The sequence below is a fragment of the Hemitrygon akajei genome, chromosome 11 (assembly GCF_048418815.1).
Source record: "Hemitrygon akajei chromosome 11, sHemAka1.3, whole genome shotgun sequence".
NCBI lineage: Eukaryota > Metazoa > Chordata > Chondrichthyes > Myliobatiformes > Dasyatidae > Hemitrygon > Hemitrygon akajei.
Window position 1 is genome coordinate 20211836 of NC_133134.1, and position 459592 is coordinate 20671427.

Genomic DNA, 459592 nt, shown 5'->3' on the forward strand with positions numbered 1-459592 from the left:
CATTTTTCTCTGTGATAGATCTTCCATTATGCCGAAATGTTCTGATTCTTAGGGCAGTTTGCAGCTTTTGTGTTCTGAAGGGGAAAAACCTGTTTTTGTTAATTGCAGTGAGCAGATATGGTCCGGGAATGAGAGAACTGCCACCACTTTCATTAGAATGTGATAACAGATCTTGAATCCAAAATCTGTGCTGCCCAGTGGAATCTTCTTCAAATCAGCAATTATTTGAGAAGTTATAAACTACTTATCCAGTTATTTTGGTTCAAACAAGCCTTACTTTAATTCATCACTGAATTGCTGAACAAATTCAGCAATCTGCAGCTCCACTGTGAAATGAAATGTCACCTTCTAGGTCAGATATTCTGAAGAATTGAACTTGATAACATTACGCTTTTCAACAATTTAATTTACAATGTACAATGTCAGGTATTGGCTTGTTTACGTGTATGAGCTTATAAGATCCTCAATAGCATCAGCATGAGCAGCCTTGTATTAAATATTCTTCTCTGAAAATGCAGCTGTTCACTGATTCTATTGTGTTTCTTTGTATTCATTGTGAATACCCACAAGAAAATGAATCTCAGGGTAGTAAATGGTGACACATATGCATTTTGATAATACATTTACTTTGAACTTTGAACTAAGGTAATCTAATTGTCCACTCAATTCAAGCTGTAAAGCTTACAGTTAAGGCTCTAACAAATTTATATACATGCACTGTGGAGAGCAACGGGGAGGGTGGTGGGGGGGGGGGGGTGACACTACACGAGATTGGAAAAAGCTGCAGAGAGTTGCAAACTCAGCAGGGTCCATCATGAGCACGAGCAACTCCAACATTGAGGACATCTTCAGAAGGTGATACCTCAAAAAGGCAGCATCCATCATCCAGGACATGCGCATTCAGAGTGTGGTCTTACGTAGCCCCTGTGGACTTGATTTCTCGCCTGTTTTGCCAACTGGAACATCGCAGGAGATTGAGACATTGAGGCAGTAGGTGCAACTGTTGGACACCTCTGCACTTGAGTGATTTCTCTCTCCCTACCTCTCTCTCTTTGACAATCTGCTGGCTCTCAAGTCAGGTGAGCTTGAGTAATTGTCGCTTCAGACTGTAACATCAAAACAGCGATCTGTTGGTCTCCCCAGTCACTGTGGAAGGTGGTGACACCTCTGTCCCTTGTTAGTGTGAGAGAGAGTGAGTGAGAGAGAGAGAGAGAGAGAGAGAGAGAGAGAGAGAGAGAGAGAGAGAGAGAGAGAGAGAGAGAGAGAGAGAGAGAGGGGGGGGGGGGGGGAGGGGAGAGAGAGAGAGCCTGTGGAACATCAAAGTAGGTTTTGATGGACCTTGAACATGGTCTCTTTGGGGGCTTTGCTATTGCTTGCTTAGTGGGTGGTGGGCGCCATTGCTTCCTGCTGGGACAAATAGGGGGAGGGTTGATACTTTGCTGCTGCTTGTGTGTGGGAATGGGTAGGGGAGCTTTCGGGTTCTAATTTTTTCTATCATTCACTCTTTGGGATTTTCTTCTGTTTCGTGGATGTGTAAGAAGAGTAAGAATTTCAGATTGTATATTTTATACAATCTCTGATATTAAATGGAATCACTGAACCATTGTCTGCAACTGTAAAACAAATTTCACAACATATATCCGTGACAAGAAACCCAATTCTGATTATATTTTCAGAAGGTTTGTTGTTTTTGCATCCTATATATTACTTGCTATACCTAATCATCTGTGAATGCCCTCCCTTACTTTTGATTGCATTCCATATGTAAACTTTAATGTAAGTTTCATTGGTACTGAACCCACTAACATATCTTGACATCAACTTTGTCCTTTTCTAAGTGGTTGTTCCTGCTACAATAAGTCATTTGATTTTCCGATTGTATTTGATATCACATCCTAATGGTGTACCTGGCCGTCTATTGAAAACTTACTCTAACCAGTTGGCTAGAGTGTTCAAGGACATCCTCAGCTCCTCGCTCCTGTGGTCTGTGGTTTCCATATGCTTCGAAAGGGCAGCAATCATACTAGTGTCCAAGAAGAACAAGGCTATTGCCGGGCAGCACTCACATCTACCATAATAAGTGCTTCATGAGGTTGTATATGGTTTTAATTAATTCCTGCCTGTAGAAGGACTTGGATCCATTGCTATTTGCCTACTCCCACAACAGGTTTACAGCAGACATAATCTCACTGCCTCTTCACTCTTCTTTGAAGCATGTAGACAACAGCAAAATCTATTTAGTCTGTTGTTTCTCAATTATAGTATGGCGTTCAACGCCTTGCCCTCAGCATTAAACACTAATCTTCATAACCTGGCCTCTGCATCTTTCTCTGCAACTGGATCTTCAGCTTTCTTATCGGGAGACAACAGTCAGTGCAGATTGGCAATAACATCTCCTCCTTGCTGACAATCAACACAGATGCACCTCAAGGAGGTATGCTTAGCCCACTGCTCTGATCTCTCCACACTCATGATTCTGTGGCTAAACACGGCTGAAATTCAATATATAAACTTGCCGATGACACCACTGTTGTTGGAAGAATCTCAGATGATGACAATGAGGTGTACAGGAGTAAGATAGATCAGCTGGCTGAGTGGTGTCATAGCAACAACCTTGCCCTCAACATCAGCAAAAAGGAACTGATTTGGAGATTTCAAGAAGGAAAAGTTGGAAGGACACACGTCAGTCCGTATTGAAGAGTCAGAAGTGGAAAGAGTGAGCAGCTTCAAGTTCCTTGGTGTCAGTATCTCAGAGGACATCCTGGTAAGATGGTAGAGTGCTCAGTTGCAGCATCTATTTATTTCATAATATATGTGAAATATATATATATATATATGTGTGTGTGTTTTGCAGCAGAAAAATATATGTGAAATGCCTTGCAATTAATTATGTATTAATGAATATAATTCATAATTTTTCTAAACAATATTAGTAGCATGTCTTTACTTTGAAACAATTTAGAGCTGCAACGACCAGTGTTAATAAACTACCAGCCCGCAGAGCATTGGCAGCATCTCGGCTTGAAAGTTTATGAAACATGAAAGATTTTCTTTGTTATACTGTATTTCATTATACCCTTCAATTAATAAATAAAATCAAAAGTATGTGATTTTTCAATTTTCAATCTAAGTATTCATATTACAAAAGTGTTGCACAATTTTCAGGCCATGCACAGATTTCCTGCTCAGAGTAATTGTTGGTCTGCACAGCTGTATAAAAATTAGAGGGAAATTTGATTGCAACATGACATGGAGGTTCCAATCCACAGAATTACGAGAAGCTACAGAGGGCTGTAGGACTCAGCCAGCCCATCAGAGGAACAACCCTCCACACTGTTGAGGTTATTTTCAAGAGGCAGTGCTTCTAGAAGGACCCTCACCAACTGTCTCATGCCTTTTTATTGTTTTACCATCAGGGAGGAGGTACAGGAGCCTGAAGTTCCACAACAAGAAACTTAGATACAGCTTCTTCCCCTCTGCCATCAGATTTCTGAACAGTCCATGAACCCATAAACACTTGTCACTTGTTTCTTTTTTTTGTATTATTTATTTTTTAAATAATTTATAGTAATTTTATGTCTTTGCACCATGCTGCTGCAAAACACAAATTTCATTTCATACAAGTCAGCGATAATATACCTGATTCTGATTATTTCAATTCTGGTATATAATTATAGTATTGTCTGTTACAGTGGCTATTAAAGATGGTATAATTCATATGCATTAGCTTAAGTCCTGAAACCCTCCACTAACATGAACAGCCTCGCTATCTATTCTGTCCAAATGTCTATCAGTTTATATATTTTTATCAAATCTTCCTTCTACCTTCTCTTCTCTAAAGAAAGTACTCCTAGTCTCAGAAAACCATCCTTGCATCATGCAAAGTACCATTCTGCTAAACCTCCTAATGAACTCTTTCCACCACCTCCACATTCTGTAATTATAAGATGACCAGGATTGAACATAATACTCCAGCTGGGGCTTTATGAAGATTCAGCACAACTTCCCTGCTTTTTAATCTCCATGCCTTTATTTTTAAAGCACAGAATTCTGAGTGTCATATTAACTGCATTATCAATTTGCAATGGCTTGTGCACCCATATTCCCAAGTCCTTCGGCTCCTGAATCTCTCTACTCGATGTTGCCTCACTTCACTTATCCTATTAACTTCATTTCTTGACTTTACATTTCTTCACATTAATCTTAAAGGTAAAGATTAGCTTTATTTGTCTTTGAAATGTATGGTGAAATGTGTTGCTTTATTTCCATCAAATCAAATCAGCGAGGATTGCGCTGGGCAGCCTGCAAGTATTGTCACCATCCTGGCGTCAACATAGAATGCTCACAACTCACTAACCCCAACCCACACGTCTTTGGAAAGTGGGAGAACACCTGAGGAAACCAGGGCAGCTAAAGGAAGCCCATGCAACCATGGGGCAAACACACAATCTCCTACATCTAGCCACCTATATAGTGATAACTAGATCTACTCGTGTCACTGGATCCGGACTTCCAAGGTCGAGAAAGTGCAACTGTTCCAGTGAAATAGCTTTTCCACTTTAATAACTCTCCTGCCCAGCCTTCACTGTCATCACCGGATACAACAGACAACCCTCACGCTGGCGCATTCTTTTGATTGACTGCAAATGAATAAAATTAGTGCAGACACCTGGTGCAGATAATGGACTACATTCATATAATGTTTTTGATGATTGCATCCTCTGAATCTTCACTTTCATTGTAATCTCCAAGATGATTGTTGATACCTTTATAATTCTTCATAGCTCCTAACTTGTTAAAATAGTGAAATCACTTCATTTTCATTTCCGGCCATTTCTGGCATCTCCAAGCCTGAACGCTTGAAATCGCAGTGAGCAAAGCAATTCAAAATGGTTTAAACTGCTTATTTCTTGCCAACTATCATTTATCAGATTACGATATTGCTTTGCACTGTTGAAAACTGTGTCATAATTATGTGGTCTTTGTCAGTTAGTCTTTTATCAATTATGGTATTGTCTGCACTGTTGAAGCTATATGTTAACTATAACTATATGTAACCTATGTGGTTTTGTGTAGGTCTTGTAGCTTTAGGTTTGTCTGATGGGTTTGTAGTTCCTTTCCGGGGAATGCACTAAGACGGAAGCGCAATATCGATATGCAGCAGCCTCTCCGGACTCTGGATTGGGAATTAACAAACATTATGTGGTTTTTCTTGTGTGGTCTGTTTTGTGCTTTTTCGTGATATCATTCCGGAGAACGTTGTCTCATTTTTTAACTGCATTGTATTTGTGGTTTATAAATGACAATAAACTGAAACTGAATCTGAATCTGAAAAATCACTGCTTTTTCAATGCAAACACACATAAACAATGCTATTTAAAAACTGTTTGCTCTAAACATGGTGTAGTGTCAAACAGCCACACAAGTTCATGCAACTGATTCCAGTTAGAAACTGTTCAGTAAAAGTCTCCTGTCCCAATTAAGCAGCATAGTGTCCCAAATAAACAAAGGGAATCCTGGGTACTTTTTTGATTAGCTTTTGTTCTTTAAGAGTTGTTCCAAACAAGCTGCTGTTCTGATTAACTGATTGAGCAAATAACCAAACTCAAAGTTCGTAAGTACAGTTATTATCAAAGTAGGTATACAGAATACAACTCTAATCCACCCACAGATAGCCATGAAACAAAGAAACACCATGGAACCAGTTAAAGAAAATCTCAAACACCAAAACACGCAAGAAAAAAAAGAACAAATTGTGCAAACAGCAGAAAGCGAGAGAGCAACACATAGAATATCAGAAGTCAAAACAGTAGTATTCAACTTAGTTCAGTTCAGCAATGCACGATTAGCCAGTGCAAATCACAGGGCACCCTTTGCATTGACTGCCCAAAACTGCTCAAAAATAGCAAAAATAAAGAGTAACCAGAATTCCAGGAACATGTGCAACATATACAGATATATGGCCTGTTAGGGTTGCATGGGAGACCGGCAGTTGCCCAAGCTGCAAGTCTCCCTCTGCACGCCACCAATGTTGTCCAAGGGAAGGGCAAGGGTCGATACAGCTTGGCTTGACCGGTGTCATCTCAGAGCAATGTGTGGTTCAGCGCCTTGGTCAAGGACACAACACAGTGTCTTAGCTGAGGCTCGAACTAGCAACCTTCATATCACTAGACCAACACCTTAACCACTTGGCCATGCGCCAACACATATATACTTCATCTACCATACATCTCCCCATTCTACCTGCAGCAATTTGTCTAAATATTCTTTGCAGTTCAGCATACAGCCATGTTTTGTGTCACCAGCAGATGTAGTAATTGTGGGTTACACTCCTATATCAGAAAGGCAATGGCCTTTACAATCTCTGGGTGTACCACCATTCATCTTGCAGCAGTCCAAGAAATAACCATTCATTATGAGCACTTAGATTCTGATTACTGTGCTGCCTTTCAATCTATGTTTACTTCAGTGTCCCTTTATGACATCAGCTTTATTTTTGCTAACATGCTTGTTATTATAGAACACCCTGAGATGTCTTGACAGGATAAACACAGGAGAATTTAGAACAGGAGTCAATGTTTAGAAGAAACAGATTGTCCATTGTAGAGCTGAGGTGATTTTTGTTTTCTCTCAGAAGACTGTTAGTCTTTGGGAACTCTCTTCTTGAAAATGAAGAGCCTTGAAGTGCTGAAGGCTGAATAGACAGGTTCTGGATGCGCAGAGGGCTGAAAGGTTATTGCATTTAGAAAGTGAAGTTGAGGTTACAATCAAGTCAGCCATGAACTTAATAAAATGTGAAGCATGCTCAAGGGACCAAAAATCCTACTCTTGCTCCTAATTCCTACATTGTTATGTTTGTAAACTGCTTCAGAATACAAACCCTTTTCATTTTGCTGCTACTCCTTTGCTAGCTTTTCAATCGGTACACTTGTCTGTTTTCATTTTGACTGGTTTAAATGAACTCAGTATTTCCACGATTAGATCTGAGCCCATAATCAGGGTACAAGTTGTGTATAAAAGATCAGACGACAATATTTACCAGACGAGGCGCAAAATTCTTCTGAAACAGCCTTGGTTACACCTGATCTCTCAATCACAATCAGTAAAAATTATGGATTATTTACCTGCTACCAGATTGGTGATTGTGGAAAATTGTATTCAAATTAACTGCCACATTCCTTCATTCTGAAGGAAGGTTCAAAGAGGATTCACAAAAATGATTCCAGGATTGAATGGCTTGTCATATGAAGAACATTTGCTGGCTCTGGAACTATATTCACTAGAATTCAGAATAACGAGAGGTGACCTCACTGAAACATATGAAAGATGGACAGAGCGGATGTGGAGAGGATGTTTCCTACAGTGGTGTACTCTATGACCAAAGAACAGAATAGAGGGACATCTCTTTAAAACAGAGATGAGGAGGAATTTCTTTAGCCAGAGAGTGGATAATCTGTGGCATTCTTTGTCACAGGCAGCTGTGGAGGTCAAATCTTTGTGTATATTTAAGGCAGAAGTTTATAGACTCTTGTTTGGTCAGGGCATGAAGGAATACGGAGAGAAAGCAGGAAATTGGGGCTGAGTGGGAAACTGGATCAGCATGATGAAATAGCAGAACAGGCTTGATGGGCCAAATGGACTAATTCTGCTCCTATATCTTATGGTCTTATATTATAAACACTGATCATAGTTTAGTAAGTGCTTGGTGGATTCAGAGAGGATATAAAAAATTTGGGATACTTTGGATTTGCAAAAGATGGGAGAGAATTCAAGTTTTGACCTATGGTATATTCATGTTCCCTAATTCTGATTTAAGACAAACTTCAAATGCTGGAATCTGGAAATAATTGATGAGCTCTCGGGCATATACTATCAGGGCATAGCTGCCCTGACTAGTACTGAAAAATACAGAGGTTACTGCTTGATGGCGTATCAGCCACAGTACTCAGCAATAGTGTCACTAAGTCAGAACCCTTCCTACAATACTGTATGGAGCTGAATCTTGGATCGCCTACAGGAGGCACCTGAAAGCCATGAACAATACCACCAAAGACCTTTATGAAAAATTTTGAGGATCTGCTGGAAGGACAGACACGCTAACACTCTCCAATGTCAGTACATCCTTTCTTAGATAAAGGGACCAAAACTGCTCACAATACATCAAGTGAGGCCTCACCAGTGCCTTATTAAAGGCTCACCATTACATCTTTGTTTTATACTCTAGTCCTCTCAAAATGAATGCTAACATTGTATTTGCCTTCCTCACCACTGACTCAACCTGCAAGTTAACCTTTAGGGAACTCTGCACAAGGACTCCCAACTCTCTTTGCACCTCAGATTCTTTAAATTTTCTCATTTAGAAAATAGTCTGTGCTTTTATTCCTTCCACCAAAGTGCAAGGCCATAAACTTCCCGACATTTTATTCCATCTGCCACTTCTTTGTTCATTTTCCTCTCTATCGTCATTTTCCAACTGTCCAATGTGCACCCTTCCCTCTCTTTCACTCTTTATATTTCTAAAAACATTTCTGTATCCTCTTTATTGGCTAGCTTACCTTATATTTCATCTTTTCCCTTTAATGGCTTTTTAGCTGCCTTCTGTTGGTTTTTCAAAGCTTTCCAATCCACTAACTTCCCACTAATTTTTGCTCTATTGTATGTCCTCTCTTTTGCTTTTCTGTTGACCTTGACTTCCCTTGCCAGCCATGTTTGTGTCATCCTCACTTTAAAAAACTTCTTTCTGATGTATCTATCTTACACCTTCCAAACTGTTGGCAGAAACTCCAGCCGTCATTACAGCTGGTGTCCCCTTCCAATCAACTTTGGCCAGCTCCTCTCTCGTGCCTCTATAGCTGCCTTTACTCCACTGTAATACTGCTACATCTGACTTTAGCCTCCTCCTGCTCAAAATGCATGGTGAATTCAGAATCAGGTTTATCATCACTGCCATGAGCCGTGGAATTTGTTAACTCAGCAGCAACAGTTCAATACAGTACTTAATATTGAAGAAGAAAACATAATAATTAATTAATTACAGTATACGTATAATGCATAGATTAAAATTGTGTAAAAACAGCAGTTATATTAAAAAAGTGAGGTAGTGTTCACAGGATCAATGTCCATTCAGAAATCAGAAGGCAGAGAGGAAGAAGCTGTTCCTGAATCATTGAGTGTGTGCCTTTAGGCTTCTGTACCTCCTACCTGATGATAACAGTGAGAAAAGGGCATCCCACTTTCACTCTGCCTCCTCCTCCAGCTGCCTATCACCTCTCTCATGGTTCCGCCTCCTTCTACTACCCATAGTGCCTTCCCCTTACATTCCTTCTTCACCTCTCCGGCCTATCCCCTCCCTGCTTCCCCTCCCCCACCCCTTGATCTTTCCTCTGATTGGTTTTTCACCTGGCACCTACCAGCCTTCTCCTTCCCACCCTCCCCCCACCTTCTTTATAGGGCCCCTGCCCCCTCCCTCTTCAGTCCTGACAAAGGGTCTTGGCCCGAAACGTTGACTGCTCGTTTCCACGGATGCTGCCCGACCTGCTGAGTTCATCCAGCGTGTTGTACGTACTGCAGTGTACTTCGTGTTTATGTCATACAGTACCTGCTAATCTTTAACTGTGCTACAAGATCATATACCTTATCTTGTATACTGCATCCATTCAAAAATAAAACATTCTGACCCATATACATCACCCCTTTTGATTTTGCTCCCCTGGTACACTGCAACTCATCCCACTACCTGCAATTTTGCCCTACCATCTGCTCATCCTTCCTGACGCATACCTTCCTTAGAAGAGATCCCAGTTATCCATAAATCTGAAAGTCTCCCCCTGCACCAGTTGCTCAGCCACCCATTCATCCCAAATCATCCTATACTTACCCTCCCTGGCACATGGCACAGGTGGCAATCCAGAGATTACTACCACGGAGGTCCTGCTATTCATCGGTCTACCTAGTTCCCTAAAATCTCTCTTCAGGACCTCCTCACCTTGTCTATTTATGTCATTCTGTGCCAATATGAACCAAGATTTCGGGCTGTTCACCCTTCTCCTTTAGAATGCTATGGACCTGATCCGAGAATTCTCTGAACCTGACATCTGGGAAGCAACATGCATCCAGATGTCTCTATCGCTTCCACTGAATCTTGTGACTAATCCTCTAACTATGGAATCCCCTATCACTACTGCAGTTCTCTTCTCCCTAATTCCCTTCTGAACCACAGCGCCAGACTCAGTATCAGAGACCTGGTTGCTGAGGCTTTCCCCCAGCAGGTTATTGCCCCCAACCTCACACACACGCACACTCTCACACACTCACACTCACACACTCACACTCACACACTCACACACTCACACACTCACACACTCACACACAGACACACATACAACAAAGGATACTGAGTGGAATAACCACAGGAGTACTGCACAGGCTGCTCGTATCCTTTCCCTATCCTGACAGTCATCCAGGTGCCTGCCTCCTGGTACTTCAGGGGTGACTACCTCCCTGTAGCTCAGTTTCCCACATGAGTTGAAGGTCATCGAGCTGCAGCTCCAGTTCCTTAGCACATCTCTGAGGAGTTGCAGCTCGGTGCACCTGGTGCAGATGTGGTTATCCATGTAGCTGGAGGTCTCCCAGAACTCCCACATCATTGCTCCTGGAGCCAGACTCACTGCACTAACTATGTGCTAACAGATGAAGAATGAAGGTGGAGAAACTCAGCAAATACGTATCTCGCCCAGGCCGGCTCTCACTGAAGCCTGATGAGCCAAAGCCTCCCCACTCTAACACCGGTCCATTCACACAATGGCCGCTCTGCTTATTTTTGTTTGCCCTTGCTAATGAATTGCTATTTGATTGGTCTACCAGAGAATGCCGAAAGCCAATGAATGCTCCTCTTAAAATCTCACTCACAAACCTGTGGGTTGCCATCTCTCGTGCTCCCGATTTGATTGGGATGCCGGAAGATCTACCAATTTACATTCAGTTTACTTTCTCAGAGTGTAAAGTTGGAGTTGAGATAGTATAAGAGAGTCATTTTCAATTTTGGAAATAATTTGAAAATATTTAATGGCAATTGAATGAACAAGTATGATTGAGTAAAGGAGACAAGATTTATAGTCATTGCATCTACTTTATTGATTAGACTGACAAAAACTCTAATTGCTGGATGTGTTTTAATAAGCAAATGGCTTTTGGCTACAGTTATTAAAGTAAATAAGGCACAGTTTGTAATGCCAAGCATTAGAATGCAAAAAAAAGATGATTTTTTTTGCTTTGCAAGCTATTCTTTCAACCCATCGGGAGTTCAAAGTGAAATTATGGTCAACAAATCATAGAAGAAAAATTGTTACTGCTAAAGGGTAGGAAATAATTGAATTAAATCAATGGATTGTTAAGGATAGCTTCATTTATGGAAAAGATGAAAATTCAGTGTGACTTTACAATTGTTTGTAGAATGAGGAATAGGTTTAATCCAAACTCATTATTGCCAATGACCAAATGGTTGAAACAATAGCAAATGTGGAAAAATAAACACAAGTCATCAGGAACAATTTCTGCACAAAAGCACAACCTAAAAGTAACCTGCTTTTCCACATCAGCAGCTTGAATGAAAAACTGGTTGCTCATACTTGGTAAAATATACCCAAGCATATTACAATCTACACCTTGATGGAACTGATTTGCCGCACTGGTTTCAAAGTTCAAAGTTAATTTATTATCAAAGTACATCTGTATGTGTCACCATATGCCACCCTGAGATTCATTTTCTTGTAGACATTCACAGGAGAACAAAGAAATACATAGAATCGTTGAAAAACTGTGTACAAAGACTGACAGACAACCAATGAGTAAAGGAAGGCAAACTGTGTAAATGCAAAAAAGATACAAAAAAATAAATAAGAAGCTGAATACATAGATGGATAAATTGACAGATAAATAGAAAGGTAAATAGATAGAAAGATAAAGAAATAAATAATACTGAAGCCGCGAGTTGTAAAGTCCTTTAAATAAAGCTTGTGGTCATCATTTCAGTGTTGAGGTGAGTGAAGTTATCCACATTGGTTCAGGAGCCTGATGGTGTGGGAATTTTCAGGAGACAATGAGAAGCCACAGTAAGCAAAACTTGACTTTTACTTTCTTTCCTTTTTCTGTGAACTTTCCTGTGAACTTTCTTCAATATCATTAAAGCCTCAGTACCCCCCATTATCTCTGCACCATTCCACAACTCTCAAGGTTTCGTGTATAGTACTCCCAAAAAGGGGAGACAAATGAAACATAAACTCTAATGTTCATGCATGGGTCACTTTATGGTGAATAACTACAGTGTGTACTGCCCCTCCGCAGGCATTCTGGCAAGCATGAGCAATCAATCACATGCTGAAGATTGAATGCAAGCCCTCACAAATCAATGGCAGATTCAGTTCTCATAGAGAATACCTTGCACACAGATTCTCAGAATTTTCAACTAAACACATTTAAATGTTTTAAAGTAATGTCCCTTTTTTTCTCAACATGAAATAATATTCATATTAAATAAATTATTTTAACTCTTTTTAAAGAATATTTGAACAATTCTTTATAATCAATTTGAACAGATTTCAACCTTGTCACACACACACCAAGACTAGAGAAATAACTTTAATACATGAACTTGCCAGGACTCTCAGAACAGCTCAGAGTGTTGCTTTAGAATCTTGGGGCTAAAGTCTCTCCATTCTAAAGTAACCACTTGATCTTTATGTAGCATGAATACCACAACAAGGCAGTGGAAAGGGTAAGAGAGACAACTCCAAAGCTTAGAGCCTCAGTAACTAAAGTCACATATCCAATGGAGGTGCAGTAATAACTGTTATTCCCAAGGGACAACATTTGGAACAGCAGAGATTTCTGAGGAGGTGGAGCTAAGCAAAGATACACAGGTAGAAATAAATGATCATCGTGATGATTTAAATAGAACTTCATCTGCCACCCACCTGTCTGTAGTGTGCTCATAGAGCACCACAGCATAGTAACAGGCCCTTCAGCCCATCCTGTCCATGCCAGCTATTAATCTCCATCATCCCATTGACTCTGCACATGGACCAAAGCTCTCCACACCCCTCCCAACTTCTCTTAAATGTTGAAATCAACATTTTAAAAAACTCTTCTGATTTAACGTGGCACTACTCAGGATGAGCAGCAACTTATTGGCAGTTTTTAAAGCAAGAAATACAACTAAATACTTCTTAAGTAACACATTTTCCATGTGGAAAAAAAACAAAATTATGGTAAATGATCATTGCAAACAATGATGACATGAACGAAGGCCAGGCTGAGTCGAGGGTCAAGGAACGTGGATGCAAAGCCAAGTCAGAGTGAGATAGAAGCACGTTCGAGACCGATTTGCTGCATGTGGAGCGGAAGAGTTTCAAAGAGTGAGGGTTGTCTGATCTGAGTGCTGGGAAAAAGGTCGGGTACAGGCCAAAGTGTGGCGACTGAGTCCAGGCCCAGAGCATATCGATGCAATAGGTCCCAGGTCCTGGACTGAGGAACAACCCAATATTTGAATGACTTAAACACCAGGTCAGATGGATTGAAAAGTCAGAGTGTTGGGACTGGCGGGAACTGTTCACTGCTCCCTGACGTATATTCTACTCTTTGCTGCACAGAGGCTGAGGCTGTGGGCCTGCTCCAGCTGCTCCAGCTTCGTGTCTGAGGACTCACTTTTGTCCTAAATGCTATTTGCTTAGTTTTATTGTTTGCATGATTTGTTTTTCTCTTCTCTCTTTGCACATTGAGTGTTTCTTGGTCTCTTTTTTAATGGGTTTCTTGTGTTGTGGCAGCCTGTAAGGAGATGAATCTCAAGGTTGTATAATGTACACATACTTTGATAATAAATGTACTTTGAAAGCAAACCCAAAGCCACCAATTCCATTGGCTGCTCGTTTCACACTTGCATCACCTTCTGAGTGAAAAGTGTCCAGTTTGATACTATAGCAAACTTCAGAATCCGTTCCCAATTCCAAAGTGCACTTCAATCATGTTCATAACAGAGTTTCAACCCCAAACTTGGTAAATCACTAATCCTCATTTCTTTATTCATCAATAAACTTTGTTTTACTACAATCCTATCTTTCCAAAACTCCTCCATTTCCAAACCATATGATTGCATTCCTCTTAGTTCCATATTCCATGTCTTTACCAGCAATGTCTTTGTTCTCATTATTAAATGTTTCCTTGGAAATCAATTTAAGATAAAGTTTTGGCAGTTGCTTTATTGTTTGAAGCAATTCTGTAATGTTAGTCAAAGTCAACAATCTTTTAGAATCCAATAATGATCAATATGCTTCCTGAAGTATTTTAATCCAGTCAAAGTTCTTTAGAAGGTCTCCTCCTTATCACTTGCATGTTCTTTGACATTTCTTTACTATGTTAATGCTGCTGTCTATTTTCTCCAGAGTACTTTGAGACACTCACAAAGCTAACATGGACACCCCTTCATAACATGATAGGGCATCGCTTTATCAATTTGGACCTTCATTAACAAGTACAACTGATTAGGGAACATTGTTCTCCCCACCAGAGAGAACATTAATGAAATCCCTTCGATGAGATGACAGTTTCATTTTAAAGCTGGAACCTAGCTGAATAACAAGACTATTGATCTAACATTCACGAGAAACCAGAGGCTTGAGAGTCAACACAGATAGGGATATGATTGTGGAAAAGATCTGGTGGCTCTATCTAGAACTGGTGTGAAAATCCTTCAGGAGATCCAAAAGACAGAATCTTTCCTGCATGGAGAATCCAAGAAAAATGCAGGAAGAAACTGTTGTATAACCTGACAAAGGTTTTTGACTATGAGGCAATATGGAAATTCCTTTTCAAATCTTCTAGATCTCAGAAATTCATTACCACTCAATCCCATTTTACCATAAAACATAGGAGCAGAATCAGGCCATTTGGCCCATCAAGTCTGCTCTACCATTTCATCATGGCTGATCCATTTCCCTCTCAACCCCATTCTCCTGCCTTCTTCCCAGAACCTTTCACACCCTGACTGTTCTTGATAATCAAGAGTCTATCAACGTTTTCCTTAAATATACCCAATGACCCGGCTTCCACGGGGACGTGGCAATGAACTCCACAGATTCACCACCCTCTGGCTAAAGAAATTCCTCCTCCTCTCTGCTCTACATGGACATTCCTCTAATCTGAGGCTGTACCCTCTGGTCCTAGACACCCCACCAAAGGTAACGTCCTCTCCACATCCACTCTATCTAGGACTTTCAACGTTCGATAGGTTTTTATGAGATTCTCCCCTCATTCTTCTAAATTCTAGCAAGAGTCACTCCTCATTCAATAAGCTTTTCAATCCCAGAATCATTCTCGTGAACCCTCTCTAATGTCAGCACTTCCTTTCTTAAATAAGTGATTCAAAGCCGCTAATAATATTCCAAGTGAGGTCTCAACTGTGCCTTACAAAGCCTCAGCATTAAATCCTTGTTTTATATTCTAGTCATTTTGAAATGAATGCATCAGCATGCAACAGTAATCCTAACCCACAGGCCAATCCCAGTACAGACTGAGGTCAAGCTAAAAAGTGTCCCACCAAAGCAAAGTCAATCTACAGAACAAACAAGAAACTGTTGAATGTTTAATCAGACTCCCAGCAGAAACACAATCAGATTCCTAGCAGAATTACAATCATCCAGCTTCAGTCTCTGGCATGTTAATCAGATTCCCGGCAAAAACACAATCGGATTCCTAACAGACACTGGTTAAAATGCCATCCCCTTTTCTCAGTTCCTCTGTCTCCATTGCATCTGCTCTCAGGATGAGGCTCTTCATTCCAGAACAAAGGAGATGTCCTCCCCCTTCAAAGAAAGGGGCTTTCCTTCCTCCACCATCAACGCTGTCCTCAAACACATCTCTTCTATCTTACTCACATCTGCCTTTACTCCATCCTCCCGCCACGCTACCAGGGATAGGGTTCCTCTTGTCCTCATCTACCACCCCACCAGCCTTTGCATCCAGCACATAATTCTCTGTAACTTCCACCATCTCCAACGGGATCCCACCACTAAGCATAGCTTTCCCTACCCCTACTTTCTGTGTTCCCCAAGATTCGCTCCCTCCGCGACTCCTTTATCCACTCATCCCTCCCCACTGATCTCCCTCCTGGCACTTATCCTTGCAAGTGGAACAAGTGCTACACCTCCCCCTACACCTCCTCCCTCACTACCATTCAGGGCCCCAAATAGCCCTTCCAGGTGAGGCGACACTTCACCTGTGAGTCTGTTGGGGTCAGCTATTGTAACCGGTGCTCCCAGCATGGTCTCTTGTATATCAGTGAGACCCGACGTAGATTAGGAGACGGCTTCGCCAGGCGCCTTCACTCCATCCGCCAGAAAAAGCGGGATTTCACAGTAGCCACCCATTTTAATTCCACTTCCCATTCCCATTCCACTTGTCCATCCATGGCCTCCTCTACTGTCACAAAGAGGCCACACTCAGGTTGGAGGAGCAACACTTTATATTCTGTCTGGGTAGCCTCCAACCTGATGGCATGAACATTGATTTCTCAAACTTACAGTAATGGCATTCGCCCCTTCTCTATGCCCCATTCCCTTTTCCCTCTCTTACCTTATCTCCTTACATGCCCATTGCATCCCTCTGCTACTCCTCTCCCTTTTCTTTCTTCCATGGTCTTCTGTCCTCTCCTATTAAAGTCCCTCTTCCCTAGCCCAGTATCTCTTTCACCAATCAATTTCCCAGCTCTTTACCTCACCCCTCCCTCCCAGTTTCACCTATCATCTTGTGTTTCCTCCTTCCCTCCCCCCACCTTCTAATTCTGTCTCCTCATCTTTTTCCTCCAGTCCTGCTGAAGGGTCTCGGCCTGAAACGTTGACTGTACTTTTTTTCTATGGAAGCTGCCTGGCCTGCTGAGTTCCTCCACCATTTTGGGTGTGTTGCTTGGATTTCCAGCATCTGCAGATTTTCTCTTGTCCACAATCATCCAGCTTCAGACTCTGGCACATTAATCAGATTCCCAGCTGAACCACAACTATCCAGCTTCAGACTTTGGCATGAGTGTGTGCACATTCAGAGACTAAACCTCAATAACTCTTTTCTGAAACATACAACAGAATAGATAGGTCTTCCACTCAGACAAAGGCCGTTCACCAACCTGCCCTGGTGCACTGCACTATCCCCACTCAATCAAGATTCACAGTGAGACTCCAGAAAAGTGAAAGGTTTCCCTATCTCTGAAAGCACTTTTCTGCGAAGACAGAATTTAATGACAACGTCTCCATCATTAAGGACCCCCACCACCGAGGACATGACCTTTTGCTACTGCTACAGTTGTGAAGGAGGTACAGAAGCCTGAAGGCACACACTCAGCGATTCAGGGACAGCTTCTTCCCCTCTGCCATCAGAGTTCGAATTGGACATTGAACCCATGAACACTGCCTCACTACTTTTTTTATTTCTGTTTTTTTGCATTAATTATTTTAACTTAACCATTTATTAGACATACATATACTTAATGTAACTCGGTTTTTTCTCTATATTTATTTATCATGTATTTCATTGCACTGCTGCCATAAAGTTAACAGGTTTCACGGTGTGTGCTGGTAATACCAAATCTGATTCTGATTCTGATTATCTACAGTCCAGCAGTAATCTCTGTTCTCCTTTGCAGTGTCCACTATATATTGCCAGATCTCCATGTTTCAGAGATGTGGACAACTTACAGTAGATACTACAAAGCACTTGAGACATACCACCACTTCTGTCTCCACAAAATCCTCCAGATCTATTGGCAGACTTTGTGAACCAATGCCAACTCCTCTTGAGTGCAACGCAGGGGCTTTGATCATGCCAAGCTCTCTTTGCAGACCACATAGACCATCTGCCTGACACCAGGCACCTAACAAATACACTGGGCTCTGTCATGACCAAATGTATCCAAAATGGGTGGAGAAGATACTGCTAGAATGTTCTCATAACCTCCTTGAGAAAGTGTAACATTTGACTGGCTCATGAAAATCCCCAGACAGAGGCTGCCCAACGTGAAGAACCCACTGAGCGACTAGAGCCTCACTGACGAGAGGGCGTGCACGAACAACAGAAAGTGGTCTGAACCACCCACCCACTTGCCACATCACACTCCCCCTGCTGCACCAAACATCTGTGAGTCCTGCACTGGACCCATCAGCCACCTCGCAGCTGACAGAATGGGAGTGACAGCAAGTCACCTTTGACCACAATGGCCTGCCTAAGGAGAAGAGAGCAGACGCAATGGTCCCACATTAAATGGAGGTATAAGGATAAGGACAGGGTTACTAGTGAATCTGGAGATATCCACATTTCTCCTCAAAGACGCCAGAGAACTTACTACTATGATTTAGAGTAGATAGAACATAGAACAGTACAGCACTGTACATGCTAATCAGCACATATTAGTGAGCTGATCTTTTAACCTACTTCAAGATCAATCTAACCCTTCTCTTACCCATAACCTTCTATTTTTCTTTGTCTATGTGCCTACCTAAGAGTCTCTTAAATGTTCCTAACCGCCAGCCCTGATAGTGCATTCCATTCACTCGCCACTCACTGTGTAAAAAACCTATCTCTGACATCCCCCTATGCTTTACTTCAATCACCTTCACATTATGCATTCTCGCATTGCTGCCCTGTGAGAAAGGTGCTGGCTATCCATGCTTACTATGCCTCTCAACAGGATACGTTCAAGATCACTGGTCAGTACACTCAATTCACAGTGCACAGTTGTCTGTCCGCATGAATATTAATATTCCATCAGGATTCCATATACAGCGCCCATAAAATATAATCAAACCCTCCCCTTTGGAAGTTTTCATGTCTTATTGTTTACAACATTGAACCACAGTGGATTGAACTTGGCTTTTTCTGACACTGATCAACAGAAAAATACTCTTTGGTGTTAAAGTGTAAACAGATTTCTACAAAGTGATCTTAATTAATTACAAATCTAACACACAAAATAATCGATCGCATGTATTCACCTCCTTCGAGTCAGTATTTAGTTGATGCACCTTTGGCAGCAATTACAGCCTTGAGTCTGTGTGGATAGGTCTCTATCAGCTTCGCACATCTGGCCACTGCAATTTTCCCCCATTCTTTACAAAACTGCTCAAGCTCTGTCAGATTGCATGTAGATTGTGACTGAACCTGAGCCCTTTTCAAGTCCAGCCACAAATTCTCAATTGGATTGAGGTCTGGCCTCTGACTTGCCGCTCCAGAATATTAACTTTGTTGTTTTTAAGACATTCCTGTGTGTATTTGGGTTATTCTTGGGGTCATTGTCTTGCTGGAAAACAAATTTTCTCCCAAGCCACAGTTCTCTTGCAGACTGCATCAGGTTTTCCTCCAGGATTTCCCTGTATTTTGCTGCATTCATTTTACCCTCTACCTTCACAAGCCTTCCAGGGTCTGCTGCAGTGAAGCATCCCCACAGCATGATGCAGCCACCACCCTGCTTCATGGTAGAGATGGTGTGTTCTTGATGATGTGCGGTGTTTGGCTTACGCCAAACATAGCAATTAGTCTGATGGCCAAAAATCTCAATTTTGGTTTCATCAGACCATAGAAGCTTCTTCCAGCTGACTTCAGAGTCTCCCACATGCCTCCAGCAAACTCCAGCTGAGATTTCATGTGAATTTTTTTTCAACAGTGGCTTTCTCTTTGCCACTCTCCCATAAAGCTGCAACCGGTGAAGCACCCAGACAGCAGTTGTTGTATGTGCAGTCTCTCCCATCTCAGCCACTGAAGCTTGTAACTCCTCCAGAGTTGTCATAGGTCTCTTGGTGGCCTCCCTCACTAGTCCCCTTCTTGCTTGGTCACTCAGTTTTTGAGGACGGTCTGCTCTAAGCAGATTTACAGCTGTGCCATATTCTTTCCATTTCTTCATGATTGACTTAACTGTACTCCAAGAATATTCATGACTTGGAAATGTTCTTGCATCCATCTCCCGATGCGCTTTTCAAAAACGTTTTTGTGGAGTTGCTTGGAGTGTTTTTTTTTCTTCATAGTGTAATTTTTGCCGGGATACTGACTCACCCATAGTTGGACCTTCCAGATAAAGGTGTATTTTTTACCACAAACAATTGAAACACCTTGACTGCACACGATGATCTCCATTTATCTAATTATGTGACTTGTAAAATTAATTGGTTGCACCAGTGATGATTTGGCATGATTAAAGGGGGTGAATTCTTATGCAATTAATTATTTTATGTTTAATATTTGTGATTAATTTAGACCACTTTGTAGAGATCTGTTTTCACTTTGACACAAGAGTCTTTTCTGTTGATCCGTCAAAAAAAGGCAAATTAAATCCACTGTGTTTCAATGTTGTAAAACAATAAAACATGAAAACTTACAAGGGGGAGGAGGTGAATATTTTTATAGGCATGGTAGTAACCAAAGTTGCCTTGCACTTAAAGCAGACAAGCACTCTTTTCACAGTCTGTTGCACACTTCCTGGCTTAAGAAGAGGGACGCCTCACGTCTTAATAAGCTGGTAAGGAAGGCGGGCTCTGTCGTGGGCAAAGTACTGGAGAGTTTAACATCGGTAGCTGAGCGAAGGGCGCTGAGTAGGCTACGGTCAATTATGGAAAACTCTGAACATCCTCTACATAGCACCATCCAGAGACAGAGAAGCAGTTTCAGCGACAGGTTACTATCGATGCAATGCTCCTCAGACAGGATGAAGAGATCAATACTCCCCAATGCCATTAGGCTTTACAATTCAACCGCCAGGACTTAAGAACTTTTTAAAAGCTATTATTAATGCTTTTTGAGATAGTGATTTAGATGCATATCATTTTTTTTTACTGAGTTAAGTATTGTATGTAATTAGTTTTGCTACAACAAGTGTATGGGACATTGGAAAAAAAGTTGAATTTCCCCATGGGGATGAATAAAGTATCTACCTATCTATCTATCTATCTATCTATCTAATACTTCCCCATTCCCTCAGACAACATAGATTTGGTTCCAGATCTCCAGTGCTGATTTCACAGCACTAAATGTGTCACCTGAGTGGAATTAAATCCAAGGAGGTTGTCTGAAATTGTGCACAGAAACTCACAAGTGCATTAAACATTTCATGAAACTGCTGACACAATTGTCTCTGAATCTATAGCAGGGAAATGAGAAATATTGTTCCTTGGATTCTCCATTGCCCACTTTTGACTATCTTTTTGGCAATAACAAATTTTCTTCTTCCTTTCACTATTTCAAACAGACAACGCACAGAAATTGCAAATCTAAGATTAAGGAAGCATATTTACTTTGTGTCCATTACACATGCTGTGATCAATAGCAGGGATTTCTCCTCTGAAGTACTGTCATTGTGTAAAGTCTCCTTCCTGGAAGATTATTTTTAACTTAATAATTTTCTTAGAACCTGATATCACCACTGAGCTCGGGATTTCGTGACTGTCTCCAATTACCTCTGAGGAGGTTTGGTTAACTAAGTAGATCGCTAAGCCACTTCTCAGCATCAAAAAAGACGGTGAGCTTTGGAGTCACAGACAGGCCAGAGCAATTAGAACTAACCTAGAATTTATTCCGGAAAGACATTAATGAATGATTTATTTTCAAAAATCACAAAAATAATTACTGCAAATTACAAGGTATCACCTAAATTTAAATTTCATCCTGTTGTAGTGGGATTTGAACCCTGGTCATTTTTTTAACCCAGTCCTCAGGATTACTCATCAATTAATTGAGCCAAAGTGTTAATTGCCTACTCTTCCCACTGGAAATCTCTTTATCTACAACCAGCATATGAGACAAAGGCTCAGGGGGTGGGTGGAGGCAGGAAGGCTTCTCTTGCTGGGGGTTCCTCAGATTGAGAAAACGGCTGGAAATCCACGTCAATGGTTTAATAATCTGATAGTGAAGGAGAGAAAACTGTTTTGTCTAATTATCCAGTTTTCACACTTATTTTCCAATCAGCAACAGGCTAAAACATCAAACCAACAGGAAGAGACATCTAATAACATAAACATTAAAAAGCTAAATGATCTTAGCAAACTGTGGATGTAAAGTAAATTCATTTTGGAATATAAAGACAGAAGTAGGTGGAATCAATGGTGCTAATAGCTCATCTATGACTGTTTAAAACCTGTGGGTGGGTATATACTAATTCAGCACTGAACTCCTAAATCCTCAACACAACCATCACAGAGTAGTGATGGACTTGTATTGGAAAGAGACAGGTTTTGGGCTGATGTTAGTGAATTGTTCACACAAAAGACAGCAATATTGTCTTTACAGGAGCATATAAAATAGCTGATTTAACATTAGCCTCTTGTACATTTCCCTGATTTTCACTTCCTTGGTAAAACAAGCAGAAATAATCCAGGAGGAAGGAAGATTTTACAATTCTATAGCAACCTACATCTCCCTCAGGGCTTCAGATGCAACCAGGTTCTGTCAGTTTTGTACTATAGAAAATGTGGCAGCCACTATGTGCATTGCAAGCACCCATAGTTGGCAGAGTGAAAATAGGCATTTTTGTTATTCTTATTTGATATTGAGCATTAAACTAGAGTTGTTTGTTATTGCCACTGTGAAAATGGGGACACCTCTTTCTCCGGTATTAGGGAGAGAGAGAACCTGTGGTATGTCGAATGCCGGGTGAACAATGTAGTCTTTGGGGTATCTACACGATTGTGTCTTTACTCACGCTTGAGTGCTCAGTGGCAGGTCTGATTTTTTTTGCCAGTGGGGGTAGGGGGGATTGTTGCTGCTACCACTTACGCACGGGAGGGGGGATCTGTGGTGGGGGGGACTTTGGTTTTCTAACATTTGACTGTCGTTCATTCTTTGGGGCACTCCTCTACTTTCATGGATGGTTGCAAAGAAAAAGCATTTCAGGATGTATATCATATACATTTCCCTGACATTAAATTGTACCTTTGAACCTTTCAAACAGTATCCTTTCTCCCACAATGTCTGTTCTGAGCACAATACTGAATTAAACCAGATCTCCCCTGCTTATATATGATGCATACCTCCCATTCCCTGCATATTCATAGAACATTACAGCACAGTACAGGCCCTTCAGCCCACAATGTTGTGCCAACCTTTTAACCTACTCTAAGATCAGTTCATATGTCTGTCTAACAGCCTCCTCAATGCCTCTGTTGTATGGCACTTCCCCTGACAGCCTGTCCCAAGCACCTACCACTCTCTGAGTTAAATAACATGCCCCATACACCTCCTTCCCTTGGAAGCATAGCTGTTAGCGATGCTATTTCAGTTTGTGGCATTAGAGTTCAGAGTTCAGTTCCAGGGCCGTCTGTAAGACATCTCTGTACACCCTCCCCGTGGAATGTTCCCATTTTGTCCCTGAGCTCTGGTTTCCTCTGACAATCCAAAGATATACCGGGTAGGCTAACTGGTCATTGTAAATTGCCCCATGATTAGGTTAGGGTTAATCAGGGCTGCTGGGGTGGTGAGGCTCTATGGACCAGAGGAGCCTATTCCACACTGTATCGCTAAATTAATTATTTAATCTTTCACCTTAAACGCATGTTCTCTAACAAATGATATTGCCTGGACTTGGGCAGATACTTTAGCCCACGAAATGCACACCAACTATCATGCACATACTTACACTAAATCCCAGTTTGTTTTCTTCACATTCTCAACCAATTCCTGCCAGATTTTACCACTCACTCACACACTCACAGGAATGTGCCTAGCAGACAGAATGTAGGAGGGACCAATGTACCTCGAGGAAACCCAAGGGAGAATGTGCAGACTTCAAACTAATAGTGCCTGAGCTCAGGATTGAACCTGGCTCACCATGATCGCATCACCACGCTGCCAAGCCAATCATTCTTTGTGCAGGAGAATTAGTCTGAAACCAGTATATTTAGTCCTCCAAAAGGACCACAAACTTTTTGTAGGGTTTGGAGACTTGCAATAACACGGAGAGCTATGTTGGCTGGATTAAAGGATTTGAATTTTGGCTCTTGGTAGGGTCACCCATGCGAAGCAGGTCAAAGGGTAGAGACCAGACTAAGAGTGGTGTACTGATCTGCCAGGTTTGGGGGTTCAGCTCAGGGCTAATGATCCTGACTGGTCAAAAATAAATTGTTACAGACACAGCAATGAAGATTCTTTCTATGTGGCCAAGGTCAGACAGAGATGAAGGACTTTAATTGTTGCCCTAAATGCCAGCGGCGTAATGGACAATTAATTAATGAATAATTAATCAGAATATTTAGTAGTTCGTCCCACTTTAGAAACAATAGTGCATAAGTCAGGCTAACATTTCTATCCAGTTTAGAGTGAATATCTAGTCATTATTGTTTTGCTTACCAAAGGTTTGGATGAACTCGTGAATCAGTTGGCTAGTTCAGAGATTTTGTGATTTAATTAGCTTGGTCACATGCAGAAATTTAGTCCAAATATGCCTACTAATGTGGATCAAAGATAAGGTCCAAGGTTTTGCTATTAAGATAATTGCTCACTACTCGTTAAAATGTATCATTAGTTGTGCAGACCACAGCTTGTTCCAATTCATTATGCCTCTGGATGTTTCCATATATGTTGAACCTTTACTAAATGGATATTTTCTTATAGGTAATAGATTTCACTCTTTTCTATATGGACATCATAAATTAACAGATGACATAACTTCCTCTGGTTTAAGCTTGATTAATGGCATCCATAACAATTTGTAAGAAAAATGCTGAATTTCATTAACAGGCAGGATTGCAGTCAAGGATTGTCTGTGATGTCAGCTATGGGCATCAAGCCAATGAACACTTTTCTATCCTTGAACTAAACGTGATTGCTTTCTGACAATGTCCAAGATCCTTACAATGTTCAGCCATAAGACCCAAAGAGATAATAGGAACAGAATTAGGCCATTTAGCCCATCTAGTCTGCACCGCCATTTGATCAGGCCTGATTGATTATCCTTCTCAACCCCATTCTCCTGCCTTCTTGCCATAATCTATGCACCATTACCAGTAAAGAACCTATCAACCTCTGCTTTAAATATACCCAAAGACTTGGCCTCCAAGACCATCTGTGGCAATCGAGTCCACAGATTCTCACCATCTAGCTCAAGAACTTCCTCCTCATCTTTATTCTGAAGGGATATTCTTCTATTCTGAGGATGTGCCCATTGGTCCTATGTTCCTCCAATATTGGAAGCATCCTCTCTATGTTTATTCTAACTAGGCTTTTTAATATCAATAGGTATCAATGAAATCCCTCTCATTCTTCTGAAGTCCAATGAGTACAGGCCTAGAGCCATCAAATACTCCTCATATGTTAACCTTCTCCTAAACCTCTTCTGGATCCTCTCCAAACTTGGAACATCTTTTCTTAGATAAGAGGCCAAAATTGCTCACAGTACTCAAAATATAATCTGACAAATGCCTTATGATGTCTCAGTGTTACATCTTTGCTTTTATATTCTAGTTCTCTTGAAATGAATACTAAAAACACATTTGCCTTCCTTACTATCGACTCATCCTGCAAGTTAACTTTGAGAAAGCTTGCACTCGGACTTTGCACTGCTGATATCTGAATTTTCTCCCTGTTTAGAAAATGGTCTATGCCTTTATTCCTTCTACCAAAGTGCACGACCTTACACTTCCCTACTCTATATTCCATCCACCACTTCTTTGCCCGTTCTCATGATCTTTCCAAGTCCTTCTGCAGACTTCCTTCTTCCTCAACACTATCGGCCCTTTCATCAACAAGAGAAAATTTACAGATGCTTGAAATTCAAGCAACACACACAAGATGCTTGGAAGAGCTCATCAAGGCCAAGCAGCATCTATGGACAAAAGTGAACAGTTGATGTTTTGGGCTGAGAGCTTTCGTCGGGACTGGAGAACAAAGACGAGAAGTCTGAGTAAAAAGGTGGGGGAGGGGTGCAAGAAATATAAGGCAGTAGGTAATAGGTGAAACTGGGAGAGGGGGAGGGGGAAGTAAAGAGCTGGGAAGTCGATTGGTGAAAGAAATAAAGGGTTGGAGAAGGGGATAGGAGAGGACAGAAAGCCATGGAAGAAAAGGAAGGGGGAGGAGCACCAGAGGGAGGTGATGGGCAGGAAAGGAGATAAAATGAGAGAGGGAAATGAGAATGAGGAATGGTGAAGGAGAGGCGGGACATATTACCAGAAGTATGAGAAATAGGTGTTCACGCCTTCAGGTTGGAGGCTACCCAGTTGGAATATAAGGTGTTGCATCTCCACCCTGAGTGTGGCCTCATCACAGCAGTAGAGGAGGCCATGGATTGACATGCCAGAATAGGAATGGGAAGTGGAATTAAAATGGGTGGCCACTGGGAGATTCCGCTTTTTCTGGTGGATGGAGCGTAGGTGCTCGGTGTAGCAGTTTCCCAATCTGTATCGGGCCTCACCAATATACAGGAGGCCACACCAGGAGCACCAGAGACAATAGATGACCCCAACTGACTCTCTGGGAAGGACTGTTTGGGGCCCTGAATGGTAGCGAGGGAGGAGGTGTAGGGGCAGGTGTAGCACTTGTTCTGCTGGCAAGGATAAGTGCCAGGAGGGAGATCGGTGGGCAGAGATGAACAGACAAGGGAGTCATGTAGGGAGCGATCCCTGTGGAAAGCAGGGAAAAATATGCTTAGTGTGCTTAGTGGGAGATGGAGGAAGCTGGAGATGGTGGTGTGTTCCCCTTCCTGGAGATGGTGGTGTGTTCCCCTTCCTGGAGATGGTGGTGTATTGCCCCTTCCTGGAGATGGTGGTGTGTTCCCCTTCCTGGAGATGCTGGTGTGTTGCTGTTATATCAGCAAAGATCAGCAAAGCTGGCCACAAACCCAGCAATTCCATCATCCAGATATTTAACACATAACGTGAAAAGTAGCAGACCCAACACTAACCCCTGTGGACCAGTAGTCAACCAGGAAGGTCTCTCTTTATTCCCACCCTTTGGTTTCTTCCAGCCGGCCAACCTTCTATCCATGCTAGCATCTTTCCTACAATACCATGGACTCCAATCCTGTTGAGTTGCCTCATACCTTCCTGACTGGGAGACCTCAGTCAGTCCGGATCGGGAGCAGCATCTCCAACACCATCACACTGAGCACGGGGGCTCCCCAGGGCTGTGTGCTCAGTCCACTGCTGTTCACTCTGCTGACCCACGACTGTGCTGCAACACACAGCTCGAACCACATCATCAAGTTCGCCGATGACACGACCGTGGTGGGTCTCATCAGCAAGAACGACGAGTCAGCTTACAGAGAGGAGGTGCAGCGGCTAACGGACTGGTGCAGAGCCAACAACCTGTCTCTTAATGTGAACAAAACAAATGAGATGGTTGTTGACTTCAAGAGGGCACAGAGCGACCACTTCTCGCTGAACATCGACGGCTCCTCAGTAGAGATCGTAACGAGCACCAAGTTTCTTGGTGTTCACCTGACGGAGAATCTCACCTGGTCCCTCAACACCAGCTCCATAGCAAAGAAAGCCCAGCAGTGTCTCTACTTTCTGCAAAGGCTGAGAAAAGTCCATCTCCCACCCCCCCCATCCTCATCACATTCTACAGGGGCTGTATTGAGAGCATCCTGAGCAGCTGCATCACTGCCTGGTTCAGAAATTGCACCATCTCGGATTGCAAGACCCTGCAGCGGATAGTGAGGTCAGCTGAGAAGATCATCCTGCCATCATAGACATTTACACTACACGCTGCATCCACAAAGGAAACAGCATTATGAAGGACCCCATGCACCCCTCATACAATCTCTTCTCCCTCCTGCCTTCTGGGAAAAGGCTCCGAAGCATTCGGGCTCTCACGGCCAGACTATGTAACAATTTCTTCCCCCAAGCTATCAGACTCCTCAATGCCCGAAGCCTGAACTGACACCTTGCCCTACCATCCTGTTTATTATTTATTGTAATGCCTGCCCTGTTTTTGTGCACTTTATGCAGTCCAGTGTAGGTCTGTAGCCTAGTGTAGCTTTCTCTGTGTTGTTTTTTTTTTACATAGTTCAGTCTAGTTTTTGTACTGTATCATGTAACACGATGGTCCTGAAAAACATTGTCTCATTTTTATTGTGTACTGTACCAGCAGTTATGGTCAAAATGACAATAAAAGTGACTTGATTTGATGTGTAGCCTTCTGAAGATCCAAGTAAATAATATCCACAAACTTTCATTTGTCTACCCTGCCTGTTATTTCCTCAAAGAATTCCAACAATAAATTATTGGACAAAATCCCCCTTTAAAGAAGACACGGTGACCATGGCTTATCATGTGCCTCCAATTACGCCAAAACCTTATCTTTAATAATAGACTCTAACCTTGCCAGTACTGAAATCGGGCTAACTGGCCTATAATTTCCTATTTTTTGCCTCCCTTCCTTCTTAAAAAGTGGCGATGACATTTGCAATTTTCCAGTCCTGCAGAGCCATTCCAGAATCTAGTGATTCTTGAGTTATCATTATTAATGCCTCCACAATCTCATCAGCTATCTCTTTCAGAACCTTGAGGTGTAGTCCATCTGGTCCAGGTGATATATCTACTTCTGACCTTTCAGCTTCCCAAATATCTTCTCTTTAGTAAGAGTGACAATATTCACTTAAATCCCCAGACATACTCAAGTTTCTGGCATGCCACAGAGAAGACTGACACAAAATACTTATTCAATCCATCTGTCGTTTCTTTGTCTCCCATTTCTATCTCTCCAGCATCTTTTTCCAGTACTCTGATGTCCACTCTTGACTTTCCTTTACTCTTTATATATCTGAAAAACAATTTATTAACTTGTTTTATATTATTGTCGAGCTTACCTTCATATTATTTCCTTATTGTTTTTTAGTGCCTTCTTTTGTTTTTTATGGTGTCTTTGACATCCCTTTTCAGCCACTATCATCTCATACTCACTTTAAAATGCTTCTTCTTTATTGGGAAGAAGCAATCCTATATCTTCTGAATTACTCTCAGAACTCCAGCCATTGCTGCACATCCCTTTCAAGTGTGCCCTTTCAATCTACTTTGGTCAGCAACTCTCTCAACCTCAGGAGTTACTGTAACTAAAGCGTAATACTGATAGATCCAATTATAGATTCTCCCTCTCAAACTGCAGGTTGAATTCTATCATATTATGATCACTGCTTCCTAAGGGTTCCCTTCCTTAAGCTCCCTAATCAAATCTGGTTCCTTGCCCAAAACACAATCTAGAATTGCCTTTTACCCCCAGTGGGCTCACCACAATCTGCTCTAAAAAGGCATCTCATTGGCATTCTACAAATTCTTTCTCTTGGGATCCAGCATTGAGTATATTGACTTCCTTTTTTGCTGAAGACTTAGGAATTAAAATTCCACAATCTTGCTCTATGTTTTTTGAGTACCAGATGAATAGGAAAAGGTCTTGAGTGATCGTTGGAATATAATTGATAGATTTGGGCAATAGCAAGATCAGTTTATTTCCCTAGTGCCACCTAATGTTCCTCTTTACTTATCTGGATGCTCCACTCAATTCTTGGTGCATGTCCCATCTGCTCTACATTATATTCCCCAGGTAAACAGATCTGACAGCAATAAGACCAAATTGTGTGAGATGATTAGGTCAGCTTCATTCCCAATAGATCAAAGAAATGGGGGTTATCAACAATGTTAAGTCTGAATGGAGAGTGAAATGAAACACCATATCACAATATACAAGTGCAAAGAATAACATAAATTTATTACTGGAATGAATCATGGTTTAATACACTAATATTACAAAGATGATTGATTCTGATGAAGGGTCTTGGATTGAAGTATCAACTGTTTATTCCTCTCCATAAATGCCACCTGACTGGCTGAGTTCCTCCAGCATTTTGTATCTGTTACTCTGGATTTCCAGCATCTGCAGAATCTCTTGTGTTTATGTTGATGATTGATTCTTGTTGTGGAAAGAAGCACTAATGCTGCATTCATTTGTCAATAGTGAATCATAACTTCAGATGGGACATAAAACAGCTTATAATGTACTGGTCATCTATTTCCCATCCAGCCCAATTTTCTTTTCATTAAATCTAATTAAACTGGTAATTATTTGGAGTGTGCAATGGGCCACTTAGATTATCACTTCTGTATGGTAAGTTTTCCAAAACAAATGAATTAAATCTGAACTGCCTTTTAAAATAATTTGTTTTTTTTAATGGTTTCAGCTGCTAAAGCTCTTATGTTTAACAGGTAGCATTTCATGTCATCTCAAAGTTAGCAAAAGGCGTTTGCAGGCTGAACTAGATATCATCATCATGTGCTGCGTTGTATGATATGGGTGATCATGGTCTTCCATCAGTCTTTAATCTGTCCATTGCCTGTATGGAAGACCCTCCGCCTTCTCCACCCCACACTGCTGTTTGTATTCTTTTCTCTATCCACGACCATGATACGTTTTGGCAAATTTTTCTGCAGAAGTGGTTTGCCATTGCCTCCTCAGCTTTTTTTTCCCCAGTCTTGCCGAAGGGTTTTGGACCAAAATATTGACTATACTTTTAGATTGATGCTGCCTGGCCTGCTGAGTTCCTCTAGCATTTTGTGTGCGTTGCTCAGATTCTCATCATCTGCAGATTTTCTCTATTTTTTCATTGCTTTCTCCTGGGCAGTGTCTTTACAAGATGAATGTCCCCTCCCCAAACCCCAACCATTATCAAAACTCTTCAGAGATTTTCTGCCTGGTGTCAGTGGTCACATAACCAGGACTTGTATTATGTACCAGTGGCTTATCCGACCATCCACCACCTGCTTCCTGTTTGGGGACTAAGCAGAGGCTACACCTTGTCCAATGGTGACATCAGACTCCACAAAACTTAATAAATTGAGGGGAATTGAGTTGTAGAATTTCAATTCTAAGTGGATTTCCAATTCTATCACCTTGTAATTCCTCAACAAAAGAGGTATGGAGGACTATGGTGGAGGTACAGGTCGATTGGACTAGGCAGTATAATAGTTTGGCCTGGACTAGATGGAACTAGATAAGCATTAGCCTATTTTCCACTGCTAATTCTCTAAACAAGGCTTGCCCAACAAATTTAATCCCATCTATATATTATTCTGCTCCTTTCTAACTTATAATTTCACCCCCAAATGTTAGTGTGCTCGACCTTCTGAACATCTTTCCAAGTTCTTCATGGATTTGTTATTCGTTATGATCTATCGATGATGCCTTTTATACTCCCTCCATGGCTAGAAAGATTTTGTCCAGTCTAACCTATTAAAATCCTTCATGTTGTTAAAAAAAAATCACCTCAACCTTCCATAGTTTCAGAGGAATAACTACAATGTGTTTTGATGCCTTATCTTCTCAGTCTGATGTCAGTCTCATAAACCTTCTTTTAAACACTTCATTCTTGTGTTTAAAGAAAGAGACCAGAATTATGCAGAGTGCCATCACATGTGATCTAACTACAATACAATTTAATATAACAAGATATCTGCATTTTAATCCTATTCCTCCAGAAATTGTCTCCAGTGATTGATTTTCATTTTAATTGCTTGATTTCCCAGTGTTGCTGTGTTTAGTATGTTCACAATTGTATTTCTAGATGCCTTTGTTCCTTTAATCTATCAGACTTGTATTATCAAAGCAGTGTATAGTTTAGTTATTGCCCCAGAATACACTGTCTCATATCCATATTGGAATATATTCACCTATTATATCTCCAGTTCTATTGTTGTACGCCACAATAATTTCTGCATCAATCCCTGTGAAATATCATTACGCTCCTTGAAATGGATTGAGAAATAAACCTTAGGTTCCAGACTCAGTAACTGTTTTGCTGTCCACTCTCCCACCCAAGTCTTAATTACACATGGCCTTCAGTTCGAACTTCCTAGATAAATCCTGAAAATTCATCGACATATTATCTACCACAATTTTCTCATTTAGACTTTCTGGTGTTTCTTCAAAGAATTCAATTAGATTGGCAAAGAGTTATTTTTCCTTTAAAAACTCATGTGCATTAGCCCATGCCAATGCTTTGCCCATTTTACATTCAGTAAATGAGTACAATATTTATAATCTCAATGTTCTTGCTTTACAGCCTAAAATTGCTATACTTACATTTTTAACTTTGTGAGTCAGTTCTGGTGAAGGGTCTTGGCCCAAAACGTCAATTACTTATTTTCCTTCACAGATGCTACCTGACCTGCTGAGATCTTCTAGCATTTTGTTTGTTTGTGATTGTCGGTTTCCCACAGATGAATTTGAATTAATGTCTTTTTTAATATAAACAACTAATTAAGAGAGTTAGCAAATGTGCAGGCTGAGATTATATGCTTTGCAAGTTGTTTCCAAGGATATGTGAAACATATTATTTTCCTTGAATAAAAAGGGAATGCCTACTCAGTACACCTTCTCGTTAATGTAAATATCTAATCAGCAAATCACGTGGCAGCAAAGTGATGCATAAAAGCATGCAGACATGATCAAGAGGCTCAGTTGTTCAGATGAAACATCAGAATGTGATCTAAGTGACTTCACTGTAGAGTGATTATTGATGCCAGATGGGGTGATTGAGTATCTCAGACACTGCTGGTACACGCCAGAACACGCTCGCAACACAAATCAGACAATACACCAAAGGCGAGTAAACAATTGCAACTTTATAGTTATTTCTTAGTGATGAGTTAGTGGAACAGATAACCTAAAGGTACCAAATCAGTAAGCTTATCAGTTTGTGCACATAATATTTTAATACGTTGGAGCTCACGCCTCCGGTTCCATCCACAACGACCTTCCGAGCCTTTAGCCACCAGCTGAACCGCTGACATCCAGTATCCGCTGCCCTGGAACTGCTGTCTACTCCTCACATGTCCGTCCTCCTCGCTCGCCTCCCCGAAAAAAAACGTGAACTCCCGCTCAGCTCACCCAGACAAGGTAGCATAACAATTCTCCATTGGTTAGTTCCCCCCCCACTTATCTGCAGTTATAACCCAAACATTCCAGATAGAGAACCCCATTACAGCATTAAGTAACATTACAAAGAAGCCATTTCATTATAACAATACAGAGAAGCCATTTTGTTAGCCTGAACAGTTAACACCACAGTTAATGGTACTGAGTGCCCTACAAAGGCAACGTCCATCATTAAGGATCCCATCACCCAGGACATGCCCTCATCTCATTGTTACCATCGGGAAGGAGGTACACAAGCCTGAAGGCACACACTCAATGATTCAGGAACAGCCTCTTCCTCTCTGCCATCCGATTTCTGAAAGGATATTGAACCCAAGAACACTACCCACTACTTTTTAATTTCTAATTTTTGAATTCTATTTTATCAATATATTTACAGTAATTCACAGTTTTTTCTCTGTAGTTAGGTATTGCATTGTGCAAAGTTAACAAATTTCACCGCATATGCTGGTGATATTAAACCTGATTCTGATTATAATTTTGTTAATCCACTCGACATTGGTTAAACAGCCTTGGCTATAATAATCTTAAGTAATCTACTTCTAAATTTAAAAAAGTAAATAAAACATCTAAGTCACCCATGGCAACGTATCTTGTTGGTGCAGCAGGCCCTCAATACCACATTGAATTGGCTGGGAGGATTTCTAGTCTCAGGTCTCCTCAGTGAGAGATGAATCCAGAGGCAAGTATGTACCTACAGCCTTAGGTGACCAAGGTTAAAGGAAAACATCTGCTGGAGCCAATCCCCAATATACTATATTTTCCCACAACTTCAGTTTGTGCCAAACCTGCCAGTTTTGCTTAGGGCCCATAGATCAACATTTTCGCACAGTGGATGGATCATATATGGAACATGCTGCCAAAGGCGAGTACAACTCAACTTCATCATCATTATGTGCTAGGTCGTATGACATAGGAGATCATAGTCTTATCCATGACCATGGATTGTTCCTGGCAAATTTTTCTACTGGAGTGGTTTGCCATTGCCTTCTTCTGGGCAGTGTCTCTACAAGACGGGTGACCCCAGCCATTATCAATACTCTGCAGAGATTGTCTGTCAACAAGCATTCTCAGCTTAAATGCTGGAATTGTACCACACATCATTCAACAAGACAAATAAAATTAATTTGCAATACCCTAGTTTGAGAAAAGGCACTAGAAGCTTTGGATATTTAAAAGGAGAGGGTGGTGGATCTGAGGGACCCCCTGAAAGAGTAGTTTGGACTGAAATTGTGTCATCTTCATTCAAGACCAGTGGACTTGCTAGTGGTCCAGCAAAACTTTAAAAAATCTGAAACTATTTCCAAGAAGGCCTCTGCCAAATTTTGACACCTACAACTTACTTATCTCTTCATTTTACATGCAATCTGCAAAAATATTGAATTCTAAACATTACTTACTGGTTCTGTTGAAGTGCTGAACTGTTTTGGTACATTATTGAATTCTACTTGTTATTCAGTATATTAGTACGTAAATGAATATTCATTACCAGCGCTGATTTGCATCCATAGGATATGAAGAGCACAAACTTCCTAATGAAGTGGAAATTGCTCTGTTTAACATAACAGTGACAAAAGACTAATTTTGGTATCAAATCAACATAATCTTTCATTGAAGTATTCTGCAAATGCAAGAAGCTGAAAATAATTGGCACCGTTCAGCCTATAGCCTCTTGTCAAGACTGGGAAATGTTGCACAAATAGACACAAGAGATACAAATGCTGAATAATGACATAAAATGCTGAAGGAACTGAGGAGGGTAATGTTCAAAGTTCAAAATAAATTTATTATCTAAGTATATGCTGTATATGTCGCCATATACAACTCTGTGATTCATTTTCTTGTGGGCATTCTTAATAAATCCAGTAACCATAACGGAATCGGTGAAAGACCACACCCAACAGGGCAGACAACCAATGTGCAAAAGACAACAAACTATGCAAATACAAAGCAAAAATGAGATAATAATAATAAATAAATAGGCAATAAATATTGAGAACATAATACAATAAGTCCTAGAAAGTGAGTCCATAGGATATGGGAACAGTTCAGTGTTGGGGTGAGTGAAATTATCCCACTGGTTCAAGAGCCTGATGGCTGAGGCGTAATAACTGTTCCTGAACCTGGTGGTGTGAAGCTCCTGGACCTTCTTCGCTATGGCAGTAGCAAGAAGGGAACGTGTCCTGGGTGGAGGGGGTCCTTAATGATGGACGCTGTTTTCCTGTGACAGCACAATATGTAGATGTGCTCAGTGGTGGGGAGGGCTTTACCTGTGACGGACTGAGTGGAATCCACTACTTTTTATAGTATTTTCCATTCAAGGGCATGAGTGTTTCCATACCAAGCTGTGATGGAGCCAGTTAATATACTTTTCACCACACATCTATAGAAGCCTGTCAAAGTTTTAAATGCCATGCTGAATCTTCGCAAACTCTTAAGAAAGTAGAAGCGCTGCTGTGCTTTCTTCATAATTGTACTTACATGCTGGGCACAGGGCAGATAATCTAAAATGATTATACTGGGGAATTTAAAATTGCTGACTTTCTCCACCTCTGATCTCCCCCCCCCCCCCCCACCCCATGAGGACTGACTCATGGACCTCTGGTTTCCTTCTGCTGAAGACAATAATCAACTCCTTGGCCTTGCTACTTTGAGTAATAGGTAGTTGTTGTGGTACCGCTCAGCCAGATTTTCAATCTTCCTTCTATATGTGGATTCATCACCACCTTTTATTCGAGCAATGTCAGTAGTGTTGTTGCAGCTCTGGAAGATGTGCAGAGCTGTAGGATAAATTAGTCTGAAATGAACAAAAGCAAGAGGCCACCAGAAAGGCTGGAGGCTAGGACTGATGTTGCAAATCTCCCTTTTAAAGTGATCCAACAAAACCACTGAGCTTCCTGCTAACAGGAACAGTGCAAACTCACAAGCACAGCATTGGTACAATCTTCTTTTTTGTTCCTCTGTCTGAGGTTGGAAAATAGCTGATACTTCAGACCAACAACGAATTTGTTCTATTAACTGAAAGGAAAGTTTATCATCTTTTGATCTCACCATTTACTGTGAAATTAAAACGAAAAATGACCACAACATTCAGTGAGTCAAGCACCATCCATGGAGAGAGAGAGAAGGGAGAAAGAGAGACAGGGGAGAGAGAAAGAGAATGCGTGCGTGAGAGAGAGAGGAGAGCGAGGGAGAGAGAGAACAAGAAAGCAAAAAAGAAGGATAGAGAGAAGGAGAGAGCGAGGAAGAGAGATAGGGAGAGGAGAAAGAGAGAGGGGATAACATTTCAGGTTGATGATCCTTCTGCATAACTGGGAATGTTTAGATAATAGGTCTTTATAAGCAGGGAAGGGATGGAGAGATTGAAGGGAATGTTTGTGAAAAGGTCTCCACCTTTGTTGAAAACAAGGACACAAATAGGCATCATCTACGAGATGGTACAGAAGGCTTGTTGACGGCAGCTAATCTGTCCAAGGCAGGAGTAAATAGAAGGAAGCCGGAAGAAAGACCAATTTAACCAAGGTGGGAGTAAGTTCAAGGGACTGGTCAAGGAGAAGAGAAATTACAGTATTCACACATTTTCTATTTTTCTCACTGAATCAGGTTTCAGAATCAGAATCAGACTGACACAATGCTTTACCTTGGTGACTGAGAGTAGTTTTCTCCAGAGAGAGCAAAATAAACCAAGAATGATGACATAACGCCAAATAAACTGTCGCATGGCTAGGTTCATTCTAAAGCAATAGCTTTCACAGTTAATTCCAAAGTTTAGATTCTGTGAGTGACACAACTCGAGGAAAAATGACAGAAACATTTTGTTCTTTTCTGTAACAGAAGGAGGAAATCTGTCCCATCATGTTTATGCCAGCTCTCAACACATTCTTATTAATCCCATTTCCACACCTATTTTCCCTTAATTTATTCTCTCACACATGAGTTGGTCAGCAGATAGACCATGTGGAGGAAATGTGAGATGGTAAATGGTTTCAAAGCAACAATATACAAAATGCTGTACTGTTGAAGAGATTCAGCCTGAAGCACTATTGTTTGTTCCTTTCCATCGATGTTAGCCGACCTGCTGAGTTCCTCCAGTACATTGTGTTTTGTACTCTGGATTTCCAGCATCTGCAGAATCTCTTGTGTTTGCAAAGCAAGTTCGGCATCTCTGATGAGGGAATAATATCGTGCTGTAATTTTAATTGAGCCTGCCTTGATGTAGTCTCATTTTGATAAGCATTTATTTCAAAATGTCACGTTCATTTGAAGGATATTTAACACAAAAAGGCATACAATACTTCACACTATAAATCATAATCTACATACTACTTAGATACTTCATGAATGTTTTATGTAAAACTGGACAAAATTGAAAATGGACAAGTGATAATATCCAAATTTACTGTCCAAATCTTTGATTATTCCAACAGATGCCCAGTTGTCCTTAACTCATTCCCAATGAAGTCATGATGAAGAGTCTCAGCCTGAATCATCAATTGTTTATGTCCCTCCATAGATGTTGCCTGATCTGCTGAGTTCCTCCAGCACTTTGCATGTTCTAGTTGTGCTGTCTCATCCTGCTCTCTGTAAACCAGGCATCCTGAACCCTGCTTTCCAAGTCAAAAGTTCAAAGTTCAAAGTAAATTTATTATCAAAGTACATAAGCGTCACCATACAGTATGTAACCCAAAAATTAGCAATGCACACAGAATGCTGGGGGATCTCAGCAGGTCAGGTAGCATTCATGGAAAAGAGCAAACAGTCAATATTTCAGGCCAAGACCCTTCTCCTGTTTGTGAAAACCCCAAGTTTCATTTTCTTGTGGGCATACTCAATCCTGGCTTGCATCAAGCCCAAACACTCCTTGATTTTAAAGGTCCCCAAATGAGTTCAAACCCCTCCCATTGTTTGTCCCTCCCCATCTCTGTAATTTGCTCCAGAACCATGGTTCCTTGAGCTGCAATGTTCCTCTGATTTGTTTTAGCATGCCTGTTTTAAATCACAGTTCTGCTGTTGACTCTGCCTCCCTGGTTTATGCCCCCCCCCCCCCGTCCCCAGTGGAAGGAAACGGCTTTCAAGAATAAAGATCAAGTTACCGATCTGTTCAGCTCTAGAATTCTCTCTGCCTCCTTTCCACTTTTATGACATGCTGCTTTGAACAATGTTAGCAAACCTAAAGAAACTCTGAAGGGACTTAGCATCATTTCTTTGTTAGTTTGAGAACCCTCCTGTGACTTGGCTATATTCACAACATTAAAGCAAAACATCAATGAAAATCGCTGTTGCCATGTTCCATGCCTACTTCTAGGCTTTGACTATTGATCTGTGTAGTTTAGTCAAGTCTTGGCTCAAGAAATGTTTTCAAGCTGAGATACATACCAGTGATTGAAAGATAATCTTCAATAGCTTAGCAGAATTGTGAAAAATGTCTCAATTCAGGAAACACTGAGGTATACTGCAGCAGAACTCACAAGGTTATATCACAAATTACTTTTCAATTACCGGTAATATAATATTAATCATCTGCTTTATAAAATTCAATAAATTGGGCAAAGGTTCACAGCATTATGGGTTGTTTGAGGAACCCATAGCCAAAATATGGTCTTTCGCTATGTAGAAAGTACATTTTAAAGACATCATCAAGAGCTATTCCCACTGGACTTTCTTGATTATAAATTCCAAATGAAAGTTAGAAAACCTGATCAAGAATAATGGGACTTTTACCACAATACTCTACAATAATTCTTATTTAGAGTTCAGTTTTGATTGCATTGCAACATTATTATTTTTGAAGTAGGTGATTCATATTTAAATAAGTGAAATTTATACTGAATTTTTGGTAATAAAAGCATTGCTTTTAATATATGTAAAGAAGAGCATTTTCTTCAGGAACTGTAGTTGGTATATATCAGGTTGTGCGTGTTTACCATAAATATAATGAAATGGAGCACATATATTTTCCCCAAATTGTCAGAGTATTGGGCCTGAGCATGTGAATCAGTCAGAAAATACTCTTCTTCCTCCCATTTACCTTCTCTATCTAACATCTCCCAACTTCTCATTTTATCCTTCCTCTTCACCTGGCTTCACCTACCAGCTTGTACTCCTTCCCCTACCCCCATCTACATATTCTGGCTTCTTCCCCCTTCCTTTCCAGTCCCGATGAAGGGTTTCAGCCCAAAGCATTAACTATTCATACCTCTCCATAGATGCTGCCTGACCTGCTAAGTTCCTCCATCATTTTGTGTGTGTTACTCTGGATTTTGCTGTTTCTTTGTTGTAATACCTGCAGTCTAGATCAAGAGGTCTGCATCAGACTTGCAAAAGCTGGGCATCCTCTGGCAGGCTGTGGACATGTGTGTGGGGAGAACGTGGCATCCGGCTGAAGATGGCAGTCTCCAGAGCAGTCATCCTGACTTCTCCGCTGGATGGCTGCGAAACATGGACCCCATACTGCAGGTACATCAAGATGCTTGGCCAGTTCCACCTGCAATGCCTTCGCAATATCATGGGCATCTCGTGGCAAGGCAGAGCCCCCACCGCAGAACCGCTACGAAGGGCCAAGAGCTCTGACACAAAGACACTGATCATGAAGGCTCAACTTTGATGGGTTGGACATGTGGTCGGGATGGAAGACAACCGCCTTCCAAAGATGGTATTCTTTTCCAAGCTGGCACACGGAACCAGAAAGCAGGGAGGCCCCACAAAGCCCTATAAAGACTACGTGAAAGTGTCCTTGATGGCATGCAATTTCCCTGTGACCGGCTAGGCGGCCTTGGCCAAAGGCCACAATGCCTGGCGCTTGGCAGTCTACAAAGACACCAGCACATTCGAAGAGCAGCGACTGAAGGACCTCGACCAAAGGCGCCAGGAACGTAGGGAGAGACAACCCGCCCCTTCAATGGCCAAAACGTGCCCAAACTGCGGGCGCATCCATGCTTCCCAGTTCGGGCTTCGTCTTTAGTTGCTTTAGCTCTAAGCTTTGGAATACTCTCTATGAGCTCCTGTACCTTTGCCTGTTGTTTTAAAACATTCCATAAAGCCTATCTCTCTAAGCAAGCTTTATCTCACTTCTTCAACTAGTTTTGATCATATTTTCCAATGTGCATAGGCATAAAACTTCAAGTTCTTCAAGTTATTTTCATTGTCATTTTGACCATAAACTGCTGGTACAGAACACAATAAAAATGAAACAATTTTCCTCCAGGACCCTGGTGCTACATGAAACACAAAACTACACTAGACTATGTGAGACAGCACAAGGCTACACTAGACCATGTAAAACAACATAAAAACTGCACTAGACTACAGACCTACACAGGACTACATAAAGCGCACAAAACAGTGCAGGGCAGTACAATAATTAATAAACAAGACAATAGGCACAGTAGAGGACAAATTACAATGTCAGTCTAGACTCTGAGTATTGAGGATTCTGATGGCTTGGGGGAAGACACTGTTGCACAGTCCGGTCATGACAGCTCAAATGCTTTGGTACCTTTTGCCAGATAGCAGGAGGGAGAAGAGTTTGTGTGAGGGGTGCGTGGGGTCCTTCACAATTCTGTTAGTTTTGCGGGTGCAGCATGGGGTGTAAATGTCTATAATGGCGGGAAGAGAGACCCCGATAATCTTCTCAGCTGACCTCACTATCCGCTACAGGGTCTTGCGATCCGAGACGGTGCAATTCCCGAACCAGGCAATGACGCAGCTGCTCAGGATGCTCTCGATACATCCTCTGTAGCATGTGTCTACAAACAAACAAAGTTTGATATGACTCCTGAAGGATATTTTACAATGCAATAGGTGCTGTGTAAGTGAAGTTGTTGCTGAGAAGAGGATCACTGGTTCAATGATTCTACCCGTAGCAGGCATTGATCTTGAAAAAAAACCATCTGGCTCATGAGCGTATGCTTGCATGGTTTCATGTTCTTTTCTTGTTATCCTAACAGAGCTGCCAATTGTTTTCACTAGACCTACAAAGATCGCATAATTTAATTGGATGCCTTCAGGCTCCAATTGTTCCTGGCTTCCTTCAGCTCCAAATTAGAATGAACAGATGAGAATCAGGGCAAACATTCATCAATCAAATTCACTCCATTGTGAGCTTTGTAAACAACAAACTTTAAATGGCTTCTTTTTATCAGCAAAGTGCAAGAATGAATGTGAGTTGTGCAAAATGGGGCAAGGAATGTTCAAGGGAGATTTTGACTGCACAAGAGCATGACAGGTTTAGACAGGGTAAATAAAGAGAAGCAATCAGCAGATGGTTTAAAGGCTGGGTAAGGCAGGTTTAAAGTAATATGCCTAGGATACACAGGGGATTTAAAGAAAACTTTTCATGCATAGTGAGTAGCATCAGGAATCACTGCCTGTTAGGCTGCTCGAAATGGAAAGAATTGGTAAGACGATGATAAGAAAAATAACATGCAGGACAAAAAAAACATAAGATACGGGAGCAGAATTAGGCCATTCAGTCCATCGAGCCTGCTCTGTGATTTCAATGAGATCTTCCCTCTTTCTTCTGAATTCCAGTGAGTACAGGCCCAGAGCCATTAAAATGCTCCTGATATGATCATCCTGGAATCATTTTCACGAAACTCCTTTGAACACTCTTTCATGTTAGTTCATCCTTTCATAGAAAGGGGCTCAAAACTGCTCACAATACTCCAAATGAGGCCCAACATCACATTCTCGCTTTTATATTCTAGTCCTCTTAAAATGGTTGCTAACATTGTTGTCTTGATCTTTCTAGATCTTTCTGTCTCCATCTCTGGAGACGGCTTATCTACTGATATCTACTATAAGCCTACAAGACTCTCACAGCTACCTGGACTATTCCTCTTCCCATCCTGTCTCTTGCAAAAATGCTATCCCCTTCTCACAATTCCTCCGTCTCTGCCGCATCTGCTCTCAGGATGAGGTTTTTCGTTCCAGGACGAAGGAGATGTCTTCCTTTTTTAAACAAAGGGGCTTCCCTTCTTCCACCATCAACTCTGCTCTCAAACACATCTCTCCCACTTCCCACACATCTGCCCTCACCCCATCCACCCGCCACCCCACTCGGGATAGGGTTCCCCTTGTCCTCACCTACCACCCCACCAGCCTCCAGGTCCAACGTATAATTCTCCGTAACTTCCGCCACCTCCAACAGGATCCCACTACCAAGCACATCTTTCCCTCCCCCACCTCTTTCTGCTTTCTGCAGGGATCGCTCCCTATGCGACTCCCTTGTCCACTCGTTCCCCCTCATCCCTTCCCACCGATCTCGCTCCACTTGTAAGCAGAACAAGTGCTGCACCTGCCCTTACACTTCCTCCCTCACCACCATTCAGGGCCCCAGACAGTCTTTCCAGGTGAGGCGACACTTCACCTGTGGGTCGGCTGGTGTGGTATACTGCGTCCAATGCTCCTGGTGTGGCCTTTTATATATTGGTGAGACCCGACGCAGACTGGGAGACCATTTCGCTGAACACCTATGTTCTGTCCGCCAGAGAAAGCAGGATCTCCCAGTGGCCGCACATTTTAATTCCACGTCCCATTCCCATTCTGATATGTTTATCCATGGCCTCCTCTATTGTCAAAATGAATCCAAACTCAGGTTGGAGGAACAACACCTTATATACTGGCTGGGTAGCCTCCAACCTGATGGCATGAACATTGACTTCTCTAACTTCCGTTAATGCCCAACCTCCCCTTCTTACCCCATCCCTGACATATTTAGTTGTTTGTTTTTTTCATTCTCTCTCTGGCCATCACTCTGCCCGTTCTCCATCTCCCTCTGGTGCTCCCCTCCCCCCCACTTTCTTTCTCCCTAGGCCTCCCGTCCCATGATCCTTTGCCTTCTCCAGTTCTGTATCACTTCCGCCAATCACCTTTCCAGCTCTTAGCTTCATCCCACCCCCTTCGGTCTTCTATCATTTCGCATTTCCCCCTCCCCCCACTATTTTCAAATCTCTTAGTATCTTTCCCTTCAGTTAGTCCTGACGAAGGGTCTCGGCCCAAAACGTCGACAGCGTTTCTCCCTATAGATGCTGCCTGGCCTGCTGTGTTCCACCAGCATTTTGTGTGTGTTGTTTGCTAACATTGTGTTTGCTTTCCTCACCACTGACTCAACTTGCAAATTAACCTTTAAGGAATGCTAGACAAGGACTGCCATGTCCCTTTGCACCTCAGATTTTTGAACTTCCTCTCTATTCAGAGAATTGTCTGTATTTTTTATTTCTTCTACCAAAGTGCATGACCATACACTTCCTGACATCGTATTCCACTGGACACATCTTTGCAGGGGAATGGAATTTCATGGATTGGTCTACGAAGGCAGGCATCAGTTGGATGGGCTAAATGGCCTCCTTCTGTGCCAGAACAACTCAATCATGTTTTGAATTTAAGTTCCTAGCAACAGTTGATGAAGACATGCGGCAAGTTGCGGGTGACAAAATGGGCTTCAAGTCCAGAATTTGTAAAACCCTAGTGTTAACATAAATGAGCTCTTGTATACATAAAAGCTATCTGGGGTGGTTCTTACAGTTTGGGATACTGTATCCGGAAATACGAAACATACAATTTTTAGATTCATTTTTAGATTCAATTAGCTGGAAGTGGCTGGCAGTATTACAAGTTGTCCACTAAAGATGGAGACATTTACATTTATACAAGGCCTTTCAGAATCAGAATCAGATTTATTATCACTAACCTAAATGATGTGACATTTGATGTTCTGCAGCAGGATTACAGTGCAAAAGGCATAAAACTACTAAATAAAGTAAGAGCTCCTTCAAAAAACAGCAACTGGAACTTTAATATCCATCTTACTAGCAAAAGGTCTGAACATTCTTTGCATCCAGAAGTCTCTGGAATGGGACACTAACACATAATCCTCTGACTCTGCAAGTTCTACCAACTGAGCGATTATTGACAGCTTGATAGAGAGCCCACTACTGGAAGTGGTGGGAATATTGGCATTGGTCTGTCTTCCACGTGTCACCATTAGCTCAATGTTCATGAACACATAAAGTATTAGAAACATAATGTACAATCTTCTTTCAGGAAGTTCTCCGTGCCGGAAGGACACCAGGAATTTATTGCTGTGATTTACAATGTTCTACGGGAGAAACTACTTCAGATCATGGAGAAGCGTTATCTAAAGCAGCTTTCGGAGTCGTTTTCATTTACTGAGGGCACAGTTATTTTTTTATATATTTGCCTCGTTAGAATCCATGAATCCATGATGGAAAACAAACTTCCAAAAGATTTTGTTTAAAAAAGTCAGAGTTGAACTGGTTAGTGAGGACAACAGACAGGTTAAAACTTACAATGAGGTTTTGTAATTCAAAGCTGCTTGTAAAGGTCACTTTGAAGGGTGGGTTTCATGTTTCTTTTCATCAAAGTTAGCACCACCTGGTTTTTCTGTTTGACACTGGGATCTGGGTTATGCCACACTCCCTCATCATGAAGCCATAATTATCTGATATTTTGCCCACCAATCAGATTGTCACTGAGATGGACTTTGCATGGTAGGCAGCAATTCTTGGCAATCCTTTGCTCTTTAGGTTTGCTGAACTGGTTCTGCTACTTTCTAATGAAACGGATTTGTAATCATTTCTTTTTCTTTCTTCACCTGTCAACTCTTTAATTTCATTAGGGCTGCATTTGGTAGCAATGTTATTCCAAAGGGGAACCAACGTGATTGGGTAATTCCTCCAACAGTTAAGGATAATAAACCCCTAGCCAGAAGTGAATGAAGTGAAGCACAAAATTCATGTTTGACTATCTTCTACTCTGGCCTTTTCTGGCAAAAGAATATCTAGCTTTGATTGGGATGTCGTAATTTTTATTCTAGCTTGCTCCCCCAGCTGTTTAAATAGATACTTAGTCATGTAATTGACTGTTTGATGTGAGACAAATACTTCGCCCAGTATCCAGCTCATTGACCAACACAATGTTGCCAACCATTGAGCTTCTGATTAGGAGTTCCGATGAATTGCCCAACCCATTAAATGAATGGGTTGTTATGGTTCTTCAAACCTTCTGCTGCAAGTGCGGCTGAATAAAAACAGTTAGAGATTGGGGAATCTGCATTAGATATTTCAGGTATACTCCCTTCTCTTTCAGCTGCTGACAAGACTTGCTGTTCACTTCCAGTTCTGCAACTAAAATAGCACTTGCTCTCAATTCAGTGATGGTGCATTAATGTTACAAACACATTTACAACTGCAGCCAATAAGGAAATATTTAAGGTCTTATTCGCAATTAATATAACAAGTTCAATGAGAGATGCAAACAATTCAACCCAGTGTCATTGAACATCAGCCAATGCAGTGGCCACTTTATTAGATACCTCATACCTAATAAGTGAGTGTACTTTTGTGGTCTTCAACTGCTGTAGCCCATCCACTTCCAGGTTCCTTGTGTTGTGCATTCAGAGACGCTCTTCTGCACACCACTGTTGTAACACGTGGTTATTTGAGTTACAGTCACCTTCCTGTCAAGCTTGAAGCAGTCTGGCCATCCTCCTCTGACCTCTCCCATTAACAAGGCACTTTCAGCCACCGAGCTGCTGCTCACTGGATGCCCTTTTGTTTTTCATATCACTGTCTGTAAACTCTAGACTGGAGACTGATGAAAATCCCAGGAGGTCAACAGTTTCTGAGATTCTCAAACCACTCCATCTAGCACTAGCAATCATTCCACAATCAAAGTCACTCGGATCATATTTCTTCCCCATTCCCTAACATGATTGGCTGATTAGATATTTGCATTAATGACCAGGTGTACAGGTGTACCTAATAAAATAGCAACTGAGTGTATGTCTATCAGTGATAAAACAGCACCTCAGACCTTTACATAGGGAACAATAACTCAGTTGGAGAGTTACTAGTGCTATGATTTTTATTGCTGAGTGTGGCAAGCTTTTCCACAAGGTGCCATTCTTCTTTTAAAGGGAAAAGGCTAAACTTTAGGAGAGAACTGGAGCAAGGATGAGAGCAGTGTAGAGGGGATAGTTCAAGAATGCTGTAGTCAGTGGTCAGCAGGTGCACTTTGAGCCCGCAGTCAGATCTATTTATGTGTATGCGTCTGCATTAACTCCAACAAAGCATCTTAACTTTGAGCAAAAGAAGAATGGCACCTTCTGAAATAAAATTGCTTGTATTTTTAGAGAATCTTTCACCACATCCTGAGTAGTTTGTAGAAATCAAAACACCTTTGAAATATAGTCACTGTGGTAATGTGCAAAACATTTATAAAAATCACAAAGAGTAAGGGTCCCAGAACAGATCCCTGAGGCACACCACTGGTCACCGACCTCCATGCAGAATATGACCCATCTACAACCACTCTTTGCCTTCTGTGGGCAAGCCAGTTCTGGATCCACAAAGCAACGTCCCCTTGGATCCCATGCCTCCTTACTTTCTCAATAAGCCTTGCATGGGGTACCTTGTCAAATGCCTTGCTGAAATCCATATACACTACATCTACTGCTCTTCCTTCATCTATATTTGTGTAATTGTTCAGAGAATTTTCCAGAAATTGTGGATTGCTGCTTCTGTTTATTTCTAGAAGTTTCTTAATTTTTCTGAGCATATGTCACGCCACTTGAATCTGCATATTTTATAGGTTAATTGTTATCACTGAAATGTTGTTATTATTTAAGTCAGAGTTAGTTTTGTAGAAGACGACCATGATTTCTCTCTTCTCTGCTCTTCTTTCTTTCTTTGTTCTTTGTTCTTGTAGCATTTATTAAAGTGGCCACAAGCAACAGGTTTTGTGCCTCATTTGTGACTTCTGAACCTCCAGATTGCAAAAACACCAGGATCCAGCGGGCAATTGATTATGTCCTTTTCTGATCATTCCATGAACCCATGAATACTATCCCTACTTTTTCCTTTCATTATTTATTTATTTGTAATTGATAGTAAAATTTTTATGTCTTTCACTGTACTGCTGCCACAAAGCAGCACATTTCATGGCATATGTTAGTGATACTCAACTTGATTCTCATTCACTCTGCACTCCAATCCATTACTAGTCAAAAGCATCACCCTCACCTGAGCAATTTCAAGGCCATGGTGATTTTTAATAACAATGATACACCGTGCCAGCACACCCTCAGCATAATGTTATTTTTCCCTATTGTCATTATTTTTCAAAGCTGCCAATCTTTTACAAGTTGAATAGCTTAAAACCTCTGAACCATCAACAAAAAATAGATGACATTATAATGCTCTTAACGGAAGGACTTTGCACCCTTTACCTTGCCCGTTGACTCCAAACCCTTGACTGTCTATTTGCATCTGAAGTTGTTGAACAAGGTAGATGGTCTGGGAATGGGAAATTGTCACAATATTTTTAATGAAATTGGAAAAAGATTGAAGGCCTGTGGGTATTTTATGATACCAAGTAGTCTGCATACAATTAAAATTACAGAGAATATCTCAGTTTCAGCATCTTGTGAGCAGGCTCTAGCTTTACTCCTTATGCCTCATATTTGGGAAAGAGTTTTCTATCCTTGAAACGTCTTCCATCGCTACAGATCTCCATGCATTCCTCCATTTCCAACTCTTTATATTATATTCTCTTTGATCCACCTTTGTTATCTGAACCTCATTTCACTCGACACCAATATTTGGAATTACTTCTCTATAAACTTCCACTGTTCCCCGTTAGGACACTGAGTAAAACAATGTATTTCCTTCACAGTTTTGGTCACTTCTCCTCATCTGTCCAGCATTTCCCTCTGGTGTCTTTCTCCTTCTCTTTCTCCCATGGCCTACTGTCCTTTCCTATCAGATTCCTTTTTCTTCAGCCTTTTACCTCTTCAACCTATCACCTCCCATCTTCCTGCTTCATCTCATTTTGCCCACCCACCCACCGACTCCCTCACTTGGTTTCACGTATCACCGGTCAGTTTGAACTCCTTCCCTTGCCCCACATTCTTATTCAGGTTTCTTCCTCCTTCCTGTCTAGTCCTGATGATGGGTCTTCGGCCAAAATGTCGAAAGTTTATTCATTTCCATAAATGTTGCCTGACCTGTTGAGTTCCTCCAGCACTTTGTGTGTGTTCCTCAAGATTTCCAGCACCTGCAAAAATCTCTTGTGTTTATGGTCACTTGACCTAACATCTTCCTTTAAGGGTTGGCACATTACTTTTCATTGTTATAGTTCCCAAGTTTCATCCTCCATTATTAAAATTTATATTGCGTCTTACAATCCTGTAAGGGGAGTCGTAGCTCAGTGGTTAGTTACTGAGCTAGCACCCAGGAGTCTGGACTCCTTATCAAACCTCGCAATGACAACCAGAACATTTAAAAAAAAACAATAGATTCTGCAGATGCTGGAAATCTGGATGAATACACAAAAAATGCTGGAGGAACTCAACAGCATCTATGGAAAGGAATAAACAGTCGGTGATTCAGGCTGAGTTCTGATGATGGGTCTCAGCCTGAAACAGTCATTTTTTTCCTTGTTATGGATGCTGCCTGACCTGTTGTGTTCCTCCAGTATGCTGTGTGCTGAAAATTTAAATTCATTGAATATGGAATGAGATATTAGTTAGTAAAGTCATCTATGACAGTGGTCCCCAACCACTGGACCACAAAGCATGCGCTACCGGGCCGTGAGAAAACAATATGATTTGGCAGTGCTGTTGACTCATATCGCTTCATACCGGCAAATCATACTGTTTCCTCGTAGCCCGGTGGTTGGAGACCACTGATCTATGAGATTAACAGATTGTTTCAAAAGTCCTTATATCCAGTAAAGAAAATTTGCCATCTTTACTCCATTTTCCTCAATTGTGAAATGGCCCAGCAAGTCATTCAGTTCACTGAGCAATAAAGGTTGAACAATAAATGCTGGCCTCACTAAGAATGGCTATATCCAATATGGGTATATAAAAATAGTCATTCTTCTCCAACCAGTACATAATGCATTATTGTTTCATATAATATTTAAAATTATTTAAATTTCAAATCCCATTCTATTCAGTACTCGCAAGGACTCTGTTGTGACCTTTCATTCCCAGGAGATGATGCCCCCGTGAGACAACATTGGATAAAGTCCAGGAGAACCAGGCTTTGCGATGTAGAATTTGCATTTGATTCATGTTTTAGATTTTTTAAAAAGCTCTCTCAAAGATATATATACAGATTTTATTTTTTTTGGTTGTCTACCTTAGAAGATATGAATGCTTATTTTGTATCCTCAATTAATATCAATAATGGAGAGAATCAAAGCAATAATTCATATAGCAAATATTCAAATCTCATGTCTCAGCTAGAATCATTGAACATATTTGGCTCTGTCTATGCTGCGAATACGATTGTTTTCAGTTTAGCTCCTCTTTCTGTGTTTTATGCTTTATCCTTTTTTTAGGTGTTGGCACATTTCGTTGGCACAGGTTGCTAGTGCTCAGATGCACTGTGCTGCAGAATAGGATTATTCCAGCTGGCCTCACTGTGTGCTCCTGAACACGCTTCTGCCATCGCTCAGGGAGAGGGAGAGAGAGAGTGAAAGGGACAGAGGGAACGCGAGAAAGGTACAAATCAGGAGCAGTCTTCAATTAGCTCTTGGTTTGACGTCATATTAAGCAATATAAACCTTCACGTTCCCCCGGGCAGACTGAGCACATCCAAAGACATAGCAAAAAGTCACTCACTTGAACCTTGCAGTTTAACAGCTCCGGGAGATCTGACATCTGCCTCACCAGTTTGTCCTCTGACGTTCCGTTTGTAGATGACTGAAGTTGGATGGTGGAGGGTGTAACTTACAGGCTTTGGAAAGCAACAAAGTGAACATTCTGGCAAACATCACAAACACTAGCCGTGGAGTCTGTCGCCCTTCTTCAAGAAAGAAGTGTTCAGCTGCAGGAGATCAGTAACATAGTTGGAAAAAAAATAGAATCACTCAACGAGAAATAATCCAGTCATTATATCTGTCGTGAGAGTTTTCAGCCATCCTCTTGGTAGCAGTGTATATTCCACCTCAGACCCGAGTCAAACAGGCTTTAGACTAGGATTCTTAACCTGGGATCCACGGGTCCCGCTCTTAATGGTAGAAGTCCATGGCATAAAAATTTGACAAACCCTGCATGTGACATAATCAACAGGCATGAAACAGCACGCCCTGATGCCCTCACCATCATTTTGGGGGATTTTAACCTGACCAGTTTGAAAAAAGTCCCTAAATAATTATCACCACCTTGTCTCTTATGGAACCCAAGGAGGTAACACACAGGACCACAGTTATACTACCTTCAAGAACGCTTGCCATGCCATCCCATGCCCACACTCTGGGAAGTCTGATCACCTGGCTGTACTTCTACTCCCTGAGTATAGGCAGAGACTGAAGACCACAGCACCAGTAGAGAGGACCAAGAAGGAAGGTATGGACAGGGAGGGTAGAGGAGTGCTTACGGGACAGTTTTGAGTTAGTGGACTAGATTGTACTTAGGGATTCATCTTTGATTCTGAATGAGAATGCCACGGTTGTCACTGACTTCAACAAAACCTATATAGATGAGTCTGTGCCTACAAGAACATACCATATGTACCCAATACCTGAATAAACCAGGAGATTCATAGTCTGCTGAGGGCTAGATCTGTGGCATTTGAGTCACCCAGGGCTAATCAAGGTCAGGTACAACTTACAGAGGGCTCAAGAGCAAAAGAACACCTCTGATCGTGGTTAGAGGCAGAATTGGATGCACGTCAACCCTGCAGAGTTTGCACACCTCTCCTTCCTATATCCTAACCTCTTGAAAGGCAGCGATGCTTCACTCCCCCGATGAGCTCAATGGTGGAGGGTGGAAGTGTCATGCACACTTTGAAAGGGAGAATAAAACCGGAGCTTTGGGGATCCCTGCACCTTCAGGTGACCCTGTGATGTCTGTTTCGGAGGCCGACGTCAAAATATTTTTCAAGAGGGTGAACACTCGAAAGACAACAGGCTTCGATGGTGTACCTGGTAGTGCTCTGAAAACCTGTGCCGGCCTACTGGCAGGCGTGCTCAAAGACATTTTCAATCCCTCACTGCTACGGTCAGAAAGGGAAACAATCATGACAGTGCCCAAGAAGAGCAGGGTGAGATACCTTAATAATTATCAGCCAGCAGCATTCACATCAATGGTGATGAAGTGCTTTAAGAGGTTAGTCATGGCTAGAATCAGCTTCTGCCTCAGTAAGGACTTGGATCACTGCAACTTGCCTATCGCCACAATAGGTCTACAGCAGATGCAATCTCATTGGCTCTTCATGCAGTCTTGGATAACCTGGATGATACTAATACTTAAATCAGGCTTCTGTTCATTGAGTGCAGCTCAGAATTTAACACAATCATACCTACATTTCTGATGAAAAAGCTCTGAAGCCTGGGTCTCTGTACGTCCCTCTACAACTGGATCCTCAACTTCCTCACTAGAAGACTGTCTATTATATTAGATTCAACTTTATTGTCATTGTGCCGAGTACAGATACAAAGCCAATGAAATGCAGTTAGCATCTAACGAGAAATGCAAAGAATAGTGTTATTTACAAAATAACTGTGATTAAAAAGTAAGTGCTACAGCACACAATATAAAAGTACTGAAACAGTACAATATGGGTGCAATACTGCTTAGCGCTGTGACGTGAGGTTCAGCAGGGTCACAGCCCCAGGGAAGAAGCTCTTCCTGAGCCTGCTGGTGTGGGAGCAGAGGCTCCTGTAGTGCCTACCGGATGGGAGGAGAGTCAAAAGTCCATGGTTAGGGTGAGATGCATCCTTGATAATGCTTTTCACCCTGCCCAGTCCACATTTATGGTAGATGTTCTCAATGGTGGGCAATTGGGTGCCGATAATCCGCTGGGCAGTTTTCACCACCCGCTGGAGTGCTTTGCGGTCGGATACGGGACAATTGCCATACCACACTGAGATGCAGTTGGTGAGTATGCTCTCAATGGTACAGTGGTAAAAGTCCGTCAGTATCCTGGGACAGAGGTGAGCTTCCTTGATGTTCCACAGGAAATAAAGGCGCTGTTGCGTCTTTTTGATCAGGATGGAGGAGTTCAGGGACCAGGTGAGATCCTCGGAAATGTGGACACCAAGGAATTTGAAGCTTGATACACGCTCCACTACAGCTCCATTGATGTAGATGGGGACATGAGTGTGGCTCCTATCATGCCTGAAGTCCACAATGATATCCTTGGTCTTCTGGGTGTTAAGGGCCAGGTTGTTGTCGGCACACCATGCGGCCAGGTGCTGGACCTTGTCCCTGTAGACCGTCTCATCATCCCCTCTGATCAGGCCAACCACCATGGTGTCATCTGCAAACTTGATTATGGAGTTAGAACCATATACAGGAACGCAGTCATAGGTGAAAAGGGATTGGAAGTAACATCTCCACCTCACCAATACTCAACATTGGCACACCTCAAGGATGTATGCTTACCCCTCAGTTCTAGTCTCTCTACACCCATGACTGTGGCTAACCACAGCTCAAATGGCATCTGTAATTTTGCTGCTGACACCACTATTGTTGGCAGGATTTCAGATGGTGACAATGGGACATACAGGATCAAGATAGATCAGCTGGTTGAGTGGTGTTGCCGCAACAACCTGCCCCCAACATCAGGAAGACCAACGAAATGATTGCGGGCTTCAGAAAGAGTAAGACAAGGGCACATTCACCAGTCCTTTTCGAGGGATCGGTAGTGGAAAGGGTGAACAATGCCAAGTTACAGGGCGTCAACATCTCTGAGGATCTATCCGGAGCCCAACATATTGATGCAGCTAACAATGAAGGCATGATAGCTGCTATATTTCATTAGGAGTTTGAGGAGATTTGGTATGTCACCAAAGACACTCACAAATTTCTACAGATGTACCATGGAGAGCATTCTAACTGGCTGCATCACTGTCTGATGTGGAAGGAGGGGGCACCACACAGGATCAAAATGAGTTGCAGCAAATTAAAAACTCAGTCAGTGGCATCAGGGTACTAGCTTCCTCAGCACCCAGGACATCTTCAAGAAGTGATGCCTCAAAAAGGCAGCATCTATCATTAAGGGCCCCATCGCCCTCTTCTCAATGCTACCATCAGGGAGGAGGTACAAGAGCTTGAAGGCACAGATTAAAAGACACAGGGATAGCTTTGTCCACTTTGCCCATTCGATTTCTGAATAAATATTGAACCAATGAAAACTACCTCCTTATTTTTTTTCTCTTCTTGCATTTTTTTTTCTCTTCTTGCAAATTTATATATATTTACTGGAATTTACGGTCTTTTATTTGGTGTTGCAATGTACTGCTGCTGCATTGCAATAAATTTCATGACATATGCCAGTAGTATTAAACCTGATTCTGATTTATGTTTGCTGTCACTTGGGATTTATTTTCTCTGTGCTCAGTGAAAAGCCACTGCACAGTGTATTCTTCTCCAGTGGATTGGGCAAATACAGTAACGTTGTGGTTGGATTGCTGCTTTGCACGCCTAGTTAGCAGCTTGGAGAACTAATAGCCATGTTGGAAGACACTGCCTCTTGGACAACTGTGGGAAAAGGAGAGAGCACAACTAGAAAGGGAAGTCAAGGGAAGTACAAGTCTGATTGTCTGCATCAAAGGATTAGTGACATCAAATGGAAGTGGTGACATTCCAAAGGCAAAGTAAATTTATTAGCCAAGTATATACAGTATGTCACTATATACTATTTGAGATTAAATTTTTGCAGGCATTTACAGGAAAATAATGAAATACAATAGAATTTATGAAAAGTTATACATAAACAAGGACTAACAATTGACAGATGAGCAAAAGAAGACAAACTATGCAAATACAGTCAGCCCTCCTTATCTGCGGATTCCGCATGCACGAATTCAACCAATCACGGATCGGGAAAACACAGAAGTTCTCTCTCCAGCACTCGTTGTTTGAGCATGGACAGACTATGTTTTCTTGTCATTATTCCCTAAACAATAAAGTATAACAACTATTTACATAGCATTTACATTGTATTAAGTATTATAAGTAATCTAGAAATGACTTAAAAGCACAGGCAGTCCCCAGGTTATGAGTGAGTTCCATTCCTGAGTCGGTCTTTAAGTCGGATTTGAAGTCGGAACAGGTACATCCGGTATTATTTAGTGTTAGTCAAATGTTTTTCTTAGTATATAGTACATATTTTACCTTTCTATGCATATAAAACACTTAAGAAACAGACGTATTTCAATAATTAAACCACTGCGTTGCTTAGTAATAATTGTAGCTTTCATCGGCGCAGGGCCTTTCTCATGCTCCATTAAAATTGTTCCGATCGTTGATCGACAGTAGCCTAACGCTTTTCCAATGACCGATGGCGTTTCACCTCTTTCCGATCGCTTTATTATTTCCACCTTATTTTCAATCGGGATCGTGATTATTTTTGTGAACAGAAACACTGTGGATTCAGAGCTGCACCACCGGGTCTTAATGTCCACCGCACTGAGACATGTTAAATAAAGTCCGGGGTTCTGCTGGGTCCTAAAGACCACCGCACTGAGACAGGTTAAATAAAGTCCAGGGTTCTGCTGGGTCCTAAAGACCACCGCACTGAGACAGGTTAAATAAAGTCCGGGGTTCTGCTGGGTCCTAAAGACCACCGCACTGAGACAGGTTAAATAAAGTCCGGGGTTCTGCTGGGTCCTAAAGACCACCGCACTGAGACATGTTAAATAAAGTCCGGGGTTCTGCTGGGTCCTAAAGACCACCGCACTGAGACATGTTAAATAAAGTCCGGGGTTCTGCTGGGTCCTAAAGACCACCGCACTGAGACATGTTAAATAAAGTCCAGGGTTCTGCTGGGTCCTAAAGACCACTGCACTGAGACATGTTAAATAAAGTCCAGGGTTCTGCTGGGTCCTAAAGACCACCGTACTGAGACAGGTTAAATAAGGGACTTGAGCGTCCGCATTTTTTGGTATCCGTGAGGGGTCTCGGAACCAATCCCCCACAGATAAGGAGGGCTGACTGTAATAGAAATACTGAGAACATGAGTTGCTGGCTTCTTGGAAGTGAGTCTGTAGGTTGTGAAATCTGTTCAGAGTTCAGGTGAGTGAAGTTATCTATGTCGTTCAGGATGTCAATCAACATAGGATCTCAAAATATTATGCATTAATGGGAGATTGGGGACTACTTTCGTGTGTATGTACAGAGGAAATCCAGGAAATACTTATAGTATATTGTAGAAGCCCATGTGTTGGCACGTGGCCAGGTGGTTAAGGCGTTGGTCTAGTGATCTGAAGGTCGCTAGTTTGAGCCTCAGCTGAGGCAGCACGTTGTGTCCTTGAGCAGGGCATTTAACCACACATTGCTCTGCGACGACACCGGTGCCCTTGCCCTTCCCTTGGACAACATCGATGGCATGGAAAGGTGAGACTTGCAGCATGGGCAACTGCCAGTCTCTCATACAACCCTGCCAGGCCTGCGCCCTGAAAACTTTCCGAGGCCCAAATCCATGGTCTCTCGAGACTAACGGGTGCCTATAGAAGGCCACGAGTGAGCATGTAGAATTTCATACAAAAGTGGTTAGCTTTCAAAGAGTGAAAATGTCCAGTTGAATGGCCTCCAAACCTGAACAAAAATAGGGTGATAATAACTTGGGTTCAGTCCTTCAATTCGAGGGTTTTTAAATACTCAGCAGATGAAGCACCTTTTGTGAAAGGAGAAACACAGGCAAGATGTCAGATCAACACTATTCACCAAGTCAGTGGAAAAGAGAATCACACAAGTTTTAAGTTGCAGGGAGAGTGTAGGGGATGGCTAGGGTGACTAAAAGCATTGTGTGTTTTCTGGGAAATTCATACACTTCCTGTACTCGATATCTATAGCTTCACAAACAAGAGTAAATCCGAGCAACACACACAAAATGCTGAAGGAACTCAGCAGACCAGGTAGCATCTGTGGAAAAAAGTACAGTCAATGTTTCGGGCCGAAACCCTTCGGCAGGACTGGAGAAAAAAAGCTGAGGAGTAGATTTAAAAGGTGGGGTGAGGGTGGAGAGAAACGCCCAGTGATAGGTGAAATTTGGAGAGGGAGGAATGAAGCAAAGAGTTAGGAAGTTGATTGGTGAAAGAGACAGAAGGCCATGGAAGAAAGAAGAAGGTGGGGGGGGGGGGGTAGTTGGAGGAGCACCAGGGGGAGGCGATGAGGTGGGCAAGGAGATAACATGAGAGAGGGAGAATGGGATGGGAAATAGTGGGGGGTGGGGAGATTGGAGGCATTACTGGAAGTTTGAGAAATCAATTTTCATGCCATCATGTTGAAGGCTACCCAAACAGGTTGTTCCTCCAACCAAGTGTGGTCTTAACCCTCCACTGTCAGAAGGATAATGGCAGAAAAAGGGTATAAATATAGACAGTAGTTCAGGCTTATTAGGAATGGGTTAAGGAACATCAAGAAGCATGAATGAAACACAGGGTGAACAAGAATCCATTCCTCTGGCTGAAGTTTCTGCAATTTGTTCATCGGGATCACTATTAAGTCTTATAAGTTTATAGGAATTGTAGCAGTGATTTGGAAATGCTTTATGTTTTATAAGTGATTTGTGTTTTATAAGTGTTTGGAAATGTTTAAGATATAAATCCACTGTGAGCTTTAAATTTGTTTTAAGAGTTTATTTGGATTTAAACATAAATCACTGAAGATAAGTGAACTGTGTTTTAAACTATTCTTTTAGCTGGAAGTATCCTCTCTTTGGTAGGGAGGAGAGATTGGTGGTTAAATTTGCTATGGAGAATAAAAAAGGAAGTGAACTAGACTTTGAAGATTGAGTGGCTACAGTAATAGTCTCCCTTTAATGAGAGTATTTGTAGATTATATCCAATAGGGCTTAAAGTCTCTGTTTGAGTTTGGATCTTCACAGTCAGCAAACCCAATGCCCTCACGATGAGTTGAGCTTGAAGGGGCTGGTTCCACACTCTTTGACTCTGTGTTTCTTAGTCTCTAAGACTGAAACTTTAAAATAATTCATTGGATCTGAAATTATGATTTGGGAGTTTTCAATTTTTAACTTCATCTCCTTTTGTCCAGAGTTCTTTTTCTGCTTCTTCCTCCTCTTCATAGGTAGTCTCACAGGATTAGGGATTACTTGTGTGCACTCTGGTTTTGTGGGTTTGACGTGGCTGGTTTGAGAGTGGTAGATTCCTCCACTGATGAGGCAGTAGGAGGCACTTCTCCCACTGTTTGCACAAGGTCTGTGTGCTCCTGATGCACAGCCTTGACGTTCTGAAACCAACCATTTGAGTAAGGCTTCTGGAGAAGCTCACTGAATAGACCTCCTGTGAGCTCATTACTTGTCACATACCCATGGTGAAGTGCCTATTGTTGACAGTAGCAAGATTTTGAAACCACTTATCACCAGGCTCAAAGACAGCTTCACTAGTCCAATAAGATGGATTTCTGATGTCAAATGACCCAGGACATGTTCTCTTCTCATTGATACCATCGAGCCTGAAGACGTGCACTCAACATTTTAGGAACAGCTTCTTCCCCTCTGCCATCAGATTTCTAAACAAGTAATGAATCCATGAATACTACCTCACAAGTTTTTGCTCTCTTTTTGCACTACTTAATTATTTTATAATAAATTTAGAGGGCCGTCCATTTAAAACAGAGATGCAGAGAAAGTTCTTTAGCCAGAGGGTGGTGAATTTGTGGAATTTGTTACCACATGCAGCTGTGGAGGCCAGGTCGTTTGGGTGTATTTAAGGCAGAAATAGATAGATTCTTGATTGGACTCGGCATCAAAGGTTACAGGGAGAAGGCCGGGAACTGGAATTGAGGAGGAGGAAAAAAGAATCAGCCATGATTGATTGGCAGAGCAGACTCGATGGGCCAAATGGCCTAATTCTGCTCCTGATTAGCTCCAATCTCTGCTAATTTGCAGATAATACTACATTGATTGGCCTTATCTCAAATAATAATGAGGCAGTTTACAGAGAAGAAGTCATCACTGACACAGTGGTGTCAAGAAAACAACCTCAAGGTCGCAAAAACAAAGGAGCTGGTTGCAGACTACAGGAGGAATGGAGATGGGCTAACCCCTAGTAACAGCAGTGGATCTGGGGTGGAGAGGGAGAACACCTTTAAGTTCCTCAGCATACACATCACCAAGAATCTCACGTGGTCTGTAAATACCGGCTGTGTGGTGAAAAAAGCACAACAGCACCTCTTTCACCTCAGACAGTTGAAGAAGTCTGGCACGAGTCCCAAAATCCTAAGGACTTTCTACAGGGGCACAATTGAGAGCATCCTGACTGGCTGCATCACTGCCTGCTATGGGAACTGTACTTCCCTCAATCGCAGGACTCTGCAGAGAGTGGTGCGGACAGCCCAGTGCATCTGTAGATGTGAACTTCCCACTGTTCAGGATATTTACAGTGACAGGTGCATCAAAAGAGCCCCAACCACAAACTGTTTCAGCTGCTACCATCTGGGAAACGGTACCGCAGCATTAAAGCCAGGACCAACAGGCTCCGGGACAGCTTCTTCCACCAGGCCATCAGACTGATTAATTCATGCTGAAGCAATTCTATTTCTATGTTATATTGACAGTCCTGTTGCACATACTATTTATTACAAATTAATATAAATTGCACATTCAGACAGAGACATAATGTAAAGATCTTTACTCGTGTATATGAAGGATGTAAGAAATATTGTGATTTTTAATTTATAGTACAATTTATGCATTACACTATACTGTTCCCTCAAAACAACAACTTGTATGACATGCGGTACGTCAGTGATTCTGATTCCTGTTCAGTTTACCTTGTTGTGGCTTTACACCTTACTGTCTACCTGCACTGTCCCTTCTCTGCAGCTGGGGCACTTTATTCTGCATTTGTCATTGGTTTACCACAAATATTAATCTGATCTGTACAAACATTATTCAGGCTTTTCACTGTACCTCTGGTGATGTGACAATAATACACCAGTTCCAATTGCAATTCCAATAATGTTTTTCCACAACGCCACTTTTGGGAATCATGCTTGTAGGCACTTGACTAGAAAGGGCAACTTCGAGAAAAGCTTCACTAATTAAAGAGTTGTAATAGAAGCAATTTTATGTGATAGCTGGTCTCCCTCATAAGAGGTTCAGTGTTTAAATCTATCATGTGTAAAATCCATACAGTATCATAAAAGATTACAACCTCCTTCAGGAGCCAAGCACCTGCTGCTGCGAATTTCAGTGCTGCGTTTCCCTGTAATTCTCCAATCCCAGAAACCCGAGACCCACAGCCCATGTTCACCTCCACTGTGAATAATCCTGAAGATTTCTCCTCCTATGAAGCCTGCAAACCTTGACTCACCCTGCTCCTCAGTGAATGGAGTTCAGAACATGCTCCCATGGTGTTTAGGCTCAAGTCACCCTTTGATCACAGAGCTGCCGAGTCTCATTATGATACAGACCAGTAGATAGAAATACATAGACAACTTGATAACTTTAACTAGTGGCTTGTGACCTGCAGAATGTACTCATCTGCAAAGCTCCCTGCTGACGTAATGATATCATCTCACCCTCAACAATTTTTCCCTCAGCTCCTCCCATTTTCTCCAGACTCGAGGGGTAGCCATGGGAACCGGCATGGGCCCCAGCTATGCCTGACTTTGCATTGGCTACATCGAACAGTCCATCTTCCAAGCCTTCCCCAGTAATGCTTCCCAACTCTTCCTCTGCTACATTGACAACTGCATTGGTGCTGCTTCAAGCCTCCACGCTGAGCTTGTCAATTTCATCAACTTTGCCTCCAACTTCCACCCTGCCCTTAAATTGACTTGGTCCATTTCTGACACCTCCCTCCCTTTCTTGATCTCTCAGTCTCCATATCTGGAGATAAACTATTGGCTGACATCTTTTCTAAACCTACTGATCCCTATGATTCCGCCATCTCCAATGGGATCCCACTACCAAACACATTTTTCCCTCCCCCTTTCTGTTTTTCACAGGGATCACTCCCTACGCGACTCCCATGTCCACTCGTCCCTCCCATCCCTTCCCACCGATCTCCCTCCTGGCACTTATCCTTGTAAACGGAACAAGTGCTACACCTGCCCTTACACTTCCTCCCTCACCACCATTCAGGGCCCCAGAAAGTCTTTCCAGGTGAGGCGACACTTCACCTTTGAGTCGGCTGGTGTGGTATACTGCGTCCGGTGCTCCCGGTGTGGCCTTTTATATATCGGTGAGACCCAACGCAGACTGGGAGACCGTTTCACTGAACACCTACGCTCGGTCCGCCAGAAAAAGCAGGATCTCCCAGTGGCCACACATTTTAATTCCACGTCCCATTCCCATTCTGATATGTTTATCCATGGCCTCCTCTATTGTCAAAATGAATCCAAACTCAGGTTGGAGGAACAACACCTTATATACCGGCTGGGTAGCCTCCAACCTGATGGCATGATCATTGACTTCTCTAAACTTCCGTTAATGCCCCTCCTCCCCTTCTTACCCCATCCCTGACACATTTAGTTGTTTGCCTGTTCTCCATCTCCCTCTGGTGCTTCCCCCCGCTTTCTTTCTCCTGAGGCTTCCCGTCCCATGATCCTTTCCCTTCTCCAGCTCTGTATCACTTTCGCCAATCACCTTTCCAGCTCTTAGCTTCATCCCACCCCCTCCGGTCTTCTCCTATCATTTTGCATTTCCCCCTCCCCCCATTACTTTCAAATCTCTTACTATCTTTCCTTTTGGTTAGTCCTGACGAAGGGTCTCAGCCCGAAACATCGACAGCACTTCTCCATATAGATGCTGCCTGGCCTGCTGTGTTCCACCAGCATTTTGTGTGTGTTGTTGTTTGAATTTCCAGCATCTGCAGATTTCCTCGTGATTCCTATGACTATACCTTGTCTCCTGGAAAATGCGATTCCCTTTTCTCGGTTCCTTCATCTCCACTGCATCTGTTCCAGGACGAGGCTTTCCTTTCCAGGACATTAGAGATGTCCCCCTTCTTCAAAGAATGGGGTTAACCTTCTTCCACCATTGATGCTGCCCTCAGCACGTCTCCTTCAGTTCCCACACTCACCCATCTTCCCACCACCCTAACAGTGATGGAGTTCCTCTCGTCCCTACCTACCACTCCATGAACCTCCGCGTCCAACACATCATTTTCTGCCACCTCTGAAAGGATGCTACCTCCATATCTTCCCCCCCCCCCACTTTCTGCAATGATTGCTCACTCAATGATTCCCTTGTCCCTCTCTACTAATCTCCCTGCCGTCACTTATCGTTGCAAGCGGACAAAGTGCTACAGTGCTACACCCTGTCACCTCCGTCCAGGGCCCCAAACTGTCCCTCAAAGTGATGCAACACTTAACTTGCGAATCTTCTGAGGTCACCTATTGTGTCAGGTGCTCCTGAAACAGCCTACTCTACGCTGGTGAGGCCTGTTGTAAATTGGGGGACTGCTTCGTTGAGCACCTCCGCTCCATCCACCAAAAAGCAGAACTTACCTGTGGCCAAACATTTTAATTTCAATTCCCATTTCCATTCCCATTCTGACATGTCAATCCATGGTACCTTTTTGTGCCAAGACAAGACTACCCTCAGAGTGAAGGAGCAACACCCTATGGGTAGCTTCCAACCTGATGGCAAGAACATCATTTTCAACTTTCCAAAATAAAAATTCCACTCCTCCCCTCTTTTATTCCCCACTCTGGCCTCTTACCTCTTCTCACCTACCTATCATCTCCCTCTGGGTCCTCTCCTCCTTTCCTTTCTCCTATGGTCCACTCTCCTCTCATATCAGATTCCTTCCTCTCCAGCCCTTTGTCTTTCCTGCCCACCTGGCTTCACCTATCTCCTTCCAGCTATCTTCCTTCCCTTCTCCCACCTATTTTTCTGGCATCTTCCCCCTTTCCTTTTCAGTCTTGAAGAAGGGTCTCGGCCTGATACGTCGACTGTTTATTCATCTCCATAGATGTGTGTGTGTGTGTGTGTGTGTGTGTGTGTGTGTGTGTGTGTGTGTGTGTGTGTGTGTGTGTGTGTGTGTGTGTGTGTGTGTGTGTGTGTGTGTGTGTGTGTGTGTGTGTGTAAGGTACTTTTAAATTGCAGTCACTATTTTTGTAGAAAACTCAGCTCAATCTGGAGTACAGTAAAGATCCCATAAAATCCAGTCAGACTATATCCAAATAATCAACTATTTTCACAGCGACTCCCTTTCTCTCCCCTGTGATGTCTCTTAACTTACTGTGGATCTTCTGTTTTTGATTTGGATTTCTAGCATCTGCAAATTTTTTTTGTACCATTACTTTTGCAGAGGTGTTGGATGAGGATTAACACTGGTCAAAAGACTGGAGACTTCTCCTCTGCACTTCTTTGTCACTTACTTCCAGATTGTCTCTCACATCCGCCAATGAGAGCAGAACTTTATTTGAACAGGTCATTTCAAAATCAGCATCTCTGACCGAGTGAAATGCAGCTCTGCACTAATTCCTAAATAGTGCTAACTTTCTCTCCGTGTCACTTTCAATAGCCCGGTAGTATAAACGGGAGCCTCATTCCATGAGAAGGCTGGGACCCTTCGTCATTCAGAACCAAGCGACTGTCAGACTAGGACTGACCTAGAGCCATGCTGCAGCTTGTGAAGATCAAGGGGGGACTTCAGTTTCTCTCAGTTCCCACAAGAATGCAGATAACCTCTGAACTCCTTTTGGGCTAATCAGTGTGACCTCCAGCCTGTTCAGTTCTAGAACGGCCTTTGTGACCATTAACACATGGCTGGATTTCTAATTACTTGTTAACAGGGCCTGATTCAGAGTCCCGATGGAGCAGCAAGTCTTTGGGAGGATAGCTCTGACAAAATTATTTTCGGAAAAGGGGAGTTAAGTTTCCATTATTTTCAGAAGTCATCCCTGCTTCCCAAAGAATGGCCTGAAAACCTACATCTGCAACTATTCTTCGGATCTTACACTCCTTAACCGCAGCTACACAGAATCTCACTAATTGATTTAAGCTACTCAACGAAACTGCCTTAGCATGAATTGAGACATTACACCACTGTGTCTCCTCGTTCTATGAGAAGCCAATAACAGATAATGGAACCATTATAGTTTGGGGTCAGTTACTATACAGAGAGACTGGAAGCGTGGTGTTGCAAATGTAGTTCTATGGTCTTTAGCCATTTTATTCCTTAAGAGAGATAATTATTGGAATTTACATTTTTGTCAACAGGAAGGAAATGCCTGTTGAACAACTGTAAACCTTTCCATCTAATGGCAACTTAACAGCATTGGCCAGTCCTGGAATATAAGAATTAAGTCACTGTTGGATAATTGTGACCAAATGTTTAACCACTAACCCCAACTTACTTCTTCCTCACATGAAAAATTAAGATTTTCCTTCGAACAATCCGTATTAGAAAGTTGAGAATATAATCATGGGTTCTAGTGAGAATATGTATTTGTAACTGGATGTATTTGTGTTTGTATTTGAATATGTATTTGTTACTGGATTGCGTGACTGATGAGGAATGGAAGTCTTGACCCACGCTGCGGAAATATCCTCAAAAAGTCATTGTCCCATCGTTTCCCGGGCTCCAGAGTGATCCAGAGCACTGAGATTACACCAACTGAGCAGCTTTCTGTGGGAGAAATGGACTTGCTTAAAGAGCCCAAAACTGACCCCTCCCCCACCCAAGTGGACTGAGCTAGACTTGACGTGTTGGCTTGTGCCACAATACCTGAGATGTGTAAATGCAGCGGAAAGCAAGTTATTCAACACGTTTTCAAGGACAGCCCACACACAATGTTTACCATCCTGCTAAGGCTAACTTGTCGGTTTTGTGATGCATCCATGAAAAAGATTTCTGACTTTGGTAAATAGATATGAGAGGGAAAGACACATGATTAATCTGTTAAACTGCGATGAGTGCCTCTAATCCCCCTAAAATCAACGATAATTATTGAAGTTATCCCAATGCAAAATTAACATCAGCAAAGGGAAAGAAACTGTAGGTTTGAGGTCAATAGATTTTGAGTCTATTAGTCACAGAGTTTTCTCAACAAAGTTAATGATTTCCATGTATGCGTATGTGAATTTTTTTTAATGTGGTTTCCAGAACAATTGTAGGAGACACTTAACTGGAAAATGTAGCTACTTTCCTTACAGGTAGCCAATGAGATTCATGTTTATCACTTCCTATAAAGAAAGCAATTATACTGCACCTCTTGCAATCTCTCATCATTCCAGGGCACTTTACAGCTAATTGGATAGTTTTTAAGTGTATTAACTTTTATAAGAAAGGAAGAAGTCAATTTCTACACAACAATCTGTCAAAGACAGTTGCAAGATCTTGAAATCTAGGGTTTCTTACCGTGCGATGCATAAGGTTACATGGAAATCTCAGTGATCATCCAGTATAAGATCTACACATAGGTCAAGCCTACAGTTTACTAACACTAAAATTATATGGTTGAGTAATAAACTGCTAAGATTTATTAATTGTGTATAAACTATTTGAGCTTTCAGTGCAGGAACTGATAAAGGGCATTGTTTTCATGGAAAAGTGAATTTGAAATAACCACAGTATTAAAGAAAGTTAAGTGACTATAGTTTTAATTTTGATATAAAGTGGCAGAAATAGTCTTCCTTAGAAAAATGGTACTTTTACTTATTTACATTTTTACATCAGATTTTCTGGCACAATTGACAACCTATTTACATCAAATGCTGTAGCAGTAAACACTTTGAACATTCAAAATCCATTCCAATTGTAATTTCTACACATCTACAATGGAAAAGAACAAAAAAAACACATATTACAGTTTTAAAGACAACCTTGGCAAATATTACAGTTAGAGTTCATAGAAAGATCAAAACAAATGTAAATACAGACTTCGATAGCAGATATGTTTGAAATCTACACTGCCACAAAGTAATAATTAGTATTTTCTCATCTAATGAAGGAATAGGCAGGAATCAAATTACTTTAGTACCAATAATCAAACAGAATATCATTGTGAATGTTTAGCAAGGCAAAATGTGTGTCCAATGCTTTCACGTCCAAGTTACACATAAATGTTAATTGGATAAGCATGACATATAGTTTATGACTGAGGACAACATGCACACAGCCAAAGAACATTTCAGACCTAAACTTTTGGTTACTAAGTTGAATTCACTCTGTTTAGCAAAATATACATCTTAAAATTATTTAAGCTCAGTCCTTGCCAAATATCTTATTGAATTACTTTGTGTAACTTCCTTTCTAGTGCAATCTAAAATATGTCACTTGCATGAATGTGACCCACATCAAATTTCAAGGTAACATAAAATCTCTTCACTTCAAGACAAAAAATTAGGGGGCACAATTAGAGCAGAAAACAGTTACAAACTGAAAAAAGGACACAGACATTAAAACAATAATATGTTTTGGACTATGTTGAGTTACAGCTTAATTTCCTTGACTAAGAAAACCAATTTTGCAAACCAGGGACTGAATTAGTGCCAGCCACTATTGTACCTGAATTAAACATGCTGTGTGTGGCAATGGGATTTCCACAATATCATGTTACTTCTCGAACCTTAGAAATCATTCTATGCTAAAGCAGGTAATAACCAATGGGAAATAATAATAAAAGCAATTAATATTTTTCTGCTAAATATATATTGAAATCTACTGCTGTAACTTATCTATAAAGTGGAAGATCCAGCGTGAATGGGCGTGGATAGGGATGAGAAACTACTAATTGGATTGTGCAGTAGAAATGTACGATATTTCGTTACACTCTTAACTGCGCTAATTACCATGGGGTGGGCTTTATTTGATTGGTTATGTAAATGACGGTTTATAATTTTAGTAACCATTTTTCACATTCATTGCTATAATACAGTTATAGAAAGATCAAGCTTGTTGCAATTTACAGCTGAAATATCACTTACGCTTTTATATAAAAAGTGTTCAGGTAATGGCAAAATAATCAAGCTTTTGAAAGGTCTTTCCTTATTTTTGCATGAGAACCAATTTACACATATTGTGGTACAAAGCCAAACTTTTCTTGAGTAATCTGGCAACTGTTCAAGATATTCTTAAGTAATGTCAGCTGTTTCTCTACGTGAGATTATTCTATTACAAAAGAATATCATTAAAAAGCAGAGATTTAAAAAAAAATACAGCAGTTTCAAAAGGAAAACGAATGACTCAGTCACTAGTTTAAGAGACTGAGACTTGGATAATTCCTATCATGAAATTATATTCATTGAGGAAAAAATAAAAACTACTTTAATACGTTATTATATGTGAGGCAGGTTTCATGGTAATGTCAAATGCTTAGTGATATAATATGAGACTATTCCTTCTGTAACAAGTTTAAAGTGTCATAATTCCTGAACAATTGGTAGTATTCTTTTCATGCACAAGACATTATCAAATGATTCTCTATATATGCCTATAGCCTGCATGTTAAAAAGATTGGCGTGCTGCATTTTCTAGTAATGGTTCAGTTTACCAGGAAGGTTGCTAATATGGAATGGAGGAATTTTCATGGAGCTTACTAATTTGTTTTGCAACATAAATTGCATTATTGTTGGAAATTATATTGTGTGATGAGTGGGAAGCAGTATTATATTAAAAAGCATGATAGCATTGTTAAAATTGTATTCTCTCTCCTTTTTAACACCTTTCTCACAAGTCTGGTGTCAGAGAAAAGAAACCAGGAATGTACTAGAATTAAATTTAAATCTTTAATAGAGCTTTAAAATCCTCATATCACTGATCGTATTATCTTTCAGTGTAAACACATGAACTGCTTTCCAGGGAAGACACTATTCACTGAGTAATGACTCTCTCAGCAGTAATCACTCAATGTGGCCACTCAGCGGTTTCACTAAACGGGAGTGATTAAGATTAACGATCATTAAAACCAGATTGCAAGAAACTGCTAAAACCTCTGTTAGCAATCACTGAGATTACTGCATTCCTAAAAAATCACAGAACATCATTTAATTTTTTTCTAATTTTTTTTCTGTGCTAAGTTTAAGAAATCTTAATGTGATTTCCAGTGAATTAAGTTAAGACATCCATATTCAAGTAGCATTTCCTGGGTTTGCTGGCAGATTGGAAATTAATTACCTGGCATCCTGTGGTAAAATAACGTTTCTATTGCAGTCAAATCTAATCAATTGGCTGTCGTGTTCCTGTATTTACCACTAGTAATTAATAATACTTCCCTAATACATTTTATTTTGATAAAACATTTGTCTGACATGTTCCTTTGAGATAATTAACATAGAGACCTCAGAGTAAAACTTGGTACTTTGGAGTGAAATGGGGAAGGGATAACTTTCTGAAATACTATTTATGCTGAAAACATCTTTTTTATGTTACGTTATTCACATGATATTGTGAAAAACATCATAAAACAACATACAGGTACCTTTAAGCCTTAAATGGATATATTCAATGGCCGAATGATATCTTTCCCTAATTTAAGCATATCACTGGTACTCAAAGTCATAAATTCCAGCCCTTTCAGCATACAAAATGCCCATAGTGTGCTGGTAGTTATGGAAGTCTTTATTCAAAGCCGTGGGCATATTTCACTTATCAAGCAGCAAAGTTCAGCACTGTTAAAAATCTAGAGTTAACTGAAGATACTTACATATACTATTTTTAATAATTATATGCTCTTTTCTATAATGGTGACATTCTAATGTTTGTTGCCCTTAGGGGCATATTTTATACCCCCATTGCCATATTAAAAATAATCAGTTCAAGTTTACATGATAAATATACAATACAATGGGAATATACTGCAAAGAGATGGACTATCAGATTTGCTCACAATTCATGTCTATCAAATCTGGGGAAGAGTTAAAGAATTCATTTGAAGTGAATCCCCAAGCTAACAGCACATAAATTACATTTTGCAGCTACCCGAATTTATTAAAATCTATAATGCAAAATCCCTGAACGTTCATGCCATGCATTTTATTAGCAAATTTCTGTTGCTCCTCAGCAGTTAATCTTTTCACTGCTGGTCCATAACTTCTTCAAGTGAACAGACTTGAGTAAGCAACAAAGGCTGGAACAAATTACTAGGTGGAACAATAGAAAACAAGTCTCAAAATATTACGATTGTAGCACTGTTACACAATGTGATGACTGCTATAGTGTTGTAGGAATATTATGCTTAACATTGGAATCCTCATAGTACTCTATTCAATTGATGCTCATAAAGGGCTTTCCCCGAGAATACATTCACACAGTTGAGAAGGTTGGCCGTACAAGATGAGCTATGCACTCTGGATTTTGATTATTTTCTAAGGAAAAAAAATTATGACTCTACCAGAGGACCCATTTGTTCTCAGAATCTCTAAAGTATGCCATTAGCTGCTTTAGCTCAGGGTTTCACTTTGGGAAACAGTTGAATTGAAACATTTCAGCAGTTACAGAACTGGATTACATATAATAGCATAGTTGCCAACTCCCTACATTTACACAGTAATATTGAGCTTGTCGTCTATTTCTTGCTTACTTTACATAACCAGTGTTGTCCTAAGATTCAATGGCCTGCCTAGTGTGGTCTGTAACAGATTAATGCACCGTAAAAGGGAGACAATAATTCCACTAGGTCATTTTATGGAGTCTTCATTTGCAGCAAAGCTAACCAGTTGGTATGATCATCAACATGTATCTCTTTTCTGTTGCTCCTTTGCCATCAGATAGTAGGAAAGGCCAGTCAGCCCTATCTATCAGAAAATAGGAGAAAGAAGACAATGTTAGCAACGACTATCTGGCAAAGCTGCCCCTTAATGTCTCCTAAGTTCCTATTTCAAAATGTTGGCAACTATGTACATCATTAGCTACAGCAAATGAATAGCTTAAACGAAGAATTAGACAAACAAACGAGGAGTCAAACATCTGATTCAATACTAGGCATTTTTTTGTAGACACGTCTATTGCTGGAAGAATTCAAAACCCTGGGAGTACAGTAAATACTATTTCTGCTTGATACATAAGGCATAATATGTTCTGAAATGTACATATCATTAGGAACTCGTCCATCTCGGGAGCAGTAAGATGCTGTCGACTTAATAGATGATCTAAAGTGATTATCGTAGCATGCCTTTGATGCAGCGGACTGTTTATATATGTCGGAAGAACTTCGCCCATGGACCAGATGCTGATCTTCACGGAAGGAGTGCCAGAATGGATTCTCGGAGACATGGTCAGGATACAACGACTTACTCCGCTTGCTCTCTTCCAGGTGGTGGTCAAAAACGGAAACCTTGGTGCTAAAGAGTTTCTCGGGTTTAATACTGAATACGTGCGCATAAGGGTCATCCTGAAATCTGTCCTTTTCTTTCAGGCTCACACTCCGGGCAGGTCTTCCGAGATCCACTTCCTTCGGCTTTTCAAGGATATTGTCGAAGGAGTGCTGCCTGCTGATTCGGAGTCTGTTAACTCTCTGCATGTCGGAGACGTCGGAAGGGGCCCAGTGATGGGCAAAGGATTCTTCGGGGCACATGGGGCTTACTGGCTCTTGTAACATGTGATCTTCACTAATGTCATACAAGTTTGCCGTGTGTACACAGGCATCGCATCTGTTATAGGGAGACCTGACCGAATAGTGTGTGGTGTAATTAGGCAGCTTGGAAAGGCAGCTTCGGCAGTGTGCAGTGGGCTGCTTGTACCTATCACTGTACTCTACCGGGGAAATATTTTTCTCCTTCAAGCTGTAATGCTTATTGTACAGACTGTATTTGTTCTCAGCATTTTCCTCATCATGCTGAGGAGTCCTATTTAGGTGCAGAACTGCTTCCTGTTTCCTGTAGTTCTCATTCTGATCGTGATACACTGGGGGGTAGTCCAAGTCTTCAGGAATTGGCACGTTTTCCCGGTAATGATGGTGATCAGAGTGATAATTGGACTCTCTGTCAGAATCAATGGTGTACACTTTCTCCCGATGGTGCTGATGCCCTTCTTTAGCCTTAAGATAAGAGAGCTCAATCTCGCTGCAATCTCGGGGGTACTTGGCCATCATGGATTTCTTTTTGAAGGGTTCCTTATACTTATGATGCTTTTGGTTGTTATCAGGGTCCTTGTGGGAAGTAGTACGGCTAGAACAGTCCGACATATCGGAATGGCCAATTTCTTCTGGTAGGTACCTTTGATTTTTAACAGGTTGCTTGGGCTCCACGTTGACATTTTCCACCGCCGATCCCTGGTTCTGCCGCAAGGTTTCCACGGACTTTTTCCACAACTGCCTAGGCCTGGAGTTAAGTTTTGGAGTTTCTGAGCTTACTGTAACCTCCACGGTGTTGGGATTTGCTTCGTTTAGAGTCAATGGGTGCTGCCCTTGGAGGATATAATTGTTTCGGTTGTCTTTCTGTCGGCTTACATTGAGCGCTAACATTTCACTGGTGTTGTCGTTGAAGCCTATCTCCTTGGGTTGATAGGGCCTGTTGTCAGAGTACAAGAAATTCCCCTTTTGGTCAACCACGTCAAGGAGCAATGACCCTCTCTGAATGAAATTGGAAGTTCTTTTAGGAGAGTTTGCTCTTGAAGCATTAAGGTTTGATATATTGGCCATTGGCTTTGCTGTGTTAAACAGCCTCAGAATGTTTGTTTGAGGGCTGTTTAAATCCAAGTTTGGAGACTTCTTCTTTTCCTCATTGGGCACACCATGTATACAGCTCCAGATTCCCTGTAAAACAAAATGGAGCAAAGAATTAGCATAGCCAGTGTGAATGCATCAAGTTAAATGTTCTCAGATTTTCTCAGACAAACAAGACTAGAGCCAAATAAGTTAATAACCATTTTTAAGGTGTTGATAACTATACTTACACTATTGTACAATATTTTGTACATACAATGTGTACACAATTATGCTTCACTCAATTACATACACTGAAACCAGAATTAAAATGTAGTTGAATAATATTATTCGGATGTGAACTATTTATCATTTAAAATGGTGATTGAGTGGGCTAACTTTGCAATCTCACTTGGAAAAAAGGAATAACTCTGAAAGCGGACTGGTTTTCCACTAGAGGGAGCAGGGGAATTACAGAGAATTCATGATGTAGAAAACAGAAAAGTTGCATCTGGTGCTGCTATATAATCATGGCTGATTTATTATCCCTCTCAACCCCATTCTCCTGCCTTCTCCCCATTACCTTTGACGTCTTTACTAATCAAGGACTTATCAACCTCTGCTTTAAATATACCCGGTGATTTGACCTCTCCAAACCGTCTGTGGCAATGAATTCCACAGATTCATTACTTTCTGCCTTAAGAAATGCCTCCTCACCTCTGTTCCAAATGGACTATTCTTTATTCTCAGGCTGTGCCCTCTGATGCTAGATTCCTCCACTACAGGAAACATCCTCCCCACATCCACTCTTCCTAGGCCTTTCAGTATTCGCTAGCTTTCAATCAGTCCCCCCTCTGTCTATCACCCTTGAAACAGGTTTGCATAGCTTGCATGCCACACTGCAAGGAAATGACTGATACTGGCCCATATGCTTTGTGATTCAACCCATTGCCTTTTCTTTTAGTTGTTCTACTGTAAGTGGTGAGAAAGCATCTGCTTACATTCTCTGAAGATTTATTGCAGGCCATTCCCATGTTACAGAGGGGATGTGTTTCTAGAAAAGTGCCTTTAATGGAAACCCATTTTTTCCATTGAATCCTGTGTTATAAGCAGCTACATATCCCTAAGGGATGCTTTTCACTCACATTAGGAAATTTTTATCACCAATGACAAAAAATGACAACCACTGTTATTTTACAACTGAGACCAACGTTCAGGAGATGTACAAAGCTTGTAAAGACAACTGAGCTTGCCAATTTTCACTTTTTGTCACTCAGTACTCTGGGCAATAGATTCGGGCATAAGTTATAGCTGAACCCCTGCCCTGCCACGCGCTCTCCAATCAGAGGACACATAAACAGAGTGCAGCACTGCCATGCTCTTCGCCGGCGAGGCAATTTCTCCGACATGCATGGCTCCGGTTTAGGGAAGGCAGGGATTTGAGGATCAGCATTCAATGGAGAAAGGTGGTGTAAGACCATAAGACCATCAGACCATAAGCCTTAGGAACAGAGTTTGGCCATTTGGACAATTGTGTCAGCTCTTCCATTTCATCATGGCTGATCCATTTTCCCTCTCAGCCCCAATCTCCTGCCTTTCCCCCATGTCCCTCCATGCCCTGACCAATCAAGAATCTATCAATCTCTGTCTTAAATATAATAAAGACTTGGTCTCCACAGCTGCCTGTGGCCATGAATTCCACAGATTCACGACTCTCTAACTAAAGAAATTCCTCCTCATCTCCATTCTAGAAGGACGCCCATCTATTCAAAGGCTCTCTCCCACCATAGGAAACATCCTCTCCACATCCACTGTATCAAGTCCTTTCATCATTTGACAGGTTTCAATGAGGTCAGCCCTCATTCTCCTGAATTCCAGTGAATACAGGCCCAGAGTCATCAAGCGTTCTTCATATGACAAGCCGTTTTTGAGAACCTCCTTTGAAACCTCCCTTGTTTCAGCACATCCTTTCTGGAATAAGTGACACAAAACTGCTCGCAATACTCTAAGTGAGACCTCACCAGTGCTTTATAAAGTCTCAAATTTATATCCTTTTGTATTACAGTCTTCTTCAAGTGAATGCAAGCATCGAATTTGCCTTCCTCACCACAAAGTCAACCTGCAAATTAAACTTAAGGGAATCCTGCACAAGGACTCCCTAAAACCTTTGTGCCTCAATTTATTTTTGTATTTTCACTCTATTTATAAAATAGTCAACCCTTTCATTTCTTCTACCAAAGTGCGTGACCATACTCTTCATGACACTGTATTCCATATGGCATTAATTAACGAATTCTCCTAATCTAAGTCCTTCGGTATCCTCTCTACTTCCTCAAACCTATCTGCCTCTCTACATATCTTCATATTGTCTGCAAACTTTGCAACAAAGCCATCAATTCCATCATCTAAGTCATTGACATCTAATGTATAAAACTGGTCCCAAAACAGACCCCCCTAGAACACCACTTGTCACCGCCAGCCAACCAGAAAATCAAGTCAAGTCAAGTCACTTTTATTGTCATTTCGACCATAACTGATGGTACAGTGCATAGTGAAAATGAAACAATGTTTTTTCAGGACCATGATGTTATATGACACAGTACAAAAACTAGACTGAACTACGTAACAAAACAACATAGAGAAAAAAACACTACACTAGACTACAGACCTACCCAGGATGCTCCCTTTATTCCCAGTTTCCTTCCTGCCAATCAGCCACTACTTCATCCATACTAAAAACTTTCCTGTAATACCATGGGCTCATAGCTTATTAAGCAGCCTCATGTATGGCATCTTGTCAAAGGCCTTCTGAAAATCCAAGTACACAACATCAACTGAATTTCCTCTGTCTATCCTGCTTGTTATTTCTTCAAAGAATTCCAACTGATTTCACAAGCAAGAATTTCCCTAGAGGAAACTATGGTGATTACAGCCTACTTTATCGTATGCCTTCCAGCACCTTGAGACCTCATCCTTAAGAATCAACTCCAACATCTTCCCAGCCACTGAGGTCAGACTAACAGCACTATAATTTTCTTTCCTCTGCCTCTCTCCCTTCTTGAAGAGTGGAATGACATTTGCAATCTTCCAGTCTTCCAGAACCATTCCAGAATCTTGTGATTCTCGAAAGATCATTACTGTTGCCTCCACAATCTCTTCAACCACTTCTTTCAGAACCCTGGGGTGTACACCATCTGGGCCTGGTGACTTATCTACCTTCAGACCTTTTAGTTTCCCATGAACCTTCTCTCTAGTAATGGTAACTTCACACACTTCATGACTCTTTACACTTGGAACTTCTACCACACTGCTAATGTCTTCTACAGTGAAGATTGATACAAAATAATTATTCCATTCTTACGCCATTTTCTTGTCCCCATTACTACCTCTCCAACATTGTTTTCCAGTGGTCTGATATCCATCTTTACCTTCTTAATGAGTTGTTTAGTTGCCTTCTATTGGTATTTAAAAGTTTCCCAATCCTCTAACTTCCCACTAATTTCTGCTCTATTACATGCCCTCTCTTTGGCTTTTATGTTGGCTTTGACTTCTCTTGTTAGCCATGGTTGTATCATCCTTCTTCTTTGAGATATATTTAACTTGTGTCTTCTGAATTGCTTCCAGAAATTTCAGCCATTGCTGCTCTGCCAGTGTTCTTTTCCAATCAATTCTGGCCAACTCCTCTCTAATGCCTCTGTAATTTACTTTACTCTACTGAAATACTGATACATCTGACTTCAGCTTCTCCATCTCAAATTTCAGGGTGACGTTGATCATATTAAGATCACTTTACCTTAAGGGTTCTTTTACCTTAAGCTCTCTAATCAATTCCAGTTCATTGCACAACACTCAATCCAGAATAGCTAATCCCCTAGTGGACTCAACCATGAGCCGCTCTAAAAAGCCATCTCGTAGGCATTCTAGAAATTCGCCATCTTGGAATCCCGCACCAACTTGATTTTCCCAATCTATCTGCATATTGAAATCCCCTATGAATAACGTTACTTGTAACATTGCCCTGTTTTCATGCATTTTCCATATTCCATTGTAACTTGCAGATCGCGTCCTTACTACTGTTTGAGAGTCTCTATACAATTCCCATCAGAGTCTTTTTACCCTTGCAGTTCCTTCGCTCTATCTACAATGATTCAACACCTTCATACCTATGTCATCTCTTTCTAATTATTTAATTTCAGTTTTTACTAACAATGCCACGTCATTTCCTCTGCCTTCCTGCTTATTTTTTCGATACAATGTGAATCCTTGGACATTAAGCTCCCAGCTATAATCTTCTTTCAGCCATGATTCATTGATGCCTCCAACATCATGGAGTGTAGAGCGAGCTCAGGGGAGGAATGGGTTAAACTGCAGTGACTTTCTGGAAGTGGAGTAAATGTTGGAGGATTACATTATAGTGCTACCTATGGCCTCTGTGGTTCCCTGCAGTGCATCAGAGAAAATCTCAATTAGTAAATTCCATAAGGGTGTTGTTCAATTATCCGAACACCCATCACATATCTGAGGCACCAAGGGTTGCAAACTCTGCCAGCTCCATCATAAGCTCTAGCCTCCCCAGGGTCAAGAACATCTTTGAAAGGTGATGCCTTAAAATGGCGGTATCCATCATTAAGGACCCCCATCACCCACGTTATATTCTTTTCTTATTACCACAATCAGAGAGGAGGTACAGGAGCCTGAAGGCATGCACTCAACACTTTAACTTCATTCCCTCTGCCATCAGATTTCAAAGCAAACAACGATCCGATCCATGAACATTACACTACTTATTTATTTTTTATACATATTTTTAATACATAGTTCTTATTGTAATGTCCAGTATCTTGCATTGCACTGTACTGCTGCCACAAAACAAAATTCATGACATATTTCATGATAATTCAATAATATTAAACCTGATTCTGATTCACCTACTGCATATTCCCAAACACATCTCCCTCATAAAGGAAAATGCCACTGCAAGACCCTTCATGAATAACACTTGGCCATCAAAGATGCAAAAACATATGATGCCTTCAGCAACAGTTAAGTTTATCAAGTGTAGAGAATCAAAGAGCATGAAATGAGGAAGATTTTGTACCTTTCCATGCTGTTAGCATATGATTATAATCAGCTTGATGCCCTGAAACAGCGGCATCCTCATTAACGTCCCCCATCACCCAGGTTATGCCTTGTTCTCATTGTTACCATCAGGAAGATGATACAGAGGGCTAAAGTCATCCACTCAATGACTCAGGAACCCTTTACCATCCGATTTCTGAATGGACAATTAATCCAAGACTACTACCTCAGAGTTCTTTATATTTTTTATATTATATAGTATAGTTTATAGTTACTGTTCTATAGATTTGCTAAGTATGCCCACAAAAAAAAATCTTAGGTTTGTATGTGTGACATGCATATACCCTGATAATAAATTTTACTTTGAACTTTGAATAGCGTACTATATATAATATATACTTACTGTATTTCACATTTTTTTCTCTATTATTATGTACTGCTGCCACGAAGTCTCAGGACATGCTGGTGATATTAAAACTGATTCTGATTCGGATGCAGCAGGTCAGCTTGATTTGACTAAGACTGTCTCGGCAAACCGTCAAACAGGTATTGTGAGAAGTAACGACATCATGACAGTACGGGAGAGGTGATGTCATGGTATGGGTATTAGGACAGATGATATCATTGTACAGATATAGGGAGAAAGCACTAGCTAAAGAAAAAAAAAAATTGTGCATTCTGAGGGATATGAAGGCCTAGTCAGCCACTTAACTCCTGGTGCTAAATCCTATTGATTTATATCAATACTGATTCTTGCCAGCATTTAAAATCTGACAGCACATCAATAAATGGTATAGGATGGCAAAAGAGCCAACTTCATTTGATTCTGAAATGGTAGTGCCCAGGTATTACTGACAGGCAGTCAGATCACACAATGTACAGATGACAGCACAAGCACAGAGGAACTGTGCAGCCATCCAGAACTCTCTATGATGCTAGATCTGAGGTCATTCCCGAGTAGGGGTTATCTCAATCCATTATTTCTCAGCTACAACTCAGAATAGGCCTTTCCAGCCCTTCGAATCGTGCCACCCAGCAACCGCCAATTCAACCCCAGCCTAATTATTGGATAATGTACAATTCATTTAATTTTCAGTCATTTGTTTGTTTTTTGCTGCCGTTTGGAGTTGTCGCGATAAATGTAGAGCTAATATGCTTCAAACAACTGATGAACAATGATATTCATATTGCATATAAACAGATGTGTAATCACTATAATTTTGCAAGTGATAATCAACTTGGCATGAATTATAGAAATTACATCTGTAGTAAAATCCCTAGAGAGCTAGCACACTTGGTAGGTTTCTAGATCTAGATTTAGATTTTGAGATACAGCATGGTAACAGGCCTCTTTGGCCCAACGAGCCCGATCGCCCAGTTACACCCATGTGACCAATGTGACGGACCCATCCGTTGTTGTAATGTGGGAGGAAACCAGAGCACCTGGAGGAAGCTCACATGGAGAATATACAAACTGTTTACAGGCAGTGGCAGGAATTGAACCCGTGACGCTGGCACTGTAACCCATCGCTTCTATGCCACCCCTTTCATTCCACTTTGGTTTTCCATTACCGTATATATTCTTGCCTTTAATAACTAGTAGAACATATGCAATCACTATTGTCTAAATTTAACAAGTTCCCGCACTGCATGATAAGTCAGCACAAAGAATGCCAACTAGCTAACTTTATAATTCCAACATTAATCAGATCCATACAGATGTAGGAAGCAGTGTAATACTAAATGAAGATCTCACTATATGGTGGAGCATCGATTAGCCATACCTGTATGAGCCCGTTTGATAATTATTCTTGATAATGTGACGGTGAAATAGCACTTATTGACATTGATTTAACAGATGGAATTTAAGTTATGAAGAGCGAAGAGCAATTGTCACAGGTTAACTTCTTGAGAAAAATAGGTGAATTTGGGTTTAAAACTAATATAAAATATGCAAGATTATGAAAGAACAAAACTGACTATCTTGTTGACCAAGGCAAAAATGAATGTTGCAAAATTAAGACCATGGGAATAAGGTGGAGAGTTCAAGTAAACCTCTGCACCGGAGTCCCAGATCTCACTGTTATTATAGAATTTATAAAAGATGATAAAGTAAGCTGATAAAGTATATTAATGATGTTCTTCTATCCCTAGAAATTCATGAGTTCAAATGGAATGGTTTATTCCATCATCGTAAAGAATCTTGGGATATATCAAAGGTAGAGTAATTAATTGCAAATTGTTGTCTAGATAGAATATTGTGTGCATACATGAAGAGCAGTGTTAATGATGCTGTAGCAGCATTCTGCCATAAAGAGTTTAGCCCATAATGATATTTTTGTATGCAACCTTAAGCTTGAGATATCCTGAGATTATGGAAGTGCAATATACAGTCAGAGGCCACTTTATACACCTGCTCGTTAATGCAAATATATAAACAGCCAATCATGTGGTAGCAACTCAATGCAGAGATGGTTCAGTGTTTGTTCAAACCAAACAACAGAATGTGGAAGAAATGTGATCTAAGTGATATGACTGTGAAATAATTGTTGGTGCCAGATGGGGTGGTTTGAGTATCTCAGAAACTGCAGATTTCCTGGGATTTTCACTCACATCAGTCTCTAGAGTTTAGAGAAGTGCGCGATAAATGAGAAAGAAAAATCCAGTGAACAGCAGTTCTGTGGGCGAAAATAGCTTAATGAGAGAGGTCAGAGGAGAATGGCCAGACTGGTTCAAGCTGCCAGGAAGGCAACAGTAACTCAAATAACCACCCATTACAACAGTGGTGTGCAGAAGAGCAACTTTGAACACGCTACACATCAAAGCTTGAAGTAGGTGGGCTATAGCAGCAGAAGATGACAAACATAGCCTGAGTGGCTACTTCATTGGGTGCTGAAGGTATCTAATAACATGGCCACTGAGTGTAAATCTAAGTATTTCTTATTTTTATGAACAGAGCAACTTAAATAAGTTTTGGAAGATTGGTAAAATTTTGATGTGTATACATATATATATATCTATCTCACAATCTCATCCATCTTCCTTTTGATGAATGTTAATGAAATGCAACTTCCCTGGAGAGGATTCAGCATAAAACCACACATAAATATCTGATATAATGGCTAGTTCACTTTTTGTAATAACTTTGCTGTCTCGTATGTCAGGGTAAATGCACACTGGACAAATAATTGGTTGATTAAACTTAAGTGCAATGAGATCAATGGAGACTTGCGATACTGTACCAGTAATGCAGCATCCTTCACCATTATACTTTGCCAAAAGCAATAAAGATAATTGTCTCCCCACTTAAAAGAATTATTGACTCTGTCACTGGTATTGTGAAGGATTGAGTTCCATCTTTGCTTACGATGCTGGATTCAATTTTTCAACTAGCTAACTCCATGGTACATGCAAAAAGGTAAAAATAAAATCACAAAATGAAAATAAAGTATTATTCCAAATTACACATTTTTTGTTGTTTTTCTTCTTGCCCTGGCCATTATAACTCTGCCTAAGCATTTACATCACACTGAGACTCAACAAAGCTTATTGAAGCACCTCTATACAAATATCACATCTCCTACACATGGAATATTAAAGATTTAAAAGCTGCACAATGGTTAACCTTTAATTCTTGTATTCCTCTACAGCAATAGTCATATGTAGCATTGAGGATGTATAACTATTGCCTTTTTAAAGGATTGTATCCTGTGAGAAACTGCTTTCTTGTGTAGTTGTAACGATATACATTGTGGAATATTCCAGTCACAGCATGCCACTGTGACAAAAGCTGCACATTTTTCTCATTTGACAGCCTATCTTCACTGCTTGGATGAATTTCCATCCATTTTCTCATACCTTAAAGAGATATTGAAACACATTCCTTTGGAACACTCATGTTTTTTTCTAAGAATTACATCTTACATATACTACTGTTTTAATTTCTTGGTACAACTATTCTTGTCGAATATGCATTGCAATTGTAGGGTCTTGTCCTGCAATGAAAAAATACAAAGTGCTAGGCCATTTTATCCCAAAGGGCTGACAGTGAATGCGGCAAAAACTATCTTGCAGATAAGAATATTGAGATACGGAACAGTGCAGTGCATCACAGTCTCCAGCATCAGACTTGCAACCTTTTTATTAACATGAGTGTGGTCCTTTTATTCAAACCCCCATGTCACAAATGTTCACCAAGGTGTTTACATTTTTAAACAGCCAGTGTGCTACAGCACTCCTGGCGTGATGCCAGAAACTGATAGGCACCTCATTGATTAGGAGGACGGAAAATCTATAAATATGACCAAATCCAAATCACTAAAAGGCAGGGTATGGAAGAGGTATCAGCTTGGAATAAGAAGGTAGATATTTTTATAGACTCAAGAGATTCCGCAGAGTAACACACATAAAATGCTGAGTGAACTCAGCAGGTCAGGCAGCTTCTAAGAAAAGAAATAGAGTTGACATTTCTCATCTGGGCCTTTCATCAAGACTCGAGGATGCTATGAAAATATTTTTGTAGCATGTGTCATTAATTATGAAGGGTTTTGATCTTCAAAATCTGTAAGCAAATGTTGCATGAAGATTGCCAGATCTCTATCCAGTTTTCCCAAACCCCTAGAATGGTCATGTTGTGATTAGTACAAGCCGTGTTCATCAGCAGGATATTTATGAGCAAACTAATATTCAGCACCATAGATTCAGTGAAACTAAATGTTAATCATCACTCACATGTATCATTAAAATTGGTTTTGTTTGTGGCACCGGTACAGTGCAATACATAAAATTACTATAGTACTGTGCCCTAGCTATATATAATACACATATGTGCCCATGACTTTTGCAGAGTACCATATGTCCCTCCCAAGCTCTGTGATTCCCTCCAGACCTATTATCCTTCTTCTGAACTCCTTTAACTCTAATCTCTATCCCAATTTTTTTCTTCCCTTAGCTGACGGTGCAGTGCTTTTTAATTCCCTCAACGCTAAACTCTGCAACTCTTCTCTAAACCTCTGTATCTCCAAAAGTTTCTGCTCTTCCAAGAGACTTATTTCCTGTTCGCAGTTTTACTAAGTGGCTAAATCATATGCTGTTTGTTAATGTTCCTTTCAAACATCAGAACAAATGAGAGGCAGAAGCAGGAGAAAGTTCTATGACCCCTCAAGTCATTCAGTAGATGAGAGCATTGGCTCAGTATCATGCCTTTGCTTGAAAAACCCTTGAATCCTTGATTGTTCAAAAATTTGTCTATCTCATCCCTAAAAACATTCAATTATGCAGCTCCTGAAAATTCCAGAGGTTTATGATTTCCTGAGAGAGAAAGTTTTTCTTTATCCCTTAAATGGATGACCCATTGTACAAAATAACATGTCTGGTTCCGGACTCGCTCACAGGTGGAGACATCTACAACCTTTGGGTGCTAGGATGCACTGAAAAATTTAATAGAAGTAGCCATTAATGTCATGACAGGGTGGAGACACAACTCAACCAACGAAGGTATAAGGTGCTCCCTCCCTCTGCTAGCCTGCAGGTCACCCTTGAGTGAGGTGTAGCACCTGCTTAGTTCCACAATCAGGGTCAGGTGAAGCCACAGGAACAGGCATGAGCGGCGGAGTGCCTATCTCAAATCCTGATTATGCAGCCACTGATGCCAGGCAGCCAATCTCTGAAGAGTATTGATATTGACTGGAGTCACCAATCTTGGAAAGGCACTGCCCAGAAGAAGGCAATGGCAAACTACTTCTGCAGAAATATTTGCCAAGAACAGTAATGGTCAAAGACCATATTCACCCACCTCCAACAACATGGCACTTAATAATGATGTGCCATTAGTATTTGAAGTAATGCAATCATTTGATCAGAGAGAACAAATCTGTTGGATCAAAATGGTTGAAAAGTAAGCCACTCATATCAAGAGATGCAGAAAATGACTGTCTTACAAATGTTTTAATTAGTTTATCATTAGGAGGCAAAACTGTTGGTGTATTCAGGATTTTATGCATTTGCTTCCTAATTTTCAAAAATTTTGATTATTTTTAAACAATTAAAATAATTTGTGCAGATCAAGTGAATTAGCTGATTATGTCAGAGATCACTTTTCCCAGTGGTTCCTTTTTAATAGAGTAACCAGAGTATTAATGTTCAAAGCTAATTATTTTTAGGGATATCACATTAAAATTTATCTTGTTTGCTTATTTAATTTCATTTGAGCTTGGAATCAAAGCTAGAGAACTTGTGCCTCGAATATCAGAAAGAAAATTAAACGGAGTCATGAATTAACAGCTCACTGATTCAAAAAATTGTCTTTAAAATGCAGAAAATCTCCTGTGCACCCTCTCTAAAGCTTCCACATCCAGCCTCATTATAGGATGAATGTGGAGGCTTTAGAGAGGGTGCAGAGGAGATTTACCAGGATGCTGCCTGGACTAGAGAGCACGTCTTATGAAGACAGATTGAGTGTGCTGGAGCTTTTCTCTTACGAGCAAAGGAAGAGATGACCTACAGAACTGTGAGGCTGGTCCGAGACTCCCCCACTATAGGAAACATCCTAATTTTCCTTAGTGTTTTATTTATCCTAAAACAATGTACCCTACCAGTACTGGTATTTGGTACCCAACATAGCACAAAATTGCAATGTGAAAGCTTTCAACCTATTAATGTGTTAGACTGTGGCAATGGGTTCATATCTCTGAATCCAAAAGTTAATACAGTTCATGAGAGGGGAATAAAGAAGATGCGAAGTTGGGCTGCCTATTCTCGCATGTATATGAAAGTTATCTCCAGAGAAAACAGTCTGGAATCACAAACAAGAGAAAATCTGCAGATGCCAGAAATCCAAGAAGCATGCACAAATGCTGGAGGAACTCAGCAGGCCAGGCAGCATCTATGGAAAAGAGTACAGCTGACATTTCAGGCCGAAACCCTTTGGCAAGACGGTGGGTTATTCCTACTTTGTGGGAATGCCCTTTGAGGAAATGAACATTCTATTATTAGACAACACACACAAAATGCTGGAGGAACTCAGCAGGCCAGGCAGCATCTATGGAAAAGAGTACAGCTGACATTTCAGGCCGAAACCCTTTGGCAAGACGGTGGGTTATTCCTACTTTGTGGGAATGCCCTTTAGAAACTGAACATTCCATTATCAGTTCATCTCTGTGAACTTAGAGTGAGAGTAATTAAAACTCACCTTATATCTACCTAAGAACTAAGTACCTCTTTCTTAGAAGCAGCATTATACAATTTTAAGAACATTTTTTTCTCTCTATTTATGCCACAGGCACCATGCCTAATCATTTCTGAAGAGTCAATTAAGTATCAATACCTTTCCAAACTGCAGCCAGAAGACTAGAAGACTTTAATTTCCTCCCAAGTCCTTTCTTTTTGTTATCCTGGACTTTCATAATCATATTCCAATGAGCTGGTTTACCAAAACAACTAAACACTGCTTCTGTGCTGATTCACAGTGACTTGCAGTCTTCAATCAGGGCAACAAGGTCAACTCAGTCCTCAAATAGAGGTAAAAAAAAATATTTGCCATCATGTGGAGTAGGGGACCACAGAAAGTGGTAATGTTGCAAGAAGTAGAGTCCAGATACCATGTTTGATCTCCTGCAGAGCCCCAGGAATGCTGATATACTGTGCAGGACAGCAATTAATCTTTGAGCGTCTCATGTATGTCACCCTTCCCACCTCAGGTAAATTCAAAGTTCAAAATAGATTTCTTATCAAAGTGCGTATAAAATGTCATCATATACAACCCTGAGATTCATTTACTTACAGGCATTCACAGTAGAACAAATAAATATAATAGAACCAATGAAAAACTGCATGCAAACAAAGATTGACGAACAACCAATGTGCAAAAGAAGAAAATATGTGTAAGTACAAACAAATAATAATAATAATAATAATTAAATGGTAAATAAATAATACTGAGAAGGTCAGTTGTAGAGTCCTTGAAAGTGAGTCCATGACGATGGATGCTGTTTTGTTGTGGCAAATTGTGGAACCAATTCAGTGCGAAGGTGAGTGAAGTTATCCATGCTGGTCAGGAGCCTGATGGTTGTAGGATAATAACTGTTCCTGAACCTGCTGGTGTGGGACCTAAGGCTCTGAACCTCCTTCCTATGGGAGCAGCAAGAAAAGAGCATGGCCAAGATGGTTGGGGTCCTTGATGATGGATGTTGTTTTGTCGTGGAAGGAAAACCAATTCTGTAGGAACCCCATCACTATCAGTGATAACACCACTGCCCTAGTCTTATAGATTTTCTTCAACTCACTTCAAAATCCAACAGAAGTACCAAACGTAAAATGAAATATATCCAAAGCTCGATTTTGATGGGTCCATTCCTGGACTTTTTTTCCCCATGTCTCTATCTTCAATATATGGTGTATCTCAGGGATATCCATCCCCAATACAATGCCTGCATACCATGACAACGAAACATACATCTGAGATACACACCACAATACGTTTTGATAAAATTATGATAGGGCAACCCTACCTACTAAAGCAGAGGTACCCAACCTTTTTCATGCCATGGAGTCTTACCATTAACCGAGGGGTCCGTGGACCTCAAATTGGGAGCCCATGCACTAAATTAACAAGGTGAACATTTTTGAATAAACTAACATCCATATAAACATGATAAAGCTGCTATCTAGTCCAAAGAGACTTTTTGCCATTACTTCTTCATCACTGTACATTTAGTTCTATTGAAAATGTACATGGAGAAATATCTCCCGTGCTTCTACTGTAGATCTCCTTAGCATTGTCTGATTTCCATTCGGTAATGCAGTTACTTCACTGGAGTGTCATCGGTGATGTGGTTTGAGGTTTACAACATGTCCACCAGCCAGGCTGCGGTTTCCTATTTCAATTCCATAGACTTGAAATAGGGATCAGAAGTTTAAAAAAAATCTTGACGAATGCCTATCAGGAACACTGAGTATAAGGTGCAAATGTTTTGTTGTGACCAAAAATAGATTTGTTTATTTATTTATTTAGCAATACACTGTGAAGTAGTCCCTTCTGCCCCTTTGAAGCCATGCCACCCCAACAACCCTAGAACATCAATTAACCCTATCCCAATCAGGAGACAATTTACAATGACCAATTAATCTATCCTATACATAAGACCATAAAACATAGGAGCAGAACTAGGCAATTTGTCCCATCGAGTCTGCTCCACCATTCAATCATGGCCGATCCCTTTTTCCCCTCCTCAGCCTCACTCCTCGGCCTTCTCCACATAACCTTTGATGCCATGTCCATTCAAGAACATATCAATCTCTGCCTTAAATACACCCAATGACCTGGCCTCCACAGCTGCCTGTGGTAACAAGTTCTTTGGACTGTGGGAGGAAACCGGAACATGTGGGAATACACACACATTCCATATGGGGGAGGTAAAGAGACTCCTTACAAAATGGCACGGAATTGAACTAAGAACTCCGGAATACCCCAGGCTGTTATAGTGTTGCACTGCTACACTACCATGGTGCCCTGGGTTTTAGGAAGACCTTTACCATGCACTGCAGGGGTAAAGCGTGCCACAATTTTCGGCCAAAACCATCCTCCAAGATACCATGGGCACCAAATGTTGTTATATCTAACATCTGCTTCACCACTGGACAGAAATGGACAGGGGTGACAGCTTTCAACAAATCAGGTATACAAAAGCCTTTCAATGGGCATAACCTTCATTTCACAAAGTTTGCTTAACTAATGTTTTTACGACAAAGAAAATGAAGGAGGAACTCAGCTTGTCGAACAGCATCTGTATAGGGAATGGGCAGTTGAAGCTTTGGAACAAAGCCCTTCATCTAGAATGCAACAGCATCAGTGTCAGGGCCTTGACCTCCGATGATAACTGTCCATTTCCCTCAACAGATGCTACCTGGCCTGTTGAGTTCCTCCAGTGGTTTACCTGTTGCCTCAGATTCCAGCATCTGTGGAGAGAAATGCACAGATGCTGGAATCTGAGGCAACATTTAATCCACTTAAAGAGCCTCTTGTGTCTCCTTCAGTTTTTTTAAAGTTTCTTTGTTTTATTATATATTCATTTTACTAATTGATCGGCAAGGTAAACATGCAATTTTAACCAAATTTATTTTTAATTACTACTTTAATTTTTGTATACATTTATTCAATTTCAACAGTTTTTAAATGACCTTCAGAAGTTCAAAGTAAACTTATTATCAAAGTACATATATGTCATCATGTCCAACCCTGAGATTCATTTTCTTGCAGGCATACTCAATAAATCCATAGAAAAATAACCATAAAATCATCAATGAAAGACTAAACCAAAGACTAAATAGCCAGCTCAGTAGCCAGGAGGACAATCTTGGGACAAAGCCTTGATGTTCACTGCCTCAGGCCTAGTTAGTTACCAGTCATGCACCTGCTCTATTTTGCAAAAGTCCTGCAGAGCACTGGCCTGCAAGAAAGCCCACTGTATGTTGGAGCTTCTGACAAGTGTGGATACAGATGGGTTAGATGGAGCACAGTCGGGTCTAATTGTGGTTTGACTCAAATTTCATTACCAGTCTGATGCACTAGATGCAAAATATAACTGAGACACTGGCTTTTTTACTCTACCTCTGAAACTCATTCTATTGGAGTTAGTGGAAACATTTTATAGATAGAGTAGAAAGTGCAGCGGTGTGACTACTATGTACAATTTGTGATGATAACTAGGCATGAATTTCTAACTATTTCTAACCAAAAGCCCCACCCCAGACATTTTCTCTTCCCCTCCCACTGGGCAGTAGATACAAAAGCCTGAAAGCACATACCACCAGGCTCAAGGACAGCTTCTACCCTTTTGTTATAAGACTATAGAATGGTTACCTAGTATAATAAGATGGACCCTTGACCTCACAATCTATCTTGTGATGACCTTGCGCCTAATTGTCAGCCGGCACTGTACTTTCTCTGTAACTATGACACTATATTCTGCATTCTGTTACTATTTTACTTTGTACAACCTTTGCACTATACCAATGATTTGATCCGTATGAACAGTCTGCAAGACAAGCTTTTCGCTGCACCTTGGTACATGTGACAATACTATAGCAATTTACCAATGTTCTGATATGTGTTAATCCTACCCAGTTGCAGTTACATTTCAATTCTTGTACAAATCCTTCTTTTAGTGGCTTAGACAAAAGGCAAAGACAAAAGCACTGATGGAGAGGAATACGCAGTCGATGTTTTGAGCCGATGAAGGGTCTCAGCCCGAAACATCAATTTTTTATTCTTCTCTACAGGTGTTGCCTGATCGATGCGTTCCTCCAGCATTTTGTGTGGTGGCTCTATATTTGAAGTGACTAAAACCTCTTTTGATCACTTCTCATCACCTATCCATCACTTCCTTCATTTCTCTCACAGTCCACTCTCCTCTTTTATCAGATTCCTTCTACAGCCAGCCATCACCTCCCTGCTTCTCACTCATCCCCTTTCCCCACCCCACCAACCTTCCCCCTCACCTGGCATCAACCAGCACCTTCCAGCTTGTACTCCTTCCCCTCCCCCACCTTATTCTGGCTTCTTCCCGCTTCCCTTCCAGTCCTGAAGAAGGATCTCGGGCTGAAACACTGACTCTTTATTCCTCTCCATAGATGCTGCCCGACTTGCAGAGTTCCTGCACTATTTTGTGCGTCTGGCTCTAGGTTTCCAGCATCTGCAGAATCTCTAGAGCTGTGCAAAGACAGTGAGTTGTGATCTGAAACACAAAGGGTGATGGACGCAACTCAATAAAGAACGTTCAGGTGGGAGCTGGACCTCCACCTAAGAAGGGGATAGCTGCTGGGCTACAAGGAAATACAGTAGCAAAGTGGTCAAAGAAGTGGGCAGGTCCATTGCAGGCAGTGGAGAGGGAACTGTAGAAAAGGTGTGGACTATTTTTATATTCAATTAAGGGACATGGACTTCACAGGCTGCTCTTGAGAAGGTGGCCAAAGCTGCCTTCTTGAATTGCTGTAGCCCCTGACAGGTGGGTTTTACTCAAAATGCTATTTAGGAGAGAGTTCCGGGATTCTGACCCAGTAATGGTAAAGGAACGGAAATATTTCCAAGTCAGGATGCTTTGTGGCTTGGAGGGTAATGTTCAGGTCTTGATGTTCCCGTGTTTGTTCTGTCTTTGTCTTTCTAACTGGGAGAGGTTGGAGTTTGGAAGATGATATCTTAGCAAGTCTTGGTGAGCTACTGCAGCACAGCCAGGGGGAAGTTGTTGGAGCAACTGAATGGTTGTGGATAAGGTGCCTATTAAGCCGCCCTTGTGGTGTTGAGCTTCTCAAGTGTTTTTGAAGTTTTTGAAGCACCCATGCAGCCAAGTGGAGAGATTCCATCTCTTTGCTGATTTGACCCTTGGAGATAGTGGATGGGTTTTGGGGAGTTGGGAAGTGAGCTACTCACTGCAGGATTTCTAGTCTCTGACCTGCTCCCAGAAGCCACGTTGTGTATATGCTACTCCAGTTCAGTTTGTGTTCAACTATAACCCCCAGGCTATCAATGGTGGGGTGTCGGTGATGGTAATGCCACCTAATGTCAGGGGACGTTGGATGGAATTTTTCTTGTTGAGCATTGTCATTGCTTGTTACCTGATTGGTGTAGATGTTACCTGCCACCCATCAGCCCTTACACATTGGTTGTGGACTGCTTCATTATGTGAGGAGCGGTTGGTGTTGAACATTTCTAATCATTAGTGAACGCCCCTACTTCTGACCTTACAATTGAAAGAATGTCACCAATGAAGCAGCTGAAGATAGTTGGGCCTAGGATACTACCCTGAGGAACTCTTGTGGCTGAAGTAATTGTCCTCACCCAGCACAACCACAATCCTCCATTATGCAAGGTAAGATACCACATACTTAGATGATTACTTCAGCAAGTTGGGGCATAATGTTCTGAATAGTCAACTTCTGTACTATCTGATTGGAAGTGAGAGAAATTATTTGATCTGGGGCTCTCCTTTTATCCTAGTGGTAGATGAACTATATTGGACTGATTGCAAGAATGTGGCAAGCATGTATCTGGCCGATTGATCACGCGGAGAATTGCTTGGGACCCCTGTACACAGAAGGCTCTCTCTTTATGCATGGGCTTTCGAGTGTGCATGTTTTCATCTCAGTGGGCTCAGTTCCTCACTCCCGCACTGTAAGTTGCCCTGCATATACCAAGGCTAACGTTAAAACGCTTAATCCTACTTCTTCATTGTTATTCCTGCATTGCGCAACCTACATCTTTGTTGTTATTCCTGCATTGTACATAAGTAACAGTAGATGACACAGGTTGATGCACTGGGAAGAATTTAACTTCCAACCATGATATTAGAAGAAAACAGTACAGAGTGTATAATGGGTGGCAGGTGAAATATCACACCATTTACATCATTGCTCTAAGTTAAAATTACTCCCACTCAGTGTAAGAATCGATGTTCTTGTTTGAATAACACTATATTGCAAGTTACTTTTTTTCTAATCTGACAACAGAATGCTTCAGCATTTGATGGTAACTTTTACAATGAGGTGCAATTATTGTATTGCCTTTAACATTATTAGATGAAGTGTTACTTATCTTAAAAGTGAACATATTTTATACTTAAGATCTAAAAATACAAAGGAGCAAAAAAAAGCAATTTAAAGAGTTCAGGCAACAGTCAAAAGTGGACGAGGCCACAATTGTTCTCACTCACCCTGCTGATTGAGAAGAGGAGTCCTGGTTTTCCAGTACAGGTTCCCATGAAGCAGTGTCTCAGGCTCCAGTAAAACCAATGCTCCCACACAAAGGTGATCAGGCTCAATGCCATGGCCGCTGCCAGCATGTAAAACACACCCGCCATATTGTCAACATCCAACTGGCTGCTCATTACTTCGTTCTTCTCATTGTGGCAGATGCCAGTCAGCCACAAACTCTCCAGCTCTTCCATTTCACCTGCAAGGGAAGCGAAGAAGGGTCCAGAGTCAATACAAGTATAATCATCTGTCAAATGGAGTAGACTTCAAAACTAACAAGCTGGCTTCATTTACCACTGTCCAACCCCCACACAATTTCGAGACCAGGGGTTGGTCATTAAAGAGTGAGTTGAAGAGAAATATATTTTCTCAGAGAATTCTCTACCCAAAGAACTAATGGAGATCAGACATTGAGTGTTCAAAGACAAGACTGATAGATCTATGGATACTTCAGGACTTGGGGTATTCCTGTGACTGAGGCTATATACTGCCTTGGTGAATTCTGCGTCACAATGATAGTAAGAACCAAAATCGAAGGATCAAAAGGCAACATCACTATAAATGTTTGGCCGGTATAGACTATTAGTGATGTTGACTCCTAGGAATCTGAAGCTCTCAACCATCTTCACCTTGGCACCATTGATGTTAGCAGAAGTGTGTGCACCATCCCACATCCTGAGGTCAATGACCAGCTCTGTTCTGACATTGATGGAAAGGTTGTTGTCATGACACCATGTCACTAAGCTCTCTATCTCCTTCCGGTGCTCTGACTCAATGTTATTTGAGATGTGGCCCACTACAGTGTACCATCTGCAAACCTGTAAAATGCGGCTACAATAGTAAGGCTGTGAACTCTCATTAGACTATCCTGTTGTGATCAGACAAGAAAGTGGATGAGCCATTGTGATATGACTGACTGATGAAGCATGCCCAAAGAACTTGCTACTTTTATTTAAGTTTCTATGTTTTTAATTCAGCACCAATCACACATTTTAGAATGAAAATCTATAAAATTCACCACATAGCCTGACTGCAAAGACTTCACAGAGCTGATTAATGCAAATAGAAAATTTATCTCCCATTCTAATTTGAAAACAGACAAATGAGGATTGAAGTGCAAGTCAACAGTGCTTTTCCCTTCTCAATCACCCTAACCTTCTGCACTACACTTCAGGCCACTGAACACAAGGCCAACCATGGAAGTGTACTGTAATCTACCTCTGAATTTCAGTTTTTAAAATTTTCTTGGTCTTGAATTGCAGTAGAATAGAGCATCATTTTAGTAGACAAAACTATGAATGAATTTGTACCATGAGTTCATTCCAGATGTGAAAGTACCTATAAAAATGGAAACTTGGAAGATGGAAAGCAATCTCTGGTAGCCTTTCATCAGCACTTTACACTCAGTGGTCACTTTATTAGGTACACCTGTTCATTAATGCAAATATCTAACCAGCCAATCACGTGGCAGCATCTCAATGCATAAAAGCATGCGGACGTGGTCAGGAGGTTTTGTTGTTGTTCAGGGCAAACATCAGGATGGGGAAGAAACGTGACCTAAGTGACTTTGACTGTGGAATACTTGCTGGTGCTAGATGGGGTGGTTTGAGTGTCTCAGAGACTACTGAACTGCTTGTACTTTCACACACAACAGTCTCTAGAGTTCACGGAGAATGGTGCAAATAGCAAAGAATATCCAATGAGCAGCAGTTCTGTGGGCAAAAATGCCCTTTTAATGAGAGAGATCAGAGGAGAATAGCCAGACTGTGTGCACAAGAACATCTCCAAACACACACATGTTGAAGTGGATCGGCTACAGCAGCAGGAAAACACACTGGGCTCCATGCCTGTACCTAATAAAGTGGTCACTGATTGTATGTTGTAATCTATTTACAGTAGTAAAAGATTCATAGCCAGAATAGATTAATGCTATTAAATATTAGCCAGTGACAACTGAAAAAATTCTCCGCATTACTATCTTTAAAAAGGCATTGAACTGTTTAAAAAAACAGGGTTAATGCCTGCATTAAAATAACACAAAGGAGCATGTGAACACTTATAACTAACACAGATACACTGTTACTTCAAGGCCAACAGCTTTTATGAGGCAAATGGAACCATTAAATTAACTAGAATATAGAGACCACCATTATAAGATGTTGCTTTGAGTTAATGCTGCTTTTCAAAGCAAGTACACAAATGGGTGTGAGATTTTACAATGAATTTTAATTCCATTTTTCAGAGAGTTGCTGGTAAAAAAACACAACTAACTGGATTATATGTCTTTAATATGGTTGTGATATAAAATCAAAAAGGACCTACTTAGATTTATAGAAAACTCAGTTGCTTCCAATTACCCACACTGTTTGCTCACCTGTCAGGGCATATGTGGGAATTGCAGAGATCATTCAGCCCCTTGAATCCCTTCCTCCATTTATTCAAATCAAGTCTCATCAGTAGCAGAGACCAATCACCAACAGTTGTGGTCTTTGTTCTCCTGCTTATGCTCCACAAAGGTTTATCAGGCTCAATCTTGACATTTTCAAATGCTTCAGAGTTGGGGCAAACTATATTTATTGTCAGTTTTAAAGTCCTTCTGAGGTCTGCTGGATTTTTCTTTTAAGGAAGTTCACAATATGAGCTGCTTGTAAGGAGTTTGCACGTAACTCCCCATGACTGCATGGATTTCTTCCATGTGCTCCGGTTCCCACTCACATTCCAAGGGTTATGGGTTAATGAGTTGTGGACATGCTATGTCGGCAACACCTACTGACAGAATCCTCGCTGATTTGCTTTGACGCAGAACGATGCATCTCACGGTAGGTTTGGATCTTTTGATGTACGTGTGAAATATAAAACCAATCTTTAATCTTTGCAAAGTATTATTGAGAAATGAAAAATGGAAAGTGACAGCCTTGAGCACTGCCGAATTTCTAGGCCAGTCAAAAAGCACATTAAAAAAAACTTAATGAGGTCAATAAATGGAACACCTGCTGCAAGATCTGTACCTTGTGGAAAGACAATATTAACCACCATGAATCTTAATATTTGTCATGGTTAAATCCTCCCAAAATACTTCTTCTTACATGTTCTTGGAATTTTGTTTACATCAGGAACACTGCAATGTAATTTGAGCTGAACGTATTTATTAATGTTAATCACAGAATTAACCTCACAAAACACTCAAACAGTCCAGAAACGTCAGTCACTACTCTTCGCCACTGGAGTCTGGATATGGGTGGGAACATGGAAAGGTCTAGGAATGTCAAGGTATGCCGCCAAAGTTGATCATAAGACGTAGGCTCCTGCCTGCGAAATCTCCTGTGCTGAAGTTAGCTCAATAGGCCATTGAGGGTAGTCAGCAAGCAGAAACGGAATGCCCCACAAAGTTTCAACGTAAATTTATTATCAAAGTACACATATGTCACCATATACAACCCTGAGATTCATTTTCTTGTGGGCATTCAAATAAATACAAAGAAATATAACAGAATCGATGAAAACTGCATACAACAAGATAGATGAACAAGCAATGTGCAAAAGACAACAAACCATGCAAAAACAAAAAAAAACAAATAAGCAATAAATATCGAGAACATAAGATGAAGGGTCCTTGAAAGTGACTCCATAAGTTGTGGTTACAGCTTAGTGTTGGGCAGAGTAGTGGGAATACTAGTTACTAGCCGAATATTTGATTTTGTGGGGATTCCTCTAAAGGCTTTGATATAAACTCACCTGGAGAGTGCCAGTGTTCAAAGTCGGACATACAACATGGCATGGCATTTCACTATAGTCCCATTAACATAACAAGGCAAAATCAACATACCCAGAAGTCAAGGCAAAGAATTTGAAGAATTAATTTGAGAGGAACTAACCCTTCAACAGAAGTCGTCTAGAAATTCTAATGCACTTGAATGCCTGATGGTCAAGGTCGTAAATTACCATAACCATTTCTCCCGAAACATCGACTGTACTCTTTTCCAGAGATGCTGCCTGGCCTGCTGAGTTCCTCCAGCATTTTGTTGCATTTTGTGCGTGTTGCTCGGATCCAGCATCTGCAGATTTTCTTTTGTTTGCCATTTGTCGAATGTCAGCTATTGAGTGGGTGCCGCATATTTTCACGAACAAAAATGGACCAAAAACAGATTCTTAAGGTGGTAAGGGGTGGCACTGTAGAGTTGTAGGCTAGGTCAGCATTGAAAGCAAATGACCTGGGGCAGGGGTGAGCGAGGGAAGTCCGGTACGGGAGTGAGACATATAAGATGGGTAGAGACTGAGGCCCTAGTCATGCAGACTGGGATTCCTGATCCTCAGCAACTCATAGATATTAGAGGCAATATTGACTCACAAAACCCACATCAGATGGGTTCCAGTCCAGCATAACACGGTGAAAATCTGATTGCCACAGGAATGAATGACATCTAACAATGGTTGTTCCGAGAGCAACCTTGTCAAATCTCTTCCACAACACATCCAAAGATGATTGGATGGGGAGTTGTGTCAAGTTCTACATCTACTAGCCTGGAAATTCTGAAGAGTAGCTTTATTATTTTCAACGTGTTTTCTGCAAATGTTCTCCTCTTCCTGAGACGATCACGTTTGTGGCCATTTCTGGGTTGAATCATTCCACACCAGAAAATTAAGTTGTAAATCCCCCCCCCCATCTGAAAGCAACCCCAACAACATCTAGATAAAATAGATGCCAGTAACACACTGCCAGGGGAAGTTGGTGGAAGCAGATATGATAGCAATATTTTCAAAAGCACTTAGACAGGCATATGGATACGGAGGAAATGGAGAGAAATGGGTCATTTGCAGGCAGATGGGATTAATTTAGTTTGGCACAATGGTCAGCACATGCATTGTATCTTGAAGTGTCTACTCTTTGTACTGTTCTGTGTTTATTTGTGAATCATTCTGTAGTTAGAAATGACACTGCAATATTTACTTGACTTAAATCCAGATGTGCTGCATCAGCACAAGAACTTGTCAAGAACTTTATTTTCCACTTTGAAGGAAATCTCTGTGCTGACTGGGTCTGAACTACAGACAGGCATTACTGCTGTAAGGATCCATCTTCTGATACTGTTACAGCGAACTACCCACAGCTCTTGAATATCTGTCTTCCTTGCAATACGCCTAGAAGATTTATTTTAAAAGAGTATTTGTAGAAATAGAAGAAACGAAAAAGATGGTTTATATCCAATTGCCTAAATGCTAATCTGGTATCTGAGAACACCACTTTCATAGAATCACTGAAATGTACTATAATGAAGGAGGTTGGCCCATCATATCCAAACCAACCAATAAACAACCACCTAGACTAACCCAATTTCTGTAACCTTTTAATATTTTGTCTTGTATCATGTCATATTTCATTATGACAGAGTGTCCATCCAGCCTATTGTCCTAACTCTCAGAGCAACCCAATCAAACCCACTCATTTCCCTATGAGTAGGGATCAGTAAACGCCATCAGTAAATTTGAGAGAATGTGTACACACCACACAGCGCCAGAGGTCAGGATTAAACCACACCACAGGTTGTGGACAATCTACCTCCACCATCTTTTCAGACAGATAGTTCTAAACTCCACTCTACTTTAGGTAGAAATACTCCAACAACTTCTACATTGGTTGTTAGATATCTGCCAAGGGAAACAAATTCTTAATACTTACTCTGTCTAGTCTTCTTGTACATTTTTCTATACACTCAGTCTACTATGTCCAAAGGGAGCAACCCAAGCATTGTAATACCTCCTCATCCCTGAACGGCTCCTGCCTTCACTAAACCAGACGTGTTTTACTTTTGGACAACCGGTCTGGCTTAGGATGAGGAGTGTACTTCCGGAGCTCCCGTTGACAGCCTAAAACGTTGAGATTATTACCTGTGCAGATTCTGAGCACAGGCAGGACTTCAAGCAATAGAACTTTCAAAGTAAAAGTAGTGGATGCGTCACGGGTGAAGCCCTCCCCACCACTGAGTACATCTACATTGGACACTGTCGCAGGAAAGCAGCATCCATCATCGGGGACCCCCACCTCCTAAGTCATGATCTCTTCTCACTGCTGCCATCAGGAAGAAGGAACAGGGGACTCAGGACTCACACCACCGGGTTCAGGAACAGTTATTACCCGTCAGCCATCAGGTTTCTGAACCAGCGGGGATAAGTTCACTCAACTTCACTTGTCCCATCTCAGTTCCCTCAACCAATGGGCTCACCTTCAAGGACCCGTCATCTCCTGTTCTCGATATTCATTAATTATCTATTATTATTATTGTTCCCTCTTCTTTCTTTTTTTTTGTAGTTGCACACTGGCTGTCAGCCCTGTTGGTGCGGTCTTTCATTGATTATATCTGGATTTATTGAGTATGCCCGCAAGAAACTAAATCTCAGGGTTGTATATGGTGACATACATGTACTTTGATAATAAATTTACTTTGGCTGTTACCATGTCAACATGAGATGAGAATCTGGCTTCGTCGCACACACGTTTTTGGAAGCTATTGGACCCAAAATGCCTCCAGTGTGACATCCACTGTGCACACACGAATTAGTGTTTGGAGTCATACCACCTTCCACCTTAAAGATCTGCCTGCCTAAAGGATGCAGTACGGCCCAACTACAATGTCAAGCAACAGTGAAACGACATTCACACTCTCATACTCAAACCTAACATTCTCGCTAATGTCTCGGAGTCACACAGCATTGAAAGTACATTCAGCAGCAAAGACCACAACTCTCCAACACTACCGCTAATTCACATACGCACCACAAAATAGAGTGCAAGTTAAAGAGATCACCCAGTCCTAGCCAGTTAGTTGATGCTTGGTTTTCACTAGCTATCTGAGATCCTATGGCTGTTTGTGATTTCAAGAAATCCTGAAAGGTAAAGTGAACAGGTGGAGCACTCTATTTTTGATAAAAAGAATCTGCCAAGGACGTTCAATAATAACTTCTCCTTTTTGAACTTCAGTGAGATGTCTGTGCTATAGTAATAATGCCTAGGCTGAAACATGCCACAACCACAGCTTCCGAGCAGTATGGGGCGTGTGTGCCAGTGGCTGTGAAGGTCACTGTGATGATGAACTATTATGCTTCAGGATACTTTCAGCTTAGAACTGTTAATATTTTTAACTATCCCCTGGGTGCACTTCCAAAGAGAGTCAATCACATCTCATTATTCTTTGCCAAAGTGCAGAATACAGAGTGAATGTGCAGCTTCTTGAGAATTGTGGTCTTCCGTGTTAGTAGACAGAGAATGCAATCATTGTCACAGGTTTTATTAATTAATTATTTATTGAGACACAGCACAGAATTTGCCCTTCCAGCCTTTCGAGTGAGCTACCCAGCAAAGCTTGATTTAACCCTAGCCTAATCACTGGACAATTTACAATGATAAATTAACCTACCAACTGATGCATCTTTGGACTGTAGAAAGAAACCGAGCACCCGCAGGAAAACCATGCGGTCACGGGGAGAATGTACAAACTCCTTATAGATGGTGCTGGAATTGGTGGCATGGTAGTGTAGTGGTTGGCGCAATGCTTTACAGTACCAGTGACCCTCTGTTGCCTGTAAGGAGTTTGTACATTCTCCCCATGACTGCGCGGGTTTCCTCCGAGTGCCCTGGTTTCCTCCCACAGTCCAAAGATGTACTGTTTGGTAGGTGAAGTGGTCACTGTAAGTTATCCTGTGATTAGGCGAGGATTAAATTGTGGATTGCTGGGTGGAATTGCATGAAGGGCCAGTAGGATTGATTCTGTGCTATAACTCAATCAATCAGTAAATAAATAAATAGATAAATAAACAAGCAAACAAACCAGAGCATGCGGTGGAAACCCACATGGTCACAGGGAGAACATACAAACTCCTTACAGTATTCCATGTATTAGAAGCACGTGTTAAAACTGAAATTTAGAAATAAACAAGCTGGATGAACTCAGCAGGTCGGGCAGCATCCGTTGAAACTAGCAGTCAACGTTTCGGGCTGAGACCCTTCGTCAGGACTGAAGAAGGAGGGGGCAGGGGCCCCATAAAGAAGGTGGGGGGAGGGTGGAACGTGCCAGGTGAAAAACCAATCAGAAATTGATCTTTCCTCTGATTGGTTTTTCACCTGACACATTCCACCTCTGATTGTCCAGTTAACAGATCTCTGCGACCAGTATCATGGAACTCCCTTCTGTTGCAGCTCACTATGCCAAGCACAGTTCAACAATCACAACTAACTTCAAAATATAACTACTGGGAAACAAAGGATATTTGGTGGAGATATAGAACTTCATATCCACAGCAACATTTAGAAAAAAGGCGCTACATTACCACATAAAATGTAGTAGAGCAAACCACTGATGCGCTGGAATAAGGATTCTGTTCTGTGGAGAAGTCCTGCCATATACAACTAGATAGAAGACATCATGATTTGTTGGACACTGCACAATCTCCCTATCACACTTCTCTGCAAACCAAATATTGAGCAAAAACAGAACATAGGATTGCAAGAGTCTGCAGAAGGTTGTAGGCTCAGCAGGTCCCACCATCAAGGCCATCTTCAAGAAGTAGTGCCTCAGGAAGGGAGCATCCATCATTAAAACCCCTCACCATTTGGGATAAGCCCTCTTCTCGCTGCTACCATTAGGAAGGTGCAAGTGCTTGAACATAGAGAAGGGGCAGGAGGGAGAAGAAAAGATAAGGAGCCAATCTATATTGCAACAATCTGCTCTCAATATCCAAGATCAACTCATCTGACCACAGTACCAATAGGTAAAACCCTTATACTTCATTGACTACCTTACTTTCACCTTGTTGTAGACCAACCTGAAACAATGCAAAATTACAACTAACATAAAATAAATAATCCTGGTGCTCTTGTGCTTCCCCTAGTGTTATCTGTCCCTGTGTTCTCTGAAATGCTGGCACAGTGACTACGAGTTTGTTGTTGAAGTTCGGTTCAGTGCAAGAGTTTACACGTGGCCTTGAATTTCACCTTGACCAGTTCTGGGTCGAAAGGCTGCGTTTTCTCAGTCCGAGTGCCCACAATCAAGCCTGCAGGCTTAAAGCTAAAACTATAGTTCAAGACAAGTGACACTGGTGTGTCTGTGAATGTGGTCATTGACAAAGACTCCCCTGGGGCAACACCTCAGCAATCCAGATAAGTATGTTGGAGGGAAGAGAGTTGGGGAGCACCTTTGAACAGCGGCATACACGGGCTTAACAGCAGCAGCCTGTGTTTACACGACATCAAGCTGAGCTTGTGTGACAGAAATCTGAACGGCCAATGCACTGGGTGGTATCTGGTTGTACTGCAACAGAAGCTGAGATATTGCCTGTAACAGACTTCATTATGGTTCGGCCAAGCGTTGTTCACTGTTTTAACTGTAGAATGGGTGGGCTTCAAGTTCTGCCCTGTGCAAAGTTAGTGCAGTCTCCTCCGTCCTCCTTGGTATTCAGTGCTAACTTTCTGAAATGCTTCTCAATCCACTTTCCTGCAATTACCTATAAAATACTGAAATAACTAAGGGATGTTTTACTGGATGCATAAAACTTCTTTTATTGATCTAATTAGAAACTGCTGGTAATGGTTTACCTTCCTAACGAATTGCCATCCACCCTTGGTGCCGAGATCAATACACATATGTAAAACCAAAATTTGTGATGAGGGCCGTAATGGACAGCAAAATATAAAAATATTGCACTTTGGGCTCCTGTCAATAAATTAGGCATTGCAATTGACTATTTTTTAAAATCTTTAATGCATTTCCTTCATATGTGGCTGTTATGATTTAGTTCTTTCCCTTAAACCCCTTGAGAGGTAGATGATGAGTCCTCTCGGGAACTGCTGCAGTCCTTGCAGCAAGGTTTGAGCTGGTCTTTCTAGCCCATTTCAGAACGCTGTACAAGCAAAGGAACTGGGAAGGACAGCAGAATTTCCTCCCACAGGATTTTAATGAATCCAGATTGGTCTTAAAAATTACTGGTCGACATTAATGAAAACACCTTTTTAATCCAGATTTTTAAAAAATTAATTACATTTAAATTCCCCAGCTGCTAAATGGAATTTGAACTCATGTCTCCTTAAGATAAGCCTCAAGACTACCAGCTATCAAATTACTACTTTATCACCATCCCTGTGCTACCATTGCAAAAAAGAACAGCTCACCAGCCTGAAGCAGCAGCCAGGCAAATTGTCCCAATCTGAAATAATGTTGGAAATGCTCTGCAGTCAGGCAGCATCAGTGGAGATAGAATCCTGATGAAATATCTTTGACCTGAACCACTGGCAACACTTCTCTCCAAAGACATTGCCTAACCTGCAGGGTACTTAAAAATGTTATAATTTAGATTTTCAGTATCTGAATTTTAGCTAATTTTGTCTAAAGCAAAATTCAAGTCAGGTTCCGCAAATACACAGCAATCTATTCACCTGATTTGGTGGTAGGGCTTTATAAAGCTTTGATCAGGCTGCACTTTGGAGTATTAGGAGCAGTTCTGGGCCCCTTTGAACGGATCTGCTGGCATTGGAGGGGGTCAAGAGGAGGGTCACAAGAATAATCACAGGAATGAAAGGGTTAATGTACAAGTCTGGGCCTGTACTTGCTGGAGTTTAGAAGGAGAGGGAATTTCATTGAAACCCATCAAATATTGAAGTCCTCAACAGAGTGTACGTGGAGAGGATATTTTCTATAGTAAAGGAGTCTAGGACCAGATGGCACAGTCTCAGAATACAAGGATATCATTCTCGAACAGACTTGAAGAAGAATAGCTTTGACCAGAGTTCAAAGTTCCAAGCAAATTTATTATCAAAGCACATGTATGTCCATAAGACCATAAGATATAGGAGTAGAAGTAGGTTATTCAACCCATCGAGTCTGCTCTGCCATTCAATCATGGGCTGATCCAATTCTTCCAGTCATCCCCACTCCCCTGCTTTCACCCCATACCCTTTGATGCCCTGGCTAATCAAGAACCTATCTATCTCTGCCTTACATACATCCAATGACTTGACCTCCACAGCCGCTCGTGGCAACAAATTTCACAGATTTACCACCCTCTGACTAAAGTAATTTCTCCACATCTCAGTTCTGAAAGGACGTCCTTCAATCCTGAAGCCGTGCCCTCTTGTCCTAGAATCCCCTACCATGGGAAATAAGTTTGCCATATCTAATCTGTTCAGACCTTTTAACATTCAGAATGTTTCTATGAGATCCCCCCCTTGTTCACCTGAACTCCAGGGAATACAGCCCAAGAGCTGTCAGACATTCCTCATACAGTAACCCTTTCATTCCTGGAATCATTCTCATGAATCTTCTCTGAACCCGCTCCAATGTCAGTATATTCTTTCTAAAATATGGAGCCCGAAACTGCACACAATACTCCGTGTGGTCTCACAAGTGCCTGATAGAGCCTCCTCTTATATTTTATACCTCTAGAAATGAATGCCAACATTGCATTCGCCTTCTTCACAACCGACTCAACCTGGAGGTTAACTTTGCACAAGGGCTCCCAAGTCCTTTTGCATCTCTGCATTTTGAATTCTCTCCCTATCTAAATAATAGTCTGCCTGTTTATTTCTTCCATCAAAATGCATGACCGTACACTTTCCAACATGGTATTTCATTTGCCACTTCTTTGCCCATTCCCCTAAACTATCTAAGTCTCTCTGCAGGCTCTCTGTTTTCTCAATACTACCCACTCCTCCACCTATCTTTGTATCATCGGCAAATTTAGCCACAAATCCATTAATACCGTAGTCCAAATCATTGACATACATTGTAAAAACCAACGGTCCCAACACTGATCCCTGTGAAACTCCACTGGTAACTGGCAGCCAGCCAGAATAGGATCCCTATATTCCCACTCTCTGTTTTCCGCTGACCAGCCAATATTCCACCCACGCTAGTAACTTCCCTGTAATTCCCCAGGCTCTTATCTTGCTAAGCAGCCTCGTGTCTGGCACCTTGTCAAAGGCCTTCTGAAAATCCAAGTACACCACGTCTACTGCATCTCTTTTGCCTACGCTGCTTGTAATTTCCTCAAAAAATCGCAGTAGGTTTGTCAGGCAGGATTTTCATTTCAGGAAACCATGCTGGCTTTGGCCTATCTTGTCATGTGCCTCCAGGTATTCCATAATCTCATCCCTCACAATCGATTCCAACAACTTCCCAATCACTGATGACAGGCTAACAGGTCTATAGTTTCCTTTCTGCTGCCTTCCACCCTTCTTAAATAGTGGAGTAACATTTGCAATTTTCCATTCATCCGGTTCAATGCCAGAATCTATCGATTCTTGAAAGATCATTGGTAACATCTCTGCAATCTCTCCAGCTACTTCCTTCAGAAGCCAAGAGTGCATTCCATCAGGTCTAGGAGGATTTATCTCAGACCATTAAGCTTCCTGAGCACCTTCTCAGTCGTAATTTTCACTGCACAAACTTCACTTCCTTAACACTCTTGAATGTCCGGTATACTGCAGCCATCTTCCACTGTGAAGATTGATGCAAAGTATGCATTCAGTTCCTGTGCCATCTCTGCATCTCTCATTACAATATCTCCAGCGTCATTTTGTATTGGTCCTATATCTACCCTCAAACCTCTTTTACCCTTTCTATACTTACAAAAGCTTTTAGTATCTTCTTTGATATTAGTTGCCAGCTTCCTCTCATAATTCATCTTTTCTTCCTAAATGATCTTCTTAGTCTCCTTTTGAAAGTTTTAAAAGTTCCCTAATCCTTTATCTTCACACTAGCTCTGGCTTCCTTGTATATGCCCTCTCTTTTGCTTTTACTTTGGCTCTGACTCCACTTGTAAGCCATGGTAGTGTCTTTCTTCCGTTTGAAAATTTCTTCTTATTTGGGATATATCTGCCTTGCACTTCCCTCATTTTTTGCAGAAACTCCAACCATTGCTGCCCTGCTCTCCTTCCTGCAAATGCTCCTTTCCAGTCAACTTCGGCCAGCTCCCCTCTCATGCCATTGTAATTTCCTTTATTCTACTGAAATACCGACACATTGGATTTTATTTTTCCCCTCTCAAATTTCAATGTTAACTCAATCATATTGTGATCACTGTTCCCTAAGGGTTCCTTAACCTCAAGCTCTCTTATCACCTCCGGATCATTGCAGAACACCCTATCCAGCACAGCCGATCCCCTAGTGGGCTCAACAACAAGTTGTTCTAAAAAGCCATCCCTCACACAGGCAACCCTGAGATTCATTATCTTGCGGGCATACTCAATAAACCCATAGTAGAACAAAAACCATAATAGAATCAGTGAAAGACCGCACCAACTTGGGCGGTCAACCAGTGTGCAAAAGACAACAAACTGTGCAAATACAAAAAGAAAAAAACCAATAATAAATAAATAAGCAATCAATATCGAGAACATGAGATGAAGAGTCGTTGAAAGTGAGTCCATAGGTTGTGGTAATATTTCAGTGAATGATCTGTGTAATCTGTGGAATTCATTACCACGAATGGCTGTTGAGGTCAGGTCATTGAGAATACTTAAAGGGGAGATTGGTTGGTTCTTGATTACTTAGGGTGTCAAAGGTTACGGGGAGAAGGCAGGAGAATAGGGTTGAGAGGGAAAATAAATCAGCCATGATTGAATGTTGGAGCAGACTTGATGTCCAAATTCTGCTCCTTTGTCTTAAGGTCTAACAATGCTGTAGTTGCCTGGCAGTCAGGCAGCATCAGTGGAGATAGAATTCTGATGAAATATCATTGACTTCAATCACTGGCGATGCTGCTCTCCACTGATGTTGCCCAGCCTGTCGAGTACTTACAAACAAAAATGTTTTCACTTGGATTTTCAAAAGCTTTCATTTGTCTCAGGCAAAACATAGATCAGATTCTGCAAATACAATCCATTCACCTGCTTGGTGAAAAGGACGAGGCATGACAATAAACTTGGATTAATCATGCAAACCACTGTAGGAAACTCTACAGCCTGTACTGAAATGTGCACTTGTACAATCTTATAGACTTTCCTAGACACAAAGAGAAACCGGTAAGCTTAGGATGGATTCGTAGATCATTTTTAACTAAAATTTATTTATTTAGTTAAAGATACAGTGCAGAACAGGCCATTCTGGCCTAATGAGTTCCCCCACCTAGCAACCCACCTATTTAACACTAGCCTAATTACAGGACAATTTACAACGAGCAATTAACTACTACCTAGTACATCTTTGGTCTGTGGGAGGAAACTGAAGCACCTGGAGGAAACCCTTGCATACAAACATCTTATAGATGGCACTGGAATTAACCTGCAAGCTCTGAAACCCCAAGCTGCAGTAGTGTCATGCTAACTGCTACACTACAATAGCAATTAAGTTAAGAAGAAGCTTGCACGAAGGCTAGCATAGACTATATGGGCCAAACGGCCAGTTTCTGTGCTGCAATGCAATGCAACACTTTGATAGTCTGTACATCTGCTATGTGAATCAACACAACAGGGTCTTAAGAATCTGTCTCCCTTCACATGAATAAAACCTTCTAGCTCAGTTTCACAGTTTGACATTGTCTCAACCTTTTCCTGTGTTATGGAATCCATTCATTTAAAAACAAAATCCACGCAGAGGAATTTGAGCTTAGCTTCAAGTGCACAGCAGGACAAAAATAATAGCAGGGATCTTTAGGAAGTTCTTAATCTTACATGTCCCTTCAATAAGCAAAACTATATTAAATGCGTTTGAATACATATTATATCCATATATCCGCATTAATGAGTTGCAATGTTAAATACCAGACACTCATTAAATTGTAACTGGATTTGTACAGTGGTTTGATCGGTAAGTGTGTGAACGAATTGTTGATAACAACACTCCATTTATGAAGAAACAAACATCCAGACACTCCACAACATGAATGGCCATAAAGAGAGGAAGGAAAAGAAAATAGTGAGAGAGAAAGAGAGCGTGAGGAAGGAGTGTCTATTATTACTCTCTGAACTAGCAACTTTTGTGACAACTATATTCTGAGGCGGATGCACTGCAGAGCAATACTGCCGCAGTTATGAGGCGGATAAGGCTGTGGTGTTGAAGAGTTCTTAGTGTGGCTTAGAATAAAAGAACTACCGGGTGAAACACTTTTAGTCACAAGTGCTAAATGACTAGAAGAATATTGGTTGTCAGTGGGACTTGCTTCCCAATATACAGTTCTATTGATTTTAAAATAATTAATGTATGGGAGCCCTTCCACTCATTGACTGACTCTCTGTCACATGTGGTCAAAGAACCGTAAGTGAATTACCTTATATTTGATGTACAAGAAGTATTTTATAAGTATTAACAACATCACTTGGACAAAATTTAATTATGGAGCACATCTAGGGTTTTACTATGTGGTGTGGGCAAGGTGCACTATTTAATCGACTAAAGAACTGCACTGTCCTTGTTGGACAAATGTCTGTCTCTTTCTCTGGTACCATCATAATAACTCTGCTCTCAATTAACAGCTATTCTGTAGAAGGCAAAAATGTGTCAAGATGCTCAATGTGCAAACAAAGAGTTAACTGAAATTAACGTGTCAACTGCACCAGCTGAAAGAGCCCTCTCAGCTTTTGTACGGGATGTACCGTATATACAGTGTATGTTTATATTGGCAAAGAAGCTGTAACTTCCTCAGTCGCTTGCATTAACCATGCATAAATAGGAGCAGCTGCCTTCGAAACTCACATCAATTAACTTTACTTTATCTGCCTGTTTAATACATGTGCTGGAAGATAAATTTCTACTGAAGTCTCTTCAGAATGCCCTCATCTGAGTCAGTTCCAAACTTTTTTTTAAAACCGATCTCTACTATTACATAAAAGTCTATCAGCAAAGGTGGATCACATCCCAGTGGGAACACAGTTCTCAGTGCCTGGTTTTCAGACCTAATTAATGTTAATTGCAGAGAGATTGTCAGACCTCTGGAGGCAGTGAACATTCATAAAGCCATGAACTTCAGACCAAGCAAATAAGCACAGCCCCAAGAGGAACAAGGGGTGAAGCAGAGATGGGATGTGCGTGGACAACTTTTATTTTTAATTTTTCTGATATGACGTCAATTATAAGGCCAGCATTCTTAATTAGTCTGAATTTATTTGTTTACTAGTCAGTCAACCATAATTCTGTGAATATGGAGCCTCATACAGTGTCAGCCAGGCCATGTAAGGATAGCAGAATTCCTCCCCAAAGCCCAGTAGTAAACCAAATGTTTTGTTTTAAAACAATCCTCTAGTTCCAAGACTATCTATTATAAGACTAGTCTTTTTTAAAAGTTCTACAATTCTGCAAAGTGGAAGGGGTCGAATTCCATTTCTTATGGTTCAACAGCGACTTTGTTTTATATTATTTTCCAATATATTTACCTCTTGGAGTGAACCTCCAACTACTGTTTAACATATGAAAAATGCCACGTTTGGTTGCCTGAAGAAACAACAACCAGCATTCAGCCAAATACAATTGACAGATCCTCTATATAACTCCTGAAAATGACTGCTGTTGCCATAAATTTAATTTCCTCCTCAGTTCTGAAAAGATGGTCAGTGATAATAATTGCACCAACCTGGTTTTAGTTTGCAGGCTGCTTTTACATAGGGAGTGGCAGGCCATCTAGCCCAACAGGATCTTATTATCAGATCATGGCTACTCTGTATTTCATTTCTGTGGGACTACTTGGAGAGTTCTACCTTTTGATACCCTGAGCAAGGATATATTTTCAACTTAGTCCATGCAGACCTAAAATTTAGATTTGGAATTCATAAGGAATCATCCAAAATAGTCCACCACTGTTTGAATAGTTCCATTTAATATCAGAATAAGTGTACAGTATAAAACATGAAATTCTTTCTCTTCACAGACGTCCATGAAACAAGAAACTCTATAGAATGCATATTAGAACACACAATCAGAGATACAACTGTTCAATAGTTCCTCTGCAATCTGCACCACTTTCTCAAGCAATTCTCAGACTGAGAAAGAATTGCTTTGATATTGAGCATTTTTCATTCTTCCCATGTTACGTACCCGTGACACGTGACAGTGGTACCCTTGTCACGTGACTGGGGTTGAAGTTATACTGGACATGAGGTAATGGTGGAGTGATGTCATTTTCCCGCCAGTAGAGGTCATGTGACAGGTTTTTTCTACAGGGTATAAAAGGGAGACCCACCCTGTCAGGTGGGGCAGTTCGTGGCTGGATTTGCCAAGATGACTTCATGTCACTGCGTGATTTAAAGGGATGACGCAGTTTAGTTAAAAATGAAGTTCTATATAATGCCTAAAGTTTAAAAGGTCAGAGCCAACGGTTTCTTTGCTGATGGAGAGTGAAGAGAAGTTTGGAAAATGGAGATCAAGAAAAATCGATTTTCGATGGATTGACTTCGACCTTGTGTGATCCTCATTCGGAAGGATTTCGTTGACTATTCTCGCTGTTGACCCCTGGGATGACCAGAAAGGGTTTGAGAATAGTGTGGAAGAGAGGTCAGTCACTTTAAGTTGTTATATTTAATAAAATTCGACGTGGGAGTTCGACGCTGGGAATCGAAGGACATCGACGTGGAAGAGAATTTAAATCGCTTTAAAAAGTCTCTCCTTTTAAAAGTACCGTGAGCTTTTGAACTGTCGGCATATCGTTCTTTGAACTGTTTTCAATCGGCAATTCGCTTTGGAGAACTGTTTTTTTCAATACTACTTTAAAGACTGTTTGAGACTGCAAAGCTATTAAGAACTGTCTGACCAGCTGCCAGCAGCTGAGCTCGGACCATTGTTTGGGTTTGTTTACATTTGAAGGGGGTTTGTTATCAGTGTTTAATAAACGTGTTATTCGTTATGAAACCCCTTGCCTAACTCATCTATATTATTGTTGCCCGAATACGTAACACCCACAACAAGGGCACACTTTACAACCAATGAAATAATTCAATCGTGTGGTCACTGTTCTATGGATTGTGGTGGCTAATCTCCACGCAGCATTCTCCCACCAGACAGTTAGGTTGTTGAGTGTTAGTTAAGTGATTTCAGTTGAGCGATAAATGTGTTGTTAAGGCTCTGAAGGGATTCCTAGTCCCTACAGCTAGTTGCAAGGCAACTTGACTGCGGTTACTTTCTTTAAAACTCTGGAAATAACATTCTTGAATAATGACAGTGCTTAAAAAGACAGGAAGGAAATGGGTGCATGGAAAATCTCTTGGCAAACCATATCACCAGATTGCTTAAAAAAAACACAGATCTTGGAAGAATAATTCATTGTTCAGAAAGCATAATGTCCCTTCATATCGTGGCTTGACAGGGAAAAATGCTTCACCAACACAGAAAATAACATTGTCCTATAATGTAAGCATTATCCAAATGCATCCTTGGTACCAACATCCCACAAGGTTCAGCCTAACTAACTCAATTATGGGACATCAAATTAAAATACAGGTCATGATGAAAGATCAGAAATCAACCTTAAAATAAATTTTATCCTTGTGTAAAAGGTATCAAGGAAAATAACATTATGACTTCCACAAAACTCCACAGTTAATTGTATAAACTCAAAAGCAGTTCCAATTCTATATGCAATAGTGTGGCATGAGCCTCGAAATCAATTTCAGACTTTCACTGAATTCCTAATAGCTGGGAAACTAAAATTTTTTTAAAAAACAGCAAATGCCAGAAACAACCATCAGATAAGGCAATCTCCATGTAGACAAATATAGGCTAGTATTCCAACTCCTTATTCTTCCAGCTCAAAGTGTCAGAGGGGATGGGCAAAGCAGATGGCTGAAATCACAAACATATGTAGGAATCCACATCTAAAATGAATAATAAAACAAATGGGAAAACACTCCATTATATGTGATAATTTCTATGTTCATTTTTGAAATGATCCTACCCGAAAATGTTATATTGTTGTGCTAAGTTTGGGACAGATTTTAGTGTCAACACTTTGCACTGCTATGTCTTATGTCCGCATTTATAATCAAATATGCCTGCGTAAGGTCTTCTACTTTGGTTTAACATCTGAAGTACTCCAGAGAAATTCTTTCTCACTGGAGCTTCATGCTGTGGAGGAATAGTTTCACCAAAAGAATTAAATAGGCATGCATACTCAACAGATTCATATGAGTTCACGGGTAACTTGAAGCACACGTACCGTCACCAACAAATTGGAGGAGAGCTAAGTCAATCTGACGCTTCCAAGGTGAGCTTTTCTGCAAAGCTATCCCATAGCCAGTGGTTGAGAAGACATATCCACTGCCAATTGTTACAAGCTTGCATCCTTCATCTCTTCCAGCCATGTAATTCAGCACTGCTGCATCATATATGAACGCATCCAACTTTCTGAAATAAAAGAAGTGAAATGACTGAAAAGAGCACCATCATGTTTGCAGAAAGGAGGCATTCACTCTAGGTGTAAAGCAAGACACAACTGCTGCATACTCAAGTCGTGCTTAATAAAAAAAGAATCCCCCAACTTGCATTCCACTAATACTTATTAGTGACTGATATCCTAAAGTTGCAACAGAGACTTTAACACCATTCCTGACCATTGCTGACAATATTGGGTAACTTCTGTGGGATGAAATTTCTTGGAACAACTGTTGGAAGGATCGTGCCCCAAGAACACCATACTTCCAATCTATTATCACTCCAAGTTGAGACTTATCATAACAGCTGCAATGGTGTTGCTCCTAATATTACTTCTGAACATTGTGAATTTGTTTAGAGTAATGACATCAATTCAGTTTTACCCTCAGTGTAGGCAGAATGAAAAGGTGGTGGCTAATGGCTCATTATACTGTAACAAGAAGTGCTGTGTGCCTCACATGGTATGATCCAAATTTGAATTGCTACTATGAGGTGCCCTTACAGCCTCTGGCAACTTCAGAAGATTGACCCCATAGCAACTCATCCTGCAATCTCAATAATTGCTAGAGCAAAGTTAGCAAAGTTAACATGTATATTAGCTTCAAACTGTTCAAAGAACAGATCAAGTTATTCCATTCATAATCAGTGTTCACGTTCCATCCTTGATTTCTCCCTCTCTTCTAACCTTTATCAACATATAGCTTCTGTACTCTTTCGTCTTATCCCTAGAGAAGATGCCAAAAAGTAACAAAGAATACAAACAGTAATGGATCTCTTTTAGGAAGCAAATTCCACAATCTAGCCAGTCTCCTAAGTTTCCTGTTGAATCTATCAGTGTCCAAGTCCCTTACATTTGGTATTTGCTATGATCAATACCAGAAAAATCCTTTGAACACCCATCCTTTTAAAGTTTTGCACAATCTTGAAACCCTCCAGCAAGTTCTTCTAATCACTTTCAAAGGTTATGATACTGAATGATGAATACAGTCACCCCATTCCACCATCTTAATACCAAACCATGAAATTTCCATTTATCTATGTCTATGCAAGTTTATTAACAATATTATCCATTATCAAATCCAATACCACCTTACTTAAAAAAAAGAACTGCCTATTTGAAAAAGCTTGGCTTAAATTCTCTTAGATCAGTGGTCATTGAAAGCAGGAGTCAGATATGGAGAAAAGGAGTTCAACATGCATTTGCTAAAAATGCAACAGACTGGAGATGAACTAATATGCAAAAACTGCAATATACACTCAGTGGTGACTTTATTACTACACCTGCATACCTGCTCATTAGTGCAAATATCTATCAGCCAATTATGTGGCAGAAAAAGTTATGCATAAAAGCTTGCAAATATGGTCAAGAGGTTCAGTTGTTGTTCAGACCAAACAGCAGAGTGGGAAAGAAATGCTATCTAAGTGACTTTGACCATTGAATGATTGTTGGTGCCAGATGGGGTGGTTTGAGTATCTCAGAAACTTCTGATTTGCTGGGATTTTCTTGCACAACAATCACTAGAATTTACAGAGAGTGATGCAAGAAACAAAAAAATCATCCAGTGAGTGGCAGTCCTGTGGGCAAAAGTGCCTTATTAGTGGATGAGGTCAGAAGAGAATGGCCAGACTGTTTCAAGCTACAGGAAGAGGACAGTAACTTAAATAACAAGGCCACACAACAGTGGTGTGCAGAAGATTGCCTCTGAGTGCACAACACTTCAAACCTTGGAATGGATGGTCTACAGCAGAAGACCATGAACATGCGTTCAGTGGCCATTGTATTAGGTGCAGGAGGTACCTAATCAAGTGGCCACTGAGTGTATACTGTCAACCAAAAGTGACTTCACTTTTGTACCTCACAGCTCTTCAGTCTGCGTTGAACAGAAATTTTGATTAACTCTGCTGCTCAAATTGCTGATAAGTTTCGCCTCTTAGCCACAAATATGCAATCAAAATAATAAGTGAAAATTAGGACAGAATATTTCAAATTAAACTGGACAGTGGATTACCTCAGTATGCTTTGAACCAATTCTTTAATACCTTTTAAAATTCCTTCAGGTGGAAGACCACATTTTTATAATACCCATGGTCAATCCAATGGGAGATTGACTGATACAATTTTACATTTACTAAATAGATTTAAGAACATTTCTTCGGGCAGCATTGCAAGGGAATCAATTAACCATTCGTAATAGTTTCCTAGTGGGTCAAATAGAGTACCATCTCCACAGAATCAATAAAGCAAATATTACGTATAAATTTTCGTATCTTCTGACTTTCACTGCTTAGCTCCCACACGGCAAACTTGTCAAGACGTTCTTCACTAGAATGATCCTTTGAATGGCAATGTTTCCCGTGTTAAGCTCCATACTAGTTTCAGGGATACAAATAAAGTTTTGAACGCATTATGGCTTGAAAAATTTGTACCTTGTCTTCTTGAACAGAATATTTCATATAATCTCAAAATTCTGTGTTATTAATGTGTTAATTGCTTACACTTTACAAAATATCCATGAACTTGGTAATAATTTAACTGTAAGGGGAATAGCAAGTAATTATTTAATAATTCTCAGAGTAACTAAATTTGCTGACTGTGTTTCCTACTTTGGATGTGGCAGTGTGTTTATGTTGAGTCTATATTTTGTGCCATTAATTTGCAAAAAGCAAGCAAAGGTGCAAAAAATCTTTCTAACTGATAAAAATAATTTCTAGAGTTTATTTTGATCTTTAGTGGAGAATACAGGATATTATTTGTTTAACTCTCACTGAAATTCCTAATAGGATTTTTTTTAGATCAAACTAAATGAAAATACACTTTTATTTAAGGTGTTATTTCCAGGATATTTTGTGAGGGAAAATCATTGGAGGAATTTTGATAAGCAGTGAAAAATCTGTTTGAGTCATCTTCTACAAAAAAAATGGGAGAGAGTCTGCTTTTTTGCAGTAATTAATGGTCTGTCAACAAATCACGCACTTATAAATTGCATGTTTTTATCACCCATTCCACTTGATTTCATTACTGCTCCATTAATTCAGTGGATCATTAATTTCAGAGATAAGCAAGCATTTGCCGACACTGTTTGTAAACAGGAATCTCAACCCCTTTAAAGATATCTTCATTCTGTCACCATATAGTCCCTTGTCTCTGCTTGTACATTTTGCCTTGCTGTTGTCATCTCATACCTCAGCATTATTTTCATTATTATTTCTATAAGATGGTTAAAGCTGAGGAAATAGGTTTAGAGTGGGTAACTCCATGAATGTAAAGTGTCAAATCTCTCCTTTCTGTAATTGATTCCTTTCTGTTCCATTTTGTCTTCTGAGCTTATTCCTGGGAGGACATACTACTAACCTTGTTTACATCAGCCTTGCTTAACAAAACTGAACACCCTCCTTTACACAATAACACAACGTGATGCCATTTTCTAATGTGCTACTTTTGAATTGTTAGGAGCTGTGTTTCATGTAACAGATTCACACTTACAGATAGAAATTTCAGTGTAAAACAAAGAACTGATGAATTTGTTCCTTAAAATAAATGTCAATTATAGACAATGAGCAGAAATTAATTTGCAGTTGCAAGTGCTAAACTCACTTTTCAATCATTTGATTTTATGCAAATTTTGGAGTCAGAGTACAACTTGCAAATGAGTGAGCAAGGACAATTTGGTCTCTCAAACATTCTTCATAAAATTAGATACAAAGAAATGTTTCCTAAATATGGATCAGCCATAAAGTGGCTTCTGACAACCTAAGCATCTATATATTACATTAATCCGATGAGAATAAGGGGAAAAATGAACCATATTGTAAAATAAACACGTTTAGAGTAGAATACACTGTTAGAAATTCGAGCAATGTGCTTGCTATTTCAATGTCACATATAATGTGATGTAAAATCCTTTCCAAAATATAACCAAGACCAGTGAGATGATTTTTGTTCAGACCGTCCTTTTCTCCTGGTGCATCAATGTATAAAGCGCAGTCCATTTTAGAACATAGAACATCGAACATTACAACACAGTACAGACCCTTCGGCCATCGATGCTCTTTGACTTTTTAACCTACTCTGGTCAGTAAGACCAAAGAACAGATTGGGGAGTTCAGAAAGGATAAGATGAGGGAACACACACCAATCCTTATAGAGGGAGCAGAAGTGGAGAGAGTGAGCAATTTCAAGCTCCTGGGTGTTAATATCTCTGAGGACCTGACATGGTCCCAGCGTATTGATGCAGCTATAAAGAAGGAAAGATGGTGTCTATATTTGAATGTCACCTAAAACTCACAGTGGAGAGCATTCTGAATGGCTGTATCACCAACTGGTATGAGAGAGGGGGCTACAAGATTGAATTGAGCTGCAGAGAGTGGCAAAATTAGTTAGCTCCATCATGGGTACTAGCATCCGTTGTATTCAAAAGATCTTCAAGGAGCGATGGCTCAAAAAGGTGGCGTCCATAATTAAGGAACCCTACCACCCAGCACATCCCCTCTTCTCACTGTTGTCATCGGGAAGGAGGTATAGAAGTCTGAAGGCACACAGTCAGTGACTCAGGAACAATTTCTTTCCCTTCTATATAATATATATATATATATATAAACTTACTCTAATTCACAGCCTTTCCTATATTATCATGTATTGTGTTGTATTGCTGCCGCAAAGTTAACAAATATCACAACACATGCTGTGATATTAAACCTGATTCTGATTAATCTAATCCTTCTACTTAGCCCTCTGTTTTTGCACAGATTTTTAAGAGTTAACAAATCTGTCATCTACTATGTTCTTTTGTTTTTCAAAATATCATTATCGAGTAGGTGAAAGACCAGTCAACTTTACTTCTCGTTGTCTACAAAGTTGTAAATTGAGTTTGACTGGAAATTTTAACACCATTTCACAGATACTACCTGTCCTGAAAGGTTCTAAGATTTTCTATTTTTATCTCAGATTTCCAACATGTGTTTTCTCTTTGGATTTTCTGTCAGTTTTGGAGTTTCGATTTGGAGTTCGTAGATTATCAAATTGTTTCTTATCCAACTTAGAAGGATGGTGTCATAATTGAGCTTTAAGTTAACCAGATCATTCCCCATGCACTTAATATAAATACAGTTAATTGCAGTTTACTGGGATACCAGTACATTTGGCCCAATTAGCCGAAGTTTCTTGGAAATAGTTCAAAAGGTATAAAAAAGAACAACCATTTAACTGAGTAACAAAGTATGCATTTAAATGAAATACAGAATGAATTAGAACACTACCAATTCTACTGGTGGTTGTACATCGTATCTGACGATGACAGGAAACCTGTGCGGGAGAGTTTTTAAAGTGGAAAACCTATTGCAATGGGGCAGTTCCACTGTCTGAACCTCAGAAGTCCGGGTCCAATGGAACGAGTAGACATCACAGCTGGGGCCTTCATTGGTTGCTATGGCTGACCATGACTTCTTTTGTGCCTCTTTGATGTACTTCGCTCTCCACATAGTGTTGCAGAACCGCCCTCCCGGCCATTGGACCTCACGGTAGATCTTCTCTGCCCAGTCTGCTGGACCTTACTTCTCATGCTAGGATAGGCATGCTCTTATCTCACCAGAGTAGGAGACCCACCAGCTACACTCACCTGGTTTAGCCCATTTGTTGAAGCAGTGTACCGGGATGTGGCTGCTATCCCATACAAAGAGCTACTTGGAGCCACAGATGAAAGCTGAGGATCCGGTGGGAACCAAAAGTAACATTCAAGATGACAGTCAATACCTTCAAATTCTTCATAGTTCCGAACTTGTTGAAGTAGTGAAATTGTTTCCTTTTCACTCCAGGCCATTTCCAAGTCTGAATGCTTGAAACCGCAGTGAGCAAAACAGTTCTGAATTGTCTTACTGCTTATTGCCTGCCATCAGTGTTAAAACTCACTGCTTTTTGAACACAATCACATGCAACTGACGCCATTTAAAAACTGTTTGCCGTAAGCTTAGTGTAGTGTCTAACGGCCACACAACATGCACACAACTGAAAATGTTCAGCAATAATCTCCTGCCCCAATAGCAGCATTTTGTCCCAAATAAACAAAGTGAACCCCGGCTCAATTTGTTTTTGCTCTTTAAAAAAAAAGCAGCTGCCCCAATTAACTGATAGCCCATATAACCAGAATTCACTATTTTTAATAAATGAAATTCTGATTCATGACAACTTTAGTAATTCAGCTCTGTTGACTGACTATACTCAGCGGGAGTTTGACTTAAAGCCCTTTTGCGGCGTTGTGGTCAATGTTTACCAATCAATGCTTAGAACAGTGAATGTTACTTCCTTTTTCTCCATTACTGTTAAGGTACAGGGTCACGCTTGGAGTCAGTATGTTGAAACTCTATGACATTTTCAGCAGAATACAAAAAGCCTTTTGTTTATCAACAGGGAATAGCTCAGGGACCTTGACATTGAAAACTATTTGAAGAAAATCTAAAATCAAGGCACCTGAAGCAGAATACAAACTACTTGGATTTTATTACAGACATAATCTGCAGAGAACACAATCACAAAGCAAGAATGGGCTTGAAGAAAGGGCAGTGACCGCATTTGAAACTTGCAAAAATGCCAAATCACAAAATTAGAATGAATTGAAATGCTCTATTAGCCTGGATATTTAGTCTGGACACGTCATTCATACACTATGTCCACATAATCTTCTCCATCCCAACTCAAAAAGATCTTTTGATGTCTCCTGAAGTATTAACACTTAGATTTTATTCATTAATGCCAGAAACATGGAAGCCCCAAAGCCAAACCCAACTAGCAATTTCTTTGCTAACTTCCCTCCAGTAAACGTTGCACTAGATTTACACTGAGGAATCAGCTCTCACATCCTGAATAAGATTTGACCTGACACAGGATCTCTAATCTAACTGATTTCAATAGAGGTTGTAAGGCCGCTCAGAAGAAAGGAAAGATGAAGGCAGAGCAACACATACAAAATGGTGGAGGAACTCAACAGGCCAGGAAAAGAGTAAAGAGTCGATGTTTCGGGTTCATCAGCACTGGAAAAGATTTTTTACTGTTTACTCTTTTTTTTCCTGTAATTTCTCTGACATTATGGAATAATTACAGCCAATATAAAAAAAAACTTTTACGAACTTTGCCAGCTATGTGAACTGGGAGAGGGTGTGGATTAGTGGTGTGAGAGTGAAGGTGAAGGATGGCCTGTTCTCACAGTCTGTGGTGGAATAGGGATGGGTACGAGCGCTTACTTTGGTTTCTCATGTCTCCACCAATCCAGGTTCTGCATAACTCATAAACTACTGAACACCAATGCCAACCTTCCATGTGTGGCAAAGGTGTGATTGGAGGTGTGTAGAGCACAGTGGGGAAGTATAAGCAGAAAGCAAAATCTCCAAGTATTATTGGTCCTGCCTGTCCATCAGTCCGAGGTTCTGGGCGGATAGAAAAATATCGCCAAGAGTGGTCTCTGATCCACTCCGACCAACAATCCTCGACATCAAGGACTGCGGTTGTCAGTCCTGATAACAAGGAACGGTGACTCCGATAAGGGAAGGAGTGGGGGGGGGGGGGGGGTAGGAAGAGTTTGATTTTTCTGGTGTTGAGTCTGTCTTGGTGTGTGTTGGCTGCATGTTGTTCTGCTGAACATTGTGCACGTACCATGTTGGCACCTGAAGTGTGGTGGCACTTGTGGACTGCCCCAAGCACATCCTCAGACTGTTGGTTATTAACACAAGCAATACATTTCACTTTATGTTTCAATGTAAATGTAACTAATAAATCTAACCTAATCTAATATTCCTGGAAGTGTTAACACTTTTCTTACAATGCATATAGTGCGACTGCAATCATCCTTAAATTTAAAATCTTTCTCTGTAGCATGAGGAATCTGCATATTCTCAGGAAACCTCTATGCTCCTCTTTGTGGCCTGCTCAGTTTTAAGGTAGTCCTCCTTGGTACAGGTATATGGAAGAATTTGAGGTGGTGGGTTATATGGGAGGCAGGGTTTGAGGGTCGGCACAACATTGTGGGCCGAAGGGCCTGTAATGTGCTGTACTATTCTATGTTCTATGTACAGAGGGTTGGTTTGCTTATCTGCATCTGAAACATGTTGGTGCAGCCAGACTGACACACCGGGCAACGGTTTCAGGATAATCTGATTAAATATCTCTTTATGTGGCTCAAACTACATCTGGGGAAGCACCTGTGAAGCATAGTGTCACTATGTTTAAGGTCCATTTTATATATATATATATATAGAAGTGGAATACACAGCCCTGTCACCAAGCATTGTCCACAATGTACATTATGGCCATCACCACAGATCCCTGTCTGACTGTTTTTAAAGGATTTCACCACACTTGCTGAATTCTGATGAACTTACATTTCAGGATCAGGAACTTATTTCTAAAGTCATTCTGTTACATCAAGCCTATCCATTCTACTGTGCAAAACTGTAATGCATCATTTGATGACACTGTAACTTTTATTCCATTAAGATTATTACTATTTAAAAGTAACTTAAAATCTCAACATCTATTAAGTTTGATAAATTAGATGTCAGTTTATTCAAACCTGCAACTAATGTAATCACCAAATTCTACTGCCAACTTCTAATTAATTTTTCGTCCAATGTAGGCCAGCTATCAAAGGAATGAGAATGGGTTTCAAAAGCTGGAGAAGAAAGTGCCTCTCTTGCTGCATTTAATAATTAACAACTAATATTATACATTTTCTATCATGGAACTTGCTCATAACTTTCCCCATTGAATAGATAATAATCCTAATGATTTAGTTATTAGCCAACGTCGTAAGCAAGGGGACATTAATGTTAATGCTTGTAAAGGGTATTAAGAGATGTGGGTCCTTGGCAATCAATGGAGTTACATTACAGATGGCCCTCATTCTACCTCATTGATAGATAGATTTGAGTGACTCCTGTTTCAATTTTCATCATTCCAGAACGCAAAACTTTAATTACTTTTGGATGTAAATCTGAATTTTAATAAAAAAACATGCCAGAATAAATTCAGTCTCCGATGTACACTAAACTTGCATTGCAATAGGTAAGAATAATTGAGATAGGACTTCAGAAGCAAGGTTTAAGTCAGATACATATCACATCACATATCCGGAATATGCAGTAATGGATCAATTTCCACTTCGATATACTCAGTGTCCACTTCATTGGGTGCATCTGTACACCTGTTCACCTGTAAACCTGATATCTAATCAGCCAATCATGTGGCTGGAACTCAATGTATAAAAGCATGCAGACATGGTCAAGAGGTTCAGCTATTGTTCAGACCAAACATCAGAATGGGGAAGAAATGTGATCGAAGTGACGTTGACTGCAGAATGATCATTGCTGTCAGACGGGGCGATGTGCCTATCTCAGAAACTGCTGATTTCCTGGGATTTTCACACATAACTCTCTCTAGAATTTACAGGGAGTGGTGTGAAAGCCAAAAACATACATCCAGTGAGCAGTTTTTCCGTGGATGAAATGAGAATGGCCAGACTGGTTCTTGCTGGCAGGAAGGCAGCAGTAACTCAAACATCCATGCGTTACTACAGTGGTGTGAAGCAGAACATTTCTGAATGTAGAAACCTTGAAGCTGATGGGCTACAGCAGCAGAAGACCACAAACATGCACGCAGTGGCCACTTTATTAGGTACAGGAGGTACTGAATGAAGTGGCCACCAAGTGTATGCTTCAATTTGAGTCTGATTTAGATCAATTAATTCCTGAAATTTTGAAATGGCTCGTAGCTAGCAATTGCAATTATTTCAAGAAGGTTTCTCCTTATTGCTTCCTATGCTTAGGTTGGTGAAAAGGTGAAGATCTTTTGGTGAAACGACACAGTGCTCTCTTCAACCCTTGAGAAATTGAATGAGACAGAAATGAACAAAAGAAAGAATATTCCCACAGGCGACAGGTAACAGAGAGGCTGAGTAAAAATAAAATCATTGATGTGTCATCAAGGAGAGATGAGAAGATGAGTCTAAGGAAAGGACATAAATTCAGGAGAGGCAGACAACAACTATAATGTAGCTGGAGTCAGTGACTAGAGAAGAAAATTAAAACAAGCAAATGGAACTTGAGCAAAAAGATAAATCTGAAGACAACAGAGACAAGTCAGACGACAGACTGAATCAATATTTGGGCACAAAGTGATTCTAGAAACAAATAACGGTGGGATTGGAGCTATGGTATGAGACAGAGAGAAATAGCAAAACAATAGAAATTAAAATAGGTCTCTAAGTTCAAAGTAAAATTTATTATTAAACTACATAAATGCCACCATATACTACTCTGCAATTCATTTTCTTGCAGACATTTACAGTAGCACAATGAAATTCAATAGAATCAATGAAAAACTACACACAAAGACTGGCAAGCAACCGATGTGCAAAAGAAGACAAACTGTGCAAATTCAAAATAAACAAATAATAATAATAATTTAAATAAATAAGTACTGAGAACATGAGTTGCAGAGTCTTTGAAAGTGAGTCCATAGGTTGTGTTCAGTGATCAGTTCAGTGTTGAGGTGAGTGAAGTTATCCACGCTGGTTCAGGAGCCTGGTGGTTGAAGGGTAACATCTGTTTCTGAACATGAATCAAAAGAGTACATACGCGATGCTGAAAGAACTCAGCAGGTCAGGCAGCATCTGTGAGAAAAGAGTAGCCAACGTTTCGGGCCGAGACCCTTCATCAGGAATGGGGGCGGAAGAGAGGGCCGAAGCCCAGTAATAGAGATAGGGGAGGGGGAAGGGCTAGAGGCGCCAGGTGGAGAACCAATCAGAGGAAGGATAAAAGAGGGAGGGGATAAGCATGAAAGAGATAAAGGAGCAGAAAGTTGAAAGGGGAGAGGGGCAGAGAGGGACCTAGGATAGGGGGAGGGGGAGGGAATTACCGGAAATTGGAGAATTCAATGTTCATACCACCAGGCTGGAGGCTACCCAGACAGTATGTGAGGTGTTGCTCCTCCAACCTGAGCTTGGCCTCATCATGGCAGGAAAGGAGGCCATGTATGGACATATCTAGATGGGAATGAGAGGCAGAGTTGAAGTGGGTGGCAACCGGGAGATCCTGTCTATTGTGACGTACGGAGCGGAGGTGCTCGACAAAGTGGTCCCCCAATCTGCGTCGGGTCTCGCCGATGTAGAGGAGGCCGCACCGGGAGCACCGGATGCAATTGACGACTCCAGCAGACTCGCAGGTGAAGTGTTGCCTCACCTGGAAGGACTGTCTGGGGCCTGGAATGGTGGTAAGGGGGGAGGTGTGGGGACAGGTGTAGCATTTGCACTTACAGGGATAAGTGCCGGGTGGGAGTTCTGTGGGGAGGGATGTGTGGACCAGTTAGTCGCGGAAGGAACGATCCCTGCGAAAAGCTGAGAGGGGTAGGGAGGGAAAGATGTGCTGGGTGGTGGGGTCCTGTTGAAGATGGCGGAAGTTGCGGAAATCAAAAGAGATTGCTGTAGACAAGATGTGAGCAAAGAGACAGAGAAACAAACAAGCACACGGAAAATGCTGGAGGAACTCAGCAGGTCAGGCAGCAGCTATGGAGATGAGACTCAGATCTGCAAAGACTAACAAAAGGGAGAGAGGCGATATAAAAAATACATAGCTGATGGCGAAAGACAGGCAGAAACAAGCAGAGAGGGAAGAGGGCAACAAAACCCTGTGAGATAGGTAGACACCTGGTGCAAAGTCGGAGCTGCACCTTAGTCAATCGCAAACATGCATTGTTTGTTTAGCATGTTGTCAGAGCTGTCTGGTCCTAAGCTCAACACGGCAATGCCACAGCCTGTTTGGTAACTGTAGAAGACTGAGCAATTTCTTCACTTGTGTGGAGTTTTCATGCTCTTCTGGTGACCGTCAGGGTTTCCCCAAGGTGCTCGAATTTCCCACAGGCACATAAGTTAATGGGTTAATTGACCACCAATTGCCCCCTGTGTGGGTGGATAATGGCTGAATCAGCAGGGGTGTTAGTGGGCAAGGAAGAGAGAATAGGGTGTAGGGAAATACGTGGGGGTCTGGGATCACTTTAAGAACAAGCAGAGAGAGAACTAGCCCCTATGTCTTAAGAGACCCTCAATTGTTGCTGATTTCCACTACTATGTGAAAAATGTTCATAAAGAACAAATAAGATTCTATGATGACTGACACAATAGATAAATGATAGTTAATTAATTAATGATATTGAATAGGGTCATTTGGTTTGAGCTAAATCTCAAGACTGTTGATGGATGCTGTCTAGAGAAAGCAGTATTATTTAACTGATTACACAATCAAGCTCTCCCATCAAGCATAGGCAGGGCAATTGTGTGCATATAGCCTGCAGTTTTTATGAAAATTAGCAGTTGGAGAATCAAATGATGGTCTCTGATTTCCCAACTTAAAGAACATGCTGGGAGAACATGTGCTTGAAAATGCACTCACTGAAAAAGTCTTCCTAAGTATTTGACTGTTTACGCTTCTTGTTTACTCTCTCACTAATTTCAGCTCACAGGCTTCTGAAGACTTTTGCTAGATATTGTTTAAAACTTAATTATCAAGACCGTAAGACATAAGAGCAGAATTAGGCCATTCAATCGTGGCTGATCCTTTTTTTCTATCTCTTCCTCATCTCCAGTTCCTGGTCTTCTCCTTTGATGCTATGTCTAATCAAGAACCTGTCAGTCTCTGCCTTAAATACACCTAACGACCTGGCCTCCACAGCTGTATGTGGCAACAAATTCCACAAATTCACCACCCTTTGGCTAAAGAAATTTCTCTGCATCTGTTTTGAAAGGGTGCCCCTCTATCCTGAGGCTATGCCCTCTTGTCCCAGACTCTCCTACCATGAGAAACATCCTTTCCACATCTACTCTGTCTAGGTCTTTCAATATTCAAAAGGTTTCAATGAGATCCCCCCCTCATCCTTCTGAATTCCAGTGAGTACAGACCCAGAGCATTCAAACGTTCTTCGTATGATAACCCTTTCATTCCTGGAATCATCCTTGTGAACCTCCTCTGGACCCTCTCCAACATCAGTACATCATTTCTAAGATGAGGGGCCCAAAACTGTTCACAATACTCAAGGTGAGGCCTCACCAGTGCCTTATAAAGTCACAGCATCACATCCTTGTTCTTGTATTCCAGACCTCTTGAAATGAATGCTAACATGGCATTTGTCTTCCTCACCACCGACTCAATCTGCAAATTAACCTTCAGGGTGTTCTGCACAAGGACTCCCAAGTCCCTCTGCATCTCAGATTTCCTAGATTTTCTCCCCGTTTAGAAAATAGTCCACACATTTATTTCTACTACCAAAATGCATGGCCATGCATTTTCCAACATTGCATCTCACTTGCCATTTTCTTGCCCATTCTCCTAATCTGTCTAAGTCCTTCTGCATCTTACCTATTTCCTCAACACTACCTGCTCCTCCACCAATCTTCGTATCATCTGCAAACTTGGCAACAAAGCCATCAATTCCATCATCTAAATCATTTATATACAGCATAAAAAGAAGTGGTCCCAACAGCGACCCCTGCCGAACACCACTAGTCACTGGCAGCCAACTAGAAAAGGATCCTTCTATTCCCACTCACTGCCTCCTACTAACCAGCCAATGCTCTAACCATGTTAGTAACTTTCCTGTAATACCATGGGTTCTTAACTTGGTAAGCAGCCTCATGTGTGGCACCTTGTCAAAGGCTTTCTGAAAGTCCAAATATACAACATCCACTACATCTCCTTTATCTATACTACTTGTAATCTCCTCAAAGAATTCCAACAGGTTCCTCAGACAGAATTTTCCCTGAAGGAAACCATGCTGACTTTGTATTATCTTGTCCTGTATCACCAAGTACTCCATCACCTCCTTAACAACTGGCTCTAACATCTCCCCAACCACTGAGGTCAGGCTAACTGGTCTATAATTTCCTTTCTGCTGCCTTCCTCCCTTCTTAATGAGCGGAGTAACATTTTCCCTTATTCCACTGAAATACTGCTACGTCAGACTTTACTTTCTCCCTATCAGATTTCAAGTTGAACTCAATCATATTGTGATCACTGGTTCCTAAGGATTCTTTTACCTTAAGCTCCCTAATCACCTCCGGTTCATTACATAGCACCCAATCCAGTATAGCTGATCCCCTAATAGGCTCAACAACAAACTGCTCTAAAAAGCCATCTCTTAGGCATTCAACAAACTCACTCTCTTGAGAGCCATTACCAACCTGATTTTCCCAATCTGATTTACTTAATGGTTTAATCTGATTTAAGTTACCATGGACCACAAAATTTTTGGTCATTGAGAGGATGTTACAACCAAGATCAATCCTATCTCACATCCACACGTCATCTACAACAAGCAATAACAGGGCGAGGAGAGCACACACAAATCTACATTGAGGAATCAGCAATGGAAAGGGTGAATAGTTTCAAGTTCCTGGACATTAGTACGTCAGAGGATCTGTCCTGGGCCCAGTATATTGATGCAATCACAGCAGAAGCTCTACAGAAGTCTTAGACATCCTAGCTGGAGTATACACACCAGACTGGATGCCTAAGGCTTTTGCACAGTACTGTAGTAATTTTATGTATTGCACTGTATTGTCGCTGCTGCAAAAAAAAACAAATTTCATGCCGTATGTGAGTGATGATAAACCTGATTCTGATATGGGTCTCTGTTGTGGACTGAGAGTGGGAAGGAGGCAGAGAGAAGGAAACCATGGATGGGAAAAGGGGAAGGGTGAGGGGAGGGAGGAGGAAGCACCAGAGAAACGTTCTGTAATGATCACTTTACCCATTGTTTTGGGAATCAAACAGCCTTGCCTGGTGTCTCAAGACTGGGTGTGTTTGCACTCGCACCACCCCGTGCCCCTGGCACTCCTTCTCTACCACCTGTCCCAAACCCCTCTTGTGGCGTTCCACCATTATCATTCTCAACATCCTTTGCTCCTGCTAGATTTTCAAACTCGGTCTTCGCTCCACATTGATAAATTCAGAACTATGAAAAAGTCTTAGGCACCCTAGCTGCATAGATGTGCCCAAGTTCAAGAGTTTCGCACAGTACTGTATTTCTTTAGGAAATTGTTGGGATTTGGTATGTCACCGAAGCCGCTTGCAAATTTCTACAGATGTATAGTGGAGGTCATTCGAACTGGTTGCATCACCAACTGGTATGGAGGCACCAGTGCACAGGATTGTAAGAGGCTTCAAAGAATTGTAGACTCAACCAGCTCCAACACGAGCGCAACTCTCTCCAGCATCCAGGCCATCTTCCAAAGGCCATGCTTGGAGCAGACAGCTTCCATCATGCGGAACACTCCTACCAGCAGGAAGAGATCCAGCAGCTGAAGATACACACTCAAGATTTTAGTGTCAGTTTATTCCCCTCTGCTAATAGATTTCTGAATGGTCCACACACCAAAAAGCACAACCTAGCTGTTTCTCTCTTGCACTATTAACCTATTTATTTTGTTGTAAATTACAGCAATTCGTTATGCCTCCACTGCAGTGCTGCTGCAAAGTATCGAATTTCATGACTTCCCTCAGTGAGAATAAACCTGATTTTCATTCTGATCCTGAACAGTAGCTGAATGAACAAAAAAATGGTGATCTTTCCAAACTTAGTGGAATAAACCTACTGACTGATAACTGTTCGGGTGAAAATCAACACCCTGTTCATAGGTTAGCTGGTAATAGTAATTTTTATTAACCCTATTTTACAAATGGATTTTTAGATATTCCATTTTAATTTAATGTTAATTAAAGAGACAGAATATACTCTACGGTCAGTTTAAGCTCTTTACTCAGGCCAATACATCAAGTAGCTATGCAGCTAGACTGATATCAAGCAGTAATTTTAGGGCCCAACTGGTCTCCAAAGAACGAGATGGGATGATCTTTCTCCACAGCGCTCTGCAGGTCCCCATGAACAGTGTAAGTACTTAAAGTTATTAAAGATTTCAGTCCTTGCCACTTAATTAATAATCTATGATGTAATGCACTTGAATACTGGCCAGGAAGATGAAACCATAGTTTTGTTCTGTAAAGAGCAAATACACAAAATGAAGGCTATTTCTCTTTCCCCTTTACATTGGAATTCATAGTGAAGATTTAACAGCTCCAAAGTATTAAAAATGCGTCTAACAGAGAAAATAAGTGTATATAACTGTGGGTGCTGCATTTGATCAGCTGGACAATACCACATCCTGATAGATGACTTAAGTGACCATTGTGATTTATGTGCTGCAACATTTCGCTGCACTCTGGGGCCAAATTGGAGCCCACAGCATGGAACAGCACTGCAGGCTATCTCAAGAATAACAGCAGCTGCTACCAGTCCATGCTCGCTCATTGTAAAATGCCACATTAGCTAGTCATCCCTTGCTCTTCCACGTGCAAGGCCACTATCATGTAGTGCAGAATAAATCTAAACATAATTTTTTATGATAAGGAAGATTTAAATGGAATGGGTTTAAGATGTGATAATATATAATGGACAATGGCCTATATCCCTTCCCTGTACCTCTGCTCTAAGCTTCCAGGATAAATTCATCCTATAAGGCTTGGGATATGTTAACCTTTTCCTTGTGGTGGGGGGGGGGGGGTTACGCAGAAAAAAGTATCAAAGGGCAGGTGCCAACGTGACAGTACTTACGAATGCATTCACCATTTTCACTTTGAACAGGGGTTCCCAACCTGGGTTCCACGGACACCTTGGTTAATGGTAGGGGTCCATGGCATAATAAAAGTTGAGAACCCCTGATATTGAGGCTTCTACAACAATGAGTGTGCCTGAGGATAAACCAGGAGATTTCTTGAAGGCTGGAACTGTGAAGTTTAGGACAAGTAATCCAATGTCATACAAGAAGTTAGTGAACATTTTCCACCAGTGAGAAATGGCACGAGGTCTCCTGACTTCTCCTTCCTGAAGTCAATAATTGGTTTTATTGCTGGTGAGTGAAAGGCTGGTAATGTGGCACACCACAACTAGGTGTTCTACCTCACTCCTGTGCACAGACCTTTCTCCTAGAGAAAGTGAATCAAAGACTAGAAGGTATAGGTTTAGGGTGAAGGGGAATGATGGAATAGGAATCTGAGGGGCAACTTCTTCAAAGCGTAGTGAGCATGTGGAATGAGCTGCCAGAGGGAATGGTAGAGGTGGGTCCAATTACAACTTTTAAACGACAGTGGACTGGTACATCATCGGAAAAGTTTAGAGGGATATAGGGTCAAAGCTGGCAAATGGGACGAGGCTGGACTGACATCAGAGTCAGCCTGGATGAGTTGGACTGAGTGGCCTGTGTCTGTGCTGTATTACTCCATGTTGAGGCAGAATTTACTGGAGTACATTCCAGTTTCCTATCTCAGGAATTCATGACTGTGACTGGTGAAGTGGGTTGTGTGGATTGTGAGAGGGGAAAGTGAAAAGGAGGAAGTGGTTAGACACAGTATTCTGACAATTATACTGTAGTACAGATTTGATGAACCAGTGAATTTATTCCTGCCTGTCGCTAGTCAATTTTCCTTTGACAAACTTCTATAGATGAGAAGTGGAGAGTATATTGACTGGCTGCATCACAGCCTGGTATGGGAGCGCAAATGCCTTTGAATGGAAAGTCCTACAAAATGTAGTGCATTCTGCCCAGCACATCACAGGCAAAGTCCTCCCAATTGTTGAGCACATCTACATGAAATGCTGTTGTAGGAAAGCAGCATCTATCATCAGAGATCTCCACCACCCAGGCCATGCTCTGTTGACTCTGCTCCCATCAGGTAAAAGGTACAAGAGCCTCAGGACTCACACCACCAGGTTCAGGAAGTTACTACCTGACAACCATCAGGCTCTTGAATAAAAGGGGATAACTACACTCACTTAGCCCATCATTGAGATGTTTCCCACAACCAATGATCTCACTTTAAGAACTCTTTATCTCATGTTCTCGTTATTTATTGCTATCTACTTATATTTGCATTTGCATAGTTTGTTGTCTTCTGCACTCGGGTTGATCTTTCATTGATCCTGTTATAGTTACTGTTTTATAGATTTGCTGAGTATGCCCACAGGAAAATGAATCTCAGGATTGTATGTGGTGACATCTATGTACTTTGATAATAAAATTTACTTTGAATTTTAATGAAACTCCATTTGTCAGATTTTTTTTCCTGCTTAGCAATCTATATCTCTCTGTATGCCTCATTCATAACTTTTATTTACCCTGTGTGCCAACAGCAGAATTAGAAACCTTATCTTTGGTACCTTGATCCAAATCACCTACGGTATATAAATTGCAAGATGTTAAGCTCCCATCCTCAATCCCTGGAGCATGTCACTCATTAAGTCTTGCCAACCAGAGAAAGACGTATTTATGCCTACTTTCTGTGTTCTGTTAGCCAGCCAATCTTCTCTCCACACCAAAATGTTGCCTCCTACACTGTAAACTGTTATTTTCTACAATAACCTTTGCTGAGGAATCTTCTCAATTGCCTTCTGGAAATTTAAGTATGATACATCCCCTAGTTCCTTTCATCCAGAGCATAAGGAAGGGATAAAGAACATCACAGCACTGAAATCGAGTTTATTTTAATCATCGTCTTTTTTGTTGATGGGGGGAGAAATGAAATGTATGGAGGAAGAAAATTTTCATGAACCCTATCGAGAGATAATTGAAGAATGCAACTTCAGTGACTTGAGTTTTGTTTTAATGACTGGCGTTGCCTATATGGAGTCTGCATGTTCTCCCTGTGACTGCATGGGATTCCTGCCATGTCCCAAGGACATGCAGTAGCTTAAGTGGTTCATGTGAATAACCCCCAACAGAAACAGGAGACGGCAGGTAGGATGTGTGCTAAATTATAAGTGCCAGAAAAGTAAGTGGGGGAATGGAACTGGTGAGAATGAGCTGAGTATTTGCATAGACTTGGTGGGTGAACAGCTTGTATATACTAAGAAAACATATGAAAAGTATAAGGAACCTAGAAAATGCAAAATGAATCAGTGATGCACAAGCCAGCCCTGTACAAACTGCCAGAATTAAATTCTATCAAGTGCAAAGACCTAGCACTGTGTGCCACCTAATGACAGAGATCTTGCTTCACCCTTTGAGAGCTGCATCGTTCACAGGCCATGACTGTGCAGCGGAGTTTTGTGTGAGCGGCTGTAAAACGAGTGATGTGCTGTGTTTGACGCCACTCTGCATGTCTTGCATCTTCCATGCACGAGTGCGTCAAGCACGCTGCAGACATGGCTCTAAATACTTACATAACCCAACCGGCAAACAATGTCAACAATAACATTTGGCAATCAGGACTTTTAAAATATTATATGAGACAATCCAAATAAAACATTTTACTATTTTAGACATCAGCAAATAAGGTGAAACGGGGTTACTGCAGGAAAGTGGCTCTGAGGTAAATAATCTTTTTGAACGGTGGAGCAGGCACAAAAGGCTGAACCCGATTTCCTATGGCTTTAGAGAGATTCATTCATCACATGTACATCGAGATGTCCAGTGAAATGTTTGCATTAACAGCCAGCACAGCCTAGGAATGTGCTGGGGGCAGCCCATGAGTATCACCACAGATTCCGGAGCCAGCATAGCATGCCCACGGTGTTTGGCAGACCAACAAAGAACACAACAAGTAACCAGAAAGAACAGCAATCTTTAAGCCACACGCTGCACACCACATTCAAAGAATAGATCGCTGTCACAGAGGCTGCATTGAAAGACAAGGCAGGAATATAATTTTCCCCATCAAAAGCAAATGGTAGATGCCTGCAAGGATTCCTAATCACCACAAATGCTATATCACCTTGTTATGGAAATATTCCGGCTAAGGAGGTCTGTGGTCGCCAGTTGTTAACTGGCTCCAGTAGTCAAACAACTGTTGGAAGGGGTCGAGGAATAAAATCAGAGATCTGCTGTCCTTAGAATTACATAATGCTGCTTGGTTGTCAGCTAGTCAATGGCTCTGTAAAATATATGGCTTCTGCTCCTGGGAAAGGATAAGAAAGCAGATTTTGTGTGTGATTCAGAGCCTCATAGTTTATGCAACCACCTGCCAGGCTTTGCAGGGGCTCAGTCAACTATGAAGTTCCACACTTCAACCAGCATCACAGCTTGACTGTTCTCACACACAAGCCCAAAATCAAGTACCAATTAATTGGGAATAATGGCTGGGATTTTCCAGTGAAATGCCAGCACTTACTGATGTAACTGTCAGGGCGTGCTGCATTTCTGCACAAGTGAAAATAAATACACAAATCCCAAATTTTCTCATGGAGTATGGAGCATAGAACATTACAGTGCAGTACAGGCCATTCGGCCCGCAATGTTGGGTATCAAACCCTTCCCTGTCACACAGCCCTTCACTTCCCTTCATTTATTGCCTATCGAAGAATCTATTAAATGTCCCAAATATATCTGCCTCTACCATCCCCGAGAGCATGGCCCATATACCCACCACGCTCTGTGGAAAAAACAACTACCTTTGAAATCCCCCTATACTTCCTTTATAAACCTCAGCCAAGAGAGACCATAAGACCATAAGACATAGGAGCAGAAGTAGGCCATTCGGCCTATCAAGTCTGCTCCACCATTCAATCATGGGCTGATCCAATTCTTCCAGTCGTCCTCACTCCCCTGCCTTCTCCCCATACCCTTTAATGTCCTGGCTAATCAAGAACTTAGCTATATACACCCAAAGACTTGTCCCCCACAGTCACTCGTGGCAACAAATTCCACAGATTTACCACACTCCAACTGAAGTAATTTCTCCCCATCTCTGTTCTAAACGGACGGCCTCCAATCCTGAAGTCCTGTCCTCTTGTCCTAGACTCCCCCACCATGGGAAATAACTTTGCCATATCTAATCTGTTCAGGCCAGGTGCAAGTACAGCTATGAAAGAGAGAGGTAAGCAATGCAGCTTAATTTAATCAATTAACTTTAAGTATGTTTTCTTTTCAAAGATAACCAAGACATTTGAAAATATTCAAACTTTTGATAGTTTTGATAGTTAATTCATCTTGGGGCATTTATGTAGGTGGGGCTTCCTATTTATGAGCCAAAGTGTCCGTGTACCATAGAGGCCCGCCATTTGGGATGAAACTGACTGCAGGGACTGCTGAACCCACTCTAGGTAAGTACAGACCAACAGGTAGGAAAGTGGCATGCAGAAGTGTCTGCCAGCTCCCAAGAAATTCTGGGTGGACATAAAGAATCTTCCAAGTTAAATATTACATCCTGAAGAAGGACCTCAGCCCGAAATATCAACTGCTTACTTATTTCCATAGATGCCGCCTGACCTGCAGAGTTCCTCCAGCGTTTTGTGCGTGTTGCTTTGGATTTCCAGCATCTGCAGACTTACTTGTCTCTGTTGCTCTGATGATTCTAAGACCTAATTTACCTCCTGTTGAGAAGTGGTTCAAAACCCAAAAGCACCAAAGCCTGGAGCTAAAAACTGAACATGCTGGTAATATTTAGCAAGTCAGAGAGGTTCTAATAAAAGGTCACCAATCTAAAGCTCTGCTTCTTTCACCACTCACTGGTATTTGGTAGGATTCCACCAGTAAATTAATCCTCTCAATACTTCAGTGACTTTCAGTATTAGCAAGAGATTCAAGTTTGTTTCCATCATACTTTCCAACAGATTTTACAGAAAGTACAAGTCGCAGGCAATCTCCTGAGCCATGGGCAATAAAGGTCTGAGGTATGGGATTGAGTTTATTTTATGAATAAGTGCCTCTTCCTGCCTTTCATATGTCAGTAATTCCAGTGTCAGCACTTATAAAATATGGTGTGCACTCCAACAAGAAATATACACAATTCAAATCTTCCTCGGAAATTTCATATAATCAGCATCTTTTTTAAGCGATGTGCACTTTTCTTTGTCATTCATCTGTTTTTGAAGACAGCAATGTCATTAGCTGCCTCATTACAGACAATCAATCATCAGTGAAAGACCACCTACACTTGAAGGATGAGATTAAGCCCCAATCCCAGATGAGCAATTCCTAGTCCCATCAATGTGGCTTGCATCCTGTGGGAATGTGTAAAGACTACCCTAACTCACATAATGAGTCCCAGCACAGGGTGGAAGTGTCATACCTTGTCCAAACTGATATTGAATGAATATTGAACAATCACTGTAGAATGACACAGCACAGAATTTCTGCTCTTGTTTATGCCCTGGCTACTTTTGAAGGAATAACTCTTTAACCACACTTCGCAGACTTTTCCCCACAACCCTACAAATTTTTGCTTTCCAAGAAGATCTCTTTTGGAACATAGTACGTAATCTGTTTAAGCTATCATTTCAGCATTGCATTATGAATCATAACAACTTTCATATGAAAACTTTCTTCTCATTTCCTCGTTTTTTCTTTGCTGATATACCCCGATTACTGATCTCTATACCTATGAAAGCATTTCATTTTTATTTCTTGATCACTCCCCTTCTCCATCATTCTGAAGACTTTTGTTAACACTGCAGCCTTAAACGTCTCATTTCTAGGCGATCGATTCTCTTGTTTTTTCTTGCAATTATATCCTCACCACACTGGCAAGCATTCACCACGACTCAAAGGGTTATAGTTTCAAATCTTTTCCAGAGACACTGTCAGGGTGTTAGAAGAGTTGTCTTTTGGATGAGATGTTCAACCAAGCCCTCAGATAGAGCTAACACATTCAACTACATCATTATGAAGGACGATGGGGAAAGTTCAACCTGGTGTCCCAATCAGTGTTTCTTCCTCAATTGATATCACTAAAAACAGATGATCTGTTTCATAATATATGTCAATAATCTGGGTGACAGAATTGATGGATTTATGGGCAAGCTTGTGGATGATACAATATTAGGTGGAGGAGCAGATAGCTTTGAGGAACTAAGGAGTCTGCAGGAAGAACTTACACAGAATGGGAAAATGGCCTGAGATTGCTGGAGATTAGAGGAATGAGGGGAGATCTCATTGAAATCTGTCAAATATTGAAAGACCTAGACAGAGTGGATGTGAGGAGGAGGTTTTTTATAGTGGGTGAGCCGAGGACCAGAGGGCATAGCCGCAGACTAGAGGGACGTAGAATTAGAACAGAGATGAAGAGGAATTTTTTTAGCCAAAGGGTGGTGAATCTGTGGAATTCATTACCAAGTCATTGAGAATATTTAAAGCAGAGGTTTATAAGTTCTTGATTAGTCAAGTCACCAAAAATTATGGGGAGAAGGCAGAAGATGATAGTTGAGAGGGATAATAAATCAGCCATGATGGAATGGCAGCTCAGATGATGGGCTGAATGGGTTAATTCGGCTCCTATGTCCTATGGTCTTAAACTCAAGAGATTCTGTAAATGCTGAAAATCCAGAGCTAAGCACACAAAATACTGCAGGAACTCAGCAGGTCAGGCATCATCTATGGAGGGGAATAAATGTTGACTGTTCAGTCACAAATCCTTTAATATTTTGTATCTGATGATCTGGTTAATATGGATGGGTCTTTAAAGGGCCATAACATCTGCAAAGCTAAGAACCAAGAGCTGAGAAGTGAGATTAATCAAGGTCTGTTACTGGGCAGGGTGGACCAATGTGCAAAATGACTCCCTTCTATACTGTAAAACTCAATGATTGTGGGCATGATATGTTGGCACTGGAAGTGCGGGGTCACTTGTACGCTACTGCAGGCTCATCCGTGAGCGTGTAGGTTGTTAACACAAATGACTCATTTCACTACATGTGACAAATAAAGCTGAACTTGTCTTATCTCTTATCTGATCATCAGAATCAGGTTTATTTTCATGTGTCATGAAATTTGTTAACTTAGCAGCAGCAGTTCAATGCAACACATAATATAGAAGAAAAATAAATAAATTACAGCATATGTATATTGAATAGATTAAGAATCATGCAAAAACAGAAATAATTTATATATATTTAAAAAGTGAGATAGCGTTCATAGGTTCCATGTCCATTTAGGAATCAGATGACAGAGGGGAAGAAGCTGTTCTTGAATTGCTGAGTCTGTGCCTTCAGGCTTCTGTATCTACTACCTGATGGTAACAGTGAGAATTACGGTAATATTGCTGTCTGGGAACTTACTGTGTGCAAATTGGTAGATATGTCAACTATCTTAAACTTCAGAAAGTACTCCATTAGCTATAACGATCTGTGGTATAGCCTTGAAGATCTTATGCAAATGTACACCTATTCCTTTTAATACTTCTTGAAAATCTGCACTGTGTTGCCTCCAAAGCCCAGGCATTCTTCCCAAAGCATGAAGCTCAAACTTTTTCCACCTGAGGCCATGCCATTGAACTATAAAGGTTTTACATAACTTCCTGGAGAGATGACATGGATAAACCAAACCTGACCAGTGATTGCTCCTTTGAAGAAAAAGCTTTAAACTATAGTGTGATAAATTAATAAACATCATCGAATACTTACCCAGTCTTCAGGCTAACCAGGGCATCTTGCACTCCTTTTTGGTTGTACTTGGACATATAAGCATGCATATCTGGATAGTTATTTCGTATGTTTCTCTCTGTGCTCCCGTTCGGAACTGTCCCAAATCGAAATGGCGGTGAATGGTCATAAGGCCGCTGAAACTATAAGAAATAGAAAATTCACGGTGAATGGCTTTGTATCACTGTGTAAAAGCCAAAGTGAGCAGCCTTTTACATTCTGAACAGTTTCCAGTATTAAAAACAAAGAGACCCAGAAATTAAAGTGCTTCTGTTGAAGGTTAAGTACTTACATGTGAAGCATTAAAATCTTTTCATATCCCATCGAATCAGCTCTTAAGAATTGGGCATGTCATGTTAGGTGCGCCAAAGGGCCCAAGAGTTGTCTAATTTAATTGAGGAAAGTAACCAGATGATGCAGGGCATAATATCTCAGAAGACAAAAGTGTCTTCCTGCCAGCGATGTGCTTTGAGAGAATTTAATCTATGAATTAAAAGTGGCTTCATTTTACAAGGTTGTTCCAGCTGGGGTTATGGAGTAAAATTTGATCTGTTGTCACTTATCATTAGACCGATTCGTACGGCACAGGCTGGCTTCAAGAAAATTGCCGCTGGAATCAAAGGCGGAAAGCAACAGAGTGCACACTCTTCATCAGTTCAGTCCATTAAATAATGTTCTTCAAATGAATACTCCATTTGGTGTCTGCCTGCTCTTCTTGTCTTCAGGGTACATCAATGCTTGATGACGAATGTGCATCATCATACTGTGATACTTAAACACGCTGTGACTGGTTATCACTGCATTTTTAAGCATTGGCTTCATCACTGTGGATTTCAAACCATAATACATAGGGGCAGAATTAGGCCATTCGGTCCATCGAGTCTGTTCAGCCATTCCATCACAACTAATTGAATAGTTTTTGCCCCGTGTCTCAGTTCAGTCAAGAAGTAGTGCAACGGGTCATTAATCAAATTATCTGTAATTCTAAATCCATTCAAAATAACATGTTGTGTATTAGGGATGTGGCAAAGGCTTTCAATAGTATATTCTTTGGCTTTTTCATTGTCATAATTGGCTATTTTCTGTCATTGTGCTTTGACAAAATATTTTATTCCAGCCAACAGAGATTTAGATACCAGGGAATGTTTTCCATCGCCTTTTAAGTTGCCCCACCCTGTCTCTATAACTTCATTCTGTCCTCCAATCTATTGTGATATCTGCGATTATTTCCCTAAGCTCCATGGCCCATTCTTCTGTTTCTTTTTTCTCCATTAAGATGCTCACTAAAACCATTTTGACCAAGCCTTCCACCCACTTAATCTGAAATCTTTGGTGGCTCTGTTAGTTTTCTGTTTGATGATACCCCTAAAAATGACTCAGGCTGGATTGCTACATCAAAGGTGCTTTGCAAACGAATGCTGTATCCATCAGAGAAATATGTTACTGCATGGATCAAGGGCACAACTGCCTGACACCTCCCACACCACTCCCCCTCATACGCATACATTTGAGGTGCTACGAGAATGAAGGGAGGTCCCTGCCCCTCCCTGCTGGATGAAATCCTGCCAGTTTATTTAACACTAACCCTCAATGGTGCAACATTCATGACAACAAATGTTTATGATCTGAGTCAGATTATATAGTAATTTGCAGCACACATTTAATATTTAAACATTCCAATTTTCAGGGACCTATTGTTGCCTTCTTATGAAAAACAGTGGAAAGCCTTTTAGTGGCTGAAGTATTTTTTTAATAAAAGTGTTGCAGCTGAAACGCTGCTTGCCTGACCACAGCTATTCATCATTGTCAGTACAGGAAATTATGGGCTTTGCAGCATCAGGGTCTCCATTCTATGCAGTGCAATAGATAAACTCGGTCTGTTTATAACAGCACTTAAAGTGGGTCAAGCTCAGTCAAAATTGTGCTGCCGATTAATTTACAAAGACGGCAAGAGGAAGTGTTGTTGTCTGACAGACTGGTGCAAGTATTCTTCAAGGACTGGACTAAGAAGGATTTTCATGTGCTTTTTTATATATAGCCCATGACTGAACCTTAAAGTGGGGCATCAGGTATTTTGTCCTCATTAGGGAAGTACATAAAGGATAAAGAAGGAGAGAACTTCAGCATAGTTTGAACACCGATAACAGGCAAGAGTTTTTTTTTAGCAGAAAGGAGTTTTGACCATTTATTCCACATTAAAATCAATAGCCTGTCCCAAATTCCATTATCACCTCCATATTTCATTTCCAATGCTTTCACTTTGGCAAAATATTTTCATTTGGGATTGTGGACTTTCAATGGACGTGTTTTGATAATCATAAACACAATAGATTCTGAAAACGCTGGAAATCCAGAGTAACACACACAAAATGCTGGAAGATTTCAGCAGGTTAGACAGCATCTGTGAAAAGGAAGAAATAGTCAACATTTCTAGCTGAGTTAAAGCCATCATTAAGGATCCCCACCACCCAAGACCTCACTACTTTTTTATTTCTGTTTCTTTTACATTACTTTTTTAAAACATAACTATTCAAGAGTCATATATAAACTTCATGTAACTCTTTTTTTTGTTCTCTTTATTTATTGATCATATATTTCATTGTACTGCTGCCATAAAGTTAACAAATTTTACGATCTATGCTGGTGGTAGTGAACCTGATTCTGATTCTGCTCAGATCCTGAAGATCATTCTCCGCCCAAAATGTCAACTATTTATTCCTTTCCACAGATGTTGCCTGACCTGCTGAGATCCTCCAGCATTTGTTATGTTTTTTTGATGACTGTAGCACCAAAAATGATTTTGCACACACAGCACCATCCTCTATTTGCAGCCATTGTTTTTCTTTATGAAGCCCTTCTTGTATTCTGTTGCCCAGAAGCATTTTGATGCTGTTCCTGAAATTCGACCTGGACCAGAGATTCTGCTTTTGCTGAAGGAGTGACTAAGTGTTTGGGGAATGGAAAAGGAGGTCAGAGGGCAGGGAGAGGGCAAACCTTGAACCTGCCCTACAATTCAGTGCCTCAAATCTGAGGGAAGCCTCAGGCTGCTCCAGGAAATTTTTCAAGTTGAGAGTATGTGCGAGTTCTATGAGTCCTTTGAAACAATCCCAAACATAAATGGAGAGAAAATTCAAAACTCTGAGATGCAAAGGGACTTGGGAATCCTCATGCAGGAATCCCAAAAGGTTAATTTGTAGTTTAAGTCAGTGGTGAGGAAGGCAAATACAACATTAGCATTTATTTCAAGAGGACTAGAATATAAAAGCAATGTTGAAGCTTTATGAAGGACTGGTGAGGCCTCACTTGGAGTATTGTGAGCAGTTTCAGGCACCTTATCTTAGAAACGATGTGCTGACATTGGAGCGGTTTCAAAGGAGGTTCATGAAAATGATTCCAGGATTAGAAAGGCTTATCATATGAGGAGCATTTGATAGCTCTGGGCCTATACTCACTGGAACTCAGAAGAATGAGGGGTGACCTTATTGAAACCTATTGAATGTTGAAAGGTCTTGCTACAGTGACTGTGTGGAGAGGATGTTTCCTCTGGTGGGGGAGTCTAAGAACAGAGGACACAGCCTCAGAATAGACTGGTGTCCTTTCAGAATGGAGATGAGGATGAATTTCTTTAGCCAGAGAGTGGCGATTCTGTGGAATTCTTTGGCACAGGCATCTGCAGAGGCCAAGTCACTGAGTACATTTAAAACAGAAGTTGATAAATTCTTGATTGGTCAGAACAGGCAAAGGTATTGGGAGAAGGCAGGAGATTAGGGCTAAGAGGGAAAATGGATTACCTATGATGAAATGGTGGATGATAATCAGTGGACTGAATGGCATAATTCTGCTCCTATATCTTATGGTCTTATACCTCAAACAACTGTACATAATCCTAGAGGCAACTAATTGTTGCTTAAAATTCTTAAGCAACCATCATGAGTTTCCTTTGCAAAGTCACATAATACACAATTTTAAGTTTTCATACTATCACTTTCTGCTTCAACGTTCAGGTTATATTTTGCCTGCCAGATTTTGTTGATATACAAGCTGTTCAAATACATTGAAGAGAATGTATTGCCAGTCAATGGTTTTAACGTTCTCTTCAGCATAATGATTCAGGATAATGGATATGAAACAGCATTTGGAAATCAGAGGCTTTACTATATTTGATAAACCTTTCATCAGTACTCCTCCAAGAGGACCACACCATTGTCATAGGGTTCGAAGGCTTTGACTGTAGTCAGGGCTTGTGCTTAGGCTCTTGGTAGGGTCACCGATGCCAAACAGGTCAAAGGGTAGAGGCCAGACTAAGAGTGGCGCACCAGTCCAACAAGTTTGGGGTTTCAGCTCAGGGCTAACAACCCTGATTGACAAAAAGAGACTGTTATGAAAAAGGCATTGAAGAAGCTTCTATATCTGTGTGCAACTGGATGGACAGAGATGAAGGATCTTCATCACTGCCCTAAACACCAGCTGCCTAATTGGCAGTAAGTAAGTTCATTAGTACTGGCAAAATACACAATTTTCAGTGTTCCAACACCCTAAGACAAGAGGTTGCCTTATCTTTAATCAAATGAGGAAAATATTGGTCCTGATGAAAGGTTTCAACTCAAAATATCAACAATATTAGTGCCACACACATGCTCAGGCTGCTAAGTTCCATCAGCAGATTGAAAGTTGCTTCAGATTCTAGTATTTACAGTTTCTTTCCAAAGAAAAAAATTGCATCTTTAACAACCTTAGAAATATTACAATCCAATTTACAGTCAATTAGGTTATTCTGAATCACAGCTACCACAAGTTTAATGTACTTTTGTATGAATGATCTGTCTGGATGACATGAAAATAAATGCTTTTCACTGCATTTCAGTACATGCGACAATATTACAAACCAACCCAATGACCAAACCATTTCACTGTCATTGTGCTTTCGGAGAAATTACCTTTTTGTCACTAAGCCCAGTCACTTGGTCAACAAACTCTTCCTGAATCATGAAGGCAGCCAAGTTAGCAGTGTAACTTGCGAGGAATATTACAGCAAAGAAGGCCCATACGGAGACAATTATTTTACTCGTAGTTCCCCTTGGATTCTCGACCGGCACAGAGTTGTTGAAAACTAGGCCCCAAAGAAGCCATATTGCTTTGCCTATTGTAAAGGAGGGGCCATGTGGAGCTACAAATAAAGAACAACATATAAGAACATGTGCTAAGCAAGAACAGAAATTTTCAAATTATTCTGTCCAAACCTTTAACAGCTTTCAGCAGAGTATCGGAATAACATTGGTTCCAATACATTTCCTCAGATGGTATTGAAGAATCCTATGTCCTTACCTTTAGAAGAATGACTGTACAAGGATGTACAGTCACTAAGAGATATTACATTGGATTCTCCACAGGGAGTTCATTTCCTTCACTAATCTTGTAAATCCTCTCTTTCAAACTGGTTATTATTTTGAATAAAAGAATGTTCAAACCAAGATATCACTGCAATCCGTAATTGTTTTTTTGATGTATATAACCAGAATTTTAAGACAACCTTACTTGGTTTGTGTCAGTGATTGTTCTCTGTGAAAAACATTTCATGTTTTTTTCCTCAGCGTTAAACTAGATGAATTTCGAAATGCCTCAATGCACTACATTTACCTCAAAAAGAAAGATATGAGCCAAAGAAATGACGATATATTTAGTTTAATCAAAAATGCTATGTAAATGAAAGCCGAGCAGCAGGGAAATGAAGATAAAAGCAAATGCCCGTGCTGGAAACAACAGCAGAAAATGCACTCAGGAGGTCAGCCAGCATCTGTGGAAAGAGAAAGAATTAATGGCTTAAGTCCGGGACTTTATCAGACTGAAGAGACGGAAGGTAAAATGTTATAAAAATTGAGGGAAACAGCAGAAGGATAACAGGAAAGAAAAGCAGAAAAGATTGGATTAATCCCAGTAGCATAGAGATTAGTGCAACACTATTACAGCTTGGGGTGTCAGAGTTCAGAGTTCATTTCTGACACCATCTGTAAGGAGTTTGTACATTCTCCCTGTGACAGCATGGATTTCCTCCGGGTGCTTCAATTTCCTCCCAGAGTCCAAAAACCTAACAGTTAGTAGGTTAATTGGTCATTGTAAATAGTTCTGTGAATAGGCTAGTGTTAAACAGGCGGGGAGTTGCTGGATTCCATGGCTCGTTGGGCCGGAAGGGCCTGTTCTGCGCTATATCTCCAAAGAAAGAAATAAAATCCCTCGAATTATCTTCCTTTTCCACAGAGGAGTCTAAATTCTCAATCAATTGCAGGAGCAGCTTCACTGAATAAACTGGGATGATTCAAAGAGGCAATTCACCACTTCCTTCTGAGGAGCAAATAGCATTAAACAAAAAAAAATGCAGAAATTAATTAAGAAGTCTTTACCATAACAAACAAAGCCTTAAACTGGAATGTAGCTTTGGCAACTTCTGTAGGTAACCGTAGCAGGCAAGAGGAACTCTGGTTTCACTCTAACCTCTACGAAGGATTAGGAAGTTTTGTTTTCTCCAAAAGCTTTTTACCTCTTGGAAGAAATACGCACTGTCATGGCAATAATCCATTAACGGCTTCCACAATCAATTCTCAGCACACTTGTCTCTGGTATCATCTCTACACCCTTCCCTCGACTTAAACTCTCTTCAATCTTTTATTACTACCCACTCTTGAAAGTAGCGCAAAGAGAGAAAAAGCATAGAAGTTGTATCGAATCTGAATCAAGTTTATTATTATGGCTGACATGTTGTGAAATTTGTACAGTGCTGTACAGTGCAAGACGATAAGTCACAATAAAAAAAATAACTACTGCAAAGGAAAAAGTCCTTTGGTTACAAAACATTTTGGGAATCCCTATGGTGTGGAATGTGCGGTATGAGAAAAGATATGAGAAGATTCACTTTATTTGTCACATGTACATCAAAATATCCAGTGAAATGAGCGCTTTGCATCAAATCAAACCAACTCCGCAGGGATCGTGTTGGGCATCCCACAAGTGTCACCACACTTCTGATGCCAACATATCATTCCCAAAATTCACTTACCCCAAACGTACGTCTTTGGAATGTGGGAGGAAACCGGAGCACCCAGAGAAAACCCACACAGTCATGGGGGGATTGTGCAAACTCCTTACGGACAGTGACAGGAACCTTACAGGTAGTGCTGTAAAGCGCTGTGCTAACCGCCGCGCCAGCCACATATGAATGTAGGACTGCCTTTTTCTGAAGTGCACATTGGCATGGTTGGTCTTACATACTGACAATTAAATCTATTAATAATTGATAACCACATGAAGTTCATACAAAGCAAGATCAAGGATGTGCTTTGAGCTTCTGAGGCAATAATGTTTCTATTTTTTAAAAGAACTGATTAAAGAATTGAAATTTTCAGCTGGAAGGAAGATTCGTGTGGATATTATGTGCAAGGGGCGAGAATCCCAATAATTCACAAGGAAATTGCTATCTATAAACAATAAAAGATTTTGTTTATATCCAGATTTTCAGTAAGATGATCTAATAGTTTAGATGATGTGTCATTCCACCTTATTAAAGAAATATATCTTTTCTAATTCAGTATCTGTAAAGCCTTATAGGGTGTGTCTTTCTGGAGCACAGCTAGTGTCTTAACAAGAAGCCTTTTGCTGAAGTATACACATTTTATAATGAAACCAGATGGCAGCTTGAGGAATGAGGCAACATGGGGCCAATATGACTTTGGTATATTGTAACAAATGAGTCAGAGTAATGCTTGACAGCCCTGAAAAAAAGACACATCGTTTGAGATTTGGAAGTCACAGCCTGTTCTATATTTTCAATAAAATTTTCAGCAGACCTGACTAAATAAATAAGCTTCTGGGTCCCATCGCCTCACTCAAAGGTTTTTCTTCACTTTCATCAGGAAAAAGGTTTTGTCCATTTACACCACAGAAATATTGCAATGTACCTTACAGTTAATCACATATGCTTGAAGGGTAGTTGCTACTGTATTGTTAGAGAGACAGCAGCCAGTCGCAAATTCTCATAAACAGCATTGCGTACCTGAGACACTGTCGAAGGAAAGCAGTGTCCATCCTCCGAGATCCCCACCACCCATTCCATGCTCTTTTCTTGCTGCCATCAGGTAGAAGGTACAGGAACCTCAGGACTCACCACCAGGTTCAAGAACAACCATCAGGCTCTTGAACACTCACTTGCCCATCTATTGATATGCTCCCACAAATGACCTCACTTCCAGGACTCTATCTTGTGTTCTTGTTATTTATTGCTATTTTTTTTTATTTGCATTTGCACAGTCTGTTGTCTTCTGTACTCTGGTTGATCTTTAATTGATCCCATTATAGTTACTATTCTATAGATTTGCTGAGTATGCCCACAGGAAAATGAATCTCAGGGTATATATATATATATATATAATGGATATGAGATAATTACCAAAGCCCCAATTACAATTCCTCTATTCTTTTATAAAATACTGTCAAAGGATGTGACATCCAATGGTGACACAGTTTAACATTTCTTCGAATAGACAGGCACTTCCAACCCTTGGCACCTCCTTGGTCCCGGCACTGATTAGGTCAGATTAGCTTTATTTGTCATATATGTATCAAAACATACAGTGAAATGCATTGACTACTTCAGATCAAATCAGCGAGGACTGCGCTGGACAACCGACAAGTGTCGCCACACTTCCAGCGCCAACAACGCCATGACCTTCACCGTACGTCTTGGGAATGTGGGAGGAAAGCACAGCACCTGGACAAAACCCACGTGGTCTCAGGGTTCTATACGGGGTCATATAGGTACTTTAATAATAAATTTACTTTGAACCTTGAGCTTTGAGAACATTCAACCTTCTTACAACTCGTGGCAGGTAACACATCTACTGTGCCACTGTGTGTTCCAGTAGCGTAGCACTGGAGCAAAGTTTGAATGCTTATTCGGAGTTGAGAAGTCTACCAACTGCAACTAAGCCATGGTTGGTACCATTAATAAGCTGCTTGAGGTCATTTGGTTCATATTACAGATCTTTTATTAGCCTAGCACAGGGATGAGTGATTTCAGTTACAAGAACATACTAGGAGGTCTGAGACTGGTTAACCTTGGAGCGGAGAAGGTTGAGAGGAGGCTTGTTACAGTTTTATTACAGTGACTGCCATCGTCTGCCAACACCACCCAAAAACTTATACATCAGCACTGAACATGCAACATACTCTGATATACAGTGAGACAAGGGAATGGCTACAGTTGTTCCAATTTTGCTCAGAGGAAAACTACAAGCAGGACTAAACACTTACCTCTTCCTTTTGCTAAATTTCTGTTGTACCCGACAGGGCTGAAGTACTCAAAAGCAAACACTGCTATGGCAGACACGATAAGGAGTGTTACGAACATCATGACCCACACAGCTGCACTGAAGGGTTCTAGAAGGAAGGAAAGAAGGCATTATTTAATACATTATCTCATTATCCATAAAGAGATGTTGGAAGGAGAGAATTATACAGAAAATTGCAATGTCAGCATCCCATTGAAAACATATTGTCTTGTCAGTTGGGGAATCAGGAGCAAACTAGAGGAAAGGATCAGCAACCACTGTCCTCATTGGCTACATACAGTGTCAACACCAAAGCCAGTGAGAGTGGGAATGATTGGCTAACTCCACTGTCAATCAAACTCCATGATCAGACTGCTGTAAATGACTGCCACTGATTTCATACACAACATTTTTGTTTATTCTTTTTACTGAGATACAGCACAGAACAGGCCTGCTCGGCCCTTCAAGCCGTGGCAACAAGCGACCCGCAATTTAATCCTAGCCTAATCACAGGACAATTTACAGTGAGCAATTAACCTATCAATCGGTATGGCTTTGGAATGTGGGATACCCGGAGGAATCCAACACTTATAGACAGTGGTGGGATTATACAACCATACTCCACTCAATGTATCTTACTAAAGCAAATACCCTGCGTTTATTAGGAATCGTTACCATTGTTTCTGGACTTGGTTTCCTGAGTGAATCTACAGTGCTATACAATTCAATGTTTGCTTTAAACCCGACACCCTGATACTTCCAAGTTATTACTAACAAAGTGTTGTAAATAAATAAAGATTAAAGATTAGCTTTATTTGTCACAAGTACATCAAATCATAAAGTGATATGATTTAAAATTATGAGAGGCATAAGACCATAAGACAAAGGAGCAGAAGTCAGCCATTCGGCCCATCGAGTCTGCTCCGCCATTTCATCATGAGCTGATCCAATCTCCCCTTTAGTCCCATTCTTCCACCTTCTCACCATAACTTTTGATGCCCTGATTACTCAGATACCCAACAATCTCTGCCTTAAATACACCCAATGACCCGGCCTCCACTGCTGCCCGTGGCAACAAATTCCATAGATTCACCACCCTCTGGCTAAAAAAATTTTTTGCATCTCTGTTCTGAATGGGCGCCCTGCAATCCTCAAGTCATCTCCTCTCGTACTAGACTCCCCCACCATGGGAAACAACTTTGCCACATCCACTCTGTCCATGCCTTTCAACATTTGAAATGTTTCTATGAGGGCCCCCCTCATTCTTCTAAACTCCAAGGAGACCAGTCCAAGAGAGGTCAAACGTTCCTCATATGTTAACCCTCTCATTCCCGGAATCATTCTAGTGAATCTTCTCTGAATCCTCTCCAATGTCAGCACATTCTTCCTAAATAAGGAGCCCAAAACTGCACACAGGATAGATAGAGTTGACGTGGATGGGGTTTTTCCACTGAGAGTAGGGGAAATTCAAACAAGAGAACATGAGTTGAGAGTTAGGGGGCAAAAGTTTAGGGGTAACACGAGGGGGAATTGCTTTACTCAGAGTGTGGTAGCTGTGTGGAATGAGCTTCCAGTAGAAGTAGTAGAGGCAGGTTCGATTTTGTCATTTAAAGTAAAATTGGATAGGTATATGGACAGGAAAGGAATGGAAGGTTATGGGCTAAGTTCAGGTAGGTGGGACTAGGTAAGAGTAAGCGTTCAGCACGGACTAGAAGTGCCAAGATGGCCTGTTTCCGTGCTGTAATTGTTATATGTTATATGATATGTGTCATTTGCATCAAATTAAGTCAGCGAGGATTGTGCCCTGCAAGTGTCACCACACTTCTGGTGCCAACACAGAATACCCATAAATAAATAAATAGACACATAGGTACTAGAATAGAGTGGTGGGGTGGAGATACGTCTCCACCAAAAAACTTGTCAAGTGCCCCTTCCCTCCGCTAGCTGGCAGGTCAGCCTCCGGCAAGGTATAGCACTTGCTTAGCCCCCCTCTCCCCACCCCCAGTCAGGGTCATGTGAAGCCATGGGAGCAGGTGGTAGATGGTCATATGCGCAGCTGGGCAAATCACCAATCCTGGCTCTGCGACCACAGGCAGACAATCTCTGAAGAGGATTGATAACGGCTGGGGTCAGCCGTCTTGTAAAGACACAGAAGAAGGCAATGGCAAACCGCTTCTGTAGAAAGATTTCCCAAGGACAGTCATGGCCTTGGAAAAAAAACCCCAATTGCCCACGTAATATGAGATGGCACGTAATAATTGAACATTAGATCCTGGGAAGAAGAGCAAGAAACCCTCCACCTTTTATGTCTCTGTATTTGCAGTGCCTCCAGCCTCCAATCTAACCATTAGCAACCGAACAATAACTTTCAGTAAAATGTTCTCCAGTTAATTTTGAAAAGATCTGTGTATTTGCTGAATCATGTTCAGCAGATGCGTCAGAGGCCGAAGGGCACATTCCTTTGCTGTGCTCTACATCTGTGTTCTACGTTCAATGCCATACTGAAAGCTTGAGGTTCGTGGTGCATGTGCTGATGCCCGTTTTTGATGACTCCATCACAATGTATATTGTACTGATACTGTTATAGACAATAGACAATAGGTGCAGAAGTAGACCATTCAGCCCTTCGAGCCTGCACCGTCATTCTGAGATCATGGCTGATCATCTACCATCAATACCCGGTTCCTGCCTTGTCCCCATATCCCTTGATTCCCCTATCCATAAGATACCTATCTAGCTCCTTCTTGAAAGCATCCAGAGAATTGGCCTCCACTGCCTTCCGAGGCAGTGCATTCCAGACCCCCACAACTCTCTGGGAGAAGAAGTTTTTCCTTAACTCTGTCCTAAATGACCTACCCCTTATTCTCAAACCATGCCCTCTGGTACTGGACTCTCCCAGCATCTGGAACATATCTCCTGCCTCTATCTTGTCCAATCCCTTAATAATCTTATATGTTGCAATCAGATCCCCTCTCAGTCTCCTTAATTCCAGCGTGTACAAGCCCAGTCTCTCTAACCTCTCTGCGTAAGACAGTCCGGACATCCCAAGAGTTAACCTCGTGAATCTACGCTGCACTTCCTCTACAGCCAGGATGTCCTTCCTTAACCCTGGAGACCAAAACTGTACACAATACTCCAGCTGTGGTCTTACCAGGCCCCTGTACAAATGCAAAAGGATTTCCTTGCTCTTGTACTCCTTGTTCACCTGTTTATATAACGAACCAATGTAACAAGTTCCATTTCCCTTTGTGTAAAAATGATTATAACTAATCATTGCCCATCACATAAGAACTCATTTAACAATTAAAAAAAAATTTGCTCTTACTTGAACGACATTTTGTGCCCCGGATTGTGAATTTGGGATTAAAGGCTCTAATTTTGTCAGCCACACTCCCCCGGGTGGAACATTTATACTCCAATCAAATAAAGTCTCAACTTTGGCTGGTGGGTGGGAAACTTCCTTCTGAATCAGCAGATTGAGAGTTCAAGTCCCCTTCAGAGATACGAGCACAGAACTCCAGAAAGAACACCTCTGTTCTGTAATGAAAGAGTACTGTACTCTCTAGGGTTTCAAGATAGACTTTTAGCTGGAGTAGAAATAAGGGACGGATTTCTCTCCTGACTAATATACTGTATTTCTAACTTTTTTAAATTTAGACTTCCATTGCTTTGCAAACCTTTTTTATCCCCCCCCCAAACTATACCTGAGGGATTGAAAAACCACCTTAAAGCCAAATGGTTTCATAAATGTAAAACCTGCCCCAGATTTCAAAGTGCATTAATCAGCTCTCAGGTTCCATGTAATGGAGAAGGTTCAAAGCTGAGAAAGTGCTTTGCCAACAAACCACCCGCTCATGACTTTTAAAACACACAATCCTACATGCTCTGGACAATGGAAATAATGTGATATCAGAGGTGGGGTTGACCACATACTCCCAACGTGGATCTGTCATAAGACAACCTTCATTAAATTTATGACTTTTAACACACAGACCACATTCATTAATTCCCCATTGCCAATGTTCAGTCTGTTTGCCCACATCCTCCCCCAAACCTGTTATATATATTAGTCACAGCAGAATCAAAGGAATGATGCTGAAAAATAAGCAATAAAATCATTTTAAAGGTAGTTGGTAGCTGTTGTAGGAAGAAAAGTCCCAAGAGGATGCTAAAAATCTTTATTGTGTTTTATAGTACGGAGCATCTTTCTAATTAAATCAGCATTTTGCTTTAATCATGAAGGCTTTTGGAGTGCTGGGATAATTGCTTTCCCGCTTCTTCTCTCTGATCTATTTACATCCATCACCTATTTCTTCATGACAGATCAGCTGCAACTAAGAAGCCTCATCCTCTCACAACAATCGCCACACCATTTGTGTCTTTCACCCTCTAGGTCTTCACATTCTCCTCTCCATCTCTCCCCCTTCTCTGCAACTAAGAGAACATTTGGTTACACTTCCTTGCTCTGATGGAAGATCATTTATCTGAAATGTTAACTCTTTCTCTCTCCCTGCACCTGTTGAGCATTTACATTCTCTGCTTTTAGTTGCTGGTGACAGAATTCGATATACAGCACAGAAACAAGGCTTACAAGTCCCACAGCAGCATTGCTGTTCCACATAAACAATACTATCACAACAGTTAAGGATGGATGTTCATCCTTTGGAGTGAAACCATAAGATATGTAGAACTACCTAGTAATAGTAATGTAAGCCGAAAGCATTGAGGTCAGAGGTCAGGCTGTTATGCCATGACGGAAGACATCTTATTACAAGCTCAACACAACCTTCCAAGAACAAACTGAATGTGATAGGGAAAATATCAAAGTTTAAAGAAAATTTATTATCAAAGTACGTAACATCATCATATACTACCCTGAGATTCTTTTTTTTTGCAGAAATATAACAGCATCTACATACAAAGACCGACAAACAACCAACGTACACAGGAAGGCAAGTTGGCAGTTAAAAAAATAATAAATAAACAAATAAGACTGAGGCCATGAGTTGTAGGGTCCTTGAAACGGAGTTCACAAGTTGTGGAATAAGTTCAGCGTTGAGGTGAGTGGAGTTAAATAAAGGTGAAATTTAACAGAAAGTATAAGTACGCTACAACATGGTACCATGTAGTAGCTTGATTAAATTTTACATAAATGCTGTTTGGTTGGAACAATGAGAAACACTCGCTGGAAGGGGTCCAGTAACCAAATATTGAAATAGTGTTTGGTTAACATAAGTTTTGGTGTCTTCCAATAACTGATTTGCCACTGACCTGTGGGAGAGTGGAGCAGATAAAGCCACCTTGGCAAATGGACAAGTAGTTCAACGAGTGGAAGCAACTGAAGTGGGAATTGTCTTTCTGTATCCAATTGACAATGAAAAATAATGGCGTATAAGAATGAAAGGATGTAGCTAGTTGGTCACCAAGTCAGAGGGCTTTAATGAACGATCATGTCAGCCAGTTAGATGTTGGGGGAATTTCTCAAAGCCATTAAGTACTGCAACGATTCTGATTGAACTTCATCAGGTGAATGGGGGGGACATTTGGCACATACTTGAATAAACTAAAGCCGCAGGCTGCAAACTGTGACTTCAGAGATCTGAGGAGTTCTTTGATCTCTGACTGGATTGCAAGTGAAATTGGAGATGCAGGACTGAGTGAGTTGTTGCTGAGGCTCATACAGCTGACGAGAGTGTATCAACAGCTCAGACATGACGAACACCAGATATGATGAACTGGATCGCAGGCAACAGAGTTCCGTTTGTGCAGTCAAACGGAAGTACAGAAAGAAAGAGTGGCAGTCTAAGGTATGCAAGTATTGTGGCAAACAGCATGAATGCCAGATTGAGAAATGTCCTGCCTTTGGGGAGGAATGCTGCAAAGAACAATGTACATTGAGAAGTACTGCAACGATTCTGATCCTGAGGTAGACAAATTGAACTTTATACAAGACATCAGGAGAATGAGAGAGAATGATGAAATCAAAGTCAGAATTCAGTCCAAAGTGCTCACCCCCGCTGAACTGGTCATTTCTGCTCCTAATAGCAGGGTATGTCTTATAGCCCTGATAGTAACACATTACTCTATCTGCTCACATTAGAGATAGAGACAGAGACAGAGATAAAGACAGAGAATATCTGTGATAGGTGAAGTCAAATTGCCATGTAAAATCCATCCCTATATATAGGGATATATACATAGAAGATATATAGAAGATGGGATGAGGTTCTCCATGCAGATTTGTTACTATGGAAACAGAAGGAAAAAGTATACAGTTCCAGGTGAAGAGTGGTGTAACATGTGGACATTATTCCAATGGAAACTTGCAGAGACAAAGCAAGCTCTCAGAATGTACAACTATATGACTGCAATAGCACTGGGAAAAAGTAAGATATGCAGAGAATGGAAAGAAGTGCAATGTCAAATTTGTTCCAACGAGTAAATAGAGCAGATAACTGTACAGACAGATAACTTGATGAGATAACAGCTCGTGGCACATGCAAGCTCTATACTCCTCAGGAAGCAGCTGCTGAATAAACTTGCAGCTGTTTTTGAAAGGACTACAAAGCTGGAAGGACGGCCCCATCATGACCTAGATGACAGTGAGCAGTTGATAAGATATGCTCCTGTAACTCTCAAGGAGAAACTGAAAACTGAACTTCAAAAGTTATTGGAGGCAGCGTTGAACACAACAGTAGCTACTTCAACCCCATTGCATATCTGCAAAGGTCAGACAAGCTGTGGACCTGGCTGGATCACATGATCTGCACAAGGTACTGAAGAGGAACTATTATTGAATTAAATTAATGGAAGATATGCTGCCAAACTTGAGCAGAGCTTGCAGAATGCCAAGACTTGCTTTTGGCATGTAGAGCCTGACAATGGGAGAATTTTCAACCTTCAGTACACCTTTAGGAAAATATTATTGGCTGAGTATGCCTATTGTGATTAGTTCTGCACCTGAATTGTTTTGTCAAAAGCTGGAACATATAATTGACCCACTGCCATAAAGCCTATGCCAATGGGCAACCTGCCATTGGACAAGGACAGACCACAACAAATGCAGAGATGAGAGAAAGGTAAGAGTTTTAATGAACAGGTGCAGTGAATGGATGTTGTAGTGTAACTTGGAAAAATATATTGAAGTGAGTATCAATGAGGGGTCCTAACTAGATCCAGTAAAGCTGAATTCAGCAAAGGAAGTGTCATGCCTGACAGATGTGGCTGGGATCCAATGCTTCCTTCAATTTAGCAACAACTTGAGCAAATTTCTGCCCCATCAATTTGTGAACTACCTGAGACAACTGAAACGAGATGATGAAGATACCAGAGAACTGTCATAACTTAAGTGGTCGCTAAGGAAGCTGTCGTCACAGAATCAGGCATCATCTGAATGAGACTTGGATGAAATACGTGTGAAGTCAATGATGAGCCAACAGTAGCGACACAAAAACTTCCTTGTAGAACAAGAACATCTCAGATCAATCATCCCATAATGAATAATAATAGTAACAACTAGATCTAGGATAACACACACCAATTCCTTAAAGAACTTACCAAGTCTGGCAGCATTTATGGAGAGGAATGAAAAGCCTACATTTCAGGTCAAGTCCCTTCAACAGGATCTATGATCTAGGAGAGCTGGTTGCCCACCACGCTATCTTGTGGACTTTGTAGCAGATAAATTTACGTCATTGCAATACACAAGTGTTGAAGTTCCATGTTGAAGATCCAGCAACATATATTAAGATCTTGCTTAAAGCACATTGACACTATTGCATATACTCAGTGGCCACTCTGTTAGGTACACCTGTACACCTGCTCATTAATGCAAATATCCAATCAGCCAATCATGTGGCAGCAACTCAATGCGTAAAAGCACGCAGGCATGGCCAGGAGGTTCAGTTGTTTTTCAGACCAAACATCAGAATGGGAAGAAATGTGATCTACTGTAAGTGATTTTGACCGTGGAATGATTGTTGGTGCTAGATGAGGTGGTTTGAGTATTACAGAAACTGCTCATGCACAACAATCTCTAGATTTTACGGAGAATGGTGTGAGAAATAATAAAACATCCAGTGAGCAGCAGTTCTATGGGTGAAAACACCTTGATATTGAGAGGTCAGAGGTATATGGCCAAAATGGTTCAAGCTGACAGGAAGGTGAGAGTAACTCAAACAACAACATGTTACGACAGTGGAATACATGTCACACCTTGAAGTGGTTGGGCTACAACAGCAGAAGACCACAAACATACACTCAGTGGCCACTTTATTAGGTAACTCCTGTACCTAATAAAGTAGCCATGGTGTGAATATTAAGATGTTGTTTAAATTACGTTGATGGTATTGGATATACATTTTCATGGGTATAATGTACATACACGGCATGTTTTACATGTTGAAATCTGAAAATTCTGAACAAATATTAAAGGAAGGATGATGAATCAGCATACAGGAGGGAGACTGAAAATCTAGCAGAGGGTGCCACAACAACAACCTCTCACTCAATGTCAGCAAGACCAAGGAGCTGATTTTTGACTTCAGGAGGAGCAAACCAGAGTCCTCATTGGGGGGGGGGAGGGGGGGAATCAGAGGTGGGGTAGGGCCTGCAACTATGAATTTCTCTGAGTTATCACTTCAGAGTACCAGTCCTGGGCTCACTTCCTTAGGAGTTTGCAAGGATTCAGCATGGCTTCTAAAACTTTGACAAACTTCTACGGATGGGTGGTGGAAAGGATATTGACAGGTTGGATCACAGCCTGGTATGGAAGCACCAATGCCCTTGAACAGACAATCATACCAAAAGTAGTGGATACAGCCCAGTCCATCAGGGGGAAGGCCCTCCCCACCACCGAGCACATCTACTCAGAGCTTTTCTTGCAGGAAAGTAGCATCCATCATCAGAGACGCGCAGCTCCCAGGTCGTGCTCTTTTGGTGTCACTGCCATCAGGAAGAAGATACAGGAGCCACGGGACTCAAACCACCAGCTCCAGGAACAGTTATAACCCACCCAACCACTAGGCTTTTGAACTAAAGGTGATAATGTCAGTTAACTTTACTTACCATCACTGAAATGTTCTCACAGCCTGTAAACTCACTTTCAAGGACTCCTTATTTCATGTTATCAATATCTATTTATTTCTTTTTGTACTTGCACCTTTTGTTGTCTTTGTTGTGGGCTCTCATTGATTCTATTATGGTTATTATTCTACTGTTGATTTATTGAGTATACCCACAAGAAAATGAATCTCAAGTTTGTATATGGTGGCCTACTGTATACGTATTTTGATAATAAAATTACTTTGAACTTTCAAAAGATGGATGAAGAAATGAACAAAACAGGTGAACTTTTTGAAATGTCTTACCTAAAAATGCAGAGGGTGAAACAGTGCCATTGCTCCGAGACACCATCACACTGATTCCTGTTTCTACAAAGGGCACTGAGAAGTCCACAACTTCCGATCTTTCTTCGTTAATAGTCAGCGAGCCAACAGCCATCTCTGCTCGATGATACATCACCTGGAGGGAGTGCAGACAGCAACAAAGAGAAGGATGGAATGTGTTAAAACACACCACGTACAGTTCTCATTTGCTTCATGTGGGCCCCTCATCTAAGGAAGGATGTGCTGACATTGGAGGGAGTCCAGAAAAGGTTTACAAGAATTATCCTGGGAAAAAAAGGGTTAAAATATGAGGAACTTTTGATGGTTCTAGGCCTGTACTCGCTGGAGTTCAGCGGAATGAGTGGGGATCTCATGGAAACCTATTGAATATTGAAAAGCCTACAGACAGTGGACATAGAGAAGAAATTTCTGGTAGTGGGAAAGTCTAGGACTAGACGGCACAGTCTCACAATAGGAGGCCATTCCATTTCGAACTGAGATAACCAGAGGGAGGTGAATCTGGGGAATCTGTGGAGGCTAAGTCATTGGATATATTTAAAGCAGAGGTTGATAGGTTCTTGATTCATAAAGGTGCCAAATGTTATGAGGAGAAGGCAGGGGAATGGAGTTGAGAGGGATAATAAATCACCATGATAGAATGACAGAGCAGACTCGAATGGCCTAATTCTGCCCCTATGTCTTATAGTCATACGGTCTTCGAGGGGTCAGCTTTGGGACAGGGATGGCTTTATCTGCTGAAAGATTCTGAACCCTATTGTTATGCAACTACTTGCAATAGACAATAGACAGTAGGTGCAGGAGTAGGCCATTCGGCCCTTCTAGCCAGCACCGCCATTCACTGTGATCATGGCTGATCAGACACAATCAGTACCCCGTTCCTGCCCTCTCCCCATATCCCTTGAACCCGCTATCTATAAGAGCTCTATCTAACTCTCTCTTGAATGCATCCAGAGACTTGGCCTCCACTGCCTTCTGGGGCAGAGCATTCCACATATCCACCACTCTCTGGGTGAAAAAGTTTTTCCGCATCTCTGTTCTAAATGGCCTACACCTTATTCTTAAACTGTGGCCTCTAGTTCTGGACTCACCCATCAGCGGGAACATGCTTCCTGCCTCCAGTGTGTCCAATCCCTTAATAATCTTATATGTTTCAATCAGATCCCCTCTCATCCTTTTAAATTCCAGTGTATACAAGCCCAGTCGCTCCAATCTTTCAACATATGACAGTCCCTGTTTATTACCACTGTTTATTACCTAAGACGACTTACATCACCAACCATTCCATTCCATACACCATTGATCTTTTTCCCATGCTTCCCATTTGACACCAGGTACAGGTCATATGTGAATTTCACAGTCTTTGCAAGTTTCTTCAGAATATCAATGCAAAACCCTTTGCAGCATTTCTTCACGTAGAGCCCCTTGTCAGTGGAATTGCTGTAAAAGGAAGAAAACAAAGAGTTAATAACAATAGATGAATTTCTGTTATAGGAACATGGAAACTGTCCTTACTGTCTAAAACATTTCAACAATTACATTTCAGGTTAATTATCTTGACCTTGAAATGTATGAATACGTAAATGCAAGATGAATCCTTCTCCCTACTTAGTGAAGGGTCATTCAGTTCTTTAAAAGAAACAGGTAACTTGCAAATGAAAGTTCTTTAATATATATGAGCTAAGCTTCCACATGATAAAATTAATGCCAGACTTCTAATTGTAACTTCTCGTGTTAATTAAAGCTCTCATCATAGTTGCGAAGTTAAGATGAACATGATCATTTATAAATGTGATGTTCACATGGTACCACTGGCTGTAAATGTTCACTTAGATCATTTGTACCTAATCTACGTTTTTCATCTGCTGAAAGATTCCTGAAATGTAGCCTTCACTAAAAGGTTTGCTTTCTGTCAGTGAGAATGTCACATCCTTCCCAAGATTCACTGTGTTGATGTTTGCATCAATGTTGATTTCAGCTCCTACCGTAACCTTGGTTTCAGTTTCAACTCTTCAACATGGTCCATCTCATACTCTTCCTTTTCATAACTATTATTCTTCCTATTTGGGGAATTTGGTTTTGGTGATCTATTGCAAGGCAAACATATAAACAGACCAAGCTACATTGTTCTTAATGAAGCCATTCACTAAGTTAAGTTTAGGCTTAAGTTTCTAAATAAGCCTCGTTATGTTGGGATAAGTGGACAAGAAACAAAAGCTGGCTCCAGGTTTGATATAAACAGGGATAGTATCAAACAATTTTCTCCTTAGGTCTACTAACTCCATCAATTACTTTGGCTGCATTTCCTCATAACCAACTTCCTGGAGGGACTTTACTCCATTGCCTCAGCTTTGCTGTCTGCATCATGGCTGATCTGCTGATGCCATCTTTCATTATTTTGCTATGCATCTGCTTGTCTCGGGATTCTCCGCTGTCATAAAAGGCCCACAATCATGGCCATTCCGTTTTCCAGATTTCTACTCTTAATACCTCTTCCTTTCACCAAGAACTTTCCACCCCAGTGGCCTCCATGTAGAAGAGATCAGCCTCTGCCATTCCCAACACCTCCAGTCTATCATCAAACAGATCCTCCTCACCCTTGACCTTTCAGCATTCCGGCAGGGCCTTTCATTACACGCTCTGATCAACTCCACAATGAGCCCCCACTGTCTCCTTCCCTGTCTGTGTAGTTACAAAGGATAGAACGGTACACTTTCATCTTCCAAGCCTCCAAATCCTCTCTAGCTGAAACAGCAATATGTCTGCACACATTTCAATGTCTATATTGTATCTATACAGAGGGTGTGGGCATGGTTGACATTTCCATCATTTGTTGTCCTGTATTGTCCCTGAACTGAAGAGGCAGTTTGAAGATAACTACATTGATGGATTGGGGCCACATAAAAGAAAAAAATGCAGAACTCCTTCCCTGGTGGACATTAGTAAACTAGGTGATTTTTACATATTCAGCAACAATGCCAGACTAGCCAGTTCACAAAAAAACATCTGTTTACTTTGTAAGAATAACTCCGCTTCCATTTGCCCGTCACTTGATTCCACAATCTATCTTCGTCCCGCTTATCCAGCTGCCTGATGGTTACAACCACCCAGACTCAGCATTGAAATCACAAGCCCATATGATATACGAACAGAATTAGGCCATTCAGCCCATTGAGTCTTCTCTGCCATTCCATCATGGCTGATTTGTTACCCTTCTCAACCCCATTCTCCTGTTTTCTCCCCATAACCTTTGACATCCTGACTAATCAAGAACCTATCAAACTCTGTTTTAAATATACTCAATGATTTGGCCTCCACAGCCATCTGTGGCAATTAATTCCACAGATTCTCTACCCTCTGGCTAAAAAAATCACTCTTCATCTTTGTTCTAAATGGATGTCCCTCTACCCTGAGGCTGTGCTCTTTGATCCTAAACTCCCAACTATTGGAAATATCCTCCCACATCCATTCCATCTAGGCCTTCCGATTTTCAACATTTCAGACTGGAACCTTTGTCTCATTTTGATTCATACTTTCTGCACATTACACTGTTGGCGTTTAGGGCAGCAATGAAGATCCTCCGTCTCTGGTGGTGCCCATCCTATCAGTAGCTTCGTCTCGATTCTCGCTACTGTCTGTCTTGCAAGTCCCAGATGGAGACTCAGGTATTCAGATTAGAAGGATTCTTCATTACAGTTCTCATAACAAGTTTGTTTTAGCATTAGGGTTGTTTGCCCTGTGCTGAACCCCGAGCCTGGAGGTCTGGGGGTTCATTTTGATTCTAATGTTCCCATCTACACTTAGCCCTGGATCCATCTTCTGCTTCTCTACTTATCCCTCTTCCTTTAAATTTCTAAGCTTATTAGAAATTTAAGCCCATAATTGGCCTTATTAGGAACAACCAGGCTGCATTTATTTGTACCTTTGCCTTGCAATGGATCACCAAATCGGTGTTCTGCTTCCGTGCCGCTGGCTATTGTGTACAGCCAAGATTTTCCCTCAAGGCTTTGCAGAAGTGCACAAAATTAATCACAGTGTCATAAATAGATCCACTTTCACTTTTGGGACTAGTGCTTATAATAGATTGCAGTCAGGATGCAAAGCCCTGCTTATAATTAGGCTTTGCATTCTTTCAGAATATTACATTAAATCCAGCTGAACAGGGCACTTGTTTTGATGAGCAGATTAACCAAGTTGTAGCGGTGTAAAATCCTTCTCATTCTTCACTTGAGTAAATGTGTCAAGAACAGGATGACTTGAGAAGAACAGGACTGAAAGTGGCCACTTAATCAAACCTGCTCTTGCAAGGATCTATTCCTTCTTTTGCTCTATCACTTTTCCCTCCATACCCTTCTCCATAGCCTGCTTATCTAAATTCCTTCAAATGTACTGCATCTTCAAGCAATGAGAGCTGGAAACAGGAGTTCGAATATGGTACTGAGACTGAGGATTGCATTGAATGGTGGGACAGGTTCAAAGGCTGGTGTAGCTTATTGCTGATCCTACCTTCCAGTGCTCAGTTGTTCTCCGTGGTAGAGCTCTATTTTATCACCACTCTAACACTGACAGCCCTTAGTTTTGCGTTCTCCACACTTGGGAACACTTACTTTCTATCCATAGACAGAGTGTGGGTTTCACTTGCAAATCCACTCAACAAAATGGGGCTACTTAGACAAGGTCACAGGACATAGAAGAAGGAGCTTTGTGAATCTTCAGGACACATTTGCTGCTGATTGAGGAAATCAGCTTGAATACATTTAAGATAGAGAAGTGTGAGAACTAGGAATTCCAGACAAATGGAAGGATCTAGTGACAGATGAGATGAATCAAAGTAGATGCAGACTAAGGCACAGCATAAACACTAATACGGTAAGCTGAAAAAAATGAGTAATTTTATGAACGATTGTTTTGCATGCCAGACGAAATAAACTATACTCCAGAATTATCCTGGGAATGAAAGGGTTAATGTACGAGGAGCATTTGATGGCTCTGGGCCTGTGCCCACTAGATTTTAGAAGAGTAAAGGGGGTTCTCATTGAAACCTACTGAGTATTGAAAGGCATAGACAGAGTGGGCGTGGAGAGGATGTTTCCAGTCATGGGAGAGTCCAGTACACAGCCTCATAATAGAAGGATATCCCTTTAGAACCGAGATGAGTAGGAATTTCTTTAGCCTGAAAGTGGTGAATCTATGGAATTCATTGCCACAGATGGCAGTGGAGGCCAAGCCATTGGGTACATTTGAAATGGAAGTTGATAGGTTTTTAATTAGTAAGGGCATCAAAGGTTACAGGGAGAGGCAGGTAAATGAGGTTGAGATGGAAAATAAATCAGCCATGATAAGCAGACTTGATGGGCTGAATAGCCTGACTCTGCTCCTATGCCTTGTGGTCATATGGTCTTTTCAAGCAGCGATCATTAGAATTGTATTGTACTCATTCTTTTTGTAAAAAGAACATGTGCTGTTGACAGCACTAGTGACTTTTGGATCCCAGTTAAACATCAGGTATTGGCCAAGAAATGTATTTATCATTGTGAGCTAAAATGCGACCTGTGTGGCTCTCAGTGGAAAGTTCTTGATTGCCGAACCTTTGCCGTGTGCAATCACCAGGAAGGATGTAGAACTCCATCCATAGCAACCAAAAGTAGCTGAAGGAAGGGGAAGGGTATTTGTGGCAAACTCCCATGAGGGGCTTCAGAAGATCGTCTGCCCTGAAGTGGTCCAAATGACCCAACATCGCAGCGAGTTTTGGGACCATCAGAGAAGCAGAGAATGCATCCTTGGCTGCAATCAACACTCGAATGCTCAGAGAAAAGGTTTTAAATATCCTTAGCACTGAAAACTGAGCCACACAGATGCAAATGTGTGAAGCATAGATGTCGGAATGACAGCCCTTCAGGTGATGTCTCCTTGGCAAACCCAACACGATGTGCTCCTTGTTGTCTTTTCAGTAACTTTTCAGCGATGGCTACAGATTGCACCCCTTAACTGCAGTGTAAGGGAGAAGACAAGTAATGCATGAAGAGTGATGTCATTGGGTGTGAAGACTGACCATGGAGAAGGTGAACTTCACACAGGAACAGCTGGGCTATTTTACCAAAAGGTACAATGATCATTAGTGCAATGTAACCCAGGTTAAATCAGTTACATGCATAATTCACATATGAAAAATAGGCACTATTGGATTTAATTTTGAGACGAGAATGATTTAAAACAAACAGCAAAAAAACTGCAGATGGTGAGAGTCTGAATCAAATGCAAAATATGCAGGAAATGCTGAACAGAGAGAGGAATAAATCTATTGGCTTTGAAGCATATGGCACTTTTGAAATGTACAAACATGCACTGGTATGCATCAATGGCTTAACTACGTGCTTCCCATTTTATAGGATGTGAAGCATTAGAAAATATTGGGAATTGATCCGATGAAAGCCAAGAGTGAGCTGCCAGCAAAACACACCAATTCGTTCACAAAGAGTGGATGGGAAGCATAATTATACTCACAAAGCCTTCATATTTTTCCTGCATGGGACATTGCTTCTTGCACATGTCCCAGTTAACTTGTCCACATCTTCCACGATAACAAAGGGGGTTTCCTCTAATGTTACAACACTTAGGTGACTGTCATCAGCCTCACCATCTGCAAAGGAATTAAACCTTGGCCACACAGGATATTTCAGGGCCAGGCTACCGTTTTCCCATTTTCCGACCTGTAAGAAGAAGATATCAAAGTCATACATTGTTGACAAAGGTTTATCTAGCAAATGCAAGTTTTACCAACAAATACTTTCATTTGGGGAGCGCTTTTAATAATATGACCAATGGTACTAGTCAGAAGCAGTATAAACACAGATTTCCCTCAAGCTACACAAGGAAATATTATGCATGTAATGGACAGCTTTGCAAAGTAGATACTGTAGGTTTTAAGGAGCTTCTGAGAGGATGAAGGATTTATGGAGGTCTGAGCTTGGGCAACTGAAGGTAGAGACATGAATGATGAATTGATATTGGAGAAGGCGAGTAATTGTGGAGGTTCTATTGCTGGAGGAATCTCCTGAGAAAGGGAGAACAAGGTGCCTATTAATGTGGAATAGGGTAAACTTCCTGTTATATCACATCTGTAGTCTGTGGAACGTGTTGCACTTGAGTCATACAGACATTTCTGTAAAGAACTATCAAGAATAAACTGTTGAGCTGAAGTAAACCAGACTAGTGTGCATACACTGTAAAATGTGGAACACTGAAACCGGCCGTACAGCCCAGAATTATGCCAGTTAATAAGTTATCAGATCTTGCTTTTGGTTGGACCCTGTAAGTTCATAGGCAATGATCTCAGATGCACGTAAGTTTCTCTTTTTAATTATTTTCATTAAGTTGAATGCATTTTTAAATTTTGAATTTTAAAATCCTTAACTTTCCAACAAAAAATATTTACTTCCATTTTACTAGTCAAAGATATTTAAAAACTATTAAAATTAGTCACAGGTTTATAACTGGCAACGGCCCATCCCCAGCTTCCTCAATGTCAAAGGCTAATATATAGAGAATTTTGAAGATAGGGCATTCACCCGGCACTGACTGAAAATGCCTCAGAATTCCCTAATAAATAAATGCCAGGAAATTGGGACAAATGGCCTTCTTAAGCACTGAATAATTCTTTGCTTTCATCACAAGTATTTTTTTGGATAAAGACATTTGGTTTACTCTCTTTTCTTGCAACATTTGTGTGGTGAACTACATATACCTGTCTGGACACGCCCCCCCCCCCCCCCCCCCACTGACTGCTCCTGTGGCTCCTCCCACAGACCCCTGTATAAAGGCGGTTGGAGACACAGCCCCGGCCTCAGTCTCCAGGATGTAGTGTGGTGGTCAATTGCTGCTTGTTCTTTCTTCCAGCCAATAAAAGCCTATATCTCGCCTCACGTCTCCGAGAGTTATTGATGGTGCATCAACTTGTAAGTTTGTGTATTTTTATTTGCATTTTTTTTGCAGCTGAAAACTAACACAGATTATCAATCTCAGAGATGCCAGTAGCCCACTTTCCTGTTCCTTTGCTTCAGCTGCATGTCTACCTGAGTAAAAGCTGAATGATGCCTTTCTAGCTCTTTTATCTTCATACCTGAGGACCCAACTTTGACTTATTTCTCATTATCTCTCAAAGCAGGAATGGTCATTTGAATTTCAGTGAGAAGAAAATTGTAAATGTTCAGGATGGAAGACTCAAATTCATTTATACATTGAAACACACAGTGAAATGCATCATTTCACATTAATGCCAACACACCTAAGGATGTGCTGGTGGCAGCCCACAAGGGTAGCCCCACATTCTGACACAGTTTGCCCCTATTGCTTGGTGGAAAAACACAGAACACAACAAGCAACGAAACAAAACCAAAATAAGCCCCATTGCTCCCCCCCCCCCCCACCCATGCACATTCACAGTCCTCTAACCCCCAAGATAATCAGCTTCTTGTCCTGCAGACTCAGGATTGGACTCCGATACACAGACATAGGGTCTTTGATTATCCCAGTGGACTCTCAGAGATTTGCTGATCCAGGGGTCAAGCCAATGATCCTTTACTTCCAGACTTCCAATTCAACCCTCGGGCCTCGATCCTTAGGATTGGCCCCAGAACCTGCTGATGACTGAACACCAGGCCTCGAACTCCAGACTTGCTGCAGTGTGGAACCCTGAGCATTAGGCCTCAAACTCCGGTCTCAGCCATTTGTGAACTCATAGAGTCTTCTGACCTTGTTACTTATGCCTGCATGAAACTCCGGCTCCAGAAGCCGCTGACAATTTGCTAACCCAGGGTGGCCACAAGCCTTCATTTTGCAAGGCCGAAATCCTGGCCCAGTCCACAGACGTCCCACGTCCATGTTGCTGGTCTTCAAATATGAAGTGGATACTTAAGACTCCTGCCAGTCCTCTAATTACCACACATTCTTTTTTCTAAACCCTAACGTGACCTCTAACTCCCCTCTGTGTCCCGAAAGATCCCCACGAACACAAGAAATACACTAAACGAACAACAAAAAATAAGCTGTGATCTCAAGCAGGTTGCAGCTCCGCTTCATCTTGAACAGTAAAAGTTTCGTTTAGTCTCCTTTTTTTTGTAATTATGGCTCAGAGATGTAAATTTCTTTGATAATGTATTATAAAGGGATGGGCTATCCAGCCAATGTTGGTTTGGATTTATAGATGTCAGGTTACATTCAAGTAATTGAACTTGAAAGAACCGTATTGACTTAGTGACAGTTGCCCGGTGTTTGAAAGTCATTTGAGAGAGGTCCACAATAAATATTTGTGAAGATTCAACCACACAAGATTGTAAAAAGAATGAATAATTACTTTAATATTGGAGAACACATTTAGGAGTCCAGAGAAAATAATGGAGTGATTGTGTTACTCAGGTGGCTACTAAAAGCAAATCAATCATGAAATAAAGACAACAAAATGCAATACTTAGACAAACATTAAACGAAAACAATATTAAAAACATTATATCAGGATTGAAGCCAATGGCTCTGTTGTACAGCCAACATTTATCCAATAGGGATTTATCTCTGCTGAAGCTCTAGGATTCCCAGTCTTGCAGTATCTGACTGTATCTAGCTGTAAAGCTGCAAGAAGTGGATCAACTCGGAAGGTTTTGTTTTTTTGTAATACATATAACTGAATTCCATGGAAATGCACAGTGTATGACTGGTAAATCTGCAGATGGGACAAAAGTTGAAGGAGCTTTAGTTAATGAAGTAGGTTGTTTAAGGATATACAGTGGTGGGATGTAGACCATCTGGGAAGTTGGCCAGCAAACTTTATCCAGGCATGTGGGACTATTAGAGGTCAAATTCTAGTAGAAATCATGAATAGAGTAAATTGCAGGAACCTTCACAGCATTGATGCCCAGAGCGACCTTGGGGTGCAAGTTCGTAGCCTTCAGAAAATGAGATAGGTGAAGAGGACAGTAAAAAATCACTTGATAGCGTATTTTAAAGGGATGGGCTATTCAGCCAATGTTGGCTCAGATTTATAGATGTCAGGTTACATTCAAGTAATTGAATTTGAAAGAACCACATTGGCTTAGTGACAGTTGCCTGGTGTTTGAAAGTCATTTGAGAGAGCTCCACGATAAATATTTGTGAAGATTCAAGCCCACAAGATTGTAAAATGAATGAATAATTACCTTAATAGTTGGGATGCAGTGTTATAGCTATACAAAGCATTGGATAGACGCCAATTAAAGTACCGTGTACAGTTCTGATTGCCATCTACTGCAGGAGGATCCGTTAATAAAAGGGAGTGCAGAAAAGATTCACCAAGATGTTGCATGTAATAGAGGGCTAGAGTTACAAGTAGGGATTGAACAGACAAGGTTTAATGACAATGGAACATAGGAGGCTGAAGGTTGATCTTACAGAGGTTTACCAAGTTATGAGGATAGATAGGATCTTTTATTAGAGCAGTTGAGTCTAAAACTAGACAGATTAAAATGAGAGGAGAAATTGAAAGGAGAAAGTTTTTCACACAGAGGCTGAAGAATACCACGAATAAACTGCCAGAGGTGGTAGTGGAGGCAAATCCTATTACAATGTTTAAAAAATATTTGGACAGGTACTTGGATAGCAAAGGAGTACAGGGATAATGGGGCTAATGTGGGCAGATGGGATTAGCAGAGATGAGTATTATTGTCAACGTGGAAAAGGTAGGCCATAAAAGCTTGACTCTGTGCTGTATATCTCATGATTCTGTGACATTATAGTTCTAGATCAAAGACTGACTGCAGCAGCCAATATTGATGATAACATCTTCTTCCGAACTATGATCGCTCAGTCTGCAGCCTGTAATTTCCCTTTTAAAGATGAGTTTTTGAGCTGACTAAATGATCCGGTGCTTCTTCGATCTCCGGGAGATTTAGCAAACTGGAATGGTATGGCTCGAGGCAGCCATTACGGTGGGGTGGATGCTGCATCGAGGTCTGATGGCAAAAGACGAGCCCATGGTTGGCTCCATTGCTCTGTGCCGATTAAAGCATTGAGCAAGATTAAGATCTTTGAGGACGAGAGTGGAAAGCGAGCAGATGTTCAGCACCATCTTTCTGCCTTTGGCCGGTCTCCCTCTCTTCTTGCTACTACCGTTGGGCAGGAGGTGCAGGAATTTTGGTTGCCATGCCGCCAGATTCTGGAACAGCTGTTCCCTGCAGCCATTGGGCTCCTGGACCGGACTCACTCTCCTCAGCGCTGAACAGTCTCCACAGCTGTGGGCGCACTTTCGGGGATATGTGGTGGTCTTGTGTGCGTTTTTTAGTGAATTCTGTTGCGTTTTCTTTTTGTTTTGTGAGTGCCAGCAAGGAGATGAATCTCAGTGTTGTATATGGAATACAGACTCCCATAACGAACTTGAAGTTTGAACATCAAACAATGTTGTACATATCCTTGATCCAGATATTTGGTTCAAGACCTCTACACACTGAAAATAAAAATAACCAGTTTGCTCATGTTTTCAGTAGTACTTACCCCGGAACATTAATTCAAAACAAGCAACATCAGAAAATAATATCCCATCTGTGAACTATTATGGTATCCTTTCTGACTATGATCCTGTCTACATACTTGCCAGATTGCTTTTGTGTTCAATTTTTGCCATTACAGTCTCTTGAGTCCATGATTTATACACATTCAAGAGTATTACTAGACCAGCAATTCTAAGCTCTAGATTATTGATTCAGAGAAGTGAGTCCAAATCCTACCACAGTAGCTGAGGAAGTTAAATTCAAGTACGGTAATTAAGTACGTCTGAAATAAAAAACAAATCTTTTGATCATTCGATTATAAAATCCTGCTGGTGAACTGATGTCCACCAAGGAATGAAGTCTGCTTCATTTACTTAGTCTGACCTTTATAACTCCAGATCCATAAGCAATATTCTCAGATATGGCTTAGTAAGAGTGATTAAGGATGGAAATCAAATATAGCAGTTACTATCATTCACTATATCCCACACATAAATTAAAATGCTATTTTTTCCACTGTCCTATATGTTAATCTTCATAATTACACAATTCCTTGGAGATTAGATCAGTATCAGAGTCAGAATCATGATATACACTTTGAAATTTATTCTTTATCTGGCAGCAGTACAGTGCAAGGCATAAAAAATAACCGTAAGTTAAAATAAATGGATAAGGCAAAAGAGGAATAGTGAGTTAGTGAGGTAGTGTTCATGAGTTTATGGACCATTCAAGTATCTGATATCGGAGTGGATCAGGACCAAAGGGAAAAATGAGGTGAAAAACTGCAGAATGTAGTCAAGTATGAGGTGCTGCACTTTGGGAGGACACACCTTACATGATGAGCTGTAGGGCACTGAGGACTGAGGTAGATCAGATGGATCTAGGAATACAGGTACACAATTCCTTGCAAGTGGCATCACAGGTAGATAAGGTTGCAAAGAAAGCTTTTGGCACACTGGCCTTCATGAATCAAAGTATTGAATCCAGGAATTGAGATGTTACGTTCAAGTTATATGAGATGTTGGTGAGGCCTAATTTGGAGTATTGTGTGCAGTTTTAATCACCCACCTACAGGAAAGATGTCAATAAGTTTGAATGAATGAAGAGAAAATTTACAAGGATGTTGCCAGGACTTGAGGACCTGAGTTATACAGAAAGATTGAATAAGTTAGGACTTTATTCTCTGCAAGAGTTCCCAACCTTTTATGCAGCATAAACCAATGCCATTAAGCAAGGGATTAAGTTAGGCAACCCTGCTCCAGAGCATAGGTCATTGAGGGGACTAAGTTTTTGATTTCAGAAATATAGAAACATAGAAAACCTACAGCACAATACAGGCCCTTCGGCCCACAAGGTTGTGCCAAACATGTCCCTACCCTAAAAATTACTAGGCTTACCTATAGCCCTCTATTTTTCTAAGCTCCATGTACCTATCCAAAAGTCTCTTAAAGGACCCTATGGTATCCACCTCCACCACCGTTGCCGGCAGCCCATTCCATGCACTCATCACTCTCTGAGTAAAACACCTACCCCTGACATCTCCTCTGTACCTACTCCCCAACACCTTAAACCTGTGTCTTCTTATGGCAACCATTTCAGCCCTGGGAAAAAGCCTCTGACTATCCACACGATCAATGCCTCTCAACACCTCTATCAGGTCACCTCTCATTCTCCAAGGACAAAAGGCCAAGTTCACTCAATCTATCCTCAGAAAACATGCTCCCCAATCCAGGCAACATCCTTGTAAATCTCCTCTGCATCCTTTCTATGGCTTCCACATCCTTCCTGTAGTGAGGTGACCAAAACTGAGCACAGTACTCCAAGTGGGGTCTAACCAGGGTCCTAGATAGCTGCAACATTACCTCTCAGCTCCTAAATTCAATTCCACAATTGATGAAGGCCAATACACCATACGCCTTCTTAACCATTGAGTCAACCTGCGCAGCTGCTTTGAGCGTCCTATGGACTGGGATCCCAAGATCTCTCTGATCCTCCACATTGCCAAGAGTTTTACCATTAATACTATATTTTGCCATCATATTTTGTAGCAACTGTCCCATTAAATTGACCTGGAAGAAACCATAACTTCAGCAGGGAGGTCTTCACAAACACTGTACGATGATGCCTTTTTAGTACAAAAACAAAGATCTCAGAGGGTGGTGAGAGTGTCGAACAAGTTGACAGCGGAAGTGGTAAATGCAGGTTCAATTTCAACATTTAACAGAAAATTGAGTAAGTAGCGCATGGATGGGGGTGGTGGTTAATGGCTATGCTCCGGGTGCAACTCATTGGGTCTAGCAGAATAATAGTTCGGCAGAGACTAGGTGGGCCAAAGGGTCTGTTTCTGTGCTATAGTGTTCTATGGCAGTGGTTCCCAACCTCCGGGCCGCGGACCGATATCGGGACCAATTGTGTAGAGCAAGTGAAATCGGCAATCTCCTTTGATCTGGACCAACATTTACGTGCCGGGTGGCATCTAATTAATCAGCTTGTTTGTTTCAGCTTTTTTCTTGAAGATTTGCTGGGCGCATTCCACCTACCGCAGCGCTCCTGCATGCTTCGCGACCCGGAGGTTGGGGACCACTGTTCTATGGCTCTAATTCAGCTGGCATCAACAGAGCATCCCTTTCTCCTGAGGATAATTGTAATATTAGTCCTTGAAGGACCTTCATAGCTACACCTCACCAACAATTTCGCTGGTCCCATATCAGCTTCCCCAGAATTAAAGCAAGTATTCAATTCATGAGCTAATGGAAGAACACACATCACCAGTTCTCCATTTTGATTTGCCAAGGCCCCAGATCCTATCTTATCTTTAAGCATACTTGGGCTCCCTAAAAAATTTATCATACTACTCTGAAACTAGGTAGTGAGGTGCAGATAAGCATCCACTAAAGGAGGTATAAGGCTCTCCACTAGCCTGCAGGTCACCCTTGGGCAATGTGTGGCACCTGCTTAGCTCCCCAATCAGGGTCACGTGAAGCCATAGGAGCAGGTGGCAGATGGTTGTATGAGCAGTTGGTACATATCACAAGTCCTGGCTATTCAACCACTGATGCCAGACAGACAATCTCTGAAGAGTATTGATAATGGCTGAGGTCACCCACCTTGTAAAGGCACTGCCCAGAAGAAGGCAATGGCAAACCACTTCTGTAGAAAAATTTGCCAAAGACAACCATGGTCATGGAACAATCATATGACATGGTACATTATAATGATGACTTTGAAACATCTAAACAACTAAAATGACAAGTTTATTCTGGTAGTAAAAGGAATAAAACACAAGAATCTGGAAAGTCCTGAAAGGGCTGATTATCAGAGTTTTGTCATGCATATCAGTTCCATGCAGAACTGCCCATGTAAGGACCAGGGAGTTTGCACAAGGAAATCCAGCTTTTTGTGGGTGGATTCCCATGTTTTCAAACTTTGTTCTCTTGGACCCACTGTGTGATTCCCTCTTTCAACACCCATTCTGCATTACCACTAAGGCCAGGGTGTCCAGGTGAGTCATAATGCACAGTTACAAAGAGTACAGACTTGAACAAAACTGTTGAGCCATATCTGGACAGTGAAACGACAGAAGAAATAAACTGACCTCAAGCATATCTAAACATTCTTACAAGACATCAACAACAACGCTCTGCACTGATTAATCCCCAAACTTCACTTGCAGTGATCTATAATGAATAGGAAACACTGCAAATTTAAAAGAAGCCTCGCAATCTGCATGAATGCACAATTAAATCTGAACTGATTCTATGACCGACAAAATTCTGGAGAAACTTAGCAGGTTGGGCAGAATCTACGGAAAAAAACATAAACAGTTGACGCTTCAGGCCGAGACCCTTCATCAGAACTGTGTCCAGCATTTTGTTACTGGGTTACTCTGCATTTCTAGCATCTGAAGAATCGTTTGTGTCTATGATCTACAGACTCAATTTCAAGGACTTATGTTCATACCTGTACAGTTTGTTTTCTTTTGCACATTGGTTCTTTGATAGCCTTTTTCTGTGTGTGTATTTTTTCTTGTAAATTCTTTATTCCTTTTTTTTCTTGTAGCTGCCTGCACGGAAATGAATCTCAAGGTTCTACATGGTAACACTACCTTTACACGTACTTTAACAACTTTACTTTGAACTTTGAAATGAATAATGCAAGTAGCAAAGTTTTTTTGTGGAGACTGAAATACTCTTGGCCAGTCAACCACAGAGCAGTAGGTTGCTGCTGGCCCAGTTCTATAATGCTGGAGGAGAGGCTAGTGCAATAATACAGTATGTAGAGACTTATACAACAAACGTTACTGCAGTCAGGCGATCTCTTAGCAGCAGAAGATATCAATGTTCTGCTCATCAAGAGATATGGTGACAGTGATAAAATAAGGAAAATGAAGTGGCCTACTTTTCATCTACTGTCAGAGCAGGATAGGCTACGGCCATTGTGATAAACATTGTGAAAGAAGGAACGTGGCCTAGAAATCCTTCTGCACCACAGAAAGACAAATTAATTCAGCAGTGCACAGGAGGCTCCTGGAGGTTTGTCAAAAGCCTGCTAGTGCTAAGTTGAATACTGCATCAGGCCCAAGATGTTATGTTACAGTTCTCTGCTTTCTAAAAGAACTAACAGATAAGTTACAGAGATAGTGGTGGGAGGAGAAGCCCAAGGCAGGTGTAGTATGGGGGGGGGGGGCATTGTATCAGGAAGAATGATTACCTTAAGGGCTGATGAGAATTGGCACAAATTGGAGGTGGGGGGGTGTTGCAGCTATAGAAGTGTGGGTATGGTCAGACTTGCATTTCATATTGGAGAGGTAATGCAAGGGTTGGGTTCTTAATTGAGATGGGTACAATCAAAGCAGTGCCCCAAAGTAATTTTATTATCAAAGTATGTAGGTGTCACCATATACTACCTTGAGATTCATTTCCTTGCAGCCATTTACAGGAATATAAAGAAATACAATAGAATTTATGAAATTCTATCATATAATTAAAGACGGACAAACAAACAATCTGCAATAGAAGACAAATCATGCAAATAAGTTTAAAAAAGTAAATAAATAATAACGAGGCAATGAGTTGTAGGGTCCTTGAGAGTGAGTCTGGAGGTTGTAGAACCAGTTCAGTGTTGAGGTGAGTGAAGTTATCCATGTTGGTTCAGGAGTCTATTGTTGCAGGGTAATATCTGTTCCTGAACCTGGTGGTTGTGTGACCTAAGGGTCCCGGACCTCCTGCCTGATTGCAGCAGTGAGAGGGAGCTTGGCATGGATGCTGGGGCACTTGTTTTCTTCTGGTAGCACTCATGCTAAATGTGCACAATGATGGAGTAGGCTTTGCTTTTCATGGACAGGGCAAGAAACAAACAGGGGGTATGCTGGTAGAAGGGCCAAAGTCATCAACGGGAGAAGCCTACATGCTCAGGAAGTAGAAGAAAAGATTGGGTTACTGTTTGGTGAGGGGAAGGGCCAGAGTTATGGCTAGTGTGGGAGGACACTCCACCTGGGTGATGAAGGGTTTGACTGATCTCCACGAGGGATAAAAAAACTTAGGGGACTTTTAAGCAATGACACAGCTGATGTCACCTGTCTTTTAAAGATCTGCTTTTACATGAGTACCCAACATCATTGTGTGTTAGTGTGCTAGGATTGTAATGAAAATGAGGACTTTTCCAACTTCAAGCTAAGTTCCCAATCTTCCTTCACAACCAAGCTTTCGCTGAAATTGTACCATGTTTCTCATATAAATGACACGCTTCCTAATAGATTCTATCAGCTATGCATTGCACCTTCCACAAACCCACGACATGCCAAAGAGCTTAATCAAGTCAAGTCACTTTTATTATCAATTCGACCATAACTGCTGGTACAGTACATAGCAAAAATGAGACAACGTTTTTCAGGACCATGGTGTTACATGACACAGTACAAAAACTAGACTGAACTATGTAAAAAAAACACAGAGAAAGCTACACTGGACTACAGACCTACACAGGACTGCGTAAAGTGCACAAAACAGAGCAGGCATTACAATAAATAATGAACAGGACAGTAGGGCAAGGTGTCAGTCCAGGCTTCGGGTATTGAGGAGTCTGATAGCTTGGGGGAAGAAACTGTTACATAGTCTGGTCGTGAGAGCCCGAATGCTTCGGAGCCTTTTCCCAGATGGCAGGAGGGAGAAGAGATTGTATGAGGGGTGCATGGGGTCCTTCATAATGCTGTTTGCTTTGCGGATGTAGCGTGTCGTGTAAATGTCCGTGATGACAGGAAGAGAGACCCCAATGATCTTCTCAGCTGACCTCACTATCCGCTGCAGGGTCTTGCGATCTGAGATGGTGCAATTTCCAAACCAGGCAATAATGCAGCTGCTCAGGATGCTCTCAATACAACCCCTGCAGAATGTTATGAGGATGGGGGGTGGGAGATGGACTTTCCTCAGCCTTCGCAGAAAGTAGAGACACTACTGGGCTTTCTTTGCTATGGAGCTGGTGTTGAGGGACCAGGTGAGATTCTCCGCCAGGTGAACACCAAGAAATTTGGTGCTCTTAACAATCTCTACCGAGGAGCCGTCGATATTCAGCGGGGAGTGGTCGCTCCATGCCCTCCTGAAGTCAACAACCATCTTTTTTGTTTTGTTCACATTAAGAGACAGGTTGTTGGCTCTGCACCAGTCCATTAGCCGCTGCACCTCCTCTCTGTAAGCTGACTCGTCGTTCTTGCTGATGAGACCCACCACGGTCGTGTCATTGGCGAACTTAATGATGATTTGAACTTAATAGCCACATAGGTACTTTTGAAATGGATTTGCCACCTTCTTGCTTCCAACAACATTGTGCAAAGGATTCCCCACTGGAAGGGGCAATGAGAGAGTTTCTGTGGTCAGGGATTATATATGAGGGAGAAATGATAACCAGAGCAAGTGAAATATTACACTAACAAGAGAATATCTGCAGATGCTGGAAATCCAAGCAACACACACAAAATGCTGGAGGAACTCAGCAGGCCAGGCAGCATCGATGGAAATGAGTAAACCGTCAATGTTTCAGGTCGAGAACCCTTCATCAGGACTGATGATATAATATTCTTCTTCTTTGAATAGTTCTATAGGAAGTGGATTTAAAAGATCCAGTTCTTTAACATATCTCCCAGATGATTGAAAATACACTTAACAGGTCATGGTAAAGCAAGGACTTTTGTTTGGAACAAAGATGAAGTTTTAAAAAAATATTTTATCTCACATCACGGGGTAAAGGTTAACTCTATTGTGGGAAAAATGGCAATCAAGTTCAAACTACGTTGGTTTCTCTCTCACACACTCCGGATTAACAGTAAGAAGGAATTTGCAAGAACATATTTCCATTTATGCAACACTTATAAAGCACCAGTGCACCAAATTATGTAAGACATCAGGAGTTGTGTTGACAACCACTGCTCCAGCTCAATCCACATCCTGAGTCTAAGTCTGCCACTAAACACCCACACTGAGGGGAAAATTACTGACTGGTATAGTAACCAAACAGTAATTGCTGATTTTGTCATTTTCAAATGTCTCTCCTCGGCAGACTGTTTAAGTGTTCTACCTGAGGAGGCCATTCACTTCATTGGTCCTGCTCTTTATTCCTGCGGATGTTGTAAGTGATATTGCAGGCTGTTGAGACTTTGCCCCCGCAACCGTCTGTGGCAACGAATTCCACAGATTCGCCACCCTCTTGTTAAAGAAATTCTTCTTCATCAATGTTTCAAAGGGATGTCCTTCTATTCTGAATCTGTGCCCTCTGGTCCTAGACTCCCCAACTATAGGAATATCTTCTCTAAGCTCACTTTAGGTAGGCCTTCCAAAATTTGATAGGTTTCAATGAATTCCCCCTCAGTCTTCTAAACTTCAGCAAGTACATGCAATCAAGCAATTCTTCCCTCAGAGAATTGTGAATCTTTAGTATTCCCTAATATAGACAGCTATGGGTGACGAGCTTTTGAATGTAGTCATGGCTGACAGAGACAGATACTTGGACTAACAAGAGAATCAAGGGTTATGGAGATCAGGCAAGTCAGATCTGACTGCTTTGGTGTCCTTTACCCATATCAACAACCTGGCCATTGTAATCGCAAAGGCAGATTGGTTTGTTCTATATTGCCAACTGTACAACTGAGAACAACCGAGCCATACTTGATTAAATTGTTGAAGAATGCACTATGTTCATGAAAAATTTAGACTGGTTGAAAGGCAAGTGAGGAAAGATACTATTATGGTCAGCCTGCCCTAGGAAGTCTGAGGTAGTGAAAACTGCTGATGCTTGAGTTGTTTTGAAGTACATTGGAACATTTCTCATGTTCTATGCATTTTTTCCTAATCTTTAAATTTTCCACATATCAAATCTTTACAGAGCACGAATTGAGCTAAGAATCATTAAGTTTTTTTTCTGTCTTTGCCTTTTTTTAAATTTGCTGAGCAAAGCTAAAGCAGTTCTAAGTATTTAAGCTGTCAATCAAATTGTAAATAGAAGTGGGATGAATATTAAGCTATAGCATCTCTTAACCAAAGCCTTTCTGTGCCTGTGTCTTATTTTACCCATAATTAATTCTAATGTATAAAATTAGGCTTTAGATTTTACCTCATACCATTTTCCAATTGGACTGTAGTGTGAGCAGTTGGCAGAATTGCCGGACTCATGGTAAAGAATAATATATGGATGAGAATAATCTGTTAGAAATCATGTTTGTACTGGAATAATTAGCATCATTTTCTAGATCGTGCAGACAATGTTTGCCAGCATAGCGAGCATTGATATGACCAATGAGCACTGAGCCAATAACTGGAAGAGGCATCTTGCCTCCCTATTGTAGGACCTGCCTATGGAGTAAAAGCTAGGCCTTTTTATGACATTTATACCATTATCTGTCCTAAGCAGTAGAAAATTGTGCACACACAAAGAGAAAGACTATTGACCCCATTTAATTGGAAAAGTTCAAGTGTATTTGTCATTCAACCATACACAAACACCCATGAATACAGGCAGATGAAACAGCGTTACTCTGGGGTCAAGGTGCAAAACACAGCACGAGGCATATGTCGCGCATAGAAGATAGCAGTAAACATAATAAAAATATAGTCCAGGTCCCTGAGTCCATGAATGTTGCAACTCTTCAGTCTACTACAATACTGGGAGTAGCCCCGACTCTAACATGGATGCCGCGTCACACCACCTCCAGTACTCCGGTGGAGTGCACAGAAACCGCCGCCTTTGACTCTGCTTGGCGGCTGTGAACAGGTGACACTACAGCTTGAGAGTTACTCCTCGCTACGACCCAAGCCACGCAGTTTCCCCACCATCCGCCAGTAAAGCCGTGAATCAGGCTTGCAGCATTCAACATTAACGATGTCCAACAGGGCTGTGCGACCACAAGAAAAGCGACTGAGATGATCACTCGCTGTTAGACTGCACAACGCCTTCACACAGCGACTCCCCCGAAGCTGTGGCAAAGCAATCCACACCAAGTCTAGCTCCTTCAGTTTCACCGTCAACAAGTACTCGCTGATGGGGTAGATCTGCAGTACTCTAAGCTCTTAATGTCCAGCTGGGTCTTGCGACCATAAAGAACATATTTTAAAAAGACAATAACAGCTTTGATTGGCCCCATAGAAACCAGTGCGTCCAAGTGGAGGTATCTTACCGGAAGTAATGAAAGATACTAAATGCAGGCAGAATTTACAACTGTGTGCTAACTGAAATTTGGGACAGAGTTCCAATGAATGCCATTTGCTGCTTTCTATTTCTTGCAAAACTGAATGTGCCCTCGTTGCTATGTGATGCTATTGCTTGTCTTCCTGTGCCCCTTCTGTTGAATGTGGATCATTATATGATAGGGCTTAAGCCCAGCAAAGTTGGTTGGCTTTCTCACAGAGTGGCTATAACAACTGCTGAGACTCCACTGCCCTTGTCCCTCTCCTTTACCCCACACTCATGAACCAATCAGTCAGCTTGGGGCCATTGAATGTTCGTGAATTGCTCTGAGCTGAGAGTTGCTCCCTCCCCTGTCGAATTCCCAGCAACCTTGGGTCTGAGGTCTGAGGTCTGAGGGGCTCAACGTCTACCAGGGAGCGGAGGTCTGTAAGTCTGAGGCCCGGATGTGGCCTGTCTGGGGGTTGGAAGCCCATCTGTGTGTGTGGGAGGGAAAGAGGTTTATCTTGCGGTCGCTTCTTGTACGTTACGTCACGTTGTGTGCTGTTCTGCTGGACGCTGTGGGCATTTTATATCGGCACCGGAATGTGCGGCAACTCCTCCCCCACCCACCACGTCTTCAGATTGTGTTGGTTGTTAATAAAAATGACACATTTCACTGTATGCTTCAATGTATATGTGTTTAATAAATAAATCTAATCTAAATCTACATGTCATTCAGTTACAGTTAGGATGAATTAAGAAAAGTCAAAACATTGGTGACTTTTTTCTTACATTCGAGACTGTCAAACACACATTCACACACTAAAAGTCGATTAGAATACTGAAATATAATATTAAGGACCTTTCTTCCAACTGTTGAATTCTCTCATTTATTTGAATAGGGACTACTGTGCTTGCTCCATTTTCTACAGCACATTCTCAGTTCTCACAAGTCCCTGCTTGAGCTGGAAAATCTTGACAAGGTTTACGTTGACCCATCGGACTCCCATTTGTACCTCAGAGTCAGCCAGAGAGAGACTGAGACCACGACTCTCAATGCAGAGACTCCTCCTCCCTTGATTTACCCAGTATCTCCCCGGGCAGCATCATTCGGCAGGATGGTGGGACCAAGAGCGACATCTAGAGCAGAGTCAGCAAAGCTAGAAACATCTTCAGATCAATGAGCAGCAAAAAGGGATCAATCAAGTATGGCGTTCACGCCAAGGCGAAGTTATACCAGAGCTGTGTGCTACCCACACTCTTGCACATGTCAGAATTCTGGTGTATGACAGAGTGATCTTGCCAAGCTGTCTTCATTCCATAGGGGATCCTCTATATTTTTTACCCAAGAAGAATATCCAGCCACACCCTGCTCCTTCGGTGTCATCAACAGGAAATGGCTACGACCATCAAGAGGAAATGTTGGAGGTATACTGGGCAAGTGGTGAAGAGGGGACAACTCCATCATCAAGACAGCACTTCATTGGACTGTCACTGACTGTGTTTCAAGGAAACACAGGAGACCAAGGACAATTTGGCACCATACTGGACAGGCAGCTGTGAACCACACCTAGGGCCAAATAGGGAAGATGGCCAAGGCCAGCAATGAAGGACTTTCATTGCTGCCCTAAATGCCAACGGTGTAACAGGAAGTAGCTATTGGACAATGTAGGAACAGAGAAAGCCAGCTTCAGCTGACACCAGCACCAGAACCAAAATTTATACTGAGATACCAGACAAGATACTGGACAAGTCTACCAGGCTCACCTCAGGTGTAGTTATTACCCACCAACCATCAGGCTCCCGAACTGGCATGGATAACTTCACTCATCTCAACTGATTCCAAAACCTATGGACTCACTTTTAAGAACTCTACAATTAATGTTCTCAGCATCATTTATTTATTTACTTATTGGTACTATTTTTTCGTATTTTCACAGTTTGTCTTCTTTTGCACATCAGTTGTTTGTCGGTCTTTGTGTGTAGTTCTTCAATGATACTGCTGTATGTCATTGTTCTACCGTGAATGTCTGAAAGAAAATGAATCTCAGGGTCGTATATCTGAATCGGAAACAGGTGTAATATCTGCTGCATATGTCATGAAATTTGTTATCTTTGCAGCAGCCATACAATGCAATACATGATAAATAAACAAAAATGAATAACAGAAAGCATATATATGTATATTAAATAGTTAAGTTAAGTAGTGCAAAAAATGGAAATTTTAGAAAAGTAGTGAGGTAGTGTTCATGGGTTTGATGCCCATTCAGAAATCAGATGACAGAGGGGAAGAAGCTGTTCCTGAATGGCTGAGATTGTGCCTTCGGGCTTCTGTACCTCCTTCCTGATGGCAACAATGAGAAGGGGCCACATGGTAGTATACAAACTTTGATACTTTGAATTTTGAACTTTGAACTTTGAACTTATAAGCCAGGAATCAGGGGCTGGCACAGGGGCAGAAGAACTGTTGATTACAAAGTAACCATGAATGCACTTAAAATGGCTGAAACAAGTAGCTACTATTGGATATTTTGACCCATTGAATTTGTTGTCCAGACTATGCAATGACTTGCTCATTAAAATCTGAGCATAAAAAAAAGATGCATTTAAATTTTTCCGAAACTCCCAAAATAATTACTTTTGCTTTGCTCTTTTATCCTAATGATATTTTCCTTCCTTTTTTCAGGAGCCACATTTAGGTGATTTCCACCTCATCAGAAAACATCGAGCAGCAAAACTATTAACGATGTTTACCAGGAACATGTAGAATTCTCTCTCCTCAAGTAATTTATTTGGAATAAAATAAGATATCACCCTTCAGGCAATTTCAGGATACATTTAATCTTGTTAGCAGTTCCTCGTGCAAATATTTTAAATGAAATTCTAATGTACAAATTATTAAGTGCAATGATTTAATAAGGGTCATTGCTGAAGGATTCCACCTACTAGTGGTTCATTCACATGTAAACCGCATTCATTAGAATTTAGTTGGTTATGTGTGTCACTGCTCCCAACAATAACTTATTTAGATGGTAGGCATTTCTTTCTCTCTGCAAAGCTCGAGCAAAAGATTGTGTCTGTAATAATGTTAAACAGCACCATGTAAATTTATGTTTTGCTAATTTTATTTGTCCAGTTTAAACGAGAGCAGAAAAGTGATAAAATAAACCCATTGTCGGGTGTAATTATAATTACTAAGCCTTCTTTTCAGAGCAGATAGCAAATGAGACAGACTAAATCATCTGCCCACATATGTTAAAATTCAGCTTGCATCAGAAAATCAAGGCTGGCACAGCAGCACCTGATAGTCAACTACTGAGGCAAAAAATTGTATAAAATGCACTGCATTTACAAGAAGCTTGTAGCAGTGTGTTTGACTTGGTTCAGTGTCAGCATTCTCACTTTGCAGTTTGAAGGTTGCAGGTTCAAATCCCATTCTGGAGTTGAGGGTATAATTTAGGCAGAAGATTCAGTAGGTCAGAGGTGCTGCCTTTTTAATGAGATGTTGATCTGACATTTCATCCTTCCTGGCAACCTTGTGAAAAGATCTTTCCTAGTTTTTAAAAGTTTTAAGGTGCTTGGAGGTGTGTAAGGGGGATGCCAAAGGTATGTTTTTCACACAGAAAGCATGGAATGCGCTGCCAGGGGTAGTGGGAGATGCAGATACATTAGGGGCATTTAAGGAACTCTCAGGCAAACATAATAGGCTATGTAGGAGGGAAGGGTTCAATTGATCAGAGTAGGTTAAAAGGTTGCTACAGTATCATGGTCTGAAGGGCTTGTATTGTATTATAATTTCCACATTCTAAAGTTTTATGTTCTAGTTAGGAGGCACAGGAGCCTCAAGTCCCAGCCCACTAGTTTCAGGAACAGCTATTAACCCTCAATCATCAGGCTTTTGAACTAGAAGAGAGAACTTCACTCATCCCAACACTGAAATGATTTCACAAGCCATGGGCTCACTTTTAAGAACTTTACAACTCGTGTTCTCAATATTTATTGCTTACTTTCTGTATTTATTCTAACTTTTTTCTTTTCTTTTTCTACTTGCACAGTTTGTTGTCTTTGCACTTGCTGTTGTCCGTCTTTGTTGTGTGAGCTTTTTCATGGATTCTATTGTGCTTCGTTCTACTTACTGTGAATGCCCACAAAAAATAAACCTCCAGACGGTGACATAGATGTACCTTGAACTTTACCTTGGCTAACATTGCCACTCTTCAAAGGACTCCGATACCGATAATGTGGTCAATTATATCATTGATACTTTGGGGCTTGCAATGCACAATTTGGTTGCATGTCAAGTTTTCTTAAATTAGATTTAAAACTCTACTTCAAAAATACTTCACTGGCTGCAGGGCACTTTGGGATGTCCCGGGGTCTAATATATAGTTCCTTAGCAATCCAGGGATTATCAATTTAACCAATGCGTTAAATATGGCATATGTATGAACAATCCATATTCATTTTTACTGATGTAGGAGTGAGAGAGGAAGTGTTGAGAAGGATCTGAGAGATTGAAAACAGAAGCCTCCTTTATCGTGACTGCAGCTGACAGGTATGCAACTCCATGCCTCATCCTTTTACTATTATTCATCGAGATAGATGATTATTTCAGTTCCTTATTCAGAAAGTGAGCCTGTCTCCGAGGACAAATCAAAAAGCAAATACCGAAATACTGGAAACACTCAGGAGGAAAATGAAGAGCTAATGTGCCTCGCTTATTCAGCATCATACTGGCTGTCAACTCATCAAACACTCCAGCTGCCCAAGTTGGGCTGAAGATTCCCCAAGTGCCACTGCTTGTGTGATGTGATACTGAAGTGTGAAATCAGTACCGCTTCCTCCACCACTGCAGTGACGAGAGGCCCCCCACACAACTACCTTTGACTCTCCGCAACCACATAAACAACTCTGAGCAGCATTAGCAGCCGGAACTCCAGGCGTGCATGACTCACTCCAGAATGAGCCTGATTTGCAACCCACTTCAAACTCAATCTTTGTTTAAATTCTGCTTGGGCCCGACCATTTCTCCGTGATGTAGTTGATCATGTAAGTATGACAGTGTTAAGTGTTACTTACAATCAGTGGCCACTTTATTAGGTACACCTGTACACCTGCACATTAATGAAAATAACTAATTAGCCAATCATGTGGCAGCAACTCAACGCATAAAAGCATGCAGACATGGTCAGGAGGTGCAGTTGTTGTTCAGACCAGACATCAGGATGGGGAATACAATGTGATGTAAATGTCTTTGACCATGAAATGATTGTTGGCGCCTGTTGGTGTGGTTTGAGTATCTCAGAAATCCCCTTGGATTTTCACACACATGTTCTAGAGCTTACAGAGAATGGTGCGATAAACAACAACATCTAGTGAGAGCGATCAAAGGAGAACAGACAGACTTGTTCAAGCTGACAGGAAAATGACCCTAACAGATATTAGATATGGCAAAGTCATTTTCCATGATAGGGGAGTCTAGGACAAGAGGGCACAACTTCAGGATTAAAGGCCGTCCATTTAAAACAGAGAAGCAGAGAAATTACTTCAGCCAGAAGGTGGTAAATCTGTGGAATTTGTTGCCACGAGTGGCTGTGGAGGCCAAGACATTGGATGCATTTAAGGCAGAGATAGATAGGTTCTTGATTAGCCAGGGGCATCAAAGGGTATGGGGAGAAGGCAGGGGAGTGGGGATGACTGGAAGAATTGGATCAGCCCATGATTGAATGGGAGAGCAGACTCGATGGGCCAAATGGCCTACTTCTGCTCCTATATCTTATGGTCTTAACTCAAATAACTACACGTTACACAGGTGGAGTGCAGAAGAGCATCTCCGAATGCACAACATGTCGAACCTTGAAGTGGGAGTGTTACATCAGCAGAAGATCACAAACATACGCTGTGACTACTTTACTAGGTACAGTAGGTTTTCTCACTACTAATATTAACTATGTACTACTTCTTTCTATCCAAAGAACCTACTCAACTCAATGGACACTGTATAAAGGTATACTATGGTATACTATGGTATACTATGGTATCTTTTATCTATATATTTATGATATATATAATTATCTGGATAGACAGGGTCTGAATAGGAACAGTCAGCATGGATTTGTGCATGGAAGGTCATGTTTGACAAATCTTATTGAATTTTTTGAAGCGGTTTCGAGGAAAGTTGACGAGGGTAAAGCAGTGGACGTTGTCTATATGGACTTCAGTAAGGCCTTTGACAAGGTTCCACACGGAAGGTTAGTTAGGAAGATTCAATCGTTAGGTATTAATATTGAAGTAGTAAAATGGATTCAACAGTGGCTGGATGGGAGATGCCAGAGAGTAGTGGTGGATAATTGTTTGTCAGTTTGGAGGCCGGTGACTAGTAGCGTGCCTCAGGGATCTGTACTGGGTCCAATGTTGTTTGTCATATGCATTAATGATCTGGATGATGGGGTGGTAAATTGGATTAGTAAGTATGCAGATGTAGGTAGGTGGCGTTGTGGATAATGAAGTAGGTTTTCAAAGCTTGCAGAGAGATTTAGGCCAGTTAGAAGAGTGGGCTGAACGATGGCAGATGGAGTTTAATGATGATAAGTGTGAGGTGCTACATTTTGGAAAGGAATAATCCAAATAGGATATAAATGGTAAACAGTAGGGCATTGAAGAATGTAGTAGAACAGAGTGATCTAGGGATAATGGTGCATAGTTCCCTGATCATGTGGATAGGGTGGTGAAGAAAGCTTTTGGTATGCTGGCCTTTATAAATCATAGCATTGAGTATAGGAGTTGGGATGTAATGTTAAAATTGTACAAGACATTGGTAAGGCCAAATTTGGAGTATTGTGTACAGTTCTGGTCACCGAATTATAGGAAAGATGTCAACAAAATAGAGAGAGTACAGAGAAGATTTACTAGAATGTTACCTGGGTTTCAGCACCTAAATTACAGGGAAAGGTTGAACAAGTTAGGTTTTTATTCTTTAGAGCGTATAAGGTTGAGGGAGGACTTGATAGAGGTATTTAAAATAATGAGGTGGATAGATCAAGTTGACATGGATAGGCTTTTTCTATTGAGAGTAGAGGAGATTCAAACAAGAGGACATGAGTTGAGAGTTAGGGGGCAAAAGCTTAGGAGTAACACGAGGGGGAATTTCTTTACTCAGAGAATGGTAGCTGTATGGAACGAGCTTCCAGTAGAAGTGGTAGAGGCAGGTTCGGTATTGTCATTTAAAGTAAAATTGGATAGGTATATGGACAGGAAAGGAATGGAGGGTTATGGGCTGAGTGTAGGTCGGTGGTACTAAATGAGAGTAAGGGTTCGGCATGGACTAGAAGGGCCGAGATGGCCTGTTTCCATGCTGTAATTGTTATATGGTTATATGGTTATATTATGGAGCTGCCCCAAAGTATTACATTGAAATAGGCAAGATACAATGAAGAATATTGTTTGTAGTCTAATAATCCATCAACGTATAGCACAGTGCACTCAAATGCCACAATAATCACCAATAAAATATTGGTTTGATCAGAAAGATTTCAAAGTTTGAATTAGCCATACATTTACTACTTTCATCAATATCAAGTAAATCCAGTGCAGAGATTAAACAAATTACTGCACAAATTGGTGCTAATTGCCACAATCTTCAGTGACTACAAGGGAAAGAGCATGGCAGTTGGAAATGTTACATTAGTAAAAGATTGCTCAGGTTTCAGTCCAATAATATTATTAAGATAACTTTGTACTGGTATTCACTGCACACTTGGTGCAGCAGATAAAAAAGGATAGAAATTCCTAATCTCAACAAGATACAATAATTTTTTTTGCATATATAGCAGTTATTACCTCTGAACTATCAAGCTCTTCAACCAAAGGAGATAATCTCACTCAACCTCACTTGCCCATCAATGAAATGTTCCCATAACCTGTGGACCCACTTTCAAGGACTTTTCATCTCGTATTCTCACTATTCATTCTATTTATTTTGTTTGGTATTTGCACTGTTTTTTTTAATCTTTTGCACACTAGTTGTATGTCCAATGAGTAAGGGTTTCCATTAATGATATTATGGTTACTATTCTGTTATGGATTTGTTGAGTATGCCCACAAGAAAATGAATCTCAAGTTTGTAATATGGTATCATAAGTGCTTAAACATAGAAAATAGGTGCAGGAGTAGGCCATTCAGCCCTTCGAGCCTGCACCGCCATTCAGTATGATCATGGCTGATCATCCAACTCAGAACCCTGTACCTGTTTTCTCTCCATACCCCCGATCCCTTTAGCCACAAGGGCCATATCTAACTTCCTCTTAAATATAGCCAATGAACCAGCCTCAACTGTTTCCTGTGGCAGAGAATTCCACAGATTCACCACTCTCTGTGTGAAGAAGTTTTTCTTCACCTCAGTCCTAAAAGGCTTCCCCTTTATCCTTAAACTGTGACCCCTCGTTCTGGACTTCCCCAACATCGAAAACAATCTTCCTGCATCTAGCCTGTCCAATCCCTTTAGAATTTTATACGTTTCAATAAGATCCCCCCTCAATCTTCTAAATTCCAGTGAGTATAAGCCTAGTCGATCCAGTCTTTCTTCATATGAAAGTCCTGCCATCCCAGGAATCAATCTGGTGAACCTTCTCAGTACTCACTCTATGGCAAGAATGTCTTTCCACAGATTCGGGGACCAAAACTGCACACAATATTCTAGGTGCACCAAGGCCTCGTACCAAGGCCTCGTACAACTGCAGTAGAACCTCCCTGCTCCTGTACTCAAATCCTTTTGCTATGAATGCCAACATACCATTTGCCTTTCTCACCGCCTGCTGTACCTGCATGCCTACCTTCAATGACTGGTGTACAATGACACCCAGGTCTCGTTGCATCTCCCCTTTTCCTAATCGGCCACCGTTCAGATAATAATCTGTTTTCCTGTTCTTGCAACCAAAGTGGATAACCTCACAGTTATCCACGTTAAATTGTATCTGCCATGAATTTGCCCACTTACCTAACTTATCCAAGTCACCCTGCATCCTCTTAGCATCCTCCTCACAGCTAACATCGCCGCCCAACTTCGTGTCATCCGCAAACTTGGAGATGCTGCATCTAATTCCCTCGTCTAAATCATTAATATATATTGTAAACAACTGGGGTCCCAGCACTGAGCCTTGCGGTACCCCACTAGTCACTGCCTGCCATTCTGAAAAGGTCCCATTTACTCCCACTCTTTGCTTCCTGTCTGCCAACCAATTCTCTATCCACATCAATACCATACCCCCAATACCATGTGCTTTAAGTTTGCACACTAATCTCCTGTGTGGGACCTTGTCAAAAGCCTTTTGAAAATCTAAATATACCACATCCACTGGCTCTCCCCTATCCACTCTACTAGTTACATCTTCAAAAAATTCTATAAGATTCGTCAGACATGATTTTCCTTTCACAAATCCATGCTGACTTTGTCCGATGATTTCACCTCTTTCCAAATGTGCTGTTATCACATCTTTGATAACCGACTCTAGCATTTTCCCCATCACCGATGTCAGACTAACCGGTCTATAATTCCCCGGTTTCTCTCTCCCTTCTTTTTCAAAAAGTGGGGTTACATTAGCCACCCTCCAATCCTCAGGAACTAATCCAGAATCTAAGGAGTTTTGAAAAATTATCACTAATGCATCCACTATTTCTTAGGCTACTTCCTTAAGCACTCTGGGATGCAGATCATCTGGCCCTGGGGATTTATCTGCCTTTAATCCCTTCAATTTACCTAACACCACTTCCCTACTAACATGTATTTCCCTCAGTTCCTCCATCTCACTAGACCCTCGGTCCCTTACTATTTCCGGAAGATTATTTATGTCCTCCTTAGTGAAGACAGAACCAAAGTAGTTATTTAATTGATCTGCCATGTCTTTGTTCCCTATGATCAATTCACCTGTTTCTGACTGTAAAGGACCTACATTTGTCTTGACCAATCTTTTTCTTTTCACGTATCTATAAAAGGTTTTACAGTCAGTTTTTATGTTCCCTGCCAGCTTTCTCTCATAATCTTTTTTCCCTTTCCTAACTAAGCCCTTTGTCCTCCTCTGCTGGTCTCTGAATTTCTCCCAGTCCTCAGGTGTGCCGCTTTTTTTTGCTAATTTATATGTTTCTTCTTTGGACTTGATACTATCCCTAATTTCCCTTGTCAACCACGGGTGCACTACCTTCCCTGGTTTATTCTTTTGCCAAACTGGGATGAACAATTGTTGTAGTTCATCCGTGCGATCTTTAAATGCTTGCCATTGCATATCCACCGTCAGCCCTTTAAGTATCATTTGCCAGTCTATCTTAGCTAATTCACGTCCCATACCTTCAAAGTTACTCTTCTTTAAGTTCAGAACCTTTGTTTCTGAATTAACTATGTCACGCTCCATCTTAATGAAGAATTCCACCATATTATGGTCACTCTTACCCAAGGGGCCTCGCACGACAAGATTGCTAACTAACCCTTCCTCATTGCTCAATACCCAATCTAGAATGGCTTGCTCTCTAGTTGGTTCCTCGACATGTTGGTTCAGAAAACCATCCCGCATACATTCCAAGAAATCCTCTCCCTCAGCACCCTTACCAATTTGGATCACCCAATCTATATGTAGATTGAAGTCACCCATTATAACTACTGTTCCTTTATTGCACGCATTTCTAATTTCCTGTTTAATGCCATCCCCAACCTCACTACTACTGTTAGGTGGCCTGTACACAACTCCCACCAGCGTTTTCTGCCCCTTAGTGTTATGCAGCTCTACCCATATCGATTCCATATCGATGCTTGTTGATAATAAATTTACTTTGAACTTTGAAATTTAAATTAAGGGAAATAATTTTATAAAGAGTATAGGCTACAGAAAAAAATATGTCAATAGTTGCTCAAAGCTATCAGCGCCGAAGGAAACTGGTAAACAGTCTGCTTCATACAATATGCACTGAATGCTTACATTGTTTCCTGATGTTCGTGTGTGAGCAGAGTGACAATAGATTGAGTTGCACAGGTCTCAGAACAAGGGATGTTGTCTACTAAAGGCTGGAATATTTTGTAAGCAGTGAGCAAATTCAGAAATTAGATGTGCAAGGGGACTTTGGAGTCCTCATGCATGATTCCTTAAAAGTTAACTTGCAAGTTCAGTTGGTGGCAAGGAAGGAAAATGAAATGTTAGCATTTATTTTGAAAGGACTAGAATATAAAAACAAGGATGTAATGTTGAGACTTTATAAAGCACTGGTCAGGCTGCACTTGGAGTATTGCGAGCAGGGCTGGGCCCCTTATCTAAGCAAAGATGTTTTGATCTTGGGAAGAGTCTTGAGGAGGTTCATGAGAATGATTCCGGGAATGAAAGAGTTAATGTATGAGGAGTGTTCGATGGCTCTGAGCCTGTACTCACTGGGGTTTAGAAGAATGAAGAGGAATCCCATTGAAACCTATTGAAAGGCCTAAACAGAGTGGACATGGGGAAGATGGTTGCTATAGTGAAGAAGTTTGGGACCAGAGGGGACAGCCTCAGAGTAGAAGGTTATCTCCTTAGTACAGAGATATAGAAGAATTTCTTTAGCCAGAATGTGTAGAATCTGTGGAATTCAATGCCATAGTCAGCTGTGGAGGCCAAGTCATTGAGTATATTTAAAGCAGAGGTTGATAGGTTCTTGATTAGTCAGGGAGTCAAAGGTTACAATGAGAAGGCAGAACAATGGGGTTGAGAGGGATAATCAATCAGCCAGGGTGGAATGATGGAACAGACTCGATGGGCCAAATGACCTAATTCTGCTCCTGTGTCCTGCGGTCTTACTAAACTAATATTTTCAGGCTTTCTGACCTAGCACTGTAACAAGCTATGAACCAGATATAGAAATAGAAATAAATATGACTCTATAATGTGAAATTCACCATTTGTGGATGTGCAGTCTATCAGCGGGTCAGCACGTCAATGACTCCATTGGCTCTGGACCTGCTGCTACATATTCCACTCACAGGTTATGGAGCTACAGAGGAAAATGCACAAAGCTGGATGGAATCTGCAGGTTGAGAGGGGAAAAGATTGGGATGGGAAGTGGGAAAGTCCAAAGTCAAGTCAAGTCAACTTTTATTGTCATTTCGACCATAACTGCTGGTACAGTGCATAGTAAAAATGAGACAACATTTTTCAGGACCATGGTTTTACATGACACAGTACAAAAAAACTAGACTGAACTACGTAATAAAAAAAAACACAGAGAAAGCTACACCAGACTACAGACCTACACAGGACTGCATAAAGTGCACAAAAACAATGCAGGCATTACAATAAATAATAAACAGGACAATAGGGCAAGGTGTCAGTCCAGGCTTCGGGTATTGAGGAGTCTGATAGCTTGGGGGAAGAAACTGTTATACTGTCAACAACCATCTCTTTTGTTTTGTTCACATTAAGAGACAGGTTGTTGGCTCTGCACCAGTCCGTTAGCCGCTGCACCTCCTCTCTGTAAGCTGACTCGTCGTTCTTGCTGATGAGACCCACCACGGTCATGTCATCGGCGAACTTGATGATATGGTTCGAGCTGTGTGTTGCAGCACAGTCGTGGGTCAGCAGAGTGAACAGCAGTGGACTGAGCACACAGTCCTGGGGAGCCCCGTGCTCAGTGTGATGGTGTTGGAGATGCTGCTCCTGATCCGGACTGACTGAGGTCTCCCAGTCAGGAAGTCTAGGATCCAGTTGCAGAGGGAGGCTCTATTTAGCCAACAGATGGCCAGAGACCATTGAAATGAGAATCTCCATTGGGAAGGTGGAAATTTGCGCTGGATCATTGACCAGCTGATAAACGATAAACGAATTGAGGTAGGGTTCCAACTGTTCTTTACTGAAGGGACCTCCTTTATTTTGATACAAATTCAGTAAGCAATAGCCTATTTCTCTTACTATTTTCCCAATCTCAGTCCTCGACTGGTAAAGGTTGAGTCCTAAGCCAATAGGGATCTGAAGTCCAGAATTTTGTAATCAACAGTGACAGCTGAACAATGTCAGCTGAAAATTCAATGAACTTGCCTTTGCAGCCATTTTCACAGCAGATCCTGAGACCAGCTGAAGAATCTTCTCAGCAACTACAAGCCCTCTCCGTCACCGCCAGAAGGCCTGCCCAAAGCAACTTTGCTCCAGCAGATATTGGAGACTATGACAAGCTGCCAGGCCAGGCTGTTATGTTGTTGGAGCAACTGCTGCAGGAGAGGTTTTGGAGGAGAAAGGGAGTGAGTGGAAGGAGAAGCAGTGTTGCTGACAGTTCCATATTAGAAGGGAGACACCATACTTCAGTTGGAAATTAATCGCCCTCTGCAAAATAACCTGCAATGTATGTGAATGATTTTGACGTGTATGTGGGAGCAAGTTCTTTAAGTTCATGATGACATGAAGAATGGAGGAGTTACAGATGGTGTTAAGGCTGCTGAGATATAGCAATGTGTCCAGACCCATATGAGTGATTCACTTTGGAAACACATACACCAAGCATGGTCAGGTCTTTGGGACCTCTGAGTAACAGAAGAACTTACCATACTAGTCTGTAGATCATCGAAGGTCATGCCATAGGTTAGTAAAATGGTTCAGAATACACATAGAATACTGGCTCCATTAGTCGGGACATTAAACCAAAGAAAACCTTAGTCAGAGCTCAACTGGATTACTGAATTAGAATCAGAATCAGATTTATGCCCTGACAGTTAGCAGGAGAGATTTTAGAAGCTTAATCTGTTCTCCCTAGAGCAGAGGAAGTTAAGAAGGAACATGATTAAAGTGTATAAAATTCTGAAGGATATAGGTAGGGCGGACCGCAGCAAACTTTTTCCCATACAGAGGTAGACAAAACTAAATCACATGGATTTAGGGCATGAAGAGGAGGATTGAAGAGGGGGATTGAAGAGGAGGATTGAAGAGGGGGATTGAAGAGGGGGATTGAAGAGAGAAGCTTAGACGGTGTATGGGGTGTGGAATGTTAATTATCTGGAATGCACTGTCTGAGGCAGTATTTGATGCTGGGATACTGAAGCATTAAGATGAGGTCTTGACGCACTTGGGCTTAGAAGACTGGGATCATTTGCTGGGACTGGGGATTAATATAGGAGGGCACCCACTGGTCAGTGTGAGCACGATGGGCTGAATATATGTTTCCATGCTGTATCATTCAATTATCAGCAGACACAGACTTTATAAAGAACGTGTCTTCATCGAGTACCTAACCTTTTACAAAGCCCACTGCACACGTACAGGCTTATACACAGGAGACAGAGGATTTCAAAGTGCATTCAAGGTCTCCTGGAACAGACTGGCCAGAAGAACTTTCTATAAACATTGCTGCATACCAGTAAGCAGACAGTAACATGCCACAACCCTTACAGGGAAGACAGTCCTAAAGCAATAATTAGTGCAAACAATCAATATTACATAAACTACAAACCTACATCTAAACCTGCCTCCCCATGGCTGAGGGCAATTGCCTCAGATTGGTCCTTCTACAGAAATCTGCTCTCTGCAGGCACCATAGGGCAGTGGGCAAGATCAGAACAGCCCAAGACTATGATCACATTCCCAGCTTGCCAGCAATTTTGGGTAACTGTTCCCTGCTTTTGGTCAGTGTGTTATTTTCCTTTTCCATTGGATGTTCCAAGGCAGCTGTGCAGTAACAACAGAAAAATACTGTTTATAATATGGTATGGACATTGTCATTACCACCAGCTGACAACCTACAACCTTCTAGGAAGTTGTATCTTGCTTTTGGAGCTTTTTTTAACCATGTTCCTCACTAGCATAAACACGCTTAAAATATAATGCAAAGATACAGTGTTTTATAAAATCTTGTTGGTAAATAAAATGCATTCATAAGCAAACCTCTGTGTAGAAATTAGACTTAGGTCATTCATCTTATGAAATGATTGCTTGGCTACCTTGCCAAATCCCCTAAACAATCCAAGTGACCCCAATAGCAGGAAAGACTATCGAGTGGTTGGTCTGGTGAAAAGCAATCCTCTGGTAGTTAATACCAAAGCAGTTAACCAAACTCAAATCTACATTCTGCACTTCAATGTAAATTTATTATCAAAGCACGCGTATGTCATCATATGCTACCCTGAAATCCAAAGTCAGGATGGAATATTTATTTATTAGGATAGAATGCGGAATAGGCCCTTCCAACCCCTTGAGCTGCACCGCCCAGCAACGCCCCCAATTCTAATCATAGCCTGACCTGTGGTTAAGAAGGCATACAGTGCATTGGCCTTATTAATCGTGGGATTGAATTTAGGCACCAAGAGGTAATGTTGCAGCTATATAGGACCCTGGTCAGACCCCATTTGGAGTACTGTACTCTGCTCAATTCTGGTTGTCTCACTACAGGAAGGATGTGGAAGCCATAGAAAAGGTGCAGAGATTTACAAAGATGTTGTCTGGATTGGGGAGCATGCCTTGTGAAAACAGGTTGAGTGAACTCAGCCTTTTCTCCTTGGAGCGACGGAGGATGAGAGGTGACCTGATAGAGGTGTACAAGATGATGAGAGGCATTGATCCAGTGGATAGTCAGAGGCTTTTTCCCAGGGCTGAAGTGGTTGCCACAAGAGGACACAGGTTTAAGGTGCTGGGGAGTAGGTACAGAGGAGATGTCAGGGGTAAGTTTTTTACTCAGAGAGTGGTGAGTGCGTGGAATGGGCTGCCGGCAACGGTGGTGGAGGCGGATATGATTGGGTCTTTTTAAGAGACTCCTGGATAGGTACATGGAGCTTAGAAAAATAGAGGGCTATAGGTAAACCTAGTAATTTCTAAGGTAAGGACATGTTCGGCACAACTTTGTGGGCCGAAGGACCTGTGTTGTGCTGTATGTTTTCTATGTTTCCAATCACGGGACAATTTACAAAGGCCAATTAACCTACCAACCAGAGCACCTGGAGGAAACCCACACAGTCACAGGGAGAATGTACAAACTCCTACAGGTAGCGGTGCAAATTGAACCACTAACCACTCCATATACCTACCCTGATAATAAATTTACTTTGAATTTTTAAGTTTGAACTTTCAGTTATGATTAAACAGGGGTCTGGATACAATACTGCTCTAATCCTCTGTCACATAACTCAAGCCATGCCTTCACATTGGCTTTCTTGTTTATTCTTGCCTGTAATCACTTCCCATCTCCCAGCAAAACAAAATGAGTTTGGAGCCCTTAAGAAGATTTATTTATTCTTTATTCTCATAGCAGAATCCTTTAAGCATTACTATTTATTCTTTAGCGTAATGGCCCATTTTGTTGAGATTACATTCCTTCAAATTTCAGTCGTAGCCCTTCAAAATCTACACACCTGCAAGTGTTATGGCCCCTCTGAGCCAAATCCCTGTTCAATCAGGAGTGGCTCAGGGATAAAGTTTAAATTAGATCCATGTAACAGATTTAGCCCAGATGCCACGAGGCCAGCTCTATCCTTGGCTGGCAGACTCCTTCAAAGAGCAGCTTTGGCAGGATGCCTTATCAGATTTGCTGATTCGGAATGAGATATCTAACATGAGAGAGGAGAAGGTCTCTGTAGTCTGCTTGGCTGTCATCTGTCACTCAGTAGTTCCTCTCGAAGCACACAACCTATTCATCTCTGTAAAATCCAGTGCTCAAATTACAAGTGTAAAATACTGCTTGCAAATGGATTAATAATCTATGACTCCAAAGTGGCTCCAGTCCATATGATACATGAAATATCCTTGACAGGAAAGAGGCATGCTCAATTTGTGTACCAGCCCTCTAATAGCCATCTGTCCTTCAACTTGTGAAAATTATCTGCAATACTGAAGTAATGCTTAAAGGGTTCTGCTCTGGGGCAGCTCAGTAATAAGTTGGAAACAGCAGCAGTCAGACCAGTATTATATCCTTTTGTGATTTTCACTATGTACTTGATGGGTGTAATGTCCTACGTGGTAGTCCGTGGCCTTCTCTACTGCCACAGTGAGGTCACTTCCAGGTTGTGGGAACAACAGCTCATATTCTGTTTGGATAGCCTTCGACCTGATAGCATGAACATTGATTTTTCCAGTTTCCAGTAATTTCTCCCTCTCCCCTCTTTCCTTTTCCATTCCCTATTCTGGCTTCCCTCTTTCCCCTTCTCTTCCCCTCACCTACCTATCAACCCCCTCTTCCACACCCCTTTCTCCCCTGGTCCACTCTCCTCTCCCATCAGATTCCTCCTTCTTCAGCCCTTAACTTTTCCTCCTAACACCTCTCAGCTTCTCACTTCATCACCACTCCCCCACCCACCAACCTTCCCTCTCACTTGGCTTCACCTACCACCTTCTAGCTTGAACTCCTTTCCCTCCCCTACCTTCTTATTCTGGCACCTTTCCCCTTAATTTCCAGTCCTGAAGAAGGGGCTCAGCACAAAACATTGACTCTTTATTCCTCTCCGTGGTTGCTGTCTGACCTGCTGAATTGCTCCAGCATTTTATGTGAGTTACTCCTGATTTCCAGCTTGTGCAAAATCTCTTAAGTTTATTTTATGGGTGATCTGCATTTCTACTATTGCTTCCTTAAAAAAATAAGGCCATGGGTTTTTCTACATCTTTTGCAGTTTCCTGGAGAGTGTTGTCACCATTACTGTCTTCATCCTTGAGAATCCTTATGAGCAAACTGCATTTTATATGTTTTCCTTTCAGCACCGAACTGAAGAATACACACAACATGGTTCCAATGTTGAAGTGTGTTTCTGGTCATTTGGGCGCTAAACACGACCACGAACAGAAGATGACGCTGGTCATGAACTCTTCAACAAGACAAAGCTTCAAATAGATTGCCATCATCATCTTGCCTTCAAAATCTGGACACACCATCATAAGTCTGCAGTTCCAAAAGCTATTCAACCAAACTAAGAACATGATCATTGTAAACACTTGAATAGAATGCTAATCTAACTGGCTTTATCCACAAACTCTAGAAATTTACTGCACCTCTTAAGAATATAAGAAACGGGCAGGAAAGCCAATCAACCCCTCCTGTCTGTTCTGCCACAAGAAGATCATGGCCTATCGTTCACCTCTGAGCCATTATATTGCCTCTAATCCCTCAATCTCTTTAATAACTAAAAACCCACCTATACTTCTCTTGCTGTCCTCTTGGGTAGAGTATTCCAAAGGTTCACAACCCTCTGGATAAGGGAGTTTCTCTCCTGAATGGCCAGTACTTCATTTGAGACTATGACTCTGGTTCTAAAGATCTCAACTCTGCCTCTATCTTGTCAACTCAATCACTTCTCATTTCTCTAAATTCTAAAGCATTTAGGTCAATTTTCTCAGTCGGTCATCATAGGAAAAACCCTTGATCAGTTACTGCATTCCCCCTATCATAAGTACATCCAAACTTGGGTAGGGAAACCAGACCTGCATCCAATAATCCAGACGCCATGTCACCAGCACCCGATATAATCAGAGCAAGGCATTCTACGTTGTTTTACTCAAATCCTCTCGCAGTAAAGGTTAACATGCTATTTGTTTTCCTAACTGCTTATTATTCATAAAAAGGCAACTGTCACTGATTTGTATATACTAGCTACCTCCCTCTCCACTCTCAGGCTTAATGCACTAATAGTTCGTCCCCCTCACCACCCCCCAACCACAAATACTGCTCAACCCACTGAGATCCTCCAGCAGGTTGTTGCTCTGAGTATAAAGACACTCACTCAGATTCTTCTAATGAGCTACACCTTTCTTTCTTCTACCAGAAGCTATGAGCTCACGTTTTTCTACATCACATTTCTTCTGCCAGGTCCCTGCCCATTAACTTATTTTTTCTTCATCCACTGAAGCCTCCCTGTTCACTTCAATACAGCCCACACGACCACCTAGCTAAGGCTATCATCAGCAAACCTGCACATATCACTCTTGGTCTCCTCATCCAAGTCACTGATACAGATTGTGGACAACTGCGTCCACTGCACCAGTCACGGCAGCTCTCGTTTGTCTTTTGGTGGTTCTCACCCTCTGCATGCCACCTTGGCTGAACAGAGGAGCACTTTTAGCGATAGACTAAGACAACTTCGCTGCTTCAGAAAGTGCTATATGGGGACATTGTTACCTTCGGCCATTAGGCTCTATATTGAGTCAACCTATAGCTGGAGAAGTGATGTCCCCCTCCTGTATACTGTTTGAGGTAACTTATTTTTTATTCTTTCTCACTTCTCTTCTAATATTTGTATATCTGTGCACTTTTAATGCTACTGTGACACTGCAACATCCTTTGGGATTAATAAAGTATCTATCTATCTATCTAGCCACCCAACACAGAACTGTCCGATCATACTTATTTATTTATTCAGAGATATAGTGCAGAACAGGCTCTTCCGACCCAACGAGCCACATCACCAAGTAATCCTCTTATTTAACCCTAGCCTAATCACAGGACAAGTTACACTGACCAATTAACCTACTAACTGGTATGCCTTTAGACTGTAGGAGGAAGCTGGATCACCTGGAGGAAACCCATGTTCACGTGGGAAGAATGTACAAACTTTCTTACACAGGATGCCAGAATTGAACTCCAAACTTCGATGGCCCCAGCTGTCAGTGCCATGCTAACCACTACGTTCCTGTGATGCCCTGTGTTTTATTCTTGAGTTTTAAATGTTCACGGGCCTGCAAACCTGCAAGTCTGCTGGGGACATCGAAGGCCCAATGTCTTCGAGTCCACAAGTCCACTGGAGGCTGGAGGCCCAAAGATGAGCCTGAGCCTGTCCTAATTGCCTGTGTGTATGCATGGGTGTGTGGGTAGAAGAGAGAGAGGCTTGTTCTGCTGTTGTTCTGATATGCCTGTTGCTTGTGTTGTTCTGCAAGCATAGCGAGCATGAAGTGTGTGGGGACTCTTGTGGGCTGCCTCCCGCACATTTGTAGGTTGTGTTAGTTGTTAATGCAAACAGCACATTTCATTGTAGTTTCAGTGTACATGTGATAAATAAATGAATGAATTAGAATCCGACGCAGAACTTTCTGTCCATTAACCTACACGCAATCCACATCAGTATATAGTCTGCAACAGAATGTAGTTGAACTTTACTTAAAAATCTCAGTGTGGCACCCCGATCAAATATCTTTTGAAAATCCAGATACATCACATCAGCTAATTTGCCTTTATTTACTTTGCTGGTAACAAACATAAAACATTTTAACATATTTACCAAAATAATCTCCCTCTTGTAAATCCATATTGACTCTGCTCAATCCTATTATGTACCCAATTCCCTGTTATCACTTCTTTAATAAAAAGGCTTCAGCATTCTCCCTTCTTCTGATGTCAGGTTAACCTCTCCATTGTTTCCTTTAATTCTCTCTCGCTCTTTTCTTAGAAAGTGGATTCACATTTGCTATCTTGCAATCTGTGAGGTACTTCAGTGTAAGTAGAATATTAATAGCCATCACCTTCAAAATGTTATATAAAAATGATCCTGAAGACCTGGGGATTTAACTCTTTTAGTTCTATCCACTGATCTAATACCTATTTTTTACTAGTGCTTATTAAGCTTCATTCACTCTGAACTAGTATTCTAAGGATATGTTCTGTGTGTCTGTCATCTGAGAAGATTGTCAATGTTCAAAAAGTCCAAAGTCAATTTATTATCAAAGTACATATGTGTCACCATATATGACCTTGAGATTCATTTTCTTGTGGGCATTCACAATAGAACAAAGAAATAGAAAAGAATCAATGGAAAACTACACACAAAGACTGACAAACAACCAATGTGCAAGACAAACCTTGCAAAAACAGAAATAAATAAATAAATAACCAAACAAACGAATAAATAAATAAATAAATAGATAGATAGATACACAAACAGACAGATAGATAGATAGACCATAAGAATTAGGCCATCTGGACCATCGAGTCTGCTCCACCATTCAATCATGGCTGATCTTTTTTTCTTTCTCCTCCTCAACCCCAGTTCCCGGCCTTGTCCCCGTAACCTTTGATGCCACGTCCAGTCAAGAATCTATCAATCTCTGCCTTAAATAGATCCAATGACCTGACACCTCCACAGCTGCATGTGACAACAAATTCCACAAATTCACCACCCTCTGGCTAAAGAAATTTCTCCGCATCTCTGTTTTGAAAGGGCACCCCTCTATCCTGAGGCTGTGCCCTCTTGTCCTAGACTCTCCCACCATGAGAAACATCCTTTCCACATCTACTCTGTCTAGGCCTTTCAATGTTTGAAAGGTTTCAATGAGATCCCCCCTCATTCTTCTGAATTCCAGTGAGTGCAGCCCCAGACCCATCAAACACTCCTCATATGATAACCCTTTCACTCCTGAAATCATCCATGTGAACTTCCTCTGGACCCTCTCCAATGCCAGCACATCCTTTCTTAGAAAAGGAGCCCAAAATTGCTCACAATACTCAAGGTCTGGCCTCACCAGTGCCTTATCCAGCCTTCGCATTACATCCTTGTTTTTATATTCTAGTCTTCTCAAAATGAATCATAACATTGCATTTACCTTCTTCATCACCGACTCAACCTGTACAAGGATTCTCAAGTCCCTTTGCACCTTGGATTTTTGTATTTTGTGCCTGTTTAGAAAATAGTCTAACATTTTGTTCCTTCCACCAAAGTGCAAAGTGCATACATTTCCTGACACTGTATTACACCTGCCAATTCTTTGCCCATTCTTCTAATCTGTCTAAGTTCTACTGCAGCCTCCCTGTTTCCACAACACTAGCTGCCCCTCCACCTATCTTCATATCATCTGCAAAGCCATCAATTCTGTCATCCAAATCATTGACATATAATATAAAAAGAACCGGACCCAACACTGACCCTTGCAGAATGCCACTAGTCACGAGCAGCCAACCAGAAAAGGTTCCCTTTATTCCATTCTTTGCCTCCTGCCAATCAATCAATCCTCTATCCATGCTAGTATCTTTCCTGTAATACCATCAGCTCTTTTCTTGTTAAACAGCTTCATGTACACTACCTTGTCAAAAGCCTTCTGAAATCCAAGTACACAACATCTACTGATTCTCCTTTGTTTATCCTGCTTGTTATTTCCTCAAAGAATTCCAACAGATTTGTCAGGCAAGAATTTCCCTGAAAGAAACCATGCTGACTTGGCCAATTTTATCACGTGCCTCGAAGTACTCTGAAATCACATCCTTAACAATTGACTCCAACATCCTCCCAACCACTGAGGTCAGGCTAACTAGCCTATAATTTCCTTTCTCCTGCCTCCCTTCCCTCTTGAAGAGTGAAGTGATATTTGCAATTTTCCACTCCTCCAGAACCATCCCACAATCAAGTGATTCTTAAAAGATCATTGCTATTGCCTCCTTAATCTCTTCAGCTACCTCTTTCAAAACCCTGAAGTGCAGTCCATCTGGTCCAGGTGATTTATCTACCTTCAGACCTTTCAGCTTCCCAAGCACCTCCTCCCCAATAACAGCAACTGCACTCACTTCTGCCCCAACACTTTTGAACTTCCAGCATGAAGTTCCACAGTGAAGATGGATGCAAAATACTTATTTTGTTTGTCCGCCATGTTCGCCGCCACTTCCGTGACTTCCATTATTACCTCTCCAGCATCATTTTCCAGTGGTCCAATATCCACTCTTGGCTGTCTTTTACTCTTCATATATCTCTAAATATTTTGGTATTCTCTCTGATATTATTGGCTTGCTTACCTTCATATTTCATCTTTTCCTTCCTTATGGGTTTTCAGTTGCTTTCTGTTGGTTTTTAAAAGATTCCCAATCCTCTAACTTCCTATTAATTTTTGCATGATTATATACACTCTCTTTTACTTTTATGCTGCATCTGACTTCCCTTGTCATCCATGGTTGCATCACCCTGCCTTTAGAATACCTCATCTTCTTTGGGATGTATCTATCCTATGCCTTCCGAATTTCTTCCAGAAACTTCTGCCATCATTCCTGCAAGTGTCTGCTTCTAATCAACTTGGGCCAGCTCCCCTCTCATGCCTCTATAATTCCCTTTACTCCACTGTAACACTAATACACTTTAGCTTCTCCCTCTCAAATTGCAAGATGAAGTCTATCATATTATGATCAAGGAACCTAAGGGTTCCTTTACCTTAAGCTCCCTAATCAAATCTGATTCATTACACAACACCCAATCCAGAATATCCTTTCCCACAGTAGGTTCAACCATTTTTTTCTTTGAAAATTTTCCACAATTCTATAGCAATGATGTTTCTATACTGTACCTACGTTTACCAAGTGAAAGAATTTGCATGTCAAAAATGACTGCATTCTATAGAGAAAGCCGTCAGACTCCTGTAGTAATTGCGTTCCAAATACAGAACTTCATAAAAGCGGCTCTATAAATATTTCAAAGTGATCACTGACAAAAATAGTTACTGATCTCCCTTGGCTTTGGGAGAAAGATATTTTACTGGCTTATTCTGAAAGCAGAAAGCAGACAATTATAACAACAATATTTCTATATGATTTGAAGAAAACATTGCAAAGGTCAAAAATATGAACAATTACTCTGAGATAGTGTTCTTTTCAATTTAGTTCTGAAGAGTCATCAATCGTTTCCATATCAGTGCTACAGTGAGATGGTAGGTTCAAGACCCACATAGAGTTTGCTATGCTGTTGGATATCCTGTGTACCAGAATGAGGTCCATCTACCTTGTCATGTATTTATAATACACATGATAATAATTTTGAAAATACAAGGAGATGAGATTTTTTCCTGATGAAGGATTTATCATTCATAATTTGATTGGTACAGGTCTAAATTATTCAGTCACTGCCGTGTTATTATCATCAGAGCTTCCTATGGGCAAATTGGCCACTGTACTTTCTACACTGCAACAGTCATCTGTGTATAGAAGAGATGTATTAAAAAAAGCTTTTATTCATTTATTGCTATGATTACTCTTGATTGTTATTTATTCTTGAATTTTGGTTATTAACTTTGGAATTTCACATCATATCTGAACATTGCCATTCAACAAAAAAACATTTTGTTTTATTTTGAAATAATACAGGAATACTCAATGAAGAAGCTGTACAAGGGAGAAAACAAAAACATATACTCTACCAGTGGTTGGAAATCATTTCCTCATCTCATCTGCAGACCCAACTAGAATCAAGAAAGACCCTGTTCTGAGGAAGTGTCTGAAATCATATTAAGTGAGTACGCAGATTCAGACTTGGGTCTGAATGAACACAGGTAACTATTTCATCGCAAACACGATGAACTGTCCATCAACCACAGCTGTCAAAAGTGGGGGACACAGAATTATGACAGACTCATAGAGTTACACAGCCCAACTCATCCATGCCGAGTAAGTTATCTACCTGAGATAGTCCCATTTGCCTGTGTGTTGCACGTCTACCTCTAAATGTGCACTAAATCCAATATTCTATTTTGGATTTATTGAGCATGCCCACAGAAAATGAATCTCAGGGTTGTATATGGTGACATATATGTACTTTGATAAAAAATACTTTGAACTTTAAACTTTTCCTGTCCCTCTAAAAATCTTTAAAAATATGCAATTGCACCTCCTCTACTACTTCCTTTGCCAACTCCTTACATACACACACCACCCTCTGAGTGAAAAACTGGCCCCTTGGGTCACCTTTAAATCTTTCCCCTCTCACCTTAAACCTATGACCTCTAGCTTTGAACTCCCCTATCCTGGGCAAAAGCCATCATAAAAAGTCACTGAGGAAAATTATGGAGAAGATACTTTGAAAGGTATAATAACTATGAAGGCAGTGGCTAAATGGACATAATCAACAATGTAGGATGGCTTGCCTACTGATGTACAATATGTTATGATCATAATTTATGAACTTCAAGCACAAGTCCATTCCACCAAATCCAGATTTCCAGGTTTCCTCAGCAATTTGTGTGTGTTAGAATAAAGCAGTCCTTTATTTCTTATCGATGGGAAAGCAGAAAGGTTAGTTTGCACAGCAATAGGAGAAATGGGTTATGGAATGTCATTCAAATTTCACTATGTAACATAGACTTGCAGCATTTCTCCTAATCTGTAGGACAAATGAACAGTCTACAACAGGATATACTATTGTTGAAATATTAATGAATAGAAGAATCAAAGCCCTGTGAAGTTTCATCCAACCTGGTTTGGAAGGAAACTTGAAGGACAGTCAATAAAAAGACCAAAAACAATATGAGACAAGTTGCAAGTTCCATATACATCAGACTTCACGTATGAAGATCTCTCCACAGAATGGAGATGAAAAGAAGGGATTATGAACAAATAGTAGAGATATACTGGCCTAGAAAATATCATGCAGGTTTGAGAGAAATTCTGTGAAGTAGATGTCCTCCACTTAATAATAGTGGAACTCAACAGAATAGCAAAGTGGAATGAAAATTTACATTTTTTTCTGAAGTAGGTTCAATATTGTTCAAGTGGAGGCAGTATTTATATTGCTGAGGTCCAAGATGAATGAAACTCCAACAATATCTGATGAAACTACAACTTATACACAAGTAACGCTGACATCTTTATGTAGATTACCAAACATGCAGAAAGTAAGGACTCGGCTAAGTTTGGAATTATGCAAAAATCGTTTAGATGTTCTTATTCTTACAGATAGTGAGTAAAGTGCGGACTGCTTAATATCAGTTGAGAACAAAGATTGTTAGTTTATGGTCACCCCTTTAAGGAGTTTGTCTTGTGATGAGCTAATTTTTAAATTGCAATCATTTTGTAAGAATTATCAGTCAATGAAGAGCCCTGAATATACAAGCATGGTTGAGCACTTCATTTCTGCAATATACTGCATTAGAAATTAAGAACCCATTGAGCACACATACAGTATATTACAATATACATAATATTAAAGGTATGTTTGAGCCATCTCGGTAGTGGATATGTGTGGAACACATTGACTCCAGCAATGAAGCACTTGTCTCTGAGAAAAATGTGCATATTCCATTAATGCATAAGAACATAGTTCTAATAAAATATTTATTACAAGTTCTTAATTTGAAGAAATAAAACTGATGCAATAAAGTACTTAGTGTTTAGTAAAAAATGGAGGGCTATGTGGGAGGGAAGAGTTAGATTGATCTTGAGTAGGTTAAAAGGTCAGCACAACATAAGGGCCAATTTGCCTGTACTGTGCAGTACTGTTCTACGTTCTGTGCTCAATAAAATATTTTTGAATATTAAACACACCCTACAGTGCCATTGGATCAGACAATTATCCTTATTTAACATTGAAGAAGCAAGTGTTTTATGGCATCTCACTCGAAGAGCTATGGTTCTTTCCACTTGAGTGTGCAGTTAGTCACAGAGAGTGGTTTGGAGTGGGAGAATGCTGCCTTTCAGAAAGAACTTTGATAGTAACAAGAAGAAGAGGGAAAATGAAAACCAACTTTCCAATTTGTCCTGTTATTGAGTAATAATCATAATACTGTGGAGAATCCAAACACCACATATTCAGGTAAGCATATGAAAAGTGGAACATTTCACTGATATTGAAATATGGTTACTTGCATGAAACATGTTGAAAGTCAAATTGGATGACCCTGAAACAGAAATGGGACAACTTGTCTCCCAAATCGAAATGAAACAAGGTGCGAAACTTACCTTTTCCCAGGTACGCTCTTTGTTCAATACTATCACCACTAGCTTTGGGTTGGACTGATACCCATCCCGAGTGAAGGAGAGATCTCTGCCATTCCAGGATACATTCATCATAAACCTGAGGGGTGAATAGGAAACAGTTAATACTAATCTGTCTGTCATCATTCAAAGGTTTGAATAATAAAATATGCTAATAAATTGGAACTATCTTTTGTAGTTTAGGATGGAACATCTGAGCTATCTGAAATAGATATTTTTCATAGATTCATTTCTATAGATGCTGCCTGACCTGCTGAGTTCCTCCAGCATTTTATGTGCATTACTTTTCCTAATGATGCTACTATATGGTTATACACCAGTAAGAAGTGATAATATAATTCTACATGACACTTGAATTAATTCCTAATGCTTCATCCAGGTTATAAATAAAGTATAATAAATAAAGTATGAGATACTCTTCCACTGACTTCACAATTTCGTCACCAACAGGAAATCTTTGAGCATAATCCTAGCTAGGATCATAAACCAGGGATATTTTTGAGTGCATCATTCAACACATAATAATGCATCATATCAGATGATGTTATCAGTACTGTATTTACATATTTGTTATATAATGAGTTTATTTTCAAACCCACACATAAATTATATTGAATTGAGAGTTTTATCATCATTCTTTATTCCTGGTGAAAAATATTCTTCTTTTATAAAAGCAGTTCATTTTTTATTGCAATGGTCTAATGCGTAATTAAACATTATTTACAAGTTTGGAACAGATGTTTGTGATCCTTTGTTAGTAATATTAATGTGATTATGTAATTTCTGGCTCTTTTACAATGCACTGAAATGTAACATCGTATTTCAAAGAAAAAAATAAACAGGAGAAATGTGAATTTGTTGTAGAATCAAAGCTAATTATGATAAACCCATATAAATGGCAAAATTATTTCACAAGAGCATCAGATAAAGTTTACAGTGACAAATGATGTAGTTTCTTTCTGCAAAAAAAAACACATTCTGACAGGAATTTGTAATAAAGAAGTTTCGTCTGATATGGATATTCAGGAATTGCTCCTGCAATTCTCAGATACCTTTGTTCAAACAGCTGAAAGATTTTACACATCTGTGGAAACATTCAATCTGTAAGTGTTCCTTGTTGTCTCCAGGGGATTTGAGGAAATAAACACAATTTGGATGATCATACTTGGAATTTTCATAGTGTGAATTGTTTGTTATACTTGTGGTTCAGGTAATGATAGAAATCACCATTTCATAGGGCATTTATCTATTAAAGTCAAGTTGCTATAAATGAAAGGGTAAGGAAATATTATCACTCCATTACACAAATTTTAGAAACAGTTGTCACAATTCTTCAACCAAATCCACATGGATTTCAGCAACCATGTAAGCATCTTTTATTCTTTCTCTTAGCATTCTTTATGTTTTGGGCAGCCCCATTCAAGATTAAAGAGGGCAATCTTCCATATCAACTTCACTTTCAAGTTCAAGTTCATGTTGAAGCTTATTGTTATTCAACTATTCACATGTATACAGCTAAACAAAACATTGTTTCTCCGGGGCCAAGATGCAAAACACGGCACATATGGTCACACATAGTTACGACGCAGCACAGAAATATTATTTACACAAGTCCCAGAGTGGCATACTGTAGCCTGAAGATTAACAAGTTGACATAAAATGTGAGGAGCATGTTTATGTAAGACAGTATAATGCTGTTGGCACTATTGTAATAAAACAAGCAGTGGTACAGGTATGTGAATCAGCTGCAATAAAAAATGGAAAAATGACCAGTACAGGATTAGAATGTGTCTGTTGGTTGGGGTGTTGGGAATGGGGTGGAGGCCTCAGGGCATTCAGACAGGATGTACATGTATTCTGGATGAGAGAAGGGTGTTAAAAAATCTCACTGCCTGGGGGAAGTATCTGTTACCTACCCTGACAGATCTGGTTCTTATGCTGTGGTACCTTCCACAAGGAGATTGTGGGAAGTATGGGAGGGGAATTTGACAACGCTGGAAACACTGCATATGCAGTGCTTCTGATATATAATCTGAATTGGGGGAGAAGGGAAAGAGACTCTGATGATGTTTTCAGCAGCTAATTCCCAACTAATTTCTATAACCCATCAAACTGCCAATTTGGTCAGTGTCCATCTTGAAATAATCAGAAACTGAGTACCAACAGCTCCTTCTGGTGAAGAAGAATTCCTAAGATTCATAGACCTCTGAGTGAAGAAGTCCCTCAGGAATTTTGTCTTACACAGACAATCCCACTATCCTGAGAATATGCTGCTCAATTCCTCCCAACTTCTCAACTTCCACCATGTCAAACCCTCTCAGAATCTTACAACCATCAATGAGATTAATAAATTTGCAGTCATATAGCAAGCTCACGATGTTCCAAGCTATTTTAGTTTACGATCTGAAGGTGCAATTACTTTTACAATATAAAGAAATTCAGCAGCTAATTTGTGCACAGCAGGTGCCCAAACTTTTCTCTGATGGTGAACAAGCTATCCGTTTTTATTCATATAAAAACAGAAAATGTTGTGAATACTCAGCAGGTCCAGGTAGTAATCTGGTAGAGAACTGAATTAACATTACAGGCTGATGTTCCCAATATCAAAAAACGCCTGGCTCGAACACAATCTGGAAATGCTGCTTATCTGGAGTTGTCACTTCAACGCCAAGCCCTGATGACAATAGGTGAGATGAGACCGAACCAGTGGGGTGAGTTCCATCGTCACTACAGAGGCAAACCGAGTGCTCAGCTGTTGCCATCTGGTTGATGACCATTTAAATCAAAAATAAATATCCGCTGATTTCTATAAATAACAAGTGAGCACTCTATCGGATTAACTTCCATAGGATGGACATCGGAAAATGTAACAGCAGTGTCAAATGTCTTATGGGAACATTGTAGACACAGAAGCCGGCATTTGACCCTGCAGGAGCCATGTACCTATTCTCCGTCTTCATTGTGTTGCGCGTTTATTATGCATTTCGGTAATTTGTCATGTGGGTCGAGAGGTGCGAGAAGCAAATCAGTATACTTTTATAGTTTCCGCCTTTACCTAGTTAGTTAGATTTGTTGAGTTGAGAGGGAGTGAGACGGGGGTTAATTTTTTTTGTTTGCCGCTCGCTTAATTACTCTAACTTGAACACTAATTAATCTTGGTTCGTTATATCGCTAATTTTGTTTTGTTAGTCTCTTATCGCTATAAGATCGCTCGTCTTTGCTTGTTTAGTAATAAAGGACTGACGTACTTTTTTCAATTTGGAGCTCATTTATTTGGAAGCACATCATACAGTGTCAACTCCCATACTCAGCTTCTCAGCAATTTTGGTTTGTTTTCAAGTGACCGCTGCAGACTTTAAAGTTTGTTCTGACATATAGAAAGATCAAGGTTAATATTTTATCTCAGTTCCAATTGCTTGCACTAACCCCATATCTTTTAATAACATCTAAAAAGTTTTCAACCTCTTCCTTAAATATACTCAACAATTCAATGTTCATAGCTGCATTGTGTAAGAAATTGCAGATTACTACCAGCTGAACAAAGAAATTGCTGGTTGATATCCTGAATGATTTCTCCAGGAGAAACATTGACTGTTCACTCATCTTGTCAAGGCACTTGTTCCTTTTACTAAACTCATATCCAATTGTTCAACAATCAAGAGAGTGTAGCTCACTTAATTTCCTTTCGTGCAGTGGAACCTCAATCCCAGCAATTACTGTTCACCTCCTATCCCAAGGATTTCTTTCCTTAAGTAGAGATGGTCAGTCCTGCATACAACATTCCATGACTAGACTCACTAAGCATCCAAATAAACAAAGGGAAGTTTTTCTATTCTTGCATCCAAATCATCTTGCATACAATTCAATGTATCATTTAAATTTTACTCCCTCAGGAGTTTGTGAACATTTGGCATGACATCTAAAACTTTGTAAAACTTCTATATATGTGTGGTGGAGAGCAAATTAACTGGCTGCGTCACAGGCTGGAATGCAAACACCAATGCCCGTGAATGGAAAATCCTACAAGCAGTTGTGGATACGGCCCAGTGCATAATGGGTAAAGCCCTCCCCACCTTCGAGAACATCTATACGGACTATTGTCACAGGAAAGCAGCATCCATCATCAGGGACCCACCACCCAAACAGCTTCTCGCTGCTGCTATCAGGCAAAAGGTACAGGAGCTTCAGGATTCACACCACCAGGTTCGGGAACAACACAACTCAACTTCACTCACCCCATCATTGAAATGTTCCCACAACCTATGGACTCACTTTCAACGACTCTTCATCTCATGTTCTCAATATTTATTGCTTATTTATTCATTATTATTATATCTTTCTTTTTGTATTTGCACAGTTTATTGTCTTTTTCACATTGGTTTGACGCCCAAGGCGGTGCAGTCTTTCATTGATTATTATTCTATTTTGGTCTTAATTGAGTATGCCCACAAGAAAATGAATCTCAGGGTTGTATATGGTGACAAATATGTACTTTGATAATAAGTTTATTTCGAGCCTTTGAACTTTTGACTTACTAATTGATTTGCTGTTAATTTTCGGAGATTTATTTTCAAAGACACCTTGGTGGACCTGAAACACACATTTTTCAAACTCTCACCACTTTAAAAAAATTATCTTTTCTATTTATCTCCCAAAGTAGATGACCTCAGATATTTCCACATTATGTCCTTTCTGCCAACTCCTTGTCCATTTATATACTGTAGGTAATTCAGATCTCCCTGAAGCATCTTCTGCATCCTTCTCACAGCCTACACAACCAACTGACTTTTGATCTGCTTAAGTAAATCTTCGATATAGCTGAGAATTTGAAGTGATCCTTGTGACATCTTGCCAATTTCAGCCTCCAAACCCTCAAATTAACCATTTATTCCTACTCCTTGACTTCAGTCCATTAACCAGTTAACAATTCGCAGCAATATATCATACCCTCTACACAGAAGATTCTGCAGGGCTGGAAATCCAAAGCTGGAGGAACTCAGCTGGCCAGGCAGCAGCTATGGAAATGAATAAACTGTCGACAATTCGGGCCAAGATCCTTCTTCAGGGCTCAGGACACATTATACCCTCTGCTTGCCATCTTAAATTAGTTTAATATTTGTTTTCTGCCTCAGGACACATTCTACCTTCTGCTAGCCATTTTAAGTTAGTTTAATCATTTTTACCACAGACCTCCTGAAAATCCAGATACAGCTCATCAACATCTCATTTTGCCTGCTGTTTAAAACACCTGGAATGAAATTGTCTAGAATTGTAACTTTTCCATAAATCCATGTGAAATGATCCTACTGATATCAAGTTGATTCTTCTGTGGTCTCTGTTATCTCTCCTCCTCCTTTCTTAAAAACAGGGTTTACATTTGGTGCTTTATGATCAGAAATGATAGGTTAGAAATGACAGCCTGTCTCCACAGCCACCTCCTTCAAAACTGTAAGATGCAGTCTTCATATCCTGCTGATTTATTACCAATTAATTTTGACAAAGCACTTTTTCTTTCTCCGAAGTATGTAGTTCTCCAGTATTTGGAATTGGAATTAGTTTATTATAGTCACCTGTACCGAGATACAGTGAAAATCAATTCATTACAGAATTCATTGAGGTAGAACAAGGTAGAACAATGTGCCTTCTTTTCTGAATATTTGTCTTATTACTCTGCCATTTTCTTATCTCCCAATAGATTTTCTATTATCTCAGTCTGCAATAATAAAGAAGCTTATGTGTATTTTACCTTTCCTCTATTGTTATTTTCCTTCCTCTTGCTGAATTTTGCAGTTTACTCGATCCTCTGGTCTCTGTTACTCTTGCAATTTTACAATCATGTTTCTTTGAACTAATACTGTTTTTAATTTCTCAATAGCCATGGCTGAACTGTTTATATATACACAAACGTATATAGAAAAAGAAAGCTATGGTGCCTAAGACAGGCTTGACTTGCATTGATAACATCGTTGACAACTCACATCTATGTTCAAAGTAATCAAAGTACATTTATTACCAAAGAGTATAACCTTGAGATCTGCTTGTTTGCAGGCAGTCGCAAAGCAAGAAACCCGAAAGTGCCCAATTTAAAAAATGAATATATTATAATAAATAAAAATAAATATATTATAATGTTATATATATTGTACTTTATTATTAAAATTTATGACCATGGTTACAGATTGAGTTCATTTCTTTCACAAAGTGAAGCAATCATTAAACTTAGAACAATGTGGTGGTTAGCATCCGTCTGTCTCGAAGGACAATGGGTGGTGATGATCATCATCACAAGCCTGGACAGAAGATATGGAGATCCTGAGATGCCCAGTCATCAAGATCACCTTCTCACCCTCACCACTGTAGTCCAAAGGGAAGCTTATGAAGCAAAATGTTTGGCACCAGCTTGGCTGCAGGAGCTTTCGGAAGGATGTTCAATGATGTCGAGCTGCCTTAGGGGCCCCACTCTGGATTTGCTGTCTGGGTTTACTCCCATAGCCTTCGTCTCTCCAGAGGCTGCCCACAAGGCAGTGGGGCTATTTACCCATAGCTGGGGATCTGGTTCTCGAGCACCAGGGTGTGTCCACATACAGGAGGGCCTGCGTGATACACATGCAGGGGTCAGACCTCCTCCTCGTCCACTGTAGTTCAGCCTAAGTCCAAAAGGAGTTCAGTTTCTGTGTGTCACCAGTGAGGAGGCACTACTTGAGGCTTGCTGCTGGAGAGGCTATGTACTGGCAGGGACAGACTTACACATTCAGCTCTCCTTTTCGTAAGACTGCTAGCCAGTGGTGGAAGCTGAAAGTGAGAGTGACAAGCGCTACCCACTACACTAGCTCACTAGACGCATCACAACAACCATTTTGACACAGAATACATCATTAGAAAATAACTTTTTATTGTTAGTCATATCTAGGCTTATAAACAAAGAATACCTTCTCTATAAATTTTGCTTCAATGCAACATTCTGAAAAATAACTTAGTGAATGGCAAAATTACTCAACAGATCAAGCAGTATCTGTGGAGAAAGATAAGCCAGCGTTTCATCCTGAATTTTTCCAGTCCTTCCTATTTTATTTCAGATTTCTAGCATTTGGCTTACTTTTCCTTTCCAGGATAAGCTTCTACAGATTGATAGATCAGCTACCAAACAAATTATATTTTCTGAGTTTTGGGAGTGGTACTTTTCTAGGTAGGGTGGCAGGGTGGAAATACGTCTCTACCAAAAGAGATGTAAGGCGCTCTTTCGCTCCTCTAGGCCACCCTTAAGCAGAGTGTAGCACCCGCTTACCTCCCTGGGTCAGGGTCACATGAAGCCATGGGAGCAGGTGGTGGACGGTCATGTGAGCAGCTGGTGCATATCACAGGTGCTGGTTATGCGACGACTGACACCAGGCAGACAATCTCTAAAGGGTATTGATAATGGCTGGAGACACCCATCTTGTAATGACAGTGCCCAGAAGAAGGCAATGGCAAAGTATTTCTGTAGAAGAATTCCTCAAGAACAATTGTGGTGATGGAAGGACCATGATCGTCCACGTCATACAACAGGATACATATTGAGCAAACAAATGACTTTTCTGGGAGGAATTAAATGAGTTTACAATAATTTATGGGAAGATGCTGTCAAACTGTAAAAGAAAAATATAACAGCTTTAAATAAATCATGCAGAACCTGCAGGGTAAATAAAGATTTAATATCCTCAAATGCTGCTGACCACATGTAAACTTAAACAGAGTCACAAATTGATAGTAAGGCAATAAAATAAATCTAAAAGGGTCAAAGGTTCATTTTATTGCCAAAGTACACGTGAACAATATAACTCTCATATTTGTCTTCTCCAGATAGCCATAAAATATAGAAAGACCATGGGTGTTGATGAAATAAAAGACATCAACTCCCCCCGGCATGAAAAAGAAAAGAAACAAAACGCACAGACCCCAAAATCCCCTTCCCCAGCAGCAAAAGAACGGCCACAATAAAAATCACTGACACTCTCAGTCGCAGAAAAGAACAATAACAATCCCTGACCCCTCAATTAGCAGAAAAGAACAGTGACGGTACACCAACCACCCACTCACACACAAAAAATTAACAGATCACCCACTCGCCGATCGTCCACAAGAAGGAAAATACCGGCAAACTGAAGGAAACCAATATAAAGTACAGTCCAACAATCACATAAATCTCAGAATATCAGAAACATCTTTTCGTCTGCATGTGAGGAGAGCAGCACACAAACTCAGTCCTTCCTTAAGATGTATCCACTGACCAGGGTCTGAACGCTGCTGATCTGAGGTTTGCTCGCCACTTCAAGATGGAGTCGTTCGGGACTCAGCGCCTCGCCTCTGGTCTTTTCCATGAGTGAGCTTGTGTTTTCGGTCCTTTTTGGCCCCCTGTCTCTGATCTCCATGAGGCCGCTCTCCAGACACACTGGACACACTGAAGCTTCGATCGAGTTCCAAGCTGCACGTCACAGGCTCCAGCCGTCTCCGTAACACAAACAAGGCAAAAAGAACAAACAGAAGGCGTAGAAAAAGTGAAATAATTGGAGAGATTTGCTATCTGAAAGACGTCGCCTGAGGAATCGTTGGTTGTTGGCCCCATCTTGACTGCAAGTGCTATCCACATAGAGCAAAATGTGAGACAAGGCTGGTGTACTATAAATGGTTAAGGATGACACTCAGAATATGTGAATGAAGTGAGGTGACAGGGAGGTGAGGATGGAACTTATCAAAGACACTAGTGAAGCAGGACCAGAAATACTGAGAAACGGAGGAGAAATAGAATGAGAGGGGTGCTGTGGAGGTGGGGGTGGTGTTGTGATTGGTGGAAAGTTCAGGTTCAGGGACAGTTATCACCCTTCAACAATCAGGCTCCTGAATCAGTGTGGACAACCTCAACACTGAACTGATTCCACAACCTATGGATTGACTTTCAAGGACTCTACAGCTCATTATTATTTATTTCTGTATTATTTATTTGATCATTTATTTAGTATTTGAACCCTTCGTCTTCTTTTGCACACTGGTTGCTTGTCAAGTCTGTATGTGTAGGTTTTCATTGATTCTATTGTATTTCTTTGTTCTACTGTAAATGCTTGCAAGAAAATGAATCTCAGGGTAGTATATGGTAACATATACATACTTCGATAATAAATTTACTTTGAACTTTGAGATTCACGCTGGAAGAATGTCGAAGAAATTCACTCAGATGAGTACAGGGACTGAAATACTCATATTTAAGAGGTATAAAAGATGCAAAAGGGTCTTTGCAAGCACGCTGCAAATTCAGAGAAAAATAAAGCAGTAAGATATTCTCTCAGAAGTGCTAATGGGGTAATTGAAGAGAAGATCTGAATTCACTGGGTTACTAACTGAGTGCAGAGGGAGAAGGGTCATTAATAAACTTGGGTGGCACAGTAGCGTAATGGTTAGTTAAAGCACAAGCAACATGGGTTCAATCCCTGCTGCTGTCTGTAAGGAGTTCATACTTGCTCTTTCCTCTGGGTGTTCCAGTTTCCTCCCGTATTCCAAAGACCTACGGGTTAGTCGGGTAATTGGTCATGTGTGCAATTGGGCAGCACAGGTTCTTTGAACTGGAAGGGCTTGTTACCTTGTATCTCTAAATTAAATTACATAACCAGGCCTTCTATTAGCATTCCTGAAATAAGGTATGGAATATGTACATCCCAAAATTTTTGTTGCTCCTTTCTCATCTTCAGGGTGCCCTAATGTGCTTCTTAGTTGATCTCATACTTAAAATCAGAAATTAATAAGTTAGAAAACAACTAGAAATATTTCATCTCTAAAATTTCAAAAATAAACTAAAAATGCTGAAAATACTCAAAAGGCCAGGCAGCATCCTCACAGACAAAATGTGAATGTTTCAGATCAATGACCTCACCGATCCAAAATGTAGACAAGAGAAAAGCTGCAGATGCTAGAAAATGCTCAAAATATTTTCAGCATGTTCTTTTATTTCAAGTACTTTAAAATAATTACTGTTGTAAAGAAGGGAATTACTATTGCCAACTTGGACTCAAAAAGAGACCTTGCAACGAATATATATAAATCTATTGTTGAGTGATAATTATTAACTAGAATATCAGAAGATCAACTATGCCCTTCTTCAAACATTCCCATGGAATCTTTGATAGCTGCCTCTCTGGAGCTAGACAGATTATCCTCCAACATCTCAAAATCTGGTAACTCTGATAAGTCCATTCTCTGGGAAATGTGTAAACTGAAAATTGTTAATTACATCATTTTATTGGAAGTATCCTACTCTCAGATCACACACAAAATGCTGGTGGAACACAGCAGGCCAGGCAGCATCCATAGGAGGAAGTACAATCGACGTTTTGGGCCGAGACCCTTCGTCAGGACTAACCAAAAGAAAAGATAGTAAGAGATTTGAAAGTGGGAAGGGGAGGGGGAGTTCCAAAATTATAGGAGACGGCAGGAGGGGGAGGGATGAAGCTAAGAGCTGGAAAGTTGATCGGCAAAAGGGATACAGAGCTGGAGAAGGGAAAGGATCATGGAATGGGAGGCCTAGGGACAAAGAAAGGGGGAGGGAAGCACCAGAGGGAGGTGGAGAGCAGGCAAGGAGTGATTGTGAGAGGAGCAGAGAGAGAAAAAAAGAGGGAGGAAAAAAGGGGGGGAATAATCAATAAATAAATAGATAGATAGATAGATAGATAGGGGATGGGGTAAAAAGGGGAGGACGGGCATTAACGGAAGTTAGAGAAATCAATGTTCATTCCTTCAGGTTGGAGGCTACCCAGACGAAATAGAAGGTGTTGTTCCTCCAACCTGAGTGTGGCTTCATCTTGACAGTAGAGGAGGCCATGGATAGACATATCAGAATGGGAATGGGACGTGGAATTAAAATGTGTGGCCACTGGGAGATCCTGCTTTCTCTGGCAGACAGAGCACAGGTGTTCAGCGAAACGGTCTCCCAGTCTGCGTCGGGTCTCACCAATATATAAAAGGCCACACCGGGAGCACTGAACGCAGTATACCACACCAGCCGACTCACAGGTGAAATGTCGCCTTACCTGGAAAGACTGTCTGGGGCCCTGAATGGTGGTGAGGGAGGAAGTGTAAGAGCAGGTATAGCACTTGTTCCACTTACAAGGATAAGTGCCAGGAGGGAGATCGGTGGGAAGGGATGGGGAGGACGAGTGGACAAGGGAGCCACGTAGGGAGCGATCCCTGTGGAAAGCAGAAAGAGGGGGGAGGGAAAGATGTGCTTGGTAGTGGGATTCCGTTGGAGGTGGCAGAAGTTATGGAGAATTATACATTGGACCTGGCGGCTGTTGGGGTGGTAGGTGAGGACAAGGGGAACCCTATCCCGAGTGGGGTGGCGGGCGGATGGGATGAGGGCAGATGTGCGGGAAATAGGAAAGATGCTTTTGAGAGCAGAGTTGATGGTGGAAGAAGGGAAGCCCCTTTCTTTAAAAAAGGAAGACATCTCTTACGTCCCGAATGAAAAGCCTCATCCTGAGAGCAGATGAGGCGGAGACAGAGGAATTGTGAGAAGGGGACGGCATTTTTGCAAGAGACAGGGTGGGAACAGGAATAGTCCAGGTAGCTGTGAGAGTCTGTAGGCTTATAGTAGATATCAGTAGATAAGCCGTCTCCAGAGATGGAGACAGAAAGATCAAGAAAGGGGAGGGAGGTGTCGGAAATGGACCAGGTAAATTTGAGGGCAGGGTGAAAGTTGAAGGCAAAGTTAATGAAGTCAACCAGCTCAATATGCATGGAAGGCAGCGCCAATGCAGTCATTGATGTAGCGAAGGAAAAGTGGGGGACAGATACCCGTATAGGCTTGGAACATGGACTGTTCCACAAAGCCAACAAAAAGGCAGGCATAACTGGAACCCATACAGGTGCCCATGGCTACACCTTTGGTTTGGAGGAAGTGGGAGGAGCCAAAGGGGAAATTATTGAGAGTAAGGACTAATTCTGCTAGACGGAGGAGAGTGGTAGTAGAGGGGAATTGGTTAGGTCTGGAATTCAAAAAGAAGCGGAGAGCTTTGAGACCTTCCTGGTGGGGGATGGAGGTATATAGGGACAGGACATCCATGGTGAAAATAAGGCGGTGGGGGCCAGGGAACTTAAAATCATTGAAAAAACTTCAAAGTGTGAAAAGTGTCACGAACATAGGTGGGAAGGGATTGAACAAGGGGGGATAAAACAGTGTCGAGGTACGCAGAAATGAGTTCAGTGGGGCAGGAGCAAGCTGAGACAATCTCAGCTTAGATGTCTGACATAACATCAGAAGAATTTCAGGAACGGTATTGTAGTTTAGCCTCTTTGGCACCATGTTAAATTGTGAAGATTCCTCCCATCTAACTACTGGAAAGAGCATTCCCATCACAATCTTGCTCCCTGCCTTAGCCACTGATTTGGTCACACCCTGACAATCTTCACTCTACATTTGACCTTAAGATTAGCTTGGGGCATGCACTTCTGCTCTCAATAGGTTTGCCCATTTCTGTAACATCATCAACTCTACCTCCGACCCATTTAATAAGCTACTTAGACCCTCACCCCTGTCTTTGTTTTCTCTAGAGTTGATTACTGACACACTCCTGGCTAATCTCCTTTGTTCCACCAAGAGGTAGATGACAATCAATCATAAACACAATGATGATGAAAAGCCGGCTCTTTATTCCCCTCCATGGATGCTGCCTGACTTTACACTTATTACTGTGGGGCTAAGTACAGCTCCAATGCCAAACTTACGTCTGCTGATAACACCACTATTGTTGGCTGAATCAAAGGTAGCGGCAATTTGGCATATAAGAAGGACATTGAAGATCTGGCTCAATTGTGTCATAACAACAATCTGCCACTCAATGTCAGCAAAACCAAAGAGCTGATTATTGACTTCAGGAGGAAGAAACTGGGGGTTCATGAGCCAGTTCTGGAGGTGGAAGGGGTCAGTAACATTAAGTTCCTTGGCATTATCATCTGTCCATCAGTCCATCACAAGAAAAGCCCTCCCCACCTCTAGGGTTAGGCACATCTACAAGGAGCCCTGTCACAAGAGAGCAGCATCCATCATCAAGGACCCCTGCCAACCAGGGCATGCTTTTTCTCACTGCTGCCATCGAGAAGGAGGTACAGGAGCCTTAGGTCCCATATCACCAGGTTCAGAAATACTTATTACCCTGCAACCATCAGGCTCCTGAACCAGTGTGGATAACTTCACTCACCTCAACACCGAACTGATTCCACAACAAAGGACTCACTTTCAGGGTCTGTACAATTCATGTTCTCAATATTTTTTACTTTTTTATTATTTTTCTTTCCTTGTATTTGCACCATTTATCTTCCTTTGCATATTAGCTGTTTGCCCAACTTTGTTTGTGTTTAATTTTTCACTGATTCTATAGTATCATTTTTCTACTGTGAATGCCTGCAGGTAAAATGAATCTCGGGCTGTTATATGGTGACATATGCATACTTTGATGATAAGTTTACTTTGAATTTTGGACCTTTCTTTGGCTTGCTGAATTCCTCCAGCATTTTGTGTGTATTGTTGCAGATGAAAAACAAAGTGACAAAGTGGAGAGGGGCACAAGGGAAGGGGTAGAGGAGGAGGAGGATACAGCTCTCCAAAAGAATGGAGAAACAATCACAAATTGTGAGCGATGGAGGAGAAATTATTAGGTTGGAAAAGATAGTGAGATAAACAGATTGATATTGAGAAAATTCACATAGTACTGGGAGCTATGGATACTGCTACCAAAATCCTAAATCAGATTCTCCTACTCCATATATTATGTCCTAATACGTTCCCACTCTTGTATCAGCCAATATCATTATGCTTTGCTGGCTAAGGTGATGGTTTCTTCCAGATGCCTTACTATGAAATTGTGATGCCAGCCTGTCGCTGCCAACAAGGCATCTGCCAATAGTTTCACTGCAAGAAGAAAGAACCCTCTGCCCAGCTATACTTGTAAAAAGGAGAGGTATTTATACTCAGAATGATAACAGCAATAATGCAAAGTGATAATGTGAGTCATGCAATTTCACATTGGGACCTTGTAACTGCATCGGACACACAAATGCATTTGCTGCACACTGTGAACTTGACACTTGCTTGGCACACGTGTTCACCACAACGAGGAAACGTATGTGTCAAAGATGCTGAAGGGCACTAACCAGATTAGGCTAGTGTTAAAGTCCAGAGAGACTGCTGAATTATGCAGCAGATTGAAACTTAATTATTGAGAACATTTCTAGGTCCTGGAAGAGGCAAGATCAAACTGCTGAGAGCAAGTCAAAGGTATGTCAAATTTCTAAAAATACAGCGAATGTGAAAAAGTTGACTTAACTTTTAACTATAAACAACAACGTGCATTTAATTAGCAGTTTTATCATAATCAAATATTTTTACAAGAATGATGTAGTCGGATGAGGAGAAATTACAGCAGATTATCAAATCAAAAGATTATCGAAATTGTAACTAGGCTTGTCAAGTCAAAAGTAGGAGGTTATTGGAACTGGAACTAGGTCCTCCCACTTCTGGTGGAGCAGGACTAAATGGAAGAATTAGTCCTGCTACACCACAAAATGGATGGAGACCAGATTAATGGTCTTGGCCTGCGACATCAGCTGTTTACTCTTTTCCATGGATGCTGCCTGGCCTGCTGAGTTCCTCCATCTTTTTGTGTGTTGATTAGATGTCCAGAATCTGCAGATTTTCTTGCCTAAAGGGAAGACAAAGTTCTTCTGGAAACTTGAACAGCACACACAAAATACTGGAGAAGCTCAGCAAGTCAGGCAGCATCTATAGAGGGAAATAAATAGTCGAAATTTCAAGATTCAAGACTCAAGTTTATTTATCACATGTAGATCAAAAATGTACAGTGATTTTATACGGTGAGATCTCTTCCACGTTAAACCCACACTGTCAACACTCATAGCTGAGCCTTAGACATGGCAGATTGCAAATGATAAGACTAGGGAATGGCTAGCTACTGAGAAACCAATTCTCAGATTAGCTCCACCAAGACTAACTGAAGCAAAGTAGAATGTATGGTAAGGTTGGTGTTACCAATCCAGGCTAACTTACAAAAGCAATGAAAGTAAGTGATATATATTGTGGTTGTTTTATGAAGTACTAAGTTGAATTATTGTAGTGAATTTTAAATAAACATCTATTTTATTTTAAAACAAAAACATACAGTGAAATGTGTCATTTGCATCAACAACCAGCTGACCCAAAGCATCTGTAAGTGTTTCCACACATTCTGGTGCCATCCTAGCATTCCCACAATGCACAGCAGAACAACACAGAACATAACAAAACAAAATACGACAAGCAACAGAACAGCAACAGCAAAAGAAGGCCCTATTCCCCCTTTCCTCCCATACACAGTACTCTAAACCTTTGGGATTAGACCAGGATTGGAAAGAAAGTAATTTCAAAGCAATTTATATTGATGAGATGTTAATAACTGACATCATCAATAATTTATGAAAGAACAAATTGAAAGCTTTGGTACACGTGTCCTCTGAGGATTCATACTATTCTAATGACATTCTCCCTTCCAAAAAGTAACAATTCCAACTATCTGGAGTTACCTTTGTGCCCTTTGAGACAAATGACTCTCTCAGTGCAACTCTGTGCTGTTTTCTGGAATCCATTAGTGGACATTTGCCTATTTGAAGCTAGATGAGATGCCTTAAGAGTTATTCTAAGTGGACCCCTTCCCAATTAGTGGAATCAGTGTATTTAAACAAAGATTCTGGGGTAAAAAAAAAATTGCTCTAATCAAAATGGGGATGGTTTTTGACCTAAAACATAAACTCTGTTTCTTTCCAGAGATGACGCCTGCATTGCTGAATATTTTCAGAACTTTTGGGATTTATTCACAATTAACGGCAGTACCAGTTTGCCATTAAAGCCCAGGTACTGTACTTAAAAGAAATAAAAAATATTCTGTTCCTCTGTGGGACACCTGCTGAAAAGGATGACTCACTAAATATTTAATTTTTGTGACAATATGCATTATGTTATTAACGCTGCTTTGGTCTCATCTTACTAAACATTAAAGAAATAGAACTAAATGAAGAATAGTATTGAAACATTCAGTATATTCCATCCAGTTATTTGCATCTTACAGTTAAGAAAAAGGCATTTTTTTTTAGCAGTTTGTGCTCCTGAATTCTTTACCCTTTAGGATTGTGGAGGCTGGATTATTTGGGGTAGTTGAAGAGGAAGTAGATACATTTTTTGAGGATTTTTGAATTGAATGCAATGGGAAAATGATCATTCTAAATACTGGTGTAGGCTTGAGGGACCAGGTGGTCTCCAGTTCCTGACCCTGTAAGGATATAGAATCCGAATCAGACTTATTGTCACCTGTGCTGTGCACTTTGTTAACCGAGCAACAGCAGTACAATGCAATACATGATAATACTGAAAAAAAAGTAAATCAATTGCTATTGATATGTTTGCTATATTTCCACGATTTCTAGAAGGATTGCCAGGACCCTGAAGAAATACCAGATTAATACCTACCACAAACCTGTAAGGCAGCTCAAAACACAGCTGATGCAGGTCAAAGATGACCTGGGACTCAGGACGGCTGGTGTTTACAGGATTCACTATGAATGCGGAGCAGCGTATATCAGCTAGACAGGACGCATGGTGGAAACATGCATTAAGGAGAACGGGAGGTGTATCTGTTTGGGTTACCTGGGGAAACCAGCAGTAGCAGAACACTGCACTCGCAATGGCCACAGGATTGACACAAAACTACTGTGCTGCGCCAGTGGCTTTTGGGACCGCCTGACAAAGGAACCCATTGAAACAAAACAGGAGGAAAAGACTTTTAACAAAGACAAAGTTCTCACTTTAAGTAAGAACTGGAATTCAATTGTAAACAAGGTGAGATTGGATGAGAACTAGCCAATCAGGAGGGAAGAACGATAGGGGTATAAATACCACCGGACTAGACATGCCCAAGCATTATCCCTGATGAAGATAGCAGAGTTTGTCATCGAAACATCAGTTAAAATCAATACTTGTACCTGGCTGGAAGCCCGAGAAGTGAGAGAGAGAGAGAGACAGAGACAGAGACAGAGACAGAGACAGAGACAGAGACAGAGACAGAGACAGAGAGACAGAGAGACAGAGACAGAGACAGAGACAGAGACACAGAGACAGAGACAGAGACAGAGACAGAGAGAGAGAGAGAGAGAGAGAGAGAGAGAGAGAGAGAGAGAGAGAGAGAGAGAGAGAGAGAGCGTGTTAAGTAGATCAAAAATAGTGCAAAAACAGAAGTAATGCAGATTTTAAAAAAGTGAGGCAGTGTTCATGAGTTCAATGTCTATTTAAGAATCACATGGAAGAGGGAAAGAATCTGTTCCAGAATCACTCATTGTGTGCATTTGGGACTTCTGTACCTCCTTCCTGATGGTAACAATGAGAAGAGGGCATGCCCTGGGTGATGGGGATTCTTAATAATCAACGTCACCTTTCTGAGGCAACCACATCCTCAGAATACTACGGAGGCTAGTATCAAAGATGGAGCTGACTAATTTTACAACTTTCTGTAGCCTCTTTCGGCCCTGTGCAGTAGCCAACACCCTCCCCACCCCTATGCCAGACAGTGATGCAGCCTGTCAGAATGCTCTCCACAGTACATCTATATAAGTTTCCAAGTGTTTTAGGTGACAAACCAAATCTCCTCAAATTCCTCATGAAATATTTTTGCTGTCATCCCTTCTTTATAGTCGATATGTTGACTATAAAGAAGTTAGATCCTCAGAGATCTTGACACCCAGAAACTTAAAACTGCTCACTCTCTCCGCTTCTGATCCCTCAGTGAGGATTGGTTCATGCTCCTTCATCTTACCCTTCCTGAAATCCATAACCAGCTCTTTCGTCTTATTGACATTGAGTACAAGGTTGTTGTTGCAACACCACTTAACTAGCTGGTATATCTCATTCCTGTATGCCCTCTCAACTCGTTCTGGGACTCTAACAACAATGTTTGTATCATTAGCAAATTTATAGATGATACTTGAGCTATACCTAGCCACACGGTCATGGGTATAGAGGGAGTAGAGCAGTGGGCTAGGCACACACTCCTGAGGTGCGCCAGAGTTTCCATCAGTGAGGAGGAGATATTATCACCAATCTGCACAGACTGTGGTCTTCCAGTTAGGAAGTCGAGGATCCAGTTGCAGAGGGAGGTACAGAAGCCCAGGTTCTGTAGCTTATCGATCAGGGCTGTGGGAATAATGGTGATAGATGCTGAGCTATAGCCAACAAACAGCATCCCGACAAAGGTGTTTGTATTGTCCAGGTGATCTAAGGCAATTTGAAGAGCCATTGAGATTGTATCCGCCACAGACCTATTGTGGCAATAGGCAAATTACAGTGGGGCCAGGTCCTTGCTGAGGCAGGAGTTCATTCTAGCCATAAACAACCCCTCAAAGCACTTCATCACTGTGAGTGCTACTGGCTGATAGTCGTTAAGGCAGCTCACACTGCTCTTCTTAGACACTTGTATAATTAGTGCCTTTTTGAAGTGGGAACTTACAGTGGTAGCAATGAGAAGTTGAAAGTGTCCTTGAGTACTCCCACCAGTTAGTTGGCACTAGTTTCCAGAGCCTTACTAGGTACTACATCGGGGCCTGCCGCATGCTCCTTAAAGACAGCCTGACATCAGCCTCCAAGACACAGATCACAGGGTCACTAGGTACAGCAGAGATCTTCACAGCTGTAGTTAAGTTCTCCCTATTAAAGTGTACATAAAAGACATCGAGTTCATCTGATAGTGAAGCATCATTGCCATTCATGCTATTGGGTTTTGCTTGATAGAAAGTAATGTCCTGCAAACCCTGCTAGAGTTGACGTGCATCCAATGTCACCTCCATCCTCGCTTGGAATTGTTTCTTTGCTCTTTGAATAGCCCTCCACAAGTTTTCTTGTGGAGGCTTGGGTCTTGTGGAGTCTTGTACAGGCTTGGGTCACCAGACTTATATGCCATTGAGTTAGCTCTCAAAAGACGACGAACCTCCTGGTTCATCCACAGCTTTTGATTCGGGAGTTACCGTGACAATATATTATTACCAGAAAGTCTCATACTGCATCAGATCCTTGGCATCAATCTGAAGTTTTAACGAGGACAAGGAAAACTCTTCAAGACTCAAATTATAGTAAGATTTTGTATTACTGTAGTGCATTTTCTGTGGCAAATCATCCCCTGGTGCTCAAAAATAAAGTTCAAGAATAAGCCACATAGGGAGATGTTAGAATAGATGCCAGAAAGTTAAAAGGGATAGGAACATCCTAAAGAAAGAAAGAGATGGAACGGTTCAAGGATGCAATTCTAAAACAAGCAACTGAGGGAATATTTGTCAACACTGGATCAATTAAGGTAAGAACATGTTTGGCACAGCTTTGTGGGCTGAAGGGCTTGTATTGTGCTGTAGGCTTTCAATGTTTCTAATTAAAACTGGAAATTAACAGAGCCAGAATTAAAACAAGTATAGATACTTCAGCAACTTGGAGAACTGGAGGATTATTTAGAGATACACCATTGTAACAGGCCCTTCCACCTCAATGAACCTGCACCACCCAATTATACACATGACCAATTAACCTACGAGCCAAGGTACATCTCTGAAATTTTGCAGGAAACCAGAGCACCTGGAGGAAACCTACGTCATCATGGGGAGAGTGTACAAATTCCTTACACATAGCAGCAAGAACTGAACATGGGTCACTGGCATTGAATCTCACTGACCTGACTGCCACAGTACTGTAACCACACTGAGCTCAAGTTTATAAGAGATTGGAAGCAGGGTTTTACTGGGCAATAGATAAGTCCTGAGGTCAAAATGGCGTGAATGAGGGGTTCACAGGCATATGTGCATCTAAATATGCTTATAGATCATAATAGGTAAGAGCAAAAGAGATGAAAACAGACATATCAGTAACTCTTCAGCCCTCATCCCTGTTTTGCCATCCAATAAGATCATAATTTTTCAAAACTTTGGTGATATTTCTCTCTATTAATTGCACATCCTTTGATTCTTCTAATATCTAAACATCTATTGATTTTCATCCTGACCCTTGATACCTCTACAGCCCTATTGGAGTACCAAGTACCAATTGAAGTACCAATAGGTTCTCCAGTACGAAGCAGACACCAACAGAATCAACAAACTCCTTCGTAAGGCCAGTGATGTTGTGGGGGTGGAACTGGACTCTCTGACGGTGGTGTCTGAAAAGAGGATGCTGTCCAAGTTACATGCCATCTTGGACAATGACTCCCATCCACTCCATATTGTACTGGTTAGGCACAGGAGTACATTCAGCCAGAGACTCATTCCACCGAGATGTAACACTGAGTGTCATAGGAAGTCATTCCTACCTGTGGCCATCAAACTTTACAACTCCTCGCTCGGAGTGTCAGACACCCTGAGCCAATAGGCTGGTCCCGGACTTATTTCCACTTGGCATGATTAACTTATTATTATTTAATTATTTATGGTTTTATATTGCTATATTTCTTCACTATTCTTGGTTGGTGCGGCTGTAACGAAACCCAATTTCCCTCGGGATCAATAAAGTATGTCTGTCTGTCTGATATTCGCTCATTCTCTTTGTGCAGATGGTCAACTCTGATGGGAATGAGGTTGGAAGCTGATGATGAACAGTTCAGTCCGGCCTCTGTCTGATGGGATAGGATCAGTGGCTCAGGAACAAACTTGTAGTGACAGCTGATTATGGATTATTACAGTCACAGACAAGACAAAGGTGGCAGGAACTAAAGCCTTGCCCAGGAACCATGCTAATGATTAGAAACCTTTGGAAACAGATTTTTTTAACTTACATTTTTTTAAAGAAAACTATACTTAGAAACATGAAACTACAGTTACTTAATTAAGATAATTAATATTCATTATTCAAATGATTGAGCCCTGGTGGCTTTGCCAACTACAGCAGTCATAAAAACAAGAGACCAGATATTAAGTGTATCCAAGCTTGTCTCGCAGCAGCTTTCAAAGTTACCCTTGATTCTGGGGTGGAGAGAGAGGTCAGAAGAAAGAAGATCTAACAAAAGTTAACTGGGTGCTGCTGTGCTCACTACTAGCCATCAGCCAATCTCCAGCGACAAATACAATCCAATCCAATAGTTCTAACTATCCTAGTACCAGCATTTGGGGTCATTCTCTACTGGAATAGTGAAGAAGTCCAACAACTTTGAGACTGTGGAGCTGTCAAGGTGCTGGATTTCTTCAGCACATAAGTATCTGGCGCTGTGTTATTGGCAAGGTGCATTCATAACTTCAACAGGGGATCTTGCAAGATCCATTATCATGTTTCTTTTTCCCTTTAAAATGTAAATAATAATAATAACAATAACTATTTATAGAGAATAACTATTTATATCTTTTCATGCAGATGGTGTAGTTCAAAGTGCTTCACAATGGGATCAAATAAAAAATAAAAATAAAAGCAAACATGAAAATAAAAGAAAAAAGATGTTAGTTAAAAGCAAAGTATTTACTCATGGCAATAGAGGAGGCCATGTATGGACATATCTGAATGGGAATGTGTCTCTGCTTCACATTCCCACTCGGATATGTCCATACATGGCCTCCTCTACTGCCATGATGAGCCCAAACTCAGGTTGGAGGAGCAACACCTCATATACCGTCTGGGTAGTCTCCAGCTCCTTGGTATGAATATCGAATTCTCCAACTTCCAGTAATTCCCTCCCCCTCCCTTCCCCCATCCCAGTTTCACTCTGCCTCCTCCTCCAGCTGCCTATCACCTCTCATGATTCTGCTTTCTTCTACTACCCATAGTGCTTTCCCCTTACATTTCTTCTTCACCTTTCCTGCCTATCCCCTCCCTGCTTCCGCTCCCCAGCCCCTTGATCTTTCCTCTGATTGGTTTTTCACCTGGCACCTTCTTTATAGGGCCCCTGCCCCCTCCCTCTTCAGTCCTGACGAAGGGTCTCGGCCTGAAACGTTGACCGCTCGTTTCCACGGATGCTGCCCGGCCTGCTGGGTTGCTCCAGCGTGTTCGTACGTGTTAATTTGACCACAGCATCTGCAGTGTACTTTGTTTTGTAAAGTAAATAAGTGGGCTTTGAGTTGATATTTAAACGTGTCAGCTGAGTTTTAGATATTTTGTACCACAGCTTTAGGAGCATAGCTCAAAAAGCTGACCTGCCAGTTGAGGGGGATTGTTTAAATTTAAGGGACTGTCAGAAGAAAACCTGAGAGTTTGAGCAGGAGTACAAAACTAAAACGTACTCTGGTCTCAGACCATGAAGAACTTTAAAAACAAGTAAGAGAAATTTTAGATGAGAGACTTTTCTTACTGGAAAAAAATATATGAAGTTCAGAGTGATATAAAATATTACTAAAATATATTGCTGTATAAATGAATTAAATAAAGATTTATAAATAGCTGGATATTGGCTTGTCCATTCATCAAGGAGGGGACGCCAGATGTGTGGGTTTGCACCTGGCTGATATTCCATTGATCAAAGTCACCTGCTACATTAGATATTTCTCAAGATGTTGCAAGCGTATTTGCAACCAGCTCTGCATTCTTCCTTGTTCAGCAAATGCTAATAAACAAACCTAAAATCCAATGCTTTTGTCCCTTCTTGTCACATTGCATCAGATACGGGAAGATAAATTTAGTGCATTCCTTCAATTTCATTAAAGTCCTGATTTCCAGCAACAAGGGATTCAAACTGGAAGCACCAGAGCAGGAAATTCATTCCTTGTGCATGAGTCACAACTGAATTTAAAAACAAGATCTTATTGAATATGTTTCTTTCTGCAGCACGGATTTATAGAATGTTATCAGGCAGCACTGAAGTGTTCAGGTGGTGTCCGTGAACCATGAGAACAAAGCCAGCATGGTTTGTAAACTTACTCTGAACTTGAAATGAAATTATGTCCTTGAAAGATATTCCATTTGATGTTGGCTCACAAAAAGCAGAGAAGTACTGGCTACCTGGGCAAGTTGATGCTGTGCTCAGCGGGCTTATAATGCTCCTTCAGCAACTTGTATTGTATTGGACAATAACAGACAGCAAGGCTCTTCAAAGGAATCATGCACTTTGAGCAGCTCAGGAAAGATGGACTAATTTCTCAGACTTTTGCCGAGGAATTTCACACATAACTGCACCTACAGAAGTATATTGCCCAAAACTAAATGCATAATATCAACAAAACTGTGAAGCGGCACTTAAGTTAGAGGCCAAAGAACATACCTTGCAGAGTCGGAGCAACACATTGAGACAAGAAATTAAGCAAGATATATCAATAAGATTAAAGAAGTGCAGCGACCAATCGGGAGATCAGGAGCTTGAGAGGAAGGAATTTCACCCAGGTCCGCTGACCGAGTAGAGAAGGCAGCAATTGGCCGCAGCTTTTTGGAGCTCTGACCAGCGACCAATTGGCGTTAGGGATTGATTAGCAAGAACAGATTAAGGGAAGGCAGGGGCAAGTGCAGCGGCCACGGTCGCAGTGCCCGTCATTGCCCGACAGAGTTAGAGTGGTGATTTTGAGGCTTCAGTGAGGAGAGACTTTAGTCAGAGAAGGCAAATAAGGAAAAGCTCCGGGTAGACCAATCACAATCAAGAGAAAATCTGCAGATGCTAGAAGTCCAAGCAACACCACAAAATGCTACAGGAACTCAGCAGGGCCATCAGCAGCTATGCAAACATGTACAGTCGATGTTTCGGGCCAAGACCCTCAGATCGGGACCCTTCATCAAGAGTCCCGCTGAAGGGTCTTGGCCCAAAACGTCGGTTATTTACTCTTCTCCATAGATGCTGCCTGACTCGCTGAGTTCCTCCAGCATTTTGTGTGTGTTGCTCTAGGTAAAGTCATTTTCCCTTCCTTCTTTACATTGGCTGAGTTAGGACAGACCTCTGGTTGTGGTCCATGTAGGTACCAATGACATGGGTAGGATGAGTGATGAGGTTCTGCATAGGGAATTCAGAGAGTTAGGTGCTAAAGTTAAAAAGCAGGACCTCTAGGATTGTGATCTCAGGATTTTTACCCATGCCACGTACTAGGGGCATATTAGAGGAAGGTTTTTTACTCAGAGAGTGGTTGGTGCATGGAATGCACTGCCTGAGTCTGTGGTGGAGCCAGATACACTAGAGAAATTTAAGAGACTACTGGACAGGTATATGGAGGAATTTAAGGTGGGGGGTTATATGAGAGGCAGGGTTTAAGGGTCAGCACAACATTGTGGGCCAAAGGGCCTGTACTGTGCTGTATTGTTCTATGTTCTATGTTCTCTGGAAGCACGTTCCACACTCTTACTATCTTCCGAATGAAGAATTTCCTCTCACGTTCCTCTTAAACATTTCAACTTTCACTCTTAACCCATAACCCATGAAACTCGTCCTAGTTTTACCCAACCTCTATGGACAAAGCCAGCTTGCATTTATCCTATCTATACCCCTCATAATTTAATATGCTTCTATCAAATTTCCCCTCATTCTCAGATGCTCTTGGGAATATTTCCCTATAACTCAGGTACTCAAGTCCTAGCAACATTCTTGTAATTTTTTTCTGAACTTTTTCAATCTTGTTTACATCTTTCCAGTAGGTAGGTGACCAAAACTGCATACAACACTCCAAATTAGGCCTCACCAGCATCTTGTACAACTTCAACATCCCATCTCCTGTACTCAATACATTGATTTATGAAGGCCAATTTGCAAAAAGCTTTCCTTATGATCCTGTCTACCTGTGATGCCACTTTCAATGAATTACGGGTCTATATCCCCAGATCCCTTTGTTCTACCACACTCCTCAGTGCCCTATCATTCACTGTGTAAGCCCAACCCTGGTTGGTCCTACCGAAGTGGAAAATCTCACACTTGTGTGCAATAACTTCCATCTGCCATTTTCCCAGCTGGTCCAGATCTAGCTGCATGCCATGATAACCTTCCTCGTCATCCACAACACTCCCAAACTTGGTGTCATCTGGAAATTTGCTGATCCAGTTAACCACATTATCATCTAGATCTTTGATATAGATGACAAACCACAAAGGATCCAGCACTGATCCCTGCAGCACACCACTAGTCACATAGTCACAGGCCTCCAGTCAGACAGGCAATCATCTACTACCCATCTCTGGCTTCTTCGACATAGCCAATGTCTAATCCAATTTACTACCTCATCTTGAATGCTGAGCGACTGAACCTTCTTGACCAACCTCCCATGCAGGACCTTGCCAAGTGCCATGCTAAAATCCATGTAGACAACATCCACTGCCTTGTCTTCATCCACTTTCCTGGTAACTTCCTTGAAAAAATCTCTAAGATTGGTTCGACATGCATGAAGCCATGCTGACTGTTCTTTATCAGTCAATTTCTCTCCAAATACTTATGTATCCGGTCCCTTAGAATAATTTCCAATAATTTTTCCACAATTGATGTCAGGCTTACTGGCCTATAATTTCTTGGTTTATATTTAGAACCTTTTCTAAACAGCGGAACAACATTGGCTATCCTCCAATCCTCGAGTACCTCTCCTGCCGCTAAGGATGATTTAAGTAACTCTGCTAGGACCCCAGCAGTTTCTCCACTTGCCTCCTGTAGGGTTCAAGAGAACACTTTGTCAGGCCCTGGGGATTTATCCACCCTGATTTGCCAGGACCCATGATGCCATTTTGCCTCACTTCTATAGACTCTGTGTCCATACAGATACAAAAAAAATGCAAGGTCTCCCCCATCTGTTTTGGCTTCACACGTAAGTTACCATTCTGGTCTTTCAGAATACCATTTTTGTCCCTTGCAATCCTCTTACTCTTAACATATCTGTAGGATCCCTTAGGATTCTTCTTCACCTTGTCTGCTACAGCAACTTCTTTTAGCCCTCCTGATTTATTTCTTAAATGTCCTCTTGCATTTCTTATACTCCTCAAGCAAATCAAATCTTCCTGCCTGCCTATACCTGCTATACACCTCCTTTTTCCACTTAATCAGGGCCTCAATATCTCTTGAAATTAAGGTTCCCTATACTTATTATCTTTACCTTTTATACTGACATGCACGTGTATTCTTTGTACTCTCAGAATTTCACTTTTGAAGGCTTCCCACTTACTAAGTACTCCTTTGCCTGCAAACTGCCTGTCCCAATCTATACTAGCCAGGTCATTTCTGATACCATCAAAATTGGCCTTTCTCCAATTTAGAATCTTAACCCGCAGACCAGACGTATCTTTTTTACATATTTACTTTGAAACTAATGGCATTGTTGTCCATGATTCTCTAAATACCCATAGATTCTATCTCTAAGAATCTTTTCCAACAGCTTTCCCACCACAGACGTAAGGCTCACTGGTCTATAATTACCTGGACTATCCCTACTACCTTTTTTGAACACGAGGACAACATTTGCCTCCCTCCAATCCTCCGGTACCATTCCCGTGGACAACAAGGACATAAAATCCTAGCCAGAGGCTCAGCAATCTCTTCCCTCGCCTCGTGGAGCAGCCTGGGAATATTCCATCAGTCCCCGGGGACTTATCCGTCCTAATGTATTTTAACAACTCCAACACCTCCTCTTCCTTAATATCAACATGCTCCAGAACATCAACCTCACTCATATTGTCCTCACCGTCATCAAGTTCCCTCTCATTGGTGAATACTGAAGAGAAGTATTTATTGAGGACCTCACTCACTTCCACAGCCTCCAGGCACATCTTCCCACCTTCATCTCTATTTGGTCCTATCTTCACTCCTGTCAACCTTTTGTTCTTCACATATTTGAAGAATGCCTTGGGGTTTTCCTTTACCCTACTCACCAAGGCCTTCTCAGGCCCCCTTCTTGCTCTCCTCAGCCCCTTCTTAAGCTCCTTTCTTGCTACCCTATATTTCTTAATAGACTCATCTGATCCTTGCTTCCTGAACCTCACGTATGCTGCCTTCTTCCATCTGACTAGATTCTCCACCTCACTTGTCACCCATGGTTCCTTCCTGGCTGAGTTTATCCTTTTCCATGATAATGCTAAAGGCCAGGGAGCGGTGATCACTGTCCCCAGATGCTCACCCACTGACAGATCTGTGATCTGACCCGGTTCGTTACCTAATACTAGATCTAGTATGGCATTCCCCCAGTTGGCCTGTCAACATACTGTGACAGGAATCCATCCTGGACGCACTTAACAACTCTGCCCCGCCTAAGCCACTGGAACTAATCAGGTGTCAATCAATATTAGGGAAGTTAAAGTCACCCATGTTAACAACCCTGTTATTTTTGCACCTTTCCAAAATCTGCCTCCCAATCTGCTCCCCAGTATCTCTGCTACTACCAGGGGGTCTATAGAATACTCCCAATAGAGTAACTGCTTCCTTCTTGTTCCTGACTTCTACCCATACTGACTCAAAAGAGGATCCTGCTACATTACCCACCCTTTCTGTAGCTGTAATAGTATCTCTGACCAGTAATGCCACCCCTCCTCCCCTCCCCCCCCCCCTATCCCTTTTAAAGCACTTTTAAATCCAGGAATATTGAGAATCTATTCCTGCCCTAGTGCCAGCCAAGTCTCTGTAATGGCCACTACATCATAATTCCATGTATGTATCCAAGCTCTCAGTTCATCACCTTTGTTCCTGATGCTTCTTGCATTGAAGTACACACACTTTAGCCCTTCTACCTAACTACCTTTACACCCTTTATTCTGCTGCTCTTTCCTCAAAGCCTCTCTATATGTTAGATCTGGCTTTACTCCATGCACTATACTTGCAGCTCTTGCATGACCTTTATCCTCCTCCATCTCACTATCTGCTCTAACACTCTGGTCCCCCTCCCCCTGCAAATCTGGTTTAAACCGGAGCAGCACTAGCAAACCTTCCCGCAAGGATGTTAGTCCCCTCCAGTTCAGGTCCAATCCGTTCCATCGGAACAGGTCCCACCTTCCGTGGAACAAGGCCCAGTTGTCCAGAAACACAAAGCCCTCCCTCCTGCACCAACTCCTTAGCCACGTATTTAGCTCCATTACCTTCCTATTTCTAGCCTCACTGGCACGTGGCACGAGTAGCAATCCTAAGATTGCAACCCTGGAGGTCCTGTCCAGAGGAAGTGATGGATGCAGGATCGATTTCATAATTAAGAGATATTTGGACAGGTACATGAATGGGAGGGGGGCAGTATGGAGGGCTCTGGTCCACATGCAGGTCGATGGGATTAGGCAGATAAATAGCTCAGCATGGTCTGGATGGGCCAAAGGGCCTGTGTCTGTGCTGTAGTCTTCTATGACGCTATCATTATTTTAGGAGTTCTAAAATTCTACAAAAAGAGTTGAAATAGAATGAAAGAAAGTGAGATGAAGACTGGCCAACTATCCGGGGCCTGGAGTTATCTTCCTGCTAGATGCAGGAAGATTGTTTCCAATGTTCAGGAAGTCCAGAACGAGGGGTCACAGTTTAAGGATAAAGGGGAAGCCTTTTAGGACCGAGATGAGGAAAAACTTCTTCACACAGAGAGTGGTGAATCGGTGGAACTCTCTGCCACAGGAAACAGTTGAGGCTGGTTCATTGGCTATATTTAAGAGGAAGTTAGATATGGCCCTTGTGGCTAAAGGGATCAGGGGGTATGGAGAGAAAGCAGGTACAGGGTTCTGAGTTGGATGATCAGCCATGATCATACTGAATGGCGGTGCAGGCTCGAAGGGCCGAATGGCCTACTCCTGCACCTATTTTCTATGTTTCTATGTTTAAGATTATGGGATTAAAACTCACCATGGGAACTGTACAGTTTAGATTCAGGCAATTAAATAAAACATCTGTACTGGGAGCGGTGAGATGGGAATAACAGGATTGTCCATAAAACCTATCTGGATTACTAATATCTGCCGGGAAAGTAAATCTTCCATGTTCACACGTAATGCCCAAAGGTGGCTCAAGACCAACCAATGGAGATGACTTAGTTTCCATTTCATCAGCAACTCTTTCAGTTCAGGGCAATTAGGGATGGACAATAAATGTCAGCTTTTCATGGCTCATAAAAAACAAATAACCAACACGGAAATAGATCATACTGTGCTTCTGATTTATGCTGGGATTCAGATCCCTGGCAAGCTTGCTGCAACTTCACAGACTTTGACGACACCATACCTGGAATATAATGCTAGCTTTGCTCTTTTCGCATAAGGGAGGAAGCACTGTAATAAAGGTAGTCTGGAATCCTTGAATGAGGGATATACACCCAGTGGCAACTTTATTAGGTACACTTGTATGCCTGCTTGTTAATGCAGATTTCTAATCAGCCAATCTTGTGGTAGCAACTCAATGCATAAAGGCATGCAGACGTGGTCAAGAGGTTCAGTTCAAACACTGGAATGGGGAAGAAATGTGATCTAAGTGACTTTGACTGCGGAATGATTGTCAATGCCAGATGGGTTGGTTTGAGCTTCTCAAAGTCCGCTGATCTTCTGGGATTTTCATCCACAGTTTACAGAGAATAGTGTGAAAAACAAAAAAAAAATCTAGTGAGTGGCAGTTCTATGTGCAAAAACGCCTTGTTAATGAGAGAGGTCAGAGGAGAATGCCAGATTGGTTCAAGCTGACAGGAAGGCAACAATACCTCAAATGTTACAAGAGCGGTGTGCAGAAGAGCATCTCTGAACGCACAACATGTTGAACCTTGAAGTGGATGGACTACAGCAGCAGAAGACCACAAATATATAATCAGTGGCCATTCTATTTGGTACAAGGGAAGTACCTAATAAAGCAGCCACTGAGTATAGATTGAACAAAAGAGGTCTGCTCACTCTGTGTAGAAAAAAAATTAGTGGGTTTATTGAAACATGGCATATTTTGAGAGGTGAGCAATACGTTAGGTGCAAATTTCCACTTCTGGAGGGGGGGGCAGGAAATCTAAAACTGAAAGGCATGGTCTCAGTATAAGGGGATGGCCACTCATGATGGAGATAAGAATAGATTTCCTCTCTCAGAAAGCCGTGAATGTTAGGAATTCTCTACCCTTGAGCTCTATAAATCTGAGATTGCAACCCAGATATATTTTCAAATCTGGGCTACAGAAGAATCATGACATAGGTAATAGGTATCTGGTAAAGAAATGAATTTCAGGCCAAAATTCAGATTGGACCCCACCACCCAGGACGTGTTCTCTTCTCACTGCTGCCATTGGGAAGAAAGTACAGGAGGCTCAGGGCTCATGTCACCAGGTTCAGGCACAGTTGTGTTACCCCAGCCATCAGGCCCTTGAATCAAAGGGGATAATTTCACTCAACTTCACTTGCCCCTTCATGGAAATGTTCTGTCAACCTATGGACTCACTTTCAAGGACTCTTTGTCTCATGTCCTTGATAGTTATTGTTTATTTATTTATTAACATTCATTTCTTTTTGTATTTGCACGGTTTGTTGCATTTTGAACACTGGTTGAATGTTCAAGTTGGTGCAGTCTTTCACTGATTCTATTATGGTTATTATTCTATGGATTTATTGAGTATGCCTGCATATTGAGTATCCTGGGGTTGCATATGGTGACATATATGTACTTTGATAATAAATTTACTTTGAACTTTGACAAAATTATACTAGAGAGCAGAGCAGATTTGAGTATGCCTAGTGCCTTCCTGTCATTTTCTCCCATATTTCTTTATTCATAAGATAAGGGTGAAAGGTGAAATATTTAAGGGAAACCTGAGGGGGAACATCTTCACTTCATCTTCATCTTCATCTTCACTTGCAAATGTGCAGTGAGATGCCAGTGGATGTGTATTTGATTTCAACATTTAAGATAAGTTTGGAAAAGTACATGAATGGGAGGAATATGGAGGGAAAAAAAATCCAAGTGCAGGTCGATGGGACTAGGCAGAATAATAGTTCAGCACAGATTAGATGGGCTGAGGGGCCTGTTTCTGAGCTGTAGTCCTCTACGACATGGCATGCTGTAATTTCTTTTTAGATTCATGGTGACTATCTTAATCTTGGATTATCTAATAACTCAAGTCTCTGAGACTTCCATCATTTTTTAATGTGACTGAATAGGCTCGGTAGACACACAGTATATCTGGTTATTTAATAAACTTTAAGTTTGCTTAAACATGCATGCGGATCAGCTCTTACATTTATAGCGCAATTGACAGCCCTGTGCTCGGGATCAAAGTATTTAAAATGCATAGAAACTACAATGAGCTCCTTCATCCAGAAATTCATATATCAATATTGAAATTAATTTTAACTCAGCACACCCAAAAATTGGTAGGAGGGCTGTTAAAATGAAACAAGTAACTAATCAGCTTAGATCCCAACGATATGTAAAATAAAAACTAACAGAGCTCTGTGGGTAGATGTGGTGGCTCAGAATAAATAATCGCTGTGATTTTACAGCTGGGCCTAAGTCCATAGATATAAGTTCTGGTTCAGCTAGCACTACTCTTAGAGAGCTAAATAAAGACATAAGAATAACGTAAGAAAATTGAACAGTAAAAGGCCACGTTCTGCCCATTGTGACTAATCTGACCCAGGCCCCAGCTCCTCTTCTCAGCCAGTTCCTCATAGCTCTCAATTCCCTGCTCTTTCAAGTATATTTAATTCCGCTTTAAATGCCCCAAGGATCATTTGAAGGAAACCAAATTGCCACCCCCAGGCAGCTGCCCAGTGCTTTATTTACATGTGTTCTCAACAGAAAGTGGAGCAGCAGTATTAAAATGATGCCCAGCAGGTAAAATCACCATGACTTCTTGCAGTCCAAAGTAATTTCTTAATTCCCTTCTGCTTATATCCAACTCAATGGGCTAAATCTAGCTGCTTCATCCTTCATTCTCAGCATTATGTGCTTCTGTCTTCAGAAGACATGAACAATGTTACTACTGGAGGCAGCAGATACTACTCAGGCATTAGTCTTTCAGACAGATCAAGGCCAGAAGTCCAATAGGATTAATATCATTGAGATCAGTTGACTTACGAGTGACAAAGGTACTTGTGGGTCATAGTCAGCTTTCTGAGTGAAAACATTTATCACTTCACTGTAGTGTTAATCGATCAAACAAGATATCAGCAACACACACAAAATGCTGGAGGAACTCAGCAGGCCAGCCGGCGTTGAAAGAAAAGAGTGAACAGTCCACGTTTCGGGCTGAGACCCTTCGTTGACGGGGAAGGGTCTTGGCTCGAAATGCCGACTATTTACTCTTTTCCATAGATCCTGCCTGGCTTGCTGAGTTCCTCCAACATACTGTGCGTGTTGCTTTGGATTTCCAGCATCTGCAGATTTCTCATCTTCAAGATACCAACACATTTGCCAGACCTACTTAGACAGTGCTGAGACACACCCTAGGGTGTGCTGGGACACATCATCAGTAATGTAACCTGGAGCCATTGGGTGTTTTGGGTCTGTCAACATCGGACACCTGTACTCAGGTGACCCAGCCAGGGTTGATCAGACCCTGTCTTGTGTACCAGCAGCACTGGTCCACGGATCACACCTGTTGATACATCGCCATCTGGAGGCTCGCTCAGCAGCTTCTGTGACGGCCCCGATGGCTCTTTTCTTTGCACCCCCCCATAGCGCCAAGGAGGGGGTAGATTCTGCACAGAGGGCAGCCACAGAAACCTCAACACCCCACCCTATAGGCTCACGACATGCCCTCCACCCCTGCCTCTGGTACTGCTCCACCAGCTCCTGGCATTTGGCTTTCCGATGCTCAAGCACCTCCTCGCCATGTTATGAAGACCACGGCACATCCAAACATCAATTACAATTGCTAAACTTTTAAAATACATTGAAGATTTTCACAGTCAAGCAGAAATGATATTGAATGCTTCTGGTATCAATAATCTCATAAGAAACTGAAAATTTCACCGGAAATGTTCGACTAAAGCTCAGTTAGCTTCTGATAAACTTGAATTCATTAAGTACAGATATACTTCTTACCTCTGCATACTAGGGTGATTGGTCCTCAAAGTACACATTCAATAACACAGAATCAACTCAATGTCAAATCCCAAAAATCAAGAAGTGAGAACACAGCTAACTCCTTATTCTGACTCTATAGCTATATTTCAGTGATATTTCATTTAAATCCCTAAGTTTTGTCGGGTTAGAAATGATGGAAAAGTATTAAAGAGGTAGAGGGGGTTTGCATTACTGTTAAAGGAGAATATCACAGTAATACTCAGAGAGGACATACTGGAGGGCTAATGCACAGAGGCAATTTCAGAGGAGCTCAGAAATAAGATAAGTGAAATAAGTTAGGTGAGAAGGAGAAGCTAAAGTCAGATGTATCAGTATTACAGTGGAGTAAGGGGAATTACAGGGGTTTGAGATAGGAGGTATCTAGAATTGATTGGAAAAGAACACTGGCAGGGATGACGGCAGAGCAGCAATGGCTGGAATTTCTGGAAGTAATTCAGAAGGCACAGGATATATACATCCCAAAGAGGAAAAAGTAATCTAAAGGAAAGATGACCCAACTGTGGCTAACAAGAGAAGTCAAAGCCAATATAAAAGCCAAAAAGAGAGCATATATAATAGAGCAAAAATTAGTGGGAACTTAGAGGATTGGGAAGTTTTTAAAAACTAACAGAAGGCAACTAAAAAAGTTAAGAAGGGAAAGATGGAATACAAAAGGAAGCTAGCCAATAATATTAAAGAGGTTACCAAAAAGTTTCTTCAGATACATAAAGTGTAAAAGAGAGGTGAGAGTGGATATCTGGAAAATGATGCTAGAGAGGTAGAAATGGGCGACAAGGAAATGGCGGATGAATTGAATAAGTATTTTGCATCAATCTTCACTATGGAAGACAATAGCAGTATGGTGGAAGTTCCAGGTGTCAGGGGTCATGAAGTGTGTGAAGTTACCGTAACTAGAGAGAAGGTTCTAGGGAAACTGAAAGATCTGAAGGTGCTAAGTCACCTGGACCATTTTAGCATGGAAAACCTGTAGCTGATTGGCAAGAGATAAAGAATGGGAATAAAGGGAGACTTTTCTGTTTGGCTGCCACTGATAAGTGGTATTCCACAAGGGTCTGCATTGCGACAGATTTTTTTCCGTTAAACGTCAAAATTGGCTTGCCCATAGAAGACAGAGAATAGTGGTGAAGGGCTGGTATTCTGGATAGAAGCTCATGACGAGTGGTGTTTCGCAAGGATCGGTGCTGGGACTTCTGATATTAGCGATTATGGATGAAAATGTAGACAGGTAGATTAGCCAGTTTCCAGATGACACCAAGATTAGTGAATTTGTAGAAAGTGTAAAAGACTATTAGAGAACATAGCAAGATTTGATTTTACAGCACAGAACAGGCCTTTCAGGCCCTTCTATCCACACCACCCAGCAATCTCCGATTTAACCCTAGCCTAAACATGTGACAATTTACAACGACAAATTGACCTACAAAGCGGTGCGTCTTTGGACTGTGGGAAGAAACTGGAGCACCTGGAGAAAACCCATGTATTCCATGGGAAAGATATAGATCAGTTACAGATATGAGCAGAGAAGTGGCAGATAGAGTAGTGTTGTCCAGGGCTGGGGGACCTTTATGCCAAACTCAGCTTTTTAACATAGCAGCTGACATTTCTAGAGATCAAATAGTTATTTCTGACTAAGTTAAACGTCCAACCAATATTTTTTACACTAAGTGCACTGCACATGCTGTGGCCAAAGCAACACGTACAACACGCTGGAGGAACTCAGCAGGTCGGGCAGCATCCGTGGAAACGAGCAGTTAACGTTTCGGGCCAAGACCCTTCGTCAGGACTGAACTTTGTTCTTTGTTCAGCTTCTTGCCATAAGCAGGAGCCAGTCTTCAGCTCTTAATGTCAATGATGAGCAATAATCAATCTCAAGTTAAAAAGACAGTTTTGCAAACAAACAGCACTGTCTGTAGAGCAGATGCTGGCCCACAGGATGGGCTGATTGCAATGTAAAACAATGGGGTTATGTTAACTGGGCTTGTATCAAACCAGACAACATTGGCTAATTTATTTAGTTGAAGGAAGTTTGCAGACTTGATTGATACTATCACTTAGCACATCAAATAGCTAATCTATCAAAAACTGGAAGATCTGTATACACAGAGAGTCAGCATTCACAATATTAATTTTGGGTACCTGGGAAATATATCCTCAGAAGCTCTTAGACCATCTGTGTGAAAAAGTATCTGAAAAAATATCACATAGGTATCAAGTGGCAAAAGAAACAGAATAAATGTAGGAGAGCAATCAAGCACATTAGGCATATTCAAGGAACATCAAGAAGAATCACAAAAATACAGTGTGACTAGAGTCCCTTCCTCTGCCTTTGATTGCTGGAAAGAATGGCTCGTTTGTCCACGACTCGTTGGAGTGTCTTATTAGTTTATGTAAACTGTATCTGTCTTTTGGAAATCCTTGGTGTTTTTGAAATCATTTATAATTTGGAAATCTTTTAAAAGACAGAAACTCTCTTTGAGTTTTAAATATGTTTTAAGAATTTTATCTAAATTTAAGCATGTATCACCAAAATTAAAGAACTGTGTTTAAACTATTTTGTTAGCTGGAAGTATCTCTTCCTTGGCATGGATGGGGGACCCATCATTCAAATAGTGGGTACTGGCAGCTGCACTCACTGTGGCAGATAAACAGGGAGGTGATCTAGCCTTTGTGGAGTAGGTGGCTACAGTAACCTCCCGTTAGTGAAGGTACACAATGGATAGGGCTCAAGATCATTGTTTGAGTTTTAGAATTTTACAGTCAGCAAATGCAATACCATCACAGAGTTTGATCCAAGCAAGTGTGATGCGTTGCACTTTGGGAGGTCAAATGTATACAGTTTATGGTGGACCTTTGAATAGTATTAAGCACAAAGGGATCTTTGAGTACATTCCATAGTTCACCAAGATTTGTTACATGTGGATAAGGTAGTGAAGAAAGCGACTGCATATTTGTCATCATTGGTGAATTTGTCTTCAAGGGTTGAATTTTAGAAGAAGGAAGTCATGTTGCAGCTATACAAAACTTCAGTGAGACTTCACTTGGAATATTGCGTGTTGTTCTAGTTTCTCTGTTGTAGGAAAGATAGAAAGACTGTGGGGAGTGTGTAGAATAGGTTTACCAGGAATTAGAGGGCATAAGCTGTATGGAAAAGTTGGACGAACTTGGGTTGTTCACTCTGTTGCATTGGAGGCTGAGGGCAGACCTGACAGAGGTTCCAAAAGTTAGGAGAGGCATAAACAGTCAGATCTTTTCCCCAGTGTAGAAATATCAAATACCAAAAGACATGCTTCTAAGTTTAGAGAGAGATATACAAGGGATAATAAATTAGACATGATGGAATGGCGGAGCTTTCTTGATGGCCGAATGGACTAATTCTGCTCCTATGCCTTATGTCATTATGGTGTAAAACAATGTTGGGAGCAAGTTTTTTTTTACTGAGAGAGGTAGGCACCTGGAATAGATTACCAGGGGTAGTCATGGACGCAGGCAGTTTGGTGGAGTTTAAGATACTTTTAGATAGATGAATGAATATGAAGGAATGGAGAGATATGGACATTTGGTATAAATTGGCAAGAAGATCAGCATAACATCATGGGCTGAATGGCCTGACTAGTGCTGTACTGTTCTACCTTTTATGTTTTAAAAGAATTCCTCTAAGTATAGAAGTACTTTGTGACATGCTTAAAGGAATTAGAAAGTTCCACATGTCAGCAAGTCTTTCTTTTCTGGAACAGCCCTGAGCTTTCCAGTTCCTCGTTTATAGACAGCGTTGAAGTCACAGGTTCAACTAAAATATACCTGGAGATTAGCACTTCAATGCCAATATATGGTCTTATCAAGCAAATTCTATTTAGCAGCTGTCAACTTTGTTCGACGCAGAGTCCCAGTTTTTACAACATTTTTTATTGATTCAATAGCCTTGGTTTCTGTGTGTGAAGAGACAGCATACCTGGAAGTCAAGCATAAGGCAAAGGCCTGGGCTATTCAAGGTGGTGAGAGTGCTAGAGAGCTGAAGCTGGGCAGACGGACGAGTCAGGACCAACGCCTGGCAGACTCCTTGTCCTTGTCAGGACCTGTTCCCCCTGGCCCACATTGACTCCGTATAAAAGCAAGCAAGGCCACAGCATCCACTTCACTGAGGCAAAAGTCCATAGCATGGTCCATAGATACATTAGGAAGGCTGGCCAGTGTGATTGACAATATTGATATCCTGCTGGATTACAACTTGGTTCCACCACGGTGTAAAATCCCATTCCATTGACCCATCGCTTACAGAATGATCACTCTCACCTTTCTCTGTATCTGTGGTTCCCCATTTTGCTATTGTTTTTGGTACTGCTGCAAAGAAAAGTGGTATGGGAACAGTATGCTTGACAGTGATCCATGGCCTTATGAAAGTATAAACTGCATGTGACATGGGCACTAGATGTTATTTGCATCCCAGCAGTTAAAATTTAAATATCTTAGCATCACTATTTATTCTTATTAAATCATGGCCATAAATCACCACCCTTGCCCTTCAACCACACTTCCGCAAACTTTGATTAAAGCCATCTGTCTTCTGCATCACTTCAGAAATTAGCAATGAGTAAAGCTGAAATCGATGCGCGTGCTCGTTCTAATCTAGTCTGGAGAAACCATTTCAGAAATAGGCTGCAAACTGTCAGTGGCTTTTAGCTTTCAATTGGCTGCTTTGCTTTGGTAAGTGTAACAAGTGAATACTGTAGTTAACTGGTGTTGGGGTGGTGTAGTGGTTCTTACAGGACCATCGACCCGGGTTCAATTCCCACTGCTGCCTGTCAGGAATTTGTACGTCCTCTCTGTGACTCCGTGGGTTTCCACCAGATGCTCCAGTTTCCTCTCATAGTTCAGAGATCTATCGGTTTGTGGGTTAGTTAGTCATTGCAAATTGTCCCATGGTTAGGCTAGGGTTAAATCGGGTGGCGTGGTTCGAAGAGCTGGAAGGGCCTATTTCACGTTGTATCTGTATATTCGTTTGTTCGGTTTGTGTTGTGTCATGTGACGAGGGTGACCGTGGTCTTCCCATGACTATGATTGTTCTTGACAAATTTTTCTATAGGAGTGGTTTGCCATTGCCTATCTGTACAAGGTGGGTGACCCCAGCCATTATCAATACTCTTCAGAGATTGTTCACCTGGCAACGTATGACCATCCACCACCTGCTCTCATGGCTTCATGTGACTCTGATCGGTGATAGAGCTAAGCAGGTGCTACACCTTGACCAAGGGTGACCTGCAGGCTAGTGGAGGGAAGGAGCACCTTACACCTCCTCTGGATGAGAACATGTATCTCTAAATTAATTAATTAATGATGTTTCCACGTCGACGTTTTAATAGCAAAGTAAGCAGGACTAAAATTCGTAGAACTGCACAATGCAAGAAAGCACTTAATGTTTTCATAATGCTGTGAGCTCTTTGAAGGAGATGCACAGTTGGCTCCATTTACAGCAGCCCTTTAAATAGTGCTCAATTGGGAATATTGTTTTCACCAAACCAGAAGGTGTTGTCTTCAAGGTCCATGCTTGAGGCTGAAGCACTAAAACCTTGGCTGGGGGAGCACTAAGAAATGTGCTGCCTTTATAAGGTATTCTGAGATTCTGTTAAGGGAATGCAACTTCAAGACCCAAGTTTTGAAGAGAGGCAAAGGATATTCCGGCCAACATTTCTGCCTCAAACAGACGAGCTGGTGGTTGGTGCTTGTAGGAGCTTGCTGTATGCAAGTTTTGATGCAGTTCAATCGTGATGGTATTTCAAAAGTGTTCAAATTGTTGCAAAGTTTAAATCGTTTTGAAAATCATAATATACATACTTAACTCTTCATTGCTGGCACCAACCAATATTATCATTTTATAATTCAGAGGATCACTCCTGGGACCAGCACGTAAGTGCCATTAAGAAGAAGCCACGGCAGAGCCTCTACTTTCTTAAAAGTTTGCGAAGATTCCACATGTCATCTAAAACTTTAACAAACTCCAATAGATGCATGGCGGAGAGTATCCTGACTGGTTGCATCATGACATGTTCCTGTTATGAAACACCAATGCACAAAAATAGAAGAGTCTGCAAAAAGTAATGGGTGCAGCCCAACCCAACACAGAAAAAGCTCTCCCCACCATTGAACACATCTACAAGGAGCACTACCACAAGAGAGCAGAATCCATCATCAAGGGCTCCTATTATCTAGACCATGATTTCTTCTCATTGCTACCATCAGGAAGGAGGTCCAAGAGCCTTAGGTCCCACACCACCAGGTTCACATACAGTCATTACCCTCTAAGCACCAGAATGGATAACTTCATTCACCTCTGAACTGATTCCACAACCAATGAGCAAACATGTGGAAATCTGCAGATGCTGGAAATTCAAACAACACACACACACAAAATGCTGGTGGAACACAGCAGGCCAGGCAGCATCTATAGGGAGAAGCGCTGTCGACGTTTCGGGCCGAGACCCTTCGTCAGGACTAACCAAAAGGAAAGATAGTAGCGGGTCTGGGTCAAAATATGATCGAAAAGTTGAAGGGCCGAAGGAATTATAGATGGGGAGCAGCGAGAGAGGGTTTCACTGAACTCCCGTCGAAGAGAAGATTTAAACTTCTTCAGTGTAGGCATCACTGACAGAGGCTTCACAGTAGTGAATTTAAAGAGCAAACATGAGGAAATCTGCAGATGCTGGAAATACTATCTGCTGTGTTCTACCAGCATTTTGTGTGTGTTGTTCCACAACCAATGAACTTACTTTCAAGGTCTCTACCACCCATGTTATCAATATTATTTATTTATCTTTATTTTTTTTTTGTATTTGCACAGTTTGCCTTCTTTTGTACATTGGTTGCTTGTCAATCTTTGTGTGTAGATTTTCATTGATTCTATTGTATTTCTTTATTTTCCTGTAAATGTCTGCAAAAAAGCGGATCTTGGAGTAGTGTATGGTGATATATACATACTTGGTAATAAATTTTTCTCAGATTTTTGAATTTTCTGAGCTTTGATCAAGGTAGGGTGACATTAACATGTTTTTATTTGATGCCAAATATTATGTGATAGATTATATAAATCAGGAGAAATCATAGCCACTTAAAACTATGCCTCCTCCTCTCAGACTGGCATTAACCTTCCCAATCATGCTTAAAGTTTGCAGAATGGTAGTTTGCAGTAGCACAATTGCTGACATCAATTTAAGTTCAAAGTAAGTTTCTTATCAAAGTACATATATGTCACCATATACAACCCTGAGATTCATTTTCTTGTGGCATTCTCAATAAATCCAATAACCATAATAGAATCAATGAAAGACCACAGCAACAGGATGGACACCCACTGCACAAAAGGGGAAAATGGAAACAGTCTAAATATATATTCAAAGGTCCAATTTAATGTCAGAGCAATGTATACAATATACATCCTGAAATGCTTTTTCTTTGCAAACATTCACGAAAACAGAGAAGTGCCCCAAAGAATGAATGACAGTTAAACATAAGAACTGCGAAGTTTCCCCCCAGCTCACCTCCCTCCCACACATAAGTGGCAGCAAGCAACAATCCCCCCTCCACCCCCCAGCAAAAAAAAAGCAAGCATCGGTACCACCACTGTGCACTCAGCGTGCACAAAGCAATATCAAAGACATAGACTTGCAGTTACCCCAAAGAATTCTCGTTTCATCTGGCATATGACGTACCGCAGATTCTCCCTCTCCCTCATAAGGGAGAAGGAGGTGTCTCCGTTTTTCACCAGTGAACGGGGAGACATAACAAACAACTCGCTGGTTTATGATGTTAAAAGTCTATTACATAGCTTTTCTCCCGAGCTCTGTGCCCGAAGATCTTTGCGATCTTCGGGCCCACAGCAGATATCCTGACTCCCCTGATGACACTGACCCTTGACCCGCCCGCCTCCAGAGCCCCGAGATCTTAGGCTTCCGAATGCAAGCCGGACTCTCAGGCTCTCTATCTAATTCTTTTAATACAGAAAAACATACCGAAGTGCTTCTCGGGAGTTTATCAAAGAAAAAAAATGATGTTCCACAACATTAAGATAGGTGACTAAAATATACAACAGTGCACAGGGCTGAGAACAGATTAGCTATTCACTTGTGACGTGATGTACGCTGGTCCTACTCCCTGTCCACTGTGTTAAACATATTTCAAGTGGTTTCTTAACACAGAATAGATGTTTACCACAGCTAATAAGAATATAATAAAAATACAGCGTGCATTTTAACTATACCCTCCCGTTCCATCTTCAGGATATCTTGTTATTACACACTGGCCCAAATAAAGAGAAGGCTGAAGTTTATTTCAAAGTCTCTCAAATTCCTACATTGAAGTCAACTGCTAGAAAGTAAACAAAAATTCCCACAACTGATTACTTCTTTGAATTTCTTTGGTTCTAAGTTCCAAGATCAGAAATCCTCAAGAAGTAAAGGCCCCATTCCATCAGGATTACAACGTTAGAGAAGAATTTTCTCTCTAACAGTATCCAAGCATTGTATTTTTGTTTTCTTACATCTTTACAGTTTGCCTGGTTACACATAAAGCGTTAAATCTTATATGATTTCCTCTTCAGCAAAATAAAGTGAAGCAAAATATCAAGAACTTACTTGTGCAGGGAAAGAAATGGAAGGACCTTCTGTTCCAACTGGCCATAGCAACTTGTCTTCGCCTCAGGAATGTATCCATATTGCTCCATCATGGCGGAAGCAGCTGTTGAGATGATACCAACAGCATCCGTCACCCTTTCTGTCAGGCTGTAGTCCCATTCATCGTATGACACAGATATCAGCCCGGCTGGAAATTCCTCAGGTATGATGTCTGTGTTACCCGTAACCAAGCTGGGCACAATCCAGGTGAAACCAAAGCCTGCGAGGCCTAGAGAACGGGCCTCCTGCAGTATGAACACAGCTTCGTCTTTCGAACAGTACAGCAGAATAACTGATGATTGTATTCTCTTCAACTGAATTTGTGCCTTTGAATCCCCATCAACAGCATCTAATGTGATAGTGGTGAGAAGCTCCCAGCCCACAAAGCTATTTTCAACCGTGGTTTTTAATACACTAATAAATTCATGATATCCAGGGAAGGTGCTGGTTACAATGGAGAACTCATGCCAGTCATATTCTTCCATGATATTTAACATCACTCCAACCTGCTGTTGGATGGAAGCCCCGAACTGGAAAAATGTTGACTTTTGATCCTGCAATAAAAATTACAAAATAGTTTTATGATAACATTTGGAAAAAGAAACAGGCAGTATAGCTAGCTGAGTACAACATATTGATGCAATTACAAAGAAGGCGGTAATATTTCATCAGTAGTTTGACGAGAATTGGTATGATACCAAAGACTTTTGCAAGTTTCTACCAGTGTACCATGTAGAGCATCACTGCCTGGAAAGAAGGGAAGGCTGCACAGGATCAGAAAAAGCAGCAGAAAGTTGCAAACTCTGCCAGCTCCATCGTGGCACTAGCCTCCCCAGCGTCAAGGGGAACTTAAAAAGGCTGTGCCTCAAAAAGGCGAAATCCATCATTAAGGACCCCCCCCCCCCCCAATCACCCAGGCCATGCCCTCTTCTCACTGCTACCATTGAGTGGGTGGTATAGGAGCTTGAAAACACACACTCAATACTTAAGGACAGTTTCTTTCCCTCTGCCATCAGATTTCTGAATGGACAATGAACCCATGTACACTGCCTCAATATTTTTTGCTCTCTTTTGCAACTTATTTAACTTAATTTTTAAAAATACATTTCTTATTGTAATTTATAGTTTTTTTAATTATGCATTACAATGTACTGCTGCCACAAAACAACAAATTCCATGACTTATGCCAGTGATATTAAACCAGATTCTGATGCAGAAGACAACTAATAATACAATGGAAAAATAAACATTAGAACTTCATGCAACAAAACAATGCAATTGAAAAGTGTACAGTACTATCCAAAAGCCTTATGTATGTATAAACAGCTATGGAAGGGGTAGAGGGGAATCTTTGTTGGGAAAAGGGGAAGGGAGAGGGGAGGAAGTGGGAGGCACCAGAGAGACATCCTATAATGATCAATAAACCAAATGTTTGGAATCAAATTACCTTGCCTGATGTCTAGATAACCTTATGTGTGTCTGCACCCATGCCTTCCCGTCACATCTGACTCTCCTTCTCTGCCACCTGTCCCACACCCCTCTCACAGTGCTCCACCCTCGCCATTCCCAATATCCTTTACCACGCCAGATTTACAAACTCACTCTCCGCTCCAAATTGACAAATTCAATACTGTGCATAAGTCTAAGGCACCCTAGCTATACGTATGTGCCTAAGATATTTGCACAGTGCTTGTACATGAAAAGATATTAACTTTGGGGTGAGCTTTAAGGAAAACCTTGAAGGTGAACAGAATGGTAGAGAGATAAACTTCACATTCCAGTACACAATATTAGCATGAAATTGTTTTGATTGTGTATGCATATCCTACCAATCATCACTGTTCAACACATTATGATTTACAGGATTTCTTATCTTGGATTACAGAGATCAATTTTCCATTAAGTATGAACAGGTTGCATTAACAACAGTTGCTGCTTTATTCTGAACGAAGCCTATTGAGCCTGCCCAATACACTCTGTTTTTCACTGCAATCGGCTCTGAATACTTGAACAGGAACACTTCATAATCCATTCAGAAAAATTTGGCAGCAAGCATTAGCATCCACTGAGAAGACAAAGGGCTTCAGATTATTTTAAATCTCGGTTGGCAAAACAAGATCATAGAATACAGATTTCTCAAGACTTAGAGGGAGGCCCCTAAGCCCAGTGAGTCTTCGTCTCCTGGTTGAGAAATCCCATTAGTCTTGTTTCTCCACTCTTTCCCTGTAGCGCTGCAAATTATTTCCCCTCAGGTATCTTTACAAAACCTTCCTAAAGGCTTTGTAGACTCCACTGCCACCATTTTTGAAGGGCAGTAAGTTCAACTACTCACTACGTAAAATAAAATGCAAAGTGCAAAGTTCCAATGAAAATCGTCACATGAAGCTGAAGATAGGCAACTTGGATTCATCTGAATGGATACATTTAGAACTGAACAACTCTGAGTCTTAAGTGAATGTTGTGTTCATCTTGAATAAGAGCAGCGTTGAGGTAAAACTTCAGGGATGAGGATAATGGAATGCTAGGATTACTTACTGTCAAAAAGCATGTGGTATCGGAAGTCTCAATTGGTTTAAGATAGAGCAATAATCAGAACCTGATTAAATGTATCCTAGGTTACTATGAAAGGCAGAGGAGGAGATGTTGGTGCTCTGCCAGAAGTGTTCAAAACTTTTCTGGTCCCAAATGATATATCAAATGATTTGAGGACAGTCCCTTTATTCAAAAAGGCTGCTGCTATGAGGAAGGAGGAGGCTTGATACTTTGCTGCTGCTTAGGCATGGAGGGGAGTAGGGGGGCTTTGGGGATCTAACGTTTTTACTGACACATTCTTTGGGGTACTGTTCTGTTTTGTGGATGCCTGTGAAGAACAAGAATTTCAGGTTGTATATTGTATAATTCTCTGACATTAAAAGGAACAATTGAACTATTGAGTCTAACATCACTCATGGGGGTCAGGGATGCTTATTGGACAAAATTCTGAGAAATATGAGAGATTATACATTGATAGGACAAGTATTTAATATACAGAATGCATGGTGGGACCCTAGGGAGTATTAAGGAACAGAGAAACATTAGTGTACATCTCCAACTTTCTCTGAAAACAAAACTACAGCACAGGCAGATAAGCTGATTTAAAATGCAAATGAAATATTTGCCTTAGTAAGCTGGGGCACAGAATATACTAGCAGGGAGATTAGGTACAAGTTTATAAAATATTAATTTGTCCTCAATTTTATTGCTGTGTGCAGCTCTGGGAGCCACACCACTGGAAGGAATGCTTTCACCAGAGATTCCCTGGATCTGGCTTGGGAGGCAAGGTTCCGTATATGTCTGAGGACTGGATAGGCTTAGAGTAGAAAAGGCCGAGTGGGTTTCTAGTGGAGGTATATAAAATTCTGAGGGATATTGATTAGTTAGATAGTGACAGACTTCTCCCCTTAACAGGAGGAAAGGGGTTTAAAGTAGATTTAAAGTAGGACATTTAAAGTGGATTTGAGGAAGATTTTTTTTCATCTGGAGGGTAACTGAAATCTGAAATGAAAGTGAGGTGGTGGGGGAAGGGACAGTGCCTGCACTGAAGGATTGAGAAATTGGTTATCAGGCCAATAAAGCAACACTGTGACCTTAGCATACAGAGTCACATCAGAAATTGTAATTCAAGTGGGCATTAGTGCTATAGGACTGGAAAGAAAACATCTATTTGCTGATGGGCCTAATAAAATGGCAATAAACTGGTAAACAGAAAGATCTGGTTAAAGATTCAGCTTTAATGTACTTGCAGATCCCCTGAACTCTTTTCACAACCTCAAGGTGTATTGCTCTTACCCACATCTTTGTCTAAACACAGACAGGGTAGTGAAGATGGCATTTGAATGGATAAAAATGGTTTAGAACAAGGGATCGCAATTTGGAGTCCAAGGACTCCCTTGGTTAATGTCCATATGGCATTTAAAAGGTTGGGAACCCTTGGTTTAGAGGTATATGGGACAAATGCAGGCAAATAGGACGATCTCAGGTAGGCTAGTTGGTCATCGTGCATGAATGGGCTGAGGGGTCAATATCAATACTGTATTGCTCTGTGAAACCAGTTAACAAAACATTCAGCGTGATCAGTTAGACTTTCTCCCACTCAAGAGCCATTATGTACCCAAGCAACGTATTCTTCGACTTCTTTCTCCCCATATACTGATCCTTGAATATATAAAGCTATTCCCCTTTACTGCCCCATTTTCTACTTTCTCACCACTTGATGGATAAAGATTCTTCTCCTGACTTCCTTCTTGAGTTTAACATTTTACCATCCCTTGCAACCAGAAACATTTCCTCATTCCAAGTAATCAAATCACTTCATAATTTAAAAGCTATCTATTAGGTCACCTTTTTTGCACATGAAATGAGGCAATTCTCAGTAGGAATAAACATCACTTGGCAGCAGCTTGCCCTGCAGGGAGCATTATATGAATTACCTTGGTGCAAATAATGTAAAATTCTGAAGAATAAATTGTTTTTTTTTTGCCTTAGGATCTTTCTGATATGCAATTCCAACTTTGTTTGATGAAGTATTGCAACAATAAAATGAACCATCCTCGTTTCTCTCATTCCAGGCCACGGCAGAAAAAATTGCATTGTCTATTGTAACTCTGGGTTTAGTGAGGCATGACATATTGGCACAGAGTCTGCAGATAACATATTTCATAGGATTGGAATCAATATAATCTGTATTGCAGCATAATGCAATGAAACCGAATTATTTTCTGCACCCAATTCATTTAGATCCATTTAATTTCTTGTATATTTTTAACTGTGATCATGAAGCACTGGCTGTCGTTTGCATTAATATACCGGTAAATATACTTTCAATTTCTGAACATTAATAAATCTTAATACGCCTTTATGTTTAAGGAAAAATTGCTCAATTTCAAAATTATTTGACCCTTTGAACTTGAGTGACAGCTTAACTTTGACTATTATGTAATCACTTCTGTTAATTGGCACCCATGTTCCCCAAGCAAAATAATTTTTGTGGCTTGGCAATTCTCAAAGCTTCTTCTAAGTGGTTTTCACTAAAGACTGATTAGTTTGAAGGAAGATGTTAAGTGGTATTTTAGCAGGTCTATTTTCTCAGTGCAACAGGCTTCATAGATCCTTGATACCTCGACCGTCTCTTCCAAACTATGCTTCACCATTAGTGATGCATCTGTCTTGCTGGTGTGATAAGAAATACGCAAAGGATTATGATGAAGGATCCAATTATGATTCTGGGTCTTTAGCGTACAATATTATTTTACCAGTCCGTAGATCGGCTCTCCCAATCCCCAAATTTAGACAATAGTTCCCATAGTCCTCAATGAATACTTCTCTTTGGTATTTACCAATGAGAGGGAACTTGATGACGGTGAGGACAATATGAGTGAGGTTGATGTTCTGGACCATGTTGATATTAAGGGAGAGGAGGTGTTGGAGTTGTTAAGATACATTAGGAAGGATAAGTCCCCGGGTCCTGACGGAATAGTCCCCAGGTTGCTCCACAAGGCGAGGGAAGAGATTGCTGAGCCTCTGGCTAGGATCTTTATGTCCTCATTGTCCATGGGAATGGTACCAGAGGATTGGACGGAGGCGAATGTTGTCCCCTTGTTCAAAAAAGGTAGTAGGGATAGTCCGGGTAATTATAGACCAGTGAGCCTTACGTCTGTGGTGGGAAAGCTGTTGGAAAAGATTCTTAGAGATAGAATCTATGGGCATTTAGAGAATCATGGTCTGATCAGGGACAGTCAGCATGGCTTTGTGAAAGGCAGATCGTGTCTAACAAGCCTGATATAGTTCTTTGAGGAGGTGACCAGGCATATAGATGAGGGTAGTGCAGTGAATGTGATCTACATGGATTTTTGTAAGGCATTTGACAAGGTTCCACATGGTAGGCTTATTCAGAAAGTCAGAAGGCATGGGATCCAGGGAAGTTTGGCCAGGTGGATTCAGAATTGGCTTGCCTGCAGAAGGCAGAGGGTCGTGGTGGAGGGAGTACATTCAGATTGGAGAGCTGTGACTAGTGGTGTCCCTCAAGGATCTGTTCTGGAACCTCTACTTTTCCTGATTTTAATTAACGACCTGGATGTGGGGTTAGAAGGGTGGGTTGGCAAGTTTGCAGACAACACAAAGGTTGGTGATGTTGTAGATAGTGTAGAGGATTGTCAAAGATTGCAGAGAGACATTGATAGGAAGCAGAAGTGGGCTGAGAAGTGGCAGGTGGAGTTCAACCCAGAGAAGTGTGAGGTGGTACACTTTAGAAGGACAAACTCCAAGGCAGAGTACAAAGTAAATGGCAGGATACTTGGTAGTGTGGAGGAGCAGAGGGATCTGGGGATACATGTCCACAGATCTCTGAAAGTTGCCTCACAGGTAGATAGGGTAGTTAAGAAAGCTTTCATAAGTCGAGGGATAGAGTTTAAGAGACGCGATGTAATGATGCAGCTCTATATAACTCTGGTTAGGCCACACTTGGAGTACTGTGTCCAGTTCTGGTCGCCTCACTATAGAAAGGATGTGGAAGCATTGGAAAGGGTACAGAGGAGATTTACCAGGATGCTGCCTGGTTTAGAGAGTATGGATTATGATCAGAGATTAAGGGAGCTAGGGCTTTTCTCCTCAGAGAGAAGGAGGATGATAGGAGACATGATAGAGGTGTACAAGATATTAAGAGGAATAGATAGAGTGGATAGCCAGCGCCTGTTCCCCAGGGCACCACTGTTCAGTACAAGAGGACATGGCTTTAAGGTAAGGGGAGGGAAATTTAAGGGGGATATTAGAGGAAGGTTTTTCATTCAGAGAGTGGTTGGTGCGTGGAATGCACTGCCTGAGTCAGTGGTGGAGGCAGATACACTAGTGAAGTTTAAGAGACTACTAGACAGGTATATGGAGGAATTTAAGGTGGGGGGTTATATGGGAGGCAAGGTTTGAGGGTCGGCACAACATTGTGGGCCGAAGGGCCTGTATTGTGCTGTACTATTCTATGAAACTCTATGAAACTTTGCATTCTTTGGCTTTGTCCGGTCATCCCTCACCTGTGCCAAAGCCCTCCAAGTTCCTCTCATCCGTGCACTTATCTAAACTTCTCTTAATGTTTCAATCAAATTAAATGTTGCAATAAAAGAGGAAAGCAGGATCAAAAGGTTCTTGATTTGTAAGGGTGCCAAAGGCTACAGGGAGAAGGCAGGAGAAAGCGATTCAGAAGAATAACAAGTCAACCATGATGGAATTACAGAGCAGACTCAATGGGCCAAATGGCCCAATTCTGCTCCAGCGTTTGATGGTCTTGCTGAGATGACTAGGCTAGGATCTTCCCCATCAGTATCGGTTGCCTAGGTCACTGATGGATTGACCATTTCCTTTTATTCATGTTAGTCTGATGTACATATCAGTGTTTTTAGTGGGTAGTTATGAAATGACTATAAGTCTGGAGTTAAAAAATCCAGAGGCCTGATAAAAGCAGGTGATTCTCCTCCCTAAAGAATATTCAGAAGTGCAAGAGATTCTACAAATGTGGGAGGTTTTGAGCAACACCCGCAAAATGTTGGAGGAACACCAATCAGCTGGATTCTAAGTAAAATAAGGCAAAATCCACTACCTAAGTAATGGAGGGGAATAAATAGTCCACTGACATTATGGGGAAAACCCTTCACCAGAACCTAATGGTGTCCTGATCTGCTGAGTTCCTCCAGCATTTTGTGTGTGTTGCTATTTGTGAATCAGATGGGCTTTACGACAGTCTGATAGTTTTCATTATCACCATTGTTAATAAGACCTTTAGACACAGGAGCAGAAATTGACCTTTCTTTACATAAAGTCTGCTCTGCCATTTCATCATGGCTGATTTATTATCCCTCTCAACTCTCAACCAGGCAAGAGGTACCATAGCATTAGGACAAGAACTGTTAGGATGGGAAAAGTCGTAAGACTAATGAACTCCCTGCCAGGTCTCATCATGAATGAAGTGCCAGTAGCATTATGCTGTTTACTTTTTAACTTATATTCTATATGCACCTTTTTATGTGTTAATTTATTTGTCTTAATACTTCTTTATGTGTGTGAGCTATGTATAAAGTGTAGTGCATCTTGGTCTAGAACAGCACTGTCTCGTTTGGCGGTATAGATGTGTACTGTTGAATAACAATAAACTTGAAATTGAAATTGTCACAAGGTCATTTACCCAAAACTCTGGACTTCTGGTACAAACTCCAGAACTCCGTGCTAATGTTCCTGATGTAGTGCAGTTGTACCTTGCTTTGAGGCAACTCTATTTTTAACTGTTTCAATTGGCAATAATGTCTTGCAATATAGCATGGACTGAAATCAACATTTCAAACAAGGTATCATGAAGGGGCATGGAGCGAGATTCCAAGTAAAATAAGGCTAAATCAACCACCCCACCCACGTGATGAAGTCTAAGACAAATAACTGCTCAGGTCTGGCACAAGTGTATTGACCTCCATTAAGAGAGGCCATGGTGACAGATTGTGCAATGGAATGACATCAACAGTGTAGATGAAGGAATTCTTCTTGGTTTTGAAAATATTGTCAAAATACAGTAAGCAGTTAAAAGGTTATACTTTACAAAAGATTTGTAACAACTGTCTCACTTTTTCAATATTATCCCTGAGAATTATTCATCCATTATGAATAGCAATCTAAACAAGAATGGAAAGTGTTTACATCACTGATTTCGCCGAAGATCGTCACCTTGTCATGGTGGAGAGGCTTATGAGTTCCTGAGATCCCAAGAGTGATAGCGTCTGGAGTTTAGCTTCCTGGTAGGGCCCCCCCCTTGGGTAAGGTCAAGGGGGAGATTCCAGACAAAGGGCAATCCAGCCAAGACCTCAAAGCAGAGCTGGAGGGAGAAGATGATGCACCACAATGGCAGTGAAGACAGAGGAAGGCAGCAGCAGTGAAGGGCCCCCAGTTATCTTGCATTCTATGCCACTGGACACTATCCTGTTCTGTCATGTGGCAAGTGCCTTTGCATCAACCTCCCAGTATTAAACAAAATCACACACAGGCGTTCTCCATTAAAGGAATAACTCCTTAGGAGAACATCATATTCAACTTGGATGAGTGCACTACTACCACATCACAGAGAAGTATAATCAGTATCTATGAGGGATCTGATGAAAAAAAAGCAAGAACTGGATATCTGATTTCCAAACATGAAAATTAGATGGAGTTAATTTTATGTTTCCCAGATGGGCAACATTTCAGGAGGATCCCCATCTGTCATAGATTCATTTGGAATTTACCTCTTATTGGTAACTATCATCAAAATTTACTGACCCTTGTGTAAATATTGAACATAATGTGCAAAGTGCCCACAATAACACAGCCACCTACATGACCACCTACATCTTTCAAATAATCTTATGCATAGCTGCTCTAAGTGAAATTCTATTAATATCAATAGAACGAATATCAGACAGATTTTATAAACAGAAAACCATCTACCAGATAATTAACTGTGATAATGATAACAATTTACACCAATGTGTCTGCATGATATTAACTGGCAACTCTTTTTATTACAAGTTAACTAAACCCTGGTGAGGAAAGTGAAAAGATTGCAACAATTCCCATGAGCAAAGAGGAAGGGGAAATGTGAATCCTGGCAATTTGGTCAGCAAACACTGGAAATAGGAGCCAAGGGATAGCTTCGTCACAACGATCTAAGTTTTTGAAAGGCACCTGTGTATGTCTGCAAAGTAAAATGGTCTGTGGGGAATTCATTATATGTCTCGATATTTTGGACCACCACCAGTCCAAAGAGACGGAGTTAGTACCAGGGCCTCCAGCTAACAATGTCAGTGTTAATTGGGATGCTCAATGGCATCATACATTCACTCATCATCAGCAGATGAAACATTCTAACTACGGATGATGCTAAGGATGGAATTTTCAACTTGGTTCTCCGGGAAGCAATCTTACAGGAAGGAATATCTGTCCGTCCCCTGTTAAAATTCACATTGAAATTGAGTATTAGGGCCAGATTAAGTCTGACTTCTGTTGTTTCCAACTCACAAGATTGCTAGAGGATGAGATGCTGGAGGTGAACTTGCCGAGAGAAGTGTCAGATATATCAGACCCAGGCTGTTAATTGTCAGTACTATGATGTCATTGTCATAGAGTACTACAGTACAGGAATAGGCCCTTCAGCCCTTTTTGTCAGAGACCTTACTATTAAGAATTGGTATTAAACATGTGGGGTAGCAAAACTATACATAGCCCTGCCAACGATCACCAAGCCTATCAGAGCAAGTTCTCTATAAAGCACAGCATCCTGAGCTAAAGGTACCACAGAGAACGTACATTTCTCAATATGTTTCTCGAGGAATTGATCATAAACCCAACGTCATAGATGGTTAGCTTTTTCTCCTCCCCTTCCTTCTATGACAAATAATTCAGAAGAGTGCAACACTACTGACAAAGCCATTTTATCAGCTTCCCCTCTAGTTTTTTGAAGTTCCCCAAACAGGGAGACTTCTACACCAACTCATGGACATTAATAATGGAGTAAAAGCAACATTTCCAAAGAGAGCAGTCTGAAACAAATTATAAATAATTTGTTGTGTTATTAATTTGTCCCACACCAGATTTCGTCAGTTATCACAATTTCACAGTTCTCAGAACTGTACTGCTGTAATCAACCAACTCAGGCAGATTCTCAGAGATCTTTAATGATTCCTGTTCCAACTGGCTCAACATCATACAAATTATGCACTTATCAATTAAATTATCCCACTGAACAAAATTTGTTGAATTACTATTAGTAATAGGTCCAAAGGGCTGCGAAGCCGTATACACGCAGTGGCCACTTTATTAGGTACCTCTTTTAGCTAATAAAATGGCCACTGAGTGTACGTTCATGGTCGACTGCTGCTGTAGCCCATCAGCTACAGGATTGACAGGTTGTGCATTCAGAGATGTTCTTCTGCACACCACTAGTGTAATGTGCGGTTATTTGAGTTAATACCCCTTTTCTGACATCTTGAGCCACTTCCTCGGACCTCTCATTAACAAGGCATTTCACCCACAGGACTGTCACTCACTGGATGGTTTTGTCTTTCACACCATTCTCTTTAAACTCTAGGGACTGTTGTGCATGAAAATCCCAGCAGATCAGCAGTTTCTGAGATACTCAAACCTCCCCATTGGGCACCAACAATCATTCCGTAGTCAAAGCCACTTAGGTCAAATTTCTTCCCCATTCTGATATTTGGTCTGAACAACAACTGAACCTCTTGACAATGTCTGCATGCTTTTATTGAGTTGCTGCCACATGATTGGCTGATTAGATATTTGTATTAACAAGGTGTACAGGTGTACCTAATAAAGTGGTCTCTGAATGTACTGTACATGCAGAGAAAATTTGAAGTATTGTGGACAGGTGCAGAAAATCATATGATTATACAAGCCGAGAAAAGAGGTGAACATGAGATAGACACCCATTGCTACAACTCCGGTCACAACACTATTCTGGCCCTGGAGAGAGATCAGTTTAGATTTTCCAGAATGAACCGCAATTCTAATGATACAAGGAGAGATTAAATAAATTCATGTGCATTCTCTACACGGAAGAGCTTAAGAAATAATTTAGTTGAAGATTTTAAGGGAAAATAACCAGGCGGGATATCTGACATGAGATATATAATCTAAAAATTAGGGAAATTCAGAAGCCAAGTCACAACATATGATGATCCAACACAGAATCAGATTAATTATTAGAGTTAAATGGCTTGAAATTTGTTATTTAGTGATGGTGATACTGTGTAAAGACGTAAAATTGCTATAAATTACAAAAGTAAATAATTGGGGCAAAAATGGAGAATAATGAGTTGTGGGTTCATGGACAGTTCAGAAATCTGATGGCAGAGGGGACAAAGCTGTTTCTGAATCATTGTGTGTGGGTCTTCAGAAACAGTCCACATTGTCTGTACCAACTGTCACGCCAATTTAAACTGCATATCTGTCTGTAAGTGTTTTGTATTCCTCAATTCGCAGCCTGTTCACACGTCTGTCTCAATGCCTCTGCTTCCAACGCTTCCCCTGGCAGTGTGTCGCAGGCATCTATCAGTCTCTGTGTAGGAAAAAAACTTGACTCATAAATCTCCTTTGAATTTTCTCTCTCCCCTTAAAGCTATGCCCTCTAATATTTGACACTTCCATAGGAAAAAGACTTTGACTATCCGCCCTGACTTTTACTATTTTATATATTTCTATCAGGTCACGCCCTCAACCTCTCACGCTCCAGAGCGGGGTAAAAAAGGCTATGTTTGTCCAACCTCTCCTGAGAGTTAGTACACCCTAATCCAGGCAACATCCCTGTGAACTTCCTCCGTAGCCTCTCTAACACCTCCATATCCTTCCAGCGATGCAGTCACCACAAATGCACACAATACTCCAAATGTGACCGAACCAAAGTTTTATGCAGCTTTGACAGCTTTCTAAACGTACAATAGAAAGCTTGCTTCCACAAACTGTAGGATCATTTTTCTAACTCAAGTCCGAGGGTTAATTGATTTTGGAGAACAAAACAGAAAGAGAGAAGAAAAGAAAATGCATGCATTTGGAACTAGTTTACAGATCAGTCTTAATCTCACTCAATGACAGGTAAGATCCGAGGAGATAAATGACTTACACATACCTACTTTTATTGTACATTTTAAATAGTACAGAGGATGATATTTTTTTTAAAGCTATCGGCCCTTTTCAGACTTTGTATGTTTTGAATAACATTTAATATTGAACAACGCAATTAAAACAACATATTTTTGGACAAAGAGCTGAACATGTTAAGGAAACAAATCTTGCAATGATACAAAATCAAGTACTGAAGGAATACTGAGCAACTGCACCATAGAAAAGATCCTCTCTGGATACGAGGGCTTAGTACAGCAACTGCTCTGCATGGGACCACAAGAGACCGTACAGAGTTGTAGACACAGCTCAGCACATCACAGAAACCAGCCTTTCCTCTATGGACTACTGTAAGTCTACTGTACACTTCTCACTGCCTCGGTAAAGCAGCCAGCATAATCAAAGACCCACCTACCCCAGATATTCTGTCTTCTTCCATCTCCCTTCATGCAGAAGATAATAAAGGCCTGAATCTGTGGACCATCAGGCTCAAGGGAAGCGTCTACCACCCTGTTATAATAGTACCTTGGTTCCTTTGAATGATAAGACAGACTATTAACCTGACAATCTACATTGTTATGATCTGGCACTTTATTTTCTACCTGCACTGCACTTTCTCTGTAGCTGTTGCACTTTATTCTGTGCTCTGTTATTGTTTTACCCTGTACCACCTCAAGCACTGTGTAATGATTTGCTCTGTAATGCAGGACAAGCTTTGCACAGTATCATGATACATGTGACAATAATAAACCTATTCCAATTGCAATTCCAAGTTCTTGATTTAAATGCAAGGATTTGTTTCAATTACAAACAAGACAAAATCTGCAGATGCTGGAAATCCAAGCAAGACACACAAAATGCTGGAGGAATTCAGCAGGCCAGGCAGCATCTATGGAAAAGAGTACAGTCGACGTTTTGGGCTGAAACCCTTCGGCAAAAATGTCAACTATTTACTCTTTTCCATAGTTGCTGCCTGGCCTGCTGAGTTCCTCCAGCATTTTGTGTGTGTTGTTGATTTATTTCAATTAACTTTGTCTAGGTTCTGACTAATAGTTGGATAACATATAATGTAGTACTTTGTTCTTGATTTGTGACTACCTGTAAGCAAATGAATATCAAGGTTGTATAATTTATATATACTTTGATAATAAATGTACTTTGAACTTTGAAGAAACTTGCAGGCATTAAGTGGAAAATTAAATCATTTTACACTTGGTGTTAACACCAGGCACAACTAAGATGAACTTAGAAAATGTTACATCAATGTACAACCAGAATTTTTCCAATAAATGTGCTTTAACTGTAAATCAGAACAATATCCCTAATACTCAACCATAGTATTTCCTGTTCAATCATCAATGAAGGCTAAGCCCTCTCTGATAATATAACTTAGTAATAATTATTCCCAAAATATTGGTGTTGTGCCCAGCATTTCCAATAAGATTGCCATGATCATTTAGGGAAAACAATTAGAAAGAGCAGAAATATTTAGCCTTTCTGGACACTTGGAAAGAAAGGCCAGTGAGCCAGATTTTGCTTGGGATTGCCAACGTTCTGCACTGAATTGCTGACATACCTTGAAATTTCAGAACATCTATGCTAAGGTGGAGTTCACAACCTCACTGAGAGCTGTGCTGGCCAATTCCCTCCAAACTCCTGCCCTAGACATCTTCATGGAGGTTAAGGGGATTACATCAAGGTTCCCAGGTCAGCAAGCCATCACATAAAATCTTGAGCTGTGGAACCAAATCTTTGGGAACGGGAAATAACTTCTGACTATCAAAACATCCTTCACTGCTGAAGTTTAAATAAGGTTAAAGGCAAGGAGATGCAAATCTCCTATTGCTAATATCCAGGAGTTGTCACCAGCAAATTAGATTTTGACAGTTCTAATTGAGCTAAGCACAGCACAAAGTTGTCAGAGACATAGGTTCTAATTATGCAATCTGTCACTATTCTGAGGATTGAAATGATGAAAAATGGGAGAATAGTTCAGTACAGTATTAGCCTGGAACTGAAGGTGCCTCCTTGAGACTGAGCCCCAGAAATAAATAACATTTGGAATTCAGTTGATCACCAGCCAGTCAAACAGGATTCAAGTTAGTTCTCCATCTTACGCCACTTCTGACCTGTTCATTGCATCCTGCACTGTTACAAAGCCCAATTCCAACTTGACTGACGACATGTCATTCTTCAATGAGCATATTGTATGTAGACATCTGACCATAAGATCAGAAGACTATAAGACATAGGAGCAGAATTAGGCTATTCAGCCCATCGAGTCTGCTCTGCTATGTCTAACTTATTATCCCTCTCAACTACATTCTCCTGCCTTCTCCCTGTAACCTTTCAGACCTTTACTGATCAAGAATCTATCAAACTCTGCTTTAAATATACTTGTTCTCCACAGCCATCTGTGGCAATGAATTCCACAGATTCACAACCCTCTGGTGAAAGAAGTTCCTCCACTTCTATGATCTAAAGGGACATCCTTCTATTCCAAAACTTACCCTCTGGTCCTGGACTTCCCTCACTATGGGGAACATCTCCTCCACGTCCACTTTATCTAGGGATTTCAATATTTGATAGATTTCAATGAGATCCCTGCTCATCCTTCTAAACTCCAGCAAGTACAGGCTGAAGGCTATCAAATGCTCCTCATACATTAACCTGATCATTCCTGGGATCATTCCGTGAATTTCCTCTGGATCCTTTCCAGTGCCAGCATATCATTTCTTAGACAAGTGGGCCCAAAACTGCTCACTGACCAATACTTTATAAAGTCATCTGAACTCAATATCCAATTTTCTAACTTTATGTAACTTACTTTTTCCATCTGTACCAGAATAGCCCATTCTGCTGTAACTCATCCAGACATTCAGTAGCCACTTTTATTAGGTACACATGCAGACCAGCTAGTTAATGCAAATATTGAATCAGCCAGTCACTTGGCAGCAACTCAATACATAAAAACATGTAGACATGGCCAAGAGGTTCAGTTGTTGTTCAGATCAAACATCAGAATGGGGAAGAAATGTGATCTAAGTAACTTTGTGGAATGATTGTTGGTGCCAGATGGGGTGGTCTGAGTATCTCAGAAATTGCTGACCTCCTGGGATTTCCACACACAACAGTCTCTAGAGTTTACGGAGAATGGTGCTGAAAAAACAAAAAAAAACATCCAGTGAGCAGCAGTCCTGTGTGCAAAAATGCTTATTAATGGGAGAGGACAGAGAAGAATGGCCAAGCTGGTTCAAGCTGACAGGAAAGCAACAGTAACACAAATAACCACACATTAGTCATGTGCAGAAGAGCATCTATGAACACACACCACATTGAACCTTGAAATGGTTGGGCTACAACAGCAGAAGACCACAAACGTACAATCAGTGGCCATTTTGTTAAGTATGGGAGGTATCTAATAAAGAGGTCACTGAATGTATTTTGACTTAATTGTATTTCCTCAATTATAAGGCCTGACCAAGCTGATCATATCCAACATTAGCAGTTCACAACACCACAAAGAAGAACAATATAAATGTCTCCATTAACCCAAATGACCTGACTTGCCCTATTCATAGATATTCCCCTTGTCCTTTTCATCCCTCTACCACTTTCTCTACCAGATTAAACTACCTTTTTAATCTCCCTTTCCCAGTTCTAATGAAGATTCCCAATCTGAAATATTAACTCTGTTTCTCCTTTCCACAGATGCTGCTTCCAGTATTTTCTGACTTTATTTTAGATTATTCACTTATCAGAAGACCCTTGTCCAGAAATTAGATGATGTTGTGCCACATTCAAATTCACAAAACGATTCAATTCCTATTAGAAAATCTACCATAAGCTGAAATACAAGATGTACTACCAAGAGTACAAACTCTTGCCATTTGCCATCAGTGTGCTATCACACACAGAGGACGCCATGGTAGGGTAGAGGCTATTGGTTATGGTTCAGAGCATTCTGGAGTTTGGAGTTTCATTCTAACGCCATCTGTAAGGAGTCTGTACATTCTCCCTGTGAACTGTGCGGGTTTCCTCCAGGTGCTCTGGTTTCGTCCCGCAGTCCAACAATCGTACCAGTTGGTGGGTTAATTGATCAGTGAAAATTGCCCTGCAATTAGGCTAGTGTTGAATAGGTGGGATGCAGCTCATTGGGACAGAAGGGCCTGTTTGGCACTGTATCTCTAAAGAAATTAAACAGAGAGAAGCCGAGGTTGCATTGCGCCCTCAGAACATCAAGGTATGCCTTGGCACCATTTACATAACTGTCATTGGGCAAGATCACACTCACGGGTGGTCATCAGATCTGCAGTGAAGGGCCAGCTTGCTGTATGTTGCAGCACCAAAGCACAAACATGCTCAGATCAGTTGGTGGCACACCTGACCTCTGCTCTACCACTGGGCTGAACATAGCACACTGGGCTGGGTGGTGTGGAGAGAGGGGTGGTGAGGTTCCCTTCCTCTATCAATTATTCTACCTTAACTGCCTACCCATCTCCCTTTTGACGATCTTATCGATTCTGTTTCTACCTCCCTACAAGCTATTTAGAAAAACTTACTTCAATATCTTTCCTAATTTTTTTTTGTTTAAAAAGAGATTAGCTTTAATTGTTACCCCTTACATTGAAACACACAATGAAATGCGTTATCTGCATTAAATCAGATCAGTAAGAATTGGGCTGGGGGCAGCCCACAAGTGTCGCCATTCTTCCGGCACCGAAATAGCATGCCCACAACTCACTAACTTTAACCCGTGCCTGTACATCTTTGGTTCATGGGATAAAACCGGAGCACATGGAGGAAATGAAAGCAGTCAGGTAGAGATCATGCAAACTCCTCACAGTGCCAGGAATCAGATCTTGATTGATTTTAGAATTGGCCGTGCAAAGCCTTGCGCTAACTACTACGTTACCATTTCACGTGCTTTGGTTTGTCAAATTTGAAAAATGTTAATGCACCATGATTGAGAATAGATATTACAGCAGCAAATGGTGTGTAATTTCAAAAGCTGTAATTAGAAGGTGTAGCTAATTCCAGGTATATGGAAAATACAATGTGTTTAAACAATCATTCAATTTGCTCCCAAGTATTTATTCTGCACTTTCACTTATGTATTCTCATTCTCACCCAGGAATTGCCCTCTTCTCATTGCTACTATCAAAGAAGTTATACAGGAGCTTGAAGACACACATTCAACATTTCAGGATCAGCTTCTTCTTCTCTGCCATCAGATTTCTGAATGGATATTGAGTCCACACACACTATCTCACTGCATTTTCTGTTCTCTTTTTGCACTACCTATCTAATTGAATTTTGATATACATATTTTTAATTGTAATTCTATAGATTTTTTATTATTATGGATTGCAATGAACTGTTGCTGCCAAACAACAAATTTCGGTTCATTTCCCATTGACACTGGGCGGGTCTACCACCAGAGGTCATGGGTTAAGGTCGAAAGGTGAAAAGTTTAAGGGGGAACATGAGGAGGAAAATTCTTCACTCAGAGGGTTGTGAGAGTGTGGAACAAGCTGCCAGCACAAGTGGTGCATTTGAGCTCAATTTCAATGTTTAAAAGAAGTTTGGATAGGTACGTAGATGGTAGGGGTATGGAGGGCTATGGTCCTGGTGCAGCTTAAATGGTCTAGCATGGACTAGATGGACTGAATGGCCTGTTTCTATGCTGTACTTTTCTATGATTCTATTACATATGCCAGTGATATTATGATAATTTAAGTATACATTCTGTCATTCCCTTATGAGCTTGAAGGAGGCTATTTCACCCATTGGCCTCAGCCAACTCTCAAAGTAATCCAGATTCCTCATTGTAACTGTTTAAATAAGATTAAAATGAACAATTGCTTTATTTATATACAATTAAAATCATGTGAAAATTATCATCAAGAAGTTACTTATTTTAGAACAAAATCTATTGATGTAGCATAATTTAATAGCATTACTTCATTCCTTTCCGATACAGGTTTATTTAATTAATCCAAGCACCACATTTCTGTGTGTTGATTTGTGTTATAAGCTGAAGACCTTGCCTTAGTTATACCGATTACTGTGGTCTCACTCATTTCTGAATATGTTATGCTTAAGGACGTGTCTTCATTGCTCAATATCTAATTATATCACAGAATAAACCCCCTAGTGATCTGAAATCAAATGTCATGCCAAATGCATGTTAGCTTCTTCAGTTTCTTTGAAAAGAAGCTGAAAAAAAACATTCAGCCAAAGCCAATTTGAGCTGCTGCATTTCAGAGATTATAATCACACAAAGCCACAGACAAAAGCAAATTTCAGATAATACTGGTTGCCTTTGCTTGATAACCCAATAAATCACCTTACCTTATTTCCCCAAAGGCCTAAATTCTAGCCTACAGATGACTTCCTTGCAATGCCTGCTTTGGGGCTGCTTAACTTCCAAGACGGCCCTGACTATCCCTCAACATCTAGCAGCAAGGCTCTTTTTGGTTTACCATCCATGGGCACTGTGGTTCATAAAAGAGGCCTGCCAACTGGAAGTCTGCAGCACAAAGTTGCAGTGGAGGAGAACAACGTAGGTTGAGTGAGTGAGAAGTGAGGAAGAAAGGATGAGGAAACAACAGAATGCTGAGGACAGAGGAATTCCCAGTCGCTGGTTTCTCCATCAATGGTTGCTAGAGTTCCAGGGCCAGGATTAATGAAAGCTCAGATTGTGGCTATTAGTCAGGGGGCAGAAGCAGCAAAGTTCAAAGAAAGTCATCAAAATATGTACAGTAGATTTCACAATATACTACATTTTGTTGCGGGCATTCACAGCTGATCAATGACTCAATGAACAACTACACACAAAGACTGACAAATAACCAATGTGCAAAAGAAGACAAACTATGTAAGTACAAATAATAATAATAATAATAAACAAGAACAACTTACTTAATAGATATAGCCATTCCAAACACACATAACATTCAGAAATCACGAAGTGAAAAACACCAGAAGTATGCTGAATTAAAAGAGGAAATTGAAAGACTATGGAACATGAACAAGGTATACATTGTCCCAATAGTAATATCTACAACTGGCATCTTCCCAAAGGCACTGCACAATAACATTAAACAATTAGGGCTACACAGCAATATCTATGTACATCTTCAGAAAGCCACAATACTAAATGTCACTAGAATAGTCCAAAAGTTCCTAGCAATTGAGTAATGAGTGTGCTTGGCTATGCCTGTACCTCAGGTTTTACCAGCTTGAGCTAAGAAAAAAATAATAAAATACTAAATTAAAAGAAATTGAATAATACTGAGAACATGAGTTGTAGAGTCCTTGAAGGTAAGGTAACTCTTAGGCTGGGTATAAAAGTCCTGATCCCTCTGGTCCACAGGCAGTGATGTAAAATCATTTACCTTATGGAATTGTTCCTTTTGCCTGTTTTCTGCCACAGGGTTTACTGCAGCCTGCAGAACCCAGCAGACATGCACTGAAAAAACTGAAATGACTGTTAAAATGAATGCAGGCAACCTAACTATAACACACTCGTAATCAGCCCACTTTCCATGATTGAACAGCTGTCTGTTCTTTGTCCTGTCACCATCATAATTTAAATGGATGATTTCTTAACAGGAATTTTTCTTTAATGATAGCCTCTGTCAGCCAAACACACCTATTCTAAGGCTTTAATATTTAGCTTGAGACTTTCCAAAGGTATGTTAGACTTCTGAGTCCGGATAAGATTTGCTTTCTCACAGTTTAATGCTTTACAGGTTTCGTAGCACTAGTTGGGCCCCACTAAAACTCTGCATCTGTGACACTGACATCACCAGAGACCATTCAGTAATAGATGTAACTACCAACTGCCCCACTTAACAAGTTCAATATAGTTGCACTACCAATGAAACTATTAGCAGACTGATGTCATTTATCCAAGTATTTTAAGTCCTTTAAAAATTGTGCACATGCATAATTTATAATCAATACCAAACTAACTTTTTCACTGTGAGGAAGATCAAAAGATTCATGGAAAACAGAGCAGCATTTCTCTATGTTGGAACGTTTATGCTTATTTTTACTAATGTGTTAAAAGACATATGCTTAGTGACCACTTTATTACATACTCCTATACACCTGCTCATTTATGCAAATATCTAATCATGTAGTCATGATCATGAGGTTCAGTTGTTTGTTCAGCCCAAACATCAGAATGGAGAAGAAATGTGATTGAAGTGACTTTGACCTTGGAATGATTGCTGCTACCAGATGGAGTGGTTTGAATATCTCAGAAACTGCTGATTTCCAGGGATTTTCATGCACAACAGTCTCTGGAGTTTACAGAGAATGGTGCAAGACCAAAAAAAAACAACCACCAGTGAGCGGCAGTTCTGTGGGTGAAAATAGTTTGCTAGTGAGAGAGGTCAGGGGAGAATGGCCAGATTGGTTCAAGCTGACAGAAAGGCATTACGACAGGGGTGCACAGAAGAGCATCTCTGAACGCACAACACATCAAACCTTTAGTGGGTGGACTATAGTAGCAGACCAGGAACATGCACTCTGTAGCCACGTTAATAGGTAGCACCTGTATTGAATAAAGTGGCTACTGAGTGAGCATCGTCACTAAATCAACATTGCACTGTTGAAGCAATAAACTGATGTTGGAGAAGTCAAATATTCAGCTTTCCATTGCCAGCTAAACAACTTCAAATATATACCTAAGTGGATCCCCTATTGCAACTTGGTCAACACAACCTATTTCACTTGCTAGCCTGGGTCTATAGGTGTTTGATAGCAAGCAGTGTAATTCTATCATCACTGACCTTTCTTGAGGACTTACTCTTGTAAGCCACGTCAGATGAAACTAGCCTTGAGTAAAGATATTCATTCAGATTCCAACTTTCTTATTTTATTGCTCCATTAATCCAGGCTTTTAAAAGACCCTGATGTATTCAGTTTAAGTTTCAGGCCAAGTCTGATATTGCAGCATGATAATTTACAACTGTAAAATACTACAAGTGCTGGGAACTTGGGGGTGCCATGGTAGTGTAGCAGTTAGCACAATGCTATTACAGCTCGGGGCAAAGTTCAGAGTTAAACTCCAAAGCTATATATAAGGAGCTTGTACATTCTCTCCTTGACGATGTGGGTTTCCTCCTATCTCCCCCAGTCCAAAAATCGACTGGTTATTAGGCTGATTGATCAATATAAGTTGTCCAGTGATTAGGCTCGGGTTAAATAGGTGGGTTGCTGAGCAGTGCAGCTGGCTGGGCCAGAAAGGCCTGTTCAGCAATGTATTTCTAAATAAAAAGTAAATAAATATAACAATAAAATAAATTGGAGTATAAATTGCAAGAGGTGGAGAGGGGGAGGGTTGATACTTTTGCATCTTGGGTTCTTTCCTTCTGTTTCATGGATGTCTGGAAAGAGTAAGGATTTGAGATTGTATATTGTATATGTTCTCTGGTGTTATATTGAACCATTGAACCATTGAAGGACATTAGAAATACTCAATAGGTCAGGCAGCATCTGTCAAGAGATAAAGAAAGCTGCATTTTAAGATCAATGATCTTTCTTCATTTGTGCTTTTAATGATTATTTAGAAGTTTCAGTCATTACAAGAGCTGAGAGTCATTTGCAAACTACACAAATTTTACCCTATTCAGAATCATCTATAATTTGTACTCAGGAAATTTGTTTGAAACACAACTATGGGCAAGATCTCAGTTTTTACCAATTAAGTGATATGCAGTGATCTTAAAAGGCAGAATCAGACTTCCATCATTTTCTGCTGGTGTCCAAGATCTGAATAGCAGGGGAATCAAAAGTACCGGAAATATTCAGCAATGTACAGAAATAACAAGTATTTTTAAACGCTAAAACAATAGGAACAACATTTGATTCCTTCAAACTGCCCTGCCATTCAATAAGACAATCAAAGTTCAAAGTAAATTTATCAGCAGTTAGTATATGTCATCATATACTACCCTGAGATTCATTTTCTTGTGGGCATTCACAGTAGGTACAAAGAAATGTAAAAGAATGAATGACAAACGAAAGTAGACAAACAACTAATGTGCCAAAGAAGACAAAGTGCAAAAAAAAATGATAATAATGAATAAATAAGTAATAAATATTATTGTGAATTTGAGTTAGAGAGTACTACAAAGTGAGTCCACAGTTTGTGGAATCAGTTCAGTATTGAGGTGAGTGAAGTTATCCACACTGGTTCAGAAGCCTAATGGTTGATGGATTATAAATGTTCCCAAAACAATGGCTAACCTTCTATCTTAGCACCAATTTCACCCCCCACCCCCTGTTCCCATATCCCTTGCTTCTTCAAAATGTTCAAAGAGTTACCAGTCTCAGTTTGGAATGTAATCAATGTCTGAGTCTCCAGAGGCTTCTCCAAAGAGAAAAGATTGCCCCTCCCCACTCCCTACATCTGCACCGTCACCGATCCTGTCTCCAACTGCAGAATGTTTTCCTCATTTCTGTCCTAAATGATTTAACCCTAGTCTTGCACATACTGTACAGTGCCTCTAAAATGTATTCAACACACTCCCCTGGAAGGTTTCATGTTTTATTGTTTTACAACATTGAATCGCAGTGGATTTAATTTGGCTTTTTTTGACACTGATCAACAGAAAAAGACTCTTCTGTGTCAAAGTGAAAACAGATCTCTATGAAGTGGTCCAAATTAATTACAAATAGAAAACACAAAATAAAAATTGCATACGTATTCACACCCCCCCCCCTTAATATGACACATCAAATCATCACTGGCGCAGCCAATTGGTTTTAGAAGTCACATAATTAGTTAAATGGAGATCTGTTTTTGGAGACCTGTGGGCAGTCAAGGTGTTTCATTGATTGTAACAAAAATACACCTGCATTTGGAAGGACCAGCTGCTGGTTAGTCAGTATCCTGGCAAAAACTACACATGAAGTCAAAAGAACACTGCAAGTAACTCCGCAAAAAGGTTATTCAAAACCACAAGTCAGGTGAGAGATACAAGAAAACTTCCAAGTCACTGAATATCCCTTAGAGTACAGTGAAGTCAATGATCAAGAAATGGAAAGAATATGGCACAGCTGTAAATCTGCCTAGAGCAGGCCGTCCTCAAAAACAGAGTGATCATGCAAGAAGAGGACTAGTGAGAGAGCCCACCAAGAGACCAACGCCACTTCTGTTTGAGTTACACAGCTACAGAGCCAGGTTCAGCACCAAGACAAGTACCGATGGCTGCAGGCCACAGATGTAGAGCCAGTTCAGTGCTGAGGCGAGTGAAGCCTCACAGAGTAGTGAATTGGATCGACCCCAGCCCTCAGCAGTGATGCCTTAATCTTTTTAATCTGGCTCAGTGCTTAAATTGGCCAAACATAACTTCATTACTCGTTCTCGGACCTGGGCCCGGCTGCTCCATTCCAGCCTGAAGTTTCTGTCCAGCTCAAAGTCTTCTCCAGCAATGGGCACCACAGCAATACCTGCATTCTCAGGAGACCAGATCGCTGAATATTTCAGGACACCGTAAGAATGGCAGGTCATACAGATGGTTCAAAAGCACGCCCCCAGGCTGCGCATTGCAGTGATTCTACCCCAATAGATAGATAGATAGATAGATACTTTATTCATCCCCATGGGGAAATTCAACTTTTTTTCCAATGTCCCATACACTTGTTGTAGCAAAACTAATTACATACATACATACATACATACAATAAGGTATATTCAGTAAAATTGTTAGTTGTTTTGTTAGCTGCCTGCAAAGCATTTGCCATCTTATGCAAAGGATAAAGTAAATCCCGAGGAAATAAAACATTCCTTTTGAAAAAAGTAATTGGAACATACACAACATCTTTCAAGATACCAGAGGCAGTGGAAAACCAAGTACAGAAGTAATTATCAGAAATAGAAGGATGATAATAATATTTAATAGTGAACTACACACACTGTGCTTTGTGGGCTGTCATTTAATGAATGGGAATAAATACTCTGATATTCCAACTTCCAGTAATTTCCCACCATCCCCCTTCTCTCTTTTTCAATTCCCCATTCTAGCTTCCTTCTTACCCCTTCTCTTCTCCTCAGTTGCCCATCACCTCCCGCTGGTGCCCCCCTCTCTTTCTCCCATGGTCCACTCTCCTCTCCTATCAAATTCCTTCTTCTTCAGCCCTTTACCTTTTCCACCTATCACCTCCCAGCTTCTCATTTCATCCACCTTCCCCCTCAACTGGCCTCAGCCATCATCTTCTGGTTTGTAGCCCTTCCCCTCTCCCCACCTTCTTATTCTGGCATTTCCCTTTCCTGAAGAATGGTCTCAGCCTAAAATGTTGATTTTTTTTTAAGTAAGTGTGTGTGTGTGTGTTTTACTTCTAATATTCTTTTGTTTTCTCTCCTGTTCTTAAACCTTTTAAAAACTTGGCAGTGGGTTAGCAGACTTATTCACAACTCTCAAAGTCCAAGCTGGCAGATAAATCAACAAACAGATTATTTCTTTCTTAAGACAAGATTGGCCATTTGAACATTTCCTTCAGATGAGTACTTTGGCTAATAATACAGCTCGGAAATGTTTAAACTCATAATGGATATTGGTTAGCCACCTTTAGTGTGATGGCCATAATTACAATTCAATCTCACCAAAGATGAAACATCTATTTAAGTCAGTGAATTGACAATAATATAGCTTGAGGAATAAGCCATTAACATTAGTGATGGTATAATTCTCTGATAAGCCACAAAAACTGCGGTTGAATAAAATAATTTTCAACAGCAGGCTGTTTGATGATTTTTTTTTCTAATGCATTTCTCAATCACAGGTTAATTTTGGATTTTAACTGCAATCAATTGGTCTTTGAAAAGAATCAAATACCTACTTCAGATCAAGGGGGAAATCAGCTTCATTCCAGGTACACTTCTTTAGTTTCATTAATGATTTGAATTTTGTGCCCATTACATAAAATTACTCTTTGGCTTTAGAATTTAGAACTTAATAAATATGATGTAAATGCTTGAGGTTCAAGGGTACTTTCTTCTCATAAAGTTTAATAAATACATTTATACAGCATTGAGACTTGTGGCAGTTTGTAAGAATGGTAAAGGTATTAAGACATTGAGAATTTCAGTCTTGTCAACTTCTGCAATAAAATGTTCAATTCTCATCTCAACATTCAATTATTAATTGAGGACTTTCCAGGTCACATCACAGAGGCCTTGTTGGAATGAAGCTCTTTGAGAAGATTGTCATATTTTGTGCTTAATTTAAAAGAAGGCCATTAACAGCTGAATGATGGGAAGAGAGAGTGATTTCATTTTAAATTATTGCCAGCAACAGACAGGAGGGACCTTTATCTGAGCTGCCTGTTCTGGATTTAAACCAAGGACCCAAAAATGAAAGATCCATATCCAGCACACCGTACAACCTAGCCTCAAAGGTGATTCATTTTTCAAGTGAATGCACATCTGATGGATGGAGAGTCTAGAATCTATTACTCAAGGAACATATACTGTTCAGATGGTGGCTGGTATGTATGCTCACACACTCTGCAGAAGCAGGTCCTATAGGCCAAACGGCCTAACAGTACTCCTTTGTCTTATTCCATACAATTGTCCTTGTCTTGGGGGTGTGGGGTGGCTGTTGCAATCACCTGCCAGCCTGTCACTTGTTTCACTGCTAAAAGGTTCTCTCACTGTGGAGCAATATAACATTATTTGACGTCACTAGATAACTGAAAATCTGGCCACTTGCAACTCAATGTTTTAAATTCAAAGTTCAAAGTAAATTTTATTACCAGAGTACATATATTTCGCCATGTACAACCTTGAGATTCATTTTCCTTTGGGTATACTCAGCAAATCTATCGAATGGTAATTATAACAGGATCAATGAAAGATCAACCAGAGAGCAGAAGACAACAAACTATGCAAATGCAAATATAAATAAATAGCAATAAATAATGAGAACATGAGATAAAGAGTCCTTAAAGTGAGATTATTGGTTGTGGGAACAATACAGTGATGGGGCAAGTAAGTGTAGTTATCCCCTTTGGTTCAAGAGCCTGATGACTGAGGGGTAGTAAGTGTTTTTCAATCTGATGGTGCGAGTCCTGAGGCATCTGTACCTTCTACCTGATAGCAGCAGCAAAGAGAGAGCGTGACCTGGGTGGTGGAGACCTCCGATGATTGATGCTGCTTTCCTACAATAGTGTTTCATGTCGATGTGCTCATTGACAGATTATAGGACACATTTATTCTATACAAGACTTATAAGAAAATTATATATTACAAATAATTATAAGAAAATAAGACAATTTTAAGTTATATAGCCTAATGTCATAATTAAATGATTAACAATGTTTACTGGGAAAATAAAAGATTGCATATGAGTAGAACAAAATGCTTTTAAATTTGATCTTTTACATGACTACAAATCTTTTTCAGAAGAATATCTTTATGTAAATAATGGACTGAAGTCAAGGTTCAACTAATGAGGAAATTAACAAAAGTCAAACTGCATGGATCTACGTTGGTAATTCTAAATCCTATTCCTTTAATTAGTTTAATATTTTAGAGCACAAAGCTAGACTCAACATTAATTAATGGCAATGTATCTGTGGAAATATCAGGTAACTAATAGGCAGATGGTTCTTGATCCCTTCTAACCATCCCTGCACTCTATCCAGGATCAAGAAAACAGCTTGAGTGACACTCACTGTTATTCACTTCACCCACCAGGCACTGAGGTTACCGTGTGCACCATTTACAAAATGGAAAGCTGCATTTTGTCAGTGGCGACCTTCCAAATATGTTACACCCCCCCCCCCACCCTACTAACGAAAAGAAATAGCAAATACCTAGGAACACCTCACTTGCAACGTTATCTCCATGCCACTCTGGATATTGGGTTTAGTTGTCTCCCATTGCCCCTTCCTCAATGAGCCACCCAAATGCTGGAATTCCTGACCAGTATGGGTCATCCTTCAGCAGCAGTTCAAGCAATCGCCTCATCACCACCTTCTCCAGGTCAGTACATGCTTCCCTTGCCACTAACACCAGTATTCCATAAATGAATTAAAAAGTCCTAACTTTCTGTCAGATTCACCTTCACATCTGAATTGCCTTTCCTCCAAGCTGTCCTTCTATCGAAAACTTTACTCTGGAAATAAATCACCTTCTTAACTTCAATGTCATTCGTTTGTAAGTCATTTTCTTCCACTCATCAGAAACCACAAACAGAACAAGAGTACACCTTGCTGAATGTGAGATTCATTACTATCTGAACTTACATTATATACGGTATGTACCATTTTAAACTAAGCGTAATGAATTTATGATCCCACATCATTTGCTCAGCAAAGACAGAATGATTTTGTTTTTCATTTTCAGGGTACTTCAAAACAATTTGCAGCTACTGTGTACTTTTTTAATGCAGGAAAAGGATCACAACAGAATTTTTTTTTAATTAGTTTGATAGGCATTATTCTAGTTGGTGGTTTTAAACAATTAGAATTTGCTACACATATTCATTTGCAGCAATCCAGTCTGGAATAAATTTCAGAAGGTGTGTACAACATGAATAAATTATTCAGTCCTGATGAAGGGTCTCGTCCCGAAACGGTGACTGTTTATTTATTTCCATTGATGCTGCCTGACCTGCTGTGTTCCTCCACCATTTTGTGTGTTTTGCTTTGCATTTCCAGTATCGCGTTTATAAATTATGAGACTTGCAATTCCTACTGTCTGATCCTGTTTGCATGGATTTTAAAAATACTGAATTTGTTTGCAACCATCTATCCATTATGGCAATAGAAAGACTATCTTTCACATCCCTTTCCGAGTTTCATCCAACCAATGAAGCCTTTTTCAAATATAACCACTATTCCAGTGGAAAAGATAAAACAAATTCCTGTTAATATCAATGTGATACTAACCAGATTTAGTCATATTAACTAAGGAAGGTATCAAAGATACAAAAGTGCATCAACTGTCAATCAAACTACTGATATGCAGGAGGAATTGATTATTTCAATAGAAATGATTTATATTTCTTAGCATAGAATCGTCCACAAGTTCTCCCCACAATTTAGAAGTCCAAACTAAGGACCACCATCTTTCCTTTCTCCACAAGCTTGAGGTGATCCAACACAAACGTCCTTGCCTGTGACCTTGGCCCTCCTTATCTGTAACATCATCTGCATCACCACTCCTCCGCATCTGGCCTCTCAATAACTCACAACTCATCACTGCTCCTCGGGCTTAGTTTGCCAGAGTATTATTATTACTGTTACTGAAAAGTTGAATAGATCTAACTAAGAAATTGATGATGGTATGAACAGCCCTAGTAATAGAGTAATACAGAATGGAAACAGGCCATTCAGCCTAACTGGTCCATACTGACCTCAGTATCTTCCCTGATAGTCCTAGTTGCCGGTGTTTGGCCTGTAAACCTTCAAGCTCTTTCCCTCCATGTATTTATACAAATTTCTCTTCAATGTTGCACTTATACTCTTTTTAATTATTTATTTTAAAGTTTAAGGCTGGAAACTTATTGAGCTCAAAGATTTCAGATTGACCTAACATATACATATCCATGTTATGCCTATATTTGTGATATTCGACACAAAGCATGATTACATGATTGTTAGCTTTTAACATCATAGCCTTAACTCTAACACATTATCTATAATGACAACATGTTGATAGACTTCACATCTCCTACACAACATGAACAGAAGATATCCATTACAAACACTTAATGTAGGATTTATTTTCCCACCATGATAAAAAAAATCTAGCACAATTTTGTAAAAACTTGACATAAAAAAGTCAAGTAAAATCATATCCCCCACTGTTAGGAAATCTATAATTTAAAAAGAAATTAGACCAACCCACATCCTGGAATTATGCCATTTGCATAAGGCAAAGCAGTCCCAACCAGCTCATCACAATCCCATTTAAATTACAAACATGTTTGTGGCCAGGACAGGTCCTGATCCAAAGGATGAAAGAAAATGCAACAAAGGGAAAGTAAACCTGGATTCAGGTGATCACTGTGGCAACGGCACAGAATTACAATCAAATGATCTGAGGCATTGATAATATTTAAAGATATTAACAGAAGAGGAAACTATCAATGCTCATTTGCTCAGGTTAACATTGAACTTCAAGCCTCCATGAAAGCTCTGATGCTCATTCTGGATATTTTGTTTTAACACAGTCTACTCACTTGGATGATTGCCGTTTAAAATCACTGTCCATCATATTGAGACAGATGTAGCTTTATGCTTTAATTTAATGACACATCCTTTCACTGAGTGTCAACTAGATGGATAAAATGGATCAATAGATTTGAATTCCCCCACAAGATATAAGTAAAATGGAGGAAACAGTCCAGCCAAATGGGTTAATTGGCATTCCGATCACTAGATTTTTATTTTAATTCCAAATTTACATATTTCAATAGAATTTAAACTTTCCAGAAGCTGCAGTAAGATACGAACTCTAAATGTTAACTTAACTCTCAGTAATAGGGCGACTACACTACTTCACACCATACTAGGCTGCACATACTGAACTTCACATGAAGGCCGTGCCTGGGCTGCATTTCAAAAACTGAAGGTATTAATTTAGTCAGGACTGATGTGCCTTCAAATCATCTGAATGGTTATAATTCCAATTTTGCACATTTGGATGTTAATAATATTTTATTAATTTTCCTTTTATTATTACTTATGTATTTTCCAACGACACTTGATCTTGATCTGAGCAAACTGTTAAGACCAAATTGATGGCTCCAAAGGCACAGAGAGACAAGACTGAATAATAAAGACACATTTCTTTCCCTTAAGGACATAGTAAGTTGTATGAATTTTTACAACCTGGCTGTTCCATAGGAGATACTAACTTTACTCCAGATTTTATTCAATAACTTGATTTGACATTCCCAGTTGCTGAGAGGGGATTCAAACTCTTGTCTCTGGATCAATGGCACACAACATTAAATATAAATTATGATATTCCAGTTCACTAACAAGGGAGTGCTGCACTATCTAAAGTGTTGATTGTCAAATGAGAGGTCAAGTCAATGTCTTCTCTGCTCATTCAAGAGGATATAGTACATTCCAAAACACCAGCTTGATGAGCCACTCTCAACAGTTAGACCTCAAATAATACATAAATGAAATTATGTGATTGTCACACTAATAATGTTGGCTGTAAAGTACTTTGGGATGTTTTGAGGCTGGAAATGATGCAGCAAAAATGCAAGTTTTTCTTCCTCTTTCTCTCATAAAATAATGCCCACCTGCAACATACTAACAAGTGCTCAAGGGAAATGGCGACAAGAAGCAGCTTAATTTGTGGCTCCAACATAAGACATCTGTCCAATGCCACCAGGAGATCCATACCGTATAGGCACAACAGCTGCAAGGGAGTTTGAGGTTTATTTCACCTTTCCCATACGGCTGCAGAATCCTGGCAAGACAACAATTGGCACGATTTCAAAAAGAGAAAACAAACATGGCTTCTAAAGACCCTCCAAAACATTTCTGCATGTGACTGTTTTCAAACATGAATTTGCTTCATTGTAATTATCTTATATGGATACACTCACACAACACCACCTGTTCAACCATTAAAACTGTACACTAGAACAACCTTTACACAGTGCAGCTAAACAAAGTTTTCATATCTGTTTCTTATTGATAGGTAATAGAAATATTTCTCCCCTTGCTCCTCTTGTATCTATTCTCCTGGAGTATATTTCATTCCCTAACTATTTGATGGGCTGAGTAGCTTCTCTCTGTGCCATTATAATCCCATGACCTTATGATTCCATTACTGATATGAAAGCATCTACCAGTAAATATGGACAATGCCCACTGCCTGCTCTCTCTTCTCCCTCATCACTGGCCACAGTGGGCTTGGAAATACAAACATCGTGTGGGATGATATTGGGTTCACTGTCCAGAAAGCACTAAACTCAAAAGGAGATTTTAAGCCCTCTCCAACTGCCAGGAACCTTCACTGTAGCCATCTACTCTTCGAAGACCAGCTTACTTCCCTGTCTAGCCTCTGCAGCGATGTCTAGCTCCCAATAGCCACTGCTTGAGTGGTTGGTTCCCCCTCCCTACCAAGGAGGAGATACTTCCAGCTAATTAGGTAGTTTAAACACAGTTTATTTTATTTTTAATGATGCACATTTAAATGTTGACAAATAATTAATCCACAGAGGATTTCTAATTTATAAAAGATTTCTGAATTACAAAAGATTTGTAAACTACAAAAGACTTGCAAACCGAAGTACAGCTCTTACGAAGTAAAATAACATACCAATTAGTTGTAGATGAATGAGTCAACTATTGCAAAAACTGAAGGTTGAGGAATGAATTGTACTTCTTTCTGTCATCCCCTCTCTCGGCCATTCTTCTTGTCAATCCTAACAATTCCCAATGCTTTACAACATCTATACTGTTTTGTTACCAGATGACATTATCTGCATGTGATCTTTTACAGATATATTTGCTCTGGCAAAATACATCACACAGATGGCCTAAAAGGTTCTGGGAACAGAGATCCCAGACGCCCAAAATTCATGCTGTGAGGGCTAACTCTCTGAGTGCAAAAAATATCCTAACTATTAATTGATCAACTGTACTTGTGACCATGTTCGACATGCTATGTGACAAAATCAGTCAGGTCTGCCAGCTTCCTTGAACTCAGTGACAACGATGCAACTAAATACTCAGTGTTGTCTGATTTGATGCAGACCAATTAATACAATCTCCATGGGTCTACAAGACCTCACTGTGTACAACAAGAGGCTGAGTAAGGAATGTTAGTTAGAAGTTTTAGAAGCTTAATTTTGTCACAAGCAACTCTGACCCTTTGGAAAAAGTCATGCTGCTGTACGAGAAAGCTGAGGTTAGCAATAACCCTTTTGGACCCTATTAAGTGAATATCCATCGCATATGATGCTCACTTCAACTTTTCTGTTTGCAAAAATCCACGTCAGGAACTCCTATGGCCCTGCCAGTGAGAGGGAGTTTTGCCAAAGCTGAGCAGACTGCTGCTTTCCATTCCCAACCTTCAGCTGACCTCCTTTTCACAGATGGCTCACTGGGAAAGAGCAGAAGGCTTATTATCTGCTCATTCATGGGATCTAGTCATCACTGACAATGCCAGCAAACTGGCCATCCCCAGCTATTGAAATGAAAGTGAGACAGTCTCCCCTCTGGTTGTCGCACCTAGACCCCTGACTTTATGCCTGTGTGCAGACCGCGGACAACCTGCAGAGTTACCTGGTTGCCCCTCCCACCCCAGCTGAACGTGATGACTCTTGGAACCACTAGAGAAGAGGCGTGCAAATTTTACAGGCTCCTGAACACCAGCGTGGTTAAAGCACCATCTGGTGTGCTAATCCAAATGGGTCAACAATTAATTTCCTCCATTCCAGACAAGTTGTTTCAGCCAGGGTTGCTGTTGGACTACCAGAATTGACCTCAATATCTCAGTTAGGATTGATTGAGTCAGGAAAAATGACTTCTGCTGGGAGTTAAATGAGTACTGATGCCAGACAGTATCCAGATAAGGTACACATGCATGAATGGATAGACCAGGAGAAAGCACCTCCTGTCTTTTCCACCGTTCAGCTGAACTTTGAGCAAACTCCTCATAACCGTTTTTGTAAGGTATCTCTCAGTGCTTTTGATTAACACAAACAGATCGACCCTCAGACATGAAGAAACAGAGCTAATTTATGTTCAGAATGAGAAAGACAATGGAAAAATGTGTCCAGGAAATGTGCAACAGTGATCCAGTAAAAGTTTGTGATGTGATTAAAAACATAACTTCAGATTTGCATGCATTAATTGCCAGACAACTTTTTGAAGTTATGAGCGCCCTGTTCTTTAAGATGGTAGTTACTTTCTGTAAACTTCTATGTTTAAATACCATAGGATATTTTACTTGGCATGTTATGCGATGGATAGACTGTGGTTGACGGGAGTTTGAATGTGTGTGTTTGTATTCTGCTGCAACATTCATCATTACAATGGCAATTAGCTTTCCATTAGGATGTCAAAGCTCAACCTGCCTATCAGGCTTATCTGCAAATACCGTTTTTTGCCAATCTGATAACTGGAGGTAAATTAACTAACAGTATATCACAGAGTTTACTAGAAGGATTTTTGCATGTTCAGCTCCAGTAGAATGTGTTTCACTTATGGAGTTGAAATTACCCCTAAACTCTATCCCCCCCCCCCCCCTCCATCTCAAGCATATTTCCTACAGCCTTAGCTCATAAGGTCATCGGCTCTCACACAAGCAAGAAAATATTCAAACAGGTAAAATACATTACTGAAACTAAATAAATTCAGGAGGAAAGCCTTTGCCGATTATAATCAATATTGAGGGCTTTTACTGAGGTTTGTACAGGCAATCACAATGTTGATTGGAAGCGTGTGTTTGTGTGTGTTGCATAGACACCACTCTTAGTTTTATATACACTCAAGAGATAAGGGCTTTACAATTGCTGAATTTTGATGTTTTTAGATGAAGTGCCTACACACTACAGCAAAGTCCGAGTACAGGTAAATGTATGTGGTGAATGAAAGTACCTTTAAGAAGGAGATGAGCTGCCTTCTTGAACCACTGTCGTCCTTGAGATGTGGGAATACCCACGACGCTGTTTGGGAAAGAGTAGCAGGACTTTGACAACAACGGTGAAGGAATGGCGATACACATTCAACGTGCATCAATGAGGTTCCATCTGTATCTAATGAAGTGGCCACTGTGTGCATGTTCATGGTCTGCTGCTGTAGCCCATCCAGAGGAGGGCATTCAGAGCTGCTTTTATGCCCTCTCATAACACATGGTTATTTGCGTTACTGTCCCTTTCCTGTCAGCTTAAACCAGTCCGGACATTTTCATCTGACCTCTCTCATTAACAAGGCATTTTTATCCCCAGAACTGCTGCTCACTGGATGTTTTTTTGTTTTTTGCACCGTTCTCTGTAAACTCTAGAGACTGCAGAGTGTGAAAACACCAGGGGATCAGTGGTTTCTGAGATATTCAAACCATCCCGTCTGACACCGACAATCACTTCATGGTCAAAATCACCTTGATCGTATTTCTTCCCAATTCTGATGTTTGATCTGAACAACAAAGGAACCTCTTGACCATGTCTGCATGCTTTTATGCATTGAGTTACCTCCGCATGATGAGTTGATTAGATATTTGCATTAACAAATGGGAGAACAGGTCTACCTAGTGAAGTGTTCACTCAGTGTATTTCCAAGTAATGATGGTCTGTGGATTTATAGGCAACTCCCAGGTAGTGGTATTCCCAAAAATTTGTTCTTCTAGTTGGTAGATGCCATGGGTTTGGAATGCATTGGTGGATTGTTGCAGTGTATCCAGTAGATGGTATAAACTGCTAATACTATGTGGCAATAGTGGAGTGAGTGATAAATGTGGATGGGGTGCCTTACAAGTAAACTGCTATGCCTTCAGCCCTATGCTGTCATGTGGGTGGCAGGATGGAAGTACATTCCTACCAAAGGAGGTGTAAAATGCTCCTTCCCTCCACTAGCCTGCAGGACACCCTTGTGCAAGGTGTAGCACAGGCTTAGCCCCCAGTCAGGGTCATGTGAAGCCATGGGAGCAGGTGGTGGATGGTCGTATGAGCAGCTGGTATGGGGAGTGATAAATGGTGTAGATCATTGTGCAATCATTATGAATATCCCTATTCTCTAACCATCCCTCCGAACTATCAAATATTGAAAGGCTTTGATAGATTGGATGTGGAGAGGATGTCTCGTATAGTGGGGAAGTCTAGGACCAGAGGACACAGCCTCAGAATACAGTAGATGTTGCCAACCCGAGGTCCAAGGACCTCTTGGTTAATGGTAGGGATCCATGGCATAAAAAAGATTGGGAACTCCTGGAACATAGGGATGTCCCTTCAGAACAGTGAGGAAAAGGAATTTCTTTAGCCAGAGGGTGGTGAGTCTGTCACAGACAGGGTTCGAGGCCAAGTCATTGGGTATATTTAAAGTGGAGTTGATAGGCTCTGGATTAGCAAGGGCATCAAAGGTTACAGGGAGAAGGCAGGGGAATGGAGATGAGAGGGATAATACATCAGCCATGATGGAATAGTGATGCATAATTCTGCTCCTATGCCTTATGATCTTATGCGAACAGCTATGAGGGAGTATTGGAGAGCAGTTACATTGTGAGTAGGCAGCACTGATCAGATCACCAGTCATGTTAATGACCTCCTTTCCAAAGGATTGGGACTGGGGCACCTGGCCTGATCAATACCCCAGATGTATATATGCACTGGGACCTGGGATATCAGGTTTGCACCCAGAGTTCATGGTAATTTATAAGTACACCTGGTCTTCAAGGCCTTACTATAAATTGCAGGTCAATTGACCTTAAGCCCGCATGAACAATCTGCTCTTAGGCCGGTGTGCCAGTTGGAGCTGGCAACTTGAAAAGCCTCAGGGTCAGTTCACTGGAAAAGTTCCCAGGTAAGATGTGCACCTGCACAGCTGGTATATTCCAGGCTGATTAAAGGCCTGAATAAAATTCAATTGACAGCTCATGCATCAGCAGTGCTAGGACCGTGTTCCAGATGGTTGGCACCCTGAATAAATAAGGTCTGCATGAGACGTACTCTCACTCTAATACGTGGCCACTACTAACAAGCAGATGCACGCACTGTGCCAAAAAGAGCAGCGCTGCTTTCAAAGCAATTACCTTGCTCCTTTTTTTCTACATGTTGTTCTTTAGGGAGGGAAGAAATTAATGAGATCCGCAGGATCCCACAGTCATTTACTACCTGGGTTTGTGCCTCCAGAGAGGAATGACTTCATACTTTTGACGTAAGAGACGTGTGTACCCTTTTGGGCATTCATTGTTTAGAAGCTTTGAAGAAACCTTTGGAGTTCTGGGGTGGTGTAAAGACAGATGCTTTGCCACCACAGCAAATGAATTTATTCTTTCCTTTATGCTGACACCTGAACTTTTTTTTTTAGTCGGGCCAAGCACTTATACCCGGACAAGTCAGTAAACAAATATCACAGCCGTCATAATTCACCCAAGAAAGGTATCAGAGAATTCTATACATTCCTGATGTTTTAACTGAGAGAAAGCCAGGAGACTAGTGTCAATATTAACAACAGGAATAATTATCCTGAAATTTTACCCCACCGGGACTTTCAAAATAGAAAGGCATGTCTGCTGTCTCCCCTCCTCCCCTGCATTAGATGTCTCACACAGATTATAGAAGCTTAGATGTGGGTCAGTTTCAAAGTTTAAGAGAAGTTGGGGTAGGTAAATGGATGGGAAAGGTATGGAGATCTATGGTCCAGGTGAAAGGCGATGGGACTAGACACAATAATCGTTCAGCATGAACGATTTCTGGGCTATAGTGCTCTGTGATTCTATGACTTTAAGCTTTTTCATTAAGTATCTAATAACTTCATTCCAAAGGAAAATAAAAAGTGATTATATTACACATTCTGGCACATGCATTCCCCGATCTCGGTGCTAAAGAAGCAACAAAACGGCTGCCAAGTAGTGATTCCCTCAATTCTGTCTACATCTGTTTAACCTCATTCTTTCTCTGCATTTCACCAAGTGGTGCTAATACTGAGCCACATAGTGTAGGCTTAGTAATTCTAATGATCGCCTCTCAAAGTCCAACCCTACGTCCCCGTCATGAGAGGTAGAAATGGGTAAGGCCAGCCAAAAGGGCTCTGGTAAAATTGCTTTGGCCCATCTCCTGTACAGTAGATACAATGGGTTACAGAAACATTGGTGAACTCCAGCCAGACTTTGGACGATGGAGACGGGAGGTCATCATTGGCCTATGCTCCACTGGAGCCAAGTACCCAAGAGGAAGAATTCTAATGATTAAGAAAAAAAAATTCCATGTCCCAAAATAGGTTTTGTTTTACTTAGTAAGGTTCATTTGCTTTGACAATGTTGATTACAAGTTCATCACAGAGGTACATTTGACTACTTTAAATTATATTTCATAAATAGAACATAATTTATTATTAATAATACTTGCAGGCAAGTGAAAAATGTCTGAAACTAAAAAAAAACTGCAGGTGCTAAAAATCTGAAAATCAGAAAATGCTGGAGGCACCCAAACACAGCAGTAGGTCAGGAAACACTTGTAGAGAGAGAAACAGAGTTTACATTTCAGGTCAACTGCCCTAACTAGGCCTAGAAAGGCGAGAATACAAGTTAATTTAAATGTCAGAGATGCTGGTGGAGGGATGGCATGTGCAGATTATACATTAAGGTGAGACCATCAAGGATGTAGCGATATGCTATTTATGTAGTGTGAGGCTGGCAGGTTATTGAAGACAGAATGTGAGAAGAAGGAGAAAGCAAATGAAGGGATAGGTGGATGTGGAAAAGTCCTTAACATATCTACATAGCAGGTGCCACAAGAAATCAGCATCTATCATCAAGGAACCCCGCTATCCAGGTCATGCTCTCGCCTCACTGCTACCATCAAGAAGGAGATACAAGAGTCTTAGGTCCAACACCAGAAGGTTCTGGAATAGTTATTACGCGTCAGCTATCAGGGTCCTGAACCAGCATGGATAACATTACTCAACTCAACTCTGAACTGATTCCACAACCTATTGGAGTCACATTCAGGGATCCTACAACTCATGGTCTCAGTATTATTTATTTACCTATTTATTTATTATCATTACAGGTTGAGTGCCCCTTATCTGAAATTCCAAAATGCAAAAATCCAATTTTTTTTTTGAGTGCTGACATGATATCACAAATGGAAAATTCCACAAGATGCTGGGAAGGTTTGCAGGTGATGCACAGGCCTCTGCGCACCACAGACTGTGTTCACAAGAGACCACGCATATGTAATGAACGGAAGTAAATGAAGAACAGAAAAACACTGCAAAAAGGGCAAATAAAGGTCTCAATCATGTATTAAAAGAGTGGATTCGTCAGCATCGGAATGAACATATGCCACTTAATGGTATGCTGATCGTGAAACAAGCAAAGATCTATCATGATGAATTGAAAATTGAAGGTAATTGTGAATATTCAGCTAGCTGGTTGCAGAAATTCAATAAAAGCATTAGATTTTTAAGATTTGTGGTGATAAAGCATCTGCTGAACAGAGAAATTAATTGATGAGTTTACCAAGATCACTGCTGATGAAAATCTAACACACTGAACAGCTGCATCAGTGCATATGTGTGATGAACAAGTGTAAGACAAAGACCGCTTACCCCCAGCACATAAATTCAGAGTCAGAAATGATGGTGATCCTAGGCTAACTCATCATATATTCCAAAATCCAAAACACTTCCAGCCCCAAGCATTTCGGATAAGGGGTGGTCAACCTGCATTGATATTATTATCTGGGGGTTTTTTGTGCACTTACACAGTTTGTCTTCTTTTGCACATTGGTTGTCAGTGATTATGTGCAGTTTTTCATTGATTCTATCGCATTTCTTTGTTCTACTGTGATTGCCTACATGAAAGTGAATCTCAGGGCAGTATATAGTGACATTTCTGTACTTTGATAATAAATTTACTTAGAAATTTGAAGCTGTTAAATACAGGGAAGTGCTCTAACAGAATCAAAACCAAGAAAACATCAGACACAGACAGCAAGTCAGCTCGTGTCTCTTGAGAGAAAAAAATGTGTGATATTACAAATGGATATCCTTCCAAAAAGAAATACCTGGACAGTCCCAATATATTTAGAGTAAGTGAGTTGGTTAAGATTGTTAAATTTGATATTGTGTCATGAGTCTGCAATGTGTTTGGACAGAGTGTGAAGTGCTTAGTTTAGGCCTCACTGTAAGAAATACAGGGTGCCACAGATAAAGAGGTCAGAGTGGAAATTGGGAAGTTGAATTAAAGTTATGGGCAGCTTCAAACTTGGTGTTACCTCTTCAGACTGTACAAAGTGCTCTGCAAAGCCATCGCCTAATGTGTGCCTGATTTCTCCCAGCAGAGGAGGCCACCTCGTGAACACAAAGTTCAATACATCAAGCCTTGAAGAAGTGGAAGTGAATCATTACCTCAAGTAGTATGTCTTCAGGTTATCCTAAAATAGTCCACATTTCATAAACTGCAACAGTGAAGTGAATAGCAAGTTTTCTGACTATACTTCTCACAACCAGTAAAGCTACCAGCATAATCAAAGTTCCCACCTACACAGACATTCTCTCTCCTCCCCTCTCCCATATGGAAGAAGATATAAAATCCTAAAGCACAGATCACGAGGCTCAAGGACAACTTCTACCCAACTGTTATTAGACCATTGAATGGTTCCCTACCATAATCCGATGGACTCTTGACCTCACAATCTACCTCATAATGATCGTGCACCTTACTGTCTACCTGAATTGCACCTGTTCTGCAGTATTCTGGCTTCATCCACCTTCCTTTCCAGTCCTTTTGAAAGGTCTCAGCCTGAAATGTTGATTATTTATTCCTGTCCAGAGGCTCTTACTGATATACTGAATTCCTCCAGCATTTTAAGTGATTGCTGTGGATTTCCAGTACCTGCAGAATACCTCGTGTTTATGACTTTCTGCATTCTGCCACTGTTTTACCTTGTTCTACCTCGATGGACTGTGAAATGATTTGATCTGCATGAACAGTATACAAGACAAGCTTTTCACTGTATCTCATAACAAATGATGATAGTACACCAATTCCAGTTCCAATCCCCTGTGTTCTATACATATTGATTCCAACACAACATGGTTTCCCATTATCTACAGTTGATTGGCATCAGGATCTAAATGTAACCATTCTTGGCAAAGTATTTATCAATAGAGTTTCAGCTGTGTCTAAGGTGGGGCTTGTTTCAGCTCTTCTCCATGGTGAGCTTCAGGGAAAAGTGATTTGTTTCATTGTTTGAGAGTGAAAATTTTCAGCTGGACATGCTGATATATACTCAGTGACTACTTCATTAGGTACCTCTGATAGAGTGGCCACTGAGTATACGTTCAGAGGCTTCTGCTGCTGTAGCCCATCCACTTTAGGGTTCAATGTTTTGCACGTCCAGGAATGCCTGGTTTCTTGGGTTACTGCCATCTTCCTGTCAAATCGAACCAACTTTGCTAATCTCCTCTGAACTCTCCCATTAACTATGTGTTTTCAACTGCAGAACCCCCATCACCAGATGCTTTTTGTTTTTCATCCCAGTCTCTGTAATCTTGATACTGTTGTGTGTGGTAAAATCCCAGGAGATCAGCAGTTTCTGAGATACTCAAATCACCCCTTCTGTCACCCACAATCATTCCACACTCAAAAGTCACTTAGATCACATTTCTTCCCCCTTCTGATGTTTGGTCTGAATAACAACTAAACCTCTTGACCATGTCTGCATTGCTTAATGTATTGAGTTGCAGTCAATGTGATTGGCTAATCTGATATTTGCATTAATGAGCAGGTGTACCTAATAAAGAGGCAGAGTTAAGATGGCACCAAGTGGCTGGCTCTTTGAGCTCATCTGTGGAAGCAGCTTAAATATCTCTCTTTAATGCCTCTTTCTTCCCTTTCAAGATGGTTGGAGTTCTATCGAGGTCCTGGACTGCAAATGCACTCAAACTGCATTTTCTTTTACGGCGGATGAGTTCCCATTACCTGGAGCTCACCAGCTGACCGTTTCCTGACATTCTCCAGCTGTGGTTTAGAAGATGACACCTCCAGAGGCCTTGCATAGCCCCATGGGTGACTGATTCCAGGCAGGTGTTACTAACTGAGGAATCACAGGAGAAGAAACATCAGCATTTCACGGTGGGGATTGTACGGACAGAGGCCTCTGTCGTCAAGCAATTACACTCTCTCACGCCTTCTCTTGATGCTAGGGAGAGTTTGCTGCTGATTCTTGAGTTGTAGAATCTCAGAGTAAAAAGCGACATGGCAAACTGTAACAGAAAATATTAGTCTCCTCTTTCACCATGAAAGGGTGATATCTCTCCGTCCCTTGTGAGTGAGAGAGAGAGAGAGAGAGCTTGTGGCATGTCGAACTGTCGCGTAAACAATAGTTTTTTGTGACTGCAGATCACTGTCTCGCTTTGTGTGCTTTGTTATTGTGTGGTGGGTGGTGGGCACTGACTCATTTTTGCTGAAACCGGTGAGGGTGGGAGGGGGGAGATTGATGTGTCGATGCTTATTGCTGCTTGCGTAGGGGAGGGGGGAGAGAGGGTTTTGAGGTTCTAATGTTATTCTGTTGTTCACTCTTTTGGGGTTCTTCTGTTTCTCGCGGATGTCTGTGAAGACCGAGTATTTCAGGTATAGCTGTAATAAAGGGAACCACTTGAATCATTTGAGAGTACAACAATGGAAATTAAAGTACCAGCAGGTCCCACATCAAAGGAAATACTTCAAAAATGTTTCATATTTAGTCACTGCTTCAGTTTTCACCAAGAAGATATTACAAAATAAAATCCTTTCAGAGCACATTTTAATTTTGTTAACTCTTCCTCCATGCTCTACTGCAACTAATTTCTGAGTGAAAAAACTGAGTATGTTTATCCTTTCAATCTGTAAATTTATTTCATTAACTGAGGACTTCTAAAGCTTCTTATTTTCCACATGCAAATTGGAAAGATTTTCCAAGATGACAAATTTGAAAATGGATTTGAATCATAAGCAAATCAAGCATATCATCTGGTCATTACGTACACAGAATCAGTCAACCAGGGCGCATGGAAAACCTTCTGACATGAAAAGTTCCTTTGAAATCCCTTTACTGCTACAACAGGGGTTTCCAACCTGGGTTCCACGAAGCCCTTGCTTAATGGTAGGGGTCCATGACATAGAAAAGGTTGTCGAACTGTCGTATAAACAGTAGTTTTTGTGACTGCAGATCACTGTCTCTCCTTGTGTGCTTTGCTATTGATTGGTGGGTGGTGGGTAGCGACTCATTTTTGCTGAGGCGAGGCTGGGAGAGGGGAGATTGATGTGTTGTTGCTTACTGCTGCTTGTGCGGGGGGGATTTGAGGTTCCCAACCCCTGCACTAGAAGGGTGTTTTGTCACTCCCAAAAGTTGTTGAATTTTCACATACTCTGTCTTTGCAGTTTAGGCAAGTAAATATTTCTCCATTTCATTCTTTGAATCTAACTGAGTGTATTCTTCTCTTTCCAAGAGATATTGGGATTGCTTATTGACTGGAAGTCTTTGGACTTTTCCCCCCAAGTACAGAAAGGGAAACGGCATAAAACTGTTGAACAACACTGACGAAAATAGCTTTGGCAGTCTGGGGTATCACCTGCTTCAAGGGGGCTTCAAACATACCAATGCCCAAGAAGAACGTGGTAACCTGCCTCACTGACTATCACCCAGCAGGACTTAGATCCATTGAGATTAAGTGCTTGGAGAGGTTGGTTATCAAGGATATCAATTGCTACCTCAGGAGTGAACTGGATCCCCTCCACTTTGCCTACCATCATAATATGTCAACAGCAGGCGCCATTTCATTTGCCCTACACTCAGCTCTGGAACACCTGGACAATCAAGATGCATACATTGGCATGCTCTTCGTTGGCTACTGCTCAGCATTCAACACTATCATCCCCTTGAAACTCATCAAGAAGATCCAGGACCTTAGCCTCAACACCTTTCTTTGCAACTGGATCCTCAATTTCCTCTCCTGCAGACCACAGTCAGTACAGATTAGCAATAACACCTCCTCCACAATCACCATCAGCATAGGTGCACCTCAAAACTGTGCGCTTGGCCCAGTCCTACTCATTTTATACTCAAGATTGTGTGGCTAAGTATAGTCAGCAGGTAAAGAGGTACTGAAGCTTTAGGTCCCACATCACCAGGTTCAGGAACAGTTATCACCCTACAACCATCAGGCTCCTAAACCATTGTGGATAACTTCATTCATTACAACTCTTAACTAATTTTACAGCATATAAACTTACTTTCAGCAACTCTTTACAACTCACGTTCTTAGCATTAATTTTGTTAGTCCAATATATCTTCTCTTGTTTGTTTGTCAGCCTTGATTATATATAGCTTTTTTAATCTATTGAATTTCTTTATTTTCCTATAAATGCCTCCAAGAAAATAAATCTCAAGGTACTGTAAGATAACATACACTCTGTGACCACTTTATTAGGTACATTGGTACACCTGTTCATTAATGCGAATATCTAATCGGCCAATCATGTGGCAGCAATACAATGCACAAAAGCATGCAGACGTGGTCAGGAGGTTCAGTTCTTGTTCAGACCAAACATCAGAATGGGAAAGAACTGTTGTCTGAGTAAGTTTGCCACGGACTGATTGTTGGTGCCAGATGGAATGGTCTGAGTATCTCAGAAACTGCTGATCTCCTGGGATTTTCACACACAACAGTCTCTAGAGTTTACAGAGAATGGTGCAAAGAGCAAAAAAAATCCAGTGAGCTACAGTTCTGTGGGTGAAAGTGCTTTGTTAACGAGAGAGGTCAGAGGAGAATGGCTGGACTGGTTCAAGCTGACAGGAAGGCGACAATAACTCAAATAACCATACGTTACAACAGTGCTGTGCAGAAGAACTTCTTGGAATGCACAACACATCAAACCTTGACGTGGATAGGCTACAGCAGCAGAAGACCATGAACATACACTTGTTGGCCACTTTATTAGTTGCATTGACTACTGAGTATATATGTACCTGTACTTTGATAATAAATTTACTTTGCACTTTGATAGTTGGACTAGAAAGAGCAACAAGGTGTTAGCAGATCAAGATAAAATTATTGACCAACATTATGGTTGCCATCATTGGAACAACACAGGATATTTTCATAGACTTCAATTTTCCATTGTACATTATGTCCATATTTTCTTTTAAACTCATGTTGAATTCAGGGTGAATCAACCATATTAGTACCAAACACAAAACTATCTGGGTTCAAAGCTATAATTGCCAAGCCCAAGGTGAATCTGGGTTGTGCTTGATTCATTATCAGTTCATATTGTTTGTTTATTTATAATGAGGATCAGTTCTGCCTGGCCACATGATTCACTGAAGGGTAATGCGAAATAGACTCAACACAGACTCATACACTCCAGATTGTGCAGATTTCTCAGTTTAATACTTAGTGCAACTAGCCACAGGGTAGAGCCAGCTTACTTTTCATGCCTGCCCTCGCCGACATTTCACAAAGAAAGCGAGATCGTAAGATCAATCAGCAATAAATGTCAGCATCGTGCACTTTCCAGCAAGCAGTCTGGAGTGCGTTGTTGGCAGGAAGACAGAAACCCTGATATGGGGATTACTGGGATTGATTCTAATCCAGTCCACATAGTGGAACAGCACAGTATCGGTTAAAATCAGCAAAACATTTACCACTCTATTAGTATATTAGCCAGGGCCTTAAGATGGCTCTGAATCACATGGGAGCTGCATTACTGTGAGAAAATAATAAACTCATGGTGTTTATAAAAGACGGGCGGAATTTCAAAAGGCAACAGGTGGGTCAAAAAGCCCATCGGCGTTTTGGGTCGAGATGCTTTACCTGGGTGGAAAGAGTAGAGTGGTGACAGCAGTATAGAGGGGTCAGCAGAACGGGTGGAGCAAGAGCGGCAAGTGATAGGTGAATCCAGGTAAGGAGAGGTCTTAGGCAGATGGAAGTAGTGTCAGAGATTGGGAGGCAACCAAGGGCTTGGGTTGATGGAATGCAATTGGAAAGGAAGGTGGAGCATGGAACCAAATGAGGGAGGTGGGGTGGGCAGATGGGAACTGAGGAGGGTAGGGGAGGGGTATGGTGGGAAGAGAGTGGCTGCGATCATTAGACCCTGTTGGACATTGGTAACGTAGAATTCGGCAAGTCTGATTCACTGGTTCATTAGTGAGACTGACGGCGGGGGGCTACGTGGCCTCGGTTGTGGCACGGACTGGACCCTCATTCATCCCTTGGGTCACCTGTTGTGACTGCTGAGGAACGAGAGCCCAGAGCTATCTGTGTCCCATTGAATTCCACGCTGGGTTGAAAGCTGGCCCTCCCGTCATTTCTGCCTTCCAGTTTCCGCTCAGTGGGAGGCAAGCTGGATTGCATTTGTCTGGGACTGCACTGCATGATATGAGAAACTGCTGCGGACTGTTCTCGCAGAAACATGGCTCCAGGACAACACCCCATACACCATCAATCTACAGGCCATGACACTCAGGGACTTGGGCTATATTATTATTATTTTTAATATTATTTTTTGTAACTGTATGTTCTTCTGCTATCATGATTATATTCATTATGCATGCTGTGTGCTGTGTGTGACTGTTGGTTCTGTGTTTTGTACCTTGGTACCAGAGGAACACTGTTTCGTTTGACTGTATGCACGTGTATCGTTGAATGACAATTAAAATTGAACTTAAATTTGAAGTACCATATATAATTCACAAAAATTTTTGATTTCTTGCTTTTGACTGGAATATGAGTGGTTTTAAAAATTAAGTGTTAATTTCTGAGTTAACTAATTATATGCTGTAAAGCCCCACTTTCAACTTTCAAAATTCAAAGTTAAAAGTAAATTTCTGTATATGTTAGCATATGCTACCTTGAGATTCATTATCTTCTAAGAAAAGTACATCTATCTTGGAAAGATAAGTTGTATGACTTTATCTTTGATAATCACAAATCTATCTGACAGCTAGTGGGCTTTTACCTGAAGTTAACTTTACCTCATTCTATTTGGCAGCAAAAATCTAAAGGTGCTAAAAGGAAAAACAAAAATGACTCTGAACAGGACACCTAAGAGACTGAAAAGAAGGAAGCAGAAAACAAGCTGAATAATTCAAACATTATGCAGCACCAGGAAACAACCTGACACGGATTACTCTTTAATTAAATACAGTATCTGAAATACTTCTGTGAATGTTATCTTCCACAGCTTTAAAAGACAGCTTGAACACTTTTATATGAACTTTACTTTTAATATTAACGGCAAAGTGCAGCAAAGTATCACACAATAAGCTACACAATAAATGTACCTTTGAGTGTACTTTCCAATCGTAGGTCCACAAGTTGCCAAAAAACACTTCTGCCTTTATTAGACAAATCATAAAAGCTGGGAAGATGTACTTAAACTGTATAAAATGATAACTAACATGCAGCTTGAGTTCAGTGGATTTTGGGAGTCTGGAACGCATTGCTCAAGAAACAGGGTCAAAAACTGCCAACACATTTCAGAAGTATTTGGATATTTTGGGCAAAAGCTACAGTATAACCTGCAAGACTATAGACAAATGACTAGAACGTGGGATGAGCTTGGTTAGTTCTTTATCGACCAGCAAAGATACAGCAGGCAGAGACATTTAATTGTGACAGTATATATTGTTTGTATACATATTTAAGGTAGATGCTTCTGTACCATGATTGTAACTACATTGTAGGGTGCATCATATGCTAACTTATGTATGGTCTTATGTTAAAATTGTGGGTAAATAAGGGTGGCATGCCCTGGTGATTAATAACGGGGCTCATCGCGCTCTGTGAGAGACAGCGGTCGGGCTGCCGAGAGTTCACACTGGGCAAATTTCGGAGCTGTTACTGTGTAAGACTGGCAGTTTCCTTTTCGCTACTTTTGCTCATTTTTGTAAGTTTGATTTTTGATTCACTTAATAAACACTCTAAAGTGCTAAGCGACTCCAGCCATTTTTTTCTTCGGTCACAACCCATGTATGTAACAGCAATAATTTTACAAGTGTCAGTGCTTTACTTTGCACGATCAGAAATTCTGAAACAGCAGTCTACAGTAAGTTATTTCCGTATTCCATTCTGATAATAGGCTTGTATTCTAATTAAGTGCCAAAGCTGGATAAAAGAAAACCAAAGTCAAAAGACAGCATTGATATTTTTTTTTAAACTAGAGCGATCCCTCACTTAAGCACATTTACCTGAACATCAATAAAGTTGAAATTAACTTGAAATAAAAGAAGTGTCATGAATTCAATAGTGCAATGCTTGGCATTATGTTCTGTAGAATGAATTGTATCTTAAAACCATTTGTCAAGAGCATCTGGGATCTTATGGTGGTCTTATGTGGTAGGTCCTGAACAATCCATGATCTGGTCTGCACTTGGCCATCACATTAACCCTGTAACCTTGCAACGGTCCCCACAGGGAATCGAACTCTCTTGGGTACCTCTAGGCCGCAGGGTAGGCTATGAATGGTCACCAGGGCTCACCTGGTGGAACCTGGTGTTCTGCCCCAGCACTGTTCTGATAGACTTTGCCAACACACCCACACCTCAAATGTATTTTCATTGTTTGAATGGAATTCAACTCCGGTCGAAGTACAGCTCAGAACCAGCTGTGGTGAGGTCAGCAGCTGGGCACGCAATCATATACTGTATAGACCAGTATCAGACATGTAACACCCTGGGAAAGGTTTCACTGCTAATGTAATGGTCACTCTGTAGCAGCAGTGTTTGGGTTATGGCTAGAGATAACGGGGGCTTTGGAATGTGCGCTGTCCAATGAAGGGAGTGTTTTATTCTTGTTGTGTGCCTGAGAACAAGGTGATCGGGTCTTTTGTTCGGCGGAAGATGGAGAAAGAAAATGCGAAAAGAGAGAAGTTGTAGACAGCAGGACAGAGTGGAACTGGAGTGGGGCCGAGAGTCAGCGAAGCCCAGCTAAATCATATATAACCATATAACAATTACAGCACGGAAACAGGACATCTCGGCCTTTCTAGTCCATGCCGAACGCATACTCTCACCTAGTCCTACCGACCTGCACTCAGTCCATAACCCTCCATTCCTTTCCTGTCCATATACCTATCCAATTTTACTTTAAATGACAATACTGAACCTGCCTCTACTACTTCTACTGGAAGTTCATTCTACACAGCTACCACTCTCTGAGTAAAGAAATTCCCCCTCATGTTACGCTTAAACTTTTGCCCCCTAACTCTCAACTCATGTCCTCTCGTTTGAATCTCCCCTACTCTCAATAGAAAAACCCTAACCATGACAAATCTATCTATCCACCTGATAATTTTAAATACCTCTATTAAGTCCCCCCTCAACCTTCTACGCTCCAAAGAATAAAGACCTAACTTGTTCAACCTTTCTCTGTAACTTAGGTGCTGAAACCCAGGTAACATTCTAGTAAATCTTCTCTGTACTCTCTCTACTTTGTTGACATCTTTCCTATAATTCGGTGACCAGAACTGTACACAATACTCCAAATTTGGCCTTACCAATGCCTTGTACAATTTTAACATTACATCCCAACTCGATGGAATCAAGTGAGGACCGATGGATCAAATCGATGGAGGACCAACGGAAGGGGAACTGTGAACTCCAACATGTGCGCATTAGACTGTTTCATTAAAATGGGCCCCTTTCATTTTGCTTTCTTTACTAACCCTCTAGTCAAATTAAGAATTACAGAGCTAAATCGTTTAACTGTCTGTTATTTCGTGGTACTGATTTGTAATGGGGGAACAGATCACGCAGTATCCACACAAACAAGAGGTTCAGCACCTCGGATTTCACACGTTTGGCGGGGCCAGACTGTCTTCCCTAGACTAACGCTGCTGGTCGAACCTGAGGGTTACACACACAGAATGCTGGAGGAACTCATCAGGTCAGGCAGCGTCTATGGTGGGAAAAACCATCAATGTTTCAAACTGGAAAGGATGGGGGAGAAAATAGAATAAAAAGGGGGGGGAGGGGAAACAGTACAAGCTAGCAAGTGATAAGTGAAACCAGAGTCCCTCCAGCATTGTGTATGTTGCTCTGGATTTCCAGCATTTGCAGAAACTCTTGTGTTTAAGATACACCATGATCTGAGCTCCAGTGTATATAAGATATATCTGGGTGAATGTGTGTGAATCTGTAGGTGAAAGCTCAGGTAAATAAAGATGACTAGGATATGGGCCTTCATTAGCTGTGACAATGAATACAAAAGTGAACTATTCTGGTATACCTCTATAAAACATTATTTAGACTGTAGGTGGAAAATTGTGATGACACCATCAGCTACCAACAAAAAATTCAACAGTGAGGGTTGAGAGATGACCTGAACCTGTTGGTTTTCAGTTTGCCATCTTGAATAAAACTGGTTTCACCACTCAAATTATCAGTTTGGAAATTGAAATCAGTCAGCTCCTAAGCTAGATATGTGATAAGCTGGCAGTATGCGTGTGCTTTCTGGAGCATGAGGTGAATGTTCCAGAAACTTCCATTTGATGAAGTAACATATTCTGATGATTGAGTGAAAATTAAATTGATATTAAGATACTAGCATTCCAGTAGAATGGGCTGTAAAGTACAATATTCTGTTCAACCAAATGGTATATGAAACATAACATTATCTCATTATTAAATTAGGTTGTGTTTTATTTCATGGCAATCAGTCAAGAATTAAGATCCTTGCTTGTTCAGCATTTGAGGTAGTAGCCAAGCTTTGCATCAAAATAATTAAAACTGGAAGTGATCTTGAAAAGATTTATGTTTGGAGTTAAAAATTCTACCATCAGCAATCTTAAAACAGCTTTGTCTTATTATTCACCTGCTCTTCCGGAGTATTTTTGTGAATCTGCCTTCTGTTGTAATAGTCTGTCTATGTTTGGCTGTAATTATTATGGGATCATGTGCTTCTTATCGTTCCTTATATTTTACCAAAGACTATTAATCTTGCATTTATGTGTACTCTCTCCATAATTAGAATTCAGTGCCAGATCCTCTGGTGATGTCCTTATTCAGTTACTGAAAGCTGACTAATCACACTGTTTTTTTTTCATTTGTTTCTTTATCACTTTTTTCCCCTAGAAAAGCATTTTAATTGAATTTGGTAAACACACCAAGAGGCCTCAACCCAGCGTGCAAGATTCTGAGATGACAGCTCGTACTTCAGGGCTTGAAGTTAATGGAAGTGAAGTCAGTGAAGTCATTTCCAAGCAGCTGAGGCTATGAAGACTGCCCCGGCTGCTGTGCTCTGTGTCTGCTAATGCGATCCACTGATGAGCGAGGCTTTGGGCCTACTCTGGGCTGCTTCAGGTTTTGGATCTGAGGACTCATTTTTAAGTCGGAATGCTTCAATTCACTTCAATTGTTTGCATGATTTTTTTTTTCTTTCTCTTGCTCATCGTGTGTTAGTCATTTATTTTTATCTTTATTCATTTTCTTCTTTAATTAGGTTCTTTTGGATTTCTTGCTTTGTGGCTACCCGTGAGCAAGCAAGTCTCAAGGCTGCATACTTTACATTCTTCAATAATAAATGAACCTTGAATCTTGATCGCAAGGGAAAGGGAAACTACGGGCAACAGAAATGGATCGGCTATAACAACAGTCAAGAAATCCATTCTTGTTTTGCAGTTTAGTCTTTATGGTGCATTTTATACATAAATTACAACTGCGTGATCTGAACAGCTAGTGGTCACATCACCAAGTTATCTTGGAATGAAATAAAAATCATCGGAATAACTGAATTGCCACAGCCCAAAGTTTTCTATCTTTCTAATGGCTGCAGATGTTCTATTCTTTTGTATATTTGTGGCGAAGATTGACAGATGATTAAGCAGCTCTAGGGATCAAGGGATGTAGGGAGAAGGCAGGAACATGGATTTGAAATAGAGAATCTGCCACCATCTTATGGCAAGTCAAAAAGGCCTGAGGGGCAGAATGGTCAGCGGAGGTGAGGAAGAATCTCTTCAGCCAGTGAGTAGTGAATCTGCAGAATACATTGCCAATCGGCAGCTGTGGAGGCCAAGGCATTGAGTGTAGTTAAGGCAGAGGTTGTTAGATTTGTGATTAGTCAGGGCATGAAGGCAGGAGATTGGGACTGAGAGGGAAAATAAATCAACCATGATGAAATGGCAGCACAAACACGATGGGCCAAATGGCCTAATTCTGCTCCTTTATCTCACGGTCTTATGGTCTTTTGCTCATAGATTCCTATTAAGGTCTATGATTACTGCAGTCAAAAGAGGAAGACCAATTCAACTGGACTCCTTTGGTATTTCTGTTGAAAGGAAAAGACTTAAACAGCTTTTCAAGCCTTCTGAGCTGTGTAATAAGAGAATCCTCACTCTTGTTTTCTTGCACACGGATCATTAAGTGAGTGACTCAATGACTGCATTACACAATGTTAACATCAAGAAACATCAGTGTGGGAAGAGCAGACGCTGTATAAATTTGTGATTTTACAGCATTTTATAATATTCACAGACTGATAGCTCCAGATTTACAGAAAAGGTCACAAACAAACAGAATCCACGCCGTTCTCAATTCCTTCTTCAAGATAGAACACTCAGTTAATAGTTCCACTTCCCACTTATCCATGAATAAATTAATATTCTCCTTCTCCCTTCTCACTCCCTCCCGACTGGTCCTCGGGTACACAAGAGATTCTGCAGATGCTGTAAAGCTTGACCAACACCCACACACTCAGTGCTGGAGGAACTCAGCAGATCAGGTAGCATCTATGGACCTTTCCCCACCTTGGATGCTGCCTGACTTGCTGAGCTCCTCCGGCATTTTGTGTGTGTTTAACTCAGTTATTAAGTGCTTGTGGCTTTAACCAGTGAATTTTAAACAGCTCCAAACTTCACAACATCCATTGGACACCTATACATGCATACGTTTTGTGGCCTTGGTTCAAGTTAACGCTTACAAGTTGAGATTTTTTTTTGCTATTTCCATTTATGCATCTTTTTGTTACTACAGCCTTTTACATTGTTATCCTTGTATTTAATATTTGAAGCTCGCAATGTAGCTTCCTCCACAATGGGAAGTCTAAACACTGATTGTACAACATCTCTACTTAGCCGACAAACGTGACCCTGAGCTTCCAACTGGCTCTCACTTTAATTCTCCAAACAAATTCCATTCTTCTCTCTCTGTTCTCAGCCTCCTACACAGTTCTAAAGAAGTTCAATGTTCCCTCAAGGCATAGCACGACATCTTTCAACCAGACACATTGCAGCTTTCTGGACTCAAAGTACAACTTCAACAATTTCATATAATGGTTGTACTCTTTCAATTTATATCTTCCACCTTTTTTTTCTCTTGTCCCACTACCTTATATGTGAAAAGGTACATGTGAATAGTTGCAATCTGCCTACTGTCACAACAGTTCAACAGCAGATGCCATTTCGTTGGCTCTTTACTCAACCCTGGAACATCCGAACAGTGAAGATGAATAAAACATGATGCTTTTCCTTGACTACAGCTTAGCATTCAGTACCAACATCCCCTCAAAACTACTCGGTAGGCTTCAAGACCTAGGCCTCAATACCTCCTTGTGCAACTGAAACCTCATGTTCCTCACTTACAGATCCCAATCAGTTCAGATTGGCATCAAATCCCTCCACAATCTCCATCAGCACAGGTGCACCACAAAGATATGTGCTTAGTCCCCTGCTCTACTCACTTTAAACTTATGGCTGTGAGGCTAAGCACACCTCCAACGCCATACTTAAGTTTGCCGATAACACCACTGTCGAAGCAAAGCTGATGATGAATCAGCATAAAGGACAGAGATTGAAAATCAGGCTGTGTAGTGCCACAACTCCAATCTCACTCAATGTCAGCAAGAGCAGAAGCTAACTATTGACTACAGGACAAGAAAAGCAGAAGTTCATGAGCCAGTCCTCATCGGGTGATCAGAGGTGGAGAGGGTCAGCAACTTTAAATAGCTTGGAGTAATTTCAGAGGATCCGTCCTGGGTCCAACATGTAAATCCCATTACAAAGAAGGCAAGGCAGTGCCTCTACTTTCTTAGAAGTTTGTCAAGATTCAGTATGACATCTAAAATGTTGACCAACTTTTATAGATGTGCGGTAGAGAATATATTGACCGGTTGCACTATGGCCTGGTACGGAAACACAATGCCCTTAAAAGGAAAAACCTATAAAATTAGTTAATATTAGTCCATCACAGATAAAGCCCTCCCCACTATTCAGTACATCTACATGAAGTGCTGTCACAGGAAATTAGCATCCATTATTAAAGAGCCTCTCCATCCAGGTCATGCTCTCTTCTTGCTGCTGCCATCAGGAGCACAGGAGGCACAGGAGCCTCAGGACCAACACCAGCAAGTTCAGGAACAGTTATTACCCCTCAACCACAGGGGATAACTTCACTCAACCTCACTCACCCCATCACTGAACAGTTCCTGCAACCTATGGACTCACTCTCTAGGACTCTTCATCTCATGTTCTCGATATTTATTTATTTCTTTTCTCTTTGTATTTGCACTGCTATCTTCTTCACATTGGTTGGTTGTTTGTCTTGTCTGTCATTAATTCTGTTGTATTTCTTAGTATTCACTGTGAATGCCCACAAGAAAATGAATCTCAGGTTTGTATATGTACTTTGATAATATATTTACTTTGAACTTTGAACTTTGGAAGGAATCAGCAAACTTTGTCGTCACTTTTTTAAACTTGTCTGCTGCCATCACTGGCCAGACTGTAGTGATGTGGGAACATTGGGTCAGCAAATCACATGGGGAGAAGCCCAGACACACTGGAGAGTGGAATGTTTGCTCTCACTCCAATGGCAGGCCATTCGGTCACTCTACACGCGAGTAGATTCATTAAGCAGTGAATCGTATTCCCATGATCAGCACAGCGGCTACCTTGCTGCTGGACTAAGTTCCTGAGAGGAACCGCACATATTAGCTTGAGTTCATGAAAGGGCACAGCCTCAGAATAGAAGGACGTCCCCGTTGAACAACGATGTGGAGAATTTACTTTAGCCAGAGGGTGGTGAATCTGTGGAATTGACTGCCACAGACGGGTGTGTTCACTAAGTCATTGGGTCTATTCAAAGCGGAGGTTGATAATTTCTTGATTAGTAAGGCTGTCAAAGATTACTGAGAGAAGGCAAGAGAAGGGGGTTGAGAAACATAATACTGTAAATCAGCCATGATTGAATGGCAGTGCAGACTCAATGGGCCGAATGGCCTAATACTGCTCCTATGTCTTACTGTCTTTTCGTCATTTAACATATTATGAACTTAACAAATTTATGATTATTTTTTCAGGAGACTCAACTGTATGCTAGCACTTCGCACTGCAAGTATTCTGAGCACTGAAAGAGAATGTTTTCCAATTTCCAGCCATTAACATTTCTCAATGTTATATAAATACACTACAGTCAAATACATGATAATTAATTCTTTTCCTAACTACTGCATATGCAATATGTTCCCTAGCAATCACAGAAAATTGAATCATTCTCTTTCTATAGATTTCAAACACTAAAGCTGCATTAGCATTATCCTTTAATCCAGATATATACTCAGTGGCCACTTTATTAGGTAAGTCCTGTACCTAATAAGGTGCTATTGAATATAACTTCATGGTCTTCTGTTGCTATCCCCATCCACTCGACATGTTGTGTATTCAGAGGTGCTCTTCTGTACAACACTGTTGTAACACTTGGCTCTTTGAGTTACTGTTGCCTTCCTGTCAGCTTGAACTAGTTTGGCCATTCTCCTTCCCATTAACAAGGTGTGTTTGCCCACAGAACTGTCAGTCACTGGATTTTTTTTTTGTTTTTCACACTGTTCTCTGTAAACCCTAGAGACTGTTGTGCATGAAAATCCCAGGAGATCAGCAGTTTCTGAGAGACTCATAACACCCCATCTGCACCAACAGTCATTCCACAGCCAAAGACACTTAGATCACATTCCCTCCCCATTCCAATTTTTAGTCTGAATAATAACGGGACCTCTTGACCATGTCTGTGTGCTTTTGCTCATTGAGTTGCTGCCACATGATTGGCTGACTAGATATTTGTATTAACAAGCAGGTGTACCCAATTAAGCGGTAACGGAGTGTAAAATACAGATTGAAAAGATACTGTGCCTAAATTAATAATTTGATATGTGTTCTGCTGTTTGGATTTTAAAAATTAATAAACTTTAAGAATGGTGAAAGTGATATTACAGAGCATTTTAAATGCGCAATTATACTGAAATTTAATTAATGTTTTTTATATAATACACTCAATTGTTCTTAATTAGCCTGGCATTTCCAGTGCACTTTAGCTATGAAGTGGCAGCTCTAATTTTCCCAAATACTTCTGGAAGTATTCAATGCTGACTATAACCTCACTGCTGATTGATATTCTTACTGCCAGGATTTTTGGAATAATGTTATTTCTCAGCTCCTTCAGTTTAATTCCTTTGGTGGACAGTGAAAACATGTACTCATTTGTTCTATGATTAGAGCCATCATCTTACTGAGGGACGCAGTACAAATATAAGTAGATCCCAGTTAAATTTAACTGAATGCCATTTCATTTATTTTGCATTACAGCATCAGTGTAATAGCAAATGAAATCATAGCAGATTGTATGTACGTGCAGATAAAAATTGTACCATGAACTTTTATAGCTAAATACAAGGACACACAGTTTCACTGAGGTGGGGACCACAAGTAGCACTGATAATATATTTTCCAATTTATATTGCACTTTGAGCATTCTGAAGAAGTGCTCAAGTAGGGCCCTGCAGGTCGCAACTAATAACTAGTTAATTGAAATATATTTACATAGGCTCGAGAGCACTACACTTCCCCAGTGCAAATGGGAATTAATGAATCGCCAATTATCACCAAAGGAAACAAACTTTATTTCTATATTTCCGTCCCCTACCTGACAACTATTTTTTTTCCATTTCATTACTGCTTTTTAAATGTATGGCGCACTCTTATACAGTTACAGAGTCGTAGATCACTACAGCACAGAAGCAGGCCCTTCAGCCCATCTAAACCATAGCAGAATTATTATTCTGCCTAGTCCCATCGAGTTGCACCTGGACCATAGCCCTCCTGTTGTACCTTCCCATCCACATACTTATCCAAACTTCTCTTGAAATGTTGAAATCGAGGCAGCATCCACCGTTACCACTGGCAGCTCGGTCCACGCTCCCATCATCCTGTTTGCCCTCATGTCCCCCTTAAACACTTCACCGTTCATCCTTAACCCATGACCTCTAATTCTAGTCTCACTCAACCTCAGCTGGAAGAAGCCCACTTGCATTTACCCCATCCATACCACCCATACCTTTGTATACCTCTATCCAATCTGCCCTCGCCCTCCTACGCTCCAGGGAATATTTAACCTTTCCCTACAGTTCAGAACCTCAGGTTCCAACAATATCCTTATAAACCTGTTGACAATGGAACATTTTATCTCATTTGGGTTCCTCTGAATTTGAGTAAATTTTAAGCATTTATCTCTGTGTCACAGCAAGTTCCTAATCTGAATGCTGCACGTCCAGCTTGAGCAGGATATTTCCATATCCCATTTCATTCTTTTGTGTTGTTAATACCCAAGATTACTGGAATATAGACTGTGCGTTCTCTTTCAGCAATTCAGGGCATTGACCCTGCACCAAACCTTTGAGTAATAGCCAAATCTCACTTCACACACAATCCTCAGAACTAAAAGTCTGAAAAACAATGTCATTCTAGTAGACTAGGTCAAATATCACCCTTTAGTTGGGACAATTAACATTCTGCTTAAAATGAGTCATAGGCACCGAGCACTACAGCACAGAAACAGGCCCTTTGCCCCGTCTAATCAATGCTAAACCACTATTCTACCTGGTTCATTTGACTAGCACCTGGACCATAGATCTCCATACCTCTCCCAACTATTATTTATCCAAACAACGTTTAAACTTCTAGTGGCCATTTCAATCACTCCTGCTCAATGGGTTGGCTTATAACTATTCCTGATGTTAGAAATGGCACTGGGGGTGCACATATATACTAACTTCATCATTACATCCATTGCCTAGAAGCCTAGGATCATCGTCATTGGATCAAATGGGACTGAAGAGATTCGATAGAGGCATATAAAATTCGGAGAAGTCTGGACAGGGGGTACACAAAGGAAATAATTCCCTTAAGAGAAATATCGGTAATTAAGTTATTTGGCAGAAAGACTCAGGAAACTAGGTTAAGTATTTTTTTTTTCACTCGGTTTGAAAAGAATTGCAACCTGAAAGTGTAGTAAAGGCAAAAACTGACAGTACATTTAAAAAACTATTTAAATTTCTCTTGAAGAACATTCAGACCATATGACATAGGAGCAGAATTAGGCTATTCGGCCCATTCAGTCTGTTCTGCCATTCCATCGTGGCTGATTTATTATCCCTCTCAACCCATTTTTTTCCTGCCTTCTCCCCATACTGATGCCCTTACTAGTCAAGAACCTATCAACCTCCACTTCAATATAGCACCCAGTGACTTAGCCTCCACAGCCACATGTGGCAAAGTATTCCATGGATTCAGCACTCTCTAGCTAAAGAAATTCCTCCTCATCTCTGCTCTAAATGGTTATCCTTCTATTCTGACACTGCACCCTCTGGTCCTTGACTCACCCACGATAGAAAACATCTTCTCCACATCCACTCTATCCAGGCCTTTCAATATTCGATAGGCTTCGACAAGATCTCCCCTCATTCTTCTGAACTCCAGCCCAGAGCCATCCAGGACGCTTCATATGTTAACCCTTTCATTTTGGGGATCGTTCTCATGAACCTTCTCTAGACTCTCTCCAATGCCTACAACATATTACAATTAATCTACAATGCACCCAAATAAGAACAGTTTAAACGAGAAGTGAACAGATCATTTTCTGCCATTAATTTCTATGAATCTGCAGCTCACCCTGTAGATTTGGCAGTGTAATCTATCAAGGGCAACATCTGCAGGCCCAAGCTATTGATTTATCTATTGAGATACAGCACGGAATAGGCCTTTCTGGCTCATCGAGCCATGCTGCCCAGGAACCCCCGATATCAATCCTAGCCTAATCACAGGACAATTTACAACGACCAATTAACCTATCAACTGGAACATCTTTTGGACTGTGGGGGGAAACCAGGGCACTCAGAGGAACACACACACAGTGCCGGAGGAACTCAGCAGGCACCCAGAGCAAACCCATGCGGTCACGAGGAGAACGTACAAACTCCTTACAGGCAGCGGCGGGAAATGAACTCAGGTCGTCTGCGCTGTAAAGCGTTGTGCTAACCACTACAGTACTGTGCTACTCCAGATTGTATGTGTAGCCAAAAATAAAACAGCCAGCTCAATCCTTGAGCTCTCAGATAGTCAGCCTATTAAATGGAAACATGCATCATATCAGTAAATTGAGAATGGAAGTAATTGTAGGTGCTGAATGTGCAAGTGAAAGAAGAAATATTTTTGCGGCTAAGATAGGCATTGGGAGATCAGAATTACTGACTGCAAGGTTTCTGTAGACTGATAGAGTTATGGAGACTCTTACCTTGGATAACGTATACGTCACCATATATACTGCCCTGAGATTCATTTTCTTGCAGGCACTCACAGTAGGGCAAAGAAATGCGATAGAATCGTTGAGAAATTACGCACAAAGACTGACAACCAAACAATGTACTAAAGAAGACAAACCACGCAAATACAAAGAAAGCAAATAATAAATCAATCCATCAATTGTGGGAAATATGAAGAGATAGATAAATGAATTCAAGAAAATGAGTTGTAGAGTCATTGAAACTGAGTCCATAGGCTCTGGAATCAGCTCAGAGCCAAGGTGAGTGAAGCTATCCACACTAGTTCAGGAGCCAGATGGTTGAAGAGTAATAATAGTTCTTGAAGCTGGTGCCATGGAACCTGAGGCTCCTGTACTGCCTTCCCAATGACAGCAGTGAGAAGAGAGCATGGCCTGAATGGTGGGTGTCCTTGATGAAGGATGCTACTTTCCTGTGGCACTGCTCCATGTAGCTGTGCTGAATGGTGGGGAGGGCTTTTCCTGTGATGAATTTGTCGGCTCGTTGCATTTCTTCCTATATTGTTTTGGGAGATTTTAACCAGGCCAGTCTGAAAAAATCACTAAGTAATTACCGTCAACAGATCACTTGCAATACCAGAGGAAACAACACACTGGGCCACTGCTACACCACCATCAAGAATGCCTATTGTGCTATTCCATGCCATCACTTCGGGAAGTCTGATCACCTAACTGTAATCCTACTCCCTGAGTATTGGCAGAGACTGAAGACTGCAGGACCAGTAGTGAGGACCAAGAAGATATGGACAAGGGAAGCACAGGAGTGCCTACAGGACTGCTTTTAATCGGTGGACTGGACTGTATTCAGGGATTCATCTTCAAACTTGGATGAGTATGCTGCAGTTGTTACCGACTTCATTAAAACCTGTGTGGATGAGTGTGTGCCTACAAAGACTTACTGTACATTCCCAAACCAAAAGCTGTGGATGAACCAGGAGGTCCGTCGTCTGCTGAAGGCTAGATCTGTGGCATTCAAGTCTGGCGACCCAGGCCTGTACCAGAAAACCAGGTATGATTTGCGGAGGGCTATTTCAAGGGTGAAGAGACAATTTCGAATGAGGTCGGAGGTGACATCGGATGCACAGCAACTCTGGCAGAGTTTGCAAGACATTACTTCCTACAGAGCAAAACCCAATAGTATGAATGGCAGCGATGCATCACTACCAGATGAGCTCAATGCCTTCAATGCCCTTTGAAAGGGGGAACACAACTACAGCTGTGAAGATCCCTGCTGCACCTGATGACCCTGTGATCTCTGTATAAGAGGCCAGTGTTAAGCTGTCTTTAAAGAGAGTGAATCCTCGCAAGGCGGAAGGTCCCAATGGAGTACCTGGTAAGGCTCTGAAAACCTGTGCCAACCAACTAGCAGGAGTAATCAAGGATATTTTCAACCTCTCACTGCTAAGGGCAGAAGGTCCCACTTGCTTCAAAAAGCCAACAATTTTACCAGTGCCTAAGAAGAATAATGTGAGCTGCCTTAATGACTATCACCCGGTAGCACTCACATCGACAGTGATGAAATGCTTTGAGAGATTGGTCATGACTAGACTGAACTGCTGCCTCAGCAAGGACCTGGATCCATTGCTATTTTCCTATCACCACAATAGGTCAATAGCAGAAGCAATCTCAATGGCTCTCCATACGGCTTTAGACCACCTGGACAACACAAACACCTACGTCAGGATACTGTTCATCGACAATAGCTCAGCATTTAATACCATCATTCCCACAATCCTGATTGAGAAGTTACAGAACCTGGGCCTCTGTACCTCCCTCTGCAATTGGATCCTCAACCTCCTAACCAGAAGACCACAATCTGTGCAGATTGGTGACAACATCTTTTCCTCGCTGACGGTCAACATTGGTGTACCTCAGGTGTGTTCTTAGCCCACTGCTCTACTCTCTATATACACATGATTGTGCGGCTAGGCATAGCTCAAATACCATCTATAAATTTGCTGATGATACAATGATTGTTAGTAGAATCTCAGGTGGTGACAAGAAGGTGTACAGGAGTGAGATATGCCAACTAGTGGAATGGTGCCGCAGCAACAACCTGGCACTCAACGTCAGTAAGTTGAAAGAGCTGATTGTGGACTTCAGGAAGGGCAAGACGAAGGAACACAAACCAATCCTCATAGAGGGATCAGAAGTGAAGAGAGTGAGCAGCTTCAAGTTTCTAGGTGTCAAGATCTCTGAGGATCTAATCTGGTCCCATCATATTGATGCAATTAATAGGCAAGACAGCAGCTATACTTTATTTGGAGTTTGAAGAGATTTACCATGGAGAGCATTCTGACAGGCTGCATCACTGTCTGGTATGGAGGGGCTACTGCACAGGACCAAAAGAAGCTGCAGATGGTTGTAAATTTAGTCAGCTCCATCTTGGGTACTAGCCTACAAAGTACCCAGGACGTCTTCAGGGAGCGGTGTCTCAGAAAGGCAGTGTCCATTATTAAGGACCTCCAGCACCCAGGGCATGCCCTTTTCTCACCGTTACCATCAGGTAGGAGGTACAGAAGCCTGAAGGCACACACTCAATGATTCAGGAACAGCTTCTTCCCCTCTGCCATCCAATTCCTAAATGGACATTGAACCCTTGGATACTACCTCACTTTTTTTTAATATATAGTATTTCTGTTTTTGCACTATTTTTGATCTATTCAATATACGTATACTGTATAAAGTAAACTGAAAAAGATTTACCTATTTATTTATTTTCCTTCTTCTATGTTATGTATTGCATTGAACTGCTGCTACTAAGTTAAGTTAACAGGTTTTACCTCACGTGCCGGTGATGATAAACCTAATTCTGATTGTGATATTGCAACTAGGTCTCTGGTGGCAATCTCCTTACATCTGTGTGCCCCGTCACCATTGTTCACTGTCAACTGGCGTTCTTCTTAGGGAACTTTGTGTCCATCTACTGGGCTACCTCATCCACCAAGAACTTATGACAATTTGCAGCAGCAGTTCTATCATTAACTGATTAGTAAAACCATCTCACTGCACTGTATAGTCAACCAATTGAACTACTACCATAATCACGATTCCCACTGCCACTTTCTGCGTTTATCATGTCAATCAGGATATCAATTAGTACTAACTTCCCATGCTTACGGGGATGGGAATGTCATTGAATTTATGCATGAACTGTCAAAACATTGCCATTTATTCCGCAAACATCCGGAATCAATTCTATTAGTAATAGGTTTAAGCCTAAGCATGCACTAAATTGGCATCTGAGGACATTTTTTCAGAAAGACTATTTACTTAACTGAAAAATAAACTTTCATTCCCACAAAGATCAGCAGGAGGTGTCAACCAGTGACCAACATGATATGCAAACCTGAGATAATCTACTTGGTGACATCAAAACAGTGTCAAATTATTTCTGTGGATACAAGCTCCATTGCACACCAGTGATTTTAGCTTATTGTTCGCAGCCCACACTACCTCTTATTTTTATTACCTCAGCTTATAAATAGCAGTAAAAATGATGGGTAAAACAGAGTAACCCACACAAAGTGCTGGAGGAACTCAGCAGGCCCGGTAGCATCGATGTAAAGGAATAAAGAGTCAACAGTTTGGGCTGAGATCCTTCATCAGGGCTCACAAAGGTCCCAATGAAGGGTCTTGGCCTGAAACGTCAACTCTTTATTCATTTCCATAGATGCAACCATATCCAGCATTTTGTGTGTGTTACTCTGATTCTGCAACATGTATGTTCATGGGATTGAAACTGGATTTCTCTGCATCCAGGTGGAAATCACAAGCATAAAGAGCCAGTTTTTGAAAAGGCAGCTGTGTAAAACACCAAATTGTTCATGTGTTGGTGAAGGACCCCTAGCAACTTTACTCAATTTCCTGAACTCTGGCCTCTTGGAATTACATTTTTGATGACATCCACTGGCCACTGTCCTCTGTAGCCCTCCTCTCCTCCTTCATCCCCAACACTACCTCCCAACTCAGTACCCCACTGCCAGTATTGCCAATAGCCAAAATCAGCAGAAAAGTGGCAGTTTTGGTCTGGAGGTGAGGCAAGTTGACTCACTATACAATAAGGCACTGGGCCTAAATTTTCCACAGATATCCTCACGTCAGACTTCTGCCATATACCAACCATACTTTTTAAGTTCAAACATGATTAATTGTTGCCTCCTTTGGCTTAATGAAGTCACAATTTTAAAAAGAGGTGCCATGATTGCAAGGGTTTTGTTATCAGCTGCTAGTAATTGAAACCATCTTAATTTTTTTTTTCTTTTGACCAAATATTGGAACTTGTCTCAATCGTGTGTTTAATAACCATATCAAATAATTTCCACAGGGCATTCAATATCGTGTGACATGGTGCAATTTAGCAATGGCCCACCAAGACCAAGGCTACGTTTTCAAGATTGTGGCTTACTGCACCTAAGCAACTATTGATGGTAGTTGTAATGGTAGCCACAAGGACAATCACCATGGCAACTATTGCAGCTCCTTCTGCCTGGAAATTCCACTGAAGGGAGGTAATTTTACTGTCATTAAAATCAAAGCAATAATTGGTGGTCATCTCCTTGTAATGTTCCACTCCCATCAATGTTTACATTACTATACAAAACTCTTAGGCGCATATATATAACTAGGGTTCCTAAGACTCTTACACAGTAATGTATCTGTCAACATGGAGTGGAAAGCGAGTTTGTAAATCTGGTGGGAGCAAAGGATGTTGGGAATGGCAAGGGTGGAGTGCTGCAGGAGGGGTGTGGGACAGATGGCAGAGAAGGAGTGCCAGGGGCAGGGGGTGGCACCGGTGCAGACACACCCAGCCCAAGACACCAGGCAAGGTCATTTGATTCCAAAAAAATAGTTTATTGATCATAACAGAATGCTTCTCTGGTCCTTCACGTTCCTTCCCTTCCCCTTTTCCCAACCATGAATCCCATCTCCCTGCCTCCTTCCCACATGCATAAAATTACTACAGTGCAGTGGAAAAGCCTTATGCGTCCTGGCTATATTTATATGTGTCTAAGACTTTTGCACAATACTGTATGCCCTGGCTTTGAAGAACGAACATCCATCTGATGATCTGGTAGGGTCTTGTAGTTCCTACTGCTGCTGGTGACATCACACAGTTTCACTCTGGTGGTGCCTCAGCAGAGAGGTTAGATGATCAGGGAAAGTACATTGCAAACTGGACAGCAACTCTAGAAACATGAACGAAGTAGTAAAAGTCGTCAAGTTGCCCAAGGTCTGGAAAAAAACTCTACAGACGTAGCAACATGGCAATAAACTTGCTGAGGTCAGACGGCTTATCCAGTCCCAAGCATTCGTGATCAAATTCATCCACATCCACTGAGCGGTCTTCTTCTGGCTGACTCACACAGGGAGAGCTGAAGGACGGCAGGAGAACCAGAAAGCTGAACATCAAACTGTGCATAGTGTTAGTCACAATGTAACGCTGCAGACTGGCACATTCCAATGTGGAGGACGAAGTGACGGAAGTTCAAAGTTAACTTATTACCAAAATACAGATATGTTATTGTATACTGCCTTGAGGTTTATTTTCTTGCAGGCATTTACAGGGGGAAAAAGAAATACCAGTAGAACTTTACAAAAGAACTACTCTGTACATAAAGGCTAACAAACACCATTGTGGAAAAGAGGACAAACTGTGCAAACAAAATGAATCAAAGTATGTTTTTTATTATTATTATTATTTGTTATTAAAGTACGTCTACGTTGAGATTCGTGTCAAGAAACCCAAAACAGAGAAACCCAAAAGAACTCATATATAAAAAAAGACCATCGAACACCCAATGTGCAGAGCAGACATGTCATGCAAACCAATAGCATTCTGAATTGAACTGAACTCATGTTCTCAATGAACCCTGATGGTCTTTTGGGTTTCTCTGTTTTAGGTTTCTTGAGACAAGTCTCAACGTTGCATAATGATAGATAGATAGATAGATAGATACTTTATTCATCCCCATGGGGAAATTCAACTTTTTTCCAATGTCCCATACACTTGTTGTAGCAAAACTAATTACATACAATACTTAACTCAGTAAAAAAAAATATGATATGCATCTAAATCACCATCTCAAAAAGCATTAATAATAGCTTTTAAAAAGTTCTGAAGTCTTGGCGGTAGAATTATAAAGCCTAATGGCATTGGGGAGTATTGACCTCTTCATCCTGTCTGAGTAGACGTACTTTAATAATAAATGTACTTTGAACTTTGAGTCATAAAGAGTCTTTGAAAGTATTGAAGAATGCAACAATAGTTGGTTCTACAGATACAAAAACTGCAGGGATGAGGTCACAATTTGGAGTCCTCCTACTTTGCGCACTGAGGGACTGGCCCCCATTTAATAACACCTCAAACTTAGAGCTGATGGTAATCGAAAAGTGATGCTTTCTTAAAATATTCCAAGCATAATATAAATACAATAAATGAGATGCCTTGTAGAGTGAATGAAGCCAACACAGTTTCTTGCATTGATTAGACATTCATTTTAGAAATAAAGCACATTTTAAGAACTAAAAAATCTCCTGTCCCAGGATTCTGGTGTACCCTGAAAAGTATGCTGAAACACATCAACAGCTACTGAAAATTATCTGTTTGGTGAAAGTGCTCCAGAGGACTACCCAAAACTTGCTGATGTTCTAGTGCCAAGAGCTGTGAGCAACCAAATGGTACAGACTTGCATATCACTGTGTCCAGGAGAAGGTGCCGAGGGACGCACTGAAGCTTAGTGCAGTTGCCGCAAAAGCTCAGTGTGAAACGGACATGCTGACAGGCTGCAATCCCACAGCTTGGTCATGAAGTGTACACTCAGTGGCAACTTTATCAGATGTCTTCTGCTGCTGTAGCCTGACTAATTCAAGCTTTGACGTGGTGTGCAGTCATGGATGATTTTCTGCACACCACTGTTGTAACATTGGTTATTCGAGTTGCTCTCACCTTCTTGTCAGCTTGAACCAGAATAAGCCATTCTCCTCTGACCTCTCTCATTAACAAGGCATTTTTGCCCACAGAACTACTGGTCACTGGGTGTTTTTAGTTATTTTTTTTTCACTCCATTCTCACCAAATTCTGGAGACTATTGTGTAGGAAAGTCCCAGGAGAACAGCAGTTTCTGAGATACTCAGACCACCACATCTGGCACCAACAATCATTCCACAGTCAACATTATTTAGATCACATTTCTTCCCCATTCTGATATCTGGTCTGAACAACAACTAAGCCTCTTGACTATATCTGCGTGGTTTTATGCATTGAGTTGCTGCTACATGATTGGCTGATTAGATATTCAGATTAATGGGCAGGTTTACAGGTGTGCCTAATAATGGAGCTACTGAGTCTACAGTACGTACAAGCAAGATTGATGTTGTACTAATACAATGGAATCATTTGTTTTCAATGATGAATGACAACTTAGGAATGTACAGTATTATCTTTTTACAAGTTCTTTGAATTATTTATATGTTTTGGCATAATATATTGTTACCAATGGAGAATCATCCCTACCAAAGAAGGCATAAGATGCTCCTTCCTTCTGCTAGCCTGCAGGTCACCCTTGAGCAAGTTGTACACTTGCTTAGCAGGTGGTGGATAGTCTTATGAGCAGCTGATGCATATCACAAGTCCTGGTTAAGCGACCACTGACGCCAGGCAGACAATCTCTGAAGAGTACTGATAACGGCTGCGGTCACCCACCTTGTAAAGACATGGCCCAGAAGAAGGCAATGACAAACTGCTTCTATAGAAAATGTGCCAGGAAGTATCATGATTTTGGAAGGACCATGATCACCCATGTCATACAACATGGCGTATAACAACTGAACAAAGTTGTTTTGGAGCAGGAGGTTAAAAAATTACCATTTTCCATTAAGGTACAAAAAGACTTTTGACAATCCTTTAATTATTTTGCACTTGTATTGGCTGGGTTTTTATTACTTTGGCTGGGATTTAAATTAATCCAGACAGGAGAATTGGTCCGGAGGTGCAATTTGACAATTTGATTTGCTAAACAAAGCTTTAAATTCCTTATTCTAATTGGCTTCTAATTGTTATTGCAGAGATAAGGTTATTGGAACACAGTCTAATTAAGTGAAATACTCATTCATAGCATTATCACTGCTGACTTGCTTTTATCAAATTCTCTACGGATTTGAATGTTTAAAATTCTGATCGATGATCTCTAAAGTCATTCCATTGATTCTGCGCTCTATACCCAAGTTTGTCCGTGCAACTTGCAAGTGTTTGATTAACATTTCCATACTGGCTGGAAAATATTGCCTAATGAGGAAGTGACCTTAAAGGCTACGAGGTTCTTGCCTTCCATGTGCCTCTCTTTGATATGATACTTTGCCCTCTACATAGTCGTTTCATGCTGTGTGCTTACTTAATTGGGTTGTTAGTTACTCTCTGCAGATCATTATGACCAAGCAATTTATAGCTCATGAAATTAAAAAAATGCCAATGCTAGAATGCTAAAAAAAAGTTCAATAGGTCAAGCACATCTGTGCAAAGAGAAATAGTTGAAGTCTCAGGGTGTTGACCCTAGACCAGAAATGTTAATTGTTCCTCGTTCAGAGGATGCTGTCTGACCTGAGCCTTTTCAGCATTTTCAATGTCTACCCAAAGTTCAAAGTATATTTATTATTAGAATGCATAACGTCACCATATACAACCCTGAGATTCAGTTTCCTGTGGGCATACTCGGCAAGTCTATAAAACAGCAACTTTGACAGGATCAGTGAAAGATCAACCAGAGTGCAGAAGACAACAAGCTGTGCAAATGCAAATATAAGTGCATGGCAATAAATTAAGAGAGCATGAAATAACAAGATAAGTGAGATCATTGGTTATGTGATGGGCAAGCAAGTGTAGTTTTCCGCTATTGTTCAAGAGCCTGATGGTTGTCAGGTAGTAACTGTTCTTGAACTTGGTGGTGCTCTTGTACTTCTAACTAATGGCAGCAGCAAGGAAAGAGTTTGGGCTGGGTGGTGAGGATCTTTGATGATGGATGCTGCTTTTCCATGACAGCATTTCATGAAGATGTGCTCAACGGTTGGGAGGGCTTTACCCGTGATGTACTGGGCTGAATCTACTACCGTTTGTCGGATTTATCTGACAGTTGTTAAATCAAATGGATGACACGTAAGAGAAAGAGTGATGTAGATAGTGACTGGCCTATAGAAATACAGGTCGGTAAACTGGGTTTGCACATCTGCCTACGACTACATGGAAACGGGAGAAGCTGGAGTGCAGGTAACTTACAGAGCCAGGGAGCTGGATGCACTTTGCATCTGGTCTAACAAGCACAGGTCCATTTATTAAAATGTATAGTTCACTCCAAATTTAGGATTAGCAGAGTTTTGAGTTTATTTTTTAATTTATTGATGCAGCACCTCCCCAGTTTACAAATGTCCAAAATTAATCTACAACCCATATATACAAACTAGCATTTGGGAGACCAGAGGGATGAATTTACTGACTGGTGCGAGGCTGAAGGCATCTTCTGGATGGGAACTCAGTTTTTGGCTGCATGTCTGACTTGAACAAATTCTGGCAGCAACCTGAGGAAGACCTATATTTACATTTTTAACAAATTAACAGTACTTTAAACAAATCTATTTTTAATTATTTAAATCAATTTCCACTGATTTAAATATCTCTGAATATGATGACAGTTAAATTTATTTTCTTCAACTTATTTATTTACTTAATTTATTGTTCATTCATCTAAGTATATTAAGTAAGTAACTAATTTACATAAACTTAAGTTGTGAATGATGACGTATAAAGATAGTGAAACAATCCTTTTGTCAAAAGCTGTCAAGGCGACACAGAGTTCAAGACCACAGGATGCGATGCCCAAAGGGTTTGGTTACTACCTGTGGGCTCTCCATTCATGAGTAGGACATAACTGAGATCTAAAGGTCACTGAGAAAAGTGTGGCCACAAAAGTGTTGCACAGGGGACGTTGGGATGTGAGTGCTAGCATAGATAATGGGTTGGATTTAGGATGACCCATTCCATGGGGTCAGAATCACAATCAGGTTTAATATCACTGGCATTTATCATGAAATTTGGTGTTTCTTCCTGGAGGCATTACCTTTGAAGATGTCCTCGATGCTGGGTAGGCTGCTGCCCCTGATGGGGCTGGCTGAGTTTACAACTTTCTGCAGCTTTTTGTCAATCCTGTGCAGGGGCCCCTCCACACCAAATGATAATGCAGCCAGTTAGAATGCTCTCCATGGTGCATCTGTAGAAATTTGTGAGAGTCCTTGTCTGCTCAAAGTCTTCTCACACTCCTGATCAAGTATAGCCGCTGTCATGCCTTCTTTGTAATTGCATCAATATGTTGGACCCAGGATAGATCTGCAGAGATACTGATACTGAGGAACATGAAACTGCTCACCCTTTCCACTGCCGATCCCTCATAATGACTCTTGTATGTTCCCTCAACTTCCCCTTCCTGAAGTCTAGAATCAATTCCTTGGTCTTACTGATGTTGAGTGCAAGGTTGTTGTTGCAGCACCACTCAGCTGATCTACCTCACACCTCCTTGTCACCACAGATGGCATTCGAGCTGTGTCTATCCACATCGTGGACGTAGAGCAGTGAGTTAAGCGTGCATCCTTGAGGTGCGCCAGTGCTGAATGTCAGTGAGGAGGAGATGTTGTTTCTGATCTGCACAGACTGTGGTCTCCCAGTGAGGAAGTCAAGGATCCAGTTGCAGAGGGAGGTACAGAGGCCCAGGTTTTTAAACCCAAAGTGTTCTACTGAGTTTGACCCTCTGTAAGTCAAACTCACTAGAGTACTTTACGGCTTGTATCAATAGGTGTAATTTGATTGTTTTGATGTCACAGAGAATGAAAACAAAGTGGTTAAATTATTGGGCTAACATCGAGAGGCATGAGTTTGAATTCCACCAAGGCATCTGGTGAACTTATTTAACATATAGTTAAATAAATAAATATAATTAAATATGAGCATCTATTAAGGAAAGCATGAAATGAATTGCATTTTCATAATAAATCCACACATTTGACTGATAACCCTTCAGGAAAGAAAAGTTGCTCATCTTACCCCTAAGTAAGTGAGTCTTGAGTCATAACTGCATTTCAAATTCTCTTCAATGCTCTAGGCAATTAACCATTAGAGGAGATTGATAAGTTCTTTAGTTGACTTTGAAACCTGATCTGACAAAAGACCTATCCACACTACATCATTTCTCCCACACTGTTTACTTACCTGAGGGCTTGAACATCAATTTCATGAACTTCCTGTAATTTCTCCCCTCTCTTCCTTCTCTGATTTTCTATTCTCCATTCTGGCTCCCGTTTTACCCCTTCTCTTCTCACCTGCATATCACCTCTCTCTCTGGTCCTACCCCACCTCCCCACCACCTGACCTTTCACCCATGGTCCACTCTCCTCTTCAATTGGAATGTATCTTCTACCCTGTCCTGGAGTAACACTTTGACTTGCGGGAATGGGACCTGCTCTCAGGGCCGCTTTTTGATATCCCGAGGATGCGGCCTGGAAGACCAGAGGACCATCAGGATGCAGGATTTTCGTGGCTCTGGAGACGGGCTGATTCAAGGCCGGTGCCCCTGACTGAGGCATTGCGGGAGAACACGGAACATTGGGTGCAGCGGGTTAGCTGCCATGGGGTGTGTGTCCAGAGACATGAACTCTGTAGGTGCAGGGCTCAGAAAAAGCTACACACAGACTTCTTACATCATAAATCAGCCAGTTGTTTGTTATGTCTCCCCCTCTCGCTGTGAAAAGGGGACACCACTTTTTCCTTTATTAGGGAGACAGAGAGCCTGTCATATGTCCAGGCCCAGGTCCAGGTCCAGAGAGCCCAGTAATATGTCAAATTACTGGGTGAACGAGCAGCCTTTGGAATGCTACAAGTCTGTGTCTTTATTGATGCTTGCTGCATGTTGAGTACTCAGTGGGGGGTGCTGATGATTTTTTGCTGGGGGAGGGGTCTCATTGTATTGCTGCTGCTTGTGCATAGGAGGGGGAGCTGGGTGGGGGCTTTGGGGTTCTAACATTTAACTGTCATTCATTCTTTGAGGCACTCCTCTGTTTTCAAGGATGTTTGTGAAGAAAAAGAATTTCAGGATGTATGGTATACCTTTCTCTGACATTAAATGCACCTTTGAAACCTATTGAAGCCCTTTACCTTTTTCACTTATCACCTCCCAACTTCTCACTGCAACCCCACCCACCTCACCTGTCACCTGCCAGCTCGTGCTGCTTTTCCTCCTCCCACCTTCTAATTCTGGCTTCTTCCCCCTTCCTTTCCCAGTCCTGATGAAGAAGGGTCTTGGCCCAAAGTGACGACTTATTCCTCTCCCTAGATGCTGCCTGGTTTGTTGAGTTCCTCCAGCACTTTTTTTTTGTGTGTTACTCTGGGTTTTCAGCATCTGCAGAATCTCCTGTGTTTGCCACCTCTGCAACTCTGCCTAAATTCCCTGTCCTCAGTGCAGTCACTTAGCAACTGATGACATACTGACTTCAGTGGGAACTGAAAACCACGCAGCCATCCAACCCTTTCAGTTCTCTGACTTGGTTAATATTCCCTGCACAATTATGCTATCACACCGGCTTTGATAACTTGTACGGAAACAAACATCAGATCACTATTTCACAAATAAAATCTTTTTAAACATTGAAACAGACAAGTAATGAGTGTGACAAGCAATTAAAATAGAAGGAATGGTGGTAGAATGTTATACAAAGACGACCTTGAAAGTAAGGTTAACATTAGAAGTGTCAGATTAGTATTTGAGAGGCTTATAATGCTGTACTGGATAATTACAAGACAGCTATTGATAGAGGCATTTAATTTACTTCTAAAGATGGATTTGGTAACCAATCAATGATACTTCTGGTATTCCAATGAATAAGCTGTTAATTTCCCAGCTTGACAGGCCAGAGACACAAAAGTGGACTCATAGTTCATGCTTAATATCTCATTGTACATCAGTATTTTGTATTAGTGGCACACTTAGAACTCAAGTATGGTTATCCACTCTATTTGGCAGTATCCCTGAAGCTTTAGTCACATGCCATACAGTATGACACTCACTGAGACCTCAGATGCTACCATATTGATTAATGGCTTCATTAAAGCTCTCTCAAATTTAGACCAAAAGTCACTGGGTGACTGAGGGCAAACATTAGTCCAAGGTACAGTAGGTGTATGTATAAGGTTGGCAGCCTGGCTGTATCTAGGAACAGTATAATTTTGTCATTATTTGCTTCTATCACAGTGACAGGATAGTCAAGGGGGTACTAGTACAGGACTTACACTAACTTTCAAAGTCAAAGTCAAGTTTATTATTTAAGTACAAATATTACCTTGGGATTCATTTTCTTCCAGGCACGCACAGGAAAATTTATGAAAAGTTATGCATAAACACAGGCTGATGACCAACCAATGTGCAAAAAAAGATAAATCGCGCAAATACAAAAATAATAATGCTGAGAATGAGGTGCAAAGAGCCCTTGAAAGTGAGGTTGTCGGGTGTAGAATTAATTCAGAGTTGTGGTGAGAGAAGTTATCCATGCCGGTTCAGGAGCCTGATGGCCACAGGATACTAACTGTTTCTGAATGTAAAGGCTTCTGTACCACTTGCCTGAGGGTGTTAGCAAGAAGAGAGCATGGCTTAGATGATGGGGGCTCTTGACGATTGATGTATCTTTTTGTGGCAGTGCTCCTTGTGAATGTGCTCATTGGTGGGGAGAGCATCCTATAATGGGCTGCACTGTACCAACCATCTTACATAGACTTTTCCTTTCCTGGGCATTTGTGTTTCCATACCAGGCTGTGATGCCACCAGGTATGATACTGTGCATATATAGACATTTATCAAACTGTCGTTGAGCCAGTGGTAGGTGCTAAGATTATGGAGATAAACCAGACTTGGCCACTAATTTTGAACAGAACAGTTCTGTTCTATGCAACATCTAACCATTCTGAGGATCTGACAACTTGTTGTTGTGGAGAGGCTTGTTATTGTTGTTGTGAGCTCCTGAGATCCCAAGAGTGATGTCATCTAGTGTTTTGCATTTAGCTCTTGGTAGAGTCACCTATAGCGGTAAAGTCAAGGAGAAGCTTCCAGACAAAGAGTGATCCAACTAAGACCCAAGATGATGACTCATCACGACTGCAGTGAAGGCAGAGGAAGGCTGCAGGAGTGCCTTGCACTCCACACCACTGCACCCAGAAAAGGACACTGTGATGGCTGCCCATGCATCAGCCTCCCCACGTTACACAAAGTCACATACAGGCATATCCCATTATTGGAATCCACACTAGCACCCTGGAAATACGGGCACCCCAGATCAGCCTCTACAGTCACATAAGGACCCTCCAGTAGACATCCCCTTCAGAGAACATCACGCTTACCTCAAGTAGTCCCATTACTAGTACTACGACTACTACATCAAACTATTACTTTCAAGGTCATTAAGCTATTCAAGCCACAGTCAAAGTTCAATATCAATAAGGCCACAGCTTCTCCCTATAATAACAGCTTCTAGATGGTAAAATTGGGGTAATATCAGGTACTAATCAGAAGATTGTGAGCATTTAAGCTTGTGTGCAAATCAACTCATTCTTTGTTAAGGCAAAAGATGCAATTCATTGTAGATGTGATAAATAGACCTAATCTAATCTAATGCTTCAGAAAGTCCAAATGAAGCTATTAAACTCAATCTATCTTTTTCAAATGCAGTTGAATATGCAATCAAAAGATTTCACTAAAACTTAATTTAGAATCTTAAAATACTTTTCGCTTAGGTCATAAGTGCCATTTTCCACTTTATATTCTGTTTTGGTCATAGATAGAAATCTCCAAAGCTGACTCCTTCCAACTTTTTTTTACTAACATGCTTCTGGATGACTAGTTAGGCTTTGCCAGCACCAAATGTGGACCAAACAGTTAAACTTCAGAGGTGAAGTGGGAGTAACATCAGGTAGTGTTTGACTGAGCCACTGAGGAGCCCAGGTAAAACTGGAGTTACTAGGAATCAGGAGGAAGACACTCTAATGGTTGGTGTAATAACCTGCAAAAAGGAAAATGATTGTCCTTGGTGCTGGTTAATTATCCCAGTCCCAACACATCATTACAGGATTCCTCAGTAAGATACCCTGAGACCAACCATCGATAGCTGTTCATCACTGACCTTCCTTCTAAAGATAAATATTCAGAGATTAGCTCTCTTTGTCACATATATATCAAAATATTGAAACATGCAGTGAAATGCATTGTTTACATCAATGAATAGCACAGTCTAAGGATTGTACTGGGGCAAGGCACACTTCTGACACCAATATAGGATGCCCATAACTCACTAACCCAACCCCTAACGTCTTTTTGGAAATATGGGAGGAAACCAGAGCACCTGAGGAATTCCAAGCATTCATGGGGAGAGTAGTAATAATAACAACTTTATTTTAGAGCTGTTTTCACACAGATGATATAGTTCAAGGTGCTTTACAGTGGGATAAAAGCACAAACATAGAAATAAAATAAAAAATAAAAATAAACATGAAAATAAAAGACAAAAAATGATGTTAGTTACAAGCAAGGTTAAATAAATAAGTTTTGAGCTGGTGTTTAAAAGTGTCAAATGATTCTACATCCCTTATTTTTTAAGGTAGTTAATTTCACAGTTTAGGCGTATAGTTTTTAAGAAAGAAATCTGGCCTGCCAATTATCTTTTGAAGGTGTTTGTTTACATTTAAGAGACCAGCCAAAGAACCGAGAATTCAAGTAGGATTATAAAACGAAAACGATTCTGTGATATGCTCCAGTCCCAGACCATTAATAACTTTAAAATCAGTTCTAGATACAGGAAGCCACAGCAGAGCAGTTAGGCTGGGAGTAATATGCTCTCTCATCCTAGTTTTGGTTTAAAAGTCTAGCAGCAGTGTTCTGAATGAGTTGAAGTTTGTCAGTGGCTTACTTTGGAAGCCCAGTAGAAAGTGCATTCCAGTAATCTATCTATTCAATACAAAGGCATTAATTAGTTTTTCAACATCATGTACTAACTCCTTACAGACAGCAGCAGGAATTGAACCCTGATTGGTGATCACTGTGCCACTCTCGCTAGAATCAGAATCAGGTTTATTATCACTGACATACGTCGTGAAATGTGTTGCTTTGTAGCAGCAGTACAGTGCAAAGACATAAAATTATTAAGCTACAAAAATAAATAAACAGTGCAAAAGATAAAAACATTTCAAAACTAAAACTAAAAAATATAAAGATGAATAAGGCCTATAATATCGGGGGGGGGGGGGGGATGTTTGTAAGTGATTGTGCAATTTTCACATTTCAGAAAATCAGAAAATCAAGCACAGACAGATAATGGCCACCTCCTACAAGAGAGAGAGTCTAACCAACTAACCTTGATATGTAATGGACACATAACTGGCCCCTTGGGTCTGTTTTATCATTCAGTAAATTTCTGCTAGTTTTATAGCCTTAACACCATTTTCTGGCCCTTCTTCTAATTTCCAGAAAATAACCAATTAGGAAGGCCTCCACAGTTCTTGGGGTAGGGAGTTCCAAATAGTCACCATGCTAAGCGACAAATTTTACATAAAATTTGAGAGTGATAATAGATTCTGATTCCTTCTAAGGGAAGAACATTCTGCTCATTTTGGTCATAAAAAGCCTCTCTTCAGACTGTAGCTTTCGATTCCTCAGATTGTGAAAGCACTCCCTCATCTTCTGTCAAGCTCCCTGAGAATTTTGTATGTTTCTATAACATTCTATTTAAACTCGAAAGAATAGAAGCCTAATCTGTTCAATCTCTCCTCATATGAAACAACTGCATCCCAGAAACCAGACTTATGAATCGTTGTAACACCCTCAATACAAATTGACACCCCTTCTCCGAAATGCTTGGGGATGGAAATGTTTCAGAGTTTGGAGTATTTGTATCTATATAATGAGATACTCTGGGGGTGGGACCCAAGTCTAAACACAAAATCCATTTACATTACATGTACAACTTATACATACCTGTATACCCCGAAGGTAATTTTATATATAGTATTTTTAATAATGTGCATGAAACAATAATGTGTAGATTGTAGATTGAACCATCAGAAAGGTAAGATATCACTAACTCAGCCACCCAGTGGGCGAGCCAGTGACTGTTTGGCATCGCTGTCATTTCCGATTCAATTTACATGCAACCAGTAACCAGTCTTTGTCCTTACACTTGTTCGTCACACATATGCACTGATGCAGCACTTCATCGTGTTTGATCTTCATCAGCAACAATCTTGGCAGACTCATCAATGAAGTTCTCTGCTGCGTCGTGCTCAGCAGATGCTTTATTGCCACAAATCTTTAAAACTAAATGCAGTGCCTTTTCTTGAATTTCTGCAGCCAGCCTGCCGAATATTCACAATTAGCTTCAATTTTCAGATCGGCGTGATAGACCTTTGCTGGTTTCACGATCAGCACACCACTAAGCTGCGTATGTTCAGTCTGATGCTGACAAACCCACGCTTTCGGTACGTCATCATGGTCTTCATTTTTCGCTTTACGTTTTTCTATTTTGCACTAACTTCTGTTCACTATGTACGTGAGGTCACTTCTCACAACTGTCTGTGATGCACAAAGTCGCTGACTGGTAACTCCTGCGATGCCACTAGTGCCAAACCGTATCAGCCTCCGCCGTTCCTTGGGACTCATCAGCTGCGTGGAGAGCGGGAGTCTAGCACAATGCTCTCTAGATCGTATTGCCCTGGCTTGCATATCACATAGACAGCTGAGACACAACATCTATGATTGACCCTAACCAATGGAGGGCTTGAACTCCTCTCATTTTCTCGATTATACCGTGCCCTGCAACACTTCTACTATCCGGAGTCCTTTAAATAACTCTGCTACTTCCTAGCTGCATGCAAACTGATTCCAATCCTGTGTAATTGACTGAAATGCCTTTCCACCATCTGCACTAATACTAGCGAAGTACAGTGCAATACTCCTCTCCTGCTGGATAGGCACAGGTCCAACTCAAGAAGCTCCATGTGATTTGGTTACCCCGTCTACTATTCAGAACACTTAGTTTCTCCCCTATTTATGCACCATTACTGCAGTGTATAAGACCAGCACTGTGATTAGTCGTCTGGCTACTCAGCCAGCACTTCTCAAGTCCATGACGCTCAGCCGATCTCCCACAACTTGTCTCAAAAATGTACCACTGTTCCTTCATTATTGCCGGATGTTAAACCTAGAAATTCCTCCCAACAGCATTTGAGAGTATCTTCACCAGAAGGGTTGCAAGTGTTCAAGAATGTGTTCACAATGCTTTTTAGTTTTAACCAATAAAGAATGGTTTGGATGCTCTGGATGCCAGTAAAAATCAATAAATACAGTACAAGCAGCACCATCTCTACATCAGCTGACCACTACCACGGCAACCCCTACCTACATTGTCTTGAGGATTCATCTGTCCAAAGCACTCCTGGCTGGCCTTACTCATTCTACCCTCTGTCAGTTAAAGGTCATCCAAGTATCCGTTGCCCACATCATAACTCACATGCCTTCACCACTGTTCTTACTGACCTACACTAACTCCTGCTTGGCCTATGTCTCAGTTTTAAAATTCTAATACATGTTTTAAAAATCTCTCCTTGGTCTTTCCCCTCCCCACCAGAGTAATCTCTTGTGGGATGTCTCTCAGTCCTGGTGAGGTGTCTCAGGCCCCCGTAGCGTTGACTGTTTATTCCCATCCATAGCTTCTGCCTGGCCTGCTGAGCTCCTCCAGCATCTTGTGTGCGTTGCTCCAGGTTTCCAGCACCTGCAGTATCTCGCGTGTCTCTGGGATCTCTGCAATCCTCTAATGCTGGCCTCCTGTTTATACCACAAATTGATCAATCCACTATAAATAGTCTGATTACCACTGCCTCTGTATTCCCCTTTCTATCTTGATGAAATGCATCCCTTAGATATTTCATTTTAAAATGCTGCCTCACTTTATATGGCTCAGCAACAGTTTTTATTTCACCGTCATATCTGAACTGCTACAGCCAGTTGCTGTGGATCTGTAAGCCAGCACAGCCCGTGAGGAAGCTACACTTGCAAGAAGTATTATTAGCATTTGGAGGGCACAAATTCTTTTAGCAAGACTCCATTACCAAACTAAGATGAAATTTAATTTTAAATTATCTCTAAATTTATCTGGATAAAATAAAAATTGAGAGCTGTTAAGCCACTTTTACCATCCATTAGGATTTAAAGACAATTAGCTGTTGGTCATTTTTATTCCACTGAGGTAAAATATGCTTCTTCAATTGCATTTGTTATACTCATTCCTCAATAATGTATTTGATTTGTGTATGAACTGTGTTTCTGTTTTGTTTCCCATTGGGCTAAATTGCCATTCAGCTCAAGCTGTTCACTTACATTTATTTTATATCGGGAGTGAGTCAAGGTGACATTGTGCCTTTTTTGTCTTGCGAGTTCCAACATAAATCATCGAGTAGCATCACACAGTCACTGAGAGAAACCTCCTCAATCTCTCATGAGCTGTTTCCGAAGGTGAGAGGAAATTGCTGTAATTTCTTACCTCACTGGTACACCAGGTGCTATTTTGTCTTAAAAGGACTTACATTTATATAGTGCCTTGCGGTCCCTAAAGAACATTTGAGCATAAACGAAGCATTTCTGAGGTATGGTCACTGCTATAACATTAGAAATTCGGCTGCCAGTTTGTCCAGCAAGATCCCATAGAGCACTGGGTAAATGAGGTGGTAAATATTGGGCAGGGTAAATGGGTTAAGTACCCTGTTATTCTTTCTATGAACATCATGGGATCCTTTCTTTCAGAGGATAGATAAGACCTTGGATCAACATCTCAGCAGAAGACATAAATCACTTATCAGCTCCGAGAGGAAGCAGTCCAAGAATTAGTTTAATTATTATATTCTCCGAGAAAACTCCAATAAATGCACAATAAATGGAACAAGAGGTCCTGACAGGTGGTACAATACAAGTTGTCAGTATTCAGGCAACCCCATTCCATTCCAAAGGTGGCACCGTAGCATAACGGTTAGCACAACGCTTTATAGTACAGGTTCAATCCCTGCTGCTGTCTGTAAGGAGTTCGTACATTCTCTCCATGTCCTCCGGGTGCTCCAGGTTCCTCCCACAGTTCAAAGACATACGAGTTAGCAGGTTAAGCGCTCATTGTCAATTGTCCTGTGTTTAGGCTAGGGTTAAATCGGGAGTCACTGGGCAGCAAGGGCCTACTCTGCATTCATCTCAATAAATGAATAAATATCAGATGCATTGTTAAGATCAGTTCCCAAGCTATCTGAATACAGAGGAAAGATCTGGTTCTAGCCAGTTCCACAGTTTAGCTCAGAGAGTTGCTGCAATTATTAAGTATTATCAATTTTATAATTCTGCAAATAATGATTTAAAAGAGACAGTCACTGCTGCATCAGAGTCCCTGGAATCTGTCAATGTCCGAAGGAGCTTCTGTGAATTAAAATGTAAGTGTCTATATACCACCTCCTTAGGTACAGGAGGTGCTGAGTGTACTAAGTGAGGGGGGTGGGCAGCTTGAAATGGAGTCAGTCTGGCTTGGCCTTCTTGCAGGTAAGGATCACACTTTTGAGAGGTGCTCTCAGAGCAGACTCGATCAGTAACTGCAGTGGGTTCTGTAGATGGCACACCCACAAGCAAATTATATCAATCATATTTAGGACAGTGGATGGGGTCCAAATTAAGAGGCTGCTTTGTGCTAAATGGCACCAATTTGGCTGCTCTCATCCAGGCAAGTAAAAGGTGTCCCAACATGCTACTGACTTGTGCCTTTGTCCTTTGAAGATTGGGGAAACACTCTGGAGTATTTGAAGACAATTTACCACTATGTAGATTTATGGTCGTAAAATCACTGCTGGAAACGATCTTGTTTCTCCATGAGTTTCACAAGCAGATTCTCTCACCAGGTTTAGAATTGGAATACATAGAGGTCCATGAAGGTGGGATATACCCACCAAACTCACTAGAAGTAATTAAAAATAAGCACATAAGGCACAGGAGCAGAATTACGCCATTTGGCCCATCAAGTCTATCCTGCAATTCAATCATGTCTGATTTATTTTTCCTCTCAACCCCATTCTCCTGCCTTCTCCCCATTAGCTCTGACACCATTACTAATCGAGAACCTATCAACCTCCACTTTACATATACCAAATGACTTGGCCTCCACAGCTGACTATAGCAATAAATTCCTCAGATTTACCACCGGTTCACCACAGATTCCAGCAGACTATGATATATTGATTGCTTTCCAATCACCTGTTCAGCACCTAAGATTAATTCCCGCAAGAGTAGAATTTTCAGCTTTGAACTGTTCTTTATGGTTTAAATACTTAAGAAATTAAGTCATTACTTTTCTTCTTTTATGGAGCAGCACTTAAGGAGCTCAGTATAATTTGCAGTTGCTATCATGATGCATGTTTCTCAAAGGATTATTGCCATACAATAGTTTAAAGGAATTCCTGGGGAGAACTAGATTGTGAATATCAGAATAAACTATTTTCACAACTTCTCCCATGTGGTGATACGCTATTTATCTTTGTCTTCTTAATCCACAAGAGAACCACTCTACAAGACTGCAGTAAGAAATGAAAGATTCCATTTCCAATAGACCTGCTGGAATTTTTAATGTATTGAGGCTGTCATTGCTTTGAAAGCTTCATCTGCTGCTAAATGTTCACCTAGATGGCAGCTGAAGAGGAAAAGATAGGGTAACTGCAAGCAGATTATTTCCACAGAGTTTGGGTGAGACTAGGACTAGGGGTCATGGGTTAAGGGTGAAAGGTGAAATGTTTAAGATGAACATGAGAAGGAACCTCTTCACTCAGAGGGGGCTGAGAGTGTGGAATGTGCTGTCAGTGGTGCATGTAGGTTTGACTTCAACATTTAAGAAAATTTAGACAGGTATATGGATGGGAGGGGTATGAAGGGCTGTGGTCTGGGTGATAGGACTAAGCATCATAGATTGACAGGAACTTGATGGACTGTTTCTGTGCTGTAATGTTCTATGACTCTATGAAGGGATTAATAAGATGTAGTCGCTTGCCCTTGGGGAATGGAGTAAGGAGCTGGTAGAGGATCACACAGTATGATTAAACTTACTAACTATGAATTTACAAGATGATAAGCCATAGGAGGAAAATAAGACAACTCGGACCATTGAATCTGCTCCACCATTCCATCATAGCTGATTTTTATTCCACTCAACTCAATTCTCCTGCCTTCTCCCGTATCCTTTAATACTCTTACTAATCAAGAACATATTATCCTCTGCCTTAAATATACTCAATGACTTGACCTCCACAGCCGTCTGTGGCAGTGACTTCCACAGATTCACCACCCTCTGGCTAAAGAAATTCCTTCTCATCTCTGTTCTAAAGGGACATCCTTATATTCTGCGGCTGTGCCCTCTGGTCCAAGACACCCCACTATGAATCATCCTCTCCACGTCCACTCTATCAATGCCTTTCAATATTTGATAGATGTCAATGTCACATTCTTCTAAACTCCGGCGAGTAAAGACCCAGAACCACTGGTTAGTCCACTGATGTCCAGTCTTGGTTAACCCTCACAATGTATGTTCTGAATGTTCTAATCACTCCTTCTCAAGATAAGATCATTTTTGCAAGGAAGCACTTTTCATTCATCTTTGAAGTACATGACGAATTATTCGTCTACAACCTCCTACTGTCGTGCGCCCCCCAGATGTGAGGTTGGACTTTGCTTTTCTACCAAGCAAGCTGTGTAATTAACCCACAAACTCTCCATGGAATTGACCTCTGGAATTGGAACCCACATGAACAGAAACAAACAACTGCTTTTCCCAGATTGATGAATCATCTATATTAAGTGGCAGGCCAGATCCAGAATATTAGGTTAGAATATTGAATTCAAAGTCACATTGCATACTGAAAACAAAATTAAAAGAAAGGAAGAAAGACATCATTAGAAATGGAATTTAAAAAGTCCAAGTTAGAACTCATTTACTCTCAGTGGCCACTTTATTAGGTACCTCCCACACCCAGTCAAGTGGCTTCTGTGTGTATATTCACGCTCTTCTACTGCTGTGGCCCATCCACTTCAAGATTTGTCACCCTGTGTGGTCAAAGAAGCTCTTCTGCAACCAACTGCTGTAACGCGTTACTGTCACCTTCCTGTCAGCTTGAACCAGTCTGGCCTTTCTCCTCTGACCTCTCTCATTAACAAGGTGTTTTCACCCACAGAAATGCTGCTCAGTGAATGCTTTGCTTTTTATTTCTCTCGCCAGTCTCTGTAAACACTAGAGACTGTTGTGCGTGGAGTTCACCGGTTTCTGAGATACTCAAACCGACAATCATTCCATGGTCAAAGTCATTTAGATCACTTTTCTTCCCCTTTCTGATGTTTGGTCTGAACAACTGGACCTCTTGACCATATCTGCATGCTTTTATGCATTGAGTTGCTGCCACATGATTGGCTGATTGGTTATTTGCATTAACAAGCAGGTGTACAGGTGTACCTAATGACCTGGCTACTGAGGGTATTTAGTGTCTTATAGCTACTGACTGGTTGAATCATGGCCTGGTATGGAAAACTCCAAAGCACAGGAATGCAAGAGGTTGCAGAAAGGACATGCCTCAGGAAAGCCAAATCCACAATTAGCACCCTCACCTTCCAGGCCATGCCCTCTTTTCAATGCTTCCACCAGACAGGAGGTATGGGAGACTTAAAGTTCACACCTCCTGGTTCAACTACAGCTTCTTCCCCACCACTATCAGGTTCTTCAACCAAGCTGGAAAGCTCGGACGCTACCTCGGGATATATTTTGTAACACACAGGTCAATACTGGTGTTAATGTCTTCTTAAGTCCATTACCCCTGCCGGTATATAGGCTGCCGACAGCAGCTCACCAGAATCCTCTGTCTTGGGCCGAAGGTTGGCTTCCGCATTCACCACATGACTTCACATGTCTTCTAGGCGAAGATGATGACGGTTTTGAACCTCCTGTTTGCATGTGATGGGGTTGCTAACCCCATTCCCGACTCTCCCCCTTCCGCAACTAGACTTGGGACCATCCACGGCAGAGTTGGTGGTAATGTACCTTGTGAATTTTATCATATTATTGTTATTATAATTTTCAGATCTTCACTCTCTCGGGTAGCTGTCTAGCTAAATTCTATACCTATGATGAGGCCAACCCCTAATAAGCAAATGAGGCAAGGTGAAGCAATATCATCTGGAGCTGCAGTAAGTTGTCATGTTGAAACATGCTATTGAAAACATTTTCAGCAATTATTGTTATCTAATACTATGTTAGTGAACAGGATATTCACTAAAATAAGATAATAGATTGCACTTGCCAATCACTAATAGTGGTATTTCTGGACTGTTAAGTGAATTACCCAAATGTTGCAATAGACGGCTTTGACTAGATGTGCAGAGATGAGGAACACAAAGCTAGTACTTCTATGCAAGAGAGATTACTTGCCAATAAAATAGTACAGTTGGATATCCTCACTTCTGGGACATGCCCTCTTCTTATTACTCCCACGGAGGAGGAACAGGAGCCTGAAGGTACATGGTCAGCTTTTTGGGAACAGCTTCTTCCCCTCCGCCATCAGATTTCTGAACAGTCCATGAACTCATGAACCCCATTCCTCTTTCATGTTTTTAATTGTAACTCACAGTAATTTTTTTATGTCTTGCACTATACTGCTACCACAACACAACAAATTATAAAACATCAATGATTATAAAGCTGACTTTGATTAGCTGGATCACTTTTTAGCTGACAAATACAAATATTGTATGTACCAGTCTCAGTGAACAGCTCTGGAAGATTATAAATTGTATATATTCTATGCTGACTAAGTCACACATAAAAAATTAAAGCAAACATAAAGGAAAGCTACTGAACATTGTGCTGTAGAATTTCTGGAACCATTTCAACCACTACACATTCCTAGTAAAGGTTATTCAACATGATAATGACCCAACCACTTGACAAAGTCTTTTAATTACAATTCAAGTATGCAGCAAGATTTTTCTAATTAATGGTAATAGTCTCATAATGCATATGTGTCAGGAAGAAAATCACATCAATTTAATGAGATTACACTGTTTTATACATATAATGGCAATAAGAAAAAGATTTACCCAGTAATTTATCAAACCTTGGATATTAGTCAAGGTTTAGAAACAAAATACCTCAACTGTTGACTCTCATGTAACTAGAGGCAATAATAGTAAACATTTCTTGTATCAAGTATAAAATCCTGGCAATGCATTGTCGTTGTTTGTTTTCTATATATATAATAGGAGGTATTGAATGCCAATACATTCAGAATAAAAACTGAATGAAAGCCCAGGATTTCTCATATAGGATAGTGTGCAATCCTTCTGCATGTAAAAAGATCACACACAAGATCAAACAGAAGACTTTGCTAGAACACTGGTAGGTGCAGGAGGATCTGCCATTTCAACCCAGCGCTTTATTCATTTGCCCTCAGGCAATAGGATGTCACAGAAATGTTCAGCAGTAAAGTCAGAGCAGTGAGAAACTGGAAGCCAAATAAAAAAATTAGAATCATTGAGTCATACAAAATAAAAACCTGCCATGCCAACTGTCACTTAATAACATGGAAGATCATATGACTGAAGCGGTGGCCTTGAACTTCTGGTTTACCCGTTCTCCTCCCACAGCTTTCACAGATCAATCGACCTCAATGCAGTACTATATAAAACTGATTGTCACATAAAAGCAACCAATATAATCTTGTTGCTGCAGGAAATTAATCTTTTTTTCATATCTATGATCATTGGAGTTATCAATTTTAATTTTACATATTACAAGTCACATTCTGAAATTCACTTGAGACTAGAAGTTTTGTAGAGGATACAAGTGGAGAGCAGAGGGATATAGATTGGTTACATGAGTAAGCAAAGATCTGGCAAATTGATTATATGGGGAAAATTGAAACTGTCCACTTTGATGGGTAAAATGGTGAGAGAATGCCAGGCACTGAAGTGGAGATGTGTATGATTTACAAATGGCATGAGGGAAGCTGAAAGAATGTTATCATTTTTGGCTGGGGAAAATTATAAAAACCACTGTATGGCTGAGGAAAATGTGATACAGGGCTTTGATAAAACCACACCTGGAGTGCTATATAAAGAGTTGTTGGAGGCAGTTCAGAGAAGGTTTACTAGATTAATACATGGAAATTTGGGGTTCTCTTATGAGGAGGTTGGACAGGTTTTACTGGTACAGACAAATAGAGTGAGAGATAACGTTATTGATTCATGAAAGATCATGAAAGATTTTGACAGGATTGAGGTGAAGAGAATGTTTCCTTTTGTGGGTGTACCTGGAACTCAAGATTACTGTTTAAAAATAAAAGTCACCAATTTAAAACGGAGGTGAAGCATTTTTTTTTATTTCAGCAGATCATGAGTCTTTGGAACTCTTCCTCAAAGGGTGGTGGAATTGGAATATTTCCAACTTTTTTATGTAGAAGGAATTAACTTGTTAAAAACCAAGCAGGTGAAAGGTCATTGTGGGCAGTCATGGATGTCATGATTAAAAACAGATCAGTCATTATCTTATTAAAACACAGAGCAAGTTTGGGGAACCAAGAGGCCTGTTTCTGCACCCAATTTGTTCATTCAGAATGCATAAATAGTTGAAAAGGTTTCCATCAGTTTTACACCCTAGAACCTTCTCCCATTAAGAAGCAAAATTGATCACCTTATAACAGCTTCAGGAAAAAAACCAAGGCTAAATACACTATCAAACGTTTATCAGATGTTACATTCCATTCAACAATTGGATTTTTCCAAGTAGTTTTATTTGTGATGGTGTTCGTACATTATTGGCTGAAAGTTTTGAGGACTTTGCCTATTTTTGCCAACATCACAAACAAAACAATGGAAAATAAGTCAAATCTACAGATTGTAATTAAAGCTAGCTTGAAATGCATTAGTATACCATTTCAGACCATATATTTAACTACAATTTAATTGCCATATCACTGAAAAGCTCTTCCATCACATAATGAGACCATAGGCTCTCAACTTCTCACTAAACTTCCACTTCTCTAACTCTCTTTCCTTGTTAAAGATGCTCCTTTAAACACACAATTGTGATCAGGTTATTAGTTGTCTGGTGCAGTACGCCTGGGTGTCAAGCTTTATGTGATGACTTATTTGCAAAATGCCTTGAGATGTTTGTCTATGTTAATGGTGCTATACACTCAATAGCCCATCCATTTGAAGTTTCAACATGTTATGCATTCAGAGATGCTCTTGCACACAACTGTTGCGGCATGTGGCCATTTGATTTACTGTTACCTTCTTGTTAGCTTGAACCAGTCTGACCATTCTCATCTGAAGCCTCGCATTAACAAGTCGATTTTGCCCACAGAGCTGGCACTCACTGGAGGATTTCTGTTTTTCACACCATGCTCTGTAAACTCTAGAGACTCCTGTGCATGAAAATCCCAGGAGATAAACAGTTTCTGTGCTTCCCAAACTACCTTGTCTGGCACCAAAAATGATTCCATGGTCTGTGATGGATATTCACTCCAGTGAGCTCCTTGGTTATTTGCTAATCTTGGCTTTCTAAACACAGCATCTGACACTTGTAAGATCAAATGCAGATGTAAGTAAACTTCCAACTAACAGTTTGTTTAGTTTCTGGTTGTAAATGGGAGTCAATCTTCAGTTCTTAAAATGTAAATGGAAAACAGTAATCAGCTTGAAGTTAAAAACACAGCTTTGCAAACAAGTTCTGTTTATAGCACAGCCACTCTATCTGTGAGAATTAAGATACTGACCTACTGCACTTGCTTTATTGCTGCTCACAGTGTCATATAAATCAATGAGTTGTTTAATTCAGTTTCTTACAAACAGTTTAGCTGACTCTAAGCTGTTTGGTTCAAGGAACCTTGTAGAACGGATGGATGATATCATTTAGTATATCCAATAACTGATTTGTTTATAGTTTGAAATTTTATGTACTCTAAGAAATTAGCTTTGCAGCATTAATTGAGGTCTATGTCTCCAAAATGCATTTACGACATTTGTGTTAAAAGGATATTTGAGGAAATATCATATGGGTGTGAAGTCACTTGAGTGAGAGAAAAAGGATATAAAAGTAGAGAGCAGTTCAGGCTCAGTTCAGGAATGAGGTAAGGAACATCAAGAAATGTGGAAGACGCATGGGGTGAACTAGAAACCATTCTTCCAGCTTCAGTTTCTGTGATGGGTGATTCATTGTCTGGGCCACTGCATGTCTTTTTAGTTTATAGGGATTATACATATGTTTTGAAAATCATATAACCATATAACAATTACAGCACGGAAACAGGCCATCTCAGCCCTTCTAGTCCACGCCAAACGCTTACTCTCACCTAGTCCCACCGACCTGCACTCAGCCCATAACCCTCCATTCCTTTCCTGTCCATATATCTATCCAATTTTACTTTAAATGACAATACTGAACCTGCCTCTACCACTTCTACTGGAAGCTCGTTCCACACAGGAACCACTCTCTGAGTAAAGAAGTTCCCCCTTGTGTTATTCTTAAACTTTTGCCCCTTAATTCTCAACTCATGTCCTCTTGTTTGAATCTCCCCTATTCTCAATGGAAAAAGCCTATCCACGTCAACTCTATCTATCCCCGTCATAATTTTAAATACCTCTATCAAGTCCCCCCTCAACCTTTTATGCTCCAAAGAATAAAGACCTAACTTGTTCAACCTTTCCCTGTAACTATAAGTCTTCTCTGTACTTTCTCTATTTTGTTGACATCTTTCCTATAATTTGGTGACCAGAACTGTACAAAATACTCCAAATTCAGCCTTACCAATGCCTTGCACAATTTTAACATTACATCCCAACTCTTATACTAAATGCTCTGATTTATAAAGGCCAGGAGAAAATCCTTTCTTCTTTGTGTCTTAGAAATGATTTGTGCTTTGTATTTTAAAAATAGGTTCTGATTTGGAAATGTTTAAAATAGGAATCCTCTGTGAGTTTTAAATGTGTTTTACAAGTATTGTTTTGATTTAAATGGGTACCACTGTAAATAAATGAACTTGTTTTCAACTACTTTGTTAGTTGGAAGTACTTTTTCCTTGGTAGGAAGAGGGGACAACTAGCAGATATTGGCAGCTAAACTCGTCATGGAGGGTAAACAGGGAAATAAACTGGTTTTTGAAGATTGTGTAGTTACAGTATGATCTCCCTTTAGTAAGAGTACTCACGACTATTTATATCGGACACGGCTTACGGACTTTGAGTTTAGAACTTTGCAGTCAGCCAATCCAGTAGCACCATAGGTTAAAGTCATTCAGATCACATTTCTTCCTCATTCTGATATTTGGACTGAACAACAGCTGAACCTCTTGACCATGCCTGCATGATTTTATGCATTGAGTTGCTGTCATATGATTGACAGATTAGATATTTACATTCACGAGCAGGTGTAGAAGTGCACTTAATAAAGTGACCACTGAGTTTATAAATTCAGGGATTTTATTGTTATTGACCCTCAGGACAGACCCATAGAATACAGCACAGAATCAGGCCTATCAGCCCATCCAGTCCATGCTGACTGGTTTCTCTGTCTAGTCCCATTTACCAGCTCCCAGATCATTGCCCTCCATACTTCTCTCATGAATCTACCTCTCTTAAATGTTGAAATTAAAACCACATCCACCCCTACTGGCAGCCCTACAGCCCCTCTATACTGAGGCTGCTTCCACGCTCACACAACCCTCTGAGTGAAGAAGTTCCCACTCAGAGTCCCCTTAAATATTTCACCTTGCACCTTAAATGACCCATCCTGGATTTTGCTTTGGATTAGCTGAGATACCGTATATGACAGGTTATTCTATCAACCAGTTCATTCCAGTATTTATACCTCATTCAAGCCTCTTTTTCTAAATTTATCAGCACCACCCTCTATTCCCTTACCTCTTACATGTTCGTCCAACCTCCACTTAAATCTTAACTTCAACCACCCCCTATGTTTTCTTCAGCTATATTTGTCATCAAATCCAGCTCGCAAATTGAGACTTACATGTTCACATGTGTGGGAATACTGAATTTGTCAACACTCAGGGAAGCTGCGATACAGAAGGAGCTCACTCAGCCCGCTGTGTTTGTGCCGATCAAAAAAAGAGCAGTGCAGCCTAATCCCACTTTCCAGCACCAGATTCATGGCAGGTTATTGCTCTTTGAGTGCACACTCAAGTTGTTTCCACATGTGAAGTTTGTTTTCCAGGTAGTGTGTTCTATCCCCTATTACTACATTAATTAGGAAACATTTCATCTTTCCTGTCACCTTCTTCCTAATCACTTTCAATTAATTTCGGGCTATGCTGCCTCTATGCCCAACCCCCCTCTCATGGCCTGTGACCTCTCTGCTAAAGGGAATAGATTATTTCTATTTTATATGAATCAAATAAATCACCTCTCAGCATCCAAAGATCGCCATTCTAAGTTTATCTAATCTTTTCACACAACTAAAGTATTTCAGTTTTGGCCAGATTCATATAAATGTCTTTTGCACCCACTCTAGATCTGTCTTCTCTGTAATATGTTGAACAAACTGTATTCAATATTCGCACAAGACAATGGACTTGCATACAGCTTCACATAATCTTTTATATTCTATGGCCCTGCTAATCCTTACTGCCTCTTTAAAACACTTTACCAACCTTTCTGCTATGTTTAATGATCAAGGTCCCTCTATTCTTCCAGCTTCCATACATTTATTGCTAAAAAAAAGTGAAATCTGAAAAGGAAGTTGAGACCAAATCTATCATTCAGAAATACTGTGGATCTACTTTAAGGTACAAGGCGAACATTCTAAAGAAGTTGAAAAATAAGAAGCGAAGGAGCAAAAAAATATTCAGGTTATTAAGTCCCCTGCTGGCCTGAGGGTGCCCGGATTAGCTACCCCTCTTTCACAGTTATTAAGATACTCAAGCAGTATCCACCACTCCAGATGACCTTGATCATCTAACCCCATGTCACTCAACCATAAGTTAATCATGACTCCCCGGCCAGTCTCTTTGCCTTCCAAGTTTTGAGACTAAGTCCCATTCTCTCTGAGATCAGATGCCTTGCTCCAGCTGACTACAAGTCAATCTGTTGCAAGGTGAGAGGTGAAAGAAGTAAACCGATCAGGCCTAGATGCCACAACCCACTTTCTCCTTCACACCAACATCTTTCCCGGTCCAGCCTCCATTCCAAACCTCCTTCCATATACCCTGTCAACATTTGGATCAATCTGTCCCTATTTTATAAAGAAGACCTGTCATGTCATTTACAGACAAGAACTTGGCAATGGGCTACTTGTACAAGATAATGAGTAGCCAATTAGCTGTTTTGGGAACTTTCTGAAAATCTGGACTCCTGAGAGAACTGTTGTTGATATTTAGAGTGAACTTCCTGGCGTATGGTACAATATAGCTGAAGATTGCTGGTGGCCAGAATCAATCTCACCTTCAAGATACCCACAAGGCAAAGAACAAGATATAACAAATACTGGCAGCTTAACCAGATTAACATATGACTGATAAAAAGTCTCGGCCCGAAACATCAACTATTCCTTTCCATAGATGCTTCGTGGCCTACAGAGTTCTTCCAGCATTTTGATAGATGATAGATAGATAGATAGATAGATAGATACTTTATTCATCCCCATGGGGAAATTCAACTTTTTTCCAATGTCCCATACACTTGCTGTAGCAAAACTAATTACATACAATACTTAACTCAGTAAAAAATATGATATGCATCTAAATCACCGTCTCAAAAAGCATTAATAGCTTTTAAAAAGTTCTTAAGTCCTGGAGGTAGAATTGTAAAGCCTAATGGCATTGGGGAGTATTGACCTCTTCATCCTGTCTGAGGAGCATTGCATTGATAGTAACCTGTCACTGAAACTGCTTCTCTGTCTCGGGATGGTGCTATGTAGAGGATGTTCAGAGTTATCCATAATTGACCGTAGCCTACTCAGCGCCCTTCGCTCAGCTACCGATGTTAAACTCTCCAGTCCTTTGCCCACGACAGAGCCCGCCTTCCTTACCAGCTTATTAAGACGTGAGGCGTCCCTCTTCTTAATGCTTCCTCCCCAACATGCCACCACAAAGAAGAGGGCGCTCTCCACAACTGACCTATAGAACATCTTCAGCATCTCACTGCAGACATTGAATGACGCCAACCTTCTTAGGAAGTACATTCGACTCTGTGCCTTCCTGCACAAGGCATCTGTGTTGGCAGTCCAGTCAAGCTTCTCGTCTAACTGTACTCCCAGATACTTGTAGGTCTTAACCTGCTCCACACGTTCTCCATTAATGATCACTGGCTCCATATGGGTCCTAGACCTCCTAAAGTCCACCACCATCTCCTTGGTCTTGGTGATATTGAGACGCAGGTAGTTTGAGTTGCACCATATCACAAAGTCCTGTATCAGTTTCCTATACTCCTCCTCCTGTCCATTCCTGACACACCCCACTATGGCCGTGTCATCAGCGAACTTCTGCACATGGCAGGACTCTGAGTTATATTGGAAGTCTGATGTGTACAGGGTGAACAGGACCGGAGAGAGTACGGTTCCCTGCGGCGCCCCTGTGCTGCTGACCACCGTGTCAGACCTACAGTCTCCCAACCGCACATACTGAGGTCTATCTGTCAAGTAGTCCACTATCCAATCCACCATGTGAGAGTCTACTCCCATCTCCGTTAGTTTGTGCCTTAAGATCTTGGGCTGGATGGTGTTAAAGGCACTAGAGAAGTCAAGGAATGTAATCCTCACAGCACAACTGACCCCCTCTAGGTGAGAGAGTGATTTGTGCAGCAAATACGTGATAGCATCCTCCACTCCCACCTTCTCCTTATATGCAAACTGAAGAGGATCCTGGGCGTGCCTGGTTTGTGGCCTCAGATTCTGTATTATCAGCCGCTCCATGGTCTTCATCACGTGCGGCGTCAAGGCAACAGGTCTGAAGTCATTCAACTCCTTTGGTTGTGGTTTCTTCGGTACCGGGACAATACAGGATGTCTTCCACTGTCTGGGTACTCTTCTCTGCTCCAGGCTCATGTTGAAGATACGCTGTAGTGGTTCTCCCAGCTCAGTCGCACAGGCCCTCAGTAATCGTGGGGAAACTCCATCCGGTCCAGCCGCCTTGCTGGTACAGATCTTCCTCAGTTGACCTACCACCTGTGCTGCCGTAATCCTGGGCGTGGGCAAGGTCTCCTGTGAGTGGCTATTTTCCTGTGAGGGAAGTAAGCCTGGTGTGGAGTTCTGCGGTGAGGATGAGATTGAGCTGTCGAACCTGTTGAAGAAGTTGTTCAGCTGGTTCGCTTTCTCCACATCTCCACTTATGTTCGCCCTCCGCTTTGCACCGCATCCGGTGATGATCTTCATCCCATCCCACACCTCCTTCATGCTTTTTTTCCGCAGCTTTAGTTCTAGCTTCCTCCTATACTGCTCCTTTGCCCCCCTCATCTGTACTCTGAGTTCCTTCTGAACTCTTTTAAGCTCCAACCGATCACCATCTTTAAAGGCCCTCTTCTTCTGGTTTAGGAGGCCTTTGATGTGACTAGTTTGTATGTGTTACCCTGCATTTCCAGCATCTGCAGAAACTAAAATTTAAGTTTATCCAGATATTTCAATGAGGTCTACTCCAGACTAGCCTCTGGTCTATGTTGAAGGCCTGTCCCTGAATGTTGTGTGAATTGTTCCAAATCGTTTATAACTTTTCTGCCGAAGACACTGGCACAAGCTGAGACGAAAGAATATAAGGTTCTTTCTGCTAGCACAAGCTGACATTACCTATTTGAAATATACTCTTATTTACTTCGGGCTATTTATCAAAACTACATTGGATTTTTCTTGGCTGCCTGGAAATCCCACGACAGCTAACATGTTTAGAGTATTTGCTGTGAAGTAATGAACCAAAAAAGGTGGTCGACAGTTCCAGGAGACATGCAATAGCATTTTTTAAAAAAATAAGCACTATTCTATTCTGCAATTCTTCAAGAGATCAATAAATGCCAACGCAGCTCGAAGACAAAACGCTGTTGTTTGTTGCAGTTGTATTTTATACTAAGGCATATACACTAGATTATCAATGCATGATATTAGAATAATAACTACATTTCTTTAAGCGAAATTGGTTTGTGCTTTTCTATTGGAACAGTAAGGAATTCATCACACAGTGTCAGGCTGACTTCTCCTTCTGTTGTCATTCTCACTAACACCATCTGTTATATTTATTCTCTTCTATTCACAACTCTACTAAAACAATCACTGTTCGTCTGATCCATCACTTTGAAATGAATTTCCACATTTCCTTCTCCCTCTCCTCTGGGGCAATAATGTACTGAAGCCTGAAGGTCATTTCTACAAATCTTTTTTGCCTAAATTCAGATCTCTCATTTATGTTTTGACATTGGCAATAATGGATTGGTGATCTGTGTCGGGAGAGTATTAAAGCACAAATCCAACTGTAGATAAATGATCGTTTGTATGCCAATGAAATGTTTCTCGAAGCATTTCACTGGAATTCATCCTCTGAGAGATGTGCACTCAGTGATTTTGAGTACACACGCAGCTCAGGCTAATGATTAAAATTTGTATCTTCGTTCAAGAGGCTCTACGGCTTCACACTCGCTCCCATTGTATCTGCTTCTTATTTTATGGTGCTAGCAACATTGTGCTCCTGCTATGATGGGACTCCAGTGCTGAGTGGCACTTGTAATGAAGCGAGTCACAGAATGGCAAATGACTTTACTGAGCTGCAGACTTTGGGAGAGCCTCAAGTCATTGACATTGGTCTATTAAGAATTATATACTTTGACAGAAAGAAAGAGGAGAGATTATAAATTGATCACTGCAATAAACTCTTGAGCTCTGTCCTTAAGCCTTTCCACTTTCCACTGTTTCTTCATCTTGAATGTTCTCCTTCAGACTGGTTTGACCAAGGTTCCTTAAACATTATTATACCAGATTAGGCTCTTACGAAGGGATCTTTAAGTGTTTTATTATGCTAACAGTACTATACAAATGCCATTTCATCTTATAAGTAGACCAGTATGAAAAATGATTTGCTCTGATAATATTTATCAGGCACATTAACAATTTATCCAACATCTTGCAATATGCAGACTTAATTGGTTATTCCATATTACTTTAATATCAATACTATTTTGGTTATTCAAAATGACTTTAATATCTATACTTGTTTGCCAGAAAAATAAAAAGAGGTAAGCAAAGAAAAGATAGTAAGAGTTGTACCAATCGTCTAGAGACAAAATTCCATGGAACAGAATAGATTTAAATACTACTTGTTTTCTCCTTTCGCTTGTTCTTTCTTTCCTCTCTTTTCTATGTGTATACCTCAGATAAATATTATGTGGAGATTTGTGGTAAATATGACTATATGATATATATGTACAATACCTGAAATACATCTTATGGAAATGTTTGTTTGATGATGAACTTCAATAAAAAAATAAATTACCAAAAAATACTGAAATTAATCTGCACTTCTCTCACTTCCATCTATCATTGAGGAAGTTCAAAGGAAGCAGTAGAAAACGGTACTTCACACTGGATACCGAGAATAATATAATGTATAATGCATAGATATGACACCAAACATACGGTGAGAGAATGGGGGAAATGAGTAGTGTTGTCTTGGACCAAGTATGAATGAGGAGGTGTTGGAGGCCATAAAGTGCACGGAGATGGATAAATCCCCACCAAAGGCCTGATCTGGTGCATTCTTGGACCTTGTGGGAAAGCTAGAGAAGAAATTGTGAGGCCACATATGAGGTTCTGGAGGACTACTGTGGTATCATAGTTTAAAAAGAGCAGCAAAAATAAGCCTGAAAACTACAGACCTACAGTGACACTGACATTGGTATTGGGGTAATTTGCTGGTGGGGATTCCGAGGAACAAGATCTTCCCGGGAAAACAGGATCTGATTCAGGACAGTCAGAATAGCTTTGCGCATGTGAAGTCAGGTCTGACAAATCTCTTGGAGTTCTCTTAGGAGTTAACAAAGAGGGTGGATGAGGGTAGGGCAATGGATGCTGTCTATATAGAAGTCTCTTCATATTAGGCTAACCTGGAAGTTTAGATTTCATGGGATCCAGGGAGGGATAGTAGCTTCATAACTGGCTCAGTGATAGGAAGCAGAAGGGTTGTTTCTCATGTATCTCATGGTGTCGGTGCTGGGACATTTTTTGTTTCTAATTTATACAAACAATTTTAGATGTGAATGCGCAAGGCATTGTTAGTAAGTTTGCAAATGATACTAAAGTAAGTGGTTTTGTAGATACTGTAGAAGGCTACGAACAATTACAGAGGGACCTTGATTTGCTAAGCATGTGGCCTGAGGATTGGCAAATAGCTTTCAATCCAGATAAAAGTGAGGTATTGCATTTTGGAAGATCAAACCAAGAAAGAACATGTCCACTTGAAAGCTAGGGTCCTGGGGAGTGTTATAGACAAAGTGAAAGCAACATCACTGGTACATAGGGTGGTGAAGAAGGCAGTTAGCATGCTGGCCTTTGTCAGCCAGGGCCCTGAGGAAAGGAGTTAGGGTGTTATGATGCAGTTATATAAGACATTGGTGTGGCCCCACTTGGAGTGCTGTGTACCCTATCATAGGAAGTATGTTATTAAACTAGAAAATGTGAAGGAAAGATTTACCAGGATGCTGCACGAATTTGGGGTCATAAGTTACAAGGAGAAGTGGCATAGACTAGGACTTCATTAAAATTTAGGAGATAGGGGCGTGACCTGATAAAAGACAATTCAAGGTAAACAGTAAATGCTGGCTTTGCCAGCGACATTCAGATCCTAAGAACAAACAGAAACATAGAAATTCATCACCTGATTAAACAGTTTTGAGGAGTTTTGATCTTCGTCCAAAAATTTTGTAGAGGGCTTTTAAAAAATTCTGCGCCTTTCTGGTTACCCCATTACAGGAAGGATACGGAAGCTTTGGAAAGGGTAGAGAGAAGGTTACCAGGATGGTGCCTGGATTGAGCTGTAGGAATGGTTGGATAAATCCGGGTTATTTGGAGCATTGGAGGCTGAGGGGAGTTTAGAGAAGTTTATAAAATTATAAGAGGCATAGACACAGTAGAAAATCACAGTCTTCTTCACAGAGTAGGAATATCAAATGTTCCAAGAGTAGGAATGCATTTAAGATGAGAGGGTGAAAGTTTAAGGAAGATGAGCAGAGCAGGTTTTTTTTACAGAGAATGCCAGGTGCTTGGAAGGAGCTGCCATTTGTGGTTGTGTAACATAGCTGCATTAGTGACTTTTTAAATAATTACTATGCAGGAATGGAGGGTCATGCATTGTATGCAGGAAGAAGTGATTTCATTCAATTTGGCAATATGTTTGAAAAAGACATTGCAGTTGAAAGGCCTGTTTCAGTTCAATACGCTTCTATCTTCGATGTCCTAAATCTACATGGCTGGATTTTTCTAAAATGTCTTCTTTTGGACAAATCAGCTGGTAGGTGAGTCATCTGTATCACCTCACCTTTATTACAGAAACCTAAATTTAAGCATCTGAATGTTGAAATGACAATGACAGATCTGTGACACTGTTATCGGTCAGACCCTTACACATAACCAACTGTGCACAGTAGAGTGAATTGAAAGATCGAATGAAGGGTGAAGAAGTACAAGGAAGATGTTTCATCATCCTGGACAGTGCTATTTGCTATCAGAACCATTCTGGAGCAATATCCAGGCAGATCTACAGCTAGAACTATGTAAGTCAAACTGAAAATAATTTGTAAGGGAGTGGTTTTTGAGTCTTGTAAAACTTTTGTGCCTTGTAAAAGGCTCTTGAAATAGTTCAATGAACCTCACATCAGTTTGTTTGAGGGCTTCTACTGAACAGTTTAGGTGGGCATAATGAGAGAAGAACAGTTACCTCCACTGTTTTAACTTGGAAGTAATCAATTGCCATTGTCAGCAGTTTATACCAGTCTGGCTACAATCACTATTCCCTTGAATCTATAATTTAGGTTTATGGCTTTGGACACAGTTAGGAGCCTCCACATTGTCACAAATGCATAAGTAATTACTGGTTCCTGCTTTATGGAGTTCAGAGTAGAAAATCCATCAGCTCCTAAGACTGTAGCCAAGTAGCCCAAGTATTTATAAATCATAAAAGGTCTCTGAACTTTAATTACTAACATTTGAATCATACTGAACCTCTGTTGCCACCTGCCAACATGCAAAAGACATAGAGTGTCACATTATTACTACACTGGGAATTGAAGAGAATTTGTCTTCATTCTGACTTTCAACTTTAAGCTTCTCAAGATCCCTCTTGTTATTTTCTATGATTGCATTGTGAAGGATTAGATTCAAGAGCAAACATTAATCATTTACACGGCATTCATCCAGAATTATCTTCAGCCATTACTTCTGTTTTCTGGAAATATCAGATTAGACAACTGGGGATTGAAAGATAAGGTTCTTGTTGATATGCGCCTGATGCATTTTCTGGCTTTACTTTAAAATAAGTCCATTATCATTAATTCTCGCCTTATCATATCTACAACATTGCATTTAACACCATTTCAGGATTAGCAAGAAGGGCAGGATGACAAAGGTAATTTAAATTCCTGAGTATTATCATACCAGTGGATCTGTCCTGGCAATAGCACAGAAGTACCATTCAAAGAGGGCACAGCAGGTACTTCTCCTTCGAAGTTGGTGCAAACTCAGCATGTCATTTAAAACTTTGACAAACTTCTATAGATGCACAGTGGACAGAATCCTAATTGGTTGCATCACAGCCTAGTTTGGAAACATCAATCCCCAAGAACAGAAAAGCCTACAAGAAGTACTGGATACAGCCTGTCCATCACAGTAAAAGCCCCCCCCCCCCAACACTGAACACATCTAAAAGGAGTGTCGCCACAGGAAAACAGCACTCATCATCAAGGACCCGCACAATCCAGGCCGTGCTCTCTTCTCACTGCTGCCATCAGGAAGGAGGTACAAGAGCCTTGGGTTCCACACCACCAGATTCAGGAACAATTATTCAACCATCAGCCTCCTGAACTAGTATGATTAACTTCACTCACCTCAACACTGAACTGATACCACAAACTATAGATGTACATTCAAGGTCACTACAACTCATGTTCTCAGTGTTATTTATTTACTTACAGTATTCATTTATTATTACTATTGTCCTTTTTTGGATTTGCACATTGGTTGCTTGTCAATCATTGTTTGTGTGTAGTTCTTCATTGATTCTATTTTATTTCTTTGTTCTACTGTGAATGCCCGTAAGAAAATGAATCTCAGCGTAGTGACGCACTGAATATGTACTTTGATAATAAATTTACTTTAAACTTCGATGATTTTCATTTTAAAGAGAGGCATTTGAATCTCTTGCAGTATTACCCACTGGTAGTTTCATGTAAGCAGATGCTTCCTCTTGCAAGCGTCTGAAGGATTTATCAGCTGCTACAGTGACCATCTCATCCCCATACTCTGCACCTTCCCATCCTCCACTCAACACTTCTACTTCTCCACCAAGAAATGTATAAGTCCCGGAATCTGTTAACTGAGGCACTGCTCTGCTTTCTTTGAAATGGTACTTATGTGCTGGAACTCAACCTAATCCGGACATTTACTGCACAGTATGCAAGGCACCTGTTACACTTCTGATAAACTTTGGCTTCAAGTGTCCTGATTTGATTGCATATGAGAACACCTTTTTTTTAAACAGCTTTATATGAGGTCAAATTATTCACTGCTTCTCTTATGATGTACTCCATGCAAAAACATACACTTTGTCCTTCTGGGTGTCAAATCAGCTTGCGCTCCAAAAGTCTGGTTTACCTTTTTAAGGGATCTTGAAAGCCATTGTAGGGGGGGAAACACTTGGGTGTCTCAAGCTTTTAAAAACCGAGAACAGTAAATACAGTTTCCAAAGATTCCATAGAGTGATCTGTTTTGTTAACCTTGTGCTTTACTTTCAAATAACCTGTCTAAGCCACAATGCTTGAAAACCAGGAGAGCACTGAAGACTAGTGACTTTTCCATCGGGCTGCTGTTAGTGAGAACATTCTTCCCGGTTAAAATGGAGATGTTTGAGTAATTCCTCTGTCAGTTAGGCTGATGCTCACATTGATTAAAGTCACTGAGGCTGACAAAATCTATACGTACAGTACTGTGTAAAAGTCTTAGGCACATATATATTGCTTTGGTGCCTAAGAATTTTGCACAGTACTATATTTGTCAACAGGGGGCGGAGAGTGAGTTTGTAAATCTGGCGGGAGCAAAAGATGTTTGGAATGGCGAGGGTGGAGTGCTGCAGGAGGGGTGTGGGGCAGGTGGCAGAGGAGTGCCAGGGCAGGGGGTGGCACGAGTGCAGACACACCCACCCCGAGACACCAGGCAAGATCGTTTGATTCCAAACAGTTGGTTTATTGATCATTACAGAATGTCTCTCCGGTGCTTCCCGCTAACTCCCCTCTCCCTTCCCCTCTTCCCAACTATGATTCCCCTCTCCCTGCCCCCTTCCCACTCTCAGTCAACGGTAGAGACCCATATCAGAATCAAGTTTATCATCACTCCCATTTGTCATGAAATTTGGTTTTCTGATGAGGCAGCAGTACAGTGCAATACATAAAATTGCTACAGTACTGGGCAAAAGCATTAGGCACATAGCTGTATATAGGTGCCTAAGACTTTTGCACAGTTCTGTTGCTTTCCTCAGTCATTGCATTTTCTTGGAAATTACCTGCGTTTGCTAGGAAGAGTTTATGTAGTGTTCTCTACTCTTTAAATAGACTTTTTCCATGTATTCACAATCAGGCCAGACCTCCTCCAACTCTTTGATTCACACAATGTTCTCAATGGAGAATCTGTTTCCAGTAAGCGAATTACATCAGCATGGAATGTTTTGTTTAACCACGGGCAATCTTCACCTTTCTGCTGCCTCGTTCATGCTGAGATTGCATCAATGGTGATTCCAAACTGCAGTGATTCCAGGAGAAGATTCTACCTCACTGGATTTAGAATGCTTGGTCGCCAACTTAACATTTGGAAGGGATTTGGTAGCCAGGAGCATTGGGATTCTGCCTCAGGCTGTGTCATTTTGGCCTCAATACCATTTTTGTTCCCACCCACCTGATTGCCACCACAACCACATGGGTGGAACAGGTCAGTATGCTCTCATTTCAAGGTACTTTCCAGGGAAACACTGGCCTTTTAAAGATAAAGCCAGGTGGAGGTATTGGGTAAGTTTTACTACCAGACGCTCCACAGTGTCATTTAGTTTCTGTCCACATTTTTAAAAAAGCATATTAGCCTTCTCTTTAAGGCCTCTAACAATGACCACATTGCCTAAAGTGACCATCTGTGTTACATTTTTTGGAGAAAGGAAATAAAATGTCCGATCTATTTCAGTTTATCACACTTCCACTGGCATACACTCATTGGCCACTTTATTAGCAACTGCACCTCCTGTATCTTTCAAGCTGGCCGCTGAGTGTATGTTTGTGGTCTTCCGCTGCTATAGCCCATCCGCTTTAAGGTTCAACACGTTGTGCATGCAAAGATGCTCTTCTACACATTGCTGTTGTAACATATGGTTACTTGAGTTACTGTTGCCTTCCTGTCAGCTTGAACCAGTCCAGCCATTCTCTTCTGACCTCTCTCATTAATAAGGCCAAAGAACTGCCACTCATTGGATTATTTTGGTTCTTCACACCATTCGCTGTAAACTCTAAAGACTCTAGACTGCATGAAAATCTCAGGAGACTGGCAGTTTCTGAGATACTCAAGCCACCCTATCAGGCACCAGAAATCATTCCACGGTCAAAGTCACTTAGATCACATTTCTTCTGCGTTCTAACATTTTGTCTGAAAAACAAATGAATCGCTTAACCATATCTAGATGATTTTATGCATTGAGTTGCTGCCACATGATTGGCTGATTAGATATTTGCATTAATGAGCAGGTGCCAGGGGTACTCAGATTCCCACTGGGTATATTTATTAAATGAGGATTGGGAATTCAACCTATAAAACAGATAATTCATGTTCAATTAATTTAAATTTATCATCACCAATGAATGTAACTAAAAAATTAGCTTTCATCTTCAGAGGTAAGAGGGTAAGAGGTGACATAATAGAGCTGTACAAGATGATAAGAAATATAGATCCAGTTGACATTTTTTTCCAGGATGGAAATGGCTCAAACAAGGGAGCATCATTCTAAGGTGATTTGAGGAAAGGGGGGGGGGGGGGGGGGAATGTCAGAGTTAAGTATTTTTAAAAAGAGATTGGTGAGTGTGTGGAATGCCCTGCGAAGGGGTGGTGGTAGAGGCAGATACATTAGGGATATTTAAGAACCTCCTAGACAGTCAAATAGATTATAGAGAAATAGATTGCTATGGGGAGGGAAGGGTTAGATTGATCTTAAAGTAGGTTAAAAGGTCAGAACAATGTTATGGGACAAAGGGCCTTACTGTGCTGTAGTGATTCATGTTTTATGTCGTTGCACTCCTTTGTGGCAAGAATCTATTGTCTCTAGTCTCATTTTGATACATTTTGTGACAACAGGAACCATATAGTCATATAGCAATGTATTTAATTTCTAATGAAATTTTTAAATGTTATTTTACTAAGATACAGTGCAGAATAGGCCCTATCCGTCCCCTCAAGCCATGCCACCCAGTGACCCCAGATTCAATCCGAGCCTAGTCATGGGACAATTTACAATGACCAATTAACCTACCAACCCGTACATCCTTGAACGGAGTGATGAAACTGGAGCACCCAGAGGAAATCCACGCGGTCACACAGAGAACATACAAACTCCTTACAGGCAGTGGGTAGGAAATGACAAGACTCTGGAATCTATTTAACTTGAAGTGCCATTTCATTGTGATCAATAACATCTGTCCACATATATGACGATAGATTTTTATTTTTACCGCAGTAATCTAGCTGAGTGTATCGCCCACGTGCACTAAAATCCACACATAACTAACAGACTAAAAATCAAGAGGTCTTAGATGCTGATCCATTCTTCCCTGATTGTTACTCAGTAGCTGAAAATAAAAAAAATATTTGTGCATGCTGATCTTCTGTTCCTCTCCATTCCTCGTAAACAATCGAAGAGTTTCCTCTCTTCATAAATAAATTTAAATGTACTGCATCACCTTCCAATAATTCAGCCACTATTCTTCTTTGTAAGACTAAAACTGTATAAAAAAAATTAAAGTTAAAGTGAATTCTAAAATCAAATCAAAAATACCTTTATTTAAAAAGTTCCATGGCATCAGCCCATAATATATTTGGTGTATTTTTGATTATTCTCTCTGAAGAAAGAACATTATTTCTAAAAGGTGAATAAAAAAATAATAGTTATTGCAATCCTCGTGGAACTATCATCAGTTTCACAGATGGTTTCTCATTATTCACATGCTCTTGCTATCCTCAGCAAGAAGCCTGACAGTTTGATTTTTGCATTTAATAAACATTGCATAAAATTCAAAGCCGCTCATTGCTATTGACCTAAAATTAAATCTATAATTACAAAGGTGCACTAGTTAACAAAGGTAGGTTCTTTAGATTTCTTTGTACTTTTCCTTTTGCGTCAGAGAAATGCATGTCAAAGATTACTCCTGGCATTTAACACATACACTACCGTACTTCTGGAGTGTACTGCCTGTAGTTACTGACTTTCTGAGATCACTTCTCTTGCCTATCTGTTTTTGACCAGCTTGTCCCACTTAGCAAGTCTTCTGTCTATTCTCCCAAACATCCTGACCTTCAGACCGAATACCTACCTATGGTCAATCCGAACTTGCCGCAAACTCTCTGTGAACTCTAACAACTGTAAAGAACTGTAGAAAACACAAAATATTTTCAGTACAAATCCATCAGCAACCACTTACTATATAATACAATGGTTGTGGGTGATGGCTCCTTCCTGCTGCAGAACAGGTTTCAGTGAAGGCCGTAGCACCTACAGCATCGAAGCAGGCCTTTCAGCCCATCTAGTCCATGCTGAACTAGTCTCCCTAGTCCTATGGCACCTGGACCATAGCCCTCTATACCACTCCCACCCATATACTTATCCAAATTTCACTTGAATGTTGAAATCAAATCCACATTCAACACTTCAGCTGGCAGCTCATTTCACACTCTCAACACCCTCTGAGTGAAAAACATCCCCCTCACGTTCCCCTTGAATATTTCACTTTTCACCCTTAACCCATGACTCCTAGTTCTAACTTCACCCAATCTTAGTGGAAAAAGCCAGCTTGCATTTACGCTATCTACACACTTCATAATTCTGTATGCCTCTAACAAATCTTCCCCTCATTCTGCTATGTTCTAGGGTAAAAAGTCCATAGCCTATTCAACCTTCCCCTATAACCCAGGTCCTCAAGTCCCAAAAACATCCTTGCAAATTTTGCATGATAAATAACAGGTATCAAAACAGAGCAAAGCCCTTTGATATAACCTGTTAATTTCACACAACTCCAACTGGTGGAATGTAACGCACGCACGCGCGCACACACACACACACGCATGCGCACACACACACACGCGCACACACACACACACACACACACACACACACACCAATGAAACAGATTCTGTACCCAGTCACAAAAGAGTGTAACAGAGCCAACTTTATGCCGTTATGGTGGTTATCTACTAAAATACCGGAGAGTTGGAACATCAACAACAAAGAAACTTCAATCTAAATCCTATGTTTGGTGTTGTTTCTACAAGAGCTTTCCACATTGACCTAGTGTCATTCATAAACTTGTAGTCAAATTGAGTTCAAATTGTAAATAAATTACAATGGAATGGCAGCCACTGTATTCAATTCTGTAAGAACATTTCACTCCAAATGCAATTCATGCAAGTCTATCTTTGATTCCCTTAGAATTGTAGTTCTAAATAGGCTTATATAGTTTTTCAAGATTGCAGGCCTGTCCACTGATCGACTCATCTGTGTGCATTCTCAAGCCTTCCACACTTTGTCCCTGCGTAGACATTTGCAACAGATTTAATTTATGATACCAAGAGATACTTAATTATATAGGGGTGATTTCATATTATGTGAATTAATTTATAATACTGAATTCTACAAGGGTGATTTCATGTTATAAGGGAGCAGAACCCTACAGGGGTGATTTTTTGGGGATCGGAAGCAATGATTTCATATTCAATTTGGCACAAGATAAAATATTTCATTCTAATCCCACATTAGAGGATTGAATTTGCCAGACTCAGCCAGATCATGAAAGCTGTTGGAACAAAGATTGATTCTCAATTACTTACAATATGATTTATAACAGCATTTCTAGATAATGTGCCACTTTACATAACAGCATGAACCCAGTGGCTTGGAATTTGTTTCATGATAATTTGGGGAGGTGGAGAGTGTGCGTGAACTGTATGGGAATAACTACGATTTCAATAGAAGTAGTTGTATTAAAACTTATTGTGCTGGTTTTCAGTCAATACTTACTTTGGCTCACCTAAGAAAATATTAAGGAAAACTTATATTTGACTGTTTTAAGCTTAACACGGCAAAAAACCACAAACTTACACACAAGGATTATCTACAATATATTTGACCCCCAGGCACCTACACTGAACACATTAGAGCTTTGTGACAGAAGGATATAGTGGGTTGAAATAAGGATCACTTCACCTGCCTCAAAGGGTTAATAGATGTATTTACAGACATTACCCCTATGAATTTGACAGATTTGCTTTCCAATCCAAGTTTGAATTGTCTCCACCATCTCTTACAATCCATACTCAGTGACTAAGTTCTAACGTTCATCTGTACATGATGCAAATATCTAATCAGCCAATCATGTGGCAGCAACTCACTGCATATATGCATGCAGACATGGTCAAGAGGTTCAGTTGTTATTCAGACCAAACATCAGAATGGGGAAGAAATGTGATCTAAATGATTTCGACTGTGGAATGATTGTTGGTGCCAGACAGGCTGGTTTGAGTATCTCAGGAACTGCTGATCTCCTGGGATTTTCACACACAGCTGTCTCTGGAGTTTACAGAGAATGGTGCGAAAAACAAAAAAAAAGCATCCAGTAAGCGGCAGTTCTGTGGGTGAAAACGCCTTGTGAATGAGAGAGGTCAGACTGGCTGAAGCTGACAGGAAGATGACAGTAATTCAGCTAACTACACGTTACAACAGTAGAGTGCAGAAGAGTATCTCTAAATGCACAACACTTTAAACCTTGAATTGGATGGGCTACAGCAACAGAAGACCATGAACATACACTCAGTGGCCACTTCATTAGGTACAGGAGGAACTTAATAAAGAGGCCACTGAGCATATTTTAATCAAGGCAGTAACAAGTAATAATGAAAATAGCATTGAATTTTGCCTGACTTCCATTCCATGGTTCTTAATATTTGCATATTTCTCCCCTCAATTATTTGTCTCCCATGTCACTAGGCTGTTTGGAAAGATAAAGGAGGGGCATGCAATTCAGCGCAAAGGCCAAAAAACTACTCAAGCTGAGAGAGCAAAAAGTAGACAAAGCATATAACAAGGCAGTCAATGCACAGAAAGAGAGAAGGGAAAATAAACAAAAATAATATCTGTAGGGGTTGAAAGAACAATAAAGAAATCAGTTTATATTTTCAGCGAGAATAAAGTAAATGGATTGGTAATTCTTGTTTTCAACATTAAATCTGAAAATAAAAAAGAAAAGGGATGTTGACAGCTTAATTGTGATTATCAGTGGAAAAACCTGATTGGTTCGCTTAAATACATTTAGGGACTGAAGACTGTAATCTTAACCCAGACCAGCCTATACCCGGCACTAAACTTACAGCAATGCATTTGACTCTTAACCGGACACTGAAAAAGTTTAATTAAAAATCAATTAATATTTCACAAGGTTAATTAGTTATGAATATTAAATAGTCACCATGCCAGTGACATCTATATCCTATGAATGAACAAATAAATTTAAATGATGCACAGGCCATATAATGTGATTCTTGGGACATCGCTGTGGTTCGAAACATAAGCTGTGAGTAAAATCGTTATACTAAGTGAAAGCTTGAACTACTGAGTAACTTTGCATATTCAAATAATAAGATCTCCCTTGTGTTCCAGCTATTTCTTAACTCTATTAAGAACATGGCTAGGTTCAAAATCAACGTAAAAAAGGATTGAAAAAATAACAAAATGTGTCAGAACTTGAATGCAGAAACATGCTGCAAGACCCACCAAGTTGAAGCTGACCCACCAACACCACTCCCATGCCAATCCCATTTTGTTCTCCACACATCATCCCAGGAATCAAGGAGTAACTTATGAGGAGCACTGTGGTGGCTCTGGAACTGTACTCACAGGAGTTTAGAAGGATGAGGGTGGATCTCATTGAAATCTACCAAATATTGAAAGGCCTAGTGGATATGGAGAAGGTGTTTCCTATAGTGGGGGAGTGTAGAACCAGGGAACACAGCCTCAAAACAGAGGGGTGACAATTTATAGCACGGATGAGGAAGAATTTCTTTAGCCAGAGAGTAGTTTGGAAGCTGTGAAATTCATTGCCACAGAGAGCTGAGGAGACCAAGTCATTGGGTATATGTAAAGCAGAAATTGATAGGTTCTTGATTAGTCAGGGTGTCAGAACAGTTACAGGCGAGCGAGTGGCATTTAGTGGGATAATAAATTAGCCATAGTGGAATGGTAGAGCAGACACAATGGGCTGAATGGCCTACTTCTGCTCCTATTGTTGTTGGCCTTATAAATTCATAGTTAGTAAGTTTAATCATACTGAGTGATCCTGTACCAGCACCTCACTCCATTCCCCAAGGAAAAAAGACTACTTCTTCTTTATCCCTTCATAGACTCATAGAGTCGTTCAGCACAGCATTGTGGGCCGAAGAGCCTGTATTGTGCTGTAGGTTTTCTATGTTTCTAACTCTGCAGCACAGAAACAGCCATTCAGCCCATCTAGTCTATGCTGAACTAATGTTGTTTAGTCCCATTGACACGCACCCGGATCGTAGTCCTTTGATTAGTGAGGGTATTAAAGGCTCTGGGGAGAAGGCAGGAGAATGTGGTTGAGAGGGATAATAAATCAGCCATGGTTGAATGGTGGAGCAGACTCAATGGGCCAAATGGCCCGACTCTGCATCTATGCTTTATGGTTTTATTAAGATCAACTCCCGAGTCCATGACTCATTCTATGCACTAGGGAAAATTCACAGTGGTTAAATAACATACCAAGCTGCTTATTTTTTGGATGGCAGAGGGTGGGAATTAGAACACCCAGAGGAAACCTGTGCGAACCACACATACAGCATTGGAAATCAGAATTGAATACAAGGCGCTAGGACTCTGAATTGTGGTACAGTTTATTAATAAATATAAAGGAAAAGGGGCATACAAAATATAAGCAAAACAAATCTTTATAAATCAGTTTACTTCACTGGTAAAAATCAGAAGAGGGATACTTAGCTTTGAATATTTACATTTATTTAGAAATCATGGAAATCTGCATTCAAACTCTCAGATTATCATGATGGTGTGATACTCGTATAAACTGTTCCTTTTTATCCACGCTTTTGGATTACTCCTCCATTTGTACAACCACTAATAGCAGGCAAGAAAATGGTGGGGGGTTATATGGGAGGCAGGGTTTAAGGGTCGGCACAGCATTGTGGGCCGAAGGGCCTGTACTGTGCTGTATTGTTCTATGTTCTATTCACATCGATGGTACTGGTCTAAAGTAAAGGTACTAGCGAAGAAAGGCTGACCAGTCGAGAATGATCTTTTCTCCCAAAAAGGGAAGGCAGAGAGCTGATCTGACAGAGGCTGTTACAGATATGAAAAGGCTTGATCACAGCATTGGAGAGAAACTATAACGCCAAAGGAGACGTTTTGACTTTCCATCCAAATCCCATCTCCCAGCACTTGGCCCACTGTCCTTTAAGTCACTGTTCTATCTTACCCAATCCTCAACTAAAATGTACAATATTCTAATTCTGAAAACATCCTTATAAACCTCTTCTGTACTCTTTCAAATGCACCTGTCTTGTAATGTGGCAATAAAAACTGGACACGTTATTCACATTCAATCTCCTTTGCTCTTTTATTCCATGACCTGACTAATAATGATGCCTTTTTAACCTTTGATGCCATGTGCTCCCTTTATCCATCCACAACACTCAATATTCTCCCTTTTATTGTATATTCCCTTGCCTTGCTGCTCCTCCCCAAATGACATATGGAGACATTGGAGATTGGGTAAAAAGGGGAAAGGAGTCATGAGATTAGGACATTTAGAAAATGAATACTATCAGGAAAGTAAGGTGGCTATCACGGATACATAAGAAAAGATGAATAAAAACATGAGGGAGAAAGAAATGGTTCAAATTGAGAGAGAAGGATTGCAGGAGGCCTGCGTCTGGAGCATAATTACTGATGCGATCCTGTGGTGTGCTGTAAATTCAAGACGGTTTATTGTCACTCGGCAGCCGCAGTGTAATGGGGAATGGAATGCTTTTTGCTCTGGATTCGATGCAGCATAAAATTACAGAATGAGCATAGAGAACACAATAAATATAAATACATAAGATTAGCTTATATGCATAGACTAGTTAATTGTATGTAGGCAACGTGATGCTAGCTACAGGTGTATCTGTATATAAAGTAGCGCTGCTGGGGAATATGGTGGGACCGGTTAATGGGTAGAGGTGTTGATCAGCCTGACAGCTTGGAGGAAAGTCGCTGTTTTTGAATCCGCTGGTCCTGGCAAGGCTGCTGTGTAGCCTCTTCCCCAATGTAGGAGTGGGACACACAGGGCGGGTGGGACCCTTCATTATATTACTGGCCTTGAAATACCACAAAATGCTGTACAGCGCCTAACCCTCTGTACTTCATAAAACCAACAAGACTAAAAGTAACCACCAAAATGGGATTTGAATCGACATCCATTGAATTAATGATCTAAAGCTCCAGGTAACCATATGAGGAACATAACACCATACAGTATGATACCCTCGGTAAACATAGCAATCAATAAATCTCTCAAAAGGAGCTGAAGAGTAACCCAAAGGTCACGTTTGTAAGCAGAATTACCAATGGCAAATAATGTAGGGTAACAAAATACCTTTAATAAGGAGACTCAGTGTTAAAATTGTGATTCCAATTGAATTTTACAAATTAAATTAACTGGTGGGTGTGTAATAACAATAAACAATATTGCACTGCATTACCTAGTGAGATATGTAATTAATATAATTAGACAATATGATGCTAAAATCCTTCCTGTTGTATTGTACTTGTGGTTCCTGTCTCATGCTGTCTCTGGTATAATTGGTCATTTCTGTAAAGCAGAAGAACTAAAAGCTGTGAAGGTGATTGAGCAAAGTCTTTCAACTATACCGAACAAATAACATCACTGAAGACACTGAACAATATAATATTTCATAAAATGAGCTTCATCTAAATTAAACAGGAGCCAAAGGAAGTGAGTTGGTGTATAATTACTCAGTGGGAGAGCAGGGAGACAGTTCAAGAAAAAATTAAAGATGAAGGAGATTCATCTGATGGTTTAATCTTCCAAAGTTTTCTAACCTTTTTTTTATTCACTAAATGCTTCTGATCATTACTATTGTCATTTTCTTCTCGTGTATCCGGTTAAAAATATATATGGTGCTTCACGGAGTAAAGACAGAGAATTCAGCAGCTTGATGTTGCAGTGTTCACCAAGCTTGGCAATTTGCTTACAGACTAGTTTCATCACCAGTCGAAATAACCAAACATACCGAAATAGACACCATCTATGAACCCTTAAGGGAGAAAGAAATATGAGTCAATAGAACTCAAAGGTCATCTGTAGGGATAGCCAATCCAGACTGAGGCAAGCCTACGGGGGGCTATATAAACGTGAGCACTCCCGGGGACAAACACCAACAACTACGCAACGTGGATGGCTCCTCAACTGGTGATGAGACATCTGCAAGCTAATTGCCAAGTTTAGCAAACACCACAACATCAAACACCTCGAACTGAGCTACCAAGATTCACCACCATCCTTGAATTCAGGAATATCTGGGGGAACGGAGCGATGGCAAGAGAGGAAGGGAGTGAGGAGTACAGACAGAGAAACAGAGACGGAGTTAATATTTTAGATCAATGATCTCCCGCCACAGCCTGATTGACCTGAAACATTAACTCTGATCCACTAACCACAGATGCTGTCTAACATACTGAGTTTTTCCAGTACTTTAGTTCAGATTTCCAGTACCTTTTTGTTATTTCAGTCAGGGTATTTGAAGACTTGATATGCACCATCAAATTGCTTTTAACTTTCACTACTGTGACAATGCAGTTCAATGTTTTATTGAGTCCTGATGAAGGGTCTTGGCCTAAAACACCAACTCTTTATTCCTTTCCACAAATGCTGCCTGACCTGCTGAGTTCCTCCAGCATTTTGTGTATTTTACTCTGGAGAATTTCTCTTGTTTATAATGTTTTGTTTACTTGCTTAATTAAATCACCCCATGAACTCTGAACTAAATGTGACATTTTCCCAGTCACCTTCAACATTTTCTGTGCCGGTCCCAAATCTCTTTATTATACAAACTGTATGTCAATATTGTGTCTACCTCCTGTTCCAAAATGCAAAGATTTATCATTTGTCAACCAAATTTATCAATTCTAGTTTAAATGTTAATTAGTTATAAAGTGCTTCATTCACTATTTTTAGGACTTTATCATTTTAACAAGTTTATCATTGTTTTCTGAATCCAGTTTGATTACATAGATGAGAAGCAGCGTAAATTCAAACCTGCACCCCAGGTATGCACTTGGAGTCTCCCTTTGCCCAAGTAGGACATTATCTCTCTCATATAAACTTCTTATTTCCTACATTTTTAACCCATTTTTGATTTTAGTTTCCCATTTGAAGCACGAATCCTGCTAAACAATCGTAGCATGATTAGCCGTCATTCTTACGGAGTTTCATCAAAGACAATTTGAACTGAATTGTAGCATACATGACAACAAACCTAATTTTCAGTACTTTCTTGAAAGAATTTAAACATTATCATGGAATCACTTCTCCCTAAGAACATAAAAAATAGGAAAGGCCAGTCTATCCATCAAGCTCAGATTTTGGAGATGTAGCCTTAATATTCTTTTCCTACATCCTCCCATACACTTGACTCCATTGTAATTTAAACATGTCAATTCCTGCCTTCAATATAGTCAATGACTCAATCTTCATTGCTCCCTAGAGTACAGAATTCAAATAACACATAACCCTCTGAGTGCAAAAGACCCATAACTTCCTCATCAGACAATTCGCTATCCTGAAATTTTGTTTCAGACGACCACCCACTATAGGAAAAATTTTTCAACTATCTCAATTCTCTTCAACACTGTATACTTTGATAAGATCACCTCCATATCTCGAAACTCCTCTTTATAAGCCTAACCTGCTCAGTTTTTCTTCGTATTTCCAAGTTCACCATATACCAGCCTGAGGTTCATTTTCTTGCGGGCATACTCAGTAAATCCAAGAACCATAATAGAATCGATAAAGGCCACACCCAACAGGGTGGACAAACAATCAGTGTGCAAAAGACAACAAACTGTGCAAACACTGAAGGAAAGAAATAGTAAATAAATAAGCAATAAATATCGAGAACATGAGATGAAGAGTCCTTGAAAGTGAGTCCACAGGTTGCGGGAGCAGTTCAGTGATGGAGTGAGTAAAGCTGAGTCAAGATATCCCTATTGATTGATGAGGGTGACGGTTTCAGGGTAATAACTGTTCCTGGAACTGGAGGTGCGAGTCCTGAGACTCCTGTGCCTTCTTCCCGACGGCAGCAGCGAGAAAAGAGCATGACCCAGGAGGTGGGGTACCTGGAATCACAGGAATCTACCTAGTAAATCTTCTATAAACAGCCAATAATGCAAGCATATGGTTTCAGAATTCTTTGGTGCTGCACTGTGACACAGCTGGTAGAGTCAGTCTCACAGCTACAGCATCTCCAGTTCAACCCTGGCCTTCAGTGCTGTCTATGTGGAGTTTGCACGTTCTCCCTGTAATCATAGGTTTCCCCAGATGCCCATCCACATGCCAAGTATGTTAGTAGGTTAACTAGGCACTCTAATTTGCCCTTACAGTGCACATGAATAGTGGAATCCAGGGGGAGCTGATGGGAACTGTAATGATTATTTTAATGATTCTGTTCTCCTAGAAAGATCCAATAAATGCACAACAAATGGAACAAGAGGTCATGATGACTGATACAATACAAATTGTCAGCATCCAGGCAATCACATTCCATAGTGAAAGGGTGGCATGGTAGTGTAGTGGTTAGCACAACAGTATGGGTGACATAGGTTCAATTCCCACCGCTGCCTGTAAGGAGTTTGTACGTTCTCCCCGTGACCGCGTGGGTTTCCTCCCAGTGTTCTGCTTTCCTCTCTTACTACAAAGATGTACTGGCTGGTAGGTTAATTGATCATTGTAAATTATCCCGTGATTAAACTAGAGTTAAATGGAGGGTTGCTAGGTGACACAGCTTGAAGGTCCCGAAGGGCTTATTCAGCATTGTATCTCAATAAAATAAATAAATACTTCAAACGCTTTGTAATAAGGACCAGCTATCCATTAGCTCCCTCTGACTTACTGCACCTGAATGACAACTCATTATGCTTCCTGCAGGTGAGATTCCAGATCCATTTCGAGCACAACATTTGTAGTCTCCAACTCTTCTGTGGTTGTTCCTCATTAGGACGTGTAGATTTAATCATGCCTCTAACAAATTTCTTGGTACAGTTTCTATAGTTTCCCTTTTTCTCCCTTTATAAATAATAAATGAATTATCCTGCAGTTGTCTGGGTCTGTTTTAAATCTTCAGTTCTTCATCTGATTATTTTCACTGTTGATAGGAAGTATTTGATACCCACTCATGTAGATAGTAACACCCTTAGCTTCCAGGAACTCATAGTATATGTCTTGTAATCCAGAAATTATTAATTTTCAGTTTACTTAACCTGCCAGATAGAACAGATTTTCTAGGCATTCTTTAATGCACACCGCATTAGAGAGATTTATTTTGTCCCAAGTCTCCAATCTAATAATAAATTCTGAACAAAAACTATTCACTTTCATAACTTTGCCCTCTCTTCTAGTTCTACCACAGTCTACAGGGACTTGCTCGCAGTATGAAAACCAAAGCTGTGCAGAAAATTAATTGTATTTTCATAATTAGATATTGAAATAATGTCCTTTTCCCTGAACATTTCTTTTAAAATAATTAACATTTCCCTTCCTCTTCACTGGAGTACGCCATCACTTCCAACTTTTAACATTTATTTCCACTCGGGCTCTCGGCCTGTATTCGCTGGAGTTTAGAAGCATGTGGGAGGGGTGGGGATCTCATTGAAACCTCAAATATATCAAGACCTAGATAGAATGGATGTTGAGAGGATGTTTCCTATAATGGATGAGTCTAGGACCAGAAGGCAGAGCCTCACAATTGAGGTAAGTCCATTTAGAACAGAGAGGAAGATAGTGAATCTGTGCAAGTCATTGTGACAGACCGCTGTAGAGGCAGAGTCAAAGTGGAGGTTCTTGAATATAGGTTCTTGAATAGTAAGGGTATCAAAAATTACAAGGAGAAGGCAAGAAAATGGGGTTGAAATCAGTCATGATCGAATGGCAGGCTCAATGAGCTGAATGACTGCTACATCTTATGGTTTTATGTACTTAACGTGATTTACTTTTTCACTTTCAGTGACTTCTTTGTTTTTTTTAATAACTTTGTTTAATAGTTAATCGTCCAGATGAAGGATCGTGGCCCAAAACATCAACCGTTATTCCCATTCACAGACGCTGGCTGATCTGCTGAGCTCATCCCTCAAATTGTCTGTATTGCTCTAGATTTCCAGCATCTGCAGTACCTCTTCTGCCAATTGCCCAGGGATGGGCAATAAATGCCAGTTTAGCTGGCGATGCCCACATCCCATAAATGAATAAATAAATAGTTTTCACTGTTCTTTTCCCAGTTCCTCATCTTTCCTTTTATTTAATGACTTTATTGAAGTCATTGGCCTTTTTCAATTTAATTCTCCTACTCACTGTTTCTGATATCTGCATACATTAGAGGTCACTTTTTGTATATTTAATGTAATTTTAAACACAAAGCTTATAGAAAAAGTGACAAACTTTTAAAAATATAGGTTATAGTAGCATCATAAAGTAACACAAAGTTAAATGTGTGCCTTTATTTTAATCTGAACTTTATAATTATTAGAATTTCCAGCTGGTCATTATGCTCATATCCGATATCAAATGCATGTTAATACATGCAATACAATAACAACAATTTAATTATGATCATTAAGTAATTTAGTTTTGCTCCATGCTCTGCTATTTTGTGCATTTATAATTTGTGAGTTAATCACCCGAGGGAAAAAAACTATGTATTCCAGGAGTTTGAATGTGGTGCCAGATAGGTGCGTTAAAATTGTCCATTTCCATTTTTCTTCATTTTCAAGTTGCAATGGTTTATAAAATCACCTCAAAGCTGAGATTAAGTGTGTATCAGAATTTTGCTTCACTCTTCTACCTGTCATATTTTTATATATCAGAATAACTTTATTCATATTTTTTAAAACTTTACAAAAATAAACCATGCAATTTCTTTCATTCTTGCATTCATAGTCAATGGCTTCAGTAATGTCCTAAAGCATTCCTTAAAATCAGTAAGATTATTGCCACTCATGCAGCCCCCGGGTTTATACACCACTACAGTAACTGAGGGGCTTCTTCACCCAAACCAGCCTCTCCTTCTCCAGTAGTGCAACAGCCCTGTACTGTGGTGCTTCTAAATTTCACGCATTTATGCATAGCTTTGCAAAGCTCTCCAGAGGAAGTGTGACTGATACAAATAAACGTTTATCCACAATGAAATTAAAGTCCCCTAAGTATTATGTGCGGTAAAGACCGAAATAGTACTTGAACTTCTGAAACTATTTTGTTCTTATTTTGGATTTTTCTACTCCTTACTGGAACATTTCAGGAGTTAAATTGTCTTTAATTTGGGAGTTTAACCAATAATGCCCTCAGGCTGTAACCATTTAGATAAATGGTAATTTACTCGTGCTGATATAAGATTACTTTGCTCCTCAACAATCCACTTAAGATGTTTTTTTTAAACTTTGCTGTTAATCCTTAGTTATTGTCGTTCATAATGTATTTGGATTGTTGTCTTAAAATAACTTTTGGCAATACTGATTTGAAGTTGATTCGCTTGCAAATCCAAGTCTGACTCAGTCGAGTGCATGAATGAATTCAGTGAAAAGTAACTCCACTGCGCCCCCTCACTCGCAGAGCCACGGCAACAAACTCCACATCCTGGCTTCTTCATTTAAAGTGGCACGGTACACTTTAAAGTACCAGAACACATGGCGAAGTCCATGTTGTGCACTGTCTGTTGAAATCGGCTGCTTTCAAAACTTGGAGGTGGACCTGGGAACTTTTGGGAGTGCGCTGTTGAATGCTCAGAACTTGCTCTTGTGCGTGCATGTCAAAAACCCCCCAAAAAATGGCCCCTCCCTCGTGCAAAGCAATGCCAGTCATATCAAAAGGAAAACTAGCATCAAGCAAAATAAAGGTCAGATCAGAATGTCCGAGTTTACAGAGGCTGAGATGATTTTTTTTCTCGGTATTTGACATGCTGGTGCTGCTATTACCTTACCTGTCCGCAACCTCCAAGGGGGATCAGTACACACTTCTCGACGGAAGTTTTCAACTGAGTAGAGAGGGACGGTTATTTCTGTAAAGAAAAGAATGTGAGAAGGAACATTTCCACTGCACTTACTTTATCTGCCATGATCATGGAAGATCCGCCGTGAATTCCCAGGATAGGGATAAAAGTCTGGGAGGAAATAAAATCCAAAATCTGAGCAATAGCCTCCTGGTCCGAGTCATCGCCGAACACCACGCCGTGGATCTTGGTGCCTGACATCAGATCGCACACGTGGGTGATAATACTCTTCGGATCAGTCTGGTTCACCGCCACGGTCACCACGTTGACATCAACGGGAAAGTCGGGGGCATCTTCCTTTATCCACATATCCCTGAAGCCCGTGCTGTCGGGGCTTCTGCCCATAATGATGGCGATGTTAAGGGTCGGGTAACCCAGCTGCCCTCCGATTAGATCCAAGTGGAACATTAGCAGATCCAGAACCACCACCGCAAGAAATCCGAAGCGTCCCATTTTCGGAAACTCCATCCCCTGCAAAGGTGAAGATTTAACCAAAAATCTGCAGATTGCGCCGAAACAAACACCTTTCCCTCTTTCCACTCTCCCCTCTTTTACATTTCATAAGCATCCACAAGGCATCGGCATGTAAAAGTGCACCTATTCACCAAATAAGGACAAAGGAAAGCGCAGTCTCTGCATATTCTGGGAGCTTTTTTCTCCCTCGTCATGAAGACCAAAAAAAGGCATCTGACCTAATTTACATACTACTGAGTATTCAGGACAGGTTTTATAAGAATATAGGAAGGCTTTCGGCGGCTCGCAAATAATTCGGAGCCGGTCTTGCTTACTGGGGTCACGTTCCATTACACAAATTCAAGAAATCATATCACTTTATTGCATCGGCCATATATGATTTTTCACCGGGGTTTATTGCTGCATGATACTATGCGGCTGTATAGCTCGCTAACTTGTCTTCCCCCAGTCTGACATTCGATGCTACAACGTAAATGGGGCACCGAGTCTGGACACATTTTAATAACGCACCTCATGGTCAGGCAGCAATAGAAGAAACGCACATTTCAATTAACGTGTCGGAAGGTGGTGGTGGTCGGGGTGGGGGGGGGGGGATTTAAATGTGCAATCATCGGCCCATGTCAGGCTGATTTGCAGTGGTAGTAGCGGTATATCAACTTAACAAGGACTCGAGGATCTATTTTAGTACCTGAAGTCACGAAATAAATCATTCGACCAAGTGGGCGTTTTATACTTCGTAATGAACGGATGAATCAGTTTAAGCTCTGGTCTAGTCCATGGTATTTTAAAACAAGTAACTGTCATGAATTTATGTATTAGTAATCTTATCGAAACGTTTTAGATCAAATCTTACTAATGGATATTACATTTTAACAATGAGCGAGTACGCAACTATATTTTTTAGAAGCTTAAGATTTCTCTCACATGCTCGTGTGAGATACAATCGGCATTAACGTTGATAAGGTAAGTTGGCCAAAAATCCACATGAAATAAATTGCGATGAAGTTTTATTCTAAAGATAATTTCTTTTCACATGGGTTGCGTTAGCAATTTGAGGTGAGAGGCTGCAGCGCCCCCTACAGTTGTAACTGTTACAGGCAGTTCTCAGTATGGTGCGGGGCGCAATATATGTGACATACCTTGGACATCACGAAATGCATTTGCTCGCTGGCATGTTGGAAAGGTTTTCATATCGTGGCTCGCGACACCCAGGGTAATTTTGTGGATCGTTGCATCTCCGCAGATTGCCACTTTGAGATCCAGTTTATTCTCTTTGCGTTCGGTAGCTGTTCTTGCGCCAGGAACTAACGAAGTATGAAAGTATGCAAAGTTGGTCTACAGTGGGCATAAAATGCAGTAAGCCCGATTAAGAGAGAAAATAAACGTGCTGCGTTTTCCACCAATTCTTTTGATTTTTTTTTTAAAAAGTCCCATCCAAGCGATAACGCAAATTCCCGTTCGCCGTTGTAGCTTTAAATAAAATTAGCAGCGCACACGCTGAGAGGAATGAGGAAAAATAAGCTGATTTCTATACGGGACAAACGGACCTCAGTTTCAACAGAGCGAGACTTAGACCGAGAAGATGGCATATTGTCCAAACAAAGACCTGCAGCGTAGAAAATGAAATCATATGTGTTTCGGAATAAGAGCTTTTCACAGCAAAGTATAAGAACTGCAGTGAGTGTGGCTGCACAAACGCACGGAGGGAAGCAGCGGGCGTACTTACAACATCATTACTCCACATAGCTGCAGCTCGGAAACTCAAAAACGATGTTGCAAGGTAACCCATTTGTACTGAAACCCACCGCAACGCCGGTGACTGTTTCTGTGACCGACGCGCCTGCTAATGCAACCATGCAGCATTCTCCTCAAATCTGCCGCGAGACTACTTGCTCCCATTGTAGAATTGTGGACGCGCTGAAGACTCCCATTTGAGGCGATGAACTTGACAGAGCGATCTTGGAGAACCGGTCCTAAAATGCCGGCAAAAATCAAACTAAATGAACTCCTCCTGCGTTTCGCGGCGCCTTTCTCGGGAGCGTCTGCCGAAATCCTTCAGCCCTCCTCAGTTGAGACTGCAATACTCGTAGATTCCTGGGCTCTCCGTTTGAAGAACCGGTCAACAACACATCCTTATGGAGACAATGTGAATTACAGCTATGTTTGTGCGTGCGGGGTGTGAGAGACAGACTGTTGCCCATATGCGAGTATCTGTGACTTCAAAGATCCATTTACTAAAAAAAGGAGCAATATACCAGTTTGCACGAATACATCAATCACATCTCGAAACGAAACAGATTCTTGGGGGGTGGAGGGGATTCTCCTTTTCAGAGTAACGCACAGTTTAGCTCACTGGAGTGAATAACATGTTGTACCAAATGACTAATATCCAGCAGGAGATAGGATCGAAATAAGGAATCACCTCGCCAATGTGTCAGATCAACGTGGAACGTGTGCTGTAGTCCCTTCGCTGTGCTGCGCCTCGGCACCGCATGTACTGGGAACCAAGTACCTAAAGCTCAGGAGTACCTCATTTTGTGCTGAATCAGAACAAACTCGAGCTTTGCGATATGAGATGAGTTAAAGAGGACTTTACCGGGACGAGGAGCCACATGCGTATCAGATTGACCACACCCAGAATGGACGGCTAAAGGTTTAAAAACATCGCGACTGCGTTTTTTTTTAACGGGGTGGGGGATCCGACAGACCCGTGGGAAAAGTTGCCAAGCGAATTTCAAGGGTGCTGTTTTTGCGCGCACACACAAGAAAATGTGTATCTCAACGCTCCGTGGATCGAGAAACCAGCAAATCGTTCGATCCCACGGAAGCGCAGAATGCCGTTCACTGGCCAAGTGAGCTGGGTCCCTCCACGCGATTTCAACCCTCTCCCACACCCTTTCCAACTCACGGCGAGGGAGGTTGAAATGGCAGTTTGTCAGCTGTCAGTTTGTGAGGGGGTATCCTATTCTGGAGGCGTTTAGAAATCGTAGCCTCCTTTTCCTGACACATTACCAAGCTGCTCACGTGCCTCGGAATTTCTCCCTTGAAAGCAAATATGATACTTGTTTTTTTTTTTGGCTGCGGGTGACGGATTTTCATATTGTGCTACTGTTTATTTCATTCATTCAATTCCTTTCGTGCCGTGGGCGTCTCGTGCGCTAGTTTCGCCTCTCCCCCTCTTGCCGACACGAATGATCAATGACGCCGTGGCGGGTTAATAAACTGTTTCCAGAATAGGTACGAAAGTGTAATACTCGCCATTACTTTATCATTTTAATCCTTTTCTCGAATCTTTTCAATCCACTGCACTCTTGAGAAATGCGTTGTGTATATTTTTTTTTCAATGCAACCAGTCACCGTGCATATGATCACAGCTACAATCCCGTACACAGGAACGGAGATGAGACTGCGGAATGATGTGATGTTCCGTCGTTATATACCGGATACTAAATGGGATCATTTTTAACCTCGCAAAGCTCCCGTTTATTTCTATGTACCCTCAGCGGTCGATTTTATTGAAGATGACTGTCTATAAAATCCCAATCTCTCTCTGAGCGAAGGTATGTTTCAGTGAAAGGATAGCAGTCGTTTCTAAACACTTAAAATGGGTGTCTTGCACTTCAATGCCCCGAGAGCAGATTCATTTATTATAACTAAATTAACCAGTGGCCTTAATGAAAAGGTTAGACTCTAGGCGTTATGGAAAGGACGCGGGAGTCTAAAGGGAAACAACTATATATAATGGACCGAAACCCTTCAGATTCTCATTAGCTGTTCTGCTACTCAAGGAGACAGCAATTTGTACATAAAGTAATTGCGATTTTCAGGTGGTAATGTAGATAGTAACTCGCTACTTGCACAGGTGGCCGGGAATAGGCTCCTTTAATTTGGAATACAATGCATTTCCCTACATCCACTTGAATTATACATTCCAAAACTTGAGTATTTTCCCGTTCGTTGGGAGAAAACGGTGACTGGTATGTAGGAATCAGCAGAGTTGCTGGGAATCGGAAAAGCTTAATGAAATAATACAATAGCTTGCCATTAAATTAAACAAATTTCCTCTCAAGGAAGCCGTATCGACAAAAGTTGGCATTCATTGTAGGCTTGACATTGCTACAGGCGCCAAAGCTCTTTAAAAGCCTCTCCAAATCACCCTGCCGCTCTACCTTTCTCAGAATCTACCATTTTGATTCAGGTTTTTTTTTCGCTCTCATGTCCCCTTATATGGCTCGGGTCAATTTTTGTTTGCGAGGCATCTGTAAATCGCCTTCGAGACATTTTCTTATTTCAAGCGTGTTCTTATCTACGGCTGTGAAATTTGCCACGTGATCCAAAATATAGCAACGATGCCTTAAAATGCGCCGACGTTAAATCACGAATTTCACTAAACTCTCCTCTACATACGCTCTGTATATTCGGAACATGATCTGCAATAGCGGTCCGATTACTAAACCTGTCCCTGATTACCGCGTTCTGAGACTGTAAATGTACATGATATATTGGCAGGTCTAGTGTTTAAAAGGTGTAACATACGGAGCATGTGGTTATTGATGCGTTACTGGGTGCATTGAAATTACTTGTGACCAGTATGAAGACATGCGACAGCAGATTTTAATGACGTGCTCTAGTTTGCAGTCCTTGTCTTGGCGCACTGTACCTACAAATCGCATGTACTTCGCCTCTCGCGGGGACGGTGTCAAAACTGTCGGGAACAATGTTCATGCGAAAAATGGTAATGAATTATTGTGAGATGATTGAGAAATATGATGGTGGAGCGCAATATTTTGGAAGTTTTCGAAACCTTATTAACGACAATGTGGTGAATTCGATACGAGGCTCCACATGTTGGATGCGACTTAAAAGGAATCTGCAGGACATAAAACACACACACACACACACACACACACACACACACACACACACACACACACACACACACACAAACTCTTAAAGGATTTCACGTCACGTGCCGGTGATAATAACCCTGGTTCTGATTCTGACTGTAAAGAAACAGACCCCGTTCACGTTGGAGCTGTCACTTTCAGCACCACGATCTTCCTCACGCACCCAATGCCAACAGCTGACAGAGCTGGGACTGCTGATGAAATACTTGCCAACAAAAATCCCTGCCGATAGAGGGCCTCGGCTGTTCCAATTCTAAATTGCAGCCACTTTTACTTTACTGACTTTTTTTAATTCGGCACTGCTACATGCTAACAATGGAATACTTGGTGGAATTAAATACATACCGCCCAAGAAAAAAACCGGTTTTTTTTTTAACAACAACACTGCAGCTGGAATATTAAATGTGCTTTGCTGCTGTCTTGAACCCGCTCGTCACTAAGATAATTTTCTTTAACTCGGTCTATATTTTTAATTCCGACCGTGCCATTAAGTCCACCCGTTCATCCTCTTAAAGACGTATCGCACTGTTGTCAATTTCAGTGCAGTGGTTTTCTGGTTTACTGGCTCCTTGCCAAGGATGCGGGTGTCACTGATGATGGTATTCACTAATTTTACACTCTACCGGACCAATCAAAACCTCTCCGTCTTAAACGTGCATCACGATGCGGATTCAAATTGTGTTAATGAGTTCACTTATATAAACGGAACATGCTTTTTTTTTCTTTTAAATGTGAGAATATTACTCGTCATTTCCCCTGTTGAGGCGCACATTTCCCGCCGTTTCTGGTGCAATCGGGTTTTTGGAATCTTAAACAAAACGCACAGGAAAATAACAGTGCAGTGCTTAGATTCGTGATTTTCCAAATTCCCTCGGCAACTGCCTATGGTCTCTTTTCACTGCTAAGGTGACGGCAGCATCTACTGCTACCAGCTCCCATACACAATACAACTCATGTAGTCCACACACACTTGGTGGTGATGAGCCTAGTTCCACCTTGTGACATTTCACAAGATGATAAGACTCTGGGCCATAAGAGCAGAATTGCTCCATCCAGCCTATCGAGTCTGCTCGGCCATTCCATCATATTTGATTTATGGCAGCTCATTCCACACTCTTACCACCATCTGAGTCTAGAAGTTCCCCCTCATGCTCTCTTTAAACACCTCATCTTTCACCCATAATTGATGGCCTCTAGTTCCAGTCTCACCCAACCTCAGTGGAAAAAGCCTGCTTGCATTTACTGTATCTACAACCCTCATAATTTTGTATACCTCTATCAAACCTCCCTCATTCTCCTATGCTTTAGGGAATAACATCCTAACTTATTCAACTTTCCCTATAACTCAGGTCCTCAAGTCCTAGCAACATCCTTGTAAGTTTTCTCTGCACTTTCAATCTTATTGATACTTTCCTGTCGGTATGTGACCAGAGATGCACGCAATACTCCGAATTAGGTCTCACCAATATATTATGCAATTTCAACGTAACATCCCAACTCCTCTACATTACTTAATGATGGCCAATTTGCTAAAAGCACTCTTTATGATACTCCTCTCTGTCAAACCTCTACTTCTTATGCCATTTTTTGCCTCTCAAACATGCCCTAATTCTCTCCCAAACTGCACAACGTTCACAGGATATACTATCACAACTTACTGTGACCTCCTAAGCATTATCTCCCTACTCACACCATGAACAACTTGCAGGAAAGCAGGTGCATGAAATAGTTACTCCCATGATTGTTTCCAAATTCCAGTACATATTACTTTCATTTCAGCATATAAACACCCCAGTATATTTTAAAATAATCCCAATAATCCTGCATCCATTTGCTCAGACAGATTGATGGTTCAGCATCTGGTTCACTCATTAGTCTGGAATGTGGGCCAAGCAACTAGTGGGCAAGCAGGGTGTGTAGCCACAGCTGGTGGTCAGGAGCATGGTCAGAGCTGGTGTCTGGACATTGTAATGTTAAAAAAAAGTTAAATCAAATGTATTTACGTATTAATAGGCATAGCATCCAATAGCCCATGAAACCAGCTACTCGATCACTACTGAAGTCCCAAGGAGATCAAATTATCAGAGTTATACTGCATATCACCATAATCTTATTAAGTTTTGAAAGGAAGTTGTTGTAGGGAAGCAGATTTGTAGGTTCACTAAGTGAAGCAACAAACCTTGATTGCAGGTGTGTACAGCAACTGTTTATTCACAAGCAAGCAATGAAACACTTCACTCGCTTGCAAGTCGAACAAACACTCATCGAAGTCTCAAAACTATTGAAACTTCATCACTAAGCATTCAAGACATTTGCTAAGTCTGTTGAAGTTACACAACAAGATTAACCAAGTGTTGAACAGCTATTTAACTGGGTATGCACTAGAAACACAAGCCCAATTAACTGTAACACCTTCCAAATGGTTTCTCCAACACTGCCTTTGGCTCACGGCATGCAGTAGTTCAGGGTCAAGAGAGAGTGTTCACCTTTATACTCCTTAAGATTAGTAACCAGTTTCGGACATCACAGTATGTGACCTGGGACTAGTAACCATTGCATAGGGAACTAACTAGTGGGAAGGTGGCAACATACCTCATTCATTAACCAAAACATTGGAAGCAGCTTTCAGAACAGTGTTTGATCAGCAAATAAGTTAACCTTTCATATTGTAGAAGTCAGCATCAAATTTTAAATTCAGTCTGAATATGTCAGACTCATTGTGTCAAAGACAGAATGCTTAAATTCAATGAAGCCGTTATGTGCACAATCTAATGATATCCAATATCTGGGCCATCCTTAGCTGGACTTGATATCTTTAAAGAGTCTTGGCTTAGGGATTCACGTCTGCAAAGGAATACAGCTGTCCTTGAGTGTGTTGACTTAAATGTCCAAACCAAAAGTCCTAAACCATGATCACTACAGTTTGGCAACACCATGACCACTTTGACACTTTGTACTAAGAAAGACTTTATTTTTGTTTCATTTTAGTGGTGCTCTTTCATGTGGAAATTGAGTGTATTTTATCTCTAATTTATGTTTTTCTAGTGAATGCTCCTTGGATGATGCTATGTGCCTGTAGTGCTGCTGCAAGATGAGTTTTTCATTACACCAGTGCGACTATCTACTTGTGTATACGACAATAAACTCAACTTTGACTTCAATCATGTGGAACATAAAGAATGATTATGAAAAGATAAAACCATGTAGACACTGAGGGGTTGGTTTAGGCTGGACTAGAGGCCAGAGGATCAGATGCTATTCAAATTGTCATGTATACTTTTAAAAAGTTGCATTCTAGTGAAATTTAGTCATCACAAGATTATTTATTAAGAAACTGTAAGAATGTTTTCTTTTTCCTTTCTAAAGCACCACATTTACTTAACATCTTTGAGCTGTAAACCAGCTGAAACAATAGCTGTTAACTGAATTGGACTGGAAGATTCATGCAGAGAAAACTGATCACATTAACTAGCAGTATTGACCAATGCTCAAAGTTGATTCCAGATCTCTGTAGAGTAGGCATCACAGCTATACAACTAGCTTTGTCACTGCCAGGTAGACATGTTACGTTTGTAGCTATAGCTGAGGCACAAAAGGCTGGAACTTGGATGTGGAAGAACACAGAAAATCAAGCAGCGTCTGTAGAGGCAGAGGGATGATTGTCATTTTCTGGATTTGTAGTTACAATTGTTTATTTTGTTATGCATCTATGGATACACACCCAATATCTCAAGGGGTCTTATTTACTCCAGCAAGTCATCATTGAACAACAAGTGATTATTGATCCCAGTTCTTACAGATATATATTGTCTGAATAGATAGGGTCACCACTGTCATAGGTTAGTTCTCATTCCTAACTTACAAGAAAGACTCATTTTTGCACAGAGGTTACTCATGTGAATAAAATTTCTATATTTATCATGGGCTATTTTTGCTAGTTGCCCTTTTAAGGTTTCTATAATCTCCTGGATTGCCTGTGAAGCAACACCTCAACCTATGTATCCTGTAGCAATTTTATCATTGGTGTTGTGTTCAGTGTAGGGCATATATGTCAAACTCAAGGTCCGCGGGCCAAATCCGGCCCACGGTGGAATTATCTTTGGCCCGCGAGATAATATCTAATTACTATTGAAGCTGGCCCCAATAATCGAAGCACCTATGGCGTATGATATGGCTAATGCTGAGTTTATTCAGGTACCCGGTTTTCAGGGTTTTTAGTGTTTATTCGGCAGTCTTCTTCATAAGAAATGGAATTTGTAAAGTGAAATACTTTGTAGTTATAGCAGAGATTGAGACACATGAGAGCAGGCTGAAAAAACGGAGGCAACGAAAGCTGCATTCGCACGCGTCCGACTGATCCGGCCCGCATGAAGCTGCATTTTGCTCAATCCGGCCCGTGACCTAAAATGAGTTTGACACCCCTGGTGTAAAGGATCCAAGTAGAATTTTAGATCTCCCCAAAAAAATAGCTAGGCAGTAGCGCATGGTTGGCACCAGCAAACGACATTTTCTGGTTTTAATTGTCACAAACACAAGCACAATTTACTCAAATATTAATCAGCAAATGAAGATCTTAGTTCTCAGAGCTACATTTATATGCTAATTCTAGTAGTTAATGAAATGTGGAGTCTGATGTAGCCAAATGTACAGTAGATGAAACAGTTGTTTCTTTGAAGGTCTCGTATAATTATTAACTACTACTGATAAAATGGAACATTTATGCCTAATGATAGTACTGAGTATTTTTTTTCTAATTGTTTTCCTGAAAATTGTCTCATTTGGATGTAATCAAGATAGCTTTAGCTTATTCAAAAACCTCTAAAGAACTCAGTTAATTAACATGCTATATTTCTCCATTTTGGCATGGAAGTGGGGAGGTGAGAGGGGAAATTGAATCATTCATAATCTTGACAAAGGAAAAATATGATGTCTCCAAAATCAATATTTAATTAGATTGTACAAATTTATGAATCTGGCTATTTGCTTCCAACAGCTTTGATGCTGGTATAATTTATTTACTAATTACTGTGAAAACTTGTAAACGAATGGCAGCAATTGTCCTTCATTCATTTACAGGATGTGGGTTTCTCTGGTGTGGCCAGTATTTATTGGCCATCAAAACTGCACTTGGAAAAGTCATGACATCTTCTCAAACTTCTCCAGTCCCTCTGGAAACGTTGAATATGGAACTCCAGGATTTAAACACAATGACAAAGGGAGACTGGTATATTTTCATGTCAGCATAATGTATGATTTACAAACAGATGTAGAAGCAGTGGTGTTCCAGTGAACTTGCTGTCTGGACTTCCTTGATGGTAGAGATCATTAGTTTCACATGAGCTGCTGGAGTAGTCCGGCAAGTATTTTTGCTAAGATACATTGATAATGAAAGAGTTGATCTGAAAATGCCATTGAAGTCTATTGTTTATACCCATAGGCCACTGAGCACTACATTTCTGATTATTATCCACCCGCACAAAACTCCACATTACAACTGTGGGAGCGGCCATTATTGGAGTGGGCTAGTGTTAGAGTGGTCAGTCTTTGGATCAACAGGCCTTGGCAAGAAGGGTGCTGAGTCATTTGTTATCATTTGTTTTTGATTGTAGAAATTGTACTTGAGACATTGAAGTTAAAGGTATAACAAGTACAGTGAGAAGAAGGCTATGGAAGTGACCTAGGTGAGTGAGAAACACAAAAGTTTCAGAGCAAAGGCACAGGTAGAACAGGTTAGCTTTTATTATTGTCTGTAAATCCTTAGTCCTTAGTTCAGTGTAGGCAGGATGGGTAAGGCAGTAGAATTCCCCTCCTGGGCAATTTAAGGGTACCTAACAGTCTCTCTGATGACTTGATCTGCAGCAAGTGCACCCAACTTCTGCTCCTGATTGACAAGGTCAAGGAACTGCAGCGGGATGCAGTTACTCAGGACAATTCAGGAGGCTGAAGAACTCATAGATGGAACTTTTACTGAGGTGGTCACACACAAGAGCAGGCTTCAAATCCTAGATGAGTGACCCTAATGAGCACTCAATAAGAATAAATAAATAAATACCCATAAAAAATAGACCGACAAACCCCCAATGTGCAAAGAGAGAGAGAAAGAAAACAAGCTGTGTAAGCAATAAAAGTAAGCAAATAGCATTCAGAACAAAAGTGAGTCTTCAGACATGAAGCACTAAGCAGCCAGAGCAGGCCCACAACCTCAGCCTCAGTTCTTCACATAGCAGAGTAATTTGTCACAGAGCCTGGAGCAGGCCCACAGACTCAGCCTCATTGCAGCAAAGAGCGGAGTAAATGCAGCAGAGCAGAAAGCTGAGCTATCCCGACCCTTGCCTCTAGTTCCTAGACCTTGCCTTTTCAATCAACCTGACCCAGAGTTTAAATCACCCAAACATCAGGTCGTTCCATGCTCTGAGACCCGGGCCCTGTCACATCGATACACCCTGGGCCTGGACCCCACAGGCCACACTTCAGTCTGTATCTGACCTTTACAAATTGGCCCAGCACTTAGATCGATCAAACCTCGCTCTCGGTTTAGGTGGACAGGCTCTGAATCTCTTCCACTTTGACTTTTCTCCACTCCGCTTGCTCCGACTCCTTCTCAAACATGCCTCTACCTCGCTCCCGTACTCACACTTTGGTTCTCAATTCAGCCTCGCTTTCACACGCCCCTTCATTGTTTGCAGTGATTATTTGGCAAGACTTTTTTTAACAGAAGAAGTGTTATTTTTTGCTTTGAAATCCACCAGTGAGCTGCCACTCATCCTCAGCAGCGCCATCTTAAACCAGAAGATTATTACGGGTAAAGGTGATGAACTTAGAGTATGGATCATTACATGTTGTTGCCGCAACCATGAACTGGTTGAGAGAGGGACAGGAATGAGGCCTTAATGTCCCAGGGGTTTGATGTTTTAGAAAAGATAGAGAGGGAGGTAAAAGAAGTGGGGGAAGTTGCACTAAAATCAGGGACAATATCACAGCTGCACTCAGAGGGGACATAATGGAAGGCTCATGCACTAAACCTATAAGGGTAGAACTCAAAAATCTGAAGGGTGAAATCGCTCTGATGGGATTGTACCACAACCTCCCCACCCCCAGTAGCCATCTGAACATTTATCTGCAGGCAGATAAAAGAAAAGTTTAAAAACAATAGTGCTGTTGTCATGCAGGCTTTAGGCAGGAACTAGGGAGAGTTAGTCGGGAATGGCTGTTTTTGGGCAAGTCCACATCGGACATGTGGAGGGTGCTTAATGACCATCTGCACTGAGTACAGGGCAGGTATGTTCCGGTCAGAAGGGAGGACAAGGATGGCAAGGTAACAGAACCTTAGATGTCGAGCGAGGTGCTGAATATAGTCAACAAGAAGAAGGAAAAGTATGTGAAGCTTAGGAAGATAGAATCAAGTAGAACCCTTGAGGGTTATAAAGAAGCCAGAAAAGAACTCAAGAGGAAAGACAGGAGGGGCCATGAAAAGTCCTTGGCAAGTAGGTTTATAGAGAATCTGACAGCATTCTATACGTACATCAGGAGCAAAAGGGTAACTAGGGAGAAGGTGGGACCACTTCAAGAACAAAGCGGAGGATGCGGATTAGAGTGCATGAGCTATAATGAGAGGTTGGACAAACTTGGGTTGTTCTCTCTGAAGTGGCTGATCTGATAGAGGTTTATAAGATTATGACAGGCATAGACAGAGTAGACGAACAGTATTTTTTTTCCCAGGGTTGAAATATCTAATACCATAAGGCAGGAGTGGCCAACCTTTTACATTTCATGCGTCAATTTTTTCACGCATGAGTTCAGATGCACCATACAACTCTTGTACCCCCATTCAATTCTTGTAAAAATATGTTAATATAGACATATTTAGCATTTTTACATGATATATTGACTTAAAATAAAAACGAGATAAACATTACTTACCTTAATGAGACTTTCAACAAATATATTTTGTCTTCTTTTGACTTCTTCCTTTTTCTTAATCACAAATTCTTTCCGGAATTCAGCCCCAAGCACTAGCTTCAGCTTTCCTTCGATTTCAGTCTAATGTTGTGTTTTATAGTGTCTATTAAGATCATGTCTTCTATTATGTGAGAAAGTGTTTTCACAAACAATGCACAACGGTTTTCCTGACGGGCCCGCTATAAATAAGAACTCATTTTCCCACTGTTCATTGCGCCACTTCTAATCATCCAATGCACCACTTCTGGCGCAGGCGCCATAGGTTGGCCATCCCTGCCATAAGGTATGCATTTAAGGTGAGCGGAGATGATTTTAAGATAGAGATTTGTACACAGAGGGTGGTAGCTGCCTGGAATGTGCTGCCTGTGATGGTGGTAGAGCCAAATACGTTAGAGTATTTTAAGAGTCATTCAGATAGGCATGTGAATGTGAGGATATTGAAGGAATATGGAAATTGTGTCAGCAGACGAGATCAGTTCGGTTAGACATTTGATTACTAGTTTAAGTGGTTCAACACAACATTGTGGGGCGAAGGGCTGTATCTGAGCTGTATTGTTCTATGTTTTAGGTTTTCACCCTTGGGCCAGGTCTCAGTCCTGGACAGCTATATATTCACTTTTGCTCTCAAAAGTAGTGCACATGGCCCATCTTTGACAGCGTACCACAATTTCTAATCCAACAGAATCGAAATGCAGTGGAAATGGAATTCCATTTTATACAGGACGTGTGTACAGGATGTTTTCCGGGACTAATACATTGTTGAACCAATGAGAGATAAGGCATCCTAGACTGAATGTTGCAGAATATGCTAAATAGCAATCTTTTCCAAGGTGCTCTGACCTCATCAGAGTATGACAGAGCTCTTCAATAACATATAGAGAGATATTTTTGGCTCTGACACAGGGATCCTAAATTTAGAGTCAGGAAACTACAATATAAGAGTTGGTCAATTAGATTTGGGAACTTTACTTATGGCGTTGAGGACAAATTAAAGGAGCTGGTAATTGAAAACTCAGGGTCACCTTTGAGGACTGTACAGAGGTATTTCACAAAGCAGCTGGTTATCCTGTATTGATTTCTCCAATATGAGGAGACCACACATTATGAGCACCAAATGCAGGACACCAAATTGGAATGATGCCCATATAGGGATTAAAATAAGTAAAATAGCAAACTATAATGAATCAAGGACAGAGGAAACAGACAAAACAAATGCCTTTGTTATTGCTCTGCGTGGGGAAGGAATGGACACTGGCATTTTCTGAGATTGTTCTATCATTTGGAGACTGTTTATGAACTGCTTTTAGGGATGGCTCAATCAAAGCAATTGATCATCTCTAAATCACTTCAAGTAGGCACAAGGAGACCCCTGCTGATAATCTGGTAGAGCAAAGATAATGTTCTTTGGAGGGTATGAATTGTGGATTTCTGGAAGGGAAGATGTTTAATTTTTTTATTGAGATTCAGCGTGGAGTAGGCCCTTCCAGCCCTTCGAGCTGCGCTAACCAAGAAATCCCCCAATTTTTTACCCTAGCCTATTCATGGGGCTAATGACCAACTAACCTACCAATGAGTATGTCTTTGGACTGTGGGAGGAAATCAGATCACCCGGAGGAAACCCATGCGATTACAGGGAGAACATACAAATTCCTTACAGGCAGCGGCCAGAATTGAACCCAGGCCACCTGTAATGTAAAGCGTTGTGCTAACCAGTACACTACCATGCCGCTAGTGAAATGAAGTCGCACAAACCGAGTGTCTGGCCTGAGCTGGCTGTAATTAGTTGAAGAGGCTTGATTCAGGAAGAAACAAAGAAAGTGATCTTTACAAGGAAATGACATGAAGGCAGTCCTTTCTTGGGACAAGAGAAACTGTAAGATTTACCTGAAGGTGTTATCACTGGCTCGCCAGATAATCCAAAACCAAAGCATAATGGAGAAGAACTGAAGAAAAAAGGTATAAGAATGAAGAAGGACTTTGGATGTAAACTCAATATCCTATTGAAGGGTCTTGGACTGAAAATCAATGGTCTATTCCTTCCCATAGATACTGCCTCCCCGCTGAGTTCTTCCAGCGTTTTGTATGCATTGCTCAGGATTTCCAGAATCTCTTGTGTTTATTATGTGGGTAATTGTTGATTGGTGTGCTGCACGAAAATGCGTTCAGTCTCTCACTGCAACAGAAAATAGGACTCTGGATTCTTTGGAGATCACAAGGAAAGCATTTCCTTTGAAGTTTAATCTTCAAACTAATAAAGTCAGAACTTAATTCTCTCTTCTACAAATAAATAACAGACCACTTGTTTGTGCTATTTAAGGACAATGCTGCTGTACTGCCTCACATACTGCATTTTTCATGACTACTAACACAGTAAAATACCTTGTAAGACCCTCTGTACATAATGTAAAGAGACTATTAATATAAAAGCATATTCAGCTTCTCCTACCATTCTTCTATCCTTTCTTACAGTGATATCAAGACTGAACTTAGCCAAAATCAGGGCACAAGAATTAATCTCAGGAGATAACAAAAATTAAGGTAGTTACTTAAGTTGAAAGTGAATAGTTGCTGGTACAAGCTCTCAGTTTACATGTTAAAATATATATGGTGAAAATAGAATATACACTCAGTTGCCACTTTATTAGGTACACCTGTACACCAGCTCATTGAAGCAAACATTGAATCAGCCAATCATGTGGCAGAAGCTCAGTGCATAAAAGCTTGCAGACATGGTCAAGGGGTTCAGTTGTTGTTCAGACCAAACATCAGAATGGGGAAGAAATGTGAACTAAGTGACTTTGACCATGGAGAGATTGTAGTTTGATTTTGTCAGAAACTACAGATATCCTGGGATTTTCACTCATAGCAGTGTCAAGAGTTATAACCATATAACCATATAACAATCACAGCACGGAAACAGGCCATTCTGGCCCTCCTAGTTCGTGCCGAACTCTTAATCTCACCTAGTCCCACCTACCCGCACTCAGCCCATAACCCTCCACTCCTTTCCTGTCCATATACCTATCCAATTTTACCTTAAATGACACAACTGAACTGGCCTCTACTACTTCTACAGGAAGCTCATTCCACACAGCTATCACTCTCTGAGTAAAGAAATACCCCCTCGTGTTTCCCTTAAACTTTTGCCCCCTAAATCTCAAATCATGTCCTCTCGTTTGAATCTCCCCTACTCTCAATGGAAACAGCCTATTCACGTCAACTCTATCTATCCCTCTCAACATTTTAAATACCTCGATCAAATCCCCCCTCAACCTTCTACGCTCCAATGAATAGAGACCTACCTTTCTCTGTAACTTAAGTGCTGAAACCCAGGTAACATCCTAGTAAATCGTCTCTGCACTCTCTCTAATTTATTGATATCTTTCCTATAATTCGGTGACCAGAACTGTACACAATATTCCAAATTTGGCCTTACCAATGCCTTGTACAATTTTAACATTACATCCCAACTTCTGTACTCAATGCTCTGATTTATAAAGGCCAGCGTTCCAAAAGCCTTCTTCACCACCCTATCTACATGAGACTCCACCTTCAGGGAACTATGCACTGTTATTCCTAGATCTCTCTGTTCCACTGCATTCCTCAATGCCCTACCATTTACCCTGTATGTTCTATTTGGATTATTCCTGCCAAAATGTAGAACCTCACACTTCTCAGCATTAAACTCCATCTGCCAACATTCAGCCCATTCTTCTAACCGGCATAAATCTCCCTGCAAGCTTTGAAAACCCACCTCATTATCCACAACACCTCCTACCTTAGTATCATCAGCATACTTACTAATCCAATTTACCACCCCATCATCCAGATCATTTATGTATATTACAAACAACATTGGGCCCAAAACAGATCCCTGAGGCACCCCGCTAGTCACCGGCCTCCATCCCGATAAACAATTATCCACCACTACTCTCTGGCATCTCCCATCTAGCCACTGTTGAATCCATTTTATTACTCCAGCATTAATACCTAATGACTGAACCTTCTTAACTAACCTTCCATGTGGAACTTTGTCAAAGGCCTTGCTGAAGTCCATATAGACTACATCCACTACCTTACCCTCGTCAACATTCCTCGTAACTACTTCAAAAAATTCAATAAGGTTTGTCAAACATGACCTTCCATGCACAAATCCATGCTGGCTACTCCTAATCAGATCCTGTCTATCCAGATAATTATAAATACTATCTCTAAGAATACTTTCCATTAATTTACCCACCATGGATGTCAAACTGACAGGTCTATAATTGCCAGGCTTACTTCTAGAACCCTTTTTAAACAATGGAACCACATGAGCAATACGCCAATCCTCCGGCACAATCCCAGTTTCTAATGACATCTGAAAGATCTCCGTCAGAGCTCCTGCTATCTCTACACAAACTTCCCTCAAGGTCCTGGGGAATATCCTGTCAGGATCCGGAGATTTATCCACTTTTAAATTTCTTAAAAGCACCAGTACTTCCACCTCTTTAATTATCATAGGTTCCATAACTTCCTTACTTGTTTCCCACACCTTACACCATTCAATATCCTTCTCCTTAGTGAATACCGAAGAGAAGAAATCGTTCAAAATCTCTCCCATCTCCCTCGGCTCCACACATAGCTGACCACCCTGATTCTCCAAGGGACCAATTTTATCCCTCACTATCCTCTTGCTTTTAATATAACTGTAGAAGCCTTTCGGATTTACTTCCACCTTATTTGCCAAACCAAACTCGTAACTTCTTTTAGCTTTTCTAATCTCTTTCTTAAGATTCCTTTTACATTCTTTATATTCCTCGAGCAATTCCTTTACTCCATGCTGCCTATATCTATTGTAGACATCCCTCTTTTTTCGAACCAAGTTTCTAATATCCCTTGAAAACCATGGCATTTTCAAACCTTTAACCTTTCCTTTCAACCTAACAGGAACATAAAGATTCTGTACCCTCATAATTTCACCCTTAAATGCCCTCCATTTCTCTATTACATCCTTCCCATAAAACAACTTGACCCAATCCACTCTCTCTAAATCCCTGTGCATCTCCTCAAAGTTAGCCTTTCTCCAATCAAAAATCTCAACTCTAGGTTCAGTCCTGTCCTTCTCCATAATTATATTGAAGCTAATGCTATTGTGATCACTGAACCCGAAGTGCTCCCCAACACATACATCTGTCAGCTGACCTATCGCATTCCCTAACAGGAGATCCAACACTGCCCCATCTCTAGTCGGTACTTCTATGTATTGTTGCAAAAAGCTATCCTGCACACATTTCACAAACTCTAAACCATCCAGCCCTTTTACAGAATGAGCTTCCCAATCTATGTGTGGAAAATTAAAATCTCCCACAATCACCACCTTGTGTTTACTACAGATATCTGCTATCTCCTTACACATTTGCTCTTCCAACTCACGCTCCCCATTAGGTAGCCTATAATACACTCCTATCAGTGTTACTACACCTTTCCCATTCCTCAATTCCACCCAAATAGCCTCCCTAGAGGAGCTCTCTAATCTATCCTTCCAAAGCACCGCCATAAGATTTTCTCAGACAAGCAATGCAACACCTCCTCCTCTGGCCCCTCCTACTCTATCACACCTCAAGCAACTAAATCCAGGAATATTTAGTTGCCGATCACACCCTTCCTGCAACCATGTTTCACTAATAGCTGCAACATCATAATTCCAGGTATCAATCCACGCTTTAAGCTCATCCACCTTTCTTACAATGCTCCTAGCATTAAAATAGATACATTTAAGATACTCTCCACCTCCTCCTCTCTTTTCATCCCTAGCAATGCATTCAAATTTATTATCCTTTTCTTTCTTCTCCATAGAGGAAGAAAGGCATAGGTTCATAGAGGAAGGAGTGAGAAACAAAAAACCATCCTGTGAACAGTGGCCCTGTAGGTGAAAATGCCTTGTCAATGAGAGAGGTCAGAGGAGAATGGTAAGACTGGTTCAAGCCGACAGAGAGGCAACAGTAGTTCAAATAAACACAACACTGGTGTGCAGAAGAGCATCTCTGAATTCACAACCTGTTGAGCCTTGATAGGCTGGATGGCCATATCAGCAGAAGACCATGAACCAAGAGAAGCGAAGAAGAAGCCAGAGAAAAGCTTCTCAGAGCTCATCTGTGAAAACAACTTAATTTCTTCCAGTTATCGTCTCCTTTTTCCCTTTTCAGAGTGGATGGGGTACTGCTGGAGACCTCGATCTACAGCCGCACTCAAACTGCAGTTCGTTATGATGATGGTTCCTGCTCCTAGGGCACACTGATCGGCAGTCTTTTGATAGACACTGCCTGAAGGACGTGCGCGCCTTTGGGGTGAGGCTCTGTGGCCCTGTGGATGGGATGATTCCACGCCGGCGGTGCACTATTGAGGCATTACGGGAGAAGGAACATCAGAATTTCGTGATGGCGGATGCAGCCTCTGTAAGCAGGGCCTCTGTACTCTTCCTCACGACTGTGGGAGAGATTTCACTGCTGATTCTCGAGTCGGAGAACTCGGAATAAAAGCGATGCGGCAGACTTTAGCAACACCAACGGCAATTGGTTGTGCTTTGCTAGACTCCCCTCTCACTGTGGGAAGAGTGGCACATCGCCATCCCTTTATTAGGGAGAGAGAGAGCCTATGACATGCTGAGTTGTCAGGTGAATAATTAGTTTTTGTCGTACTGTGGATCTTCAGGAGCTTTGCTGTTGCTTGCTTGCAGGGTGCTGATGAATTTTGCCGAAATAAGTGGAGGAGGGATGATACCTCCATGCTGCTTGTGCCTGGGACGGGGAGAAGGGGGCTTTGGGTTTCTAGCGTTTTTACTGTCACTCATTCTTTGGGGTACTCTTCTGTTTTCGTGGTTACCTGCAAAGAGCAGGAATTTCAGGTTGTTCTCTGTATACATTCACTGATGTTAAATGGAACCATTTGATTTGAAACATACAGAAACACACTCCGTGTCCACTTCCTTAGGTACTCCCTGTATTTAATAATGTGTGTGGTTAAAATAGATTAGGATACAAAGACAGATAAAGCCTCAAGCCTTTTATATTTAAAATTGCACAGTAGGATAAGCTACTGCCCCCAGCCACGGCCATAATGTTACAACATGACCATGCTGATTTACCATTAGAAATAGTAGTGGGTCATCCAACATCAGTTGCAGATTCTCTACTAATTGTTTGTCACAAGATGCTAATGCCTTTAATGGCTTTCCACTAATTAGTGGCAACAATCTTTATTCCTAGGAGATCATTAGAATAGACGTTTCCCTGAAATAATAATCTTCGAAATAATAAAAACTGTGGCTTCATTCTCTGTCCTGAAAGGAACACCAGCCCACTCATTTGTGTCATCTGACAGCTGGCTCAACAACTGTATTGTCAAGAGGCCGGGAGAAGGTTGCCCTCTACTCTGTCTGCATTGGAAATCATGCTTCCAGAGAATATTATGAGGGAAAGAATTCCAAGCCGGAAGAATGCAGGCAGGTGCCTTTGGGCAGTTTGGAAAGATGCAGATTCAGTTATGCTCATAATATTGGAATTAATGTTCAAAGTTCAAAGTACAGAGTAAATTTATTATCGAAGTAAGATGCAGATTCAGTTATGCTCATAATATTGGAATTAATGTTCAAAGTTCAAAGTACAGAGTAAATTTATTATCGAAGTATCTATATGTCACCATTTGCTTCCGGGCATACTCAATAAATCTATAGAAAACTAACTATTACAGAATCAATGAAAGACCACACTGAAATGGGCATTCAACAAGCGTGCAACTACAAAAGAAAGAAATAATAATAATAAATAAATAAATAAATAAATAAATAAATAAATAAATAAATAAATAAATAAATAAATAGATATTGAGAACATGAGATGAAGAGTCCTTTAAAGTGACTCCACTGTTTATGGAAACATTTCAATGATAGGGCAAGTGAAGCTGAGTGAAGTTAATAATTTTGGTTCAAGAACCTGATGGTTGAAGGTTAGTAACTGTTCCTGAACCTAGTGGCATGAGTCCTGAGACTCCTGTACATTCTCAAACTTAGGGTTAAGTGGAACCAACTCTTACTTCTTCTCTGCTCATTATCTTGATTAGAGGTGAACAGTAACTTTCTATAATACTCTGACTACATTAACTGAGGTGCTTGTGACATTGCTTTGACATGTAGTCTTTGCCCCATTATTTTGTCTTGGCTTACTTGGAAAATCGGGGCAAGAAGTGAATGGTGGTCACTCACCGGCTGTCAGTTACATTTGTCTGATGTCTTGCATTGAAAGGGAATATATTTGCATTTTAAGAGGATAGACATTGTTTTACATGGCAGTCAACTGCAGAAATCGTCTGTAAAGAGGTATTCATTTTACAAAGCGAATCCTGAATGCTAATGATCAGCTGATTAGATATTTGCATTAATGGTGTACAGGTGTAGCTAATAAAGTATCCATTGAACGTATTTGAATCAGAGGACCTGTCCCGGGTCCAGCATACAAGCGCAATTACGAGGAAAGCACAGAAGCACCTCTACTTCCTTAGAAGTTTGCGAAGATTCAGCATGCATTCAAACTTTTGACTAACTTCTATAGATGTGTAGTGAAGGCTATATTGACTGGTTGCATCATGGCCGGGTATGGAAACACCAATGACCCTGAACAGAAAATCCTACAAAAAGTAGTGGATATTGGCCCAGTCCATCACAGGTAAAGCCCTCCCCACTATTGAGTACATCTACACGAAGCGTTGTCACAGGAAAGCAGTTTCCATCATCAGGGATCTTCACCACTAAGGTCATGCTCTTTTCTCTCTGCTGCCATCAGGAAGAAGGTACAGGAGTCTCAGGACTCACACCACCAGGTTCAGGAACAGTTATTACCCCTCAACCATCAGATTCTTGAACGAGAGGGGATAATTCCACTCAGCTTCATTCACCCCAACACTGAACTGTTCTCATAACCTATGGACTCACTTTCAAGGACTCTTCATCTATGTTATCGATGTTTATTGCTTATTTATTATTATTATTATTTCTTTTATTTTTCTTTCGTTTTTGCACACTGGTTGCCCACCCTCTGGAGTGTGGTCATTCACTGATCCTATTATGGTTACTGAATGTCTGAGTATTTCTGCTGGAAAACACCCAGAGGCATCGTACAGTACAGTATAGGTGACCCAGGTTCAATTCCTGCTGCTGCCTTTAAGGAGATTTTTACTTTCTCCCCGTGACCACCTGGATTTCCTCTGGGTTTTTCAGTCTCCTCCCACAATCCAAAGACATACCAGTTACTAGGTTAATTGACCATTGTAAATTGTCCTTAAGACATAGGAGCAGAATTAGGCCATTCAGCCCATCGAGTCTGTTCCGCTACTCCAACATGACTGATCCCAGATCGCACTCAACCCCATACACCTGCCTTCTCGCCATATCCTTTGATGCCCTGACCAATCAGGAAACGTTCAACTTCCTCCTTGAGTACACCCACGGTCTTGGCCTCCACCACAGACTATGGCAGAGCATTCCACAGATTCACTACTCTCTGGCTAAAAATACTCCTCCTTATCTCTGTTCTAAAAGGTTGCCCCTCAATTCTGAGGCTGTCCCAGAGTTCTGGATACCCCTGCCAGAGAAAACATCCCCTCTGCATCTACCCTTTCTAGTCCTTTCAACATTTGGTGGGTTACAATGAGATCCCCCGTCCCCGGCATTCTTCTAAGTTCAAGTGAGTCGGGGCCCAAAGCTGTCAAACACTCCTCATGCGTCCCATGATTAGGCTCAGATTCAATCAGGGAGTTTGTAGGCGGTGCGGCTCAAAGGGCCAGAAAGGCCTATTCTACATTATATCTCAATAAATAAAATAAAGATAAACCTCAGGGTTGTATGTGGTGATATACAGTATCAGTACTTTGATAATCAATTTACTTTGACTTAAAAGAGGGTCTACTGAATTAAGCAGGAGCTAAAGTCAGTGGTTCAGTCTATTGGATGTGGGATTTCCAGATCTATTTTACTTTAGCATTTTTTTGCACTACTTCAAGGGCATGAATGTATTTTTCACCATGTTGTTTTGCCCTTGTCAATCTATTTCCTGTTACATGTATACAGACAGACAGACAGACAGACAGACAAACTTTATTGATCCCGAGGAAAATTGGGTTTTGTTACAGCCGCACCAACCAAGAATAGTGAAGAAATATCGCAATATAAAACCCATAAATAATTAAATAATAATAAGTTAATCATGCCAAGTGGAAATAAGTCCAGGACCAGCCTATTGGCTCAGGGTGTCTGACACTCCGAGGGAGGAGTTGTAAAGTTTGATGGCCACAGGTAGGAATGACTTCCTATGCTGCTCAGTGTTACATCTCGGTGGAATGAGTGTCTGGCTGAATGTACTCCTGTGCCTAACCAGTACATTATGGAGTGGATGGGAGTCATTGTCCAAGATGGCATGCAACTTGGACAGCATCCTCTTTTCAGACACCACCGTCAGAGAGTCCAGTTCCACCCCCACAACATCACCGGCCTTACGAATGAGTTTGTTAATTCTGTTGGTGTCTGCTACCCTCAGCCTGCTGCCCCAGCACACAACAGCAAACATGATAGCACTGGCCACCACAGACTCGTAGAACATCCTCAGCATCATCCGGCAGATATTAAAGGACCTCAGTCTCCACAGGAAATAGAGAGGGCTCTGGCCCTTCTTGTAGACAGCCTCAGTGTTCTTTGACCAGTCCAGTTTATTGTCAATTCGTATCCCCAGGTATTTGTAATCCTCCACCATGTCCACACTGACCCCTTGGATGGAAACAGGGGTCACCGGTGCCTTAGCCACCACCAGTTCCTTAATCTTTTTCACATTAAGCTGCAGATGATTCTGCTCGCACCATGCGACAAAGTTTCCCACCGTAGCCCTGTACTCAGCCTCATCTCCCTTGCTGATGCATCCAACTATGGCACAGTCATCAGAAACTTCTGAAGATGGCAAGACCCTGTGTTGTAGCTGAAGTCCGAGGTGTAGATGGTGAAGAGAAAGGGAGACAGGACAGTCCCCTGTGAGGGGAGTGTTTACCCTATGAGTTTCATGCCATCAAGGGATTTCATTCAATCCTGATGTTAATGACAATAAGCTAATCTGATCCAGATCTAATCTGATTTACTGATCTTAACTGCTCATTATTGACCTTTGGGTTTGATCCAGATATGTTTTCTATGGAGCTTTCACTGAATATGCCTCCCATCTATCATATTTATTCCTGCAAGACCTCCAGAGAAAAGCTGGAACATATAGACATCTCTTTTCTTCCCCATTCTCCGTCACCCTCTCATGTTCCCTGAAAGAATTGTTAAAATCTGCACCACAAGTAATGTGTCTGTCCTGTAAGGTGCATGTGTTAGGTTAAATAGAGTCATGAAGTAATTACAAAGTGTTCCAGTTAATTGGGACACATCGGGACCAATTAAGCAGCTGTCCCAGTTAGTCAAAGTTTCATAGAAATAGTTAAAAAGGTAAAAAAAAGACAAATCAATTTTAACAGTAACCAATTATGTATTTAAATGAAATACAGAACAAATTAGAACACTAGCAATACTTCTCCAGTTCTATAAAACCGTGTAGCAGTTCCTAATAGTTATCAATAGAGGAAATAATCCAATGTAAACTGCCATGTTCATTTGATTGACTGTAAATAAACAAAATTAGCACTGACACCTGGTGCAGATAATGGACTGTTTTCATACAATGCTAGTGACAATTGCATCCTCCAAATCTTCATTTTCATTGTAACATTCAAGATGGCTGTCAATACCGTCAAATTCTTTGTAATTCCAAACTTGCCGAAGGAGTGAGGTCATTTTATTTTCAATCCTGATCATTTCTCACATCTCCAAGCCTGAATGCTTGAAACCGCAGTGAGCAAGAACAGGTTTGAATTGTCTTACTGCTTATCTCTTGCCGAACACCAGCGATAAAAATCACTGTTTTTTGAACACAAACACATGAAACTGACACTATTTAAGAGCTCAAACACGAGGAAATCTGCAGATGCTGGAAATTCAAGTGACACACACAAAATGCTGGTGGAACACAGCAGGCCAGGCAGCATCTATAGGAAAAAGCACAGTTGACGTTCCGGGCCAAGACCCTTCGTCAGGACTGACTGAAAGAAAAGATAGTAAAAGATTTGAAAATGGGAGGGGGAGGGGGAGATCTGAAATGATAGGAGAAGACCGGAGGGGGAGGGATGAAGCCAAGAACTCGAAAAGTGATTGGCAAAAGGGATACACAGCTGGAGAAGGGAAAGGATCATGGGACAGGAGGCCTAGGGAGAAAGAAAGGGGTAGGGGAGCACCAGAGGGAGATGGAGAGCAGGCAAGGAGTGATTGTGAGAGGGACAAAGAGAGAAAGAAGAGAGGGGAAAAAAAGAGGGGAATAAATAAATGGGGTTGGGGTAAAAATGGGAGGAGGGGCATTAACAGAAGTTAGAGAAATCAGTGTTCATGCCATCAGGTTGGAGGCTACCCAGCCGGCATATAAGGTGTTGTTCCTCCAACCTGAGTGTGGCTTCATCTTGACAGTAGAGAAGGCCACGGGTAGACATATCAGAATGGGAATGGGACGTGGAATTAAAATGTGTGGCCACTGGGAGATCCTGCTTTCTCTGGTGGACAGAGCATAGGTGTTCAGTGAAACGGTCTCCCAGTCTGCGTCGGGTCTCACCAATATATAAAAGGCCACACCGGGAGCACCAGACGCAGTATACCAGACCAGCCGACTCACAGGTGAAGTGTCGCCTCACCTAGAAGGACTGTCTGGGGCCCTGAATGGTGGTGAGGGAGGAAGTGTACATCTATTTAAAAGCTGTTCTCTCTAAGCATGGTGTAATGACTAATGGCCACACAAGTGCGTGTAACGAACGTTAGTTTGAAACTGCATTGTGACAGTCTCCTGTCCCAACTAAGCAGCATAGTATCCCAAATAAACAAAGGAAACACTGGCTATTTTTTTCATTAGTTTTTTTACTTTAAGACTTATCCCAAATGAATGGCTGCCCCAAATAAATGATGGACCAATTAACCAGAATCCACTATATTTTGATTCATTTAGTTTTAACTTAGAGATACAGAACAATATCAGGCCCTTTCAGCTCAGTGAGCCTACACCACTCAATTACACCCACTAACCACGGCACCTTTGGGAAGTGGGAGGAATTCAGAGCATCTGGAGCAGGGGTGTCAAACTCATTTTAGGTCATGGGCTGGATTGAGCAAAATGCAGCTTCATGCGGGCCGGATCAGTCGGACGCGTGCGAACGCAGCTTTCGTTGCCTCCGTTTTTTCAGCCTGCTCTCATGTGTCTCAGTCTCTGCTATAACTACAAAGTGTTTCACTTTACAAATTCCGTTTCTTATGAAGAAGACTGCCGAGCAAGACTGCCGAATAAACACTAAAAACCCTGAAAACCTGGTACCTGAATAAACTCAGCATTAGCCATATCATAGGCGCTTCGATTACTGGGGCCAGCTTTAATAGTAATTAGATATTATCTCGCGGGCCAAAGATAATTCCACCGCGGGCCGGATTTGGCCCGCGGGCCTTGAGTTTGACATATATGATCTGGAGGAAACTCAGTGGCAAGAATTGAACCCTGGTCACTGACACTGTAATGCATAGCTCTGTCTGCCACACCAGTGTAGCATATTGGTCGAATGTAGAAACCATTGCTGAGAAAAGGATGATGGATTGAGCAGGAGCTGGAGATGTGAATGTATAATATGAAAATGCCACTTTATTGAACATTTGATGGCCTAACACATACTTTCACTGGTATGGAGAAAGAAAGGGGTAGGGGAACACCAGAGGGAGATGGAGAGCAGGCAAGAAAGTGATTGTGAGAGGGGCAAAGAGAGAGGGGAAAAAAGGGGGAATAAATAAATGGGGATGGGGTAAAAAGGGGAGGAGGGGCATTTTAAAAGGATCACCTGCATTTTTTTCAATATTTCTTGCCTACATCTACAAACCAACTCACTAAACAACACTTTGGATCCCCAATTCAACATTTCCCAACTTTTTTCCCAACAACGATTTCTGGAATTTAAAATGAATGACTTGTCCTTCCACCTGACTAAAGTCAAATACAGATTCCAGGAACAAAATCAATAATAGTCTATTCCTAAGCCTTTTAGAATTATAAAGCTCAGCCCAAACTGACATTTTACTGATTTTCAGCTAAATGCTTTTCCAGAAATTCCACTTTTGCCATCAATGAACCAATTTTTAAAACCTATGATACACCAGAGTGTACTTTGCTGCCAAAACTGCAGTTTTACACTATCAGTGGTACAGAGATCTTTAACTGTTGCTCAGAAGTACCTCATACAAGTTATGCTGTGGGCAATCTGCCTTTCAATTACTTTTGTTAGGCTTTATGTAGATTTGTATTGATTGAAAGTAGCTGAATGCCACATCAGCTGTTTCAATCTCTGGAAAGTACATTGGCACTACTGTAGTAGAGTAAATCGCACTCTCCGCACTCTATGAAGACACATATGAACATCTCCACACTTTCCACCGTAGCCCATGTGCAACAAATGATTGAACCCCTGCTCCAGAGGCTTGACCATAAAAAATTTGCACTAGCACTCTGTAGCTGCTATCTTTAGCAAATGCTATCAAATTGAGAAACAAGAGAAAATCTGCAGATGCTGGAAATCCAAGCAACACACACACAAAATGCTGGAAGAACTCAGCAGGCCAGGCAGTATCTATGGATACGAGTGAGTTCCTTGAGCATTTTGTGTGTGTGCTATCAAATTGAGAACTTGTCTGCTTTTAAACATGTATATATATGATCCAATGTCATTATTTTACTTAATGATTATCCCCAGTATACTGGCTTTGTTCAATATTACAGAAACAGATAATCTGGTCATTATCATAATGCTATTTATGAGAGATTACAAGTGTATTTTATTACTACCATCAATGGCTTTAAGAAATACTGATTTCATAAAAAAATAATATATCCATACTCCAAGTGGTCACTTTATTAGATACAGCTGCTCATTAATGCAAATATCTAATTAGCCAATCATGTGGCAGCAACTCAGTGCATAAAAGCATATAGACATGGTCAAGAGGTTCAGTTGTTGTTCAGGCCAAACATTAGAATGGGGAGGAAATGTGACTTTGACTGCGGAATGATTGTTGGTGCCAGACGGGGTGGTCTGAGTATCTCAGAAACTGCTGATCTGCTGGGATTTTCACGCACAACAGTCTCTAGCATTTACAGAGAATGGTGCAAAAAGCAGAGGAAAAAAACACAACCAGTGAGAGGTCAACGAGAGATGTTAACAAGAGAGGACAGAGGAGAATGGCCAGAATGGTTCAAGCTGACAGTAAGTCAAATAACCATGTGTTACAACAATGGTGAACATCCCTGAACTTTCAGTACATCGAACCTTGAAGTGGATGGCCCTCAGCAACAGAAGACCATGAACATACACTCAATGGCCACCTTACTAGCTACAGGAGTGAACTAGTAAAGTAGCCACTAACCGTATAAGCCTTTTTTATCTTTATGCAGGGATTGTATGAAATTGAGATGTTGGGGGAGGGGTGATCTTTCATTCTCTGTCATAACTATGTTGATACCCTGAAGTGGGTATCATGTCTGCAGTACAAATAATAAATCAAATACTATCTTCAAGATTTCTGTACCTGTATTGAGTCTCATCAGACTTCTCGCTGTTTCTTTTTCACCGTCTAACATATGGCAAACTGCCCTGTGGATTTTAGAATATTCTGCAAGGTGTTCCTACATCCAAAATATTTTCTCAGAAACCATTTTGTCTTTGATGTACTTCCATTCTCATTTTCTTAGAAACAGGCTGAATAATGATGGAATTGTTATTAATGATGCTTTAATATGACTTATCAATAACTTAATTCCAGGAATGCAAAACTTTGATGAAGATCAATACATCATACAAACTGAAAATGAATCTCCTGATCAACTGTTTGTCCAGCAATGTCACTATGACCATTAATATTAATGGAACATTAAATCCGGTTTCACTCAAACCCAGACGATTACAAGCGTGCCCTGCATTAACTAATATTGTTTTTTCTCAAGAAGGTATTTATGCTCAGGCACACTTGTAGATTTACTTCACAGCTTGTAAACTTTCATATTATTTTATTAATATTTCCTGGAAATAATAATCATAAAAGCAGAATACAAGGTTTTTTTAAAGTGTGCTCTGTAAGGTAGATGGAAAGCTAATCACCCTTAAGGTCATGCTGACTCACAACTTACAGAAAAACACAACATCCTTTCATTGACAATTCCTTGTGTTGTTCTGTTATAGTGTTTGCACTTCATGGTCAGCAGAAATGCTGGTTCCAACATTATTGGGTTTCAATGTTGGAACATAGGGAAATGAGATATTGATGGGAAAACTGACTACAGGATACTCAAATATGTTTTCAGGGCTCTTGGCCAAAAGCCAGTGTTTAGTCCGACTGCAGGAAAAGCCAAGCAATGGAGGACAAACAGTAAGGTGGAAGACCTATACAGTGGAGGAACAAGCAGGGAGGTGGAAGATCGTTTTGGAGCGTGGCTTTCTTCATTGGGCAAGGGGTGGGAAAATGGCAGCCACAAGATCAAGATTATAATTGCAATGCAGAGTGGATGATTGGGAGGGGAGGGGCATCTTCAAGGGTGTCGCCTCAGAAAGGCGATGCCCATTGTTAAGGACTCCCACCACCCAGGACATGCCCAGGAAAGAGGTACAGAAGCCTAAATGCACATACTCAGCAATTCAAGAACAGCTACTTCCCCCCACCATCAAATTCCTAAATGGACATTGAACCTATGAACAATACCTCACATTTTTAATACAAATTCTTTCTGCTTTTGCACTCCTTCTAATCTATTCAATATACATTTATATATTTACTGTAATTGATTTACTTATTTCCTTCTTTCCATATTACCATGTATTGCATAGAAATAGCTGCTGCTAAGTTAAGAAATTTCATGATACGTGCCAATGATATTAAACCTGATTCTAATTCTGAGATTGTGGGAGGTTGAAAATGGTGGACAGTTTGCTGTATGTTCAAATGCCAGATATGAATAGGCAGTCAACCAATCGCAGGTTTACAGGGTACAGTAATTAGTTGGGGAGAGGATAAAATTACAGTATGTCTCTGAAGATGTGGCGTAAAGGAAAACTTCGTGGATTCAGCCCTGCTTCACTCCTTTTACCAGGCAGAAGCTATAAATGGAAGGTTTTAGCTTTGCTGAAATTAAAATATAAAGCTTCCTTAAAAAGTCCCACCAACTGTGAGTGCATTGGTTATTGTGCCCTGTCCTGTCTCTGTTGGAAAATGAAGGGGGTGCATTTAAAGTATTCCCGATTTTCAACCATTCACATTTTTAAAGGATTAAAATTGACCTCATTTGTGTTCATTTACTTTCTTAAGTACTATTAAGATCAAATTGATTCCATTAAAGTGAAGCAGTTCTCAAGAACTGAGCCCAGCATTCAAGCTTATGATAGTAGTCAATGAAAAGGTTGATGTCGGCATTATGTTCAACTCGGGATGATTTGAGGAAGCTCTATAATAATCCTAGTAAAGGATTGGTTCATTTGTGAATTGGTGGTTGTCCACAATGTCCAATGGTGACAGAAAACCTGTGCAGTAGAGTTTGTAAAGCTTTTAAAGCTTAAAAGCCGTTGCACTGAGACAGTTCCATTCTCTCAACCGCAGAAGTCTGAATCCAGTGGTACAAACAAGCATCACAGACTGACGACGTCCTAGCTTGCAGCGGATGACCGTGACGTCTTTTGTGTCTTGTCATGCCTTTTGCTTTCCACGGAGCATCGCAGTACTGACTTCCTGGCCATTGGATCTCACTGCAGATCTCATCCGCCTGATCCGTAGATCTCACTGTAGAATCCATGCTAACACAGGCAGACCCCTGTCTCACTAGGGTGTGAGGCTGCCGGCTACCCTCATTTCGTTTAGCCTGCCTGTCGAAGCGGAGTACCGGGGTGTGGCCGCATTCACGTGCAAACTGCTACCCGGAGCCACAGGGTGAGAGCCGAGTGTCCGGTGGGAATCAAAATCCCCAGAATGGACACGACAAGCCACTTCACCAGAGGTGTTCCCTCTCTCTGGGCGCTCAATCATAAAGTATAAAATAACACCCTTATACTCTAAAAGAGTTATTTTAATACTTGGACAGCATGGTAGCATAGCAGTCAGTGTAAGGCTCAAGCAACCTGGGTTCAATTCCTGCCACTGCCTGTAGGGTGTTTGGATGTTCTCCCCATGACTGCGTGGATTTCCTCCAGGTGCTGCAGTTCCCATTCACATTCCAAAGACGTAAAGATTAGTAGGTTAGTTGGTCCTATTGGTGTAACCGGTGTAGACTAAAGAGATGATTGTGGACTTCAGGAAGGTAAAGGCTGACCATTCCTCTCTGCACATGAATGGCTCCTCTGTGCAGGGAGTTAAGAGCACATGTTTCTGGGAGTGCACGTAACGGATGATCTCACCTGGTCCCTCAGTACCATCTCTTTAGTCAATGAAGCACAGCAGCGTCTTCACTTCCTGTACAGATTGAGGCCCCCCTCACCCCATATCCCCCATTCTAACCAGTTTTTACAGGAGCACCACTGAGAGTGTCGAGACCAGCTACATCATTGTCCAAACGGAAATCGCAAAGCACCAGGACACATTAGAGATATTTATCAGTCTCACTGCGTACGCAGGGTCCTTAGCATTGTCAAAGATCCTTCCCATCCATTGCACAATCTCTTTGACACCCCCCCACCCCCACCACCATTAGGCAGGAGGTTCCATAGAGCTAGACCAAGAACTGTTAGAAGGGAAAACAGCTTCTTCCGCCAGGCGGTGAGACTACTGAACACCCCACCACCACTCAGGTCTCCCCACGTATGAAGTGCCAGTACTGTTATACTGTTTACTTTTTAACTTGTAATGTAAATGCACCTTGTACTGCATGTCAATCGTCTAGAATATATTTAATTATTTGTTCGTTTATTTATAGTAATTTTTTTATTTATTCATTTATGGGATGTGGACATCACCAGCTAAGCCGGCATTTTTTGCCCATCCCTAGTTGCCCTCGAGAAGGTGGTAACGAGCGGGCTTCTTGAACCTCTGCAGTCCCTGAGGTGTAGGTACACCCACAGTGCTGTTAGGGAGGGAATTCCATGATTTTGACCCAGCGACAATGATATGTTTCCAAGACAGGATGGTGAGGAGGATTTCCAAGTGGTGGTGTTCCCAGGTATCTGCTGTTCTCGTCCTTCTCGATGGTGGTGGTCGTGGGTCTGGAAGGTGCTGCCGTTGGAACTTCCGCGTGTTGTTGCCGTGCATCCTGTCGAGAGTACACACTGCTACAACTGTTCACTGATGGTGGAAGGATTGGATGCTTGTGGAAGAGGCTTTGGAAAATTGCTTTATTTGTTGTATGTGAGTTATATCTTGACCTGTAGAAACATTGCCTCATTTGGCAGTATACGTGTATATGGTTCAATGACAATAAGCTTGTAGATGGGTGACTGATTGGACCAAAGGACCTGTTACTGTATTGTATCTCCAAATAAAAATAAATAAATAAACACTGCATATGAGAGAAGCAAACAGATAGAATTTATTTAATTATGGATGAGAATTTCTCATTGCTTGTGAAATAACCATTCCCAACAATCAGGCTTCCAAACACAATCAACAAAGAATCACGAGGTATTGGGTTTCAGTCCACCAAGCCAGAATCCTATAAAGAGGAACATACACTATTCATGCAGAGTTTGGCTGAAAATCCTTCTAGTTTCTGGCTACTCCTGTTTTTAATTTCTCTCCTTCATTGTCTTTCAGAGGCTGCATTACTAAATGTCTGGCCTTCTGATGGAAATATGTCCCAGCATGATGTTTAATCATTTCCGTTGCAGAATTCACCCATGGGATGTAAATATAGTATAATTTTCAAGGACAGTGCATTATACCTTTGCTTCTTTGCCCATCCTTTGCAGGTTGTCTTCTTTTGTATATTGGTTGTTTGTCAGTCCTTGCGTTTAGCTTTTCATTGATTCTCTCATATTTCTTCATTCTACGGTGAAAGCCAGCATGAAACTGAATCTCAGGGTAGTATATGGAGACATATATGTTCTATGATAATAAATTTACTTTGAACTTGAGAAGCTGATGGTGAGCAGCACGCTTGGACGATATGAAGACCGTTTGATCTCTCTGGGCCTTTACTCAACGGAATTCGGAAGAATGAGAGGTGGCCTCATTGAAACCTATCGATTGTTGAATGGCCTTGACTGAGTGGATGTGGAGAGGATGATTCCTATGGTGGAAGCATCTAGGACCAGAGGACACAGCCTCAGCATAGAGGGGTGTCCTTTTAGAACAGAGATGAGGAGGAACTTCTTTCATCAGAGAGTGGTGAATCTGCGGAATTCTTTGCTGTGAAGGCTAAGTCTTCAGGAACATCTAAGGCAGAGGTAAATAGATTCTTGATTAGTCAGGGCAGGAAGGGATACAGGGAGTAGGCAAGAGTTTGGGGCTGAGAGGGAAAATGGATCAGCCATGACAGAATGGTGGAGCAAACCCGATGGTCCAACTGGCCTAATTCTGTTCCTATATCTTATGGTCACAGTAGCTGGTATAGTGAAAGCATTCCCACAATATAGCTGGATACGGAGCTCAAATGGGTTAATGCATTGATTATGAAAGAATGGAAATATATTTCTAAATCCGATTGATATGTAATTTAGAGTGGTTTTCTAGTTGGAAATGTTGACTTTGGGATGAAAGAAGTCGGAGTTTGAGATTGAACAGTCCAAGAAACGTCAGTGACTTGTTGCGGCTGCATTTGGTTGATGGTGTGCCTTACAGTCACAGTGAGCCAGTGATAGTGTGAACAAGTGCTTCCTCTGTGCGGCGTACCATTGCCAATTAAGCAAAGCGCTTTCTTCCGGATGGTGTCAGGCGACTTGAGCGTGCTCTGAGCTGCACTCACCTAGACAAGTAGCAGAAACCCCAACACATTCTTAAACTACGCCTCGGAACAAGAAAATATACTTAGCAGAGGTGAAGCCATACCTGCCATTGTCAAAGTTCAAAGCAAATTTATTATCTAATACATATACATCACCACATGCTACCCTGAGATTTCATTTTTGTGCAGGCATTCATAGTAAAACAAAGGAATAGAATAGAATCAATGAAAAATGACGATCAACCTGCAGAAGGAAACTGTGCAAATACAAAATAATAATAATAATAAATTGAAAATAAATAATACTGAGAATGTGAGTTCTAGAGCCATTGGAAGTGAGTCCATAGGTTGTAGAATCAGTTTAGAGTTGAGGTGAGTAAATTTATCCACCTATTGGTTCAGGAGTCAGGTGGTTGAAAAGTAATAAGTATTTCTGAACCTGGTGGTGTGTGTCCTAAGGTTCCTGTACCTCCTGCCTGATAACAGCAGGAAGAAGAAAGCATGGCCTGGAGAGTGTGCAGGTCCTTGATGACAGAGGCTGCTTTCTGGTGGCACTGCTCCTTGTAGATGTGCTCATTGGTGGGGAAGGCTTTTCCTGTGATGCACTGGGCTGTAGTATCCATTGCTTTTCAATGATGTCGGGCTACTAAAGGGTGATGTGAGCTGCACCTGTCTAGGCCCCTAGCAGGCATTCCATCACACTCCTGAACTGTGTCTCAGAACTATAAAAAAAGATTTGGCAGAGGTGGATCTGTACCTGCCATTGTTTTGCTCTTCAAAGGGGTAACACTAAATTTAAGACTAAGCAGATGGAACTAAGATTTGCTGTTGTCAGCTACAACAGCACTACATCTTCAGAAAAGTACTAAAAGGCCTTGCAATTCAAAGACAATGGCAAGGTGGTTAAAGCACAAAATTACAAATAAAATGCAGTAAAAAAAGCCAAACAAATAAACATTAATACCATACATGTCACGTTGGTCAGTTGCAACCTTAAGAATCCAGTTTTCAACTAGCCGAATGAAAGGCTAGAAGCAGCCTTATCTCTGAGCTTCCAATGCAGGAGTACTGGGAGATTAAATGTATAACCTGGGTAAAGGTGGTCTCCAAATACTTCAACGGATGCATCGGAGTAACTTTCTCCGAATTATTTATTGAGCACCCAGCTCAGAAACCAGCCTGAGTTAGATCTGGTCATCTGTAGTGGGAAAGGATGAATTAATAATCTCTGAGTAAAGGGCCCCCAGGATAAGAGTGACCATAAAATGAGACAAAGTCAATAGACAATAGACAACAGATAGTAGGTGCAGGAGTAGGCCATTCGGCCCTTCTAGCCAGCACCGCCATTCACTGTGATCATGGCTGATCATACACAATCAGTACCCCGTTCCTGCCTTCTCCCCATATCCCTTGACCCCGCTATCTATAAGAGCTCTATCTAACTCTCTCTTGAATGCATCCAGAGACTTGGCCTCCACTGCCTTCTGGAGCAGAACATCCCACATATCCACCACTCTCTGGGTGAAAAAGGTTTTCCACATCTCTGTTCTAAATGGCCTACCCCTTATTCTTAAACTGTGGCATTCGGTTCTGGACTCACCCATCAGCGGGAACATGCTTCCTGCCTCCAGCGTTTCCAAGCCCTTAATAATCTTATATGTTTCAATCAGATCCCCTCTCATCCTTCTAAATTCCAGTGTATACAAGCCCAGTTGCTCCAATCTTTCAACATATGACAGTCCCGTTATTCCGGGAATTAACCTTGTGAACCTACGCTGCACTCCCTCAATAGCAAGAATGTCCTTCCTCAAATTTGGAGACCAAAACTGCACACAATACTCCAGGTGTGGTCTCACCAGGGCCCTGTACAGCTGCAGAAGGACCTCTTTACTCCTATACGCAATTCCTCTTGTTATAAAAGCCAGTATGCCATTAGCTTTCTTCGCTGCCTGCTGTACCTGCATGCTTACTTTCATTGACTGATGTACAAGAACACCTAGATCTCGTTGTACTTCCCCTTTTCCTAATTTGACTCCATTTAGATAATAATCTGCCTTCCTGTTCTTGCCACCAAAGTGGATAACCTCACATTTATCCACATTAAACTGCATCTGCCAAACATTTGCCCACTCTCCCAACCTGTCCAAGTCACCCTGCATTCTCATAACATCCTCCTGACATTTCACACTGCCACCCAGCTTTGTGTCATCAGCAAATTTGCTAATGTTACTTTTAATCCCTTCATCTAAATCATTAATGTATATTGTAAACAGCTGCAGTCCCAGCACCAAACCTTGCAGTACCCCACTGGTCACAGCTGCCATACCGAAAGGGACACGTTAATCACTACTCTTTGTTTCCTGTCAGCCAGCCAATTTTCAATCCATGTCAGTACTCTGCCCCCAATACCATGTGCCCTAATTTTGCCCACTAATCTCCTATGAGGGACTTTATCAAAAGCTTTCTGGAAGTCCAGGTACACTACATCCACTGGCTCTCCCTTGTCCATTTTCATAGTTACATCCTCAAAAAACTCCAGAAGATTAGTCAAGTATGATTTTCCCTTCATAAATCCATGCTGACTCGGACTGATCCTTCTACTGCTATCTAAATGTGTCGTAATTTCCTCTTTTATAACTGACTCCAGCATCTTTCCCACCACTGACGTCAGGCTAACTGGTCTATAATTCCCTGTTTTCGCTCTCCCTCCTTTCTTGAAAAGTGGGACAACATTAGCCACCCTTCAATCATCAAGAACTGTTCCTGAATCTATAGAACATTGGAAAATGATTACCAATGCGTCCACGATTTCTAGAGCCACCTCTTTAAGTACCCTGGGATGCAGACCATCAGGTCCCGGGGACTTATCAGCCTTCAGACTCAACAGTCTATCCAACACCGTTTCTTGCCTAATATAAATTTTCTTCAGTTCATCCTTTACCCTAGTTCCTTTGGCCACTATTTCATCTGGGAGATCTGGGAGAAGTTAAATCTCATACGAGTGTGACAAACAGTTGAAGTTTGCAGCTGGCAACCTAAGTTCCAAAAGAAATAAATAGTGCAAAAAAAAGGAATAATGAGGTAGTGTTCATTCAGAAATCTGGTGGCGAGGGGAGAAATTGTTTCTGAATCATTGAGAAAATGAGTAATGAGAAAATGTTCTGGATGCTGGGAGTCCTTGCTGATGGATGCTGTCTTCTTGAAGTACTGCCTCTGGAAGGTGTCCTTGATAGCAGGTGGGAAAGGCCCCATGATGGAGATGGCTGAGCCTACTACCCTCTGCAGGCTCTTACAAATTTGTGCTTCAGAGCTTTGATGCCACACTGTGATGCAACCAGTCAGATGCTCTCCACCGGACATCAATAGAAATGAGGAATTCCAGAGCTTGTTTTCCCAGCTTTTCCTTCTTATTACTTTTCTAGATAAGAGAACTGATCTTTCCTGTTAATCAATTCCATAACAGTTCTGCTTAAATCTTGTGTTTGCAACTTACCTGGAGTATCAATAAAGTGGCTGCATTTCTATGCAAGGAATCCTGCAATGCAGTACCAAATGATAGAAGGAAGAAATATATGAACAACAGTGCAGAAACTAAATGCCAAATATGTACAAAAGCACAATGCAATTAAAAGAATGGTAAACTTCAACTTATAAAAACCAGGTTTTTAAGTGAACAATATGATAACTATATGGACAGGAGGGGTATGGAGGGCTATGATTAGATGTGGGTCAATGGACTGGGCAGATTTTAAAGTTTGGCACATTCTAGATGGGCCAAAGGTCCTGTTTCTGAGCTGTAGTGCTCTATGACTCAATTAATCAATGTATTTATTGCCTTTCACACATAATTTTGAACTGATTCACTGATAATCGGGAGCATTGTGAAAAGTCACAAATTTTGGGACTAGTTAAAATCGTGTCATAACTTACAGGGACTAGAAATAATTTCTATTCATGTTACTAAAACAGACATAAATCAATGTTCATGCCTTATGTGCCAACATCCTTTGTGACAACCAATAAAATATAATAAGAGGCTAAACCATGAACTCTGAGAAAAGTTGCCTTTTTCACATTTTAATGCAGTCATTCTAATTAAGTTTTTTTTTACCATTTTCATCCTGTTGAAAAGAAAATTTCGGGTAATGTCATTGATAATGATTGAATTTTTCTCAATGTCAGTTGCCATGGTCTACTTTCTTTCTAATTAAGTTCACAAAGAAAGGAGAATTATAACATTCTGCAATTCCTTAGACTGCTACACTGTATCGTCATTAGGAAATTTTCATGCATTTACCCTGGAACTTCATGTATTACTGCTACGTATAAACCATAATGTTGGAACTACGTCAGAAGATTTTGGCAGGTCCAGAGATGGAAGCCTGAAGGTCAATGATCAAAGGTAGAGACCCACAAGGGACTGAAGGAGTCATGATAACCCAAGTCACCGTGTCCATCCAAGTTTCGAAATCAAAGCCTGGAGGTCAAACCTGTGATTGGCATCCTGGGGTGAAGTCTGAAGTTGGAAATCTGATGTCTGCAAGACTGAGAATTCGGAATCAAGGACAGGAGGCCCAGAGGTTTCCTGTCCTGGTGTTGAAGGCCTGTCAGGGTGTGTGAGTGAGTGGTTGGAATGGATAGCAGAGGGGCTTGTTTTGCTGTTGTTGTCATTGTTGCTGTTTGTGTTGTTCTGTGGAACATTGAGGGCATGCTACATTGGCGCAGAAATATGGGGCGCTAACTGCAGGCTGCCCTCAGGGTGTGCTGGTTGTTAACATATCTCATTATATGTTTCAATGTTCATTTAATGAATGAACCTGAATAAATCTGATCCAATGTACTGTGTGACGAACGACCTTGACGAGAACGGTTTGGACACAAGTGCTGGTGTAACCGAGGTTGGAATTGAGACGCGGTATAAAGTTGGAATGAGAGATGAGCTGAAACAAAACACAAGATGATATCTCAAGTTAGGCCTACGATTGAGCCATGAGCCTCAGTTCAGGTGCTCTTTAAATCCCCAATTGTTGGCACCCAAAACATGATTGCCAATTAGCGGGATAGTCCTGAACCCTGAAAGGGGCCATGCCAGCTATCCAATTCCGGAATGTTAGAGCATCTAAAGGCAAGAAGCTGGCGCAGTTAGGTGCGTGTTGTAACACTGTAGAATGAAAGGAAAGTTTAAAAGGCATTGTGAAAATGTATTAGATGTGTGTATTGTTACGTACCCATGGGTATCTTGTGACTGTCACATGACCAGGATGTAATTGAGGCTATGCTGGGCATGATGTAATGGTCTTGTGATGGTGGAGTGATATAATTTTCCCACCAGTGAGAGGTCATGTGATGGTTTTTTCAACAGGGTATAAAAGGAGAACCCCTCCCTGTGACATAGGTCAGTTCATGGCTTAATTCGTCAGTGACTCTGTTCTGCTGCATTTTTGATTTTATAACGCAGTTTCATTTTAAAAGTGGAGTTTTAATTTCTACTGTGAGGATAGTTGTGCTGGCAGTTCTGAAAATCACTGCCAGTTAAAGTCCAGTCAGAGAGTGAAGAATTATTGAAGTTCGGGGAGCTGAAGGATCGAGGAAAGTTGGTGTTGTCAGCGGTAAGCAGGTTTGACCTTATTTGATCCTCTTTCAGAAGGAATTAGCAACCTGCAATCCAAGATAGCTCCTGCTAAAAGAGCAGAAAGAGTTGGATGCAGGGTTTTGCCAGGAAAGCTCAGTGTCTTTAAGCCATTTTATTTCCTTCATCGTAAATCCTTTGGGCAAGGTATACTTCGGCTGGGATCAACAGTAATGCCACGTAAGAGAATTCATTACTTCAAGGAAAGTCTCTCCTAACTGACTGTAAATCATTTTGGACTTTTGCAATACTACTTTTAAAGAACTATTCGCATTTCTTGTTTTAAGAACTGTTCAAGCGGCCGTATAGCAGTCGACTTCCGGTTAAGTTAGTCATTTGTTTACTTTTGGTTTTTTTTTTAGCAGTGTTTAATAAATGTTTTATTTGTTATAAAAACCCTGTCTCAATTTTATATTCATTGTTGCCATATCGTAATGGTATGCCAGATAGAATGAAGCATCCCTTACATAATTCTTTACAACCCTCACAATAACATATTGCTGTTGTTTGCTTCAATAGTTTGCATGATTTGTGAGTTTCTTTTTCTCTTGTGCATTGGGTGTTGGTCTTCTATTTTTATTTTTTTCTTTAATTAGGTTCTTTCAGGTTTATTGCTTTGTGGCTACCTGTAAGCAAACAAGTCTCAAGATTATACAGTTTTATACATCCTTTGATAATAAATGTACATTGAAACTTTGAATCATTGAATTACCGGTAATTCCTTGAGCCAATTTCTGGTGGAGAAATTCCACAGAAAAAAATGCAGGGTCCCAGCAGGAAGCTATCAGAACACCCCAGAGAAACTGGATCAGCAGCTGAAAATGCCCATTTATGACTTTGCGTGAGGATTTTGGCCGGCTTTTGTTGGATTGACTGAGGAAGACTGGTAGAATTTCCAAGGCATGTGAAAGCTACCAAACGTTAAAAAAAAAATACTGGGCAAAGTGGAGAATTTTCCCACCTGAACGAAGGATCAATTTACCCTTCTGCAGAGCTGAATGTTCTCCTTATGCACCTAATCAAGAATGCAATAACAAACAGACGAAAATGAACAACTGATGCGAGGCTGAGCAGCAGGTCACTGAAGCAGATTTCATAAGACGCAAACCTTTGTAGCACTTGCCAGTTAAAATTTACCTAGCCATGGAATTTGTTTAAATAATGTCCATGTATATATAGATTTGAAAAATATTGCAATTCAGACAGTAAGCACCAGAAACAATGGAACCTTTTGTCATTTTCATTGCAGATATAAAAGAATAAATCTTTCATTCTGCTGACACATAGCTGAAAGGACAGGGATAATGTATGTGGAAGGCACACGTATTAAAACAACGTTCTGCATATTACCATCAACCAAATGAGTAGGCTGTGAGGTTTTTGTGCTTTCTGCCAAAATATCCTGTTCTTGGCTAGCAGTGGGTGTGTATGAGTCACGTATGCTAATTCTTCTCCAATATCTTCTCTTCCACATGCAACTCTCGTTCACGTGGGAGCCCACATATGCAAGGGTTCCCATGTTGATGTAAACTTCAGCTGGACAACTGCACAATTAATAGATGACAGAAGACACAGGTTAAAAAAAAAAAGCTGAAGAAGATCTGTGAATATACAGAAATGGCCTTTAATGGACTTCACCGTAATTTGAAATTCATATGAAAAGAAGAAAATTTCAAGAGAAGTAATTAAAGTAGGCGAAATGATCAGGGAGGCCCACTGTGCCAGTGAGAGTGTAGTAGTATGGAATTCCTGGCTGCAAATGGAATCTGAAGAAGATTTGGTCCGAAGTTCTACAGACAGAGATGCTGCACATAAGCTGAGTGACAATTTACAGTTATAAAGTCACAGAGCCATACAGCATAGAAAACTAGGCCTTCAGCCAACTTTACAAGCCTGGTTAAGTTGCCTAACTAAGCTAGTCCACTTACCTGTGTTTTCCCATATCCCTCAAAAGGATTCTATGTATATACCTGTCTAAATGTCTTTTAAAAGGCATAATTGAACCTGCCTCTGTCACTTCCTCTGGCAACTCATTCCATATGCTCACCAGCATCTGTGTGAAAAAGTTGACCCTCAGGTCCCTCCACGGTCGATTTTGGTGTAGCCATATGTGTTTTTATTACTTTGTTTTAATATTTCTGATTATTTGCTGGTATTTTAAATTACCTAAAGTTATTTGCATGGTTCTTAAGTGTCTTTAGTTAAGAGAAGCATTTAAAAACATTCAAAAATATTCACAGTGGTCAGCTTCCAAAAGGACATTAAACATTCTATCTTTGCTACTCAGGATTTCTTCCACCATTTTATTCTAGCATCTTCCCCCTTCTTTTCGGGTCCCAAAGAAGGGTATTGCTCCGAAATATTTCTATTATATGACTATGACTATTCATTTCCATAGATGTCTGACCTGCCAAGTTCGTCCAGCATTTTGTTTGTGTTGCTTTGGATTTCCAGCAGCTTCAGAGTTTCAACTGTTTATGCTTTGCCACCCAAAGTCTACCTACAGTACAGGCTACGACTTGCCATGTGGAGGGTGTGGTGAACTACATATACCAGTCTGGACACGCCCCCCCCCCCCCCCCCCCCCGCTGACTGCTCCTTGGCTCCTCCCACTGACCCCTGTATGTGGTGAACTACATATACCTGTCTGGACACGCCCCCCCCGCTGACTGCTCCTGTGGCTCCTCCCACTGACCCCGGAATAAAGGCGATTGGAGACACAGCCCCGGCCTCAGTCTCCAGGATGTTGTGTGGTGGTCACTTGCTGCTTGTTCTTTCTTCCAGCCAATAAAAGCCTATATCTCTGAGAGTTATTGATGGTGCATCAGAGGGTCAGAGTGTTGAGGCCTTCACACTCAGAAAAGGTAAGTTCAGCAAGAAAGTGTGACATACAGCTTATCCAGGCATCAGGCTGGGATCAGGGCAGCAATCTTGCTCATAAGCATGCTGATGAATGTTGGAGCATTCATTAAAATGCTATTGAGCAAGATATAGGTAATATATATCCCAAACTTTCAGTGTTTAAAAGAAGCTAGCCAGTCAGTAAAGTAATCAATCCCTTTAAGATGGAGTGCCTCCTCCATCATTCATTTTAAAGCCTTTATTTGTTCCACAGTAGGACTCAGGCAGCCTCTTGAGATGGAGTAGATCAAGCTTCTGTGGAAAGACAGGAAACTTATTCAATCATACGTATGCTCCAGAAAGGCATCCTAAGCATCAACATGACAATTCTCCTATTTCTTTATGAATCTCATTTATTTATCTTCAATGGCACCTATCTATTTCTGTCTTCTTTGCGATATCCTTTTCTTCAGATTCCACTGCTGAAGCCTTGAACATTGGCATTGCTTACTGCCATAATGGGAACGAATGCAATTACTAGTTCCTTTCTACTTGATTTAACGACACCTAAACAGAAAAAACAAATCAAATTTACATTTAGCAAGGTCACTAATCATAACGTTCATGATCAGTGCAAATAAACAATGTAGGTCACAAATATGCTTCCTGATCTGTGTTGAATTTCCTGATTTAATCGAAGACACCATTAGAAAATGACCTTTGTGAGTCAGTGCCCTGATTATGAAGATGAATAAGCTCAGGTTCCTCCAACCGATCAGCACTGAGTGGCGTTACTTGTCTAAAGGTCTAAAGGTTGGAAGAGGAAAGGAGTGCCAAAGGTTGTGACGTCCCTAATAAATAGATATTTACTGGAGTAAAATTCATCTTCCAAACAGCAGCAAAGAACTAATAGCCTATATTGTTCACTTTTTCTTTCTCCTTGAAGCTGATTTAAGCATCACTCCCCGATCCACAAACGTAGAATGTAAATTTGAGGAAGGTGACAGTGGTCTGCTGGTCCAATTTATTTTTGTTGTGGAAGCAGCAAGGCTTTTTGCCAAATGCTATGGTTTTTTCCCTCTCCGAGGCAGCTTACAACAATAGAAAAAAAAACAAAACCAGTGTACGGTGTTTCCTTCTACCGCCACCTTGTGAAAACGGAGCGTGTTTTTGATAACTGCAGTGTGGCAGCAAAGAAGACAAAATGCTGCCATAACTGAAAAGTGACTTTATAACGTCATGGATCAAGAATGCTATATGACTTACAAAATACACTGTTATATACTGCCTTTGGCTCACAATTGCATGCAGAACAACAATCAAAATAATTAAAGGACACATAAATGCTTAATTTGTTTCCTATATGAGATTCAAAATGTAATCCATTCTGGAGAGCTTAATTTATGTAGAACCACGTGGCCCGAGAAGCTTCCTGCTCCAGCTGTGGAAAGAAGGGCCATTTCGCCAAGGCCTGTAAGTCTGAACCACGAACGGGGTCGAGCAGCATGGGGGCCGCCATCTTGCCTGCCTGCTTCGTGCGAGACATGGGGGCGGCCATCTTTGTCGGCGCCACCTCGCCCCACCTCCGACCCATGGGTGCTTACCAGGCACCAAGACGGCGATTCAACCCTGGCCTCTGTAACCCTCGACCAAAGCGCCCCACACCAGCTTGCAAGGTCAATGATGGACATCCTGGTGGAGGGGCACAGGACTAGCTGCCTGTTTGACACGGGCAGCACTGAGAGTTTTATTCACCCGGACACGGTGCAACGCTGCAGACTCGTGACACGGCCGGTAAGCCAGAGGGTCACCATGGCTTCTGGGTCGTATTCCACAGACATCCAGGGGGGTTGTGTAGCGACATTGGTGGTGCAGGGCACAGAATATTGGGACTTTGCGCTACTGGTCATGCCTCAACTGTGCGCGCCTGTGCTATTGGGGCTGGACTTCCAGAGCCACCTAAAAAGTGTGACCATGGCATATGACGGGCCCCTCCCACCACTCACTGTCAGGAATCCTCAGTTTGGTGGGACTTCACCATATACCCCGCTACTGACCACACACACACACCAACCCGCACATCCCACCTAGCACCATGCCGACAGCTGCGCTACTGACACCACTTGCAGCCTCTCCACCCTCAAGATCCCTCCCCCATCGCTGTTCGCCAACCTGACCCCCGACTGTAAACCTGTGGCAACTAAAAGCAGGAGGTACAGCGTGGAGGACAGAGCCTTCTTTCAGTCAGAGGTGCAGCTGCTGCTCAGGGAGGGGATCATTGAGCCAAGCACAAGCCCTTGGGGGGCCCAGGTGGTCGTTGTTCGGACCGGGCAGAAAAATAGGATGGTCGTGGACTATAGCCAGACCATCAATAGGTTCACGCAGCTTGACGCGTACCCCCTACCCCGCATCGTGGATATGGTCAATCAGATAGCCCAGTACAAGGTGTACTCGACCATAGACTGAAATCCGCTTACCATCAGCTCCCCATCCGCCCAGAGGACCGCCCCTACACCGCCTTCGAGGCGGGCGGCAGGCTCTATCACTTCCTGCGCATCCCCTTTGGTGTCACGAATGGTGTCTCTGTCTTCCAGAGGGAAATGGACCGGATGGTGGACCAGTGCCAACTGAAGGCCACATTCCCATATTTGGAAAACATCACCATCTGTGGTCACGACTGGCCGGATCACAACACCAACCTCCAACAATTTTTCCAAGTGGCCAAAGCCCTGAACCTTACTTATAACAGGGACAAGTGTGTGTTCAGAACCACCCGACTCACTATCCTTGGGTATGTTGTGGAGAACGGGGTCATTGGCCCTGATCCCGACTGTATGCGCCCCCTGTTAGAACTCCCTCTTCCCACCACTCTCAAAGCCCTCAGACGGTGCCTGGGTTTCTTTTCCTATTACACCCAATGGGTCCCTCATTACACAGACAAGGCCCGCCCCCTGGTCAAGTCCACCACATTTCCCCTCTCTGCTGAGGCCCGCGCGGCCTTCAGCTGCATTAAAGGGGACATTGCCAAAGCAACGATGCATGCGGTGGACGAGACCATTCCCTTCCAAGTAGAGAGTGACTCCTCCGATTTCGCGCTTGCTGCTACCCTCAATCAGGCAGGCAGGCCAGTAGCATTCTTCTCTCGTACCCTTCAAGGCCCTGAAATTCGGCACTCCGCGGTGGAGAAAGAAGCCCAGGCCATAGTGGAAGCTATTAGGCACTGGAGGCACTCTCTCGCCGGCAAAAGGTTCACCTTGCTGACCGACCAGCGATCAGTTGCGTTCATGTTCAGCAACCAACAGCGGGGCAAAATCAAAAATGATAAAATTTTGCGGTGGAGAATAGAACTCTCCACCTACAACTATGATATCCTGTACCAGCCTGGAAGGCTCAATGAGCCCCCTGATGCCCTATCCGAGGGAGCGTGTGCCAGCGCGCAGCTCAACCAGCTATATGCCCTCCATGCAGATCTTTGCCACCTGGGGGTCACCCGATTTTACTATTTCGTGAAAGCCCGGAACCTGCCTTACTCCCTTGAGGACATCAGGACGATGACCAGAGACTGCCAAGTCTGCGCTGAGTGCAAACTGCACTTCTACCATCCTGAAAAGGCACAACTTATCAAGGCCACCCGCCCCTTTGAGCGACTGAGTGTTGACTTTAAGGGCCCCCTTCCCTCCACTGACCGCAATGTCTACTTTCTCAACATTATCGACGAGTACTCGCGGTTCCCCTTTGCCATCCCCTGTGCCATCCCCTGCCCCGACACCATTGCCACGTCCATCATAATGCCCTGCGCCAGCTCTTCACTCTGTTCGGATATCCCTGCTATATCCACAGTGATAGAGGGTTCTCCTTTATGAGTGATGAGCTGCGCCAGTACCTGCTGGCTAGGGCATTGCTACTAGTAGGACCACGAGCTATAATCCCTGGGGAAATGGACAGGTGGAGAGGGAGAATGCCACAGTGTGGAAGGCCACACTTTTAGCCCTTAAGTCAAAAGGGTTGCCGGTCTCCCGATGGCAGGAGGTCCTCCCTGAGGCACTCCACTCTATCCGCTCCCTGTTATGTACGTCCACCAATGCCACCCCTCATGAGTGACTCTTTTCTTTTCCCAGGAAGTCTGCCACTGGGACCACCCTACCAGCTTGGCTGACGTCCCCAGGGCCAGTGCTGCTCTGGAAACATGCGCAGAGCAATAAATACTCCCCGCTGGTCGAGAGGGTTCACCTACTACATGCGAACCCCCAGTATGCCTACGTGGTCTTACCTGATGGGCGGGAGGACACGGTCTCCATCCGCGACCTGGCGCCCGCAGGAGCAGCAGACCACTACCCCGAACACTCCACGGTAACTATGAACACTGTACCCGAGGTGACACCGCGCACACCAAGCCCTACACAGACTCCTCACGACACTCCCATACCGGGCGTCTCGCACACGCATGAGGGATCACTGACGCCTAGTGGGCTGACACCTCCAGTCAGGCCGGAACCAGCACAACCACCGTCTCTGTTGCAATCACCACCGGCATCTGTGCAATCACCACCGGCACCTGTGCAATCACCACTGGCACCTGTGCAATCACCACCGGCACCTGTGCAATCACCACCACCGGCACCTGTGCAATCACCACCGGCACCTGTGCAATCACCACCGGCATCTGTGCAATCACCACCGGCACCTGTGCAATCACCACTGGCACCTGTGCAATCACCACCGGCACCTGTGCAATCACCACCACTGGCACCTGTGCAATCACCACCGGCACCTGTGCAATCACCACCGGCACCTGTGCAATCACCACCTCCGGCACCTGTGCAATCACCACCACCAGCACCTGTGCAATCACCACCACCGGCATCTGTGCAATCACCACCACCGGCATCTGTGCAATCACCACCACCGGCACCTGTGCAATCACCACTGGCACCTGTGCAATCACCACCGGCACCTGTGCAATCACCACCACTGGCACCTGTGCAATCACCACTGGCACCTGTGCAATCACAGCCGGTGCTACGTAGATCGCAGCGACAGATTCGACCACCTGATAGACTTAACCTGTAAATATACTTGTAAGAAACTTCGCCCCATGGGGACTCTCTTTTAAAACAAAAGGGGGGGTGAATGTGGTGAACTACATATACCTGTCTGGACATGCCCCTCCCCCCCTGCTGACTGCTCCTGTGGCTCCTCCCACAGACCCCGGTATAAAGGCGATTGGAGGCACTGCTCCTCCCTCAGTCTCCAGGATGTTGTATGGTGATCTCTTGCTGCTGACTGCTCTCTTCCAGCCAATAAAAGCCTATATCTCGCCTCACGTCTCCGAGAGTTATTGATGGTGCATCACATATAAATGCTTAATTTGTTTCCTATATGAGATTCAAAATGCAATCAATTCTGGAGAGCTTAATTTATGTAGAATCCTTGTGGGTAGAGTTAAGAAACTGCAAGAGTAAAAAGGCCCTGATGGGAATTGTATATAGGCCTCTGAATAGTAGCCAGCATGTGGATTTGGGTTAAGATCCATTCATTTATGTCACATTTACTTCAAGACATACAGTGAAATGCATCAATTGCATTAATAACCAACGTAAACCAATTTGCTGGGGGCAGCCTGCAAGTGTCACTACGTATAGCATGCCCACAATGTTCAACAGAACCACAGCAAAACAAGCCCATTTCCTCTCTCCCACACACACGGACAATCCTTCAATAACAGGATAGGCCTCCGACTCTCCAGTCTCAGGGACACAAATTTCAGCAGGAGATAGAAAAGGCATGTATCACTTTCTTGCTGAAAATCCCTTGCTGATCACCGCCTCCTAAGGATTCATTTGGGCAATATTACCATGGTCGTAGGGGATTTCAATATACAGGTATATATTGGAAAAATCAGGTTAATATAGGATCCGAAGACTAAGAATTTGTAAAATGCCTACAAGATAACTTTTTAGAGCAGATGTGGTTGAGCTTACTCGAGAAAAGGCGATTCTGGATTTGGTGTTGTGGATTGAACCCAGTTTGATTAGGGAGCTTAAGGTAAATGAATCCTTAGGAGGCAGTGATCATAATATGATAGAATTCACCCTGCAGTTTGAGAGGGAGACGATAAAATCAGGAGTATCACAGTTGAGTAATTGTAACTACAAAGGCTTGAGAGAGTTGCTGACCAAAGTTGATTGGAAGGGGATGCTGGCAGGGACGATGCTAGATTAGCAATGGCTGGAGTTGCTGGGAGTAATTCGGAAGATGCAGGATCAGTTCATCTAAGAAGAAGCAAAAATCATTTTAAAGAATGGATGAGGCAGCCATGGCTGACAAGATAACATAAAAGCAAAGAAGAGAGCATACAATATTGCAAAAATTAGTGGGAACTTTTAAAAACCAACAGAAGGCAACTAACAGAGCAGAAAGGGGAGAAAAGGTAAAATATGAAGGCAAGCTATCCAATAATATAAAGGAAGACACCAAAACCTTTTTCAGATGTATGAAGAGGAAGGCAGGTAAATAAGATGTTAGCCTACAACAATGGAGTCCAGGTATTGACTATAGATAGAGGTATAGTCATTAAATATACTTCTTCCCACCTGTAACCTGTAAAAATACCATTTCCTTTTTACATTTCTTTCATCTCCACCTGTCTGTTCCCAGGATGAGCCTTTCCTTTCCAGAATATCACAGCGGTCCTCCTCAGACAAAGAACAGGGTTCTCTTCCTCGACCATTGATGCTGCCCTCGCCCCAACTTCCTGTCACTTTAACAGGAATAGGGTTTCTCTTGACTTTACCCCATGAGCCTCTGCATCCAAAACAACATTCTCCGTAACTTCCACCATCTTCAACGGGATCCTACCACCAAACACGCCTTTACCTCTTCCCACTACCACTCTCCGCTTTCCACAGGGATCACTCTCTGCGATTCCCTTATCCATTTGTCCCTCCCCACTAATCTCCCTTCTGGCATTTATCCCTACAAGTGGTTGAAGTACTATACCTGCCTAGTCACCTCCTCCCTCATCTCCATGCAAGGCCTCAACCAGTCCTTCCAGGTAAGGCAACACTTCACCTGCAAATTTGTTGGAGTTGTTTACTGTATCCAGTGCTCCCGCTGCAGCCTCCTACACTGGGGAAACCCAACATAGATTGGGAGACCACTTTGTTAAGTTCCTTCACTTAACAAGCAGGATTTCCCATTGGCCAACTATTTAAATTCCAATCCCTATTCATGTTTCCATTCCAACATGATGGCCCATGGCTTCTTCTACTGCCATGATGAGAACACTCTGAGGATGGAGGAGCAACACTTCATATTCCATCTGGATAGCTTCTAACCTGAATATCAATTTCTCTAACATCCCGTAATTTCTTCCCCTTCCCATTCTCACTTCTTCTAATCCCCGCTCTGGCTCCTCTTTATTAGCTCTTCTCTTTATCTCACCTCCCTATTACCTACCCCCGGTGCCCTTCCTCCTCCCCTTTCTCCATGGTCCACTCTCCTCCCCTATAAGATTCTTCCTTCGTCAGAAGGTCTTGTCCCAGCTTCACACCTCATAACCGCTCTCCAACCCAACTAGCTTCACCTATCACCTTCTAGTTTTACTCCTTCTTCTCCCTCCACATACTAATCCCGGCTTCTTCCCCCTTCCTTTCTGGATCTGATGAAGAGTCTAGGCCCAAAATGTCAACTGTCTATTCCTGACCATAGATGCTGCCTGACCTACTGAGTTCCTCTAGCACTTTTTATGTGTTTCCAGCATCTGCAGAATCTCTGGTGTTAATGACTAAGGCCAGAATGAGCAGCCACATACTCAGCATACAGTATCTACCGTCCTATTTATCTTTTATAGGATACCATCTCCATCCCAAATGTGAAAGTAGATCCTCAAAAGTGAGCTGATAAATTGTCCAACCCTTTGAGAAATGAGCAATATCGAGTATCTAAGGCCTCCCCTAATTGGCTTAAATAGATGAACTCAGATCTTCCTGGAACTAATTGAATAATTAAACTATTTTAAAATTCTACAAACTTCTACTGAATCATCAAGGATCTATACATTTCTAAAAGGAATAGATACAGCCCTTTCAGATACTTGAAGAACTGAGGACTTACAGTCATTGGCCACTTTATTAAGTACCTCTTGTGTCTAATAAAGTGTCAACAGACTCTATGTTCATGGTCTTCTGCTGTAGTACGTCCATTCAAGTTTTGACATGTTGGGTGTTCACAGATGCTTTTCTGTACGTCACTGTTGTAACTCATGGTTACTTGAGTTACTGTCAGCCTGAACCAGCCCCCTTCTTTCTGAAAGGCCATGTTTCTGTGATTTCAACAATCACACACTCTCTCCTGCTAACCAACTCTCTAAGTCCATTTCACCAGTGCACTAAAATAGATTCACTCTCATTTGATCGCTCTCATTAACAAGGTGTTTTCACCCACAGAACTGGTGCTCAGTTGATATCTTTTGTTTCTCACAACATTCTCTGTGTATGAAAATCCCGGAGATCAACAGCTTCTGAGATACTCAAACCAAGCTATCTAGCACTAACAATCACTCCGTGGTCAAAGTCGAAGAGATCACATTTCTTCCCCATTCTAATGATTGGGCTGAACAACATCTGAACCTTTTGACCATGATGAAGGGTCTCAGCCTAAAACCATGACTGTTTATTCCTTTGCATAGATGCTGCCTGACCTGCTGGGATCCTCCAGCATTTTGTATGTGAGCAAGTCTACATGCTTTTATACATTGAGTTGTTGCCACATGATTGGCTGATTAATGAGCAGGTGTACATACTAAAGTGGCTACTGGTTGTATAAACTGGAGATGTTCTTCTTCATGTCTCTTCTTTAAACTCTTTTCAACATTTCTACAAAATGGCAAGACAGCGAATTTTGTCTCAATTAATCAACTTGTGGATCCCAATAGTTCTGATGATTGAAATCTTTACATAATTTGTTGCTTCTCAGATTTATCATAAGCCTATGAAAATTAATTGATTTTAATATCAAAAATCCCCTTTTCTCTCAAATTATTTTAATTTATTTAAATAGGGTATATATTCATATTTTTATATATTTAAAGTACACAAATTCAAACTTCCACAGACGTACGGTGGAGAGCATTCTGACTGGCTGCACCACAATCTGGTTTGGGGGGCGGGGGGAGGCTACTGCACAAGATCAAAGTAAGCTGCAGAAAGTTGTAAAGTTAGTAAGCTCCGTCAACAGCTCTTGCCTCCATAGTTTCCAAAACTTCTTCAAGGAGCAGTACCCCAGGAAGATTGTGTCCATCATTAAGGACACCCACCACACAGGACATGCCCTCTTCTCATTGTTACCATCAGGAAGGAGGAACAGAAGTCTAAAGGCATAAGCTCAGCGAATCAGAAACAGCTTCTTCCCATCTGCCATCCAATTTCTAAATGGCCATTGAACGCATGAACACTATCTCAACTCTTTTTTTTAATTTCTATTTTTGCATTACTTATGTTAACTTAACTTTTTAATATACATATATTACTATACATATTAATATACATATATATACTCACAGTAATTCAGTTTTTTTCTATATTTATCATGTATTTCATTGTACTGCTACTGTAAAGTTAACAAATTTCATGACATGCCAATGATATTAAACCCAATTCTGATTAAATATAATAAAAATCTATTTAATTTACCATGTATCCTATAATATATGTGACACTGATACTGCCAAGTGCATAATAATGCATTTATCTAACTTTAGCATTCGTCTGTTTGGGAATTCCCAATGTATCTAGATTTCATTGTAAAAATAATAGCATAATTTATGAATTTATGGGCTATTCCCTCTCCTCTCCTCTCTCCCCCAACCGACTGCCCTCCCCTAACAATTACATCTAGCAAGTTGGGCAAAACACAAACAATTCCTCATCAACCTAAGATTTTCCCTGCATGACACCACAAGTAATCTGTCACCAAGCAATTCTATAGCAATGAATCACAATGTTTTCCTAACAGGAATACAGTCAGGAAGGAGTAGCTTTTAATAAGCAACAATTAATAATTTAATTGTTTTAGTTAAATTTTTGATGATAAGTTGCTCATTGGTATGACCTCAAAAGTATATTAAACCGATTGCAGTATTATCCTGAAAAGTAGAAATCTTGTCAGATAATAACTAAAATATATTGCTCCCATTCTTTACAAGGTATTGCACCTTAAATCCATGTTACCGTTATACTAATATACCAGTGTAAATGTCACAGGCACAGCTTATATCAAAGAAGAACGATAGAGAATCATATGGACATGGTACCTTTCTGGGATGCTGGATTTAATTAAAGCCGCCTCCTCTATTTCCCACACAGATTGTCATGCTCTTAAACGTCGGTATATATTTACAGGAATTGACACCGACGCATGCAGGATAAAAAGTACCAGATAGGAGCAAGCTGCTTTTATTAACCCGGTGCATACTGTAATTTAACAGTAGACAGTTGAGAAGGAAAACATTATTAATTAAAATGCATCAAATGCTCAGATCAAAATAAAATTAGTTTCATTTTGCTATGACTTAATGCCAAGTGTTCCGAGCATTTGTAACTGTTCTACACCATTGCTTATTAATAGCATGTTACAAAATGAAGCCTTCATGACCTACATATATATTTGAATCTAATCACAGTACTAGTGAAATATTTAAAGTTAATCCACCTGCTAATGATAAGGTTCGTTATGAATGCCTTTGAGTGAAATTTGCTTGCATCACTATGCCTCATTATTGACCAAATGAACCATTTTTTTTAGGAACTCTAGAATGCAAAAAAAAAATCTCAACACAACAAACATGGTTATTGCACTTTCCTGCCACATTTTTTTTTGGTTATGATGCACCATCAATAACTCTGAGACGTGGGTTAAGGTAGGCTTTTATTGGCTGGAAGAAACCACAAGCAGCAAGTGACCACCACACAACATCCTGGAGACTGAGGGAGGAGCAGTGCCTCCAATTGCCTTTATACCGGGGTCTGTGGGAGGAGCCACGGTCTGTGGGAGGAGCCACAGGAGCAGTCAGCAGGGGGGGCGTGTCCAAACAGGTATATGTAGTTCACAACAGGTTACTATTATAACTGTGCTTCAAAAATGCATATCTAAAAGTACTCACACAGTTCATAAAATTGCTCAGCAAAGAGTAAATTTGGATGAATGGAACGACAGATCAGAGAAACTCATATTATAATGCCCTAAGTCTATCTGGCTCTGAAGAAGAGTATTTCCTCAATCAACCTAATGAAGGGCATGGGGGTTGCCAACAGTGGCAATTGGTTTGTTAAAATTGGCTACTTCAACTATGGCAAAAACCAAAAAAGTAAGAGCAAAAGGCCATTTTATTCTCATACCAGCTCCATCACTTAAGAACATCAGCTGATCTACCACATGAAGCCATAAATCTACCAATCTCAGCTTTGGATACAACAATCCTGAGTCGAGAATTCCAAAGATACACCAATCAAAGAAATCCTTATTTGTTTTAATCCAAAATTGTCCAACCTTTATTTCGAGACTGAGATTTTCTATGGTCAAGGCCTTTAAGAATGTTATATGTACTACTGCCACAAGGAATGTGGCTGACAAATTTCCCTGATTGTTGTGCAGTAAAGTGAAGGGAATCATAATAAATTGTGAGCACTATAATTCAATGCCTGCTGATCAAGATGCTATACATCGTTCTGAATTAGAACCATGCTAAAACTGTTTGCACACTTATTAATAGCCAATTTTGGGGGATGAAATTGGCTTTTATACCACATGCAATAATGTTCAATGCATCAAAGACAGTGAAATTGAAGCACTCGGCAAAAGCAGTTCCTTCACCTCCATATTCTCAAGTATTACTTGGAATGGACTTTAAATGCTGCCCTTGCCATGAATGCTCACACCTGTCTATGAATGAAAAACTTCTTTAAAATAGTTAAAATTTTAGCAGAAAAATGATCAAAGCATGCCTCAGACTGCCCAGGAACATATTTTAATTGATTGAACAATTAAAATTTGGTGAAAAAATATTATTTTATATTTTTAAGTAGATTGCAAAGAATGATCATTATAATATTCCTACCTATAATGCTCTACCAGAATTTCCAGTAATATTTCACTATCTATGTTTAATAAAAAATTAACATTCAACTCTGAAATGTTTTTAGTTGTTTAATGATAACAGCATCCTTTTGCAAATAATTAACGTGGGTTAAATAAAGCAATTGTTACATCATTAAGATATTGAATGAATTATGAATTTTATAGGAACTCATCCTCAGCTGGTTAGAATTTGTTATTGCCTCTGACTTTATAATAAACATTGTTGACAATTTTGAATGGGGAAATATTATGACAGGTACACCAGCTATATTTAAATGCTATCAAAAATTAAACTACTGAATCCTTGAGCTAGTGTGTTGGTGTAAAGACTTTCAGAGGCAGATTTTACTTCACAAACCTCAACTAAAGTTCAGGAGTGAAACAAAGTTAAACAATGTCTGAGGCTCTAGTCTTGCCTAACCTCAGTGGAAAAAGCCTGCTTGTATTTACCCTATCTAAACACCTCATTATTTAGTATCACATCTTCCACACCTGATAGGGAGATCTAGTTATCTTTTGTACAATTGAAAGGATCTACCTTTCTGATGCAGCTAGGAATATTTTTAAAATTATGATTATTATCACCAGGGACTCATTGTTTATGAAGCTGTGAATTTGTCCATTTTCTCCCTTTTTAAACGAATATTCAACTGTTTCTCTCAGCAATTGTTTTGAACTCTAACATCTCATTGCACTTTTTTAAAAACTTTTTTTCAAACTTGTTTTTGCTGCGCTTCAACCGGTAGGTAGTTATCTCAGGTTCGTTTAAAACTTCCTTACCACCACTGTTATATTTTGTAACTCCAAATCAAATAAAACTAATTGAAAGCAAGAACATGGAGCCGGGATTAACTCAAGTCTTAGTTTCATTTTTACGTTAAATGAAGAATGCACATATGACGTAGCGGTATGATGGCATTGGTTATTCATGCACTTTGTAATCATAATGAGGTATTTAACAGACAATATTAATTTACAATATTATTCAAATATTACTGAAATATTAAATACACAACATTGTAAACCTCCTTGGAACCTCTCCAATGCCAGCATATCCTTCTATAGATGTAGTGCCCAAAACTGTTCCAAATACGATCTAAGCAATGCCTTATAAAGCCTCAACATTACAACCTTGCTGGTCTCAGCCCGAAACGTCGACAGCGCTTCTCCCTATAGATGCTGCCTGGCCTGCTGTGTTCCACCAGCATTTTGTGTGTGTTATTGTTTGTATTTCCAGCATCTGCAGATTTCCTCGTGTTTGTTCTATATTCTAGTCCTGGTTAAATGAATGCTAGCATTGCGTTTGGCTTCCTTATTACCAATGCAATCTGTAAGTTAACCTTCAGGGAATCCAGTATTGGGATTCCCAATTCTCATTGCACCTCTGATTACTGAATTTGCTTCCTGTTTAGAAAATAGTCTACTCCTCCAATCCTGCGCCCTGTTTTAAACAATAGTCTACATCTTTAATCCTTCCAGCAAAGTGCATGTGAAAAGTAATGGGTGGAAAAATAGGAATTTCTGTGACAGGATGAAGTCATTAAGAGGTGCATTGCAATTGAGATACTATAAGCTACTCTCTCTATCTTTACCTTGCCTTCTCCCTATCAGGATACATCCGCCCATCACTCCCCTGGTTCCACTTCTTGTCTCTCATCTCCCACCTCACCCTTTTCCCTTGCCTCTTTATGCTGGCTATCTCCCCACTGTACTCTCCATCTGATGTATGATCTTGACCTAAAATGCTGAATTTATTGGTAACTTTCAAAAGGAAATGAGCAGCAATTCTATAATAAAATCACCCTTGTTAATGGAAAAAGTGCTCTGTGAGAACAGAGAGCAATGGAAATTTAGTGATGGATTGTGTAACATGAAAAATAAAGAATCTAAGATTCAAATTTCTCTCATCTACAATGCCCAGCATCAGTTTGCAATATCTGAAAATCAAAAAAAGTACAATCAAAGGAAATCTGAAATTAAAAATAAAACAAAATGTGCTGGGAATACGGAGATAAAAACAGAGAGAACATTTCAGGTCAATAACTCTCACTTTTCCTGTTCTGATGAATGGACACTGGCGTGAAACATTAGCTCGAGTTCACTCTCTAAGGATGCTATCTGATCGACTGAGTATTTCCAGAACTTTCTGCTTGCTATAGAATTATTGCATTGTAATGTGACTCCTTGTGCTCTCTATTGCAAAGCATTAACTTCTAATACCAAAAAAGGAGCTATAGTATCAAATTATAGCATAATAGACTGATTAATCTTCACAGATATAACATCCCATAAATAATGCCATTAATACTGGGCACACCCTTGTCTGCACAAATTAATATCTTATCTGCCTTTTAACTGTCAACCAATAGTAAGGCATTGATTTTAATAACTTTGCCATATCCACTTTTTTTACTGCCAAGTAATATCAAGACATTGGATTTAATAACCCACTTGCTGAATCATCAGATCAATGTCTATGAACTTTGCATTGTTTCTGATTATGTTGCTATGATTGTCTTTCTAATAGGGATTTCTGTCCAGTACATTATATTTCACCTTGTTCTTTGACATAATTTCTCCCAGTCTGATAATATTGTGTAGATGGTTTATCTTCCAAAGAACTGAGTTTTATTTTTCTTTATCACTAATAGGATCAATTACATAGCTATAGCTTAAATCTCCTCCGTTCCATTTCTCCCTGTAATCACTGTATGAAACTTACTTACTGCCCATTATGTTCAGGGCAGCAATGAAGGTCCTCCGTCTCTGGTGGTGTTCAGGACATCCTTCATCATGTCAGTTGCTTCCTCTTGCTTTTCACTGACGTGAATCATACAAGCCCCACCGGGAGACTCGTGAATACCATCGCACTCAGGTGCAGAAGGATTCTTCATTGCCGTTTCCATAACAATTTTGTTTTACCCTTAGCTGAACCACCAAACCTGGAGGACCGGTAGACCACTCTTAGTCTGGCTTCCAGCCTTTGACCTGTTTGACATGCATGACCCTGCTAAGAGCCAAAGCATAAAGCCCTGACTCCAGCCAACGTAGCTCTCTGGATCATTGAGGCATGCAAGCCTCCAAATCCTACAACAAGGTTGTGGTCCTCTTGGAGGAATCATTATATGAAAACAGTAGCTTTAATGAATCTATTAATTCCAATGTTTCACTGTCTTGATTTAGCCTTCAATTGCCTTTCTTCATCTTAAAAATAATGCATCACAATATGAAATTTATTGTGTCATCAATATTGCGTCACAGGATTAAATATGTAGCCACTGAAATATATTGGAGCATGAAGGTCATTCTCTTATAGTTAAAAGTTTATCCCCTTCATGCTTTGTTTTAATTTTACTAGGCCTAGAGGCTTGCAAAAGAAGTGACACGTGTACAATTTCCCATACTTCGAATTCATCTATGTTTCCATTAAATTAATTCCAATTTTAAGATATTTCTTTCTTTTGTTATTAAATGTGTTCATTTTGTTCTTAATCTACTTCTGAACCTGTGTAGAATTGGCCTTAAATCTTTAATTTATTCTCACCATTAAATATCACTATATATTTCTTTGATATGAATTAATGGATGAATTTGAAAAATTTTCTGCACCTTAAATGCTGAACATTCTATGAATCAGAGCTCTTATTTTTTTATGGGATCCATCTTCTTACATGATTTGTTTTTCTATATACAATGAAAGCACACAAGGTATGGGTTTAGCACCAGAAACCTATATGCCATTATCAAAGTTTGGTTAACCTGTAGAGAATGATATGCTCCTTGCTCACCAGAGTCATTCCGCCATCCAGGCGACTCAAGTCAGGATGAAGCGTTCTTCGCTGACAAGGATGAGTGCAACCCCAGTAACTCTCAAGAAGCTTCAAAACTTCTATGACAATAGAGTCCGATTTATTAGCACCAAATCCGTCATCAAACATATTTCCTTCCTGTGCCGTTGGCATGTTGTAACTGCTGCACGTGCCCACTATAGAGTGCAGAGCATTAATTCACAAAGGCTGGTTTAACAGAACATCTCTGCCAACTAGGATCAGGCAGTGCATTAGTAAAGCCCTCCAAATCACATAGCATCCTGACTTGGGTGCCATGGAAGCGTTGTTAGCGCGTTACGATTAAAGCTCAGGACGTCGGAGTTCAGAGTTCAGTGCTGGCATTATCTGTAAGGAGTCTCTATACTCCCCGTGGAATGCATGGGATTTTTCCAGGTCCTCCAGATTCCTCCTACAGTCCAAATTAACCTACTGGGTATGTTAATTGGTCATTGCAGATTGCCCTGTGTTTAGGTAGGGTTAAATCGGGGTTGTTGGGGGTTGCTGGCTGATGTAGGTCTGAGTGCCAGAAGGGCCATTTCCATGCTGTCTTTCTGAATAAAACAAGTAAATATCGTTGTACCTCTATTATTACTGGGTCTGTACACTGGAACTGCTTAGAACTGCAGCAGTTAAACAAGCCAGCTCCGAGGCAGCTTCTCAAGGATCATTTGGGATGGGCAATCATTGCTGGCCTTGGCAGTGATGCCCATAAGCTGAAAATGACTAATATGAAAATACTTCAGATAAATTTTTGTTCCACGTCAAAATACCTCCAGAGAACTATTATCAGCTAATTATTTTTTGGCACATAAAGTGTGCTTTAAAAGATTTAATCAATCCATTAAAAACCTACACCTCTAGCTGTATTAATGATGCAGTGATAGAGAGTAAACTTCTCTTCTTTCTATCCCATTATCGAGACCAAACTGTTTTTAATTACTTAGAAACATAGAAAACCTACAGCACAATACAGGCCCTTTGGCCCACAATGCTGCGCTGAACATGTACTTACTTTAGAAATTATCATGGGTTACCCATGACCCTCTATTTTTCTAAGCTCCATGTACCTATCCTGGAGTCTCTTAAAAGACCCTATCATTTCCACCTCCATCACTGTAGCCAGCAGCCCATTCCACACACTCTCCAATCTCTGCATAAAAACTTACCCCTGACATCTCCTCTGTACCTGCTTCCAAGCACCTTAAAACTGTGCCCTCTCATGTTAGCCATTTCAGCCCTGGGAAAAGCCTCTGACTATCTACACAATCAATGCTTCCCATCATCTTATATACCTCTATCAGATCACCTTTCATCCTCCATCACTCCAAGGAGAAAAGGCTGAGTTCACTCAACCTATTCTCATAAGGCATGTTCCCCAATCCAGGCAATATCTTTGTAAATCTCCTCTGCACCCTTTCGATAGTTTCCACATCCTTCCTGTAATGAGGTGACCAAAACTGAGCGCAATTCTCCAAGTGGGGTCTGACCAGGGACCTATATAGCTGTAACATTACCTGTCAGCTCTTGAACTCAATCCCATAGTTGATGAAGGCCAATGTACCGTATGCCTTCTTAACCACAGAGTCAACCTGCGCAGCAGCTTTGAGTGTCCTGTGCACTCAGAGCCCAAGATCCCGCTGATCCTCCACACTGCCAAGAATCTTACCATTAATACCACTGCTTACCACTGCTATCATATTTGACCTACCAAAATGAACCACCTCATGCTTATCTGCATTGAATGCCATCTGCCACTTCTCAGCCCAGTTTTGCATCCTATTGATGTTCCACTGTAACCTCTGACAGCCCTCCACACTATCCACAACACCCCCAATCTTTGTGTCATCAGCAAACTTACTAACCCATTTCTCCACTTCCTCATCCAGGTCATTTATAAAACTCACAAAGTGAAGGGGTCCCAGAACAGATCCCTGAGGCACACCACTAGTCACCAACCTCCATGCAGAATATGACATGTCTACAACCACTCTTTGCCTTCTGTGGGCAAGCCAATTCTGGATCCATAAAGCAAGGTCCCCATGGATCCCATGCCTCTACTTTCTCAATAAGCCAAGCGTAGAGTACCTTATCATATGCCTTGCTAAAATCCATATACACTACATCTACTGCTCTACCCTCATCAATGTGTTTAGTCACATCCTCAAAAAAACTCAATCAGGCTCGTAAGGCATGACCTACCTTTGACAAAGCCGTGCTGACTATTTCTAATCATATTATGCCTCTCCAAGTGTTCATAAATCCTGCCTCTCAGGATCTTCTCCATCAACTTACCTGCCACTGAAGTAAGACTCACTGGTCTATAATTTCCTGGGCTATCTCTACTCCTTTTCTTGAGTAGGGGAAAAACACCTGCAATCCTCCAATCCTCTGGAACCTCTCCCGTCCCCATTGATGATGCAAAGATCATCGCCAGAGGCTCAGCAATCTCCTTTGCCTCCCATAGTAGCCTGGGATACTCCTCATCCTGTCTCAGTGACTTCCAACCTGATGCTTTCCAAAAGCTCCAGCACATCCTCTTTTTTATTGTCTATATGCTCAAGCTTTTCAGTCCGCTGTAAGTCATCACTAGAATCACCAAAGTCCTTTTCCGTAGTGAATACTGAAGCAGAGTATTCATTAAGTACCTCTGTTATCTCCTCCGGTTCCATACACACTTTTCCACTGTCACACTTGATTGGTCCAATTTTCTCACATCTTATCCTCTTGCTCTTCAAATACTTATAAAGGCCTTGGGGTTTTCCTTAATCCTGCTCACTAAGGACTTCTCATGGTCCCTTCTGGCTCTCCTAATTTCATTCTTAATCTCCTTCCTGCTAGCCTTATAATTTTCTAGATCTCTATCATTACCTAGTTTTTTGAACCTATCGTTAGACTTTGTACACCATGGTTCCTGTATCCTACCATCCTTTCCCTGTCTCGTTGGAGTATACCTATGTAGAATGTCATGCAAATATCCACTGTACATTTGCCACATTCTGCTGTACATTTCCCTGAGAACATCTGTTCCCAATTTATGCTTCCATATACCTGCCTGATAGCTTCCTATTTCCCCTTACTCCAATGAAACGCTTTCCTAACTTTTCTGTTCCCATCCCTCTCCAATGCTATGGTAAAGGAGATAGAATTGTCATCACTGTCTCTAAAACGCTCTCCCACTGAGAGATTTGACACCTGACCAGGTTCATTTCCCAGTACCAGATCAAGTACAGCCTCTCCTCTTGTAGGCTTATCTACATAGAACCATAGAACATTACAGCACAGAAACAGGCCTTTTGGCCCTTCTTGGCTGTGCCGAACCATTTTTCTGCCTAGTCCCACTGACCTGCACTTGGGCCATATCCCTCCAAACCCCTCTCATCCATATTGTGTCAAGAAACCTTCCTGAACACACCTAACAAACTCCACCCATCTTAACCCCTTGATCTAGGGAGATGCCAATCAATAGTGGGGAAATTAAAATCTCCCATCACAACAACCCTGTTATCATTGCACTGACTATGGTGTTTGCCAATGAGAATATTTCCTCTGTTACTGGCAGTGCTTCCTTGGAGGTGCTTGGCTCCTCTTTCTCTGCACTGTCTCTCACAGAAATGTCCAGCTTTGGCCTGGAGCTCTCAGCTTGGTCGTCAGGGATGGTCAGTGCCTGGCAGGAGGAGGTGATTGAGTCCAACTCTTTCATACATTGGGAAGACTCTTTAAGTGCCTCTCGGATAATGCTGGTCATCATGGCGTCTGCCCATGGAACCATTCTCTCTGCCGTTGTCTCCTACATGTGTTTTCTCATCTTGCCTCCTTTCTTGGACATCTTCTTTCTGCCAAATAGCAATTTACTCGGAAGTACACAAGATCGTTCCATAGGAACTTCAGTTGCTGCTGACCTGGGTTTGCCTTCCCCCCGTCAGCAGACGGCACTTGTTCTTTGCTTTCTGTGCTTTCAAATTCAAAATATGAATGAAATTCAAAAACTCAAATGTCAGGTATGATTTTATACTGTGCAGTGAAGTCTGATGAAAAGCACCTATTATTCTTCAGTGAATAAAATTATTCAGGGAAAAAATTGATTATGAACACAGTAATGATCTCTAATTAGTTGGTTAACATTTAAGATTAACTAAAATGTTAAAGGTAATCTGTTGTTCAATTAGTCCAATTTTTGTTATGCTTATATTTTAATATTATTTCTTTGAAGTAATAACTCAGAAGACCTTTTCTGCAGTAAAGCCCTCAATTAGCAAAAGACCATAAGACATACGAGCAGAATTAGGCCATCTGGCCCATCGAGTCTGCTCCACTAATCAATCATGGCTGGCATCTCTGTTTTGAAAGGGCACCCCTCTGTCCTGAGGCTGTGCCCTCTTGTTCTAGACTTCCCAACCTTTCCACATCTACTCTGTCTAGGCCTTTCACCATTTGAAAGATTTCAATGAGATCCCCCCTCATCCTTCTGAATTCCAGCAAGTACAGACCCAGAGCCATCAAACATTCCTTGGATGATAACCCTTTTATTCCTGGAATCATCCTACAGACCCAATGAGACCATAAGACACAGGTACAAAATTAGACAATCGGCCCATCAGATCTGCTCCACCACTTGATCATAGCCAATATACTTTCCCTCTCAACCCCATTCTCCTGCCTGCTCCCTGTAATCTTTGATGCCCTTACTAAACAAGAACCTATCAACCTCCGCTTTAAGTATACCCAATGATTTGGTCTCAACAGCTGTTTGGCAATGAATTCCACAGATTCACCTCCTCCTGGCTAAAGAAATGTGAGAAGGTCATTCTGGTGATCCTGAATGGTCACTTCATAAAGCAAAACTTAGACTGATTTTGCACTGGTGACACAAGAAAATTGCTGATGTGGTTTCTGCAATCACGGACTTTGTCAAACTGAAGATCTTTAGTCCTTTCAATGATTTATTTCCCGTCATTTACAGAGCAAAAGCAGGCTGGTCCAATTGCTTTATTAAAAGCATAAACGGCTGTAAATTTTGAGCTAGGTAATAAATATTCAGAACAGCAAAGCTAGCCGGTAGAGTTTTAATGAAAATTTTTTGATAAAATGAGATCCTGTCGACCTCATATTTTTAATTATGCTTCAGAAATGGGGCATTTGAGAATGATTGCATCTTGGCACCATTAGGGCCTGTCTAAATAATCTAAGACAAGTCATTGCAGAACTCTTCTTACAGTAGCTGTTTATAGAGGACAAATTTGTAACAATAATTCAGGGCTTCATTTAATATTAGTTGACATGAGGATTGACTAGTTTACCAAAAGTAGTTTATGATTTATTTTTACACAGTTGACAAAGTAGCAAATTTAGATAGCAAGTTTTTAGCTTTAATTCAGTGAATTCATAAATGGTTTTCTCAAAGCTGTAACAGTGATTTGAATAGCTTAAAAGTTGTAAGTAAATTTATTACCAAAGTATACTGTATAATATGTCACCATATATAAACCTGAGATTCATTTTCTTGTGGGAATAATCAACAGATCCATAATAGAATAATAATTATAATAGAGTCAATGAAACACCTCACCACCTTGGGCGTTCAACCAAGTAGGTGCGGTCATGGCTGGTGCAGAGAGCTTGCATGACTTCATTCATCTAAATTGGTGCCATTGGATTATACTGCACTTTACTTAGCACTCTCCAAGACAGTGCTAATGCTTTATAGTGCTTTTGGTCCTCCAGTCCAAATATTCACAAAAATATACCCCTCCATTCTTTAAGAAAGGACATCTCACCGCTACAGTATGCACTGCTGTGCTGTGAATCTGATGGAATTACTGCCCTCTGCTGGTGCTCTCTCAACAATGAATCACTTCAAGGTTGATTGTGGGGAGGTCGCCTACGAGGGGTGGTGTTGGGCTGTTCAGGACGAGCAGTGTGGCTTCTCAACTCATAGGAGCGGAGCTCAGGGCTGTATGGTAAGTGCCATCTAGTGCTGGGAACAGGAGCAACTTCTCATGCCCAAATCCTATGAACTCTCTTGTCATCTTCTGTTGGATGTGATGGAAGTTAGTGTTCCCATTCCTAGTTTAGCTGCATAGCTCTTCCCAGCCTTGATATTTCTCAATAGTCACAGATCATTTTCACACATGAATTCTGCTTATAAAGTGTGTAAATTTACATTTCTCTATTCTTAATTCTGACTACTTTTAGTGCTTTACCTATTGTTTGTTTTATTTTATCAAAAAAGTTCTCTTATTGAGACATAATTGTCAATTATCCTGTTCTGCAGGGTTTGCCCTATTTAATTGTTAATTAGTCTAAAAGGGTATTTGAAGGAACTGAAGTGTGTTATTAAGAATTCCCTCACATAGTGGTTTGTGCAGTCACATTGGTCTAACCATTTTAGGAAGGCACATGTTTGGACAACAATTTAAACAACTGGCCAGATTGAAAAGGTCAAGGTCTCAGAACCGAGGCAAGGGAGAGACCAGTTCAGCTCGTTGCTCTACAACATGCTTGGCTCTGCACTGCATTGAGGGACTGGACTGTTTCCCTTTTGTGGACTTCAGTTCTGAATGCTATTTGCTTGCTTCTATCGTCGGCATGAATTGTTTCATTTTCTCTCTACGTTGGGTGTTTGATAGCCTTTTTTGTTTTAATGGGTTCTTTTGAATTCCTTTGTTTTGTGGTTGCCTGAAAGGAGACAAATCTCAAGGTTATATAAATTGCCTTCCCTGAAGTGCAATAATGTACCATATGTATGACAATCTAATACAGTAGATTCCTGTTAATAGAGACATATTGGGACCAGAACATTTTGACCCAGTTAAGCAGCTGCCCCCAATTAGCTGAATTTTCATGGAAATAGTTAAGTATGTATAAAAAAGACAAACTACTGTTTAACTGAGTAACAAATATTGCATTTAAATGAAATACAGAACAAATATACCAATAATACTACAGTGCCATAAAGCACAAAGTTCCTAATAGTCATCAACAAAGGAATTCTCTCCTGTGTTCTTCTGATTGACTAAATAAACAAGATCAGCACAGACACCTAGTGCAGATAACGGTCTTCATACAATGCTTTCAAAGATTACGTACTCCAAACCTTCATTTTCATTGTAACATTCAAGATGGTTGTTGATACCTTCATATACTTTGTAGTTTCTAACTTGCTGAAGTAGTGAAATAGTTTCATTTTTATTCCTGGCTGTTTCTGGCATCTCCAAGCCTGAATGCTTGAAACCACAGTGAGCAAGATAGTTCTGAATTATCTTACCACTTAATTCTCACCAACTATCAACAACAAAAATTGCTGATTTTGAATGCACACACAACTGATATTATTTCAAAACTGCTTGCTCTGAGTACAATATAATGTCTAATGGCCACACAATTGCATGCAACTGAGGTTAGTTAGAAGCTGATTGGCAACAATCTCCTGTCCTGAATAAGTGGCATAGTGTTCCAAATGAAGGGAATTGCATTCATTTTCTCAATTAGTTTTTGTTCTTTAAGAGTTGTCCCAAATAAGCGGCTGTCCCGATAAACCAATCTCCCTATTAACCAGAATCCACTCTATTAGTAATAATGTTCATGGTAATTATTTCTAATATTAGTTAATTACAAAATATATATTCAAAATATATATGTCACCATATACAATGCTGAGACTCATTTTCTTGTGGGCATACTCTATAAATCTATAGAATAATACACAAGATTTTCAATGAAAGACCGCACCAGATCGGATGTTCAACCTGAGTGCAGAAGACAACAAACTGCAAATAGAGAAAGAATTAATTAATTAATAAGCAAGCAATAAATATCAAGAACATGTGATGAACAGTCCTTGAAAGTGAGTCTATTGGTTGTGGAGACATTTCAATGATGGAACAAGTGAAATTGAGTGAAATTATCTCTTTTGGTTGAGGGGTAATAACTGGTCTTGAACCTGGAAGTGTGGGTGCTCAGGCCACTGTACCATCTTCCTGATGACAGCAGCGAGAGGAAAGCATGCCTGGATGGTGGGGGTCCCTGATGATGGATGCTGCTTTCCTGCAACAGCATTTCAAGTAGATGTGCTGAATGATGGGGAGGGCTTTGCCCGTGGTGGATGGCCCCTCTCCACTATGTTTTGTAGGATTTTCCATTCAAGCGCATTGCTGTTTCTACACCAGGCTGGGATGCAGCCAGTTAATATATTCTCCACTGCAAATCGATAGTAGTTTTCAAAGTTTTAGAGGTGCTTTCTTTGTAATTGCACTTGTCTGCTGGGCCCTGGATAGATCCTCCAAAATAATAACACCAAGGAAATTAAAGTTGCTGACCCTCGTCACCTCTGATCCTCCGATGAGGACTGATTCCTGGACCTCTGGTTTCCTTCTCCTGAACTCAGTAAATCATCTATATTTTTACATTCCAGATTTAACTTGTAATTCTATTTTAAATCTTCCAACCAGCACATTGGGATTTAATCTTTGTTCTGGTTTAATCATTCAGGTCTCTGGATACCATTCAGTTATTTAACAACCAGGCTAAAATGTCAATTAACTGCTAAAAAGAAAAAAAAATCAGACATGCCAACTATTTGTTTTCCACCATCAATAACAAAGCCACCAGACAATTCCAGCTTTCTTTCTCTTTTTTTTTTTGATTTAGCAGCATGTTTCTAAACAGAAGTTGAACTTTTATGGCCACAAGAAGTTCTGTTAAAGTTTCATTCTTCACTGGAATACCCATTAATCTTCACACTGATTTCCATTTCCAGAGTTTTGTCTTCCACCAAATATTCCAAGTTTAGGTCACCCCCACAATACTTACATATTTAGCATGCTTAAGAGAAAAACAGTTCTAAGTATCTACTTTACCTGCATCCAGCAGCTCTCCAATATCTCAAGTTGTTTATAGTGATAATAATGTTCTGGATTAAAACACTTTGATAGCCAACATCCTTCACTTTCATCTCTCCAAATTATTCTCTTTCTACTCCAAATCTAGTACTATTATAGAAATACTCAAATAAATTGCCTTTTTGAACAAGGAGAAAAATTATGGAAACGTCACCATGAAATTTTACTTTAAGTTCAGGAGATACAGGTACAGGTCTTCCCCATGTCTTTAAACTGTATGACCATAAGATATTGGAGCAGATTATGCCATTTGGTACATTAAGTCTGCTCTGTCATTTCATCATGGCTGATCCAATTTTCCTCTCAGCCCCAATCTCCTGGCTTCCCCTCGTATCCCTTCGTGCCCTGACCAACCAAGAATCTATCAACCTCTGCCTTAAATATACATGAAGACTTGACCTCCACAGCTGCCCCTGGCAAAGAATTCCACAGATTCACCACTCTCTGGCTACAGATATTCTTCCTCACTCCGTTTTAAATGAATGTCCCTCTATTCTGAGACTGTATCTTCTGGTCTTCCACCATAGGAAATATCCTCTCCACATCCAGTCTATCAAGGACTTTCACCATTCAATAGGTTTCAAGGAGGTCACCCCTCTTTCTTCTGAATTCCAGTGAATACAGGCCCAGAGCCATCACGTGCTCTTCATATGACAAGCCATTCAATCCTGGAATCATTTTCGTGAACCTCCTTTGAACCCTCTCCAGTTTCAGCACATCCTTTAAGATAAGGGGCTCAAACCTGCTGCCAATACTCCAAGTGAGGCCTCAGCAGTGCTTTATAAAGTCTCAACATTACATTCATTCTCATTAAAGCACGAGAACTGCTTATAACCCAAGTAGTTTGCAAGTCATAAATGCAGCCATCTGGTAATATATTAAAAAAAAACACGGATCAAACATGGGCAATGTGCATTTAAACCAGGGCATTTAACTCATTCAGATTTTAAAGTTTCAAGATTATTTATTTTCATTTATCAGTACACAACTGTAAAAGAGAATTCAATGATTGTTAGTCCAGATCCAATCCAGCATTTAGAGAAAAACACTCCAACATAGAAGAGACAATAAAAAAGTACAGTTAATATAAATAGATAAGATTGACTTGTATATATAGACTGATTGTATGTACATAAATTGACATTAGGTGCAGGAGTATCTGTACATGAGATGACTCATGTGATAAAGTAGTGGCGGTGGGGTGGGATAACATCTGAACACGTTGATCACCCTGATGACTTTAGGAAGTAACTGTTTTTGAACCTGTGTCTTGTGTGGATGCGGCATAGTCTCGTCCCTGATAGGAATGGGACAAAACAGCCCATGAGCAGGGTGGGTGGTATCCTTTATGGCATCGCTGGCCTTTTTCGACACCTTTCTGTACTTATGTCCTTCACGCTGAGTAGGCTTGTGCCAGAGATGTTAGGTAGTTTTAACTACCCGCTGTAGATTCCCCCCTCCCCCCGCGTCCACCACAGTGCAGTTTCTGTATCACACAGTGGTGCAGCATGTTAGGATGCTCCCAACTGTGCAACTATAGAAGGCCACGTATTGCTGTACATAGTCCAGCTCTCAACCTCCTCAGAAAGTAGAGGCATAGGTGGAGGATGTGTTCAGGGGAATATGAGGGGTTGTGCGAGGTGTGCTGTCCCAGGAGTTTCAAGCTGCTCACAGTGTCCGCGTGCTGTGTCACCGATATGAAGAGGGGTGTGAGTGTTGCAAGATCTCCTGAAGTCGATTACCGTCTCCCTTATCTTGTTGAGAATGAGGAAGAGGTTACTTGCCTGGCACCAGGCCTCAAGGTCACCCTCCTTCTCTCTGTCACAGTGAAGTGCATTCCCACATGGCAGAAGATGCCTACAGCCCCAGGGCAGCCAATAAATCCATTTCATCCATCTCCAAAATGTCGATTAATATCTACATACTGTACTTAAGTCAGGCATTTGGAACCTGCGGAGAACCAGTATACAGGAAAAAGATTTTAAAAACTTGACATAAAAATGTGGAACTAGCGCCACACCTGTCTCTACGCCTCCTCCCTCACTACATCCAGGGCCCCAGACAGTCCTTCCACGTGAGGCAACACCTCATCTGTTGGGGTCATCTGCTGTGTCCAGTGCTCCCGCTGTGGCCTCAATGAGTCCCATCATAGATTGATTGGGAGACTGCTTTGCCAAGCAATTATGCTCCATCCACCAGAAAAAGCCAGGTCTCCCAGTGGCCACACATTTCAGTTCTACTTCCCATTTTCATTCTGACATGTCGGTCCATGGCCTGCTCTGCTGCCGTGATGAGGTCACACTCAGGTTGGAGGAGCAATACCTTATATTCCATTTGGGTAGCTTCCAGCCTGATGGCATGAACATCAATTTCTCGAACTTTCAGTAACTGACCCACCCGCCTTTCACCATTCCTCCCATTCCCATTTCCCTCTCACCTTATCTCCTTACCTTCCCATCACCTCCCTCTGGTGCTCCTCCCCCTTTTTTCCATAGTCTTCTATCCACTATCAGATTTCCCCTTATCCAGCCCTTTATCTCTTTCACTTACCAACTTCCTAACTCTTTACTTCACCCCTCCCCACTTCTTGGTTTCACCTATTGCCTACCACCTTGTACTTCTCCCCCTGCCCCCACCTTCTTGCACTGACTTCTTGTTCTTTTTTTCCAGTCCTGATGGAGGATCTCAGCACAAAACATCAACTGTTTAGTCTTTACCATAGATGCTGCCTGGCCTGTTGATTTCCTCCAGTATTTTGTGTGTGTTACATGAAAAGGAAAGCTTGGTTCTGAGGAGAGGCATGCGGTCATAAGGTATATTTTATAAAAGGAAACATCATTAGCAGTACAACATGGGAAACAGAAAACAGTGACTTTGACATTGGAAATTGCAAGAAGTGTCGTTGTTATTAAATACAGAAGTGTTTATTGTACTAAACAGCATTTGGCAAAGTGTTTCTGCTTGCCAACTCAAAAGCTTGGAATGATCTCAAGATGTACTGGTGCCTTCAGAAATTCTCCCTGGTGCTGACTTGTGCATAATATACCGCATTGCCTAAGTAATTACTAAAAAGAAGAGGTGGGTGATGTGAGTTTACAGTCTAACCAATGGACTGAAACAATTCACAATACTATAAATTAAGATAATGATGATATATTTGAACCTTCAATTGTCTCCCTCTGTTTAAAATGCATATAAATTTACCAATCCTTTCTTATATAGTTTTTTAAACAGAACCAGCACAGTAACAAGCCCACTCATGTGACCAATGAACCTACTAACCCTTACATCTTTGGAATTTAGGAGAAAACCAAAGGAAACCCACGCAGTCACAAGGAGAACATACAGACTCCTCAGAGACAAGGTGGAATTGAACCCTGGTCACTGGCATTGTAATAGTGTAACATTAATGACCACATAACCATGCTAAAAATCTTGGCTATCCATCAATTTTAAAGAACTTACCAGAGGTACATTAGTATTGGATTTGTACATTTCAGCATTTTTATGATAAATTTCTTATACCCACAATTAAATGTTGCATATTCTTTCTAACTACATTGAAATCATATTTTAAAAGGTATGTTCATAACACCTTCAAACTTGTAACAGGCTCCCAGCTGCAGGCACAGAGCAAGATAGATAACTCAATGCTGTTTTATCCTGTAGGTGGCAATAAATCTTTTTACTTCACTGTGCACCGCTGCTCAAAATTAAAATGGTTTCCTGAACCTTAACACTGGGGGAAAAAATGCATTTAGTGACCATTTTATTAGGTACAGGAGTGGAACCAGGTATGGTCTTCTGCTGTTGTAGCTCATCTACTTCAGGGTTTGATGTATTGGGTGTTCAGAGATACTCTTATGCACAGCACTGCTGTAATGCGTGGTTATTCAAGTTACTGTCACTTCCTGTCAGCTTGAACCAGTCTGGCCATTTGCCTCTGACCTCTCTCATTAACAAGGCGTTCTTGGCCACAGAACTGATGTTCATAGGATTTTTTTTTTTTTGTTTTCACACCTTTCTCTGTAAACTCTAGAGCAGGGGTCCCCAACCTTTTTTATGCCATGGACCCCTATCATTAACCAAAGGGTCGGTGGATCTCAGTTGGGAACCCCTGCTCTAGAAACTTGTGTGTGAAAACCCCAGGAAGGCAGCAGTTTCTGAGATACTCAAACCACCCCATCTGGCACCAGCAATCATTCCACAATCAAAATCACTTGGATCACATTTCTTCCTTACTCTGATGTTTGGTCTGAACAATAACTGAACCTCGTGACCATGTCTGCATGCTTTTATGTACTGACTTGCCTCCACATGTTTGACTCATTGGATATTTGTATTAATGAGTAGGTGTACCTAATAACATGGCCACTGTGGGTATATCTATCCTGAAAGCCACACAATTCTGTATATTGTTAAAATCCAGAAATATTTTCTTATAATGAAAAAAATCTAAACTGAATATCTGAGATAAAAACGAAACATCTTGAAGACCATTTTCTCTTCTGGTAAAGTATTACATATTTGACAACCTTTTGCAATTACTGATTGTATTTCCAGCATTTTCTGTTTATTTTAGACATTCTCCACAGTAGTGTATGTAATATTGATTGTAACAATAATTGTTGCTTCATGGCTGTCACCCCCTTTAAAGGATATGCCCGCCCCCAACCGAATGTACAGTATACAGCAAGTTACAAAGGCAGTTTGTGAAGAGAACTTCAATCACTTTGCTTGAGCACCCTGTCTTTCAGTATGCTTATTCCCTGCAACAGACTTAATCCAACATTATATCTAGTGAGTTTGATCATTTTAATTGAGTATGCTCATTAAACAATCCACAGACAAAACTATTTTATACTTGGAAAGACTGTGTGGTTGTCAATCATCCCTCTAAATACAAGCCCAACTTTGCCACTTTCCACTCTCTCCAATGGTGTAAGGGTTTTGCAGCTGTTCTACTTGATAAATGGGACATTAAACTTATGCAAATTTGTTTAAATGTCTGATCCTATTCCTATTAACAAGATTGTCTTCTTGAATTTACATGTGTCCTCATTCTGAATATTTTTATTCTCGCCTTCTGCCTCAATTTGTTATTCACCCTGTGTGTATGCTGTGATTTCTTGGCACCCGTCTCAGATTGACTTTCCGGTCTATCTAGAATCTACCTGGAAGATTTCTCTAATATCAATTAACAAACAAAACTGCTTATTAACAGTTTTCTGTAATCTATCTATAATTGCATGCATTATTCAAAGCCATACGTTGTAGGGGACACTTAAGGATCAAACAATATTGTCAACAAGACAGCTAGTTACCTCGCTGGAGGGACCAGATTTCCATAAACAGGATATACCAACTATAAACAGTATGATGGAAGTTGAAATATAACAAGCATTTTAAGAAGCAAAAGCTGATAATGGCGATACATGTCCCTTTAGAGAATGCTATTGCAAATGAATCCAAAAAAAGTCTCAAGATTTTAGATCCTGTGCATTTATAAGTGCCCAACCATTTGAGGCTTTAAAAATTGCCTACATTTCCAATAATTTTGGATTAAAAGTCTGCCTACGTCCTGTAGAACATCTATAGCTGCCATTATAAACAGGAAATTTTGTGCATGACGCTCCAGAAAACAGGTTGCATGGTTGTCATTAGCATGTAAGACCACAGACATCTGTTTCTATAAGCTGAAGTTGATGTTTGAAGACTTTTTTTCTCTCTTAGCTATTTGATTTCTGATGTGCCAACAGAGACTGTGTCAATTCTGAAACTCATACACGGGTTCCCAGCTTTTTTTATACCATGGACCCCAGGTTGGGAACACCAGTGAAGAAGGTTTACTTTAGGACAACTAGAAAATACACTGTCGCTAATGTCACCTATTTTCCAAGGTCATGTTATAGAACATGAAGCTGAAAATAATTGTGTGGATCTTTGCTTGCCACTGTTCACAGTTATTCTACATAGATTAAATTATATAAACATGTGATTTATTTCTGTTCTATGATGATGTTCTTTTAATTAATGTTCATTGCTTGCTTGTAGAGACCCCTATAAAAATAAAATGAGAAACTAGTTCAACCTCTTTAATGAGCACCTAAATAAATTGTCGGTTAATGAATATATCAAATTCTGAAGAATATATCAGTGTAAATAATCTAGCAAACAAACATCAAAGAGTAAAGTATTATTCAATAAATAAGTTCCTTGCAATGAAAAATAAAGACACAGACTTTCTGTTTTCTAGCACAAATTCTGTTTATTGAATTAGGGAATATACAACTAACAAAAAAAACAAGTAGTGTAATTTGTCAATGCATGCAAGTAATTTCATGTAATGTATTTCTGCTACATTAATAGTGGGGGCACAATTGAACAGACAGACAGACATACTTTATTGATCCCGCGGGAAACTGGGTTTCGTTACAGTTGCACCAACCAAGAATAGTGTAGAAATATAACAATATAAAACCATAAATAATTAAATAATAATAAGTAAATTATTCCAAGTGGAAATAAGTCCAGGACCAGCCTATTGGCTCAGGGTGTCTGACACTCCAAGGGAGGAGTTGTAAAGTTGTAAAGGGAAGAGTTCCTGCCACAGGCAGGAATGACTTCCTATGACGCTCAGTGTTGCATCTCGGTGGAATGAGTCTCTGGCTGAACGTACTCCTGTGCCTAAGCAGTACATTATGGAGTGGATGGGAGACATTGTCCAAGATGACATGCAACTTGGACAGCATCCTCTTTTCAGACACTAACATCAGAGAACAGCTGATGGGAGTACAGTGCAAGAACACCATCATCTTCACTAATGGTTAAAAACAAGGCTGAAGAATTCTCAATCCACTACGGATCTTTTTCCTCTATGAATTTTCACCATCAAAAAAAACAGTTTTCAACTAATTTGATTCACTGTCTAGGACATTCAGAAATGGTTGAGAACACTGGCTCTGGGCATCCCAAATCATGTGGGATCAGACAACATTTTGGCTGAGTACTCGTACATAGATACATATATACTGGAGACTGGTCCTTCAGAACTAGCTGTGTCTCTAGCAAACCTGTTCCTGACACTGGCATCTACCCGCAAGGTATCCCAGGTAAGACCTATATAAAAAAATCAAGCTTAACTATTTAACATTCAGTCAGTAAATGTAAAATTATGGAAAGAGTCTTTCTTTCTTTTTTAATCTTTTTATTAATTTTCAAATGCATAAGCATAACAACAATAATAGTACAAAGAGATTGGGATTACATTATTGGTAAATAGCATATATGAATAAAAGCTATAGATAACACAAGTGTACTAAACCTCCCAAACTCTTAATGTAATTAAACATGGTAAAAAAAATGAAAAAATGCCCAAAAAAACCCAATTTAGAAAACAAAAAACTAAACTGAACTAAACTAAACTAAACAAAGCTGGGCTATTATATTACATCGGATACAATCAATAATGTCATTAGCTCCACTCCTCTACCCATATATTTAAGGTGAATAAAAAGGATTCAGAAAAGATCAAGTTACATCATATGAAAGTGTTGAATAAATGGTCTTCAAGTTTCTTCAAATTTAACTGAAGGGGCAAAAGTGACACTTCTGATTTTTTCTAAATTTAAACAAGATATAGTTTGGGGAAACCATTGGAATGTAGTAGGAAGATTAATCTCTTTCCAATTCAATAAAATGGATCTTCTAGCCGTTAATGTAACAAATGCAATAATCTGGATGGTGTCATATGGACAAAAATATGTTATCAGCTGCTACACATGACGTACTGGAGGAACTCAGCAGGCCAGGCAGCATCTGTGGAAAGAAATAAAGAGTGTATGTTTTGGGCTAAGACCCTTCATCAGGACTGGAAAGGAAGGGGGAAGAAGCCAGAATGAGATATTGAGGGGAGGACAAGGAGTACAAGTAGAAGGTAATCCAGGTGGGGAGGGGAGGGAAATGAGGAGCTGGGAAGGGATTGGTGGGAAAGGTAAAGGGCTGAAGAAGAAGGAATCTGATAGAGAAGGAGAGTGGACTAGGGGAGAAAGAGAAGGAGGAGGGGTGATAGGCAGGTGAGGAGAAAAGGTGTAAGAGGGGAGTCAGAATGGGGAATGGGAAAATAGAAGGGAAGGGCAGGAGAAATTATGAGAAGTTAGAGAAATCGATGCTCACACTGTCTGCTGCATGCTACCCAGACAGAACTGGAGGTGCTGCTCCTCCAACCTGAGAGTGGATTCATCATGGCATTGGAGGTTGCCATGGACACACATGGCGGAATGGGAATAGGCGGTGGTTGGCTAAATGGTTGGTTACCAGGAAACTTTGTTTATTGTGGATGGTATGAAGGTGCTTGAATGTTGTGGTTATCTGATAGACAGATGGATACTTCATTGATCCCAAAAGAAATTACAGTGTCACAGTAGCATCATAATTACACAGATGTACAGATATAAAAATACTAGAGGAAAAGTAAGAAAGAATAAAAAATAAGTTATCTCAAACAGTCAACAGGAGGGGGTCATCACTTCCCCAGCTATAGATTATGTCATCATAGAGCCTGATGGCTGAGGATAAGAATGACCTCATATAGCACTCTTTGGAGCAGCGCAGTTGTCCTAAAAGTGCTCCTCTGTTCACCCAAGGTGGCATGCAGAGGGTGAGAAACATTGCCCAGAATTGCCACAATTTTCCTCGGGTCCTTTGTTCTACCACAGCCTCCAGTGTGTCCAGTTTGACTCCTATAACACAGCTAGTCTTTCCGTTCAGTTTATTGAGCCTGTTGGAATCAACAATGCTGATGACATTTCCCCAGCACACCACCACATAGAAGATTGTACTGGTGACAACAGACTGGTAGAACATGTGAAGGAGAGGTCTGCATACTCCAAAGGTCCTCAGTCTCCTCAGGAAGTAGAGATGACTCCAGCCATTCCTGTACACAACCTCTGTGTTGGTGTACCAACACAGGGCTCCACTCAAATCTGTCATCCAGGTGCACCCCCAAGCATTTGTATGTCCTCACCATATCCACATCCTCACTATCCACAGTAACAGGGAGTAGTGCAGGCTTAGTCTTCCTGAGGTCCATCACCACCTTCTTTACCTTACTAATGTTGAGCAGCAGGTGATTCAGCTTGCATCAGGTGGGATATACTCTAATAATCTATGGGTAGGGTACTGTCAGATTCACTCAGCTCCAGAATTCATTACAGCTTTGGTCCAAACATCAACCAATAACTGATCATATATGAGATTATATTGATAAGTCCTTAATGTAAAAGCAGAATTTGACCAAGTATGAAGTCCTAAGAAAAACTAATCAAGGTACATCAACAGAAACACACTCCAATGTTTTGGTGGACATTATATGCATCCCAAAGAAGTTAACAAGAGGCCTTCAACCACTTGCCTATCACTCACTTTTTTAAGGAATGGAAAGGGGTCCTAGTCTCACAAGTTTATACATTTTCCAGTTCTATCTGACCACAGACTTGCTGCTGGGTAAGTAGAAGATTAGTAATGTGGTGCCAATGATGAAAGTGAGAAATGGAGGGACCAGTATTTACAGGCAATTTAGCTCAATAAAATCATAAGATATATGAGTAGAATTTGGCTATTTGGCCCATCATGGCCTGCTCCTTCATTCCATCATGGTTGACTTACAACCCCTCTGAATCCTATTCTCCTGCCTTCTCCACAACTCCTCACCCATAACCTTTGGCAAATTTACTAATCAAGAACATCAAACTCTTTTAAATGTTCCCTATAACTTGGCCTCCACAGCCATCTGTGGCAATGAATTCCACAGACTTACCACCCTCTGGCTAAAAAAGTTCTCCTCATCTCTGTTCTAAAGGGACATTCTTCTGTTCTGAGGCTCATGCCACAGGTGGCCAGATAGTTGGGCTAGAGATTCTGATGCACCTTTCTGCTGCTATTTTTATTCATTGTTTCTGTCATAGTGTTCCCTGTTGAACAAACCTTCAGCACTGCTGTTCGGAATAGTGTTCAGAAGACCCTCCTGGTGGCAAGGTCACGTGACTTGTTTCATGTTGATGAGAATTTCATCAATTAAAGCACCTCCATACACCATCCAAATTCTTCATTAACACCCCAACAAAAGGTTTGATCATGTGCCTTAAGGTCATTAATAATTAATGTTTTGGCTTTGTAAAAAATGAACATTCACCATACTCACTTTTAAAGATTTAAACTATAGGCAGTCACCAGAATTGATCAGGAGATTTTTTAAAAAACTTAAATAATTTCCATGGTCCACTGTGCTCCCCTATCAGAGAGAAACATCAATTGTTTATTTCTCACCATAGATGCTGCCTGACCAGCTGAGTTCCTCCAGCATTTTGTGTGGGAGTTGCTCAAAGTAATCTTCATCTAAGTTTTCAGTAAACCTTTAAAAGCTATTTGTATGGTGGATTTACAATTATGCTGACTTGTACCCTTAGCTCATTTCAGACAAAAAATGTTATTCTGTAACATAGTTTATACATAATTATACACAAAGTTCTGGAGGAACTCAGCAGGCCAGGCAGCATCTATGAAAAAGAGTAAACAGTCAACATTTCAGCCAAGACCCTTTATCAGAAACTGTTTACAATTTTCCATAGATGTTGCCTAGCCTGCTGAGTTCCTCCGGCACTTTGTGTGTGTTACTTTGATTTCCAGCATCTGCAGATTTTGTCTTGTTTGTTATATGGAATTATATCCAGATGGATTGGTAATACTTGATTTCAAGAAAATGTGCAATAGACCTGAAACAGATAATCCAACAGACTTCCCACTTCACACAAGTGTTTTTGTTCTAAAAAACATACAAATTATGATTGATTGGTGTGTTTTTTCCTTTAAAAAAACTACCAATCACTCATAACTTGCGAATGATTTGGATGCTATATATTGCTGGTAAAGTATTAAATGCCTGGGGGCAGGATGATTGTCACATTTCTTTTGCTACAAATGAGGTCCCTCTCCTTCTCCTCAGCAACAATCACAAAATTGTGAAGTAAACTAAATTTGATAATTTCCCCCACCATTCCTCTCTGAAACAAAGTCATTCTCCTTCCCAGAGCATTATTTAGTTATGGGGTTATGAAAGGCGTAGATAGTCAGTCTTTTTCCCTAGGATAGAAAAACCAAATAACAGAGGACATACAGTAGCTTTAAAGTCAGAAAGAGAAAGAGATTTACAAGGCATTTTTTTTTCATAATGGTGGGTGCCTGGAACACATTACTAGGAAGATGGTGGAAGCAGAATTGTGAGTAATGTTTAAGAGATATTTAAATAGGAAGATGAGCAGGTAGGGAATGAGTGATACAGACAATGCAGACTGATGGGATTAATTTAAACTGGGCAGCACGCACAAAATGCTGTAGGAACTCAGCAGGCCAGGCAGTATCTATGGAAAAGAGTACTGTCAACGTTCCAGGCCAAGATCCATCATCAGGATGGATCCATCTCTTTTTCCAGAGATGCTGCCTGGCCTGCTGAGTTCCTCCAGCATTTTTAGTCTGTTCCTTGGATTTCCAGCATCTGCAGATTTAAACTGGCATCATTATCAGGGCTGAATGGCCTGGCCTATGCTATACTGTTATATATGTTCTCTAGACCTTCTACCATTCAGAAATATAATAGTGCAGGAAAATGGTGATTGCCAATTGACATAACAGTCAAGAGATTCTCCTTTCTATTGTATGGTAGTGGGCTGGCTTTCATCAATGAATAGGTGGCAGATATTTATCTCCAACCAGAAGCAAATTAAATACTAGTGCTAGGATGCATGGCCCAATGGAATAATCTTTGAGAGAAAATTGATGTTTAATTATAATCTAAGACAGGATTTCTAAAGTTAAGGATCATTTCTGTCTAACTTGAAATTGACGGTTTGGTGATGGAAGTATATCTAAATAGGTATTAACAAGGTATTTGACAAAAGAGCAAATTTATTCATTAACACATAGAATGGAGGATTGGAAACTAATACCAGAACTGGCATGGCTGAAATTTAAATGGTATAATTTAGCCTTCAGGAGAATTGGGTAAAGCTTTTTTTTTAAAACTGAGTAAGACAAATGGAGATTTAATTGAAGTATAAACAAAATGTAAGAAGCTTAGAGTAAATCAGGAGACAAATATGGGAGCCACAAATTTACAATAACAAATAGAAGGATTGAAAAGAATTGAGGAATATATATTAAGACGAGTTTCTATATATGAGCTTCCAAATTATAACACAGAACAGAACTGCACAGCACAGGCCTTCGGCCATATTGTTGCATCAAATTTTTAACGTACTCTGCGATCAACCTAACCCTTCTCTCCAAAATAGCTCTCTATTTTTCAATCATCCATATGCCTGTCTAAGAGTTTCTTAAATACCCCAAGTAAATCTGCCTTCACCACCCACACCCCCCCCCCCCCCCACCGGCAGGGCATTCCACACACCCACCACTCTCTGTGTAAAGAACTTACCTCTGACATCTCCCCATCCCACTATACTTTCCTCCAATCACCTTAAAATTATGTCCCCTTGTATAGGCCTTAGTCCACACTTGGAACAGAAACTATTAAATTATATTGTAAATAATTATTCACACCAATCTCACATTCGCTTAGGAATGATTGCATGAGACTGAATTCTATTAGCTAGCTGAAATGGAATAATGTTCATTATCTGGATACTGACCATGATGTCGTTACAGCTGGACAATGTAAGAGGAATGTAACCACTGAATGTTTGTAGGAGCTATGCAGCACAACACTTGCCAGCCTGAAATATAAGCAAACAGAAGGTAGTTTTTCCCAAAAATCAATACAGAAGATTTTTTTAATAAATGAAGAGCGAAAGCTACAACTTCTGAGAAAACAAATAAATTCAATTTCCACCAGATCATTTTAGTAGTTTCACTATTTTAAGCAGCTCATTAATTTTCAGACTAAAGTGGACGAAAACATGAAAATAAGTCTGTAGGGTTAACTAGAATATTTATAAAGGCACAGTTACAGACAAACACAAGGAAGTCTGAAGATGCTGGAAATCCAAAGCAACACACACAAAGTGCTGGAAGGACTCATTATGTCAAGCAGCATCGATGGAAAAGAGTGAACAGTCAACGTTTTGGGCCGAGGCCCTTCTTCATACCATTTAGAGACAAAAATGTATTTCTACCCCACCACGTTCAGATCTGGTTTGTGAGGCAGCATGAAGGAAGAAATACCAGATAACTCCTGTAAGAATCAAGATAACTCCTGTAGGATCAAGAAGACTTGATCCTAATGTCATAACTGTGCCTTAACTGTGCAAAGGGATACTTTAGGCATGAGACCACCAGACCAAGGATCAGCAAACACAAGATGACCATGCATAGAATCTTAATTCATGAATTTAATCCCATGATTACTGCTTTGAAATTAGCTTTTCCAAATAGAGTTTTAATTTGGAAACTTAATGCGTTTGTTTATAGATGAGAGATATATTAGACTCTACAGCTTCTCTCATGAAACTATTCCTCAAATCAGCATAATTAGCATCTGTTAATCTAATTTTTTGGTACCATTAGGTAAGTTTCATATTGATAATTGCCACATAAGTTAAACTCAATCAGTCCAAATTGGTTCCATGACAATATTAGCCAATGAAGAAGCTAATGCTATACAATGAAGATAAAATAATATTGTTCCCAGTAGATGATAATAAAAAAACATGCAAGTGTTGGAAAACTGAAATAAAAACAGAAAATGCTGGTCCAGAAACATCTGTGAAGAGAAACAGTGTTGGTATCTCAGCTTAAAGACCTTTTGTCACAATTTTCTAGCTTACCAAGGTGCAACTGAAAGCTTTAGTAAATTGAAATCTTAACAGTCTTTCTAATTAACTACATTAATTAGTACCTCCTGTACCTATAAAAGTAGCCACAGGGTGTATATTCGTGGTCTTCAGCTGCTGTAGCCCATCCACTTCAAGGCTGGGTGCGTTGTGTGTTCAGAGATGCTCTTCTGCACACACTGTTGTAAAGCCTGTTCATCTGAGTTACTGTCACCTTCCTGTCAGCTTGAACCAGTCTGTCCATTCTCCTTTGACCTTGCTCATTAACAAGGTGTTTTCAACCACAGAACTGCTGCTCAATGGATGCTCTTTGTTTTTTGCACGATTCTCTGTAAACTCTAGAGACTGTTGTGTGTGAAAATCCCAGAAGATCAGCAGTTTCTGAGAGATTCAAACCACCCTGACTGGCACCAACAGTTATTCCATGATCAAAGCCATTGCTTCCTCTTTCTGATGTTTGATCTGAACAACAACTGAATCTCCTGTCTGCATGCTTTTATGCACTGAGCTGTTGTCATATGATTGGCTGATAAGATAGTTGTATTAGTGAACAGATGTACATGTGTCCCTAATAAAGTGGCCACTGAGTGTATATACTACTTATGTATTCTGCCACTCCTCTTCGATGCTAGTAATCAGAATGCCTGCCTTTTGTTCAGTTGAAAGGACTATTCTCATTGTATAATACAGAATTTCTCTCTATTATTTGAGCACATAGTTCTCTAGACAAACGCATGGTCTTTTTATAAAGCAGATTTTCATGTAACTTACCTCCAGTTTCTCATTACCCACCTCCAGAGGCTAGATATGAAACCCCACCTTGGCAGCTGTGGGAATTAAATTCAGTTAATAATCTAAATTAAAACTAGTCCAATCTTTTAGTAATGATGCCTGCCAAACTATTGGATTTGTCAAAAAAAAACACGGCTGAGGGAAGGGAATCTGCTAGTCTTCCCAAACTTGCCTTTGTGTGAGCCCAGAGCTACTTTGGTTGCCCTCCAAAGTGGCCTAGCAAACTACTCCGTTCAGAATCAAATCAGGATGGGCAATATGCACAAGCCAGGGTAGTGTGTGATTGGATAGGTTTTGGCAGCGACACCTCAACCTGAAAAATTACCAAATCCTTAAATACTAAAACCAGTACCAATGAGGACTAAACAGTCTGTTTTACTGTTAATGTTCACTACGTTAAATGTTTGTTCTCTCTACCTCCAATGCATCATTGCTCCATTACTCATGTATACAAAATAGGCTGTAATTAGTTGCTTAGGCCCCTCCAGCTCATCTCCAAAACCATTACTTCTGTTAACGACGACAAAGGCAGAATGTCTTCATGGAAGGAACTCCTTCCCCAATAGCATGCTGGGAATACATAAGATTTGGAGCAGTTCAAGAGAATAACTCACCACCTCTTCCCCATTTGCAATTAGAGTGGACAGAATTGCAGGCTTTGTCAGCAATGCTCAGAAAAATGCATCAAATTGTCCATAGCAAGTAAAAAAGATCACATTCCTGCTATGTCGATTGGAATGCGCCCTCTCTGCGTTACTATAAGATACAGAACTGTAGTAATGAAAGCAATAAACCTGCTGAAATCCTCCAATCACCATCTGGATTCATTGATTTATCACCAATGGGCATGGTAATCCCACATGCCTTCCTTTCCAACTCACAAGAATCAAAATTGTAAGGACCTGTTATGTATGTGACAGTCACCGCCAATTTGCCTGCTGCAGCTAAGATTTCTTTTCCCTGTTCCCCCTTTGTTTATCCACAAAACGTTGACCATACTTGAAACAATGATACACAGTCATTTCAAATTATTAAATTTTCTAGCTGTTGTGGTGGGAATCAAACTCGTGTCTCGCTATTAAAAGTGCTGGTCTTCAGATGCTAGTCTAGTACATTAACCACTACCACGCCACTATGATTAATGATGTTTATTTTTTATAAGGTGCTTATTGTAGCATAACAAGCCTCATTCAACTTTTCTAAATTCCTGGGGTTAATGAAAGAATTTAAGTAATGAATGCAACAGTCTACCGTAATGTGACATGATAAATTGCAGATATGTGTATTTTAATTTGTTTTGAAAAGATGCTTTATATGTTTCTGTAAAAGATTTCAAAGCTGACTAATGCAGTGAAGCTCTTGTACACAATAATACCCACAGAGGATTTTCAACCATTGTTGGTTCTTCGATAATGCTCTCCAACTAACTAGCCACTCGTTTCCTCCTTCCTTGTAAGCCTTGTAATTCTTTTTCCCGTTTTAAGTATTTTAACGCAATTTTGATTATTACTGTTGAGATTTATCAGTAGCCTATGGATTCATTTTCAAGGACTCTTCATCTCATGTTCTCGATATTTATTGCTTATTATTATTTTCGTGCTTGCACAGTTTGTTGTCTTTGCACATTGATTGTGTGTTCATCCTGCTGGGTGTGCGCTCTTTCACTGATTCTATTGTTTCTTGTATTTACTGCAAATGCCTGCAAGAAAATGAATCTCAGGTTTGTATATGGTGACATATATGCACTTTGATAGTAAATTTATTTTGAACTTTGAACTTTCGAATTTTACTAAATTTGTCAATTGTGCGCCAGCTGCAAGCTCTGAAATTGTGCTCTATAGATTTAATTTAATTTATTTAAGAGAAAGAAACAGTAATCTCCCAAATGCTCTCAGAATGATAGGCAAACTTTGCAAAGTGGATTTGAGAGTTAATAAATGATAAAAATTCATATGGAATATTTTTCAAGTCTTATAAATAAAATATAGCATTATCAACAGATTGTATTTGAAGACAGATTTGCTGAAATAAAGAGGGAAAACAAAGCCCATAACAAAGTCCAAAAGTCCCTGGGCTGCTGGGAGGCTTCCGGATGCCCCAGGGGAGGCACTGTCAGTAAGGCAAGAGGCAGGGCACCTGGACTGTCACTTCCTTCCTTCACCCTTGCTGGTTTGACAATAGACAATAGACAATAGGCAATAGGTGCAGAAGTAGACCATTCGGCCCTTCGAGCCTGCACCGCCATTCTGAGATCATGGCTGATCATCTACTATCAATACCCGGTTCCCGCCTTGTCCCCATATCCCTTGATTCCCCTATCCGTAAGATACCTATCTAGCTCCTTCTTGAAAGCATCCAGAGAATTGGCCTCCACTGCCTTCCGAGGCAATGCATTCCAGACCCCCACAACTCTCTGGGAGAAGAAGTTTTTTCCTTAACTCTGTCCTAAATGACCTACCCCTTATTCTCAAACCATGCCCTCTGGTACTGGACTCTCCCAGCATCTGGAACATATTTCCTGCCTCTATCTTGTCCAATCCCTTAATAATCTTATATGTTGCAATCAGATCCCCTCTCAATCTCCTTAATTCCAGCGTGTACAAGCCCAGTCTCTCTAACCTCTCTGCGTAAGACAGTCCAAACATCCCAGGAATTAACCTTGTGAATCTACGCTGCACTTCCTCTACAGCCAGGATGTTCTTCCTTAACCCTGGAGACCAAAACTGTACACAATACTCCAGGTGTGGTCTCACCAGGGCCCTGTACAAATGCAAAAGGATTTTCTTGCTCTTGTACTCAATTCCCTTTGTAATAAAGGCCAACATTCCATTAGCCTTCTTCACTGCCTGCTGCACTTGCTCATTCACCTTCAGTGACTGATGAACAAGGACTCCTAGATCTCTTTGTATTTCTCCCTTACCTAACTCTACACCGTTCAGATAATAATCTGCCTTCCTGTCCTTACTCCCAAAGTGGATAATCTCACATTTATTCACATTAAACGTCATCTGCCAAGTATCTGCCCACTCACTCAGCCTATCCAAGTCACCCTGAATTCTCCTAACATCCTCATCACATGTCACACTGCCACCCAGCTTAGTATCATCAGCAAACTTGCTGATGTTATTCTCAATGCCTTCATCTAAGTCGCTGATGTAAATCGTAAACAGCTGTGGTCCCAATACCGAGCCCTGTGGCACCCCACTAGTCACCACCTGCCATTCCAAGAAACACCCATTCACCGTTACCCTTTGCTTTCTATCTGCCAACCAGTTTTCTATCCATGTCAATATCTTCCCCCCAATGCCATGAGCTCTGATTTTACCCACCAATCTCCTATGTGGGACCTTATCAAATGCCTTCTGAAAATCGAGGTACACTACATCCACTGGATCTCCCTTGTCTAACTTCCTGGTTACATCCTCGAAAAACTCCAATAGATTAGTCAAGCATGATTTGCCCTTGGTAAATCCATGCTGGCTCAGCCCAATCCTATCACTGCTATCTAGATATGCCACTATTTCATCTTTAATGATGGACTCTAGCATCTTCCCCACTACTGATGTTAGGCTGACAGGATGATAGTTCTCTGTTTTCTCCCTCCCTCCTTTCTTAAAAAGTGGGATAACATTAGCCATTCTCCAATCCTCAGGAACTGATCCTGAATCTAAGGAACATTGGAAAATGATTACCAATGCATCCGCAATTTCCAGAGCCACCTACTTTAGTACCCTAGGATGCAGACCATCTGGACCTGGGGATTTGTCAGCCTTCAGTCCCATCAGTCTACTCATCACCGTTTCCTTCCTAATGTCAATCTGTTTCATTTCCTCTGTTACCCTATGACCTTGGCCCATCCATACATCTGGGAGATTGCTTGTGTCTTCCCTAGTGAAGACAGATCTAAAGTACTTATTAAATTCTTCTGCCATTTCTCTGTTTCCCATAACAATTTCACCCAATTCATTCTTCAAGGGCCCAACATTGTTCTTAACTACCTTCTTTCTCTTCACATACCTAAAAAAGCTTTTGCTATCCTCCTTTATATTCCTGGCTAGCTTGCGTTCGTACCTCATTTTTTCTCCCCATATTGCCTTTTTAGTTAAGTTCTGTTGTTCCTTAAAAATTTCCCAATCATCTGTCTTCCCACTCACCTTAGCTCTGTCATACTTCCTTTTTTTTTAATGCTATGCAATCTCTGACTTCCTTTGTCAACCACTGTGGCCCCTTTCCCCCCTTTGAATCCTTCCTTCTCCGGGGGATGAACTGATTTTGCACCTTGTGCATTATTCCCAAGAATACCTGCCATTGCTGTTCCATTGTCTTTTCTGCTGGGATATCCGTCCAGTTAACTTTGGCCAGCTCCTCCCTCATGGCTCCATAGTCTCCTTTGTTCAACTGCAACACTGACACCTCCAATCTGCCCTTATCCTTCTCAAATTGCAGATAAAAACTTATCATATTATGGTCACTACCTCCTAATGGCTCCTTTACTTCAAGATTGCTTATCAAATCCTGTTCATTACACAACTCTAAATCCAGAATAGCCTTGTCCCTGGTTGGCTCTCGTACAAGCTGTTCCAAGAATGCATCCCGTAGGCACTCTACAAACTCCCTATCCTGGGGTCCAGCACCAACCTGATTCTCCCAGTTCACCTGCATGTTGAAATCCCCCATAACTACTGCGACATTACCTTTGCCACATGCCGATGTTAACTCCCTATTCAACTTGCACCCAATATCCATGCTACTGTTTGGTGGCCTGTAGACAACACTCATTAGGGTCTTTTTGCCCTTACTGTTCCTCAGTTCTATCTACACAGACTCTACTTCTCCTGATCCTATGTCCCCCCTTGCAAAGGACTGAATCTCATTCCTCACCAACAGGGCCACCCCACCCCCTCTGCCCACATTTCTGTCCCTATGATAGCACGTATACCCTTGTACATTCATTTCCCAGGTCTGATCTCCCTGCAGCCATGTCTCCGTTATCCCAACAACATCATAGTTACCCATTCACACCTGAGCTTCAAGCTCATCCGCCTTATTTCTGACACTTGGTGCATTCAGATATAGAATTTTTAGCCCATTTCTCCTCTCTCTGTTTAAATCGCTGCCTATTGTGCTTAGCCCAGCTCCCCGAACTCCCATCGGGCTATACGCCCCTTGAATTTTGTTGTCCTTCCTAAATTTACTTATTCTTTCTGCACATTTAACTCCATGTTCCATCAGACCATCCCTCTGTACACGTGTCCTTATCACTTGTTCCTCCTCACCTTTCTCTACTACACACTTAATATTCCAGAACCGTGTAGTCCCCACCTGTCCTTTATTCTTCATCTCGCTATCCTCTCTCGCATTCTGGATCCCTGCCCCCTGCAAATTTAGTTTAAACCCCCCCCCCGAGAAGCACTAGCAAATTTTCCTGCAAGAATGTTAGTACTGCTCCAGTTCAGGTGTAAACCGCCCCTTTGGAACAGATCCTACCTTCCCTGGAACAAAGCCCAATTATCTAAAAACCTGAAGCCCTCCCTCCTGCACCATCCTCTCAGCCACGTATTAATCTGTATAATCCTTCTGTTCCTCGCCTCACTCGCACGTGGCACAGGTAGCAATCCTGAGATTGTTACCCTGGAGGTCCTGCCCTTCAGCTTTGCACCTAACTCCCTGAACTCACTACGCAGGACCCCCCCACTCATCCTACCCACGTCATTGGTCCCTACATGGACCACAACATCTGGGTTCTTGCCCTCCCTCTCGAGAATAACCTGCACCCGATCTGAGATGTCCCGGACCCCGGCACCAGGGATGAAACATACCATCCGAGACTCCCGATCTTCCCCACAAAATCTCCTATCCGCTCCCCTGACTATAGAATCCCCTATCACTACCGCTCTCTTCTCTTCCCTCCTCTCCTTCCTAGTCGAGGGTCCAACCTCAGTGCCAGAGACAGGACCACTGCAACTTGTTCCTGGTAGGTCATCCCCACCAACAGTATCCAAAATGGTATACTTATTGTTGATGGGAATGGCCACAGGGGTGCTCTGCTCTCTCTGTCTGCTCCCCCTGCCTCTCTTGACTGTCACCCATTTGCCTACCTCCTGTCTTTTCGGTGTGACTACCTCCCGATAACTCTTATCTATCTCTGCCTCTGCCTCCCGAATGATCCGTAGTTCATCTAGCTCCTGCTCCAATTCCCTAACTCGGTCTGATAGGAGCTGCAGCTGGATGCACCTTTTGCAGGTGTGGTCATCAGGGACAACTGTGTTGACCCTGACCTCCCACATACTGCATACGGAGCACGCCACTGCTCTAACTGTCTCCCCCATTACCTGATCCCAGATTAGTCAGAATAAATGAAAAAAGTACCTACTGACCTTACCTTTTTTACCTCAGCAAGCACGTACTCAGGCTCACTGATTTCCTCTCACCTCTCACCGCCAGTGGTGGCCAAGGGCCAATAAGTTGCCAGCCTGTCCCAGTGCAGCATGACTGCCCTCATCCACACCCGATATATCACAGGGGAGATGCGGTCGAGCACCTCTCCCGGCCCCTCCCAGTAGCTCCCCAGCTTGAGGGACAGTCCCTTCTTCTGGGAGGGGCAGATGGCCCACACTGGGACCCCCACCATGTACTGCTGCATTGGCACCCTAGACTGGCAGCCCAGCTCCTTCTGGGACATGCACTAGTGCCAGCTTCGTGCCCTGCCTGTACCCGGGCCAATAGAAACATTGTGCAGCTTGCCCAATATCTCCGCAACCGCGAACTGGCTGGCCCACACTAGCTTGTTCATCAGCTGCAGCACCATAGTGCCCAGCCCCTGGATGACCACCGGCTGCAGGAAATGTCTGTCGCCGTCGGAAAACCGGAACAGCAAGCTGTCGCGCACGTCCAGCGTTCCCCACTGAGACTATAGGCTTTTGGTCTCTGGATCCAGGGGGGAGACTTCCCCCCACCACCCCACCGAGGCGTCCGTCCCACGCTCGGCCATCTCCTCATCAGGGCCAGCACGGGATCTCTCACCTGCGCTCTGCACAGCTGCTGGTGGTCAATGGTGGGGAGGTCGACCTCGCCACGGGGTCCCCCCCCCCGAAGTGCTGCCTCTGCCGCTCGCCCCTGGTCCTGCTGTGTTGCATTGGAGCTTTGTGGGGTGTGCTGCACTGCGGCAGGCCACTGTGAGACCGGTCGTGTTGCCCTCACCGAGTCAACTTTCTGGAGTTGCCCTGCCGGAGAGCTTCAGCACCAAGGTAGAGTGTTGCCCCCGGCACATCCACAGAGGTGATAGTAGGTCCAGCCCAATGATGCAGGACTCCCAGATGTCAGCTAGCCACACCTCGTGCTCCACAGTGCTTTTCCCCACTGTGATACGCAGCTTCCTTCTCCCACACAGTTGCCAGTGACCGTAGCCAGTTGAACCACCATCGTTGTCCACCCAGGCAGGGGTGTCTGGTCCGTGTTGGGGAGGACACCCGGACAGATGATGGTTATGGTTGACCCTGTGCCCACCAAAACTTACTCCCCTTGCTGTTTCTTACTCTACCCAGAAGGTTTCTAGATCTTCCAATGTTATGTCATCTACTACAAACAGACTTATTCAGAAATCCAGATGAGGCATGGTTGGGGTGACAGGGATGGGGACAGTGCACAGGAAGTGTTTATGAAATTTCAACTGCCACCTTACCATTATATCTTATTTTTAAACTTTACATCCCCGAGAATGTATCTCATTTGAATAGTTGTACCACAAAGATGTAAGAGAAACATTATTGTGCAACATTTCACCAGGTTGACTATTTTTACATGATTTATGTATTGCTCTCTGCTTGTATATACAAGAGATGATCACCAGTGATGGAATTTTGCATAAAATTACAGAATTTATAGAATTTACAGTATAGAAACAAATCATTTAGCCAATGCTTGCATTTATGCTCCATACCAGCTTTCTATTCTTTTAAATTAAATTCACACCATAAATCTATTCCTCTATTATTTCCTCTTTCATATCTGCCCAGCTCCCCTTAAGTGTATCGATACTTTAGCTTCCACGTTTCCATCTGGTAGCACATTTCGCATTTTCTCCATTCCCAGTAAAAATATATCCGTGGAATTTTTTCTGTCAATATGTTAGTGTCTGTCTTATATATATGGCAGTTGCTGTTTACCTTTACTGGTGAAACCCTCCTGGTTTCCTTGACTGCGTAAGTCTAGGGAAGACAGTCTCTGGTCCCGCCAAGACCGCGAGATTGAGACGGTTCTCCCACCCCAAACCCGGTTTGTGTGGATGCTGTGTAATTTGCTACCCTGTTACAGATCAGTGCCATGAACTAACAGACAGTGCACTGCATGTGATTAAAGGAATTATATTTATGAATCTTAACTAAAGGGTTGGTAAAGAAGAACAAAAAGAAAAGGGTACATTTTAATTAAACAGCCATGTGTGCACAAGCTGGAGCTCATCTTGAACTTCTTGGTCACTCAGCCGCTGGGCCCTCGGTCTGCATGAAAGCACACACCACGTTCCGAACGTCGCTCACAATCCATCTCGTGCAAACAGGTCTCCCACCGGGTCATAACCTATGACCGGTTCTCCCCAGCATCTTCTCCCTTTATCTCCCACCAAACAAAAGCCCCAAGACCAATCTCAGTTTCCCTCATCAAAAGACATCCTCCCAGTTCTGCATCCTAATTGGGTGGCACACATTGCACATCATCCCTTATCTTCAACAATAACCCAAACAGGCTGAAAGCTGAACAGAGACTGCTCTTACAGAGCTGCTAAATGAAATACCTGCGGCCTAACAGTAAAGATCTGAACCAGGGCATTACACTACTGAAAACTTTTTCTTTATGAAATATTTTCTTACTACAAACAAGTGCGAGGTGATGCACTTTGGTAGGACCAAGCAGGGTGGGTCTTACACAGCGATCAGTAGGGCACTGAGGCGTGCGGTACAACAAAGCGATCTGGGAATTCAGGTCCATAATTCATTGGAAGTGGCATTACAGGTAAATAAGGTCATAAAGAAAGCTTTTGGCATATTGGCCTTTATAAACTAATGTATTGAGCACAGGAGATGGGATGTTATGTTAAAGCTGAAGTTGTATGTTGAAGTTGGTGAGGCCTAATTTGGAGTATTGTGTGCAGTTTTGGTCACCAACCTTCAGGAAAGATGTAAACAAAATTGAAAGAGTACAGAGAAAAATTCCAAGGTTGTAGGGCCTGAGTTATACGGAAAGATTGAATAGGTTAGGACTGTATTTCTTAGAACATAGAAGATTGAAAGAAGATTTGATAGTGGTATACAAAATTGTGAGGGGTATAGATAGGGTAAGTGCAAACAAGCTTTTTCCACTGAGGTTGGAACTACAACTAGAGGTCATGGGTTAAAGGGGAAAGGTGAAAAGCTTAAGGGGAACATGAGGGGAAACTTCTTCAATCAGAGGGTTGTGAGAGTGTGGAACAAACTGCCAGCACAAGTGGTGCATACAAGCTTGATTTCAACATTTAAGAGAAGTTTGGATAGATACATGGATGGTAGGGGTATGGAGGGCTATATTCCTGGAACAGCGACAATGGCAGTTTAAATGGGTTCAGCATGGACTAGATGGGCCAAAGGTCTTGTTTCTGTGCTGTATTTGTCACAGCTCCGACTGTTAATTCCCCATTTTCTCCTAATTCCCTTTGATGACGCACAGCTGGTTTTCATCAAGACCTGCTGGATAAGAACACTGGCTTTGCAGCCACTAGTTGCCAGATCATTGTTTTTGCCAGTGTGGTAATTAACACTTCCCAGCCGCTTAGGATTGTGTGTCCTAAATTTTGCTTCAGTACTGAGATTTACCTGTGAAACCCAGTCTCTCCATGTCAAGATAAAATCCCGCCTGTCTCCTGCCTTCCTGCTCTCCCTCCTGTTTGCCGTTCAACGCTCACACCTGCATCTGCATCCTAACTAAATCTCTGTGCCTGTGTCCTGCACTTGGGTTTGCCTTGTTTGTTGCAACAGGATAATCTATGGACCCAATCTATGGCCACAATGGACCCAGCAGACATGAATATCCTTCAACAAGCCCTTGCCAGCCAGGGTTCCCTACTGGGTCTGCACAACCAACTCCACCAGTAGGTCATGGAGAACCTCCATTCCCTGTCTGCTTGATGTAACGAAGGTCGGTGACCAGGTGGACCGTGTATCCACTCATTTTACCCCATCCGCTCCTGGAACCTTGTCTAACCAGCCCAGACAGCCTGTAGCGGCAACCCCCTACATGTCAGCAACACCCCCGCCAAGAGAGCCTCACGTGCCTGAACCTGAACACTACGCTTGGGATTTGGGGAAGTGCCAGGCCTTCCTTCTTCAGTGCTCCTTGCTGTTCGAATAGCAGTCGTCCACGTACTCCACGGATAAGTCAAAGATTGCTTACATCATGGCGTTGTTGCGGGGAAGTGCCTTGGCGTGGGCCACTGCTGCTTGGGATAACCAACCGGATATCTGCTCTTCTTTCGCCACCTTTATCACGGAAATGAGAAAGATCTTTGACCACCCTGTCCGAGGTAAAGACGCTGCCAAGCGTCTACTCACTTTCCGCCAGGGCTCACGCAGTGTTGCCAAATATTCCGTGGAGTTCCAGGCATTAGCAGCCAACTCGGGGTGGAACGATGAGGCACTGCAAGGGGTATTTCGGAATGGTCTCAGCGACATGGTGAAAGATGAGTTGGCAGCAAGAGACAACACCAACAGCCGGGATTCCTTGACCTCCCTAGCCACCAAGTTGGACAGTCGTCTTTGAGAATGCCACAGAGAGATAACAAGCCTCTCTCCTCCTCCTGCTCCTAAAGTAGCTCCCAGCCCGGCCGTTTCCACTGCCCCGGGAGAGGAACCCATGCAGCTGGGACGGAACCACCTTTCCTCCACAAAACGGTTCCGGAGATTGAGAGCGGGTAAGTGTCTATATTGTGGCCAGTCTGGCCACTTCCGTGCTACCTGTCCCCTTCAGCCATAAGGGAAGGCTCACCAGTAGAAAGGGGGATCCTGGTGAGCCAGACAATATTCCCTTCCGTCCCCCAAACCCAGATGCAGCTTCGAGCTACTTTGTGTTACAACCAACAGTCTCTGCCTCTGTCACAACTAGTAGACTCCAGCACTGAGGGAAATCTTCTGGATGAAAACTTAGCTTTCCGGGCCGGAATTCCTCGTGAGCCGTTGAGTGCCCTCCTGAAAGCCCGGGCACTGAACGATAGACTACTGGCTCGAGTCACACACTGCATACCACCCCTGTCTCTCCTTCTCTCTGGGAACCATCAGGAATAGGTACGATTCAATTTAATTTCCTCTCCTCAAGCTCCTATAGTTCTTGGGTACCCCTAGCTAAGCCGCCATAACCCCCACATTGACTGGTCCACGAGGAAGATTGTCAGCTGGAGTTCATTCTCTCACTCCACTTGTCTACAATCAGCCCTTTCCCCAGTGGAAGTCACCGCGATCTTGTCCGCCTCTGAACACCCCCCGACTTAGCCAAGGTTTCAGCAGAGTATCACGATCTGGGAGAAGTGCTTAGCAAACAACGGGCTCTTTCCCTGCCTCCACACTGCCCTAATGATTGTGCTATTGACCTTCTCCCTGGAGCCCCTCTACCCACCAGTCGGCTGCATAACCTGTCCCGGCCAGAAAGGGAAGCAATGGAGGCTTCCCTAACTGACTCTCCTGCTGCGGGCATTATCTGACCCTCATCTTCCCCTGTTGGCGGAGGTTTCTTCTTTGTGGGGAAGAAAGACGGCTCACTGCGCCCCTGCATTGACTACCGGGGCCTGAACAGCATCACCATAAAGAATAAGTATCCACTGCCCCTAATCAACTCTGCTTTCGAACCCCTTCACTGAGCCACAACTTTCTCTAAGTTGGACCTGTGGAGTGCCTATCACCTGGTCAGGATAAGGGAGGGAGATGAGTGGAAAGCAGCTTTTAACAGCTCTCTTGGTCATTTCAAATATCTGGTCATGCCATTCGGTCTCACCAATGCCCCTGCCGTCTTCCAAGCTCTGATAAGCAATGTCCTTAAGGACTTTATTAACCATTTTGTTTTCATTTATTTGGACAAAATCTTAATCTTCTCCCGCAGTCTTCAGGAACACTCCCAGCATGTCCGTCAGGTTCTTCAGAGGCTTTTGGAGGACAAGCTATTCGTTAAGGCAAAGAAGTGCGAGTTCCATGTCCCTTCTATCTGTTTCCTGGGGTACATCACTGACAGCGGGCAAGTGAGGGCAGATCCTGAAAAGATCCGGGCAGTGATGGAGTGGCCAAAACTTACGACGCTCAAGCAACTCCAGCGATTTCTGGGATTCGCTAACTTCTACCGGCGCTTCATCAGGGATTACAGCCGGGTGGCAGCGTCCCTTACTAGACTCTCCTCTCCTGCGACCCCTGTTCACTGGGACCCCGAAGCAGACTCAGCCTTCTCGGAGCTAAAGAGGTGTTTCACCTCCGCTCCCATCCTGGTCCAACCAGACCCCCCTTGTCAATTCATTGTGGAAGTTGACACCTCCGACTCTGGGGTGGGAGCGGTCCTCTCCCTACACTCCATCCCAGACCAAAAGCCTCATCCCTGCGCTGCCTTCTCTCACCATCTATCCCCCACCGAACGGAACTATGACGTTGGGAACCTGGAGTTGCTGGCCGTCAAACTTGCTTTGGAGGAGTGGAGGCACTGGCTGGAAGGAGCTGAACATTCATTCATCGTCTGGACAGACCACAAGAACCTCGCATATATCCAAACCGCCAAATGCCTGAATTCCTGCCAAGCCCACAGGGCATTATTTTTTGGCCGTTTCAGATTCACACTCACCTATTGTCCGGAGTCCAAGAACAGGAAGCCTGATGCTCTCTCTCGTCAATACGTCTCCGAGGAGGGCCTTCCCAACCCCGAGACCATCCTTCCACCATCCTGTGTGGTGGCTGCCCTCACCTGGGAGATCGAATCCATAGTCAAAGAGGCCCAACGGACTCAACTAGACCCAGGCAATGGACCCCCCCCCCCCCCCCCAATCGCCTCTCCGTGCCTGACTCTGTTCAGTCTCAGGTTCTCCAGTGGGGGCACACTTCTCGTTTTGCCTGCCATCCTGGAATCGAACAAACTCTGTCCCTTCTAAAGAGACATTTCTGGTGGTCCTCCATGGATGCTGACACTTGCTCCTTTGTCTCTGCCTGTTCTGTAGGTGCCTGCAGAAAAGCCTCCCACTGATGTCTTCCACCTTCATGAAATTCCCTCTGACATTATTTCTGACCGGGGCCCCCAATTCCTCTCTCAAGTCTGGAGATCCTTTTGTCAAGCCCTTGGAGCCTCAGTAAGTCTGTCTTCCGGCTTCCATCCGCAGACTAATGGTCAAACAGAATGAGCAAACCAGGATTTGGAAGCAGCAATGAGCTGCTTAACCACCAACAACCCGTCATCCTGGAGCACCCATCTTGCCTGGGTAAAGTACGCCCACAACTCCCTGGTCAGCGCCGCCACCAGAACGTCGCCCTTCGAATGCTCCCTCGGTTACCAATCCCCTCTGTTTCCTGCACATGAAGAAGACATTGCTGTGCCGTCTGTTCAGGCCCATCTCCGCCGGTGCCGCAAGATCTAGAAGGATGCACGCGCGGCCCTGCTCCACTCAGCCGACCGCAACCGGAGGATTGCCAATGACCATCGAATTCCTGCACCAAATTATCGGCCTGGGCAGAAGGTTTGGCTCTTGTCAAAAGACATCCTCCTCAAGAATGAACCCAAGAAACTCGCCCCTTGCTACCTGTGACCATTCGAAATTGAGAGTATCATCAACCCCTCGGTGGTCAGACTCAGACTGCCGGGATCCATGCACATTCATTCCACGTTCCACATCTCCCAATTGAAATTAGTGTCTGTCAGCCCTTTGTGCCCATCTGCTGAACCTCCTCCCCCTGCCCGGATCATTGACGACTACCCAGCATACACCGTCCAGTGAATACTGGATGTGCGCCGCCGAGGCAGGGGTCTCCAGTACCTGGTCGATTGGGAGGGATACAGCTCTGAGGAGTGCACCTGGATTCCCCACTCCTTCATTCTGGACCCTTCGCTCATCTATGATTTCCATCGAGACAATCTGGACAAGCCTGGTGGTTCGCCTGGAGACTCCCGTTGAAGTGGGGGGGGGTACTGTCATGGCTCTGACCGTTAATTCCCGATTTTCTACTAATTCCCTTTGATTGCGCCATGGTTCCGACCATTAATTCCCCATTTTCTACTAATTTCCTTTGATGGCAGCACACCTGGTTTTCATCAAGACCTGCAGTTTAAGAACCCCGGCCTTGCACCCACTAGTTGCCAGATCGTTGGTTTTGTCAGTGTAGTAATTAATGCATCCCAGCCGCTTAGGATTGTGTGTTCTAAGTTTTGCTTCAGTACCGAGATTTATCTGTGAAACTCAGTCTCTCTGTGTCAAGATAAATTCTGCCTGTCTCCTGCTTTCCTGCTCTCCCTCCTGTTTGCTGTTCAACGCTCATGCCCACGTTTACATCCTAACGCAACCTCCGTGCCGGTGTCCTGCACTTGGGTTCACCTCATTCGTTGCAACGGTATTTCTCTATGCTTCCGTGACTCCTCTTGAACTCTTCCTTAATTTTGAAGACATACTGTAGATATAAAGTTACGTCTCTGCCTCGAGGAATGCTCTCATCTGTCCAGTGTTTCTAATGGTCTTACATCAAAGTTGTTAATTGAGAATTAATTAGTTTTAAACAGCATTTTGTACATAACCCTAATGAATAGTTCAAGGTCAGATTCTTGAGTCTGAAACCCACCTAAAGGAGGATTTTGCCAAGGACTGATGGCCCGAGGGGACCTCTTCTGGGGTTGGAGGCCTATCTGTGTGAGTGAATGGGTGGAGGGTGGGGGCAAAGAGGCTTGTTTTGCTGTTGTTATTGCTCTTTCTTGTGTTGTACTGCTGAACATTGTGGACATGTGTGAGGAAAGAGTTAATTGTTATTCCTCATTGGTACAAGCCAAAATAAAATGGAAGCTCGAGAGCAAAATGGTATCAACATTGAATGTAGTAATGACCCGTTTTCCCCTTTATTAATCAATGTTATGTCTCTATTTTGAATGCACATCATTAAGATGAGATATTGGTGAAGAATATTTACCCCTATGCTGATCTGTTGTCTCTGTTTTCTCAAATTATGTGTCTGGACTGAAGATTATAAGAGATAAGGGTATGCAGCTGGTATCATTAGGGATGGAAAAGTACTAGGATGATACTGTAATTGTACCATAGTTTTGAAGGAATCTTAAAGGGCATAAGAAGAGACACTTGCTTTGTGCAAGGCAGAATCGTCTTTCAGACTAAGTCCTGACTAGTGCCAGTGCTAGGAGTTGGAGATCGGGGAGAACTTTGTCTTAGGGAAGGTCACGACCAATGCTCAATAGTTCAATAGTTCCTTTTAACATCAAAGAAATGTATACAATATACAACCTAAAATTCTTGTTCTTCACAGACATCCATGAAAACAGAAGGGTGCCCCAAAGAATAAGTGACAGTAAAAACGTTGGAACCCCAAAGCCCCGCTACACCCCCTCCCAGGCACAAACAGCAGCAAATCGATGACCCTCCCCCTCCCCCACTTACTTCAGCAAAAAAAGCATCAGTGCCCTCCACCCACCAAGCAAGTGATAGCAAAGCCCCCAAAAAAGACCATGGTCGGTAGTACAGCAAAAACTAATCATTCACACGACAATTCAACAAACCATGGTTTCTCTCTCTCACTAATAAAGGGAAAGAGAAGTGTCCCCCTTTCACTGTGAGGGGGAAGACCAACAAAGACAAACAACTCACTGATTTACAGTGTTAAAGTCTGCTGTGCTACTTTTCTCTCCAAGAGCTCCAACTCAAGAGTCAGCAACAAACGCTTCCCCCGCCAACAAGAGAATGCCCATGATTTGCTGTGTACAGAGCTCCTAACAGCAGATCCACTGTTCCCCGATGTGCCATTTTCTCCCATGCCGCATAGAATCGGCTCATACCCAGGTTGCAAAACCTTGGAACCCTGAAGGTGCGCTTGTCTTCTAGGCTGTGCCCTTGGGATATCGAGAAACGGCTGGTCGATGAGCCCCAGGAACGGTTCCAACTGCCATAAAGAACTGAAGTTTGAGTGGAGCTCTAGGTCAGGGTCTTCAACAGTATCCCATCCACCTTGAAAAGGAAAAAGAGAGACATCGAAGGTAGAAATAAGCTGGTTCTGCAGATTTGCTCGAAGGAGTCACCCGTTGAGCCCCATCGTAATGCTAATTGTCGGAGACAGGATCCAGGGCATTGAGCGAGTTCGAGAGAGTGAAGGAGAATGGAAAAGGCTGGCAGTTTTTCAGATCTCCGACATTGCAGAGATCAGCATGTCAAGTGGATGTTGTGTATTATGTTATTTTCTGTACTACTACTGCAGTAATAATTTGATTTTTCTTTCTATATTGCATTTGTGTTAGTTCTAATGGTGATTTCTTGTTGCCTTCAATGCCTGTGCAGTGTCTCCCTTTGTTTGTGAATCCATATATGAATGGCCTGAGCTGAATCAGAAAAAAACGCAGAACGGATTTTAAAGTAATTTTCATTCCAGCATGCGATGTTAGCGCTGGAATGTGTGGTGACATTGCGAGCTGCCCTCAGCACACCCTTAGGTTTGTTGGTTGTTAATGCAAATGACATATTTCACTGTATACTTCAATGCACATGTGAAAATTAAATCTGAATCTGCATCTACAATGGAGCTCAACTGCTGAGTTCAATGCCAGAATATAGTGTTCACCCAGTGAGCAAAAGACAACTGTGTAAATACAAAAAGAAAGAAATAATAAATAAGCAATAAATATTGAGATGAAGAGTCTTTGAAAGTGACTCCACAGGTTGAGGGAACATCTCAATGAGTAAAGTTATCCCCTTTGGTTCAAGAGCCTGATGGTTGAGAGGTAATAACTGTTCCTGGAACTGGTGGTGTGGCTCTTGAGACTCCTGTACCCTCTTCCTGATGGCAGCGGCAACGAGAAGAGAGCATTGCCTGGGTGGTGTGGGCCATGATTATAAATGCTGCTTTCCTGCAACAACGCTTCGTGAAGATGTGTTCAGTGGTGGGGAGGGCTTTAACCACGATGGACTGGGCCGCATCCACTACCTTTTGTAGGATTTTTGGCTCAAGAGTATTGGTGATGCAGTCAATATACTTTCCATCACACATCTCTACAAGTTTGTCAAAGTTTTAGATGTCATGCCGGATCTTTGCAAATTCCTAAGGAAGTAAAGGCACTGCTGTGTTGTGCTGTGGTTCATCTGTAGAAATATGCGAGTGTCTTTGGTGACATGAGTCTCCTCAAACTCCTAATGACATATAGCTGCTGTTGTACCTTCTTTGTAACTGCATCAATATGTTGGGCCCAGGATAGATCTTCAGAGATGTTGACACCCAGGAGCTTGAAACTGCTCAGCCTTTCCACTGCTGATCCCTCCATAAGGACTGTTGTTCCCTCAACTTCCCCTTCCTAAAGTCCACAATCAATTCCTTGCTCTTACTGATGTTAAGTGTAAGGTTGTTTTTGTGACACTAGTCAACTATATCACTCACGTACACCTCATTGTCACCATCTGAAATTCTGGCAACAATAGTTCGGTCGGCAAATTTATAGACAGTGTTTGAGTTGTGCCTAGCCACACAGTCATGGGTGTTGAGAGAGTGAAGCAGTGGGTTAAGCATGCATCCCTGAGGTGCACCAGTGTTGATTGTCAGTGAGGAAGCGATGTTATTTCCAATCCGCAGAGACTGTGGTCTGCCAGTGAGGAAGTCAAGAATCCAGTTGCAGAGGGAGGTACAGAGGTTTTGGAGGTAATGAGGGTATGATTGTGCTGAGATGTAATCAATAGACAGCAGCCTGACATAGAAATAGACTCAAATTTACTCTTTATAATGCCAAGTGAAATGATTAATCAGCTTTCTTTTAACGGTAGGAAATTATCTTCCCATTTATTATTTAGAAAACTACAGACTGATACAACTTTATAAAGGGACAGAATTCTGTGGTCATTATATTTTTTTCCCACTTAAACCTCACACAACATGGTACGATTTACATGATTGTGAAGGAGAGTACTCTCTCAAGGTTTAGTTAAGTCACAGGAATGGATTTTCTTCTCACAGAGGTACTGCAACATAGATTCCTTAGATGGGTTCCAGACTTGTATGCAGAAAATTAAAAATAGAAATAGGGTTCATAGGCTTGATCATTTGGGGCGCAGATGCTCACCATTTGTGAATGAGATTGTGATAAATTTCTACATCAGATTGGTGAATGTTCCCCACAATGTCTTAATTCTAAAGCTGTCATTCTTCAATAAATTGTGATCGACAAAGAGGAATCTCAGGGAAGCACCTGAAAAAAACACCATATGTAGCAATTTCTAGTGATCCTGTGCGGTATTTATAAGTCTGTGCTGTAACGTTTTGTTATTCCCGAGTCTAGATTATAAAGCATTTCAAAAGGTTTTCAACACAACAAACAGGAAAATAGACTGATGAGCGAGGATGTTGCAATACATACAAGAGAAGATTCAAAGACTGATCGAAGTTGAATATTGCACAACTTTACCTGCTGAAAGCTATTATCCAGGACCACTTGGGAGGATGAAAGCCCCTAGAGGAAAGTAATCCTGGATAATTTGTTTGGCAATTCAATTTTTGAACAAATCTGCATCAGTATCAGCAACATTTGCACATCATCAAACCTTTAAACAACATGTAAAATGTTAAAGGGCCTCTATGTTAAGGGCAAAATTGAGGTCATCCAAACTGAAACAAGTATGAAGTCTATTAATGAAAGATCCATTATGAAACTTTTTTCAAGTGATATATCATTCACTTGGAAGTAATAAAGTCAATTCCATTCAATTCAATAGTGCATGGCAAAAAATACTGAAATTTAAAGATGCACAGGGATCGTATCTGGAGAGAAAAATTAAATTCCCAACTCTTTTCCCAAGAAGTTAACTTTGCAAAATTTTTCGACATACAATTTGCTTCTGGAACACTTGCTTACCTTCTCTTGATTGTGGTCCCTAATTCTAAATGACTCTGGGTAAGCACAGTACGTAGGCACTATGTGTTAATTTATTGGTCGAGATCTGCAGGAAGACACAAACTGGATCATTGCTTCAAGTTATCTCAATTCAATTGAACGAAATAAAAATGACAAAATTTATAGACAAACCTTTAATCACATACTTCTGTTGTATTTACATTTATACCTTGATGCTAGTTTCTAATATTCTTAAGAAAGTTGCAAATCAGGACTGATATACAGCATTGATGAATGTTGACTCTATTCCTCTCTGTAGATTATGCCTGATCTGCTGAATTCCTCCAGCATTTTGTAAATGTTACTTTGGATTTCCAGCATCTGTAGAATTTGTGTTATTAATGTACCTGAACATTATTTTACAAGATGCATTATACAGATACAAAATGAATATTGCTATATACAGTATGTTTATTTTAAGCACTTCTGACACTATTTATTCATATTTTTGAGATTGTACAGTATCAGCGATGTAGACAGCAATACATCAATGACTGCATATTGATAAGAATTCCTGAATCACTTTAAATATATAACAAGTGAATGTGCAAACATCCACAGTATAAGCCTTGGCTGCTTCAAATCACTGTGTTCAGTTGGCCATCAGGTTACATTTGTAAGTGAAGAACATTGAAAACTATAGCATTACCTTATTCAGACTGCCCGTTTTGTCTTTAAAAACTTGTCAGATGTTACATAATTTAATAAATTCAGACTGTTATCTTTGTGAGGCTGATATGAAATTAGCAATGACCAATAATAGGATATTTTTTTAAAAGTCTAATACGTTTATAGTCTGACAGATGAAAACATCACACCAAGCATGTGGCACATCCTCTACAGGAAAGCAATGTTGTTCGGGATGGGTACTACCTAAAGCAGGCATCGCAAACCATGGGAGAGAGGTGTCATCTAAACTGTCCCCACAAAATCCTTCAGCTATGTG

At 41.2% G+C, this 459592-nt stretch overlaps 1 protein-coding gene across 3 annotated transcripts; it reads right to left on the minus strand.

The window, feature by feature from the left end:
* Positions 1–64476: 64476 nt before the first annotated feature.
* On the minus strand, positions 64477–359749 carry grin2aa (glutamate receptor, ionotropic, N-methyl D-aspartate 2A, a). Of its 3 annotated transcripts, none has more exons than XM_073060333.1 (14): positions 358786–359749; positions 357227–357643; positions 241194–241786; positions 199562–199676; positions 158301–158506; positions 153068–153236; positions 151761–151914; positions 142376–142501; positions 138013–138242; positions 133058–133218; positions 108422–108609; positions 89257–89495; positions 70047–70585; positions 64477–68627 (listed from the first exon to the last, which is right to left on the minus strand). In XM_073060333.1, exons 1-14 carry the CDS (start codon positions 358804–358806, stop codon positions 68624–68626), a joined length of 3162 nt encoding a protein of 1053 aa, XP_072916434.1. In that variant the 5' UTR covers positions 358807–359749; the 3' UTR covers positions 64477–68623. The 3 variants fall into 3 exon arrangements, with proteins under 3 accessions (XP_072916434.1, XP_072916433.1, XP_072916432.1); XM_073060332.1 differs by having other exon boundaries at positions 69005–70585; XM_073060331.1 differs by having other exon boundaries at positions 64477–70585.
* Between the last annotated feature and the right edge of the window lie 99843 nt (positions 359750–459592).

Excerpts from the sequence above, each read along its gene's own strand:
- grin2aa (XM_073060331.1), bottom strand. The coding sequence starts at position 358,806 with ATGCATTTCGTGATGTCCAAG. Across the intron at positions 199,677-241,193 it reads CCATTTCTTTCCCTGCACAA|GTTTATGATGAATGTATCCT; the intron begins GTAAGTTCTTGA and ends TTCACCCCTCAG. Across the intron at positions 108,610-133,057 it reads CTGGTTAGCCTGAAGACTGG|AAAGTTGGATGCGTTCATAT; the intron begins GTAAGTATTCGA and ends CTTTTATTTCAG.